Consider the following 516044-nt stretch of genomic DNA (forward strand, 5'->3'; position numbering starts at 1 on the left):
CTGAAACTCCAATACTTTGGCCACCTGATGTGAAGAGCTGACTCATCTGAAGAGACCTTGATGCTGGGAAAGATTGAGGGCAGGAGGAGAAGGGGATGACAGAGGATGAGATGTTTGGATGGCATCACCGACTCAATGGACATGAGTTTGGGTGGACTCTGGGAGTTGGTGATGGACAGGGAGGCCTGGTGTGCTGAGGTTCATGGGGTCGCAAGGAGTCGGACATGACTGAGTGACTGAACTGAACTGATACAGCTGGGTATCAGATCACCCATGCTATCAGATATCCCAGCACTGTGTCTGGCACACAGAATATGCCACATACCCATCTTGACCCAAGATGACCCAGTCATCTTGACCATTGGGCCTTGCCCTCCTGCGTATCCCACTGCATCTGGGTCTGCCCTGTTCATCCACTGAGGGCTGGGGGCTGCCCCCAGGGCTTCCCTGGCTCAAGGCCACTGGGTCCTACTGTAAGTAAACAACCAGCCTCAACACATCCAGGAAACCAGCTTGTGTAAGATATGTGAAGGGCACAGCAGTAGTTTGCTTGTTTCCCAGCAGGCTTGCAGGGGAGGGGGTGGTGGTGGCAGCTGACCCAGTGGAAGGAAAGCCCTGTGAACCCGGGAAAGAGTGCCCATCTTTCTCACAGGTCAGCTCCTCATAATATCATCACCAGAGGGGTTTTTCTTCCCCATGTAGATTTTACAGAAAGTAGATGAACTTATAAAGGCAGACACAAGAGTGGTCATTGTTTTGAAGACCTTCAGTATCCCCTCATTCATACCCTCAAAGACATAGCGATGCAAAATTAGAAGAAAAGAAAGAAAGAAAAGACTGTAAAAGTTAAACAAAACCACCCGCAAATAGCCTGGAAAGTTAAAAAAAAAAAAAGAACGACTGTACCATATCATGGCAATTGTGGACAGTTTGGCAGCTGAGCCAGCAATGACTCATTCCTAGACTCTGGTTGCATAATCCTCCACAGCCCAGGCAGGAGAATGAAACTAGGAAACTAATGCAGTGACATTTAGTAGCAGAAAGGAAGCCCACACAACATTTGTGCAAGGCCGTCCAAAAATAGCGGGCTCCTCCATGCTTGGGTTTGGAAACTATGCATTTCTCTTGAAATGCCTGAGCTGTGGCACATTTTTCTTGGACCACCCACACCATAATGCACTTCAATCAAGCAAATATTTATTGCAGGCCTACTGTGTGCCAAAGATTGTAGGGATGGGAGATCCAGGGATGTGGGAGACTGGATGAGGAGAATGTAAAGGAGGAATAAATGGGTTTTGGAGCCAGAGGGTGATAGTGTGAAACCCTGGCATGGTTCCTTGGTCCCTTACCAGCTCCAAACCTTGCTTTCCTTGTCTTTGAAGTGGGATACAGCCTCATGAGGCATCAATGAGTTGAGGTATGTAGGTCACCAGCATGCTGATGAGCAGTAGGGCTTCACCAGATGGCAGCTGCTCTTACACCCTCTGGAAGAATCCTGTGTGTGTGTGTGTGTGTGGTTGTGTGTGTGTGTGTATACACATGTGTGCACAGCAGTACATGTGTGTCTGCCACTGGAGAAGCATAAAGACATAAAAGGGGTCAATGAAAGGAGCTCTCAGATCTGGCTGGGGTTGGTCAGGGGGTCCAGCAGTGAGGACAAGGCCTTTGAACTGAGCTTTGACTCATTTAAACTGAAACTCAGTGCTCCCTGGGTGTCCACCCTGGTGCCAGGCCCTGAGGGTACAAGGACAAAGGAACATATCTATCATCAGTTTTTAATAATTGTAACAATAAAATGGAAATAATAATACAGGGAAGTGGTTTGGCATAACAATTGTGGGTGTGGGTTCTGAGAACAGACTCCCCATGTACATATCTCAGCTCTTCCGCTTCTAGTTGTGTGGCTCAACAAGTTATTCTCTGCCTCAGTTTCCTTTTCTATCACATGGGGTTCAGATAGCAACTCCTTTATAAGGTTGTAAAAATTAAACTGAAATAATGCTTGGAAAGCCCTTAGCGTAGTGCCTAGTCCATAAGAAGAGGGTGATAATGGTAAGCTACGGCCGTCTCATCACCGGCATCACCGCTGCCTTCGTCACCATCACTCATCTCAGAAGGGAGTGTGGTGCAGAGTCCTCCAGGAGCAGAGGGACTCACAGGGTCAGGGAATGCCAGAGACAGGAAGTGAGTTTTAAAGGACATGCAGGCATTTGCCAGGAGGATTCTGGAAGGAAGAAGTATTCCAGGCAGAGGGATGATATGAGAAAAAAGCAGGAATGTGCAGGAGATAAATGGTTAGGAAACAGGAAATGACTTGGGCAGAAAGCCAGGCTGAGAGGATGACCTCAACAGGGGGAGAGCGGGCAGGCGGGAAGGGAGTGAAAATCCTTCCTTTTCTGGCTCAGGTCAGGCGGTCAGGAAGCTTGGGGCCGGGATGGGAGCACCAGCTCGCTAAGAGCCCTTGGCGTCTTTCCAGGAGATGTCAGACACAGGCTCACTGAGAAGGCAGCCAGGGTTACTGTCCCATTTTCACTGCAAATACTAACCCTTATGTCGCTTGTAGCTCTTTGCATGAGGAAATCTCAAGATACATTCATCTGAGAATTCAGCCAGGGAAAAGTATTGATGAAAATGATTTCTAACTTGTATTGGGAGTTGACAACGTGGCAGGCTCTGAGCCCTTCCCAGGTATTAGTTCATTTAATTTCTCACAACGATCTTATGAAGTAGGCACTGCCATTTGGACTGTTTTGTAAGTAGAGGGATGACTCACAAAGACGTGAACTAATTTGCCAAAGCAACACAACTATTAATACTAGAAAGGAGCTGGGACCAAATCCTGGGAGTTGGACACCAGACCTGTGCTCCTCACCCCTTCGTATATGGAAACCTCTTTTCCTTTTGGCATTTCTCTCTCTCTCTCTCTCTAAAAAATATTTATTTGGCTGTGACGGGTCTTAGTTGCGTCGTACGGGATCTTTCATTGTGACGCAGGGGCTCTCTAGTTAGGGTAGGCTTAGTTGCTCCGTGGCTTGTGGGATCCTAGTTCCCTGACCAGGGATCTAAGGGAACCTGTGTCCCCTGCCTTGCAAGGCTGATTCTTAACCACTGGACCACCAGGGAAGTCCCTTGTATTTCTCTTGTTGCATTGGCTACCAGGAGCCTCAGCTAAATTTTGTGATAAAGTGTAGTTTCTTTTTCAGGCCAGAGTTTCTGGCATAATTCTTTTTTTTCCTTTAAGGCCCTCTAGTCTCCAGATCCAAGTGACCTATCCAGGTTTTCTTCTCACTACATCCTTCTTTGTAATTTGTGCTCCTGCTACTCTGGACTCCTCACTTTTTTCAGGCTTGCTTTTTGCCTTGTCGTTCCTCCCTGCCTCTGTTCATGCCAGTCCTCCTACTTAGATGACTTTCTCTCACTCTCTTTTCATTTTTCATGACATGGAAGTTTTATAATTTAGTGAGTGAGAAGAGTAAGTTACAAATCTCCATGTATAGAAATACAGTAGGTTCCAATCTTTAGTCAAAAACCATCAGAACATATGTCTGAGAACAACCCCAGAGAGACATGCATTAAAATGACATATCTGAATGCAGGAATAACAAATTTTTATTTATTTTTGCTTGATGATCTCTATCTTCTGAACGGTCACAGAAAATACATATATCACTAAAGTTGTGACTTTTAAGAAAATTGTATGTTTTTATTTTTTAAAACCCTTTTTAGCATTTCAATGAATTTTAAGTGTGCAGCTCTGTGGCGTTAAGCACACTCACATTGTTCGACTGTCCGAGATGACTTCTTTTTTTAGCTTTTAACATATATATTAAAAGCATTTAAAGCTCGCAAGTGGATTTTATTTACAATGCTATATTTAATTTCTGTTGTATAGCAGAGTGATTCAGAGATATATCTATCATGCATCCTTTTCCATTCCATTATGGTTTATCATAGAATGTTGAATATAGTTCCCTATGCTATACGGTAGGACCTTGTTGTTTATGGGGCACATATAGAATAGTTTGCTTCTGCTAACCCCAAACTCCCAATCCTTCCCCCCACCTCCCCACCCCCTTGGAAGCCACAAATCTGTTCTCTATAATTGCTTTTGTTTCGTAAATATGTTCATCTATGTATTTTAGATTCCACATATAAGTGATACCATATGGCATTGTCTTTCTCTTTCTGACTTGCTTTGCTTAGTGTGATGATCTCTAGGTCCATCCATGTTGCTACAGATGGCTTTATTTCATTCTTTTTCACGACTGAGTAATGTTCCATTGTATGCATAGATGTATACGTAGCCTATCTCCTTTATCTATTCATCTGTTGACAGACATCTAGGTTGCTTCCATGTCTTGACTATTGTAAATAGTGCTTTTACGAACACAGAGGGGAATGTATCTTTTTGAATTACAATTTTGTCTGGGTATAGGCCCAGAAGAGAGATTGCTGCATCGTCAGTTCAGTTCAGTTCAGTCGCTCAGTCGTGTCCCACTCTTTGCGATCCCATGAATCGCAGCACACCAGGCCTCCCTGTCCATCACCAGCTCCCGGAGTTCACTCAAACTCATGTCTATTGAGTTGGTGATGCCATCCAGCCATCTCATCCTCTGTTGTCCCCTTCTCCTCCTGCCCCCAATCCCTCCCAGCGTCAGAGTCTTTTCCAATGAGTCAACTCTTTGCATGAGGTGGCCAAAGTATTGGAGTTTCAGCTTTAGCATCAGTCCTTCCAATGATCATATGGCAACTCTATTTTTAGTTTTTTTGAGGAACTGTTAACTGTTGTCCATAGTGGCTGCACCAATTTACACCCCACCAACACTGTAAGAGGTCTCCCACCTGGAATGACTTTCTAACTTCTTTCTCAGCTACATGCACTCTTTCTCCAGGACTAGAGCAATGTTCACCTTCCATTTAAAGCTCTCCCCATCTCCCCTGACGCTGCCTGCAGAAAAGATGGCTCCCTCCTCTCCACTTCCTCACTGCAAGGACCTCTGTGTTTCCCTCATGTCATTCTGTGGCAGTGGTCAAGTGAACAGGCTCTAGAGCCTTCGTATCCTATATTTGACACTGTTAGCTGTGTAATCTAGGGCAAGTCACTTAACCTATCTGTGCCTTGGTTTCCTCATCTTTAAAAATAGACATTAGTCCCATTTCACAGATGAGAAAATCAAAGTTTATAAAGGTTAAGAAGTTTACCCAGGATCCCAAAGCTGGTAAGTGGTAGAGTGCATTTAAAGCCCTAGAGTACATACACTGAATCTGCTTCCCTAAATAATAACACTGCCATTTATTGATGACATATTATGTGGCAGGCTCTATGCTAGTTACTTGATATAATAGCCTGCTGAATCCTTACAACTAGTCCCATGAGAAAGGTTGCTATTATCCCACTTTACAGATGCAGAAACCAAGGCCCAGAAAGGTGGTGTCATTTCCTTGAATCCCTCAGCAGAGTCAGGATTTAGTGACCATAAATAATGCCTTCTTTTTCACCATATTTTGCAAAGATGATCAATTTTTAAAGTATACAACTCAGGACTAAGATGAGGGGGTGCAAATTTTACTCAGGCTTCAAGAGTTCAAAGAAAGGGGTTCAGTGAGGACGTGAGAATGTGGAGAAGCCTTCACAGAGGAGGTGGATGGTACTGAGCCGTAAAGGCTGGTAGTGGAGGGCCTGTCCTACCTCGGGTCCGTAGTGAAGCTGTGGTCCTTGTAACTAGTCAGCTCCCAGTTAAGACTTGTGAAGCGAAAATGGGGTCTGGGCCTGGGTCTCCTACCTACGAGAGGAGGCTGAAGGCCAGGGCCCCACTGGAGATGGCCAATACTAAAGATGAGCTCCATTCAGGAGACACCAAATTAGAGGAGGGGGACCCTAGGGTCTGGATCCAGGGGTACACCTAGCAGGCGTCTGACCAGGTGGCCAGGTGTGGGGACAGGGGGACCATGGGAAGATCCCATATGAGACTCTCAAGGGGCCTCCCTCTTGACATCACAAGGCTTCTTTCCTGAAAGTCACAGCCCCCACCCCTGGCATGCCCCTCTGCCAGCCCTTATGACTGAGCTCTCCAACAGCATGGGATAAAAAGCGGCATTTCGAACTGAGAGGTGAGCAAGCGTGCAACAGAGTGAGACTGAAAGAGGCACACAGAGGGGACAATGTAGGCAGAGTCCAGACGTGCATGGGGAAAGGCACTTTGGAAGCAGCTGTCTGTTTATAGAGGCCTCCTGGGAAGTCATCGTTATCTCTTCCTAAAGGCAGTCCTCCAGGCCCCGCTTGTCAAAGCTTTGCTGGTTTCGTTCAGGTTGTAGGCTGGAAAGAGATGTGGCTGCCCTTCTGAGGAAGTGCTTGGTAACTCGAATCCTTGCAGAACGAAGCCTGGCCCGCCCACATGCTGTCCCCTCTGTCTTCTCAGGGCCACTCATTGGGCCCCACATTCTGCTAGCTCTCCAGCTGGCCCTGTGTATTTATTTTCCAAAAGGAAGAGGATTGACCATGAATACCAGCAAGTACTTTTACAACTTTTTGAGCATAACTCTGCTCTAAGGCTGGCTTCAGCTGCTTCTGACAGCAATTTCATGAACTAGATATGATTATCAACACATTTTAAAGAATCTTGGGTCACACAGCTAATAACTAGCCAAGCTGGGATTTGAAGCCAGGCTAACTTGACTCCAAACCCGTTGCTCCAGAGTCCTCCCTGGGGGTTGTGTAGGGTATAAGGTGGGGTATCGTCTTTACTGGCTTCATCCCCAAATACACCCATTTGTGATTTACCCATCATTCCCTGTGTACTTTTGAACAATGTTTACTTATTCATTTATTGGCGTGTCATGTCTTAGTTGTGGCACGGGGCCTCTCTAGTTGTGACACACACACTTGGTAGTTGTGGTGCTCAGGCTTATTTGCCCTGCTGCATGTGGGATCTTAGTTCCCTGACCAGGAATTAAACCCACATCCCCTGCATTGGAAGGCAAATTCTTAACCACTGGACCACCAGGGAAGTTCTTGTACTTTTTAAAATTGAAGCATAATTTACAAGGTTACAGTGTTAGTTTCAGGTATAAAGCAACTCAGTTTTATATATATTCATATATATGTGTGCATATATTATATATTTTTTCAGATTATTATTCTTTATAGGTTATTATAAGATATTGATTATAGTTCCCTGTGCTATTCAGTAGGTCCTTATTATTTACCTATTTTATACTTTTGTCTTTTAAGCAACGAACTTGACCAAATCTAGAGACACAGAGAAGCCCCAAAATAGATGAATTCAATAGCATGTGTTGACAGGGTGTTATGGGAACTCTGAGAAGGTACCTGATCCAGATTGAGGGGAGGATTTTAGAGCTGTCTGGAAGGATGGAATGTCTAAGATGAAACGAAGGGTGAGTAAGAGTTAACCAAGCAGAGAAAGAGGAAATGGATTTAGGCAGAGATAAGAGTTTGGTCAGGACAGCGGTCTGGTCGAAGAGGAGAGTTTGGGAGCCTTGGCATAGATGAGGTTTGAGGCCAGGAGACTGGCGAGATGACCTAGGGAGTGAGTGCTGTCTCTCTACTCATCCTCTGAAGAGAGGCAACAAGCGAATCTTCCTTATAAGGTTGTGGGGGTAGAATGGATGACACAGGGGTGGGAAATATCTGATCAGTGTCCAGTTCCAGTGGGAGCATGTCAGGCAGGGAAGCAGTAAGCCTCCAGCAGAAGCAAGGGGACCCCCAGACAGGAGCTGGAGTCAAATGAACACGTGGCAGGCAGGGTCTGGGTTTTGTCTCGACGGGGCTGGGATGTCTAGGCTTCCTTCTAGCTGGGTGCTGGCTGCATGGAGGACTCGTCGGTAAGACAGCCTGGATTAAAGGATCAGGGTCCAGAGGGCTCCTGGGAATCTGATCTCTGCAGAGACGGCAACCCATTCTCCCAGGGGTGGGGGTTTAGGGCCCACCATTAGTAATCTGCATGTAGTTTTCCTTTCCCAAGGTCTCTGCTGCTGCCCAGAGTGACCCTCCCTCCCTGAGGCTTCCTGTACCAATCTGTAATAGCTAAGTGTCAAGCCCCAGGCATCTCAACCTGTCAGGCTAAGCATCTCACATTCATCATCCCTTTTCATCCCCACAATACAAGAAAGATTTTCTTGTTACCCCACTTAAGAGAATAGGCGTAAAGTGCCACACTCACACACTAGGTCACCCCATCCAGCCCGTGGCTCTATATATCATGTATATTGAGAATTTCCAAATTTCTCTCATCAGTCAGATCTATCTTCTGAAATCCAGGCTCATATGTTCTACTGTCTTCTGAGATGTCTCACAAAACATGTCTAAAGTGAAACTCTTAATGTTCACTGCCCCAATCTGTGTCACTCACATCTTCCTCATCCCAGTTAACAGCAACTCCATCCTTCTAGTTGTTTAGGTTAAAAAAAAAAAAAAAAAAAAGTAAGCATCATCCTTAATTCCTCTGTAGCTCTCAGGCCCCACATGCATTCAGCCTCCTGTGGGCTGTGCTTGGTTTTAATGGCGCCACCTATGAGGTCACAGGGGTTGGGTGACAGTCTTCTGGAAAGACAGGGAAGGGGTAATTGTGAAGGGATGTTTCACTTCCCTCGGGACCTCAGAATGAAGGACCCCCAATGAGGAATAAAGGCGAAGTGAGGCCAGGGTCTCCCAACCTTTGAGGGAATCTAGGGCAGAGAAACCTAATGGAGGGACTGTGGAAAGAGGGAGAACCAGAGAAACCAAGGAGTTAAAATAGGGCAAAAAAAGACAGCCCAGCTCTGCAGATGTTTTCCATGGAGGAAGTGCATGCTCAAGGCGCCACTGGGCACAACCATCTACTCTCCAACAGGCATGCGCAGCTGGGCCCACTGCCCACCTGCACCTATGTTCACTTGTGCGGCCCTGGAGCCTGTGACCCCAGCCTGACTGGCTGCAGAGCACCCCGCCTCCCTGCAGATTCCATGACCCTGGGGCCTCTGTCTGCAGCACCAGCACTGGCATCACAGATGGCCATGCTCCCCATGACAAAAAGCTGCTGGCCAGGACCCTGGGGACCTCTGACTTCTTGGGGGAAGAGGTTGCCTCTCTCCATCCTCCAGACTCCAAAGTCAGAGGGTCTGCTTGCTGCTCCCCCGGGTGAAGTACATGTGCACAGAGCTGGGGGAGAGCGGCAGCCTGGAAGGAGGTTGGGCCACCGGTCCACTGTCTCTCACTTGCTGTGTGACCTCAGACAAGTTACCCATCATCTCAGATGTTGTTGTCCAGTTGCTAAGTCATGTCCAGCTCTTTGCGACCCCATGGACTACAGCACTCCAGGCTTCCAAGTCCTGCACCATTTCTCCCTGAGTTTGCTCAAACTCATGTCCACTGAATGGATCATGCCATCCAACCATCTTATTCTCTGTCGCCCCTTCTCCTCCTGCCCTCAATCTTTCCCAGCATCAGGGTCTTTTCCAATGAATCAGCTCTTCCCATCAGTTGGCCAAAGTACTGGAGCTTTAGCATCAGTCCCTCCAATGAATATTCAGGGTTGATTTCCTTTGGGATTGACTGCTTTGATCTCCTTGCAGTCCAAGGGACTCAGAGTGAGCAGTGTTAGATAAAATGACCCCTGCCAGTTCCCCCAGGACAGGGCTTGTGTCTTCTTTATTGGTTCCCATGGTCCCTGAACTGAGAGCGGGAGAGTACATTCAGTTTAAGAGCACTCGTCTCTACTGTAATGTGTTCCTGTTGGGGTATGTGTGTGTGTGTGTGTGTTATTTGAACCAGATGTTCTCATTCCATGTGCAAAGTTATAAATGGCCCCCATTGTCCTGCAGCTGGGGCCACAGAGCAGAGATTTTACACAGATGCCAAATGTGTCTTAAGGTTCTGTTGAACTCCAAGCTCGAGGGACCAAACCGCAACCCTCTTGGCCAAAGTCAAGCTCCCTTCAAGTTCTATTTCCCAAAAACCTTCCTGTACCTTTGAGCAGCGATGATGTCCCTGAATTATGGATCTGTCCCAACAGTCTTCATGAGCACGGCTGAGCCTCAACGTCAGAGCTGGAGGGAGTGAAGAGAAGGTGTGCGAGTCAGAGTGGATCGAAGTGTGGTCCGGTTCTAAAAGCGGGGTCTGCGTGGTGATGGGGGCGGGGGGCAGTGGGAGGGGATAGGTTTTCAGAGCTTTGGATGGAAGCCATCTGGAAAACAGTGCACTTCACAGCTTCGCCTGCATCTGACGCTTGTCAGGGCCTCTCCAGTGCTGGGCATTGTCCAGTATAAGGGGTACTGTTAAGCTCACTGCTATGGACACAAGAGGGGCTCAGCTCAGTTGGAACCTCCCAAGAAGCCTATGGAAACCCTCCCAGATTTCTCTGAAAGTAAAGTTCAGAGAAGTTAAACAGCTTGCCCAAGGGCACACAGCTGCTTGGGGAGTCTGCCCAACAGGGATTAAAACCCTCTGTTTTCAGTGCCTGGGCTTTCCCCATAGTACTCTGGAGGGTTCAGGTAGGGCTCTGACTTGCCAGGGGGCTTGGAGCCTGCCACCTAACCTCTCTCTGGAGGTGGCTTATTTTCTCATCTGGACAGAAGCATGATGAAGCTACCTGCCTGCATACCCCTCAGGGAGGTGCAGAGGACCCAGGAGCAAGGGGAGTGCTCGCAGTATCACAAGGCGTAAACACGAATCGGGGGTGGGGAGGGGCTCCTGTCGGTGCTGACACTGAGGAGGGTTGAGGAGCCCTGTCTGACGGGAGATTCTGGAAGACCTTCCTCTCCTCTTCCCTCAGGCCACAGTCTCCCCAGACCCCCTTCCTTCAGTTCTGATCACACTTGACACCTGGTTTGCATCAAGACATCCCTGACTGCTAAGGGGAGCCTCTTGTGGAGAACTCACCTCTCCCAGTGACATAGGGCTTTACAGCTTACCAAGGATTTCCCCGCACTTTTTATCTTGATCTCACCATACCTCCCTGAGGTGAGCGGGAAAGGCTTTACTATCCCAACTTTCAGCTGCATGGATAGAGATCCTGCAGACCGAAGCCCTTTTTAGAGACACATAATGAGGCCCAGAGAGGAGAAGCCACTTACCCGGGGCCACACAGCTTATGAACCGCAGAGCAAGACAAGAAATAAACTTTTCCAGCTCATGGGTGGTGTTGTTCTTCCTAATACCCAGGATGTCCAGACCCCCGCGGACCTCCCCTAGAAGTTGCCTCTAAAAACAAAGTCCTGCACAGCGTTTCCCCCAACATCTGTCCTTCTCTCGTGAAGGTTGGGGCAAGATGAGGCAAGAAACAAGATTGTGCCATGACTCTGACCCTGCTTCTCCTCCAGGTGACAGGAGGGGAGGAGGCTGCTAGAGGGAACCATGGGGGATGTGGCCGCAGCTGACCTTCAGTTCCCATGATGCCCTGCGGCCCCGTGGTCAGGGGTGTGGCCACCCCGTGTTCTTCTGCTTTTTCATCCCCTTCTCTAGCCCTGGCCTGTGGTTATTGATGACTGCACCACTCCTCCGTGGCTGCAAGAACCCTCTTCAGCAAGAATCCACTTAATTACAATCGCAGGGAAGAAAAAGTGACTCAGACATTAAAAAAAAGAAAAAAAACTAGCAGTCAGAAAGAAGAGTAAAACAAATTGAGTTTTATCAATAGATCCCTCCATTACCCAGAAAATTTCATTACCCTGCACCTCCCACTCCCTGAGCTTTCTGCTGAAGAGCATATTGACTGAAGCATACATTTCTGAAGTCTGGCCTGAGAGGAGTAGAAGGGGAAAACCCCAAATAATTAGAAATGCAAGAGACCTCTTTCAGAGAAATGCAAGAGGTCTTACTGAAGTTTAACTGCCCCCCCAGATAGATTTGGGAAGGATGCGGGGGGGGTGGGGGGAAGAGGGGAATTAAGTAAGTAACAGGCTGAGGTCCATCCTGAAGCAAAAATTCTGTGGATGAGCCATATAAATAAATGTTAAGTGTCTCAGAGTTTATCAAGAAAAACACAGCAGAATTTTAACCAGTAACTCAAATGGGTGCTGCTGTAATTCCACAGTTATGTGCCAGGTGGGTCTTGGGTCCCAGCAAGGAGAGGATGTCCTTGCTGTCTAATCCAATTGAGAAATTCCTGTTCCACTTTGTAATTTGAAATCTTAATAATTCACCTCTTTCTTCCTCTCTGCCCCCCATCCCCCAAGTTAGCCATATGTGTGAACGGCCTTCATAACGAACTCATCGTGTCAGTGCTGTATGAGGGGTGTGAGCTAGAGTCCTTTGGAGTAAGTAGGCAACCATCTTCAGCCTAATCTTCCTCCTCAACATGACCACTGAAGTGACTCCTTGTTGCCTTTAAGAAGAAGCTAATTGGGACCCAAGTTATCTCTCCAGCTTTATCTCTATTAACTTCACGTCTTATACCATCAGCCCCAGCCAAACCACCTTGGCATTAGCCTTGACTACTTTCCCACCTATTTGCTCCTAAACATATGAGGGCTGGGCAAAAAGATAACAGTCTCAGTGAAATCCCGTTCCTTCCCCTGAACATAGTGACATGTTCCTGCTGGGCCCGCAACACGATTCTCTGAGGTACTTTTTTTTTTTTTTTTTTGGCTGTGCTGGGTCTTAGTTTCAGCTTGCAGAATCTTCAGTCTTTGTTTTGGCAAGTGGGATCCAGTCTCCTGACCAGGGATGGAACCTGGGTCCCCTGCATTGGGAGCACAGAGTCTTAGCTCCTGGACCACCAGGAAAGTCCCTCTGGGATACTTTTTTGATGATATATATTTATAAGTATGGTCAGTCTAATCTATTAATATCATCTGTATGTATCATTTCTTCAACCATACAGTAAAAATACTGAATTTTCTGTGTAAACGAATGAATGAATTTGCAATTAGCCCTTTACCCACATTGCATGGCAAGGCAGGAAGAGAATGATTTGCTCAAGGCATCTGCAGTAGAATGTTCCATACACAGAAAAGGAAACTATCATAAGAATCTATTAGTAGCCTAGAGGTTAGCTCATTTAACTGAGCAACTTCATTAGGGGTTGTTAGCACATCAAAGCAGTGTTTATTGAACCTGGAAAAGTGTCAAATTGTGCTCTGGTTCCGCAAACCTCTCTCAAGGTAGGTGATAACATCTGCTTTATTTTCAGGAGAAAAATAGTTTCCTTTCCTGAACACACAATATCTTTGTTCCTTCTGTTGACTAAGATGTCAAGCTGCCTTGAGTTATTTAAAGAGACAGAAAACGTCTTTGTTCCTCAGTGATATTCCCTTTGGATTCCTTTCACTGATGATAAACAGCTTCACTATTATAAGATGTCTCTGCTTGCTTTTAAAAGGACACCGCTATATCCACCTCCACTCCATTTTTCTGGTTGCTGTCTTTATGCGGAGTTGCTCTGGTCCCTTTAAAGTCATCTCTCTGGATATCACACTTCTTTAATGTTGATATGAAGGACCCCAAGCTTCCTGTCCTCTACCTCCCGCTACTTTTTTAGGGCTAATAACTCCATTTTGCAAACATGCCATTTAAGCCCCAGCAGTTGGAACCCAGGAATACAGCTGCTTTGCTGAAACAGATAAATGGGGTGGCTGCCCTGGTTACCATGGAGACAAAAGCTCACTTCCTAGGATAATGAGGGCCATATCTGGGAGCCTCAGACCCTTGCTCCTTCCTCCTACTGAGGCCTCTTGCTTTCTGTTCAAAAAGAAGTGAAAAAAGAATAGCTTCTACTTCTGACTTTGTGGGGCAGAGGTGAGCAGAGAGGGGAAGAGCTAACCTAAGACATGTCTGGCCTAGTGGGTAGGGCCCTAGGCTGGGGGCCTGCAGGCCCAGGCTCAAACGCTGACTCAACCAGCTGTTTGGTGACTGTAAACAAGTCCCCTTCTCCTTTCTGAGCCTCAGTTTCTCCAGCTATAAACTGAGGGAGGTTCATTACTTGTCTTGACTTGGTTTGCCCCAGAAGCTGAACTTGGGTCAAAGATTCAAATGTAAGTAGTTCCTGGAAACTCAGATTGAGGGGTGTGGAAATAAGACCGAGGGAAGGGAGCCAATACAAGGTGTGCTGTTGAGCCGGCCATCACCATGGCAACTGGGCCTCCATCCAGTTGGGCAGTTCTGGGAGACAGAATTGGAGCAGACCACAGAGTTCTCCTGCCCAAGCTGGGGGTTAACCCACCACATCTGCATCTCTCTTTATAGAGGGCTGTTTCCAGAAGCCATGTTTGTTCATGGCTACCTCGGACTTTGCCCCACACTGGCCCACCATGCTTGCACATACTGGAAGGAAGCAGCCTTGAGTGTCAGGGATAGTGCCTGAGAAGGCAGAGGGAAGGCAATGATAACATCTCTGTAATAATTGGCCTTCAACTCTTCCCTCAGCCCTGAAAAGCTGTAGGCATACACATGGGCAAAGTAGGGGAATTTAGGGCCTTGGTATGTTGTGCAGAGTGCAAGGATTGCATGTTTTACACTCAGTGACACCCCTCCCCCGTGATTCGAGGACCTCTTGGCAACCCACTCCAGTGTTCATGCCTGGAGAATCCCAGGGACGGGGGAGCCTGGTGGGCTGCCATCTATGGGGTCACACAGAGTCGGACACGACTGGAGAGACTTAGCAGCAGCAGCAGACGGTTCTCAGAAGCTGAGGCCAGAGTTCATCTCTAACTGGTCAGAATGGTGAGCTCATCCACTGGCCAGAGGAGGAGGTGATGGTCTTAGTCTCCATCCCACCTTCTTCCTAACCCCCATCCCCACCCCAGTCTCCAAAGCTTTTCATGGTCTTCTAAAATAACTTATCTTCCAACACAAACCCTCAAGTGCTGTCAGGCTTTCTCCCTGTCTGCCTCTACACAGGCCATCCTACAGATACCCTGAGAATACCTTCCCCTGAATTGAATTTGAGGCCCAACCCAAACTTCACCTCATCCAGGAAGTGCTTCATGACCATCCCAGGGCTGGAAAGCTCCCTCTTCTTTGAATATCTGTTTCTGACATCATCTAATCTGATCACACAAGACTCTGGCATTTCACAGTGACACATCTGACTGTCTTCAAAAGAACATTCTTCTTTCTACCATTTAGCTGTCTATCTGCCAGTGCCTGGCTAGTGTTTGAGAGACAGGAAATAATTGGAATAAAGAGTGAGTCAATCAGTTCAGTTCAGCAAGTATTGACTGGGAATTTCAGTATACAGATGCTGTCAGAGGTGCAATTTGTTCATTCGCTTGTTCATTTGCTCACTGTGTCCAGCTCTTTGCGACCCCGTGGACTGCAGCACTCCAGGCTTCCCTGTCCTTCACTGTCTCCTGGAGTTTGCTTGAACTCGATGTCCATTGAGTCAATGATGCCATCCAACCATCTCATCCTCTGTTGGCTCTTCTCCTCCTGCTCTCAATCTTTCCAAGCATCATGGTCTTTTCCAGTGAGTCGGCTCTTCCCAGCAGATGGCCAAAGTATTGGAGTTTCAGCTTCAGCATCAGTCCTCCCAATAAATACTCAGGGTTGATTCATTTAGGATTGACTGGTTTGATCTCTTTTGCAGTCCAAGGGACTCTGAAGAATCTTCTCCAGCACCACAGTTCGAAAGCATCAATTCTCCAGTACTCAGCCTTGTTTATGGTCCAACTCGCACAGCTATACATGACTACTGGAAAAACCATAGTTTTGACTATATGGACCTTTGTTGGCAAAGTGATGTCTCTGCTTTTTAATATGCTGTCTGCATTGTCATAGTTTTCCTTCCAAGGGGGAAGTATCTTTTAATTTCATGGATGCAGTCACCATCATGGATCAGTGGGGTGACTCAAATAAGATGCCATGTGACTGTGCAGAATTTCAGAGTCAAAATAGTCCAAGGTAATAGAAAGTCAGAATGTGCAAGGATGGCCCTTGGAGATCACCAAGTCCAATCCCTTCCCTTCACAGATAGGGAATCATAGAAGGAAGTTGACTTGCCTCAAGTCACATAGCTGATGAGTAGTTTTACATGTGTTTATTCACCATCGGGGGTCCTAGACTTTCTTTTTATCATTTGTGTGAGTTCAGAGACAATCTTACATTCCTTTGCCTTTTTCCCTCCACTTTGAAGGAAAATGGAATTTAACGGTGTCTCTTTCTGAAGAGAAGGGGCAAAGAATAAAAATATCAGTTATGTAATAGTCATTTGCCTTAGTCATGCAGCCCTGCCAGAGTGCTGTTGGAACAGAAAGATGATTAAGTTAAACACGGCATATTTATTCCCCTGCGGTCACCCTAATTGGCTTTGCCACTGTAATTGATTTGACAGGTTATTTTTACTGAGAACGAGCTGAGTTCCTCTGCTGGCTAGCAGATTTGCTGTTGTTCTCAAAGTCCAGGGTGGCAAGGGTCCAGATGCCCAGATGTGCAGATGTGGGCTGCTTTCCCCTTGAGGATGGGTAGGGGGATTCCCCAGCTAAACCTGGGGGGAATTGAACTCCCAGTGTACAAGTGTGAGAGTTTTTAGGGGGTTTCCCGGGAAAGAAATGGGTAGAGCAGGTCAGTGTGATGCTTCAAGGCATCAAATGGAGGGATCTAGGAAAAATGGAAATGCGTCCATGTTAAGGACTCTATCATGAGGGCAGAGGAGTCAGGGACCACTTTTTGCCTCTGGAGCTTTCTGTACTTTTTGTCTGTTTCAAACAGCCGCCCCTTCCCACCTCTGCAAACGGCTGCACAGAGTACAGAGAGGCAGCATTCCCCGGTAGACTGCAGCACCAGCCACCTACAGAGCCGTCTCTATTTTTGCACACAGCTCAGTGCCTCCCTCTGTGTGCACGGTGGGAGGCTGTGGGCTGGCAAGTGCTCAGAAACCCATGGGAGGTCTCCAGGGTGAGAGGGGACCCTTGAAGGAGCTGGCACCTGCCATGAAGTAGGGCCGTTTCAGTCACCAAGTGACCTTGGATATCATCTCGCCTGTGAATTTCAGAGTCCTAGCCATCCATCTACACAGCGTAACCATAGTCTGCCCCATCCCCTCACTAGTCTGTGACGTGAGTAATCACAAGTGATAATTACTGAGCACATAAAAACATCCCGAGCTCTGGACTCACACTTCCCATACACCGTCACATGTTGTCCTTACAGTGCGATGCAGAAGGTGCTATTATTACTGTTCTTCTTTAGAGACACAGAAATCGAGGTTCAGAAAAGTAACACTTTTATGGGCACACACCCATAAGTGATAGAATTCAGGCAGGCTGACCCCAGCCCTTGTCTTTTAACACCATACTACTCCATTCAGTATTCTACACCAGCAAAAAATAATTTGAATTTACAATGGCCGAGGGCCAGAGTCACGCAAGAAGTTACCATATCCAGACTAGCATAATGCTATGGCAAGGACAAGTGAAAAATGTATCTCCGCCACTTGCTAGTTTTCTAATTCCTGGGGCATCTCTCCTCCTCTTCTGTGAAATGGGAATGACAATATCCACACCAGGCGGCTGTTCTCAGGAGTGGAGGATGGCTCACAGAAGGGACCTAGCACCAGGCTTAATATACAGTAAGCGCTCAGTACATGGCAGCTCCTTTCCTCCCTTAATCCGAAAGCTGAGCCAAAAGAAGCCCCCTCTACCCCGCTCTCCTGGAATGAGGGCATTTCCTCTGTGCATTTGCCTCTGAACGATGGCACGGTATGGGACACTAGAGCAGGCAGTGATGGGTGGCAGTGGCTCCCCAAGCCCACTCAGCAGCCTGCAGGGATCTGAGCCGCATCTGAGCCTGGCATCCACACAGCATCCCGGCCAGCCAGGGAGGAGGCCCGCGCTGCAGCAGGCTGAGGAAGTGAGGTCACAGCCTCTGACAGCAATTCGGAAGTTGGGAGAGGCCTGCCAGGCCCTGCCAGTCAAGGGGGCTTCACAAAGCAGTATCTTGGTTCGGCTGGAATTTCAGGCAGGAATGTTTAGCAGAGGGTGGTGGGGCAAGTGTAAATTCCAGAGGCTGAGGTTAACGCTTTGCAGAGGAGTTTCCCTGCTGTCAGCCTCCAGCCTCCGGCAGGGCCTTCCTGGGAGTAGGAGGGGGAGGCACCTCTTGGATTGGAACAGGGCCAAGGGGGCCTGGGAGGCAGTTTCTCCCAGGTCCAGGGGAAACCGGAGGTGCACTTCATATGCCGGGCACTTTATACACATGTGGCCGCTTTATGATTCCAGCTGGATTCAATATGCAAACAGAAGTCAACTTCACTTTTTTTTCCCCCTGTCCGTTTTAGACTATTCTCTTTCTTTCCATCCCTAAATAAAACCTTAGGTCTTGTAGCTTTTTCTGGGCCTTTTTAGTCTCCAAGAGAGTTTCATTTCAGTAAATTGAAAATCTGGTCTAGTATAATATCAAAACTCCAAGCCCCAGTTCCTCAAAAAACTGAAAATAAAAGTACCATATGATTCAGCAATGCAACTGCTGAGTACGTATCCAAAGAAAATGAAAGCACTAACTTGAAAAGAGATATGCACCCTGCGTACATCACAGCATTACTTACAGTAGCCAAGATATGACAGCAACCTAATTATCCATCAAAGATCAGTGGATAAAGACGTGGTACATATATACAATGGAATACTATTCAACCATAAAAAGAATGAAATTCTGCCATTTGCAACAATGTGGATGGATCATAAGAAATGTTTTATGCCTAGTGAATTAAGTCAGACAGTGAAAGACAAATACTCTGTTATCACTTGCATGTGGAATCTAAAAAAAATGAATAAATGAATGCATAAACAAAACAGAATCACAGATACAGAGAACAAGCTAGTTATTTTCAGTGGGGAGAGGAAAGGTGGGAGCGACAAGATGGGGTAGTGGATTAAGAGATATAAACTACCATGTATAAGATAAATAACCTACAAAGATATATTGTACAACACAGGGAATGTAGCCGATATTTTAAAATAACTGTAAATGGAGTATAACTCTTAAAAATTATGAATTACTATGTTATACACTTGAAACAGATAATATTGTATGTTAACTATATATTAATTTTAAAAAGATGTAGTGTATGTATGTAGAATGGAATATTACTCAGCCATGAGAAAGAAGGAAATCCTCCTATTACCCTGAGGGTGCTGGCAGAATGTTCCACAATCTCTTAGCTTGTCCCAGACACATGGCCCAGCCCTTGCTTTATGATGTGAGGGTTCTTGGCACCTATTGTGTTATCTCAGGCCTCTGGAATGATGACTGAGGCAAAGACAGCAGAAGATTATGATGGAAGTGTGCCTGTTTCTTGAGTACTATGGGCCAGCCCCTGTATTAAGCAGCTTAACTGCATTATTTCATAGTGATTCCCATCTGGGGCTTCCCAGGTGGTTCAGTGGTAAATAATTCTCCTGCCAATGCAGGATATGCAAGCTCAATCCCTGGGTTGGGAAGATCCCCTGGAGAAGGAAGTAGCAACACACTCTAGTGTTCTTGCCTGAAAAATCCCATGAACAGAGGAGCCTGGTGGGCTATAGTCCAGAGGGTTTAATCCATGAATCACCTGCGTTAAGTGCACAAGTCTTTTTTAAATGTATTTTTATTGAAGTGTAGTTGAATTACCAGGTTGTGCCAATTTCTGCTGTACAGCAAAGTGTAACTCAGTTATGTGTATATATGTACATTCTTTTTGCATGTTCTTTTCCATTTTGGCTTATCACAGGATATTGAATATAGCTACCTGTGGCATACAGTAGGACCTTGTTGTTTATCCATTCTTTTTATACCAGTTTGCATCTGCTAATCTCAAACTCCCAGTTCAATCCTCTCCCACCCCTACCCACGTCGGCAACCACCCTTCTATTCTTTTTTTTTTTTTTCACCCTTCTACTCTTTATGTCCATGATTCTGTTTCTGTTTCATAGAGAGGTTCATTTGTGCTGTATTTTAGATTCTACTTATAAGTGACATCATATCATATTTGTCTTTCTCCTTCTGACTCACTTCACTTAGCATGATAGTCTCTGGTTGTATCCATGTTGCTGCAAATAACGTTATTTCATTCTTTCTTATGGCTGAGTAATATTTAATTGTATATATATATACACCATATTTTCTTTATCCATTCACTGTCTGATGGGCCTATGGGTTGTTTCCATGTCCTGGCTATCGTGGACAGTGCTATCAGTGTAAGAGAGCATGTATATTTTTGAACCATGGTTTTGTCTGGATGTATGCCCAGGGGTAGTATTGCTGGATCATATGGTAACTCCAGTTTTCTGAGGAACCTACATACTGTTTTCCATAGTGACTGTACCAACTTACGTTCCCACCAACAGTGTCAGAGGGCTCCCTTTTCTGCACACCCGCTCCAACGTTTGTTACGTGTAGACTTTTTAACAATGGAGTTTCTGACCAGCATGAGTTGGTTCCTCGCTGTAGTTTTGGTTTGCATGCCTCTGATAATTAGCAATGCTAAGCATCTTTTCACGTAAGTGCGCATGTCTTAAATGTACAACTTGATGCATTTTAAAAGTGAACATGCCTGGGTCATCATCACTGGGATAGAGGAACTCGAGAGATCTCCTCAAACCATGTCATAGTCAGCCTCTGCCCAGAGTACCACTAGTCTGAACTCTATCACATAAATTCGTTTTGCTTGTTTTCAATCTTCATATGAATGACATGCAATATATCCTGTCTTATACCTGATTTGCTTCACCTGTATGATTCACCTGTAAGATTGTCATGTATAGCAGTACTTCTTTCTTTTACTATTGTGTAGTATTTCATTGTGTGGCTCTACCATAATTGATCCATTCTACTGATGATGGACATTTGGGCTATTGAGAATACTGTGAATATATAACATTCTTGTACATGACTTTTGATGGACTTAATCATTCATTTCTGCTTGGTGTATGATCAGAGATCGGATTTCTGGAGGATGTTTATCTTCATTCAGTACTAAATAGGGTCAAACAGTTTTCTAAAGTGGTTACATCAGTTGACATTCCTACCAGCAATGTACGGGTGTTCTGGTTGATCCACATTCTTGATAATACGTGGTGTCACCAGGCTTTAAAATTATATTCATCCTGATGAGTGTGTAGAGGTATGGCATTCTATTTTAATTTGCATTTTCCTAAAAATCAATGTTGAACACCTTTTTATATGTCTAGTGGCCTTTAGATAGCCTCTTTTCTAAAGAACCTATTTTTTCAAGTTAGAATGCATAATGATTGAATTGTCTTTTATAGATTTGTAGCAGCTTATTATGATTTTGAGTTTGGTCCTTAGATATATGTATTACAAATATCTCTTCCTACTCTCTGTGTTGCTTTTAAATTGCTTTTTAATTGTGTTGCTTTTTCGTTTCTTGTCATTGTCTCTTCATGCAGTTCTCAATTTTAATGCAGTCCAATTGGTCAATTTGTTTATAGTTACTACTTTTTGTGCCCTAAGAAGTCTTTGCCTACCACCAGGTCATGAAGATATTCTCCTAGACTTTCCACTAGAAGCCTTATTATTTCTCATGCACATCTTCACACTCCAATTCCTTGTGTATAAATATCATAAGCAAATATGATATTCCTTTGTATATTTTTAGTTTTATATAAATAATATATAATAACATATTATAACATAGTAATATAATAACCCTGGTGGCTCAGTGGTAAAGAAACCGCCTGCCAGTGCAGGAGATGCAGATTCGATCCCTGGATTGGAAAGATCCCTTGGAGAAGGAAATGGTAACACACTCTAGTATTCTTGCCTGGGAAATCCTGTAGACAGAGGAGCCTAGCAGGCTACAGTCCACGAGGTCGCAGAAGAGTCGGACATGACTTGGTGACTAAACAATAACAGCAAATATGATAACATTCTACAGTTTCCTTTTTGCACTCAATAGTACATTTAGGAGATTAATCTTTGTTGATATGTGTAGCTTTCACTCATTCCCTTCACGGGAGCAAACTTAATTATACTGTATATATATAACGCCATCTGTTTACCCTTTCTTCTCCTTATGGACGTTTGGTCGCCGCCAGCATTCATCACCACAAGTCATGCTCCTGTGTATCCACATGCGGGTGCCTCCTTGCGTGAGAGTGTCTGTGGGGTGCTTGCCTCCCCAGTGAAGCTGTGGCTTTAGAGCTATAGAGACTCAGCACTCAGGGCTGCTGAGGAACAGGACTGAGGAGAGAGATGGGTGAGTGGATGTGGGGGCTGGGTGGGGGGGTCAGGTAGTCCAGGCTCTGGGCCCCTACCTGTTTCAGCCAGAACAGATTTGCTTTCATGCGTTAGGATTTGCAGTTCTGTTAACACTTTTTGTTTGAAAAATGGATTCTGCTTTAAAAAACAAAAACAGCATGAGAAAGTATGGTTCACAAAGTGTTACAGGCGCCACTGGGCTGTGTGAACCGCGAGGAGGTAGTTGGTTCCCCCTCCAGCCCCAGCCAATCTGCCCCTCTGCTGCCTTACTCGGCGCTGTCCATAGACTCTTCACATGCAGCCCCCCCCTTTTCTTCTCTGCAGCTAGACTCCATTGTATCTTCAGTGTCCAGCACAGTAAGCATTTGATGATGGATTGACTAACGGATAAACTTTTGAATAACTTAGCACCATAGTCATTTCATACTAGTACCTTTTACAGTACACAAACAAAAAAACTTTTATTTTCTTATTTTTTAAAAAATTGTTATTTTGGGAACTTTCCTGGTGGTCCAGTGGTTAAGACTTCACCTTCCAGTGCAGGAGGTGTGGGTTCAATCCCTGGCTGTGGAGCTAAAATCCCACATGCCTCATGGCCAAAAAACTGAAACATAAAACAGAAACAATATTATAACAAATTCAATAAGGACTATTAAAAAAAAGAAATTTGTTAAAAAAATTAAACATTCTTATTTTATATTGGAGTATAGTTGATTTACAATGTTGTATGTTTCAAATGTATAGCAAAGTGATTCAGTTATTTATGCGCATATATCCATTCTTTTTCAGATTCTTTGTTCATATAGAACAAACCACTTTTATATCTGTCTTTCCCTTCAAATCAACCTGGAGCTTTCAGGGTTGCCAGCTTCACAGAGGTGAATACTGAGGGTCAGGGAGGTGAAGAAACTTGAGGTCACATGATTGGTAGGTGGCAGATTTGAAACTTGGACCCAGGCTTTTGAATCCTGGCATTGGGCCCGTTCCACTAGTGTGTGTGGCCTGAAAACACGGCCTTAATCCAGACATCAATTAATAAGTAACCTGTGCATTACCCTCTGCAGTTTCCGAGTACTCCCCACAGCCCTTCTGTGGCTGGATGCACCCCACCTTTTTTCAAAAACGGGGAGACTAGTGATAAGAGCGTGGAAGTATCTCACCCAAGGCCGCACACTGTGGAGCAACTAAGCTGTGTTCGCTGCCCAGCTCTTTCCGCGACCCGCTCTGCTCCTTCCCTCACCTTCACTCCTGGTGCAGGGCCCGGAGGCATCTGGGGACAGGCCGGCTCCTCGGCAGCCCTCCAAGTCCAGCCTCCTGCAGCCTGAAGGCCTCACCCTCCCTGGCAGGCCCAGGAAACGGGTTGGCTCTGAGCGGCTGAGCAGCCCCTCCCATGAGGCCTGGAGTTGTTTTTCTTATCTAAATAAACTCTGCACAAACATGGCCGCATTACTCATGAGTAAGTTATTTACAATAGCGTGTTCCAGAGATGGGGAAATTAGTTCACACTGGAACCACGTCTTAACCTGGTAAATGAATGGGGAAGAGGAAGAGTTTTAGACCCAGGTCAGTGGAATCCCAAACCTACTCTTTTGGGCATCCCCCTCCACCTCAAGCCTGGGAAACATTTTTGCACCTGGTCCTACACCCTGTGGGCCCCATGAAGGACAGGCAGCACTAATCTGTGCCCAGGGGAGAGGGCCAGTGAGATCCGAGGGCCCAGGACCCTGTCTCCCATGGTGTCCACCTTTTCCTGCTAGCTTCTTCTTTTAAGTATTTCTTTAAAAAAATTTTATTATTCTTGTTGTTATTTTATTTTTTTATTTTTTATTTTTTTGCTGTGCCATGCAGCATGTGGGATCTTTGTTCCCCCACCAGGAATTGAACCCATGCCCCCTGCATTGGAAGCAGAGACTCTTAACCACTGGACTGCCAGGGAAGTCCTACCAGCTTCTTCAGGGAAGAGGATAGGGAAGCTTTGCTTTATTCTCTGGCCTTTTGTGAAATGGGTGCTGAAATCAGTTCAGTTCAGTCACTCAGTCGTGTCCAACTCTTCAAGACCCCATGGACTGCAGCAGGCCAGGCCTCCCTGTCCATCACCAACTCCTGGAGCCAGCTCAGACTCATGTTCACGGAGTCGGTGATGCCATCCAACCATCTCATCCTCTGTCGTCCCCTTCTCCTCTTGCCTTCAATCTTTCCCAGCATCAGGGTCTTTTCCAACAAGTCAGTTCTTCTCATCAGGTAGCCAAAGTGTTGGAGTTTCAGCTTTAGCATCAGTCCTTCCAATGCATATTTAGGACTGATTTCCTTTACCATTGACTTGTTTGATTTCCTTGCAGTCCAAGGGACTCTCAAGAGTCTTCTCCAATACCACAGTTCAAAAGCATTAATTCTTTGGTGCTCAGCTTTCTTTATAGTCCAACTTTCACATCCATACATGACTACTGGAAAAATCATAGCTTCGACTAGATAGACCTTTGTTGGCAAAGTAATGTCTCTGCTTTTTAATATGCTGTCTAGGTTGGTCATAGGTTTTCCTCCATGGAGCAAGCAGTTACCATCTGAAGTGATTTTGGAGCCCAAGAAAATACAGTATGTCACTTTTTCCATTGTTTCCCCATCTATTTGCCATGAAGTGGTGGGACCAGATTCCATGATCTTCATTTTTTGAATGTTGAGTTTTAAGCGAATTTTTTCACTCTCCTTTTTCAACATCATCAAGAGGCTCTTTAGTTCCTCTTCACTTTCTGCCATAAGGGTGGTGTCATCAGCATGTCTGAGGTTATTGATATTTCTCCCAACAATCTTGATTCTAGCTTGTGCTTCACCCAGCTCAGCATTTGTCATGATGTACTCTGCATATAAGTTAAATAAGCAAAGTGACAATATACAGCCTTGATGTACTCCTTTCCCAATTTGGAACCAGTCCGTTGTTCCGTGTCTGGTTCTGTTACTTCTTGGCCTGCACACAGATTTCTCAGGAGGCAGGTCAGGTGGTCTGGTATTCCCATCTCTTTCAGAATTTTCCACAGTTTGTTGTGCTCCACACAGTCAAAGGCTTTGGCATAGTCAATAAAGCAGAAGTAGATGTTTTTCTGGAACTCTTGCTTTTTCTATGATCCAATGGATGCTGGCAATTGGATCTCTGGTTTCTCTGCCTTTTCTAAATCCAGCTTGAACATCTCGAGGCTCACGTAATGTTGAAGCCTTGTTTGGAGAATTTTGAGCATTTGTTTGCATGTGAGATGTGTATAATTGTGTGGTAGATGAACATTCTTTGGCATTGCCTTTCTTTGGGATTGAAATGAAAACTGACCTTTTCCAGTCCTGTGGCCACTGCTGAATTTTCCAAATTTGTTGACATATTAAGTGCAGCACTTGCACAGCATCATCTTTTAGGATTTGAAATAGCTCAACTAGAACTCCATCACCTCCACTAGACTTATTTGTAGTGATGCTTACTAAGGCCCACTTGACTTTGCACTCCAGGATATCTGTCTCTAGGTGAGTGATCGTGGTTATCTGGGTCAGGAAGATCTTTTTTGCATAGTTCTGATTATTCTTGCCACCTCTTCTTAATATCTTCTGCTTCAGTTAGGTCCATACCATTTCTGTCCTCTGTTGTGCCCATCTTCGAATGAAACATTCCCTTGGTATCTGTAATTTTCTTGAAGAGATCTCTAGTCTTTCCCATTCTATTGTTTCCTCTATTTCTTTGCATTGATCACTGAGAAAGACTTTCTTATCTCTCCTTTTTATTCTTTGGAACTCTGCATTCAAATATATATCTTTGATATAAAAGGCATATCTTTCCTTATCTCCTTTGCCTTTAGCTTCTCTTCTTTTCTCAGCTATTTGTAAGGCCTCCTCAGACAGCCATTTTGCATTATTGCATTTCTTTTTCTTGGGGATGGTCTTGATCATCACCTCCTGTACAATGTCGCAATCCTCCATCCATAGTTCTTCAGGCACATTGTCTATCAAATCTAATCCCTGGAATATTTGTCACTTGCACCATATAATCATAAGGAGTTTGATTTAGGTCATACCCGAATGGTCTAGTAGTTTTCCCTACTTTCTTCAATTTAAATCTGATTTTTGCCATAAGAAGTTCATGATCTGAGCCACAACATCTGGTTTAACTAAACTCCTTCAGCTTCTGGAGCTGGTTCTTTCACAGGGAGACCCTGGGCTCAGGAGCTGTTATGTAAATGAGGATAAGGTGCCTGGCAAATCACCTTTGTTGTTATGACTTTCTCAGGTACTCAAGTGTGGGAAAGAGAAGATGCTGAACGTGGCTTATGCTGGCCCACCACCAAATGTGTGCTGTGTGTGTGCTAAGTTGCTCCAGTCGTGTCTGACCGCTTGCCACCCTATGGACTGTAGCCTGCCAGGCTTCCTTGCCCATGGGATTCTCCAGGCAAGAATACTGGAGTGGGTTGCCATGCCCTCCTCCAGGGGATCTTCCTGACCCAGGGCTCGAACCTGCGTCTCTTGTATCTCCTGCATTGGCAGTCGAGTTTTTTACTGCTAGTGCCACCTGGGAAGGCCTTCACAGCTACTCTGTCAGGTACGTTAATTACCTCATCTTGTAGTGAGGGCCTGAATCTCAGAGAAGCTCTGTGATATGCTGAAGGTAGATGAGGAGTGGATCATAAACCTCGGACAGTGGGGTTTGCATTTGCAAAGGACCCTTGGACATAAGGTCTTAATAGAATTCCTGGAAATGCTGGGAAAGGAACCTTAGTCCTCGACTCCTAGTTCAAGAAACCCTGGTTTCAGCAGAATGTTTCTCAGGGGCTGTTTCTAGTCCCAGACTGGAGTATATTGGTCCCATGGAACATGGGAACTACACTTGACTTCTCTCCAGAACTCTGGACTGTGGTACCTGGGCTATGTGGTACCTGGGCTATGTGGTCACAGGGACCCCTTTGTCCTCTTTACCAGCTTCAGAATGATGGGCCCTAGGTTGGACAGGCTGTGGCTATTGCATGGTGTGGTCCTTGTCCTGGGGGCCTTTTCTCATCGCCTTGCATGCGGACAGGGCTGGGATGAGACCCTGAGACACCCTGAGAGAGAGTCAGTCTCCACATACCACATTCCAGCAAAAATAGTCTAAACTTGATAACGTGCCTCCCATCCATGTGTGCTGAACTCAAGTAGCTTTTTCTAGAGATTCTGCTTGTAAAATCCTGGGTGAATGCAAGAAAGTTGAATTTTTCTCCTTGGCTGCAAGTGGGGCAGGAGGGGGAGGGTACTTGGCAGTGGGCTTAAGCCCCTTCTTGCTCTGCCTCCTGGGTTCCCCCATCTGCCAAGAGGGTCTTACGCATAGTGGGTGCTCAGCCCCCATATTCTGAATCGAATGATGTATGCTCACTTCCCAAAGAGAACTAAGTCTAAGCTGTACTGTGTGAGGTGTGGGCAGAGAGTCTGTGCCAGCCTAGCTGAGGCACACACGTGCACATACACACCTACACACACATGCATGGGGAGGAGGCATAGGAGAACACTGTGTGTGAACTCACCCACCCTCCTTAGTTCCAGCTTAAAGGGACAGCAACATTAAAATGTGTTGTTCCCTCTCCTAATTAATATCTGAGTTCAAGGGTCTTCCTTGGAGGTCCAATGGTTAAGAATTTGCCTTCCAATGCAGCGAGTGAGGATTCAATCCCTAGTCAGAGAACTAAGATCCCACATGCCTTGCTGCCAAAAAACCAAAACATAAATCAGAAGCAATATTGTAACAAGTTCAATAAAGACTTCAAAAAAAATTTCCAAGTTTGGGATCCCCACACTTACCTAGGTGAGAACTGAGCCCTGATGCTGACTGTCCTTTACGGACAAGTTTCTCACAGAAGGATCAACTGCTAGCCCTGAACTGAATGGCTAGAATGCTGGGCCTGGAACCCACAGCTTCACAGAAGATGCAGTTCCATAAAGGGATTTTAGAGTTTCCTGATGCAGCCCCAGGCAGATGCATGATATGGGTATGCTTTCCTACTTAAAACCAGCTCTGCTTAAAAAATAACATTGGAGGCAAAAATACACTTAATGAAGGTGTGACACACCGCAAAACCACAGCCAGTGGGATTTGAGTTTGAGAGGGAGTGTATAATTGTGTGTGTTTTAGACATTAAGGTAATGTGGCCTCACTTGGAAAAATCTGAGGGGAGTAGAGAGCGACCTGTAAAAATATGAGTCCATGCTGGTCGGGAGTTTACCTCCACCCTTGCTAGCTAAACTGTAGGATAGTTAGTGTTTATGTTCGCTCATGATTTTCCTTCATTCCATCAAAAATTTATGGGAAGGCTGCTTTGTGTCAGGCAGTATCCTGAACACTTGGTGACATACCTGTCAAAATTAGACAGATGAGTTCTGATCTGTGTATTCAAGTCAGTGGGAACAGCACTTGTCTTTTCTGGCTCTTGAATTAACCTACCTACTACCCAAGGGCAGGAGGCCAGGCTCTCCTGGAGGCGTATTTTCCACCCATCGTCCTGAACAGGGGTGCCTACTATGGGAGCTGAGGCACGGGGCCCAGCAGGCTGACAAACGCACGCCCTTTCCATCTTTCACCCCCTCTCCTTGGCTTCTCTCCTGGGCCTCCTGGGCGGCCTTGGCAGGAAGGGGCCCTGAGAGTTTAGCTGTTGATTGAAGCTGACAAGGAGTCGAGGTGTTTTCCTCCCACAGTCATTTGCATTGAGTTAGGGGATTCCCAGAGACCAGAGGATGCGTCTTTATCAGTGAATTAGAAGGTCAGAGCTAGAAGAGGCACAGAGGCAAACAGGCTCCAGCTGGAGGAACGGCAGCTCCGTGGCAGAGTTTCAACAAGGATCCCAAGGCAGAAAAGAACTCAGAAAGCCATTCTGCCATGATGTCTGCCATGCGTGCAGAGAAGGGTGTTTGCGTCTTGTATTTAAACCCAAGGCCACTCCAATCCCTTCCTTTTACAGACGAGGAAACTGAGACTGGGGATGTAAATAATAATACAATACAATACAAGCTACAGCAGGTCCACTGATAGAACCAAACTCTCCACCTTCCCAGCCCCTCCCCCACGCCAGCACTCCAGTCAGTCAGTTCTTCTGCTGCTTAACCAGGTTTCAAGCCCTTCGTAGAGAATTCCTCCCCGAGTCACAACCATTCTTTTCATCTGCGGGTGAGGCTGGTCCAGATCAGGAGTTGACCATCATAATGCATGCTGCTCCTATGTCCCTTTTGGTCCCTGACCTTTCCTAGTGATTGTTCGGGGGCAGTAAAATGCAGTGCCATGGAAGCTGAATCCATACCAGGAACTACAGGATTGTGGTCCAGGTTGCCTGGATTTTAGCAATTGGCACCTCAAGCCAATCTTCACGTAAATCCTCCCACGCATTCCCTACAGATTGGCTTTCTGACATCCCCTAGCTCAGTGGCCAAACAAGCATGGGGCTGAGAGTCTGCAGTGTAAGTCAGGATTCTACATTTTAGTTATGAGACCATGGGCACATTGTTTAATCTTTCTGGGCCTCAATTGCCTGTCTATTAATTCAATTCATCACCAAACTTTTATTGAGTACGTTCAATGGGCTCAAGCACAGGTGTTGGGGTGAGAAAAATATCACAAGGTCTTTGACCTTCAAGGCATTTAAAATCTACTGCTGCTGCTGCTACTGCTGCTGCTGCTGCTAAGTCGCTTCAGTCGTGTCTGACTCTGTGCGACCCCATAGACGGCAGCCCACCAGGCTCCCCCATCCCTGGGATTCTCCAGGCAAGAACACTGGAGTGGGTTGCCATTTCCTTCTCCAATGCATGAAAGTGAAAACTGAAAGTGAAGTCGCTCAGTCGTGTCCGACTCCTAGCGACCCCATGGACTGCAGCCTACCAGGCTCCTCCGTCCATGGGATTTTCCAGGCAAAAGTACTGGAGTGGGGTGCCATTGCCTTCTCTATAATGAATTAATTATTAAGATTGGTGCAAAAGTAATTGTTGAAATTTGCTGCTTGATATTGGGATACTTTCTTAAATAAATGTGATTTTGTTATATATCATTTTAATGCACATTTCTTTCATTTTTTTGCTAATAACTTATTATTTGCTGTTTATATTTATTTTAGACTAGGTAAATGATATTAGACAAAAAGCAAATTCAAGCAATTTTCTTATTTGCGTTCAAAATGTTTTGTAAAGCAGCAGAGACAGCTCACAACATCAACAATGCATTTGGCTCAGGAACTGCTAATGAATGTACAGTGCAGTGGTGGTTCAAGAAGTTTTGCTAAGGAGATAAGAGTCTTGAAGATGAGGAGCGCACTGGCTGGCCATCAGAAGGTGACAACATTCTCTGGTTGTTCAGCACTTGAAGCAAATTCATTTCAGTTCAGTCGCTCAGTCATGTCCAACTCTTTGCGACCCCATGGACTGCAGCACACCCAGGCCTCCCTGTCCAGATTAGAAAGGTGAAAAAGCTTCATGAGTGGGTGCCTCATGAGTGGACCACAAATCAAAAAAAAAAAATCATCATTTTGAGGTGTCATCTTCTCTTATTCCACACAACAACAACAAACCATTTCTTGATGGATTGTGATGTGAGGCAAAACGTGGATTTTATATGACAACTGGCAATGACCAGCTCAGTAGTTGGACCAAGAAGAAGCTCCAAAGCACTTTCCAAAGCCAAACTTGCACTGAAAAAAGGTGATGCTCACTGTATGGTGGTCTGCTGCCAGTCTGATCCACTACAGCTTTCTGAATCCCAGTGAAACCATTACTTCTGAGACGTGTGCTCAGCAAATCAATGAGATGTACCAAAAACTCCAATGCCTGAAGCCAGCATTGGTCAACAAAAATGGCCCAATTCTTCTCCACAATGACATCCAATGGCATGTCACACAAGCAACGCTTCAAAGTTGAATGAAATGGGCTATGAGGTTTTGCCTCATCCACCATATTCACCTGACCTCTCGCCAACTGACTACCACTTCTTCAAGTATCTCGATAACTTTTTGCAGGGGAAATACTTCCACAACCAGCAGGAGGCAGAAAATGCTCTCCAAGAGTTCGTTGAATTCCGAGGCAGGGATTTTTATACTACAGGAATAAATCAACTTATTTCTCATTGGTGCAAATGTGTTGCTTGCAATGGTTTCTGTTTTGATTCATAAAGATGTGTCTGACCCATAATGACTTAAAATTCATGGTCCAAAACCACAATAACTTTTCCACAATATTTTAACAATAACCTTTAATAAATAAACAGATAAATGCACAAATAAGTCCTAAGTATGAGCATAGGGGTATGAACAGGATAGAGGAGGAAAGGCTTTGTGAAGTGGGCGCTGCTCCAATCTTGACTTGGATGGAAGGAGTGTTCAACTAGTTGAAGGGGTGGAATATGGAGATGGGAGGGATGGAGAGGACACCAAAGTCAAGAAGGAGTGGTGTGAGCAAAGATACTGTGGTGTGAAAAGCCCAGGGATATTTGTAATGTGCCTGGAGAAAGGATGTGACGTGGGTGAAACAAGAGAGTTGAGGGTGCAGACAGACTGGCCCCATCACTCAGCGCCATCACTCCATATGAAACACTATGGATTCTGTTCTCTAGAAGTGTGCTGTCCAACAGGGGAGCCACTAGCCACACATGGCTATTGAGCACTTGAAATGTGACCAGTCCAAACTGAGATGCAAGCATAAAGCACACAACAGATTTCAAAGACTGCACAAAAAAAGAATATAGAGATAATTTTTATAGTGTTTACATGTTAAAAATGATATACTGGATATGTTGGGTTGCGTGCATGCTACGTCGCTTCAGTCATGTTAAACTCTTTGCCACCCCATGGACTGTAGCCTACCGGGGCTCCTCTGTCCATGGGATTTCCCAGGCAAGAATACTAGAGTGGATTGTCATTTCCTCCTCCAGGGGATCTTCCTGACCCGGGGATCGAACTCCCATCTTCTGTGTCTCCTGCATTTCAGGCAAATTATTTACCACTGAGCCCTATGTTGGGTTACATCAAGTATATTAACTTCACCTGTTTCTTTTTCCTTTTTAAAAAATAACATAGCCTCAGTAACATTTAAAATTACATAGGTCACTCGCATATATTTCTACTGGACAGCACTGCTGTAGGCAACTGAAAGCATTCTTTATAAATTACCGAAAGCATTTTTTTACAAAGCAGGGAAATGTAGATGCAATTTACGCTTCTGGAGTGCTCACTCTGGCTGCAAGTAGAGAAGGAAGACAATTAGAAAATTATTGTAATAATTAGTGGTGAGCAGTGATAGGGACCTGAATTAAGATGGAGGCTGGGTGATGGGAGGCAGATCCTATAGGGTTTGGTGGCAGATTGGATACAGGGGTGAAAGAGGGGAGGAATTTCTAGGTTACTGGGTGATTGGAGACAATGGTGATGCCCCTGAGGATGGAGGGCTGAGAAGCAGGTTCACAGAGGAAGCTGATGACCTCAGTTCTGAACATGACCTTTAGATGACTGTGGGCCTCTAATTCCAGGTGACAGTTTGAGACTTGAGCTCAGGAGAGGGGTTGGGTTGGATATTTAGATTTCGGGGTCAGTTTTGAAAGATCAGGCAAGACTCAAGCAGAATACGATCACCCAGGATGGTTGTTTTCGTTTAGTCGCTAAGTCATGTCCCTTTCTTTGAGACCCCATGGGCTGCAGGACATCACTCCTGTCCTCCACTACTTCCCAGTTTGCTCACACTCATGTCCATTGAGTGAGTGATGCTATCTACCATCTCATCCCTTCCTGTCCCCTTCTCCTTTTGCCTTCAGTCCTTCCCAGAATCAGGGTCTTTTCCAGCATCAGGTTTACACAGGGAGAGAATGTCAAAGGAAAGCAGCAAGTGCCTGGCCCCAGGGAACATCAGCACCTATGGGAGGGCAGGAGGAAAAGATCGAAAAGTGTTTCCTTGTACTGCCTGCCAATAGCACCGCCCAGTGATTCCTCTCCCCTATACTCAGAGATCTTTCAGTAGAGACCCTTTTTCACTTTTTGATTTCAGAAGAAAACAAAAAATGTCACAGCAAAAGCTGAAGCTCTCTTGAGTGGATCTTGATGACAAAGTCAGATGTCAAGAAAAATTCTACCCCAGATTCAATCTCACTTTATAAAGCTGTTAGGATACAGCTGGTACAGTAGCTTTTCAGGGGGCCGTTTGGTAATGACTCCATAAGTAGCCATTCTCCTTCTAGGGACTTACTGTAAGAAAATAATCAGAGAGACACACAAATGCATACGTACAAAAGTGTTTAAAGCATCACTTTTTATAATGCTGAATAAAACTGGGAGCCACTTAAAAGTCCACTTGTGGGAAAGTGGCTTCATACATTATGATAGACTCATGTGACAGGCTGCTCCACACGCATTCAAATTAGTGGAGTAACAGAAAAAGATGTTCATGATATATTTAGTGAAAAATCAGGGGGTTGTAGTGTGATTATCTCTAGTCTGTGGTCATTGTTTGTCCTCATCGTGGTTAAGAACAAGGACTGTGCAGCAGGTATCTTGGCTTGTCTGAGCAAGGCCAGTCTCTGAAGGTCACCTCATCAAGTCTCAGTGTCCTCTTCTGGAAAGGGCAGGGTAATGACACCAGCCACAGGCAGCTGCAGAAACTAAGAGTTAATCTCATTCATGTGAAGTACTGAGAGCAAGGCTTAGCATTTGTGAGACGTCAGTATGTGTTAGCCTTTATTATAACTTTTAAAGACATCTTTATTGAGCTGTAATTCACTTAGCATACCATTCACCCACTTAAAAATGAACAAGCCAGTGGGGGTTAATATATTCAAAGAGCTGTGCAACTATCACAATAGTCAACTTTAGAATATTTTCATTCCCCCAGAAAGAAACTCTGTACCCCTTGGAAGTCACTCCCACCCTCTACCAAGCCCCCAGCAGCCTGTGACCTACCTCTGCCACTGTAGATTGGTCTAATCTGGGCAGTTCAGAGAAATGGAACCCTATAGGGTTAAACCCTGTGGGCTTTAAAACAGCCACAACAGCCTAACTCATGTCTTGAAGCTGGTGTCCCACCCTCTGGTCAGACTGAATTGCTTGGGAGAGGGACAGCTTTTCCCATTTTATTCCTTCAAGGTCTGAGTCAACCCCAGGAGGTTTGTTTCCAGATGCTGGGGTGTATCTAAGGGACAGAATATTCTAGATATGTATGTTGTTTTGAGAAATGAGGACTCTGTTTCTCTTTTAACATGGCCCATGTTTGACTACACAAAGGCACTAACAGACCACCCTACCCACTGCCCCAAGCATCAGTCACCCTCTCAGACCTGAGCAGACAGTCTAAACCACCCCTGCCTCATTCCCTCCAGGATCCACATTCCCTACCCTGGATAAACCCAACTGTGCTTTCACCCTACACATCGCTGTCTTTCTTTAAAATCTTTATTTAAGTTGAGGTGTAACTTTGATATAGTATCTTCCATTCACATACAATGTAAAAATAGCTTGCCAATATATTAAAAAGTAATTTAAGGGCATACAGTCTCACTGCTCTTCTAGAACTGTATTTTTATTTCAGCACACCACTCCTTGCTGGTTGTTCATATGCACGTGTGCTTTTAAAAATAAATGCAATTATATGACCCAACAATTGCTGCTTTAGGGCCACATTGTAAACCGAACTCTGGACCGAGAGAAATCCTGGGCCTGAGCCAAGGCCACATTTGTGACTATTATCCCAGAAAATAGGAAAGAGAAAACATAGTGACCTCTACAAATATACACTCATACATGGTACAAAGACAAAGACACAGAAACACATGAGCCCAGGAAGAAAATTCACACAGCACATAACCATTTCACTTAAACATATGGGGCTGGGCTCTGTGAAATAATGTGATCTAAACAAGACAGATCTCAGAGGCATGGGCGGACAGACATTTAGCGTACACACACGTGAATCTCAACAACACCTGTGTAAACAGTGATCAACACACCAGGACATACACAGGTGGTATAATCAAGTACACACACACTCACACACACGACTGTGCACCTACCAGGATCCTCTCCTGGCCCCTGACTCCCAGGCCTGAACACTGGGAAGGAGCTTCTTCAGGAAAACTCAAAATAGCTCTGTGAACCCTGCCCTGGGCTCCAGCCGCCTGCCGACAGGCCCATCCTGTCCTCCCTCAAAGCCCTGGCCCCATGCCTCAGTCTGTACCCAGCAGCGGGTAGCAATGCCTACCCCTGAGCCCAGTCCCTCACCCCATATCTCCTCCTATCAGACCTGGCCTCTCACCTTATCGTCCTTGGACCCAACACCCAAATCCTACACTCCAGCTTCCCTACATACAACTCCTTCTGTTCCAGCTCCCTTCTCCCAAGGACTGTCTGTAATCAACCCTAGGAACCTTACTCTGGGGGCTCTGGAGACAGAGGGTCCATGCTGGGCTGGCAGTCAGGGGTCAGCCATCCAGTTTGGACAATAGCAACTTAAATTCTTCAGTCTGTGGTCCCTCCTCAGCAACAATAGGAACCATTTTTGGGGACCGAGAATTTCAAACAAGATGCTATCCTAGAAGTCTCTGCCCAGAGCCTGGCCTAGAGCAGACCTGTAAAGGGTATTGGTCCCCGCATCCTCAGTTCCCCGAGCTGTCAGGCGGGGGCAGCATCCGAGGCTGCGGGTTCCTAGGGGTGGCCCTGGGGCAGGCATTTTAAATAATTTTGACTGGGCTCTCCAAATACGAGAGATCCCCATCATTGGTTGGAAGGTGCTGGGAAGCAAAGGCTCTGTCTTGGTTTATTTTGTGGTGGTTTAGATGTTTTGTCTTTCTACTGATTGACTGACTGGATGCGCCATGCAAGATCTTAGCTCCCTGACCGGGGGTAGAATTGGCACCCTCTGCATTGTGGAGTCTTAACCACTGGGCCACCAGGGAAGTCCCAAAGACTGACTTTTGAGCGAGCTAGAGAATAGTTAGGCTGCTGAGTACATTGTACTATTGCAGCTTAAGTGCAGAGAGTGAGGTTAACAGATTCCTCAGTACCACACAGTACTTCATCATTACAGACCCATGGATGTACTCCCCCTCTAGTCTCCCCTCCAATTCCCATATGCTTACCCTCAAACACCTATTCTGTTGCGTTCAATGTGTATTTTTTCTATTTTTATTATGGTAAAATATAGGGAACAAAATTTACCATTTTAACCATTTTAAAGTGCATGGTTCTATGGCATGGTTGTACAAGCATCATTACCATCCATCTCCAAAATTTTTTCATCTCCCCATCTCAAATGCTGTACCCATTAATTCCCTTCCTCCCCCCAGCCCCTGGCAACCACCATTCTACTTTCTGTCTCAAAAATTTGACAGTTCTATGTACTTAGTGTAAATGGAATCATATGGTGTTTGTCCTTTTGTGACTGGCTTATTTCACTTAGCACAGGGTCTTCAAGGTTCATGCTCATTGTAGCATATGACAGGATTTCTTTCCTTTTTAAGGCTGAATAATATTCTATTGTATGTATAGACCATATTTTGTTAATGCATTCATCCCTCAATAGATACTAAAGTTACATCCACCTCTTGACTATCAAGAATAATCCTGCTATGGACATGGCTGTGCAATATCTGTGGAATCTCTGATTTCACTTCTTTTGGGGTATACACTCAGAAGTGAAATTGCTGGATGAAGTGGTAATTCCATGTTAACTTTTGTGAGGAACCACCATACCATTTTCCACCTTGCCACTAGCATTGCCCAAGGGTCCTAATTTCTCCATATCCTCACCAGCACTTACTATTTTCTCCTTTTTTAAGAGTAGCCATCCTAAAGGGTGAAGTGATTCAATGTGTATCTGTTTATGACTTCTTTCAAAATGTATACAGTTGTTTTGTGCCTATGTAACTTTTTACACAAGTAACATAGCATTATTTCTGTCATTTTCTGTGTTGCTATCTTCACCTTGAACTGTTTTTAAGATACAGCCATTTTCCTCCTGTACGCAGAACTCATTGCTTATAATCTGTGCATGGTACTCTACACTGAGCACCAGCTATATCCAAGTGTATTGAAAATGTTCTGAGTGCTTGTAGAAAGCTCTCTGCATGTGTTGTTTGATTCCTTACAGCGATCTTAAGAGGAAGATTATTATTATTCCCATTCTATAAGGAAACTGATACACAGAGTTAAGGGACACGCCTGAAGTCACACAACTGGAAAGAGGAGACTAGACATTTTAACTCAGGTCCATTTGGTACCACCAAGAGAACTCATGTGTGTTAAGGGCTAAAGAAAGAGGGCTAGCTGCAGACAGAGGCTCCCTCTCAGGTGAGGGCATTCTGCTGAAAGTTCTAGTCCTCACTAGATCCTGACTCATCTCCAGGTTGTGAATCACCTCTCTTCACCAGATGTCACTTTATGTCTGTGTAAAATGAAGACAGGAACAATTTTCTTGCTCTTTCGAGATTCACCACTTATTGATTAAACATCCTTTAGTTAACTGAAAAATCAACAGAATTGAAGGCAGGTGTTTGTTTCTTTCCAGCGTTCCACCCGGGAGCCATGCCAAACACATGAAAATCTTTTGGCGAATCTGCTTGTGAGGCTTCTCCCCCATAGGACTAACTATCCCCAGAAAAACGGAGGCGCTGCCTCCGGCCCCATCCCACCTCTCTTGAACTTTGTGCTTACCCCGATGAAAAATTAACTGGGCTGATGTTTCCTTTCCAAGGACAGCCTCTGCAGAAGCCGGCCTGGCTGGGCCCCAGGAGCACACGCGCTAGAGCAGAGTTCCTCTCCACCCAGAGCCGCCCACCCTCTCACCTGCCAAAGTCAGGGGAGTATGTGAGGTTCTCGGGCACCCAGAGGAATCTGCTCCTTAGCCCTCCAGTTTTATGAAACTGGACTGATTTCTCTAACTCTTCTAGTGGAGAAACTGAGGCCAGAGGAGAAAGGAACGCCCAGACGAGTCACTTGTTGGCCTCACACGTGGAGCCAGCCCTGTTTTCTGCGTGCACCAGCTGTCCACCGAGACCAGCAAAGAAAATGCAGGAGAGCAAGCTTCAGCCACACTGACTGCTGACTAGTCACTGCCTCCTTTCAGGAAAACGAGAAGGCTGACCAGGGGGCCCTTCCCATGTCATGATTCAGAGACTCGGGGACATGCCAGGCCCTTCTACTACCTGCAAAACTCAGATCTCTCTTAGGCTTCTCACCTTCATAGTATACATTACACTTCACCACACATGGCTCTGCCCTGAAGGAGAACAGTTGTAATGCCTTTTCTAGATTCATAAGAAGAACTGTGTGCTTCATTCTTACAGCTGAGAGAATAGATGCTTGGTGGGGTGAAGGGGTAGAGAGAGCCAAGATTAAAAGCCAGGTCAGTCATTGATGAAGCTTGAGGTCTTTTTGCTGGATGCCTCTCAACAGTGGGGCCTGCCTGATGCAATGTCCAGGTTAATCTGAACGGTTTACACAAGGGCCCGTTTCTCACAGGCACACATCTCCTACCCCTTGGTGCTTCTTTAGGTTGGGAGGCTAGGGCCCTTAGTCTTTAATTTCAGCATTTTCAGAAATGAGTAGGATGGCACATGGAGGTGCTCTGTAGATGTGCGTGTCTAACTGAACCCTGCTCCCCACTTCGCACCTTTCTCCATGGCACTAACAGCGGCTGTATTGACTGTTGGTGAAGCTTTTCACATCGGACTCCCACAACCACCCTAAGAGATTGAGAGGAAAGCTATCTCTAGCCTGTTTTCCAGGTGAGCAAACATTTCTTCTAGTATCACAATAGTGCACCTGTGTAAAGAACGTTGGTTTTGCAGAGCTCCATCTGGGATGTCACCTTCTACCTCTACAACTCTAGAAGGCAGCTAGCTGGGTGCAGTGTGGGCTGAGGCCTCAAAAATCATTGGTTTGTAGCCTAACTCTGCAGCTAGAGCTCTCCAGTATTATAATCTCTGGGCCTCGGGTACTTCAGCTGTAAATGGGAGACCAGGGACATCTACTTCACGGGTCACTGTGAAGATGAAATCAGGGGGCAGCACTTTCTTCATTCTACCTGGAATGAAGAAAGCCATCAATAAAAGTCTATCGCCTTCCTTCCTTCTCTTTTTCGATGAGAACCGGAGGAAGGGAATGAAACCAGATGATAGTGGCTGCTGGTTAATTTCAAGGACCGGCCAGGAACGGGGAGCAGGTCATTAAGCACCATTTGGGGTTCAGGGGACTCTCCTTTAAGGTCCAAGCAGGCAGAGAATTAGAAGGAGGGGAGCCCTGGGCTCAGCCCCAGCAGCTGACAGACCTGCCAGAGCTCATTCTCTCCTTCCGGGCAGGGACCCCTGCAGCTTCTGGGCTGACATTGTGGATTAGGCCACACCTCACAGGGCTCTGTAACTCCCCACCCGCTAGAGGGTTTGCGGATCACTTCTTTCTCACCAAGGGAGTTTCCTGCTGTTACAAACAAACAAAGGCTAAGAGGTCTGGTAGGGGAGGGGCTGCAGGAGAAAGGCCCTGGGGGCCTGGGGTAACTCCTGACAGCCACCGAGTGAGGGGTCTGTGGGTAGACGCCCCTGAATTGTGTTCGTGGAGAGAAAAGCCCCAGAGCGCCCCCAATATCCTGGTGTTCCTCTGCTTCCCACCGAAGCTAATTTGGAATATATAAGGTCCCCGAAGACTGCCCTTTTGCTCCACTTGTTGCGAGTTCACAGCTTTGAAAACAAAACTCTCTCCTATTTTACTGGGTGTTGAATTTCGGATACTTTGTTTCCCATAGGATTCCAGCACCCCGTAATGAAACTTTTCCTCTACAGATAAGTTCTAAGGCTCCCCCATTCATTTCTTCCTGAGCTTAACGAATGCCTCTGAGGCCCGTTTTCTGCGGGGCACTTGATTCCCAAAGGTCCAAGGGACCCCTGACTCCAGCTATTATCCAGGGAGTCACTGGGGTCCCCAAATCGGCACCTCTGAGAGCCTCTCCCTAATCCGGCCCTGGGGCTCTAAACTGGAACGGTCTCTCTGGTGCGAGAATAAAAACAGCCCCCCGAGTCCCCGGCGCCGCCACGGCCCCTGACCGGGATCGGCGCACCAGCGTCCTGGTGCGCGCCCCGACTTCCTGGGCCTCAGCCTTCCGCGCGTCCTCCCTCGAACCGGGGTCCTCCCAGGAGCGCACCGCCTGCCTGTGGCCAGCCCGCTCTCGTTCGTTCGTGCGGGTCTAACCCTCGGGCCCGCCACTCCAGCTGAGTTTCCTGAGTGTGGGTTCCGAGAGCGGACGCCACGACCCGAGCCCGGCCCTCCCGCCAGGGGCCCTTCTCGCCGCTCCTTTCCCACGACTTCCTCCCGGCGTCCGCTGGACTTCAGGTCGGGGCCGCGCGGGGCCCTGCGCGCTCCAGCCCTGGCGGCCGCTGTCCCAGGTCGCCCACGTGGGCGTGCTCCGCGCCGGGCGGGGGGAAGGCCAGGAGCCCTCCCGGAGGCTGGGGGGCGAGCGAGGCGCCCGCAGGAGGAGGCGGCGGGGCTCGGGGGAGGAGGCGGGGCGCCCCAGCGGCAGGGGGCGGTGACAGCGCTTGGAAAGGAGGCTGCACGCGGATTTGCATGAAACACAGACTGGGAGCGGGCGGGAGCAGGAGCGCGGCGCGCGCCCCGGCCCGGCCCAGCTAGCGGGCGAGCCGGCAAGGAGGAGGGCAGCGGCGAGGCGAGGCTGCCGGGGCGGAGGGATCTGCGCATCAAAGCGAGCGAGGCGAGCAAAGTTTGGCTGGGGGTTGGACTTTCCTTCCTGGAGGCGGCACCCAAACAGCCACCCCGTGCGGAAACCCAAACTTTCTTCTGCCACTCCGGTCCCCGCGGCCGCCGCCTCCGCCCCGCGTCCCAGGCCTTCCCGATCTCGCTTCGCTACTGCCTGCCCGCCGCCCCGCCGTCCTTCTCCCCGCCGTGGGAGACGCCCGGGGCGCAGGGCCGCGCGCCGAGCCCCGCCGGCTGCAGCGCCGCGGCCGGGCCTGGAGAACCAGCAAGTTCGCCGAGAGTTGAAGCGAAGTTTGGGCGGCCGCAGCCGGCCCGGGCTGAGCTCCCCGCTGCGCCCCCGGCGTCCCGCCGCGCCTAGCCCCGCCGGGGGCGCTCCTCGCAGCTCGCGCGCCCTCCTCAACCATGTCGTCCATCCTGCCTTTCACTCCCCCGATCGTGAAGCGCTTGCTGGGCTGGAAAAAGGGCGAGCAGAACGGGCAGGAGGAGAAGTGGTGCGAGAAGGCAGTCAAGAGTTTGGTCAAGAAGCTCAAGAAGACGGGGCAGCTGGACGAGCTGGAGAAAGCCATCACCACGCAGAACGTCAACACCAAGTGCATCACCATCCCCAGGTGGGGGCTGGAGGGACCTTGGGGCGCGCCCGCCCAGCCCCATAGCGTGGCGGGGCCGGCCTGGTGGGATTGGAGCAGGAGGGATTGTGTGTGTGTGTGTATACGACGGGGTGGGAACGCAGGCAGGAAGCGGGTGAGGGGGGACCCCAAACAAAACCTTTTCTGGAATTGCAAAGATTCAGAGCCCGGGACTTCCACGCGGCACTCGCTCCCCCAGACCCCGCATTGGCATTTCACCTCCGGGAAAGGGGGTGCTGCAGGATGCCCCCCCACACACGCACCTCGGGGAGCTGCGGGATAGAACTTGAGGCCCGCTTTGTTCGGCTCCGCGGGCCCGAGCCCCTCCTCCGCCGCCGCCTCCCGCCCCCGCGGCCCGCGCTCGTGGAGGTGGTGGTGTCTCTCCCTTTCTTTTCTTCATTCCTGTCCCCCCACTTCTTTCCTTCTCGACAGGAATGCAGTCCGTACAGCTGGGGCTGTGGGTGAGGAGCGGGAGCCTCGTGATTGACAGATTCCTTCTTCGTTCTCTCTTTGCCTTCGGGATTAGCATTTTTATCGAGTATTTTTAGATTCGGTTGTGCCAGTCTCCCGCCCCCTCCGCACACACGCACTTTAGTTGCAGCGCAGTGCTCTGACTTTCAAATGAGAGAGATAAGTGGCGGAGAGTGGGGTCTTCTCCCCCGCCTCCCCCGGCTGTTTTTTGCCCTTCTTTCAGTCTGAGATTGCGGGTGGGTGCCGAAAGGAGGGGGGTTTGGAGCCGAGGAGATAACAAAACGCACCCTAAAGTGGGCCTCGCATGGCCCTCGCATTCCTACGGAGCCCTCCTTCCCAAAGCACTTTGCCATCTGTCTGGACCTCCTTTATCCTCCACTTCGCGCTAGCTAGGTCTGGCAGGAGCTCACAGATGGCTGATAGAAGGGGTCAGTGACTTCTCTCCACTCCCCATGGCCTTCTCTTAGCTTAGCTGCGCCTGGCTGGAAATTGGGATGTGTTGAGGGGGGAGGTATCTTAGCTTTCTGTGTCTCCCTCTTAGCCCCCTCTGAGGGAGAGTCTGTGTGTGTGAGTAGGGGTCCCTGGCTGTGGAGGAATGAGCAGAGGGTCCCCGGGGCCAGAGCTCCACATAAATTGTCCCTCTTGATGTTGGGCCAGAAGTGGACTCCGTCCTTGGCCACCTGCTCGGGGCAGCTGTACGCCGGCCGCCAGCCGTGTCAGGCAGGCACAAAGCAACATCTGTCCACGGAAACCCAGAGCCGGCCTCCTCTGGAAATAAATGCCACATATGGTGGGAGTGCGGACTTGAAAAATAATAATTTTTTTCTTCAAAACTGGGTGGATCCAGTCAATAAAGCGGGAAGGAAGGTGGTGTGCTGTCTGGGAAGTGTGTTCCGGTGTATGATGGGGAGCCAGAATTGACTTCAGAGGAGGTGGTGTGATGTGATGGTCAGGGAGCCCTAGGTCCTGGTCTCAGCCCTGGTTCTTCCTTCTTTATTACTTTAGGTGAGGGGTAAGGAGTAGGGTAAATGAATGTCATACTTCTCCCTCCTGGAGAGAATCTGCCTTCTTACCTGCCTGAGGGCGCTGAGGACAAGTGCTTTTTTATGTTTTGAGACAGGAAAAAAAAAAATCAGTATCCAGTATAAAATGAACAGCTGCATGAATTGTTTCACAGTTTACAGAAGACTTTCATATGCTTTTAGGAGATCAAGAAAAAGAAACTCCTGGAAAATAGATAAGGCAATTAATTAGGCCTAAGACTGATCCCATTTTCAAAGTTGAGAAAACTCTGGAGGAGAGAGGTGAAAAGGCTTGGCATAGCAAAACATGCCATTCTGACCAAATGTGCCCCTTCTGCTTACCACAGCTCCTCTTCAGTTTGAAGGGTCTGAATACATTCTTTGCTGATGGCTACAGGGTGGGCCCTGGGATCTTTGGTAGTAAGGCTGCCAGCATCCTTTGGGCTGGTGACAGCCTGGAGGAGAGGCCTGGCTCCCCCTTGCCTTGGTAGGAGTTTGCCCTCTGGGAAAGCATAGCTGTGGCCTGCCTTTTCCTCTTCCAGTGTTTTCCGCAGCCTGGGGCATATGGACACTTGGGATGTTCCTGAGAGTTTAAGTAAACTCAGCCTTCCCATGGCTCTGTGAGGACTGAGCCATCTTCTACCTGCCTGGCAAGGACTAATGCTGAGGCACATTTTTTTCCATCTTTTTCAGTTAGGGAAACCCCGTTACTTGGGTGGATCCAGACAAAGTGGATTTCCATCCTTGGATTTTGTGCCCACGCCTCTGGGTCACCTTGTCTCCCTTGGCAACAGCGGCTGCTGTTTTGCTCGTGGGCAGAAAACTAAAGGCCACGTCTTGGGGAGGTGGCTAGCTGGCCTCATACGGGTGATAGCGGTGTCGCTCTGAGTCCCATAGGTTGTGGGGTTGCTTGTCAAATTGTCTGCTCTCTCCTCACAGCTTTTTATAACAAGGTCTTTGGAAAACTGACAAAGGGAAGTGTTTCACCTAGCTATCCCACTGTGGGTATGCGGTGGGGCCCTGGGTGCTTAAAAGTACCCTACAAGATCTGGACTTCACAGTGTAAGGAACCCTTAGCCTAAGGAGATTTTCTCCAGCTTGTTTTGGCTAATACAAGGTCATGAGCCGCAGCAGCGCTGTTCAGCAGTTAGAGCTGTGTACTGGAGCCCCCCAGACTGCACGCGTTCCTCTGTTACTACTGCCCTAACTTGTCTCAGTGATCAAGAGAGCTGGAGTGACACAGGCTTACTGGTTTCAAGAATGTCAAAGAGACTGGTGCCAAAGCAGTGGCAAGAGCCTGATTTAGATACACCGGTAGAGGGGCTATCAGGATTCTCTGAGGTCTGGCAGGATGGTCAGAACTTCGATGAGTTGTGTAATAGCATCCTCCCTGTCATCTGTTATCCTTCTTGAGTACCTGAGTCCAGCTGCAGGTATCTTCCTGGCCAGTTTATAAGAATGGAGTAATAGCGTTTGCCAACAAGAGGCAGAGAAGATGCGTGTATGTTCTATCAGGGAGAAGGAGCCAGGCACACTTAAAAATGACTCTTCTGATGGACACTGATAATTTGTATTTCTACTAATGGGACCCATGCTGTGGCCCACTTGTTGAGAGCTGGACCAAGCTTAAGACCTTGTTTGTTTGGAAGGAAATTCAGGCTTTCTTGTGTCAGAGCACCAAGTCCAGAGGAAAGTGGCTGCGGAATTTAACCAAACATAAGGTCTGACACATACCTTTCTGTGCATCTGTTCTTTTGGTGTGGCCTCCTCCTGCTATCTGCCTGGACTTTGCCAGGCTGGTCTCACCGTAACATTTCTTTCTCAGGCTTCTGGGGACAGACCAGGGGTGCAAGAGTGGTAGCTTTAACACCCTCTCCATTTCAGCATCTCCTGTCCTCTTTTCTCTCAGTTGCACCTCAGCGCACCATTCTTGTGTGGCCCATTGGAACCCAACTCACTTGCAAGCACCCATCCTCTCCTTTCTCTTGTTAACCTCGATTAGAGGAGTTCTGCACAAAGGCAGGAAAGAGAAGGAGTCTGCAGGACACTGGGTAGTGGACTGTGGGGCTGGCTTAGAGCTATGGCTGAACCTAGGAGCCACTTGACCTTCGAACTTAGGAGCCATTTGGAACCTTCGAACTTGCTCCTTGCACCTAGGAGTTGAAGACAGCCCCTTGCTCACAGTTCTTAATCAAATGTTACAGGATGGGATTTTGTGGATTCATAGGTATTGGCCCCTCCCATGTCTGAGTCAGTATTCTGGGAAGTGGGGGAGGATGTGGAGATAAACTTGAGATGGTCCCTGCCTGTGACAAGCTTACACTTGAGTAGGAAAGCATCAACAGGACATTATTTGTGTCTATTTCTTTCTTCTTCCCAGCCATCAGAGGGAATATGAGCTCTAGTATGGAGTGATGTTTTTGGGGAGCGAGGGGGATTATGATATGTTTTTTAAATATTTAGAGGTCGCTGTGTTAGATAACAAAGTAAGGATAGCCATATGTTTTCCCCAGAAGAAAAGCACAGAATTCAGGTCCTGTATCTTGTTGTTTTAATACCTGGATGGATTTAGCAGTTCACTTGATGTCTCAGAGCCTTCTTGTCTGCACCTGTAAAATCAGGATGAGGTAAAGCCTGTGGAAGTGTTTTGTAAACCAGAAAGTTTGAGAGATGTATTTTATATTTAGATGTCTCTGTGTATCATTCATTCATTACTAAATTATTCAGTCATTTATGAAATACCTACTGTGATGAGCAGGGCAGGGCACTTGTTCTTAAGGGCCCGTCTGTCTAGAGTGGGAGACAGACTTGCCCAAAATATAGTCCATGAGCTGTAGCCAAAGGATGTACAAGATGCCCAGGGATGTGGGGGACAGACCATTACTTCTCTGGGAGAAGGTGGGGAGAGAAGGGAGGGGTCAATGCAAGGTGGAAGATCAAGAAGGCGGGAGTTATTATCCGAAGGAGGAAGTTGCTGGACCGTAGTACAGTTGTGGGAACTTTCGGGTTCATGGTGTCTGTTGCCTACAGGACTGAGAATGTCTTTATCTTCCTCTTGTTCCTAAAGGGAGTGCTGCTATGAATATGTTACCTCCGAGTCTGCACCTGAAGACCAGTGGCTTGTGTCCAGTATTTTATGCCACTGTAAAGTGTTCTCATTTTGAAATAAAAAAGGAGTTAGTATGGCAAACCTGAAATTCAAGTTTCCTTGGTGGAAACGGTGACTTAGGATGTATTAGCTCAGAATATAACAGACCGTGTCGATAAGAAGTGGGCAACTTGGAGGTGATGGTGGATGCCCAGAATTTTTGAGTTCTGGTGTGCTGTAACTTTTCATTTCTCTGGTTAACACTTGCCAAAAAATAAATCCTGTAAACCTGAATTTCTACAGAGACATAAGAGCTTTTAATAATGTATTTTTAAAAGTCTTTGCGAGGATGTAAAGGTTTAAATGACAATTCTAATAATAGAAAAAGCCCATGAATACAGTAGTCGTTTCCTTCTGATGAGAAATGCAAGCAGCTGATGGCATAGAGACTGGCTTGAGCTTATCACATCAGGAATCCAATTAAAATGAGTTTTTGAAAAATAAATATTGGTTCAATAATGTAGATTTGTAATTGCTATGTTATTGTAGTGGAGATAAAATTAACACGATTTAATGGACTGAACGACCATTAATTTTCACTTGTTAACTTATTGGGAGATTTCTAAATGCCATTGTTTGCACAGTGCAGCCGTGTCTCTGTATGAGCTCCTTTAGGAAATAAATAGGACCAAGAAGTGCCTGCTTTATTTATTGAAGTATAGTTGATTTACAGTGTTGTTAGTTTCAAGTGTACAGCAGAGTGATTCAGTCTTATATACGTCTATCCCTTTTCAGACTCTTTTCCCTTATAGTTTATTGTAAAATATTGCATACAGTTTCCTGTGCAATACAGTGGGTCCTTGTTGCTTATCTGTTTCATATATTGTAATGTGTATCTGTTGATCCCCAATTCCTCATTTATCACTCCTTCCTCCTCCCCCTTTGGTAGGCACAGGTTTGTTGTCTAAGTCTGCGGGTCTGTTTTTGGTTTCTGTGCGAGCTCATTTGTATCGTGGTTCAGATCGCGTGCATAAGTGACATCATATGATATTTGTCTGTCTCTGGCTTACTCCAGTTGGTCTGGTAACCTCTAGGTCTATCAACGTTCCAAGCAGTGCTTGCTTTAAGACTTGAAGTCTGCCTTTATTCCCTCATGTATTTTCCCACCTTATTTACCCCTCCCCCAGCCTCTTGTAAGTGCAGTTAAGTTCTCGAAAGTGGAATGCCGGTTTTCAATCAACAAAGCTCGTGAATAGTTCTAATTAACTTTTATCCTTGTCTCCTTTGATGTATTGACCTAATTAAAAAAAAAGAATTCGCCCTGCCCCCTTCCCAGATCCACATCTGGTTTTACAGTCTGCCCAGAAAGGCTGCTGATGCAGGGCCTGGGAGGTTTACCAGCCTTTTGCAGACACGAATGTCCCCTGCAGTGGTGGATGGGACTAGTTCTTCCCCGGGAGGGCTGGGCATCATCTATTGACCACTGACAGGTTCCTGGGCCAGGGAGCCTTCAATCTTCAGGTGCCGTGGTTTCTGGAAACAGTTGGAAGTTGCCATAGTAAACCTACCTTGCAGAAGTTTGGTTTCTAATTTTACCGTATTCCAGATTTTAAAACAAGGATCCAAGAGAACGTGTCCAGTTCATGTGTGTGCTTGCTTTAGTGCACCTAGCAGGTGCCAAAACCTGTTCCCGGTAGCAGGAACACACCGGTGAACGAGGCCGATGCCTTATTCTGCCCTATTGTAGCCTCTGGTCCACTGGCTGCTGAACGCTGGTCCTTGGGAGTTGTAAGAATCGTGTGTGTTCACTCTGCTTAACTTGTAAATACTGTTTTCTTAATGCCAGAGAACCAAATTCCCCGAGCCCTGCAGTTTATTGAGTCCTGATGAGAGAGAGAGTGTGTAACGTTCCTCTTTGTTTTGACTTAATTAACAGTTTTAGAAATAACAAATCTAGAGCACAAGTCACACTATCCGTTGTGATTATCTGAGGCCTCTGCTGTAAACAGCAGCCTGCCACCGTGGCACACTGCTGCAGGGTGTTTTGACAGAGAGACTCGGCTTAAAATGAAAACACAGTAGAAGCCTATTAATTAAGAAGTTTGTCTAATTCTGGACTAGGCTGAAGTTTGTTTAGCAGGCCTTTTCTCCCCATAAATGCTGTCAAGAGAAATTAGTCGTGAGCAAACTTTTGGGAGTCACTTTGGAGGCAGGAGTCAGAGATCTGGGTAAGTTCTAGATTCTAACTCTGTTTCTAATTAGCTGTGTCACCTGGGCCAAGTCACTGACCGTCTCTGGGCCTCAGATGTCCGCAACTGGGAAATGGGCTACCGGAGCTCTATCAGAGGTTCTTTCTAATTCTAAAGTGGTTTCTATGCAAGCATCTTAGAAGCATCCCTTTGCATGCATCTGCTTAATCACTAAACCACAGATCTTCCTTATTAATGTCCTAAGTCCCTGTTAGTCTGGTGCCAGTGAATTTCCCTAGTTGAAAGTAAGAAAACTATAATTCAGCTTTTAATTTTAGTTGTTTCCCCCTCTCTGTCCTCCCTGCCTCTCCTTTGCCCTGTGAATCTAAATCAGTGAAATTTAACTACAAAGGAATATAAAAATAACTGAATACAAGGATAACACCATGAAGGCTGAATGTGTTGAGATGCAGTGAGCAGTTTTCCTTTTGTTGCTATTTTTGGCTATCCTCAGAGCAGGAAGTTTACTTAAACTAATGACCACAATTGCCTAAAAATGGTTAAATGTGAGAGGTAGGCATTATAGAGGATACCTGTGGAAAATGTTTGCTCATATGTCAGAGTTTACCCAGGAAGCTTTCTTTATTTATTTTCAAGCATCTATATAAAGAAAGGCTATACTTGATTGTGTAAGCATGCGCCTCTTGTTGGGGGCAGGGGGTGGGGGGGATGGAGGTTACAAGTTGAAACCCTAGCTAAGAAATGAAAAGTGAGTTTCCCCCGAAATAATAGTACTTTTTCTGTATCACACCAGCTCTCCTGCTTACGTCTGGCAAGTTTTTCTCCTGACAGCTTTGTTGGGAGTTTAGGGCTGGGGTGTTGTTTAAGAAACCTTGGGTCAAGGTTTGCCTTTGAAACCTATGGCATTATCAGTCTGTTGACTTTCCCCACTAACGCTTGCATCACAGACCGCCAGGCCTAGTTGTAGCTCTGGGGTGTCACCTCCCTTTTTTTTTTTCTTTTTCTTTGAGACTGGGCTTTTGAAAATAGTAATGCTTTTTGGGTGTGTGTTTTTTAAAGGTCTGTTTTTACGCTGTCACAGCTCAAAAATGCCAAAAGGCATTTTTTCCTTAAAAAATCACCTCTGGGCTAAGCCCAAATGTGGAGTAATGGATCCAGAAAGGACTTTTTGAATAGTTACAAGTGGCTGAAAGCAGGCATGGTGATGCAAGTTGGGTTTTTCCTTTTGTTTCAAATGTTCCCCATTGTAAATTTTCTCACATCCTTGTTGAATTCAGACTCAAGGTGAGTCTTAGTTTCTCTGTGTGCCTGGAAGGGCAGGGTGAGTGACCTTGTTTTGCTCCCTCTTTAGATGCTGTGTGTACCCTTTTATCTCTACCCAAAGATTCTTAAAATATTGCCTGGGGAGCAGGGGTTCAGGGTGTGAGTAGGCTGGAAGACCAGAGTCATCAAGCATGAACAAAGGGCTCTGGAGTCTGACAAACCTGGGTTTGAGTTGGCCAGTTACTGACCATGGGGCAGCCTTGGGGACATCTGCTTCCACTGATTAAGCTCCACTTTGCTCATCTGTGTATTGGGCATGGGCCTGCCTGCCTCCTGTAAATCAACACAAATGATATAAGAGAGAGCAAGCACTTGGCTGGTATTTGTGGCTCACAGCATGTAGCAGGTGCTTACTAAACATTCGCTTTTCCCCTTTCAAGCACGGAGGTGGGGTTGACCGATGGTGTTGGTAAATTCCAGTAAGGGATCCTGCCCCCTCCACTCGTTCTCAGGGCTTGCTGTTTGGAGCACCCCTGTGGATGCAGTAAAAGAATCTGCCTCCGGCACAAATTCACCAAGAGGCCACAGTCACACTGCTTGTTGATGCAGGGCTTGGCAGGCTGTTCAAAGAGAAACAATCCGTATTCTTAGGTGGTTCTCCCCTCCCCACTCCTGTCCTCCATCATCATTTTAAAAACTGTTTGGCTGACTAAAAATAATAGTATTGAAAACAAACTTTGATGAATCAGTGCTCCTGGGGTGGGGGGTGGGTGTAAGATCCTGAAGAAGAAACGCCGTGACTCACAGGCCTGTCACCGATAGCCTGCCCATCCGTGTGTGGAAGTGTCTGATGTTTACTCTTGCTGGTGTGTTTTTGAGGCCTGGTTGGAAGGCAGTTCTGGCTCCAGGCACCCCCCTCACCAGTTGCTTGGTTGCCAGGTGAGAATGTTCGGTTCCGGAAGCTCATGGCTCCAAAATGACCCAGACATGGACGGTGGTACCTTTGGCTGCCCTCTAGGTGTGTCAGGGGGCTCACACTTAGTGCACCATCCTTTGCACACCCTTCTGGATGTGGTCCTTTCCACGGGGTAGAGCTGGGGGCCCAGGGATGGCCTGTGTAGAGCCTGCACTTCCTTCTTCCAGACGGTACACTGGGTCTCGACCCTTCCATTCCCTGCCCCCCTGATCTTGAGCCTGCTTCCAGGTCCCAGGTGGGCTCTTCCCCAGGTCCGTCTGCCTAAGGAAGAGAGACTGTGTCAACTCTGGGCCGATGACGTGGGTCAGGCCGGGAGATGGAGAAATTGGATGAAATTCAGACTTGGGGTGTCTGCACGAGTGTACAGGAAGCCCCTCTAAGTGTGGGGTGATGACAGGAGTGGGCTGGGGTTCAGGGTGGGTTCTCCTGGGATTCTCTCACCAGTTCCACTGTGAAACCCAAGGGGTCAGAGAAGCCTACATTCAAACCTGGCCTCCCAGGTTGTGTTAAGGACCTTGTCAATATGACAGAACAGATCCTGCTTATCAGTCTGTTACCTTGATTTCTCTCTTTTATATATGACATATTATATGTGGAACTCCATAGTTCCTCCCGCTCTCAGACCATTTGATGGTGGAGGCAGTCCTGTTTTTCTGGCCATCCCCTCAGTGGGCTTCCCTGGTGGCTCAAATTGTAAAGAATCTGCGTGCAATGTGGGAGACCCAACTTCAGTCTCTGGGTTGGGAAGATCCCCTGGAGAAAGGAATGGCAACCCACTCCAGTATTCTTGCCATTCCAGAATCCCGTGAACAGAGGCACCTGGTGGGCTATAGTCCATGGCTTTGCAAAGAATCAGACATGACTGAATGACTAATACTTTTTCTCTGTCATATAGCCGCAACTGAGGCCCCGCTCAGGTGGCACCATTGTGTGGAAGACTGTGGGTGTTTCTATGGGAAGGATTGATTTCCCTCACCTTGAACTCAGATCACAGTGAATACACTGCAGGTCGGGGAAAGGTGTGCACATGGCAGCTGCCTATCCGAGAGGAGGAGTGAAGAGCCCAGCCCCTGCTAGTGCACTTGGTTGTTGGGTTCATTTTTTGGCCACTGACTTTGTGCTGGGCCTCAGGAGAGAGAGAGATGCGGAGATAAAGTCCTGTCTCTGAACTGTGCAGAGGCAAAAAGGGACAGTGACTGCAGCTACAGTGGGCTCATGGCAAAGACACTTCCAGGTTGAATAAAGCAGTGTTGGGGATCCCAGAGAAGGAGCAGCTTGTTTCTGAGGGACTCAAAAGGCTTCACAGAAGAAATGATGCTCCAGGAAGACTTTGAAGGGTGGATAGGAGTGTGGGAGTGAAGGGAAGGCTGAGTGCCGCACTTCCAGACAGAGCGTGGAAGGGCCTGGTGTCTGGGGCGGGGCGGCCAGAACGTGGAAGAGGGCGTGGCCAGAGAGGAGTCTGAGAAGGAGGTTGCCAAGGGTTTCATTCGGCCAAGCTTGGCATTTGGACCTTGCTTCGTAAAGTGCCCAGGAGATTTTAAAGTACGGGAGTGGCATGGCTGAAGCCACCGTTCTATTCGCGCTTCCTCGCCTCCCCTAGCTGTGGCTGGTAAGAGAAAGTTTTCTGCTTGAGTTATCCAGGTCAGAGTCATAATCCCTTACACCACCATGCGGACAGCTTTAGGCTATGTCTGGACCAGGGTGAAAATAGTGTTTTGTTCGCCGGCAGGAGAGAAGACGGGTTGTACAGCCAGGAGGGCTCTGGGAGCCCAAGTGTTCAGGTAATTAGCCAGTGACTCATGCCAGCCTCTTGACATGGATTCCTTGGGAAGTTAAGCAGAGTGTCGCTGGGCTCCCTGCAGAGGTCTGTTCTCCCCAAGCATCAGCCTCGATGTCGGATCCCAGCCTTTCTGTGGGTTTTCCCTGTGCCTGGCACGGTGTCTTTGTGTGGAATGTCGCTGGTCGGTGTTTTAAATTTCTTCACTGACGATCGTCTAGGTCGGGCTTTCCAATTCCAGACCACACTGCAATCAGTAAAAATGCCTAAGTTCTCTACTGCAGACTCATCAGATGCTCTCATGTATTAAAAACAGATTACATTCCTTCGTAAGAGAGTAAAATGGGGTAAGTTCATATATTTCATCACAAGAGCAAGCAGAAATCTTGGTAACCATGCATACAGTTTACCTCATCTCTTTAGGGTCAGCTTTTTTGTTGTTGCTGTTAATTGAAGTTCATAGGTTTTTAGAAGTTAAAAGTTTTGTGTCCATGGGCAGGTTCTTAGTTCATGGGCCATTTTTGAGAGCCCTGATAGAGGCCTGCTGCTGAAATGGCAGCCTACTGCGATGGAGCTTTCTGGGCTTGCATTCAGGAGGCCCAGGTTCAAATCCCTCCCTTCCCCCCTTCCTGCTTTGGTGACTCTAGGCCAGTCACCTGATTTTTTCTGAGTCTCCCTTTCCTCATCAGTAAAATGAGAAAAACGATGCCTCCCTTGGTAGGGTGGTTGTTGTTTATTTAGATGAGCTATGTATTAATGAATGGTGCCAGTGCAGGAGACATAAAAGACCTGGGTTCGATCCCTGGGTCAGGAAAATCCCCTGGAGAAGGCCAGGGTCTGTGGGTGGAGGAGCCTGGAGGGCTGTAGTCCATGGGGTCATAAAGAGTCGGACACAACCAAAGCAATTTAGCATCGCATAGCATATGTATTGAAAGGTCTTTGCAGACTATAAAGTATTATGCAATGTCACTCATTCTTTCTTTCCTTTTTAAAAAAATATTGATTGATTGATTGATTGATTGGGCTGCACCAGGTCTTAGCTGTGGCATGCGAACTCTTACTTGTGGCGTGTGGGATCTAGTTCCCTGACCAGGCCCCCTGCATTGGGAGCATGGAGTCTTAGCCACTGGACCGCCAGGAAAGTCCCCACTTATTATTTCTTTAGGAAGTGCAACTCTATAGTATTATTAAAAACCCTTGCTCACAGAGATGGAGTTAAGGCTTCCAAGTTCACACCTACATTTTCACAGAGACCTTAGAGAAAAACCTTAGTGATACACAGAATTCAACAGAAATATGATCTTAGGGTGTATATACCATCAGTGGGGGGCGGCGGGGGGGAGGGGCATGGGTCTGGTTCCAGAAGCTTAGGTGAGTTGATGCTTATGGTCTTGTCTGAGGATTTGGGTCAGTCGTGCTGACATGTGGCAGATCACCTGAGCTGTCTCACTGGGAGTGAGTGATTCTGGTACATGCAGCGTGGACTGGGTGCTGACTCTGTGCCAGACACCAAGGTGGGCCATTGATCAGTTGGTTGATCTTCTTTACCCATCTTCTGGGAAGGATGAGTTACCAGTGTTTATAGAAGAGGAGGCTCAGGCTTTGAGGAGTCAGCAGCAGCCTAGGAATCTGAGTTGAGGTCTCTTGTTCCCAGCTGTCTGCCCCAGGGCTCCCCAAGAAGGGGCTACTGTTCTCCTTTTTTATAAGAAAACCCATAAAATTGCTTAGCAAAGTTGCTGTAGGTCTCATGATAAGAGATGGAGCTGGATTTGCCTCTGAAGCTCTGCCCCTTTTAGAATCTAGGGTGACCAAAGAATTTGTTAAACAAACCAGGACACTTCTGAGAGTGAAAAGGGGGCAGTGCTGTTATCAGTGATGGCCAGGAACTGCCGTCAACCCGGACTAGCCAGGCAAACCTGGAGAGGTGAGCCACCCTGCCTCTGCGCCAGTGATCGCGATACCTGGCCAGAGTAACTGGGAGGGTCCATCAGCGGCTTTCTCTGCCGCTGCTCAAGTGTCAGGCAGGGACTGTCTAGGTCGTTCACTGCTGTTCTGAGTGAGGTGACTCGTCTAAGATCGTTCAGCAGGTTGGCAGTGTAACCTAATGTAAAACTGGCTGAGACCTTAGAGATGATCTACAGTAGTCAAGTTAACACCAGAGCTTACTTAGCTGCTGCGGGAGTGGGGCAACATTTGGCCTCGCTGATGGCCACTCTGAAGGGAAGGACAAGAAGCAGGAGGTGGAGATGGGGGTGTGTCCGGGGGATGTCGGGGTGGCAGTAAGAGGGTGGTAGGCTGTTCATTTGGCTCTAGAACATATGCATCCTCATCAAGATATGTCCCTTTGGGAAGCAGGAGATGCCCCCAGGTCCAGTGCAGCTGAGCTGGGATTTCATGTCCAGGAGCGAAGTCTTCTGTGAGCTAACTTCTCCTGCTCCATTTTCATTAAGGTTTCCAAAATACTACTGGCTGGGAGCTGGTGGGGGTTTAGTGGATCAATCTTTTGCTGAAGAGTTTTGGAAGGCATTGGGGAAGGAATTAAAAATAACAGCAAGCATGCCTTTTCTTTCTCTTTGATGGTGGTAAATGCATGGAATGTGCCGGGGTGTGTGGCCCTAAGTAACCCTGTCTGCCAGTGGAATCCCATAGAGAACACGGAAAGACTTTGCATGTTTCACTCCTGCCTTGTGTTCACGGGCTTCGTTTCTGTGATCATCCAAGCCTCATTCTTCCTCTTTTGCCCCTGATAATCTGTTGGAAGCCTAGAGAGGGACTTGAGTTCTCTATTCCCTCCAACCAAACTGTTTGCTGTGGGCAAGGCCCTGTCTGATGAGCTCCAAGGAGAGCAGCTGGAGGGTTGAAGAGGACCAGTTACAGGCTGAGAGAAGCCAAGTGTAAATTCAAACCGAACTTAGCACTTGCTTGGAGAACTTCAGCTGATACTGTGCCCCTCTAGTCATCACCCTTTGTGGCTGTGCTGTTTCTTATAAATAGAACAACATGCATTTCCCTTTTTTTCTTTTTTACCCCATAGACACAAGCAGGCATGTGTGTGGGTGAGGATGGGCTGGGAATATTAATTATTTATGTTCCAGTTCATTGGAGAGTCAGCGTGGGAACTAGGCCCTGGGCTTCATGGAGATGACTAGGCCATCATGTGGGTAAGACTGGAATCCGCTTTTGTGTTTCCTGAGTTCAAGCTGTCCTCACCATCACCACCCTCTCCTCAGCCGAGGCCCTCGGTTTCTCATGCCTGGATACTGCAGTGAGCCAGCCAGCTCCTTTGCTCTCTGATCTACCCCATATTCTGATCAGGGGGGCCAGACTCACTGTCTGAGGATGCTTGGGCTGCAAGTAACCTAAAACTCAGCTAACAGCTTCACCACTTAGAGGAGAGGGCTTATTACCTCCTCTAAGAAGTCTGGGGGCAGGGTGGTGTCAGGCACCAGCAAGGACTTGGGAGCCTTCCATCTTTCTGCTCTGCCATCCCCAGCTTTCATGACCCAGTGATGATCACAGCTGTTCCAGGTGTTACCCTCTTTACACAGTTGCATCCAACAGCAGGAAAGGCTGCTTCTCCTTGGGAAGGTCTCTTTATCCAGGAAGGAAGCCTTTCCCAGACCCCTCTTGGATCTCACTGGCCAGTACTGTGTCACATGCAGCCAGTGGCAGAAATTAGACTGTAACAAGTCCCTCAAAGTCAAAGACCCAGGTTGTTTCCTTGGCTCATTATGGTACTTAGTACCTGCTCTTGTTGTTGTTCACTAACTCAGTTGTGTCTGACTTTTTGACCCCATGGACTGCAGCATGCCAGGCTTCCCTGTCCATCAGCAACTGCTAGAGCTTGCTCAAATTCATGTCTACTGAGTTGGTGATGCCATCCAACCATCTCATCCTCTGTTGCCCCATCCTCCTCCTGCCCTCAATCTTTCCCAGCATCAGGGTCTTTTCCGATGAGCTGGCTCTTCACATCAGGTGGCAAAAATATTGGAGCTTCAGTATCAGTCCTTCAGTGAATATTCAGGGTTGATTTCCTTGATGAATTCTATGAACAGTAATACCTGCTGGGCACTTAGTAAATGTCAGTTAATACTTGATTGGTGTTTTCCTTCTTCTCTGAGTAGACTCCTGAACACTTGTCTTGTTGATGTCTTGAATGATGTTTTGCTGAATTTAGAGGTCATAGTGGTACCCCAGTCAGAGGGCTAGATCTTGCCCTCATGGAGCTTACAGTCAAGATGGAGAGACCATTATCTGTGTTCAGAACATCCACCTGTGTGGGCTGTAGCAGTTTGCTGTGGGACAGCTTAGGAATGGGTGTGAAATTGGGGTTCAGGGGGGCAAATGGAAGTGAGACTCACTGAGGGGACCAGCAGAGCCTCTGAACACTGTATCTGAGGACTATATACTTTCTGACTTAAGTCAGGTCTTTCAAGCAGTTCAGATTTCTGTCTCCGCCCCTCTACCAGTGGTGTTTTCCTGTTGACGAAATGAAGATTAAAAATTTGCCCTTGAGTATGGAGTGGGGGTGGGGTACAGAGTTAAGAGCCTCCTGCCCCCAGGGGAAATTTTCTAAAGGTTCTTGCGGTATTCTAGCTTCAAAACTCTGTGAAATTTAATTGCATGTTTAGCGTCTTTGTGCGTCTAACTGGCTTTGAAGTTGCTGGAAACTTTCTCTGAAAGCATGTAGACGAAGAAATAAGAATTCTATAAATGTTCAGTGGTTAAAAACAAAGTGCTGGCCGATTTATAGAATCTGAGGGTCGTTTTCTGATGGAACATTCGGCAGACACAGCATACCCAGGAGGACTTCTGTCAGTCAGCTAAGAACCAGCTTCAGGTCTGCAAAGCCTTTTTCATTCCAATTCAGAGAAAACAGAGTCTGTCCCAAGGCCTCAAGGTTTATTTTCCTATTGATCTAGGAGCCAGGACCCACCCCCCGCCAGGGAACATCTTAAAGCTAATTAAAGATACTTGTTTGAGGTTTTGACTCTTTTTCTTGCTTGATTGAAAGAGTTGCAGTTTTGACTTTTGTTTTTTTTTTAAAGGAGAATCTTCCACCACACCTCCAGGAGGTGAGGGTGGGGAGATGCACGGTTCAGCACACGCATAATGTGTTGCCCTCCTGCCTGCTTTGCGAGAAACCCTCCCCACCCCACCCTCACCAAAGAGTGGCATTTTTGAGCACAGGGCAGGCATCAAAGCAGCCACTCTCCTTGAAAATTCTTGAGTCTTCAGGAGTAGTGGCCAGGGGAGCCTGGGCGTGAAAGCCAACAAAGTGGTTCCAGGGTGAGGCTGCCTCTGTTTGACCAGCTGGAGCCCTGAAGTTAATGGTCCAAGGTCCCCACTCAGAAGGAGGGTCAGCATGTGGGGAGATGGAGGCCCTGACAGCCATTCCAGGGGGCCCCCTGACCCTTTGTTTAACCACGACTGTGGACCAGAGGTCTCAGATGTTTACATCGCCTGTTTATAAGAGGGAAGTGTGGTCATATTTCTATCTCTTTTGTGGGCTACACGGTTGCCTTACTGAGGCTCATGTGGGAAGTGGTTACCGTTCAGAGGAGGGTGAAATAACAGTGCTCACAAAGGGACTTTGATCCCAGAATCTTTTTGAATGTCACCTTTTGGCCACTCTGTTTTTTAATTTTTTGCCTATCAGCCTTAACTTCGTTTATGAGAAAAATCAAACCACAGGCTGGACCTCGTTCTACCCTGCTGGGTATCACAGTTCAGAATTGCAGTACTTGTCCTCTCCGTGGGTTTCACTGGGGAGCTGACTTCCAGATCTGTAGTTCTGCACAGCTGGAGACCCTCAGCTTCCACTGTTCACTGGGCGTCCATATCTGAACATCCCAGAAATGCCTGGAATTGAACAATGACTGTTGCTGTCTATACTCCTTCCGTGACCTCCACAGGTCTTCACCGTCATCATTGTTGAAGCTCCAGGGTCAGTGAAGTGCTGAATGAGCCTGAGAACAGTCACACATGCACATGAAGGAACCGCAGTCTTGTCATCCTGTTTCTCCAGGGAGGCTGAGGGCCCTAGGCCACTCTTTGATGAAACTTGGCTTTCTGACTTCAGGAAAGTTCACTTGGCTTCTCTGAGTATTGGTCTTTGCATCTAGTAAATGACAAGTCCAAGAGAGAATCTCAAAGGTCTCTATCAGTTCTAATATTCCATGACACTTCTTTACCCTCTCTTCCTTGACTTCTTGCTTTTCACTTAATTGCTGCCAGGTCTTAGTTTCGGCATGTGGGATCTAGCTCCCTGACCGGGGATGGAACCTGGGCCCCCTGCACTGAGAGCATGGAGTCTTAGTCACTGGACCACCAGGGAAGTCCCCTCACTCTTTTGATGCACATATTTTCCGGGGGGATAAATCAAGTTTTTTGTCCAGTGCTTTACCTTCAGAGGTGGCCCACTCCTTATATTAATTGTTACAGTAATGACTTAACCCGTCAGATAGTTACTGAGTATCTTCAGTTGGTGGCGGTGTTGTCAGACACTATGGTCCAGGGGCTGAAACTCGTCTGTAGATTTGGATAGTTGCATATACTCCTGCTGCCTGGAGCTGCCAGGCTTGTGTTGAAACAAGGCTCACCTGATGAGGATCTGTTCCCTATGCCCAGGCTAGGGGAAGTCAGCTTGTAGGCAGAGAGGAATTCTCATTTAACCCAAAGCACAGGCTTCCTGTGCTTCTCGCCACCGGCTGGATGCGTTGCAGGCGTGGTGCCGTAAAAATACAGGAAGGAAGGGAAACGTGTTCACAGGTTGGTTAGAGATTTTGAAACCAACAATCAGCTCTCTCTTATCCACAAGAAACCAGAATCCACTGCTGCTTTTCAGGCTTTCAGACCCGCAGCTCAACAGAGCGTTCTTTCAAAACTTGGGTAGACTCTTTTTTTCTAAAGGCTTTTTCCACAAACTCCAGCCAGCCAGCAAATATATTCTTTGAGGATTATGATTTGACCGGCATGCTCAGGAATCTTTAAAGAGAAGAACCATCTTTGCTCTCAGCTGTTTTAAGGCCAGCGAAGAGACAGAGGCTCCCAGAGATGCAGTGATGAGGGGCTGGCTGCTAAAAGCACACAAGAAGTAAACAGTGGCCATTCCTGTGACCTCGCTTTTGTTGGGGGTCTATCACCCCAGGACCTCCTGGTTGGTGTCCCGGAGAGAGAACTAGAGGTGGAAGACCCAGGTTCTAGGCCTGTCCCATTGTGAACCAGCTTCATGACCTTGGGTGAGTCACTTTGCTACCGGGGCCCCTGGTTTCCTCCTTGACAAACCAAAGGGATTGGCTTAGCAGGATTTTTAAAGTTTCTGTACCTTAAACGTTCTAATTCTGAAGCTTGCATTCAAAGAAATGACCAACTCTGTTACTCATTTGGGGAGTTTCAGGATCACTGTACCATTGCTCCGGGAGCTGGAGACGGGGGCCTGCCGTTGAAGACAGGATGGAAAGAGGTTTGAGGTGCAGGGGTAAGCTGTGGCAGCTGGGACTCCTGCTTCTTCATGATTCACATTTGGTGCTTGGGCTCAACATGGAAGATTCTCAACCTTGGTCGCTTATAAAAAATCCCAATACCTAGACCATGCCTCAAACCAATTCAGAATTTCTACAGGTGGGCCCTGGGAATCAGGATTTTTAAAGTTCTCTGGTGTGTAGCCAGGATTGAGAATCAACAGTCCTAGAGTTTTTTTTCAACATTTATTTTTGGCCACGCTGGGTCTTACTTGTGGAGTGCAAGCTCAGTAGTTCGGGCGTGCGGGCTTAGTTGCCCTGTGGCATGTGGGATCTAGTTCCCTGACCAGGGATCAAACCCACATCCCCTGCATTGGAAGGCAAATTCCTAACCACTGAACCACCAGGGAAACCCCAGCTCTATATCTTAAGTACAACTGTGGTTCAATGTTTTGGGCATCTCTTCTCGGAGAAAAGTGATAGTGGTTGGTTTAAAAAGAAAAAGCGCATGTACACAGAAAAAAGTTCTAGAAGCACGTTGATTCGGTAATCACAGCTGCCAATGGTGAATAGTTGCCCTGAGGTTTGGAGCTCCAGTTTTCTCCTATCTCTGGGTCAGTGGTTTCTCAAACATCTCTGAAGGAGTGGCACCATCTGTAGTTGGTTATTTCTGCTTGGGAAACTCAGAGTACTAAGATGGGGTGGGGGGCGGTGTCAAGGCCAGGGGCGGAGCAGGAGTGGATTAAGCAGACCATTACACACACCCACACTTCTTTCGTGAAACTAAGTCAGAGGCCTCAGCCGATGCTGGCACACTTTAGTGTCAGATCCTTGGCAGTGCCCTGGTGGGTGCTAGGGCCTGTGAAAGTATGTCCTGCAGTGGTCCCTGTGCCTTGGTGAGTGTTCTTGCCCTTGGTTGAGAGCTTCCCACCCCGTCCATCAGCTGCAGCATCTAAACACTCCTGTTTATGCCCAGTCATTCATAGTTCCTTGCGGGGACTCCCATCTCTACTGCCTAAGGAATCTGAGGGGCTGTCCGGGTCAGACTTTAATGGGAAAGGACAGCTCAGTTCTAATATTTTTTCAGGCAGAGAAGAGGGCATTTTGTGATGGTGGTGGGACTGCAAAGGTGATGACTTACTGGGTGTGAAATGAGCTTCAGGAGGGAGGAGACCTGGTCAGTACTGATGAACCCCGAAGGGTCTTGCAAATAGGGAAGTGGGGTTCAAGAGCTTTTTCAGTCTCAGGGTTTGAGTTGTGGGTATAGACACAGATGCCAGATGGAGGTTGCTGTTTCTCAGGCAAGAATCCATCAGTCACTTAATATTTATGGAGCAAGGTGCTCAGAAAAATGGCAAATATGGCCACTGCCCTCAGAGAGCTTACCATCTGACTTCGGGTTTGATTGCACGAGTGTGGGATAGTATTGTGTGGGCCAAAATGTTCATTGAGGTTTTTCCATAGTATCTTACAGGGGAACTTGAAGGAGCATTTGGGCAACCCAATCTGAAGGCCTTCTGTGTTTCGGGAACGTGGTGGTGACCCAGGGGTTCAGAGGGAGGAGCAATGGAGGTGCGGGTAGGCCAGATCAGGTCCAGTCAAGGATGTGAGCTAGCGAAAAGGAGACTCCTGGGCCCCAGAAGTAGATTGTGCCTGTCTCCCTGTTTCTAACATGTTGATTGTCTTTGGGGAGCAGCCCTGAGGGGCGCCCCCTTGCTAGTAAGAAGGACTGTATGTCTTGCCCCTCTCAAAATTTTCTGCTTTCAGAAGTCAATTTTCCTCTAGCTTTTTCCTTCTCCTGCAAGAGAGGGGTGGTCTTTGCCAGCCCCCTGCTTTGATGATTACCATCTGCCCACCTTGATTTCCTGCATAGTTTCAGCTGGAACTCCTTTCCTTTCTATCCCAGAAATGCCATGTAAGATGATTGTTCTTGGTTCCGGTAGCCACCTGGCACCCTCTCAGCGGTGGCTGCATTTCAGGTATGGATGGGAATGATTATCTGTGCATCAGCAAATTCGAGTTTGTCCTGCAAGTGAGTTGTGTGATCATTGGTAAACGCAGGACTGGCTTTGTTAGGCCCTGACTGGGGCCAAGGCTATTATTTCTCTGTGGGTAATTATTTCAGGCTTCACGGTTATGAGCTGAGCATAATCGAGGGCAGATAAGAAAGCCATATATAGAGCAAAGTACATATTTCTTAAGGTGGGCGGCAGAGGCTTTATATATATGTGTGTGTGTTGGTGTATGTGTGTTTAAAAAAAGACCTATATTTTTTTTCTGGGCAGTAGAACTTGTTTCCAGTAAACATCTCCTCCCTTTTTTACTTTACCTTTTAATTTGGTGTTTATGGTCTCTGTGCTTTGAAATTGTTTTGCTATGATGCCAGCGCTGCTGGGAGAGGGGGTTGGGGCAGAGCAAGCCAGGCCCTTGGGAAGCCATGGTTTCGATCAAAGTTCTTAGAGTTCCTCTGGCCCAGCTGATTGACAGCTTTGATTCCTGGAGCTCATCTAGAAGAATAAAAACAGAGACCTGGAGCTCAAGGTGGGAGCGGCTATGCGTTCATTCGTTTCTCTCCCATTATGGCAGGAGGCTTCATGCAGTGTCCTTCTGCTCTGGGGTCTGGTTTCTCTGTTGCTCGTTTGCCTGCGTGGATGTTCTGCTCGGGTGGTCAGAGGCGTCCAGTGCCCCAGTGGTGCTCAGAGGCCTCAGTCCGGTCTGACTCTTACCACCCTGTGGACTGTAGCCCGCCAGGCTCCTCTGCCCATGTTATTCCCCAGTCTAGAATAACGGAATGGATTGCTATTTCCTTCTCCAGTGGATCTTCCCGACCCAGGGGTCGAACCTGGGTCTCCTGCATTGCAGGCAGATTCTTTACCACTGAGCCATCAGGGAAGCCCCAACCTAGAACTAATTCTCTGAGACTATGGCTTGGGGGCGGGGCACACATGAGGGTCAGCTCTTGCTAAGTAGGAACTGCCTCGCCTGGTAGGCTTGGTGGATCTCGTGTTCTTTGATTTACCTGTCAGCTGGGGTTAGGGCAGTGGGGCGGGCAGGAGCTGGGGAAGCCCACCAGGGAAACCCCGGGGTGGAGGCCAGGTGGAATGCATCGATGAGTGTGAGCATCCGTGAAGGAGCGGAGGGGGCAGAGCTGGGGAGAAAACCCACAAAATCAGTAGAGCTATGGGGCTGCGTGGTGGGGGCGGGCTTGAAGGAAACACACGCAGTGTTTTGCTGCTTTTTCACACGTTGTAGTTGGGCACAGCTTTAGGAAGGCTGTTTCAGAACCCGCCCCACCTCCTTGAACCAGGGAGCAGCTGTTCTGCGGGGGGGGGCGCGCCGTGGAGGGGACCGTGGCTCACACCTGGGGTCTATCAGCACCCAGAAGCACGTGGTATGGACGGGGTCGCTCAAACCTCTGTTGGGCATCCTTGTGTGAACAGAGAGAGCTCAGTGAACTGAGAAGGGCGAGCCCTTCCCCAGGGACCCTCAGCACCGGGCCCCACAGAGCTCCCAGGAGACCCCAGGAAACTCTGTGACCCACAGCACGGTCCTGAGTGTGAACACAGCCAACAACTTTCTCTTGCAAGGTAGGTTTTCTTGTTTTTGTTTTTTCTGGGGAAATGGCTGCTTTTGTTTTGTTTTTGTGTTTCTAGAGACACCAGATTAGGAGCCCCCAGAAAGATGAGAGAAACACCCCAAAAACCTGTACCTTTCTCCTTCCTGGTCAGCTCTGCCTGCCCAGCCATGCTTGCTCCCCAGCTGTTTTTTCAATGCGCCATCCTTTCTCCCGCTTTTTCCTTTCTGTGAGCTCCTCGGTGATTCTGAAGAGCAAGAAAGGCAGCCAGGCGTCCTGTAGCTGTGACCTTCATCTCCCTGTTCCTGCGGGGAGGACGGGGAGTTTGCACTTTCCCACTGTCCTGTCTTCACAGCAGCCTTGGGACGGGGGGACGGCAGAGACGTGGTCTCACCCGTCTTCTAGGTGACAGGGACCATCTGAGTGTTCATGTGGCCCTTCCTCCTCTTCTTTGACAGGGTCGTTCTTTTACTGCACCACGTGGCCTCAAAAGTCAGTGCATAGGTGTGTGTGCTCACGAGGTTTCTCAGTACATCCCTCCAACGAGAATGGACTCTTTCCAGCTGTCACTGGGAAGGGGAGACACTTTCACTAGTTGCAGGAAGCAGGAGCTACTCTCTAGTTGCTGTGGCAGGCTTCGCATTGCAGTGGCTTCTCTTGTTGCGGAGCACAAGCTCTGGGGTGTGCAGGCTTCAGCAGTTGCTGTGCACGGGCTTGGTTCCCCCACGGCCCATGGGATTTGCCCGGACTAGGGATGAAAGTGGCATCCCCCACCTTGCAAGGCAGACTCCTCACCACTCGACCACCAGGGAAGCCCCCCATGGCCTTGGATGTATTTTACAGTTTACACAGAGCTCTCACAGACCTGATCTTATTTTATCTCTGGGTCACATACCTGATTTTATTTCATCTCTGTGACAATCTGTGGGGGTTGATGCCGGGCCAGATGAACAAACGGAGGCCTGGAGATGCTGAGTGACTTGCCGCAGGGCCCTCCAGCTGCTCATCAGGCCAGTGGGAAGCGGGTAGCAGCAGTGGATGGGGAAGTGAGAGTCCCGTGGGGGCGGTGGGTGGTGAAACCAACAGTTGGAGGCGTTGGGTTTTGCTGTTCTTGCCTCTGAAGCCACACAGGGCCGTGGTTCCTGACCTGCCCCTGACTGTGGACGCCCTGGCCTGTGTGGAAGCCTGGACCCACGTGTGAGGAGGAAGCACACTCAGATCGAGGAAGGGCCACCCCGAGGGAGTGGGGACAGGCTGCTTGGGTCCGACTGAGAGAGGCTGACTCTGCAGGGCATGTGCAGGAAGGCAGCGCTTGAGAGCGGGGCGCCTCTCCTGGGGTGGTAGGAAGACCCGGAGTCTGGAGCCTGGCAGATGTGCTGACACTCCCAATTCAGGCTCTTGGGATAGTCACTTTAGCACCTTGACCCGCAGTTTGGGGGTACTCTGTCTGTCCTTCAGAAGCGTGGGCCATCGACTGGGTCATACACAGCAGTGACTCCCCTGGTTAGAATCGACTTGATAGGTATCTCGTCCAGCCCTTTCCACAGGTGGAAACTGAGCCTCCGAGAGGCACGGGGACTTGCCCCAGGCCACAGTGGATGAGAGGCAAAGCTGGAGATGGCTCCGAGTCTCTTGATCCTGTGTGGGTGTTTTGTTTGCTTGTGCTTTGCCTGAACTTGGGGTAGCTTTTCTTGTTCGTTCACACCCTGGCCAAACAGCCCTGTCCCTGAGTAGTTACTTGCCTTATGACGTAGAGGCAGCCAACTCCCAGGGATGAAGGTGCGAGGTCTCTGATGTCCGTTTCTTGGGACGAGGAGAATGGGTAGGAGGACAGGGCCGGGCAATAAAGACTTTCTGACGCTTGCTCCACGTGAGCTGTTGTAAGCTTAGTCCTGGTTTTCCAAGTATTCTTGATGGTAAGCATGGTTCTGACGCTGAGATGTTCCACTCAGAGTTTTCAAGGGTAGATGTACGTTTCTCGTAAACCCTCGATGCTTCTCTCTGTTGTGTTCCCCACCCCACCCCACCCCCCTTTCCCCAGGGCTTTAAATCGTCTTTGGCTTGGGGTTGAAAGTAACCCATTATAGCGGTGAGCCTCGTGGTCCATTTTCTGCAATGCTGTCAGGCTAAAACGTTGTAAACAGACCACCAAACTGTGTTTGGTCCAAGGCCAAGAACCTCCCTCCCCACTTGAGCATTTAATTGTCTGCTGCAGCGTTCAGCCTTGAGTTCAATGCAGGAATCCAGCATAATTTCTTATATTGTTACCATCTGGTTTTGTGGAGCCTTGCTTTTGATTTTAATTGTGCTCTTTGGGAGAGAAAACCCTACAAATGCTGGGAAAATAAGATTCCCGCCCCCCCCGCCCCGCCCCCCCGGTACCCCAGGCGTGCACACATTGCTGCCCTGGTGCTTGGTGGATGTGGCTTGAACAGAATCCTTTTGAGTTTTAGAACATCTTCTTTCATTATTCCTGCTCTCCCAGCAGTCTCTGGACCCGGGTCTCCTCTAAAGGGATTTCTCGAATGGGTCCCAGGTTTCTGACCTGAGGTGGGAGCTGCCTCCATGATAATGAGGGTTGAAGGTGGTTTGGGCAGTTGCCCAGTGTGACCCGCTCTGCCCTGGAGACCAGCTTTGTGATGATATGTTTTATGACCTCTTTAACAAGTGAGTCACTCACCCCCAGATAACCACCGGTACTTTCAGGGGGAACTGCTAGTATCATTGTGGCTGTGGCCATGGTTTCTCTAAGAGAAGGTGTTTTTAGAAATGAAGGTAAAGGGTTTGTTCCCCTCAGATTGTTGCCATGGACTCCTGGCTCCCCAGCCTTTCCCTTATGAAGAAAAGAGTTGTTTCTCTTTTTCTTTCTTTCTTTCCTTTCCTTGTTTTCTCTTAAGCCATGTGCTTGGGACCAGTTTTTAAATATTAGTCATTGATAACAACTGACATTCTTCTCACGTTTTTGGAAGACAGGCTTCACCTTGTTACCTCTTTTAATTGTTCCATACTACCTTCTAGAGTTGTCCGTCGGCGTAAGCGTTTTTGTGTAACTGTGATCAGAGTATATTCAGGAACACCATCAAGTCTTTACCTCAAAGGGAATTTAATATGGACCTTCATTATGCAGGTGATAAGCCAAGAAGCCACACATGGGAAGGGGAGGCGACCTAGAGCTCAGTGGCAGGAAGCCACTGCTGCTTCTAGGCTGGAGGGACAAAGGGAAGAGGTGTTCTGCCCAGAGCCCAAGGTCAAGGGTCAAGGGTGGGCCACCTATCTAGAACAGATGCAGCTGCTTCTAGAAATGCCCACCCAAGGCAGAAAGGGGGAGAGGGGAGAAACACCCCGGCTGCTCCCTTCCTCCCACCCTCCACCCTCCCATGAGTTGTGTTGTCCAAACTCCCCAGTTGCCCCCTGTTGTTAGGGATCAGCCCTGGGGATACAGAGCAGAGGACTGGAGAATGAGAAAAGGATCAGAGGACACACAGCGCCTGGACAAGCCTAGGGAGCCAGCCTCCTGTCCTATTTGATGTTGTCTTACGCATTTCTCCATGGTCTTCATAATCACACATTATCTCAAGTGGATATGCCAGAGTTAACCATTCCTCAGCTGTTCAGAGAGAGCTTAAATGGACAATAAATCAGCAGTTCTCAAAGTGTGGTCACCAGCCAGCAAGTCTCCACATCTTGTTGGGGATGAAGAGTACCAGGCTTTACGAAGCAAGACCTCCCGACTCAGAACCCCTGGGGTGTGGCCCAGAAGTCTGTGCTTCCTCTGAAAGATGCTGACACATTAAAACTGGAGAGCCACTCTTCCAGGTGATGCTGTACCCCATTAAAGGTGGGGACAGGATACCGAGGGTACTGTTGGCCCAGGGTCTTTATCCAGAGCTGTGTGGTGTGAGAGAAAAGGCCCCAGACTCCAGGGCTGTTCACCTCTAGGGTCAAGCCTTCCTCTTGCCCTTAAGCTACTGGGTGATTCATTTCTCATTTGTTCAACAGCTAAAAATATGAAATCGTATCATTGGTGGTGTCCTGAGGATTCAGTAATGGGCATGATGTCTCCTATATGTTGGGTCTTCTAGAGCTTTAGGGAAGGAAATGTGGCAATAGCAGCCAGCATCTGGGCCATAGGAAGTTGGCCCTGGCCCTAGTACCTGAGGGCTGTGGTCTGAAAGTCAGTGATGAGCACTGAGAGGCTGAAAGGGAGCTTGAAGGCAGTAGGGATCTGGGACTGAGAGTTCCGAATCTGTAGCCAAGCTTCCCTCCCTGCCCTTTTTATTAGCAGCGCTGCTCTGGCCCTGTGGTTACCACTGTTTTGTCCCTCTTTTCTTGTTCGCCACTCGGTGTCATGCAAAGGACCCACAGGACCCCGGCTTCCTGAGCTGGCTGTGCCTTCTTGGGTTTGTCACTTAGCCTTTCTGAGCTGCGCTTTCCTTGTCTGTAAAGCCTCTGTGCTTGCTGACCATGGTGCAGATCAGGTGGGATGACAGATGTGGAATCTGGTTTGAACCTTAGCGGCCCCTTGAGAATGAAGCTTTAGGGTTCACACCTCCGCTGAGCCCTTCGTCCGCCTTGCTGTCTCCATAAGTCTCATATTCTGTTCCCAACGCAGGAGGGGCTTCCCTTAGCGAAGGCAGGCAGTCTGGGTGCATCCTCACTCTAACCGTGACCTGTAGGAAGGTACCAGGCCAGGGTCTTCCACACATTTTTGTCTTTCGGTCCTCCCAGCAGCCCTACCGAGGACGAGTCTTCCAAGAAGTAACTGAGGCCCAGATAGCTTAAGAGGAAGGATGTAAACAAAGCCGGTCCTGAGGGCACAGACGGAGGCCCACTTGGCCCCAGAGCCATCCACAGCGTTGCTATCACTAAGAAGGGAAAGAGGAACTGGGTAAGGGCTCCTGCTGGCTTCTGGTGATGTTTCAGGCCCACAAGTGTTGTGGGTGCAGTTGAGGAGCCAGTCAGGGCCGGTGGAGGCTGGCTGCCCAACAGAAACCCGGGCAGCCAGGTTCCCATCTCACCGCTCCTGGCAGCACCTGTGAGAGGCCTCTTGGGCCAGTGGGAGGACCAGCCGCCATCCTCCTGCACACTTGGATGCCTTCCGCACTTAACGGCTGAGGAAGCTGGGGCTCCGAGAAGTCGAATGGCTTATCTGAGGTCAGGCATCTGAGCCCCGCTCGCATCCTTTTTGGTTCAGGGTTCTTAGCATGATTCCAGGGTGTTTCCCAGCCGTTCTGTGGGGGCTCCACAGCTGGTCAGTGGGTCTATGTGAGATGACTGGCGTGGGGGGATCTGCATGTGACAGGTCCAGCGAATCAGCCTAAGGCTGGGGCAGGTCAGAAGACGCGTCCTCCTCCAACCAGCAGACATGATCCTCTTGTTTGGGTTGTAGCTAGAAGTGACATCAGGTTGGGATGTGAAGGCTCTAAGAGGGGAGCACCCGCTGCTTCCGTTCATCCCACACTTTGGGGTCAACCAGGGCTGTCTTCCCACCTGGTGATTCCTCCCAGGCAGGGCGGAGGGCATCTGCCTAGCCTCCTCCTAAGATAGACTCAGCACTAAACAATCTTACTGTTCCAGCTCTGCTCAGAATCGCTGCCCTGAGGACAAGGCTGTGCCAGGGCAGGGTGTGATAACACGGAACCGGGCCTGCCCGGGCAGGTCGTGAGGATGCTAAATAACTGTGTTGGAGGCAGGACTTGAGCTTTCAACGCGATAGATACACATCATTTCTAATATAGCCCAGATGGTCTGAGGATCGTAATTACCTCAGGTCTGCTTCACAGGCATTTAGGGAAGCAGGTGGGCTGCACTCATCTAGGTAAGGATGCTGCCCCATACCTTTTTAACAGGTGTCTCAGCAAAGCCTTTGCAGTAACTCTTTATTTAAATCCTGGCAGGTTGCAACTAACTTGATGTTCTAGAACCTTTGGAGTCAGTCACTCTTTTTTTCTTTCTTTTTCTGGACTTCAGTGCACTTGAGTTTTTGCCCAGCTCTGCTACCAGTCTCTAGGAGGACATCAGGGCTGCCTAGAGGGGTGTCTGGAAAATGCTGCCATGTGTCTACTCTTCACACCCGACTCACAGAAAACTTCATTTATGATGCTTCTGATCACTGTGTGTATGTGTGTGTATTGGGGTGAGGTATGGCGATTTCCCCACACCCAGCTGGATAGTAACAGTTTCAGGCAATTCTGACCCTCTCTACCTGCAGGTAGCATCAGATCCCACAGATAAGAGCTCAGTCTCACCCTCCCCCACCTCAGACAACAGTTACAAGTGCAGGTTGACACCTGTGCTTCTCACCTACCAGCTGTTGATCAGAGCTTCCCACCACACCCTCCTAGGGTTCAGTTAATTTGCTAGAGCGGCTCACAGGAAAACATCTTCTAGTTTATTGTAAGAGGGTATAACTAGAGAACAGGCGCGTGGAAGAGATGCACAGGGAGAAATATGTGGGAAGGAGCTTGGAGCATCCGTGCTCTGGGTGCGCAGCTCTCTGCTCATTTCCATGTGTTCCCCAACCTGCACGCTTTCTCAAGCTGGTCCCTGTGGGTTGTTATGGAGGTTTCATTATGAAGACTTGATTGATTTAATTATTGACCTCTAGTGATTGGAGTTGGGGGCAGAGTTGAGGGGCTGAGGCTGAAAGTTCCTACCTTCTAATCATAAGGTTGGTTTCCCTGGCAACAAGCCCCTCATCCATAGAGGCTTTCCATAAACTCAGATGTCGTAGAAAGGAGCTTGTTATGAATAACTGGAAGATACCTGTTTCATCTTTATTGCTCTGAAGCTATTCCAAGAACTGGGAAGCCCATGATAGTCCTGAGTTTGAACCAGAGCTGGTTTGAGAGACAGAAAGTGATGTCATTCTAAGAAACGTCAACCACCAAAGAATCTCATCATATGCTTTCTTACTCACGTGACTTCTCCGTGCTAGCCAATCACGTACCCTGAACATGATGACATACAAGGGAAAGGAAAGATTAGGCAGCCCACAGTGCCTTTTCCCTGCTCATCAGTAAGCAGCCAGGGGGAGTGTTGGCAGAATGTGCGCATATCAAGAAGTGAAGTGAGAACAGCTGAGTTCGCTTTTGCAGAGGCGCCCTTGCTCTGGTTAGCCGTACGACGTGTGGTGGGTATGTAGGTGTGCTTAGTGGCAAAGAGTCCGCCTGCCGGTGCAGGAGACGCGAGAGATGTGGGCTGCATCCCTGGGTTGGGAAGATCCCCTGGAGGAGGAAGTGGCGACCCACTCAGTGTTCTTGCCTGGAAAATTCCATGGACAGCGGAGCCTGGTGGGCTGTAGTTCATGGGGGTTGCGAAGAGTCAGACACGAATGAGCATACAGCCCAAGCTCCGAAATACAAATAGTGTGATTTTGATGATTTCACATACTAGTTAAGTGTCCTTTTGTTTGTATTCAAACTTGGCATTGCACAATGTAAACATGAATGGCAAAATTCATGCCAATAATTTAAAATGGTAATTTTTCTTGACTTAGGATGTTATTAAATAGCAAAAACAAGCCCAAACCCATTATCACAAGTCCAGAGAGAGACACTGGAAGAAAGGAGAAATATTTTACATTTAATACCATTAATGACATTTCTTCCTGATTTTTGCTCTGAGGTCTCTACATTTTCATTTTGCTTAGAGTCCCACAAATTATGTGGCTGATGCTGGATGACTCCTGGGGCTGGGGGCCTCAGACTGGTCTTATACACACAGGTCCTTTGCTAGATTTACTCTGTTCCAGGTTGTAGAACCAAGAAACAACTTATGGATAAGTGAACATGGGCACTTGCTCTAAAGATTCCAGACTGTTCCAGGTGATGATGGGTCTGTTGTTGATGGACCTCACAGTTGAGAATTCTCAGAGGCTGCAAAGATACCCTTGTTGGAGGTGTTTGGGGAGCATGCTGTGCCTTCACTCTTGTGAATTATTAAGCATCCCAGTGCAGGGGCTTGAGCCAGCAACGGCTGAGAGAGAGGCCCCAGTTAGGATTCCACCTCTGGCTGGTCTCCAGGGCAAGTGGATTATTCCTGTGTCAGTCTCCTCATCGGACAATCCTCAGTCTCTCAGTTATAATGTAGTTGTGAAGAGTGTGAGCTACTTGGAGGCTGAATTCTGGGGTCGAGTCGCGTCTCCTTGTCTTAACTAGCTGCAGGACCTCGGGCAGGTTGTTCAAGCCTGCTGGACCCTCAGTCTCCCCATCTGTAAAATGGTCTGAAATGAGCTCAGGGAAAGGAACTAACATCAGGACGGGTACACTGTGCTGAGTAAATGATAGCAGTAGTCATAATGGTGAAAAAGAATCAACCCTTCGAGGTTCTAGGACCAAAGGAGTAGCATTTGGGACCCCAGACTTCAAGGTCCACCTGGAGAGGGTCTGGGAGGAGGAGTGCCTGGGGAGCCTGACTCCTAAGAAGCTCTGCAGACTGTTTTAGAAGTTACCAGAATGAGAGAAACATTGTCGTGCTTGGAGTTGGAAGATCTGGGTCCTTGTCCTTCCACCTTCTGTCATCCTCAGTCACTTGACTTCTGACAGTCCTTTCCCCACCAAGCCTCCCTTCATTCATCTGTGAAATGGGTCTGCCTGCCTTCCCCAGTGGGGCCTGTTTGAGATAACATGGGTAGAAATCTTCCTTTAGCTTAGACTCAGGGTGCTGTGTGACCTCCCTGGTGAATTCTCAGTATTGGTTGAAACCTTGCTCACAAACATCAGGAGATGAGCATCAGCTACTTTGCGTGGGCAAAGTCCTTGATCTCTGTGATCAGAGATGGACGATGAACTGTCCCAGGAGCAGACTAAAAAAGGAGGAAGGAGGGAGGGAAAAGAAAGCAAACCAGCAGAATTTGGAATTGTCCCCTGAACCACAATGGCAGGTTTCAGGGACTCGGGAAGGGGTGCAGCCCAGCTTTGTTGGCGAGAAACGTCAGATGCTGGGACGAGAAAGGCCTCTCTTACTGGAGCAGGGTTTCTCACCAGCCCCTGCCTATTAAGCTCCGGTAGCTTGTCACTCCTGGCTAACAGCTTGGCAGCACAGAGGCGAACCACAGAGTACATTTGAGGCCCAGATCTGCTCATTTCGAGGGTGGGGCCGCATATTTCTCCTGCCACAGCAAGCTAATTAAAGAAAACAAGCTATGGGAGCTGGGAGAGGACTGGCCACAGAGCACTTGGGGAGGGTTGCTTGGGTTGTGGAGGCCTCTACAGCCCCCGGAAGACAGGTGAAGCAGGCATCCGGGCCCCTGTGTGTCCCTAAGGGAGCTCCTCCCACTGGGAGGCTTGGATGCGGACAGTAGCGCGGCTTGTGTGGGATGGGAGCATGACCTTGGTCTGTGAGGTTACCAGCTGGGAGAAGGTCAAGCTACCCATGAAGGTGGGACAGGGTTCTGAAATGCTTACAAGTGTGCACTTGTGCCCCAAAACTTGTGCCCAGAACAAGTTAGTTCTAGGACATTTTTATCACCCCAAAGGAGACCTTGTACCGATTAGGCAGCTATTGTGCTTCATTCCATCCCATCTCCATTCCCGAGCAACCATTAATCTCTTTTCTCTTAATTAATTTATTTTTGGCTGCACTGGGTCTTCATTGCTTTGCACAGGCCTTCTCTAGTTGTGGCGAGCGGGGTCTACACTACTGTTCATTGTGGCGTCTTTTTTTGCAGAGCGTAGGCTCTAGGCATGCAGGCTTCGGTAGTTGCAGCTTGCGAGCCCTAGAATGTGGGCTGAGTAGTTGTGGTACGTGGGCTTAGTTGCCCTGCAGCATGTGGAATCTTCCCGGACCAGGGATCGAACCCATGTCCTCAGCTGACAGGCAGATTCTTAGCCACTGCACCACCCAGGCAGTCCCAGCCTGCTATCTGTCTCTGCGTGTTGACCTCTTCTGGACAGTTCATGTGAATGGAATCATACCACGTGTGGCTGGGTCTGTGAGTAACAGCAATTCACATCTCTGTGGCACTTTTGCTTCTGTTACCAGCACTAGGGAAAGTGGGGGCGACTTCTGGATTCCTGAAGTGAAGTGACAGTCCAGGAGGTGGCTGTTCAAAGTCGCAGGGCTGGGAAGTAGGGTGAGGGCTCAGGGCTTCTGTCTCCAGACACAGCACGCTGATTACGAGGAGGGAAAGGCAAACATCAGTCCCACTGACTTGGAACAAACCCTGTCCTCCAGGATGAGAGCCGACTCCTAATAGCGACACGCTGTTTTATGGAGAAGGTCTATTGCCGAAACAGTGATGGTGTCAATTGAATTATGTTTCAAGCATACCAGGGAAACCATTTCAAGGAATCCTGTTGTGAGTCATTTTGAAAAATGAAGAATTACACTACGTCCCCAGCGATGTTTTATTTTGGTACATTCAAGGAGCAAGACGGCTTGGTAGAGGGGCCCCAGTGTTTTGCAAGGTTGTGTTGTTGGCGCCTAAGGATGGTTTGTTCCCCAGCTGCTCAGACGTGTGGTTCACATGTCCTGGAGAACCGGGGGAAGATGTAGCACATGGTGGAATGTTTTGCTTCACTTATTCAAAGAGGCTGGGGCCTGGGTGGTGCCTCGGGAGGCATCCAGGTCAGAGATTCTCAAGCGAGCCCTGCTGTGAGAATCTTTAGCCTTCAGGAAGGCTGAAGATAATGAAGATGTTGTTAATTGAGCATTTAGTATGTGCCTGGGACCTTATATAGATCATCTTATTTAATTATTACTGCTAATACTGCTGAAGTTCATGAATAGTTTCCTGGCCCATTAATTCAAAACATATTCCTCTATACAATGGAATATTTTTCAGCCAAGCAATGAAGTACATACTGCACCAGGGATGAACCCTGAAAACATTATACTGAGGGCAAGAAGCCAGACACAAAAGGCCATGTGTTGTATGATTCCATTTACATGAACTGTCCAGAATAGGTCAATTCATAGAGACTGAAAGCAGATTAATGGTTGCTAGGGGGTTGAGATGGGGTGGAATGGGGTATAGTGACTGTCTAAGGGGTACAGGCTTTCCTCTAGGGGTGATCAACATGTTTTAGAAATAAATAAAAGTGGTGGTTGCACAACATTCTGTATGAATTAAATGCCATTGGATTGTGCACCTTAAAATGGTTAAAGTGGTAACTTTTTAAGTATGTGCACTTTATCACAATGTATACTTTATTTTTCTTTTAAAATTAATTTTTATTGGAGTATAGGTGCTTTACAATGTTGTACTAGTTTGTACTGTTGTTGTTCAGTGGCTTAGTCATGTCCACCTCTTTGTGGCCCCATGGACTCAGCACACCAGGCTTCCCTGCCCTTCACTATCCCCTGGAGTGTGCTCAAACCCATGTCCATTGAGTCAGCGATGCTATCCAGCCAGCTCATCCTCTGCTGCCTTCTGCTTTTGCCCTCAGTCTTTCCCAGCATCAATCAGGGTCTTTTCCTATGAGTCAGCTCTTCACATCAGATGGCCAAAGTATTGGACACTGTACAGCAAAGTAAATCAGCTATATGTCTCTATCCTCTTTTTTGGATTTCTTTCCATTTAGTTCACGACAGAGCACAGAATAAGGTTCCGTGTGCTATAGAGTAGCTTCTCATTAGTTATCCATGTTATGTATAATGTCAATAGTGTATATATGTCAGTACTAACCTCCCAATTTATCCCACCCCACCCTTCCCCCTTTGTGTCCATACATTTGTTCTCTCTATGTCTTTTTGTTTTGCAGATAAGATCATCTATACCATTTTTCTAGATTCCACATACGTATGCTAATATATGATATTTACTTTTCTCTTTCTGACTTACTTCACTGCATTACAATCTCTAGTTCTGTTCACATCTCTACAAATGACCCAGTTTTGTTCCTCTTTACCGCTGAGTAATATTCCATTGCATATACACACCACATCTTCTTTGTCCATTCCTCTGCTGATGGACATTTAGGCTGCTTCCATGTCCTGGCCATTGTGAATAGTGCTGCAATGAACATTGGGGTGCATGTATTATTTTGAATTATGATTTTCTCCAGGTATATGTCCAGGAGATCACAATATGTATTTTAATAAGTATATTTTCCTTATGGTGGCCCTGTCACTAACTTGGGTTCAGGTGTGCTGTGCTGAGTGAGAGAGAAAGGGAGGAGTCATTGGTGTGTGCATTGCGGCTGAAGCAGACTTGGGGCTTTCTGAACCAGGCTTCACCTTTAGGAGGAATAAGAGACCCAGAGAGGGATAGTAAGTCACACAAGGGCTCAGAGCTGGGGTATGGATTCCGGCCTTCTCACTTTCCATTAGGAAAATCACAATGGAAATGTGCTTTTTTTTTTTTTTTTTTTAAAGCTTCTTTGTGTCACTGGATAAATGCCCAGCTACAGAGGTTTGCCTCTGTTCCACTTGGTGTTTTATACCTGCCTTAGGTAATGCCTGGGAAAACTGTATCTCACGCTGGTGGAGCAGCCCCTGGACTGACTCAGCTGTCAGGAGAGCCTCAGCCAAAGGCCTAGGTTGTCTAGAGCAATTCCACCTGTGCTGCTCAGTGTTGGCATTGAGCAAAAGGAACCAATTACGTGTGAACACAAGACGTTTGCTGTTTGATAGGAGACTTACCGCGTGACACTGCTTCTTCTTTTCGACTGTGAACATCTGACACTACAGGAAACAAGAAACTTTCCAGTACCTAATTTGTGCTCACTCTACTTTCAAACCCTCTTGGCCCCAGCACAGGGTAAATGAAACTGTAGCTTATAGTAATATTTACGTATGGGAGTCAATGGGCTGTTTAAATGCTTGGATGTCAGAAAAGATTTCAAATTTAGCAAGCCCCCTGGCTCTCCCACCCTCTGGTTATGCAGTAGGCAAGGCCTGCGTACTCTCGTAAGTCAGGCTCTAGCCTTCTGTCCGGGTTGGTGGCAAGACAGCGACGAACATGATGCCATTTAAAAGAGACTGAGCTGTAATGAAATTAAATATATATTTGATCCCTGGGAGAAGGTGAATCAGGTTCCAGAATCTTGACAGTTAGACCGTTAGGAAGATCCATGGACAAGGAATGACAGGACCCGAGTTTTATTAGTCACGTGACCTTAGCAAAATGATCTAAAGTTTCTAAGTTAGGGCTTCCTCCTCTTGGAACATGAATAATATCCTAGCTTCTTCCACATCCTGGAGCTGCTGTGAGCCTCTGAGTGAGGTGATGGATGTGAAAGTGCTTCGTTAGCTGTCGAGGTGCTTACTGAAGTGCTTTATGAAGCCAGCGGGTAGAAAGACCGAAGGAATAAAGCGCCAGTGCAGACTGGTTTGTGTTGGGAGCTGAGGAGTAGAATTGGCTTTCACTTTCAGGCAAGCAGCACTTGGCACGCACGGTTATTTATTTCTGCCATCAGATCAGCAGGGTTCTTGAGGCCCCTGCTCTGTCAAAGGCAGTGTGAGGAAAACCCAGTTCCTGCCCTCCAGGAGTCCACAGTTTAATTGTGTTTTCATGGGTCACCTGGAAGGTGAGCACTTGAGAAGGGAGTGCAGGTGACCTGATGCAGCCCCCAGGCCCACCCCACCCCCAACCGCCACCAGCTGTGCTATTCAAGTCAGAGTCCTGGGGGGGGTGGGGCGGGAAATGTGTGTGTGTTTGTGTGTGTATAAGATGAGTCAGATTTACCCACTGTTTTTTCCCTTTTGAAACTCGTTATGCTCACACACACACAGCAGTCATCCACTTGCTCAGAAATGTCTGAAAACCACATAAAATGTGCAAAATGTGGCTCTTTTGAAAGTATGCCCACCACCCACCTTCTCTGGAGCAAGGATGGGTTTGTAAAGGTTCAGCTCTGTCCTCATAAGCAGGAATTTTGTGTCTGCCCCAGCTGCCAGCTCCAGGCCCGCCCTGGCTGACTGTGGGTGGTATAAAGACCGGGGCCATGTGAATGGGGAGCAAGGCCTCGGGCGGATCTTTTAGGCAGGTGAGTTCTGACCCGGTTGGTGGTCCTGGTTGGTCTGTAGCAGGAGGTGACCTAGGACTGGGCTGGAAAGAACCAAATGCCCTACATTTCTGTAGACAGGGTACTTGGGGCCTGTTGCTTGATATTTAAAGTCCTCCAGGGACCGCCGTTTCGTGGGTTGACCTTGTGTCTGTCTCTCTGCTCCCACCAAGAGGAGTCTCCTCGTAGCATGCCCCCAGCCAGCCTGCTGTCTGCGCACCCAGTGCCTGCCTGGGGCTCACCCTTACATTCCCCTGTGTTGCATTTTGCTTGACTGTCCCAGTTTGCTGTGACCATCTCCTCTTTCTCTAAATGGTCTCCTGACTCACTCCCTGGGTCTGGCACATAGCACATAGTCATTATTTTCGAATGTACGAGCTGGGCCCTTCTTTGTGGGAGGTGCCCTCTCTGTGTGTCCTTTATCCTCCCAAACGTAGTTGCCACCTTCCTTTGTGCAGGGGCCATTGTCTGGGGCTCATGTTTTACACCTTGCCCACTTCCTGCCGCCCTGGGAAAGAGGAGTGGACATGCCTGGACACTTCTCTCTGTTCGATGGGGCTTCAGACCAAGCACACAGCCTCTGTGGGATTCATTTTATTATTTTTAAAATGTTATTTATTTTTATTTATTTGGTTGGGCCAGGTCTTAGTTTAGCATGTGGGATCTTTGATTGTGGCACGCGGGATCTAGTTCCCTGACCAGGGATTGAACCCATGCCCGTGCATTGGGAGTGCAGAGTCTGAGCCCCTGGACCGCCAGGGAAGTCCTGGGGCTTCCGCTATACCACACACACACACAGGGTGGCTAGGAAGAGCCACCCTGCCTACACTGGAGGTGACCATGGTCATCAGGAGAGAGCTAGGGATGGGAGAGGTTTGCAGAGCTCTAGAGCACTATGCAGACGCGAGCTGTTAATGGCCTGTGGATGGGCTCTTAGCTGCTGTGAGCTGACAAGCAAGGGCCCAGAGAGAGAGCTGGTATATGCCACTTCCCTGGAGTCTAGGAACCCTGAGTTTCACTTACCCTCCCTGGGCTCCAGATTTCTCAGCTCCATGACTCTTGCCAGCCCTGACCCTGGTAGTCATGGCGCTGTGTCAAGGAGGGGCAGCAGGTGCCAGCTCCCTACTCATGTTTGGTGGGAACTTGGCTGAGATAATCAGGAGGGTTCCCTCCACCCATTAGCGCTTGTGGGTTGGCCATGTCCGCTCTGATGTCACCTTGAGGGCCCACCCTGAACCTCTTTCTTTTGTGTTCTCTTGGGCTTCCCTTGTGGCTCAGATGGTAAAGAATCTGCCCACAATGCGGGAGACCTGGGTTCGATTCCTGGGTTGGGAAGATCCCCTGGAGATGGGAACAGCTCCCCACTCCAGTATTCTTGCCTGGAGAATTCCATGGCCAGAGGAGCCTGGTGGGCTATAGTCCATGGGGTTGCAGAGTTGGACATGACTGAGAGACTTTACTTTCTGTTGCTAGATCTCCATAAGCACTCGCTTTAACTGTTAGGAGAGGCTCTTTGCACTATTTTAGGTGGCTGAATTATTTCACCCTTTTTAGTGGTGTTGACATTTAAATATGGTGGGGGGGTGATGGTACAGAAGGAGTGACAAGAAACCTGGAGGAGAGAAAGGGGCTAGTTGCTGAGAAAGTGTGTATAACAGGTCCCAACTTGCAGAAGTGCCTGCTTCAGCTGGTTTTGTGGGGGTGGAATTGAAAAGCAGGAAGATAGATAAGATCAGATTTCAGGATTTTCACCCTCCCCCAACTTCTGATGGCTGTGAGCTTTTCCAGGGCAGGGACTGAGTATTTTTCAACTTTTCTATCCCATGTGCCTGGTACAATACTTGGTGTCTCAGCATATTCAGTGAATGTTTGAATGAATGAATGACTTTCCACGTCTCTTCTTCACAGCAGTGTCAGTGAATATTTAAAGCCATGGTTGTTAGCAGATCTGATGGGTTCAAAAATACTAAGCAACATGTCTGATTATAAAAGAAGGAGCTTCTAGGAAGAAAGAATTGCCCTTTGACGCTGTCCTCCTTGTCCCCATCCTTCTGCATTTTGTGGTCACCCTTCAGTATTCTTGAATTCAGGAATATCTCTGACTAGAAAGGAGTAAAGGCCCTGTTTTCCTCGGTTCCCAGAGGGGACTGTAATGTGTCTTGCACATGCAGTGATAAAAAATTCATAGCAGTTGTGAGCAGTGCCCTTTTTCCAGTTGATTTCCCCTCTGTTCTGGCAGGTGCTGCAGGCAGATAACCTTGGCAGGGGACTTGGCAGAACGGCATAGTTTACACCGGATTGCTGTATCCGTGCTATCCTGGTAGCGCCTTTCCTCAGTGGTCATCGTCACACGAGAAAGTACTTCCTCTGTGGGCTTCCCTTCACAGAGACCTGTGGACGTAGATAAATTTGTTAACTGCATTGCAAGAGTGAGGCCATTTCTGTTAAGAGCTGGGGTCTTGCTGAAAGTCTCCTCGGAGATTAGCCTGCTGTTCCCAGGAACCTTTCAATGGGCTCCTAAGGCCCAACTCTTCCCCCACTTTTGGCGCAGAGGCCTGCTTCTTGTTTGAAGGTCTTGTTGGAGAGGACAGAGTGTGTGGGGTCCCACGTGCAGACTTTGAGATCCTCAGGGATGTCCCAGTGGATGCTTCTCCTGATCTGCTTCCTGTTTTCTCCCAGGGATTCTCTATCAGCGGCAGCTCGATCCCACCCACCTGCGCCCTGCTGCCTCTATCCTATGGCTGGGACCCCAAAGAATGAGCCCTGGGCCCAGAGTTGTCATCTGAGCTCTGCTCTGTGACCTTGGGCAAGCTATTGGATTTCTCTGACTCTCGGTTTGCTCCTCTGAAGATGAAAAGTTTGGCCAGGATGCCCTCCAAAGTCTCTACCCTCCCTGTCCTTCCCCTGGGGAGGGAGGTGCTGCTTGTGTCTTGAGGTTGGAAGGGCAGGTTGGGCAAAACTGTGGTTCATGTCCGTGAGCACAGCGGACACCCTGGACCTTGACCTGCAGGCAGCAAGTCCAGGATGCCGAGACGCTGCTGAGGTGCGGAGTGAGCGGAGCCCCTCTGGGAAGCGAGTGGTATTATTCAGCCCTGTGGAATGCCGAAGCACGGCTGGGCTCGGGCAGGGCTGCCGAGAGCCTGGTGGTGGTACCTGTGGGCAGAATTTCATGGCCTTGGAGAATGGCTACTGTATATACCAGTGATAAATATTAGTCACCCTGGCAGCTGAAGGAGTTTCCTGTGCGGCGTTTTTGACACTTCCAGAAAAGGGAAGCCTTCCTCTCTGACAGGGCATGGGAGGGAGGAATGGACATGTGTCTCTGGGCTCAGGTGCCAAGAAACTCCCTGATCCCGATGCTCTGGCTGGAGATGCTGTGGGATTTTCCACCCCTGGTGAGCCGCCTCTGCCTGAAGCCGCACAGGGCTTGTGAATGTCCCTGAGATCTCTCCCGGGCCTCTCAGGGCCTTGCTTGAGCGTGCCCCGAGTCTGAGCCTTGCTTTGCCCTCCTCCTCTGCACCCTCTCTGCCGTCTGCTCAGCCTCCTTTCTCATGAAAGGACCACCGTCCCCTAAATTGCCTGAACCAGACCCCAAGAGGAGTCATCCTTGCCTCTCCCCCCGCCACTCCCCTCCCCAGTAAATCACCAAGCCCTACCAGTCCTGCCTCCAAAATGTCAACATCTGTCTGCTCTCCCATCGCGACTAGCCTACATCCACCTCTCCCCCAGGGCCATTCTCCACGCACCCAGAGTGAACTCTAAAAAATGTGCATCCCATCACCTGGTACATGTGCTGAAAATCACTCAGGGGCTTCTTGTGGCCTCGAGGGTGAGGGTCCGAATCCCTAATGAGGCTGTGGGGTCTGGCCCAAGCCTGCCTGTCCAACCTCTACTTCCAGTTGGGCTCGCATCCCCACGCTGGCCTTCTTAAATTTCCTTCCTTAGGGCCTTTGTAAGTACTGTGCCTTCTGCCTGGAGTACTCTTCCCCACCATTTTCAGCTGGCAAATGTGAATCGGGTCTCAGCTTATGTATCCTCTCCTAAGAGAGCCCTCCCTAGTCCCTCCCCCTCCCCCCTCCCCATTTGCTTATACCTCCTGCCGCACTGTCCCATGGTATGTGGTTTTCTTGTCACTCAGAGACGTCCCTCAGTTTGTAGCTTTAATTCTGTGTGCTTATTTGTTTACTCTGTCTTCCCCTCAAGGGCAGGGGCCAACCCTCTTATTCTCCACTATGCCCAGGGCCCAGGACCAAAGAGCCCTGTGCATGTTTGCAGAGCCCAGTAAATATGGGAATGGTGAGTGGAGGACATGTCTGCCTGTGCTTCCGTTGTCTCAGCACCCCAATTCTCTTGGCCTCTGTCCCCTACCCTCTGGTCTCCGCTGAGTGGCCTGTGAGCGCTGGGCTTTCCCTGGCTTTGCTCCTCTGGCATCAAAACTTATCAGTCCCACGTCTCAGTCTTTTGCAAGGTGACACTTCATCTGATTACCTAATTCACACTAAGGTGTTAATGGTGCTAATGACATAGTGTTTATTACCCCAGGGGATGCAAAATGATGGTATCAAAACATATCATTCCCTGGTGGTTTAAAAAACTCCTGGGAGTCCAAGTAGAGGCTCCTGTCTTCAGCCAGGTTGACAGGGCCCCATATGTACCTCTGGCTTCTGCCTACTTCTGCAGGTCCCCACACCTTAGTCTTCTCCCTTCCTCCCTGGTACCTGGCACAGTACCTGTCAGGGGCAGGTCCTGCAGAAATATTTACTACGTGAATTTAAAAGAAGTTGATTTCCATGACTCACACTTTACCCAAAGCTTTTGGTGTCATTAGTCAGTTTTTAGGCCCTGGATGCCAGAGGAATGACAAACGGTGGGAATTTCAAGCACGATGACCATGACTGGGCCAGACCAGGAAGGAGGCAGCTTTATCTGCGTAGAAAGCAGGTGGCCTTTCAAAGCCCTTAATTCCACATCTCTCCTCCTGCCACACCAGCCACATCACTTCAGCAGCGTGTCCTTCTCCCCAGAATGAGGTTTATCTCCTCTTGGCTTCCCAAGGTGCCAGAGGAGGTGGAAGTCGTGTGATCAAATCCACCTGCTCATCTGATGCCGTTTGTGATCATCTGCAGGTTGAGGCCAATGAGGCGACCGAGGGCTAGAAATCATCCCTGATGTGAGAGAATGGCTCCCCTGGCCCTTCCTGCCCCTGTGAGCCCCGCCAAGGTCACGTTGGCTTGTGTAGCCCAGTCACTGACCATCTGGCTGCCCTGGTTACTGCAAGACAGGCCTCCTTCCCTCCGCTCCAGCCCCGCCCCATCGTTGCCTTTTCCACGTGTCATGTGGCTGTGGCCTCTGAAAACAGGAAGAAAGGAGCCGCTGGGCTTTGTTGTCAGAAAATCCTCCTTTTTGATTTGTTTCAGGGCTGGGTGCAAAGAGAGTAGAAACTGTTGTTTAAAATGAGTGAGTGAGTGGTGTTGGGAAGGGAGGAGGATCTGGCCTGAGGCTTCTTCAACACTGACTCCTGGGTGGATGAAGCTTCTCGCTTACCTGGATGATGACGCTCTGCACAGCACTCCCCCTGTAGCCTCCCCTCCCACACCCTTGGATCTGCCCTCCTGCTCCCCCAGGGTAGTCTTTCTATGGGACAAGTCTTGCCCTGGCACTCCCTGCTTAGAAGCCATCCTAGCACCCAGAGCCTTAGGATGCTTCAGCTTGTCCCTCGGGGTCTGCACGGCACCTCCTATGTCTCCTCACTCAGCCTTGCCTTTGGTGGCTCTGATAAGGAGCTTTCCCACTTGGCAGCTGAAATCACTCTGAGGTTCCATATTTGCCACAAATGTCAGAGATTCACGTGGACAGTCAGGTGACGCATATCAAGTACAACTCTGATCCTGGGAGAGACCTGTGAAGATCATTCAAATTCCCAGTGATCACTCTTTGCCCATCAAAGCTGAGAATTCTCACTCTGACTTGAGTACTGCATGCCTGCCCCACCCTTCCCCAGGCTATTTCTTGCCTCTTTGCCTCGCCTCATGCCCATGGAATGTCCCAAACCTATTCAGCTAGCTTCCTTCACAAAGTAATTCCATCTTGGTCTCCTCCAGGAAGCAGCCTGCAGGCATCGCCTCCTCCTAGCCATCGCTCAGTGTCTCTGCCTGCCCCCTCACCCCCCTCACCGCCACAGCTGCTGAGCACACCTAAATCTTAGTAGAAAATCATGTTTCTAGGTTTTTATTTTGTTTTTAGCCTAAACAGTGAGCCCCTTGAGGGCAAAGGCTCTGTGGGGCTGGTCTCTGGGTCGCCGAGGCTGGCAGGGTGCTGGCATTAGGGTCATTCTGCACACTTGCTTATGCCTTGTGGCTTATGACTTAATATATTGAAACAGAGTGTTGTGCTTCTTTTTCTCATTTGAGAAGAAGGAAAAATAACGAAAATCTAGAGGTTTCAATGATCTGGAGGTTGAGATAAAATTATGAAGATCGAAGAAGATATTACTTCTTATGACAATTACATAAAGTCGGACTTGTATGATTGTAGGGTATCTTTTTTGGTAGGTTCCAGCATCTTTTTGGCAATGGTTTTTTCAGCAGTTAGTTTTGATTTTGATGTTTTCATAAGAGGAGGTGAGCTCACGTATCCATCTTGAGCTAAGGGTCCCAGACTTATTTTCCACGGATTGGTCTTTGTCTCACGGACAACCTTTGGGTTCTTCTCGAAGGCAAGGGGATCAGTTCAAATTCACCCTCGAGTCCTCTCAGCCTAACACCATGCGAGGTGGAGAGTAGTAACTTAATAAAGCTTGTCAAATGAAGGCATGGGATGAATCTGCATGTTGGATTTTCTTTTGATGCTTGATGATTAGAAAATTCTCATGGCTTACTGGTTTGTAAGACATGATTTCCACTGTAAATTCTTTGTGTGGGGGAATGTTTTTTATGCAGAGTGCTTGCCTGGATTGAAAAATGCTTTATGGTAGCAGTTGTGAAAAATTGAGTCCTTTTGCTCTGATGGAAGCTGGGTGACCCTATGGAAGTTGCTGGAACCCTCTGGGACTCGTGACCCTCATCTGTAAAATGGGTGGGAGGGGGCAGTGGGCCACATGGCTTCCAAGAGCTTCCTGCTGTCCTGCTCATGTCATCCTCCCATCCTCCTCTTTGGCACGTGGACACAGATCGTGTCCCCAAGGCTTCGTGCACAGAACTGGAATTCTCCCTGGCCTCTTTGACTGCTTTCCAGCGGGTGGAATGCCTCCTTTCTTAGTACCGGAGGGAAATGTTAATGTGGGGTTAGGAAAGCAAGCCAAGAGCCCTCGAATAATTAAAATACACACGCACACAAAGAGGAGCGGGAGGGGGAGAAACACGCCTCGTGGACAGGGGATGAGTAAAACCCAATGGACTGAGAAAGCCCCAGTGCTGAACTTCACATGACCCCGCTTGCTGCCTGCTGTTGGGACACCCGCATGCCCCCTGTGCACGGCTGGCCTTTGATGTCAGCGGCCTCACAGGAAGCAGCACTGCCATCAGCCTGGCAGAGCATGTGAAGCCTGGCCCCCGACCCCGACCCCCACAGCCCAGTTGCCACCCACCCGTGTCTCTAGAAAACAAGCAGCCACGGCTCCCAGGTTGGTCGGACTGAGATACCCACCCTGTGCTCGCAAAACCAAAACCTCAAGCCACTAGTGATGTCCCTGCAAGAAAGAGAAGACCAGGGAGGATTTCTGCTTTTTAGTCCTTCTCTGCTGAGACCAGCGTTCCTGTAGGAATGATGTTGCCCTGTGCTTCCTGAACTCCCCTAATTCACCCGTTAATGAATGAACTTGATCATTGCTTGGGTGTGTATCTGTAAGACCTAGGGGGAATAAGAATAAATAAAGGATTGTCTCTGCCCATGGACTTAGATTTGGTTAGGGGAGGAGACTCGTAAACATGCAGAGGTCTGTGGGGCCCTAATCAGGTTGTATGCAATGGGACATCAAGAGAGTTACCGCCTTTGCTGGAGGAGGGAGGGTCAGCAATGCCCGACTAGGTGTCCCAGGACTCCAGCCCACTGCAGTCTGTGTCAGAGGGTTTGGCTTAAATGGACAGCGGGTTTGGCCAAACACAAGTGCATGTGTATATAAACAGTGGTGGAAAACTAACAGTACCTCGGGCTGATGGCTTCCTAGGTGACAGTGTTTCCCTTCTGGTATGGTCATGAGGCTTCAGGGATCTTTCCCTGCTCTTGCAGGAGGGAAAAGGACCGCATTTGTTGTTACATACAGCCCCTCTGCTGACGTGCATTGAGAGTCTGTGGGGTCTAGACCTGTGAGCTCTGTCTGCCCTTGAGCAGCTAGCTGCCTTCTAGCGGGGAGGTACACTATAGTTGTGTAGCCTCATTCAATAAGTACATAATTGTTAACTCTATAGGAGCCACCTTTTTGTGAAATACACTTTTTATTTTGGAATAATTGTAGACTTAGAGAAAAATTGCAGAGATAACATCGGAGTCCCCATGTACCTGTCACCCAGATTTTCCTGGTGTTGACAGCTTACGTTATCACACTACTTTTGTCAAAATTAAGAAACCAACATCAGTGAGATACTGTTAATACAATTCCTGACTTTATTTAACCAACCTTAAAAAAGAACTTTTAAAAAGTTTTATTAGCATATAATTCATATACCATGAAATTTACTCTTTTAAGATATACAATTCATTGGTTTTAGTGGATTAACACTTCTGTAACCATTGTGTGTGTGTGTGTGCTCAATCACGTCCGACTCTGCAACCCCATGGACTAGAGCCCACCAGGCTCCTCTGTTCGTGGGATTTTACAGGCAAGGATATTGGAGCGGGTTGCCAGTTCCTACTCCAGGGGATCTTCCTGACCAGGGGATCTTCCTGACCAGGGATTGAACCCGTGTTTCTTGCATCTCCTGCATTGGCAGGCAGATTCTTTACCACTGCACCACCTGGGGTGCCCTCTATAACCATTACTGCTGTCCAATTTCAGGATATATTTATTACCCCTAAGAGAAACTTCATACCCATCTGCAGCTACTCCTCATCTACCCTCCACCCCCTTGCTCTGGAAACCTGATCTACTCTCTACCTCTATGGATTTGCCTCTTTGGGGCATTGCATACAATGGAGTCACACAGTATTGGTCTTTTGTGACTGGCTTCTTTCACTGAGCATAGTGTTGGCAAGGCTGATGTCGTAGCATGTATCAGTACTTCATCCCTTTTTATGGTCAAATAATATTAGATGATATGGCTATATCCACATTTTGTTTGTCCATCTGTCAGTTGATAGACATTTGGGTTGTTCCTCCTTTTTGGCTGTTGTGAATATTACTGCTGTGGACACTGATGTACAAGTTTTTGTATGGTTGTGTTTTGATTTCTCTTGGGTATATCTCTAGGTGTAGAATTACTGGGTCATTGATTACTTTACCTTTAACTCTTTGAGGAGCTGGCTTCTATTCCAAAGTGGGGGATATTACAAATCCCACCAGCAGGGTTCGAGGGCTCCAGTTTCTCCAGCGCTTGTTGTTGTCTGTTTTATTTTCGCGACTCGACTGGGTGTGCAGTGGCATCACCCTGTGGTTTTGGTTTGCATTTCTCTGATGACTAACGACACTGAGCATCATTTCACGTGCTCATTGGCCATTTGTCTGTCTGCTTTAGAGAACTATCTATTCAGATCCTTTGCCCACTTTTCAATTGAGGTCGTCTTTCTTTTGTTGAGCTTTAAGGATTCTTTATGTATTCTGGATACAAATTCCCTTTTCAGATAGATGGTTAGCAAATATTTTCTCCCATTCCTTGAATTGTCTCACTTTCCTGATGGTGTCCTTTGAAACAAAAAGGTTTTGATTTTGATGAAGCTAAATGTATTTATTCTTTTGTTCTTGCTTTTGGTGTCATGTCTGAGAAACCATTATCTCACCCTAAGGCCACAAAGATTTACTCCCTGTTTTCTTCTAAGAGCTCTGTAATTTTAGCTTATATATTTAGGTCTTTGATTTATTTTAATTTAATTTTTTTATATATACATTTATTTATTTTATGAGATAGGTGTCCAACTTCCTTCTTTATATGGATATACAGTTGTTCAAGCACTATTTGAAAAGACTATTATTTCCCCACTGGCTGGTCTTGGCATCTTTATCAAAAATCAGTGATTAAGAATACATATGTATACCTATGGCTGATTCATGTTGATGTATGACAGAAATCATCACAATATTGTAATTTTCCTCCAATTAAAAGTAAAATTAAATTAAAATCAATGACCAGAAATGTAAAGATTTATTTTTGGACTCTCAGTTCTATTCCATTGATCTGTGTGTTCATCCTCATGCCAGCCTTGATTACTGTAGCTTTGCAATACTAATCAAGTTAAAAAAATTTTTTGTTTAATCATTTACCTTGTTTCAAAAAAGAATTTGAGATAAGTCTCAAGTACAGTGAACAAAAAGGGATTGAGATAGGGAAATTAGGGGAAGAGGAGGAAAGGATTAGAAAATAAGATGAGATCAAAGGTAATGTTAGTACACAGTATTGTGTCTTATAAAGTTTTGTAGGATTGTTAGATGTAGCCTGCAAATTTGGCTCTGAGCCTCCTGTCAGCCAAAGGTAAAATGGAAATGTGATCTCAGGACAGAGTAACATATGTTCCATGGGATTTAAAGAAAAATTTTTTTTCTCCCCTATGGGAGGAATCCAATATTTTCAGGGGCTTCAACGTGAGAGACGTTCCCCTGTGGGTTCTAGGACCAGAGATTCTTGAGCATATAATTGTTTCAGTTGTGTTAGTTCTGCCTCTTTGGACTGATAACTTTTTTTTTTTTTAATAGTCCACCTTTTTTTTTTTTTTTTTTTGACGGCACTGGGTGGCCTGTCGGATCTTAATTCCCTGACCAGGGATCGAACCCAAGGCCCCTGCAGTGGAAGTGTGGTATCCCAACCACTGGACGACCAGGGAATTCCCCTGATAGCTTCTTGAAGGCAGGAACTGTGTCTTACTTCCCTCACATCCCCCCATCATGCCTGGGAAAGGACATGGGGGTACTTTAAAAAAATGTTGATGGAATGCTTTCTAAAATTCCGAATGTTTATTCCCTCTTTCAGTGACATATCTGCGATCAGGTTACGATTTTGAGGCTCATTTGGAGGTAGAGAAGTGAAGTGCTTGCTCGCCCTTCTGGCTGTGTTTTAGGAGTTATTTCCTGCCATTAGCTCCTTGAGAGCTGGCCAAGTAGTGATGAGTGCTGGGCGGCTTTGCTCCGAGAGCCGGCAGTGACCTAGAAGGGAGGCAGCGTTGCTTCACCCACCTTGGAGCCCACCCACCTGTCCACCTCCTCCGTGCTGGGGCATCCTTTCTGTTCACTCTGACATGCCTTCCCGCTTCCCTGCCTAATGGAAAAAGCCAGCATGTGTGAGGGAGGTCCTGGCCCAAACTGGACAGCTTCTCCTAGAATTGGGGCCACCACCTGTGGTTGTGCTTGGCACAGGCCTGGTCACTCTACAAAGAGGCCCACCTAGTCAGGCTCCCTCACGGGGCAAAGAAGCAAACTGCCTTTCACTGACTACATGTGCCGTGTTGGGTGGCCCACTCCATCTCATCCCTAATAAAGGGCTTTACTATTTGTTGGTAACATTCTCTTTTTAAAAAAAAGAGATTTGAACACCAGCCTCTAGGGGAGGTTACTGTTTCACCGTTTACAGATGGAGAAATGGAGGCTCGGCGTGTGTAAGCTACTTGTTCTAAGTCACACAGCTAGTAACGTGTCAAGCGATGACTCCAGCCCAGGGAATCCTGGCTTTGATTTCACCTGTCCTTCCTTTTCTACTCACTGGTCCCCATTCTTGATCTAATTTAGGGACTGTAAGAGGCCAGCACTCTTTCTGCTTTGGTTATTTTTGAACAGGTAAGAGCAGTTTCCTTTGAAGTTACATTTGCCTCCATGGGGTTGGGTGTCAAAAAGCAGCCCCCCAGGGATCACCCTCTGCACCTCTGGGCCCTTGGCCAGCAGTGGCCTTGTAATAATGTAAGAATGTAGACATCTGATTACTGCCTGGGACTTACAGGGACTGTTTCGCTCCTGCCGTCTTGTCTGAGCCTGACCACAGCGAGAGAAACAGGGTGGGCACTGTCTCCCCCACTGTGCATGTGCAGATGCTGAGTTGCCTGGGGTCACCAGGTAGTCAGGGGCAGAGGTGGGCTGAGAAACCCGTCTCTGACTCCTGACCCAGTGCTCTCAAATGTGTATCGGGTCGAACCAGCAAGCTGAGAATTTATGTTGCTCTAGAGGCTGTGGGCACCTCCAGGAGTGCCTTGGCACTTTGTTACTTACATGACGAGACAAAAGGAAAGTCTCTTCTCCCTCAGAAGTAAAGTCTCACCTACACTCATGGATTTCTCTGTATCCCTCCAGCCCCTCACTATTCTCAGAAGAGAATCAGAGTGGAATCAGGTTTCAGACAGAATGTGGCCTTGCAGAATCTGTTAGGATGGGAACACGACGCTGGCCAACCACCACCAAAACCAATTGTTTTGGCCCACCTGGGAGGTCATTTGGCTCCCGTGTCCACCATACGGTGGTGTCCAGACCTCCTGTGTGCTGAGAGCTGCGCCAGTCACCAGCAAATCCAACAGGAAAACTCTGTGACCCTTTGGGGGCATTTACCCTTTGGGGGCATTTTTGTCCTAGTCTTTACCAAGCCTCTGACCCCAGGTGACAGACATGTGTCCTCTGAGTCACAATTTTCTCATCAGTGTAGTGGGGATGAAGATGTCTGGCAGTCTGTGTCCAGGAGTGACACTGAGGCTGAGATAAGGTTTAATGACATGGACTCACTTGTTCATTCATTCAGCACATCTTATTGATCCCTAACCCTCGGCCAGGATCTGGATTCTGTGGTGAACAAAGAGAAGCCCCTGCCTTGAGACAAGGCACCTGCAGTCTGGGGGAACCCAGCAATCACAGATGTCACATTGTAGACCTTGGGGGCCGTGAATGAGGACAGGGAGGGGGCCTGAGCACTGTAGGCAAGGAGACCTGATTCTGTTTGTGGAAGGAGTGGTGGTCAGGGAAGGCTTCCTGGAGGAAGTGACCTTTGATCTGAAGTGTAAAGGGTAAGTAAGGGTCACCACAGGAAGAGGTGATTTATGAGCAGCCTGGACAGAGGGAAGGGCAAGTGCAGAAGCCCCGAGGAAGGAGGAGAGTTTAACAACAGAAGTTGCCTGGAGGGCTGTGGACGTGGATCTCTAGCATCTCCTATTTGATTTCCTTCAGTGGGTCTTTTTGGAGCAGCTGCTAGGGGCTAAGTTCATCACAGGTGCTGGGGCCATCAGGGCATGAGAGTTGATGTGAGGGCCTGGAAGGCACTTCTGGGATATCCTGTCCTAGGATACCGATCCATCCCTCGCCATGCAAGGGGAAATCTTACCCACAGAGGACCAGGTGACCAGGCCAGGGACATAATGCTTTGAATATCAGACCCATCCTGGCATGGTGGGGATAAATGTAGCACCCATCTCATGGGGTTTTGTGGCTACTGCTCTGATCACAAGTGGGTCATGCAAGTGCCGGGCTGCAGGAGCGTGCAGGAAAGGGGGGCTGCTGTGGTGAAGATGGTGGTTATTCCTAGCAGCCCTGTGAGTAGTCTTGAAAGTAGGTGCCATAGGAAATCGGAAGAGAAGAAGTCACTGGTGCTGGGAGTGCTCTTCAGAACCCGAGGGAGCGGGAAGGCCAGAGAGGAGGGAGTTCTAAGTAGGCACTCACGAGCCGAGACAGGAGAGCCGAGGAGCAAGGAATGAGGAAGACCTCTGGTGTTATCCATTCGACATGGAGGAAATGGACACGTGTTCAGTGAGCTGAGCAGATGGCTTCTCACCCATGGGGAAGTGACCCAGGCAGCTAGCTTTCTACTTCATGGTTGGAGAAGCATCTTATGACTAGATATGATGGCATGTCCAATCTGGAAGGCAAAGGTCAGGAGGTAAGAAAGCAGATAAATGCAATGTTTATCTCAAAAAATCTTGTAAACTGCTCGGAAATCCCCACGCTCACTTCCTCCAGGAAGCCGTCCTGGATTCCCCCACCCAGTCCTGGGCCCTCCACCTCCTCAGCCCCCAGATACACCCTGTGTGATTGTGACTTTCCTCTCCACCTGGAGGGCTGGCTTCTTGAGGCCTAGGGCCGTGACTGGTCTGTCTTATAGAGCCACTGGGGTGAGTCATATTCCTTTTTGGATGCATAAGGTTTCTGGAGGCCTCACAGGCTGAAAATACTGATTAGAAGGCCAATTAGGGTCTTTTGATCTAAAATCCAGACTCTTTCTTGCCACCCAGCCTCAGGTGGTGACCCTGGGTTCTGCCAGAAGGAGCTAGTGGGCAGGGTTTTGTTTTTTTTTTGTCGGACCTGAAAGTCAAGAAAGAGCCACTGGCAGACCCAGCAGGGCCCTCAGACCTTGTCAGCTCGGCTCCTTCATTTCACAGAGGAGGAAGCCATGTGCCCCAAAGCAGAAGTGGTAGTGGGGCTACCCTCAGGTTCAGGCTGTGGTCCCCTGAGCCCCAGCCCCGTGCAGCCCTCACTGCACAGAGTGGCTGTCCCCTTCTGATCATTAGGAAGTCACCAGGTCCCCAAGTGGGTTAGAGCAGGTGGTGCTGGGCGTGAGACTCTGGTGGGTGTGGGGATGTTTCCCTTCCTTCTGGGAAGCCCTCCAAGCTCATGTGAAAGAAAAGGGTTTATTTAGCACAGATTTTCAAGCTGCCTTTTTTTTTTTTTTCAGTTGTGATTGCTTCATTTCTTTATTGTTGTTTATTCACTAAGTCATATCTGACTCTTTGTGACACCATGGACTGCAGCATGCCAGGCTCCCCTGTCCTTCACTATCTCCTAGAGTTTGCTCAAACTCATGTCCATTGAGTCGGTGATGCCATCCAACCATCTCACCCTCTATCACCCGCTTCTGCTCCTGCTCTCAATCTTTCCCAGCATCAGGGTCTTTTCCAATGAGTCAGCTCTTTGCATCATGTGGCCAAAATATTGGACCTTAAGCATTAGCATCAATCCTTCCAATGAATGTTCTGGGTTGATTTCTTTTAGGATTGACTGATTTGATCTTGCTGTCCATGGGACTCTCAAGAGTCTTCTCTAGCACCACAGTTTGAAAGCATCATTTCTTGAGCACTCAGCCTTCTTTATGGTCCAACTCTCACATCTGTACCTGACTGCTGGAAAAACCATAGCTTTGACCAGATGGACCTTTGTTGACAAAGTAATGTCTTTGCTTTTTAATACACTGTCTAGGTTTGTCATAGCTTTCCTTCCAAGGAGCAAGAGTCCTTTAATTTTGTGGCAGCAGGCACCGTCCGCAGTGATTTTGGAGCCCAAGAAAATAAAATCTGTCACTGTTTCCACTTTTTCTCCATGTGTTTCCCATGAAGTGATGGGATTAGATGCCATAATCTTCGTTTTTTGAATGTTGAGTTTTAGACCAGTTTTTTCACTCTCCCCTGTCAACTTCATCAAGAGGCTCTTTGGTTCCTCTTTGCCTTCTGCCATTAAAGTGGTATCATCTGCATATCAGAGGTCATTGATTTTTTTCCCTGCAGTCTTGATTTCAGCTTGTGAGTTGAAGCCTGGCATCTCACATTTTAATAATGATCATTTTAAACATTTATTTTTATTTGTTTACTTGGCTCTCCTGAGTCTTAGTTGTGGCACTCAAGATCTTTGATCTTCATTGTGGCATGCGAACTCTTAGTTGTACCATGCAGAATCTAGTTCCTGGACCAGGGATTAAACCCAGGCCCTCCTGCATTGGGAGCGTGGAGTCTTAGCCACTAGACCACCAGGGAAGTTCCTCAAACCTTCTTTAGAGACTCTTGTTTGCTTTAAAATGCCTAGAGACGTGCTCATGTAATGATGTTTTAGTGATAGCACAGAAGGCATATAGTGCCAAACACAACCCAGAGATCATTTATTGCAAGAACTCCTTATTAAGAGTCTGAAATGCTTTATTTCACATGCTTGTGGTGGGTGCAGACCATGCGCCTGGCACAGTGCAGCGTGCCCACTACCCCCACAGCAAGGGGAGAGGGACACATAATACACGACCCCGCACAGGGATTGCAGTGGGGGCCCAGGGAGGGGCTGCCCAGCCTGGCTGAGAGGACCAGGGGCAAGAGTGAAAAACACAGAAGGAGCTTCCCTCTTTAGAGCGCATTCCTTACCAGAATTAGAATAAAGCAAATCCCAGATGTTTTCTGTAAATAAATGGCAGTTTTGAGTGAGGGAGGGCTGGGGCCAGTAAACTTTGGTCCAAAGATATCTTAGACTACACTAGAATTAGGAGCTGTGGTCCATGGGGTCGCTAACAGTCGGACACGACTGAGCGTCTTCACTTTCACGTTTCACTTTCATGCATTGGAGAAGGAGTTGGCAACCCACTCCAGTGTTCTTGCCTGGAGAATCCCAGGGACGGGGAAGCCTTGTGGGCTGCCGTCTATACGGACGCACAGAGTCGGACACGACTGAAGCAACTTAGCAGCAGCAGCAGCAGAATTAGGAAGGGGGAGTCAATTTGTCACAAAGAACACCCCCCCACCAAAGGAAAAATAAAGAGATCTGCTTAGACAATGCCTTTCTGTAGGAGATTTTTCATCCAACCTAGGGTGTAAAAGAGCAGTTTCAAATAGCCAGGTAAGACTATGTGCTCTCTCCATGTGATGAGGGGGTGCTGAGTGCAGAATACCTCATGGGATAAAAATGCTGGTTTCCTGAGCTGTCTTTTAAGATACCATCCCACATGCCACCTGCTCAGTGGTGCCTTCCTTGGGAGCCCTGACCCGCTGAGGTCTGCCCTTTCTCCGAGATGCACAGCATTTCTTCATTGGGTACCCCTTGAACCCAGGGCCTTGCAGCTCCCATCACGCCACGCACAGAGGAGGCCCATGCTGACCAGCAGCGAGCACCAGTGACTGTTGATGGGCTCCTGTCCTGGGCCCCATAAAGCGGGCAGCCGGGTGGATGCGTGTGGAGTTGGGGCGAGGGCTGAGCTGAGATGCATGTTTGTGAGGCATTGTGGTATGGATGAAGCCAGGTTGGGGAGGGTGCGAGGGTGGGTCGAGAAGGAGGCCACCACCTGAGGGACAGCTACCTTCAGGGCACAGGAGAGCAAGGCAAAGCAAGACACCGGGGATGCGAGTGGTGAGGCCCTGCAGTGAGAGGAAGGGAGCAGCGCGGTTGGACGCAGTGGCGGAGCCAGGATGCGAGGGGGTGCAAAGCACGTGTTTTGGATTTTGGGACTCAGCGGTCACTAGTGGCCTTGGTAAGGGCAGTCGTGGTGGTAGCTGGGGGCCAGGCCCACACAGTGAGCCCTAGAGTGAATAGAGGGGAGGAAGGAGAAACAGAGGGCATGGGTCACTCCTGCTACCGGTCACCTGGACAGCCACCAGGTGGGAGCTGGGTGGGGACCTGTCTGCAGTGACCCACGGAAGGGGAGAGCCTTGAGTACGTTCCCGTGTTTAGGGAGGTACCCAGAAGGCAGGCCGAGCTATACTCAGACTTGCCAAAAGCACCCTTAAAGCTCAAACCAACGCGCTCTTAAGGGAATGGAGCAAATGGACTGTTTTGTAAGAAGTTTGTAGTCCAAACGGAAAATTGCCCAAGATTACTTCTGAAAGTAAAAAGTCAAGGTAAGGTGAACTTTTCTAGTTATTTCAAAGGGTTAAGACTTTGGATTGGTGAGCCTCTTGTGTCTGTCACACCAGGAATTTGTTGTTGCTGCTGTTGCTTCTTTTTGTCAGTACCAACTACGTGCCCTCAAGTACACAGGGTCCTTTATGGGGGAAAGAAAAATGTATAGGATAGACCTTGCCCTGAGGGAGGCATGAGATAGAGCCCCTGGCAGCCCAGGTGGAGTGCGGTGACTGGGAGTTGGCCAGGGGTTGTCAAGGATGCAGTCTCCCCCTCCACCCCCGCCCCCTGCCCCATCCCCCCGCTGTGCTGGGTCTTTCTGTTGCACGTGGGATTTTCTAGTTGCAGCGAGTAGGGGCTATTCTCTAACTTTGGTGCTTGGGCTTCTGGGCTTCTCGTTGCAGTGGCTTCTCTTGTTAGGGAGGATGGACTCCAGGGCGCACCGGCTCAGTAGTTGTGGCGCACAGGCTTAGTTGCCCCGTGGCATGTGGGATCTTAGTTCCCAGGCCAGGGATCGGATCCACGTCCCTGCATTTTCTCTCAACTGCTGGGCCACCAGGGAAGTTGTGGGATATCTGTCTTAGGGGTATTCCATGCTACCTCTTTGGATACAAGAGTGGGTTGGGAGCTCCCTCTATGTATCCCACTCACCTTGACAGTATAAGGCATGGCCTGTGTCCTGGTGACATAAGTGTCTGAAGGGGAGGCCTGTTGGAACGTCCACATTTTGGATAATTGACATCCTGGGGCGAGACTAGGACCTGCCGCAGGGTGGGTGGGAGGGGGCCGGAGGTGGGATGGGGCCTGGATCATGCAGGCCAAGGAAGGTGCAGAGGCTTTCTTAGGCTTGGTGGCAGCTCTGGGACTTGAACGCCGACTTACCCATAGGGAAACTGCATTTTGCTGTAGTTAGACAGCCTTGAACTCCCACCCAGTGGGCTGGGCCTCCTGTCTCGCCCGCTTTCGGCGGGCATCTGTCACGTAGTGAATAACGTTGGAGGATGCGAGTGTCCGCGTCTGTGCAGAGGCTGCGCGGCTTCCTGCAGCCCGGCCCCCTGGGTCCTGGCCGCGGGGTGGGAGGGCAGCTGGCCGGCCGGCCCCACTGAGTCACACTCTGGCGTGGAGCCCAGCGGGGATTTCCACGCGGCCCGTGTTGTCTTCTCCTGTTTCCTGTTGGGCTCTGACGCAGGCTGCCTGCCAGTGGGTGCGGGGGTACTCCCGCCCGCGCAGTGACCCTCCGCCTTCCCCAGGCCCCGTGGGCGGCTTTCCCTCCCTCCCTCCCTGGAGCCCGTGGCCCCAGCAGGTTGTGCCCGGGGCTGGGTGGGCAGCTCCCTCGAGGGCCCCAGGGAGGCTGCACGTGGGCTGGGGGCGGCTGCCCATCAGGATGGAAGGTTTTGCTGAGAGAGCTTGTTCATGGGGCAGTTTGTACTGGGCGTTGAGGGTTATAAAAACCCAGCTTGGCCTAAAACGCCCTCTCTATCTGCTGACAAGAACATTGGTGAAGAAAACAAAACGTTCAAGCCAGGCATTTACACACTGAAGGGAATGGTTCCCATAGTGTATCTGATTTTTCTTTTGGGGTTTTTCTAAACTATCCATGTATCTCTCTGTCTAGATGTCAGCTTCCGGTGCCTCCATTTCTTGATGTAAGAGTATTCTGCTTAAAAAAAAAAATCCACTGATGGGACCTCTATATATTCATGCATTTTTCCTCCTGAACTTACTGCTTTCTGTGTACTGTGCTAGGCAGTTTATAGACGTTATCTGATTTCATTCTTATCACTACAAAGGCTATGTTATGTAATAGGTTAGCCACCACCCACGGGTTGCTATTTAAATACTGGTGCATTTGCACTAAGTTGCTTCAGTGTCTGACTCTTTGGAACCCTATAGATTGTAGCCCACCAGGCTCCTCTGTCTTTGGGATTCCCCAGGGATACTGGAGGTGGGTTGCCGTGCCCTCCTCCAGGGAATCTTCCCAACCCAGGGATCAAACCCAGGTCTCATATGTCTCCTGCATTTGCAAAATATCAGGTAATTAATTAAAATTTAGAATCCAGTTGCTCAGTCACAGTGACCACATTTCTGGGCCTCAGTAGCCACGGGTGGCTAGTGGCTACCACACTGAACAGCCCAGAGCAAGACTTTTTCATCCTTAACAGAAAATTCTAGCCCTAATCTGGGGTCCGGTTTATAGATGAGAAAACTGAGTCTCATTCAAGGTTAAGTTGACTTGTTCACTTGTAGTCAGAGCTGGAGTTTTAATCCAAATCTGCCTATCCCAGGAGCTCTGAACTTTTTTATTTTTCTTTAAAAGTGTGTTTATGGTTAATATTTCAGTGCAGTCACATGGCAGTCCTTTGTTGAATGAACACATGAGACATTTCCATTTTACAAACCAGGAAACTGAATGTTATTTTTTTCCTTCTTAGGAAAGAGAAACTGGCCTGTAGCTTCAGGGATTCTTCAGGTAGCCCTGAAGGGGTACTATGAGGGTCTGTCCTTCCCTGGACACCATCCAGCTTCTATTGGTTTTCTCTCCAGAGTTTGGGAGCAAGCAAGTTAGGTCTGTTTTCCTCGCAGTAATCCTTAGGTCTATTTCCCATTTGAGGATTTATGGCTGTTGGTGACCTCTTGGGAATTTTTGCCTTTTGTTAGCTCTGAAAGAAGTCTCGGGAAATATAGACTCATTTCATAGCCCCAGATCCTAAGGTCCAAAGAGGTGAGGGCAGTTCGTGGGTTATGCAGCCAGCTGGGAGTTGAGTGGAACTGGTTCTCAAACTTGTGTTTTCAAGCCGGGATTTATTGGATAATCTTAAAGTAATCACTTCATGGACAAGAATTGTTTTTTCATGAAGAGAAAAACACTGCAGTGACTTTCCTGAGGTCTGAGATATACAGCACGGTGAGGTGGAGAATAACAGGGCTTTGGAGGTGCACGGACCAGGGTTCAAATCCTGGCCATGCCACTCAGAAGTTATGGGACTTTAGGCAAGGACTTCAACGTTCCTTTTTTGCTTCTTTTGGGTGTTCTTTGCTTTTAAATCAATTTTGTTGCAGTATAGTTGATTTGCAGTGTTCTGTAAATTTCTGCTGTACAGCAGAGTGATTCTGTTGTGCATATATATGTTTTTCATATTCTTTTCCATTATGATTGATCACAGGATGTTGAATATAGTTCCCTGTGCTCTACAGTAGGATGTTGTTGTTTATCCATTCTATATATACTAGTTTGCATCTGCTGATTGCAAACTCCCAATCCGTCCCTCCACCAATCCCCCTCAGCAGCCACAAACCTGTTCTCTGTGTCTGGGTGTCCGTTTCTGTCCAATAGACACGTACATTTGTGTCATATTTTAGATTCCACATAGAAGGACTTGAACTCTCTGAGCGTCTGTTTCTTCATCTGTAAATCTGGGATAAAATAGCTCGCCAGAATTGTTTTAAAAAACGAAGCTGACAAGATGTAATGCCAATCCGTGACATATTATAACTGCTCGTTAAATGGTAGCCATTAATATCATGATGATGTCATCACCTCCTCCTAGCATTTAAATTTTATAGCTTCGTGGCCAGCACATAAGGTGCTCAGATACATGCCACAGAGTTGGGGAATGGGATACACTTATTCTAAAACAGTCTTTTAGTTACATTTCCAAATAAGATACTCAGTGTTGTTTTTCTTTTTTTTTTGCAACCCTTGGACTTCTTTTTAGGTCATAGACCTCTAAATTGAAAGTGATAAGTCCAACTTCTAACCTGGAAAGGTTTAGTATCAATATCCCAGGGAGCCCAGAAAGTAAGTCTAGGAACAGAGGGAAAATAGTATACCCTGTTTTCTAACTCTTTGGATACCCCATGGAATAACACTGAAACCAATCACTGGAAAATGGGTTGTCGTCAGTTTTGTCCTCAGGCTTTTGTTCCTGGGAAGGCAGCATTGCCAGCGGCTGTCCGGGGTGGTGAGGTGACCCGGCAGACCAGCCACCTCGGCATGTTACCATGCTTGTTTATCTGTCTAGTGGGGATTCCCTTCATGGTCTGGGCCTGAGTGGCTAGAGGGACCCTTAGTCTTAAAAATGTCTTGTCTTCAGAGAAACAGAGTTGTTGAGGAAGAAGAGTGGATAGATACCCTGGAAATATTTTCACAGGGAATTGGAAAAAGAAAGGTTTCTGGTTATCCTTGGTTAATGAGAATATTTGTGAATCAGAATGTCTAATTACACAGTATCACAGTTGATCAGGGCCTCACCTGTGATCATGTTTGACTGGAAATTAGCCCATAGGTAAAGGGGAAGTTTTTGCTTTTGATTTCCGCTTTCAAAGATATGGTTGCAGGTGTGACCTAGGAGCACCTTGAAAAAATGCACAGCGCTGTGCCCAGTGGAGGTGCATTTGGGGGCCGGGGAAGAGCTGGGGGCTGGAAGATGGCCCTGGCCTTGGTGATATACCTGGGAGCTGGGCCTGGCCTGACCCATTCAGAAACCTCATGTTGTCAGCCTGAAGTCAGGACTGTGGGCTCCCACTAACTAGTAAGAAGCTAAAGCACAAATCAAGCCACTAGTTTATTTGTTGAAAAGTGGAATCACTATGAGGTTCTAAGCAGGGCGTTCTCTCCTTGTGGGCACCCCACCCAGGAAGCCAAATGGTCAAGGCATGGGTGGATCAGGATAAGGGAAGGAGGGAGTCATGGGAAGCAGCTTGGTTGAATGGCCTAGGGCCCTGGGGGCTGGGTGCATCTCTTTATGCTGGGCAGGCCCCTCCCTGCTGAATGGTGCTTGCCTGGGCAGCCCTTGCACCTGCTTTTGCCCACCACCCGCCGTTCTTCTTTAGGGATTAAGAGCCACTCCAGTCTGTGTACAGAGAGCCCCTTCAAGGTGACGCTGCCAGGATTCACAATGTCTCCTAGTGGGATTAGCCTGCAGGGCATTTGTTTTTCCACTTCCCAGTCCTAATGAATGTATGAACCCCTGACCTCTCTGTTCCTGCCCTAGCCAGAAATCAGTCCTGTGACCTGGCCTCAGGCCCACTCTACTAGCCCGCTGTGTTAAGGGAGTAGGGACAGGATGATAGGAATTAACTACCTTTTCTAACTTTTTCTACTTCCTCGGGTCTTCTTACTTGAATAACTCAACAGAGACATCTGTGATGGCTTGTGTCCAGACTGCGTGGTATTTATTTTTGATTTGAAATATGAAAAGCATTTTTAAAAGACAACTGACTCTCTGAGTCATGCCCAGGGGAGCAAACGGCCTGAAATGTGAGCCGGGGCTTGCTGGAGGGGGATAACAGGAGAGCCTGCTGCTGACTTGACTGGCGCTGGGGTTAGGTCATTGCTCGGATGAAGTGCGCTGACCATAACAGCAACATGTGGGCTGGAGCCGCTGGCGGCGGGGTGATTTATTGCAGCCGCTTGCCTAACCAGGAACCCCACGCGCTGGGTTCCCACAGGATGGGGCCACTGCATGGAAATCCACACACGGGCCCCTGTTGAGCAACTGTGCTTGTGTCAGAATGATTATATGTGGCAGGGTGGGTTACGCGTAGGAGCATTGGTCACTGAGCAGTGTGCGTTGGACAGGCAGCCCTGGGTTTCTAGACGGCTTGTGCGGTTTTCTTTTTTTTTCTTTTGGTGGGTCCACTCTCGCCAGCAGTGTGGTTGTTGCTGTTTGATTTTTTAAAATTATTTTATTATTCTTATTTTATTTATTTCTTGGCCATGCTGCACAGCATGTAGGATTTTATTTCCCTGACCAGGGATTGAACCCAGGTCCCCTGCGTTGGGAGTGTGAAGTCTTAGCCACTGGACCACCAGGGAATGCCCAACAGAGTGGTTTAAAAATGTACATAACTCCCATTTGTCCAGCTCTTTATCTTCACAGTCTTCTTTGCGTCTCAGCATACCCTGAGAGGGAGGTCAGGTCTGCTGTTTTTATGCTTATTTTTTTAAAAAAATATTATGTGTTGGGACTATAGGTGATTTACCATGATGAATTAGTTTCTGCTGGATAGCAAAGTCATTCAGTTATAGCAATACATATATACATTTTTCACATTGTTTTCCATTATTGTTTGGGGTTACTAGGTGCAATCCATTGTATATAGACTGCGTAAGCAACAAGGCTCTACTGTATAGCACAGTGAACTGGATTCAATATCCTGTGATAAACCATCATGGAAAAGAATGATGCTCACTTTATGGATGACAGATTGAGGTGGGAGTTGTAACCCGTCATGGAGAGTGGAACATGGCCAGAGCACCGTGCCCAGGCCTCAGGCTGCTGGGAATCCGGGGCCTCCAGGCTCCTGGCCAGCTCCTAAAGATGTGGATTTGCTGGTCACTTCCTAGACTTGGAGTGAAAGCTCTGGGGTGTGATCTGGGAATTTGTACTGAAACATGCTTCCTGGTGATTCTTACGAATCTTTGCTCTGAAGTGGTCCAGGGGCTCAGGCCACTTAACCTCCCACCTCCTCAGACAATGAGCCTATATCACTACTGAACTCATCTTAATTTTGTGTTCTGTGTTTGCGCCAGTCTCCTCTCATGGTGCGCCAGCTCCCAGGGAACAGGCTCCTTCTCTGTTTGTCCATAACTGTGTCCCCAGGGCCCTGGACAGTGCCTGGCACACAGCAGGTTCCCAGTGAGTATTTGACGGTTTTTCTCAGCTGCAGGGCTAGCGTGGGAGAGCTCAGGCAATGGTCTGACCGGACCGGTTCAGTGCTTTCAGTGGGACTGTGTGAATCGTGTGGCCTTGCCGAGTCTCCGCATCCTCATCCTTGGAATGAGGGCCATCAGCCTCCCCTCCAGCTCTCTGCTGAGAGTAAGACAAGCCCTCCCCACACAGGCTCACACACTCAGGACCGTCCTGTGGGAGGTGGGCATCCACCAGAGGGCAGCTAGCCCTGTGGCTCCCATGTGTCCTGGCGTGAGCAGTGGGGTCATCGTGGCACTCACTTTTTCCAGTGCCACCGAGTGCTGTCCGTTGAGCTCGCAGACAGACAAGGTGTAGGGCTGGACTCTGTGCCATTGGCTAAACACTGGCCAGCTCAGGCCTCACATCAAGACCAGACACCAGCATAAACCCGGGTGTCCCCAGCTGAGGGTGCTCCCCAGAGCCAGGTTCGTGAATGGGTGAGTAAATATTTGCTGTGTCTGAGGTCGGATGTGAACTGTCTCCCAGGCGTTTTGTTTTTTCTCTGTCTCCTCCCTCTCTGCCTGCTACCCCTACCCCCTTTAAAAAAAAAGGAAGCCGAGAGGTTGAGAGGCTTAGTGTCAGGCTTGACACAGCCAACCATTGGCATGTCCTCCAGGCCTGTCTGGGCCCTGCTCCTCCTGCAGGCACGTCCTCCTCCATGAAGCCCTCCCAAACTGCCAGGCCCACCCTGAGCTTTCCCCGCCACCTGCAAACCACTTCTCCCCTTGAGCTCGGATGGTTTAGACAAGGAGCAGCCTGTTGGCTCATCCTCCGTCTGCTTCCTCCCCTTTGCAGACAGTACTTGCTTGCTGGGTAGTTCTTGCATTGTCCATTATTTTTCAGGTTCTTTGTACCCTGTTGAGTGAGTTCATTCAGAGACAGGACTGTAGCTTCTGCACCTTTAAGGCTGTTCCTTTGCCTTGTTTCTGCCTCCATCTCCTCACATACCCATCTAACAGACCACGCTTAGGTTCAGCCTGGGCCTTCCCCCTGATCCCTGATGCCAGAGAAACATCATCTGTAGGGCCAAGGTGGACAGCCAGAGCCCAGAGGACAGCGTGACCTGGGAGTGGCAGGGAGGTGATTTTTTTTTTTTTTTTAAGTCTTTGTTGAATTTGTTAGGATTTAACAATTTTATTTATTTTATTTTTGGCTGTGCCGGGTCTTCAGTGCTGCTCGGGCGTTTCTCTAGCTGCGGCAAGCGGGGGCTCCTCTGTAGCTGTGGTGTGCAGACGTGTTTCAGAGCACAGGCTCTAGGGCGTGAGGGCTTCAGTAGTTGTGGCACGTGGGCTCAGTAGTTATGGCCCCCAAGCTCTAGAGCGCAGGTACAGTAGCTGTGGTGCACGTCTCCCATTGCTCCGAGGAATGTGGAATCCTCCCGGACCAGGGATTGAACCTGGGTCTGCTATGTTGGCAGATGTATTCTCCGCCACTGAGCGAGCCCCCAGGGAAGCCCTGAATTTGTTACAGTATCGCTTCTGTTTTTGTGTTTTGGCCAGGCGGCATGTGGAATTTTAGTTCTCTGACCAGGGATCAAACCTACATCCCCTGCCTTTGAAGGTGAAGTCTTAACCACTGGACCACCAAGGAGGTCCCAGGGTGGGGTTGAGTTTATGAAACTTGGGGCTGTTCAGCCTTGCTAATGAGTTCCTCTGAAAAAGCAAAACAACCTCATCAGGCCCTTGACTGCTCACCAGTTCCTTGTTCCCAGGCTCCCACCTGCACCCTGGCCAGGAAGTTCAGAGGCAATAAGCTAGAATCTGCCTTCGCTATCACTCACCCCTTTTAAAAGGTGATTCATTCTGAACTAACCCAGCCCAAGCCAAATGCAGGTAGGGCTGTACATGGACTCACTCAGTGGTGTGTCATTTCTGACTTGCTGGGACATCCTTAGGTGGTGGGGATGGGAGGCAGAGCACGGGGGTGGAAGGCGGAGCACTGTGAGGCTGGAGCTTTTCCAGGATGAGTGTGGTGGGGAGAGATGCCCCTGGAACAAGGAGTGGGGCCTGCATGGCCCTGGGTCCCGGCTGCTGTCCCTGACCATCTAGTAGCCCTGGGCAAAGCGCTCAACGTTTTTGAGCTTCAGTTTTGTTATTTGTGAAATGTGGTTCCTGTAAGGATTAAACGAACTGGTGTGTCTTTTTACCCACCGACATGGTTCCTGGTGCACAGTGACTGCTTGATCCTGTCTGAAATCTTAAGATTTTATTCATCGGGTCCCTAAGAGCATTTCGGTACACACCTTGAACGCTCTAGTGTTTAGTGCTCTGGGGGAAGAAAGAAAGCACTAACGGGGGTCCAGAAGAAATTGCAGGCTATGTAGGGGGAGACTAGTGCCCACAGCACTAACTCCTGATTGCTTAGAACCCTGGGGCAGTGCTCTCTGACAGCAGTAGAGTACACGCCACAGGTGGAATTTGAAATCTACTAGCCATGTTAAAACATAAAAGGAGAAAAGGTGAAATTAATTTAAATAATATATTTTATTTAATACAGTGTACCCAGAAGCATTAACATTTCAGCATGTACTCAATATAAACATTTTTAATGAGACACTTTATGTCCTTTAAAAAGATCATACTAAATGTTTGAAGTTAGCTTGTTCTCTCTGCTCACAGTACCTGTCACTCCGGGCTGGCCACATGGCTGGTGTATGTAGGTATGTATGGCTGGTGGTTGCTACTGGACAGCACAGCTCTGGGATTTGTTTCAACTAATAGAATCTGCACTTAGAAAAAGGAGTATTTACTTAATTTATTTAATCATGGTCTTGGTTGTGGCACATGAAATCTTTGGTTGCAGCATGCAGGATCTAGTTCCCTGACCAGGAATTGAACCCGGGCCCCCTGCATTGGGAGTGTGGAGTCTTAGCCGCTGGACCCCCAGGGACGTCCCAGCATCTGCATGTGAGAGGGGAGCATTTGTACTCACGGGGCCTGTGACTCACTGTGACGGCCAGTGAGGAGTGGAGCTAGGGCTCGGGCCTCCTCTCCCCCGGAAGCAGGAGACACTGGAATTTGGTGAGTGTCTGCTGTGTCCCGGCGCTGTCCTCGACACTCAGCCCTTGTTGTTCTGTTGAACTTTCAGTGGTAGATGGATAGCATGTGTATTTTTACACAGGAGGCAGCAAAGGCCCAGAGAGGCCAAACAGCTCACTCAAGGCTGCTCAGTCAGACCTGGAGTTGGAATTTGGACCAGGGCTTGCTGATTCCAGAGCCGTCCATTCACCTGTCTGTTCCCCTCTGTATAGAGAAAGAAAACCTGCACACAGCATAGCAGTCAGGCCAGCTGCTCAAAGAAAGCTACAGCGCACAAGAGGGGCGCCATGGCTGGCCTGCTCAACAAGGGCTTTGGGACATAGGTTCAGAAGGTCTGGGGCTGCTTTGTTAGGTGAGGTGTGTGTATAAACACATTCCTTCTAATCCCAGGTTCTTAAACCAGTGGGGGATGGTGCTGGTGATAGTGGAGGCTGGGGGTGGGGAGCCCGTGATGGGCAGTCATTGTAGAGGCCAGCACGCTGGGCCCTGCTCCCGCTGCCACCTGGGAATGTCGGGCACTTCAAGAGGCTCCGAGCAGCTGAGACTTTCTGCTTGGAGAAACCCCAAGAATCTGGGGAGGCTGGGATTGGGCAAGTTCTTGAATGCGTGTGTGCATTCATGCCCTCACTCACTCAGCAAATATTTATGGAGTACGTGCTCTGAGCTGGAATTACTACGCGTTACCTTTTCCCTGGAAGATCCAGCCCATCAGCCTGTTTAGACCCCACGGCGATCCTTCTTGGGTCTGGCGTGCAGTGTCGCGTTTTCTATCTGAGAGCGATCATGAAGCTACCAGATGTTGAGTAGTGGCCGACGTCTGCTGTGTGCCAGGCGTGGTCACCATCAACCTCAGGGATTCCTCCCAGTGCTGATGGGAAGAGAAGGCCACTGAGACGCAGACTCACGGCGCTTTACGAGGTCCTACACCTCGGGAGGAGCTGGGAATTCAATCCCGGCTGGTCTCTCCAGAGCCCCGATTCAGCCCCTACTCCTCACTGCCTCTCTGTGACCAGGGCCAGGACTGATCCCAAAGTGAAGCCCAGCTTCCCCTGTCCCTTCTTGTGCCACCTTGTCTGGTCTTCTGTTTTACCACCTGTAAAGTTGGGGCAGAAACAGCCAGTCCGAAGGAGATGCTGCTGCTTTCAGAGGCTGCCTAGCTAAGAAAGCTGTATTACACGAGAGGTGCCGTGTGTACCCACCAGGGCAGGCCTTTGTCCCTCCTGTCTGCCCTCTTCCCTCCTGATGACCGGCAACTTCAGAGTGTGGTCCTCCTGAAGCGCCACTGAGCTGCAGGGAGCCTGGTCCACACTGCTGGCCATCTGAGAAGTTCCATACTTTAGAGATGTGGAAGACTGGAGGGTATTGAGCCAACTTTGTAGGGAGGGGCTGGAGGAGCCGAGTTAGAGACACCAGCCATAAAGACTTTACATCAGAGACACTTGAGCATGGGTCTCCTTCCCTGTCTGAGCAGCATGTTTCCCAGGCTGGGAGCCTCAGCGTGAGCCTCATAGTGCCTCTCGGCAAGTGAATCCTGAGGATTAAACCATTTGCTGTGTGAATGTCTCTCTCCCCACTGCCCCTGCCAGGGGGCTTGGAGAGGAACCACCTCACCACCTACCCTTTCCTGAGATAGACAGTCAAGGAACATTTACACCGCGTGGCATGGCGTTTAGCTCCCAGGAATCTGCATGCCCCCCCACAGGCAAGGCAGAGGGGATCAGCGCTGGAGCAGGAGGGATGCTGGGAGGAAGAAGCCAGGGGAGAGCCCAGCTCAGGTCCCTGCACCAGCATTTACCTGCTGTGTGAACTTGGGGCAAAGCCCAGTGACTATATGGAGGTTGGTGGTGACCCTTGCCTGAGTGGTGGCCCTTGCAGAAGGTTTGTGTGAATCAAGTAACAGTATAGAGTAACCCAGGAGTGTGTGCCTTCAATGTAAGACGGGCTTTTTAAAAATCCTTAACGAGCTGCTGACTCCCTCCAATCATTACTCTGCTGCTGCTGCTGCTGCTAAGTCGCTTCAGTCGTGTTCGACTCTGTGTGACCACACATTCGGCAGCCCACCAGGCTCCTCTGTCCTTGGGATTCTCCAGGTGAGAACACTGCAGTGGGTTGCCATTTCCTTCTCCAATGCATGCATGCATGCTAAGTTGCTTCAGTCGTGTCTGACTCTGTGCAACCCCATAGATGGCAGCCCACCAGGCTCCTCTGTCCTAAGGATTCTTCAGGCAAGAATACTAGAGTGAGTTGCCATTTCCTTCTCCAAAATCATTACTCTAAGACAGCCCTTTCATTTTCTCTCCTTCCAGTGACGTCCACCTTGGTTTGAGCAAAAGTCAGCCTCCCTGTAACTTTCACTGTACCTGAGAATAGCCTGCCAGTGAGTCTTCTGGCCTGGGGGACCTTCTGCTGTGTCCCCTGGGACTTCTCGCTGCAGCGCATCATCAGCTTCCTCATCTCTTCCTTCTCTGACCCATGTTTTAAACTTCCTCACCCTCTGGTCCCTCCCATTTAAACGTTGTGCAGCTTGTTGATGGCCCAGTCCAGTGTCCCACCCAGGACAGGACTTAACAGGCCCAGCCCAAGTAGCAGAGATCATAGCCACGCTGCCCTAAGGTCTTTGCCTCCCTCCAGGCAGGCCCTGCGACAGTCTGACTTCATGGAAGGGTGAATGAAGTGGCATTTGCTGAGCTGCTGGTGGGATTAAGGACAGCCCTCCCGGACCTCTTATCTTCTTGCCAGAGAAAACCCATGTCACATTCAGCCCATTTGAACACTTCCAGGCTTATACCTGCCATCTTCCACACTCCAGCTTGTTTGCCCCAGATGCCAATATTATGTTGCTGTTGTTTTTTTTCCCATGAAAACTTAATTGGAATTTTAATGTACTTTTGGAGGGGTGGGCTGCATTTCCATTTGCCTCTGAAAACAATGAGAAGGAAAACAAAGTGGAATCTTACAGCCAGAAATTACGGAGCCAAATCTGAAATTAATTTACAAAGTCATTAGTATTTTCCATTTGTGAACCCCATACCAAATGTAAGTGCAGTTCCTTGTGATTAAGCACAAGTTAGAAAATTAGAAGAGAGTTAGAAGGACTTTCAGGGACAAACATGCAAAACTAGCCGAAGCAGATGGGTGTGTGTGTTGAGGGGGCGTGGTGTTGGGAGGGACGGGTGTGACACCCAGGACTTGCTCTGGTTTTCACTCAAGTCTGAGTTTGGGAGAGCAAAACAGACTCCCAGAAGAGAGCAAAACATTCCCCAGAAGAGAGCCCTTTCCAACAACTTTAAAACTGGCAGGGATCATTGGGATGATCTGTCCTAACCTTCTATTTTCTGAATGAGGCAACTGAGAGACTCAGGGACGGTGAGTGACTTGCTTGAATTCACACAGCCGGGAACGCCAGCGCTGAGACCAGAGCCTGGACTCCGGCGCTCTGGCCGCCGCCGCCTCCGCCTGCTGTGCACCTGATCTGGGCTCTCCCCTAACGCGGCACCTTGTTAGAGTGGAGGGAAGGGAACCCTCTGCCCAGGGCCACCCTGTTCGTGCACTTGGGTCAGGTTGCTGCTGCATACTGCATGCCGTGCTGCTTCGAGCGAAAACACACTGGTTTCTCTCTCCCTTGAAGGAGCCTGGTCACTCCCCCAAGCTCACCCCAGGCCAAGCCCCGGCCCTACTCGTTCGAATCTGCGGCTCTGTGGTCAGTTAGCAGGTAGTGTGTGTGAGGGTTTTGATGTTTGTAGCAGGACCTCTTCCTGCGCCTCCCTAAGCTTGGATGAACTGGGGCTTTTTTTTTTTTTTTCTTTTTGGCTGTGCCTGTTCTTAGTTATGGCACATGGGATCTTCTGCCTTCATTGTGGCATGTGGGACTTCCTCCTTTATTAGTTGCAGCATTCAGACTCTTTATTTGTAGCGTGTAGGATCTCGTTTTCCAACCAGGGGTAGAACCCAGGTCCCCTGCATCTGGAGCATGGAGTGTTAGCTGCTGGAGCACCAGGGAACTCCCTGAACTGGGGCTTTGAGATGTCCCTGAGTCACCAGAAACTTTGTGAATGCTGTCCCCCTGACCTGTTTGAAGTGAAGCCCTGTGATGTCATCTCCCCTGGTCCCTCTCCCTCACGTGTGTGTGTTACTTACGTGTGAGTAACACACACACGAATTGACAGAGCAGCTCTAAGAAAGGCCACTTGTGAGAGTTCCCTGTCCCGTCATTGTTTTCCTTACTAACTGGATGTCGTAAAGGGTGGAAGGGACCCTTCCTTCAAGGTGCCCAGCTCTTTCCTGGGTGGACGCTCAACCCCACCCCAGGCTCTCGGGCTTCCTCTCCTCCCCTGACACGTGTAGGGTACTGTGGGGACTGTGAGAACACAAAAAGCATGACTCCTGCTCTTAAAGAATCTCAAATCTAGGTGCCGAGAGAAACTGTATTTACCTGGAGTTGTTAAGGACCATTGTGTCGATGATAAATATTTGCCTGTGACCTTGCCAGGTCCCGTAGGTGTGTTCTTACACCCAACCCTCAGAGCGATCATGTGAGATGGAGCCACGATTCTTTATTTTACCGAGGAGGACCCTGAGGTTTAAAGAGGTGAAGGTAGATGAGCCTTCCAAGCCATCTGCCTTTCAGAACCTCCCAGTGTCGCCCTGGGGACGATGTGCCCCAGAAGGTGGCGCTGTCCTGGGAGCGTGAGTGTGGGGAGATGCTGGGGATGGGGCTGGCCTAGTTGTGGAGCTGCAGAGACAAGACAGCAGGGAAGGGCTGTGTTTGGGAAAGGTTCCTTGCCCCATGGCTTGGTGATCTGGGCTCTGACCTTGTGAGGGTGACACGTAGATTGGTAGGGGAGAGAGGGGGACTCCACAGAGAATAACCCCAACTGAGGGTAAGAAAGATGGGGCCCCATGAATCTCTCTTACCCCTGAGCCCAGCCTGCCTTTCTCTGCCTCTCCTTGCTGAATGCCTGACCTTGGACCAGTGATTGGCCCCTCGGAAGTTCAGTATCCCCCTCTTGAAAGGAAGGGGTCACAATGGCCTTCTTTGTTGTTAAACCTTAGATGAGCTGACACCCCAGACTTCTTGCAAACTACCAGACACCAAGTAGGTCATCTCTCAATAATAGTTTTCATTTTCCCTTACACTCATTTGTTTAAAAAAGAAAACAAAAATTTTTCTCTCCTATGATAAAAATTTTAGAAGGCAGAGACAAGTTAATATGTTGTGTATATACTCTCAGGCCAAGAATTTGCTAAGTATTTACATACCAGAGGACTTTGAACTTTGATTTTTTCAGCTGGCTCTGCGCTGATTCAGACACCCTGTCCAAGTGGCCAGAGGTGATTCCTTGCCTTGGTCTATTGCTGGGATTTTGTGAGTGTGTTTTCATGATACAAAAATTGGAAACATACAAGCTACAGGTATACTATATCTTGCTTATGAACCTTCTACTGGATATAACAAGTGTTAATATTTTTCCATGTTTACTTCAGATACCTGTAATGTCTTATTTCTTTATTAAAAAACAAAAACAAAACCCTAAAGCTACTCTGCTAAAGGCTTCCTGTTAGCCCACCCGCCTCCTATTCTTCCCCGTCTCCTTCTCACAGGTGTTTACTCTCATGAATTTGGTGTGTGTCCTTCCCAGCCAGGACTTTGTAGTGTTTTGTTTGTAGAGCCGAATAACTCCATTGGAATGTGTTTGAACCACCAAATGATCAGCATTTGGAAGAAGACTGAATACCTAAGGCGGGGGAAGCAGTTTCAGAGAGAGAGCAAGTCTGCCCGCCCCCGAATCGTTACTTATATTAAATTCCAAAATTACAAATCCTTTGCCTTGGGTTTAAAACTTGACCCTGCCTCCATGCTTAATTGCGAATAAATTCAAACTTGTGCCATCTGGAGCTCCCAGGGTCATCTGGACCTTTCATGTGAGTAAATACATTCTGGAGTCTATTATTAGAGTAGGTTTTTTGGCTTTTATTTTAATGCTTCCTCTCACCACCCGCCCCCCCCCCCCACCCCATCACAACTGTAATGTATACTTATTGTAGAGAATTCAGAACATACAGAGAAGGAAAGATGAAAATTGCCCACTGCCCTGCTCATTTGACCATCTACCCACCCCTACAAGGTGGGGTGGAAAATTGGAAGTCACTGGGTCCCCCAAGTAGGGCCAGCACCATGGACTCAGGGTTTCCTAGTGAGTAATGGTCCATCCTCCACTTAAAATAGGGTCTGTGTCCCCAAGGTGAGAGAAGCAGTCACCTGCCCTAGGTCAGGTCAGTGACCTGATTGGGAATGGAAGGCCATCTCTGGTGGCTGAAGATGTTTTTCTATCATATCTGCTCTTGATGCTGAAGTCTGATCCTTCATGGATCCTGGCCCTGATCCAGGCATGATGACAAAGCATCCAGCAAAGGGGAGAGGTCCCTCTTTCTCTTCAGGGAAAGGGGAGGTAGCCACAGACAATGGCTGGACCTTTGACCACTTTTCCTGAAAATGTCTTGGACATTTTTCATTTTAGCACTTTAAACTGGACGTGAGTCGTTTTAATACCTCGGCTGTTTTCTGTGTGTTATAGTTAAACTGTTCTTGACTTCTTCCTTGTTTGTGTTTTTAAACAAATTACTTTCATTAGCATCTGCCGCTTTTTGGACAGTTTATAACACAACTTGCTTCAGTTTTTGTTTGCTTGCTTTCCTTTGTTTGGTACTGATTTTAGCTTCTGCCATTTTGGAATTTTCTTTTGTGCCGTTATTGCCACCAAGTCCAGTTTTCCTTTGCATATCTGAATTATTAGATTTTTTTTGTCCATCAGTTTTTAGTCAGTGACTTTCATTGCCTATAGTTTTCACTGCTTCCAGTTTTATTTTGTGCTGAACTTTTTACTCTGGAGCCCATTTTTTTCTCTTGGGTTTATTTTTGCAGTTTTTCAGTGTTGCCAATTTACTTTTTATCTTCAACAAATTAAACGTGTTTGTGATGATAGCCATTGCCAGTTTTATTTGGGATTGATTATGTTGTTCAGTTGCTAAGTCATGTCCAGCTCTTTACAACCCCATGGACTGCAGCCCACTAGGCTTCTCTGTCCTTCATATCTCCCAGAGTTTGTCCAAACTCGTGTGCATTGAGTCAGTGATGCCATCCAACCATCTCATCCTCTGTCACCCCCTTCTCCTTCTGCCTTCAGTCCTTCCCAGCATCAGGGTCTTTTCCAGTGAGTCAGCTCTTTGGGATTGATTATTTCTGTCTAATTTTTCGTGGTCATTTGGTCAGAGTGCCTGTGGGAATTGGAGTGATGGGTCCAAATGTCTTCTTTCTTGAAGAGTTTGAAACAAGCTTACACACTATGACTCTCGCTCTTGGTTTCTCCTTTCTGGCTATCACTAAAGCTTTCCTCTTGGCAGTAGAGAAGATGAAAGCTATTAGGGATCAGACTTCTCCTAGGAAGGGCCATGTTGTCTTTCTCACCACATTCCTCACCTTCTGCTCTGTGACCTCCCAAGTTCACCAGCACCTATTGCCTGCTCGGATGGGGCAGCTCCAGGCTGGTACGCTGGGAAGCACAGTAGCCCACCCCGGGACAAGTCCCCTCTACGTCTCCCCTGTGGGCTGGTCTCCCTGTCCGTCCACAGGGTTGCTTGCTGGATAGCTGTTAGAAGTCTTCCAGCTTTATCCTTCTCTGGGTGGGGATGTAGATGCTTCAACTGTCAGGAAGCCACAGTTCCTGCAGGAAACCCCCTGCGTGACAGAAACAGCGGCATTGCTCATGACCCTCGGCTGGGTTCCAGTCCCTGAGCCCTGGCTCCGCCACATGACATCAGGGCTGAGCTGCCATTGCGGCGGAGCTTGCGGGGAGCCTGCTGGCGAGGGTGGCTATTCGTCCTTTCCAGACATGGCTGCTCTGAGTTGCTCCCTGGGACAGTGGCAGGCAGGGGAGCCGAACTCCTCAGTGAGCGTAAACATCTCCCTCCCCTCAAAGGAAAAGCCCCTGCTCCGCCTCTCTGGGCAGCTGGAATGCTGCTCTGTGGGTCTGGGTATTTCTCTTCCTCCATCCAGCCCTCCTTTGATTTCCTGCCGTCTCCTTCAATTAGGTCTGTGACTGTTTTCAGATGGCCATTTGTATATACAAGTCATGTCAGGCATCATCATTTGTGTTTGATTAGATCAATAAAAGCAGCCCTGGCGAAAGGCCAGTAGAGAATTTATAAATACCCTTCAACTCTTCCCCGCCCTACAAGATGTTACAACTCCATCCCGTTAACTCTCCCAACCCAGGCTGCTGGCTAACTTGATCAGGGAAAACAAAATACCATTTCTTCGGATGCGTTTTCTCTTTATCCTCTTTGTAGAATTTGATCAGTGTTTAAGCAACTGTAGCTGATTCCCTGCCCACTTCAAAGCCAAGGCCCTTCCCTGTGTCTATTTACAAAATTTGAGATACTGAAATCCTGGGAACCCATTTTGATGTAGCTTGTGCATTCTGTTAGCTCTCTGCTGCTCAAAGGAACGGGCTTGGGCGTCCCTGAGGCAGGGGACCTAAAAAAACTTAAAAACAGATTTTGGCGGCCATGATTCCTCTGTAATGTGCCCACTTGGAAAAGAAGAGGGTGACGGACTTAAGTTCACATGGACCTTAAGGACTTTCAGAACCCGATTTTCTTCTGTTTGCTCACATTAGGGAGGGGAAAAATAAGCCTCAGTTGCCTTGTGAGATCCAGTTACGTCAGGTTTTCGGATAAAATGTCAAGACAGCAGTGCTTGATTTCCGGCCTTGCCTTTCCCCTCTGCGCACTGTCTGCTCTTGCCAGAATTTGTATTAGGGAGAGGGAGCCGTTCTGCTACCCTCCTTCCTCAGGGAAATCATTCCCTCCCTGGCCTTTAACCCTTTAAAGATTGGAAAGGGAATACTTTGATTTCAGGGTTAAATGCAAAGCTTCCCTCTCGGCCGAGGCTGGATTGGGGGGAGTATTAGGAAATACTTAGGAATGTTGCAGCCTGGGGCCTGGAGCTGGCTGGCTGTTGCTGTTCAGTATGAAAAGAGGCTCACCTGCTTGCCTTCCTGTGGCTGTGTCTTTGCAAAGCATCCTGTCTGAAGCGAGGTACCTCCATTGGCTATACTAAAGGCCCCCCAAATGTTGGATAACTAGATTTTTTTTTAAACCCTGACCCAACCTCACTCAGTTAAAGGTTCAGTAAGTCTGTCTTTTCGTCAGCATGGGTGGAAGCCAGGCTCCTGGCCCCAACAAGTCAACGTGTTTGATCCAAGAGGGTAGAAGATTCTAGAAGAGACAATAAATACAAATTGATGACCTTTGATGAGGTGGCTCACCATCAAGGCTGCCATTTTCTCTTCTTCCCTAGTCTCCACTGAAAATAAGATAGCCTTAGTTCTCCCTGTGATTTCAAGCAAGAGAAATGGTACCCAGAGGTGGGGTTATTGTTAAACTCCCTTCTCTGTTCTCTTTTCTCTCTTCCTCTGCCTGCCCCAAGTGTAGTCCTGGCCACACCTCCCCAGCCTTCCCTGGCACTCAGTGTTGCAGATTCTCCAGGGCTGACCACTGCCACAGCTTTGAGAAAGCCACCACGAGGCTCTGCAGGCTGTTTGAAGGCCTGCTTTGTGGAGTGAACGCCTCTAGAAGTCTGACACCTTCAGGATGGGAAACTGTAGAGAGATCAAGGGACTTTCCTTCTCAGGCGTTGGGTATTGAGCTCTTGGGTTGATCTAGGCAAGTCTAGAGCTGGCAGAGGCTCCGGGTAGCCATACAATTTGCTGCTCAAACTGGGACTCGGCGAGTGAAAGGAGATGCATTTACTAATGACACGAGGACAGTGTGAATTCAACTGTCCCAAGCGAACGTGTGTGGTTGCCCTACAAATGTCCCTCGGCCCTTCAGGTTCCATTTTGTTTTATAAGAAGCAGTGCTTCCCACATTGGAAGAACAGGCAAGAGTTGCAGGTTCAGATGCTCCCAGGGACGGGCAGAAGGTGGGAGGCTGGGGACTGGTGTCAAGACAGAGTGGCACTTGATTCATTTCTCATCTAAAGGGGCATCGGTGACATGGCATCAGCCAAGCGTTGCCAGATCTTCTGATTTTTTTTTTCCAAGAGAGGCCAAAAATCTCAATTTACATATGAAATCTCCCAGCCTTTAAAAGCTGGCAACTGACTTAAAAATTTAAAAATCTCTGTGTAGGCCAAGCACAACATCTGTGGGTTGCTGCCTGTTTTCAACCTCCGGCCCAGACCAATTAGTTGGTGGCTTTCTTCTGTGTCTCTGGATTCCGGCAGCGGGAAGTTTCTCAGGAAGTTGCCCAAATTGACCACGAATGAAGTGGGGAAGAGGAGAGAGGCGCTTGCCTTGACTTCAGTGGAGCATTCGTTTGCACAATAAATATTTATTGAGCACCTGTTATGTTCAAAGCACTTTCTCTGTTATGCCATGTTTGGGGTTTAATGTTTTGAGACAGCTGTCCTACTCATGCTGATAAGTTCTTTATATCATGCACTGTTGTGCGTCCCTGCCTTTCCCCTGGGATTATAACCAGGATGGATGCAGTGGGGGAAATTCAAGAAGGGATGTGGATGGAGAACCTGGGGCCCAGATCTCAAGCCCAGGACAGTTCATTGGATGTCAGCGTAATGCAAAAGTCCCTAGGAGATGGTCTTCATCTGAGGAAAGACTTGGGCATGACGACCTGGAGCAGAGAGCGCCCAGCCAAGGACACCTGTTCTGCAAGGTCCTTGAATGCCGTTCTAAGAGCAGGAGGCAGAAATCACAGAGGAACAGGCTGCATTCAGCCCTGTGTTTGGCAGAACTTTCGAATGGAGTGCTGTATTTGAGGCTGTTGGGTTAGAGGAGAACTGGGCATGGAACAACAGACTGGTTCCAAATAGGAAAAGGAGTATGTCAAGGCTGTATATTGTCACCTGGCTTATTTAACTTCTATGCAGAGTACATCATGAGAAATGCCAGGCTGGATGAAGCACAAGCTGGAATCAAGATTGCCAGAAAAAATATCAATAACCTCAGATAGGCAGATGACACCACCCTTATAGCAGAAAGCAAAGAAGAATTAAAGAGCCTCTTGATGAAAGTGAAGAGGAGAGTGAAAAGTTGGCTTAAAACTCAACATTCAGGAAACTAAGATCATGGCATCTGGTCCCATCACTTCATGGCAAATAGATGGGGAACTAATGAAAACACTGAGAGACCTTTATTTTTTGGGGCTCCAGAATCACTGCAGATGGTGACTGCAGTTATGAAATTAAAAGATGATTGCTTCTTGGAAGAAAAGCTATGACCAACCTAGACAGCACATTGAAAAGCAGAGACATTACTTTGCCAACAAAGGTTCGTCTAGTCAAAGCTATGGTTTTTCCAGTAGTCATGTATGGATGTGAGAGTTGGACTATAAAGAAAGCTGAGTGCCGAGGAATTGATGCTTTTGAACTGTGGTGTTGGAGAAGACCCTTGAGAGTCCTTTGGACTGCAAGGAGATCCAACCAGTCCATCCTAAAGGAAATTAGTCCTGAATATTCATTGGAAGGACTGATGCTGAAGCTGAAACTCCAATCCTTTGGCCACCTGATGAGAAGAACTGACTCATTGGAAAGACCCTGATGCTGGGAAAGATTGAAGGCGGGAGAAGAAGGGGACAACAGAGGATGAGATGGTTGGATGGCATCACCGACTTGATGGACATGAGTTTGAGTGAGCTCCGGGAGTTGATGATGGACAGGGAGGCCTGGCGTGCTGCAGTCCGTGGTGTCTCAAAGAGTCGGACACGACTGAGCGGCTGAACTGAACTGGGTTAGAGGACCTCTAAGTTGGTCTTTGATTATCTAGAAAATCTAATACCTTGTGGCTGCCTCCTGCTTACCCACCAGATTCCTGGACCTTAAACTCTTTTTTTTTAAATTTTTATTGGAGTATAGTTGCTTCACAGTGTTGTGTTAGTTTCTGCTCTACAGTAGAGAGAATCAGCTGTATGTGTACATGTGTCCCCTCTTCTTTGGACTTCCTCTCCACTTAGGTCACGACAGAGCGCTGAGTTGAGTTCCCTGAGCGTGCAGGAGACTCTCACTAGTTATCTATCTTATACATAGTTTTAATCTCCCAGTTCAACCCCCCACCTCCTTTCCCTGCTTGGTGTCCATACGTTCGTTCTCTACGTCTGTGTCTCTATTTCTGTTTTGCAAATAAGATCATCTATACCATTTTCTAGATCCCACACATATATGCGTGAATATGTGATATTTGTTTTTCCCTTTGAGTTAACTTCACTCTGTATGACAGTCTCTATCTTAATGCTTTTTTTCTGGTTCGTGATTCTTATTTCTGATGGGCTTCCAGCAGGTACTGGCTTATTTGTACTCTGGCAGCTGAACAAGGGGCCAGGTGCCCCAGAAAAGCCAGTTCAACGCTGATGAAAACCGATGCAGTTCACCTGGGGCTGAGGGGAGGCGCAGGGAGGGGACAAGCTCCGGGAGGGTCTGTTCTTGATGCTTTGAAATGTCGCTCACATATTCCGGTCTCCAGCACCATGAGTTTTAAATTGGGGATGATACGACCTGCCCCCAGGATGGTTTGAGACAACTCAGGCACAGAGAGCTTAAGTAACTTGCTCGTGGACGCACACCTGGGCTAGGAGGAACCCAGTCCCAGACCAGACAGTTGAATTTCACAGTTCTCTTATCCATGGTGCTAAACTATTCCATTTTTAATTTCTTTTGTGTGTGTGTTCATTCTTCTTCGTATCTTCTGCCCCCACCCCCCAATTGTTTCAGGACTCTCAGCATTCAGATGTTTAAGAACTGGGGTTTTTCCCTGTGCACTTGGCCAGAAGTAGGAATTCATCACCATCTGTGAACGTTTGCAGAGCCTCTGTGGTTTGTGTGGAATTACACTAGAAACACTCGACCCCCGGGCTGGGCTGGCAGTGAGCTCCGTCTTTCTGCAGAACTTTTGAGGACGTATCACCAACAGGTTGGAAGGACTGTCCTTCGGGCATGGCGACCCTCTGTCTCTCACCTCGTTAATGTGCCCCCTTCTCCCCCCCCCCCCCCCTCCCCCGTGTCAATCTTAAGTGTGCTGAGTGCTTTTGTCACTTGGCATGTCCTAGATAGTGTTCGTCGCTCAGTCATGTCCAACTCTTTGACACCCTGTGGACTGTAGCCAGCCAGGTTTCTCTGTCCATGGAATTCTCCAGGCAAGAATACTGGAATGGGTTGGCATTCCCTTCTCTAGGGGATCTTACCAACCCAGGAATCAAACCCAGGCCTCCTACATTGCAGGCAGTGTCCTAGATAATAGGTTTCCAAGTGGTGTGCCCTGATGTACAGCCTTCCCATCCCCAAATCTCAGGCTTCTTGAGGGGAGCAGAGTGTTTACATCTGGTTTGTTGGGAATAGGAGGTGGATATAGGGGAGTCTGGAGTGATTGTAGAGGCTGCTGACGTCTTAAGACGTTTGCAAACCACCGTGCTAAATTATGGTGAAGCTATAGTGACCTCAACATTTAAAGATTAAAAAAAAAAGCTGACAAAATAGTCTTGTGATGCTTGAAAGGACCCCTGCACTTCACCAGCTGGGCCCACCATGTTGAACATGATAACAGGGATGTGCGTCCGCGTGCAAGAGAGAGCTCGGCGGACGGCACACCCAGCAGTTTGCTCCTGGGTTTAAACATCCCCCCACCATCATTTCCCTGGCATGTCCCTTTGCTTCGTGGATCATTCCTGGCCAGACCACACCCTGCACGCCCTACTGCAGCAGGGGTTGGAATCTCTGTGTACAATTATTTCTCCAATGCCAACTTGAAGTTCTGAGACCCACTCTGTGATGCTCTGAGGTTTTTCACTGATGAACAGTTGTTACAAGCAGTGTCTCAGGTCATGGATCTGCACACAGTTTTATGTGAATAACTAGATAGTTAAGACGTTCATGTACCAGAGAGGCCGTAACTACTTTTTCAGCAAACTCATTAGTGTGTATATATGTCACGCCTTTTTAGAACGTCATAATGTAGTTGTTACGCTTTCCTGTGTCAACACTGGCTTTTTTCAGTGTGTCATGCAGTGAACAGAGAGAGAGCTCTGACACTGTCTGTTGGAGCAATAGATGAGATATAATTGACATACAGTAAATGACACTTATTGAAAGTTGATGAGTTTGACATATGTACACACACGAAACTATCGGCATGATCAAGATAATGAACTTGTCCTTCAGAAGATTCCTTCTGCCCATTTGTACCTCTGCCTTCCTTTTTGCCTGTTGCCCCTCAGTCTCCAGGCAGCCACTGGTCTGCTTTCTGTCACTGTTCATTACTTTAAACTGCCTAAAATTTTACACTAATGAAATTGTACAGGGTGTACTCCTTTTATTTGGTGGGATGATACTTTCATTCACATAGCATAATTATTTTCAGATTCTTTCATGTTTTTGCATGTTGCAATCATGAATTCCTTTTTATAACTGGGTAATATTTCACTGTATGGATATAAACAGGAGTTTTGCTCTTCATGTTTAAAGCAAAGAATTTTAGCTGAGGCTGTCAAAAGTACGTGATCCGTATAAAATATTATGTCCGAGGGGAATATGTACACTTGGGTTTTCTCTCATTTACTTTTTGTTTTAAAAGTTTCTTATGGAGGAGTAGTTTTTTTTTTCCTTTTGAAAATGCCCTTTGAAAGAACAAATATTGGTGTAGAATGAATTTGGCCCTAAATTCTCACTTAATTAAATCAGTAATTATTTAGTGTTTCCTATTGGGACTTGGGAGCACAGAAGGACTTCACATCACAGCCAACAATGGATTTGCTCATGAGGTTCTGACATCCTACCTGGGGTAGAACCGTGGTGCTTTTAGACACAGGATGGTACCAGCTTGCCTTCTATAATCTTCCTGGTGGCCGATGCTGAATGTTGCAACAGGTACGCCTTCCCTGCCTGCGATTCTTCCGTGCCCAGGCGTGGGGACAGACTGCAGTTTCCGCTGCAGTTTCCGCAGTTCTGTGATTCCTGCTCAGAGCATTCGTGTGGAGCGCAGGCAGGAAGTTAACCTTGTGGATTCCCTCATCCTCGAAAAGCCACACACACAAGGCCAGGGTCAGAGTTGACCAGGGGAGTTGAGTTCCTGGCACTTGGGCAGTCCCCAGCGAGAGCTAAAACAGGATGGTACTGCTGGGGTGTTGGAAGTGTGTTCCTTTTTTCGTTGTTCAGAGATATTTGCCTGGAGGAAGTCTTCTCTGTGTGAGAAGAAAAAAAAAACAAAACAGTGAGCTGCTGATTAATAGTTAGTCACATTGTCGGAGACGGGACCTTGGGGATATCTGGTCCAAGCTGATGAGAACTAAGGTTTGGGGAGCAGGAGTAACTCACACATACTCACTAAAGCGGGGCTGGGACTTGAGGAACCCAGGCAACTGCTTCAGACCTTCACTTTCATGATCTCTGAGGATGCGAGTGCTAAGAAAACCTTGGCAAACTTGAGTGGACTTAGGAAGGGGGGAATTGTTCATCTCCTTAGTCTCTGCTCAAAGCTGCTGGTACCATGTAAAACGCCACCAGCATGGACAACAACAGAAATTGTCCTCAGGTGAAGTTTCTATCATGTTCTCACCTGTGAACTGGCCCTGGGAGATGAGACACCTGCCCTAAGATCACCCAGGTGCAGAGAGAGGAGCCAGAGCTGGACTCTGGCTCCGGGTCCCTAGTCTCACCTTGTTCCCACTGCGTCTCCTTCGCGGCAAGTGAGTATGCCGGGCAACAGCCTGATGCAGTGGAAAGACCCTAGGCCTTTGTGTTTGGTGCTCAGAGCTTGACTCTGCTCTCCTGCTCACTGTGTGACCTTGTGGAAGAATCTTAACCTTTCTGAACTTCATGGTTTGCTTTTACAAAACAGGGCCCTGTCCAACAGGATAAAAGTATATAAGCATTAAGTGCTTAGCAAAGAACTTGCTTTAGGAAACAACTGATGGATTTTACCTCTGGAATGAAGGTGAGGCAGGTATGGGAAAAGCTAGTTGTGAAAAGAGAGCCTGGAAAGCAGAAATTAGGTCAGATTTGCACCAATTGTGGGGCGCCCTTGGCCCTGCTCCTGCACACTGACTCTTCAGTGGTGCACGGTTTGGTCCTTTAGTCCTGATCCTTTGCAAAGTTGAGCAAACTGAAGTGCTCGCTAAGTGCCTGGCACATAGTAGGCCCTCAGTAACTACAGACTGGGGCTGCTGGAGCGTCTCCCTGCCTCTCCCAGAGAGGCATGGAGCTACTGCTCCATGTGAGTGCATGCACCCACAGCGTTCCACACACCATTTGAATGAAACAGGACAGAATCCTGGCAGAGACCAGACTTTGGAGGTGCTGTGCAGATCCAAGGTGGGTGGTCGTCAGTGGAGGTGAGCGATGGTGCTGGAGGTGGCTTGGCATGGCACCTGGGCTGAGTGGGAATCGGTACAGACTGGGTGGGGGGTGGGGGCGGATAGGGGACAGCGTGTGTCTCACTTAGATGCCCCTTCAAGGCGTGCCCTGCCATTGTCCCCTGGAAAATCTCCATATAAATAATTGATGCTACGAGCAGGGGAAAGAGGAGACAAAGCCATTCCCTTTACTGGGGAGTCCAGGATCTGCCGAGGGGCAGGGTCAGACTGTTGAAGGGCCATGGGGGCAGAATTGGGTCCTTTTGTGGAGAAGGAGGTCTTCTGCGTCTCCACCCGCTTCCACCTGGTGCCTGAGCAGAGAACATCCGAGATACTTCTCGAAGCAGCCAAGATGACTCAGGAACTTGAGCTTGCCTGCTGCCGGAAGGCAGGCAGAGCCGGGGGGCACCCTATTGTGGGGCAAGAAGAGAACGTCCGGGAAACTTTCCCCCACCGGCTGCCAGGCCGCCCCGGGGGGCCCCAGCCTCCCCTCCCGCCACCCTGCCCCTTCCAAGGAGCCTGCTTGAGAATTCAGTGATTCACTTCCCGTCTTCCACCCTTGTTTAATGTTCCCTCCATTGTTACCAAACAGTCCAGGCCCCAGTGGCAGGGGGTGTTCTGCGCTCTGGCGGCAGAGGGAGGGGAGGGCAGAGCTGTTTACAGAGCCGGGGAGATGGGCCCGGCCTCCTTGGAATATGGGCCGAGAGGGCGCTGGGGCCCGACAGCTGGCTGTGCGGAGGGTGGGAAGCGCCAGAAGGCGGTCCTCCTGCCCAGACACCCTCTGGTCTTCCTGCCCTGGAGGGGAGCCCTGCCGTTTGTTGTGGGCTTAGCTTTTTTGTTCCCTGACAGCTGAGTTTTCCATTTCAGGCCACAGATAGTTCTAGGATCATGGATTCCTGGAGTAGGGAAAAAAAAAAAAAACGGAAGGGGCCCTGGGGTGATGCTGTCTCTGCCCGGGCCTCGGTGTCCTCTTAAGTGGAGAGAAAGAGGGAGAGGAAGTGCAATGGTTCATTTTAGAGCCCCTGCCCCACCCCCAGCCCCAAAGTCCTCTGATTCCTGAATCTGGAACAAACCACACAAGGTCATCTGCATTCATTCCTGTGTCTTGGGCAAATCCCACTGAAGCTAGCCACGAATGTGACCATGTCTGTGAGCCATAGCACCTGTTTCCTGACCTCTGACCTTTGAGGTCAGCAATTCTGCAGCCTGTTACCTTCCTGGGTTCTTTTTAAATGTTTATTTTTATTTATTTGGCTGCACTGGGTCTTGGTTGAACCATGTAGGATCTAGTTCCCTGACCAGGGATCAAACCTGGGCCCCCTGTATTGGGAGTGCAGAGTCCTAGCCACTAGAAGCCCTTTACTACAAGGCTTCGTGTCTTGATTGGGTTCATAAGGCTGGGATGCAGCCTGAGGTTTGGGACATCAGGGAAGCCCCACCTTTCTGGTTTGAAGCCAACGTCTCTCTCAGGAACTTGTTTGATACCAATTTATCCTTTACTATCGCCGCACAGCTGTGACTGCCACAGTTTTGCTGATACTGCTGTTAGGTTTGGGCTTTGGGGGTTTGTTTTCTTCTAACCTGCAGAAAGAGTGGAAGTCGTGAAGTTTTCTCTTTTCCCCTTGCTGTGTGTTTCTCTCTCTTTCCCCCTTGCTGTGTGTTTCGTTTCTGAGATGGTAGCCCCTCTTCTTGATCATGTGTTTGCTCTGCTGCTGTTGATTCAGATTTGTTTCTTCCAAGGCCCTACGTGCGTAAAGGCAGTCAGGGAGCTGGGAGGTGTAAACACAACCATTCTAAAGATCCTTTTCACGGCAAATTAGTGTGTTTCTCAGGTAGGTGAACTGTCAGTGCTAGGAAGCAAGCAGACACTAGAGATTGGCGGAACCCATCATTTTGTTTTAGCATTTTTAAAAAATGTGGCTATTTTTAAAGTCTTTATTGAATCTGTTACAATTTTGCTTTTGTTATTTATGTTCTAGCTCTTTGTTGGGGTGGGGCATGAGGCATATGGGATCTTAGTTCCCTGACCAAGAATCAAACCAACACCCTCTGTGTTGTAAGGTGAAGTCTTAACCGCTGGACCACCAAGGAAGTCCCTGAACCCATTGTATAGATGGGATGTGCCATACCTAGAGACCCCTCACCTCTGGGCAGCACAGCCAGCGCGGGACCACAGGCACTCTAGTCCACTCCCTGGCGTAGACCCAGATTTGTTGTGCGTGTCTTCTCTGCCAGTAACTTCAACAGTGATAAAATCTCCACTCAACAAATATTTGTTGAGTAAATTCATCGAAAAACCTTCTAGCCTGTGTCTGCCTACAACCTTAGCCACATATGACTTTGTCTCTCTCTGGTATGATGAGTGAAGTAGGCAGGACTTCCTCACTCAAAAGCCTTTCAGCTCCCTGCACCCCGCCACTGGCTGCTTTAGCAGAATGAACTGGCACCTGTGGCTGTCATTCCCCTGCTGTTTTTAATGGCACCTCTCGATACCAGCTGATTGCTTCGAGAACATTCCTGGCGTTGGGTTTCTGGCAGTAACGTGCATCTGTGGGTCCCTTTACTACAAGGCTTCGTGTCTTGATTGGGTTCATAAGGCTGGGATGCAGCCTGAGGTTTGTATTTGTTACTTCCATCTTCTGATTGTTGCTGCCCAGAGGAATAATTCCCTTGCCCTGACCTACTTGTGAACAAATGTAACATGCAAGCCCCATGCTCCATCCAGGGGACTGGGGAAGTTATTTTAAGCTGGGTCTCCTGTCCTTAAGGAGCTCCTGTCTTTGCTGGGAGGGGAAGCCAGGTACACATGGAAGTTACTTTATCATCCCAGGTGATGGTGATGGTGAGTTTGATGAGTGTTGGACAGTAAGGTCTGTAAGTCTTTGAAGAGGGGAGAACAGAGAGTGATCTTTCTGCAGGAAGAGCCACAGATCGGGGGTAATCTTTAAGCTGGAGGCATAATTGGGCCGAAGGGAGTCTGTGGACCCCTAGACCGTGTCAGCATACCGCTGAGGACGGAAGATCTCTGGCTGTGGATGCAAAAGCCCCACACTCAGGCCCTATGGCCACACCATGTTACTTCGACAGCTTGAGCCAGCGAAGCACCATGAATTTCCATACCTGTAATGGAAGCCTCTAAATACCTGTGTGCTGTTTGGGAAGTGGGCGTCTGATGAGGTGGTGGGTGGGCCGGTATTCTGTGGGTACTTGGCTGAGACTGGGTGCATTGGGTGTGGGAGAGAGTTGTGAGGGTGCTGGACCCGAGGGGAGGGAGCTTCACCTGGAGCTTCCCGAGTGGAGCTGCTGGGGTGTCAGTGGGGGCGGTGGTTGGTGATGCAGCTTTTACCCTAGAGCTGTTTAGTCCTTGAGGCCAGCTTAAGTGGCAGGTGATTGCCACCCTGACATTGTAAGTTCTGAAGTCCTCCCTTCTTGTTTACTGGGAATTCCCATCTTCTTGCCCTTAGGGGTTCTTTGCTGTCTTAGGTGCAATTGCCCCCAATGAACCAGAACCTTTTGTAGAGAGACAATAGGAAGTCTGTTCCCTAAGTCTGAAAGGAATGCTAATTGGCTGCTTAAATTGTCCTCAGGATAGTGATGCCCAGAGTATACAGGACACCCATTCTTTGTTACCAGTTAGATGGAAACTGCTTATGTAAGCTTGTAAAGCTTTGGGCCAGAGAAAGGCAGAGTGTCTGTGGAATGTTAGAGACTGGTGTCCTGCAATGCTGTCTTTTCTGCTTACAAAGGTAGCTGTTTAACTTCATGGGCTTTAAACTCACTTCTTCTAGAAATGTGGTCGTTTCCCACCCCTCCCTTGCTTCCAGCTCCCCTACAGTGGCTGCCCTGAAAGGTCTGAGGATTCTTACTTAAGGCTTTGGGGCCTATTTACTTTTTTAAAATTAATTTTACTGAAGTATGGTTGCTTTACAATGTTGTGTTAGTTTCTGTGCAAAGTGAATCAGTTATACATATAGCCCCTGTTTTTCAGATTTCCTTCCCAATTGTGGGCCTCTCTTAAAAATAAGGGAAAGAGTGGTAAATGTGATTAAGACTGAAATGTGAGACTGTTCCTTTCCCAACCCGTATTGTATGGTATTTCACCAGAAATGGTTGTAAACTTGGAGCTTGAGTGAACGTTTTCTAGAAGCCCTACTCCTCAGTTCAAATGTCACAGAAAGTTGCCAGGTTTACCCTGCATGCTCTATAGTGCTTATGACATTGTTTTATCTCTCTGGCCAGTGACTCATAATGAAGGAAGGCAAAACTGAGCAATTAACAGAAAAACTCTTCATTTGTCCTCTTCACCTCTGCCCCCCCCCCCCCCAACTCCCCTAGTCACGAACACCACCTGACATTTTCTATGTCTTTGGAAACTTTGATTTGTTTTAATAGGACAAGGCAGCGAGTGATCATCATCATTGCCTGGTTCCACTACTTGAAGCCCAACTGTGAGAATCTTCTCAAAAAAAAAAAAAAGAACCAAAGAAAATCCCATCCCCAAACGTGCAGTCTGCCCACAGGAAGTGATTCATGGGGCTCAGTTCATGCAAACCTGGTGGGGCAGGAGGTGGAAAGCTGGGAACTGGGTCTGGGAAAAGACAGCCCCGGAGAGGCTGCTCAGACCTTAATGGTTTCTGCTGGAAGAAAGTGGAAAACAGAATGACTAAGAGTCTTGTAATAAGAGTTGTTTGTTTAGCGAAGTGAGCTAATATTGAAGTTCACTGGCAGATAAGACAAGAGAAATGGCAGTTGTCAGGGGAGGTGACTCTTTGGAGCCCTGCCTTTTTATTTTGTAAGAGATCAAAGACATTTCTCAGTCTTCAGGCATTTATTAGTGGAAGGCTGATCTGCAGTTCAAGCCCCGGTTTTCTCTTCTTCAGAAAAAAGGGTCTAAGCCGAGATAATGATCAAACAGTCTCCAAAAGCTGCTCCCCATGCACACCCCCCCCCAACCCCCGCCGGCCTCTTTTTTTAAACTTTTCCCCTGTGGAGGCTAGTGAATCTCTTTCCCCAGCTGCTCACCGAGTGCCATGTTGTCAGAGAGAGAAGGAACCCTTTTGTCTTCTTGTGTGAGTCTGTCCTCTGGGCTTCAGACTGCCATTTTCTCTGCTTTTCCCCCATATTGAAAATACAAATGAATCCATTTCTCCAGAGCAGTTTGGAAGCAAGGACCCTTTAAGTGTGGGCTGTGTGAATAGCATGCCGCTTGCAGAGCCAGGGCCACCGGAGGCCAGAGTCCCCCAGTCGAATGAGAAGTATCTAAACACACCTGAACTAACAAGTCCATTTCAACCTCCCTGTGTTTTACAAAGTGAGCTTTCGGGGTAGGGGTTATAATAAAAGCTGGGCTGAAGTGTACTTTTTGCCTTAAGCCCATCAGAACATGGCCAAGGGCTATGAGTATCCCGAGTATTCTGTGAGTGATCTCTTTAAAAATAAACTAAATACATGATCTTCAGGCTTCATTCCATTCTTAGTGAATGTTAACTGGCAGAGCAAAATGGCCATCCAGAAAGTTCCGTGAAGCCTGGCAACAATTCTTTCCTCCTTATTTTGGTAACCAGAGACCAACCCAGACTTCTGTCGCGTCTTCCCTTTCCAGTGTGAAGCCTCTGTGATCCTGCGGAGAAAAACGTAATCCGTGTCAAGTTGGTTCTTGGAGGGAAAAGAACGGTTTCTGAACACCGAAGCTATGAAATAGAAAGATTCCACATGAAACACTCCTTTTCCTCCTGTCCTCCTTCTCCCCCTCTCCCTCCAAGATGTAACTGCTTTTTTTGCGTGGGTGAGGGGGACGGGAGGGCACCATGACCACGATCTCATCAGTCCCGCAGAGAACTTCTGGTTCAAACAGAATGATCACAGGCACGGGGAGCTGGGTTTGGGGTGTGATCCCAGCTTACAAAGTCAGGCACCACTTCTTGCTCATCTGGGCAGCTTTGAGCAGGTCACTCAATGTCATGTGAATCTTTCTCCTGTAAAATGGGACTGAGGGGACCCACCCCAGAGAATCCCTGTATCCAGGGAGATGATAAATGAGAAGTGCCAGGCTGACACCTGCTCTGAGGTGGAAATTGCTTCTGTTTCCCCAACCTGTGCCCGTGCCCAGAGTATTTCCATAGCCCACAGGTTCTCAAGGGGAGTGACTTTGCCCCCTAGGGGACCTTTGGCGATATCTGGAGACGATTTTAGTTATTATAGCTGGGAGGTGAGGTACTACTGGCATCTGGTGGGTACAGGCCGGGGTGCTGCTAAAAATCCTGTGACACACAGGATAGCTGTGGCTCCTCTCCAGCCTGACATAGAGTGATCTGTCCCCAGATGTCGGGAAAGCTGAGGTTGAGCAGCTGGGGTGAGGAGGGGACTGGGCTTTCCTTACTCACAGCCCAATGTTGAAAGATTCTTGGTGTACGTGTGCTTTACAGATGATTGTAATGAAGTGAACTTTCTCCAGATCAGCCTCCTCCTTCTGTAGAAAGTGCACACCCTGTGTGCATCCTGGGGCCCTTGGGAGGAGGGAGGCCCTGAGGTCTAGATAATGTGTTTCCTGTGGGATCTACCCCCCGCGGTAGATCTTCCTTCCAGGGTTTGCCCAGGGGGTCCTCCCGCCTCTGGGGCTCACACTCGGGCCCTATCTGCTTGGAGCACTTGTCCCGGATCTGAGCCAGCCACTCTGGAAAGCTCTCAGCGGGGAGGGGAGACATCAGTCCAGTGGGGGAGGAGTGAGAGCCGGTTTCTGGTCCAGAGCACAGCACAGGGGGCTTCAGCCTGGCATGGGATGGGTTGTCCCCCAGTGTGGCAGCCTGAAGCACCAGCTGTTACCCATTGGTAAGTTCAGATCGGAATTGGGTTGTTCTCGGTGAAGCAGTTCAGTGACTGGTATCAGGGCTTGTGAAATTCTGTTTTCAGCTCTTCATAGGCCAACCTAAACTGGAACAGTTAAAAAAAATGTGCTTAGTGTACTTAACAGAACTTGCTGAGGACACTTATGAAACGGGCTGGAGCGTGTGGTCGCTGTGGTGGGGTTACAGGGAAACCTCAGTTACTTGGGGACCACCCCCCACTTCTCTGTACCAGATTCTTCCTTTGTGGCACCAGATGAAAAGAAGGAGACGATATTGGAAATGTTGCTTTTTATTTAAACTCTAACAACCAACGTAAACTTTGAAAAGATTTGGGGAATAGCAGATTCAATATACCAGAGAAGGCACTGGCACCCCACTCCAGTACTCTTGCCTGGAAACTCCCATGGATGGAGGAGCCTGGTGGGCTGCAGTCCATGGGGTCGCTAAGAGTCGGACACGACTGAGTGACTTCACTTTGACTTTTCACTTTCATGCATTGGAGAAGGAAATGGCAACCCACCCCAGTGTTCTTGCCTGGAGAATCCCAGGGACGGGGGAGCCTGGAGGGCTGCCGTCTATGAGGTCACACAGTTGGACACGACTGACGTGACGCAGCAGCAGCAGCAGCAGCAGCAGATTCAATATACAGCTAAATTTCTTTTTGTTTGTAACAGGTTCTTCTAATGTAACTTTCAGAAGCTTGCACTGATGGGACAGAAATTACAGCGCACATCCTTCACCTAGACCAAGTGCTCAGGCCCGGTTTTTAAAAAATATTTCTCATCCTGAAGATTGAGAACTCCGGGCAACTTAAGATTCAATGCAATAAAGAAAAATTATTAACATGTTTTGTTGCACTCAGCTTACCGAGGGCGAATGTGGACTCATGTTTTTCAGACTGCATCAGCAGCGAGTTCTGGCTGCTGTGAAACAGCAGCTGGGCGACCACCTTCTTGCTCTGTGTTCACTTGCTGGGTGACCTTGAAGTGCTTGTTCCATGAGTCTGTTTCCTCAACCACAGAAGGAAGGAATTGGCCAGGCTGCTCCCAAGGTCCTCAAGCCCCAGCTGTCTGCAGCTCTCCAGAGTGGGTTTTCAGGTAGACAGTTGGCCAGGGCTTAGCTGGCCAGGAGCGCTTCGTTCTTTAAATGCTAGACCTCTGTGATTTGTCACCTTAGCTCGACAGCTGACCCCTGTGTGGCATTTCTGCCTGGAACAGAGGATGCTTCGGTTTTGTCTGTGGGTGTCTGTGGGTGTCTGTGTGTGTGTGGGTGTCTGTGTGTGTGTGTGTGTGTGTGGCTGTACTGGATCTTTGTTGCTGCTCACGGGCTTTCTCTAGTTGCGATGAGTGAGGGCTTCTCATTGCAGTGCCTTTTTGCAGAGCGTTGGTCTCTAGGCACTTGGGCTTCAGTAGTTGTGGTGCTCAAGCTTGGTTGCTCCTGGTAGGTGGGATCTTCCTGCACCAGGGATCAAACCCATGTTCCTTGCATTGGCAGGCAGAGTCTTAACCACTGGAGCACCAGGGAAGTCCTGGTTTTGGCAACGGGAGAGGATCCTGGGTGAACCCCTAAATCCACTGGCCCTCTCAGCAGGACTATTTGTGGGGCTTTCATATTTGCTGGGGAGAAGGAAATGGCAACCCACTCCAGTGTTCTTGCCTGGAGAATCCTGTGGACGGAGGAGCCTGGGGGGCTGCTGTCCTTAGGGTCACACAGAGTCGGACACGACTGAAGCGACTTAGCATGCATGCATTGGAGAAGGCAATGGCAACCCACTCCAGTGTTCTTGCCTGGAGAATCCCAGGGACAGAGGAGCCTGGTGGGCTGCCATCTATGGGGTCGCACAGAGTTGGACACAACTGAAGCGACTTAGCAGCAGCAGCAGCATATTTGATGCTCTATCAAACAGTTGTCCTGGGCCATCCTTGGCATGGAAGACGGAAAAGAACATTCTGATACTTAGATATGAAGGAGAGGCAGAGCAGCAGATCTCAGAGCAGACCACTGGTGCTCAAAGGCCAGGTGGAACCAAAGGAACTGTTACTACTCAGTGAGCAAATTGAAAAAAAAAAAGCTGGTCTCTGGAAGAAGCTAGAAAGTTTAGTTGTGTGTATGTATTTTAAGTAAAATACGCTTCACCTGAAGTATTAACAAATTTGCTTTTTGTTCACTACTTCTGCTCTGGTGCCTGAGATTTGGTGGGTATTCAGTAACTCTTTGAAGATGGATAAGAAGTCATCCCTGGTAGGGAGGGAGCATGGGACAGCATGGGAAAAAGCTCTGTTTACCTCACCCTCCATTTCTCCACCTGGGTCTGGCTCTGAGTTCTGGCCCTGCTCCTGTTCAAGTTACACGACCTTGGTCACGCCCCTTTAGTTCTCTAAACTCAGGGAAGGCAGGATGCACTGGGGTTGGGCCATCTTTGTATTCTCACATAGTAGCAGTGTGCCCGGGCTTCCTCGGCGGCTCAGCTGGCAAAGAACCTGCCTGCCAATGCAGGAGATGCAAAAGGTGCAGGTTAGATCCCTGAGTTGGGAAGATGCCCTGGAAAAGGAAATGGCAACTCAGTCCAGTATTCTTGCCTGGAAAATCCCGTGGAGAAAGGCGCCTGGCGGGCGACAGTCCATGGGGTCAGAAAGGCCTGGACATGACTGAGCCACACGCACGCACGTGCAGCAGTGTGCCCCACGGACCGTTCGTGCTGCGACTGGGTCCCGGTGTGTTTCTGGAGCTATGTGCTCTGCTCCTGATCTCCCAGCCCTGTGTCCAAGTCTGCCGGTTTCATGTCGGCCCCCAGATGGCTGTGGGTCACAGATCTCTGGGCACAGGGATGTGTGGGCCCCGGGCCTGCCTCTCTGCCCGAACGCACTGGCGGGCTCCGCTTCCCCATCAGGTCTGGACTTCGGCATGTCCGTGTCCTTGGCTGTGGCCCCCACCACCATTCTGGGACGCTTTACAGGCCCCACTTGGAGCCAATGGGAGGAAACCTAATTTCCTGCCACAGGAAATGGTTCAGCTGGTGAAGAATATATTTAAGGAATAAAACCTCTGTCAGAGGAGCTTGAGAGCGTTGCTGGAGAAACTCTTGAGGGTCTCTCATCAGGAAGCCGCTGGGTGTGGGACAAGACCTCAGCCCAGAGGCGGACTGTGCTCTTAGCCCCAGCAGCTGGTCTTGGGCCATGCCGAGAAAGGACTGGGTCAGGGAGAGGGGCAGGCTGGAAATAGACCCTTTTCTGCAGTGGAGCGTGTTTATGGTAACATCAGCTCAGAATTAAGACTTATTTATTGGATTTACTTAAAATGGGCCCGGTGCCCCATAAGGCTGGGAGGGTGTGTACCGGACACGTGGACTAAATTAGATCCAGCGGCTGAAACTCCCAGTTCACTATTAACCCTTTGGTGAGCATTACTGGGGGTTTTGAGTGGGACAGAGGGAGAGACTACCAGGGCTAGCTCTGTGCAGCCTTGAGCCCAAAGGAGTAGTCGGTGATACATAAAAGGACATGAATGAGATGCCCTCCTCGCCGTGAGGTTGCCCAGAAGCAGGGCCATGAACTAGATGACTGCTTCTTATTTTGAATATTTGTTGTGTGTTTATTTGGCTCCACGGGCCTTACCTGTGGCACATGGGATTTCCGTTGCAGTCTGTGCACTTCTCTCTAGTTGAGTCACATGGGCTCGGTAGTTGTGGCACACTGGCTTACTTGCCCCATGGCACGTGGGGTCTTAGTTCCCCGACCAAGGATTGAACCCACGTCCCCTCACTGGATGGCAGATTCTTAACCACTGGACCACCAGGGATGTCCCAGGTGACTTATTGAGGATACTGCCAAGCCAGACCGGTGGTCATGTGCTCAGGAGCTGGAGAGAGTGGTGATGTCTCCCCACCATCAGGCCTGGCCTGGCAGCCAGGAGACCTGCTCTGCAGCTGGGTGCAGACAGCTGTGTGGTCCTGGGAGGGGGGGCACCTTTCCTCTCGATGGAGTGAGGCGGGACCATTATGAGACTTGCCTTATGACCCAGCTGCATCTCGGTGAGGCTGCTCTGAGATAAGGAGCGTGAGAGTCTTGCGAAGACTGGAAGCAGCAGGCTGCCCAAGGCCTCACTTTGGGCCCAGGTGGCCTGGGGAAGGGGCGGGGCCTGCTGACTCGAGCTCCTCCTGGGGACCTTTCTCCTCCGGGCGCTGTCATAGTGATGGGGGTAGTAATAGTGACGCTACAGAAATGACAATGGGTTGACGCCATGTCCTAGCTATTCGCCGAAAGCTTTCCCTGCAATGTCATTTAGTCCTCCCAACAATGCTGGATTGCTGAAAGGGACTTATTTAAGATGAAAGATCATTAAGACCAAGACATTAAGCAATCTGATCAAGTTTACACAGCTATTGACCAGAGAGTCCGTATTTGAATCCAGGTTTATCCCAATCCAAAGCCCCAAAGTCCTTCTTTTTTTAAAAAAAAAAATTGTAGTATATTTGACATACAACAAACTGCATGTTTTTCCACTGTACAGTGTGGTCAATTGTGACCTGTGTATATACCTGCAGAACCACCACCAGGGATAAAACCAGCATATGACCCAGCGATCCCACTCCTAGGCATATACGCTGAGGAAACCAAAATTGAAAAAGATACACGTATCCCATTGTTCATTGCAGCACTATTTACAATAGCTAGAATGTGGAAGCAACCTAGATGCCCATCAACAGATGGATAAAGAAGTTGTGGTATATATACACAATGGATATTCAGTTCAGTTCAGTCGCTCAGTCGTGTCTGACTCTTTGCGACCCCATGAATCGCAACACGCCAGGCCTCCCTGTCCATCATCATCTCCCGGAGTTCACTCAAACTCACATTACTCAGCCATAAAAAGGAACGGATTTGAGTCAATTCTGATGAGGTGCATGAACCTAGAACCTATTATACAGAGTGAAGTGAGTCAGAAAGAGAAAGATAAATATCGTATTCCAACACACATATACAGAATCTAGAAAAATGGTCCTGAAGAATTTATTTACAGGGCAGCAGTGGAGAAACAGACAAAGAGAACAGACTTATGGACTTGGGGAGAGGGGAGGAGAGCGTGAGATGTGTGGAAAGAGTAACCTGGAAACTTACATTACCATATGTAAAATAGATAGCCAATGGGAATTTGCTCTATTGCTCAGGAAACTCCAACAGGGGCTCTGTATCAACCTAGAGGGGTGGGCTGGGCAGGGAGATGGGAGGGGAGTTCAAAAGGGAGGGGATATATGTATAGCTATAGCTGATTCAAGTTGAGGTTCGACAGAAAACAATAAAATTCTATAAAGCAATTATCCTTCAATTAAAAAAAAAAACTACCGCCAGGAGTCAAGGTACCAACCATCACCTTTATTCCTTGATAAGCTCCCTATCCCATCCACCTCCAACCGCCATCCTGAGGCAACCGCGGGTCTGCTTGCTGTCATGCAAATGTAAGGTGGCACTGTCCCTTGACTTTACTGTATATGATGTTATACAAACAGAATCACGCCTGCCTTCTTTCACTGAGAATGATTGTCCTTCTATTCATCCATGTTGTTCGTATCAATGGTTCATCGTTTTTTGTTGCTAGACTTTTCGTATGGCTCTTTCAGTTTGTTTGTTCATTCACTTGTTGAGAAGCACTGGGTCCTCTCCAGTTCGGGGCCTTTATGAATACAGCTGGGATGAACACTCGTGCACACGTGTTTGTGTGGACAGACGCCTTCGCTGCTCTCGGGTAAGGCTTCGGAGTGGACCGGGTGGATCATATGGTGGGTTTATATTTTGAACTTTTATGAAATTTCTAAGCTGTTTTTCGCAGCAGTTGTACCATTTCACATTCCCACCAGCAACATAAGAAGTTTCAGTTGCTCCGCAGCCCTGCCGGGACGTGGCAGTCTTTGCAGTAGCAGCTGTTCTGATAATGATGGAGTGGCACCTCACTGTTTTAGTTTGGACTTCTCTAATGACTAGTGATGTCAGGCATCTTTTCATCCTCCTTTTTTTTTTTTTGCCACATTTATATCTTTTTGTGTAGTGTCTGTTCAAGTCATTTACCTGTTTTGTTTTTTAATCGTTGGGTTGTTTGTTTTCTTATTAGTGAGTTTTCAGAGTTCTTTATGTGTTTTGGAAATAGGTCTTTTATCAAATATGATGGTGCTTTAGTCACTAAGTTGTGTCTGACTCTTGCAACCTCATGGACTGTAGCCCACCAGGTTCTTCTGTCCATGGGATTTCCCAGGCAGGAATACTGGAATGTGTCACCATTTCCTTCTCCAGGGGATCTTCCTGACCCAGGAATTGAACTGGGGTCTCCTACACTGCAAGCAGATTCTTCACCGACTGAGCTACAAAGGAAGCCCCATCAAATATATTCTTTGCAAATATTTTCTCCTAATGTGTGGATTGTCTTTTTTATTCTCTTAACAGGGTCTTTTCAAAGACCAGAGGCTTAGGCTTTGATGGTGTCCAGTTCGTCAACTTTAAAAAAAGTTGGAATATGTTTCTGATGTAGTGTCTTTGCCCATCCCAAGGCCACAAAGATGCTGTCCTCTGTCTTCTTCCAGAAGTTGCATAGTTTAAAGCTTTATATTATGACCCACCTTAGTTAATTTCTGTATAAGGTACAAGGTGTAGATTGCATCTTGTTTTCCTCGCATATGGCCGGCCTGTTGTTCTAGCACCATTTGTTGAAAATGGTCTCTCATTTCTCTACTAAATTATCTTTGGACCTTTTTCAGAAAACAGTGGATCATATCTATGTGGCTGTTTCTGGACTCTGTAAGTGTCCATTGATCTGTACCTTGATTATTGTACCTTCCTTGGTTTAGAAAAAAATTATACCATTGAAATAATTCATGTGTGTAGTTTAAAAACTCAAGAAGTCCGTGAAAACCTCAGTCTCTCTTGATTTTCTAATGAATATTCTTATTTTTTATTTCCAGGAATGTTTTTCAATAGTTTGCAAATGTTCCTGTTTTAGGATTCCTGTGACTTGTCTCCCTGAGAGTAGTTTTTGTTCTGTTTCATTCTGTTTGGAAGTTTTTTTTCTGCTCCCTACATTGTCTCAGACTTCTTTTTTTCTTCCCTACTAAGTCTGTCTCTGTGGGGATTCCGGATGTGCGTCTCTAATAGAGAGTATGGCAGTGAAAAGCTGAGTGCCTGCTGGTGTATGGCGATGGGAGGGGCCTGTTGGCAAATGGGCTTCCCTGCAGGGCAGGCTTGCGGGAACTGGGTCGTTTTGTTGGGTGATCCCCAGATGTCAGTGTTGCAGGCCTTTTCTCCCGGGCTGAGCTGTTTAATTCCTCTACAGGTGGGAGTGGGGGCACAGGCCTCACTGTTAGTGTCCTGGGTGCCTGGTGAACAAGGGAGCCTTCATGAAATCCTGCTCTAGCCCTCGTCTGACTTCACCCCCAGCTGTGCCCTGTGACCCCATCCAGAGCCCTGCTCTCCGGATCAGTTTCCACAGAGAGCAGACCTGTCTCTGGCAGGCCTGGGGAGGTCCTGTTTGTGGGGAGGCTGGCAGGGAAGGAGGTGGGACCTGCCAGCCTCTTCTGCAGACTTGAGCCCCATCTTCCTATTCTCAGCCGAGTCTTGACATGTGTGTGGTGCCTCCAACTCCTGAGTCTTCCCAGGTTTTGAGGCCCAATGGGAATCACTTCTGTTGGCTTCCTCTGATGACGCTTGGTCTCAGCTCACGTCACTCTGCTAAGTCTGTTCCCATTTGGCCAGCTGCTTTCCAGTTTTGTCTGATCTGCTCTTCTACTCATTGTCTTGGGCAGGACAGAGAGAAATGCATCCATCCAGTTTGTTGTATTTGACCAAAGACTTTCCTAGTCTCTCCCACCCCTGCCCCTCCTCCCCTCCCCTCCCCCCTTCTCTTCCTCCCCTCCCCTTCCTCCATCCCTCTCCTTCCCACCCTCCACCACTTGCCTCCTCTCTCTCCTCCACCTCCCTCCCATCCTCTATCCCTTGTCCCCTCCCCCCCCACCTCGCCTTCCCAGTCTCCCGCCCCCTCCCATCTATCACCATCCCCTTCTCCTCGCTCCTCCTGCCCCCTCCCATTTATCACCATCCCCTTCTCCTCGCTCCTCCCGTTATGTTTGGAGCTTTATCTGCAGATAGACAGCCAGGATCCTTAGGCCCTGAGAAAAAAACAACCCATGTGACCCAGAAGGGATCGGATGAGGAGTCAGGATGCTGAGGTCTCTGCCTGCCAGTGTGATGTGCCTTCTGCCCTCCTTGACTCTCCTTCCCCACCATCAACTACCCAAACCCATGAGGGCTGCACCCTCACATAGCATGTGCAGGCCTTGTGCGTCCACGGCCTCCCATTTCTGCCCACTCTGCGCTTTGCAGGCCCCCAGCAGGCCCCCTGGGTCACTCTGGGTCTCTGGTTCTGCTGTTAGGGGTCCTGGGGGTTAGGCTATTAGGGTGGCATGTGGGCACCCCTCTGCGCCAGGAGTGCCCAGAGTTTCCTGTCCCCGCCTTCCCTCCTGAGGCCCAGGCCCCGTGCACGGCTGGTGGGAACGTGGCCTTCTGCTTGCTCCCTCAGGCTGTCCATCCCCTGGAAAGGGGGACCCTTCTCTTCTGTTGTCCACCAGCACCCTCTTCCTGCCCTGTATTACTATTTTTTTAATTTCTGTTTTGTAAATGGGTTTTTTGTATCATTTTTTAAGATTCCATGTATAAGTGGTATCATAGAATATTTGTCTTTCTGTGTCTGACTTACTTCATTCAATATGACCATCTCTAGGCCCATCCATGCCACTGTAAATGGCACTATTTTGTTCTTTTTTATGGCTGAGTAATACTCTGTTGTATATAAACACCATCTCTTCTTTGTCCAGTCCTCCTCCATCAATGGACGTTTTGCTTGCTTCCATGTCCTGGCGATTGTAAATAGTGCTGCATTTAAAAAGCGCCTTCTATCAGCTGGGTGGGGAAGGGGGACTCCCTGCACAGCCTCACTCCTTCCTGCTAGTCTGAGCATCTCTCCAAGGACTCTCCATGTGGAGGCTACTCCAGGTGTTCAGCTGTCTCTCTTCGGGGGATTTTGGCAAACACTGAAAAGGGAGTGTGGCCACGTCCCTGTCTGTGGGCACACAGTGGCTTTTCAAGACAATAGGAACAGCTAAGTCCTTCTCTGTCCCCACCAGCCACCTCCCACTCCCCTTTTTCTCCCCCTCAGCCCCACAGCTCACCTCACTTATCCAGGGCTGACTTTGGAGAGGGTCCGTCGTGGTGTGGAAGAATAACGCTCATTGGTTGGTACTTCACCAAGGACTTTGTTTTAAATAATTTTATTTATTTATTTTTGATGGTGCTAGATCTTCGTTGCTGGATGTGGGCTTTTGCTAGTTACGGTGAGCAGGGGCCGCTCTGAACTGTGGGCATCTCATTCCAGTGGCTTCTCTTGCTGGATGTGGGCTTTTGCTAGTTATGGTGAGCAGGGGCCGCTCTGAACTGTGGGCGTCACATTCCAGTGGCTTCTCTTGCTGCAGAGTATGGGCTGTAGGGCGTGTAGGCTTCAGTTGTTGGGGTGGACAGGCTCAGCAGCTGTGGTTCCCAGGCTCTAGAGCACAGGGTCAATAGCTGTGATGCACAGACTTAGTTTCTCTGTGGCACGTGGGAATCTTCCCAGATCAGGGGTCAACCTGTGTCTCCTGCATTGGCAGGCAGATTCTTCACCATTGAGCCACCAGGGAAGCCCCCAGAAAGCACTTTTGAGTGGATACTGAAAATTGCGTGAGGTCAAGTGCAGCAGTGGGGGGAGAATGTTCCCATTTTACAGATGAGGTAACTGAGGGGCCCAGAGACCTCAAGACTTGCCCAGGGTCTCACAGGCGGAAGAGTAGAACCTCGTCTTGACCCCGGGTCTCATGACTCCACATCTGGCCGTCTGCCTTCCGCGTCTCAGGGGCGAGTCCCAGGCTGTCTTCTCTCGTTCTGCCTGCTAATTACTGTTTTGGGGCTGTTGGGGTTCCTTGGTGTGGGGCCCCACAGGAGGGAGGTAATTACACCCTTGGAGTTGCCCTTAGTCAGCAGCTCCCCGGCAGCCCCTGTGCCATAGCCCGGCTCTGACCTCTGTCCCTCCTTCCCCCTGGGCCAGTGACTCAGAGAGTTTGCCTGGATTCCTGTTTCTGTCTCTTTGGTTGGTACTTCTGGTGGCATCTGGCAGGCCCCTCCCTCACAGTGTCCATAAATTCCACTCATTCAGGAAAACAGGTACCCTCAGTCGAATGGGGGCAGGGAGAGAGAGCTTTAAATGCCTCTCCACCAGCCCTGCCCAGCCATCAGAAACGTCCTGCCCACTGACCAGTGGGGTCCAAGGATGAGCCTTCTTGTAGGGAGGGCAGTACTGCCTTTGGGGGCCTCTCTCTATCTATAAGAGCATCCATCAGCATCCACTCTTTTCTTGTGCTGAGGGGCATGCAACTTGGCTTATGGGATCTTAGTTCCCCAACCAGGCATCGAACCTAGGCTCTCGGCAGTGAAAGCACGGAGTCGTCTAACCACTGGGCCACCAGAGAATTCCCCATCTCATCCACTCTTGACTCTTCCACCACCACTGCCTCCAGTCTGCTTGTCCCACAGCCAGAATTACACACACACACACACACACACACACACACTTCCCACTTACACACCTTAGAGGGTTCCTGTGGCTCTTAGGAAGAAGGCAGAACCAGAGTCTGAGACCCTGTGGAGGCAGCCCTTCCTGTGCCCCAGCCTCCCTCTCTGGCACTCTGGCCTCCATCTGGTCTCCCTCCCCATTATGCTTTCCGCCTTCTCAGAACCTTAGCACATGCTCTCTCTCTCCCCGGAATGTCCTCCTCTCAGCCCCCTTTGTCTGCTTACTTGCCTTTTAGACTTTCTGGTCAACCACCATCCCCTCAGAGATGCCCTGTCTCGCCCTTCAGTGAAGCATCGTCCCCAGGGTCACATGCGCTCTCAGCTCCCTGCTCTTCGCTTGTCATTGTCGCTGACCTGATTAGTAGGTTAACATTGGCCTTGCCCATGGAAGCTCATGGAAGCCAGGACCGCTTTGTGGCCTCTTTTCCTCTCTTTCCTTCACTGCTGTATCCCTCGTGCCACACAAAGTAGGAGCTCGTGAAATACTTGTTAGATAGAGCATTCGTTTTTTTTTCCTTCTTCTTCTTTGTAATTTGGCTGCACCAACTCTTAGTTGTGGCATGCAGGACCTTTAGTTGATGGCATGCGGGATCTAGTTCCCCAACCAGGGACTGAACTCAGGCCCCCTGCATTGCGAGCATGGAGTCTTAGCCACTGGACCACCAGGGAAATCCCTTGATAAAGAATTCTGTGTGTATGGACTCTCCTCACCCGTCTAATCCTGGTTGTCCCTGAAGTCTCGCATCTTTTCAGAAGCCCCCTGTCTCCCACCTGCCTCTTGGCTGATGGTGCTCCTGCCATTCGAGCTCCCCAATCGTCACGGCCTATGGCACTGCTCCAACTTTCCTTCGGGCCGATGACCCGGGGATTTTAGAGGAAGATTCTGATATAATGGGTTGGGGTAGGCTTTCTGGTTTTGCCTTTTATTTTTTTTTGTTTTTGTTTTTGTTTTTTTTTTGTTTGGCCTTTTAGAAGAGCTCCTGTGGACACATGCCACTGGTCCATCAAGGACGACATTTTGTAGCCTGGGCGGGGGGATGCGGTGGGCACCAGGTCAACTGCTCAGAGGCCAAGTCGCCACAGAAGACATGGCTTGCACAGGGACAGGACACTGCCGTGGGTGGTGGGTTGGGCCGAGCTGGGCTGGGGACTGAGGCAGAACCAGGCCTGGAGTAGGGTCGCAGCTCTGCTCACACATGACCTTGTAGGCCTGAGCTCTGAACTAGGGGAGAGCCGTGGACGGGCCGCCTGGGCCACCGGCAAGAAGCCCGCACACAGAAAGGGGCTCCTGAGAGGCCTGCTGTGTAGGGCCTGACCAGTTAAAGTTCCCTTTCATGTCCCTCCCTCGCTCCCCACCTCCTCACAGACCCCAGCTGAAACAGGGATTTTCCCCCTTGTTTTCCTGTGTATGAGGCAGGAACTGGGTGAGCCTGGAGAGCCGTTGGGGACGGGCTGCGTGCTGTCATCCTCCTCGGCGGCATCACTGTGGTCCTCATGTCGGCTCCTGAAGAGCTCCCGTCTTCTAGCTCAGCCCTGGCCCCTCTGCCCACCTCCGCCTCGCCTGGCCTTTGCAGAGCACAGTTCAGCGGCGTTCCCTTCAAGGTTGGGGAGGGTAGTCATCCCGCAGCCTGGTGGCTCCGGGGTCTGCTCTGCTGGCCCAGGAGCCTTCAGCCTGCTGGGTGGGCCTCTGTTCTTCTCCTGGACCCCTTCCAGCACACCCAGAGCTTCTCTGATTTGCAGGCTCTCTGCCTGCGAGCCGGACAAGTGCTGGTTGTGGGGGGAGCTTTCTGAGTCTCTGCCAGGCTCCCAGGAGCTCAGTGGGCTGGACTTGGGGCAGAGGCAGGCCGGATCCCCTCACTGTCGGTTTCTGCTCCTCCTGTCCATCCTGGCAGGTCCCTGGATGGCCGGCTGCAGGTGTCCCACCGGAAGGGGCTCCCCCATGTCATCTACTGCCGCCTGTGGCGATGGCCCGACCTGCACAGCCACCACGAGCTGCGGGCCATGGAGCTGTGTGAGTTCGCCTTCAACATGAAGAAGGACGAGGTCTGCGTGAATCCCTACCACTATCAGAGGGTAGAGACCCCAGGTACGGCCTCTGTGGGGTCCGCACGTGTCTACCGGGCATCCTTCTCCTCCGCCTCTTCCTCTCCCGCTCCCGCCGCCCGCCCCCTCTTCTACCTGAGGGCGGGCCTCTGGTGCATTTGGGGGTACTGGGGCTTAGGTCCAGCCTGGCATCCGCCCTGACCCTCCTCCGCTGTCTCCTCTGCACAGTTCTACCGCCTGTGTTGGTGCCCCGCCACACAGAGATCCCGGCCGAGTTCCCCCCGCTGGACGACTACAGCCATTCCATCCCCGAAAACACTAACTTCCCCGCCGGCATCGAGCCCCAGAGCAATATTCCAGGTAGGCACCCACGAGCAGCAGGCGAGCCCCGGAGGCGGGCGCAGGACGGCCCCGTCACCCCTTCTCCGCACACCCGCTGGCCCGAGGCCCCTGACTCAGACCCGCGTCCCTGTGGGGAGAGGACCCGTGGCCTTGGCTCCCCGCTCACTAATGATGCTTTTCTTGGCATGGAGGAGCGGCGGCGTGACCCTTCCGCCCGGCCTCGGCCTCGGTGCAGTCATTTATTTTGGAAGCGGAAATAGCAAGGCTGTGTTTCTCTCACCACCCTCCCGGCCCCGGGGCTGGAGTTCAGGCAGGATCCCCGAACCCGAAGGTCTGGGGGCTGCAGAGGCAGTGGGCCGAGCTGGGGCCAAGGGCCGGGCAGCGTGTGGAGAACGGGCCCTGTAAGTAAGCCCTGGGAGGGTTCCAACCCTGGTGGGAGGTTTTACTCTAAAGGGAGAAGTGGGCTCTGCTGTCAGAGTGTAAATGTTTTTAGAAGCCTGTCATTTACATGCAAATAATGTGTGCATCACCAGAACTCCAGGAGTCCAGGAAAGCTGCTTGGCAGTGCTTGGCCAGACCCTGCACTAGGGTAGCTGGGGCGGAGGTGGGCCGTGTTCCTTTCGGAGCCGTCTAGTTTGGACTAGCCTTTGGCCTCGAGTGAGCTCCCCGTGCTGAGGTTGACCGCGGGCTGTGTGCATGGGTCAGAGCGTTAAGGAAGGACCTGCTTTACAGCCCCGGTCTTTCATCTGTCACAGGTGGCTCTGGTCCCTGGGGGGTGGGTTGCCTACTCTGTTTGTTCAGCAAAGCAGAGATGTCAGTCAGGGCCTGGGGCTCAGTGAGAGGAATGCATGGCAGTCTGCTCTCATGCAGTTTGCATCCCGCGTGAGACGTCCCCTCAGGAGCCGCAGATCATGGTACGGGGGTAGGTGGTAGAGCCAGAGGGTGTTTTGAGGCAGTTGCCCTCAGAGACAGGTGAGTCCACTGCCGGGGTGGGGGTTGGAGTGGAGTGGGCTTAAACCTGGTCTTGAGGGATGGGGAGAAGTTTAGCGCCACAGAGGCTGTAGAAATAGGCACTTCAGACGGGGAGTCAGAAAGTGTGAACAAAGTTCAGAGTGATTCAGGTGGGAACAAGGGAGGATGAGCGCACAAGGACAGCGGGAGCCAGGGGTCCGAGCCCCAGAGTCCTTCAGCTCCCGCCCCCGGCGTAGTGGCATGAATCTGTGAGTTTGCAAAGGGCGGCTCAAGAGCCAAACCAGAGAGGCCATGTAATGAACCACCTTCCTTCCAATTCCCAGAAACCCCACCCCCAGGCTACCTGAGTGAAGATGGAGAGACCAGTGACCACCAGATGAACCACAGCATGGATGCAGGTCAGAGTCTTGTGGAGTCTCTGCTCCTAGTCCTGAGTGCTTGCCCCTCCCCATCCTTCCCTCTGTTCCTCCATCTCGCTCTCTGTATTCCCTTCTCCGCACTTTCTCTCTCCATCCTTCTCTCTGTCCCTCCATCCAGTATTTACTGAGCAATCACTATGGGCCCAGATCTGGGATAGAGGAGGAGCCTGAGTGGCTCATGGTGTGTGGGGAAGACCAAGAAGACAGCCCGCAATCACCGTGCTGTCTCCTGTATGCCTGCCCTGAGGGAAGCTGCTATGTGGCACAGAACAGGGTCGTGCCGGCCAGCCTGGGACAAAGTGCTGGGGGACTGAGCAGTAACTTGCGGTGTAGGTTTTTCCTGCATTGAGTCTTGGAGGTATATAGGGCTTGGCCAGGCTGCCAGGACAGGCCGACCAGTGTGCCAGGCAGAGTCATGAGGGGCTGTGGGGACGAGAGTGGGTGAGAGCTCCGTGTGGCTAGAGCATCCTCCTCCAGAGACAGGAGGGCCAGTCATTCAAAGCTTCAGGTGTAGCCAGAGGCTGACGTGGAGCCCCTGCAGGCTGAAAGCAGTTGAGAAGCTGCTGGCAGTGTGATGGAGGGTGGGCTTCATCACCTGAAACAGCTCAGGAGCGCTGGAACAGAGGCGAGACCTTTGCAAGGCCCCGAAGCATCTAATTTTGTGTGATGCCCAAATGTGATCTGTGTGTTCCTGCCGTGAGGCACCCAGCCCAGTCATCTCCAGCCGCATCTCCAGATGTTCCCGCCTCATTTGTTCTGGGACCAAATTGGCCTCAGACCAGCAGCTTCTGGAATTGAACCCCAGCTGCCACATCGCATGTGCATGGGGTTGCATGTGGTTGGGTGAGGAGGAGGGAGCCAAGCAGATGTTCCCTTCCGACGACGGCAGGCATGCCTTGGGTACGCAGAGCCGTCCGATGTGGCGGGGCCACCTGCCCTGCACACAGCCCAGAAGAGAGTGCAGTTCCTGAAAGAAGGATGCAGGGGACATGCATGCTTACTGTAAACGTGGTCACTTGATATATAGCCTGGGCATCATGTCCCATGCCTCCACATACCGCTGATGAGTGGATAACCGTGTGAACCCAGTCAGAATGCACTGGAGACCTGTATTTGATGCCAAGCGCCTGCCGTAAGCTCGCGGCTTTAAACGCTGGCTTGAGAAACCAGCCCCCTGACAGCACCTCTGCAGATGCTGTGTTCTTCTCCTGCTTCCCTCCTCGCTACTCTTCAGGTTTATGGAAGGATTACAGGCAAACCTTCGATATACTGTGGTTTGACACCCAGATAACCACCGTAAAGCAAGTCACACAAATTTTTTGCTCCCCAGTATGTGTAAAAGTTATGTTTACACTGTCTTGGTCTGTTAAGTGGCCAATAGCATTATGTCCAAAAAAGTAGTGTACACACCTTTAATTAAAAAATACTTGATAGCCCAACAATGTTAACCATGATTTGAACCTTCAATGAGTCACAATCTTTTTTGCAGTAGTAACTATCAAAGATCACAGATCGCCATCAAAAATATAATTATGATTAAAAAATTAGAAACATTGTGAGAATTTTCAGAAGGGGACAAAAGACATGAAGCCGATGAATGCTGTTGGAAAAATGGTGCCAGTATGTTGGCTGGATGCAGCATTGCCACAAACCTTAGGGTTGTAAAAAAAAAAAAAAAGTAGCATCTGCAAAGCACAGTAACACCAAGTCTGCCTGTGCAAACAGACCAGAGGAGAAGGTCTTATATGGGGCAAGCAGCCACCTTTTCACCCTCTCGACTCTTGTGTCTTCCCCTTCCTTTCTCTGTCCTCCCTTCCTCGTCTCCTCCCATAGTGTACCTGTAGGACCCTGTTGTGGACATGAATGTTTACTGAATATCAGCCCTGGGCTTTGTGGACCCCAGCCAGCCCATGGGTGGGTGGGTGGGGTCTCCTGTTTATTCTCTGCTCTTCACTCAAACCAGTCCAGTTGCTCATGGGCTTGACTTCCCTGCCAGCAGACGGGAGGAGCATCTCAGTTGGGGCCCAAGGCTCTCCCTGTCCAGCCCTGTGTCTCCCCAGATATGTGTGCATGTCTGTTTAGACCAGAGAGAAGGTCCCACTTCCTGGGTCTCCATGACTTGGACCAGCCTGAAACAGGAGACCAACGCTTACTAAGCACCTCCTGTGTACAAGCCGTGGTGGAGGCATATTTGTGTGCACCATTCCGCTTCATTTCTACACATCACACAGTAGATGGTGTCATTCCCATTTTATACCTGAGGGGAAAAAAATCAAAGCTCAAAGTGTTTGAACCACTTTGCCCAAGACCTATGGCTACGTGGTGCCATGTCCAGGTACCCTGGAAGATTTGAAAGCTGTGCTTTTTCTGTGACTTTCCCACATCCCCCAGAAGACTGGGTGCGAGGGGTGAGACAGAAACCCATGGTTCCCCCTTGGTCCTCAGGGAGGTCACAGCTGAGTTGAGGGGCAGGAGCAGACCCCCGCCCACAGCTCAAGGCAGCCTAAGCTGAAGGCCCAGTGGTGAGGACTGGAGATTTCAGGGAGTGGATCCGGGTGCAAAGGACTGTCAGTCAGTAAACAAACAACTCTCTGGAGCTGGAGCCCCATTGGTGCAGGGACGATGGAGGGACCAGCCCTGTGTTGCTTTTTGGAAAAGCGATAGCTTGGTTTTCTGAAGGCTGATGCTGTGTGCTCCCTACCCACCCACCCACGGGGAGTAATGAGTAAAGATAATAGAGTAGGAAGAATTGGGTAGTTGAGACTTCTCCCCATGTGTAGCATCATGTTTTACATAAAATGTCAGTCTGGTTGCTGAGTTGTGGGGTGTCTGAGGCAGCTTGGTGAGTTTCCTGAAACCTGGGAATGCCTGCATTGGTATTTGCAGACCCTGAGCTCTGAGAGCAGAGAGGGGTCTGGGCGGCTGCAAGCTTCACTTTCACTGCTGGGGGCCTGGATCAGCTGGGAAGAGGGTTTTCCCTGCTCCTTTTGTCCCTCTGCGGGGCTCAGTTAATGGCGCGTGTCAGTGTGGGATCTGTGTGTGCAGGCTGGGACCGCAGCAGCCGCATGCTGCAGGCTTGGTTAGACGCATCAAACCCTCTAGTTGTGGAAGAGACTCCGAGGTCATCCTGTCATCTATTGGTTGCACAGATAAAGAAGCTGGGACCCGGGGAAGGGAGCGCACAGGCAAGGAGATAGGAGGTTCGGCCTTCTCCTGGGCCGTGGAGGCTCAGCCGGGTTTTCTCCCCGCCCCACTGTGATGTACACATCCTGTCATCTGGCTCCCAGGCCAACAGTCTTTTCTGAAGTCTCACAGCAGTGTCTTACCTCGCAGGTTCTCCAAACCTCTCCCCGAATCCGATGTCCCCAGCACACAATAACTTGGGTAAGTAGCTCCTTATCTGTATGATTTGAACCCCCTTTAGCTGTAGCCCTGGCTGGCGCTTGGTGTGGGAAGGAGGCCCTGAAGGTGAGGCTCCCCCCGCCCCCCACCATCCACCCAGCACAACCCATCAGGTTTCTGCTTACATAGCTTCTGGGGTCACCCACAGGATGGGAAGCCTGAGAAGAGCGGTGGCAGGAAAAGCAGCTGTGGGCCAGGCGTGTGTTTCCCCGGGGAGGCGGTTAGGCATTAGTGAAGGAAAATCCCCTGAACCTTGTGCTGTAGAAACACAAGGGTCTGTGGTCGGCGAGCATCCGTGTGTGGTTTGATGCAAAGCCATGAGCAGCGCTGCAGACTGCAGCCCCCAGCTTTCGGGGACTTGTTTCAGATACACTTACTTGGATTTCATCTGAGCACCTCATCTGACAGTGATGTCATTTTTATTTAAAAGAGTACCATATAAGGAATTTCTTAAAAAAAATACAAAGTTACCCATAATCCCTCCACCCTAACACAAATGTGTCTGTTTTATCTTGGTCCTCTGATGTCTTTGGATCAAGCACATATATTTGTGCTTTGCCTTTGAGATAATACTTCATATTCAGTTTCCCCCTCTATCTTCTGTTATTTTGTAAACACAGTTCCATGCTTAGATGTCTCATTGATCATCTTGCATTATCTCATGATGTTTTGGAGCGGCTGGGCCATCATTTCCACAACCTTCCCTCAGATGTTTGATTTCTGGGAGATTTGCTTTTCTAATCCAGGAGCATCTTTTGGCTTCAGAGTGGGGCCTGCCAGAGGGCTCAGAACAAATGAAATATTTGTTCAGTTCTCATTTAGGGGCATTTTTTTTTCTGAGTTGGTCTGGTAGCTTTAGAAAAATGTGAGTTTGGTTTTGTTCTGGCCTGTATAGCTGGGACTTGACTTGTGGCTCAGGGAAAGGAGAAACTAATATCCAAACTTGGTGAATCAGAGTGGATTGGCCTGGCTTCTGTTCCCAGTTGTTCCCAGTCCTTGACTGATAGCATCAGATGAAGAGTCATCATTTGGAATGTGGGAGCTGCTTAAAAACCCTTTAATACAGGCTGACAAGTGGGCAGTGTGAAATGTGACTGGGGGGTCTGTTTTAGCATCTTTGGGAACATACACCATGGTATTATTTTACAATGTGAAAGGACTAACGGAGTTATTAAACATAAATGCTAAAGGCTGGAAGCTCACGTTAACCTGAAGGCCGTGACTGTGAACTTCACTCTGCGGTTTCCGCTTTGGAGGATGACCCCTCTGACCCCACCACGGCAGCCCTTTCAGTCTACAGACATGAGCTGCTGCTTGACCTGGCAACCCCACTGCCTGACTTTGTGGTTCAGACTGAAAGTTGTCCTGGGTGGGTGCTCGCTCTGCATTCCCCTTGAGATTGTGTAGACCAGGATGACAGCATGTCCTTGAACTTGGCCCCAAGGCAGAGTGCCCGACGGGCACGATCCTCCCGGCCTGCAGCCCTGTCCCTCAGCCTCTTGTCTGAGGGTCAGGAATTCTGAGGCTGTCTCTTCCAAATGAAGGAACGGCCTCCAAGCCCGGTGGACAGAGAGGGGTGCCCCTCTGCTGGGAAGATGTGGATGGGGGCACGAGTCAGCCGACGAGTCACGAAGGACTCATGGTGAGACTCGGGTGTGGACAGGCCCGGCTTCCTTTCTGCTTCACGAGCCCTTGAACCCCAGCCTTCGCCCACTCAAAACCATCGATAGGACCCTGCAGTCTCATCGCCTTGGCATCAGGGCTGGATGGAGATGAGAGGATGGTGATGATAATGGCTAGCATTTCTTGAGAACTCGCTGTTTACTGAGTGTTGCTCAGAGCACTTCATGTGTGTTAGCTGAATCTTTGTGACAACTAAATACGGTGGTGTTGCTATAATGTTTCATTCTGTGGAACAGGAAGCCAAGGAACAGACTGGTTAATGTATTTGTCCCATTCACACAGCTGGGAAATGGGGACCTCAGGCCTTGGGGATCCAGAGATTGTGCCCCTACATGCAGTGGGACCCTGCCTTGCTCGGTCAGCTGGACCAGCTCTCCCCTTTCTCACTCAGTAGAACTCGGCTCAGGGAGGGAACAAGTGTCAGATTGAGGGTCCTGGTGTCCCATGTCGCCCCTGGCGGGGATCCCTGCCTGCTTGCCTGTCTCTTCCTCACTCAGCCATTTGCCGGCCGGCACTTCCTGCTTGGTGTCTGTATGCCAGCCCAGGTAGGGGAATTCAAAGAGGAGCCCCAGACCCTGACATCAAAGTGTTGTCGGCCTTGTTGGGGTAAATAAGCAGGACTGTAAATAACCTCTTATATAGAACAAGAGGTAGGTGCAGGTGAAATACCCTGAGGGCTTAAAGGAGGGAATGGTGGCATTCCAATGGGGACATCATGCCGGGTGGTCAGTGTCTTCTCCGTATTTACTCATTCATTCGCTGAGTTCCTAGTACGTACTGATGCTGGGGGTCCAGAGCTGAAGACCCTTAAACGTTCGCTGTCTGGTGGAGTGGCTGGCGGTGTCTGTCTCAGGTGATGCACTGTGCCCAGCACACACAGGACAGGGGAACTGTATGTGCCAGGCAGGACCAGCCACCACACAGCCACTACCCCTGCATTCCTCTTTCACGGCCACACGTCCCAAAGCGCAGCATGCTGGTGGGGAGACCTCAGAGGTGTGGTGGCCGTGTGAGCTGGACCTTGAGGGACAGGCAGAATTGGAAGGCAGGGCTCTGCCGATGCAAGGACTGGCATGCAAGGGCGTCTGGGGATGGCTGGCAGCGTGGTGGGTTGGCTTGTGGGAGGCACAGTGGAGATGAGGCTGAGGGGACTGGCAGGGCTGAGAAAAGAGCGCAGAAGGCCACACTTCTGTAGCCCCGTCTTGCCTACAGGATAAGGCAAGACTGTGGGTTTCGAGTTTGGGGCACCTATCTGATGGTGGCTTCATAATGATTAATCTGGCCACTATGTGAAATTTAAATTTTAGGAGAAAATGCTGGGGCTACCATCCCTGCCCCACCCCTCCCAAAAAACCCACTTAGGAAGCTGTAGCACTGGAGGAGGCTGAGATGAACGCTTTAGAGATAGAAGTGGAACAGGAGAAGGCATCTGCGAGCACCATGGGCCTGAATCAGCAGCATTTATTGACCAGCTTTAGCTGGGAAGACCCGGAAGCTTCCGTATCACTGCGGCCGGACCCCAGGAGATGGGGGATGGGGTTTGGCATGGAGGGTGACAGGGAGGCGCCTCTGCTCACCTGAGTCCAGGAAGCAGCGGGACAGCCAGGAGAGAGGCCTCGGCTGGAGGCACAGCTTCAGAGCCATTAGCACGTGTGATAGCCTTGCCCATAGTGGGGTCAGAGACATGGTTTTGTCATCAGGTGAGTTTGGAAAGCCTGCCCCGTGCTCGCTCGGGCCCCCAGGGCACTCGCAGCATAAATGCAGCATAAAGCCTCCGAGAGTCCTGCAGAAAGGAGGCCTGGCTGGTCCAGCGTTCCTCCCAGGGACCCGGCCACTGTCGAAACAGCTCTTTCTTAGGATCCCATGGACCATTCTATAGACCTCACCTGGGAAACACTGACAAAGGTTTGGCTGAAGTCCTGGGAGTGGATGGAGAGGGAGCCCCAAGGATGGACTCACGAGATGCCTCGGGAAGAGGCTCGGGGGTCAGGTGGAGGATGGGGCCCAACAGAGGGGAGAAAGGTGCTGAGGGCAGGGGGTGGGCAGGTTCTGTGGAGATGCCAAATGAGGCGTAAGAAGAGAGCTCCTCGGGGGTTCAAGGGCATCCTTTGGAGAGCAGGTGTAGGGAGGAGAGGGGGCTCCAGTCCTCGGCAGTGGGTTGCAGACAGATAAAGGCGGGGCTGGGGCAGCACACAGCCACCACCCCTGCATTTCTCTTTCACGGCCACACGTCCCAAACCGCAGCATGCTGACGGGCACACGGAGAGTTCCCAGAGACATCTGGGCATCTCAGGACACCTGTTAGTTCTCAGAAAGAAGTTATTATGCAAAAAGAAAGCAGGCATAGGACATCTGGCTACTTCTTCATTTCTTTCCTGCTCCAGGCAAAAGATTGAGCCTCTGGCCACAGTGAAGCCACTTGGGGTGCCTCATGGGGGAGCCCCAGGAGTGACTGAGAGCCAGCTCAGCCTCTGGCCAGTGGCAGGCTCTGGGGAGATCCCAGGGCTTTGTTGTGTGGGGAAGGGATGTGAGCAGGTGAGGTTCCTGTTATTACACATTGTGTTGCATGAGTCACCTGGAATTTCCTAAGGATTTAGGTCAAGGATTGGGGCAAATGCATGGGGGTTGCGGGGGAGGTGGAGAGAGATAACGAGCCAGATCCTGCCTGTGAGTAAGTCGTTCTTTGCTTTAGAGTGAGACATCTCTGGAGAGGCTTTGACTGGGGGAAGTGAGGTCCCAGGGGGTGTCCAAGGGCAGGAACTGAGCTGGAGTTGAAGGAGGTGATGGTTTCCCAGAGGGCCCTGGATTGAGGCTGCCTTCTTCTCCTGCTGGGAGAAGGGGCCCTGGTGGCCAAGGTCACAGGAAGACCCCTGATCCCTCAAGAGAGGGCAGGGGACCCCCCTTACAGCCCAAACCTGATCCCAGGTGTCTTTTCCAAGGCCTTGTTGAGCTCTCGTCTTCCATAAGCTCGGGACACCACAGGCGAACGTCTTCATGGCAGGAAGTCAATTGCTGGCTGGACCGTCAGACTCCCGGGCGTCCGTCCAGCTCTGAGACTTTCCGTTGTTCTTGGTCTCAGTAGACTGGTCCTAGGTTGATAGAGCAGGGGTCCTTTCTTGGTAAAAGTGGGCTTGTTGCCTAATCCTTTCCGAGACCAGTTGGAATTGGTGCCCAGCTGCTGGGATGACTGTCCTGGGCCGGCGGGGACCTGACCTTTAGGTAGGCAGGTGGCTCAGACACCAGGGGTGAGAGAATGTTTTCACAGCCACCTGAGCTGGGCCATGAAGGTTGTGTCCCAGCAGATGAGGGGGACGAGCAATTCAGGCAGTAGGAAGGTAGATGGGGCCTAGGGTGTGGAGTCTCCTTCCACAGGGCCCAGACGGAGGCGGGCGCTGGTGCTCTGACCTTCAGCTCCGCTGCTTCGGCACGCCCGTTCCTCACCCACTCCCTGTGCTTGACGTATAGCGGAAAGCTAATTGCTCCACTCGGGCCTCCCCCCTTTCCTTTCCCGGATTTGGATCTCTTGCACGTGTTTTTAATAGGCATCCCTTAATCCAAGTGTAGCCTTCTGGGTTTTATTCTGTTTTCTTTCCCTTAAACAAAACAGAAAGTCCATGCCAGCTTGGAATTGGGCTCAGAACCAGAGCCAGCCAGTGTGTTAGGCTGGCAGGGGGCCAGTCGAGAATTAAGTGCCCCCCTGCCCCTCGAGGAATCTGGCCCTCACCACAGCGGGGGGTGGGGGTGGCTGGGGGCTGAGAGCGGCTGGAGCGGGAGCTTCCTGCGTCTGCAACACCTCTGCTGCAGGAAGAGGGATTAGCGCAAACTCAGCAGTCTGACTGGGAGCAGAGCTGTGCGGAGGGGAGGCCTTGGGCGCACCGTCAGCTGCCACACCAGGTGTGCGGAGCCCTTGGCCTGGGGAAGCGAAACCGCTTTTCTTGGGGCAGGTCACCCTGCCCTCTCCTCCCGTAGGAGCCTGTGAGCCGCTGTGTTCAGTTTTTACCCCCAGAAGCAGCCTTATGTAAAATTGCTTCTGCATTTATTGCGACCCTATTGAATCCAGGGTGGGTTGGCTGACTGTATTGACTGTTGTGTGGGAGAAGTGGCCCCACTGAAGAGTTCTTTTAAGATTTAGTGCCCAGGACAAACTTTATTTACCCTACAGTTCAGTTCAGTCATTCAGTCGTGTCTGGCTCTTTGCGACCCCATGAATCACAGCACGCCAGGCCTCCCTGTCCATCACCATCTCTTGGAGTTAACTTAAACGCGTGTCCTTCGAGTCGGTGATGCCATCCAGCCATCTCATCCTCTGTCGTCCCCTTTTCCTCCTGCCCCCAATCCCTCCCAGCATCAGAGTCTTTTCCAATGAGTCAACTCTTCACATGAGGTGGCCAAAGTACTGGAGTTTCAGCTTCAGCATCATTCCTTCCAAAGAAATCCCAGGGCTGATCTCCTTTAGAATGGACTGGTTGGATCTCCTTGCAGTCCAAGGGACTCTCAAGAGTCTTCTCCAACACCACAGTTCAAAAGCATCAATTCTTCGGCGCTCAGCTTTCTTCACAGTCCAACTCTCACATCCATACATGACCACTGGAAAAACCATAGCTTTGACTAAACAGATCTTTGTTGGCAAAGTAATGTCTCTGCTTTTCAATATGCTGTCTAGGTTGGTCATAACTTTTCTTCCAAGGAGTATGTGTCCTTTAATTTCATGGCGGCAGTCACCATCTGCAGTGATTTTGGAGCCAAAAAAGATAAAGTCTGACACTGTTTCCACTGTTTCCCCATCTATTTCCCATGAAGTGTTGGGACCAGATGCCATGATCTTTGTTTTCTGAATGTTAAGCTTTAAGCCAACTTTCTCAACTCTCCTCTTTCACTTTCATCAAGAGGCTTTTTAGTTCCTCTTCACTTCCTGCTATAAGGGTGGTGTCATCTGCATATCTGAGGTTATTTATATTTTTCCCGGCAATCTCGATTCCAGCTTGTGCTTCTTCCAGCCCAGTGTTTCTCATGATGTACTCTGCATATAAGCTAAATAAGCAGGGTAACAATATACAGCCTTGATGTACTCCTTTTCCTATTTGGAACCAGTCTGTTGTTCCATGTCCAGTTCTAACTGTTGCTTCCTGACCTGCATACAGGTTTCTTAAGAAGCAGGCTACAGAACTGGTAAGAATTTTCTTTTTGCCAACCAGAGCCAGGTCGCATGTCATGCCCCCTTTTTGCCTTGTCTGTTAGGGAGCTCAGAGCCAACCTGAGTGCTCTTTTAGTAGCTGTCTAATTTGATGGTTAGCCTGTTTATAGTCTTCTCTTTCCCAGGATCCTGACTTGGTCTTGTTCTGAACCAGGGTGTGGATAAGTCCTTTAGTTGGAAAAGAAATGAGGGCAGACATGCAGTTTGAAAACAAAGTGCCATTCAAGGCAGAGCCCCGGAGGGGGCGTACTCAGGCATGCAGCGTAAGTGCCTGCAGGAAGCCCTGAGCGATGATGGGAGGGGAGAGGTGAAAGGCCGGGCTTACTGGCAGCTGTTAGGAGACCACAGTAAGTGCACGGCTGGGGTGCTGCTTCTGAACGTGGGTCAGCTTGTCCAGACAGCACTCTCTGAAATGGCAGCCTTCAGACTTGGCCTTGGCCTGGCGGCTCCACTCCCCAAACCACCATCTGCTTAATTATGTGTCAGGCTCCTGCAGCCTGTGTTTGCCACAGCACTCTGTAGTGCGCATCCGCGAGTTGCAGGGATGTTTAGATAAGGGCTCAGATCTGCTTGGGAGAGCCTCTGGGCGAGGACCCCAGGGTCAGAATCTCTCTGATTCTGAGATACCTCAAAGCCTGCACATCACCAGAATGGCGTCCTGGCCCCATGTTACCCAGCAGGCAGCCTGCTGACTTCCCTTCTTTTGACAAGTGGGCTGGGTCAGGACTTAGTGTGCCTGGACTAAGCCCAGGGGGTGTTGGACTTGGGCTTTATCACTTGAGGACGAGGACGCTGTTCTGTACTTGGCTAGGGAGGCCGAGGCCAGCCCAGATCAGTCATGGCTGCCTCTTCAGGGTGACCCGTGACCTTCACAGTCTGCTCTCAGTGGCTTCCAGTATACTGCAGTCACTGTTCAGACTGGGCCACTGAGGCCAGAGAGGGACGTCATGTCTCTGAGGTTGTGCAGCAAAGTCAGCAGAGCCTGCCTCTGGGACGCGGGGCCCGCAGCCCTTCCCCAGTACCTTCTGGATCTGACACGCTGCCGGGCCACTTTGAAGGGTTGGAGTGCACTTTGATTTCTTAGGTGGTGGTGGTTGTTTTTCTTAAGATTTCCAAAGCAACATAGCTCACATTTTAGTGAGCACATTGTTTAGAATATAACTTATCTCATCGGAATGTCAAACATCGAGAAACGCCAGAGCCAGATGTGGCTGACATGGCTCAGTCCAGCCTACAGGGTACTGGCCGCGGGCTGTGGTCGCTCCTGCCCCCATCATACCCCCTTCGCCATTAAGTAGCCTGGACACCCTGCCTTCCCTCCTCTTCCCTTGCTTCACCCTGGCAGGAGAAGGAGGGGCAAGGACACTTTGCCCCCTTTGGTTGGAGGTCAGGCCAAGAACAGGATGTTCTCAAGTTTGAACAACCGAAATTATTCTAATTGCTGTTGACACCATTTGTTGAGTGTCTGATGCGTGCCCTGCTCTCCACTTGAATTCTCTCAGTCCATCCAAAAACAGTGCCGGGTGAGAAAGAAGATTCTCCACTCGGGTGGCCAGGGGGAGATGTGGACACTGAAACTCCGAGCTAAACCGCTTTGCTCACCAGCACACAGCTGGTCTGTGTCTGGCTTGAAGCTTGGGCTCCGTGACCTGGTCAAACATTTAGGGCAGTGACTGTCATGTGGGGGCTATGTTGCCCTCTGGAAGACCTCTCTCAATGTCTGAAGGCCCTTCTGACTGTCACAGCTGGGAGGGCAAGATGGATGTCATCTGCTGGCATCTAGAGGCCGAAGATACCACACACATCCTGGAGCCCCCAGAACCCTCTCTCCTCAAGCACAGAATTACCCGGCCCCGAATCTCCATAGTGCTGAGGTGGAGAAACCTGATCTAGATGTCCTCACCCTCCGGCTGACTCTTCCTGGGTGTGGCAAGGGCAGGGTTGTCACCTGCCTGCAGCTCTTCCTGTGTGTGCTGACCTTCTTTTCACCCTTAGATGGGATCATGGACATTGACCCTGAAAGGAGATCAGGGCCACTTTGCCCGGCAGGGAGACCTGGCCCCACCTGGAACTGCTGCTGGGTTTTTCTCTCCTGGGCTTTACATACTGTCAGCAGCCTGGGGAGCTGAGCAGAGGTTCTCGTGGGCTCTGGGAAGTTGCCTGGTGGGCAGTCAGCAGGGGTCGTGGGCCAGGGCTGAGACTTGGTCCAGTGAGCCCTCCTGGACTCTCTCACCAGCTCCCCAGAGATGCACCATGAATGACCGTCCGTGTGTATGTATACATGTATTAATAAGAGCCACGGTGAGTGACCCACGATGGAGCATCGAGAGCAGCAAGCTCCGTGACTGTCCAGCACATGGGATTCAAGGGGGCAGAGTGCAGGATGTGGTTCCGGGAGCAGTGCATGGCTGGAAGGGGTGACTGGGGTGCGGAGGGGGCGGCACGGGGCCATGTCGGCGGGCAGGCACTGGTACAAATGAGGAATGATGAGGGCCTGGCCCCTGGTCGGACCCTGAGATGAGCGATGACGGAGAGACAGGCGGGAGGAGGGCACCTGGGCAGGTGTGGAGCCTGGAATGGCTGCAGGTGGCACGAGTCACAGGAAAGGCCGTGTGGGGTCACGTGAGGGGAAACCTCTATTTCCAGAGTGCCTACCACTTCTGAGAACCACCCCCTCACAGGATGGCAGTTTGCTCTAAGGTGCCCTTGACTGAGACACAGGCTAGCAACTGGGATAAATTCAGTTTCTCTTAGGTGTGTGTGTCTCAGCCGCCCCGATGGATGGCATCTGGATACGTGTGGAGCATAGCTTCCGTAATCAATGGCAGGGACCCGGCTTACGCCGCAGACAGCACCTGGTGCCTGTGTGGTTGCAACTGCTGAACACGGATGGACACCTGGGGTCACACCAGCCTCGTCTTCTGGCCATTTCACAGGCCTGGACGCTGCCGCGAGAAGGGCTAGGAGTTGGCCCATGATCAGGCAGAACCAGAAGCTGCAGGCCCTTTTAGGGGGCAGAGACCAGCATGGGTTACTATGGGGACCTTAAAAGAAAGGCAGGTGGCGGGACCAGACTGCCCTGGACACCCCTGGCCTGTCTGGTGCATCTGCCCAGGTGTCTGTTGGTCCCAGGGCCTTTCAGATTTGGCCTGGCACCTCCTTGAAGATGGCTTTGACCTAAGGCCAGGCGGGGCAGGGCCTTTATGAGCTCAAGCTAAACAGTGCCAAGGTCGGCGGAATGCGTCTCCCGAAACCTAAGGGTTCTGCCCCCCTAGATCCTGCGAGTTTTACACAGGAAAAGGGTGGGAGATCATAATGCTTCTGAGAGGTGAGGAAACAGTCTTCCAGGGCATCCAGGGGACCCCGTCCAGGAGCCCAGAGCCTGGAGGGACTCCCTGACCCAGCAGCCTGGCCTGTCTCCCCAGACCTGCAGCCTGTCACCTACTGCGAGCCCGCCTTCTGGTGCTCCATCTCCTACTACGAGCTCAACCAGCGCGTCGGGGAGACATTCCACGCCTCCCAGCCGTCCATGACGGTGGATGGCTTCACCGACCCCTCCAACTCGGAGCGCTTCTGCCTGGGGCTGCTCTCCAACGTCAACCGGAACGCGGCTGTGGAGCTGACGCGGAGGCATATCGGTAAGGGGCAGCCGCAATACCCCAGCCCACCCCAGCCCCCGCGGGGACCCACCTGCCGCCACTGTGCCGCGCCCCCTCACCTGCCCCTCAGGCTGTCACCTTGTTTAGGGTAGGACAGGTAGAACCCAGGTTGCAGCTGTGCCATTCTCTTAATAAAAATACCCTTAAAGTACGGAGCGCAGACAGGTAGATAGTCTGTCTCGGAGGAGTGATCTTTCATTTGTTCATTTCACATATAGTTGTCCTAGGAACTTAAAAAAGATGAAAAGACGGTAGGTATTGCCCACTCCAGGATTCTTGGGCTTCCCTTGTGGCTCAGCTTGTAAAGAATCCGCCTGCAATGTGGGAGACCTGGGTTTGATCCCTGGGTTGGGAAGATCCCCTGGAGAAGGGAAAGGCTACTCACTCCAGTATTCTGGCCTAGAGAATTCCATGGACTGTACCGTCCACGGGGTTGCAGAGTCGGACATGACTGAGCAACTTTCCCTTTCTTCCACTTTCATTGCCTGCAGCCGGGACAGCACTGCTGCTAACACTATTCTGAGCCCCAGCCCGTGGTGAAAGATCACTCAGTATAGGGAAGGTGAAGCCTTGATGTGTGTCCCTCGGTTTGTTCATAAAATTATCATGCTGAGGATGTTCACAACTTTGCGATCCAGGGTCACCTGGAAGGGTTGTAGAGATGGTGTAGAGAGGGTGGGTATTCTCAGACACTGTTCAGTGCATCCACGGTGGCTGAGGGGCTCTAGAGCAAACTCAAGAGCTGAGCAGGGCAGCAGGGGTCCGGGCCCATGTGAACCAGAGCACCTCTGCTCTTGCTTGTATCATGGGCCTTCACAGAAGATCTCGTGTAGAGAGAGGGTTTTCCAGTTAAAAGTTGGAAAGCCATGGGCCTGCAGCAGTGGGATCACTTTCCAGGGAATAACCTGATGCCCAGGGAGGGGCAGAGGGCACACAGCAAGTGTGTGACACAGAGACCTCTGCCCCAAGCCTGTACCCTTCCCAGACAGCCTCCCACTTGTTTTAAAAAGACCTGCAGTGGTATACACAGAGGTTTGTTTATTCACTTCATACTTCTCTGTATCTAAAAATAGTATTTTAAAAGTTACCTAAACAAACATTTTTGTTCTTTGGATCTTGTCTTCCCACCTTCCCTGCCTCCTGCTCTTGACTGACATAATACTGGGCACCCCCTCCCCGGGTCTGCCGGCACCCTGGGGTCTTCGAGACGCCAAGTCCTGTAGCACCGAGCCAGGCAGAGCAGGGGAGTGGGGGCAGGGGACAGCTGTGGGACGAGGTGGCAGGCCTGTAGCTGATCACCTGCTTTCCATCTCGCTCCACGTCGAGTGAAATCTGGCTCCATTTCCCGGCCCTCAGGGCCTCTCCCCGCCTGGAGTGGGAACAGAGGCCTTCCAGGCAGAAGAGTACATCCCCTGGCCGAGGATTGCTGAGGATTGTTGGAGGGTTTATGTAACCGCTTGAATTGCAGGGCCAGTTTAAAAATAATTTCTGTCCATCTGGAGTGGATTTAAGAGATGAAGGAACACGAAATGATGTAGACCTATGGAATGGTTTAGAAAAATGCATCGAGAGGAGAAAGGTACTGGGGGTGGCGTTAATTAAGCCACACCTGCAGTGAAGGGCTCCTGGGGTGTCTGCTGCCTGAGCAGCTCTGCAGGTTGACTACATGAGTTTCCAACTACATGAATGTTGGAAGGGGAAGCGACCTAATAGTAGCAGCAACAGCAACAGCTACTGCTCACCAGGCACCCGTGAGGTAGGTATTTTCATCATCTCCATCTTGCAGACGAAGAAACTGAGGCTGAGTAACTGGCTGGGGCCTGTGGCAGATCACTGGTGGAGGCTGCCATTAAGACTTACCTGTGCTCTTTCCTCTCATTGTCTGCCTCCCTAGTTTAGCAGCCCAGCATCACCCAGCACCTCCTGGTGGGATTAGGCCTGGACTCAGGTCCCGTTTGCCTGGTGATGCTGCTGGAGAACCAGCCACCTGGAACACCGACTGCAGCTCTGCCTCCTGTGGTTGCTGCGGCGGGCGCCAGGACCACTGTGTGGGGGCCAGAGAGCTGGTCCAGGCTAACCTGAATCTCTCTAGGGCGGGGCGTGCGGCTGTACTACATCGGAGGGGAGGTCTTCGCAGAATGCCTCAGTGACAGCGCCATCTTTGTGCAGTCTCCCAACTGTAACCAGCGCTATGGCTGGCACCCAGCCACCGTCTGCAAGATTCCACCAGGTACTACCACCTACACACCCACCCTTTCCCTGTGGACCTCTCCTCTGCGGCGCATGCCTGGGATGCCGGAAAGCTTTCTTCTTCCTTCTCTCCTCATTGGTGTTTGCACTGACAATCTGGAGATGCTTCACTTGGGTTTTCTCTGTGCCTTGCTGTCTTACTGTGACCTCCTGGAACCTCCGCAGAACAGACGCAGCATCTGACAGGTCTGCCTTTGATCTGTGGGTACCTGTTTCCTGCCTGTATGCACAGATGCTGAGGTAGTATGCTTGTTTGCTTCCTTCTTCCCTTCCTCCTTCCTTCCTACAGCCATGCTGGAAGCTTCTGGGGGATGGGAGGGTACAGGAAGCCCTGCTGCTGCCCTCTCAGAGTGTACCCATCAGCTGAGTGTACAAGGCAAAGACCCAAATGTGCTTAATACAAGGGAGGGTGGTGCTAAGCACAAAGCAAGCAGCGCAGGTCACATGCTGCGGGACCAACGGGGAGAAGCATTTGTTAGGATGGTTCAGAGGCGGCTTCATGGAGGGTAAGGCATTTGAGCTTGCAAGGAGCCATGGGCCTGCACCAGTGTGGAAGGGGTAGGCACAGGGTGATGGGGGCAGGGGCTGAGGGCATTCCAGGCAGAGGGGATGATATGGGCAAAGGCCTAGGGGTGGAGGAGGACAAGGCACGTGTGGACTGCACTCTGGCTGTGCTGGAGGCTGTTTAAGACAGTTGGGGATGTGCTTAGAAAATAGGATGGGACTGGGCCATGGAAGGACACGAGATCACGTTTACTCAAGGGGACTGTTGAGGGTTTTCTGAGTAGGACTACGTACTCCACGGGGTGGAGGACTCACCTGGCTCACCTCAGAGGGTGGTGTGGACAGGGGCAGCTCTGGGTAGAAGACCAGGCAAGAGGCTGATCTTACCTAGAACCTTGCATAGAAAGCCGAGGCAGAAAGCCCCGAGGCCCCCTCCTCCCGGGACACGCAGCCGCAGAGCATGGACTGCGCCCGGCAGGTGGAATGTGTGGCTCAGGCCATTGCCTACGGCACGAGTGTGGCATGTCTTCCTGCCTGCCAAGAGGCAGATGATGGTGGTGCGGCAGGTCATGGGCAAAGTCACTTGAAGAATGCAGTTTGAGACGCTAGTGGTGCTCTCTGTTCCCAGGTTGTACGGTTGCGTTTACAGAGCACATGTCTATCTTGGGGCTCACTTGGTCCTCTCCAGTTACTCTAGCTTTCCGGGCAAGGAGGCATGTTGAAATAAGCTCAGAGAGGTTAAGTCACCTGCACAGGACACACAGCTAGTAAGTGGCCAAGCCAGGATGAGCCTAGGGCTGTGTGCCCCTCTGCTGCTCGCTGGGCAGGGGCTGGAGCCCACTGTGGGCCCTGCGCTGCCTCCTGTCCCCTCAGAGAAGACAAGGAGAGGAAGCCCAGCTGCACTTTTGGCTTTCTGCCCACCCCTTGGCCCTCCCAGCCTCTCTGGTTCGGGCAGAGCCGGCTGTGGTGCTGGCTGTTAGTTCTTGGAATGTCGGAGCTGGGGGCTCCTGAGGCCAGCCTCTTCTTTCATAAAGGAGATATGGGCTTAGAAGAGAAAGGGACCAGCCCAGAGTCACACAGCCAGCCGAGGGGCCCAGTCAGTGTTGGCCCGCTAGTGAGTGTCACCTCAGCTCACCTTTGGGGCATTTCTGGCATGTGCCTTTGTCTTTTATTTTTCTGGTTGACACATTCCTGGCACTTGGGCTGTAGGACTTCAAACAGGAGATTTATTGTACACTTCACATATGCCTGTCTCTGGTTGTACTGCTGGGAGAGTTAGGCACACACCTTCACTTTCCTGTGAATGTCACCCTAACCCAGCCTTGTGCCCAGATCTCTTGCTACCCCTGGTCCCAGCAGAGGTGGATTCATCGGAGAACCCTGGGTGGAAGGTGCCCAGGACCCTCTGCTAAACTTCCTGTTGGCATGGCAGGCTGGGCAGCCTCTCAGCTGCCCTGTCTGGCGCCCTCTCCATCAAAGGGCACGGGCTTCTGCTCCCCAAGTGGCTGACCATGCCCCACGCCGACGGCACCTTCAGGTCACAGCCCTGTCTCTCTGTTCCTTGGAGTCCTGCCTGGCTGCTTCACCCAGGGCAGAGCCCCCCCACCTGACTATCTCCCTCAGCCTTCCCCCACTCTGGGAACTAGAACTTATGGACCAGGGTTGAGCATCCCCTCCAGCTGTGTCGGCTGCACCTCCCTATTGAAGTGGCATTGGCTTCAGGGTGGAGACCATGTGGGCCGCCCCCAGCAGGCGGCTGAGCGTGGAGTCTGGTCTGGGGGGTCCCCTGGGGGGTGGCTTTAGCTAGGAGGGGAGCTCAGGCCGTGCACGGTCTTTGTCCCTGTGAGCTCTGCGTCTGTCCCGTTGGCAGGATGCAACCTGAAGATCTTCAACAACTAGGAGGAGTCTGGTCTGGGGGGTGGCTTTAGCCAGGAGGGGAGCTCAGGCCGCGCACGGCCTTCGTCCCTGTGAGCTCTGCGTCTGTCCCGTTGGCAGGGTGCAACCTGAAGATCTTCAACAACCAGGAGTTCGCTGCCCTCTTGGCTCAGTCCGTCAACCAGGGCTTCGAGGCTGTGTACCAGCTGACCCGCATGTGCACCATTCGCATGAGCTTCGTCAAAGGCTGGGGAGCCGAGTACAGGTGGGTGCTGGGGCGCCTGTCCTAGGGCCTCAGGGGGCTCAGAACAGCCGAGCGGGGCTCCTCAGAGATGAGCTAGGCTGGCCCTCTCCCTGAAGAGCAGGGGGACCGGGGATCAGCGCAGGGCGGAGTCCCATTAGACGAGGAAGAGCTAAGCGCCGCTTGCCCAGCGTTTCAAGTTTCTCAGGCACTGGAAGCATCTCATCCTCACAACCCTGAGTGGGGATGTTGGTATCATCACCGTCGTACAGATGAGGGAACGAAGGCCCAGGGAGGGAAACTGACTTGCCTGTCGCATCACTGGTGGAAACGCTGAGCCTCCAATGGTGGCGTTCTCCTCGTTTCTTTTGGGCAGATGGTTTCAGGACGACCCTCTCCAAGGAGTTAAGTCTCCCTCTCAGGGTTCCCTCCTCTGTGGCTCCTTCTCTGACCTGGTAATCCTGAGGATCTAGGATTTTAAAACCGAGAAAGCAGGGAAGAGAGGAGATGCCAGCAGTCAAAGGAACAATATTTACTTGCTTAGAAATGACTTTCTTTCAGAATTTCATGTACTGGTTTAAATGCAGCCCTGGTCAGGGGTGTCCTTGGTCTGCTCTGTCGAAGCTCTCAGACCGCTCGGGTGTGGGCCTAGAGCTGCCCATTCCTTTTCTTTCCACACCTGCACAGGAGCTGCCTCGAGAGGCACGTCTGTGCGCCCAGCCCCCACTCCACGGCAGAGGCAGGGGCACCCACATGTCAACCCGAGCCAGCACCTCGCAAGTTATTCCCCCTTCTCTTCATTTTTCCAGATGTTTGGAATCCATTTTGTTTTGCAGTCATTCTGCACCCGGGCCAAACCCATTTCAGTATTGGCTCTGGGCCACCATTTATAATGAAATCCAGATGAGCGTGACTTATGGAAAGTCAGATTCTCATTAGAGGATTTCGGTCCGTAAAATCCTCGTCTGTCATTTACCGTATTTTAGCTGCTGTTCTCCGTGTCTGCCCCACAGTGCTGGGGAACAGAGCCCTTGGTCTATGGGGTCTCTCTCAAATGGGGGAGGTGTGACCAATTGGGCAGTCCGAGTGGTCAGCCTTCAGGCTGATAACAGCCTGCGATTAGCCCAGGCCCACGGGCCCAGCCCGAGGGACATTTTAGCTCACCTCTTAGCCTTGGCTGGAATCATCTAGGCAACAAGAAAGGTTAGAAAACTAGTCTTGTTTTTTGTTGGGGAAGGGAAATATTTAAAGATGGACCCAGTGGGGAAAGAGTCAGAGGGAGGTCTGTGTGTCTCTCCTAACACTCAAGACTGCCGTCTTGAGGGTCGCACGCAGGCACCCAGGTCAGGCAGGCGCCCCGGGGCTGAGTCTGCAAGCCAGTTTCTAACCTTCCACTCAGACGATGTGCAGGCCAGGCGAGGAGGGTGGTGCCCTGGGGTTGGCGGCTCTCAACCTGGCACGGCACGCGGCCCTCCAGCTTCAAGTGCTGGGGGAAGAGGCCCTTGGTTGGCCAGAGCCTTTCCCTGGGGCCACTGTGTCACCGCGCAGGACACGCTGCCAGCACAGCCAGGCCTGTGCGGCCCACCACGTCACTGCCGCCTGGCAGCCCTGTGGAGCAGCCTGACTGGCGGCACGGCCCCTTCCCAGAACAGTCTCGCCCTCCTCTGCCTCCTGGGCCAAGGAGGGGAAGGTTTCATCCCTTCCTGTGAGGTGGCCGAGAGCCGGGCCTGGGGCCCGGGCCTCTCACCTCCAGCTGGCACCCGCGCCTCCGGCCTCAGCAGATAGCCTTTTGCTCAGAGGAGGCCTTTGGGAGCTCGCCTGCGAGCTGCGTCATCAACCAGCCTGGATTTAGACAGAGGGCTTTGGGGAAAAGAAACGTGTGGTGTGCCTTAGTTTTTTTCCAGTAATTGTTCCATGGCTCGCTCTGCTCGTAAGATTTTCCAAAATAAGGCCATAGATGGGAATTATATCAGCACATTGGGGACCGACGGCATGCGGACTCTGTCGGCGCTTTGTAAAAACACCCCTCAACTAGACAGACGCCTGTCACTGTGGCCTGCCGGGGCTGGAGGCAGGGGAGCTGTGGGTGCCTACTTAGGACAGGAGGCTGGGAAGACCTTTGCTCTGGCTGGAGGTTCTCCATCAGGGGCCCGTCACGGCAACCGGTGGGCCTCTGGGGCACCCTGGTATTTGCCTTACATGTTTCTCTTTAAGGGGGCCACCTCCTTTCCCTTCCTGCTTGGAGGAGTTTGGCAGGCAGTTTCAGCAAGTTGGTGGCACCTTCTCCAGGACAGGGTCTGGCAGGGCAGGCTCTCTCTCTGGCTCTGGGAAGACTGACACCAAATCAGAAGCCACTCCAAAGCATCTGTGTGCTTGCTGCTGGATCTTCTAAATGGCCCCCACCCACCCTTTTCTCAAATGTCTTGCAGGAGACAAACTGTGACCAGCACCCCCTGCTGGATTGAGCTGCACCTGAACGGACCTTTGCAGTGGCTTGACAAGGTCCTCACCCAGATGGGTTCCCCTAGCATCCGCTGCTCCAGCGTGTCCTAGGGACACTGCGAGTGAAGAGGGAGGGGAGGGAGGGTGGATCTGGGGAAGAGGGCCATATAGGAGGCGGAGAAATCAGAACTCAACTCACTGGTGTCAAAGAAGAAATTTTTCTCCCTCAACTAAAGTGGCATCAGCCTGTTTTCCAAAACTCGAAAGCAAACCCAGAGGTGGATTTCTAGGAACAGCTGTCTGCTTAACACGTTGGCCCTTCGGCCCCGCTATGAAGGGTAAGAAACGGCTTCTGCTCTGGTGGCGTGAGCAGACAGGTAGTGTTTCACCACCTGCCGCTCCCCTGGTCCCCTTCTTTCTTAAAGACAGCAAACTGAGATGTCACCGCCCAACAGGAATTGGCCCCCTGGTTAGGACTGGAGTGTGGACTTCGCCTTGGGTGCTCTGGGCAGGGAGAAGCCTGCAGGGGTCTGAGCACACCACGGGCCCAGCCCTCCCCTTCCACTGAATATTCCCAAACCCCAGTAGGAGCAGACCGTGTACCTGGGCGCTGAATTGACTTGCGGCGGGAAAGGGGCTCGTCTGTCTCCACCTCTCTGAGCCTACTGATGGTGTCCACAATCGAGCACGTAGGGACCGGTGGCAAGAGGTGGTAAGACACCTCTTCTTTAAAAATGACCTTAAATTTGCCCTCATTTTCAGCAGTTGGCAGGATCTGTTGAGGCTCAGCGCATATGCGGCATACAGTTTGTATCATCCTGTTAATCTCACAAGAGATCCGAATCACAGTGTTCCCAGGAGGTAGCTGTCCGTGAGGTGTGCGAGGGTGTCCCGGTCACCTGTAAGAGCTCGCTCCGCTTTCTCATGCATTTGGTTATATTGGTTGGTATAGTCGGTTGCGTTAATTAAGTGAACTGTATCGTATGTTCTTTTAAACATTTGATTAAAAAAAAAAAAACCACCCCGGTTGACACACTGACTGGGAAACCAGAGTGGGACCCAGCAACTTCTCTCCCAAAGTGAAGCTTTTTCTAGGTTTTGTTAAGACACCTGCCAGTACTTTTGGAAGCTGAAATTGACAGAAGCACATTCATCAAGAGGAAAAGATCTCAGACCGACAAAGACAAATAAAAGGGCTATTAAAAAATTATTTTTACACCTTTGACAACTGCAGAATTGGTGCAAAGAGGTCTGTCATCTTTCCCCTGCGGTATGAGATTATCTAGCTCACGGCAGAGGCCCGTCAGTGACAACTCTAGCAGTTAGAATGCGTAATAAGTATTGCTCTTCGTGGCAATTAGTGAGGAAACTACTATAGATTATTTCAACTGGAAAACAAAGAGCCCCCTTATACTGACCTTTTGCAGAATACAGCAGATGGAATTGTCACTTGCAATTGGTACTTTATTCTTTGCTGCTGTTTTTTGTATGAAATGACTTATCCCATATTTTTTGCATGGTTTTCTACCAGGAAAAATAAAGGGATTTCCTATGGAAGTCCTGTATTATTCCAGGTGAAGGGAAGAAAGTTGTGTACTTTTGGCAGGTATAAACCTCAAATGTGATGACATTTGTGATGCTGTGTGGAGACGCTGGATGCTTCCTGGTGCCTTGCTCGCAGGACCCTAGGCCTCAGAAGCTCCAGCCCCAAAGTCCAGGTAGGAGGGCTGCTCACCATGCCTCCAGAGGACACAGCAGCAGACAGGAGTGCCTTGCCAGACCTGGACTACACACAGGGCTGCAGAGTCCAGAGACACCACACAGCCCCTCACTCCACCTGAGGCCAGATGCTGTGGGTCTGAAGTTTCTGCCTGGTGTGAAATGATCGTGGACTGCTTCTTACAGATACAAGAAATCGTCTGAACCTCCTGGATGTGTTTCTGCTCTCGGTCAGCTCTGAGACCGGTGGTATGGCTTCTAACTTCAGTTCGGCTGGAGCCGTTGCAGTGCCCCCACTAAAAGCCACGGGGAGCAGTCTCCAGGGGCCCGTGATCTCCTGTGAGCACTTCCTGCGGCACACAGCTGTCCTCCAGGTACTTGGGATCTGGCTTCAGGTACAGCCCAATTTGGGTGATCTGGTTGGTCACGTCTGGCTGCATCTGGATGGCGTCTTAGAACCCACAATGCTGAAAGCTAAAGAATCCTTCTAGGAGGCATGGAGTTTTGTGTTTTTTCCCAAAAGCTACTTACTTGGCCTTTTCTCTTTATAACTAGACTGCTGAAGGAGGATGGGTAAGGAAGAAGTGGGGAAGACCACGTTCAGCACCCTTCAAAAGAAAATTTGGTTGTATCTAGAGGTTAGGATCTGGTTTCATTCCCATCATAGAGGCTGCGTAAGTGGCTTTGAGGCATGTGTAATATTAGTGTCCTACAAGTCATAAAAAGTAGTTCTAAAACCCTATTGCATAAAGGCATTTATACATTGAAAGACAGGACAGGTGAAGGGGCAGGAGGAGGGCAGTTCTCGGGGGTGATGGCAGCTGCTGGAGAGTGCTTCTGGTGTCATTGTCCGGGCTCCCTGCCAGGCCACCTTCACCTTGCGGCTTGTGGCAATGCTGACCTGGGTGTAGCTACAGCGCAGGGGCCCTAGACCCTGGCCTCGGCACCTCCCCCGGGAGCCAGCTTCTGTTCCCTTTCCTCTCCTCCCACACCCTCCCCACTCCTAACTTTATTTAGTACTGGGAGCCTTCCAGCGCAAGTAGGTAGCCGCCCTGGCAGTTCGGGTTACAGGCCTGTGCTGGCACGTCATCTCTGCTAGCCACCTTCCTGGCAGGCTGCAGACCTGACATTTTGAGACAAACCCAGAGTCAGGAGCGGGGACTTTGACTCTTAGGAGGAACAGACAGGAGGGCAAGGCTGCTGGCAGACTTTTTCATTGTCCTTATGTTGTCTGTGAGGTGTTTTTTTTTTTAATCGTCCGTGGTGATTATTTTTTTAAATCATTGTTAACGTATTGGAATGAGCTGTAGCACATATCTTGTGCTTCAGTTTGTTTTTCTCCATCTCCCTCTGGCTTCCTGGAGTTTGGACATATTCCAGGGCTAAATGCTTTTACTCAAACCACAGAAAAAAGTGTTCTTGAAGTAATGTGTGCATGTCATGCATTTGGGGAGAAGGCAGAGATCTGATTTCATTTGCAGCCCCAAGCTGCCATTTCTGAGGCTCTGAGGACCTCTGCGGGGCCAGAGCTCCCATTAGGCCACTCTCTGCAGTCTGTAAAAGGAGGGAGGGACAGGAATTGGCATGCTGCTCCTACGACTGTTTATCAAGGGGGTTACCAGTGGCAAGAGGGAGCGTGTTTGGTTCTGAACCCTGTATCTCACTGTGACTTCAGCTGGCATTGTTTGGAGTTTTCTCCCTAAATCTACATCTTTGCTAGAAGAAAACCTCAACATAGTCGTGTCACTTTGGTGTGGTACAGGTGTTCCCTTCCAGAACCTTCCTTCAAGTAACAGTCTTGGAGGAGTATCAGCCACTTCTCAAGTGGGTAGGAAAGCAGAAGAATGTATGGATCAAAACTGAAGAGGCATCTCTGATGGGAGAGTCGGGAGATGACTTGCTATACAAGCAACCTTTCAGAAACACGGCTATCACAAAGAAAAACTCATGTATTGTGTAAACTGGATTGAGAAATTCTCTCAAGTGATCCTGTAATTTTTTTTTTTTTAATGCTGAAGTAATGTACACTCGAGCATTCTGGTGTTTTTATATTTATGTAATAATTTCTTAAAACCAAGACAGATAACTATTTAATTTTGGAAGAAAGTTGGAAATGGCTCTCCTCCCGAGGACAGTGGCTTGGGAAGAGACGGGCCGCAGTGCCTCTGGGCTTGGCCCCCAGAGCCACCAACCCAGGCTGGCTCCCTGTGTGGCAGCATGTGAACACAGGCAGCTAGCTCAGGCAAACGCAGGCCCGTCCACAGGGGCCTCTGAACCCAGCCCCTCCCCCTTCCCAGGGGCGAGAACTGTACAGAGGGCTGGAGCCACCTGCCCCCAAGAAGCCTTCATTCACCTTCCGTGCTGCTGTTGCAACTAGGCTGTCCTGGGCGGGACTCCTGCTTGGGTGGGGAAGAGAATGGAGGATGCTGATTACCTTCCCTTCTCAGCCAGCCTGACCTTTTAATACCTTTGTAAAAAGCATGTATGTATTTATAGTGTTTTAGATTTTTCTAACTTTTGTATCTTAAGAGCTGAGCACCTGTTCAAGCATTGTACCCCTATTGTTAAATGTGTCCTCTCTCTCCTCTCTTCCTCCCGTAAGTGCCCTTCTAATAAAACTTTTCATGGAAAAGCACCTGGGCTGGAAGTGCGCACTCGTTCTCGCTGCCATGTCTGGCTGGAGAGTTTAAAGGGCCTGGGGCCTTCAGGGAAAAGAGTCTCTGAGCCCAGGTGTGCCAGGTCCCATTCTGCCACTGCCCACACTCACTCACCGAGGGCAGCGTGCAGTGAGGGCGGGGGCTTCCGGCTCCGGCACGTCTCCCAGCGGTGCTGCCTCCAGGCTGTCAGTCTCTCTCTGCTCACTTCCACTGTGTCTGAAAGCCGCTGGCCAGTGACTGCAGGTCACCAGATTAGTCTCACCGCAGGCGTGGAGGTAAGTTTCAGACTCCTAAAGAAGTCGGTTTCTGCCAACTTTCCAGCTCTGGTGACTTAGCTCCTGTGGAAATTCATTTTAAATTTCAAACCCCCAAGGAGAAAGAGACTTCGAAATCGCTCCCCTGGCTGAGTCGTACACTGACCTGAGATGATGTGGATTAAGAAAAAGGATGATTAGAATGAGCAAACCATTGGGGAAGGCAGAAGAGAGCTGGAATCATTCTCCAGCTGGATCACTTCCTTCTAAGGACGTCACCAGAGTCCAAGTACTCGCTATTCCAGGAGGGAGGCGGACTTCACAGGAACGGCACCTGCGAGTCTGTAGGTTTGCCCTCCATGAATGACATCACATTCCTACCTTCATTGTTATCTGGCCAGTTCCAGCCTCCTACCCGTAAATAACTTTCCTCAAGGTTTTATCTAGTCGACTTCTCAGCAAATGACTCTCAGATCCATTCCTCTAACCAGCCTGTCCCTGAGCTCCACAACTTTAACTCCAGCCGCCTGTTAAACAAGAGCCAGACAACACCCCAACTGAATCATCGTCCACCTTGCCCAAGCAAACTCCCTTTCCTGAGCAAACCTCCTTTCCTGACTCCGTGTTTACTGGAGCCTCACCTCCAGGCCGCCTCCCCACACCCAAGTCCTGAGCGTTTCTTTTCCTTGCTCCCCACGTACCTCTACAGCCGCCCCTGTGGACCAAACCTCCTTTTTGGAAAGGCCCTGAGCGTCCGGCTTCCCCTGGACCCTCTTGCACAAGCTCTTCTCAGGCCTGCACCTCCCCCTTCCATGGTGGTGCACCCAGACCATGGTAGGTACCCTGGATATTCCTCCCTCACAGAGCTCGCCTACCCATGTGATTGCAAGCCACATATATGTTCAAGACTCCCAGATTAGTACTTCTAGCCCAGACATCAACCCCGAGCTTCAGACTCACATCCAACAGCCTCGTACAAGGTGCCACCAGTACCTCAAGGGGTTAGTTGCTCAGTCATGTCCGACTCTTTGAGGCTCCATGGACTGTAGCCCGCCAGGCTCCTCTGTCCGTGGAATTCTCAAGGAAAGAATACTGCAGTGAGCTGCCGTTCTCTTCTCCAGGGGATCTTTCTGACCCAAGGATTGGACTCCTGACTCCTGCATTGCAGGCAGATTCTTTACTGTCTGAGCCACCAGAGAAGCCCAAAATTCAATACCTCAGAACTCAGTTTAAAAGAACAATTTATCCTTGCCCTCACTGAACCATCTTCAACCCTCTTTTGTCACAGCCCTTTACCCAGCCCACGGCCATGAAGTCACAGTCGTCCACCGCTCCCTTGTGCCCCATGTCTGACCAGTCCTGGCCCTCCACTCACAGTCCTGTGCCCCAGGCTCTCCAGCACCTGGACAACTGCCCAGCTTCCTAACCGCTCCCCCAGCCTCCAGCCTGTGTTCCTGTAACTGCATCATCCACAATGATCCAAGGACCTCCCTGACCTCAGACGGCCCCACAATCCACAGCACAAAATTCTAAGGCCTTTGACATGAACCTCGTGACCCTTGGCAGCCGGGCCCCATCCAGCTCGCCACCTCGCCCCTGCACCCCAGCACCATGGTGACACAGTTCCTCACTTATCACACCAGAATCCCTGACTGCTCTACTTGCAATGGCAACGCCTCCTCCCCAGTCTACACCCTGCTCCCCCCTACCCCACCTGACACACCAGCAGTTCACCTGGCTAAACTCCCCTAATGCTTCGAGACTCACTTCAGAAAGGAAGCCTTTTGTGAACCTGCCTATCACCAGGGAGTCAACTTGTGTGAACTGTCTACCCGTCTAAGCAGAGTTCCTTGAAAGTAGTGTCTACATCTTATTCTCGTATCCTGTTTCTTTTGGCAATCACATATTTTTGCTGAACTATGAACTGGTGCCCATATTATAGTAGACTCTACTGTAGCAATATCTTTTCCATCCATTTTCACATTATCCTGTATGTGCGTGTGCGCTAAGTTGTTTCAGCTGTATCTGACTCTTTGCGACCCCACCCAGACTGTAACCAGCCAGGCTCCTCTGTCCATGGGTCTCCAGGCAATACTGGAGTGGGCTGCCGTTCTCTTCTCCAGGGGAATCTTCCTGACCCAGGGATCAACCCCTTGACTCATATCTCCTAAACTGGCAGGCGGGTTCTTTACTACCAGCCCCACCTAGGAAGTCCTACTGTTCTATACACGTCCTTATAGATGGCTGAAGGAATACCACCCAAAGTTCTGATTACCTTTCATCACAGTTACCCCAGTACTTGAATCTGTCACCCTTCAGTCCAGGGATGGCAAATACAGGGCAAAATCACCACCACTTGCTATTTCTCTATCCATGCAAAGCACTCATCACAGTGCTGAGTCCATTCTCAGCTTCAGAATCCTCCACACAGCTCTCTAGGCAGACTGGTAATCAACTGGTGCTGGCTAGTACTGAGGCCAGATGTTCCTGGAATTACAGTTCCCTGTCTTTTCTGCCCTAAGCCCATCGGCTCCCTGATGATCTCCCCAGCAGGCAGAGCAGTACTCCAAGGTTCTCAACACCACTTCATCCTCGTCTACCACCACTTCTCAAGCTGTACGACAGGGGTTTCCCCAACATCACCCCTTGCTCATCTCTATACCTTTATTCGCGCTGTAGCTTCCGCTGAGAATTCTGCAACCTCACCCATATATCTACCCTGATTCTTAGCCTAATGGCTCGATTCAAGCTTCCTCAGAGTCAACGGGTCTCAAAAGTGCAGCCCCTGTCCAGCAGCATCAGTATCATCTGGGATGTTAGAAATCCCCATTCCCAGGGCCTACCCCAGACCTACTGAATCAGAAATCCTGGAGTGGGGCCCTCCAGGTGATTCTTGACGTGGGCTCAAGACAGACGTAATCAACTGGTGCTGGCTGGCACTGCTGCCAGATGTTCCTGGATTTACAGTTCCCTGTCTTTTCTGCCCTAAGCCCATCAGCTTAGGTGCTCCAAGGTGTACATTATGCTCTTCCCACCCCACTGGGCGCGCTCCTTCCCACAGCAGTCAAGGCTGGGCACAGCGCACTTCATGTCCTGCCCAGCGTTCGGCCTTTTGTGGCCTCAATTTGCTCGCCCGTCTCCCTCCTGAGTCAGACGACGAGCTGTTAGAGAGGAGAGCCCAGATCCTTGCCGACGTCTGTGGCCTCGGGCACGGCCAGAGCAGTCTTGGCACTGACAAGGGTCCCAGGCAGGGCCGGCTGCACTGAGGCCTCGTTTCAGCTCTCGGCAGGATAAAGGAACAGGTTGCAATTGCTTGTCCGTAACGTCAGGTCTGAGGCCTTCTAAAGCCATTAATGACTTCCTGAGGTTTTCCTGGAGCAACAGGATTGATGCAGACCATGCCTCTGGGCTTCAGAAGAAAAGACTCATCTCTCCTGAACTATGCTGCTCTTTCCACACAGTTCCTACCTCAGGCCTCATTCAGCCCATACTTTGCACCATCAAAGCCACCTGGTCAGTGACAGAAAAGGGAGAGACAAGGGGAGGCCACGTGCCTCACAGGGAGAACCCGGGAGGCTTTGTGTGGCCTGGGTACTCTTCCCAGATTTGCAGCTGTGAGGCTCAACTACTTAAGCCTATCAACCCCCACACACACATGAAAAAGGAGCTTAGAGGAAAAAGAAATTTTCTTCTTCCCAAACCTGTTTTCCAAAGATGCAGTTAGTTATAACCATTAGGTCCAGTGTTTGAATCAATACTTTTCCAACCAGAAACACAGCAGAATACCACATATTTAAGAACCGGACCAGGGCGCATCAGTGTTCCATCAAAAAGATCACACTGTTGCTATTACCTCTTTTCAACTCTTCATTCTGCAAATCAAACACCTCAGAATCAAGAAAGATACTTCCTATACCAGAAGAACTGAAACACACACTTAACCCTGAATAAAGACACCCAGATTAAGACCAAGACTGGTGATGTTAACCACAGGCATAAAATATAACGTAGAATAAAATTTCTAAGACCCCTTCTGCAAGAGCTCACATTCCAACGGTGCAAGGATAAATCACTAATCTAAACCCCAAGTGGAATCTAAATCAAAACTAGAACTTTGCCCTGCACAGTCAGCATGATGCTTTCAGGAACACACAAATTATGGGCAAGTTAATTGTTAGGGTGTTGTTTTTAAACCAATCCTGCACTAAGGAATGCAGGATTACACCTGACCTGATTTTCCACACTTTTTCTGCCTACAGTCCTCTATAAGATGGGTATTTGATGATAGAAGGCTGTAGCTAAATCGTCTTATCTGTTTGAAAAGTTTTTTTTGGGAGGGGGTGCTGGTGAAGGCCGATTCTTAACTCATCCAGCATGCCCTGGCACCGTCTCCATCAATCAGAACGTTCAATGAATCAAACTTCTGACCACACTGGACAGATGTTGGCTAAATTTAGCTTTGCATCAGCAAACACTCCAGCTCAGAATAGCTCAGGGAGCTCTCATCTTACCCTTAGGCAGTGATTCTTCTAAGACTGTTTTTCCATGGCAGGCCAAGGCAGGGCAAGGGGTACTCCACGTGCTCTCTTAATGACCATTGTTAAGAGACTGGCCCAAGGTTGAAAGAATCTGATGGGCCACAGCAAAACCATTTATCCCCAGCTCTCCATGGCGGGAACACAAAGTTAGTTGTAGATCACATTTCCTGTGTTACAAGCAGTTTACAGCAATGGCCTGACATGCTCTATGGTCCTTGAACCACATCCCGTATTACTCAGCCATCTAAGTCTAGCTTCCCTGAATCTCTTGCTTCTCTGAACTAGATGTGGCCAAGTTCTATAAATAGGCAGCAAGCAGACGTGGTTCTGTCAATCTTCTTATATTCTGGCAGGATAACATATTTTAAAATTATAAAAATATCTGTGTCTTCATCACTCTAAAATTATTACATAATATACGATTTTCTCAGGGAAAAAAAAGTTTATTCCTGTCTCTCCCTACCTCCCCACACTTACGGACCTTAAAACTTTGCAATCATAGCCATCAAAATATCAAATGAAACTCCAAACCAAACTTAAGGACCCAGTTTGTGCCAGACGCTGTGTTACACAAATAGAGAAATGTTTAAGGGGGAAAAAAGCCGAGGCTCTTGTTTTAAATCCCAGATGGACAGTCCATAGTAACTTGTGGTGGCATATACGTAGGTCACTTCGGATAGTCTCCAATTTCTATTGCACTATTAGCTCATGATCACACTTCTTAAAAGGGCCATTAGTAGTTACTACTGTATACTTTAATCTCACATGTCACCCAGAAGGGGCCAATACCCCGAGATAGCTGAGACCTGGAAAACATGGTATTATACACATGAATGGTAGATTTAAAACAGTGAGTTTGATGAACAGATTATTGCTATTTATGTCTAATCCAATGAAGGAAGGCTCCTCCCCCTGCCTGCCCACATCCTCTACTAAAAAACAAAATCATAAAAATATACATAAGCAGGCTTTATAAATAAATCACACTTTAATCACCTGGCTTTGTTTAATCCACAAGATCAAGTTCACAGCTTTTTATAGTCTGTTTTCCCAAACCATGTGACCTTATGTGTTCTCTGAAACCTTTCATATTTTAAGAAAAACTTGTTCCACCTTTCATTTTGCAACCCCAGAAGTGACTTTCCCTACATTCCCCATCAATGGCCAAAGCAGTCACCTCAAAGAAACAGTGCTGGAATGGTGGTAAACTACAGTCTCAAAGACCCCCAGAATAGTTAAAGAAAAAGGAAAAAAGTTATCAAGGAAGACAGCTTCCAGTTTTCCCTGGAACGGCCCTCCTTGAACATCCCACTCACTGAAACCTTCCATCCTGTGGCCGCTCTGGCCAGGACCCTGGAGCATGCCGTTCCTTCTGCCATTTGTAGCAGGTTCTGCGGGGCTGAAAAGGTGTTGCACAGACAGGTCTGAAATTCGTTTCTGCTGGTGACCCACGGGGTTCACACCCACACCAGGCCAGCAGCAGTTCTCAGCCCGCGTGCCCTGAGCCAGCTGAGAGCCACAGCAGACGGAAGGCTCGTGACATGCATTACACAGTCCCTAAACAAACAGAAACAAGGGTGTCATTTGCTGTATTTCCCACTCTTCTGGGAATTCTCTCCCGTGGAGGTCAGTTTCCCTGGAGCCGAACTCCTCAGCCCTGGAAGTAACACAGGTACTGCGGGATTCGCATGCCTTCCCACCAAGTCCAACTTAGGTGTCACTAGTTTGGCAGAGATCTCTGGAGTTCAGAGAGAGAAGAGGAAACACCCCTTGTTCTGAGGGTATCAACTGTGACAACACATCCCTGCCATCTCAAGTAGCAAACTCTAAGGAAGAAAAGTTTCTACATGGTAATACTAATGAAAAAATCTCGGGCTAGGATCATACCGATTCAATGGCCTATACAGGAAATTCCTTAGGTTTCTCATACCCATGCCCCACCCCCACCCCTGCCCACAACTTGGTAGAGAAGGGTTTATTTTTATCCCCACCAGAGTAGAAAACCTTTGCATCATTTATTATAGTCTAAAAATTCACACTGGTTTCTCAATACTTTCTACCAAGAGGTCAGATACTGTATTTCAAATGAAATACGCAGATGCTTTTTTTTTTTGCTAGAGACTAACCTGAGGGCCAGTGGCTGACCTATAATCTGTGCTAGAGCACAGATTAAACCTGCAGTTTCTTCCTTTCCTCCCACCAAAAGCATCAAACCTCGAGCAGCAAGCTCCTTGAAAGAGAAAACCAGAAAACTCCTGATCTGCAGTGATCAACACGAACACAGGGAATGCTCCTCAAAAGACTGACCAGGAAAGCTTGGTGGTGGTTTTTCTTCTTTAACTTGGGCAAATCACACAGGCCTTCGAGGCTCACCCCACTCCCGTTCCTAGAACAAAAAATGTTATATGAAAATTTCTCACTCCCTTACAATATACTGAGGGAGAAGAGATTTCTGCTTTACCCTCTACTAAAAACTAAAATTAACGGGACCCTATAAACAAGTCAGGCAGCCAACATGATGCTGGTAAGCTCAGCAAAAGATGACGGGGTTGAGGAGAGAATAATCTCAGGGAGAGAGTGCTAGGGTCCTAGTTAGGCAAGTCCTCGCATGAATAGTTCAGTGCTCTTCATCAGATGAAAGGCCTTCAATTTCATCTCTGTCTCCCCCAATTGCCATCCAGAAGGCTTTGGCCACCTGTGGAGAGAAGCAAGCAACGGAGCTTAGGCAACACCTAAACCGGCTCGTTTCATGTCACACACAGAACTGATTAAGACTTAAAACTCTTGCTCTTCAGTGCTCTGACAACATCTATCAAAACCCCTGAACACCCTGATCCAGGACTTCTAGACTTTATACTGAGGATATAATCAGAACTGTATAAATAAGTGACGTATAGGGATATGAACAACTTCACTACAGGAAAAAAAAAAAAAGGGCACATGACTGAAATGTCCAAAAGGGAAGTGGATAAGTAAGTTATGACACAGTCATACAATGGAATACCATAAACCATATACATTTCTTGCCAAGAACATGTGTTGGTAATAACCAACCCAACCCAAACAAAATAACTAAGAGTCTTCCAGCCTAACAGCTAGGAAGGCAAACATTCTGAGCCTCAATGTTCCACATCACTCAACATACACTGGAAAATCCTGGCTAGATGGCAGCAACTAAATATTCAAATAATTATAAGTGAATACCCAACAGAAAGTTCACAGTAAGACGCTTTAGCAGTAAACGAGTGTGACATATAATTCTCGCAGCACTGGGCCTGCAGTAGGTAAGTAAGTATCTGACTCATTTTCTCACCTTTTCTGCATGCATCTTTCTTTGCTCGTGAGGAAGCGTCGCAGCCCTGTCTAGGGGGAAAATACATCTTGAGAAATTCATCTAATCGCACAGGAGAATCTGGAGTGCATAGATGTTCTAACACTAGAAGATGGGCTGCAAAAACACATGTTTACGGTGGAGCCATTACAGCTGTTAGTTTAAGTCTTCCAAACCTTCCGGATGGGAGTGACGTGAGTAAACTGGTAGGGATCTTACTGATTCCATGTTAATGAGACAGACTGAAAGAAACAGACAGGCAAGAGAAGGAGGAAAAGGAAAAAGAAAAAGAATGAAAAAAGAGGAGAATTTTCCTAAAGAAATTTTTACCAACAGAGGATGGCACAGTCCCACAGTATCTACATTTCTCAGATGAGGCCAAAGCATGGAATGCTATTAGCAGTTACAAAGTAAAATCCTACTAGATAAAACAGAGAAGCATCACTGTGGAAACCTGTAAGACTCAGTGGATCCAATTACCTTTCATTTCTTTTAACTTTGAAAACAGTCTTTCAAAATTCTCCAAATCTCCTCCGCCTGTAGTAAGACTGGCAAGTTCTTGAATGTCCAGGTGTAACATGGGATCTGCAATAAGGATTTGCCACACAGTATTATGTATGTGCTAAATACACAGAATCCTAAAGCAGTCAATCTGGCTTGGATGCAAGTTACCACCGAATGAGGGCCCAGCATGGACAGCTGTACAGCTCCTGGTGCTACATCCTGCCTGGCTGCTAGGGGGCCCTCACAAACGAACAGGGACTCTTTTTATCCTTGAAATAACAGCAATGAGACAAAGAATCCTGTTTCTACCTTTCTTAAGAAAACTAGAGTACAGAGACAGGTGATCATACTCTGGGTCGCCACTAGTAAGTATGACCTTGGCTTCAGACTTACGCATGTATGCAAGCTCGGTCCTGACTCTTTGGGATCCTATGGACTGCAGCCTGCCAGGCTCCCCTGTCCCTGGGATTTTCCAGGCAAGAATACTGGAGTGGGTTGCCATTTCCTCTTCCAGGGGATCTTCCCGAACTAAGGATCAAACCCGCCTCTCCTGCAGCTCCTGCACTGGCAGGCAGGTTCTTCACCAGTGAGCCACCTGGGAAGCCCGGATTCAGACTGACGTGTTCCCAATTTCTGAAGCCCACACCCTGTACTAAGATATGCAGATTCAATAAATGCCTGAAATTTATACCATACTTTACTGGACAACAACCATTTTCACATCTGTTACTGACAACCATATAAGGTGGTTAGGACAGACACCACTGTCCACAATTTACACATGAAGCAACCTGGGTTTAAAAATGAACTCTTCTAAAATTAGAGCTTTTCAAAGGCAGAGCCAATCTAAATTCCTATTTTCTCACCACAAATCCTTTACTATTTCTGTTTCAGCATGTGGTTTCTTTATCAAACTTTAAGTCAGAATTTTCACTCAGCCTCCACTCCAGGCTGGCCACGTGTAGGATGTCTTCCCTGACCGTTCCAACTCACACGTCTCCTTCCTTAAGATTCATCCCACAACTGGTGTTCACAGAGCTGCCTTGGCACGGATGCACACTAGTCTGTATTCTCACATCTGTCCACCACTACTGTAATATATGCCACAGTAAGAGAGAAAGACAGCTTTGTCTCCGCCGCTGAGTGCTTTAACACAATTCCATTTCGTTTTTCCAACAGCATTGTGAGGAAAGATTTCTTACCCTTACTTTATAGAAGGGGAAACTAAGGCCCTACGGAAACTAAGGAAAGCTAGATAACTTACTCAAGGTCATCCCACCACCAGTGGCAGAGTCATGGTTCAAACCCAGTTGTCTAGGACTCCAAGTCCATGCCTTTACCCATTACATTGCAAGGCCTGTCTCTGCATGTTTTAGACTATAAGCTCCTTGAAGACAAGGATGATAACATAATTCTTTGCATCTACTACAATGCCATACAGATTATTTGATGTCAAAAATATTTCTGGTTAATAAATTTGTTTTCGTTCAATGGGTATGTCATGGTAGCAGTTGCTATACAGGGCTAGAGACAAAAAATTTGTGATTTATCTGTATACATGGTAACTGGACTATGGATATGGTAAAATCACTTCATGCTGAAATATGGGTTTGGAAGAGGAGCTTAGATGGAACATTGAGGAATGGAGATATTTAAAGGCTGGGTAAAGGAGAGTCCTCTTCCAAAGGAAGAGAAGGAATCATCAGAGAGGTAGGAAGACCAGGAGATGTGTTGGTTGAGTGAAGAGAAGCTATTGCTTCAGAAAGGGACTGATTCATAACATCAAATGCTGCTAAGAGGTCAAGATGGGGACAGGAGGACATCAATTAGCTCGAGTGGCACAGAAGTTGTTGGTGAGCTGTTTTAGCAGAAAATGGGAACAAGAGCTAGATGAGAATGAGTTGGGGAATGGAAATAAGTAAAGAGAGGAGGAAGATGTGGGGTAGGGAAAGTGTTTTATTTTCGCTGGTTTGGTTTTTCCTTTTTTAAAGAAATCTGAAATAATTTTACTCTTACAAAAAAAGTTGCAAAAATAGTATAGAGCATTCCAATATGCCGTTTCCCCACCCTCCCTTAGTGGTAACATCTTACGTAACTATGGTACAAGTATAAACATCAAGACGTTAATAATGGAACAGTGCTTCATTCAACCTTCATCAGTTTTCCCACTAATATCTTTTTTCTGTTTCAGGATTCAGAGCTTAGCTGTCAAACCTGCTTAGTCTTCTCCCATTTGCGATAGCTCCTAAGTCTTCCTTTGTCTTTCATGATTCTGACACTTCCGAAGAGTACTGGCCAGTTTTATGTGTAATGCCCCTTAATTCGGGTTTGTCTGATGTTTTCTTACGATGCAGGTTATGGACCTTTGTCGGGAACACCACAGACATGAGCACCCTTTCGGTGCATCATACTGAGGGGACACATCAATGTGCCATTACCGGTGCCGTAGCCTTCATCCCTTAAAGGGGTACTTGCCAGGGCTTTCCAGTATAAAGTTACTATTCTCCCTTTGTAATCAGTAATTTGGAAAAGATATTCTTTGACTATGGAAATGTTGTGTTTCTTCTCAAATGTTCATCTACTAATTTCGCCATCAGTGGATCTTGCCTGCAACGACTATTACTGTAGAGTGTGGCTAAGGGTGATCTTCTATTTCCCCCATAATGTCTACATTTATCAACTGGAATTCTTCTAGGAGGACTAGCAGCCCTTTCTTTTCCAGGTATGTATTTATTCAATTATTTATTTAAATTAGTATGGATTCATGGATATACATTTTATTTTATAGATTACAGCCTAATACTAATGTTAATTATGTTGCTTGTCAAAATCTTCCAGCGTTAGCCATTGGAAATGCTTTCTGGTTGGTTCCTGTGACCTTTCAACATGCCCTCATCCTTTTTTGAGCACTTCCTTACTTTCTGGCTTCCCACACATCTCAGTTGATAAAGAATCCACCTGCAATGCAGGAGATCCTGGTTCAATTCCTGGGTCGGGAAGATCCCCTAGAGAAGGGGTAGGCTAACCACTCCAGAATTCTAGGACTTCCCTTGTGGCTCAGCTGGTAAAGAATCTGCCTGCAGTGTTGGGAGACTTGGGTTCGATCCCTGGGTTGGGAAGATCCCCTGCAGAAGGGAAAAGCTACCTACTCCAGTATTCTGGCCTGGAGAATTCAGGCCAGACTGTATAGTCTATGGGGTCCCAAAGAGTTGGACACGACTAAATGACTTTCACTTTCACTTTATTTTCTGCCACCATGAGATACTTCAGGTTCATCCTTCATTTTTCCTGCCCCAGCCCTGAATCACACACTTCTCCAGGTAGCCCTGGTATATTTTCTTGGAGAATGGTATTTAGAAACCAAGATCTAAGTGTTAAGTGTTAAGCATCTCCATCACTATTAGAGTATTATTGCTTCTACACCGTCCTAGTGGACTGAGCTAGGAAGTGTGTGTGTGTGTGTGTGTGTGTGTCTGTGTGTCTGTGTCTGTGTGTCTGTGTCTCTGTGTGTGTGTGTCTCTGTGTGTGTCTGTGTGTCTCTGTGTGTGTCTGTGTGTCTGTGTGTGTGTGTGTCTGTGTGTGTGTCTGTGTGTGTGTGTCTCTGTGTGTGTGTCTGTGTGTGTGTGTGTGTACTTGTACATGCATACCTGCGTGTGTGCTAAGTCACTTCAGTAGTGTCCGACACTCTGTGATGCTATCGACTGTAGTCAGCCAGGTTCCTCTGTCCTTGGGACTTCCCAGGCAAGAACACTGGAGTGGGTTGCCGTTCCCTTCTCCAGGGCATACTCCTGACCCAGGGATAGAACTCAGATGTCTTATGTCTCCTGCACTGGCAAGCAGGTTCTTTCCCACTACCGTCACCTGGGGAGACCACACATGCATACACGTATACTTATTTCTCCACTACTCAAACCATATTTTAACAAACTAAGAGTTCATACTGATACCTTCAATTCTAGTTCCAGTACCAAAGGATTCAACCCAGCCTTCACCTTTCCTTATTAGTAAATTCTTTCTCTGACAGTGAGAAACCTAGCTCTCTTTCTCTATGCTACATTTTCTTATTCTTTCAACCATAATATATGTAAAATATATTTACTTTCAGAATTTCAAACCCATATCCCTGTAAGAATCAAGTCTATCAAGCAGAGTGTAGGATTTACGCTCAGTTCTCTTTGTCTCTGGCTCATGGCATCCAGTCCAGACACCACTTCCCCAAGTTCTTTAGGGTAGTTCTTATCCCCCCATCTTCCTCAGTGTGGTCAATGGTTTGTTCTCACGGCAGAGACTTTAGTAGGTTTCAAAGCTAATATGAAGGGTTCAACCGAGAGGACAAGACTGAATAAACCGGAGAGAAATGAAGTTATACACAATTTTTTCTTCTTAATATGTTTCTATAGCCAATTAGTTGAGTTTTCTTTATGGATTATTTTATAAACAGAAAAAAAAATTTTAAGACTTATTATTGCACATGGGCCCTCCGTGGCATTAAAAGTAGTAGTGATGTGAGTAGTTTCCCAACAAAAGAACATTTAGAGTTATTGTCAACTAAGCGCCCTGGCCTTCTAGCTTTTTGCACAGCAAACTGCATTTCAGTTTCAGCTCCAAGACTTTCTTGTTCGATGCCCTTGGACAAGTTATTAAACTGCTCTGGGCCACAACTTCATCTTTGTAAAATAACTTATCTGCCAAACTTCATTACCAAATGAGCATGTGGACATAAAAGAACTTTAAAAGAATATGAGAGGGCTTATAAGACTATATTCTTCTTGTTACCAATTCTGACTACCGTAAAATACCATGAAAAAATGGTGGAATATGGAGATATAAAGCTGTTTCACCACCTGGTTCGATCTACTTTAACTCAGATCTTAATCAAGATCCTGCTGAGCCAATCAGTGGTGCCCACAGATTTGTACTGTAATGTCTTTACTCTCCCTGCCTTTTCTGCAGCCGCCACAAGGCTCACATTCATCTGGGGGTCAGTGCTGACGTCCTTGGACTCCCTGGAGGCTCAGTGGTAAAGGACCCAGTGCAGGTGACGAAGTTTGATCCCTAGGTACAGAGATCCCCTGGAGACGGGAATGGCAGCCCACGCCAGTATTCTTACCTGGGAAATCCCATGGACAGAGGAGCCTGGCGGGTTACAGTCCACTGGGTCGCAAAAGAGCAACTAAACAATAACCACGGTCAATGTCCTTCCCTTACCCCTGTTTAGAGTCAGTTTCCCTTTGCATGATTTATGCCCCAATGCATGGGCTTTGGCAACTTCCACAGAGCGGTCACTTGGCAGCCACACAGCACTTACCCACAATGCTATCGACCTGCACGTCTGCTGTGTTAGAAGCAGCCCCTTGATGATCCAAGAGGGATTCAGTCCTCTCTGCTGCTGGCACACAGGGCTGCTGTGGAGAAAAACACACACGAGTCACAATCTAACAGGAGGCTGCTTCCAAACTAACTCCAAAAAGGCTCACAGTTCCACTCACTGCCCAGCTTCAGAGAAGCAGTAATAGGAGCGAGACACAAGGAGGGATGGAAGAAGGATCAAGGTCACATTATAAATAATATAAAAAAAAGGGCCAGAGATTCACTAACTTGGGGCTGGTTTTCCTCAGGGATAGAAAAGTGTTATGATTTTGCCTTTGACTATTAAAAACATATTGTTTGTTTTGTTTCGAATCACGTTTTACTCAAAACCTGAAAACGGACACAAGCCCATCACAAAAGAGCTCAGAGACGGAAGAAGGTGGCCCTGGACACACAGCACGGCACCATGCTCATGACTCCAGCGTGCCGGCCGGGACAGACATGGGCCAGAGTCCTTGCGGACGGAGGGCTGAAGCCAGCCCTCTAAGCTCATTAAGGACAAGGGCCTTCCTCAGATTGGAGAGCACACAGGAAGTGCTTAAAAGATCCATTAATTTTATTTTATATTTGAAGATCTGGGGGGAAACTTCAGCCTCAAGGAAATTCTAGCATGTTTTTAAAAGCACTCTAGCAAAAACACATGGAACAGCCCAAATTGTAAACAGAAAGGGCTTACTGCTTTAATACCAACCTAGCCTGCTCTTAACAGACAGCAGACTCCTTGTACCTATTTCTGATATTCTCTACCACTTCTTAAATGGAAAGGAAAAGACGATGAATGGTGTAGAGATTCATAATGATGAGTAGAAAGAAAGAAAGGCCAAAGCAGAGAAAAGATCCAGGAAAAATCTTTACCTCTGAGTGGCAGGTCTCTGCTGATCCAATGCTATGGTTTGCTCCAGTCAATGAGCTGAGAAGGTTAAGGCCTTGGTTCCTCTCTGAAGAGAAAAAGTACAATCAGTGAAATGTTTTATTTACATTTAAAGCTGTTAAAATGACTGTGATGATGATATAATAGCTATTTCCTCGTTATAAAAGTTTTAGCTATAAAAAAGTTACTATTAATTACAAATCCCTCTAAATTCTGAATAACTTTGAAATCAAGGCGTTATTAGCCCAGATCAAATATATGGCAGGGCCATTATAACAAAAGGCTGCTCAGTAGTTCTGTTTGCAAAGATTAACGGCACTGATGTTTTAATAGCTACTATGAACTAATATTTCAGTGTCTAAACAATTAAAAAAACATTAAAAAGAATCAACGTCAAGGCATCATTACCAGATGAAAATGGACATTCATGCTTTCTTGAAATTAAGCTCTGTTTAATTCAGTTAAGGTTCCCAATACTTTCAGTATTTGCATTTATTAGGTAGTGTTAGTCACTCAGTGGTGTCTGACTCTGCGACTCCATGGACTGTAGCCCACCAGGCTCCTCTGTCCATGGAATTCTCCAGGCAAGAACACTGGAGAGGATAGCCATCCTCTTCTCCAGAGGATCTTCCCGACCCAGAGATCAAACCAGCACCCCCTCCTGCATTGGCAGGCGTATTCTTTATCACTGAGCCATCAGGGAAGCCCAGGAATATCCTTAGGACCAGGAAAACTGGAGGGAAAACCAAACAACAACAACAATAAAAAGCCCCCAAAACAAAAAATCACTGCCTGAGAGCAGAATGTGAAACCCATAATTTAAGAGGCTGGCAGCACAGAAGTCACAGAACTGCTCTCTCAAAAAGATAATTTCCTCCTACATCACTTTTCCTCTCCCTGTGGCTTCCCTGGCTCCATTCTCAACTCTCTTCAAACCACCTACAGACTTTCAAGGTCTTCTTCCCTACTGGGGGAAACCTGTCATAAGTCACACAGAGCACCACAGACAGACAAGCACTTGCAGGCTACTTGGGGAGGTCTGCCTTGGAAACTGGGATGGAGCTCGACTGTGGCACATGGAGTCTAGACCTGCAGCTTTTTCCAGGCTGACCTCTTACCACATGGGCAGTCACCTACTTACTGCAGGCAGGTATCTACCCGAGTCAGCACCTATGCTTTAAGGCTACAAAGGCACTAGGCGGCACCAAGTGTCTGCTGCTGCCCTGCTGCCTTCCCGGCTCCACAGCCAAAGGTGCACACGTACTCCTGGAGCCCCCCTCACCCCTCAGCCAAACTGCCCACTTGGTGAGGAATTCTCCAGGCCCAGTGCTTGGGTATGCCCCCCATCCAAGGACCAGACACTAAGGTTTCATCAAGGCAGGCCATGGAGGCTCAGGGGCTGAGAAAAGCACATCCGTGTGATGTCCCACACTGATGGTTTCACAGAGCCTGCGGGTGTTTGTTCAAACATCAACATAATTCTTTTTTGTGGCCAGTGTGCTATAGACTCTAAAGCAGTTGAAAGTAGTTATGCACTACTCAGGGATTTTACATGTCATGAGGATACATGAGAGTTCTTAAAAAATACTTCAGGCTCTTTGCACAAAAGGCATAATCTGAGTAACAGAGTACTGATGTAAGGGAGCCGTCACTTCCACTACTGGAAATCACTTGGACTTTGGGTAATTTTCAAATCCGTACACAAGTCTCTCCATATTCCAAGTCCACGGCTTATGTTTATCCTTTGTTGGGCATTACCTAAACTTGGCAGGCCAAACTGCAATCCGTGAAGAATAATACAATACAATGTCAGTTTAGACGTGCCATTTAGACCCAAATGGTCTATTTAAAATCCCTCATTCTTTACAGTGGCTGCCTCCAAGGAAAAGATCTGGGATGAACAAGAGAGCAGGGGAGCTGGCCTCAGGACTGCATACCGTAAACCTTTGTGTACCTTTTAACGTTTGTTCCACATTCATGTGTTTGCCTATTTAAAGGTAACACTTTTAATGATTAAATGCTATGTGTGTTTAACAACCATCACAACAAAAAACCCCTGGTTGTCCCATTCTAATAATGAATAAAATTATGAAAAGAGTCCAAATAGGTGGGAAGAAGACAGGGCTAGTGGTCAAATAGGCCTGACCTACCAGTGTGACCTTGGACAAGTCAATCATTCTGTGTCTCAATTTTCTGATCTGTTTAAAAAAAAAAGCGTTGCTAGAATGGTTGTTAAGGCTCTTTCTGCTCTAGAGGTTTGTGATTTTAAGAAGTGGCATTCTTCAGCTTCTCTTAACAGTCAACTCTGAAATAAGTATTTTAAGTTACTTCATAGAAAAATAAGAAGCAAAAATTCCAAAATCCTTTTAAGATCTATAGATGGTTATGAATTTATAATCAGGTTTCAGGCTAATGAAAGCTGGAAGAACTTTGGCTCAGTATTTTCTTATAAACAATGGAGAATTTGGCCAACTAACATGAGTTCACTATGTTCCACTGCTTATATTTTAAGGAAGTTAGAGACAAAAATTTTCACAATTAGAAAAGCATGTTAATGTTGCTCAAAAAACCTGGATGTTTTATTTATTTATTTTAAAAATCTGGCTGTTTTAAACACCCATGGTTTTAAAGAAACTTTCCATTTTCCCCGAGTTCAATGTTTAGCAAAACTCTACCCATGTGCACCCACTGTAAAACTACTGTTCTAACAGGTAAGAATCACCTAAATCTTGTCTTGTTTGCCAGATTTTTCTCCCCAGGATTCGGGGCATGGAAATGTCATCCCTGTTAAGAATTTATTCTTTTAGCTGATAGCTGTTGAAACTGACTTTAGCATCTCTGGTTTTACTGACACCACAAAATTCCAGACTAAGAAGGAATAAATTTGTCTACTCAATGGATTCTTCTGGAACTTCAGAGCTACAGAAAGGGGAAGTTGTTAAGTGATGCAAATTAAATAAGCATACTAAACTCTGGTCCTAAAAACACTAATTCAGTACTGATCATCTGCATAGAATTCCTCAAGGAAATGTCAGAAACAAAACCAGAGCATCTAGAATGAAGATTAGAAATGGAAAATTCAAGCCTTGTGGAAATATATGAAATTAGTTGGATATCTCTTTATAAATCTAAAGGAACACTGTTATTTATCTTCTACAAAATTTGTTATATTTATTTATCTTTAATTGAAGGATAACTGCTTTACAGTATTGTGTTGGTTTCTGTCAAATATCAACATGAATCGAGGTTTTCTCTTTTTTTTTTTTAACAGAGTAAACTATAACTCATAGACATTAGGTAACTTCTTCAAAGTCACACAACTAGAACCTGAACGTGAAATTCAGAACTCTCTGATTCTACCTTATTCCCATTCTAGGGCTTCCCTGGTGGTTCAGCGGAAGGCATAGTTCGATCCCTGATCCACAAAGATCCCATATGCAGGCGAAGACTAAGCCTCTGCACCAGAACTACTGAGCCTGCGCTCCGGAGCCCGGGGGGCTGCAACTACCGGGCCCACATACCCCAGCTGGTGAAAGCCCTACACCCGTACGCCCTACACCCACTGCTCTGCAACAAGAGAAGCCACCGCAACGAGCAGCCCACGCACGCAGCAGGAGAGTAGCCCCCGCTCGCTGCACCTAAAGAAAGCCCACACAGCAACGAAGGTCCACCACAGCCAACGGTAAATAAATAAAACGACTTTAAAAATCTCCATCCTAATTAATTTCCATTAAGCCCAAAGGTATCATATAAAGAGCAAACCGGCATTAAATGTTTAACATACAAATACTGAATATGACAATACAAATATTGAATATGATGGCACAAACTTGGATCAAGTGCAAAAAGATATCCTTTTATTCACATAGAGTTCTCTTTTGTCTGTAATCCTTTATTATATCCCTGGTTTAGGCTGATTTCAACTGAAATAAGATGAACAGCTGAGAACTGAATAATTAATTACATACCGCTTCAGTGCCTCTCACTAACTTATCCTAGCCCAGCCCCCGTAACTCTGGAGGCACTGGTCACATAAAACCCGTGGCAGACATGTGGTTAGCCCCAGTGTCCCTTCACTGTGCCTTCAAGGATATGTAGACAGGTTTCTCAAACTCACCACTTTTGACATTTGAGCGTGTATGGGGGCGTCCTGTACATCCCCACCTATACTACCAAATACCTGCGGCACTGCCAAATGTCCCCAGGGTGGGGGCAAAACTACCTTGAGTTAAGAACCATTGATAAAAATCTTGGAGCAGGAAATGGCAACCCACTCCAGTATTCTTGCCTGGAGAATCCCACAGAAGGAGGAGCCTGGTAGGCTACAGTCTACGGGGTCGCAAAGAGTTGCTCACATCTAGTTAGGACAGGAAATTCGGGCCTAAAATGCTCAGGTTTTAAGTCATTTCTGGTACGGATTTTTCAATGGAAAGGTAATAAAAGCACTTTGGAGTCAATCTTTATATCCTGTCAGCATCACAAACCACCTCCGCCTGCTCTGGGAAACTTCTCTAAATGGTTTCCGCTCCTCAGTCCCACCTGCCTTGTTGTCCTTACTGTGGCAGCATGAACACCGACCTTGAGTCTATCTGCTGTTCTCAACTAGATTAGGAACTCCGTGCAGACAGAGACAGGAGTTCAGGGTTCTTCCACCTTGCAGAGCCCACAGCACAGTGCTAAGCCCACAGGGGGGATGCGGAGATACCCGCTGACAGCCTGACATGCTGTTAGACAGAGGCTGCAAGTGTGACGGAAGGTTTTACTTCAAATTTATATGTATTGCTTACAATGTTTGAATTTCTATGACTGCACTCCCACAATGTCTTAGATGACATGTTATATATTTTCCATGTGCATGTCTTAGCTTTTATTCCTTCCTTTATTTTTCTGGCTGCACCACGTGGCACGTGGGATCTTAGTTCCTTGGCCAGGGATCAAACCTGCACCTCCTGCACTGGAAGCACAGTCTTGACCACGGGACCTCCAGGGAAATCCCCAGCTTTTATTTCTTTAAAGCACCAATTATTTGGCATCATCTCATCATACAAAGTTCAAGTTTTCCTGTCTTTTAAGTCTTCTTTACATCCCCTTTCTCTCCCCACAAAGTATTTTTTTTTCTACCCATGTGATAAGATGATCAAATTTACCATAATCACAACTAAGATACCTCAACTTATACAGAGAAGAGGTATGTTTTTTTAATAATATTTTTAAAACATACCATATTATTTGCATAAAAACTGTTATGCAAATACAGTACTCCGTCCAAAATGATTTCACTAGTATTAGGAAAGTAAGCGTACACTTTTATCTCACATTCCACTTCTGTTTTGACAAATGGAAATGACATGTTCTTAAAATCACAAAAGAATCAGAATTGACTTATTCTCTTTTTCTAAATTACTGCTTAAAAAGGGTAAAATTATAAAGTTTATTATTAAAGACAGCACATCTTTAGGAAAATAGGCTTAAGCGCTGAATCTGGCTCCATCACCAGCTTTGAATTCAGAAAAGTCCATCTCTGACACTTGTGACACGTGCTCACAAGTGAAGAACTGTCTCTGCCAATACCTAAACATGTAATAAATGTGACCAGAAAATAACCACATTATATTTTTTGCCTTTTTTTTTCTGATTGTAAATATGTTCTTCGTAGAAAATTTGTAAAATAGAGAAAAGCATAAGGAAGAAAACTAAATAACCAAAGATGCCAGTTAACTTCAGCATATGCCCTATTCTTTTCTTCCTGTTTATGTATACACACAAATGCTTAATAAACTGAATTAAATATCAGAATGAGTACCGTTTTTTCCAAGGTTGTAAAGGAAAGCTTTACACTAATTCCAAAAGTGGTTCTACTGTGAGTCCCTTCTCCAAAGCCTAAAGCACACTCTTGAAATTCCTCAAAGGAATGTTTAGAATCAAGTAGAAACAAAAAAACATTCAAAACCAAGTGTGGGGATTAATGAGAGCACATGAAACAAACAAAAAGATGACTTTTCTTATGCGGCTCATAACCAGCTCTAAAAATAATTCCAGAGAATGACTACAAAAATGTTTGCAAGGGGCCACAGGAGGAGGCCTGCAGTGCCCTCATGGTGACTAATCTGAGACATTTCCCACCATTTATTTGCCTATGGACAATTTTGGGGGTGATTTTTTAAAAACACATCTCATTATTTTACTCATACATTTACTGCCTTCTATCTTCTCTAATTTGTCACAATTCTTCCTTCCCCTTTTGCTCTTACAACACAATCTTCTCCACCAAATTATGCATTCTACCTAAAAATCAGTGTATTAATATAACACATTTTATTTTTGACCACAACGTTCACAGTGAGAGCACTGACAGATTATTCAGATCATTGTTTTCAGTTCCACAATATTAGGTGCTGGAATAAAAAAAGAAGAACAACTCATTCTGTCTCAAGGAACTCAGTTTCATAGAATATTCTGTTGATGCAATTCTACTCTATCCTAGAGGTTAGGAAAGTGGAATCCAGTAACAGGATGCCATTTTCCCAAAATCACCCAGGCAGAGACAGACCCCGTTAGAAGCCTCTTCATTAACCATTCTTCCATTCACTACTTTGACGTTATTTTGTTTTCTGTAACATTAAATTCAAGTTTTAATTTAATCATCACTTTTTTCAACTTTTAGAAAAAAAATTATATTAAAGGTACTAGCCATCTGCGTTCTCAGGAGAGTAACCCAGGTATCAGGCAGCCAGAGAGACCTTATCTTTTGGTTCTCCATTATTGACAGTGCCCTACCTCAGCTGCAGAGGATGCCTTAAAAATGGACTGGGATTTCTGCCATGGTGTCTTGTAACCGAGTACATTCTGGAGAACATACATTAATAGATGACCAATCTTTCCATTTATAATGGGAAAATACAGAAAACCATATGGAAGAATTGTTTCTAACATTAAAATTCCACTTAATCTTTACCCACTTGCATCACTGTATAGTCAATATTACAATAAACTGAAAGCAAATTTTCAGAGCTTCTGAAATCCAATCTCCACAATTACTGCTTACCACTGGGAGAGCACTGCTACAGCCCTGTAGTATTTATTTAGTCTAATCCCTCCTCCACCGATTAGGAACTGTAAAAGATTACAGAATTTCCCTTCCTAGCCCATCCCTCAGTGGAGGTGTTTGTAAAAAACAAAAACAAACAAAAACCCACTGAACACCCAAGACTCAACTAAATCCTCTGTGGCACCAGTGGTCAGGTGACAAAGCCTGCGACTGGGGGGCCAGGGCTTGGGGGTAGCATTAAACTGACACTCTAAACAAGGTCACTACACGTAACGCTGCATTCCTATGCAAAGCAACAAGCAACAGCTTCACCTGACACGAAGCAAGACTCATCAGGCTTCTACTAACCATCTTCTTTTCCTTGAGCTTAAAACCAAGTCTTAACAGTAAAGAATCTGCCTGCAGTGCAGGAGACCCAGGTTTAAGCCTTGGGCCAGGTAGATCCCCTAGAGAAGGAAATGGCAACCCACTTCAGTATTCTTGCCTGGAGAATTCTATGGACAGAGGAGCCTGGTGGGCTACAGTCCACGGGGTTGCAGAGCCGGACATGACTGAATGACTGACACTTCACTTTGCAAGATGCCTTGATCATCCAAAGATGACCAAGGAGTCTGTCACCAGGTTTCCTGGAGCACCAGGCAAATGGAAGAGGAGACAGCTTCACTGGAGACCAAAGAGGGAGGAGGGAGTGGGGGAATCAACTTTAAAAATCTGTCACATTCGGCATAGAGCACTGCCCCCGTCAGTCCCTCTTCCATGATAACAAGAGGACATTATCCAATCATGAAAAACCCCAAATGCTAAGTCTCCACAGCCACAAGCTGGCGCTCACAGGAGCTGAGGGTAACTCAAGTAGGCAGCCGAGATTTTATTGACATCCCTTTTCTTAAATCAATTTTCAGGTAGAGTAAATGGAAGGCAAGACAGTACAGGGAAGATTATACAAGGTGAGCAAATTAATGTGGATAGAGACATCTAAAAAACCCTACTGAGGTGTACAGGCATTTCTAACCACTTCATTTGCAGACCATTTGAAGGCTTTAATGCCTGCAGTGGAAACTCTGACCTCTCTAGAAGTTTGACCTTCACAGTGAACACAGTGACATCTGGGAATTTCCTCCAGGGACAGCATATTACAAAGCAGAGACATTATTTTGCCAACAAAGGTCCGTCTAGTCAAAGCTATGGTTTTTCCAGTGGTCATGTACGGATGTGAGAGTTGGACCATAAAGAAAGCTGAGCGCTGAGAATTGATGCTTTTGAAATGTGGTGTTGGAGAAGACTCTTGAGAGTCCCATGGACTGCAAGGAGATCCAACCAGTCCATCCTAAAGGAGATCAGTCCTGAATATTCATTGGAAGGACTGATGCTGATGCTGAAACTCCAATACTTTGGCCACTTGATGTGAAGAACTGACTCACTGGAAAAGACCCTGATGCTGGGAAAGATAGAAGGTGGGAGGAAAAGGGGACAACAGAAGATGAGATGGTTGGATGGCATCACTGACTCAATGGACATGAGTTTGAGTAAACTCTGGGAGTTGGTGATGGACAGGGAGGCCTGGAGTGCTGCAGTCCATGGGATCACACAGAGTCGGGCACGACTGAGTGACTGAACTGAACTAAGAGCTTAGTAGGTACCACCTAATCCCTCAGCTCACTGTTCCTCAGCTGTTTTCATCATGGCCCCTAAGGGAAAAACTTGTTTCCTTCTCTACTTATATCCAACACTTCTGACATCAGGTGTGCGGTTTTTTCCCACACCAAGCAATTCTCCAGTTCTCAGAGGACACCACCTACATATCCTACAGTTTAATGCACTTCTGACAATACTCTCCATAGACACTGCAGAACTCTCTGCTCCAAGGGCGCAGTTCCTCATGAACCCCTCCTCAGCTTTGATAACTTGCTAGAATGCCTCACAGAACTCAGGAAAAGAGTTTACCTACTAGACTACCAATTCATTATAAAAGAATATAGCTCAGGAACACCCAGATGGAAGAGATGCACAGAGCCAGATATCCAGGCATGCCACCCTCCCAGCACCTCACTGTGTTAACCAATCTGGAAACTCCAAATTGCATTGCTTGGAATTTGACTGGAAGTAAATGACTGATTAAATCATTGACCATTGGTGATTAACAACCTCTAGCCCTCCTCCCCAACTCAGAGGTTGGGGGTGGGGTCGCAAGTTCCAACCATCTAATCATGTGGTTGGTTCCCCTGATAACCAGTCTCCCATTCTCAGGGGCTTTCCAAAAGTCATTCTATTAACACAAACTCCAGTGTGGTTTAAAGGGGCCTGTTATTGAATTCACAGAAGATACTATTTTCACCTTGACTGCTCTGGAGTTATTTCAGGAGCCAGGACAAAATCCAAATATTAATTTATTGTATTATTTGGAGCTCTGTGCCGGGAATTGGGTACAAAGACACGCCCCCTCAGGGCCTTTATAGACATGTTTCCTAATTATGATATACCCTCCCCACTGAACTGTTAACATCACAGATGCACTATATCTATGCTTACACATTATATGCATATCTGTGCTTTATACATAAAAATAAATTATATACACTATCATACGTAAGACAGGTAGCCAATGGGAATTTGTCGTATGACTCGGGAAACTCAAACTGGGGCTCTGTAACAACGTGGCAGGGGTGTGGGGGATGGAGGGGTGGGAGTGAGGTTCGAGAGAGAGGGGACATATGTATCCCTATGGCTGATTCATGTTGATATATGGCAGAAGTCAACATAACTGACCAGTTGTAAAGCAATTATCCTTCATTTAAAACAAATAAAAAATTCTTTTAAAGTATGAAGCTTTCACTTATGAAACAAGACATTGGTAGGGCCAAGAATATGAAACCAGGTTATTGTAAGTTAATCCAGAAATTTTACCTCTATATCAAGAAGATTTATAAACCTCTCTCTAGAATAACAATTTGTCTACAACTGTAGTATTATAATTTAACCTGTTTCCTTTTACAATGTGAAATTAAGTAACAAATTACATTAACTGAGCACCTATTATGTACAAATAAACCTTAACTCAAACTAAAGAGAACAACCCATGGTGACTCTAAAGTGAAATAATTTAAAATGAACTATCTTTCATTAGGCGCAACAGGACAGTTATTATAGTAACTATCCAGAAGCCTTACTGGGATTCTGGATTAAGTGCAGAACAATGGGATAAAATTAGTATCAACATCACATCAGACAACCTTTTAAAAAGGATTTATTTAAAATGCAGTCAGTAAAAAAGGTCCAAAAACTCAGGTATGATCATTACTTCCTGCCTGTCTCATTAAAAATCTTACTCATGGCAGCAGAACGTCTTGGCTTGAGAGAGTTCTGTGGGGAATGAACTCATCTGACTCTGCCAATAATTTCCCTTGCAGCCTGGGTAAATTATTTAACTCCTCTGTGTTCATCTCTCTCACCAGCCAATAATGTAGATCCACGCAATGTAATCCCCTGGAGAAGGGACTCGAAACCCACCCCAGTGCCCTTGCCTGGAGAATTCCCAACCTGGTGGGCGACAGGCCATGGGTCACAGAGAGTCGGACATGACTGAGCAAACACACACAGAGACACATACACACACAGTAAGGGAAAAACACACGACACTCCTGGGTCAGGAGACCTGCCCTCTTGTCACACCTTAGCTACTGATTCACTGTGTGGATGCGGGCAAGTCACCTCTCTTCCCTGGGGCCTCATTTTTCTGCATCTATGAAAGGAACATAGCACGCCAGAGGCATGCATAGCGAGTCTATGTTCTAAATGCTTCCCCTGGCTAATTCATGTACACTAGCATACCAAACAAAACAATGACCCTTATTAAATTTTATAAAATTCAACAATATGCAATCTGTACAGCCAGTACAAGACTTGATATAAAAAAATACTGCATAGAAAAATATTGGGAAGTAAATGACTGTTCTCCAAAAGAAAAGTCTTAAAAGTTTAGGCCAAGTGCCTTCCTAACTTGAATCAGGCACAACTGTCATTCAAAAGAATTCACTGCAGTCCTTTTTGAATCATTTCTCTTTTCTGCCTGGATCATCTCTTAGTGGAATGTTCTCCACAAATTACCTCCTAGGCTTTGGGAAATCAAGTCCGTATGTACCCTACGCATACCCTACACTACATATTCCAATTAAATCCCTTCCCAGCTTTGGTTTTTCCAAACTCATTACTTTAGACAATCTCCATTCTCCATCCCTTTGATCATTTCAACAGCTCTGAGCTAAATCATTTTCATCAGAACTTTCTTCACCTCCGAGGAGGACAAGGAAGAAGAGGGATAAAAATGAAAGCCAGTAAATAGGGAGATGTGGGGAAAATACATTAGAGAAAAAATTTTCACCACTGTTCTCAGCTCTATGTCACAAAGTAAAATGTCCTTTCCCCAAACTACCAGACTAAGATAGATATTGTATCTTCTGAGAATTAACAGGCCTGTTCTCTGACTTCTCTAGGCCATTTACTGCTTCTAGGAATACTGCTTCATAAAATACTGAAGTACCTATTACTAGAAGCATTCAACCAAAAATGGTGGACAGTCATCTGGCAGGGATGCTACAGAAACCATACCTGTACTGGATAGAACAGACTAGCTCAAACGTTCCTATCAGTTTTCTGTCTAAATGCATTCGAGAGGTATGGCACCTGTCAATCAACTGGGTAATACTGGCTTACTAGTTAAAATGATTATCACCGGGAGCCAGGCAAACACCTCGAGAAGATGTGTGTCCTGTCTAGTATATAGCCCCCACTCCCACTGGATTAAATGACTTCTAAAACCGCCTCTGAACATAAAACCCTACCAATACTCTCACACAGTCTATATTTGAAGGCCAAGCATCTGACACTTTGCTACCATCATCCAACATATTATCCAACCATTCCCCTTATTTCATCACAATTTAAATTACTGGCTCACTGTCCTTTTTTCCAATACTATTTCTGTCTGATTCTCAGAAAGTTCAATATACATACTGACAGTCTTGGTTCATTAAAGTTCCGTTTTACAGATGTTGTCCTCAACCTATTTCAGTCAAACAGTCACACGGTCATAGCCTAAGATCTTATTATTATCAATTACAACCCCTCTGCCATCTCAACTGCATGCATCTCACTCACTGATCACCGCTTATTTTCCCAGCTTAATATCCCCACTCCCTTATAGAAGCCCAAGCCAATTATCCTTCAGCTTCATTGGGACCTCGAAACTATCACCTTTTCCCTGACCCTCTCCCCACTGATTCTCTCTCTCCCTTTCTTACCCAGCTTAAATTCCAAGATCAATCATTATACTCATTCTCTTATGGACACAACCTAATCCCTTTCTTCTCTCTTACCATGATATCCTTGCTTGGTAAAAGCTCAACTGATGATTCCATGGCTGCACCTGTGTACCTTAAGGCAGCCAGGGAAAAGACCCACCCCTCGACTCCATCCCCACAGGCACACACACACACTCATGCCGCCTGTGCCTGTCTTCACTTTAAACGTATCACACCAAATTTCTAGCAGGCCCCTTCGTGCTGCCTGGCAGTCATTTATTTTTAGCATTTTATCTTACGTCCCTAGAATCATCTACTCTCTCATTTTCCTAGATAACTTTCACATTTTCTTGTCTCTCCTCAAATCCGAATACAACCTCCTTCTGTCCTCAGATGATAACCTGGCTTCTTACTTCACTGAGAAAACAGAGGCTATCAGAAGAATCTTCCACAGATCTCCAGGCCACATCTCCCCACCCAGCAACATCTGTGCGCACATACTCCATTCTGCCTCGGCACAGATCTGCTTTCCCCGCCCATCCACGGCCAACCTCTTCACTCCCCCGCTAGAGCCCGCCCTCTCTCGCCTACTCAAGGACAGCCTTCTAGTACTCCTCCCTTCTCTCTCCTCCTTCAACAGTTTTCCCACTTTTTACAAGCTCGTTCCCTTCAGCCTATGAACGTGCTGCTCTTGATCTCATTCTCAAAAAAAATAATAAAAGAAAACCACACTCTTCTCACTAGCACCCACCCTTTTCTTTGTTCCTTTTTCCGGCAAAAAAAAATTTTCAAGAGCGGTTTTCAGTCACCATTTCCAATTCCTCTCCTCCCAATCTCTCCTAAAATTACTTCACCAAAACTGTTCTCCTCAAGGCCGCTGATGATCTCCACATTGCTAAACCTGAAGGCCAGTTCTCATCTTCCTTGACCTGTGAGCGGCCTCTGGCACGGCTGACCACCCCCTCCACCTTGACAGGCCTCCACTGTGCTTCCAGGCCCCGTCACTCTCTCTCTGTGTCCCTGGCTGGTTCTTTCTCTTCTCCCCATCCTCCTGCTGTTGGCATGTCCCTGCGCTGAGTCCTTGGTCCTCTTTATCTACTACACTTACTCGCCTGGCGCTCTCACACAGGCTCCAGGTTTACACGCCATGCATGTGCGTCTCCATGCATCCAGCCAAGTGGCTACCGGATAACTCCACCCAGAAGTCAAGCGTCCATTCAAAAGTTAACATGTCCAGAAGGAAGCCACTGATATGCCCCTTGCCCCTCAAAGTCGGCTTCACCTGCAGCCTCCTCATTGCTGCTGATGGCATCCCCTTCCTCTGACTGCTCAGGCCCGCACCCTGCGGTCCTCCTTGACCGTCCTCTCTCGCTCACCCCTCACATCCAAACCATCAGGAAAAGCTGGCATGACCACAGATAGACGCGGAATCTGACCTTTCCTGACCCCTCCCCACTGCTACCACTCGTCTGTGTCACCGCTTTCTCTCCTGGAATACCGCAGTCACCTCCTATGAGATCACCTTGGGTCCCCCGCACCTCCACCGTCTCCTCTCCACAAAGCAGCCGAGTGCTCTTGTCAGACCTCACATCAGATCATGTTACTCTTCTACTCAGCAAAAGCCCTGCCCAAGTCCCTGGGTGACTCTGAGCAAATACGAAAGTTGCTATGAAGGCCTCTGAGACCCTGAATAACCGGTCCTTCATTATCCCGACTGTGCTCCCTCCTCAGCCACGTGCAGTTCTCAATACTCTTCCAACACACCAGGCGTGGATTCTCTTCAGGGCCTCTGCTGTAGCTGTCCACTCTGCCTGCTAAGTATTCTCCCAGATGTCACATGGCAAACACCTCATCTCCATCCTCCGATCTCAAGCTCTTAAGATCAATCTTAAGACCTACACCTATTTAATACTGCAGTCTACCCAACTATCTCAACATCCTTAACCCTGCTTTATTTTTTTTCATTATCACTTATCATCTTCTAGTATATTGTACAACTTACTAATTAGGTGTATTGTCTACTGGCTAATGTGTCCCACGAGAATGAAAACTCCACAAGGACAGAACTTTGTGTCTGTTTTGTTCACTGATGTATCCCAACCACAGAGATCAATGCCTGGCACATAGTAACCACTTGATAAATATTATCTGGACTTGCCTGGTGGTTCAGTGGATAAGAACCTGCCTGCCAATAAAGGGGACATCTGATCTCTGGTCCAGGAAGATTCCACATGCCGGGAACAACTAAGCCTATGTGCCATGATACTGAGCCCGTGCTCCTGAGTCCATGGGCAGCAGCTACGGAAGCCCACATGCCTAGAGACCATGCGATACAACAAGAGAAGCCACTGCAATGAGAAGCTTGCGCACCGCAATGAAGCGCAGCCCTTACCTGCCACAACTAGAGAAAGTCTGTGCAGAGCAATGAAGACCCAGCCCAGGCAGAAAACAAGAAAAGTGTTTTCCTGAATGAATGAACAGACACTTGAAACTGGGTCTTAAAATTATGAAACAGTGAGAAATCTGAGGTTGACAGCAGACAAACTCATATGATCTAGCCACACCTAAGGTCTCAACTGTGCCCTAGACAGGTAGCTACTTACAAAGGCTGTGTTATTTTCCCCTGGTCTCAAGGAGATCTCGTCATACCAGAAACAGGTACCAAGGAAGTACAGAGGACAGGGCCCACTATTTTCACCTTTGCCTCTAGGTGACTCTACCCTGGGCAGAGTCCTATCTCTGTCCTCTGACTTACAAAGCCAGAGGAGCGACTTGTGAGTATTAACACAATTCATGAATGGGAGAAAGCAAATCAGTCAAAGGACGAGTCGCTTTCAAAATGCCAAGTTTACTCCTGTGGATTAAGCACAGACTCTTACAAGTTAGAATTAGAGGACTAACATCTATGTCAGTGGTTCTCAACCAAACTGCGTATCTGAATTTCTGAGGCACTTAGAAAATACGGAAGCCGCCCCTCCCTTCTAAGAGAAATGGTCTGGGTGAGACCCAGGCAGCGCAGGTCGTAAGAGCTTCCCAGGTGATCTCACTGTATAGCCAGAGCCATGGATGGAGACCAACCTCCTTTTCCAGATTAAAAATAAAGCCTAGACAGAATGAGATCCACATAAGGTCACACAGCTACGTAGAAATGTTGGGACAGGACACTGTCACCAGACTCTTCGGAAAAATTTCATTACAATATAGTGATTTATAAGGCTACACGTTACAGTAGATAAATGCATGAGACTTCAAAATTATAAAGATCTAACTTCAAATCAGAGGCTTTGCTATTTCACAGCTAATATTAGTGGTTCTCACACTTTACTGCATATTATAATTACCTGGGGATAATTACCTGGAGAAGATGTTTTAAATCTCTATGTGTAGGCCACAACAGTTAATGCAGAATCTCCAAGAATGAGATTCAGGCATCAGTACTTTTTAAAGTTCCCCAAGTGATTCCAGTGTGCACACAAGTCTGAGAACTGATGACTTCTATGACCTTGGGGAAATTACTTGACCTCTTTAAGCCTAACTCTCTTGAATACTGTGATTAAATAAGATAAGGCATGTATAGCAGCAGCTCATTAGTATGGTTGCCATCTCACTGCCTTCTACCAACATCCTTCTAACAGTACTATCATCATGAACAGGACTATTTCCTTCCTGCCTGCCTTTTTTCCTTTCTCCTTCCAGCCTCCCCTTTCCTCCTTCTTACTGAGGTATCATTTACATATACATAACATTCAACTTCTTTAAAGTATGGAATTTGGTGGGTTTTAGTGTATTTACGAAGTTGTGTAGCCACCATCACTATATAATTCTAAAACACTTTTATCACTCCAGAAAAGAAATCTCATACCCCAAACCACCCCTCCCTGTCCCTGGCAGCCACGAACCTGCTTTCTATCTCTATGAATTTAACTATTCTGAACACTTCACTTAAGTGGAATTGTTAAAATATGTGGCCTTTGTGTCTGGCTTTTTCCATTTAGCATAATGTTTCTGAGGTTCATCCACGTTGTAGCATGCATCCATGCTTCATTTCTTTTTATGGTTAAATAATATTCTATCATATGCATGTTGTTTTCAGCAGTTATTTCCAATTCAGCATTTGTTTCCACTTTTTTTTGCAATTATGAATAATGCTGCTAGAAACATCTGTGTACAAGTTTTCTGTGGACATATGTTTTCAATTCTCTTGGGTAAAATACCTATGAGTGGAATTGTTGGGTCATATGGCTTACTTTTCTGAGAAACTACTACTGTTTCAAAGTGGCTATAGCACCATTTTACATTCTCATCATCAGTATATAAGGGTTCTAATTTCTTGACATCCTCACTAATGCTTCTTAATGTCTCTTTAGATTATAGCTAACCTGGTGGGAATGAAGTTGTACCTCATGTGGTTGTGACTTCCCTGATGATTAATAATGTTAAGCATCTTTTCATGTGCTTACTGGCCATTTGTGTACCTTCTCTGCAAAAATATCTACTCAACTCCTTCACCATTTTAAAAACTGCATTGCCTTTTTATTATTAAGCTATAAGAGTTCTTTACACATTCTCAGTACTACATTCCATGCAAAGATGGGCACAATGAAGACAGAAAGGGTATGGACCTAAAAAAAGTGGCAAGAATACACAGAAGAACTGTACAAAAAAGGTCTTAGTGACCCAGATAACCACGATGGTGTGGTCACTCACCTAGAGCTAGACATCTTGGAGTGTGAAGTCAAGTGGGCCTTAGGAAGCATTACTATGAACAAAGCTAGTAGAAGTGATCAAATCCCAGCCATTTCAAATCCTAAAAAATGATGCTGTGAAAGTGCTGCACTCAATAGGCCAGCAAATTTGGAAAACTCAGCAGTGGCCACAAGACTGGAAAAGGTCAGTTTTCATTCTAATTCCAAAGAAGGGCAATGCTAAAGAATGCTCAAACTATGGCATAGTTGCACTTATTTCACCATGCAAGCAAGGTAGTGCTCAAAATCCTTCATGACAGGCTTCAACAACACATGAACCAAGAACCTTCAGATGTACAAGGTGGATTTAGAAAAGGCAGAGGAACAGAGGTCAAACTGCCAACATCCGCTGGACCATAGAAAAAGCAAGGGACTTCCAGAAAAACATCTGCTTCACTGACTATGCTGAAACCTTTGACTGTGTGGATCACAACAAACTGGAAAATTTTTGGAGGTTCTGTATTAACTGTTGTGGGGTGAGGCCTAGGCAGAGAGATTTAGAACATCTTCTCAAGATAATTATCCCCAGGTAATTATAATATGCAGCAAAGTTTGAGAACTACTAACATTAGCTGTTAAAAGAGATTACAACACCAGACCACCTTACCTGCTTCCTGAGAAACCTGTATGCAGGTCAAGAAGCGAAAGTCAGAACCAGACATGGAACAAAGGACTGGTTCAAAATTGGGAAAGGAATACGTCAAGACTGTATACTGTCACCTGTTTATTCAACTTATATGCAGAGTACATTATGAAAAATGCTGGGCTGGATGAATTATAAGCTGGAATCAAGACTGCTGGTAGAAATACCAATAACCTCGAGATATGCAGATGACACCACCCCAATGGCAGAAAGAGAAGGGGAACTAAAAGCCTCTTGATGAAGGTGAAGGAGGGTGAAAAAGCTGGCTTAAAACTCAACATTCAAAACACTTAAGATCATGGCATCTGGTCCCATCACTTCATGGCAAATAGATGGAAAAATGGAAACGGTGACAGAATCTTGGGCTCCAAAATCACTGCAGATGGTGACTGCAGCCATGAAATTAAAGGTGCTTGCTCCTTGGAAGAAAACCTATGACAAACCTAGACAACGTATTAAAAGCAAAGACATTATTTTGCCAAGAAAGGTCCATATAGTCAAAGCTATGGTCTTTCAGTAATCATGTAGAGATGTGAGAGCTGAACCATAAAGAGCTGAGCACCAGAGAATTGATGATTTCGAACTGTGGTGCTGGAGAAGACTCTTGAGAGGCCCTTGGATAGGAAGGAGATCTAACTAGTCGATCCTAAAGGAAAGTAACCCTGAATATTCACTGGAAGGACTGATACTGAAGCTCCAAATCTTTGGTCACCTGATGCAAAGAGCCAACTCACTGGAAAAGACACTGATGCTGGGAAAGATTGAGGGCAGGAAGAGAAGGGGACAACAGAGGATAAGATAAATTAGGTGGCATCATCGACTTAATAGACATGAGTGTGACCAAACTCCAGGAGACAGTGAAGGGCAGGGAAGCCTGGCATGCTGCAGTCCATGGAGTCGCAGAGTCAGACATGACTGACTGACTGAACAACTGGATCCTCATTAGATAAATGTATGGCTTACAGATACTTTCCACCACTCAGAGGACACTTTCCTAAGTGTACTCTGAATTACAAGAGTTTTTTAAATTTTGATGAAGTTCAATTTATCTTTTCTTTGGTTGTTTCTGTATCATTAATGTGTGTGTGTGTGTTTGTGTTTCCAGCTGCACACTTTTTTTTAGTAGTTCAAGTATAGTTGGTTTCCCTGATAGCTCAGTTGGTAAAGAATCTGCCTGCAATGCAGGAGACCCAGGTTCGATTCCTGGGTTGGGAAGATCTGCTGGAGAAGGGACAGGCTACCCACTCTAGTATTCTTGGGCTTCCCTTGTGGCTCAGCTGGTAAAGAATCCGCCGGCAATGTGGGAGACCTGGGTTCGATCCCTGGGTTGGGAAGATCCCCTGGAGAAGGGAAAGGCTACGCATTTCAGTATTCTGGCCTGGAGAATTCCATGGACTATACAGTCCATGGGTCACAAACAGTTGGACATGACTGAGCAACTTTCACTTCACATAACTGATTTAGAATACTTTGTTAGTTTCTAGTGTACAGCAAAGTGATTCAGTTTTACATATATATATTCAGATTATTTTCCATTATAGACTATTATAATATATTGAATATAGCTCCCTTTGCTATATAGTAAATCCTTATTGTTTTATGTGGTTTGTATCTGTTAATCTCATACTTCTAAGTTATCAACTTTATTTTTTCTATTTACCCTATTGTACAACGAGCCCATCAGCTTCCAGATGTCAGTTTCTTGCTTCAACTGCCAAGCCCTGTGGCAGACAGTGTTGCTTTGGGGGATTCTGAAGGGGAAATTCTCAGGACAAGTGGTCCTGGAAGCTGTTAGGGCCTTACCTGAAAATTCCTCAACCCGTGCCAGCTGTCTATGAGCTCCAAGGTTCCAGGCTGTCAGGCCAAAAGTTTTTACCAAGTCCAAGCTCATAATGCTCATGGCACGACAGATTAACAAATTGAGAGACAAGTTGTTGGGGCAGGAATAACGACCTTATTTGCAAAACCAGCAGGCCACGAAGGTGGTGAGGCTAGAGTCCCAAGGAGCCGTCTTCTATATTATTAACTTTTAAGGAAAAGATTAGGAGCAAAAACTTACGAGGCTACCTACTATAGCAGGGTAAGTTGTTCAGACTGGCAATAAGCAAAGAATTGAGCTTGCCATTCATTTCAATCAGGAAGTACATTGAGGAAAAGACATTTACTTTATCCTGGTGGAAGGCAGGAAGAAAGTTATTCATCTCTAAGTTTTTAATTAAGTGGATTTTCAGATTGAGTATTTGACTTTTGAATGCCTAGTGGCCAATAAACTGCAAAGAAATGAAACCCTAGTCAGATCTGTATGTTTTCAGGGATATTTGCCGTAACAGCTAAATTTTCACAGTCCTTATTAGAATTGGAAATGTTTTGCCCAAGCTGAGCACATTTAAAATGCATTTTTAAAAGATTTTCACACTGATACTTTTCTGAATCGAAATTAAAGACCAATATGACATAACCTGAATGATCCATTGTTGCTTGACAAATAGATAGTACATATTTCAAAATAATTAACTGAGATTATATAACTGGCAATGTAATAATCCCAAAGAATCAACTGGGATTACAGTAATTTTTCTAATTGAAAACAACAACAGAAAAATTAGTCATTAGTGTCCTGAAAGTGAGAAGCGGCACCACTCCACCTCTCCCTGTTTCAGTGTGGTATATACTATATTACATACTGTCAATTTCTGCCACAGGAGTCCACTTCTGATTTGTTCACAGTTTCTTTATTTCCTCCCTCTGTACAAAAGTTGAAAATTTTAAATGCATTTTTCACTAACTGCCATAATGATATTATCCTCCCATAACCTGTTCATGTTGGTGATTTAAGTAGCTTTTTCTTATATTGGAGAAGGAAATGGCAACCCACTCCAGTATTCTTGCCTGGAGAATCCCATGGACGGAGGAGCTTGGTGGGCTACAGTCCACGGGTCGCAAAGAGTCAGATACGACTGAGCGACTTCACTTTCACTTTCTTATATTAAAGAATGTTAGGTTCTTGGAATAACTCAACTAGGTCATGTTATAGTCTTTTCATGTATTTCAGGACTAGGGTTGCTAGTATTTTGGTTAAAATCAGAGAAGGCAATGGCACCCCACTCCAGTACTCTTGCCTGGAGAATCCCATGGATGGAGGAGCCTGGTAGGCTGCAGTCCATGGGTTCGCTGAGAGTCGGGCACAACTGAGCGACTTCACTTTCGCTTTTCACTTTCATGCATTGGAGAAGGAAATGGCAACCCACTCCAGTGTTCTTGCCTGGAGAATCCCAGGGACAGTGGGCCCCCATCTATGGGGTCGCACAGAGTCAGACACGACTGAAGCGGCTTAGCAGCAGCAGCATGGCATCTATGTTCATAGAGGAGATGGCCTCTAATGATTTTCTTTACTGGTCCTATTTTAGGGATTTGGATCGTTTTAACCTGGCCTTAGAATGAATTAGGTATGCCACCTCTCTTACTGTTCTCTAAAATCCTGTGTAAAAGATGTACAGAACAGTCTTTTGGACTCTGTGGGAGAGGGCGAGGGTGGGATGATCTGAGAGAATAGCACTGAAACATGTATATTACCATATGTGAAACAGATCGCCAGTCCAGGTTTGATGCATGAGACAGGGTGCTCAGGGCTGGTGCACTGGGATGACCCAGAGGGATGGGATGGGGAGGAAGGAGGGAGGGGGTTCAGGATGGGCCACATATGTACACCCATGGCTGATTCATGTCAATGTATGGCAAAAACCACCACAATACTGTAAAGTAATTAGCCTCCAATTAAAATAAATAAATAAATAAAACCCTGTGTAAAAAACCTTGGTTGAATTTCCAGCAGAAAAACAAACAAAAAAGAACACCACCAACACCTTTCTTTACTTTGTCAACTAACTTCCTGATTTAAAATTCTGGGGGGTTTGAAGCTTTGAGTAGTGATGGCTGCACAACAATGTGAACGTATTTAATGCCTCTGAAAGGTACACTTAAAAATGGTTAAAATGGTAACTCTTACGCTAGGTATGTGAAGTCGCTCAGTCTTGTCCGACTCTTTGCGACCCCGTGGACTATAGCCCACCAGGCTCCTCCGTCCATGGGATTCTCCAGGCAAGAGTACTGGAGTGGGTTGCCATTTCCTTCTCCAGGGGATCTTCCTGACCCAGGGATCGAACCTGGGTCTCCCACATTGCAGGCAGACGCTTTAACCTCTGCACCACCAGGGAAGCCCTTATGCTATGTATATTTAACCACAATTTTTCAAAAGAAAGAGAAATAAAAGGAGAGAAAGAGGAAAGGGGGGAAATGAAAGAGAAAACAGAAGTAGAAAAGATGGACACCTGCAAATAAAGCAGTCTGAGCGCCTGCTGGCAGGCGACATTCAAGAGCAGCCTGCCGGGAAGCAGGCACGGCTCACTGAGCCCGCCAGCAAAGCAAGGGCCTGCAGAGAGCACAGGAGGCAGGGCAGGCCTGGAACAGGAGCACGACTCCCGCCATACGCTCATACGGAGTTCCGTCTCTAATCTAAGATGTGGGGTTCCACAAGCGCATCCTCCAAGCCTCCTAAACCTTGGGTTGCAGCTAAATGTCACTGTATGTCCATACCTAGGCCTCCTTCGAGAAAGAAGAGAGTTAAGTTTCCTTCATACCATGTAGGTCAAGATCCTCTTAAAAATGGAATTAAGCTAACAGCAAGATTTGAGATTTGGTTAATAGCAAACAAATATATCACTTACTGTAGAGAAAAAAAATAAAGAAAAGATGCTTCAAGGCAAAGACCGTGAGAAATCCAGTGTGCCTCTTGGCTTTGCAGTTCTCTTAAGAGTATTGTTTAATGTCTGAAAAGCATATTTTGTTTTCCAGAAAATACCTTTGACCATAATTCCAAAGTAATAAAGTGTGTTCAGTCCAGCTTCTAAATTTATAGCTATAAATGTAAATTATAAGATGTGCATGCGTGCTAAGTTACTTCAGTCATGTCTGACTCTCTGCAACCCCACAGACTATAGCCTGCCTGGCTCCTCTATCCATGGGATTCACCAGGAATGGGTTGCCGTGACCTTCTCCAGGGGATCTTCCTGATCCAGGGATCGAAGCTGTGTCTCTTAAGTCTCCTGCGTTGGTAGCTGGGTTCTTTACCACTAGCACCACCTGGGAAGCCCAGGCGGAAAATTCTAAAAGAGATGGGAATACCAGACCACCTGACCTGCTTCTTGAGAAATCTGTATGCAGGTCAGGAAGCAACAGTTAGAACTGGACATGGAACAACAGACTGGTTCTAAATAGGAAAAGGAGTACGTCAAAGCTGTATATTGTCACCCTGCTTATTTAACTTATATGCAGAGTACATCATGAGAAACGCTAGACTGGAAGAAACACAAGCTGGAATCAAGATTGCCGGGAGAAATATCAATAACCTCAGATATGCAGATGACACCACCCTTATGGCAGAAAGTGAAGAGGAGCTAAAAAGCCTCTTGATGAAAGTGAAAGAGGAGAGTGAAAAAGTTGGCTTAAAGCTCAACACCCAGAAAATGAAGATCATGGCATCTGGTCCCATCACTTCATGGGAAATAGATGTGGAAACAGTGTCAGACTTTATTTTGGGGGGGCTCCAAAATCACTGCAGATGGTGACTGCAAGCCATGAAATTAAAAGATGCTTACTCCTTGGAAGAAAAGTTATGACCAACCTAGAGAGCATATTCAAAAGCAGAGACATTACTTTGCCGACTAAGGTCCATCTAGTCAAGGCTATGGTTTTTCCTGTGGTCATGTATGGATGTGAGAGTTGGACTGTGAAGAAGGCTGAGCGCCGAAGAATTGATGCTTTTGAACTGTGGTGTTGGAGAAGACTCTTGAGGGTCCCTTGGACTGCAACCAGTCCATTCTGAAGGCGATCAACCCTGGGATTTCTCTGGAAGGAATGATGCTAAAGCTGAAGCTCCAATACTTTGGCTACCTCATGAGAAGAGCTGACTCATTGGAAAAGACTCTGATGCTGGCAGGAATTGGGGGCAGGAGGAGAAGGGGACGACCGAGGGTGAGATGGCTGGATGGCATCACGGACTCGATGGACATGAGTCTGTGAGTGAACTCTGGGAGATGGTGATGAACAGGGAGGCCTGGCGTGCTGCGATTCATGGGGTCGCAAAGACTCAGACACGACTGAGCGACTGAACTGAACTGAACAAATTATATGTTGAAGTTCTAACCTTTTATACCTCTGATTGTTACCTCATTTGCAAATATAATTAGTAAAGATGAAGTCATGTTGGGGTAGGGTGGGCTCTTAATTCATTATGACTATTATCCTTATATAAAGAAGACAGGGACAGAGACTAGCAAACAGGGGGAATACATGTGAAGCCTGGAATTAACGCTACCAGAGGCCAGAAGAAACAGCCGGGGCAGACACCTCCCTAGCACCTTCCAAGGGAACACAGCCCCTGCTGACACCTTGATTCTGGACCTCTGGCATCTAGAACTGTGAGACAATAAACACCTGTTGTTCTAAGACTCCAGCTGGCTGTACTTTGTTACTGCAGCCTCAAGCGAACTAACACAGGCAATAAGAGGCTAATGTGTACTGACCAGCCTGATGGCTTCAACTGCACTTCAGATTCAGCTTCTTGCCCTATGGCTACTGAGCTGCAGCCACAGGGGCCTGGTCTCCTGACTTCAGGCTCTACCTCTACCTGCTTCAGCTGCCAAACCCACAACATCAATCTTTCAAAGGTGCCAACTTCTCTGCACCACTTGTTAAGAAGTCTCATAATGACTCACCACTTCCTACAGGAAAAGCTGATTCTCTTGCCTCAAATGCAGGCCTCTCTCCCCTAAGCTAGGTCCAACTGGTAGGCAAGAGTTTCTGAGAAACCCTGAAAGATACAACCATTATTCTTGAAGACATGCTCCCTGTACTGTTTGCTCCATGCTCTCGCTTCACCAACCCAAATCTTGACCATCCCATGAAGACAACTGTTAAGACCTGCTTTCGTCTTGAAACTCTCTGTACTCAGGCCCACAATAAATAAAGGCCACATCTCTGGGCCTCTCTGCCTCCGCTGCTTGTATCAGGCATTCTGTACTCATCAAAGACTGCCTTGCACAGTTACCTAGCATTTTAAAAGTACACAGGACTGCTGGGCTATGAGCTCTGTAAGAACAGAATTCATGCTTTACAACTTTGAGGCTATTTCTCAAAGCCAAAGACAAGGCCAAGCATATTAAACGTAAGTTCCAAACTCTTTTAATGATTAAACATATATTTTAAATTCTTAGAAATGTTTATTTTGGCTTTCCCTTCAACTGGGGACTTTAAAATGGAACAGATATACAGATTTTATATAATCCTAATGCTTCCACATAGATCTGAATAATTTAAAACTTAGGAAGAACAGGAGGAAAAAAATCCCCAGGACGTTTAGTCCCAAGTTACTTACCATTCTTCATCACTACATTGGACCAGACGTTGGCATTCAAGGCTTGAACAATTCGCTTTACTCCTGTAGATTCTGGGAAGTCATCTAATCAGGGAGGGCAAAAAAAAAAAAAAAAAAAAAAAATATATATATATATATATATATATACACACACACATACACACACACACATACACTTACACATACTCACACACACATAAATATTTATATATATTCATCCCTCAGTATTCATAGAGGACTGGCTCCAGGACTCTCTCTCCACCATGGATACCAAAATCTGTAGATACTCAAGTTCCTTATAACATGGCTTAGTGTTTACATATAATCTACCCGCTGATCAATCCCTGAGTCCGGAAGAACCCCTGGAGAAGGGCACGGCAACCCACTCCAATATTCCTGCCTGGAAAATCCCATGGACAGAGGAGCCTGGCAGGCTGCAGTCCATAGGGTCGCACAGAGTTGGACACGACTGAAATGACCTAGCACATAATCTACCTGCATCATCCCAAATACCTTTTTTCCTCCCATATACTTTAAATCATCCCTTGACTACTTATAATACCTAATACTACGTAAACTTAAAAAAAAAAGTTTGGAAAAAAACTTTGAAAAAAAGTTGGTTTTTTTTTTTTTTTTAAAAACTTTGGAAAAAACAAAAAACCTAAGAAAACACAAAGCTTAGAGCTCCTGATAAGAAAATTCTAGAAACTGGACAGTGAACAAGATGGGAGAGGAGAAGGATGTGGAGCTCACCTCCTTCAATAAATAACGTCAAAAATGCATCTACACATGGAACAATTCTCACAGAATACCTACTGAACACTGGCAGAAGAACTCAAGACTTCTGAAAGGGGAAGAAAATTTCCACATAACCAGGTAGGACAAAACAAAAGGAAAAAAGGAAGAGAAAGGAATCAGGACAGGACCTGCATCCCTGGAAGGGAGCTATGAAAGAGCAAAGGTTCCAATATCCTGGGAAGTCCCCGCACCAGCAGAGACTTCAGCCAGGACAGAGTGGGAGCTCTGGAGCCTCAAAGGAGAGTGTAGCAACTGGCTGAAGAAGGCAAAACGGAGACCTACGCAGACAGTAGGTGTGGCCGCCCTGCACTGCCCAGTCTGAGACATGTGTCTGCCAGTGAAGGTGGGGCTGGGTGCTGCACTTCAGGCTTTGGAGGTCAAACTCAGGGGGGAGTGCTGGGGTTGGCTGTGCAGAGGGCCTGAAGGGTTGGAGTATGGTATGCCCACAACCAAAGGTACATGAGGAAGAAGCCTGGACCTGCCACAGAGGCAAGGTGCCACTGTAGGGGCCACGCAAGGGGAAAGGCAGGATGCTTTAAGAGCCTCTTTCCCCGCACACGCGGTCTCAGACTTCAGGACACTGCCTATGCAAGCTCTGGGGGCAACACAAACCACTCCAGGCACAGAGAGATCCAAGATCTGGCGCCAGTCACTGCCCCTGTCGTTGGGGAACCTACGAGTGCACAGGAGCTGCCGCCATGGGCCCTGGGAGTGGGTATCAGCCAATGCTGCCATCAGCCTGGGAGAACACATGAGTTACAGCATCTGTGTGCCCCTGTCAAGGGGGTAACAGCTGGCACATGCTGAGGAGAGGAGGCAGGCATCCACACAAAAGCAGCCCTTGCACCGAAAACAGTAAACCCACACAAGCTACACAGAGACACTCCCACAAATAAATAGCCTTCCAAGACCACAGTATATAAGTTTCTCCTAAACTCAGAGTAAGAGAAATATATGGAAAATGAAGATGCAGAGGAGCCAATACCAGTTAAGAGACCAAGAGAATTCCCCTGAAAGAACAATTAAACAGGCCTCTCCAGTGTAATAGACTCCAAGTTCAAAAAAGAGGTAATGAAGATACCAGAGGAATTAAGACGGGCTATCGACAGAAATGCATATTACTGTAAAACAAACAAATAACTAGAAACTATGAGGAGGAGGCAAGAAAATTAGAAAATTCGTTTGCCAAGATTAAAACTAAGATAAAGGCAATGACTAGCAAAATAAAAAAGTGACCTGGCAAATAGAATAATGAAAATCACCCATTCAGAACACAGTAGCTGCTGCTGCTGCTGAGGCACGTCAGTCGTGTCCGACTCTGTGCGACCCCACCAGGCTCCCGTCCCTGGGATTCTCCAGGCAAGAACACTGGAGTCGGTTGCCATTTCCTTCTCCAATGCATGAAAGTGAAAAGTGAAAGTCGCTCAGTCATGTCCGACTCTTCACAACCCCATGGACTGTAGCCCACCAGACTCCTCTGTCCATGGGATTTCCCAGGCAAGAGTACTGGAGTGGGTTGCCGTTGCCTTCTCCAAGAACACAGTAGACAGAAAGCCAAATGAAAAAAAAAAAAAAAAAAAAAAAAACGTGAAGATAATATAAAATACCTATGGGATAACATGGGCTTCCCTGGTGGCTCAGCGGTAAATTCTCCTGCAATGCAGGAGACACAGAAAACGTGGGTTCAATCCCTGGGTCGGGAAAATTCCACTCCAGTACTCCTGCAGGGAAAATCCCATGGACAGAGGTGCCTGGCAGGCTATGGTTCATGGGGTTGCAAAGAGCTGAACATGACTAAAGCAACTGAGCACGCATGCATGGGATAACATAAAGGGTGCCCCTCTATGATGACAGGGACTTCAGCAGGAGAAGAAAGAGAAAAGGGGATTGAAAATGTGTTTCAAGAAATTATGGCTGAAAACTACAAACCTAAAGAAGGAAACAGATATCCAGATACAGAAAGCACAGAAGTTCCTGGACAAGATGAACCCAAACAGACCAACACGAAGACATATTATAATCAAAATGGCAAAAGCGAAAGACAAAGAGAAGATTCCAAATGCACTAAAAGAAAAACGAAGAGTTAATTATAAGGGAATACCCATAAGGCTATAAGCTGATTTCTCTACAGAAATAATGCAGATTAGAAGGGAGTGGATAAACCTATTTAAAGTCTTAAAAGGGAAAAATCTGCAATCTAGAATGCTCTACCCAGTAAGAATAACATTTAGAAGAGAAGGAGATAAAGAATTTCTCAAATAAGGAAAAACTAAAAGAAAAGAGCAATACTACACCTATTCTAAAAGAAATATTAAGGTCTTCTATTATAAAAGAATCAAGAAGATGTAGGGGAGAGAAAATCACAATTGTAAAGCAAATCATTTAAATAAGCCGGTATACAGACCAAAAAGAAAAAAATAGGCTTTAAATCTTTTTATGAAAGCAATGATAAACATAAGGAATGGCAAAAGGATAAACATGAAGATGTAACTGGACATCAAAATGGACATCAAAATGATAAAATGCAGGGGAGGAGAGTAAGAAAATACAGATTCTTTCATTTGAGCCTATATGACTACCAGCCTAAAAGCAAGCAGATACAGGAAGGGGTTAACATACTTGAAAAACAGGGTAACCACAAATCAAAAACATACAACAGGATTCACAAAAACCAAACAGAAAACACAAGCATGAAATAAAGGGAAATCATCAAACCACAAAATGAAAAACAAAGAGACAAAAACGAAACACAAAATCAACTGGAAAACAAGGTTTAAAGTGATATTAAATACATATTTACCAATAATTTCCTCAAATGTAAACAGACTGTTCCAATCAAAAAAGACGGGGTGGCGGACTGGATTAAAAAACAAGAGACTATGCCACCTACGAGGCACCCTTGTAGGCGCTACAAGGCACTGTGCACTTTAGGGCAAAGAACATACAGACTGGAAGCGAGGGGACGGAAAAAGAGGTATCATGCCAATGAAGATCACAGGAAAGCAAGAGTTGGCAATACTCATGTCAGACAAAATAGACTTGAAAGCAAAAGGCATAAAGAAAACTAGTGGAGGACACTATATGCACCCAATACAGGAACACCCAAATACATAAAACAAATAACGACAGACGTAAGGGAGAAATTGATGGGAATACAGTAATACTAGGTTGGCCAAAAAGTTCCCTTGGTTTTTAAGTAACAATAACAGACCCATTTTTCAATTTCACCAAGAACTTTACTGAACAACGTATTCACTATTTTGTTCTACTATTTTCTGCCATTTTTCAGGAAACCTCGTAATTCCACCTCCCCAAAACTTTGTATCTTTTTGAGCAAAGAACTCTTCCAGGTGTCTTTTACAAGCATCCAGGGAATTGACATTTTTTCCATTAAGAGAATTTTATAAAGACTGAAATAAATGGACATCTGAAGGTGCAATATCTGGTGAATATGATGATAAGTCAGAACTTTCCAGTCAAGTTATAACATTTTTTGCCTAGTCATCAAAGAAACATGTGGTCTTGAGTTGTCCTGATGGAAGATTATGCATCTTCTCTTGACTAATTCCAGACACTTTTCGTCTAGTGCTGCTTTCACTTGGTCTAGGTGGGAGCAGTACTTACTGGAATTAATTGAGCTCCAAAAGGAGCTCATAGTAGAGGACTCACTTCCAATCCCACATATACACAACATCACCTTCTCTGGATGAAGACCAACCTTTGGTGTGGTTGGTAGTTCCACGATCTCTTGCTCTCTCTTTCATTCCACATTATTGTACAGTATCTACCTTTCATTGCTTGTCACAAATTGTTTTTAAAATGGGATGTTTTCATTATGTTTAAGTAGAGTCACGTGTGAAAATATGATCAACATTTTTTTCACTTATGTGGAACTCAAACATGAAAACCATGAGAGAAATAATATGAACAATTTTATGGCAACAAACTCAACAACAGAGAAGAAATGAACAAGTTTCCAGAAAAATACATCCCATTTAAACTGAATCAAGAAGATGACAATTTGAAAAGATGGGTCACTGGTAGTGAAAGAGAATCTGTAGTTGAAAAAACAAAAAATTCCCTACAAATGCAAGTCCAGGTCCAGGTGGCTCCACAGGCGAATTCTACCAAATATACAAAGAGCTTTTATCCTTCTCAAACTCTTCCAAAAGACTGAAGAGAAGGGAACACTACCAAAGACACACTATGAAGCCACCGTCACCCTGATGCCAAGCTAAACAAAGATACCGTCAAAAAAGAAAATTGCAGGCCAGTATCTTTGATGATATTACGAAGTACAAAATGAAGCAGGGCAAAGGCTGATTCACAGTTTTCCCAAGAGAATGCACTCGTCATAGTAAACACTCTCTTCCAACAACACAGCAGACGACTCTACAAATGGACATCACCAGATAGTCAATAGCGAAATGAGACTGATTATAATCTTTGCAACCTAAGATGGAGAAGCTCTATACAGTCAGCAAAAAGAAGATCAGGGGCTGACTGTGGCTTAGATCATCAGCAACTTATTGCAAAATTCAGGCTTAAAATGAAGACAGTAGGGAAAACCATTAGGCCATTCAGGTATGACCTAAATCAAATTCCTTATGATTTTGCTGTGGAGGTGACAAATAGACTCAAGGGATTAGATCTGGTAGACAGAATGCCTCAAGAACTATGGACAGAGGTTTGTAACATTGTACAGGAGGAAGTGATCAAACCATTTCCAAGGAAAAGAAATGCAAAACGGCAAAATGGCTGTCTGAGGAGACCTTACAAATAGCTGAGAAAAGAAGAGAAGTAAAAGGCAAAGGAGAAAGGGAACAATATACCCGACTGAATGCAGAGTTCCAGAGAATAGCTAGGAGAGGTAAGAAAGCCTTCTTAAGTGAATAATGTGAAGAAATAGAGGAAAGCAACAGAATGGGAAAGACGAGAACTCTTCAAAAAACCAGAGTTACCAAGGGAACATTTTATGCAAAGATGAGCACAATAAAGGACAAAAATGGCAAAGACTTAACAGAAACAGAAGAGATTAAGAAGAGGTCACAAAAATACACAGAAGAACTATATAAAAAAGATCTTAATGACTCGGGTAACCACAATGATATGTTCATTTACCCAGAGTCAGACATCCTGGAGTGTGAAGTCAAGTGGGCCTTAGGAAGCATTACTACAAACAAAGCTAGTGGAGGCTACAGAATTCTAACTGAGCTATTTCAAATTCTAAAAGATGATGCTGATAAAGTGCTGTACTCAATATGTCAGCAAATTTGGAAAACTCAGCAATGGCCACAGGACTGGAAAAGGTCAGTTTTCATTCCAATTCAAAAGGACAATGCCAAAGGACGTTGAAACTATCGCACAATTGTACTCATTTCACATGCTGGCAAGAATGCTCAAAATCCTTCAAGCTAGGCTTCAGCAGGACGTGAACCAAGATCTTCCATATGTACAAGCTAGATTTAGAAAAGGCAGAGGCAACAGAGAACAAATTGCCAACATCTGCTGGATCACAGATAAAGCAAGGGAATTCCAGAAAAACATCTACTTTTGCTTCATTGACTATGCTAAAGCCTTTGACTGTGTGGATCATGACAAACTGGAAAACTCTTAGATGGGAATACCAGACCACCCTACCTGCCTCCTGAGAAACCTGTATGCAGGTCAAGAAGCAATAATTAGAACCAGACATGGAACAATGGACTAGGTCAAAATTGGGAAAGAAGTACGTCAAGGCTGTATATTGTCATCTTGATTATTTAACTTATATGCAGAGTATATCACACGAAATGCCGGGCTGGATAAGTCACAAGCTGGAATCAAGATTGCCAGGAAAAATATCAACAACCTCAGATATGCAGATGATACCATTCTAAGGGGAGAAGTGAAGAGGAACCAAGGAGCCTCGTGATGAAGGTGAAAGAGGAGAGTGAAAAAGATAGCTTAAAACTCAACATTCAAAAAACTAAGATTATGGCACCTGGTCCCATCACTTCATGGCAAATAGAAGGGGCAAAAATGGAAACAGTGACAGATTTTACTATCTCTGATTCCAAAATCACTGTGGATGGTGACTGCAGCCATGAAATGAAGAGACGGTTGGTTGCTCCTTGGAAGAAAAGCTATGACAAACCTAGACAGTATATTAAACAGCAGAGACATCACTTTGCTGAGAAAGGTCCATATAGTCAAAGCTATGGTTTTTTCAGTAATCACATACAGATGTGAGAGCTGGACCATAAAGAAGGCGGAGAGCTTAAGGACTGATGGTTTTGACCTGTGGTGCTGGAAAAGACTCTTGAGATTCCCATGGACAGCAAAGAGATTAAACTAGTCAATCAATCCTAAAGGAAATTAACCCTGAATATTCACTGGAAGGACTGACACTGAAGCTCTAATACTTTGGCCACCTGATGTGAAGAGACTACTTACTGGAAAAGACTCTGATGCTGGGAAAGATTGAGGGCAAGAGGAGAAGAGGGCAACAGAGGATGAGATGGTTGGTTGGCATTACCAACTCAATGGACCTGAGTGTAAGTAAACTCTGGGAGGTACTGAAGGACAGGGAAGCCTGGCATGCTGCAGTTCATGGGGTCACAAACAGTCAAACACAACTTAGCGACTGAACAACAACAATAATCTCTGATGAACACAGACATAAAAATTTTCAAAAAATATTAGCAAACTGAATCCAACATCACTTCCTGGCAAATATATGGGGACAGTGGAAACAGTGGCTGACTTTATTTTTCTGGGCTCCAAAATCACTGCAGACGGTGATTGCAGCCATGAAATTAAAAAACACTTACTCCTTGAAAGGAAAGTTATGACCAATCTAGACAGCATATTAAAAAGCAGAGATATTACTTTGTCAACAAAGGTCCATCTAGTCAAGGCTATGGTTTTTCCAGTGGTCATGTATGGATGTGAGAGTTGGACTATAAAGAAAGCTGAGTGTCGAAGAACTGATGCTTTTGAACCGTGGTGCTGGAGAGAAGACTCTTGAGAGTCCTTGGACTGCAAGGAGATCCAGCTAGTCCATCCTAAAGGAGATCAGTCCTGGATGTTCATTGGAAGGACTGATGTTGAAGCTGAAACTCCAATACTTTGGCCACCTGATGCGAAGACCTGACTCACTGGAAAAGACCCTGATGCTGGGAAAGATTGAGGGCAGGAGGAGAAGGGGACAACAGAGGATAAGATGGTTGGATGGCATCACCAACTCAATGTACACAGGTTTGGGTGGACAGGGAGGCCTGGAGTGCTGCGGTTCATCGGGTCACAAAGAGTCGGACATGACTGAGTGACCGAACTGAACTGAACGCAACAACACATAAAAAAGATCATATACCATGGCCAAGTAGGATTCATCCTAAGTTCACAAGGATGGTTCAACATATGCAAATCAGTCAATGTGATACGCCATCTCAACAAAAGATAAAAACCGCATGATCATCTCGATAGATGCAGAAAAACCACCTAACCAAATACAACATCCATTCATGATAAAAAAAACTCTTACCAAAGTGGGTATAAAAGGAACATATTTCAATATTATAAAAGTTATTTATGACAAACCCACAGTCAATATAATACTCAACAGTGAAAGGTTGATAGCCTTCTCTCTAAAATCCAGAACAAGGAGGCCCACTATCATCATTTCTATTCAATACAGTGTTGGAAGTCCTAGCCACAGCAACCAGACAAGAAACAACAAGGTATCAGATTACAACGGGAGAGGTGAAAATGTCATTATTTGTAGATGACATGCTATCATAGCAGAAGATCCTAAAGGCTCCACACAAAAATGACTAGAATTGATAAACAAATTCAGCAACTTAGCGAGATACAAGATTAACATACAGAAGTCAGCTGCATTTCTTTACACCAACAGTGAAAGATGAGAAAGGGGATGTAAACAAACCATCCCATTTAAAATCGCATCCAAAAAATTACTTAGGAATAAATCTCACCAAGGAGGTAAAAGACGTACTTATATGCTAGAAACTACAAAATATTAATAAAGGAAATTAAAGATGCAACCTAAATATCCATAGACAGAAGAATGGGTAAAGAAGATGTGGCCTACACACACAATGGGGTATTACTCTGCCAACAAAAGGAATGAAATAATGCCATTTGCAGCAACACGATGGACCCGTGTTGATTTGTATTGTATTTCAGATTCCACATATAAGAGATATCATATGATATTTGTCTTTCTCTTTATGACTTACTTTGCTTAGCATGTTGTATTATTTGAGGTCTGGGAGGGTTCTGTGTGATACACACGCTTCCTTTTTAAATGTTCTTTAATGATGATTTGAAGAAATGGAAAGATGTCCCACGCTCTTGGATTGGAAGATTTAATATTGCTAAAATATCCATACTACATTGGGAGACTGGGCTGATGTGTGAGCACTGCCATGTGTAAAAGAGAAAGCTAGTGGGAGTTCAGCTCAGTGTTCTCTGATGATCCAGATGGAATGGGGAAAGGTGGGGGTGGAAGAGAGGTCCAAGAGGAAGAAGATATATAGCTGATACATAGAGCTGATTCACTCCATTGTACAGCAGAAATTAACACAATATTATACAGCAACCATACCCCAAAACAAAGGCCATACTACCCAAAGCAACCTACAAGTTTAATGCAATTCCTATTAAATTACCCATGTCATTTTTCACAGAACCAGAATAATCCTAAAATGTATATGAAACCATAAAAGACCAGGATTGCAGAAGCAACCCTGAAGGCAAAGAACGAAGCAGGAGGCATAACGTATCTACAAAACAAAAACACAGAGAACAGACCTGTGGCTGCCAGAGGGGTGGGAGGAGGGGTGCAGTGGGAGGCTGGGGTCAGTGGAAGCAAACCACTGCACACAGAATGGAAACATCAAGGCCCCTCTGTACAGCACAGGAAACTAAACTCAGTATCCTGAGGTACTTCCCACCACAGTTTAGAAGCATATAAAACAGCATGTATTGGCACAGAAACAGAAATATGCATCAGTGGAACAGAATAGAGACCAGAAATAAACCCACACACCTATGGTCAATTAACCTTCAACAAAAGAGGCAAGAATATACAATGGGGAAAGACAGTCTCTTCAGCAAGTGGTGCTGGGAAAGGTGGACAGCCACACGTAAAACAATAAAGCTAAAATATACCCTCTCACCATACACAAAAATAAATTCAAAACGGCTTAAAGACCTAAATATAAGACAAGACCCCATAAAACTCCTAGAAGAGACCATAGGCAAAACATTCTCTGAGATAAATCATTTTATGTCATAAATCTCTGACATAAAACCTATGTTTTCTTAGGTCAGTCTCCCAAGGCAATAGAAATAAAAGCAAAAATAAAGAAATGGGACCTAATTAAACTTATAAGCTTTTCCAAAGCAAAGGAAACAAAACAAAAAGACAACCTACAGAATGGGAGAAAATATTTGCATATGATGTAACTGACAAGGGCTTCATTTCCAAAATACATATACAGTTCATACAACTCAACAGCAACAAAAAAACAAAAACCCAATCAAAAAACACGTAGAAGACCTAAACAGACTTTTCTCCAAAGAAAACATACAGATAGCTAACAGGCACATGAAAAGATGCTCAACGTCATTAATTATTAGAGAAATGCAAATCAAAACTACAACGAAGTAGTACCTCACACAAATCAGAATGGCCATCATTAAAAAGTCTTCAAATAGCAATTACTGCTATTAGAGGGTGTGGAGAGAAGGGAACCCTCCTCCACTGTTGCTGGGAATGCAAATTGGTATAGCCACTGTGAAAAATGAATGAAGATTCCTCCAAAACCTAAAAATAGACGCATCTTATGATCCATCAATCCCACTCCTGGGCATATACTCAGACAAAACTATAATTCAAAAAGATACATGCAAACCTATGTTCACAGCAGCACTATATACAATTGCAAAGACATAGAAACAAACTAAATGTCCACAGAGAGATGAATGGATAAAGAAGATGTGGTCTGTATACACCATGGAATATTACTCAGCCACCAAAGAGAAGGAAAGAACGCCATCTGCAGCAACATGGATGGATCCAAAGATTACTGTACTAAGCAAAGTAAGTCAGACAGAAAAAGACAAATACCATATAATATCACTTTTATGTGGAATCTGAAATATGACACAAGTCAACATATCTACGTAACAAAAACAGACTTGTGGTTGCCAAGGGGGTGGGGGTGGGGGAAGAGACAGAGTGGGAGGCTGGGGTTAGCAGAAGCAAACCATTATATAGAGAATGACTAAACCACAAAGTCCTACTGTATAGCACAGGGGACTATATTCAATATCCTGAGATATTTTCCACCATGATGGAAAATAATATAAAAAAGAATATACATATATATACTCATATATATTCTTTTATACACACACCCACACCCACAACCCCCCCCCCCCCCCGCCCTTCCCTGGTAGCTCAGCTGGTAAAGAATCTGCCTGCAATGCAGGAGACCCTGGGTTCAATTCATGGGTTGTGAAGTTCCCCTGGAGAAGGGACAGGCTACCCACTCCAGTATTCTTGGGCTTCCCTGGTGGCTCAGGCAGTAAAGAATCCACCTGCAATCTGGGAGACCTGGGTTTGATCCCTGGGTTGGAAAGATCCCCTCGAGGAGGGCATGGCAAACCACTCTAGTATTCTTGTCTGGAGAATCCCTATAGACAGAGGAGCTGGCAGGCTACAGTCCATGGGGTCGCAAAGGGTCAGACACAACTGAGCAACTAAGCACAGCACACACATATACACACACAACTGAATCACTCTGTTGTACAGCATGAATTAATACAACATTGTAAATCAACTACGAAAAGTGTAGTTGCTCAGTTGTGTCTGACTGTTTGTTACCCCGTGGACTGTAGCCCCGTCCATGGGATTTCCCAGGCAAGAATACTGGAGTGGGTTGCCATTTCCTTCTCCAGGGGATCTTCCCAACCCAGGGATCGAACCTGGGTCTTCTGCACTGCAGGTAGATTCCTTACTGTCTGAGCCACGACTTTAATTAAAATATATTCTAGAAACTAAATTAAATAAACACACAGTATAAAGGTTTATATAGTAAAGTCAACCTCATTACCTCACCAATGGAATCCACTTATATTCCTCTGAAAATGTTAGTTTCCATCAATTACACAATCCTGGGATTGTACTAGTAATACCAAACTTGGCTACACAATCCTGGGACTGTACTAGAAATACCCAACTTGGCTATTCATAAACAATGAGTTTCCCAAGGGCAGGAAAGGTCCTCTTGATATGCTATAAAATCCAGTAAATGCCCCAACTTTCCTCATTGGGAACCATACAGTGATAATTACTGTTTATAATAGATATCTAGATAACAATTTCTTGATGAGAAATAGCTTAAGAGTGAGAAGTGAAATTACTATAACCATAAGAGACAGGCAAGGGGTCATTTAAAAAAAGAAAGAAAAAACCACAAACACTGACAACTTAGTTTAATTAGTTCGGTATCGGTACTATCTTCCTTCTGGAATTTGACACTAAAAATTACAGGGCAGTAATCCTAGTCAGCATACCAATAATAAGGCAGTATTCTTATCTACAATGAAGATAGGAGTGTGCACAAAGGAAATGAAAATCCTTCAGCTGAGTCTTACAATACTCACGTGGAAAATAGCAGCAGAATCTACAAGTTTTCATGTGGTTTAAAAAGTTTTTTAAGAGTTTACAGAGCACAGTCCGTACAGAACCTGTCTCTAGTGGCCTGGCCCAGTCCTGGGTGGTTTAACGGGGAAATGGCACAGAAGTAGAAGTCATAAGATCTGAATGTGAAGCCAGGCTCTGTAACTTATTAGCTATTTGATTAAGGGCAAATCTCTCATGCTATTCTCAAAGAAAAGTGGGGATGACATCACTCTGTGTACCTTTCCCATGGAACAGATGCACTGGAACTGATGATTCACTGGTGTAACCTTTGCCTCTAAACTGGAAACTCCTTGAAGGCAGGAGTCATGTCTTACTGAATTCATTATTCTCACTACTTAAACTAACATAGTGCCTGAAAGACAAGAGGCTTTTAAATACCATCCTACCAACCTAACAGAAATATAGGAAGGATTAAACCGGAAATACTCAACAAAGACAAGTTTATCATCATCAGTGTTTAAATGAAGAAATAAAAGCTATGTTTATCTTAACTTTCAGTGATTCAAGTCTTGAAAGAATAACTAATACTTTAGATGATATATAACCAGGAGCCAAAAATATGAGCAGAAATAAAGAATTAGAATCAATAAGATTAATTTAATATAAATAAAGATAAAGTCTCATATTGATGTTTGAATAATACATGCCAATAAACGAGAGGGTATATGTGGGAAATGATGAGGGTATATGGGATGAGGATACATGGGAAAAAACAATGAAGATATATGGGAACAATACATGCCAATAAACAATGAGAGTATATGGAATAATACATGCCAATAAATGAGGGTATATGCAAACAACTGGCACTGAAACATTCTAGGAAGGTTTTAGTTAATTTACCTAAAGACAATATGTTGAAATCTACTTTTAAGCTCAGTTAGGGAATTCCCTGGCACTCCAATGGTTAGGACCCCACGTTCTCACTGCCACAGGCCAGGGTTCGATCCCTGGTCAGGGAACTAAGGGAGAAGGCAATGGCACCCCACCCCAATGCTCTTGCCTGGAGAATCCCATGGATGGAGGAGCCTGGTAGGCTGCAGTCCATGGGGTCGCTGGGAGTCAGACATGACTGAGTGACTTCACTTTCACTTTTCACTTTCATGCACTGGAGAAGGAAATGGCAACCCACTCCAGTGTTCTTGCCTGGAGAACCCCAGGGATGGGGGAGCCTGGTGGGCTGCCATCTATGGGGTTGCACAGAGTCGGACACAACTGAAGCGACTTAGCAGCAGCAGCAGCAGGGAACTAAGATCCTGCAAGCTGCATGGCACAACCATAAAAAAAAAAGTCTATATACAAGACACAAAATCATAATAAAGGAACAAAATTGAATAATTAAAAAAAAGATTATGCTGAATACAAGAACACTATTCACTATGGTTAATTTATGTTGATGTATAGCAGAAACCAGGCTTCACTGGTGGCTCAGATGGTAAAGAATCCACCTGCAATGAGGGAGACCTAGGTTCGGTCCCTGGGTTGGAAAGATCTCCTGGAGGAGGGCATGGCAAACCACTGCAGTATTCTTGCCTGGAGAATGCCCATGGACAGGGGAGCCTGGCAGGCTACATGGGGTCGCAAAGAGCTGGACACGACTAAGGACTACGCACGCACACACACATAGCAGAAACCAACACAATACTGTAAAGCAATTATCCTCTAATTAAAAATGAATAAATGTATTTTAAAAAAGGAACACTATCCAGACAAGGGGTAAGGGAGCAGCATAGCAAGATAGAGGAGCAGAGATTCCAAAATGAAAACAGATAAAGAAAATGACTCAAATGTTGATTCTCAAGGACAATAGGAAAAAGAGAACGCTCTTGTGCCAGAAATGAGCAATCACACGCATGCTAGCGTGTAAAACAGGGCACAAGTTTCAAGAATTCTAGAAAAACATGGAAGAGAAATTATACTTACTAATTTTCAATATTCTAAAAAATGTACAGGGAGAAAAATCAGCCTTTTTATTTCATTTTTGTCCTCTTTTTCTCTGGTGGGGCTTTATTCCTGAAGGTAACAACACTTTGGAAAAAATTCTAAGTCAGAATATAGAAAAGTGTTTCTTAATTTCTTTAAAAAAAAAAAAAAAAGGTTTCACATAATGATTACTTTTAGCCTCTCTATGCACTTTAATTCAAGTTGGCTGCCCTACTTAGAATGTCTTTTGCAACAACTAGCATCTCCCCACCAGCCCTCTAGCTCTAAATCCAGTACCTTCTCTATTTCTTTCCCATGGAGCAGCTTACAAGTGGGAGTTCACAGTGCCAACGCATTCTTTGAACTTATGAAGCGAAATAACCTCTTTCTTTGATCTCTGAAACACCATAGCACCATGATTTATATTTTTTATAATACTTAGGAAGTTCCATGTATTCAGTAATTTGTATACAAGTTTCATCTCTTGTACCAGATTATAAGGTTTTGGAGGCCAAAACTGTCTTATCTTGGTAGACTCCACAGTAGCTAGCACAGTTGTACTTGGAAGGAAAAATATGAGAAGAATGGGGGAAGGGGAAAAAAGAGGGGAAAGAAATAGAAGGTCCAAAATAAAGCAGAAGGAAGGTAAGTACAGAGTTACCACCCCCCAGGGGCAGGGGGACATTCTGTGTCTATTTGTGGTTTCAAATGTCCAAAAGACGTACAAATAGTACTGACATGCCCCCTAGGAATTCAGCCTCAGGTTACTAGAAATTCAAAATAAGAAACATAAACTTTATAACTATTTATGAATTAGGCCAAACCCTCTTTTTTTGGCAGCAAAGAAAGGATATGAGATTGGGGAAATGACTGAGATTTAAGGTAGAAATCTCTATCCATAAGAAAACAAACATGTCAAACGTCCTAAAGTGGGTGGTAAAACCAAATAAATGGATTATTCGATTAACAGTCAGACTGCATCAATGGATTCTGCATAAATCTTTTTAAAAAGCTAGGGAAAAATAATGTGTTTTGAATATCACTTTGATTCTTCTTCCTTGAATTAAAATAATCTCTCATCTCTTAATACAAAATCTATGTTTTCTCCAGACATAAAAATACTTACCATCTTCCTCAGGCAACTCTTCCGGACTAAGTTCTACCAATTCAAAGCCATGTTTGATACACCACTCTTGAGCTTTCTGTCGATTTACACCTAAAATAACATGTAAAAGATTCTTCATAAACAAAAAAATAAATAAATAAAACATGAATATTGCTGCAACACTCTCCACAAAGTGTTAATCTTTAATGTCAATGTTATTCTAAAGGGATCCAAAATAAATTAATAAAAAGAAGATGACTTTTCAAACCCCAAGTGTCCATTCTTAAAAAATTAAATACTGCAAGAGAAAAAGCTGAAGATATTTTTGTAAGGTAGTAAAATCATACAAGACATACTGTTCATACAAGACATACTGCTCTGAGCTAAGGAAACCAATGTTTTGTTTACCAAGGAATGGCAAACATATGTGCCACCTACTGCTGTGCCTTACCGTTCTCAGATACTCTATCGCAAACCAAGATCATCACCTCAGGTAACCATGACTCCGCCAGAGGAAGCCAGGAGGAAACACAATCAAGACCAGATTTCTAGAGGGATAAAAAATATATGAACAAAAACAGAAAAAGAGACATTAAGAGAACTCACAGAAAATGCAAAGGAGAAAGAAAAAGCACAAAATAATTTTTTGTTCAAGGTCCAAGGAAAACAAAATCTTACTTGTGTGCTGTCAAAGTAAACCACAAATGCTTGGACAGACTCTGCAATCTCTGCGGTGACTAGAAATTTGTTTGGCACCACACACAGATTGATATCTGCTGAGTAGTATTTATTATCGATGGTCCAGGGATAAAACCTCACAGCATCATCGGCAGTCACTTCCACAACAACATCTTCTGTTCCAAGAATATCTAAATAAATGACACAACATTACCATGGAAAGTGCAAAATCAATATACACTGGTCAAGCTTCTCAGTAAAATACCATATTAAAAAGGCATTTACTTCCACTGCTTCTCTTTAGGCAAGGATTTCGAAGTTTTCAAAGCGGATCCCATTTATTATGCTATTTTCTTCTTTGATAATTTGACTGTAATAGTGACATAATTTAATTCAATTAATTGGCATTTTTCTCTAAGAATATAAAAACTAGGGAATTCCCTGAAGGTCCAGTGGTTAGGACGCTATGCTTCCAGTACAGGGGACATGGGTTCAATCCCTGGTCAAGGAGTTAAGATACTTCATGCCACCTGGCGCAGCCAAAAAGAGAATATGGAAGCTACTGTGACCAGATTAGACAGTACTAGAGCACAAAACAGTCGTCTAGTGAAACATCCACTAAAGGGCGTGTGGAAGAGAAAATCTAACAGTTACGTTTATTTTATTGCTTACATACTTCATGGCAGCTGAAAGACTAAGAAAAGTCAAGAATATTTAACTATTCTGTACTTACTGCAAGCTAAAAGGAAGGTGGCAGCAAGGCTAACCATTAACAAAATGGAAGGGCTACACACAGTCCCTACACCAAACGCTGGCACATTAACTAATAAAATAAAAGAATGGATACTGATGAATGACCCCATTCCATTTATATTCAGCCTTGTTAGACTCTTTGAAAGCCAATTCAAATTCTTGTTGACAAAGACACTTTTGGCAAATGTTAATATAAAAGAGCCAAGAATATTAAATGATTTAGGAGAGAACCAAATCTTTCAGAAATCCATGTATAGTAAGGGTATAACTTTCAAAATTCTTCGAGTAAAAGCCAAGTCAATGATGAACAAATACAGCTGTGGTCATGGGACCACTGGAGCATTCTGCTTCTATAAAGTCATGTGATATTTAGAACCAGAAGAGACACCAGAAATTGTTCTAACCCAAACTCCCATCTCTCATACCCAAATCCACAATCTTCATTCTACACAGATGTAGGAAATGAACCTAGAGATCTAAAATGGCACGCCACTAACTGGGTTATTATAAGAATATACGGCAAAATGGCCACAGACTCCTTTTTAATACATACTAAGATGAACACACATATGAGCCTCCAGGTGGCTCAGTGGTAAAGAATCTGCATGAAACGCAGGAGATGGAGGTTTGGTCTCTGGGTCAGGAAAATCCCCTGGAGAAAGAAATGGCAACCCAGTCTAGTATTCACGCCTGGAAAATTTCAAGAACAGAGGAGCCTGGCAGGCTATATAGTCCATGGAGTTGCAAAAAGAGTCGGATATGACTTAGTGACTAAAACAAGATGAAGATATAAAATACTCCTCAAGGAAAGAACAAAGCAGGAGGCATAACCCTCCTAGACTTCAGACAGTATTACAAAGCTACAGTAACCCAAAGGGAAAGGCACTGGCATAAAAATAGGCATATGGATCAATGGAACAGAATAAAGAACCCAGAAATAAATCCACACAACTAAGGTTAATTAATCTTTGACAGATGGCAAGAATGTACAATGGAGAAAAGACAGTCTCTTCAGCTAGTGGTACTAGAAAAGCTGGACAGTCACATGCAAATCAATGAAGTTAAAACACACCCACACACCATTCACAAAAATAAACTCAATGACTTACAGCTGCAAATATAAGACACCATAAAACTCGTAGAAGAGAACACAAGCAAAACACTCTCTGACATAAACCATAACAATGTTTTCTTAGATCAGCCTCAGTTCAGTTCAGTCGCTCAGTCGTGTCCGACTCTCTGCGACCCCATGGACTGCAGCATGCCAGGCCTCCCTGTCCATCACCTCCCGGAGTTTACCCAAACCCATGCCCATTGAGTCAGTGATGCCATCCAACCATCTCATCCTCTGTCATCCCCTTCTCCTCTCGCCTTCAACCTTTCCTAGCATAAGGGTCTTTACCAATGAGTCAGCTCTTTGAAATAGGTGGCCAAAGTATTGGAGTTTCAGTTTCAACATCATTCCTATCAATGAACATTCAGGACTGATTTTCTTGGATAGACTGGTTGGATCTCGTTGCAGTCCAAGGAATTCTCAAGAGTCTTCTCCAACACCACAGTTCAAAAGCGTCAATTCTTTGGCACTCAGCTTTCTTTATAGTTCAACTCTCACATCCATACATGGCCACTGGAAAAACCATAGCCTTGACTAGACGGACTTTTGTTGGCAAAGTAATGTCTCTGCTTTTTAATATGCTGTCTAAGTTGGTCATAACTTTCCTTCCAAGGGGTAAGCGTCTTTTAATTTCATGGCTGCAGTCACCATCTGCAGTGATTATGGAGCCCCCTCAAAAAAAGTCTGACACTGTTTCCATTGTTTCTCCATCTATTTGCCATGAAGTGATGGGACTGGATGTCATGATCATAGTTTTCTAAATGTTGAGCTTTAAGCCAACTTTTCCACTCTCCTCTTTCACTTTCATCAAGAGGCTCTTTAGTTCATCTTTGCTTTCTGCCATAAGGGTGGTGTCATCTGCATATCTGAGGTTATTGATATTTCTCCCAGCAATCTTGACTCCAGCTTGTGCTTTATCCAGCCTAGCATTTCTCATGATGTACTCTGTACATAAGTTAAATAAGTAGGGTGACAATATACAGCCTTGACATACTCCTTTTCCTATTTGGAACCAGTCCGTTGTTCCATGTCCAGTTCTAACTGCTGCTTCCTGACCTGCATACAGATTTCTCAAGAGGCAGGTTAGGTGGTCTGGTATTCCCATCTCTTCCAGAATTTTCCAGTTTATTGTGATCCACACAATCAAAGGCTTTGGCATAGTCAATAAAGCAGAAATAGATGTTTTTCTGGAACTCTCTTGCTCTTTCAATGATCCAGAAGATGTTGGCAACTTGATCTCTGGTTCCTCTGCCTTTTCTACAACCAGCTTGAACATCTGGAAGTTCATGGTTCACGTATTGCTGAAGCCTGACTTGGAGACTTTTGAGCATTACTTTACTAGCATGTGAGATGAGTGCGATTTTGCGGTAGTTTGAGCATTTTTTGGCATTGCCTTTCTTTGGGATTGGAATGAAAACTGACCTTTTCCAGTCCTGTGGCCACTGCTGAGTTTTCCAAATTTGCTGACATTTTGCATGCAGCACTTTCACAGCATCATCTTTTAGGATTTGAAATAGCTCAGCTGGAATTCCATCACCTCCACTATCTTTGTTCACAGTGATGCTTCCTAAGGCCCACTTAACTTCACATTCCAGGATGTCTGGCTCTAGGTCAGTGACCACACCATCGTGATTATCTGGGTCATGAAGATCTTTTTTGCACACTTCTTCTGTGTATTCTTGCCACCTCTCCTTAATATCTTCTGCTTCTGTTAGGTCCATACCATTTCTGTCCTTTATTGAGCCCATCCTTGCATGAAATGTTGCCTTAGTATCCCTAATTTTCTTGAAGAGATCTCTAGTCTTTCCCATTATATAGTTTTCCTCTATTTCTTGCACTGATCACTGAAGAAGGCTTTCTTATTTCTCCTTGCTAGTCTCTGGAACTTGGCATTCAAATGGGTATATCTTTCCTTTTCTCCTTTGCCTCTTGCTTCTCTTTTATTCACAGCTATTTGTAAGACCTCCTCAGACAGCCATTTTGCTTTTTTTGCATTTCTTCGATCAGTCTACCAAGGCAATAGAAATAAAAGCAAAAATAAACAAATAGGACCTAATCAAACTTACAAGCTTTTGTACAGCAATGGAAACCATAAATAAAACTAAAAGACAGCCTATGGACTTAGAGAAAATATTTGCAAATTATGCAACTGACAAGGGCTTGATTTCCAAAATATACAAACAGTTCATATAAATCAATAACAAAAAAAACAACCCAATCAAACAATGGGCACAGGACCTAAACAGATACTTCCCCAAAGAAGACACACAGATTGCAAACACATAAAAAGATGCTCAACATCATTAATTATTAAGAAAAATGCAAATCAAAACTACAATGACCACCATTAAAAAGGCTGTATGTTACAAATGCTATAGAGGGTATGGAGAAGAAGGAACCCTCCTGCACTGTTGGGAGGAATATAAGTTGGTGCAGCTACTATGGAAAACAGTATGGAGTTCCTCAGAAAATAAAAATAGAATTACCATAGGATTCAGCAATCCCACTCTTAGATATCTACCCAGACAAAACTATAATTTGAAAAGATACATGCACCCCTATGCTCATAGCCACACTATTCTCAACAACCAAGACATGGAAACAATCTAAATGTCCGTCGACAGATGAATGGATTAAGAAGATGTGGTGCATAATACAATGGAACTCTAGCATTAAAAAAAATGAAATGATGCCATTTTCAGTAATATGGAGGGACTAGAAATGATCATACTAAATAATTCATGAAAAAAGACCAATACCATATAATATCACTCATGTGCAGATTCTAAAATATGATACAAATGGGGGGGTTGGGAAAGAGAGGGATTGGGAGTTTAGGATTAGCAGATGCAAACTATTATATATAGGATGGATAAATAAGGTTCTACTCATAGCACAGGGAACTATATTCCATATTCTCTGATAAACCATAATGGAAAAGATTATGAAAAATAATATATATATATATATATATATATATATATATATATATATATATATCTTGAGAGTCCCTCAGACTGCAAGGAGATCCAACCAGTCCATTCTAAAGGAGATCAGTCCTGGGTGTTCTTTGGAAGAAATGATGCTAAAACTGAAACTCATGCATACTTAGGCCACCTCATGCAAAGAGTTGACTCATTGGAAAAAGACTCTGATGCTGAGAGGGACTGGGGGCAGGAGAAGAAGTGGACGACAAAGGATGAGATGGCTGGATGGCATCACCGACTGGACAGACATGAGTTTGAGCAAGCTCCGGGAGTTGGTGATGGACAGGGAGGCCTGGTGTGCTGCAGTTCATGAAGTCACAAAGAGTCGGACACAACTGAGCAACTGAACTGAACTGATATATGTATAACTGAGTGACGCTGCTGTACAGCAGAAATTAACATCATAAATCATCTATACTTGAACAAAATAAATTTTTAAAAATATTCCTCAAACTCACAATTAGCAGGACACAGAAAACTAGAAGTTAAATTTAAAATTCCAGACGTAGGATTATATATATTTGGGACACTGCCATAGTTTCTGCTCAACAAAGATATGTACAGATTACTTAGTTCCCAAACTGCTAGGAATAACATATATAAAGCATATATGTGCGAACATGCATTCTTTCATTAGTAAACTTCATCACGTGGTTATTAAGAACCAGCCTGCTGAAAACAAAACTTTTTAATTATGAAAAATTAAATTTCAAATAAATTTAGGAATTTACCTTTGCTATAAGGCACATTTTGAAACTTTCTAAATTTTTCACCAAAACTAGAATTGTTATTCTCACATTAACAGGTCTGTGCCACTATTTGAAAATCAGAGTTTACCTTGTCTCTTTAAGAAATCAGTAGTTCTTTCTGCTTAATTTCTATCTCAAGTTATAATCTTTTATTAATTATCAATAATGTCACAGTGGTCCCATAACAGACATTATGACAAGCACAGTTAAGAAATAAGCAGCAGGAAGAACACGTAAGTTACTAAAATCAAAGATTCTGCTTTCATATAAATGTCTTGCAGAAAAAAAAAAAAGAACTCTTAGATCAAAGTCAATGTTGCATCCAAAACTAACATTTCAAACTTCAAGCAGGTGGTATAGCAATATGCCAATAAAAGCACATATGGAAGAACACAAACTGAACCAAGGGGTGTAGCAAAAAAAAGTATAAACTGATTTTTTTTAAGGGTAAGACAAGCCACCATATGCAATCAGTCTTCATTCTTGGGTAATTTTTTAAAATAATGAATTGACTTGTTTTTTTTTAAAACTGGGGAAGCTAAAGGAGTACAGTGATGAACTTACTGTTGTTAAGGGGAAGCAGAAGGAGCCGGGGACCAGTATTCCTACCAGCACCGCTACAGCCGGTTCTTGATATTTGCTAGATTGGTTGTAGTGTCAGACACTGGAATACAATGTGGATTACATTTTTTTTCCAATCAGTGTCTTCAACTAACATGAAAAAATTAAATCAATGAGGATGTCATATACTTCACAAACTGCAATACAGAATATTTGGATCCATTTAAGGATGGTTCATTTTGTTAAAAAATGTCTAGAACACAAGAGGACAATGTGTTACTCAGTGCTCCTAAAATTCCAATTACATATTGTCACTGATTTTCAAACAAGAAGGTATTTACTTAACATGTAGAAAGAAGTTATTTCTTTCTCTTTTCTCTACATTGGAGAAGGCAATGGCACCCCACTCCAGTACTCTTGCCTGGAAAATCCCATGCGCGGAGGAGCCTGGTAGGCTACAGTCCTTGGGGTCGTGAAGAGTCAGACATGACCAAGCGACCTCACTTTCACTTTTCATTTTCATGCACTGGAGAAGGAATGGCAGCCCACTCCAGTGTTCTTGCCTGGAGAGTCCCAGGGACGGCGGAGCCTGGTGGGCTGCTCTCTTTGGGGTCGCACAGAGTCGGACACGACTGAAGCAACTTAGCAGCAGCAGCACCAGTAAGTTGGAAAAATGAATTTCACCTTTCAAAGATTTAGGAGCTGAGTGGGTTTTTTTGTTTTGTTTTCATTCTTTGTGCTGCCTAACACAACTTCATGGCTCAATTTACTTATCAGATTTTTTTTCAACATTTTATGTCTAATCTGATACTTTCAGCAAGGCTGCATATGGGCTTTATTATCACATCTGTGCCATATTAGAACTAGAGAGAGAAAAAAGTGAAGACTGGCTCATTCCAGTTCTTATCATCAATAAATATCATAATGCAGAGTTTAATTTAAAAAATGTAAATGTCTACACTAAGCATAGCTTTTCTCCTTCATCTTTTATATTTGGTTTCAAGTGTTTAATGAGTTTATTCTTTTCCAAATTAAAGCAAAAACCACTCAAATGCACTAAGAGTTTATGGAAATGGTCAGTATAATTCACTCATTTCCAGATAAGAAAACTGACAACCAGAAAAAAAAAAGAAAAAAAAAAAAGCCACCTGCCTAATAGGAGCAGAACCTAAAACAGAATCCAGGTCACCAGCATCTCTCCTACTTCACTGTGGCCATTACACACCACAATATTTAGCATCTGAGCTAAGTCACATTCAGGTGTCTAACAGCCACAAGCTAAAATCAACTGTGGGCCTAAGTATCCTCTGCCTTTCCATGAAAACCAAAAACAATAGCCAGAATGAGGATACCCAAAGACATGAGAGGTACAACTAACCCATCAGAAAACTGTCTACGGGTTTGGGTATTTATATGTCAAAAATGAGTCACAGTGATCTTGTGGGAGTTTTTTGCCAGACAGACTTCCTAGAAAAACCTGCCATGGTCTCTCTTCTTTGCCCTACATGCACGCTAGGTTGCTTCAGTTGTGTCTGACTCTTTGTGACCCCATGGACTGTAGCCCCCCAGGCTCCTCCGTCCAAGGGATTCTCCAGGCAAGAACACTAGATTGAGTTACCATGCCCTCGTCCAGGGGATCATCCCAACCTAGGGATCAAACCCGTGTCTCTTAACACCTCCTTCACTGTCAGGAGGGTTCTTTACCACGAGCGCCAGCTGGGAAGCCCTGCTCCCTGGGAAGCCCTGCACTCAACTGGATTTCGATGGAGTCAAAATGATGCACAAACACAATCAAGAGCAGCTTCTCCCTCCTCCTGGAGGATGGTGGCCTGTCTCACGCACACTGCCGGCAGCCACCCGGTGGAGCTGTAACAAGTCATTTTTTAAGAGACAAATACTAGGTGATTAATTGCCGGGTCTGTTACTACAAATGGTTTCACAGCTTCAAACAGTTAATCCGTAATGCTTTTAGATGAGAAGTTAAATGTCAAATTGGTTCCAGTAGCAGGTATAAACGTTTCCCCCAGCTTTAAGCACAGTATAAATCTCCCTCCCTGGTTGAGAAACTTACGCAGCCATCATTTCTCCAGAAGCTCCTACTTATTTCTCACTTTGGGGGGGAATTTATTTCCCCTACAGTCCCTCCCACACGGGAAGTCAGTGAAGAGATTCAAGAGTTGAAGACAACTGTAAGCCAAAGAAGTTTCAGGCCAGCAACTCAAGACTCCTTCTTCTATCTTGCCCCTCTGTGTACTACTTCCCATCTTTTCTGATGTTCCTTCCCTCAGAAAAAAGTATAAATTTGAAAAGGAAACATGAAAGAAAGGAGGCAAGTAGCTTTCTGTGGTTTAGAATCAATGAAAGGTTAATATTCTCTTTATTGTGAACTAAGAAGCAGACTGCAGATTCAAGGCAAATTTCTCAAGCAGTACAAATATCTAATTTCAAACATACACACATATAAACATAACCTCTACCTTACTCCTTTTCCTCTATCTACTCCAGCCAAAAGAGACCAAATCAGTGCACTCAAGCAACTGACACTCTCTTAAGATTATTCCTGTCTCCTTCAGTCGGACAATTAAAGACACTTTTAATACCAGCAGAATTAACGGGCACTTAATTAATCATGATATTCTTTGCGAAGAGTCGTCCAGTAGTTAAATCATATTTTCTACGCCTTGAGGGAAGTGGTAGCTACCATTTCAAGCCAAGATGATCCTTCCAGAAAGCAGTACTCTTCTGAGAATACAGTTAGTTTTATTCTTCCTCACGGACCTGAAACTGCCTTTGCAGCTGAGGACTGTAATCTCCACCCCCAACATCAGTGCCCTTCATGGTACACACTACTCTGGGGACCCACAGTTGCTTCCCTTTCCCTTTTAGATGACAGTACTACTAACCTGAAAAGGCCAGGAAAAGAAGACAGCACAGACCTAGGGTCAGAGGGGCCTGTATCTGAATGCCAGCCCTGGGTGAGAATGACAAATTAACCTCTCTGTGTGTCAGCTCCTCGCCTGCAACAGGAGACAAAAACACTCCTCAAAGGGAGTGTTAAAGATTAAATAAAATGATGCACAAGAAGCCCAGGCGGGCATTGGGCACAGAGCAGGCCCTCAGTCAAATCCAAGTCCTCCTCCTCAGCTCAGCTCCTGCACACGAGAGGACTCCTGACTCTAAGAGGCCAAGTTACGCCACACTGAGGAGAATGGGTAGGAAACATTAGTTGGGAAGTAACCACCTCCCTTAAGCCGCCCGGGCCCCTCCCTCCCCAAAGTCAGCCTTCTTGAATTTTTCTTTTCCACTGTTACTGTGCAGACTGAGACAGAAGAGAAAGCAATTAGGAAAATTACAGGAGGCAGCGGAGTCTGACGTCAGCTGAAGGGGAAAGCAACCATTATGACAGAAAAGAATTGAGCAAAATGTGATTCGGGAACATATATGACAGGCAGGGTTTTCATTAATCAGCGAGAAGGAAAGCCAGAAATCTTTAAAAATCATAATGGCTCCATGCCGTTGCAACCAGCGACCATTTCATAACCACAATTTCAGGAAAACGTTGTATAAGGTGGGTGCTGCTCTGTCAAAAACTCTGTAGCCGTCATTAACCACCAGATGATTCCCCAATCACTAGGAGCAGCTCACACTGCTGCAGTGGAGAGGGCCTTTGGAGCCTGTGTGCCATTTAAAGGTTAAAACTGCAAGGTTAGGGCTGGGACTTTACAGAGACAAATGTCGGGAAATTCTTATCTGTGATTCTCTGAGTAATCATCCTGCAGCCTCCTGGTGCAGATAAATGCAACATCCGTCTGCGTGTAGATGACAGCTCCATCAGTGGAGCAGCAGTAAGTGACTGAGAAGAGGAACTGGGCTGAGCTGACGCAATATATGCCTGCTTTAACAAGAGTGCCGCGATTCTGGTTTGCTCGCAACACTTAATTACCTCTTCCTCACACACTCCTCTCTGGTCACTCTCTAAAGTTCCACTTCCATATGCTTTAGGGCTTTCTGTATCACAGCGGAAGTTTTAAAAGTGGAAGCAGAGGAAACCCAACTCAGTCCTCCTCCTTTTCCTTAAGTTCACTTTCTTCCAATACCCATCTGGAAACGGTTACCACATCTTCAGGTTAAAATAACTGGGACAGTTAGTGAGTTTGGGATGAACAAGTCCACACTGCTATATTTAAAATGGGTAACCAACAAGGACCTATTCTAGAGCACAGGGAACTCTGCCCAATGTTATGCTGCAGCCTGGATGGGACAGCAGCTTGGGGGAGAATGGATACATATGTATGGCTGAGACCCTTCGCTGTCCAACTGAAACCATCACAACATCATTTATCAGCTACACCCCAATATAAAATTTAAAAGTTCAAAAAAAAAAAAAAAAACCTAGGGGTGGGGGTGTTTCTGCTTGCCCATGAAAGAGCAATATGCACAAAAGAACATAAAGAAGCTGGCAGGTAGGGGAGAGAGATTATGGGGAAGTGCCTTAGGAGGACCAAGGAAGAACCACCAGCCTCTAAGTTTCATGGGCTTCTTGCAAAGACCACTTTATCAATGCCAGTGGCACAGCTGACAGACAATTCCTACTTATATTTGGGGAAAGGAGGGGACTTCTCTGAATTCCATTCCTCTTCTCAGAGTTTGAGATACACATCTAAAGCAGTGATTCTTTACTGGGAGATGATCGTGTCAACACCTGGAGACATTTTTGGCTGTCACAACTAGGGGGATGCTACTGGCCCCTAGTGGGCAGAGGCCAGGAATACAACGCACGGGACAGCCCCACACAACAGGGAACTGCTCGGTCCAAAACGGCAACACTGCTAATGTTCAGAAACCCTAATTTAAAGCAAAAGAACTCGTGGCTCTGACTTAACTGTATTCATGAAACAAAACAGAAGCTGTGGAATGCACAGCTGGTTTTATTCTTTCTTACAGAACTGAAGCTAGCCCTTTTACAGCCAGGCACAATAACCTCCCACCCCAGACATAAATGCCATTCATTTGCATCTGATCAAAAACCTATCTTAAAAGTATCCTTTACTTCTTTTAACCGTAAAAACTATCTGGCAATTAATCTTAGATGTTTTGAAAATAATTTATAAATGGTGGTTTTCTGAAGAACACATAAGCCTGAACAGGACAATTATGAGATGAAAATAATTTTTATACTCAAATGGTAATGTTCATAAACAAATCAGCATCACATAATAAAACCTCACACCAAAAATACTGATGTCAGCTCAAGCTGACAACAGAATCTGCAGCAGATGTTAACTGATTCTGAAAGAAGGTAAACATATTTGAGATGAACCTCCCAAAACAGAATAAATTCAATGAAGAGCATTTATTCTGTAGTCCCGGAATGCATGCATTGAAAATAAGCTTGGTCCAATGAAAAACATTACAAAGGTAACAGACCCAACATCCCAGTACCCAAAGGTTCTTCAAAACAGGTTAGAATCATAACCGGACAACATACAGTCAGAGGATCACAGAAAAAGAAAACTAAGATATCAGTAAACTGGACTTCATCAAAACTTAAAATTTCTGCATTTCAAGATACCATCAAGAAAACCAAAAGATAAGCCACAGAATGGGAGAAGATAGTCACAAATTACATACATGAGAAGGAATTTGTATCTAGGATACATAAAATACTTACAAATTCATTAATAAGAAGATAAAGGGTTTTCTTTAATGGGAAAAAAGCAAGATATGGGAACAACCCAAGTGCCCATCAACAGACAATTGGCTTACAAAGATGTAATATACATATATAATGGAATATTACTCAGCCATAAAAAAGAATGAAATACTGCCATTTGCAGCAGCATAGATGGGCCTAGAGAATATTACACTCAGTGACATTACACTCAGTGAAACCAGAGGAAGACAAATATTATACAATATAACTTATATGTGGACTCAAAAATAACAACGAATCTATATACAAAACAGAAATAGACTCACAGACATAGAAAACAGACACGGTTACCTAAGCAGGGAGAGGGGAGAGAAATGAGGAGTACAGGATTAACAGATACAAGCTACTATACATAAAATAGATAAGCAACAAGATAGCACAGGGAATTATATTCAATATCTTTTAATAACCTATAAGGGAAAATTATCTGAAATATATATATATATGACTGAATCACTTTGCTGTTGTTTAACACAACACTGTATTGTAATTCAACTATACTTCAATTTTTTTTTAATGAGCAAAAGATCTGAATAAACTTTTGACCAAAGATATATGAATAGACTATATACACATGAAAAGATTCTCAACATCGTTAGTTACTAAGAAAATGCAAATTAAAACCACAACGAGACACTACCTCACTCCCACTAGAATGAAACTGAAAATACAGTGGAAAATACTAACTGAAAATACAAACACAACTGTTGTCAAAAATGTGGAGAAATTGAAACTGTCATACATCTTCCCCAGTGGCTCAGAGGTAAAGAATCCGCCTGTAACGCAGGAGATGCGGGTTGATCCCTAGGTCAGGAAGATCCCTGCAGAAGGAAATGGCAATCCACTCCAGTCATCTTGCCTGGGAAATCCCACAGATTGAGAAACCTGGCAGGCTGCAATCCCTGCGGTCGCAAAAGTCGAACACGACTAAGAGATTAAACAACACCACACACTGCTGATGGGAAAGGTAAAATGGTACCGCCACTCTGGAAGAGTCCAGCAGTTTCATAAAAGAATACAACAGTTTCTTAGACAGTCCACAACGGCATTCATATTATTATTATTCATAGCATTTGTTCATAATAGCCAAAAACTGGAAGCAATCGAATGTCTATCAACTGATGAACAGGTAAACAAAATGTGACCTAGCCATACAATGGAATATCAAGTACATGCTACAACAGGGATGAATCTCAAAAAGATCAAGCTAAGTCAAAGAAGCCAGGCACAAAAGACCACATGTTGCATGACTCCTTTTATATAAAATGTCCAGAAAGGGCAACTGTATAGTGGTGGGAGGTATATTAGTGGCTGCGCAGAGCTGGGGTTGGGAATGAGAAATGACTGCAAACAGTTAGGTTTTCTTCCAGGATGAGAGGAATGGCCTACACTTAAAAACAGGTGGATTTTGCAGCATTTAAATTACACCCCAATAAAGGGGCTTGGAAGAAAATCACGGGAACTGGGCGATAATGCTCTCACTTTATGGATAAGGTAGGTGACTGAGGCACAGGATTTAGACGCTGAGAACGACGACAGCACGTGCAAAGACAGTTAAGTATCTGTGGGATGAGAAATTAACCTGCTTAAAGTCAGGTAGCCAGGACGTGGGTAGAACTCAGTGCTCAATTCACAAATGTTTTCCCCACAAAAGTCCTAAAAACCCCAGCAGACTTCAGACAGAATGGTAATTCTCTTATGTCAGCATAACAGTGTTATTCCCCAATGATCCTGCTCATTTTTCTGCTCTGAGCATACTGATTTTGATTCAGGTACGATACTACTTTACCCCTGTGTAGAACCAGCTTTCAGGTCTATGTACAAAATTAAACCCTAAATAGGTCATTTGTTACCGAACCTGAAACATCACAAAGGCTCTTTAAGAGTTCCACAGCAATCCTCTCTGTCTTAATATACCTTAGTCTTGCTTCTTGGATAAGTAATTATCAGGGAAATGTTTGTGCACTGGCTCCAACATAAATACAATGTCATGTCCAGGATTCTCATTCTTGCCAGACATATTTAAAACAATTTTCATACTTATAGCTTTAAAAAAAAATGGTTTCATATCAGATTTCATTATTTATTGAGTGTCACTATTTGCTAAAAAATTATTCAGGGCAAAAGGCAGCAAGTTGTTTAAATCAAATGACAACTGCATATGTTCTGGATGTTTTTACCTTTCGCTGCGCAAAAATAAGCCATTGAGTGGCCCAGAAAGAAAGGTCTGAGTTTTGACACACTCAGTTCTCCAGGAAGATGCAGTACTCTCAGTATCATGAACGGTTTTGTGCACCACGGTCTGATGCGCAACACTTCCCCACTGCTGTTCTCCTCCTGCTCCCCAACCTCCGTTACTGGGAAGACAAACACCTTATAATCATTTAACTCATCGAAAATGGCTAAAGGATTAGTCAAGCACTTCATACAAATTCTCTACTCAATGGATTAAAAAAACAAATTGGGCAACAACAGAGGCATTTTCATTTATTATTTAACTTACCATAGTTCATCTACTAAGGCTCCAACTATCACAAAAGAAAAGGTATAAACTTATTTGAACCATAAAAGTTCTCAATGTCATAGTAAAATCTTCTGTAATTTTTCCTGTCCCTCAATTCACCTTGAAGACAGATAGCTCTGGTCACCAGAAAGTTCGTATTTCATACACACAAAAGATAGAATTGAATCTTGGCTCCCCAACTTTTATGGCCTAAACAAACTTAGAAAATCACAATCTCTTTGAGCTTTAATTTTACTTACACCTACACACACACACAGACACACAGAAAGATAATATGAACGTGTTTTAAGTCCCCTTTGAGTATGGAGAGGATGTGAACTTGTATTTAATCTTAAGGTTGATGACTTAATATTCCTCATTCAATAAAGATAAAAATCTTGAGCCTTCTTTTAATGTTATTTGAAAATTAAATATATTCAGTATTATAGTTGAAAACAAATCAAAGTTCCTCCACTACCATTTGAAATCATCCTCATGGGAAATTTTCCTGGCCCAATCTTTCTTTCTTTGAGGAAAATACAGACTTGGAAATACACAATCCAATCAAAGGCAGAGTTCTCCTACCACAACAAAATAAGCAACTTTGTTTAAGCAAAAATTATTACTTATTTCCCAAGTAAACTAAAGGCTCCATTCAGAAAACCTCCAGCTGCTACAGGAAAACCCAAATTAGAAGTCACAAGCTCCTATCCCTATTCTGTTGATAGATAACGTTGGCTACGTTGTATAATAGCCCCTGCCCCTAACTAGGAATGTTCTCTTTGGTAAATTACTTTAAGATCTTTTGTAAACTGTAGGAGTCTGACAGACCTAGAACAAACTCCCAGTTTCACAGAATGAATGCTTCCGAATGCAGCAGTGGGCAGCCTGATGGCCAGCTTTGCCTGTGTAATTCCCCAAAGTCTAGTTTCTCCATCTTATAATTGAGCTACCTGGTTCCACAGCTGTAGAAACCTGAGGACCAGCAGGTTGTTTCCAGGGTAAAAATGCATCTGAATTCCAAATACAAAATGTCAGATTTTTTATTACAAGTGAAGTGTCTACTGCAACTTTAAAATGGGGCTTGATTTTTCAGTTTTCAAAAGATAAACATGAAAAAAAAAGTATTATATAAACCTTGATGTTTTTGAACTGTGGCGCTGGAGAAGACTCTTCACAGTCCCCTGGACTGCAAGGAGATCCAACCAGTCAATCATCAAGGAGATCAGTCCTGAATATTCACTCGAAGGACTGAGGCTGAAGCTGAAACTCCAATACTTTGGCCACCTGATGAGAAGAACTGACTCACTGGAAAAGACCCTGATGCTGGGAAAGATTGAAGGCAGGAGGAGAAAGGGACAACAAAGGATGAGATGGTTGGATGGCATCACCGACTCAACAGACATGAGTTCGAGCAAGCTCCAGCAGTTGGTGATGGACAGGGAAGCCTGGCGCGCTGCAGGCCATGGGGTCACAAAGAGTTGACGATGACTGAGCGACTGAACTGAATTATATAATCTAACATAAAAATAACCAATACTTAGAATTTCACATTTAGAAGGGATGCTGTTAGACATGATGTGGAACAACCCTTTAATTTTAATGTTAATTTTATATATCAGAACTAATATATACAATGTGTGTACTATGGGTTCCCTCCATTGAGGGGAAAAAAATCCAGACACTGTTAAAGACTATTAGGCATGCACATACTCTATTTAAAATACAGATGCTTTGGGCAATGATTTCTTTTTTTCCCTTCACTCAGAATTAAGACTTCAACCATTCTAAGTGGAAATGCCAGCATATTTTAAAACCTTCTTTTAGAGTTAATCTTCTCTCTTCAATGCAACCACCTTAAATTTAAATAATTCTGATTGTTGAGGAATTTCAACATATTTCATTTGCACAGCCCATGCACACAAATCCCGAAAGAGAACACATCCTCCACACTTGGTACTTCAGCAATCTAGGCAACTCACCAAGTGCTTCTGAGCCACAGTTTATTCATTTTTAAAATTCAAATTTTCTGACTTTGTTAATTCACGGGGATACAAGAACCAAACTGAATTATGTGAAAACATGTTTGGGAAGAGTGTTGATATACATAAAAATGCTTGATTTTAAGATCTCCAAATTCCCACATTTCACAGGAAGAAAAAAATTTTGCTCCACAAGTTTAGGTATAGAACCTAAATGGCTTACAGTTGCTAAATATGCATTACATATATTAAAACCAAATGGGATTTTTCTATCGAAAGTTTCTTCTAGGAAAGTAAAATAAGATGTTAAGACTTAGGTATCTACTAATACATTTAATATTTTCACAGGTGGAGCATGCACTTTGACCACATCCTTCCTGAAGACAGGAATAGTCTCTTAGCCATCATTTTAGCTACAGTAACTGGCTTCCCTGGTGGTTCAGTGGTAAAGAATCTACCTGCCAGTGTAGGAGACACCAGCTGGACCCCTAGATTGGAGGTTGGACCCCTAGATTGGAAAGATTCCCTGGATAAGGAAATGGCAACCCACCCCAGTATTCTTCCTTGAGAAATGCCATGGACAGAGGAGCCTGGCGGGCTACAGTCCATGGGGTCGCAAAAAAGTCAGACACGGTTTAGTGACTAAACAACAAACTGGCACACAGACTAGCTCCGTTCTTAATATCAGAATACACTTTTCCAGAATAAAAGTAAAATGTTCGCATAAACATGTGTGAGGTGGAAAGAGGTCTGGCCTGGGGGTACAGACACTTGCTCTCACACCACATATAGCCTTGTACAAGCATCAGGAACCTTCACTCCCCTTTAAAAATCTACAACGGTAATGCCCCTTTTATCTAATGTCAGATACCTACCCAGAAAACTGCACATAAGGCCCCTGAGTGACAAAATGAAAAAAGCTTCTCACAAAGTCCATACTTTACCCATAGTGGCGGCATACTGATTTTTATTTCATGAATACTTATAATAAACTTGGTTATTTGGTTAAGAAATATTTTCCATCGTTGGTTAAAAGCAATGAAATAGATCAAATATTGAAGGAAAGAAACTGGAGAAACCGAAATGTTCTCCTTCCTAATGCATGGAAGGAAACCAAATCTTCCCAAAAAGGTAAATTCAGATTCAGTCCAAAACCATACTATGGCTTAATGTCACTGAACACTTAATGAAAAGTCATTCATTATGGTAGTCTCCATCTTTTATGCCAAACTTAGATTCAAACTGTGATGACTCCATCTTTAAGTATAAAACAGAATCAAAACTCAGCAAATACTACATTCTAATGTTACCATGGTTACCCAAATCATTAACCTGGGTAAAATCTCTCTTTTATGGTTCACTTTTCCTTACTCAACTAATCTCTTCATCAATTGTTCTTATTTTTCACTATAAAACACTAATGGAACCACAAAGGAAAGGTTATCTAATTTTAACCAACATAGAAGCTATCCAAGAAACATTTTATATACAGAAATAAAGTGGATTGTTTTACAGGATTTATTTCATTTCCAACGATGCTAATATATTTTAGAGTACAGTATTATCATTCACCAACTACAGGTAATCAGCTCCTTCAAGAAATGACTGTGTCTGCAAATTCTTAAACTGTTAGGGGAAACACCAACAGAAACTGCCTGCCCTGGGCAGGCAAGATAGTACCACTTGCAAGCTTATCTTAGGACAGCAGGTCCTGATAAGGAATGCATAACTAACAAAATAGCACCAACTGGAAGAGTTGAGAAAAGGTCAAGAGAAGAGAGGAGACTCCAGTCCATATGTACTCTTGCCTGGAGAATCCCATGGATGGAGGAGCCTGGTAGGCTGCGGTCCGTGGGGTTGCTAAGAGTCGGACACGACTGAGCAACTTCACTTTCATGCACTGGAGAAGGAAATGGCAACCCACTCCAGTGTTCCTGCCTGGAGAATCCCAGGGACGGGGGAGCCTGGTGGGCTGCCACCTATGGGGTCGCACAGAGTTGGACACGACTGAAGTGACTTAGCAGCAACTTAGCAGCAAAAGAAGAGAGGAGACTCCAGTCCATACGTCCTACCCACCTCCCAGAATCCTCCGCGCTGGAAGCCATCTTCACTAAGCCACGCACTCGCCACCGGGAAGGACGCCAAGTCAGAAAAGACTGGCCAGAGACAACCTGGAAACTGATTCCATTATCACGACACACAAGACTATGAGCCACGTGGCAAAGCAGCTCTGCTGGGTCCCCTTACCCTGCCGTTCTCTGCCCAGGTGAAGTCACTCAGTTGTGTCCGACTCTTTGCGACCCCATGAACTATAGCCTCCCAGGCTCCTCCATCCATGGGATTCACCAGGCAAGAATACTGGAGTGGGTTGCCATTTCCTTCTCCAGGGGATCTTCCTGACCCAGGGATCGAACCCTGGTCTCCGGCATTGCAGGCAGACGCTTTAACCTCTGAGCCACCAGGGAAGCCCCTTCCCAATAATGTCTGTAGATTTGCCAGCTTGTGTGTCTCCTCTGACAATTCATTTTTCTGAGTGTTAGACAAGAGCCCACTCTTGGGCCCTGGAAGGGGACCCCTTCCTGCAACGAAAGCACGTGATAGCCACAAGAAAACTTAATACTTTCAAGACTGACTTTGAAAGGACTTTTATATATCAGTAATGGAAATCAAAATGCACACACCAAGAAGCTTAAGAATTCTGAACAAATTCTAATACGTTCTCTAGATGTAATATATAATGAAAATTAACTTACAATGTAATGGTAAATTTTTACAAATGAAAAATATGAAATATTATTTGAAAATAAAAGTATATTTATATAAATATATTTATAAAAATCATGCCTTAAATGTTATAAATACATAACTTCATACATTTATATAAATATATTTAATATTTCAGATACAATATTTGAATTTTATATGTAAAATAAAATATAACATGCTATATATAAAATGTTAAAACTATTATAAAATATCAGGATCAAAATTGTATATATATTGGAAATGCAATTACCAATTTTCAAAAATCTGTGCATTGGGGGAAAAACACTGGAAGTAAATGCACAGGAATGTTAACACAGTATTTGTGTTTGGGGGATGAGACCCTGGCGGACATTTTCTTTTCTCCATTACACTAAATCTTATTTAATGGACTATGCACTACTTTTACAATAAAACAATTTTTAAAAAGAAAGGAAATAAATCAGAAGAAGCACTGCTGAGAGGTAAGGAAATGGCATAATTAAAGCAGCTGGTTACCACTTAGTGTATAATTAAACTTTTACTCTGGCAAGGAACTTTTTAGGTGATCACAAATGATAACTAAGTTACATAGTATTTGTGCTGGAGAGACACCCTGCCTAATTCTGTCATTTGACCAGTACAAGGAAAAGTTACTTTTATATAATGCTTTATAGTTTACCAAATGCTTTCAAAATGTCACATCATCTATCCTTCAAAGAATCCCGCGAGGTAGATTCATATGCCCCATTTCAGGGCTTCCCAAGGGGCGCTAGTGGTAAAGAACCTGTCAGCCAAAGCAGGAGACGTAAGAGACGCGGGTTCGATCCTTGGGTCGGGAAGATCCCCTGGATCTTTGCAACCCACTTCAGTATTCTTGCCTGGAGAATCCCACGGAAAGAAGAGCCTGGCGAGCGACAGTCCAGGAGGTCGCAAAGAGTCGGACACGACTGAAGCGACTTAGCACGCCCCACTTTCAGAATCAGGAAACCGAGGGCTAGAGAGAGAATGTGCTTTATTAACAGTATTTACCATTTACCGACTGATCACTCAAAGTGTTAAGCACAACAGTCATGTGAAAATTATCACCACTTTACAGATCAGAAAACTGAAGAGCACAGGTTACAGCTGAGAGTCATCGTTCTGACTCGAAGCCACAATTTGACACAGAGGAGTCTTGAGTTATAATCAACTTTGCGGAGTCTCAGTGGAAGGGTCGAGCCCCAAACCCAAAACCCTATGCTCTCTCTACTCCACTGGTCCCCCCTCCTCGCCTACGATTCTTTGAAGAGTGACTTAGGTTGACAACCACTATGAGGGTCTAGAGGGAAAAATACTAGGCCCGATAATAACCAAAAACTAATGCTAGCGGAGGGCCTCGTCTCAGGAGGAAGGCAAGGCAGTGAATAACTCAGAGAGGAGGGGGCAAGTTTAACAAGTCGTAACATATACACATGGGGCAGAGGGTGCAGAGGAACCACACTCTCTACCTCAAGAGCAGGGATGACAGCATAAATCACGAATCCTGCACCTGACGCTCGCGTTCATCGGTTCAATTCCCAGAGAGCCTTTTCTGCTCACCTCAACGGCTCCCCGCCGACAATCCCTGGGTTGAGGTCCTACTTAACAGAAAACGCTGGAACAAACCCCATGGTGGGCCAGGTAGAGACAGAGAAGCAACGAGTATTGTAGCTAACAGTGGACACCTGGGGCACTAGGCACCATGACCACATCCGAGGGGCACCCGAGGGGCCTCGGGCCACCACCGAGGGGAGGAAGAGTCCAGGGCTCGCGGCGAGGACCGAGGCCCCGAGAGAGGCTGCGGTGCTGGGACTGCCCCCTGCCGAGGCTCGTACTGGGGCCTGGAGGTCGGCCCAGGAGCCTCGCTACTCACGTTGCACTAGCCGGTCTGCGGAGAAGGTGGAGGAGCAGCTGGTAACGAGCGCGCAGGGGACGCCTGCAGCCATCACTGCGCCCGAGAACCGGTTCCTTCCCGGAGCCACTTCCGCCTTGGGCGATACCACGGCCGCCGGCGCGCGGGGGAGACGCGCAAGAAAGGCGCGTCTCAGCAGGCACGGCCGGCCCTGCCTCCTCCTTTGCCCCCTCTTCCGCTCCCGGCGTGGACCAGGCTGGGCTTCGCGTGGCGTTGCCATGGGGACGAGCTCCCTCCGCGGCAAGTTCCCGAGTCTGGAGACCGCGCCTTCCTAGGGAGGGATTCTCGCCGGGCCGTAGGCATGGCCCAGGAGAAGGAAAACCAAGACCCCGTCGGATCTATCTTAATCCAGGTGGGAAATGGGCCTCTCCTAACCCTGTCCAGCTAGAACCCTTCGAGCGAGCGAGGCCCAGCAGAGCCTACCCACTTACGGTTACCCACTTAAAGCGCCGCTTCTCAGATTGCCTCCAACACCACGGTTTAAAGAACTCTCAAGTGTGCCAACCTAGACCTCTCTCGCCAGCCTCACACACCTCTTGAGCCTGACGATGGAGGTTGCGCGGCCGAAGCACGACCAATCCGCCTCTGGTAAAACTCCAGGACGATACACCCCTCTGGGACCTTTACTTTGGAAAAATCCATGTTCCACTGAGGCACCATTTTTAAATGTTGTATTCTGAAAAGTTTGATCCTATGATGTAAGGAAGTGGAGGAGATACAAATCAGACACGTATCTGGCCGGAAGTTGAAACAGATGAACTGCTTTCGATCTCCTGCATTGCAGGCGGATTCTTTACCAGCTGAGCTATAAGGGAAGACTTGCTTTTCTTAAGTACCCCAATTTTTTTCACTCTAAAAGTCCCTTGCATATAATGGAGTTCTGGGGATGTAATGCACACCATGGTGATTACAGTTAATAATTCTGTATATTTGAAAGCGGCTGAGTAAATCTTACAAGTTCTCATCACAAGAAAAAAGTTGTATTATAACTATATGTGGTGATGGATGTTAACTAGCCTTACTGTGGCAATCATTTAGCAATATGTACAAATATTGACTGATGTTGTCTATGTGAAGCTAATACAATGTTTATGTCAATTATATCGCAATAAAAAATAATAAAAATTCCTTACTTGGGAACAAGATAAAAGCTTGCTAATCAAGTTAAACTTTGTGGAATGTGGAAAGGTGACAAAAAAGCACAGGAAAGTAACTTTCTCTAATCTGAGGGGGGAACATCATGAAAGTTTTGATGTCTCAGTACAACTCAGTTTGTGACCGTTACACTCAGATTTTTCCAGAATGTTGAAAGCACTACTTTCGCCCTGCCCTACATTTATTTGCGATGGTTCTGAAACATTTTTGACATATCATCAACTTTAACGCATATATAGCTCTACTTGACTAAAAATTTGAAGTTATTTCCCTAAGGACTATCAGAACTCTACTCAGTTCTGCACTTGGTCTAATTTTTCTTCCTGCCATGATTTGGTCCTCCCCTCTGGGAGACTTCTTTAAACCCCTAAACTCACCAATTTTATAGACTTCCGCAATATAAATCATACCCAGATCTTCTTACCTCACCTTTTCTTGTCCTTGCTTTCACCATCACCCTAGAATGAGTTTAGCCAAACTGTCAAGTGTGAGGGAAGAGTCTCCACAAGACTGCCCTCGTTTAGACACCAGGCACAAGTTCAGGGCCCCCTAGAACTATCCTTAATTCAGACCAGCTGCCTACACTTTTGGAAGCCCCAACCATGTCACATTGGCTAATTTGCTAGAGCACTCACAAAACTCAGAAAAGCACTATGTTTATAATTACAGTGTTTTTATAGCAAAAGAATAGAAATTAAAATCAACCAAGGGAAGAGAGGCTCAGGGCAGAGTCCAGAAGGGGTTCAAATGGAGCTTCCAGCCATTTTCTCCCTGTGGAGTCATAGAGAGCATTACCTCCTTTCAGTCATGATACGTGACAACATATACAGATTATTGCCAACTAGGGAAGCTTTCCCAAGACTTTAATGTCCAGAGGTTTTATTGGAGCTCAGTCACAATGCCCATTTGGCTGACTTTAGTCTTCAGCCCTTCCCAGAGAGCAGACCAATAATTTCAGTCTAATTCCTCTAGAGATTAGAACTGATACAGCATAGCTCAAAGTCCCCATCATAAACCCCATTCCCATCAAGCGGGATACTCCGGGAGCCTACTGATCACTTCCCAGGGTCTAAGAGCAGAGGCTAGATCTCTCTTTGGGAAGAACTAGGAATAATCATATCTATGTTGATCAACACCCCTACTTGCTTGAAAGGGTTACTTTGTACACACTTAAGTGGAGGGTTATGTAGAGAAAGAGAGGCCACCCCTTAATCTAATTATTGAATCTGATCTGTAGTTACAATTCTCCCTGATACAATGTAGAATATGTATAATGAGAAAAAAATTAATATTATATGTAGTCATGAATGAATGTGAGAGATGGACTATAAAGAAAGCTAAGCACTGAAGATTTGATGCTTTTGAACTGTGGTGTTAGAGAAGACTCTTGAGAGTCCCTTGGACTGCAAGCAGATCCAACCAGTCCGTCCTAAAGGAAATCAGTCCTGAATATTCACTGGAAGGTCTGATGCTGAAGCTGAAACTCCAATACTTTGGCCACCTGATGCGAAGAACTGACTCATTTGAAAAGACCCTGATGCTGAGAAAGGTTGAAGGCAGGAGGAGAAGGGGACAACAAAGGATGAGATAGTTGGATGGCAACACCGACTCAATGGAATGAGTTTGAATAACTCCAGGAGTTGGTGATGGACAAGGAGCCCTGGTGTGCTGCAGTCCATGGGGTCGCAAAGAGTTGGACATGACTGAGCAACTGAACTGAACTGACTGAACTCTTATCAACCTCTTCTGTCTGGTTTAATATGGTACACCATATTAAAAGAAATGATAATGACTCATTCAAAGTCTTATCTTTAGCTCTTATCTCAAAGTGTGATCCTAGGACTAGCAGAGAAATGGAATTATAAGACTGCTTTTGAAAAAACTGAGTCTCGTTGCATGGCTCTTAAATTCTAGGAAATTCCCCGGCGGTCCAGTGGTTAAGACTCCTCATGCAAAGAGCCCAGGTTCAATCCCTGGTTGGGGAACTAAGATCCAACAAGCCACGTGGTATGGCAAAAGCCTAAAAAATAATTTAAATTGTAGAGCAATTTTTGTCTGCATTAAATCTTTTGAGAGCTTCTTATTAAGTAGCCCTGTCCCCAAACTGTCAAAATCTTTCTCCAAGTGGGAAATGTACAGAAAGCAATGAATTTGATGATCACAAAAATGATGGGTGACACATAAAATTTCAGTATGGGAGAGTGAATCTATTTGAAGAAAGAACAAAGATTTAGAACCTAATCTTTTTCTACCCAGGTCTGGTGAAACATTTCCTACAGTAGTTGTCTCTGTTGCAGCTATATAAACAAATGTGCAGTTACTAAGAAGAAGACAATACCTGGCTAGGAAAGTAAAAAGCTCTTGAGAAAGATTAAGAGAGTAATTCAAATCAGTGAATATTTACTAAGTGCCAGTTACATACAAAGTGTTTCACTAGGTTTTACCAATCAGGAGAAGAGAATTAACATTGGCTCAGTGTCCTCCTCTGTGGCTGGCCCTGGACAAAGCACTTTACATCTTTTTAACTCATTTTATTCTTGCCACTGTGTTGAAAGGTGCTGTTTATCCCCATTTTACAGATAAGAACACTAAGGCTCTAAAAAAAAAAGTAAATTTGCCTATCTCAGTTTAGTAAAAAAGGAAATAGAATTCTAGCTCATAGCTGTCTGATTCCAAAGCCTATATTAGTTCATTTACACATGTATTGTCTCATTTTCATTCCATAAGAAGACTAATTCTCACTCTAGTAATTTCCTCACACTAGAGGAAATGTGGATGGTGTGCACGGACATTGTGTGACTAGTAATAGAACAAGGAATCACGTTCATCTGCCTTTTACCGAGTTATTACCATTAGACTGTTACATATTATCTCACAACGCTATGAAGACGTAATGGTTCCTACAAAACAGATGAAGTAACCAGATTTTCAGTTCCCTGGTAAATAATCCAGTGTTGTTTGCACTCCCTCCAGCAGTTGACAGGTATAATTTTAGAAGGATACATGAAGCTACAAATACTAGAGCTACGAGAAGGAAATTCGGTGCATTCAAAAGTTGAGCCAGGGGCTTCCCTGGTGGTCCAGTGGTTAAGAATACTCCTGCCAATGCAGGGAACATGGGTTCAATCCCTGCTCTTGGAAGACAGATCCCAAATGCCTTGTGGCAACTAAGCCTGTGAGCTGCAACTACGGAGCCAGCTGTCTAGAGCCACAACAGTTGAAGCCCGTGAGCCTAGCGCCTGTGCTCGGCAACAGCTCACCACAGTGAGCAGTCCGCGCGCCACAGCTAGAGGAAAATGAAGACCCAGTGCAGCCATAAATAAATAAACCTTACAAAGAAAAAGTTAGACCACGAAACTATGGGCCTGTAAGTGGGCTTGCCCTTGAACTGCCTTTTTGTACTTTCCAAATGTCTTTAGACAATAGATTGTAAATAGCTTGCAGCAGTAATTTGGACAAACAAAATCAAAAAAAGTATTAATACATCTTCATCCGTAGTGCCTATCAGCAAACAGTAGGTGTGTTTAAATTTCAGTCTGTGAGCCCTGGAGGCGCAACATGATAATCTGTGCAGGGTACAAATGACCTGATCTGTCTGCCAGATTGTGCTGCTCATCACTGGAAAGATGCAAATCTTTTGATCTTTCAAATACTTGGCTCCTTGGGAATGTTTGAGAGTAATTGATAACATAGGCTGGATCAATGCGTAGGTCCAGTTATACCAACAGAGAAAAAGGTAACTTTCAAAATGCCTTTAGCAACCCAATCTGCAGATTGTTATTGGTGTGACTATTGCTGAAACAGGTGTTGGGTTCATAAATTTGCATAGCGAAATGTTTCTCTTGTGGCAGCAGCCCATGCCATAATTGGTGCCATCTGTATTTGTCTCTGGAAGCTTGGTTTCTAATATGAAGGCAGAGAAACTTGTGCTGTTTAATTTCATAATGCTCATGTTACTCTGAGGGTGCTTGACTTTGGAGAAATGTTCATCATTTCTAAGGAAAATATGAACTGAAGGAAAATGTTCAAGTAATGACATGTTGCTTTTTCTTCATGGGTTGTTTTCATTTCTGGGTACATAAAATTAAGGCCACACCTACAGAACTGCTCCTCCAGAGTGCTAAGTGGGGAAGATCTAGCTAGAATGGAAAACCAACAGACCCTGTCAACATATTTATAATTCTCTTTTGACAGGCACTGTTTTCACTAGAACCTCTCTTTTCTGGAAGTTTTCTTTTTTCTTTTTAACCTCTCAATCAATTAGTAGAAATCAGAGTTTGGAATGAACTTTTTCTTATATCTGACTTACCTTCTTTTCCACCAGAGAAAGCAGAAGGTATTTGGGTTGCAATTTTATCTTGGATCTGTTTCTAATGGGGGAAGGATAAATAGAAAATTATATGAAATCTTAATTTTTCAAACTCTGAAAGACAGTAACTGGAGCCATCTAATAAAGCACATCCTAGAACTATAAGCACAGTCTTTTCAATGAACACCACCTTTAAATCAACTTTATTGTCTTTAGCAATTCAAGCAGATTGCAAACCTTTAAGCCAAGTAACTGTTTTAGGTGTAATATTTATGTATTCTTTTACATTTTTCTCTCCCTAGGTCCATGAAGATCTTTATGAATTAAGGGAGAAATTAACAAAATTCCCACTTGAGGAAAAAGGCGGGGCTCTAGACATTCAGAATCTTGAAACAGCCATCAAAAGGACTGAAATGGGGTTAAAAGTAAGTAGAGCTTTAGATATTAAGTAAAATCCTGGAAGGAGACAAAGATTCCTCCAGAAGAACTGTGCTTCTCACAGGCTCTGTGCAATTCTGGAACAGAGGGGGCTTTGGTTGGTCATCAGCTTTCCCATCCTGTTCCTTTTTTAAGAATGGTGATTATTAGCTGATTGATTGATTTACATCCTGTCACATGCCACAAAGAATGTGATATGGGTAATATATGATTATGCAGTAATTTATGACCCCTAAAGTGTGGTTTGATAAAAAGAATTTATAATTTTAAAAATAACTACTCTTAGTCCAACAGTATGCCTGACAGAAAAGAATTCATACCAACACATCACAGAGAGTTTCTATTAGAATCACTGGGGTTCTAAAAAACAAGAGTTCACTCTTCCTTAATAGCTTAAGTATTTTAAGATTAAGTAATTTTTAAATATTATAACCTAGTACATAACACTGGAAATAGAAATAAAGGAGATAGGAGGACTTTCCTGTGGTGGTCCAGTGGCTAAGACCCCAAGCTTCTAATGCAGGGGGGTCCTGGGTTCAATTTCTGGTCAGGGTACGAGATCCCACCTGCTGTAACTAAGAATTCACATGCCCCAACTAAAGATCCCACATGTTGCAATGAAGACCTGGCACAGCCGAATAAATAAATAAATATTTTTTAAAATAGATAGGAACTTCATTATTATAGATGGACCTGAGGGCACAGAAGAATCCAATCTTCAGACTAGGATAACACTCATGTACAAAACCAGGATCGATTAGCACGTGTTTCCAATACAGACAGCCTCCATCGTCTAGACCTCTATCAGCATCTCTGCTCTTACTTCCAAGCTTCACTGTTCCATCTTACTGGCTTCCTAGCTCAGCTCCTGAGGCTGAGAGATGGGGTAATATGTTGTTGCCTCATCGTTTTTAGCATGCTGTTGTCCTAGATAACGTGATGGTGAGAGGGCTGGACCCAGCTGGAGTCTTTGGATTTGGCCATTTAAAATCATCTGTTACCTAAAGGCCAAACTCTTTCCTCAGATGCTTGCTTGAAGTCCTGGTAAGAGAAAGACATTACTCTGTGTCCACGGTACCTAGCAAGTTTCCCCGACCAAGTAGCAAACTGACTACTGTGCAGTTTCATTTGTGAAAAATGCTACAGGTCACCTAAGCTTTGAGTCTCAACTGTTGATGATGCTTTTTGGGATAAAGTAATTTGGCCTTGAGATGCCTAATGATACCTTAGGCTTGTAATAAACATAGCATTTTATCTCTTTTGGCTTAATTACATCAGTCAGAGGGTTAACCTAATGAAATGGAGAAAATTAGGTGAGGATTTCCAGTCCACTCTAATGGCCTAAACTTTAACTTTTCTGTAACAGATACACATCGAGAAGTATTTAAACGTTGTACACCAACATGTGTTAACAACTCCTATTGATTATAACTTATATTCTTCTCATGCTTCCAAATGGTAAGTAAAATAGCCATTTTAGGGTCTAAAATAAGTACAAAAAAAAAAAAAAAAACAAGTTTTCTCACTCAGTGAGATGACTGTAAAGACAAAATTTCCTTTGCTTTGTTTATATCCATTCTAATTTCCAAACAAGTTTTGCATATGAAGTTAATGGCAGAATTTAGACTTTAATAAAGTTATTCTGTGTTATTTTTCCTGCATTTCAGTGCTTGACATCATGACAGTTATTTCAGGGCCCTAGTTCTGGTTACATCTTTTGTATTTTTAGTAAAGCGTATCCCAAATTCAAGGGCTTCGCTGGTTGCTCAATGGGAAAGAATCTGCCTGTCAATGCAGGAGATGGATATTCAATCCCTGGGTCAGGAAGATCCCTTGCAGAAGGAAATGGCAACCCACACTAGTATTCTTGCCTGGGAAATCCCATGGAGAGAGGAGCCTGGTAGGCTACAGTCTATTTTGTTGCAAAAGAATCGGACACAACTTAGTAACTAGACAATAACAACAACATGTCAAATTCAATTCCTACAGGAAATAGTTTAAAGCAAATCGATTTTTATGCTATTTAGATCATCTGGAGCTTTCTTTTCAGTTTTTAGCCCATCATGTGTGGAAACAGTGTCAGACTTTATTTTTGGGGGCTCCAAAATCACTGCAGATGGTGACTGCAGCCATGAAATTAAAAGACACTTACTCCTTGGAAGAAAAGTTATGACCAACCTAGATAGCATATTGAAAAGCAGAGACATTACTTTGCCAACAAAGGTCCATCTAGTGGAGGCTATGGTTTTTCCAGTGGTCATGTATGGATGTGAGAGTTGTACTGGGAAGAAGGCTGAGCACTGAAGAATTGATGCTTTTGAACTGTGGTGTTGGAGAAGACTCTTGAGAGTCCCTTGGACTGCAAGGAGATCCAACCAGTCCATTCTGAAGGAGATCAGCCCTGGGATTTCTTTAGAAGGAATGATGCTAAAGCTGAAGCTCCAGTACTCTGGCCACCTCATGAGAAGAGTTGACTCATTGGAAAAGACTCTGAGGCTGGGAGGGATTGGGGGCAGGGGTAGAAGGGGATGACAGAGGATGAGATGGCTGGATGGCACCACTGACTCGATGGACGTGAGTCTGAGTGAACTCCGGGAGTTGGTGATGGACAGGGAGGCCTGGCGTGCTGCGGTTCATGGGGTCGCAGAGAGTCAGACACAACTGGGCGACTGAACTGACTGACTGACTGACTGACTGACGTGCTCTACTGTAAAGATGATTTTGGTATCCAGGGTAAACAAAACAAAAGTAGTAAAACTTGCTTGAAATGGTGGTTCAGACGGTAAAGAATCTGTCTGCAATATAGGAGACCCAGGTTCAATCGCTGAGTCAGGAAGATCTCCTGGAGAAGGGAATGGCTACCCACTCTAGTACTCTTGCCTGGGGAATTCCATGGACAGAGGAGCCTGGTGGGCTATAGTCCATGGGGTCACAAAGAGTCAAACAGGACTGAGCAACTAACATATACATTAATAATACAACCTAAGAGATGATTTATTAAAATTAGTATTGAGTTAAAGAGGAATGATCTTTTCACACACAACTATGTATAAAATAGATAACTAATAAGGACTTACTGTATGGCACAGGGAACTCAATACCCTGTAATGATTTATATAGGAAAAGAATCTAAAAAAGAGTAGATATATGTATCAGTATTAGTATCAGCTCAGTTGCTCAGTCGTGTCTGACTCTTTGGAACCACATAAACTACAGCACACCAGGCCTCCCTGACCATCACCAACTCCTGGAGTTCACCCAGATTCATGTCCATTGAGTCGGTGATGCCATCCAGCCATCTCATCTTCTGTCGTCCCCTTCTCCTCCTGCCTTCAATCTTTCCCAGCATCAGAGTCTTTTCCAATGAGTCACCTCTTTGCATCAGGTGGCCAAAGTATTAGAGTTCAGCTTCAACATCACCCTCCAATGAACACCCAGAACTGATCTCCTTTAGTCTGGTTGGATCAGACTTGCAGTCCAAGGGACTCTCAAGAGTCTTCTCCAACACCACAGTTCAAAAGCATCAATTCTTCGGTGTTCAGCTTTCTTTATAGTCCAACTCTCACATCCATACATGACCACTGGAAAAACCATAGCCTCGACTAGATGGACCTTTGTTGGCAAAGTAATGTGTCTGCTTTTTAATATGCTGTCTAGGTTGGTCATAACTTTTCTTCCAAGGAGTAAGCGTCTTTTAATTTCATGGCTGCAGTCACCATCTGCAGTGATTTTGGAGCCCAAAAAAATAAAGTCTAACACTGTTTCCACTGTTTCCCCATCTATTTGCCATGAAGTGATGGGACCAGATGCCATGATCTTAGTTTTCCTAATCGTGAGCTTTAAGCCAACTTTTTCACTCTCCTCTTTCACTTTGATCAAAATGCTCTTTAGTTCTTCTTCACTTTCTGCCATAAGGGTGGTGTCATCTGCATATCTGAGGTTATTGATATTTCTCCCAGCAGTCTTGATTCCAGCTTGTGCTTCTTCCAGCCCAGCATTTCTCATGATGTACTCTACATATAAGTTAAATAAGCAGGGTGACAATATATGACCTTGATGTACTCCTTTTCCTATTTGGAACCAGTCTGTTGTTCCATGTCCAGTTCTAACTGTTGCTTCCTGATCTGCACACAGGTTTCTCAAGAGGCAAGTCAGGTTGTCTGGTATTCCCATCTCTTTCAGAATTTTCCACAGATTAGTGTGATCCACACAGTCAAAGGCTTTGGCATAGTCAATAAAGCAGAAATAGATGTTATTCTGGAACTCTCTTGCTTTTTCGATGATATTGGCAATTTGATCTCTGGTTCCTTTGCTTTTTCTAAAACCAGCTTGAACATCTGGAAGTTCACAGTTCATGTATTGCTGAAGCCTGACTTGGAGGCTTTTGAGCATTACTTTACTAGCGTGTGAGATGAGTGCAATTGTGCAGTAGTTTGAGCATTCTTTGGCATTGCTTTTCTTTGGGAATGGAATGAAAACTGACCTTTTCCAGTCCTGTGGCCACTGCTGAGTTTTCCAGATTTGCTGACACATTGAATGCAGCACTTCCACAGCATCTTCTCTTAGGATTTGACTTAGCTCAACTAGAATTCCATCACCTCCACTAGCTTTGTTCGTAGTGATGCTTCCTAAGGCCCACTTGACTTCACATTCCAGAATGTTTGTCTCTAGGTGAGTGTATATACTCTAGGTGAGTATATATGTATAATTGATTGTAAGCCAACCATAGTAAAAAAAAAAAAAAATTAAAAAGAAATAAAAAGAGAAATAACCTTTTCTTACTTTGGACCTTCTTCAGTCCAGGCCTTCTGACTTGAAGTGAATGTAGATCAGGGTTTTGTATGAAGCTTAAAATCCTGTGGTCCTTTTTGCATCATAAATATATATCAAGGGTAAATGAATCATATCAGACAGGGAGGTCAAGTTTCAGAGAGACACCCAGGGATACAACCAGGTCCCAGCTCTCGTAGTTGGGAACAGAGCCTCGGGTGTTCAGTGTACCCGTTTCCTTTTCCCCTCCATGAAGGTAGTGCCACAGGCAACCATCATCCCTTGGCAGAGGCAGCCCTTCCCTAGTCTGTCTAGTTTGAAGTCATTTATATCTTAGGGTTTTGTTTGTTTGTTTTGGCCGTACCGTGCAGTTTGTGGGATCTTAGTTCCCCCATCAGATATCAAACCCATGCCCTTGGCAATGAAAGCATGAAGTCTTAACTACTGGACCATCAGGGAATTGCCCTATCTTAGATTTTTAAATTTGACAATAAAAATATCATTTTCAGATAGGTTTATATAAATCATCGTTTGAAACAAAGAATCTGTAGGGAAAATAACAAAGGGATTCTTGGAGAAGAAAATATTGGAGGTTATTTTACTACCTCATATTGACTCAGTTCTAAATTAAAAGAATAGGGACTTCCCTCATGTCCAGCAGTTAAGACTCCACACTCCCAGTGCAGGGGGCCTGGGTTTGATCCCCAGTCAGGGAACTAGACCCTACATGCAACAACTAAGACCCAGCACAGCCAAAAAAACAAATATTAAAAATAATAATAAATTAAGAGAGCCACACAAGGCAAACTGGGAGGACTGTTTAGACGGCAGCCAGGAGATCTGTAGTAGGTGGGGAGTGTGCATCCAAGAGATGGAGTGTACACATGGCCGTGAGAAAGTGCCAGCATGGAGCAGGTAGGGGAAGCAGGGCGGGAGACGAGATGTCTGTCACCAGCTCCAAAGAGAGTTCTCCTGGCCTGTGTCCAGTTCCTCTTTGTCTTCTCATCAGAAGTTTCTGGGCTGCAGTTTTGCATGCTCTGCTAGCTGAAGAGAACAGACTAGGTAGCAGAGAACCAAATACAAAGATTCTGGCAGAGCACTTTGCTTGCACCGTTCTCCATGGCCAAGGAGCGCCCTTGCCCCTGTTAGGTTCTAGAAGAGTGGAGAAAGATGTGAACTGGGGTGTGGAGCTGGAACCCAGAAATGGTCTTTGCATCCTTCCTTTCCCGTTCAATAAAGTAATACAACCACTGGCTGCCTTATCAGGAAGACAGGCGCCTGGCAAGTTCGTAGGAGCCCTATAAGCCTGGGGGAGCATCTCAGTCATAGCTGTGGATTTGGGAGGCTAAAGTGGCCTCAGATTTGAAAATGAAATGAAATGAGCCATGGTCAAAAACTGGAGAGAGTCCAAACTGGGTCTTAAAAGTAAGCAGATCCAAGGCAGTCCCTGGGAGTGGAAGGTGTAACCTTTTATATATAGGATGGATAAACAACAAGATCCTACTGTATAGCAGAAAGTACTATATTCAGTATCTTATGATAAACCATAATGGAAAGTAATATTTTAAAAAAGAATGCATATATATGTATAACTGAATCACTTTGCTATATAGCAGTAATTAACACAACATTATAGTCTAACTATCCTTCAATTTTTAAAACTTAAAAAGAACAGTGAGGCCCAGACTAGAGTCCAGTCAACTGTCTGCAAGTGTCCTCTCCTACACCATAGCTATATAAAAGCCAAGAAGTCTAATTTTCACAGAGGCTGGTTTTCCTTTTTCGCCAGTATTGCTCAAGAAAAAAATCTGGTGGTATTTTGTCTAGTAGAGACAAAACCCAGTAGGTACCCAACGTGATGACAATGGATTCCAGCAAATGGAAGATTTCCCCAGCAGTCATTCAAAGACAATGATAAGGATATTATCAAAAGTGGTATATTTTCTCCAAAGAGCTCAAAGTGCTTTTGTATTGTTTTCAAAATAGGTTTCATTATTATTCCCACTTTGGCAATGATTCTTCTTCTATGTCAAAGTGTGGTTCTTCCTCTTACCATTGCTGGCTTGCACAGATTTTATTGCATGAGGTATCTGCTCACACTGTTCTTAATGACCACCCTTTGCTCATTGACACTAGGAGGGTGACTACCATCTGTACCAACACCATCAGAACTGCACAGAAATCTTCATTTTATATTCTGTTACACTAGTGTTTGAGGGGGAAAAAAAGAACAAAGCAAATAAATAATAGTGAGAAACAATGAGAAGGAAAGAAGAGGTTTCTGTTAAACGATAAGCATAGATTAGAAGGTATATTCTCACTCAGTTATTGGACCCCCTTAGAGCCACCCTCTTCTGTGTTGTTACAAGGCAGTACAGAAATCCCCTTATTCAGAATATGACTACATCCTAGAGACAAAGGGAGACAAAACACAGGGGACCAGATGTTTACACTTGATCATCTAGGTGAAGGGTATTTGCATCCTCACTATCCTTTCAGTTTCTTTGTGGCTTTGAAGTTTTTTGAAACAAAAAATTAAAATTTTAAGAAGCATCATAAAATAACAAATAGGAAAAACAGTTCCAACATATGGAATACAAAAATTACTAATACTCTTAAATACAAAGTGTTTTCTTGCCATAATCATAGTAAAACACCTTGACATAGACAAAATGACATCAGTGGACTACTCACAGAGCTAAAAATGCAAAGAACCAGTAAATATGTGAAAAATGTTTCATAACACTGTTGAACCATAGGAATACAAATTGAACTGTATAATGGGTTGGCTAAAAAGTTCATTTAGGTTCTTCTATAACATCTTACATAAAAACCTGAATAAACTTTTTGGCCAAACCAATATTACTCTTTTGCCTAACAAATTAGCAGTTCAGTTCAGTTCAGTCACTCAGTCGTGTCCAACTCTTTGTGACCCCATGGACTGTAGCACATCAGGCTTTCCTGTCCATCACCAACCTTTGGAGACTACTTAAACTCACATCCATTGCATCGGTGATGCCATCCAGCCATCTCATTCTCCATCATCCCCTTCTCCTGCCTTCAGCATCAGGGTCTTTTCCCGTGAGTCAGGTCTTCGCATCAGGTGGCCAAAGTATTGGAGCTTCAGCTTCAGCATCAGTCCTTCCAATGAATATTCAGGACTCATTTCCTTTAGGATGGACTGGTTGGATCTCCTTGCAGTCCAAGGAATTCTCAAAAGTCTTCTCCAACATCACACTTCAAAAGCATCAATTCTTCAGCGCTCATCTTTCTTTATAGTCCAACTCTCACTTCCATACATGACCACTGGAAAAACCATGGCTTTGACTAGATGGACCTTTGTTGGCAAAGTAATGTCTCTGCTTTTTAATATGCTGTCTAGGTTGGTCATAACTTTTCTTCCATGGAGCAAGTGTCTTTTAATTTCATGGCTGCAATCACCATCTGAGTGATTTTGGAGGCCTAGGAAAGAAAGTCTGTCACTGTTTCCATTGTTTCCCCATCTGTTTACCATGAAGTAATTGGACCGGATCTTTGTTTTTGAATGTTGAGTTTTAAGCCAGCTTTTTCACTCTCCTCTTTCACTTTCTTCAAGAGGCTCTTTAGTTTCTCTTTGGTTTCTGCCATAAGGGTGGTGCTGGTCTGCCCGTCTCAGGTTGTGGATATTTCTCCCAGCAATCTTGATTCCAGCTTGTGCTTCATCCAGTCTGGCATATGATGTACTCTGCATATAAATTAAATAAGCAAGGTGACAGTATACAGCCTTGAAGTACACTCTTTTCCCAATTTGGAGCCAGTACATTTTTCCATGTCCAGTTCTAAGAGTTGCTTCTTGACCTGCATACAGATTTCTCAGGAGGCAGGTAAGGTGGTCTGATATGCCCATCTCTTAAAGAATTTTCCACAGTTTGTTGTTACCCACACAGTCAAAGGCTTTGGCATAGTCAATAAAGCAGAAGTAGATGTTTTTCTGGAATTCTCTTGCTTTTTGTATGAGCCAACAGATGTTGGCAATTTGATCTCTGGTTCCTCTGCCTTTTCTAAATCCAGTTGGAACATCTGGAAGTTCTCAGTTCATGTCCCGTTGAAGCCTCACTTGGAGAATTTTGAGCATTACTTGGCTAGCATGTGAAATGAGTGCAGTTGTGCAGTAGTTTGAACATTCTTTGGCATTGCCTTTCTTTGGGATTGGAATGAAAAAACTGACCTTTTCCAGTCCCGTGGCCACTGCTGAGTTTTCCAAATTTGCTGGCATATTGAGTGCAGCACTTTCACAGCATCTTCTTTTAGGATTTGAAATAGCTCAGCTGGAATTCCTTCACTCCCACTGGCTTTGTTCGCAGTGATGCTTCCGAAGACCCACTTGACTTCACACTCCAGGATGTCTGGCTCTAGATGAGCCATCATGGTTATCTGGGTCATTAAGATCTTTTTTGTATATTTCATCTGTGTATTCTTGCCACCTCTTCTTAACATTTTCTGCTTGTTAGGTCCATATAATTTCTGTCCTTTATTGTGCCCATCTTTGTACAAAATGTTCCCTTGGTATTTCTAATTTTCTTGAAGAGATCTCTAGTCTTTCCCATTCTACTGTTTTCCCATTCTATTTCTTTGCATTGATCACTGAGGAAGGCTTTCTTATCTCTCCTTGCTATTCTTTGGAACTCTGCATTCAGATGGATTTATCTTTCCTTGTCTCCTTTGCCTTTAGCTTCTCTTCTGTCCTCAGCTATTTCTAAGGCCTCCTCAGACAATCATTTTGCCTTTTTGCATTTCTTTTTCTTGGGGATGATTTTAGTCACTACCTCCTGTACAATGTTATGAAATTCCATCCAGTGTTCTTCAGGCACTCTTTCTATCAGATCTAATCTCTTGAATCTATTTGTCACTTTCACTGTAAGGGATTTTATTTAGGTCATAGCTGAATGGTCTAGTGGTTTTCCCTACTTTTTTCAATTTAATCTGAGCCACGGTCAGGTCCCCATCTTGTTTTGCTGACTGTAGAGAGCTTCTCCATCTTTGGCTGCAAAGAATATAATCAGTTTGATTTTGGTTTTGACCATCTGGTGATGTCCATGTGTAGAGTTGTGTCTTGTGTTGTTGGAAGAAGGTGTTTCCTATAACCAGTGCATTCTCTTGGCAAAACTCTGTTAGCCTTTGCCCTGCTTCATTTTGTACTCCAAGGCCAAATTTGCCTGTTACTCCAGGTATCTCTTGACTTCCTACTTTTGCATTCCAGTCCCCTATAATGAAAAGGACATCATTTTTGGGTGTTAGTTATAGAAGGTCTTGTAGGTCTTCATAGAACCATTCAACCTCAGCTTCTTCAGCATTAGTGCTTGGGGCATAGACTTGGATTACCATGATATTGAATGGTTTGCCTGAGAAATGAACAGAGATCATTCTGTCGTTTTTCAGATTGCACCCAGGTACTGCATTTTGGTCTCTTTTGTTGACTCTGAGGTCTACTCCATTTCTTCTAAGGGATTCTTGCCCACAGTAGTAGATGTAATGGTCCTCTGAATTCAATTCACCCATTCTAGTCCATTTTAGTTCACTGATCCCTAAAATGTCAATGTTCACTCTTGCCATCTCCTGTTTGACCACTTCCAATTTACCTTGATCCATGGACTTAACATTCCAGGTTTCTATGCAATATTGTTCTTTATAGCATCACACTTTACTTCCATCATCGGTCACATCCACAACTGGGTGTTGTTTTCGCTTTGGCTCAGCCTCTTCATTCTTTCTGGAGTTATTTCTCCACTGATCTCCTGTAGCATATTGGGCACCTACCGACCTGGGGAGTTCATCTTTCAGTGTCCTATCTTTTTGTCTTTTCATACTGTTCATGAGGTTCTTAAGGTAAGAATACTGAAGTGGTTTGCCATTCCCTTCTCCCGTGGACCACATTTTGTCAGAACACTCCACCATGACCCATCCATCTTGGGTGGCCCTACATGATATGGCTCATAGTTTCATTGAGTTAGACAAGGCTGTGATCCATTAGTTTCTGATATAATTTGTTACAGAAAACTAACAAATTAGCAAAACATATAAAGCCACCCTAGTACTCAGTGCTGCTGAGAGTGCGGAAAAAAAGGGCAGGTTTTTCTATAAGATATTAAGAGTTTTCCAAAATTAATGACAGATGATAAACTACACAGAGAATACCAGGCAGGTAAGTAGGCATTTAGTGTAAGTAGGCATTTTTCTAGCCAGGAGTTACGCCATCTGCTATAACCGTCAGTATCTGAGGCTTCAATTTCACCAATTATCTTTGTTTTTAGCCTCTCTATTGTCTTTGCGTTTCCCTAGAGTCTCCTTCCTATGTAGAATGTGAGCCTTGCAGTTCTTTTATCTGTAATCTTGTGTCTGCAGAAGTGGATGTAGTGTGTGTTGGGGTGAAGTATTCAATAATCCTGTGATTAGGTCTCAATCTTTTGGAAGGTCTGTGCCCCTGGACTCTTCACAAGTTTTTCTCAGCATTTTCCCCCCTCTTTGGTGAGATAGGAAGACCAAACGGGGCTGGAGTTGGCTAATTGCCCTCCTTCAGATCAGATAAAGCTCTGGTAAAAGAGTTCTCTGTGAGACACAGCCTTCATTGCAGAGAACAGAACAAAGAACAGAGCTTGGAGTGTTTTGAAATGGCCTCTCTTCCTTTTCTTTGCCCTGCTAGAAGCAGGAGGGGTTTTTCCTCTGATGTTCACAGAGAAAATAAGGTGGGGCTCCTAGAAGTAAAACTCATTGTAGGCTGTGCTAAGACTTGGCCCCTCGGAGATTTTAAGTCTCATGTGAATCTATGCTGAACCTCCAGCACTTTGTTGATTAGAATTTAAGTGTTCTTCCAGTACTGGCTCTAGCAGCAGGTTTCTGCTCTTGGGTTTATCCACTTCTTTTTCCAGTTTTGAAGGCAGCAGCTTTCCCTGCAGTTTCCTCTATTCTTTGATGTATCTAAGAAGAGTTGCTTTTCTGTTTCTTCAGCTGTTTCTTATTGTGAGGGTTGGAGTGATAACTTCCAAGCTCTTTCCATGTTGAAATGAAACCAGAAGTCTGTAGATTGCTTTTTAGTGATAATTTTACAGAAGTGGACAATAGAATCAAGAAATCAAGTCATTGGTTGTTAAGTTTAATTGATCTCAATTATGTTAACCATTTTAAAGAACTGGAACCTGCTTTAAATTAAGACCTATGTTACACGCATATGCACACTCTTATAGCTTCATTTTGTTTGCGCATTGCTATCCCATGGAACTCCTGACTGCTTAACAAGGAAGACCTTTAACACTTTTTATCCTCAGTGCTAAGTCGCTTCAGTCGTGTCCAACCGTTGTGACCCTGTAGACTGAAGCCCGCCAGGCTGCTCTGTCCATGGGATTCTCCAGGCAAGAATACTGGAGTGGGTTGCCATTTCCTTCTCCAGGGGATCTTTTCAATGCAGGGATCAAACCTGCGACTCAGGTCTCCTGCATTGGCAGGCGGGTTCTTTACTGCTAGCGCCACCTGGGAAGCCAGCTGATCCTTAAGTCTTTGCAATTACATAGAACAGTAGAAGTTTAAAGATATAAGGATGAACTGCTTAGGAATAGCATTTTTAATATATTTAACATTGGCTATCTTGTGACTTAACTTTATTTAACAAAAGACAGCATACTGTATTTTTTTTAACCAAGAAATGTTTTATAGTGCAATAATTCTGTCAATTGTAAGTCATATAAATTCAGCCAGAGATATAGCTTTTTATTCATGCTATAAGGGTCCTTATCAGACTTGGAAGTTCTTATGCTTAATAAACAACTGCAGTTTTATTGTGGTGAAAATACTAAAGTTGGTCAAATTTGTTGTAATTACCAATAGAATATTTCCTATCAAATGTAATTTAACTAGGAAGCATTGTTTTAAATTACAGTTTTGAAGCTTTAAGGATAGCAAATTTGATTGTAATATTTTTCTTTAAACTTAGGTTGTTCCCAGCTGTGCTTGATCAGAAAACATTTATTTTCCCTCTGGAATCTGAGGGGAAACTTTGGCAACCCCAAAAGGAGCACAATGCATTTCCACGTGCCTTTCCAAGAATAAAGGTAGGACAAGAGAACTCTGTAGAGACAGAAAGTGGATTGGTGGTTCCCGGAGGCTGGAGGAGGGGTGGGGAGAGTGGGGGTGGCTTGTAATGGTTGTCAGGTGTCTTTGGGGATGACAGAGTGTCCTGGAATCAAACAGTGGTGATGGCTGCACAACTCTGGGAATCCACTAAACATTGAGTTGTGTACCTTGAAAGGGTGAATTTAAGGTTTATGAATTATATCTCCATAAAGCTGTTGGAAGCCTTTTTTTTTAATTTCTCCAAGAGTGAAGGCAGGAAATTGTGTTCTAAATGGAAAAACATACCATTGTTGTTTCAGATATGTTCATGGCATAGTCAGTTTCTATGACAAAAGAGCTTTCTTTGTAGTTAAGTTTCCAGGTGGCAAGGAATAGAGCCCAAGATGTTTCTGACTTTTGGGTGTGCTCTCAATTGAATCCCTGTTCCCTCCCTGACTCCCCCAAGGTGATAACACTCCCCCAAAGTGATAATCACTTCTTCTGGGTACCAGGTGTTATTTTCAGTGCTTTGGGGATGTTAAATTGTTTAATCTTCAGAATAATCCTAGAAGGAGATATTATTATTATCTTCCTTTTATTGATGAAGAAACCAAGATTCAGAAATGTTAACTATTGGATGGGCAAAGAGAACACAGCTGGTATCAGAGCAAGGATCATGAATCCAGAAATATAGGAATCCAGAATGTGCTCTTAACCACTGTGATACCCCTTTTAAAACAATAGCTTTATTGAGATTTAATTTATATCCCACAAAATTCTCCCTTTTAAAAGTGACTTTTGGTATATTCACAGAGTTGGGCAGCCATCATGTGGCACCCTTTTTACAATGGCTTGTATCAGTTCCAGGTACTCTGTCCATAAACATCTTTGCTGTGGACATCTTTGCTGCAACTCTTTTCACCTCAAGCATTTTTGCTGCATAACTCATTGGCCATAAGGCAGTTTTGCTATTAAAAAAATAAAAGAGGGACATTAACAAAGACATAAAGAAGTATGAGAAGTGAATGACAAAATTTAAATGACTTTTTTTGCAAAATACGGAATATTTGAATTAACATGTGTAGATCATGGCAATGCTTTGCAAATGACCGATTTTATTTTGTGGGTTATACCGAAGCACTTGTCTTTCAAGTCTTTCGTTCATAGTATTTTATATATATTTTGTCTGTTTGTTGACTCGGCTCCTTGTATGGATGGCATCACACTTTCTGATTTTTACTGTCATTTTTTTTCCTGCATTACGAGGGATCTGTGCATGCTCATTCTTTCAGTTGTATCTGACGCTTTGGACCCCATGGACTATAGGCCACCAGGCATCTCTGTCCATGGAATTTTCCAGGCAAGCATACTGGAGTGGGTTGCCATTTCCTCCTCCATGTGACAGATATGCCAAGATATACCACAGTGTAGCAGTTTTCACAGTGCACCACAAAACTCAGGTGCAAACACACACCCAAGTATTTGGAAACCACCACCTCCAGTCTTTCCCAGCGTCGGGGTCTTATCTAATGAGTCAGCTGTTCCCATCAGGTGGCCAAAGTATTGGAGGTTCAGCTTCAGCATCAGTCCTTCCAATGAGTATTCCAATGAATACAGGAGTAGAGATAGGAAGAGAGAAATCCATAGAGACAGAAAGCAGATTAGTGGTTGCCAGAGGCTGGAAGGAGGAGGAGGTGAGAGTGGGGAATTTCTGTTGTTCATAAGCCTCCAGTCTATGGCATTCAGATACAACAGCCTGAACCAATACACTATAATTAACATCTTGATACTCTTGTATGACTTCCACTTTGCACTCTCAAAGCAGCTCACTCCTATCTTTGTAACTGGACTTGTCACATTGGGTTTCTTCAGTTACCATCTGTGGAGTGCTGACTATGTGCCAAGGACTATTAGAGGCACATTGGGAGGAACAGTTCAGACCAGGTCCCCATTCTTGGGTGATGGAGATACACCATCAGTAAGAGAATACCAGGTAATAATAAACACTCTCATGGAAAAAGAAAAAGTGCTATCATAAGTGGAACTTAAACTTCTCATCTTTGTTACTATTAAGTCTCTGCTTTCATTAAATTTTTATTTTGCCAAGAGTCTCAGGGGAGCCAGAATGGTTCATAAACACAAAATTGGAGATCTCTAGGTTATAAAGACAATGAAATAAAATATATGAAATTAGGACTATTTTAGAACACATAGTTGCTGTTACTAATATTATTCCAGGAAAAAAAAAGAAAAAAAACTATGGCCAGAAATTTATTTTCCCCAAAGAGTTTTGAATCCTGGCCAATGATTATAAAGATAAGGGATCTTATATGCCCCGTGTTCTTTTAAATACTGCAGGCAGGGGTGAACTTCATTTAGAAGGAGGCATGGGCTGCTTCCCACCCTGACTTTACCTCCAGGGCCTGGATCCCTATTGTTGTTTTATATCTAATATCAGTGACATCTGCTTAAAAATGCATAACTGCTGACACAAAGATAGCCCTAATTTTGCATTATAAAGTCAATGACAAACAGTGCTGTTTTGCCAGCTGTTCTGTAAGCCTACTGCACCAACTTAAAACCTTGTATTATTGAGTAGTTGTGAAATCCAACTGGGATATCACCACCTTTAATTGCCTACTGCCAACCTTTTAAACTAGGTAAACCCCAGTTGCTACTTTAAGCTCTTTCTCCAAAGTGAAGAAATTGTTTTTGGAATTCCATTTCACATGAAAAAACTAAAATGACAAATCATTTGGAGTTTCTCAGTTGTAATTAAGAATCACAATAAAGAATTATCACTCTTCTGTAACATTTAAAAAGCCATATTCTGGTACCTTTTCTTTATAGTATATCTTAGCTTCAAATCAACATGAGCCCAACCCTTCTTTTAGGCACAACAGTCAAGGAAAGTGTTTGAAATAGTAGCAAACACAAAAGAAGGAGGGAGGAAGAGAAGGAGAAAAACTTTATAGGCCAAGAGAGTAATTGATTTTCTTGTGTCTGGTGAGCTGTCTGAAGGCAAATTTCAAAACAGAAGTTCCTAAGCTGTTTAACCGGCTAGCTCTCCTTTGGTATTCACTCAATCCTTTGTTCTGTGAGTGGGCCAGGCTGCATGTTAGGTTGTTAGGTTAGAGCCTCTCGCGGTAAAGTTCTCTTTTCGGCAGTTGCGGTTAGGCGTGTATTCTGTGGATTTTTTTTTTTTTTCCAGTTATTTTGCCTTCTGAGATTCCAAAACTCCCCACAGACCCTTCTGTGAAAGGGTTTCCTACTGTGTGAATATTCATTGGAAGGACTGATGCTGGAGCTGAAACTCCAATACTTTGGCCACCTGATGTGAAGAACCGACTCATTGGAAAAGGCCCTGATGCTGGGAAAGATTGAGGGCAGGAGGAGAATGGGATGACAGAGGATAAGATGATTGGATGGCATCACCGATGCGATGGATATGAGTTTGAGTAGGCTCCGGGAGTTGGTGATGGACAAGGAAGCCTTGGCGTGCTGCAGTCCATGGGGTCGCAAAGAGTTGGACATGACTGAGTGACTGAGCTGAACTGAACTGAAATTGTTTAAATCCAAGGAACTACTTAGAAGCATGATACAAATCGTATGTTTACAGAGCAGGGAAAATAAATGGCTCTCATTGCTTGAGAGTTATTCTCCAAATGAATTCCATAAAATGGATACTCTATCAAAAGAATGTAAAAATATAGATTGTGATCTAATTCGATACAGCAATATATAAGATCTGTGTATAAGATGGGAAGGATCTTTAATTTTGTGAATATGGATCTCATTGAGAATGATTTTCAAAATTTGATCAAAACTTAAGTTTTGAGGGTTTTTGTCATTATGAGGAATAATGTGATGAGAGATCAAAGATGGAAAAAGGGTAAGAAAGGGTTGCTTTACATATTTTCACTGTGGGTTATAACTCACTTAATATTGGGTGGGAAAATTTTGCTAATGAAATACCAGGTGGATTTTATAGAATAAAGTGGGGAAAAGTGAATGCCTACAAGAAACCAACAAGCATTGTGAACTCTGCCTTCTCATTAGAATATAAACTCCATGAGAGCAGTAACCTTTAAAAACTACTTTTCCCTTTCTGTGACTTCTTAAGACCTTCTTAGTATGAAACTATTCAAATAAACCAAAAATAGTATATTAATAACTATTTTTCTTTCACCTGGATTTAATAAGTGTTAACCTTTACCAGTTTCACTTCACCTATTTTTTATTGAAATGTTTTAAAATATAGATCTAATAACATTTCATCCCTTAATGCTTTTACATGCATCTTTAAAAATGAACACATTCCTCCTTACCCACAATACCATTATCCCATCTAACAAAATTAACAGTAATTCCTGAATATAATAGATATCCAGTTTATGTTTAGATTTCCACAGTTATCTTCCAAATGACTTTTACTGTTCTTTATATAAACTTGGACCTGTTAAGGTTTATATATTGTTTATTTCTTTTTTTAATACATTCTTTTTTAAAATATTTTTTTTCCGTTATGGTTTATCAAAGGATATTGAATATAGTTCCCTGTGCTATACATTAGGGCTTTGTTGTTTATCCATTCTAAATATAATAGTTTTCATCTACCAGCCCCAAACTCCCAGTCCATCCCTCTCCTGCCCCCCACCCCTTTGGCAACCAAAAGTCTGTTCTCTATGTCTATGAGTCTGTTTTGTTATTTTATTTCTTAAGTCTTTATTAATCTAAAGCAGAGAGACTCTGTTTAGTTCACTGCTGTAACCAGTGACTAGACAGTGCCCAGCCTGGAATAGGCTCTCAATAGATGGCAACACGATGGTTAGAAGTATGGGTTTAAGTCCCATACTAGCTCTCCACCACTTACTATCTGTACCTCAGCAAGTCACTTAACCTCTCCATGCCTCAGTTTCTCATCTGCAAAACGGGCTCTGTGATACTCTGTTGTAAGGATAGATGAAGTAACATATGGACATGTTTATAACAGTGCCCCATACCTGGTGAGTGCTATGTAAGTGTTCATTATTCTGGTCAACAAATAATCAGAAGAATGAACACTTACATAGCATTCAATAGGTATGGGGCACTGTGCCTGATATGTACCAGACACTATTTCCGGCATCAACCGAACTTCTCTATTCTCAGGGGGCTGACATTCTAGTTAGGGTAAGGTAGTCATTAGAAAAACAGAAAACTGTTTGAAACGTAAACATATAATATGTTAGTTGGTGAGAGAATAGTTAGGGTAGGAACATAGGGACTGTTGGGATGGTCTCAGTTGTAAGGTGACTCTTGAGCAGAAATCTGACGGACGTGAGGGAGCAAGGCATTGTGCAGATACCTGGAGGAAGAGCATCCCAGGCACAGAAGACAGAACCGCTAAGGACCCTGAATTGGGAGTGTGAACAGCAAGGAAGATGGAGAGTAAGATACAAGGAGGAGAGAAGTAGGGACAGGGGTGGAGGTCAGATCTTACAGACCGTTGTGAAGACTGCAGAGGTCATGAGTTAGATGGGAGGCTTTTCACCAGGGGACCGACTGGGCATGATTTACAACTGGCAGGAGTCCCTCTGCCTGTCCTGTGGAGACTGCGATGTAGGAGGGCAAGGGCAGAGGCAGGGAGGCCATGCAGGACACTGTGTTAGCCGTGATGAGGAAGTCATATCTCATCCCCACGGCATTTCTGAAGGAGGGAATTACTGTTATCCCCATTTGACAGATGAGCGTACCGAGGATGAGAGATGATAGTAATTTAGAACTAAGAAACAGGAGAACAAGGGTTCAGACTCAGCTCAGTGTAACCTCAGAGTGCTGGCTTTTCCTTGCTAGTGTTAAAAATACAAAACCCTGACCTCCATCCCTGTGTTTGCCACAGGAAAATTTACAACTTGAAACTTGGGGAAAATAAAGAAAGCAGCTGAATAAATTGTTGATTTTTTTTTTAAACAAAAGGTCCTAACCACCCCCAGAATTATCCTCAGATATGTCCCTCTACACTCTCTCAAAAAGGGACTTCCCTGGTGGTTGAGTGGCTAAGACTCCACACTCCCAATGAAGGGGGTTTGATCAGTGGTCAGAAAACTAGATCCCACATGCTGCAACTAAGACCAGTGCAGTCAAATAAATATTTAAGAATAAATAAATACATTTTCCCAAAGAAACTTCTCAACGTAATGCTCCTGATAAAAGTGACCTTTTTTGCTTTCTGATTTGTTGCAGTGACACCAATACAGCAATGGTGAAGCCACATTAGAATTATTCATAATACATTATTATACTCTATCATGTGCAATGCTGTTTTTCTGTAATTAGTTACCATTCAGGTGGTTTACATATATAAAGAGGTTTATACTTTACAGTGTACATAAGTTGTGGCTAATGGGACAGGTAATTAAACATGGCATTTGGGGTTATTTCTATTAAAAATGGGCAAAAGTAGGCCCTTAGGCCTATATAGTCTAATAACACTATGCCACAGGAAATTTGCCACAGGAAAATTTACAACTTGAAACTTGGGGAAAATAAAGAAAGCAGCTGAATAAATTGTTGATTTTTTTTTTTTTTACAAAATGTTTCTATGAGAAGATTCAAGTAGATACATATTTACTTTTCCACAATCATAAGCTATTTATTACAACTGAAAAGCATACTCAAAATTTATTATTAATATATGATATCCCATGGTTCAATGACATTTCAAAGATGGCATCCTAAATTTCTCCTGCCTCTCTCCCTGGCTTACCAGGGGATGCTAACTTCTGGGCATGTAGGGGGACCTCATTCCCTGGCCACCAACTCATGAGAGTTGCTTGTAGCAAAGATAGGGAGGTTGTGGAATTAGCAATTGGCCCCTGTGCCATAAAAGTTGGATAGGATGTCACCTTTGGCACACACTACTGCTCAAAAGCAGAGACATTACTTTGCCGACTAAGGTCCGTCTAGTCAAGGCTATGGTTTTTCCAGTGGTCATGTATGGATGTGAGAGTGACTGTGAAGAAGGCTGAGCGCCGAAGAATTGATGCTTTTGAACTGTGGTGCTGGAGAAGACTCTTGAGAGTCCCTTGGACTGCAAGGAGATCCAACCAGTCCATTCTAAAGGAGATCAGTCCTGGGATTTCTTTGGAAGGAATGATGCTAAAGCTGAAGCTCCAGTACTTTGGCCACCTCATGTGAAGAGTTGACTCATTGGAAAAGACTCTGATGCTGGGAGGGATTGGGGGCAGGAGGAGAAGGGGACGACCGAGGATGAGATGGCTGGATGGCATCACGGACTTGATGGACGTGAGTCTGAATGAACTCTGGGAGTTGGTGATGGACAGGGAGGCCTGGCGTGCTTGATTCATGGGGTCGCAAAGAGTCGGACACAACTGAGCGACTGAACTGAACTGAACTGAACTGCTCCAAGCTGTTGACTGTGTCACCATGGCATATTGTAAGAATGACAGAAACATAGTAAAACCAAAACATGTCTTTCCTCGCAGGTGTGCTGTTTCATTTCTTCAGGCGTTTTGATGTCAGCGCTACTACGTGTTTGGGGCTAGAGTGCAGATTTTACTGCTGTCGGTGTTCACAGCCCGCAGTCAGGCATTCTACAGTCAGAGTGGCAAGTGTGATATGAGAGGTTTGGCAAAAGTACTCTGGCTAGAGGGATATGCTGAATGCCTGGGCTTGTTGTACCCGGTCAGTACATCTTCTCTAAAATCTGTTTCAAGCACAGCAACCTCTGCCCTCCTTGTCCTGGCCTGCCAGTTCACATAATATGTTCTTCCGACTGTCCTTCATTACCGTGAGGACATTCAATCCACTGACCCCTCATTATTTCACCATTTATCGCTTTTGTCTCACTGTACTTGATTTCTTAGCTAGATTAGATTGATGGCTGTGGCAGAAATTGTTAATTCCCTATCCGATATTCATCTAACATCTGCATTACTGTAAACTGTGATTTTGTTCAGGATGGCGTCATGCCAAGAGGAGTAAGCGTCCTCATTTTTGAGCCTTCTTTGCAGTTAAGTTTGACCACATGTCCCGGTTCTGTCCAGTGGGTACTGAGTGGCAGTGTCCTGGCGTTGGTTCTAGGGGATGTTTTGCTTTCTCGATGAGAGGGTATGGTAACAACTGGCATGTCCCTTCTCCCCTTCCGCTCTTGCAACCATGAGGTGACAACCACAGGAACAAAAGGCAACACTCTGAAGATGGTTAGGACATAAAGGAGGAAAGGAACTGGGCCCCAAAGGTTTTTCTGAGCTGCAGATTTTTAGGTAGATACATGACTGCCCAATATAAAGATCCCATTTTTCAGTGTCCCTTGCAGTTGGACATAGCCATATGATCAAGTATTGGCTAATGAAATGTTGTTATTGTTTAATCTCTAAGTAGTGTCTGACTTTTTTATGACCCTATGGACTGTAGCCTGCCAGTCCCCTCTGTCCATGGGATTTTCCAAGCAAGAATACTGTGGAGGTTGCCATTTCCTTATCCAATGAAATATTAGGCGGTGAGTATTTCGGGAAATTTTCTGGAAACCTCCTTAAAAGATATCTGACTTTTGCTCTTCAATCCTTTTCTTCTGCTTTCTCTATTCTGCTGCCTGGAATGGAGCTGTGTTGGCTGGGACTCTTGCAGCCGTCTTAGGCCAGGAGGAGGAGGCCCATACATTAGGGATAGCAGACTACTAAATTGAAAGGGACCTGGTCCCTAGCAACTTCCTGGACTTCCAGACCAACCCTGAACAGCCTATCTCTGGACTTCATATACACGAGGACAATAAATTTGGTCTTATTGAAGTAATATTCTTCCAATTTTCAGTCACAGCGACAAACAGCCCTATTCCCATTCCCATTACCCTTTTATAACCATATTTACTTTCTCTATCTCTAGATTTACGTTTCATGTCTTCTACCTTGTCAGAGTGGAGGAAATGTCCCTTCTCTGGTTAAAGCCAGCCTCTTATTTACCTTAGCTCTTCCAGTTAGTTATTCCCCTCTCAATCATCGATTTTCGATTTCTCTATCATCCCCAGATCTTTGTGTGACTATTCCATTCAGGCCTCAGTATACTTGTCACTTCCTCAGAGAGGCTCTCCTTGACCACCATGTTTAAGGCAGCCTCCCATTCTCCTAGGGTATTTTATTTAGAGCACTTATAGAAATGTGAAATTAAGTCTGTATTTGTTTACATGGTTATTAACTGATTCCTCTCATTCCTTCAAGAATGTAAGATCCATGTGGACAAAAACTTGTCTTTATTGACCGACACCTCAGTGAGGCTTTCCATAAATGTTGGAATGAATGAATGAATTTTGTTGGGAGTTAGAGAAGGAGAGATGGAGGTTAGGGGAGATCTCCCAGAGGAAGTTGCACCCGATCCAATTTCATTATTAGTAACAGTGTGCCCAGAGACCAGCTGAAGGTGGGGGGGAGAAGAGGACATTCCCAGAAAATGGCACAGCCTGCTCACCTGTAGAGGTGGAGAGAACATTTTATATGTGGGGGCTGGCTGGTCACTGAGCAGTCATGAGGAAGTGGCAGAATACAGGGCTAGAAAGTAGGAAGGGCCCCTCTAAAGGAAACCACTAGAGGCGAGATACGTGTTTCAGTTAGTAACCAGAGGTTCAGTCACACTGGAGGTTATGCAGACTCAAGGAGACCCATCTCAGGGCTCATTATAGAGGTCCGTGTAACAGTCAATGAGGGCACAGATCGGAGCAGTGCCTGTGGGTATTCGAGAGAAAGTAAAGGATCTGATGATGTGAAGCTGAATCAAGAGTGTATCAACCAACATTTCTTTGTGCTGTGGCAGCATGTTATGATGGAAAGAGGTTTTTGAAGACAGAGACATAAGCAAAATCCTGTCTCTTCACTTTGGGGTAATATCACTTGGCCATCTATCCTCACTGGTAAAGAGGATAGTTCCATATACTCCCTCTTGCCGTTTTAAGGACTAAAGTACGTCATTTGGATTATGGCAACCCCCAACGTATTATGGTGCCTGGCACAAAACGGGAGCTAAATAAATGTTAGCTCTCTCTGCTAACCTTCCTCTTTTTCTACAATTCAACTCCTACCAGGATCAGAAAACAGGATGGGCACATCTGAATGGAACTAAAATCTTAAGGTTTTGCGAACTTGAGGCACCTCGACTTTTAGATGCAGCTTGGGGTTAAGAGATGCTGTGATTGTTGGTCCCCTAGCCTAGCAGGGATATGAGAGGGGATATCATAAAGCACAGACGTATCATCACACCTAACACTTAATATTACATTTGCCTGTAATACAGGAGACATAACAGACTCTGGTTTAGTCCCTGGATTGGGAAGATCCCCTGGAGAAGGAAACAGCAACCCACTTCAGTATCCTTGCCTGAAAAACCCCATGGACAGAGGAGCCTGGCAGGCTACAGTCCAAAAGGTCACAAAGAGTCGGACACGACTGAGTGAGCACAATACTATATAATTCTCAGTCCACGTTCAGTCTTCCCCAGTTGTCTTAAAACTATTTTTCTATTGTTTGTTTGAATTAGGATGTAAAAAAATGTCTGCACATTGCATTTGTTTTTTTTTGTTGCTGTTCATTTTATTTATTCATTTTGAAAAACTGAAGCATAGTTGTACAGTATAAGTTACAGGTGTACAATAAAATGATTCTCAATTTTTAAGATTCTAATTATTATAGAATATTGACTATGTTCTCTATGTTGTACAATATCATGTGTTTCATTCGTATCTCATTTTATCTGTGACAGTTTGCTTCATGAAAAGAGTCACCATTGTAAGTCAGCTATACTTCAGTTTTTAAAAGGTCACATATTTAAGAAATCAGGTCATTTCTCAAATAGGTTCACCACCCGCTTAGTGTGGATTTGGCTGACTACAATCTCATGGTGTCATTTTGCATGTTCCCCTGCTCTAGTATCTCTTGTAAACTAGCAGTTCTATCGGAGAAGGCGATGGCACCCCACTCCAGTACTCTTGCCTGGAAAATCCCACGGATGGAGGAGCCTGGTGAGCTGCAGTCCATGGAGTCGCTAAGAGACAGACACGACTGAGTCACTTCCCTTTCACTTTTCACTTTCATGCATTGGAGAAGGAAATGGCAACCCACTCCAGCGTTCTTGCCTGGAGAATCCCAGGGGCGGGGGAGCCTGGTGGGCTGCCATCTATGGGGTCGCACAGAGTCGGACACAACTGAAGCGACTTAGCAGCAGCAGCAGCAGCAGTTCTATCTGGGCTTCCCTGGTGGCTCAGGTGGTAAAGAGTCCACCTGCAATGTGGGAGACTTGGGTTCGATCCCTGGGTTAGGAAGATCCCCTGGAGCAGGGCATGGCAACCTGCTCCAGTATTCTTGCCTGGAGAATCCCCATGGACAGAGCAGCCTGGAGGGCTACAATCCATGGGGTCACAAGGAGTCAGACACAGCTGAGCACAGCACAGCAGCAGTTCTATATAGAAGCTTGATTGGATGCAGGTAACATCTTTTCGGTGGCAATACTTCACAGGTGGTACTGTGCACTTGCTTTTACTGTTTATCAGGAGGCAGTTTCTTTTTTCTCTTAGTGATGTTATGGTTGATCGGTAAGTCTGTGTATTACCAGCTTGATCTAGTCTTATATAAAGTTCCCCACAACCTTTCACCCAGTGATATTAGCAAAAATTGATATTTACCTAATTATTTCATTAGGGATTGCAGAGTGATGATCTTATAATTCTATCATTCCTTTTGCATTTATTAGCTTCCCTGAAGAACTTTCCCTTAGCAACTGTTTGGTGAATCTGAAAAACAGATCTTTCAGGAAAAACAGAATAAATATATGATTCTTTCTTTTACCTATCTACTTTCAGATTAATTGATCTATTTTATCAATTAGGTTTTTGGAAAGGGGGAATATTAAGAATTATGGATTTTTATATATTTGAGGTGTTTCAGTGCATAAAGTATTACTTGTAGGATACTGAATAGTACTTTATCATTTGTGAGATACTTAACACACATGAGTCACTTAAACTTCACAAACAACCCCCTGAAGGTAAAGTATTATTCATACTTCCCAGTTTTACAAATGAAAAAAATCTAGATCATATAGCTTGAAGTAGGATTTGGTGTCTACTGTTCTTTCAATTAAATATGATATTGGTTGAAAGAATCAGACCATTAAAGGTGGCTGGATTCTTTTTCTTTTGAGATTAAATAGCAGATACCTTTAACCAGTGGGACTATAGTACTAACCAGTGTACACTTTAGAAGGCATTACTTGTGGCAAACACTGTTGAGAATAATGTTATGCTGATAATACTGTAACTTAGTAAATAGCTTGTCTCAACTTTGTTTGTGAAGCATTTCAATTTTGATTACTCTGTGTGGGATCTACTGCTCAGATGTATGTCATTTTATGGTCTGCTCATGTCTGGGGAGCTGGTATTATGTGCTGCCTAGTGTTTTTAATTCAGAACTTCTTTTGAAAGAAACCTTAGCCTCTTATGTTCAAGCCCTAGTTTTAATAGCATAAGCTATTTCCTTCTTATATCGCTTTGTGGGCATAGTAATAAAATAAATACCACAAAATCACTGATGAGATGAAAATTGAGCTCCCTGCTTCTGTGCAGCCATGTAGGTAAAACAGTAATTGGCTCTGATAATAACTTTTGTTCTTACAAACCAAAGTCTAAATGAGAGTCACATTTGATATATCTGCTTGTAATTACTATCAAAAGGAGAGAATACAAAGTTTAGATTGTTTAGTGACTCAAGATAGATTAAATAAATTGCTGTCTTTTCTTGAACAATGTAAGAAAATTTTCTTAAATTATTTCTGATATTTATCTTACTGTTGGCAAAAAATGATCATCTTCCAGAACATTGCTTTTATGCTTAATGGAATGATTAATTTTGTTTTTTTAATCTATAATTGTTTTCCTTGAAAAACCTTATTACTGGGTCTGATAATTTATGCTCATAAATATTTTCCTATACCTCTCTGTAGATTTTAAGATAAATTTAGGTTATGCATGTATATGGCAGTGATTTTCAGTGAGACCATTTGACATTTTTATATCATTTATATGTAGACAGTATTTTTTAAAAGGGGAATTAAATCATATGTGCTACATATAATTTTGATATATCCATGCTTTGGTGTCAAAAGGGTAAATAATAGAATGTTAATATTTAAAGGCTCTTTCTATTGCTTTAGAAACTAATAAAGAATTGGTATTACAACCTGGCATTTCTGTTGAATTTCTGCTTACATTTCAATTTCTTTCCAGAAATATTTGTGTCTAGTGCCATAGAAATGTAAAAATGGAAGGGAACAACTAGATTTTAATGCCAGTTTTAACAGTGATTCTAAATTTGATCATTTTGTTTCTACACCAGTCCTATAGCCATGCAAAGTTGATGGAGCATAATAAAACTAAGAAAATGGCTATAGTCCACTGAGCCAATGATCCCGGAATTAAAAAGTTCTAACAAAGCTTAGACATGATAGATGAAGCTATTACCATCAACTGTATCCAGAATACACATTTTAAAAACACCCTAATTACAGAAACCACATCCAGTCAATATAATACATATTAGCAATTTCCCCATCCTTGGTAGGATGGAAATTATTCTGAAAGTTTAATTAAGAAGGAAAAAATTATGTTCAGGTATTAATTTCAATAAAAGAGGCGCTCAGCTTTCATGCAAAAACCCCGGAGTAGTGCTGTACATGTGGGTTACCCACAAAAGGAAAGCCATTTGTAATTAGGCACTACATTATTTTTGTCACCACACGGACTTTAAAGAGAGAGAAAAGCTGTGCCTTATTTGTAACCTGTGTTCCTGCATGAGTTAAAGTGCACAACTGAGTACAGTTACCTGGAGATTTGTCTAAAAACTATTTTTAAAGAAATAAAAGGAAGGTTTGGAGGCTGTATTAAGAAATAACTTATCTAGACTGCATGCATTCCATAGGTGTTTTTGTAGCCTTCCCCTTCACTTTGACCTCAGGCACAGGCCATGTATGAATGCTTAGGATCAAAGAAATTACTGCAGCATGAGCTAATCTGTCTGGTTCCTATAACCGTTTTAACAATTGCATCAGATCACCCTCAGAACTAGCACTATATTGAAAGGAAATCAGTGTTTTTAATTGCTCACAACACCTCTTTAAAAAAAAAGTCACAAAGGCCACACATTGTATGATTTCATTTATAGGAAATATCCAGAATGGGCACATCCAAGAGAAAGAAAGCTGATTAGCAGTTGCCAGGCTCTGGGAGGAGGAGGGGATGAGCAGTGATTGTTAATGAGTATGAGGTTTCTTATTGGGGTAATGAAAATGTTCTGGAATTAAGGCAGGAGTGGTGATAGTACAACATTGTGAATATGCTAAAGTTCACTAAATTTAAAACTCCCCAAAGACTTCAGAAACTCTTGGTACTACCATATTCCGTGTCAGCTTACCTTTTAGCATCAATGCATAGAATGCTACCTTTTAGCATAGAATGCAAAACATGGGAGGGAGGTGTTGGGGGTTGATAATTCGACAGGAGACTGTCCAGTCTAGTGCCACATTTTGCAAATAAAGAAACTGACTTCCAAAGAAGGAAAGTGACTTACTTACGGTCACGTGCAGACAGTCCAGGGTAGAGCAAGACTGGATCGCAGGTCTCCAGTCACCTGTCCAGCGCCCCTTCCCACCACCACTATGCTGCCTTCCCTGGTAGTTTATCTCAGCAGTAACGCACTTGAATTATTTTAAATGAGGAACACATGGTTCAAAAAGATGTGTGGGTTTTATTTTTTTCTAATGAAAGCATACATTTCCCCTATAAAATAGCAAAATCTCTATGAAGGAGGAGATACATTTGTTGTGGTAAATTTACCAAGTCCTAACTGAGGTTTACCTGTAAATGTCCCTTGAGAAAAGTGGCCACATTAACAGACCAAGGGAGCCCTCTGCCTGCATAGTTGTAGTATAGATTTCATTGGCAAAATTCTTGACCTGGAAAGCTAAAACTAAATCGAGACCAGGTGTTCTACCCTTTGTCCACCTTGGTTGGCTTCTAGCAGTATTTTGGAGAAAATGAATGGTGGATTTTTATGAGTAACAGGGGTTCGGGAAGGAAAATCTGCAGAAAATTCCATTTCTGTGAATAAAAGACAAAATTAGTTACCTAAATAAAAGACCTAAAGAGATATATATTTTTTTTCCAGTGAGAATTACATTAAAATAATTATTCTCAAAGAACTTTATACTCCTTTGAGGGTATAAAATGTTAACAAGCAGTTTTGTTCATCCAGCATGAAACTTTCATTGTTTCTTTGTTTCAGCGAAAGACAGGGTTGAATATAAAAATCATGCAGGATCCTGAAAGCATCCACCACAGAGCTGCTGTAAATGCGACCTATGGAATCAGTTTGCCATACATTAACCAGAGAAAAGCAAGTGTAAGTAATGAGTGGTTTTAATGAGCTCTTATTTTTTAGAATTAGAATTCATTCATTGGTGCTATAAGACATAAGGTAGATTTTAAGAATTGGATCCTTTTGTCCTTAGAATTTTTTGGAGATGAAATGAAGTGGCATTCATTCTGTTTGTAATTAGAAATGGTGAAGAAAGTGTAAGCTTCTTTTTTAAAGATCTATGTATAGATCATTCAAATTTTTCTATTTTATCTGATATCCCTAAATAAACTAGTGCCATAATTTTAACTAGTACCAAAATTTAACAAGAAGAGGTAATTTAACAACAAAAAGAATACAGAGCTGTTAAATATTTTCTTTTGTGTACAGGCTTCTCCTAGAAAAAGAAAAAAAGAAACCCAACAGCAAGGCATGAGCTTCAATTATATATGCTCATATAATAGGCAAAAATTTAAGAATATTATTCTAAATCTAAAGAAAGTAGGGGCTGATCCTTTATGTCAGCAAAGTGATGAGAAGGAAAAATAATAAGAAGGAGACTGTCATTAAGGAATCTCAGAGTCTGTGCCTATTTTTGCCACTGACTTGCTGCTGAGTGTCCTAAAGCAAGGATTGTACTCTTTCTGTGTTTCATGGTTTTCTTAGAAGAATCAAGAGTAGTGCTTGATTTTAATTAGAAAAATTATTTTATTTGAGATCATTTCTAATATTGAAAATAATTACCAAAGTGATATCTATAATTTTTAAATACACTTTTTTTAACTTTTGGCTTCTCTCCAAAGCTCTTAAATGTATCTTTCAGTGAAATCAAAACTAAAAACAAGATTAATTTTAGAATTAAATTGCAAAGCCATTTCTAACCAGCATAATAGTCTCTTAATCTTTCAAATTTCCTACGTAGACATTTTCAACTGCCTACTTCATTCATGTAACCCTGAAATATATTTTTAGTTTCTTTATATGTGCTTTATGTTATTCTAACAGGGTTGGTTTAAGAGCATTTTATCATAGAAATCCTTTTATAGCCTAAGAAATAACTAGAAAGTTAGATATTTTTATTCCTGCTGAAACTTTATTTAAAATGTCACTGTGAATAATGTGAAAGGGTTTTTATCTGCTTCCCGTGAGCCCAAAGCCCTTGAAATAAAAATATTATTTTTCTGGCTGTACAGACGGAAGCAGATTTCGCTTTTGTTGTTGTTGGTCTTCCCCATCAGTCTAGAATTAATATTGGCTTAGCTGGTGGAGCACTGAGGCTTTGTAGCCCAAGGCAATTGCAGCATTTCACACAAACTTCTTCTGATGAGTATTGAAGTTTAAAAAGATATACCTCTAGATTTAGAGGGGATTAAGCTTTGCTTTAATGAGTCTGAACAAAAATTCTGACATAAACAGGGAATTCAAAACTATATCCAAAATTTCCCAAGTAGGATATGTGCCTTGGATAGTGTACCCTTGTCCTTAGAACACAGAGGACTTGGGAAAGCACTTGGCCTTGTAGACACATAGGTAATGTATACTCGTTGACTGTATTTAAGATCCTTTTTTCCCCCTGTAAAACTTGACTTCATAAAAATCTATACCAGATCACTTTAAAATGTAGGTACATTATGTCCATCTTGCTCAAACTATTGGCATTTCAATCAAAATAGTTGACCCTATCATTTTATGTTGACATATGTATAGACGATGGTACTAACTGAAAAACATATTCTCATTTTAGATTTGTAAAATAAGCATTATGCAAAAAGTCCTATGAAAGAAATATTCCAGTGTTGGCTTTAAACAAGCATGTGGAATACTTGGGAATAAATACAGTTGTGATTTACCACTTATGAAAATGTTTTTGAAAGCACTTACCCAAACTGAAGCAATGTGTCTAGCATTATGATGTATAGTTAATTAGAAAAACAGCATCAGAGCTAATTGCTTTTTATAACCACTCTAAACACTCAAAGGGGATTATTATTTGGCTGCTGAGGGCCATGTGTTTCCTTACTTCTTATGAAACTTGAACGGCTTGTCAAAAGCCTATAAGTAATCTTAGATACTTTTGACAGAGCAAATTTGAATTTGTTGCTAATTTACATTACCAGTTCCCAGAAACCGGTGTTTTCTCCATTTTATGAAAAGATATATACTTTCTGATAATCATAGTCTGATGAAAAGATTTTAGCGCATTTAAAACACATATATTCTACGTACACATATACCTGCCCCCACAAAACTGCCTTTAGAATTATATATCCTGTAACTCTCTTGTGTAAAAGCAATTCACAAAAAAAGCGTTAAAAGCGAAAGTCACTGATTTTTTTCAATATATTAAATTTGCCAAATTAAAACAAAAACCCTCTAACACATTCTTGAGTAGGGCCTTATAGGTTCGAATAGACAAGAAGTCTCTGATTCTGTTCATACTTACTCATTGACATTTAGTTCCAGTTAGACTTTATAATGCAGCACATTAAAAGATCTACAGAAAATTTGACTTTGATTTATTTTTTTTTAAATAAGGGTTTCTTAAAAGGCTTGAAACATGTATCTGTTACCATGAATTTTAAAAGAACGATTATGAATGCATAACAAAATAGCCAAACAAAACATTGCTTTGAATTGCTGCACAAATAACTCTGATTATAACTGTTATGACCTAGAAAAGAATCGTAAAACCATTTTTCTTTTTGGCAACATATGAGTTGCTGTAGAATTATACCAGTTCTTAGGTCCCACTTTCCAAATAAATAAATATATAATGCAATGTAAACTTAGAATCTTTTATTTATTCATGAGGTTGGATTTAATACTATTATGATTTCTAGATTTTATGAGTCATATGTTATGCAGTGTTTTGTACTAACTTAGTTGGGTAGCAACCGCACTTCACAAATCATAGTTTCATTCTTTACTGTTTCACTTAGGGTGTGTGTAGTAATCTCTCACTGAAAGCGCATTCATTTCTGAAGTGATAAAGTAATGGAAAGTGAGGCAATTGTGTTAATGTCAAATGATTAGAAGAAGCACCAGGAGTAAGGTGGGGGTAAGTAGGAGGGGTGGGGGCAGAAAGAAGGACTATTTCACAACATGATTGTGTTTTAAGCCCATGCATATGGCCACAATTACAGTCTCAACGTAATTTGGCAACGGTAGCAGAATTAGATTTAAACAAATTGATGTTACACTGCAGTAATTCAGAATGAGCTTGTTGCATTTATAAACCATAACAAGAAGCAGACTGAATTAATAAACCCTTCTTGTCACTAAAAATAAAAAAGGGAATAATTGCTGAGATGGAGTTAACTTAACAGATGACTATAGTCAGCATCCTTTCAGCCTAGATATGGGAAAGTGAAGGTCACCCCCATCTCAGATGACAAAGAGGGAACATTTTGTTGGTACACAAATTAATCTTTTGAAAGGTCGCCATTTGTTTTAAGTTTTTATCCAGTTCTTGTCATCTGGAATCAGAGATTGACTGTCATTTCACTAGGCAGGGGTGCAGTTGAAGCAGACAAAGCTGCTTCTGTACGTATCAGCATTCCTTGACAAAACCCGGTGCCTGATTGTGCTGCTATGGGCTGCTGGTTTACAGCTGTCTCTGGACAAGAATGGAGGCCCACCCCTGAATTCCAATAAGATGGGCCTGCATATTCCGCCTGCTGTAAGCTGGCCCTCTGCCCACAAGTAAAATGTATTGTAGTTCAAGCCAGCAATTATCTCTTTTACTTCCTTCTGTGCTGCTTCTGTTCCTTTTTTCCAAAAACAGATGTGGATATTCACTCAAGTTCTCCATCTCTATTCTTTCCCACACCTGCCAGGGCAGAATTTTGACAGAGGTAGGGTTTGAGGGAGCCAGAAGGCAACAATCAGACGGGATTTCTGTGAGAACAGTTTCAAAAGAAAATGTTGAATTTTCAGGAAATGTAGAGTCAGCATCTTGTCCCCCTCCCTTTTCCCAGGAGCATTTGGTAAATTAAATTAGTTGAACAAAAGGAAGTAGCTTTAAAGACATTTAGAAATGCCACATCCTATTTATGACACACAGTCATTATCCAAGAACTGCAGCGGCATGTTCAACACCCCCACTTCTGTCACTAAAGAGAGGTTCCTCTTCAGGTTGTCTTGAAAGAGCTTCCAAGAAAACAGTGACTTTTCATGTTCTTCTTGACTCCTAGCCTGCTCCACCAGCATGGTGGTGATAGAGTGGTGTACTGGCTTTGGAGGCTGAGGTGACTGAGAACGTTAGTTCTGCTTTGGTTTGCAGTGCTGACAAACCTAAGAAAGTGAGGCGGCCAATGCCACTGGCTCATGTCTGGTCCTCTCACAGAAGCCCGTCTGGAAGTGGGGAGAGGAAATTGGAGGCCATGCCCTCATCAGGTAACGCACATTCTCTAAGTTCTTGTGAACGCTGTTATTTCTTGAATTTCCGGGCTGAGATCCTGCATGCATTCCCAAACCAACCCCACGCCAAACTCCAACCACTTTTTAGCTGGGAGCATCCCATTTCTGGGTTAGACTGCCTGCTGTGGACTCTTACTAACAGAAGGAGAACCTCACAGAAATGGCCTCCATTTCCTTATGGGTAAAATGTCCATGATAAAAGAGTCTCATAGGATGATATTGAGTTTTTGTTTTTTTTTGGCTGTGTTGGGCCTTAGCTGTGACATGCAAGGCCTTTCCTTGTGGCATTTGGACTCCAGAGAGCACAGGCTCAGTAGTTGCAGCACAGGCTCTCTAGCTGCAGCACACAGGCTTAGTGGCCCCACGGCAAGTGGGATCTTAGTTCCCTGACCAGGGATCAAACCTGTGTCCCCTGCATTAGAAGGCAGATTCTTAACTACTGGACTCCCAAGGAAGTCCCAGGATTGTATTAAGATTTAAATGAAATAATTCAAAGCACTTAGCAGAGGTCCTGGTACAAATAAGTGCTCTGAAAGTTTTAGTTATGACTGTTGGCAATATCCCATATTATCTTATGCCATGTTTTATACAGTCATTTAAAGCTTAGGGGGTCAAGGGGGTGAACCAAAGTATTACTGAGGTTCCTTCCAGAGATTCTGTTTAACATTTCACATGATGATGCCTTCTTTCCCATACTGCTATGGGGACAGTTGTCTGGTCCCTTTGTTTTTCACATCCTCCACTGCCACCAAGCAGTGTTTTGCACATAATAGGAGAGGATTAATTGGTCTCATCCAGCCAGTCCCCACACTGAAGCTGTGTTGCTGCTGCTGCTACTGCTAAGTCGCTTCAGTCGTGTCCGACTCTGTGCGATCCCACAGATGGCAGCCCACCAGGCTCCACCATCCCTGGGATTCTTCAGACAAGAACACTGGAGTGGGTTGCCATTTCCTTCTCCAATGCATGTAAGTGAAAAGTGAAAGTGAAGTCGCTCAGTGAGTGCCCGACTCTTCGTGACCCCGTGGACTACAGCCTACCAGGCTCCTCCGTCCGTGGGATTTTCCAGGCAGAGGTACTGGAGTGGGTTACCATGCCTTCTCAGAAGCTGTGTTACTTCTTGCCAAATCTGGAAGTGAAGTAATGGTTTTGCTGACTCTTAGTAGGCACAGGGCATCTTCCCACTTAGCCATCTGATGACGTTTATCTGGTGAAACCCTCTTGTTCCTGGATTCTTGTAACAGCCTGGCCACTGACTAACTGTTTCTAGGAGCCAGTCACTCTAGTTCAGTTATTCTTATTTTCCTAGTTTATAAAATGGGGAAGCTAGATGGGAGGCAGTCGGGTGGGAATAAGGGCTTGGAGTTGAATGGATCAGAGTTGGGTCCTATTTGCCATTTTCCAGTTGTGTAACCCTAGGTAAGCAAATTAACATCTCTGATCCTCTGTTTCCTTCTTTGTAAAATCAGAATAATGGTGTCTACTAGGCATGGGTGTTATGGGGATAATATAGATATTATCGATAATTATAATTATCGATAATATATTAACATTGCTGGAACATAATAGGTGCTTAATAAGGTTCCTGTCTTTCTGGAAAATTAATGAATATTAAAAACCTCATACTTCTCCCTTTTTCACACCCTTGTGTCCAAAAAAGGATCTGATTTGGTTCTTTTCACGCTCCACTATTAAGTGAGTATTAGGGTTTAATGCCCTGGTTTTCAAACTGTTACAGAGAGCTCCAGTGAGCTTCAGGGAGTCTTCAAGCATTTAATTCATATTTCATTTTTCTGATATTTAAGCTATTTTGAAGCATAATAAAGAATAAAACATACATATGTAAGTTAAACACCAAATTTTAATGCATTCAATACCATCAGTGGGTTCAGTTCAGTTCAGTCCAGTCGCTCAGTCATGTCCGACTCTTTGTTAGTTTGTGCTATTTGGTTAACTCCATGAGCACATGGGCGCAGATGCGTGCATGTCGATGTATGTGCGTGCGCACATTTGAATTTCTTTTAAGGGTGATTTTTAAATTAGATATGGTTTATCTGTGTACCAGTCATATTTTGAAATGCACATCCACTCATGTACACTCGTATAATAATCATACAAGGTAAATAAGTGGAGATTAGAGCTAATACTTGTCAAGTTCTTAAAGCAGCTCTTGCTGCTGCTACTTACTGGTAAGTCGTTGTGTGCGACCCGATAGACGGCAGCCCACCAGGCTCCCCCATCCCTGGGATTCTCCAGGCAAGAATACTGGAGTGGGTTGCCATTTCCTTGTCAAGTTCTTAAAGCAGCTCCTAGCCCCAGGTAAGCATTCTGTTAACATTAACTGGCATTAGTATTACATATAACACTTGTGTGCTCCCATCCATTAAAAGCCAGGCAAGCTCTCTGGTGCACATTTGGCACAGAATAATAGTGAACTGTACAATTACAATAATGCATATTGCATCGTGATAATATAGTATCATAAATTGTTTCATTGCTCATTTTAAGTTTGGGTTGGGCCTTACTTGATTCAAATGTGCTATACAATCTGAATTGGACATTGCAGTATTGCAGTGTTACTTTGTTTACAACTGCAGATAAAAAGTCAGAAATAAAACATCATCTTGAAATTTTGGACTCAGGTACAAAACAAGATTAGATTGTTTTGAAACTGAATGAATATCTGAAAAATAAGGGTGCTGAGATATCTGAAAATAAATTTAAATTGGACATGATGAATATCTTAAAATGGTCCATGGCACATTTAAAAAGTACTTTTGGTCATTCAATTCTTCAATAATAAGAGCCCTCATGAAGTATGCCAGACACTGTGTTAATTGCTTATGTACACTGTCTTACTTAACTTTTTCACCTGTAAAATAGATGCTATTTTGTAATCATTTACACATGAGGAAGCTGAGATTAAGGTTAAGCTACTTGCCTAAGGTTATGAAGTCAGGAATTCAGGATTCAAATTATTTATTAATCTACTTGTCAAATATCCCCAAATTAAGTACTTACCAACTAATTTTTAATTACTAAGGAATATGACCAGTTGTTAAATGTCATTAGTGGTTTGAAACAAAAAATTCCTACTAGTCTTTAAACTTCTGGATTATTTTAACTGAAGAAAATCCTGAGATAATAAATGCCATAACCAATCATTAGCTAGAAATTACTTATCTATTTATGTCAGGATTTTCTCCATCTTGTGCAGGCAAAATAAAATACAGAATAAGGTGTATGCTCTGATAAATGTAAGACTGCACTGTTATCCATAAACCTTGACGTCATAATTTGTCTTTATCAAAATAGCCTGTTTCCAATATTGTAAATACATATATATTCTTATTTACGTACAATGTAGCATATAACATTATACTAAATTTGTATAAAACTTGCATCTATTTACCTATCAGCATTCTATTTAAAGTTACATCTGAAAAATAGATTCTACTGAATATAAATTTGAAAATCTTTGGCACAGAGAATTACCTCTCCCAGGGGTTTTTGCTTTTCAACAAGAGTAAATCCTCTATTTAATTAAACCAAAGGAGTTAGACTCTATTAAGGGATTTCAAGCATGAGTGGACAAGGAGAAGAGGGATTTGGGGGGTGCGGGAAGAGAGCCTTTGCATTGCCCTGGATTCATCCCAGGTCAGCAGCCACCTGCTAACTAGCTAGCCCTGCTCCCTGATGTGATCCAGTGTCTTGGCACTTTGTGACTTGGACTTTGGACTTGACTTTCCATATTTGTTTGACTCTGTACTAAGAGGTTGTGTTTCTAACCTCATAGTTTGAAAAGCTAAAAATTTGAAAAGCTTTGTAAAGCTAAAAATTAGGCAGATGGAGGGGCCTGAGTCAGCACTGTAATAAGTTTGACACAAGGGGTTCATGGATAAAACTGTACATCAGTATAATTGGTTTCCAGTGTAAGTTATTATGCAATTATTAAACCATTATTCTAAGAAAGTATACATAGCCTTCACCAGTTTGCCAAAGAGGTTCATGACACCCATCCACAAAAGTTAGAACTCTTTGTGATAGATCAAACTTTCCTTTCACACAAACTTCAAGTATGGGGCCAAGTATGCATCAGAACAGAGGAGTATCCTGAAAACTCTGTGTTCTATATGGATGCAAGAGCTACTTCTCTTAGTTGATTGCGCAGGAAACCCACCAATTGCCACTCGGATTTTCCTAAGAGTTGTGTCTTCATGAGTGAAAATATAAAACTTCATGTTTTTATCTACTGCGGCTTTTTTATTGCAAGGAGGAAAGTGGAATAGTTACAAAAATGGTAATGCTTGCAATATTACCGTGAGTGGTCTGCTTAAAATGAAGCAAAGAAAAAATACCACAGCAAGCAGCACAACAGCATTAGCCACAAGAGAAATGGGCCTAATAGAATTTTTTTTTTTAATCATAGCCCAGGTTAATTATCTACTGAGGGGTACTTGAGATGAAAAAATACTATTGCTGTGTTCTCCAATATTCTAACCCATTGTACCTTAAACTGTACTTGAATTCAAGTATACATTCTTGCTTTTTAAAACCTCTTTGGTAGAAAAAAAGCAAGTATCCACAATCCACAGTGGTTCACCGTGCTGCTGCTGTTGCTAAGTCGCTTCAGTCATGTCCAACTCTGTGCGACCCCGTAGACGGCAGCCCACCAGGCTCCCTGGGATTCTCCAGGCAAGGACACTGGAGTGGGTTGCCATTTCCTCCTCCAATGCATGAAAGTGAAAAGTGAAAGTGAAGTTGCTCAGTCATGTCCCACTCTTCACGAGCCCATGGACTGCAGCCCACCAGGCTCCTCCATCCATGGGATTTTCCAGGCAAGAGTACTGCAGTGGGGTGCCATCACCTTCTCCGTGGTTCACCCTATACTTTCTTTAAAAGCACAGTTTCTATGTAATGAAGCCCAGGAGGTATTTACTTGGAGATGAAAAACACCTGATTTAATTCCCATCTCTACCTTCGATGGTAATGTGAACAAATCTGTTTACGGTTGGTAACTAAGAGATCTGAAAGTGTGCAACCATGCACACTCTTAGTGGAAAGAACCACAGATTGAGACAAAAGTCAGAGCACTAGGGTGCTCATCCTGCCTCCACTGCTGCTATAAGCCTTCAGAGACTACATCACTTAGCCTCTAAAGATTGTATGCTGAGATATCAAATTGACTTGTTCAGAGTCATCGTTACAGCCACAGCCCTGATGATGCAACTCCCAGATTAATGTGCCTCCTTTGGTGCCTTGTGGAACCACCACTCTCTCAGGGGAGGCAAGTCATGATCAGTGTAACTGACAGATGGAGGCGAGCTTCAGGACAGACCTTTGTGAAACTGATGGACATGGCTGACAGCAGACCTGGTGTGTATTTTAAGCTCTGGAAGCAACAGAAGCAAAGGCAAAGGTGGAGAATAATGAAAGTAATGCAGGATGGCTTAGAGATTTGCCCAGTCATGTTGACTTTTTATAAAGCAAGAAGCCAAAAGATGTGGTTCAATGTGTAGAGCCAATTGATGGATGCCCTGGAATGGGCCACTGAAATCTAATTGTGTGACCTCCATCTAGATCATAAAGAGAAGGGCTTAAGGCAGACAGTTTCTGAAATTAGATCACTTCTCCAGATGCTCTAACTGAAGGGCAGCTTGAGAATTCTCCTAAACAATCTCTCTCCCTTGATGTCCTCATTGGTTATTAAACTTTATTTCCTATCCTGTTGGTATAAAGATTTCTTGAATAGCACTATCTGCTGAGCTTGAGAGAAGTTCGTGAAGATGCCTGATTAGAGTTCTACAGGCAGCACTTAACCTTTTACTTGCCCTCCGTCTCTTTCTGTGAATGGCCACTAAGAGCTGGCTGGTCTAGAAGGATGGCTGAAACCTTCTCTTCCCCTCTCTTTCGGTGCTGATGCTGAATTACCCCACTGCCGCCTAGGACTCTGCCGTAACCCTAACCCCTGTCCTGTCTTACTTCTTCCTCCAGTGCTGGTCAAAAGCAGGTCTTGTTTGGGACAGGAGATGTGGAGAGAGAAGGTTAAAAAGTAGGAGTGGTTGATGCCTCGCCAGTACTTGCTGCCCTTCTCTCTGTCTTCTGCCCCCAAGTCACGCACTTCCTCCTTGTCAATTATCAGCCTCAGTACTCCTCCCCCACATTCAGCCTCTTACCAGCTCCCTGTGGTCCCGTCTGCTCATGCAAAGAAGTGCCCAGGAGACTATCACAGTCCAAGTGAGATGAAGTGAAGTCGCTAAGTCGTGTCCGACTCTTTGCGACCCCATGGGCTGTAGCCTACCAGGCTCCTCTGTCCATGGGATTTTCCAGGCAATAGTCCTGGAGTGGATTGCCATTTCCTTCTCCAGGGGATCTTCCCAACCCAGGGATCGAACCCGGGTCTCCCGCATTGTAGACAGACGCTTTACCATCTGAGCCACCTTAAGTCCTAAAACATGGGTGTGTTTCCAAACTTCTCATCTGTTTACACTAAATGGTGTTCATTTGATTGGCTTTTTCCTTCCTGAGTTTCCCCCTCTTTTGCAAGGAGTAAAAACCCTAAGGAAATCTTCAAAGTGTTCTTGTTTAGAACAGGAATCCCAGAAGTAAATCCTCTGAGGCCCGCCAGGTGATGGCTGACTGAAATGACCAGGTCTAAGAGCTGGGATGCTGGACTGAGGAGGCTGGCCCTTTTGACAGGAAACAGCTGCCTCGGCTCCAGCCCTTTGGCTGGGTTTTCAAAAGCAGCTGGAAACTCGTATTCACATGTTTGGTGAAATCTCCTGATTTTCAAGTATTTTCTCAGATAATTTTAAAAATTCTTGGACTATATAGCTATATCTGTCTTGCAGGTCAGCAACTGGCAGTTCAGAGGCCCCTGGAGGGCTAGTACTTTGGTGCAGCACAGGGTCCAACACTCTACAGGATTAGAGGTGGATTTTGTCAAAGTTGATCCATCTCTTGGATGCAGCTGGACTCACAAGAGGCTGATGTATAAACTGGAATTCTGCTTTATTTATTCTAAGGAGAGCTATCATGGCTACACAGACCTGAATGTTCAAGTCAGCTGATCTGATGAGCATATTGTGTCCTTATTACAAAGCTACACAGAAAGCCCTGTTAGAAGCCTGCTTAGTGAACAGAGAAACTGACTAAGGGTAATTAGTTGGACGATCTTCAGGTGAACAGCATCACACATTTATAGTCTGATGCATCCATCTGTGAAGCTACTCCTGCCAAAGGGATATGAATACATCCCTGTGAAGTAAGTGCTTTATGGCACCGAGCAAATTTAATTCTCTGATTCAACTTTTTATAATAAATAGCTACTGTCTGCTTGGACTTGATTATGTGAATTACGTTGCACTGTGATGAGCTTCTTAAACCGACAGCCATATTTATCCCCCTGGAATAAATGATATTACCCCCATTTTACTGATTAAACAAACAAACTGTGGCTAAGAGAAATTAAGTTACTTGCTCCAGTCTTACAATCAATAAGTGGTAGAATCCAGATTCAAATCTAGGCCTACCTGATGTTAGAGCTTTCTTTTCTTTCTTTCTTTCTTTCTTTTTTTTTTTTTTAAAATATTTCTCTCTTTGTTTATTTGGCTATGCCAGGTCTTAATTGCAGCGTGCGGGGTCTCTAGTTGTGGCATATGGGATCTAGTTCCCTGAGCAGGGATGGAACCTGGACCGCTTGCGTTAGGCAGCACAGAGTCTTAGCCATTGGACCACTGTGGAAGTCCCTAGAGCCTATGTTCTTAACCAATGCCTTCCTCTTTACTAAGAAAGGGAAAGTTGCTCAGTCGTGTCCGACCCTTTGTGACCCCAGGGACTATACAGTCCGTGGAATTCTCCAGGCCAGAACACTGAAGTGGTTACCCTTTCCCTTCTCCAGGGGATCTTCCCGACCCAGGAATCAAACTGGGGTCTCCAGCATTGCAAGCAGATTCTTTACCAACTGAGCTATCAGGGAAGCCCTCTTTACTAAGTTCCTGGTAAAAAGACCACTCACCTTCAGCTGGCTCTGGTTTCTTTGATGAGACTAACTAGACTACATTCCAACTTGGGGCCTGAGTCTTTCACATTAAACCTCTACATGGAGCTGGCCACACTGATAATTTAGTTATTTTTCTGGTTTCACATTCAGAGTTGGGGATGGAGTAAGGGAATATATCTCCTTGTCACTACTATAAATTTCTTCCCCAAGTAACTGTATTACCCAGAAGAGGAAAGAGTCTCTAGCTGGAAGAAATAGGAGAAATAAGAAATCATATGGGAGAAAAAGAGAAAGATAAGAAAGGTGAGAAGGAACCAGCCAATAAAGAGAAGTATTCTTGGGGGATTTCCTGATGAGATACCCTGCTTCCCTTGTCTTCCCATATTTCCCAAGCCACTAGGGCGATGAGAGCAAGAATTCTCCTTTTCCCATCCCTTGCTGGTGAGAGGTCCAGAAATGTCCAGTCACTAGGTTCAATTGTACTAATATCTCACGTGAGTTTGCCTAAGGATCTTACCAGCTCAAGATGTTTATAAGAAAACTTCTCTGAGTTTCAAAGTACTCATTTCCAATTCTAACTTAAATGGTCCTATTCTTACAGAAGGTTGTCAGGAGAACTTGTGAACTGAAAACAGGCGGTCACCCCCAGAGAGGTAGCTGATACCCAAAACATCCTCTTCTCCACCCATTAAAAGATGCACTTGATACCTAATATTGGAGTCATTCAATATAAACACAATTTAGGGGAAAGGAGGATTGACTTTCAGTGAAGGATTTTCAAGCTGTTGCCTTGGCATGGAATTATCATTTAATGGAAAACACTGAAATCTCAGGGGAAGTACCTGTCACCATCTTTCCATAGTTTTGGGTTTATTATTCCATTTACCAGTAGTTTCAAGAGTAGGACCTAGATTTTACTAGAGGAGAGGATAATTCCCCCACAACCTCGGGGGGGAAGTAGAACTCTGTTCTAGTCTGGAGCATTTACAGCACACATAGCTGTGCTTCCAAGCAGAGCTGCCCTCTAAGCTGAAATGTATTACCTGCTCGGGAAAATGCACATTAAGAAACACGCCTGAGTCCTTCTGTGTTGGGCATGGTGTTAAGTACAATATACATGGATTAGCTCATGCAGTCCTTTAATCCTACAAGTACTATTACTACTTTCATTTTGTATTTGAGGAAACTGAGGCAAAGGTGGTTAAATAACTCACCCAAAGTCACATAGCTAAAGGTCAGAGGGTCATAATTCAAACTCAGTCAGTCTGACTTCCAAGTTAGCATTCTTAATATACCACCTCTGGTAGCTTTGAGGATGGTGATACTAACCCGCATCCAAGGAACAGACCTGGGACCCTGCCCAAAATTAATTCCTTGATGACCAAGAAATTTGTGGAGAAATTTCTCTACCTTGGTCTGGAAATAAAAGTAAAAAATCAAACCACTTAGCAATAAGCTACATTAACTTAAGGATTAGAATAATAAGAGAAGCTGGTGCTTTCCCCCCCCTAGCTGTATTGAGATATAATTGACATGTAATATTGTGTAAATTTAAGGTGTATGATGTCATGATTAGATACATATATTCCTTATGAAATGACTATGAGAATAAGATTGGTTAGCACATCTGTCATCTCACATAATTACCTTTGGTGTGAGTGAGTGTGTGTGTGTGCTGAGAACATTTAAGATCTATTCTCTAGAGCTGGCACTTTTAGTGTGAAAATTTTCCCCAGCTAGATTTTAAACCTGTTTGAGAGCAGGGACCATATCTCCAACATCAAATAGAGTGCCCTATCTGGCCAGAATCCAGTGAAAATTAACTCTTGATATGTGTATGTGGTTAAGGATTTTGAATAACAAATTATTTAGGGAACTGTATAATTGAGATAGTCTGTGTTGAGTTAAGTAATGAAATACCAGTTACCTCATTTGACTACATTTGTAGAGCTCTCCTCTTTCAGGTCATAAAAAGGTCTTTCCAGATCTCTTCAGGCAGAATTAATTTTCTCTCCCTAGATCACTGATGCATGCTTTTAAAGTCTTTACATGAATTTACTGAGCGATGTCGAAGAATAGTTGAATAAATAAAAAGATATACTCCTGAAAAGGAAAAATGATTATAATAAAAATGCCAGTTCTCTCCAAATTAATCTTTATATCTAATGTAATTCCAATCAAAACTCTTATGGGTTTTATTTGGTTTGCATGGAATATTAATCTTTTCAACTTGCCTGTGTTCATCATCTTAAAAAATAATTGGGCAAAGACTTCACTTTTTTTCCATAGAATATTAATGAAGGTGAACTTTTTCTACTTCTTATTAAAACATATGATAGAATTACAACAATTATAGATTGGGAGTTTGGAATTGACCTATACACACTTATATTTAAAATAAATAACCAACAAGTACCTACTGTATAGCATAGGGAACTGTAATAATCTAATGGGAAAACAACTTGAAAGAGAACAGATAAATGTATATGTATAACTGAATCACTTTGCTTTACACCTGAAACTAACACAACATTGTTAATCACTATACTTCAATATAAAATAAAAATTTAAGAAATAACAGTTTTTTAAAATTAAAACATTTATAACAGCATCCTCTGGGTGCAAAGATTAACAGACAGATTGGTGGAATAAAAGAAATGAGCATAGATATTGGCATTAATATAAAAGTCACACTATAAGTCAGTAGGAAAGGGAAGGCCTGTTAGATAAATAGTGCTGAGTCATTTGGGAAAAAAGCATTAAACTAATCCTAACCTTATAATCTAAACAAAAGAAGACTCCAAATGGATTAAATTAAAAGTTAACAAAGGGAAAAAAAGAAAACAATAAAAGAGAACTCTTTTTCAAGTTAGTTAAAGGAAGATTTTTTAAAAATTGAAGTATAGTTGAAGAATAGTTGATTTACAGAGAAGGCAATGGCACCCCACTCCAGTACTCTTGCCTGGAAAATCCCATGGATGGAGGAGCCTGATAGGCTGCAGTCCCTGGGTTGCGAAGAGTCGGGCACGACTGAATGACTTCACTTTCACTTTTCACTTTCATGCATTGGAGAAGGAAATGGCAACCTACTCCAGTGTTCTTGCCTGGAGAATCCCAGGGACGGGGGAGCCTGTTGGGCTGCCGTCTCTGGGGTCGCACAGAGTCGGACACGACTGAAGCGACTTAGCAGCAGTAGCAGCAGCATAGTTGATTTATAATATTGTATTAGTTTCTGGTGTACAGAAAAGTGATTCAGTTATACATACACACATATATATGTACATACATATACATATATGTGTACATATATGTACTTCCCAGGTGACTCAGTGGTAAAGAATCCACCTGCCAATGCAAGAAATGCAGGAGATGTGGGTTTGATCCCTGGGTTGGGAAGATCCCCTGGAGGAGGAAATGGCAACCCACTCTAGTATTCTTGCCTGGAGTATCCCATGAACAGAGGAGCCTGGCAAACTGCAGTCCATGGGGTCACACAGAGTCAGACATGACTGAGTGAGCACCTAGGCACAGACATATGTATATATATATATTCTTTTTCAGATTCTTTTCCCTGACAGGTTATTACAAAACATTGAGTTCCCTGTGCTATAAAGTAGGTCCTTGTTGGTTATCTATGTTATATAACATAGATATATATGTATGTATATATATGTATATATACATACATATATATATGTGTATATATATATGTATGTTTCTGTTAATCCTAAACTCCTAATCTGTCTCTCCCCATGCCTTCTTCTCTTGGTAACCATAAATTTGTTTTCCATGTCTGAGTCTGTTTCTGTTTTGTAGATAAGTTCATTTGTACTATGTTTTTAGATTTCACATAGAAGTGTTATCCTATGATACTTGTCTTTCTCTGACTTACTTCATTTAATATGATCATCTCTGGGTCCGTCCATGTTGCTGCAAATGGCATTGCTTCGTTCTTTTTTTTAATGGCTGGGTAATACTCCAGGGTGTGTGAGTGAGTGTGTGTGTATGTCTACACCGCATCTTCCTTACCATTCATCTGTTGATGGACACTTGGGTTGTTTTCATGGCTTGGCTATTGTATTAATGAAGAGTGCTGCTATGAGCACTGGGGTAGCTTTGACTTTTTGAATTAGCATTTCCTCTGGATATATGCCCAGAAGTGGGGTTGCTACATCCTAAGGTAGCTGCAGTTTTAGTTTTTAAGGCGCCTCCATAGTGTTCTCCATCGTGACTGCACCAATTTACATTCCCCCAACAGTGTAGAAGGGTTCCCTTTTACCCACAATCTCTCCAGCATTGATTATTTGTAGACATTTTGATGAAAAGGAAGATTTTTTTCCACACTGTGAACCTCATACAATATTAATAATCCTCATTACAAGAAAAGTCCACATTTACATTGGGCTCCAATCCTGGATCTGTCACTAACTTCTCTGTGATTTGGGGGCAAATTACTTATACTCTTTGGAACTTGTAAACTTAGGGCACTGGATCAAACCATCTCTAAGATATTATCCAGTTCTGACAATCCTGATTTTCAGAATCTGATCAAAATCTCTTTCCTTTGGCTCCCTTCCTTTCCCGTTTATATCCACCAACACCGGACACGTAAAACAGAGTTGTAGACCAGGTGGAGCTGTTTTCTCTTCTGACTGCGGAAGTAAAATTCACAGAAGGCGTTAATGTTCTCATTTTTCCATAAATGCATTTAACAAAGTATTTATTAACAACCTGTTAGGTACCTGACCCTGTCATAGTGACTTTTATATGTTATCCCTGCATACTCAGAACATGTCAGAGAGATTATTACTCCCCTAATAATCTCAGGATTGTACAGGTTAAGATATACAACCAAGTCATGTAATTAACACATGGTTAACTCAGAATTTAGACATATATTTTCTTGACAGTCTGATTCAGTCTAGGAAAATTATTCCAAGAGAATCTGTGGAAAAAGGACAAACACTTACACACACACACACACACACACACACACACACGCACACACACACACACGCACTCACTGACAGTATTAAGATGAGCTGGTTAAGAATCCGCCTGCAATGCAGAAGACCTGAGTTCAATCCCTGAGTTGGGAAGATCCCCTGGAGAAGGGACAAGATAACCACTCCAGTATGCTGGCCTGGAGAATTCCATGGACTATATAGTCCATGGTGTCGCAAAGAGTCGGACATGACTGAGCGACTATCACACACACAACATACTTTAAAAATCAGCTTCTTAACTAAATGAACAATGTAATTTTTACTGGGCTTAATTTATATTTGGGAGTCCTTTGCTGAGTTAAAAATACTTGAACTAGAAGCATTCCTAACCCGCTTTCAACTTTGCTTAGGCATCTCTTCTGCAGACTTCACTGATACAACATAGAAATTATGGCAAAGCCCAGTGGAGTCATTGAAGTAAAAGTCTCAGTACTGCTCAGGAAGGGATGCCAAATTAAATAAAAAGAGCCCCAGCAGTTCTGCAGCTGCGTGCCAACCCAACTGCTGGTATGAAGTAAATGAGGACCAAACTTCATTTCACTTGTGACCCTAGCCGGTATTTAAACAAAAATGCCTAGAGACCGACACACTGTTCTGTAATAAGGAAATAAATATCAATAGCAAAAATGATTATAAACAACGATAAGCTACTCACGAAGATTCTCTTAGATCTTAACTGAAAGGACTAACATTTAGACTCATTGCCTCTCCTGTAGTCCCTAGTAAAGGTTAAGATTGTAGATTATAAGCATTATATATACTGTAATATATAGCCCTAAGGTTACAGAGGAAAAATTGTATATATAGATAGTAAAGGTACTCCAGTTACTTTCCTTTCCGTGTCTTTGACAATATTCACCAACATGCAAAAATCACAAACATAAACGAACCAGTTTTGTTTTTTTTTTCTCTAGTATGAGATGTAATAAACATGCAGGTGAAAGGCCAGTATTTCTTTATTCTCTCTTACTTTTCAAGATTATTTAAATCTGGAGAGATTACTTTCCCAGAATTTAGAAATTTCTATTGGAAGGCTGCAAATAAATGCTATTAAATACAGAGAGACAAAATAGAAACAAGAAATAGAGTTTTATCTGTCAGTCTGAGTCCATCAGAAAATCCTGAGTCCATTATGTGTCAAGTTCCTTCAAAGAAAATTTTCATGTAAAATCAAGTTATCACTCATCTTCTAACTTTGCAGAATGGTCTAATAGTGACAAATTACAGCAAGTACTGTTGTTAGCTACGTTTTAATCCTTTGATTGTTTTTTTCCAAAATGTATTCCAAAGAATACTGGTTCCTTGGAATGTTAATAGGTATTCCATGAAAGAAAAGTTTTGTGGGCCCATAAAATTGGGGACCACGACGTTAAGGAGAAACAGGCTGACTTTCATACCATTAGGCCACCTGGAGTCACTAACGCTCTGATGTACATTATGAATCTTTAGGAGGAGGGTAGCCAGTGCCATTAGCAATGTTTCCAAAATTTCCTCAGAATTCTTTTTTTGCAGAATAGCTATAGACCATATTCAAAGGAACAAACTTTGAAAAATTTTGCTTAAGGGCTAGATTTTATTGTAACTATTTTTAATGGAAAAATTTTTAGACGATATTACATATTTTCCTTCTTTAGTCACATTTTACTGAAATTTAAGATTTTCTTGGGGATTTGGGGGCATCATAACAAACTCCACTTTATTTCTTTTGTTTTTTTAATGTGATGTACTGTTCAGGGCCTGTGAGGTGTGCAGATGCTTACACCTCAGACTTCTCTGTGTTTCATATAATATTTCTTTTGGCATCTCTTCCATGGTCGCCTCTACTTACCACATTCTTTGAGTCTGTTCAGAATCCCTGGGTGGTTTCTGCTACTAACTACCCCTTTATCGTCCTGAGACCCTTCTCAATTCTGAGAACAGTGACCTTCTGTGTGCCCTTTCTTTTCCTCCCTCCCTCTCCACTTCTTTCTCTTTTGTTCTGTTTCTCTCTTTCCTATTTCTAATATTGGTAATTTATGAGTTCTCTTTTTCTTAATCATTCTCCCTAGGGTTTATCTATTGTATTAGTCTTTTCTAAGAATCACTTTGGACTTTGTTGATTTTCTCTGTTAATTGTTTTCTATTTCATTTATTTCTCCTTTTTTAAATTATCTTCTTTTCACTTGAGTTTATTTTACTCTTTTTTTTAAAGCTTCTTAAGGTAGAACATTAGATCACTGACTTTAGACCTTTCTTATTTTCTAAAATGAGCATTTAGACTTGATAAGTTTTTCTCTAAGCAGTTTTTTAACTGCATCTCACACATTTTGATATGTCACGTTTTCAATATCATTCAGTTAAAGTTCCTTTAATGATTTTTTTCTTTGACTCATGTGTTATTTAGAAGCGTGTTAATTTCTAAATATTTGCTTTTTTTTTTTTTTTTTTTAGTTTTCTCATTCTTACTGAATTCTAATTTAATTCCACTGGGGGCAAAGAATATATTTTATAAGATTTAAATCTTTTGAAATTTATTGAGACTTATTTTGTGGCCCAGGATATAATTTCATTTGGTTAATGTTCACGTACATTTGAAAAGAATGTCTATTTCACTGTAATGGTCTATCAATATCAATTAGGTCAGGCTGGCTATTGGTGATATTCAGATTATCTATATTCTTTTTTTCCTCATAATTTAGAGACTATTTAGATTCTGTAATGAAACCCATGTTGATAATATGTTACTTTGGGGGGAGGGCATGCCACACGGCTTGTGAGGTCTTAGTTCCCCAACCAGGGATTGAACCTGGGCACTCTGCATTTAGAGTGCAGAGTCCTGACCATGGGACCAGCAGGGAGTCCCACGATCTTCTATACTCTTAGTGATTCTTAAAGTCTAGTGTTCTACAAATTACTGAGGAAGGAATTTTAAAATCTTCACTTCTAATCAAAGATTTGTCTCTTTCTTTAGTTTTGATCATTTTTATTACATATATTTTGTATTAATGTTATTAGAGACATACATGTTTATAATTTTTATGTTTTCTTAACCAACTAAACTTTTTATTCCTCTTTCTCTTTGATGATACTCTGTCTTAAAAATCTACTTTGATATTTAAAAAGCCACTCTTTTCTTTGCTTACTGTTTACATGGCATTTTAATCTTTTTCGTTGTTGTTGTTTCTCAATCCTGTGTCTTTAAACTCCATTCCTTAAAGATAGCATACAGTTTTATCTTGTTTTTAAAATCCAGCCTGATAATCTCTCATTTTTAATTAACATTTAATCAGTTTCTATTTAATGTAGTCATTGACATGATTTGATTTAGAACAACCATTTTTCTACTGGCTTTCTATTTTTTTCCAGCTCTTTTTCTGTCCCTTTGTTTCCCGCTTTACCTTTTAAATTTTAAAAAAATATTCTTTTTTATTGGCTTTTAAGCTGTACCTCTTTGTATTATTTTTAGTGGTTGCTCTAGGAATTACAATATGCATCCCTAACTTATTCACGTTTCCTTGGAGTTAATAGTGCACCAGTTCACATGTGATGTAAGGAACTTGCAACTATAGAGATCCATTTACCTCCTAATTCTTTGTGCTTTTGTTATCATGTAATAAACTGCATATGTTATCATTTTTGCCTTAAATACTCAAATATCTTTAAGAGAAATTAAGACAAAAATATAAAATATATAGTCTTATATTTACTATAGAGTTCTAGGTTTCCATCTTGGATCATTTTCTGTCAGCCTAAAGAACATCCTTTAAGCATTTCTTATAACTCATACTGCTTATGTAAGACTTACTGTAATGCTGTCTGCTTTTATTAAAAAATAGTACTTCCCTTTATGGAGCGTTTTGCGTTGCCCGGTTGTGGGCTTTTAGCATCACCTTTTTAAGTCCATTGTCTCTGATGAGCAGTTGCCATCGCCTGGGTCACGGAGTCCCTGTGTATAACTTTCTTTCCTTCCTGTCTGCCCTCCAGCTCCCTCTGTCTTTGTCTTCCAGGGATTTGCTCATGATGTGTCCACGTGTGACTTTCTTTGTCTTTATCCTCCTTCAGACTCATTGAGCTTCTAGGATCTGTAAGTTTATGTTTTCCAGAAAATTGGGGAACATTTTGGCCATTATTTCCTTAACTTTCTCTCCACATTTCTCTTTGTCCTCTTTCTGGGATTTCGATTACATATAAAATATACAACATGAAATTCCATGAGTCACAGAGGATCTATTCTTTTTCTTATTATTTTTTTTCTTTTTGCTCTTGAGATTAAATAACATCTATTAATCTCTCTTGCTTCTTATGCTCCCTTCAATCTGCCGTCAAGCCTATCCAATGAACTTGTCGTCTCAGACATTTTACTTTTCAGGTCTAAAATTTCCATTTAGTTCTTTTTTTTATAATTTTCATTTTTCAACCAAGATTTTCCATTTCTTAATTAATTATGATAACAGTTTTAATGCTTAAAAATATGTATAACAGCTTTAAAGTTATTTTTTGCTACTCTCTGGATTATCTTGACATCTTTCTATTGTAAAAAACTAATTTATTAAGGTATGATTGACATATAAAATCTGTACATATTTAGTGTATACAACTTGATGGGTGTGGTGAAACCATCACCACAATCTGTGCTGTAAACTGGTTAATCACTTCCAGAGTCTGTTTCTATTGATGACAATTTCTCTTGCATGGATAATATTTTCCTCTATTTCTTAGCAAATACAGTACCATTTTATCATTAAGGACATTATAAATGTGTTACACAAACTGTGAATTATGTCACCATGTGTTGATTCTTACTCAAGTAGGCAGATGATTTGGTGAGACTCAAATTCCAAATGCTGGCCTGTGTGGGTAGAAGCTGAAATCTCTGCTCAGTTTTCTCAGTGCTCAGTTTTTCAAATTGCTAACTATTGCATCTTTGCTGGGATTCTTAGAATCACTTCCATATATGTGTAGCTCAAAGGTCATCCAAGTATTTGCATGTCATTTATTTGCCAATTTTGAATCCCTGCCATGTAACTTTCTCCTTTTGGGGATTCCTCTTCATTTTCAGCCTTTATGATAGCCTTAAAGTCCATCCTTTTACTTCTTTAGCAAGTGAAACTGTGCCTTTCTTCTTAAATTGTAGGCACTTTGCATCTTATCGACTGAGAAGTACTTTTGAATCACATACATAAATCTCAGATGTTCAGTTCAGTTCAGTAGCTCGGTCATTTCTAACTCTTTGAGACCCCATAGACTACAGCACGCCAGTCTTCCCTGTCCGTCACCAACTCCTGGAGCTTATTCAGACTCATGTCCATTGAGTCAGTGATGCCCTCCAACCATCTTATCCTCTGTCTGCCGCTTCTCCTCCCACCTTCAATCTTTCCCAGCATCAGGGTCTTTCCTAGTGAGTCAGTTCTTCACATCAGGTGGCCAGAGTATTGGAGTTTTAGCTTCAGCATCAGTCCTTCCAATGAATATTCTGGACTGATTTCCTTTAGGATGGACTGGTTGGATCTCCTTGCAGTCCAAAGGACTCTCAAGAGTCTTCTCCAACATCACAACTCAAAAGCATCAATTCTTGGGTGCTCAGCTTTCTTTACAATCCAGCTCTTACATCCATACATGACTACTAGAAAAACCATAGCTTTGACTAGTCAGACTTTTGTCGGCAAACTAATGTCTCTGCTTTTTACTATGCTGTCTAGGTTGGTCATAATTTTTCTTCCAAGGAGTAAGCCTCTTTTAATTTCTTGGCTGCAGTCACCATCTGCAGTGACTTTGGAGGCTCCCCAAAATAAAATCTGTCACTATTTCCACTGTTACCCCATCTATATGCCATGAAGTGGTGGGACCAGATACCATGATCTTAGTTTTCTGAATGTTGAGTTTTAAGCCAACTTTTTCACTCTCCTTTCACTTTTATCAAGAGGCTCTTTAGTTCTTCTTCACTTTCTGCCATAAGGGTGGTGTCATCTGCACAGCTGAGGTTATTGATATTTCTCCCAGCAACCTAGATTCCAGTTTGTGCTTCCAGCCCAAGGTTTCTCATGATGTACTCTGTATATAAGTTAAATAAGCAGGGTAACAATATACGGCCTTGACGTACTCCTTTCCCTATTTGGAACCAGTCTGTTGTTCCATGTCCAGTTCTAACTGTTGCTTCCTGACCTGCATACAGATTTCTCAAGAGGCAGGCAGGTCAGGTGGTCTGGTATTCTCATCTCTATAAGAATTTTCCAGTTTGCTGTGGTCCACACAAAGGCTTTGACATAGTCAATAAAGCAGAAATATATATATTTCTGGAACTCTCTTGCTTTCTTGATGATCCAACGGATGCTGGCAATTTGACCTCTGGTTCCTCTGCCTTTTCTAAATCCAGCTTGATCTGGAAGCTCATGGTTCACATATTGTTGAAGCCTGGCTTGGAGAATTTTGAGTTACTTTACTAACATGTGAGATGAGTGCAATTGTGCAGTAGTTTGAACATTCTTTGGCATTGCCTTTCTTTGGGATTGGAATGAAAACTGACCATTTCCAGTCCCATGGCCACTGCTGAGTTTTCCAAATTTGCTGACATATTGAGTGCAGCACTTTCACAGCATCATCTTTCAGGATTTGAAATAGCTCAACTGGAATTCCATCACCTCCACTAGCTTTGTTCGTAGTGATGCTTCTAAGGCCCACTTGACTTCACATTCCAGGATGTCTGGCTCTAGGTAAGTGACCACACCATCATGATTATCTTGGTCGTGAGGATCTTTTTTGTACATTTCTTCTGTGTATTCTTGCTCCCTCTTCTTAATATCTTCTGCTTCTGTTAGGTCCATACCATTTCTGTCCTTTATTGAGCCTATCTTTGCATGAAATGTTCCCTTGGTGTCTCTAATTTTCTTGAAGAGATCTCTAGTCTTTCCCATTCTGTTGTTTTCCTCTGTTTCTTTGCATTGATCGCTGAGGAAGGCTTTCTTATCTCTCCTTGCTATTCTTTGGAACTCTGCATTCAGATGGGTATATCTTCCCTTTTCTACTTTGCCTTTTGCTTCTCTGCTATTCACAGCTATTTGTAAAGCCTCCTCAGACAACCATTTTGCCTTTTTGCATTTCTTTTCCTTGGGGATGGACTTGCTCCCTGTCTCCTGTACAATGTCACGAACCTCTCTGTCCATAGTTATTCAGGCACTCCGTCTATCAGATCTAAAATTCTCTTGAATCTATTTGTCACTTCTTCTGTATAATCATAAAGGATCTGATTTAGGTCATACCTGAATGGTCTAGTGATTTTCCCTGCTTTCTTCAATATAAGTCTGAATTTGGCAATAAGGAGTTCATGGTCTGAGCCACAGTTAGCTCCCAGTCTTGTTTTTGCTGACTATATAGAGCTTTTCTATCTTTGGGTGCAAAGAATATAATCAATCTGATTTCGATATTGACCATCTGGTGATGTCCATGTGTAGAGTCTTCTCATGTGTTGTTGGAAGAGGGTGTTTGCTATGACCAATTCGTTCTCTTGGTAAAATTCTGTTAGCCTTTGCCCTGCTTCATTTTATACTCCAAGGCCAAATTTGCCTGTTACTCCAGGTATTTCATGACTCCCTACTTTTGTGTTTTGGTCCCCTATCATGAAAAGGACATCTTTTTTTGGGTGTTAGTTCTAGAAGGTCTTGTAGGTCTTCATAGAACCATTCAACTTCAGCTTCTTCAGCAGTACTGGTCAGGGCATAGACTTGGATTACTGTGATATTGAATGGTTAGGCTTAGAAACGAATAGAAATCATTGTATCGTTTTTGAGACTGCATCCAAGTACTGCATTTTGGACTCTTCTGTTGAATATGATGGCTAATCCATTTCATCTAAAGGATTCTTGCCCACAATAGTAGATGTAATGGTCATCTGAATTAAATTCACCCATTCCAGTCCATTTTAGTTTGTTGATTCCTAAAATGTAGATGTTCACTCTTGCCATCTCCACTTCCAATTAGCCTTGATTCATGGACCTAACATTCCAGGTTCCTATGCAATATTACTCTTAAGGAGCAATATTGTTTACTCAGACCCTAAACAGTGGCTACATACTCTAAATAGATTGAAAATGATTAAAGAAAGAATTTTGGAACATCCAAAAAGAAGAAAACACAGTAAAGCAAAAATATGGGTAAAAACATTGGACTTCCTTTTTCTTCTTGAGTTTTATAAGTTATATTGGATGTTTGAAATAGAAATCATAACACTGTCTGATGTAGCTCTAAATGTATGTGGAGGAAATAAGCATGCAACTACCATGAGATCCAGCAATTATGCTCCTGGGAATTTGTCCTAAAGAAATGACAGTGCAGGTTCATATAAAAACCTGTACACAAAGGTTTACAGCAACTTTATTCATAGTCACCAAAAGCTGGAAACAACCCATACATCCTTTAACAGGTGAATGGTTTGACAGTTGTAGTAGTCTCATACTGTGGGTTACTAGTCAGCAACAAAAAGGAATAGACTACTGATACAAGCAACAACCTGGATCAAATCTTCAAAGAGTTATGTTGAGTGAAAAAGACAATTCCAGAAGGTTACATACTGTAAGAGTCCATTTATCTAACATATTTGAAATGATGAAATTCCTGAAATAGAGAACAGATTAGTTGTTGCCAGGGTTTAAAGGAGTGGGGGGTGGGAGGGGCGTGCCTGTGGCTATTAGCGGATAACACGAGGAATCCATGAGCTAGAGGAAATGTTCTATATATTCGCTGTATCAGTATTTCAGTTGTCATATTGTACTGTAGTTTGGCAATATGCTACTATGGGGAAACTGAGTTAAGAGTGCAAAGGATATGCCTGTATTATTACTTACAATTGCATGTGAATCTACAATTATCTCAAAATCAAATTTTAGTTAAATACAGGATTTTCCTGGTGGTCCACTGGTAGAGAATCCACCTGCCAATACAAAGAACACCAGTTTGATCCCTAATCTGGGAAGATTCCACATACTGCAGGGCAACTAAGCCCGTGTGCCGCAACTATTGAGCCTGTGTCCACAACTACTGAAGCCCGTGCCTTCCAGAGCCTCTGCTCTGCCTCAAGAGAAGCTACCACAGTGAGAAGCCAGTGCACTGCAACTAAAGAAAGCCCTCACACAGCAGAAAAGACTCAGCAGAGCCAAACTTTTCTTAAAATTAATAAATTTAAAATTTTAGTTAAAAACAAGGACACCAGTAAGATAATGAAATGCCAAGCCACTGAGTAGAAAAAATTTTTCATAATATCAGTTCAGTTCAGTACAATCACTCAGTCATGTCTGACTCTTTGCAACCCCATGGACTGCAGCATGCCAGGCCTCCCTGTCCATCACCAATTCCCGGAGTTTACTCAAACTCATGCCCATTGAGTCGGTGATGCCATCCAACCATCTTATCCTCTGTCAACCCTTCTCCTTCTGCCTTCAATCTTTCCCAGCATCAGAGTCTTTTTCCAGTGAGTCAGTTCTTCACATGAGGTGGCCAGAATATTAGAGTTTGAGCTCAGCATCAGTCCTTCCAATGCATATTCAGGACTGACTTCCTTTAGGATGGACTGGTTGGATCTCCTTGCAATCCAAGGGACTCTATAAAGAGTCTGCTCTAACACCAAAGTTCAAAAGCATCAGTTCTTTGGCACTCAGCTTTCTTTATAGTTCACCTCTAACATCCATACATGACTACTGGAAAAACCATAGCTTTGACTAGACAGATCTCTGTTAACTGATGTCTCTGCTTTTTAATATGCTGCCTAGGTTGGTCATAGCTTTCCTTCCAAGGAGCAAGCATCTTTTAATTTCATGGCTGCAGTCACCATCTACAGTGATTTTGGAGCCCCCCAATATAAAGTTTCTCACTTTTAAAGTTTCCATTGTTTTCCCATCTATTTGCTGTGAAGTGATGGGACCAGATGCCATGATCTTAGTTTTCTGAATATTGAGTTTTAAGCCAACTTTTTCACTCTCCTCTTTAACTTTCATGAAGAGGCTCTTTAGTTCTTCATTTTCTGCCATAAGGGTGGTGTCATCTGCATATCTGAGGTTATTAATATTTCTCTCGGCAATCTTGATTCCAGTTTGTGCTTCATCCAGCGCACCGTTTCTCATGATGTACTCTGCATATAAGTTAAATAAACAGCATGACAGTAGATAGTCTTGACATTCTCCTTTCCCGATTTGAAAACAGTCTGTTGTTCCATGTCCAGTTCTAACTGTTGCTTCTTGACCTGCATACATATTTCTTAGGTGGCAGGTCAGGTGGTCTGGTATTCCCATCTCTCAGAATTTTCCACAGTTTGTTGTAATCCACACAGTCAAAGGCTTTGGTGTAGTCAATAAAGCAGAAGTAGATATTTTTCTGCAACTCTCTTGCTTTTTTGATGATCCAGTGGATGTTGGCAATTTGATCTCTGCTAATAGTTTCCTTATTTCCTCATCAACTCCCTTCTAGCTTCTGCCTGTTTTCAGTTTACCTGTGCACCTTCATATAGTTTTTCCTTTTTTAATATTTTATCCCAAATTTATAATTGTTATGTTCAGGAGGATTAGTGTGTTATAAGCTATCGTTACCGCAATGGTGACTAGCCCATGTTTCAGTCTCACTATTGTACTGTCTTTATTTGAAAGGAAAATATTTGCTATTAATATGGTTATGTTAATTGCTTCTTTCCAATGTCTTAAGTGATTATATTTTAAAAAAGTTTTTTGCTCTATTTCTTCAGATGAGATTAAAAGACAGATTTAGATGAATTCTAAATTATGTAATGCCTTCAGGGGCTACACAAATACCTAAAATATATTTTGTAAATGAAATAAGCAAAGTACAAAAAAGGAAAAGCTATATGAACTCAGAGGAAGAAGAGATCAGAGGTGATTTCCTAGAGGATATTACCTTTAAGGCAGTAGTTAAAAAGTGATAGATAGTAGCCAGAGCTGAGAGAGAGAAAGAGGGAGAGACAGCATTCCAGAAGAAATCTCATAAACAGTGCAAAAAGTGGGAGGTTTGGAGGCTAAAGTCTTACTAGTTATAGCTATAAATATAATTTTTAATATAACTCAAAATCAATACCATGGTGTGAACACCCTACTATATATAAAAATATGGGTAAATCTTACACCAATTTTAAAAGAAAAAAGTCAGATACAAAAGAATATGTACTGTAATAATCCACTTAAGTTCAAAAACAGAAAACTTATAGGTGGTAATAGAATTCAGACTAGTGGTTACCTTTGGGTTATGGAAGCAACTGGGAGGGAACGTGAGTGAAGTCCCTTGGGTGCTTGCAATGTTGTACCTCTTTTTCTGAAGGCTGGTTACCTACAGAGTTCACTTTGTAAAAATTTATCAATTGATGACTTTGTGATTTGTGCCTTTAAAAAATATCACACTTCAATAAAATGTTTATGTGAAACAAAAATGGAACCCAGTTTCTGGAATCAAGAAAAGTTTATCATGTGTATTTCCATTTATTAACATGTTAATCCCTCACAATGACCTTATGGAAGTCCAGTTATGCTGAATTTTTTGTGAAATTGAATTATATGAACTTGAAATACCATGATGTAAAATTATAAATTCTGGCTTTATACACAAAATTTGAAATGATTCAAATCTCCCCAAGTTAAAAAAAAATTTAATTTTCTTACAAAGTTGGATCAATCTGAGCAAATTTAAGATCTATTTAAGCTTAACGGAGGTACCACTTGAGTAGATAAAAATATCCTGTGTAACTCAGGATAATAGTTTAACAAATAACAGATGCAACACTAGTTAATGCTTTTTGGTGTCACAGTTTCAGCAGAGCAGTTGTGGCTGACACAGCAGCTCTACAATGCCAGGTACCACACACTTTCCATTTTAGTGCTCTGTCCTACTGAACAGGCTATTTTCTGTCTTGTGATCTAAGATGACTGTGACTCTCCCACCATCTTTCTGTAGTCCAACCAGGAGAATCACTGCAGTTTCTATACTGCCAGCCAGAACTTGTCACAAAGACATGGGAAGCTACAAGAGGGCCTGGGAAATGCAGTTTCTGGTTGAGCAGTACATTGATGGTTCACCAGACGTCTTTGCCATACTTGCCATTCTTTGTCTAGTTGTTTTGAATTATGTGAGTTTACAATTATAAAATGTCTCCAGGAATAGATCCTTTACATAAAATTCAGCTGCTCTGTAGATAAGAATATTCCTATATTACAGAAGATAAAACCGAAACACAGAGATAGTAAATGACTTATGCCTACCCTGTACATTGCTAAGTCAATGGCAAAGCTGGGACTCAAATACAGTTCTCAAACTCAGGATTCTTGCTTTTGTGCTACAGAAGCCTCTCCACAGACTTTTTCTACTAGTTCCAAGAATACTGGTAATCCTTATGTTCCCAGTGAATTTCAGGTTCTTGATGTCTCATTGGGAAAGAATTCAGTGAGAGACAAAGTGATAGGTAAGAAGTGGACTTATTTAGAGAGAAACACCCTCCATAGACAGAGTGTGGGCCATCTCAGAAGGTGAGAGAGCCTCAAAGTATGGCATGGTTGGTTTTTATGGGATGGATAATTTCCTAGGCTAATGAGTGGAAGGATTACTCCCATTATTTCAGGAAAGGGGTGGAGATTTCTAGGAATTTGGCCATGCCCACTTTGGGCCTTTATGGTTAGATTTCACATCCACTGGATCATAGAAAAAGCAAGAGAGTTCCAGAAAAACATCTACTTCTTCATTGAGTACGCTAAAGCCTTTGACTGTGTGGATCACAACAAACTGGAAAATTCTTAAAGATATGGGAATACCAGACCACCTTACCTGCCTTCTGAGAAACCTGTATGCAGGTCAAGAAGCCACAGTTAGAACCAGACATGGAACAATGGACTGGTTCAAAATTTGGAAAGGAGTACGTCAAGGCTGTATATTGTCACTCTGCTTATTTAACATATATGCAGAGTACATCATGCAAAATGCCAGGCTGGATGAAGCACAAGCTAGAACCAAGATTGCTGGGAGAAATATCAATAACCCTAGATATGCAGATAACACCACCTAGTAGCAGAAAACAAAGAACCAAAGATGAAGGTGAAAGAGGAGTGAGAAAAAGCTGGCTTAAAACTCAACATTCAAAAAACTAAGATTGTGGCACTTGATCCCATCACTTCATGGCAAATAGATGGGGAAACAATGGAAACAGTAACAGACCTTATTTTCTCGGGCTCCAGAATCACTGTGGACAGTGACTGCAGCCATGAAATTAAAAGATGCTTGCTCCTTGGAAGAAAAACTATTACAAACCTATATACAGTGTATTAAAAAGCAGAGACATCATTTTGCTGACAAAGGTCCATATAGTCAAAGCTGTGGTTTTCCCAGTAGTCATGTATGGATGTGAGAGTTGGACCATAAATAAGGCTGAGCGCTGAAGAATTGATGCCATCCAAGTGGTGCTGGAGAAGACTTGAGAGTCCCTTGGTCAGCAAGGAGATCAAACCAGTCCATCCTAAAGGAAATCAACCCTGAATATTCATTAGAAGGACTGATGATAAAACTCTGATACTTTGGCCACTGAAAAGACGACTCATTGGAAAAGACCCTGATGCTGGGAAAGATTCAAGGGAAGAGGAGCAGTGGATGACAGAGGACGAGATGGTTGGATGGCATTCAGTGGACATGAGTTTGAGCAAACTCTTGGAGACAGTAAAGGACAGAGAAGCCTGGCGTGCTGCAGTCCATGGGGTCTTGAAGAGTAAGACATGACTGAGCAATTGGACAACAATGGTTAGCCTCAGAACTGTCATGGTGCTGGTGGGTATGTTCCTTAGCATGCTAGTGTATTACAGCAAGTGTATAATGAAGCTCAAGGTCCACTGGAAGTCGAATCTTCTGCCAATTGGGACCTACTTGGTTCTAACCATTTCTTGTCATATCCTATATCTATGTCTTCTTTTAAATGTGCCTTGCCCTCTCCCCTCCTGTGTCACTTAGTCTGAGAGAAGGTGAGACTCCTGCTATCTCTAAATTAAATGGCACTTGGAAAGGAGGGAGATAGGGCACAAAGTGGTAGGACTTTACTATGAACTGACAACCTGAGATGTGTTTGCTTAAAGGTTCAAGAACTCAGGAATCAAGAAAATATAGCGGGCATGAACAGTGACACGCATTCTAGTCGTGCCTCTGAACTGCAAGGCAGATTATACACGTGTTCCAAGTATTTTCCCTTTCTGATTTTTAGTTTCCCCGTCTGTTAGATGAGGATGAGGGTGGGGCCAGGGTTGCTGAATATGGTCATGAAGGTGGTACATAATTTCTTAAATTCACTAAGCAGGGGATTCTGGAGCAGAGTAGAGGGTGCCCCATAGCTCCTTGCCTCACCCCGCCTCAGCCCTGAGAAATACTACCGGTACTCTGAGAATCCTCAAAGTATTGAGATCCTCAGAAATACTAAAAAATCTGGAGAGAAGCCTTCAGGTAATTGAAAGGTGGGAAAAACCCAGAATACCCAGTTAGCACATGTTGCTGGGAGAGAAAACACACTAGTGCCAGAAAATGGGGGATGAGATACTGTATCAGAGCAAGTAGAATGTCTGGACACAGCTGCGCAAATGTGTGCAAGGCGAAAAGAAATGATATGGTCACTACTGATCTATTATATATATGTCAGTATTTCACCCACAGCTAACAGAAGAAAGGAAGGTGGGGAGGGAGGGAGAATCCTGGGCTTCAAAAGACAAAGCCTAATTTAAGGAAAACATAACTCAAGGAATTTTGTGAGGAGGAATTTTCTCACAGTTTCTTCACATTATAGCACAGTTGAGAGAGACATAAATAAAACTACAGCTCAACCATGTGATGATAAAATAGCAGAATGAGATTTAAAAAAGAGGTTGCAGACATAAGGAAATAAATTGAATACCAAAATACTTTATGGAACTAATAAATACACTATAAATAGAAAGAACAGAACAGACACTGCTGAATACTGAAATACTGACAGGGAGAAAAAACTGTAAGCACAGTAAATGCACTCTCATCTGATAAAGGAAATTAATTTGAAGTTAATAGATATGCATATTAGTTTAAGCTGCTGTAACAAAGAAAATCCAAAGATATAATGCCTTAAATAAATTAGTTTCTTTCTCACTCACAAAACAATCCACAGATGAGAAATCCAAGGCTGGCAGGATCTCCTCCAGGAGGTCATCCAAGATACTGTTCCTTCTGTCCTGATGCTCCATCACCTCCTCATTCCTGTGGTTATAGGAAATTCTCATTTCAATGGTTGAAGCTGGCTCCTTTCCATACCCATGTTTCAGTCCATAGGAAAGGTAAAAATAGTCCAGGGAAAGCACTCTAAAGGGATGCCCTAGATGTTATATATATCACTTCTGCCACAGTTTTACTGGCGACATTTAGTCACAGAGGACACTGGGAAAATGTGGTCTTTAACTGGATAGCCATGCGCTCAGCTAAAACTCAATGTTCTATTCTAGAAGGAGCTGGGAGAGAACAAATAGTTAGGAACCACAATATGAAAGATAAAGATGAGCCGACATTTAAGGACACGTGATACCCCTCACAAAGAGAACCCAGCAAGTGAAAGAGAAGATGTACCTAGTGCTGCAATGTAAGGAGATGTTCCAGAAGTGAAAAAAGAACTGACTCTGCAATCTGAAGGAAAACATTGAATCCCAAGAAAAGTCTGATTTAGAATATTTAATATAAAGGTATTTCCTAAACACCTGAACTTGAAAGAGGAAGAATGCTTCAGACTTCTAGGCAGAAGGAAAAAGTCACCTACAAAGGGTAAAAAAAAAATCCGGCTGGTATCAGATTTCATTATATTCATTGTGGAAGACAGCAGTGCAGAGTTTTGAGAGAAGAGAGGATGGCCCCAGGTGCAATTCAAGTGTAAAGGCTCAGGGAAGCAAAATATCCATGAACTCTTGTTGGAAAGAACTGCTTGATAACCAAAGCTAGGCAGTCTAAAAATCCGCAAAATAAAGAACGCAAGCATAGTGAAGCCATGCCAGAAGAACTATTGATAATCACTGGATCCATTCACATGTAGAACTGATGCTAAACAATCATAGCAATGATGGTTTCAAAACAGAATGTGAATATTATAAATCTGGACAATGTAAAAATAACACAATACAAAATTGGGAGGTGAGGGAGAGGAAATGGAAGTAGCAAGAAACTTCTCATGTTCTCATCTTCTGTAGCTAGGATATATTATCCAAAATAAAAACATGTCGTAAAAAAAAATATGTATATGTATATATATATATATATATATATATATATATATATAAATAGGTAAAAAAATAACCTAAATATTTTTTCATAATCACCTTTATTGAACAATGTAGCAGGAGTCCACAAATCACTGCCTAAGGGCAGACTGCCTGTTTTTGTAAATTAGATTTCAGTGGAACACAGCTTCACCCCTTTGTTTCCATATTGCTTATGCTACTTTCCAGCTATAAAAATAGACTCCAGCCTAAAACATTTACTCTCTGGCCCTTTAAGAAGAACTTTGCCAACCCATGCAGAAGAATCTTTTTTAACTCACAGGAATCTTGTGGTAAAGAAATATTTATTTGAGGCTTAATAATTGGTAAGGTTTAATTCAGCCTTTTCCCTTCCTATTAAATTCATGTCAAATTAAATTTAATAATATAAATCCTATTTTTATAAAACAATAAGTAAGTCATCCCAAAGATATCAGGGATAATGAATCACCTAGTGATATTTGATATGGTTTCTTCAATTTTCACCTCTGTTTTTATTTGGAATCTTTTTAATGAGCATATATCACTGCTACCAGAAAAATAAAATAGAACATTTTTTCTATTTGCAATCCCTGGAAGCAAGTATCCCAAGATACTAACAATGATTAATTCTGGCTGACAGGAATATGATTGCTGTTTTCTTCTTTAAGCTTTTCTATATTTTTTAAATATTGAAAAATTTTTAAGCTATTATGGAAGATTTCCACATAAAGTGATAAGAATTCTGAATTACAGTTTTGGAAATGGTAATGAGAAGTACCAGATATGAGAGACATTGTTCTACTTATAGTATGATTCTTTTATTAGCAGTATACCAACCACAAAGCACAGTTCAGTATAAGTATCAAACACGATATAAAAGAGAAGCCAGAATCAGATGATATTCAGCTTCTGTTAGGCAATCAGCACATTCACGTGGGTTCTCTAATTTGCATTTATCTACCTTTCCCGTCTCATCCACACCTTATCCTCCTGATACACACAATATACTCAAGCCACATAGAGCCCTTCACCTTCAGTGAAATTTTCATGCATTTGTGTGCTCTTTTGCTTTGTTGCCACCATTCTTTCTACCTATGATTGCATCCTGTTCTCCACGTGATATAATTCAATGCTTCTTTTAAGACTCAATTTAAATATCACTTACTGCAGTACATCTCAACCTTGGCTGCACATCAGAATCACCTGGGGAGCTTTATAAAAATACTGAGGCCCAGGCTCCAGCACAGCTATTCTGGTTTAACTGCCCAGGGTTGGGGCCCAGGCAGCAGTATTTTTAAAAAGCTCCCTGAGTAATGCTAATATACAGCCAGTGTTGAGAGTCACTGCAAAGCCTTCTGCGATACCAGCCGGCAGAGTTAATTACTCCCTCTTCTGCACTCTCGTAGCTCTTAGATTTTCCATTGCTCGTGAAATTTAATGCTTATTGTATTAAAGTTAGTGTTATATAGTAAGTGCTCAGTAAACACTGAGGTTGTTACTGACCTTATTCTTCCAACCAGGCACATGCAGGAGTGGTTATCCTTACCATGGGAACCCAACAGCAGAGGGGGCTGATGTTTCCTATCCAGAGATCCTGTCTGAAGGATTTACTTCTGTAAACTCACCAGGATGTCACCCCACTCTTCCTCCTACACACACACACCCCTCACTGCCTTTTCAGCACAGCCCTAGCCCTTGGGTCCAGCTTTTACATTGTTGAGATTGATGCAATGTAAAGAATGAAAGAAACCAGCGTTTTGAAAGTGCTGACAGCCTGAGAGAATCTGACCGTCATCTGCCTTCCCCCATCTCCTTCGTGTCACACTTTACATCGTGTTTACTGTCAGAACCTGGTACTTTAGCTTTCAAGAGCACATTGTCAGGTGTACTTTGTCAAAGGCTTTCAGAAAATCCAGATGAACGATGCTGTGAACCCCGATACTGCCAAATCTATATTTTACACCTTCACAGTGTTTGACAGTTTTATTTAAGTGGAATCTTTCTATCATCCTTCGATTTACCTTTGCCTCCCTGACCCTGAGATCAATCAGACAACTGGAGACCCTTCTGTTTTTGATACTGAGCATCCAGGAGAAATATCAATAACCTCATATATGCAGATGAAACCACCCTTATGGCAGAAAGTGAAGAGGAACTAAAAAGCCTCTTGATGAAAGTGAAAGTGGAGAGTGAAAAAGTTGGCTTAAAGCTCAACATTCAGAAAACGAAGATCATGGCATCTCGTCCCATCACTTCATAGGAAATAGATGGGGAAACAGTGGAAACAGTGTCAGACTTTATTTTTTTGGACTCCAAAATCACTGCAGATGGTGACTGCAGCCATGAAATTAAAAGACACTTACTCCTTGGAAGAAAAGTTATGACCAACTTAGATAGCATATTCAAAAGCAGAGACATTACTTTGCCAACAAAGGTCCATCTAGTCAAGGCTATGGTTTTTCCAGTGGTCATGTATGGATGTGAGAGTTGGACTGTGAAGAAGGCTGAGCGCTGAAGAATTGATGCTTTTGAACTGTGGTGCTGGAGAAGACTCTTGAGAGTCTCTTGGAGTGCAAGGAGATCCAACCAGTCCATTCTGAAGGAGATCAGTCCTGGGATTTCTTTGGAAGGAATGATGCTAAAGCTGAAACTCCAATACTTTGGCCACCTCATGCAAAGAGTTGACTCATTGGAAAAGACTCTGATGCTGGGAGGGATTGGGGGCAGGAGAAGAAGGGGACGACATAGGATGAGATGGCTGGATGGCATCTCTGACTCAATGGACGTGAGTCTGAGTGAACTCCGGGAGTTGGTGATGGACAGGGAGGCCTGGCGTGCTGCGATTCATGGGGTCGCAAAGAGTCGGACACGACTGAGCGACTGAACTGAACTGAACTGATCCTCGTCTATGTCTGCGCCTTGTCTGGATCACAGTACACTGTATGATTATCTCAGCTTCCCTGGTTAGGAGGAGCTCCTGGAAGTTACTCCTGTCTGGAAGTGAAGTGGGGGGAGGAGAGCTGAGGATGAGGGAAAGAGACCGAGGAGCACCAGCAGTGCTTAAGTTCCACAATCCCACAATGCGCATGCGCGCTCTCTTCAGCACAGCTCAGAGCCCTACCCTTGCTTTTTCCTGCTTGCCTGGAAGGAAACTGACTGCATTAACAGTCTGCTCTTTCCTGTTAAAAATCCTATTTGTAGTCATTTTAAACCGTCCTCTCCAAACATCGCCAAAGGGTTTGGTGTCCATAAGATGGTGTTGCTTATATTAATAGTTTCCCTTAAGTACCACATCCTGGCAGTGGAGTTCTAAAATAACTTTGTTCACAGACATTTCTCAGCCAGTAAATATTATGTTTTAAAGTGATTTTCTCCCTGGAGTCTTGATGAAACTTTCCCTTTCTTTTTCCTTAAGGTCACCATGACCTTGATGAACTAGAAGATGTGCTACATTGGAACCCAATGGCAAATTTCACTAATGCAGAACCAGATCAATCTTCAAATTGAATAATCTTTGCATATCTAGTGCTCTAATGTGACCTGAGACAAATCTAACCTTTCTGACTTGGTTCTTTGTTAAAATCAGTAGTTAAATAGCAAACCATTACCTAGTTCCCTTGGAAGTTATGCAAATTAATTAATGTTTGGAAAATGACTGGGAAATTTTAAAATCATCTATAAATACCAAGCAGTTGCATCTTCCCTGATGAGAGGGCTCAGGTAATTCATAACCTCCTATAATAAAGGTAAAAATACTGTGCTTGGGCTATATAATTACATGTGATTTATTTGCAATACATATAATCTTTGAAATCTAGAAAGCATTTAATAGAAACAATTCATATTTCGTGACTATAATAAAAGCACTTGATGACTTTAGGAAAAGTAATCATCTACTCTAAGTGATCTATACATCATATCTTTAACTATTTCTAAGACCTGCTAGAGTATGCTCCGAGTTTATCCTTAACCTGTTAATGTTGACTGATATATTTATTTTTACATTTTCCCAGTTTTTATTTATCCTCGAAACTCTAATGTGTATTTCCTAGAAAATTTGCCTGTACAAAACTTTGCTGTATTCAAAACCTCCTCTGTCAAGATTTAGCACTTTTATATTGTAGTCATTAAAATTGAACAAAATCTTAATAGTTCCTTTATTAACTACTATACTGACTTTGCATAGTAGAAATCACAACATGTTAATTGGATTTAATTAACTATTTTAAATTACACAAACTCCTGACAGTAGACAAAAGCGCAGGGTACCCATGAGCAATAAAATTGGAGCTGATATTTCTACTTTATTAAAACTTAATGAAACTATTCATATTCATAATCTTATTTATTGTTTACAAGAAGAAAACTGTGTTCATTTTGAAGGCAAAAATGTCTGCTGAAAACAAATTTTTGATCATTTAGGTGAAGGCTCAGAAGTTAATAAAAGGTTCCACTATATCCAGCCTCACAGTTCTGCCAGCTTCTCATCGCACGGATCCCTATTTCACCCCAGTGCCAGTCTTACAAGCAGATGCTAACAAAGGTTAGTGATTCAAATAAGCATTTTATTTTATTTTTTTATTTTTTGTATTTTTTAATTTTAAAATCTTTAATTCTTACATGTGTTCCCAAACATGAACCCCCCTCCCACCTCCCTCCCCATAACATCTCTCTGGGTCATCCCCATGCACCAGCCCCAAGCATGCTGTATCCTGCGTCAGACATAGACTGGCGATTCAATTCTTACATGATAGTATAAATGATAGAATGCCATTCTCCCAAATCATCCCACCCTCTCCCTCTCCCTCTGAGTCCAAAAGTCCGTTATACACAGCTGTGTCTTTTTTCCTGTCTTGCATACAGGGTCGTCATTGCCATCTTTCTAAATTCCATATATATGTGTCAGTATACTGTATTGGTGTTTTTCTTTCTGGCTTACTTCACTCTGTATAATCGGCTCCAGTTTCATCCATCTCATCAGAACTGAATCAAATGAATTCTTTTTAACGGCTGAGTAATACTCCATGGTGTATATGTACCACAGCTTTCTTATCCATTCATCTGCTGATGGACATCTAGGTTGTTTCCATGTCCTGGCTATTATAAACAGTGCTGCGATGAACATTGGGGTACATGTGTCTCTTTCAATTCTGGTTTCCTCGGTGTGTATGCCCAGTAGTGGGATTGCTGGGTCATAAGGGAGTTCTATTTGCAATTTTTTAAGGAATCTCCACACTGTTCTCCATAGTGGCTGTACTAGTTTGCATTCCTAACAGTGTAGGAGGGTTCCCTTTTCTCCACACCCTCTCCAGCATTTATTGCTTGCAGATTTTTGGATCGCAGCCATTCTGACTGGTGTGAAGTGGTACCTCATTGTGGTTTTGATTTGCATTTCTCTGATAATGAGTGATGTTGAGCATCTTTTCATGTGTTTGTTAGCCATCTGTATGTCTTCTTTGGAGAAATGTCTATTTAGTTCTTTGGCCCATTTTTTGATTGGGTCGTTTATTTTTCTGGAATTGAGCTGCATAAGTTGCTTGTATATTTTCGAGATTAGTTGTTTGTCAGTTGCTTCATTTGCTATTATTTTCTCCCATTCAGAAGGCTGTCTTTTCACCTTGCTTATATTTTGCTTTGTTGTGCAGAAGCTTTTGATTTTAATTAGATCCCATTTGTTTATTTTTGCTTTTATTTCCAGAATTCTGGGAGGTGGATCATAGAGGATCCTGCTGTGATTTATGTCGGAGAGTGTTTTGCCTATGTTCTCCTCTAGGAGTTTTATAGTTTCTGGTCTTACATTTAGATCTTTAATCCATTTTGAGTTTATTTTTGTGTGCGGTGTTAGAAAGTGATCTAGTTTCATTCTTTTACAAGTGGTTGACCAGTTTTCCCAGCACCACTTGTTAAAGAGATTGTCTTTACTCCATTGTATATTCTTGCCTCCTTTGTCAAAGATAAGGTGTCCATAGGTGTGTGGATTTATCTCTGGGCTTTCTATTTTGTTCCATTGATCTATATTTCTGTCTTTGTGCCAGTACCCAAATAAGCATTTTATATGTTTAGGAACATAAGGGAAAGAGCTTTGAGGTGGGATTGGGGGCCTGAGGTTGAATTCAGACATAGACACTAATTTTCCAAGGTGACTTCGGACAAGTCAAGTCCTCACTGTGGCCTGAGTTTCCTTCCCTGTAAATTAGAAGGCTGGACTAGATGACCACCAGAGTCCCTTTCCACTTCTAAGATCCATTATTCTATAGATTTTGTATTGCTTTAGATTTTGGTATATTTACATGTTAAAATTATTATTGTATTAAGTGCTATTATAATTTTTCAAGCTTCTGAGCAGATAGTTTCTGATCCTTTTCTGATAATAAACATTTTATTTCAATATATTACTATATAAAAATATGAAGCCAGAAATAAATGTAATTTTTAAGTGAACTATACAGGTCTTAGTCTAAATACTTAGACTTATACCAGTCTAAGTACTTAGTCTAATACTGGTTTGTGAAACCAGTAGATTTCTCATTTTTTTAAGCAAAAGATCACATCGTCTTTATCTCAGTATCCCCAGTGCTTAGAACCACATCTAGCGTTTTGTAGATACTAAATAGTTGGTTGAATGAATAAGCAAATGAAAGTGTAAGTGAATGACTAAAGACTGAGTGTCATAAATGTAACCCTCTTTACTTCTCCCTGCTACATAATTGGCTGACGTGTTAAAGAAGACTTAAGTGGATCCCCTTTTGAATCTCAAATATAAGCAAGTGAGGTGATCTTTAATTTAGTTCTATCTCACTTTCTAACTGACGTCTGGAGTGTTTTAGATCTAAAGTCGGTTCCCCAGGGTTCCTCTGGTACCTGAAGATTTAAAGGTTTTCCATTTTACAGCTCCTGTATCCCGTCTGCTGACCCACTAGTGGTGGTACGGAAAAACTCAAGAGGGACTGCATCATTATAAGCCTCTTAGTTTATTAAACCTCCCACAACTGAAACAATTACTTTCTTAGTTATGAACCCTAGTTCTTTAGAAATCTTGGTGACACTTGGTTTTAGTTAGTTTACATGATATTTACTCCCTGGGAAAACTCCAGCAGAGTTTTTATTTCTTGCTTTAGAAAAAGTTACATTCTTCCTGGGGTCAAATTAAGATGAATGAATGGATCAACCAATCTATCCTTGCTTTAGCAATAGATACAGTAAAAAATTGCTGCAAAACAAAGGTAAATCTAGAACCATAGCAACTTGTTCCAGAAAAGCATCACATTTTCATCCCTCAATTATCTGCCAGAGAACACATGGCCTACCATAATATTTGTAGTTAATCAACCAATTAATCAACACATTTGTTGACTGCTTGCCATATGTCTGGTACTGTGCAAGGTAATATGAATGCCAGGAAAGCACAGGCCACACAAATCCTGATACGGTGCCTAGATGTTTACCTGTCCTGATGCTCTGAACTGTCATTTGAGGCACCCCAGACCCATACAAGTCCAGCATGTGGTGAAAGATGACCAACTTCCAGAAGAGAGGATAGTTTTGGAAAATGCAAGACAAACTTCTCTACTTTTTCTGGAATTATTTTGCTAAATCCAAAGAATAATGTCTCCACCTCATCCCCACCCCCTAATAAATGATTAAGAATATAAGTCTTCTAATAAGAAACCAAATTTTTAATTCAGGCTCTGTGAAACCTCAGGCAAGTTGTGCTCCAGTTTTAGAATAAACTCTATAAGCTATAACCAAGGCATGCCAGATCTGGCCTCACCTCCATTCTCATTCTCACTCAGCTTTCTCTGTGCTCCAGCCACATGGGACTTCTCTCTTTTCCTTAGCAGGCCAAGCACTTTTTCACATCAGGCCTTCCCAAGTCCTTTTACCTCTGCCTGTAAAAGTCATTTCCTCAAGCATCCATCTTTTTCCTTTATAGATGATCACAATTTGTAACTGTATATTTATTTGTGAATTTATTTTGTCTTCTCCATCACTAAAGGCTCCATGAAGTCTGTCTGGTTTACCACTGAATCCCCAGTCCCCAGAATAGTTCCTGATATATAAAAGGAACTTAAATATTGGTTGAATGAATGAATGAGTTTTTAATGAATGAATGAAGAGATGAATTCTAATCCCTAATCTGGTCAACAGGAATGTGAGAGTGCTAAAATTTAAGGAGACAATGGTGATAAGGGATCATTTTCAAAAACAGCTAAAATCCTGACTCTCTTACAAATGAACACAAGTCAAAGATTTTAGTTGTTTAACTCATCAGTTTGAAAGAGAATTTGTAAGATGTCACAACTGGTCTAAAGGAGAATCCAAAGAACATATCTTTGTAGATCAGGAATATTGAAATAAATTTGTAAACAGAAGGAAAATTGGCATTTCCATGGGAAGAAGGAATGAACCTTCACCAATTTTTTTCATGTCTATAGATATGAATTATTTGCATTATTATCAGTTTTTTTTTTCCCACAAGTTAACTTTAATCTCTGCAGAGTTGTACAATAGTCTAAGACTAGATTCAGATAATTCCTAGAGGCATTCCATTGAAAAGTATCCGGTAATCTCTTTTGCTCATTCTAAAACATAAAAAAAAAAGATTTCCTAAAATTGTCCCCCAATTTGATGTAAAATGATCTTAAAAAAATTATTCATAAAATAAGTCGTTCCATTAGGTTTGGTCTGATTATTTACATAGGTGCAGCAAGAAGGTTAATCACCACATAGGCCATCTTAAGTTTGCTCTGTTGGAAGGAATCTCAGATTGAACTTTTACACTCCTCTATTACTTGCTATCCTGAGGCTAGAAAATCTATCCACCAGATTTCAACTGTAGGACCTATAAATTTGGGTACATTCCTCTCCTCTAGAGATGCTCCCAATATCCTAAGTTTCTTGGGCCTGCTGGGAAGTGACACTACTTTGCAACTATAAGGATGGAAATCCTGTAAGCCAGGCCAGTTTTTCTAGAAGGGCTTTGTAGCCTTTTGGTTCCATAAAATCAAACTTAGACCTTTAAATGTAATTTGTTATACCTGATTAACAGCATCGTTGTTAAATATGAAATTCCAGGCAAGTTCTTGGTTGCATAAGCAATTTTCCAATTCTATCTTAGTAAAAGAAGAAAAGATTCTTATTGCATCTATGCAAATAGCCCATATTGCCATGAAAAGTAAGGAGGCTCAATGAGCTTCTGAATTTGGGAGGTGAGAAGGAGCTCATCTAAAGTAGTAGAAGTTCAATGTCCTTATTTTCTGGGGGTTTTAGGAATATTCAGTTCCTGTAAGTGCTCATTTCTCTATGTAAGTCAATCAGAACAGAGTTCCTTTGAGATTTTACCATCTAATCTATTAATGCCACCTGGAGACAATAAACATTCTACATTCATAATGAGAAATAAAGACCTTTCTGAATTACAGATACATAGGCATTCAATGATAAAAGTGAAAGAGGAGAGTGAAAAAGTTGGCTTAAAGCTCAACATTCAGAAAACTAAGATCATGGCATCTGGTCCCATCACTTCATGGGAAATAGATGGGGAAACAGTGGAAACAGTGTCAAACTTTATTTTTGGGGGTTCCAAAATCACTGCAGATAGTGATTTCAGCCATGAAATTAAAAGAAGCTTACTCCTTGGAAGGAAAGTTATGACCAACCTAGATAGCATATTAAAAAGCAGAGATACTGCTTTGCCAACAAAGGTCCGTCTAGTCAAGGCTATGGTTTTTCCAGTGGTCATGTATGGATGTGAGAGTTGGACTGTGAAGAAAGCTGAGTGCTGAAGAATTGATGCTTTTGAACTGTGGTGCTGGAGAAGACTCTTGAGAGTCCCTTGGAGTGCAAGGAGATCCAACCAGTCCATCCTAAAGGAGACCAGTCCTGGGTGTTCATTGGAAGGACTGAGGCTGAGGCTGAAACTCCAATACTTTGGCCACCTGATGCAAAAGGTTGACTCACTGGAAAAGACTCTGATGCTGGGAGGGATTGGGGGCAGGAGGAGATGGGGATGACAAGAGGATGAGATGGCTGGATGGCATCACTGACTCGATGCACATGAGTTTGGGTGAACCCCGGGAGTTGGTGATGGACAGGGAGGCCTGGCGTGCTGCGATTCATGGGGTCGCAAAGAGTTGGACATGACTGAGCGACTGAACTGAACTGAACTGATGAGATCTAGGAATTGTAAATTAGTTGCAGTAATACTACCCATGTTGCCCAGTTACACTAAAACAATCTATTTGGGCATTCACATCTTTTGGTAATATGAGAAATGTCTAAAAGGAACTCTTTTTAAAAAAATAAAATGTAACTCATTATAACAACAGAAATACGATTTCAAGCACATAGATTTTCTTTCTTTTAGAACCAAAGATCTCCTTAATTATGGACTGTGTACCTGATTTCTCTGAATTTTAAAAAGAATACCAATATTAGATCGCATGTACACCCGTGGTGGATTCATGTCAATGTATGGCAAAACCAATACAGTATTGTAAAGTAAAATAAAGTAAAAATAAAAATTTAAAGTATAAAAAAAAAAAATTAGGAACAACAACAAAAAAAAGAAAATGCCATGATGTATAAAGAAGTTTTTGTTTGCATTGGAAGTATATTTCTATCTTGAAATTACCATAGTACAAGTTTATTTCAAAATACCACTATTAGAAATGCCATCTTTTTTCCTTCGGTTGTTACAAAAATAGATAGGACACATACTATGGCTATTTTTTCATGCAAAGGATTGAGGCACTAAATGTACTCTCACAAATAAAGTAATCAATAGAGAAAGTTAACATTTGTGAAATTTACGGAATTCAGACTTTGTGGAAGTCCTTGAAATTAAACTCATATTCCTCTAACCTTCCTTTTTAGGGGTTTTAAGTATGATAGAACGAGGATTGATCCCACCAGCAGCAAAAATTACCTTTCAGAATCCACCTATTATACCCAGAGCGGCTCTTCTGCATCGCTTTCATGAAGGACGTAAGATTTTGGCTACCGGTAAGACACGCTTCTTAGTTGGGGATAGACAGAAATTACCAAAAGCTACTCTTCTAGTATCCAATTTTTATCTTCAGTAATAGGACAGACTTAAACTTGTAATGGTTCTGAGTTGCAGTTTACTGAATAAAGCAACTTTAGTCTTTTTGTGAAATACCTAATTAGGGCCTGTGTTTTCTATGTGTGAGAAAGTTGGTATTTTTAAGGGATTTGCAGCTTGGTTGGGAAAATAAGACAGATATAATAAAAAAATAAATAACAATACATAGCATTACACACTAAAAACCAAATGGATGTTAAAGTCTAGTACTGTGAGTATTCAGAATGATTACTGAGAGGTGAAACAATATAAGACTTCAAAGAGGAGGCTGGCCAGAATAGGAAAAAAGCACCCACCTAGGTATCTACTAAGTGGTTGCAGAACCTCAGGCAAGTCATTTACTTTCTCAGGGCCTCAGCTTTGTCAGTTATAAAATGAGGGGTTTTGGCTAATAAATTCATCTGCTCAATAAGTATTTGTTGAATGCTTGCTGTATCCAAGGTAGTTGGGGATCTGACAGAGAAAATAAGTCAATCATATGTATTCTTGTGGTGCTTACATTCTAGTAGAAGATATAGATAATAATCAGGCGAGTAAATGAGAATTTAAGCTAAGGACAAGTGCTAGAAATAAAACAACATGGACTGAGAATGATAAAATGAAGTGATTACTTTGTTTGGGAGGGAGGGGTCAGGGAACGTATCTTGGAAGATGTTGAGATCCAAATGATGAGAAGGAACCAGTCATGTAAAGGTCTAGGGAAGAGTATTTCAGACGTAGGACAGCATTGGCATCATGGCCAAGGGGATTAAGGAGGGAGTAAGCAAGAGCGCTAATGGGGCCGGAAGGCCAAGAGAAGGGAGAGGTAGTGTTGGAGAGGTAGAGGAGACTGGAATGGTGTAGAACAGAGACCACAAGCTGCCTTCAGGGTTGGTTCTTCCTTACTTCCACAGTAACTGAGCCATGGGTGGGCAAGTGTCAGCTTGACCAGAGACATTTCTAGTCTTCCCTTCAGCTAGCTGAACTTGGAAACGTCCTTCCAGGTTCTGGACAATGAGAATGTAAGCAGAAGGGGAAAGGGAAACTTCTGGGCATGGTTTCTTCTTTTCATTTTTCTATCTCTGACTAGTTGGGATGAAGATATATATGATGGGCAAGCACTTTGGAGTCAAAAATGGAACTCCAGGTTCAGTCTGGCCAAGATACCCTGCCTACCTAGGACTCTTCCTTTCAACCTTTGTGTGAAAGAGAAATAAACTCTTAATTTGTTTAAGCCATTTAGTATGTCTTAAGATCTTTCTTTTTAAAAGCCTTACATTGTAGCAGAACCAGCAAGGCATCCTTTCAAATCATGATGAGGAATTGGATTTAATCCTAATTACAGTGAGAAATCACTGAAAAGTTTAAACAGGAGGATGAGGTAATCTGATTTATATCTTAATAAGACCATGATGAGTGCTTTACAGATAATGAGTCATACAGGAACATGAGTAGAACCAAGAAGACTAGTTAAAAGACTGTTTTAGTAAACCAGGTGAGAAATGACGGTGAATTTAAGGAGGATGGTATCAGTGGATATGAGGAGAAGTAAACAAATTCACGTTATATTTTATTTTAGAGGTAGAGCCATGAGGAATGACTGAAAGAAAGAAATGAAGAATGGCTGACAGATAGGAGTAAGGAAAAGAGAGGCATCAGGGATGAATATGTATGAATGAATATGGATGAACATACCCCAATTTTGTATCCATTCTACTGTTGATGGGAATTTCAGTGGTTTATACCATAGAGCTATTAGGGGTAATACCACTATGAACATTCTTGTATATGTCTTTTAATGTAAATATATATATATACCCTGCTCTTGGATACATATTAAAAAGAATTGCTGAGGCATGGGGTAAACATATGCTCAGATTTAGCAGAGAACACCAAATGGCTTTGTAAGGTGTTTATACTGATTTATTTTCTTACTAGCAGTATATGATAATTCCAAATGATATATATCTTTGTCAACACTTGATATTTTCTTTTCTTTGTTTATTGCTTTGCCACCCTGAAGATTGTTGTGGTATATCTTTGTGGGTTTAATTTCTATTTCCCTGATAACCAATAAAGTTAAAGAGTTTGTGGGGTTTTTTTTGATATGTGTATTGCTCATTTGAGTATCTTCTTTTGTAAACTGACTTGAAACTTCAACATTTTTTAAAATGGGTTGTTTTTCTTGGTTATGTATAGTATTATGCATGTATCCTGGATTCTAATCTGTTATCAGTTATAGGGGACTGGAATGCAAAAATAGGAAGTCAAGAAACACCTGGAGTAACAGGCAAATTTGGCCTTGGAATACGGAATGAAGCAGGGCAAAGGCTAGTAGAGTTTTCCCAAGAGAACGCACTGGTCATAGCAAACATTCTCTTCCAACAACACGAGAGAAGATGCTACACATGGACATCACCAGATGGTCAACACTGAAATCAGATTGATTATATTCTTTGCAGCTAAAGATGGAGAAGTCCTATACAGTCAGCAAAAACAAGACTGGGAGCTGACTGTGGCTCAGATCATGAACTCCTTATTGCCAAATTCAGACTTAAATTGAAGTAGGGAAAACCACTAGACCATTCAGGTATGACCAAAATCAAATCCCTAACGATTATACAGTGGAAGTGAGAAATAGATTCAGGGGATTAGATCTGATAAGCAGAGTGCTTGATAAACTATGGACAGAGGTTTGTGACATTGTACAGGAGACAGGGAGCAAGTCAAAAAGGCAAAATGGTTGTCTGAGGAGGCCTTAAAATAGCTGTGAAAAGAAGAGAAGCAAAAAGCAAAGGAGAAAAAGGAAGATATACCCATCTGAATGCAGAGTTCCAAAGAATAGCAAGGAGAGATAAGAAAGCCTTCCTCAGTGATCAGTGCAAAGAAACAGAGGAAAACAGCAGAATGGGAAAGACTAGAGATCTCTTCAAGAAAATTAGAGACACCGAGGGAACATTTCATGCAAAGATGGGCCCGATAAAGGACAGAAATGGTCTGGACCTAACAGAAGCAGAAGATATTAAGAAGAGGTGGCAGGAATACACAGAAGAAGTGTACAAAAAAGATCTTCACGACCCAGGTAATCATGATGGTGTGGTCACTCACCTAGAGCCAGACATCCTGGAATGTGAAGTCAAGTGAGCCTTAGGAAGCATCACTGCGAACAAAGCTAATAGAAGTGATGGCATTCCAGTTGAGCTATTTCAAATCCTCAAAGATAATTCTGTGAAAGGGCTGTAATCAATATGCCAGCAAATTTGGAAAACTCAGCAGTGGCCACAGGACTGGAAAAGGTCAGTTTTCATTCTAATCCCATAGAAAGGCAATGCCAAAGAATGCTCAAACTACCACACAATTGCACTCATCTCACACGCTAGTCGGACACAACTAAGTGAGTTCACTTTCACTTTTCACTTTCCTGCATTGGAGAAGGAAATGGCAGCCTGCTCCAGTGTTCTTACGTGGAGAATCCCAGCGACAGGGGAGCTTGATGGGCTGTCTATGGGGTTGCACAGAGTTGGACATGACTGAAGCGACTTAGCAGCAGCAGCACCAGCAGCACACGCTAGTAAAGTAATGCTCAAAATTCTCCAAGTCAGGCTTCAGCAATATGTGAACAGTGAACTTCCAGGTGTTCAAGCTGGTTTTAGAAAAGGCAGAGAAACCAGACATCAAATTGCCAACATCCGTTGGATCATAAAAAAAGTAAGAGAGTTGCAGAAAAACATCTATTTCTGCTTTATTGACTATGCCAAAGCCTTTGACTGTGTGGATCACAATAAACTGTGGAAAATTCTGAGAGAGATGGGAATACCAGACTACCTGACCTGCCTCTTGAGAAATCTGTATGCAGGTCAGGAAGCAACAGTTAGAACTGGACATGAAACAACAGGCTGGTTCCAAATAGGAAAAAGAATATGTCAAGGCTGTATATTGTCACCCTGCTTATTTAACTTATATGCAGAGTATATCATGAGAAATGCTCGGCTGGATGAAACACAAGCTGGAATCAAATAACCACAGATATACAGATGACACTACTCTTATGGCAGAAAGTGATGAAGAACTAAAGAGCCTCTTGATGAAAGTGAAAGTGGAGAGTGAAAAAGTTGGCTTAAAGCTCAACATTCAGAAAACGAAGATACAGTCGATCACTTCATGGGAAATAGATGGGGAAAAAGTGGAAACAGTGTCAGACTTTATTTTTTGGGCTCCAGAATCACTGCAGACGTTGACTGCAGCCATGAAATTAAAAAACACATACTCCTTGGAAGAAAAGTTATGACCAACCTAGACAACATTTTAAAAAGCAGAGACATTACTTTGCCAACAAAAGTCTGACTTCAAAGCTTTGGTTTTTCCAGTGGTCATGTATGGATGTGAGAGTTGGACTGTGAAGAAAGTTGAGTGCCGAAGAAGTGATGCTTTTGAACTATGGTGTTGGAGAAGACTCTTTAGAGTACCTTGGACTGCAAGGAGATCCTACCAGTCCATCCTAAAGGAAATCAGTCCTGAATATGCATTGAAGGGACTGATGTTGAAGCTGAAACTCCAATAATTTGGCCACCTGATGAGAATAGCTGATTCATTGGAAAGAGACCCTGATGCTGGAAGACTGAAGGCAGAAGGAGAAGGGTCGACACAGGATGAGGTGGTTGGATGGCATCACCGACTCAATGGACATGAGTTTCAGTAAACTCCGGGAGTTCGTGACGGACAGGGAGGCCTGGCGTGCTGCGATTCATGGGGTCACAAAGAGTCGGACACGACTGAGCGATTGAACTGAACTGAACTGATATTATGAAAAATTTTTTCTACTCAGTGGCTTGGCATTTCATTATCTTACTGGTGTCTTTGTTTTTAACTAAAATTTTAAATTTATTAATTTTAAAAAAAGTTTGGCTCTGCTGAGGCTTTGTTGCTGTGTGAGGGCTTTCTTTAGTTGCAGTGCACTGGCTTCTCACTGTGGTGGCTTCTCTTGAGGCAGAGCAGAGGCTCTGGAAGGCACGGACTTCAGTAGTTGTGGACACAGGCTCAGTAGTTGCGGCACATGGGCTTAGTTGCCCTACAGTATGTGGGATCTTCCCAGATTAGGGATCAAACTGGTGTCCTTTGTATTGGCAGGTGGATTATTTACCAGTGGACCACCAGGAAAGTCCTGTTTTTAACTAAACTTTTGATTTTGAGATAATTGTAGATTCACATGCAATTGTAAGTAATACAGGCAGATCCTTTGCACTCTTAACTCAGTTTCCCCATAGTAGCATATTGCCAAACTACAGTACAATATGACAACTGAAATATTGATACAGCGAATATATAGAACATTTCCTCTAGCTCATGGATTCCTCGTGTTATCCGCTAATAGCCACAGTCACGCCCCTCCTACCCCCGACTCCTTTAAACCCCGGCAACAACTAATCTGTTCTCTATTTCAGGAATTTCATCATTTCAAATATGTTAGATAAATGGACTCTTACAGTATGTAACCTTTTGGAATTGTCTTTTTCACTCAACATAACTCTTTGAAGATTTAATCCAGGTTGTTGCTTATATCAGTAGTTTATTCCTTTTTGTTGCTGACTAGTAACCCACAGTATGAGACTACTACAACTGTCAAACCATTCACCTATTAAAGGATGTATGGGTTGTTTCCAGCTTTTGGTGACTATGAATGAAGTTGCTGTAAACCTTTGTGTACAGCTTTTTATGTGAACCTGCACTGTCATTTCTTTAGGACAAATTCCCAGGAGCATAATTGCTGGATCTCATGGTAGTTGCATGCTTATTTCCTCCACATACATTTAGAGCTACATCAGACGGTGTTATGATTTCTATTTCAAACATCCAATATAACTTATAAAACTCAAGAAGAAAAAGGAAGTCCAATGTTTTTACCCATATTTTTGCTTTACTATGTTTTCTTCTTTTCAGATGTTCCAAAATTCTTTCTTTTATCATTTTCAATCTATTTAGAGTATTTAGTTTAGCCACTGTTTAGGGTCTGAGTAAACAATATTGCTCGTTAAGAGCAATATTACATAGGAACCTGGAATGTTAGGTCCATAAATCAAGGCAAACTGGAAGTGGTCAAACAGGAGATGTCAAGAATGAACATCAACACTTTAGGAATCAGCAAACTAAAATGGACTGGAATGGGTGAATTTAATTCAGATGACCATTAAATCTACTTCTGTGGGCAGGAATCCCTTAGAAGAAATGGATTAGCCATCATAGTCAGCGAAAGAGTCTGAAATGCAGAACTTGGATGCAATCTCAAAAACAACAGAATGATCTCTGTTCGTTTCTAAGGCTAAACATTCAGTATCACAGTAATCCAAGTCTATGCCCCAACAAGTAATGCTGAAGAAGCTGAAGTTGAACAGTTCTATGAAGACCTACAAGACCTTATAGAACTAACACCCAAAAAAGATGTCCTTTTCATTATAGGGGACTGGAACGCAAAAGTACAGAATAAAGAAATACTGGAGTAACAGGCAAATTTGGCCTTGGAGTATAAAATGAAGCAGGGCAAAGGCTAATAGAGTTTTACCAAGAAAATGCACTGGTCATAGCAAACACCCTCTTCCAACCACACAAGAGACGATGTTACACATGGACATCACCAGTTGGTCAACACCGAAATCAGATTGATTATATTCTTTTCAGCTAAAGATGGAGAAGTCCTATACAGTCAGCAAAAATAAGACTGGGAGCTGACTGTGGCTCAGATCATGAACTCCTTATTGCCAAATTCAGACTTAAGTTGAAAAAGTAGGGAAAACCACTAGACCATTCAGGTATGGCCTAAATCAGATCCCTTGCGATTTTACAGTGGAAGTGAGAAATAGATTCAAAGGATTAGTTAGATAGGATATACAGAGTGCTTGATGAACTATGGACAGAGGTTTGTGACATTGTACAGGAGACAGGGAGCAAGTCCATCCCCAGGGAAAAGAAATGCAAAAAGGCAAGATGGTTATCTGAGGAGGCCTTACAAGTAGCTGTGAAAAGAAGAGAAGCAAAAAGCAAAAGAGAAAAGGAAAGACACACCCATTTGAATGCAGAGTTCCAAAGAATAGCAAGGAGAGATAAGAAGGCCTTCCTGAGCAAGCATTGTAAAGACATAGAGGAAAACAATAGAATGGGAAAGTCTAAGGATATCTTCAAGAAAATTAGAGATACTACGGGAACATTTCATCCAAAGATGGGCATAATAAAGGACAGAAATGGTATGGACCTAACAGAAGCAGAAGATATTAAGAAGAGGTGGCAAGAATACACAGAAAAACTGTACAAAAACGATCTTCACGACCCAGATTGTTGAAGCCAGGAGAACTTCCCGATCAGGCTGGATTTAGAAAAGGCAGAGGAACCAGATATCAAATTGCCAACATCCGCTGGATCAACAAAAAAGCAAGAGAGTTCCAGAAAAACATATATTTTTGCTTTATTGACTATGTCAAAGCCTTTGTGTGGACCACAAGAAACTGGAAAATTCTTATAGAGATGGGCATACCAGACCACCTGACCTTCCTGCCTCTTGAGAAATCTGTATGCAGGCCAGGAAGCAACAGTTAGAACTGGACATGGAACAACAGACTGCTTCCAAATAGGGAAAGGAGTATGTCAAGGCTGTATATTGTCACCCTGCTTATTTAACTTATATGCAGAGTACATCATGAGAAACGCTGGGCTGGTTGAAGCACAAACTGGAATCTAGGTTGCTGGGAGAAATATCAATAACCTCAGATAGGCAGATGACACCACCCTTATGGCAGAAAGTGAAGAAGAACTAAAGAGCCTCTTGATGAAAGCGAAAGGAGAGTGAAAAAGTTGGCTTAAAGCTCAACATTCAGAAAACTAAGATCATGGTATCTGGTCCCATCACTTCATGGGAAATAGATGGGTAAACAGTGACGTACTTTATTTTTGTGTGTTCCAAAATCACTGCAGATGGTCACTGCACCCATGAAATTAAAAGATGGTTAGTCCTTGGAAGAAAAGTTATGACCAACCTAGACAACCTATTAAAACAGAGAGACATTACTTTGCTGACAAAAGTCCGACTAGTCAAAGCTGTGGTTTTTCCAGTAGTCATGTGCAGATGTGAGAGTTGGACTATAAGAAAGCTGAGCACCCAAGAGTTGACACTTTTGAACTGTGATGTTGGAGAAGACTCTTGAAAGTCCCCTGGACTGCAAGGAGATCCAAACAGTCCATCCGAAAAGAAATCACTCCTGAATGTTCATTGGAAGGACTGATGTTGAAGCTGAAACTCCAATACTTTGGCCACATGATGCGAAGAACTGACTCATTTGAACAGACCCTGATGTTGGGAAAGAGTGAAGGCAGAAGGAGAAGGGGACGACAGAGGATGAGATGGTTGGACAGCATCACTGACTCGATAGACATGAGTTTGAGTGAGCTCTGGGGTTGGTGATGGACAGGGTGGCCTGGCGTGCTGCAGTCCATGGGGTCACAAAGAATTGGCCACGACTGAGCGATTGAACTGAACTGAGGGTCAGAGTACTAGTGATAAATTATCTTCATTTTTCTTCATCTTAGACTGTCTTGATTTCTCCTTTATTTCCTAAAGGATATTTTCACTAGCTTTAGGATTCTGGGTTGACAGTGCTTTTCTTATAGCATTTTAAAAAAGCTTTGTGCCACTTCCTTTCTCTTCCATGGTTTCTGATGAGAAATCCACTGTCCTTTTTTTTTTTCTGCTGTAGGTAGGTAAGGTGTTGCCTTTTTTCTCCTGTTTCCAAGATTTTTCTCTGTCTTTAGTTTTTAGGAAGTCTTGACCATATCTTAACGTGGATTTCTTTGGTTTTATCTTGTTTGGGATTGGCTCACCTTCTATAGGTTGTATGTTTTGCCAAATTTGGGGGGTTTTCAGCCATTATTTTTTTTAGTACATTTTTTTTTTCAGCTTTGCCCTCTATTGCCTCTATAGGCTACATGATACAAATGTTAGATCTCTTGGTAGAATCCCACAGGTCCTTGAGGCTCTGTTCATTTCCCCGCCCCACCCTGTCTCTTTTCTCTCCATTGTTCAGATTGGGTAATTTCTATTTTTCTGTCTTCTAATTCACTGATTTACCTGTCCTCTACATTCTGCTGTTGAGCCATCCACTGAATTTTGTATTTAGATAACTGTATTTTTCTGTTCCAAAATTTCAATTTGTTTAAAAAAAATGTACACTTAAAAATGGTTAAGATGATAAATGTGTATATATATATATATATATATTTTTTGGCTGTACTGCACAGCTGTGGGATTTTAGTTCCTGGACCATGGATTAAACCCAGGCCATGGCAGTGAAACAACCGAATCCTAACCACTGAACCACCAGGGAATTCCTTGTTATGTGTATTTTAACACAATTAAAAATTCAATTTGGTTCCTCCTTACATATTCTGTTTTCTTTGTGGAGGCTTTCTATTTCTTTGCTGAGATTTTTATATTATTTCATTTGTTTCATGTATTTCTGTAATTGCTTGTGGAACATTTTTATGATGGTTGCTTTAAAATTTTTGTCAGGTAATTTTAAGCTTTCTGTTATCTCAGTGTTGGTATCTATTCCTTGTCTTTTTTCATTCAGTTCCTGGTTCTTGGTATGGTGAGTGATCCTCAATAGAAACTTTGATATTGTGGGTATTATATTATAAGACTTTGGTTCTTATTTAAATCTGTTTTAGCTGGTTCCCCTGATAACCCCTGTTAATTCTCTATGCCCTTAAGAAATAAGCCAAATTAGCTACAATATATCATCCTGTGTATGCATTGCTGGATTTCATTTGCTAATATTCTGTTTACCATTGTTCAGGGGTAAGGTTGTCCTAAATTTTTCCTTTGCTATGTTTTCCTTTGGATTTAGTAGCCTGGTGAGCTTTGCCTCAGTGAGTGGAAAAATGTCTATTCAGGTCCTTTGCTCATTTAAAACTTAGAGTTATTTGTTTTCTTGCTGTTAAGTTGCATGAGTTTCTGCTATGTATTTTATATATATATATATATATGTATATTTGTCATCACAATGTACACTTTAAATATCTTATAATTTCTTTTTTCAATTATCCTTCAATAAGGCTCTAATTTTAAAAAATAGAAGGAACAAATAAATAATATGAAAATGAAAAAATGCAGAAACTGCAGATAGATATTTAAAAATAATATGATAACAATGTCAATACATTTAAAAAAATGAAAATTTTCCTAGAAAAATCTAAATTACTTGATTCAAGAAAAAAATAGGAAACTTAAAGAAAACAATACCATTAGAAAATTTGACTTGGTAGGTAAAAATATCTGTCTTACAGATGGACATGTGCATACTTGCACACACACACACACACACACACACACACACACACATACAAACATAGCAAACAAAGAAGGCCTCAGGTCTTTTATAGGCAAGCTTTACCAGTTTTAAAGATCAGGTAATTCTTATATTAAATGCCATAGTGAAACAAAAGAAGGTGAGCTTACCAGCTGATTTTATGAAGCTACTATAACTTTGGTACCAAAACTAGATGAGGACAGTGCAAGAAAAAATATATAAATCAATCTTAGGAACATAAAAAATAACATTCTAAATACAGGTTAGCAGTATGACCATAACGTGTAAAATATATAACCAGCAGGAAACTGCTGTGTAACATAGGGAGCCCAGCCTGGTGCTCCGTGACAGCCTAGAAGAGTGAAATGTGGGGGGAAGGGGACTCGAGAGGGAGGGAGTATGTACAACCAGCATAAAAGCCCGATTCATATCGATGTATGGTAGAGACCGCCACAACACTGTAAAGCAAGTATCATCCAAAAATAAAAAGGTAGCAGTATGCTTTTACGTTCATCATAATCAAGGATGGATATGTGGCAGATTCAACATTAGAAAAATCGAACAATATCATTCAGCACATTAACAGATTAATAAAGAAAAAACTCTATGATCATCTTAATACACATCAAAGTTTAAAAATCGTAAAACACAATTCAACATTAATAATAAGAGAAAATCTTCTGGGCAGAATAGAAGTAGAAGAGAATTTTCTGAACTTGATTGTTGTCTTCAACCAAAAGCCCAAAGCAAACAGTGTTCTTAGTAGGGAGGCTTTAGAAGTATTCTGTTAGTATTTCTTCATTAAAAGCAGAGACAGTTCAAGGATGACCACTGCTGCCCTCAGTCTTACTGCCGTCACTGTTGGACATTGTCCCTGAGACCCTGGCACGTGCAATAAGAGGAAGTGTGGTATGGAGCGAAGGAGCGGGAGGAAAGGGTACCTATCAGGCATGTATGTGACTGCAACTATCAGAAACCCTAACTAGCAGGGCTTAAACAGTGAGTTCATTTGTCTCGTAAGGAATCAGGAAGTAGGGAAACTAGCGATGATGGTGCTTATACACAGCGTTGTAACAACTCTCTTTCCACTTTACCTTCTTTAGCTTTCATTCATCCACCTCACAGCTCTAAGATGACTCCTGCAGATTTGTGCCTTAACATGCTCATTCCAGGCAGGAAGAGGGGGAAATAGTAGCACCAGTCTCTTCCCAGAAGCCCTTGAACGGGCCTCCCTTCACTTCTCACTGGTCACACGGCCACTGTTAAAGACAAGAAAGGCTGAAAGTGAATGTGCAAGTATAAGATTAGGATTAGGATTAGAATTGGGAACATAAATGAAATACTTAGTATTATTGATTATGCTTGGTCTAATCCATTCATGAAATTCTGTTCTTTGAAATATATTTAATATCTGGGGCTCACTTAAAATATTACTTGTTGTTTATCTAAAGTTTAAATTTAACTGCATACCCTTTAAAAAAATTTGTTTTCCTAAATCTGGAAACCCTAGAAGCTGGGGATGTTGATACCCTGAAAAAAAGTTGAGGTTCTAAAATTAGCAAGGAAAAAAGTGAGATGGCTTCTTGGGAAGCACATAACAATAAATTGCTACCATAAGAATCATACAAATATTTCCAGAAAGACAAGATTTTTTTCCCCCGACATTGAGGCTAAATTTTTCAGAATGGAAACTGAGTAGCAAAATAGGCAATGTCTTAGGATGCAGACATTCATCAAATGCATGTATCCCATAAAGTTCAAGGCCATATGAAGTTATAAATTTAATGATAGTATTTCTGCAGGTAACAAAGAAAAACCTCCAAAAATTTTTTTAGAGATAACCATTAACCATGGATTATCCATGTGAAATTGCAATCATATCTTTATCCTACCAAATTTCAGTGAAATTTTAATAAATTCCTTTAAAAAGGAATTAATAAATTTAATTTAATAAATTCCTTTAAAAATTATGCCCACTTCACAACTACTATTTTGTTTCATCATGGTAATTTAGCAATAAGTCTCATTTGTCTGCAGGAACCTGAAAGTTAAATAAAAAGTATACTGAAGTTGCAGATAATAGGAAAAACCGGCTTTATGGGTGAATCTGAATTCATACTATCCTCAGTATTCAGTGTGAACTGACCTTCAAAGTTAGTGAGCCAAGTTCAAGTGGAAACTGGGTGGGAGAGCACAGAAGTCAAGGCAAAAACTTGTAGGATGAAAATGGTGTCTTCACACACTACAGTCGTCCCTCTGTGTCCACGGGGGATTTTTGGTTCCAGGACCTGCCATGGATACCAAAATCTGCAGATGCTCAAATGTCTTCTATAAAATGGCATTGCACAGTTGGCCCTATTTATTTCTGGGTTCTGTGTCTGTGGATTCAGCCAACCGTGGATAGAAATTGTTTGAATCTGTGATGCAGAATCCATTGTATAGCCAGTTGTATGGCCAATTGCCTAACCTTGGGGAAGGTGGTGGGCAGTCTCACAGTATAGGAGGATCGCTGGAAGCAGAAAAACCAGAAAGGTGGTAAAATAGGGTTTGTCCAATGCAAAGTCTATTGTGGAGGTGATCTCTAGTGCTCAGACAGTGGAATTCCTGCTACTTTTTAGGAGATGGCTGCAGACATTCCCTGCAGCCTGCTTGAGGCAGTGTGAGAGAACCGAGTGCTCAAAGTGGAATTCTACACTGTATATGGATATGCTGTATTTAAAGAAAGTGAAAGTTGCTCAGTCGTGTCCGACTCTGCAACACTATGAAATTCTCTAGGCCAGAATACTGGAGTGGGTAGCCTATCCCTGCTCCAGGGGATCTTCCCAACCCAGGAATCAAACCAGGGTCTCCTGCATTGCAGGTGGATTCTTTACCTGAGCTATCAGGGAAGCCCAAGTTCATTACCTCCTTTGAGCTGGAATCAAACCAGCGGCCTAAGGATGACAGCAGCTTATCACCTTTACCAGCTGAGCTATCGAAGGGTGCTGACATTTGAAGAGCACCTGTTAATTCTTTCTAAGATTGTTAGAGAACTGACAGAAGAGGGGTGGACTAAGGAAATGAGTAGAAAGAAGCGTCACTTCTTTGACTCAATTAACTGTGTAACTAAATTGTTTGTTCTCTTTCCTAAAAAGAGCAGTGTAAGGATTTTTCTCTCCTGAGAATGTCAGATTTGAGCTGTTTTGTAAAGGCAGCTGTCTTTGCTGAGACCCTAGCACGTGCAATAAGAGAAAGCATGGTATAGAGAGGTATATATAGTTGCCTGCCAGGCAACAGGAGAGATTCGATTTCTCTTACAAGCATTATCTAGCGTGTAGGCTTACCTCCACTATGGACTAGATGTGTTCTCCAAAAGTTGTTGCTTATGGATTTATTCCAAAAACAATATTTACTTGTGTTTCTCACTTGCTTTATTTACCCCAAGCCTCTTAAATTCTTTAGAATTGTCTTTTTAAATGATTATACATTACAATAGTCCATCCTATATATAGTTACTGGAAAAGGAAATGGCAACCCATTCCAGTATTCTTGCCTGGAGAATCCCATGGACAGAGGAAACTGGCAGGCTATGGGGTCACAAGAGTTGGACATGACTTAGCGACTAACCCAACCATCATGTACCTTTAGACCGAACTTGGGAATACAGCTATTAAAAGAAATCTTAGAGTGAAACATTTTATAAGACAAAGATAACTTTCCAAATTGCTTTCTTTAAAAATGTGCCTCTTTCTCTAATAAGTTTGCATAGGGGAGTTGACCTTATATTCTGATGGAACTGTGGCTCTTCCATGCTCTTTGCTTTCCTTTTGAAGTCAATGATCACAAATGTTTCATTGAATTGATACAAGAATGACTGGTATTGAACAGTGAATGGGTGACAGAGCCAGCTGACTTTTAAGGTGCAAACCCAACAGCATCAACCCAATGAATCAGTCTCTCTTTTTGGAAGAGGTAACGCTTCTTCACCTCTGTCCACAGCCCCGTTTGCTGCACCCCAGAGAACAGAGTCAATTCCAGAGGAAATGAAGACTCTCTCTCTCAAGAGACAGAGATCAAAGGTATTCATACTCCTAACTAATAAAATAAAATTGTTCTAATTTACAGTATCCTCAGTGAGATTTTTGGTAATATGCGCATGTATGTTTCTCATAAAACTAAATATTATTTCTGCTGCTGCTGGGATGCATTTGATTTTAAAAGGGAAGATTGTTCTGCAAGTAAACTCTACCATGACAATATCAGTAGGATCTAAAAAATTCAATCATGTTCCATTATTTCTAGACTAACTGACTCAGTTAATCTCTACTGCTATCTGGTCAAGGGCCCAGGAGTCCGGAATACAAAGCTTTATATACAAATCTGTGTTCCATGGGGTATATTATTGTGTGCTGTGTGCTGTAAGTACTGTGCTGAGTAACTCAGTCATGTCCGACTCTGAGACCCCATGGATTGTAGCCCGCCAGGCTCCTCAGTCCATGAAGATTCTCCAAGCAAGAATACTGGAGTTTGTTGCCATGCCCTCCTCCAGGGGACCTTCCCAACCCAGAGACTGAACCCAGGTCTCCTGCATTGCAGGCAGATTCTTTACCGTCTGAGCCACCAGGGAAGCATGTTATTGTGAAGTTTCCTTTATCGTTAAGCATAGGATAACAGAACAAGTTCCCCAGTTTTAGACAGATATCTTAATGCGGAAGGGAAAGGGACTCTATTCTCTGACCTTGGGACCTCAGAGTACAATGCTCATCCCAATGGAGATTCTCCTGGTTTAAAGGTGCTGGACTTTTATAGCTTGCTTTCTTATGTTTCTGAGCCACAGACAGACTTGTGATAATTGAAACTTTTCAGCATAGAAGGAGACAGCTGGCAGTGTTTTTCTTTTTTCTTTTTTTCTGGGCTTACCCTATGGGGTCATGTTTACAGCTGCTCCCATTAAAAAAAAAAAAAAATGAAAGCAGAATTGATAAATGACACAGAAGAAATTAATCCCACTGTGTCTACATAGTCAACTGTTACCTGTTCTTTGTAGACCTTGTCTTTTAACATCCACATCTTCCTCAAGATGTTTTCACTGTATTTGTAGCACGGGTGGGCTGTGTCTCCTTAAGAGATTTCCAAGCTGTTTATGTAGCAGTATGTCATGTGACACCCCAGTTGCCATGGCAAATATTTGTGTTTTGTGAAAAACGTGGGTTAAAAAAAAAATCCAATGTCAATGGCCAAATCCCAAAACAGACAGGCCTTCAGGCTAGTGTTTGGCCTGCACCGTCATTGTTTCTATCTCAGCTGTTTAACAGGCTGTGTGTGCAAGGCCATGGGCTAACGTGCATAATGGGAACAGGCGGGCACACCTGTTTTGCTTCTCACCGTGTTGGCACTCTCAGGCTCCACAGTTTATAGGTAACAGAGCTACAGGTAATGTAAATATGACTAAGTTTTATCCAGTGAGCGGAATACCTCAAAAAAAAAAAATTTTTTTTTTTTTTTTGTGAATAATGACATTTCCTGAGTGCTGATTAACCCTGCCTTTAATTTCCTGTCTACTGACTTCACCAAGCTTTCCTCTAGTGCTAAAAGCAGTAATATCTAAAGATTTTGCTAATAGTCCCGAGTTGCTACATTTCTGAATTGACTCTTTAATGGTAAATGAAATTATTCATAGTCTCTGTGGAAAGTGTCCTAGCATGGAAGTTGAAAGGCTAAGAGGAAGACTGTGATAGGCCTGGCCTCGTGATAAACCCAGAACAGAGCTTGGATCAGTCCCCACCACCGGGCAGTGAGGTGCCACATAGATAAGCCCTTTCCTGAAAATAGAACTTGGCATCTGATTATAGTTGGTCGTTTTTAGTATTTATTTTGTCAAACTCTTTCTTCAAAGCAAACAGGGCTGTTGGCAAGCAGCGCATCACTGTCTGGGGGTGGGGAAGGTCTTTCTAATTATTAGCTCCTGCCTGCCTGGAAAGAGGGAACAGGCTGGCCCAGCAGGGAAAGCTGGGGAAGTGGGGGGAGGGGGAGACCCTGTGCCTTCTATTTGTTTTGTAAAATTACCCATGAGAGTCATTTTGATTTAAACTGTGTCTGTTCTTCATTGTAGTGGAAAGGCAGAAAGTCAAGAGGATATCATGATAAGAAGGTCTGTAATTTCTGTGACTAGTTGAAATTTGGGGTCTGTCACCTGATGTCCCTTCCTTTTGCTTCAGGGCAGAAGTATGGGAGGCGGGTTTGACAGCTGGAGACCAACAAAAGTTGTTTCCCTCTTCTTTTATAAAAGAAATTAAATCATGTTTTCAGAAAATATGGTTCGTTTAAAATGAAAAACACTCCCCCCTCCCTTTTGGGACTGAATTATTTCTCAGGCTGCAGTCCAAAAAAGTGATTTAGCATACTCAAATTTTTCTGAATCACATCAGTCTTTGACCTCTATCAAAGATTTTCGTCTTTTAAAAATACACTAAAAATAATAAAATACGAGAAGCAGACTCCAGTTGTTCTCCAGCACGTGCTTACACCACGCACACAGGGGTGTGCGTATGTGTTTGTACACATGTGCACTGCACTCTGCATATATAATGTAACAGGTAAGGGTGTGGGATTTAGAGTTAGGCTGACCAAAAGAAACAAGGAAACCAAAAAGTTGGAAAAATAAAACAGTCCCCACAAAGAAAAGTACATGCCAGCAAGGAACATTCCATAGGGTCATGTGTGGGTAAGAGAAGTTCCGAACATTCAGTTAGTAAGGAGCAGAGCAAGAGAGAACAAGATTTCCCTCTTACTAATAGAGGAAGTTTGAGCAAGGCACTTCAGTTCTCTGTATACCACTTTCCTCCTCTGAGAAATGGGGATGATACCTCCTTTCTCTAGGGTGGCTGTGAGGATTAGAGGTGTTATCATGTGTGGAAGTACTTTGGAATGATAAAGTACTTATTTCTCAATTCACTAGTCTATTTTTAAGAGCATCTTCCAGGCCTCCTTCTCTTGGTGACCTTACCAGAAGGTAAGTCAGAGGGAGTTTAGTCACCCCTTCTCAGTGAAAAAGAGTGCACGGTTTGGGTCTCTTCATACTCCTGCAGAGCTGAGAGCAGACAGGGCTCTATTTACAGCAGTGACAGCATATAGTCGTTCTGAACCTAGACAGAACGTGCTCCCGGACAAACTAATCAATTCAATTCAATCCCCTAACTTCCCTTTACTTCCTGCTGTGAGGAAACTATGAGCTTGCTTCTGCACCTTAAAATTAGGATGTGCTTTAGGAATACTAAGGCATTCTCTATCTGGAATATTTCTAACAGCTCATATTGATTGTGTTCTTAAAACATGCACTAAGTATTTTCCATACCAACTGAATGCTTGTAGCAGCCCGGAGAAACCTCTGTACTGTCATTGCCCCCAGGCCCACACAGCTGGTAAAGAGGTGCAGAGGCTCCAGAGTTTGTGCCCTGTCCCCATACCAGGTTATGAACTTTTCCCCATGGACTGGTTTCCAGATACTATTACTACTAGTTTTACTGCCAGCAGCTAACATGCATGTGTACCTTATCTGTGCCAGGCACTGAACTTTTTACAAGGAACATCTCACTTCATTTTTACAACTCTATGCAGTAGGTACTATTATTATTCCCATTATACTGGGAGGACCTACATACAGGGAAGTGAAGGTCATCCAACAAGTGGCAGAGCCGGAATGAACTGCATGACTGCCTAGGGCTCCAAACATTAGACATTTTTTAAAATCTCAATAATTTTTGATGGAAATCTTTCTAAAAGACATATCTCTGCCTCCCTAATGTACTTTTAAAGTGTTCTCTATTCGGTATCATACATGTATATGTCCAGTTTCTGGGGTCTTTTTATTTCCTTCGGTATCAGGACAATGGTTGTCACCTCTGTGCTCAGGTCTGCTTTTATTGGCTCTGAATTCAGCAGCCTTTTCTGTCTCCTAGATCATTTAACTAAGTATCAATACACTTGGTTGAATGATAAGTTTGAGTCAATCAAGTTCAGTGTAAAGATCCAAGGAATAAAATAATAGACCATAGTAGAGTTTGTAGTAGTTATTTCAAGAAATAAAAAATAAAAAATAAAAAAGGAATCTAGTTCAAAGGTTTGAAGTTTCTAAAATTGCCTCTCTCAACAAATCTTTTTATTATTTTAACAACTAGGAACATCTCTAGTGTTAAGATCCACTTAATTTAATTAATATTTTGATTTTAAAAATCTACCTGTATAGATAAAACAAGCAAAGAAATACATTTATGGGACATAAGAGTCCGGGTTGAATACATGAGTGTGTTTGCTTCTGAGAATGGTGGAGGGAGAGGAATGAGCTAAAATGAAATATAGAGAGGACTTCAGTTGTACCTAATGTTTTGTTTCTGTTATTTAAACATATATAAATAAATATATATTATAAATGTATAAAATGTACTGCATTTTAAATATTAAAATTTTTAATATATTTTTTGTCTTCTTTGCTTCATATATATATGTGTGTATGTATGTATATATCTCATATATCTCTATTATATATAATCTGATTATCTAACAGTAGGACTTCACAGAACAACATAATTCATCCTCACGGAGGTCCTCCTGATTTAAAGATACTGGATTTTCTTAGTTTACTCTCACGAGTTTATCAGTCATGGATATATATATATATATATATGTATGTATGACATATTTATGTGACAAAATATGTAATATTTATATGTCAAAGAAGACAAAAGATTAATGTATGTCCATGATAGATGTTTTTATTATTCTCTATACTTTTCTGTAATCTAGAGACTTTTTCCAAACTAAAGGAAAACAAATAGAAAAAGGAAATCCTATTTCTTAAGCCATACACTCTATTGTAAAATATCCTTTGGTGTAGAAAGATTAGGTTTGAGTGGTAACACTGTAATATCAAATGCGGGGTCTTAGTTCTCTTAGTCAATATTGTTACTGTCTTTAGTATTTTCCCATCACATATTCTTAATCTTCTTGTTAGAAAACTATGTTACACTGTAGCTGAACTATTTTAATCAAGCAACACATGTGACGTTGAGCATGTGACTGGCCTGCAGTCTCCTTTCCCCTATCTGTATAAAGAGGATATTAGACCAGGTCATTGTTTCTAAGCAGTTTCCACATCCCCTATGACACTCACCCTGATGGCCCTAGGAAAAGGAGAAAGGCAGAAGCCATTACCTGATTTTTTGACATTAAATTATAAATGTCAAATTATTGATAAGTATTAAAGGGAAATATATGGGGAAACAGTGTCAGACTTTATTTTTGGGGGCTCCAAATCACTGCAGATGGTGACTGCAGCCATGAAATTAAAAGACTCTTACTCCTTAGAAGAAAAGTTATGACCAACCTAGATAGCATATTCAAAAGCAGAGACATTACTTTGCCAACTAAGGTCCGTCTAGTCAAGGCTATGGTTTTTCCAGTGGTCATGTATGGATGTGAGAGTTGGACTGTGAAGAAGGCTGAGCGCTGAAGAATTGATGCTTTTGCACTGTGGTGTTGGAGAAGACTCTTGAGAGTCCCTTGGAGTGCAAGGAGATCCAACCAGTCCATTCTGAAGGAGATCAGCCCTGGGATTTCTTTGGAGGAAATGATGCTGAGGCTGAAACTCCAGTACTTTGGCCACCTCATGTGAAGAGTTGACTCATTGGAAAAGACTCTGATGCTATGAGGGATTGGGGGCAGGAGGAGAAGGGGACAACAGAGGATGAGATGGCTGGATGGCATCACTGACTCGATGGACGTGAGTCTGAGTGAACTCCGGAAGTTGATGATGGACAGGGAGGCCTTGCGTGCTGCGATTCGTGGGGTTGCAGAGTTGGACACAACTGAGCGACTGAACTGAACTGAAAGTTATTAATAAATAAAAAGCTTCCAGTTTTCTTTGTTATAAATAAAACTGCCATGAACATCTTTCAAATTTCTGCATAAATATTTGTCAGTCAGTTCAGTTGCTCAGTCGTGTTCGACTCTTTGAGACCCCATGGACTGCAGCACGGCAGGCTTGCCTGTCATCACCAACTCCCGGAGCTTACTCAAACTCCTGTTCATCGAGTCGGTGATGTCATTCAACCATCTCATCCTCTGTCATCCCCTTCTCCTCCTACCTTCAGTCTTTCCCAGCATCAGCATCTTTTCCAATGAGTCAGTTCTTTGCATCAGATTGATCAAAGTATTGGAGCTTCAGCTTCAGTGTCAGTCCTTCCAGTGAATCTTCAGGACTGATTTCATTTAGGATGGACTGGTTGGATCTCCTTGCAGTCCAAGGGACTCTGAAGAGACTTCTCCAATAATAGAACTCCTTGGTCAAAGGATACAGACATTTTCAGATACAAATAACCAAACTTTCTATTAGTGCTCCAAACCTGAAGCTATGAGTTTACAAATAATTTGTGTGATCATAGAACAGCGTTGAGCTATAAACCTAGCCCAAGTGGCGTTGAGTTTAAATTTTACTATTCACTCATTCATTCATTCAGAGATTCTCTATTGACCCTTCACAGTGGGTCAGGCAGGGTACTAGGCACTAGGAATATAGCAGTGAACAAAACAAATCAAGTTTCTGCCTTCTTGGGATTTGTATTCTAATAAGGGAAAAGGAAAGTTGTTTATTTTAATATGTGAGGTAGTGGCAAATGCTATGAATTAAAATAAAGTAGAATATATTGGATTGGCCAAAAATTTCCTCTGATTTTTAAGTAAAAGACACATCTTTAATTTTCACCCAAAACTTTATTGAACAACATATTTGCTCTTTTGTTCCACTACCTTCTGCCATTTTCCAGGCAACTTCATAATTCCATCTTCCCAATAGTTTGTTCCATTTGAGCAAAGAACTGTTCCAGGTGCCTTTTACAGTCTTCCAGGGATTTGAAATTTTTTCCATTAAGAGAATTCTGTAAAGACCAAAATAAATGGAAATCCAAAGATGCAATGTCTGGTGAATATGGTGGATGTTCAGAACTTCCCAGCCAAGCTGTAACTGTTTTTGCCTGGTCATCAAAGAAACATGGTTTTACATTATCCTGATGGAAGGTTATATGTTTTCTGTTGACTAATTCCAGATGCTTTTCACTGAGTGCTGCTTTCACTTGACCTACTTGGGAGCAGTTCTTGTTGGAATTAACCATTTGGTATTCCAGAAGGAGCTTATAATAGAGGACTGACTCCCTTCCAATTCCACCACATACACAACATCAGCTTCTTTGGATGAAGACTGGCCTTTGGTATGGTTGTTGTTGGTTCATTTTGCTTGCCCCATGATCTCTTCTGTTCCCCATTATTGTACAGCATACATTTTTTTCATCGCCCATCACAATTTGTTTAAAAATGGAATGTTTTTGTTACATTTAAGTAGAGAATTGCATTTGGAAATACAGTCAAGAAGGTTTTCTCCCCCCTTGTGTGTAACACAAACATCAAGGCAATAACGTACGCAAGCTGGTGCAAATGATTCTCAATGCTTGATTTGGATATTTTGAGTATGTCAGCCATCTCCTGCCTGGTATAATGTTGATTGTTCTCAATTAATGTTCAGTTTGATCACTATCAACTTCAACTCATCTGACCGATTGTGGAGCATTGGCCAGGGAGAAATCTCTAGCATGGAACTTCACAAACCACTTTTGACACATTCCATAGTCCCAGCACCTTCTTCATTCACTGCACAAATCTTTTTTTTTTGCACTTCAGATGCATTTTTACCTTTCTTGAAATAATAAAGCATAATATGCCACAATGTCTTTTTTCTTCCATCTTCAATATTAAAATGGCTATACAAAGAATTCACCAATTTGGGGGCTTCCCTGGTGGTCCAGAGTTTAAGAATCCACCTTGCAATGCAGAGGACACCGGTTCAGTCCCTGGTCTGGGAAGATCCTATATGCTGCCGAAAAACAAAGCCCGTGAACCACAACTACTGGGCCCGCACTCGAGAGCACTCAAGTCACAACTGCTGAGCCCACGTGCCTAGACCCTGTGCTCTGCAACAAGAGGAGCCACCGCAACCAGAAGCCCGCACACCTCGCAACTAGAGAATAGCCCCCACTCACAAGTAGAGAAAGCCCATGTGCAGCAACGAAGACCCAACACAGCCAAATTTTCTTTTTTAAAAAAATGAAGAAAGAAAATTCACCAGTTTTGATTTTTTTTTAATGCACCTGATATGACAGCTGTCACAATACATTCTAACAAAATTGTTTCTAATGAAGTTAAGGACAACTAAGTTCTACTAGAGCCATCTTATGGAAAAAAACTGAACGAACCTTTGGGACTGTCCAATATATGTAGGTATAGAGAGCGTGACAAGATGAAGTATTATAAGAATTCTTCAAGTGTTTAGCGATCTGTGATCAACGGACTTGCTGTACACACATTTTTCCTCAAGAAAATTGTCATGTCAGACTTTACTTTGGTGATATTAGAGGGCCTTCTCAAGGCTTGCTCTTTTTCCTTTACCTATAGAGAAAATGATAATGTGTTTTTTTTTCTCAGAAAACTAGAAATCCAGTCTGCTCTGGATTCCCATGCTATTCGGTACATATCCCTAGCAGGTTCTACCCATCCATCATAATTGTCCACGAGGCCCTGAACTATGTCACATTCTCTCAGAGAGTAGTAGAAGGGCAGCAGGAAAGATGAAATCAATGCAGCAGTAAAACAAAACGTCTCTGGAAAAGGGGACTTTACATTTGACTAAATATAGATTCCATCTATTTAAAAAATCTTTTGATCAACAAATGTTTGATCTTCAGTCAGAACTGGATCCTTTGAGTGGTTTTGCTCCAAAAGAATGCATCCAGAGATGAGGATATTTTTTTCTCCTCAGGAAGTGTTTCAGAGTTCAGGAAAAATCATTTAAATAAAGGTAGATTTCCAAAACAATTACAGAAATTATCCCTGGAGGATTGCTGCTGATCTGAGTGGCCTTTACGCTCAACTCAATGAGTTCTCTCTCTTTGTTTGTGTAGTCTCTTTGTAAGGGTGAAGTGACTCTCACTTTTAACTGACCCTTAAGGCTTATGCAGTTTCTATGTCCTACAAACTGAGAGCAGTTCTGTTGATTTGCTGACCCTAAAATACTGGACTATCTCCTTTTGGGATTCTCTCCCCATGACCATCTTACACAGAGTTGGTGCAGGTAGCTATTTCGCTATTATAGCAGACTTGACTTGGACTTGGACTTGATCCCAGGTTGGTCAGACTTCAAGGCCAAGGCTCATTTCCCTGGACCTACAATATCTTATTTGGGTTAAATAAGTTTGTAAGTTTGGGATAACTAAGTTTGTAAATAAGTTTGTAAGTTGCTAGCGTTTCCTGTATAAAAGCTAGAAAAGGGGGGTGGAAAGCAAACCTGGGGGTCTTTCATGGTACATGAAGTAAAGCTATAGGAGATGTTGGCCTTTGATTTGATGGCCTGGCTAGCTCCAGGCGTGTATTAAACACAGATAGTACTGGAGAGGTGACACTGTAAGTCAGAGAGACATGGACTGTCAAAATCAGAAGTGCCCTGTTGGAAATTGAAACCCCATGGGCGAAGTGACTTCCTACAGAGGCCACAGAGGAAGGTGGTGACAGCCTAGATCCTTCATCTTCTTCAGATCCATCACTTTTCCACCATACCGTGGCTCTCTGGCATGTCCATCAGGGTTGGTTTAACAGGCAGTGAAAAAGTCTCTACATATATTCTAATCTTCACAACAACTTCATAGGAACCTCTCATTTTTACAAATAAGAAACGTGTCAGAAAGGATGTTGTCATAGTCCCCTCAGGCTGCTATAGTGAAATATCATAGAATGTGTGGCTTAAACAGCAAACTTCAATTCTCACAGTTCTGGAGGCTGGCAGTCCAAGGTCAGGGTGCCAGTCTGGCTGGGTTCTGATGAGAACCTTCTTTCTGGTTTGACAGTGGCTGCCTTCTTGTTGTATCTTCACATGGTAGAGAAAGAGATCTCTTTTGTCTCTTCTCATAAGGGCACTAATCTCATCATGAAGACTCCACTCTCATGTTCTAATTACCTCTCAAAGGCCCTATCTCTGAGGAGTAAGGCTTCAACATATGAAATTTGTGAGGACACAAACATTTAGTCTATAGCAGATGGTAAGTTGTCCAAGAATACATAGCACAGGGTAGCAGACTTGACTTGGACTTGGACTTGATCCCAGGTTGGTCAGACTTCAAGGCCAAGGCTCATTTCCCTGGACCCACAATATCTTATTTGGGTTAAAGGTGAGGGCAGTAACATTCAAGACTCCTCATGCTCTAAAGTTCAGGTCTGTGATTGGGCTCAATTCCTGAACCCTGATGAGGTCAGCTGTTGTCTCTGAATATTATATGTATCTTTCAAACAAGTCTAGCAGGCTGAGGTTTTGGTGTCTGTTCTGTACAAACCTTAACACACTGTAAACCCGTAGTGAATATTAAAGAACAGGCCAGGCAAATGGCATCCCTGGTCATCAGGGAGTAATGAATTCTCCATCTCTGGAGGTTACTCCATTCATACTCTGAACTAAGGTATCCGTTAGAGCCATAATGGCAGGAAGAACTTAATCTTTTTCACACAGTGGAACTGGTTAGGTTAATTACTAGTGGATATGTCTGATTGTTTGAGAAACTGAACATTGGCTAATAGATTCAAAAGTGGTTTAGTCTATCCTTCTAGGCAAATCATTCTCTAAAGGTGATATCCATGTTGGATTATCCCAAGAACTGGACCATTTACCACCAGGAGATCTTGTTTAAATCCAATTTAGAGATCCTTGGCTACAGTTTAATCCCATATCCACATGCTCTCCACATGTTTGAAAAGAACATTTTTGATGAAAACATTCATATTAGATTTAAACACATGCCTTTCTTTTCCCTGGAATTTTTCTTTGAGGCGGTTATGTCTGAATTTTAGAAGCTAATACTGGGCCTGTCTTTTTTTCTTCACATCTGTAACTTACTGATATAGGTAATCATCATCCGCACTGGTCATAGCAAACACCCTCTTCCAATACCCTCTGACAGCAGACGAGTCTACACACGGACTGATATCACCAGACAGTCAATACCAAAATCAGATTGATTATATTCTTTATAGCTGAAGATGGAGAAGCTCTATATAGTCAGCAAAAACAAGACTGGGAGCTGACTGTGGCTCAGATCATGAACTCTTGATTGCAAAATTCAGACTTAAATTGAAGAACATAGGGAAAACCATTAGGCCATTCAGGTATGACCTAAATCACATCCCTGATGATAATAGAGTAGAAGTGGTTAGTAGATTCAAAGGATTAGATCTGATATGCAGAGTGCCTAAAGAACTATGGATGGAGGTTCATAACATTATACAGGAGGCAGTGATCAAAACCCACCCCCAAGGAAAAAGAAATTAAAAAGGGAAAATGGCTGTCTGAGGAGGCCTTACAAATAGCTGAGAAAAGAAGAAGCAAAAGGCAAAGGAGAAAAGGAAAGATACACCCATCTGAATGCAGAATTCCAAAGACTAGCAGGGAGAGATAAGAAGCCCTTTTTAAGTGAACAATGCAAAGACATAGAGGAAAACAATAGAATGGGAAAGACTAGAGCTCTCTTCAAGAAAATTACAGATATCAAAGGAACATTTCATGCAAAGATGGGCACAATAAAGGACAGAAACGGTATGGACCTAACAGAAGCAGAAGATATTAAGAAGAGGTGGCAAGAATGCACAGAAGAACTATACAAAAAAAATCTTTATGACCTGGATAACCAGAATGGTGTGATCACTCACCTAGAGTCAGGCATCCGTAGCATGAAGTCAAGTGGACCTTGGGAAGCATCACTACGAACCAAGCTGGTGGAGGTGATGGAATTCCAGCTGAGCTATTTCAGATCCTGAAAGATGATGCTGTGAAAGTGCTGCACTCAATATGCCAGCAAATTTGGAAACTCTCACAGGACTGGAAAAGGTCAGTTTTCATTCCAATCCCAAAGAGCAGTGCCAAAGAATGTTCAGACTACCACACAATTGCACTCATTTCACATGCTAGCAAAGTAATGCTCAAAATCCTTCAAGCTAGGCTTCAACAGTGTGGGAATCAAGAACTTCTAGATATTCAAGCTGGATTTAGAAAAGGCAGGGGAACTAGAGATCAAATTTCCAACATCTGTTGGATCTAGAAAAAGCAAGAGAGTTACAGAAAAACATCTACTCCTGCTTCATTGACTATGCTAAAACATTTGACTGTGTGGATCACAATAAACTTGGAAAATTCTTTTTTTTTTTTGGAAAATTCTTAAAGCGATGGGAATACCAGACCACCTGACCTGCCTCCTGAGAAACCTGTATACAGGTCAAAAAGCAACAGTTAGAACTAGATATGGAAAAACAGACTGGTTCCAAATAGGAAAAGGAGTACATTAAGGCTGTATATTGTCACCCTGCTTATTTAACTTATAGGCAGAGTACATCATGAGAAATGCCAGGCTGGATGAAGCACAAGCTAGATTCAAGATTGCAGGCAGAAATATCAATAACTTCAGATATGCAGATGACACCACCCTTATGGCAGAAAGCAAAGAAAAACTAAAGAGCCTCTTTATGAAGGTGAAAAAGGAGAGTGAAACAGCTCGCATAAAAGTCAACATTCTAAAAACTAAGATCATGGCATCTGGTCCCATCACTTCATGGCTAAAAATGGGGAAACAATGAAAACAGTGAGAGATTTTATTTTCTTGGGCTTTAAATTACTATGTAAGATGACTGCAGCCATAAAATTAAAAGATGCTTGCTCCTTGGAAGAAAAGCTATGACAAACCCAGACAGTATATTAAAAAACAGAGACATTACTTTGTTGACAAAAGTCCGTATAGTCAAAGCTATGATTTTTCCAGTGGTCATGTACAGATGTGAAAGCTGGACAATAAAAAAGGCTGAGCGCTAAAGGATTGATGTCTTTAAACTGTGGTGTTGGAGAAGACTCTTTAGAGTCCCTTGGACAGTGAGATCAAACCAGTCAATCCTAACGAAAATTAACCTTGAATATTCATTGGAAGGACTGATGCCGAAGCTGAAGCTCCAATACTTTGCCCATCTGATGCAAGGAGCCGACTCACTGGAAAAGACCCTGATGCTGGGAAAGATTGAAGGCAGGAGGAGAAGGGGACAAAGGAGTGTGAGATGGTTGGATGGCATCACCAACACACTGGACATGAATGTGAGTAAGCTATGGGTAATAGTGAAGGACAGGGAAGCCTGGCATGCTACAGTCCATGGGGTTGCAAAGAGTCAGACCTGACTCAGTGACTGAACAACAACATCCTGCCTTTCTGCTTGTTTCAGACTTTGAATTTTTTATCTAAATAACTGCTCCAAAAACTCTCCAAGTCACCTAGTTAATAATTCCACTTTGCAAATGAAGAAGAGAATTTCCAAGCTAGTTGACTCAGTTAGAACAGGATGCTAATAGGCCACAGCCACAGATTTGGACTCTATGTGGGCTGATTAGTAAGGCCAGGCATCTCACAAAGGTGTGACTGGTGTCCTGAAAAGAACTAGGTGAGTATGCAGATGGCGCAATAGACAACCGTCACTGCTAGAAGGAAGCAGTGTGGCCATTGAGTCAGTAGCACTGTAGCGGTAGTGCAGCACATCTTAAAAGAGAGGAGAGAGAAAGCGGCTGGGAGGAGAAGAGGAAGGAGAGGAAAAAGAAAGGGAGAGAGAGAGGGAAAAGAAGGAAGGAGGGAGAGAATGAGGAAGGAAGGAGGAAAGAAAGCAAGAAATAATTGTCGACAAGTTCATGTAGATAAATAGTAAGGGAAGAATAGCAGAAGGAACCAGAACCTGAAGCATGGCGTGACCTTTAATCAGGGCTCTCATTCCTAGCAGGCTGTGAAGCAGCTTTGTCTTTACCTGCTCAATGGATCTCACAGTGCTGATGCACTGCTTTAATTTGGGAAGCCTTTCTCTTGAGAGACATGTCTTTTCTTGCTCTAAGTCTAAAGTGTTCCCAAGTGTGGCATTCTCCGTGACAGATGTACTACAGTTATGCTTTAGCTGACTCTAAACCCATAGCTTCCCTGTGCCTGAGTGGTCTATTTGATGTCCAAGAGTGTGTTTCCTTTGAGAGCATGTCTTTACTGGAATATCATCCAAGAAGGTAGGGAGGTGTAATCCCTTTGTTCTAAAACAGCCCCTGTGCAATTCGGTCACCCCATTCCCACTGCACAGCTATTCTTTCAAAAGGTCTTAGATGCATTTGCTGCTGTGTCAATGCCTAGACCTACTCCCTGGAAGGGCACTGTCTAATAGAGGCTTAAGAGTCCACTCCTTTCTAAACTTCTCCCAAGATTGCTCCAATTCCACACGACTCATTGTAAAGGAAAGAAATTTCAAAACTAGTTTAATGTTACCAAGGAGACAAGACTTTCTGGTGCATCTTTCGTTCATAGCTGTGCTTCTTATAGGAATCTCAGGGTCTTGTTCACAAAATCAACCACATAACTAGCAGGACCAGCCAGTTCTGTACGTCTGTGATTATTCTGCATGTCTGTCCCTCAGTGATGAAGTACTGCCATTCTTCTCTGAATTCTAACCTTCCCACCATCTTATTTCTTGAAGGAAGGCAGAAATGTAGCCAAGTGATACTGCTTTTGGAACACGTGCCCCTTGTCTTCTACCAGGAGCTAAGCTCTTCCTGCCAGGGTTGATGTCTGCCGAAGGAGGCATTGCTTCTCTAACTCCCTCTTGCCCGTCCAAGAAAAAGGAATTTGTTTCCATCTACCAAATAGTTTGCAATCTCTTTAAGAGTCTTGATTAGCTCAGAAAGGGCTAGAGTCTTGGTAAAATTCTTTCTCCATTGTTCTTATGCCTATAATGACTCAGAAAGTATGCAAAAGTTTGTTGCTATACAAGTCTGCTTCAAAATTCAAGGAAATTACCCCCTTTCAAACTTAACACTTGCTTTTCAGCATTTTTACTTGAGATGGCAGCCTAATTAATTACTGCCTGGAACCTAAGAAAAGAAAAAGAATTGAAAGGTGATTTTTTTTCCCCTGGTGTTTCCTTACTGTGGTTTTATTGTAAATATATCTTTGAGCTTGCTTTTCTCTTACCTTTCTGCTTTGAATTTGTTAGTTAATATCAGTTAACATTTGTTTAGTAAAGACAAAGCATGCACAATTTAACGTAGTAATTCTCAGCACAGTGTTGTGGAACAATAGTCATTGATAAATTAACTGGGTCTTTTTTTCCTTTGTGTTTTGTGAAAATTCTTAATCTATAATCTGGTAGAGATGGAGTTTATGCACCTGAAAATGTTGACATATTGAAGACAATCTGTTCCTTAAATCCCTTAGCGAGAAGCAGTCAGCACAGTTAAGCTGATACCTAGTTGACTAACGAGAAGGCAGGACCTGAAACACCTACACCCCTCACACTTCAGGCCATAGGACTCATTTAGACCATGGGGCAGAATGTCTGTTTTTCTAGTACCATGGGTTTAAATAATGAAATGCAAGTAGTTTCATAGAGGACAGTGACACAAAATTTCCTTTTCCTTTTTTCTGTTTTTTAAAGCAATGTATGTATGACACATATTGCTTGTTGTCATCCAAATCTCTTATTTTATTTTTAAAATAGCATTTGTTCAGTTTTTTTCATGCAGAAAAGTGTAAAGAATAAAAAAAACTGCCCAATAATCTCATTCTTAGAGAATGCCTCTTGACATTTAAAAATAAAAATAATATATTTTCATGACTTAAAACTCAATCAGTACTGATAGGAACAAAATGAAAAGCAAATTTTTTTGGTTTTAATTGTGAAATTTCAGATTCTGTCTGCCTGGGGATAGCTCCAGATATGTCCCTAAGAAGTGTCCAGATTTAAGAATAAAAGAACATGTGAAGATAAACCTTGAAAGTGGCAAGGGTGATAACATACAACATAATGCTTTTTATAAAACTAATTCTTGGATATTCAGAGAAGGTGACGGAAGAACTCCAAAATGCTGGAAAGTGCTGATCTGTTAGAAAAGTTCAGAACAGACAGGGCAGCTTTGAGGGGCTTATCTGAAGGAGTCGTAGAAACTGCAAAGAAAGGCTTCATTCCATTTTTCAGGATTGGTGGATAATTTATGAACAAGAAAACAGTGACATGCTTCCATTCATGCATGTGTGAAAAGTAAATCACAGAGATTATGGGGTCAGCTCACCATATCAAAGCGAACTAAATGCACGATTTTTATGTGATCAGTTTTACAACACTTTTGTAAGAATGGTTATAGCTTTGAGCAACCTCTAAGATATTCTTCTGGCAATGAGTCTGATGATTATATGACAGCAAGACTTTCCTATTATGACATGTATGATGTATGTATTAAATCAGAACTGTGATTCATATCCTCCCATTCTCAGGTAATAAATGTTAATGTGATAGTGTATGTGTTGACCATTCAGTTATTTCATCTCTGCCGACACTTTCCTTTCCCAGGCCATGAAAGTGACAGCACCTTCTAAGACCCAGAAATCACTGTGGGATTATGACTTTTTTATTTACAATGGTGTTGTAGACAAGACAGCCCCGGACTTCTTAGCGTTCAAGGAGCATTTCAGTTTGTCTTGGGGAAGTATTTTTTCTCTCTTGGAACACATCGAGAAGTTTCTCAAGGACTATGCGATACCAGAAGTCAAAATAAAAGCTAACAGTTTAGTAACGCTCCTTCCAGAGTTTGAGCTGAAGAATAAACTTACCAGATACGACCTTCTCTCAGTGTTCGAGAACCCAGTTGACATCCAAATGATGTTAAATCTTCCAGGACAGAGGTACAAGGGCCAGGATGGAAGGACAGAGGCTGCCGTGAAGATCCAAGCCACATGGAAGTGCTACAAAGCAAGGAGACATTTCCTGTCTTATCGCCGGCAGAAGTGGGCGTCAGGTGTCATTGCCATCGCGTGGCTCTTACATTGCCATAAGACCCGGCTCAGGAAGCTTCTGAAGGAATCACGTGAAAGACACCTGGAGAATTTCCGCATCCGAGCCAAGGTACACAAGGCTGCCAGCTGTTAAGGCAGACCTCTTTTTCTAAACATTTCTCGCTTGAACGATTGCAGTAAGTTGTCTCTTTATCTTCCTTCTCTCTCTCCAACTCCCTACCCCCTCCACTCCCTTTAATGTGCAATGCACAAACCCTACCTTTGTCTCTACATCATATTTTAGCCCTAATAAGGAATCAGGCTTTTGTGCCTGCAAAATCTGTTGCAATTTTTCTGTAGGAAAAAAGTCCCTTCACTTTGACTATGGTAGTTCTGTCAGAAAATCAATGTTTTAACTGCATTACCTTTTCTCCCTATATATACCTCCTGGGCACTTTAATTTGCTAGGGAAAAAAAAATCCTCTCTTGTCTACATTGCTGTCACCACTTTGTCAGAAAGTATTTAAGTTTGCAGACAGCCTTTTAATTAGTGCTCACAATTTCATTTATGTTTGCTTTCTCTTTTTTTCATTCATATTCTGTTAATTAAGTGAGCTGCCTCTAATCTTCCCCTGCCAGTAGCATCATGTAGCCACCTAATTAAATTAATTGGGGAAGATGTTTTAAGTATGTAATTAAATCAATTAATATAATTTATGCCTGGCTTAACTGTACAGTGGAAAAACAGCTGAAGTTTGACTAGATGAATCCACTACAGCTTCCTGTCACTGATCAATGCTCTTCTTGATTTTTAGCATCTGGCAGCCAACTGGAATCGCATCAGGACCTCCAGGAGGACTATTATCCATATCCCATCATTAGGTATAACACTTTTGCCTGCAAATCTATCAGCAACCTCTATTACCCACCACATTATGGCTCCTTGATTGAGTTCAAGGAAGGCCCCTTGTTTTATTCAAATTGGTCTCGGCAGGAAAATGTTCTCGACATGATGAGAGTAATAACACAGGGCCCTCGCTCGAGACGGCGTTTAATTTGGGGATTAAGCAAATAAAGTCATTATGTGGGGGCTGCTATTCAGTGGAGAGGTGATTTGCTGTAATTCGCTTTCATCTGTATGAAATGAACTAAAAAGTTGTATTTTTCCCCCTGAAATAACAGATAATGTTTTCGATCTTCTTTAATGATGGAAGAACACAGGCTTGTGTGTGTTGTTGTTGTTACGCCAATAAGCCAGGATATTGCTTGTACACTGTTTTTAATCAAATGTGCAGTCAAAATGATAAGCTACATTCTCTGAAATTATTTAGTTCTAATTACGAGCAGATGGGATGCTTTATTTGCACCTAGGGCGCCTGAGCAAAAGGAAATGCTGTGTGAACAAGAATAATTAAGAAGTTGAATAGTGTTTTTTGCGCTTAAATAATCTGCAGTTTCATGTTAATTAGCACTAATGTAATTATTTAATTACATTTATGAATTGGGGAACTTAAAAGCTGTTGTCTGCAACACAGTAGTAAAATAGGTATGCCAAAATGATATTGGGAATTTCAGAAATGTATGTTGGAAGTTCCTTTAAAACATCAACTGTTGTCAAAATGTTTGGGATTCATTTGCATCTTTGTTTTGTTTTGTTTTGCTTTTTATCTGTCAAGTGTGTTAAATTTCCTTGGTCGAGGCCAAATTTCCCAAGCTGACTTGATAGAGTTTTGACAGACAGTAAAACTCATTGAATCTTCATGTTACATATTAAGGCCTTTTAAGTAGAGCAACGCATTAAGTGATCTATTGTAATGGAATTCTGGATTGTAATTTATTTGTGTATATGAGTTTGGATACTTATGCATAGTATAGAAACTAACACATGAGAAGCAAAAAATTTTTAATAATTATGTAAATATAATTAAGATGATATGTTAAATTAATTAAATATTAGTAATAACAAAGTAATGTATACTTTCCTAGATTTTAAAGTATTTACATCTAAGTACTTGTAGAAAAGTTAAGAAAATACTTCAGTTGCATAGATACTTTTAGGTTATGTCTTTCTTCAAGACTCACAGAAAAAATTGGTTCCTTCCTGGGATGTAAGTGAGGTAAGACAGAGTTGAATTTCATTCTAACTTAGGCTTTTGTTTTGGTGGGACTACTTTTGCACACAAAATTAGTTCACACACAGAAATTGCACTTGTAATTGATTACAACCAGAGAGGCTAATTGCAGACCCAATTAACTGGCTCGAGTCCTTAGAATAAGGTACAAAAGCCTTTTGCTTCTGCAACTAATTGTGGACCTGACCTGATATCATGTGGGAAAGTTTGTCTTGCAGGCTCTATTTTATTCAGAACTATAAATAGAAATAAGACCCCCATGCTTTTAGTGTTGACAAGCACAAAGTTATTATAAACCCAATTTCACAAATTTCTTCCCTCCTATACCCTACCTTCTGACTCTGCAGCCCCAAGCAGTCAGCCCTGCAGAAAAGCCTAATAGAAAACAAGCCTCCAAAGAGGTCAACTTATGAAAGTAACAGATAGTAATATAAATTGATTAATAAAATATAATTTTAAATGAAGCTGTCTTAAAATTCCAAAAAGAGATTGCTGAATATAAATTAAGTAGTAGTCAAGAAGATCCCCTGGAGAAGGAAATGGCAACCCACGCCAGTATTCTTGCCTGGGAAATCCCATGGACAGAGGGACCTGGTGGGTTATAGTCCATGGGTGGCAAAAGAGTCTGACACAACTTAGGGACTACACAACAACAAAAATAACCTGGACAGAAACTATAACTAGAAGACATTATTTTAAATCTGATAGTAAAATTAGCTTTCTTCTAGATTACTCATGCTCAGTTTAAATACATACTAAATTTGAACATTTTCTTTATTGCAGTAATTTTTGCTTGTTAACAACATAATAACGCATTTTAGGTGAGCAAAAAATGTTGCTAATCATGTATTTTCTAAGAGATAAGAATAAGCTCAGGTATTTTTCTTAACTGAGTATTTAAAAAGCCCAATTTCAAATTTTCACAAGAGAATAATACCTGGGCTTTGATCATATTGTGTTTGTTTCTAAAATTTATGCTTTAGGTTATGAAATGACTGTGAACATTAAATTGGATTTAAATAACTTAAACTGTCATCTGGTACCTATACCACAGGCATAGTTCTCAAACCATACCTCCTTTTTTTTTTTTTAATGATTCCTTTCCTTCCTTATTAGTTGCTCAGTAGTGTCTGACTCTGTGACCCCATGGATGGTAGCCTTCCAGGCCCCTTTGTTCGTGTTCTCCAGGCCAGAATACTGGAGTGGGTTGCCATTCCCTTATCCAGGGGATCTTCCTGACCCAGGAATCGAACCTGGCTCTCCTGCATTGCAGGCAGATTCTTTACTATCTGAGCTACCAATGATACCAAAAACATACCTTTTTATTATATACACTTCCCCTGGGAGTACTTGAAGATTTCAGCTGGCCACAACATGCCTACTTTGTCGCCTGGAGACTGGAGACTTATCTACATAATTTGTGATAATAGAAGTATATGAGAGTGAAGCAATTTTTTCTCTAAATACATCCCCCCTCAATCTATTCAATATAGTCATTTAATTCCCATAATTGAGAGGGATTCACTATTCAAAACCAGTTGGTAGGTGTGTAGGAGTCAGGTACATATTTAATACAAGTTGCAGCCTTGTCCTCTGTTACTATTTCCGTAGGAGACTTCTAATCAGATCTGGTGTGGAATTAGCCCCAGAAATAATTATACCATGTGCCAACCAATTGGGCTTGCACTACCTTATTTAAAACCCCAAAATGAAAGCTTAGTAGCTGATAACTGCATAATATATTACAGTTGTAGGCATTTGGTTATCTGTGGATGCAGTGTTGCACGCACAGGAGTAATTGCACTCTCCAGACCCCAGTTGCACAAAGGATGGCCTCTCAGTAGTTTTGACCACAAAATATTTACCATGTATTTAAAAATCTATGGCTTGATGAGCATGAACACAATTATACACTGCAGAGCCATCACCTCTTTGAAAGACATGACTTGCTGTTATATATTTTGGGAAGTACTCCCAGATGTAACAGAAAGTTTTAGCAATTTTTAACCAACAGGAGAGGTAGGATGTTGTTGATTAATTGTCCAAAGAAACAGACTGGCTTTGTAATTTTATAAGATGATGAAAAGAAAGTAATCCTTTCCAGATTATATAGTCTCGTCTCTTAATTGGATATTGCACATTTTTATCATTTTTATTAATGAAATATAACAAAATAATCTACTATGGTTCATAGCAGGAATAGAATACTAGGGTCTATTTTAAGTAAAATCTATCAGTCAGGCTAAGTAAGAACTGCAATAAAGAATCCTAATTCCTCTAGAAAAATCAGAGGTCTAAATAAAACCTACAAACGAATTCTGCTTCCAGTTTCTTTGGCCAGGTTACTTCCTCCACTTTTAATTTAACCCCCGTGCTTCTTTATTACAGTGCATCACTTGCTGCTACTCTTAAGCTCACTGGCATTTTAAAATTGTTAACATTAAATGAGGTGTGCCAAGTATGGGGTTCTGATACCGTGAACAGGTAAATGAGGCTGCTGCAACCAATTAAACTCCCAGTGATGACCATCCTCTGTCACTTCTCTTCCTCCTTTAAAATACAAATAGGGAATAATGTATTGAGGTGGGATTTCCCCTTTTCTCCACGTGATCTTTTATTTCATTGCCTATTTAATGGCAAAAAGGAATGTATATAGTTCAGCCTCATTTTTTTTTCCATCTGTGCATTATTTCAGCAAATTATCCTTGAGGCTAACAGAATCCCTGGTCTCCAAGATACTCCAGTCCATAAAATTATGGATCCTGTTACTGCAAGGCTTATGAAAATGTTCTTCTGTTGCTCTGTATTATCACAAAAGCCTGAAAGATAGAGAAACTAACTTTTATGCACAACTGCTAGATCCCAAATGCTCATGAGACAACTCCTTCCTAACCCCACTCCCGTTTCACCAGAAGGTAAGAACTGTGCTCACTTTCATTTGTGATCAGGTTTGGGACCAGAGCCCAGAGGAGTATATCTCAAATCACATTTTTACTGTGCCTCTGAGCACATTGACCCTTTTCTACTTTCCCACTTCAAGCTGACGACTCAAAGACACGATACATTTCTTCTGCTTCCACCTCAGGGCTGGGAAATCAGGACTTTCAGTCAAATCTTTGCAGCCTTCAAAGTGTATTTTGGCAAGAGGGATGGAATCCTCAGTTTAGTTATGATTCTGCCACACTAGATTTTTGAAACACAGGTACTGCCAAGATCTTCCAGACAGCAGTTCCCAGAAAATCCAGATCTTTGGGGATCAGGAATAAAATATGCTTAAAACTTTCAGATTTCTTTATAGCCCCAATTAAAATGAAAACACATTTCTATTCATCCATGTTGTATTCATCTAAGTAATCCACATCAACATGCATTCACTGGTTAGATCAGGGTTGGTCCCATGACCTTGTAATATTAAATGACCCATTTGGACTTGAGCTATCTATCAGATGTTGTACCCTAAAATACAGAAACAGCATTCAAATGGGTGTCAAGTGACATCAGCTCCTGGCTTTTGATGAAATGATTGATATTAGGATATGGTTCAAAGAAAGTCTTACTTATACTAAGATAAAATATATTTTTCATCTCCTTATCATAAAAAATAATAAAATTTCTGCTCAGTGGTCCTCAAATTCACACTTGTAAAGACTATTGAAGACCCTAAAGAGTGTTAGTTTATGTGGGTTATATCTGTTTATATCTACCACATTAGGAACGAAAACTGAGATACTTTAAAAATAGTTTATATTAAAATAGCAATAGTAAGCGCATTACCAGTGTTAACCTAGGAAAACATATTTTTATTTTAAAAAGACCCTTTCTTTTCCAAAAAAAAAATTAGTGAGAAGAATGGCATTAGTTGACAAGTTTGCAAATCTCTTAATAGAAGGTAGTAGGATTCTCCTGTCTATTTCGGCATCCAATACTGTTTTGGTTTAAGCATATGAAGAAAACCTGGCCTCACACAGATAAGTATTTGGAAAAGGGAGGAATACCTTTTATATTTTATAGCCTTTTCAGATAACTATGTAAACTCTACTTTGATTTTATATCAAAACTCAACAGTGATTATTTTTAAGATTTACTTTCAATGTGGAATCTGAAATCAATGAACTTATATTTTGTGGCAGGATAATATTGAAAAGGGGAAATGTTATCTTAGTATTATTTTGAAAAGAGTTTTATTTTATTTTTTTAATATAAATTTATTTAATTGGAGGTTAATTACTTTACAATATTGTATTGGTTTTGCCATATATCAACATGAATCCACCACGGGTGTACACGTTTTCCCCATCCTGAACCCCCCTCCTTCCTCCCTCCCCGTACCATCCCTCTGGGTCATCCCAGTGCACCAGCCCCAAGCATCCTATATCCTGCATCGAACCTGGACTGGCGATTCGTTTCATATATGATATTATACATGTTTCAGTGCCATTCTCCCAAATCATCCCACCCTCTCCCTCTCCCACAGAGTCCAAAAGAGTGTTCTATACAATCATTACCATCTTTCTAAATTCCATACATAAGCGTTAGAGTCTTAACCTTCCAGGCCTCCTGTCCCCCAGACCACGCTTTGAGAATCACTGACTTTAGTTGCATACAGTGCTATGCCAGTCACTGACAAAAAGTTTGAATAAGAAAAAGTTTTCACTCCTGAGGGAAAGGCTTTCAGCACCATACAGAATCCATTTGGCCAGTCTGGTTTGAGAATGTTTTCAAAACTCAACAAAGATTTGAGTACCTCCTATGTTTCTTGTGTGTACCTCATCAAAAATTTCTCTGATTTCCCTCCGAAGCCCCCCAGAACAGTTTTTTAATCTGTTTTTTGTTTGTTTGTTTTTGCTTTGTTTTTATTTTGGCTGCACTGGGTCTGTGTTGTGGTGTATGGGCTTTCTCTAGTTGCAGAGCTGAGACTTCTCAAGTTGCAGCACGTGGCTGAGTTGCCTTGCAGCATATAGGATCTTAGTTCCCTGACCAGGAATCCAACATCCCCTGCAGTGGCAGGCAGATTCTTAACCACTGGACCCCCAGGGTAATCCCAACCCTCAGCTTTATTTTCATCAAATTGGCACTAGATGGACCATACGCATAACCCAGACAGGCCTCCTTCTTGATGAATCTTATCTCCTACCTCAGTATCCCGTGCTTTCACACTTGCACAAGTAAGTAGAGTCAGGGTATAACCATAATGTCTAGACCACATTTCTCTAGATGACTGCAGGATGCTGATGTGCAATCATTTGTAAACTATGTTCCATGTTCCCTAAATTTTTATTATTAGAGTCCAAAGTTTCGCTAATGTTTAACTTTTTATTAATTGAAACAATTCAAGATGATTTCTATAATAATGCCACCCTCGCTCAGCTTGCATCTTATATGCTTTCTTGAGTGGAAGAGAAACGGATAGAGTTAAAGCTACTGCTTTTGTAACCCTGCGAATGCCCTTTGGAGTGTGTGATGCATTTGAACACTGCCTGTCATGGGTTTCCAAATGGGAAAAAGGTTGAGAACCACTGCTCCAGTTCATCAAACTGAGACATGGGTGACTCCCACCTCAGGTCAGAATGATGGGATGAATGACAACTATGTAGTAACTGGAAATTTGTTATTAACCCCCTCTCTGCGTTAGGTACAATTGTATGGTATAGGACTTGGAGACAAAATAAAGTAGGAGTCAACCACAGAGTAATAAGTAGGGTTCAAGAATACTTGATTTCACTGCAACAGTAGGGGCCTGTCACAAAGGCACCCACAGTCCCGAGGAGTCACCGCCACTTAGCATGGCCTTGCTCATGTTCTTGGGTCTCTGCAGTTGCTGTGAAGGAAAAGTCAATCCTAGCAGGACCAGTTTACTGGGCTGCAAACAGGCAATTAGATTCATCTGATAGGAGTTTGTGTTGGGTGAAGACAGGGATGGGAAAGAAGATGAGGGCAGAAATTAAGATGGAGAAATGATAGCCAGTAACCGTTAATGGGCATCCTTGGTTTCATAGAAGATCAAAAGTATGGTAGTTGGAAAACTTCAGAGAGACAACACTCAGGTACCATTTTTCAATATGAAGCAGAGATAATAATATTTTGAGGAAAGATGGAATACTTTATCAAACTATGAATACTTTGCAGGTGATGAGTATGGCATAAGGAAAGAATCTGTATTCTTCCCTATGGTGGTAAGGAAGAGAGTGCGTCCCTTTATGCCAGTGGTGTTTTATTCTATGCTGATAAGGACCTAGAGAAAGCTACAAATCCCACTTACCATTCCTTGAGTTCCCTAGAAATTCTCCAGATCAGAGAACCCAACTTCATGAGTGTTGATAGGAGAGGAGGGAGTGATGAAAACACAACAGAGAAAGGGCTAAGAATTTAAAACAGACTCTTTGAGTAGGCTCTTCAGGCACATTTCCTTGACTCATTTGATCGGGAGTATCACAGCATTCTTGTTCTGATGGAGCTTACAGTCTGGCTAACGGAGCCAGGGTGATGCAGGGGGAAGGAGTGATGTACCACAAACAAGTAAACAAGCTAGCAAACGAACGTGTAATGACAAAATGAGAAAAGGGATGAAGAGAGCGTGTGAGAGAATGACAGTAAGGGAAGACTGAGAACCTTCTTAGAAAAGGGAAGTCAGGTCCATCTGACAGCAATTAGGGTCGAGCAGCTCCATAAGCTAGAAGAGCAGTATTTTGATAGCCCAAGTAATTTGTGCATGTTATAATAATGATTTCCCTACATTTAAGTAGAGCTCCATTCGAGAATTTAAGTCTGGCTCAGCTGAGGTTAGGAAAAATAATAGTAACAACAATGATACTTACTGAATGCTTATTCTGAGCTCTAATTAGGGATCTCAATCACCCATCCCCCATCTTCCATTTAGAGGTGAAAGGAGTACGCTGTCTGGAGGGTGGTTCTTACTGGGAGTAAGGGAAAGTAGACAGTCGTAATAGTTTTCTCTTGCCCTCTGACCAGTCACCACAGCTTAGTGGCTGTTGTTTAGTCACTCAGTTGTGTCTGACTCTCTGCGACCCCATGGACTGCAGCCTGCCAGGCTTCCCTGCCCTTCACTATTCTCCCAGCCTTTGCTCAAACTCTTGTCCACTGAGTTGATGATGCCATCAACCATCTCATCCTCTGTCACCTGCTTCTCCTCCTACCCTCAGTCTTTCCCAGCATCAGGGTCTTTTCCAACGAGTCAGCTCTTCACATCAGGTGGCCAAAGTATTGGAGCTTCAGCTTCAGCATCAGTCCTTCCAATGAATATTCAGGACTCCTTTCCTTTAGGTTTGACTGGTTTGATCTGCTTGCAGTCCAAGGGACTCTCAAGACTCTTCTCCAGCACCACAGTTCAAAAACATCATGTGTTTGGTGCTCACCCCTCTTTATGGTCCAAATCTGACAACTGTGCATGACTATTGGAAAGCCATAGCTTTGACTCTGTGGACCATTGTCAGCAAAGTGATGTCTCTGCTTTTTAATACACTGTATAGGTTTGTCATAGCTTTTCTTACAAGGAGCAACTGTCTTTTCATTTCATGACTGCAGTCACCATCTGCAGTGATTTTGGAGCCCAAGAAAATAAAATCTGTCACTCTCTCTACTTTTCTCCATCTATCTGCCATGAAGTGATGGGACCAGAAAAAGAAATGCAAAAAAAAAAAAAAGGAAAAGAAATGCAAAAAAGAAAAATGGCTATCTGAGGAGGCCTTACAAGTAGCTGTGAAAAGAAGAGAAGCGAAAAGCAAAGGAGACAAGGAAAGATATACCCATGTGAATACAGAATTCCAAAGAATAGCAAGGAGAGATAAGAAAGCTTTCCTCAGTGATCAGTGCAAAGAAACAGAGGAAAACAATAGAATGGGAAAGACTAGAGATCTCTTCAAGAAAATTAGAGATACCAAGGGAACATTTCATGCAAAGATGGGCTCAATAAAGGACAGAAATGGTATGGACCTAACAGAAGCAGAAGATATTAAGAAGAGGTGGCAAGAATACACAGAAGAAGTGTGCAAAAAAGATCTTCATGACCCAGAGAATCATGATGGTGTGATCACTCACCTAGAGCAGACATCCTGGAATGTGAAGTCAAGTGGGCCTTGGGAAGCATCACACGAACAAAGCTGGTGGAGGTGATGGATTTTCAGTTGAGCTATTTCAAATCCTTAAAGATGATGCTATGAAAGTGCTGCACTCAATATGCCAGCAAATTTGGAAAACTCAGCAGTGGCCACATGACTGGAAAAGGTCAGTTTTCATTCCAATCTCAAAGAAAGGCAATGCCAAAGAATGTCCAACCTACTGCACAATTACACTCATCTCACACACTAGTGAAGTAATGCTCAAAATTCTCCAAGCCAGGCTTCAGCAATATATGAACTGTGAACTTCAAGATGTTCAAGCTGGTTTTAGAAAAGACAGAGGAACCAGAGATCAAATTGCCAACATCCACTGGATCATCAAGAGAGTTCCAGAAGAACATCTATTTCTGCTTTATTGACTATGCCAAAGCCTTTGACTGTGTGGATCACAATAAACTATGGAAAATTCTGAAAGAGATGGGAATACCAGACCACCTGACCTGCCTCTTGAGAAATCTGTATGCAGGTCAGGAAGCAAGAGTTAGAACTGGACATGGAACAACAGACTGGTTCCAAATAGGAAAAGGAGTCCATCAAGGCTGTATGTTGTCTCCCTGCTTATTTAACTTATATGCAGAGTACATCATGAGAAACACTGGGCTGGAAGAAGCACAAGCTGGAATCAAGGTTGCCGGGAGAAATATCAATAACCTCAGATATGCAGATGACACCACCCTTATGGCAGAAAGTGAAGAGGAACTAAAAAGCCTCTTGATGAAATTGAAAGAGGAGAATGAAAAAGTTGGCTTAAAGCTCAACATTCAGAAAACTAAGATCATGGCATCTGGCCCCATCACTTCATGGGAAATAGATGGGGAAACAGTGGCAGACTTTATTTTGGGGGGCTCCGAAATCACTACAGATGGTAACTGCAGCCTTGAAATTAAAAGACACTTACTCCTTGGAAGAAAAGTTATGACTAAACTAGACAGCATATTAAAAAGCAGAGATATTACTTGTCAACAAAGGTCCATCTAGTCAAGGCTATGATTTTTCCAGTAGTCATGCATGGATGTGAGTACTGGATTATAAAGAAAGCTGAGCACCGAAGAATTGATGCTTTTGAACTGTGGTGTTGGAGAAGACTCTTGAGAGTCCTTTGCACTGCATGGAGATCCAACCAGTTCATCATAAAGGAAATCAACCCTGAATGTTCACTGGAAGGACTGATGTTGAAGCTGAAACTCCAATACTTTGGCCACATGATGCAAAGAGCTGATCATTTTAAAAGACCCTGATGCTGGGAAAGATTGAAGGCAGGAGGAGAAGGGGACAACAGAGGATGAGATGGTTGGATGGCATCACCGACTCAAAGGACATGAATTTGAGTGAACTCCAGGAGTCGGTGATTGACAGGGAGGCCTGGCATGCTGCAGTCCATGGGGTCGCAAAGAGTCAGACCCAACTGAGCAACTGAAGTGAACTGAACTGATGGGACCATATCCCATGATCTTAGTTTTTAGAATGTTGAGTTTTAAGCCAGTTTTTTCACTTTGCTCTTTCAGCTTCATCAAGAGGCTGTTTAGTTCCTCTTTGCTTTCTGCCATAAGGGTGGTGTCATCTGCACAGCTGAGGTTATTGATATTTCTCCCAGCAATCTTGACTCCAGCTTGTGCTTCATCCAGCCCAGTATTTCTCATGATGTACTCTGCATATAAGTTAAATAAGCAGGGTGACAATATACAGCCTTGACGTACTCCTTTCCCAATCTGGAACCAGTCTGTTTTTCCATAACTGGTCCTAACTGTTGCTTCTTGACCTGCATACAGATTTCTCAAGAGGCAGGTAATGTCATCTGGTATTCCCGTATTTTTAAGAATTTTTACAGTTATTGTTTCCACAGCTTACTGGCTAAAACAAGCAACAAGCAACAGATCATTCCGCATGGGCAAGATACAATGCAAGGCACATTGCCATCATGCCTTGCTTCATAGTAATAATTTGTTGCTTCATAGTAATAATTCTGTAGTTGAGAAGTGTGAAAGGAGCTAAAATCAAGGTGTGGGCAGGGCTGCATTTGCTCGGAGGCTGTAGGGAAGGATTTGTTTTCTGACCCTTTCCAGCTTCTGGAGGCCACCCACCATGGAATGAGCAAGGAAGGCCCATGGCCCGCTTCCTCCATCTTTAAAGCCAGCAGTGTGGCTTCTCCATGCCTTTCTTCTGTAGTCACCTGTTCCAGTTTTAAGGTCCTTGTGATGGCATTGGGTCCAGCCAAATAATCTGAGAAAATCTCCGTATTTTAAGGTCAGCTGATTCGAAATCTTTATTCCATTTGCAGCTTTATTTCCCCTTTGCCATGTAACCGAGCATATTCCCAGGTTCTGGGGATTAGCACGGGCACAGCTTTGGAGGCCATTATTCTGCCTGACAGAGCAACTGAAAACAGAAGTGAGAAAGCTGGCAAGAGCTCGTTGCCCCTCTGGCGTTCTCTCCTCACACTGGGGGTCTTGTCTTCTCTCTCGCTTGACACACGCACATTTGTCACAAGAGTTAAAGATGTGGTATCTGAACTATATAATAATTTGTAAGTTTATGTTACCTTGGGAAAGAGACAAGGGCCTTACCCAAGTTTCCTTATCTGTAATGAAGAGGGTCGAAGTAGAAGGGTTCTCAAAACTCCTCTGGTGTTTCTAGTTGCATATCCATGACTTCGCAGATTGTATTCCAGAGTGTGATGTTTCATTGCCACTGGCCATGTCTGCTGAACTCCTCAGGTCCACAACATCGGTTCTGACAGTTTCCTGGTTAAGTCACTGTTGTATTTAATATATGCTGCCCACATCCATGAGGTCTTTTCAGCCCGTGTCAACATGTGTACTTTGCGGATGTACAAAACGTAAGAATAAATCTGACTTTTTAAAAAATCGCCTCCTAACTTCTGCTTTGCTGATGGCAATGTGCCTTGCCTTGTATCTTGCCCGTGTGGAATGATCTGTTGCTTGCGGCAGAATTTGCTTTTGCTGTTACAAGCTTCGGAAGTCCTCACACCTTGCAATTTTAAAATGCCTTCTGTTTCCACAGTAACTTACAGTTTACAGAATGTTTTCCTATCAGGTGCTCCATATGATCCTCTGTAGCAATGCCCTGAGACTGTTAAGAGACAGCTCTGTAATATGGGTGTATTTGTAGGGCTACCTGAGCAAACATTTTAGCTTGATCCTGCCTGACACTCTATATGCTCCTTGATCAGGGTCACAAAGGTACTGAGTAATCTGTTGGAAAACTGACCTCAAGTAATTGATTGAAGCACGGACTTACTCACATGCTGCATATGTGGCAAGAACGTGATCAGACATCCTTTATATTTTAAATTGGACATCATTTTAATGAGCCATCTCACACTGCCTTTTATCTTTACTTTGGAAAGCAAATGCGTTCGTAGAATGCTCTCAGGCACTTTTCTTAATCATACTTTATTCTCTAGGCATTTTCCTGCCTTCTTATAGTCTTGATAGATGATATTCACAATACGTCTTCCTAAACATTTATCTGAGTATAGACAGAATTATACATATGCAAAATCCCAAGAGTGACATTATTGCAACTGCACGTCAAGGTGGCATTGTTTGTAGCTGTCTATGTTAACTTTCATGTGTGGAAGAGTTCCCCAAATTATTTTAGAAATTAATAATTTTTCAAAAATAATTCAAACAGCCCTCTTGTCCTTCTGCCTTTTTAGTTCTTAAGCTCATCTGCGTAAAGCTAAAGGGAGACTTTTAGATGAATTGTAAACTCATTTAATTTCCAGACGTTGTCTAGTGTTTAAACACTAACATCAAAGCAAAGAGCCAATTATCAGAGTTCATTTGATCTGAAGCCCTGTTGCCTGAATTGCTATAGTTTTCCTTATGCTGAAAAGGAAATCTGTCACGTCTCGAAGATGTAGTATTTAAACTCACTTTATCTACAGCAGTTTAACTTGAAACATGTGTTTGGGCTCACTAACCACAAGGAGGCATTGAAGCATCTCTTCAAAATGTGAAAAGCAATTTTATTATTTTTTTAAAAGTTACACCTACAGTTGCTGAATTTTGTATAAACAAATATGCATATTTGTGAGTGTGCATGCCTTTTAAGTTCGTGTTTTGATCCACTTTTTAATTTTAACCCCTGAAGTAGCAGGAATTTTTCCTGCTATAGAAGATTTTGGGACAATAATTCACACGCCTTCTGCCGTTCCAGTGGACACCAAAGAAATGGTGGGGCTTTCATTGGTACTGACAAAGTACCTGCATTAACCTCTATTGCCCTTTAAAGTTAAAGTTCTTTTGACTGTGTGAGCAGAAGCATATTTCTTTAGTATTTAGAGTTATTTAAATACATAGTTGCAACAGCAAGGGTTTTGTCTGAAATCTGAGTATCAGTTGAGAATGATTCCAGGACATACTTCAAAATGTCACATCAGATGCATGGGTTAAAAAGGTAAAATATTTTTAAAATCTGGGCATAATGTTTTTACGTGCTCTTTTGAACATTCGTGTTAAATTGCCAAAATTTCCCCATGTTTCTGTGATCCTGATTCCCAGCAGCTTTGTTGGTATTGAAAAATATGAGCCTCTCTGTTGCAGAATATGCTGCCTAGCACATCCTCCATCCTCCAGAATAATGCTTAATCCCTCGAGGAGCAAGGACCTCATTGTTGGGAGCTGGACTGTTTCTGTAAGATGCTTCAGAGATGATTCCTTTCTGGAAATGTGGACTGTGACACTGAAATCCTCATGTGCCACTTTACCACATCAACTTGCTCTTTCTGAACTTTGACATCTGGTTTGCCTTTTAGGTTATTCCCAGCCTGTGCGACAAAATATTGCCGATTTCAACACACAGCAGAACACGCAGCTGGGGAGGCTGTGTGACATCTTAGGTATAGTAAATACTTTTACACAAATGGCTCTTCAGGATGTTTATCAATGAATGTTGATTAAATGTGTTTGTTTTCACTCTACAAAGAAAAGGCTTGTACTTTTCTTTGAAAAGTACTTCTACTTGTAGGGGAATTGAATGTTTCATTTTAAAGAACATATGTATAGTGAAGTCAGCTTGAATAAATGAGTGACATTTTAACCAATATACTTGGGTAATATTCTAATTCTCTTTGCTGCAGGATTGAATAAGGATTTCTCTCCTATAGCCCCAACTCTTCTTCTTTTACCAAATCTGGCAGTGAAGAAAGTCAACATTTTATATCTGTGTCAATATTGTCTATTATGAGGAATGAGTGGAAGGTATCAGAACTGTGGTTTTGCACATTGTGTTTTCATTATAAGAATAAGAGGGGAATGAAGATAGATTTAAAAGAAGCTTCTATTTAAATATATATCATCTGGTTATGAGAAAACAGAAAGTGCCTAGGGAAGGGAATTCTTAGAAACACAGACCTTGAGTGATAGAGACATCTTTGTAAAAGTCGAGTTATGGTATTGGTTTGGTCAGTTTTAAATCAGACACCAACCTGGGGCCCAGAAAGACGGATACAAGAATGTTATGGCTTTGTTTGACACTGTTTGAAATGAGGTTCAATGAATAAAAGTTTCAAAGCCTAAGCAGTAATATTGAATCAGTATGGGAGATCCTGGCCAGAAATTCAGGGTTAAACAAAAATTAGCCTTTTTTTAAAAAAATAAGTTTCCAAGTAAGAACTTCTTAGTATTGCTAAAACATAATCGCTTTGGCCCTTATTTAAGCAAAACAAGGAAGAATTTTAAATTATCAGTGACCAATTTAGCTGGCTCCCTGGAATGACATACTTTACATGATTCATATATATTTCAGCATCATTATTATTTTATAAATGCCATTTGGTAACAAAAATACATCAGTACTAGAAATTTACAGTGTCCTAAAATAATAATAGGGTAATTGCTTTAATCTATTATCTAGGCACTAATATTGTTTTTCAGCCTTACAAAAATTATTTTAATGACTTAAGATTGATTTATTGGTGCTGAGCTATTTCAACTAAAAACCTGACTGGGTGGAAACCACTGAAGTGCAGCAGAGGGCAGGCCTTGCTCTAATTTATTTGATTAATTTTTTTCTTTAGCTTTTTATATACCCTTCTGTATATTTATAGTCCAAACCATCACCAAAGAATTTCTTTACAAAGGATTCTCTTTATTAGAGAAAACTTAAACATATTAGGCTTCTATTTTAAATAACTCAATAATTCAGCCTGTGTGTACCTGCAATGGAAATGTGCTAATATGAACCTTTCTGAGAGATTGGAACCAAATGCCTTTTCTTTGTACACCATCTTCATGACATAGCAATGCAATCCCAAAACCCCTTCAAGAGAAGTAATAAAAGTTTAGAGATAAATAAGAAGATAGGAAAAGTACTTGCTTATGAAGTAAAAAATATAAAGAAACTAGGAAAACAAGTGGTAATTTGTGGAAGAATCAATGATTTCATTTTTTAAATTCTGTTAATTCCTAGTAAAGGGTGTTGATTTTTCTGCTTATTCAGGGGAAACAAAGGTAATCTGATCATACGTTAAGACTTGTTCAGATATTGGCTGTAAAGTCAGGGTATCAGGTGGGAGACCTCAGTGGCTAATGTTTTCAACTTCTAGATGAGTTTAAGCAAGAGAGTGACTGATACTGACTATTGACTAGCAATCAAAACAATTTCATCTTCTCATTAAGTCCTTTCCAAAATCACCAATTAATTTTGAATATTTGTCGATCCACAATCAAAGTGGATAATACTGGATGTTACTGTTAGTGATATAACATTCCTTTGCCCAAAATGAGCAGGAAAGGTAAAATTAACAACATGATTTCTTATTATCTGTAACCCAGAAATTTCTTCCCAAGAAAAATTTAGTTTTCTTGTGCTATGGAATCTTTATTATTTTTGTTGTTTGTTTTTGTGTCCTCTTTTTATACTTAAAAACCCCCACTAGTTTGGTTTTAAAAACCACTAGTTTGATAAGATACTACACATTTATTGAAAACACAAGATTTGTGATTACTAATTTGATCATTCAACAGTTGAATACAAGTTTTGTAACTTGTATCTCCTCAGTTAATTTATTTTGAGGCTCATGTGGCAATGTGCTTTTGACATTAAATAGGAGCCACTTAAGTATTTACATTTATGGAGCACTTACTCTGGGCCCACCTCTGGTCCAGTTCAGAAGACACTGCTTCTAGCCACAAAATGCTCTTTTCCAGAACAAATTTCTCCTGCATGTTGTGAATCTCACTATCGTGCATGACTTTCAACTTCTTGAGTCTCTCCATTCTCCCAGATCCCTTTGGTCAACTCACAAATATTTATTGAGTGACTCCTGCACAGTTGACATTGTACCAGGGCACGGGGGGATTTCTTTTAAAAGCATACACCTTACCTTTAAAGAGTTTGGAGAGACAAAATCAAAGGATTTGGAACAAGATGGAACAGCAGAGGACACTACTTCTTCGTGTTGCATCTTCAGGCACTGATGGAAAGGAGTGCGAGTGTGGAGGGCAAGGTGTAGACTCACTGTTAGCTGGCCCGGTCGGGGTGGACTTAGGGGCAGATTGGTGCATCTGTATTGTTAGTTGAGCACTTATGATGTGCTGGATACTGCACCAGGTGCGTTATGTAGGTGTGTACGTGTGTGTGTGTGTGTGTTCTTTCATTTCATACTCTCCCAAACTCTGTGCCCTGGGTGATTTGATTCTCTATTTACAAAGGAAGAAACCAATGCCTAGAAAGATTAAATAATGTACCCCAGCCTGCATGCAGCTGAGCAAGAATTTAATCAGTCTGTGCTCTGTATACTCTGCCAAACTGAACAGAAGTCTTAACATCCTCCCCTCTCCACCCTGCTTGATGAAGGAGACACTTTACAGTGCTTCCTCCCCTGACCTTTCCTGGGCACCTGTTCTGCATGTCCCGTGGATCTACCACCCTCCACCATGTTTTAGGGCTGTCCGGACACAACTGAGTGACTTCACTTTCACTTTTCACTTTCATGCATTGGAGAAGGAAATGGCAACCCACTCCAGTGTTCTTGCCTGGAGAATCCCAGGGACGGGGGAGCCTGGTGGGCTGCCGTCTATGGGGTCGCACAAAGTTGGACACGACTGAAGTGACTTAGCAGCAGCAGCAGTACATGTGAAATGTGGCTTCTCACAGGCAACATCTCAGTTGCTTTGATTCCTGTATTTCCTTTCGTGTCTAGCAAAGTGCTTTGTCCCTAGTGATCAGTCAATTATTTTACGAATGAATGAGTGACTCCATTGGCTGCTGATTTCCTGTCCATACTCACTAAAATATTCTGCAGCCTGGAGTGGGTAATCTCATTTCACTATTCCATTTGGATGGGAAATTTAATTAGGATTTCTTTCTATGCACATAATAAGAAGCACATCTTAAGAAGGAGAACAGTTAAATTAAGATAGTGTTTCCCTTAAACCAAGAATCACTAGATGTCCTATTTAAGTAATATAGTCCTCTTTGGGAATGGAGAAAGGAAAAGGTTGCTTTCCTGAAATAATCATTGCTATGGTCATAATCAGACCATTTATTTGGATAGAACAATCCCAAGTCCAAGCAGAATAAGAAATTGCAATTTCATCAGCTTTCTAAAGTTAATAGCTTGGTTTTATAATTTACTAAAGTTAATGGGATGAATTTTAAAAGCAGTATGCAGGTCCCATTGAGGTTAATGGGAGTTTGGGGGCTAAATCCCTATGTATTTATTTGAAAATACAATTCCATGGTATCTCTCAGTTCTCCTTCTGAAGGAATCATTGTGTATACTTTTTGGTAATGGTGTTGTCTTTTTTTTTTTAAGAGAAATGCTAAAGTTTAAAAAGTCCAGTTGAATTGCTAGGATCTGTGCAAAACCAATCTAAATTAACTTGAATGTGGCTTTTCGATATGCTCTTTATTTTAAACTGCACAACATCAATCCGATGCCAGAGTTCGTAATGTCATTTACCTTTATACCAGTAATTAACATTGCGCCTGTTGTTTTCAGATGCCAAAGTGAGCGTCATCTACATCTGCTCCCATCGAATGAATGACGAGTTACTGCTGTATTACAATAAAATCCTGAGTCTACAGGCAGCTGTCAAATCGGGGAACCTTGAGGACAGAAGTGACCTGCGGGACAGGTTCAAAATTATCACCCCTGAAGCTATAAACATCTTCACTGTGAGTTTGTCTTCTAATTACTACAGCTTCAGGGATGCAGTAAAATTAAATTGGAAATTTTATAACTTGCAACGCTCTGGTACACATCAGTGAAATATTATTGCAAGTTTAACAGCTTTACTGATTAGACTACTAGTTGGACTGTAGGAAATAAATATCCCAGTTTAACTTGCAGACTTGACTGAGCTACTGCTGCCCAGTCTCTCTGTAGCTGAAGCCTAATTGTAGCTATTGGGTTGTACCATCAAGCGGGTGAATTTATAACATCTACGGTTGCTTTTTCTTAATTTTGTGTGGAGAACACCAAGGCAGAGAAAGGCTGGGGCCTGCCTGTGGTCACAAGCCTAGTTAGGGACAGCCTTTAGATCAAGGCCACTGTTTTCTGATTTCCAAACTAGTATTCCTTGTTACAGGCATCCCTGGTGGCTCAGTGGTAAAGAATCTGCCTGCCAAGCAGGAGACACAAGTTTGATCCCTGGGTCCAGAAGATCCCCTGGAGAATGAAATGACAACCCATTCCAGTATTCTTGGCTGGGAAATCCCATGGGCAGAGGATCCTGGTGGGCTAGAGTCCACGGGGTCGCAAAAGAGTTGGACACAACTTAGTGACTAAAAACAAGAACAAATTCCTTGTGATTCCATGGGTTTTTTCCCTCCAGGGGAATTTGGTCTTATATACTGTATCACATGATTCATCATGAACAAGGTTCAGATTTTTTTTTAACTTTTTTAGAAACTGATTTTTAATGAGTGGAATGCATTCTGAGTGGAATCTTATCCCTAGACAAGAACTTTTGGGAAATTCATGGAAACATGATGGCAGCGTTTTTAGAATAAGGCAGTGCAAGAGATGGCATGAAATGAATTTCTCCATGTTTTAGCAAGAATTTAAGCTTTCCATGGTAAACAATCAATGTTTTAATACTTAATAGTCTATATACTTTTGAGGAGTGTCTGAATTTGCTGATAAAGATAACTTTCTTCATTCACAAATGCAATGCACCCAAATCAACTGTCGATCATCAGAGAAACCAATTGCATTGTTCATGTAGGAAGTATTATCGATGTATTGAGTTACTACCCATTGACACTTCAGATGCACGATTTGACCAAAATCATGGGGAGGGGACAGTGGGATCAAGGGATGCTATAGCATTTCTACTTTGCTTGTGTACTCAGTGAATTTTACTCTTCTACCAAATGGCCACCTGGTGCGAAGAACTGACTTATTGGCAAAGATCCTGATGCTGGGGAAGATTGAAGGCAAAAGGAGAAGAGGGTGGCAGAGGATGAGATGGCTGGATGACATCACTGACTCAATGGACATGAATTTGAGTAAATTCTGGGAGACAGTGAATGACCAGGTAGCCTAATGTTCTGCAGTTCATGGGGGTCACAAACAGTCAGACATGACTTAGCGAGACTGAACAACAACAACCACCAAAATGAGGATTTTGCTTTTTCATAATAGGATACCTCAATATTCCCATGAGAGCTCTCTGCCTAGCTCTATTTCATTGGCATCACTTGGCTGTGGAAGAGGTAGCAAGGGCAGGAGCAGGACGAGCAAGAGAAAAAGGGCCACTTTTGCCACTTACATATAATCTTAGAAACTTCCCAATATCTCCATCAATGCAAGGATTGCTTTGGTGCTTCCTAGTTATTCCCTATCCTCAGTGTCAGAGTTACTGTGGATATTGGGAAGCAAGAAGGAAAAGAACTACCATTCAGTTCAGTTCAGTCGCTCAGTCATGTCCAACTCTTTGCGACCCCATGAATCGCAGCACACCAGGCCTCCCTGTCCATCACCAACTCCTGGATTTCACTCAGACTCACGTCCATCGAGTCAGTGATGCCATCCAGCCATCTCATCTTCTGTCGTCCCCTTCTCCTCCTGCCCCAATCCCTCCCAGCATCAGAGTCTTTTCCAATGAGTCAACTCTTCACATGAGGTGGCCAAAGTACTGGAGTTTCAGCCTCAGCATCATTCCTTCCGAAGAAATCCCAGGGCTGATCTCCTTCAGAATGGACTGGTTGGATCTCCTTGCAGTCCAAGGGACTCTCAAGAGTCTTCTCCAACACCACAGTTCAAAAGCATCAATTCTTCAGCCCTCAGCCTTCTTCACAGTCCAACTCTCACATCCATACATGACCACTGGAAAAACCATAGCCTTGACTAGACAGACCTTAGTCAGCAAAGTAATGTCTCTGTTTTTGAATATGCTATCTAGGTTGGTCATAACTTTTCTTCCAAGGAGTAAGTGTCTTTTAATTTCATGGCTGAAATCACCATCTGCAGTAATTTTGGAGCCCCCAAAAATAAAGTCTGACACTGTTTCCCCATCTATTTCCTATGAAGTGATGGGACGAGATGCCATGATCTTCGTTTTCTGAATGTTGAGCTTTAAGCCAAGTTTTTCACTCTCCTCTTTCACTTTCATCAAGAGGCTTTTTAGTTCCTCTTCACTTTCTGCCATAAGGGTGGTGTCATCTGCATATCTGAGGTTATTGATATTTCTCCCAGCAATCTTGATTCCAGCTTGTGTTTCTTCCAGTCCAGCGTTTCTCATGATGTACTCTGCATATAAGTTAAATAAGCAGGGTGACAATATACAGCCTTGACGGACTCCTTTTCCTATTTGGAACCAGTCTGTTGTTCCATGTCCAGGTCTAACTCTTGCTTCCTGACCTGCAGACAGATTTCTCAAGAAGCAGGTCAGGTGGTCTGGTATTCCCATCTCTTTCAGAATTTTCCACAGTTTATTGTGATCCACACAGTCAAAGGCTTTGGCATAGTCAATAAAGCAGAAATAGATGTTTTCCTGGAACTCTCTTGCTTTTTTTATGATCCAGCAGATGTTGGCAATTTGATCTCTGGTTCCTCTGCCTTTTCTAAAACCAGCTTGAACATCAGGGAGTTCACGGTTCACGTATTGCTGAAGCCTGGCTTGGAGAATTTTGAGCATTACTTTACTAGCATGTGAGATGAGTGCAATTGTGCGGTAGTTTGAGCATTCTTTGGCATTGCCTTTCTTTGAGATTGGAATGAACACTGACCTTTTCCAGTCCTGTGGCCACTGCTGAGTTTTCCAAACTTGCTGGCATATTGAGTGCAGCCCTTTCACAGCATCATCTTTCAGGATTTGAAATAGCTCCACTGGAATTCCATCACCTCCACTAGCTTTGTTCGTAGTGATGCTTTCTACGGCTCACTTGACTTCACATTCCAGGATGTCTGGCTCTAGATGAGTGATCACACCATCGTGATTATCTTGGTCGTGAAGATCTTTTTTGTACAGTTCTTCTATGTATTCTTGCCACCTCTTCTTAATATTTTCTGCTTCTGTTAGGTCCAGACCATTTCTGTCCTTTATCGAGCCCATCTTTGCATGAAATGTTCCCTTGGTATCTCTAATTTTCTTCAAGAGATCTCTAGTCTTTCCCATTCTGTTGTTTTCCTCTATTTCTTTGCATTGATCACTAAAGAAGGCTTTCTTATCTCTTCTTGCTATTCTTTGGAAGTCTGCATTCAGATGGGTATATCTTTCCTTTTCTCCTTTGCTTTTTGCCTCTCTTCTTTTCACAGCTATTTGTAAGGCCTCCTCAGACAACCATTTTGCTTTTTTTCATTTCTTTTCCATGGGGATGGTCTTGATCCCTGTCTCCTGTACAATGTCACGAATCTCCGTCCATAGTTCATCAGGCACTCTATCTATCAGATCTAGGCCCTTAAATCTGTTTCTCACTTCCACTGTATAATCATAAGGGATTTGCTTTAGGTCATACCTGAATGGTCTAGCGGTTTTCCCTACTTTCTTCAATTTGAATCTGAATTTGGTAATAAGGAGTTCATGATCTGAGCCACAGTCAGCTCCTGGTCTTGTATAGAGCTTCTCCATCTTTGGCTGCAAAGAATATAATCAGTCTGATTTCAGTGTTGACCATCTGGTGATGTCCATGTGTAGAGTCTTCTCTTGTGTTGTTGGAAGAGGGTGTTTGCTATGACCAGTGCATTTTCTCGGCAAAACTCTTATTAGTCTTTGCCCTGCTTCATTCCGCATTCCAAGGCCAAATTTGCCTGTTACTCCAGATTTCTCTTGACTTCCTACTTTTGCATTCCAGTCCCCTATAATGAAAAGGACATCTTTTTTGGGTGTTAGTTCTAAAAGGTCTTGTAGGTCTTCATAGAACCGTTCAACTTCAGCTTCTTCAGCATTACTGGTTGGGGCATAGACTTGGATTACTGTGATATTGAATGGTTTGCCTTGGAAACGAACAGAGATCATTCTGTCGTTTTTGAGATTGCATCTAAGTACTGCATTTCGGACTCTTTTGTTGACCATGATGGCTACTCCATTTCTTCTGAGGGATTCCTGCCCTCAGTAGTAGATATAATGGTCATCTGAGTTACATTCACCCATTCCAGTCCATTTTAGTTCGCTGATTTCTAGAATGTTGACATTCACTCTTGCCATCTGTTGTTTGACCACTTCCAATTTGCCTTGATTCATGGACCTGATATTCCAGGTTCCTATGCAATATTGCTCTTTACAGCATCGGACCTTGCTTCTATCACCAGTCACATCCACAGCTGCGTATTGTTTTTACTTTGGCTCCATCCCTTCATTCTTTCTGGAGTTATTTCTCCACTGATCTCCAGTAGCGTGTTGGGCACCTACTAACCTGGGGAGTTTCTCTTTCAGTATCCTATCATTTTGCCTTTTCATACTGTTCATGGGGTTCTAAAGGCAAGAATACTGAAGTGGTTTGCCATTTCCTTCTCCAGTGGACCACATTCCTGGACATGGACAGGATTGACAGATTGATAGCTCTGTCTCGATTCCGTGGTGGTGCATGGACATTCTTGGTGGAGTGATTTGTCTAGTTAATTCCGATAACGAACTACCGTCAGTGTGTGGTTAATTTCCTGATTTTCTCCATCCAGAAACTGGAGCTAATATCTGATAGCTGCTAATAAGCAGTTTCCATATATCTGGAATGCCAGTATACACTGAAGAAGCGTGGAATGGGGAAGGGGCACTAGATTTGGGGAAAGGAGAGCGAGTAAACAGCTAACATTTATCAAATGCTTAGCAAACATTTTCTCATTTGATGCTTAGGACACAGCAGCAAGACAGAAACAATTATTTCCTTCTGTGGCCAAGGAAACCAATACTCACTTTCTAGTTGTAAGTTACTAGTGGGGCCAGAGTATGAACCCAAATCTGTCTGATACCAGAACGCCGTCATGAACTGGAAAGACCTTGCTTCTGGATGACCTTTACCTCTCTGGTCCTTTGTTATTCATCTGTAAGATGAGATGATGGATTAGATCGTGTCAAAGTCCTTTCCAGATCTGCGGTCCTATTACCTGAGAAATGTATCTTCACAGTCCACTCTCCACCTTCCAAGAGGAGGTAGGCAGTTGGCACTAACAAATTCATGGGGTTACATGCATTGTGTAGGTTTGCATCTCTGTGAATAAAAAACAAGTAGGAAATATTTTTAAGTACTTTATACTTCTTACAGTTTAAAGTATTTGAGTAATTAATCACTCATAGGCAGTCACCTTTCTAAAATATAAAAATTAGAACTCTCACTTTCAAAACATATCCTGCTCATGTTTAGTCATGGCTTTTTTTCTTTTTAATGCATTTGAGAGATTGTATCAGTGCTTATTTTCATTCCAGTGGATGGCTTTGAGATTTTTTTTTTAAGTGTGCCAAAAATCTGTTTGTACATCTCTCCAATTTACTATACAATTTTTGAATCTGTAATGGTGAAAAATACTGTTACAAAGTCATCATGTCTACTTTCGAATATTTTGATGTTTATGAAGACTTCCTAAACAACTACCTTTTGTCTCGGGTCCAGAAAAAAAAGTGCTGGGAAGTTAATTGTAACGATAATGTTTTGGAATTGCTTCCCAGGTGCATGTGTGCATGCTCAGTTGTTCAGTCATGTTCACTTCTTTGCAACCTGATAGACTGTGGCCCCTAAGGCTCCTCTGTCCGTGGAATTTTCCAGGCAAGAATACTGGAGTGGGTTGCTCCCTAGGCGGCTCAGTAGTAAAGAATCTTCCTGCCAAGCAGGATACGTGGGTTTGATCCCTAAGTCAGGAAGATCCCCTGGAGAAGAAAACAGCAACCCACTCTAGTTTTCTTGCCTGGGAAATCCTATTGCCTAAGGAGCCTGGTGGGCTGCAGTCCATGCGGTCACAAAAGAGTCAGACACAACTGAGGAACTAAACAGCAACATAATGTTATGGCATTAGGAACATTTTAGATTTCTGTCATCTGTATAAATCCACAGATGATACTGGATGATACTGATCTGATGATACTGACCTTCTCTACATGGTCACACCAGACCTGCAGTCAGAAATGCTCTGCCATCACTTACAGTCAAATCTTGATCAAACACACATTGAACACAATGCCATGGGACCATCTTGCCTGAAGAATAAGGCATGCCTGCAGATGACACAACAGAGTTGGGTAGAGTGCTTGCCAATGGAGACAAGCAGCCCTAGAGGAGACAGAAATTCATCCTGGCTGGAAATGTGCTCAGAACGTTCACGTTAGGTTCTGTTGCTGCATCTGCCATCCCCTCATCACACTTCATAAAACCTCAGACCTCACTACTCAGTCTGTAAAATGAGAGAAATCATGGGAGCCCTGGCATGAGAACTGTGCTAATAATGAAGAAGAATAATAAAAAATAAAATAAAATAATAATGAATAATAATCCTGCCTCTGCTGTGTACCAGCTGTGTGGCTATGGGCAAATCACCCGAGCCTCAGTTTCCCCATCTCCAAAAGAGGGACTGTTAATTGTGTCGTATGGATCAAATGGAAGAGTACATGCCAAAGTGCTGAGACCTTGGGAGCTTGACATGAGAAGACTGTCCCCTTTGAAACATCCTTCCAGGTCCCTGAAAAGTCTACCATACACTTTGTGACTCAAGTCATCAGTTCTCCCAGACATATCATTTTTTCACATTTCCTCATTGGAATAATTTATAAGGAAAGGAAGGGAGTGAAATAATAAACAGGGGGATAAACAGTGAGCAATCAGATGGGAAACACAAACTCACGAGGTGCTGTCACCATTCATTGTCCAGTGGAACGCTGGATTTCCTAGAGCTGCATTCTTAAAGGCAGGTTTTGAAAAAGGATTTAAATTATGTAGAAAAGGCATATTCCATAGACAAAAGGAACTTAGATCACTTGCTCTGAAGGAAGGGTTCAATAGGGTAAATCATAAAATCCTCTCTCAGAGGAATTTTGGGGGGTATCTTTTTTTGAAGGGGAGGCAGAATATACATAGCATAAAATTTACCGTTTAAATAATTTGAACTGTACAGTTCTGTGGCATTCAGTGCACTCACATGGTTGTACAATTGTCGTGTTATCCAGTTTCAAAACTTTTTCAAAATCCCAAGAAGAAACTCTGTACCCGTTAAATAGTATATCCAGAAGAGCTTTGGTTTTAACGTTATATCACAGCTGGAAGGACCCTACAGACTTCTGGTTCAACCCCTCATTTGAATGTGGGGAACCAAGGCTCAGAAAGATCAGGTGTTCTAAATAAACTGGCAAGTTACAAATTCAGATAGGACTGAAATCCAGGGGGTCTCCTCGGTCACTTTCTCTTATACTCAGCATTCATATCCTCTAACAGTTTGCAAACTCGTGCGCCTGATATTCCCCAAAATAGTGGCTCGGAATTTCTCCACAATTTAAGGCCTTGTTGAATAGAATTTTGACTAGACTCGGGGGGGAGATGGAGCCACTCTACAAAATCCTTTAAATTCCATTAAGACTCTCATGTCTTGCATTATATTATTTGCATGACATTTTAGTGAATTTATTTTTTTTAATTTTCTCCATAATAACTTTTAATACCATTGATCGAATGTCAACTCAATGCCATGCATTATAACAGGTGTTAAACATTCATAATCTTATTTTATCCTTAGAGGAGCCCATCAAATGGTTATTTTTATTCCCACTCGGCAGATGGAGAAACTTAGTCTCAAGGAGTCTAAGTCATTTGCCCAAGTTCAGGTTATTTGTTAGGGACAGAACTGGATTCAAAGAACCATTTGACTCCTAAGCCCCAGGACTTTCTCATGTGCCATGATGCTCTCTGCTCTAGAGAAATAAGCACAATCTTGGGTTCTCATGAGGGCTTCCCTGGTGGCTCAGAGGTTAAAGCATCTGCCTGCAATGCAGGAGACCTGAGTTCGATCCCTGGGTCAGGAAGATTCCCCTGGAGAAGGAAATGGCAACCCATTCCAGTATTCTTGCCTGGAGAATCCCATGGATGGAGGAGCCTGGTGGGCTACAGTTCACGGGGTCACAAAGAGTCAGACATGACTGAGTGATTTCATTTGGGTTCTCATATTCCATCCCTAGGCTATGCTCATCCTCACCTGATAAAATCCTACCCATCCTTCAAAATTTACCTTAACCCCAACCTCTTTTATAACAATAATATTAGCTGATAACAGTAATAATATAACATCTGCTAATAAGTGCTTATTATATCCAAGCACTATTATAAGTGCTTTACATGCATTATCTCATTTAATACTCATAGCATCCCTATGAGATGGGTACTATTATTATACTCATTTTACAGATGAGAAAACTGAGGCCCAACTGAGATAAGTGATTTGCCTTTTCAGCTCTTCCCACTAGCATGTGGCTTCTGCCTCCCTCCTCCAAGCCTCCAAGGCCCTCTGTAGTTCTTTATGGCCCTTCTCTGCCTTGTATTAATTATGCATTAACTGTACTCATCTGTGTTCCCACTCCTTGAGCACAGAGACATGCTTGTATTAGTTTTGGTTTGTGCTGACCATCTGGCTCCATCCTCTGCCCCTGTTAGACATGCCAGAATTATTTATTTAATTGAAGGAGACAGTCAGATGTATTGCTGAGCTGGCTGTAAGTAGTCAAAAATAAAAAGAGTTTTCCATTGGAAGAGGAATTTGAGTGTTGCGGAAATTCTCAAATATTTTCCATTAATGAGTCCTCTCTGGCCAAGAACCATGATAATCATCATAAAAATATGTACTCTTGAAATGGAATTTATGGTAGAACTTTGGGAAGAGGGTATCAAGTCAAGTACCTTTTCCTACTGAATCATTTAAAGGGTTGCTAGATTAGGAGCTCTGAATACTGAAGAATATTAGGAGGCTCTTTTCTTCATTTTTTTGCATTGATTTTCCAGACGCTTTAGTGTTAAACCATGCCAGAAGTGTTGCAGAGATGAATCACTATTATCCAAAGGCCGCCAGCTTCTTTTCCTTCTGACAGAAGGATAATTCCACGTGGATCAAATAAATACAGATGTGTAGTAATTAGTTCTATTCCCAGTGAGCCTATTTCCAACACACTAAAGATGTGAGCGATTATGGAGCCTCACCCCAACAGCTTTTATCATTTTAAACTGCTAAACAACAGGATAGGTCATAACCCAGCCTGCTATTAATAATGCATTTATTGTGTGCAACATTATAGATTAGGTGTATGGACTAGAAAAAGAACACCTTTTAACAAGAATATTATGATCTCCCCCCAGAAGCAGCATATGTGCCTGGCTACTCACCTGATGTACAGTCCCAAGGCAATCAAAAGAATAAAAAATCTCATCCAAGGGAAAGAAGCCTACATTGTCAGCGGGCTCCTCCACAGAGATGATCTGGCTGTGGCAGATATGTTAAACATACCCATCCTAGGCCCAGAGCCTGAACTAGCTCATTTCTATAGCACCAAGTCTGGAAGCAAACGGGTCTTTGAGAATGCAAATGTGCCAGTCCCTCCTGGAATATATAGCATCTATAGTCACCAGCAGGTAAGCAGGGTGGACAAGTGAGGCTCTGTTTAAATATTTCACATTCTCTTGACCTTGTAGGAACTTTTTAGGTCTTCTGGAGTCAGCCCTATCCAATGAAGAATATTATGGAACACTTGAGTTGATTTGATGGGATCTGCTTTAGCCTTCAGGCTTTCCTGGTGGTTCAGTGGTAAAGAATCCACTTGTCAGTGCAGGAGACACAAGAGGTGCGGGTTCAATCCCTGTGTCGGGAAGATTCCCTGGAGTAGGAAATGGAAATAGCAACCTACTTTAGTGTTCTTGCCTGGAAAATCCCATGGACAGAGGAGCCTGGTGGGTTACAGTTCATGAGGTTGCAGAAGTGTTGGACGTGACTGAGCACAACACACTTCAGTCCTTTGGTGTTTCAAAGTATCTTCCTATGGGCCTTACAGAAATTGACATTCTGAAAGTATTTATTCATTTGGATTAAGGAACTGAAGGCTTTACTCATGTATTCATCTGCTATCAATATTTATTGCCTTAATATGGATTAGTTCATCATCATATTAGTTAGCTAGTCATTTTAGTAGGACCCTAAGAAATGTGAGAGTCAGTTTGGGCTAAAAGGAGCAGGTTTGCAGAGCTTTAGGGAGTCATATTGCAAAGGGGATGTGGCAGACTACGGATATCCATGGCTTTACAAAAAAAAAAACCCAAATCCTGGCTGTTCAGTAAGTGGCCATAAAGAAAGGGGGAAAACCCCAGAAAGGGGAAGTGAAATGGCTCCAGGAGGAAAACTCTCTGCTTCTGAATTTGCCCTGGTCTAAGTCTATGGCTGTGCATTCTTCCAAAAGATAGTTAGGGCCCTAATATCTGAAGAACCATAATAGTCACTACAAAATTACCCACTAGAGAACTAGAAATTAGCCACTCTAAGTTTTCTCTGGCAGGAGTTCTCACAATTAACTGCTATCTTTTTTTACAATAAAGAAACTAAAAGACAAATAGTTGTTAACATTTCCTAACCTCTGTTTCATTCCATCTCTTAACCATTCCTCTGAGCCAATCACAAGTGATTTTGGGCACCTACTTCTGGGGAAACTAAAAGACAAAATGAGGGTGTTTGTGAGGGACAATATTTAGGGGTAATGCTACTTCTCTTAGCTGCCTGATCCTGATGCTCTGCACCTTGTAGCTGCTGAGCCCCGAACCAAGTCTTTCAACACATCATGCTTTTCAGAGACTAACTGGCAATTATTAAATTGCCCCCAGATTGTTTCAATCTTGCTAGATAGAGTGTTCATGGGCAATAATACATAGACTCATGAAGGAAGTTTCTTTTAAAGAGGGCAGTCTAGAAAAGGCACAGGCTATCTTAATAGGATTAGAAGAGAGAGGCTTCCCCTGACCTCATGTGTCCCTTCCGTTATCATTAACCTCCACTGAAATTTGAAGGTAACAGAGTGGATTGCTTAACTCTGCTTCCCTGTAGAATACTAGGCTCATAGACATATTACAAGTGAAATGCATTTTTAAGTGATACAATTTCATACGTGTATATTACATTAAACAGTCCTCAAAACCTTAGAATGTATGTGCACTATTTATATTGAGTGAGTCTTGCTTTTGTCCCCATTGATGCTATGAAGTATTTTAGAACTTTATATGTTAATTGTGGTAAAAGATACAGGAATCTTTAATGCAGTAAAGCTTCACTCTAATGCTGATATTCAGAAGTAGGATAAAAACCTCTCCTCAAAGATAAATTGGATTTAAAGGGTGTCATTTCACCTATGGTGTGTGCAAATTGTATCACAATAAACTAAGTCATAACTGAGGTCTGCACTACTTATTTCGAAACCACATGTCTGAGGTCAAGAATTGAAACACTCCATTGAGATTTTTCCAGATAATGCCTATTCTACCTCATCTATCTGAACATGTCAGCATTTTGAATTTGCAGATGGTAATGAATCAGTAACATTGACTTTTTACCGATGTGCTTCATAAACTTAAAGCTGGTGAAAGAAAGCTGTGATTATTTTAATTTAGGTTAATAAATATTCCTAGCTATCAGTTGGATTTTAGCAGTAGACATTTTTCTCTTTCTGCCCTACACCAGTATAAAATGTATGGCAATTAAAAAATATATTACATCTTTTGAATAGACTCAAATAGAAAATGATAAATGTTTGGCAGTAACATAAAGTCATTTACTTTATGATTAAGTAATTTATTTTATTTTCTAAGTCCAGCTTGAGCACAGTGGGCATTTCCTGTTTTGATCCATAAAGTAACCAGGCAACTTCTCTTTCTGGCATGTGCTCCATATGAAATATTGACAGCTTTGGTTAAATAATCAAAAATGGCAATGCTATTTTAAAGCACTGTTCAATTTTCACTTAAAGATAGCACATAATTCTTTCCAGTGGTATAGTCTTTACAATACTATTGATCCTTTTCATTACTGTAGGGAATCCATCAACAGACACCCATTTATAGGATTCTCAGAAGCAACAAATAATAGGATTTGGAAGAAGCAGATAATAATTCTGTTAGTAGCTGAAACTTCCAAATATGCAATATATCCAAACATACAATGAAAAGGACTGTGCCAGAATATCTTTCCTTATACTGGCAAGAGAATCTTATTGGACATTAACAGGCCAAGAACTATTTCTTCTTGTGCAGCATATGACCATAATGGAATCTATCTTCTCAACACAACGTTAGAGAAAGAAGGGATATAACTTTGAAAGACACATTTTTAAAAGCCTTCCTAGGCTATGCTCATAGCCATATGGTGTGTAGACCAGAGTACTTGTCATTTAAACACCCACATTATCCCTAGACACTACTTGATAATTAGGGAGCTGAGACAATTTCATTTTCACCCTAATTGAATACCCTATGGTTGCATGGGGCTTCCAGGGGTCCCAAGTATGTCTGTTTTAGTATCACTTCAACATTGCTGTACACTGTAGCATCTCCAGGACGATTGGCTGGAAAGACCCAGCTCAAAAGAACAGATTGTGCCTTTAATCAAAATAATTTTAATCTTCCAGTTCCAGATTTCAACAGATTTTTTTCCAGAATTATGAGTCCTTTCACATTCTGTAGTTTAAAAAAATCCATTTGGTGAACAAAACTCATCAAAAAGAGAAGAGAACAGTGTTGCAGAAGCCTCCTTAAGCACAGACCATGGCCAAGAATAGCATGGGGTAGGCTCAGGAGAGGGAACGCTTAATATTGTTTCTTTCAATATAGATTAGAAAGTCTGATAAGAAGATCAAACAAAAAAATCACTTTGTGGTCTAATGAGTTATTTTTCACCAAGGCTCTACTAGAACAGTATTACCTATAATTAAGTAATCTTGCTATAGACTTTTTCTGATTCAAACTTATCCAAATGGCTTATTGACTGTAAAGGAAGTTGCTTGTCTTGCTCCTGACTTCCTTCTCCACCTCACCCTTCTCTGCCTCTCTGTAGCTTGAGATGGATAGCATAGTGGAGAAGAAATGGGCTTAGGTATTGGACTCAGAGCAGCCTGGGTGGAGTCCCTGTTCTGGGACTCAGTCTTGTGTGATCGTGGGCAAGTTATTTAAATTACCTGAGTCTCAGTTATTTACACATAAAATAGAATTAATAATGGTGCCTATTTCATAGGTTTTTGTGAGTGTTCAATGAGAAGATTTGTGTAAAGAGCTATGCCAAAGGCCTAAAGCCTACTGAGAGTTCAGTGATGTTAACTAATATAGTTATTATTATTATTATTATTGTGATATTCGAGCTTGCATGTCTACCCCTGAAACATTCATGTGACTGAGCCCAGTTCTTGAGAAAAGTTTCAAATAAGATGTAGGAGAGGTGTGTATTCCAATAAAGTTGCTTTCACGAGTTTTTTAACCTCCTTTATCTGTCTTGTTCATATAATACTTATAACACACTTGGTCAATTGACTGGCCAAACAAATGTATTTCATGTATACTAATGAGAAAAAAATTAAATATTTTATAGATTATAACACTTAAAAGCTCAGCAAAGCTCCAAATAGTTTAAGTTTTCAAGACTATAACTTTTTATAGTCTTGAAACTATAAAAGAATCATTTGAAGAATCAATAAGTAAACACATTATTCTCCGAAAAAGGAAGAGAACACTATTAAGATTCAATTACAGATATTCAGATTTTTTCTTTTGCCTTCAAAAGTCATCAAGTGATAATTTCATAATTTCTCATAAATAAGATTATACTTTTAAACATGTCTTTGGTCCCTTTGGTTGGTGATTTCTTTATACCATATTCATGTATGGGGTCAATCAAAAAGTTCATTTGCATTTTTGCATAACAGCTTATGCTGCTACTGCTGCTAAGTCGCTTCAGTCGTGTCCGACTCTGTGCGATCCCAGAGATGGCAGCCCACCAGGCTCCCCCATCCCTGGGATTCTCCAGGCAAGACTGGAGTGGGTTGCCATTTCCTTCTCCAACGCATGAAAGTGGAAAGTGAAAGTGAAGCCGCTCAGTCATGTCCGACTCTTCGTGACCCCACAGACTGCAGCCTACCAGGCACCTCCATCCATGGGATTTTCCAGGCAAGAGTACTGGAGTGGGGTGCCACTGCCTTCTCCAAACAGCTTATGGAAAAACCCTGAATGAACTTTTTGGCCAACCCAACATATACACACACAAACACATATCACTTAAAACTTCTAATCTGTGTTAGTAACTAGAAGATAACCAAATGAACAGTTTGAAATAAAGACATGTGAGAAGTGCTACAGCTAAGTTAACACGATAAGAAAGAATCCAGGAAATTAACTGTTGCTGTGTCTTTGGCCCCACAGATAATAGAACAGGTGAGTCAGCTGGTCATCGATCACCTAGAAATCCAACGCTGGCTCTTTAAAGCGGACTATGAGTTTGGAGGAAATGGGACTGCGTTTTGTGACATTCCCTCCCACCTAAAGTGCTACAGCTGGGTCCTAAAGGAGAGTCAGAGATACAGTCGTGAAGACTGGAGAAAGAAATGGGCACAAGTGAGTATTCAGTGGTAGCATAAACCCAAAGTGTCTGTGAACAGATAGGAGATAAAGCAAAAGGCTTAGCTAGGAGATAAGGCACTTTCTTGTAGACTCAGCTGAGTTACCTATCAGCAGTTGAGACCTTAGGCAATTTTTTACTTTCCTGGGCCTTAGTTTTTATGTACAAAGTGAATGAGGTTGATCAGGTTATCTTAAATGTTCCTTCTTGGATCCCTAAAAAATCCTCAAATTGATTATGATAATAATTAGGACGTAGTGTTTTTTATGATAGCCAAATAACATTTCAAATCTAATCATTTGCTCTAAGTGATTCTAGATCATATGCTTCTACCAACTGTTGTTATTAAGCTAGTTGTATTTTATTGTGAGAGGGAAATTCTATTAGTGAATGCTTGTCACCTGGAAGCTAATGTTTAATAGCTTTCTGTCAGCAGTCATACGTTTTTGAAGACAATTCAAGGAAATTTATGTAACTGCTGGTCCCTGTGAGATGTTGAGAAAATAATACATTCCAGCAAGAAAATCTCCAGGCAAGAACAGAATAATAGGTAAAAACTCTTAATACGTGAGTGATGTATATGGATTTTTCCACGTATATTGGTGGGAGGATGAATTGTACAACTTCTTAGTCTGTTTCAAAGTTGCTTAATAATTAGTTTTATATGGCTTCATATATGAATTAAACCCACCATTCTGAAAATGGCATCATTTTGCATTCAGAGACCTCGTCTCACTGACTTCACTTAATCTCAAATCTCTGTTTTTCACTACTGATGAAAGTATAACTGATGAGGAAAATTCAGACACAAATTTTCCATGAACTGATTCCTTTTTCCCTGCCAAATTCTGTAGTGGTGGCTGTGCAGTGATTTGCACCTGCTTTGAGCATCCCACTACAGAAGCAGATGAATCAAGATACCAGTGATAGAAAGGGAGCGGCACACAGAGAGAACCACATTATTCTTGTGAAAATGAGATGATGAATAAATCTAGAGAACAGTCAGACGAGAGAGTTCCCTTTGATAAATGTTAGTTCTCCTCATGATCTATTTAGGGCTTTTCTTCCTCCTCCATCAGTGAATGGACTTAATGCAGTACCTGTCATGGCGAGCTTTTTACATATTATTTAAAGGATACCAAAGTGAATTACTCTCCTAAGAAAAAAATAAAACAAGGAAAGGAAAATGTATTTAATTTTGAGGCCCAGAGGCCCATCCATAGAGGTTGCTCTTGTGTTCTCCTTGGACTGGATTTTATTTCATCTTGTATTTAAAAAGTTTTTTAAGCAAAACTGTTGAGATTAAACCATGAAAAGTATGACTTTTTTTAATCTAAAAAATTGAAATGTTTGTGTGCTTGTGTGCTAAGTCGCTTCAGTCATGTCCGACTCTCAGCGACCCCATGGACTGTAGCCCCCCAGGCTCCTCTGTCCATGGAATTCTCCAGGTAAGAACACTGGAGTAGGTTGCCATGCCCTCCTCCAGAGGATCTTCCTGACCCAGGGATCAAACCCAAGTCTCTTTCCTCTCCTGCATTGGGGGGCAGGTTCTTTACCACTAGCACTACCTGGGAAGCCCCAGTGTTAATGTACAAAGTATTTGCTTGCCTCAGTATTTCAAATCAATAATTTTTATAGAATTCTCCTGATACTATACTATGATAAATTTGAAATGTTTTTATTAAGTTCTAAAAATATTTAATATATTGACATATAGCTGAATTGCATTTAGAAATCTGAATATATATTATTTCATTTCAAATATTTTAAACTATACCATTTTAAATTGCCACCAATTACATTTGGCATTATTGTTAATGTTGTCAAATGTGACACTTATGAATAATTAATGATCTGTCTAAATTTTTTTTAACTTAACAAGGGAAAACAATTATTATGAAATCTTTCTATGTTCTGAGACCTGTGCTTGACCATGATGTTGTTAGAAGCCAAAAATAAAAAAATAAAGTACTTCTGAAGAGCTTTTTTTTTTGTTAGGAGACTATTGACATTCTTTTGCCTTCAAAGTGAAATCGCATTCAGAGTGGCAGTGAACTGCAATCTCCACTGAGTGTAGCTATTGAGAATTTAGGATTAGAACTATCCTTTGTTCCAGAAGACCATCATAATGGTGCATGTTGAGACATCAAAGCATTACTTTATGAGCACAGGCATGTTTTAATGTCCTATTACAGTTTGCAGACCTGTTTCTTTTGATAATGAAGATGTTGTGTCATCAAGCCTAGCCTGGCACATGGAAAACATATGCTGGCAGGTTATTAAAAATTTCAGCTTCTTGATGAAAGACTATCCTGCAGGCTAAGAGTCCAGAGAAAGACTCCATTCTGGGAGAATTATTAGAAATGAGAATATGACTGTAAGCACTAAATTATGTTAATACTCACAAATAGCATCATTTGCATAGCAGTTTATGACACGATACCATGATTTTTCTCATTGGTATGTTGTAGGCAACAGATTAAAAACAGTGCTGTTTATAGGGGTTTGAACTATTTTGAGATTCTCTTGCGTCTTGTGCAGATATTGGTTTTAGATGTAGTCATGATTCAGTGTGGACTCCAGGATCTATAAGGATCATCTTTTTTTCACCTATCTAATTGAGAACCAGAGTTATTTGGTTGCAGTTGACTTGAAACAAAGTCATGGAATCAACAGATGATAAAACACTGAAGTCACATTTTAAAAATCAGTGTTGACATGTAAGTGATTTTAGGAAAAGCAGGATGTTACATAATAGCCACAATAAAAAGAGCACAACTCTCAGTTGTTCCATCCTGTCTTGGTACCAACCTTACTCTCTTCATCCTGAAAGTGAAAGTGTTAGTCACTAGGTCATGTCCGACTCTGCAATCCCACAGACTGTAGCCCACCAGGCTCCTGTGTCCATGGGATTTTCCAGGCAAGAATACTGGAGCAGGTTGCCATTCCCTTGTCCAGAGGATCTTTCCGACCCAGGGATCGAACTGGGTCTCCTGCATTGCAGGCAGATTGTTTACCATCTGTGCCTGTCCTGCCAGCTAACATAATCTACTTCCCCCAACAGGTTCCAGTAAACTCACTTAAATACTCAATGCCTATTAAGTTTCAGTGAATCTACACGTGTGCATGCTCCGAAGTTGCCACTCCAGAGACGAGAGAATTTATTTTCATTTAGTAGGAATAAAGGCTTAAGCAAAGACACACCTGTAGGGGAAAAAACCTTCCTGGACACTCTCACCTAAGACAGTGCAGGGAGACAGTTGTTGTGGTACTAGCCCTTGTGCCGTTCCCTTTCTGTTTATAAAGGGAAACTTCACTCCCTCACTCCTGGAAAACTGGCTTGTTAGTAGTGACACCTGGTGACACTGCGTTAGAAAAGTAGTTGCCAGAATGCTGGCCTAGACATGAGATTTTGTAGACCCCCACGAATGGGCTTCCCTGGTAATTCAGCTGGGAAAGAATCCACCTGCAATGCAGGAGACCCCGGTTCGATCCCTGGGTCAGGAAGATCCCCTGGAGAAGGGATAGGCTACCCACTCTAGTATTCTTGGGTTTTTCTGGTGGCTCAGACAGTAAAGAAATCACTCGCAATGTAGGAGACCTGGGTTTGATTCCTGGGTTGGGAAGATCCTCTCAAAGAGGGCATGACAACCCACTCCAGTATTCTTGCCTGGAGAATCCCCATGGACAGAGGAGCCTGGCAGGCTACAGTCCATGAGGTCACAAAAAGTCAGACACAACTAGCAACTAAGCACACAGACCCATGAGTGGGCTTCCCAGGTGGAACTAGTGATAAAGAACCCACCTCCCAATGCAGGATAGGCGAGAGATGCAGGTTTGATCCCTGGTTCAGGAAGATCCCCTAGAGGAGGGCATGGCAACCCTCTCTAGTATTCTTGCCTGGGAAATCCATGGACAGAGGAGCCTGGAGGGCTACAGTCCATGGGGTCGCAAAGAGCTGGACACAGCTGAAGCTAGTTAGCATGCATGCACACAGACCCAGGAATACACTACACACAGGCACACAGACTAGGCATGAATACACAAGGAAATGTTTTGACATTTCCTTGTATCATTGCATATTTGAATCTGCAGATGTGGAACCCACATACCAAGGGTGAGCAATGCCATTTTATATTTGGGACTTGAGGATTCTTGGATTTTGTTATCCATGGGAGTCCTACCATCAATCCTCCTTGATGGCAAGGGACAACTGGGTGCCAGGCATTTCAGCACTTTACTTGAATTGACTCATTCTGTCTCGGAAAACCTCTGAAGTTTTTACTCGTTTACTTCCACACCACTTTGTGAAGGAAGGTATTGTTATTCTGTTTACAGATAGAGAAATAGATTCCTTGGAAGTGAAATGATTGCCCAGGTTCACATAGCTAGTCAATGATCCGCATCTAGCTTGGAAACCACATCCACTCCTCCTGGTCCCCTGCCCTGGCCACACTGAGTTGAATCCACTTAGAAAAGACCCACTATTTGAAAGCCCTGAAGTAGTGTTCTCCCTCTGGTCCCTGCCTTTGTGGCCTGCTGCCTTTGTGGCAGATTGTCTGCTTTCTACAGAGACTTGTGGGCAACACAAAGGTCCCATAGCTATTGCTCTCAAATGCCTTCCCTTTCCTGACTGGCAGGGCAGCTGCTGTCTGTTGCTAGTCGGCTGGGAGGAAAGAGAGCCATTAGTACACACGCCTCAGAGTTTTGAGGAAGAAGCCCTGTCGGAGAGTCTCTAGGGTTCAGCTTTGCAACACAGCTGCCTCACCTACCTACTTATGTGAGTGGGTGAGGATAGTGAGTTTGAGATGCCACCTTTTGATCATTCATGGGGGTGACAAATTTTTCTAGATCATTTTAGTGAACCTGTAAATTCTCAGAAAACTTAGAGTAAGCAGCCTTTCTTCACAATCAGACATGGCATTAAAAATATCGTGAGTATTTAAAGCCCTGCTTTTTGTTTTGTTTTGTTTTGGACCATGGAAAGATTATTTTATTCCATGAAAACATTCTCAACAGAGAACACTGTCTTAAACAAAGCATTTACATTAAGAAATCAACATGTGCACAGAAAGAGTAAAAATTACTGAAAAATTAAAGATTTCTTTTGGACAATTCACATGTTCAAAAAACCCTGCTTTTTGGATAAGCAACCAAATATTTTATTTTTTTTTTATATTTCTTTATATCTCCTGTTCCAGATTGATGCGGTAAATTTCCTTTTAAGCAGAAAAAGGTTTGGAATAGACCAGTCTGAATAGTTGAACATTCAGGATAAGTAGGAAGTGGTCTGGCTTCATGGGTTCCATGGACTAGGCAAATGGAGGTTACTGGGGCAAGGGGGAACCATGGGCAAATCACTTCAGCTGTCCAAGCCTCTATCTCTTCAAGTGTAAAGAGAGATAATATTAGCACCTGTCTCCTGGAGGAGGTAGTAAGAATTAAAGGAGATGACCCTTGTGCATTGGCTGCCAATGTATCAATATTTAGCACATAAGACCTCAAAAAATGCTATGTGTTATTAACATTACCATAAAATTGCATCAGAATTAAATTGTAGGTAGTATTGAACAAGTACATACAACTTAATCTTTTTCTGGTGATTCAGAAGGTCCTATAGCACCTTTTAGGCTTCTAGAATATTGTTCTAAGCATCAGTTATCATATAGGATTGTGACTGTTGAAGATACAAGATTGTGGACCAAAGCGTGCCTAACCCAATGGTTTACCCAGATAAGGCCTGTAAAAGAATAAGCCTTGCTAGCAGCCTGGTTTCTTATAATTTGAAAACAGAAAATAATTCCAGTTATTTTAGCATCCTACATGTTGAATAAAGAGGCACTGACCTGATAAACTAGAGATTTTCCTGACCACAAGATTGAGACCCATTTGCTTCATTTTTCTGGTTCCAGTTGGTATCTTTTCTAATTAGTGTAGCAGCACGTCACCGCAATCATTGGAAAGTCTTAATCATTTACATATTTTTCCTTATCTCTGAAAATGACTTAGAATGTTTTCTTCCAGTTCAGTGGTTATTTTCATGAAGCTGCCAGGGTTGGGTTGGAGGTGCTTCTCAGTGCCTGAGGAAGATGACAGGAGAAGGAAAATTGCCTCCCCAAGTTAAACGAAAGCTGGGTCCCCCTTCCGAGGACCTATAATAATCAGCTATACAAGCTGTTGGTTTGTGTGTCCTATTGATTTAATATGCTTCTAATCAGTACATAAAGCTATGGGCCTGCAGTGTTAATTTTTCATATGCTTACAAAGTACCCTTTGATTTTCTGTCACACGTTAATTACAGCATTTTGCCATTAAATAGGAAGCTTTGTGTAAACTAATTACAAGGTAATCATTGTCTACTGCAAGCGTGCTGTTTGTACCTTTTATTTTATTCTAAAAATGCACAGATCTCACAGTCTGGAAATGCTCTACCTTCCAGCCATTAGCTCTCACTAATTCATAGCATTATTGTGGTGAGAGTGTAGGAGTTGTAATTGTTGTGGTATCAGAGCTGTTAATTACCGGAGTAAACAGTTGAAATGGTGCCAAGGTCTATTGTACAAGGCAGAGAAAAGGAGGTTTAAATGTTACTCCCACCATCTGGGGACTAGGGGAGAGGCAAATGCTTGAGAACAGCAGTGAGGCGCTATCGCCGCCTCAGCTCCAGGGTTGGCGGCCATATGGATCCAGAATATTTTGAATCAATTGAATTTAACTGCCAGTTTTTCGCAATAACGGCGTGAAAGGAAGGAATAAAGCAAAAGATGAGAGGAACAAGAATTGGTTAGTGTTTTCACACACAGGAAGTCCCTGTTGGAGTTCTTTTGGAAATATCTGCTTTTCCGAAAGCCACAGAGCAGGCACGGGTATTTGGAACAGAGTCAGAGTGGGCTGACTCTCCTCTGCCGGCCACCGCGCCATTTGCTTCTGGTCATCTGTCCTCCATGCCCCTCGGCGAGAGGGGAATGGCCTTGAGAAGACCCGGACTTCTGTGTGATTGTGCCAGAGTAAACAAATCCTCATTTTGGGAATTCAGTGCTTTGTTACCCTGGTGTTTTCATAAACCTGGTCTGTAGAAAAAAATGATAAATAGATAATGCTGTCCCATCTGCCTCAACTGTTTACCTCTGTACCTGTGGAAATATCAAGGAAGGTATAGAATCTGATTAAGGAAAGCAGATGCTTACCCCTTCCCTTGGTATAAAATTAAAATATAAATTTTCCTGTAAGCCTCTCACTTCATTTGACAAATTCACCCCTTTCCCTCACTAGAATGAAAAATCAAGTCCAATGGGCACATGTGTTTTCTTTTGTTTTTAATTTTCAACTAAAGAGCTTTTTCAGCATATACAGTTTTCTCAATCAGTGATATTTCTCTAATTGGAAAGAAACCTATTAGCCATAAAATAAGTATGGTGGCCACTTCGACTTATAGTTGATTTTTAAACTGTGTGGTTTCTGTTTTAAAATATTGCATAATCTTTAAAACAGTCATATTTTTACTTGGCGTCACTATTATTTAATATAATTGCCTTTAAACCCATTTTCCAACATTAAAAATACCTTTTAAAAATCTGCCACTTGCTGCTGTAACTACTTTTTAATATCATTCCCCAAACATGAACAGATTCTTCTTTTTTTAAACCACCCTGGATTATTTATTTTTAATTGTTCCTTTAGCAGATGTTGAAGTAATTCAGGGTATAGTGTAAACAACTCCTTTAAAGAGAGAGATCACAAACCATCACATTTACCATGAGCCAAGGGCCGTGTCTGTCGGGCTTTTATGGGTGGCTTTAGCCCACAGGAAAAATGTTTCCTGCTTTTGTTTATGTGCAAAGTTCAATTACGAATTTCAAGAAATGCTTAATCTTTATCTACTGAAACCCCCAGCATGCAGCGCGACAGGGTGAGCCTAGAAAGAAAATCAGGGCCCCCTGTGGAGAGGGGGAAAAAGAAACAGCCGTTGAGGAGCTGAAAAGTTGAAAGGGAATGAAGCTCTCCAGTGTTTCTGGTGGGGCAAAGCAGTTGTGCTGAGTTTTGGAATGCAGAAGAAACATATGTGCCTCAGTTGGACAAAGCGCTTCTCGAGTCAAATCAACTGCTAGGCCTGCGTGTTGGTGCAAGGTGGAGGCCTGGATAATGAGGGACAGACTCCTCGAGAAGCAGCGAGTGGATAATGCTACATAAGTATGGAATTATATACCGCACTTTCACCATTCTGTTTAATGAGAGCCGCCACCACCGCGAATCACTTGCCACACAGTCGAAATGGGCCATTAGCTATCAAGGGAAAATTGTCTTTGCCGCTTTCAGCAGATGGAGCAAATATTTTACAAAGCAATTTTACATACCAAAAACATTTGTGTGCCTTGGTAATGTTGGCTGTTTTACATTATGTTACCTTCTACAGCAGCATAATTTTCCATCTCATCGAAGGCAAAGTTGGCATTTTTGATTTTTAAACTCTCAATTAACAATTAAACATGGAGTATTAAGGCAGTCCTTAAACTTTAAGTAGGTGTGGGAAGAAGTTTATGACTTGCTGAAGACATTTTCATTTTTTCTTCATCTTCTCAGCATATTTTTACACTCTAAAGAGGGACGATTGCTAATGATCTTAAGGGAAAGGGATGAGTGGAAACTTCATTACTGATTGCCGAATGAGAGTAACTAATGCAGGGAGTGATCAGAGCATTTGTTGGCTTATGTGTCCAGCATGGATTGTGGGTACACAGTTTGGTCCACCCATTTGTATCAGTTTAAAATGTTTAATATTCAATAACAGAAAACCCAACTCAAAGTGACTTTAACAACAAAGAGAATTTTTTAAAGTAAAAATAAAAAATAAAGAGACTTTATTATCTCAGCTAAATGAAAATCCAGAGATTGTCTCTGACATCAGAGAAGGCTTAATCCAGGTTTCCCTGATGGTTCAGATGGTAAAGAATCAGGAGGAAAGGATTAATCCAGTGGCACAGAATCAACAAGGACCCAGTTACTTTCCATCCCTCCCCCATACTGTGCAGAATATCTGCTCCATCCTAAGGCTGGTGGTCCCCAGGGTTGCTGGGGGGCTGCCATTGGCTCCTGAAGCTTGTCCTTGATCAAGGTAATAGGAAGAGAGAAAATCTCACCAGGCAGCATTCTCAGAAAAGCATAAAGGCTTCTTTCTCAGAAGGCCCCAGCAAGTGCTTCCTAACACTTGAATGGCCTGACTGGGTCATGTGCCCCTCCTGAACCGATCACTGTGGCCAGGGTATGGCTTTGCTAACCAGGGGGCCCTCCTTGGAGCTGAGTGTGAGATTACTCTCAATTCTTACGTAGCTAAGAATGGGGTAGGGACAGTTCCTGAGAGGAAGTTGGAGATATCATTACCTGGAACAAGAAGACAAAGATGCTGGGCAGCCAACAACAGATGTAATTTCTGTCATTTTTCATAAATTTGACAGCACAGACTTAGTATCACATGTGGATGATCTAATCTGACCCAGGTGGACTCCCACTGCCCGCCCATGGCAGTCACAGACACAGAGCTCGTTGCACTATGGCATACTAATAGCAACTAGATTGGAACCCCAGTTTGCTACTTCACGGCTGTGATATGAAATGGAGATGATAATGACTACTTCAGAGAGTGGCTTTGAGATAATAAATATAAAAACCTCTGGCACAGACCTGTCACATGGTAAGTTTTCAATAAGAGAGAGCTATTGTTTTACCTAAAAAATAGCTGTCGTCGGGACTCCACTGGTGGTCCAGTGGTTAGAATCTGCCGGCCAGTGCATAGGGCACAGATTTGACCCCTGGTCCAGGAAGATCCCACATGCCAAGGAGCAACCAAGCTTGTGCACCACAACCACTAAGCCCGCACTCTAGAGTCCATGAACTGCAGCTTACCGAAGCCCACACGCCCAGAGCCCATGCTCTGCGATGAGAAGCCACTGCAGTGTGAAGCCTGTGCGACACAGCTAGAGAGTAGGCCCCGCTTGCCGCAACTAGAGAAAGCCTACACAGCAATGAAGACCCAGAGCAGTCAAAAATATATAACTGCAATTTAAAATACAGTAATAACAACAGTGCAAAAAGTGTCCTGTGCAACCAAGTACCCTTCTTAAATTCACATTCAAATTAGGAATCCTTCCCTTCTCTCCATCTCTGTGCTGCTAGCCTTTGCAAATCCTGAGCACCTTTCATGGAACCTGTACCTTCTCTCTGAAAGAGGGCAGCGGGGGCAATAGAGAATACTCACCTGGAGCCAGAGGTGGCTGAGAGCTCCTGCGGTCTTGCTGTATGAGTGCAGAAGCCCCATCCCCTCTTCTGTTACATGAGGCACTTGTCTTAGATGGTCCAGATGGCCGCTTTCAATACTGACGCCCCTGCTTAGTTTCAAGTGATTGTCTTGCCCTTTTAGCCCTATGTCACCTTCCATTCCTCCATCTGGGGATATCAGAAGGCTCTGTAAAAGCAGAATCATCTAGGTAGGCCCCTTGGTTTCTCTTTTGAACAATACCAAGTAATGTCTGATGTGAAAGATTGAAAGTGATTAGCTGACAAGTTATTTTACTTAATTTATCACTGCAGATCTAGCAAAGAGGTTTCTGAAATAAAAGAAGTATTGGTGATTGATATTTAGAGCATTCTGATTTGTATTCTCTTTTCCTCCTTCCTCATCCTCCTAACACACATGCACACACACATACACACTTTTAGAATTTACTTGGGAAAGTTAACTCTCTGGAGCTTGGAGTAGCTTTAGTCATTGAGGGCAATATTAAATTGGATATGCCAGCAGCTTCCCCTGAGATATCCTGAATTTCTTTCAGTCAAATACTTCTTCTTTCAAATTTACACTTTCTTGATAGAAAAAAGAGAGAGAGCTGAGAGGCAAGGTCCATGCTTGATAGACAAGAATTTTTAGGAGGCATTGGTCAGACTGATGAAGGCCCTACAGTTACCTTGGAACCCGCCAAGGTCATGACTATCGCTGATGCACTCTGAGGGATAAATATGGATACTGGACAAAGAGTGACAAAGCTGTGCACTGGCACAGGTGTGGCTCAGGTTCCTCCTGGATGGGAATTGCTCTAGAGCTATTAGCTCCACAAAGGCTGGAAGCTAATGTGCATTGCCAGAAGTGCAATTAAAACAGAATGAATATCTGGAATTGTTTCAAAACCTAAAGGGTGTTTTTCTAATGTTTGCTTATCATCCACGAGGTCTACGCTTTCCTTTTCACGGCCCCAGAGTTGTTAGCTCTGAAAGATCTGTTCCATGTGGTTGATAAACTCTCTGAAACACTAACCAGTAATCTGTCACCTTGATGCGATGCATTGAACTACTCATTTCACAAATATGTTAGACAGAGAATCTTGTGCCCTGATTGCTGGCTTGTAACAGATATTCTACATACACACACTGCAAGGGTAAAATGTGGGGGGAACAAGGCGAACTAGCAATGGTTCCCCCAACTCCATTGTTTTCTGTCTTCAGTCTCGTGTTGAAAATCACCCCATAACAGAATCTGCGTTTGAACTGTGGTGTTGGAGAAGACTCTTGAGGGTCCCTTGGACTGCAAGGAGATCCAACCAGTCCATTCTGAAGGAGATCAACCCTAGGACTTCTTTGGAAGGAATGATGCTAAAGCTGAAGCTCCAGCACTTTGGACACTTCATGCGAAGAGTTGACTCATTGGAAAAGACTCTGATGCTGGGAGAGATTGGGGGCAGGAGGAGAAGGGGATGACCCAGGATGAGATGGCTGGATGGCATCATGGACTCGATGGACATGAGTCTGAGTGAACTCCGGGAGATGGTGATAGACAGGGAGGCCTGGCGTGCTGTGATTCATGGGGTCGCAAAGAGTCGGACACGACTGAGCGACTGAACTGAACTGAACTGAACAGAATCTGATAACTCAGCAAGTGACCTTACACAAGCCTCTTCACTCTAGGGGCCTCAGCTCCCCATTTGAAAAGCACGGGGAATAATCCTGTGCTCGCCCACCTCAGAGTGTTGGTGTCAGGACCAAAGGAGATAATGAATGTGAGCCTGCTGTAACAAGAAAAAGTATTTTATGAACACTATTCTGAGGATTCACATGAATTTGGGGGTTGTGTAGCATGGTTTTATATGTCTGTGGCTGTGGGAATCCGTGTGTACTTAAGTTTACTCTGAACAGAATAAACCCCAGTAGCTACAGATCTTCCCTCATCAGCATCTCCCCTTAAAGTTGTGATAATTATGTTTGAGCAGAACAGAAACTCTCTCCAAGCCGAGAACTTACATCTGACATCTCTTCAATGGAGCTAAGGCCATTCTTAGTATAATCCTTCTATTTCCTATCAGATGCTTTCAAAATACAGAAATAAATTGAACAGTTAATACCCCCACCCCATTATTCCTCTGAATATCTTTTAGAGAGTTCCTTGTGGCCCCAAGCTGCCTCCATGTCCCTAGCATCCCCTATCGAGTGTTACCCTCCCAGGGCCTTCAGCTGTGTGCTTCTCACAATGGGTCATGATTTCCGCAGCAGACTTTCCTCTAGGAAATTTACCCCTTTCCTGTACACAATACAGACACTGTGGATCAAGGTGGGATGGCTGGCTTTGTAAGCAGAGGCAGTGCAGGCAGCCTGACACCGTGTCCAGATGCCTCTCACAAGCCACAGCCTTATGAGTTAATTATTGGCCCTCACATAGCATGTTGCATCTGAAGTGATACTTTATAAATGTCACCTCATTTATCTTCCCATTGTTCCTCAGAGGCCGGGAATCTCATAAAATCCACCCAGGAAGAATTGGTTCTTAAGCAGTCATCCCCACCAGGTGGTTCCTGGGCAGCAAGGTGGGAGCCTGTTGCAAGGTCTCCCATTTTCCCGTATCCTATAAATTCAGCTGTTTGGGGCCAGGCCCCCGTGTTTATTGCAACCACACATATGGGGTATTCCCTGTGCTGAGCACCGGGAGCCTGACCACACCCCTCAGGAGCCCCCAGAAGCTGGAGAACATGAAGAAAGGACGGCCCCCCTTGATAGTAGAGAAGGCTTCCTGGAGGAGGAGTGACCGGAACTAACTCAGAGAGGGTGTGAAGGAGTTACCCAGAGGAGGGAGTGGAAGAAGGAAGGCAGAGGAAAGAGACTGCGCCAGGGCAGTTTGAGGCAAGGCTAGAAGACAGAGAGAAGACAGGCTGCTTTAGGAATCAGAGGTCAGGTCACAGAGGGCCTTTGTGTGTGGTACTGAGGAGATTTGACTCAAGTGGATAGGGATCTAGTTTTGAGATGTAGGCTTCCCTCATAGCTCAGTTGGTAAAGCTGCAATGCAGGAGACCCCGGTTCGATTCGTGGGTCAGGAAGATCCCCTGGAGAAGGGATAGGCTACCCACTCCAGTATTCTTGGGCTTCACTTGTGGCTCAGCTGGTAAAGAATCCGCCTGCAATGTGGGAGACCTGGGTTGGATCCCTGGGTTGGGAACATCCCCAGGTTGGGAAGATCCCCGAGAGAAGGGAAAGGCTACCCCCTCCAGTATACTGTCCTGGAGAATTCCATAGACTGTATAGCCCCATGGGGTCACAAACAATCGGACACCACTGAGCGACTTTCACTTTCACTTTTGAGACAGGTAGAAAAGCTTTCATCTATTCCTTCATTGTCTCACCTCCATCTCTAGTCTCCCCCCACCACAACACATAAACACTTTTTTCCTTAGTTAAGTTAGATCTGACATTCTCTAATTTTTTCCCTTAATTTTTTTTATTGTGGTAAAATACCCATAAAATAAAATTTACCATCTTAACCATTTTTAAGTCTGCAGTTCAATGGTATTAATTACATCCACAATGTTGTATAACCATCACCAGCACCCAGCTCCAGAACTCTTTTTTTGTCTTAAAAAACCAAACCTCCATACCCATTAAACACTAACTCCCCACTCCCTGTCCCCCGACAACCACCATCCCACTGACAGTCTCAGTGATTTCAACTCCTCTAAGTACCTGCCATTTCTTGCATGAATGAATGAATAAGTGAATTATTTCTCTTGGGCTGACTTGATGTGATAGCAGAGAGCAGATCACTGGGTAGATGATTCAACACCTTTAATCAGGGAAGGACAAAAAGTAAGTCTCCACTGTCCTGGTAGAGGGTCTGCCCTGCATGGGTTCCTTCCTTGACACTCAGTTTCATAAGCAGAGTGGGAACCCACAGCCGTGTTTCATTGTCCCACCTTTGGGGCACTTCATGAATTACAGACAATTGGTCTTTTTTGATAGAGGAGACTAGTTTTAACAGAGACAATTATAAAGTAAGAAGAAAGATGGGTTTGGACGACAATGCTCAAAGAAGGAAACGAGAGGCGGTCCAGGTTGTTGGAACTGCACGTTCTGTGTGCTTGCTTATGATTTAAATGCAGGGCCTTGGGGAGACGAGGTTATTAATGTACAGTAAAGGGCAGAGAGAACATCAGTTGTGCAGGATACAAAGTGCTTGGCTTTGACAGCAGTTTCCCTCCTGAGGCAGAGGCTCACTGTGTGAGCCGGCTTCCCCAGACCTTCTCAACGTCCCGGACTGTGCAGGAGGCATCCTGAATGGGGGTGAGCAGCAGCACTCTCCGTTCCTCGTGGCACTTTGGTTTTGCATGTCAAGCACTTACTAAACTGACTGATGAGAGTCTCCCACCAGGATTTTCTAGATATTTCAGACATTATTCAGGTTACTGGGACCTGCCCAAAGTGTAGGCTCAGATATTTGTCTTCCATTGTAGATTTTCAGAGGGCACTCAACCCAGAATGAGCCAGATGTTCCAAGGAGCTGAGGGGAGGGGGAAGGACAATCACTTTTTAATGGTGCAGAAATTGAAAATAAATGGCTATACAGATTATTTCTAAGATTCCTTCCCGCCCCACTCACCAAAGCTGATTCTTTCTGATTCTTCCAAATAACTGATGACCACTCACAGATTAGAAATTTCCCCAGCAACCCAGAAGAAGCCTGAGTTTTTCTTGTCAATGTCCCCCATTTTGAATATGAATTCTGCCTATCAGATGTTTGGTGCCTAAAGCTGCTCTTCTGACAGAAATGAAATCTGAAGAGGTGGCTTTTATCTAAAAAAACTTAGTTAGTCTAAGACTTTGCAAAAAAACAAAAAAATTGTCCTCACAAACCAAGTCTCTTTATGTCAGAAACCCTAGTTTTTCATTCATTAGAGGGTTTCCTACTGTTTTCCCCTTGGGGTGGGGGCCAACCTCACCTCACGTCTAGTCAGATGAGGCTGTGACCTACTGCGGATCATCAGGTGATTGAGAACCTCACCACTCCCCACCTCACTCTCCCAACCTGATCTCCCTCCGCACCTCTTTCTCCTGACCCAGCCTCTTGAAATCCCACCTCACTCTTCCAACCTGACCTCATGAAATCTCACCTCTATGGCATCAGCTGTGGTTTCAGGCTTTGATCCCACAGTTACGTGGAGGTCCCCCAACCAGGGGGAAAGGGCGCGGCTTAAAGAGATAAAGGTGACTGAGAAAGACTCTGCCAACTCCATGATCTCTCTCAGGGTCAGCTCTGTTACCATTATAAGATTAAAAAAAAATTTCCTTTTGTGTAAAATACTGTTTTGCGTTCTCTTACTTTCAGACTGTGTGTGTCTTTAGTTTTGAAGTGAGTCTCTAGGAAGCAGCATATATATGGGTTACTCTTTTAGTGTCTATGGGCTTCCCTGGTGACTCAAATGGTAAAGAATCCACCTGCAATGTGGGAGAGCTGGGTTTGATCCTTGGGTTGGGAAGGTTCTCTGGAGGAGGGCATGACAACACACTCCAGTATTCTTGCCAAGAGAATCCCCACAGACAGAGGAGCTTGGCAGGCTACAGTCCATGAGGTCGCAAAGAGTTGGACATGACTGAGTGAGGTGGGGAGGGAGGTTGCTGCTGCTGCTACTAAGTCGCTTCAGTCGTGTCCGACTCTGTACGACCCCATAGACGGCAGCTCACCAGGCTCCGCCGTCCCTGGGATTCTCCAGGCAAGAACACTGGAGTGGGTTGCCATTTCCTTCTCCAATGCATGAAAGTGAAAAGTGGAGTCGCTCAGTCATACCTGACTCTTAGCAAGCCCATGGACTGCAGCCCACCAGGCTCCTCCACCCGTGGGATTTTCCAGGCAAGAGTACTAGAGCGGGGTGCCATTGGACGTTGGGTCCTACTATATATTCAATATCCTGTGATAAATCATAATGGAAACAAATATAAAAAGATATAAAACCAAGTCACTTTGCCACATAGAAGAAATTAACACATAAATCAACTATACTTCAATAAAAAATTTTTAATAAAAAAAATTCCAGTCTGAAGAAACTAAAGGAGAAAGTAGTGAACCCTGCCTTTTACACAATGAGAAACTGAGGCCCAGAGTGAGGAGACACAGTGTCCAAGGACATGCCATTGGTCAGGCTGCTGTGGGTCTGAAACTGGGTTTACCTGACTCCCAGGCAGAAGGCTGCCTTTGAGACAACAGGCATGATTAGTGGCAATATTTTGGGGCCAAATCACTTTGAGGTATGAAAATTGAAATGGCTGGAAAAAATAGAGAAAATTTTCAAAATGGCTTTCTGACTCTGGGTAAACAGTAACCACATTTTTTTTGCCTGTTGGAGGCCTGGTTTTTAATCACTCCACAAGCAGTTTTCATTTCTGCAGTAAAATTGCTTGTGGTTCTATTTAATTTGTTTCTGCAGGAGCCAGCTTTGGTGAAGATCTCCGAGGAGCTGGCGGGCATTTTAGCACAGCACGCACAGCCAGTCAATGAGAAACGGTTCCCAACATGGAGGAAATTCCTGCAAACATTTCTCAGTCAAGGTAAATAAGACTGTAAAGCTTCTATTGAGGTTTGGTCTGCACAACCTTGCATTCTAGTTTTGGGTAAACCTGGGGCCAGTATGAATACCTAGAAACTCTTGCATTGGTTTAGAAAAGTGCTCCTCCAAACAGATTTTTCTTTGAAACTTTGCCTAAATATTTATCCTGCACTCAGCCTCTTAAGTAAACAGTAACTGAGCAGGCCAGGCATGCCATGCGTAGCTCGAGATTCTGACCATATTTTGGCACCACAGACTTCTCCTGAGAAGTAGGCTTTGGAATCAGACAACCTGAGTTTGGATCTCATCCTTGACCTTGAGCAAAGTTCTTAAACCCTTGGAGGCCCAGTTTCCTCACCTACTTACAGGGTTGTTGACAGGATTCAATGAAATACATATACGACAGTTTCTACCAGGGAGCCTGACTCAACATAAGTCTTCAGGAAATGTGAGTTTCTCCTTCCATTTTCTAGGAGAGAAGAAATGGTCTCACTTCCGGTTCTGAAGTTAGACCTTGTAAATAAGAACCCAGTATAGTCTTGGAGCCCAAAGTGATTTTGGAGCCCCATGGAGCAGATGGTGACTGCTTCCATGAAATGAAAAGACACTTACTCCTTGGAAGAAAAGCTATGACCAACCCAGACAGCATATTTAAAAAGCAGAGATATTACTTTACTAACAAAGTTCCATCTAGACAAAGCTATGGTTTTTCCACTAGTCATTTATGGATGTTGGACTATAAAGAAAGCTGAACACCAAAGAATTGATGCTTTTGAACTGTGGTGTTGGAGAAGACTCTTGAAAGTCCCTTGGACTGCAAGGAGATCCAACCAGTCCATCCTAAAGGAAATGAGTCCTGAATATTCATTAGAAGGACTGATGCTGAAGCTGAAACTCCAATACTTTGGCCACCTGATATGAAAAACCGACTCATTGGGAAAGACCCTGATGCTGGGAAAGATTGAAGGTGGGAAGAGAAGGGGTCAACAGAGGATGAGATGGTTGGATGGCATCACTGATACAATGGACATGAGTTTACGTAGTCTCCAGGAGTTGGTGATGGACAGGGGAGCCTGGGGTGCTGCAGTCCATGGGGTCACAAAGAATCAGACATTACTGAGTGACTGAACTGACTGATAGTCCTGGAGCAAAGCCCCCTGACTTCCCAGTAATCTGATGATGTTAGGAGGTCAGTGGATGAGGGAATGAACGGAGCAGTTGTGGAGGTCCTGTGGGAATGCCACAACACATTGCCCCTCACTCTTTAGGAGGTAACAGTATAAGGTGGATATTCTTATATGCTTACCACATGCATGATAAGAGAAGGCTAGGATACAGACCACAGAAGCTATCTTTCCACTCTATTCACCACTGTCAAATGATAACATGTAACATAAATATATAATAATATAATAATAGGGCTTCCCAGGTGACACTAGTGGTTAAGAACCTTTCTGCCAGTGCAGGAGATGTAAGAGACATGGGTTTGATCCCTGGGTTGGGAAGGTCCCCTGGAAGAGGGCACAGCAACCCACTCCAGTATTCTTGCCTGGAGAATCCCATGGACAGGGCAGCCTGGCAGGCGACAGTCCATAGAGTCGCACAGAGTAGGACACGACTGAAGCAACATAGCATGCATACATGCACATCATAATAGTATCCGATGATACGACCAGCAGCAGCAACAACCCAATGGCGAGAACAGCACAGTGGAAACAACATAATCAGCACAGTCTGTGCTTACCATGAGCTCCTCAAGGCATGTGAGGCAACTGAGTTCTTAGTTCCCTGACTAGGGATCAAACCCTTGCCCCCTGCAATGGAAGCATGGAGTCTTAACCACTAGACCACCAGGGAAGTCCTTAGGCTCTATTCTAAGCACACCTATATTAATTTCTTTAATCCTCCTAACAGCCCTGTGAGGTGGGTACCATTATCACCCTCACTTCACAGAGAAGGAAACTGAGGTACAAAAGATTAAGTAACTTCCTCGAATCACTCTGTGAATACTTAACAGAGCCAATAAAAGGCTACCGCTGTGCTACTCCAGACCAGAGACAATGGGTGTATTTACCAAGGAATACCTCTTAGCTCAGGGTATGAGGTCGTATAGAAAAAGAAAGATCTACTGGGCGTTGCAACACTGCAAGGCAGAGTGGGGTGGAAGGGCATAGTAAACACACTGTTAATGAAATATTTAGATCGGACGGCCCACAGTCTAACAAGAATGCTGAGAAAGGATTCTTCACTGGTGCGGGGAGAAGCAGAGGGCAGTTATACTGTACAATCTCTAGTGTCCTCTCAAATATAAACTTCTGTGACTCTACAAATTTCCACATAAACTCACTACCAGAAAAGTAAAACTAAGTCAACCCTGTGCATAAATGGGAGAAAATAAAGTAGGTAGGCACTTTATCTGACTTGACTTCCGTGACTCAGACGGTAAAAAATCTGCCTGCAGTGAGGGAGACCAGAGTTCGATCCCTGGGTTGAGAAGATCCCCTGGAGAAGGGAATGGCAACCCACTCCAGTATTCTTGCCTAGAGAATCCCATGGACAGAGGAACTTGACAGGCTACAGTCCATAGGAGTCTCAAAGAGTGAGACCTAACACTCTCTGAGCAACTAACACTTTCACAACAAAAAATGGTTAAGAATAAAGGATTTTTTCAAGTTATGAGGGGAAGACCCTGAAGATCTCAGATCCATACATGACAGGATGTTAGGAAGTTTCCAGATCTTCCAAGGTCAGTCTGCAAACGTTCCTCTAGCCTATTTATTTTCATGTGAGCTTTGTAGATTAGAAAGCGTTTCTATCTCACATGAGCTGTACAACCACAAGCTTAGGCTTTGTCTCAGCCTCCATCATTTCTATCCTATCTTCCTCTATTTCAGCTGTGTTGTAAGTGCAATACTTATTTATAGGAGGAAGAGCAAGCTTTATTGAGACACTTTGATAGACAAACAGGCTTAACGCTAGGAAGTGACTAGGACAAAATCACACAAATGCATGGTGAGTGGGAACGCAGTTAGAGCCCACAATTCTAGCATGTCTCCGAAATCTGGTTCTGGGGAGTCATGTGTTTTCAAACCTATTCCCGGCTCTGAGCCCAGAGCCTACATAAAATGATTACTGACTGAGCGAGGCTGCCCACCGAGATTTCCTGTCCCTAAGGCCACCATCTCCTGCCATCTTCCCTGTGGCCTGTTTCATTTCATTTTTACTCTCTGAAGTGAGCTTATAGTCACAAAATGTGCTATAGATTTGATTTCTACATTGTCAAAGCGTTATATCAAAGGCAATACATTTTTTAAAAGGGGGATTAATTACTTCAAAAGGAAAAAAATTAACACTGAAAAGACTGTGGTCCTAATACTGAGAAGACAATACAAATAAGCTGCTTTGAAGTAAAATAACCTTGTAACTATAAAGGACAAGTGTTTTCACTGGAGCATCATCTTTCAAAATGTAGGTGATAGTGAAAGCCACAAAGTTTTCTGAATCAGAGAGACTCAATAGGTTTTTTGTTTGTTTTCGTGCATTGTTATTATTGTTTTGTTACTTTCACCTTGCTAATCTCCAGCAACCAGTGTTTAGGTACAGCACACACTCGAAAACCTCATTTAAAGAAAAGCATATCTCAAACCAACCAAGAAGATGAATTAGCTTTCCTTCTGAAACTCAGTTTTCTTTAGGACCAGCTTCAACCACAGTTATAGACATTTAAGGAAAGAGCCTTTTATATAAAGTAATAGATAGCTGCATTTGAGACATTTTTAAATCTCAGGATTTAACCATATATGCTGTTCAAAGCCTGTGAGCATAGGTCACCTCCCAGCAAATTCCCAAAATACATGTCAAATTTATCTTAATACTGTTGGGCTCCAGAGGCTGCCTTGTCTAGGAACACTTTTAAATTATGTTATCTAATTCTTCATAAATAATGTTCAATTTTTTTTCTATAAAAGGGATATATACAGTAAGATTTACAGTCTAGGCCTAAAGACAGAAAATAGGGCCATGTCAATTTTGTGGGCAGGCTTCCCAGGTGGTAAAGAATCTGCCTGCCAATACAGGGGATGCGGGTTTCACCCCTGGGTTGGGAAGATCCCCTGGAGTAGGAAATAGCAGCCCCACTCCAGTATTCTTGCCTGGAGAATCCCATGGACAGAGGAGCCTGGCGGGCTCCAGTCCATGTGATTGCAGAGTCAATTTAGTTTAGCACCTAAACAACAAATTTGCCTCTGTGATTTTTGCTATTCAGAGCAGAAGGTGAAATAAGATAAATTATAAAGCTCCCATTATCAGCATGGAGCAAGCTTACCTGTTTCTCAAGAATGGCAGCATTTTCTGGCTCCATATTTTAAAACAAACCAGCTATATATAGAAGTCCTTTGGCTGACATAATGGTCAGTGTTCTCTTATGTCTGATAAAAGCCCTAACCTGTCAGAACTTGAAAAAGCAGTGAAGTTGAACAGGAAGCGCAGTGGTCCTCAAGGTACAAACTGTGGCCTGTGAGCAGTTAATTCCCCCTGAGGGATTTGCTATAGACCTCAGGTTCATCATTTAGAATGAATGGGCATAGGCTTGATATCTTCCTAGTGTCTTCCTAGTTAGGATCAAAACCACCACTCACTGAGTCCAACTACACACCAAGCATTGGACTAAATGCTGTAGGTCACAAAGATTCACAACAGTCTCGTGAGATAGGTCTTACTATGCTGATTTTAGAAATGACGGAAAGGAAATTTATAGAATTGAAGCTACTTGCCCAAAGTCTCACAAGACATGGCAGATGCAGGCTCTGAGCCTGAGTCCCTCTGCCAAAGCCTGGGTTTTTTGCTCTTGCTCTTAATAGGCACAGTCCACACGAGTGTGTCCTTTTACCCACTCCATGCTTTTCCCCCCAGGAGGCGTGATTGAAGCGTACCCACCTTCGGAGAGTATTACCAACGTGACGGTGGACATGCTGATAGAACCCAATGGAGAAATCAGGCTGCTGTCAACAGGGGACCAGTTTCATGCTGAAGGCCCATTCATCTGCTCCGGGACCACCATGCCTCAGACCTCAGTGGATCCCCAAGTTCTCAGTTCTTTGTGCCTTCAAATTGGAAAGGCTTGTAAAATGAAAAACGTGATTGGTCACTTTTCCATAGACCTGGTGACTTTTATTGATCCAAGCACCATGGAGCAGCAGGTGAGTCGACTTGATGCCATGTGAAATACTGAAATATGTAAAGACTCCAAAACCATCCATGCTCATCCAACAGGGACCATGAGGGAGCCTCCAAGATTCGCTGCTCTTCTGATGAGCTGATTGTATATGGTCCATGCTAGTGTGGGTGAGATCGTGCTTTATGGCTGTAAAGATGGGACCAGTGTTACCAAGCAACGGGTTCATTGCCCAATGGGCACAGAAGCCAATACTATGGCACAGCATTTGAGAAAAGATTTTATTTTGAGGTCAGCTGGCAGGAGACAGGAGGTATGGCTCACGTCTGCATCTTCCCTGATCTGGGGTTTAGTTGGTAAAAGTGTTGGTACACGGGGCAGGTTTTCACTGAAGGGCTTTGGGACTCAGCCATTTATGATGAGGTGTGGTGAAGGAGACTTTAACACCAGCTCTTCTGGGATGGCAGACCCGTCACTTCAGAAAGGGCTCCGGCAGTCAGGCTCCAGTCTTGTCCTGGTCCTTTGGTTCTGTGGAAGGAGAAACTTTGCTTTTGGGTGTTGTCTGAGGTCAAAATTTTCTCCTCTGTGCAGATTTTGGCTGTATGACTTGTGGTTTTGTTCTCTTGTCTCTGAAGAACAACTCAGTTTCTTGTTAGAAGCAGTATAGGTCCAGTTTCAGGCTAGTTCTGCCAATACCCCAGGGTCTCCTCATTCAGTACAGCTGGAGTTTAAATCGCTGCAACTTATCCTGATGGGGTCTGAGTGCTGCCCATTAATGCTCTGTCTGTATCTTATCATGAGACTATTCCATGACATTCAGGGAGGGAACCTTTCTAGAATCTGTTCTTAAACAGAGAGTCAATCACTAGCAAAGAGGTAAGAGTTCTTGTTTCTGTCCCCTTTCCTTATCAGTAGTTCATCAGCAACTTAGGTGGTCAATTTTTTCTTCTTAAAAATGTATTGGAAAATACGCATAAATATAAGAAGGCCTAAATACAAATATAATGAACCAAGACCACCTCCAGTCCTGTGTACTCCTTGTCAGTCCCCCTCACATGGCCCTTCCTCCTCCCAGAGGTATCCATCCTCTTGTAATTGGGACTTATATTCCTTCCTATATCTTTATGCTTTCTAGTGCACATAAATGTTACTCATCCAGGTTCATTTGCCTGACATGCCTCAAGCCAAAATGCTGAAATACTGATGTCTGCGGCAAAGAAAGGGTCTATCCACAAGGCAGTCAAGCAAGGAGAACGGAGAACAAGTCTCAAACCTGCCTCAAAGGGCTTGAGATGTTTATGGGATAAAGGACCAGAGTGGTCTTAGGCTTGGGAAGCATGGGGACAGGTGACTGGAAATGAGGAAAAGGTGAGGGAATCATTCTGCACAGGAGTAACTACCAAGCAACAGGCTTCTTCATGGGAACTGCTCAGCTGTGCCTGACTCTTTGTGAGCCCGTGGACTATAGCCCTCCAGGCTCCTCCATCCTTGGAATTTTTCAGGCAAAAATAGTGGAGTGAGTTGCCATCTCCTACCCCAGGGACTCTTCCAGACCCAGGAATCAAACTCGTATCTCTTGTGTCTCCTGCATTGGCAGGTGGACCCAGAGGGGGTGTGTTAAAATGGAGCACTTGTCATTATCCAAGGGTAAATTTTTATCCTCTGATGTCAAAAGGTCACCAAACTGACACTCAGGCTGCCCAGCTGGAGGGTCGGTGGTCCTACCCAGTGTTAACCAGCTCAGCCTGAATTAGACACAGCTGACTCCAAGTTTCTGAGAAACAGCTCAGGCAAACATACTGTTTAGGCCAAGTGCACTTGGAGGACACACACTCTTCTTTAAATAGCTACAACTAAAATGACCTTGATCAGTGAAGGCAGATTGCAGGTGTAATGGATTTATAGATTTAATATACAGCTTAATATTTCTTGTTTTTAAAATTTTTTATAGATCCTAACATCCTATGTATTCTACTACAACATGCTTTTACTTATTCAATATTTCATCCATGAAATATTGTGCATCTATACAGGTGTGCCTTTGATGTACTGTAATTCTAGATAACTTTTAACCTGTTTGTTTTGCCCCCTTTTCCTCCTGCCCCAGAAATTATAATGTTTAAATTCACTAAGACTACTTGCAAAATGTTCAGTTCCTCTTGCATTGGTGTCAGTGACCACAGCTCGGTCTAAAGGAGGGAATGGCCTCCTGCCTTCCCTCTCCTGATACCCTCTGCCCAGCCAACGTTGTAAATAAACTTCAGTTGTTTTATTAGTCTCAGTTTTACAATTCTCCATTTCAGTCAGATGATAATTTCAAAGCATTTTGTTTATGCTCGAGCAGTAGTTTTCAGTTTGTTTAATAATCATTTTCCATTTGCCTTCCTGAACCCTCTGCTGGTTCTGCATTCCTTTCTCAGGCCCACACATGGAGAGAGAAAAGGACAAATGGAAGGGTATGCGGGAATCAGCGCGGGATGGAGGGAGGACAGGAACAATACCCTCTGGAAAAGAGCTGGGTGACAAGGAATCAAGGGGAGAAGCAGGAGAGGATTTCCCCTCCCAATGTCTGTCATGAGAAACAAAGATCAAACCTATGATCCCTGGAGCAGTAGGGACGATGGAACTGTGGGGACAGTTGACTAATGGTTTGTATTCATTCAAGTTTGATGTAGAGAGAATTGCACCCATGGCAGTGAGACGTATCGTCCTCAAACACAGAGCTAGTGCTGTTCCAGGACTTACCGCCCTTCCCAGCTTCAGGGACAAAGGTCCCACCCTTCACAGGGCTGGCCCCATGTGCCTTAACATCCTTTGCTCACACCAGCTTCCCCTCTATTTCTCTCTTTTCCAACCCCTTACTCATCTTACTGCCTCCTGCCACAGAGCTTTTCTTTACACATGCCACCCCTCTGCCTGAAATGCTCTTGCCTCTTCTAGGTAACCTTCTCATCCATCATAGTTCAACTCAAGCCAGCTTTCTCAGGGAAGCCTCCCCCAAACTTCCTGACAAAGTCAAATTCCCCTGTTGTAGATTCGCATATCATCGTGTATCTCTCCTTTATACCACGTGCTTTTGTTACAGTTTACAGTTATTTACATGATTATATGATTAAAGCTGTTAGATATATTTTATCTCTTTTTGCTTGCTGCTTAGTTCTCAGCCTATCTCTGACCTGGCACGAAGCAGGTGTTCAGTAAATTATTTGTTGAATGAATGAAAAATAGAGGCGTTCTAGCAGATGTTGGATGGTGGTGGTAAGACTTTTAGAGAAGAGCTCAAAAATTAATTGATGGGTGGGATAAATAAATATTTATCCAAGATGGTCTGACCTTATCATACTAATACTTCACCTTGTCTCTTCCTGTTAATACTTTAGTGTACAGCCATTTGCATAACAATTTTCAATAGAATACTGGAAGAAGCTCTCAGTGAGCACACAGAAAGGAGTTTCTACACTGGCAAGGAATGTATGCTAACTCTCTGTATATAATAGATTATTTGAAAAATCACTGGTATCTACTCTTGCCATTTTGCAAGTGACATCAGTTTGGAAAACATTTTATTTTCTCTTCTAGCTCAGCTGCTTTTTGGTGCTAGTGAAGAGATTGGCATATTAGCAACCTGTCATTTTTTGCCAGTCTAACAGAGGGACTTGTTTTCTTTCTTGTTTTCTTCAGTATTTCTTTCATTATTAGTGAGGATGAACACCTTTACTATGTCTATTGGCTATTTATATATCTTGTCTTAATTGCCTTATCATTAAACTATAATACAAATGCTGATTTGTTGAAATTCTTTGTATATGAGAAATTGCTTCCAAATTGTATATGAGAATGGCTCAGATGGTAAAGAATCCGCCTACAGTGGGGGACTTGGGTTCAATCCCTGGGTTGAGAAGATCCCCTGGAGAAGGACATGGCAACCCACTTCAATATTCTTGCCTGGAGAATCCCCACGGACAGAGGAGCCCGGCAGGCTACAGTCCATGGGGTTGCAAAGAGTAGGACATGGCTGAGCGACTAAGCATAGCACAGCACACAAGAAACTGTTATTCTTTGACTTTTATACATGTTACAAATACCTTCTCCGGGTTGTCTCTTGTGGCTTTTTGCCAGTCATGTTTCTCCACCATAAAATCACCGTTTTTTTCTTTGTAATTGATTAGTAATATTTTGTGAAAAGGTATTCCAAGGAATATCTTATTCCTCACCAAACTGCCAGACAAAACTTAGTATCCATTGCCAACTTTCTCCTGGGCCACCCACCATGATCACAGTGGTAATTTTCTGTTTCAATCATTCTTTCTATATAGATTAGTTGGAAATTTTCTGCAAAGAAGAATTTTTCCTTTTCCATCTTTTATTTATGTATGTAAGCATGTATGTATTAATTTTTATACCAGTTTGAGCTTGTAAATTTCTAATCTCTTCAGTCAGTTGTATTTTGACACTTTCATTGTTTTGATGCCCCAGTTGTCCCAGATTTGTCTAGTAGGAGAGGCTTTAGAGTGGTTCTTTTGATGTGTCCTCATCGTTCTTTGAGTGTTGTCTTACTTTCTTACACAATGAGATGTTCCAGATTCATTTTACATTTTTTCTGACCCAGACTTAGAATCAGCCCAACAGCTCTGAGTCACCTTAGAGGAGGATGGTATTAAATTAAGGTCTGGGATGTTAGTGCTATCATTGCTACTGGAGCATCATTGCTCCTGGCCACTCTCAGTGGACAGAGCTAAGACATCTATGTATTATACATACACAATACACACACACATAAGCAAATATACATACACACATATACATACATGCATCCATGACCATTTCTGTATCTGTCTGGATATATGTTTTAAAACCATGGGATTCCTGCCAATATCTCTCATTGTAATCTGACACTTCAAGATTATTCTAGACTTCTGTTTTTCCGTACTTACAAATATCTTCTCCAACAGTAAGAAACCTGAGTCTTTTATCTTCAATATATTTACTTATTTCCTCAGTCAATTTGTTTATTGCCTCAATGTAACCAGTCTCCCAACTAACTCTGTTATCTTCTTCACCTACCACATCTGTAATTGGATAATGAACCTTGTCATTTGTGCTTTAAGTTTATTTGTAATGCTCTTCATCATACTAAAATTTCAAATAGTCAAATCTAACTCCCTATCTAAATTACTGTATAATAATAATTTCTAAATTATTATTGAGCTTATCATTTTCTATCATCTTTAGTTTTATCAGCTATAAAATGAGTTGATTAGCTTGACTTCTGAGTTCAAAAATTATTTATTTCAATAGTATTTTCATAGTGTCTTTGTATTAAAACTCTAGTAATAATAGTAAGAATCCACTTTTTAGAAAAATCATAAGAAAATTTTTTAAAACTTACATTAATATATATTAATCACATTGTTGAGATTAATATATACAACAATGTGATTAATATATATTAATGTAATCACATTGTTAAGGGAAGTAAAAAACTTCAAATAGATTAAATTCTAATAATAGAGTATTTGTTAAACAAATTATGATAGATGAAAAGAATCAAGTGCTAGGAAGACAGTAAAATTCAAAGTTTTGAAAAATATTTACAGGAAACTGTTTATAAACAGTGGAATGGTAAAATACAGATTATATAAGAATATATGTGGGACTTCCCAGGTGGTCCAGTGGCTAAGACTCTGCACTCCCAATGTAGGGTTCAGTTCAGTTCAGTTCAGTTGCTCAGTCGTGTCCAAGTCTTTGTGACCCCGTGAACCACAGCACGCCAGGCCTCCCTGTCCATCACCAACTCCCAGAGTTCACCCAGACTCATGCCCATTGAGTTGGTGATGCCATCCAGCCGTCTCATCCTCTCTCATCCCCTTCTCCTCCTGCCTTCAATCTTTCCCAGCATCAGGGTCTTTTCAAATGAGTCAGCTCTCCACATCAGGTGGCCAAACATCAGTCCTTCCAATCAGCTTCAATGTCAGTCCTTCCAGTGAACACCCAGGACTACCAGGTTTGATCACTGGTCAGGGAGCTAGATCCCATATGCTGCAACAAAAGATCCCACATGCAGCAACTAAAGACCTGGCACAGACAAAATAAAATTTAAAAAAAAAAAAAAAAAGGAAAATAGGGGTTTCCCTGGTGGCTCAGTGGTAAAGAATCCACCCACCAATGCAGGAGATACAAGTTCGATCCCTGGTCTAGGAAGATTCCACATGCCTTAGAGCAACTAAGCCCATGTGACATAGCTATTGAGCCTGTGCTTTAGAGTCCAGGAACTGCAGCTACTGAGCCCATGTGCCGCAACTACTGAAGCTCGGTGCCCTTGAACCTGTGCTCCACAACAGAAGAAGCCACTGCAGTAAGAAGCCTGTGCAGCGCATTGAAGAGCAGCCCCCGCTCGCTCCAACCAGAGAAAAGCCCCTGCAGCAACAGAGACCCGGTACAGCCGAAAATAAATACATTTAAAAAAAAATAGACAATAGATGTAATATGTAACAATTTTATTAAAAGAAAAAACATATATTAATATATGCAGAACAAGAAGAACCTAAAGAGATACACCGAGATGTTACAAGTCATTATTTCTGGATCAAAGAATTGAGGGTATGATAGGCAAAGTAATGACCTGACAAAGATGCTCATGTCCTAGTCCCTGAAAGTGGTGAAGATTACCACACGTGGTAACATGCACATGTATTAGTAATTAACTTAATAATCTTGAGATAGGAAGATTATCTTGGATTATGCAGGGGACAGTGTAATCACAAGGGTTTTGCTGGCTTTGAAAATGGAGGACGTGACCATGAGCCAAGGAATGCAGGTGGCCTGTAAAAGCCAGAAAAGGCAAGAAAACAAATACTCCTCTAGATCCTCCTGAGGGAAGAAGCCCCCCTGACACCATGACTTCAGCTCAGTGAGACTTCTCATTTTTGACCCTTTAAGTTGCTAAGTGTGCAGCAGTTTGTTACAGCAGCAATAGGGAACTGATACAGAGAGTTTTTTCTGTTTATGCTTTCTGCCTTTACATTCTCAAAAGTAAGCATGTATTTGTAGTCAGAAAAAAATATGTGTAATGATAATCATAAATAATGATAATTATAACATACATACATGATCTTACATCCACATAAGTCTTCAATCAAGATGGGAGGCAGAAAGCTGAAGTGACTGAATCCATCTCAGACTCTTGCTCTTTGGCCCCAGCCAGGCCTCCATAACATAACGTACCATGCTGTCCTGATAAGAGCAGAGCGGCCTGGGAGCCAAGGAAAGATGGATAAAATGACAGTGGTGCACCAAGGACAGGCCCACAGCTGAATCAGTCCAGATGAGAGTGGGAAATCCTATCCGGACTTGAGATGAGAATGTCCCATTCTAGGGTAGCAGAATGGAAGAAGAATTTGGGAAATGTAATGTTTAAATATTGTTAACATCATATAGAACACAGGGTCATTGGGAATAAAAGGAAAAGAGCCAATCCCTGGGAGATGGAGCTGGTAAGAGCATAGTACAAAACTACCTATGTCCACTTAGAGGACTTATGTCCAAGATTCCAGTACCCTAGGAATGGGGAGATTCCAGGATTTCAGAGACTCCATGCAGAATACATGGAGCTATAAGGTAGCCATTTGGGAGACCTGGCCTTTCCACATGCAGATGAGGAGAGGGATCCAACCCTTAAACGGAGAGCAGCAAAAGCTATTTCCATATCCCAATGGGCCCTGGACCCAGAGTCCTTGATGGGCAATGTCTACTGGTTTTCAGGAGGGACATGAAGCACCTACCAAAGACTTCAAATTGAAAAGACACCAACATGTTCATTGAACAAATGCCTTCCCAGGGTCTACTCAGTCCCTATGCTGGGTGCTGAGGGAACATGAAACGTGTTTCCTGTCATGAGAAAGTTCATTTCACATCCATCACCCAATTCCATTTCATACACAAGCACACAATTGTTTTATACTCTTACTGGTTCTTAGCCATAAACATTACCTCCATGAGATTTGTAAATCCTCTAGAAAGTGCACTCGTCTTGATGTCTTACACAATGATAGTTATATGATAGCCAGTTGATTAATGGACTTTCGGAACTTCTTGAACACCCAGATCTGCTGAACTTACTTGTATTGCACTTTTGGGAAATTCTAAAGGAAAGAATAAGTTGTTTATTGAGCATCTAGTATGTACAAGGAGAAGGCGATGGCACCCCACTCCAGTACTCTTGCCTGGAAAATCCCATGGACAGAGGAGCCTGGTAGGCTGCAGTCCATGGGGTCACAAAGAGTCAGACATGACTGAGTGACTTCACTTTCACTTTTCCCTTTCGTGCATTGGAGAAGGAAATGGCAACCCACTCCAGTGTTCTTGCCTGGAGAATCACAGGGATAGGGGAGCCTTGTGGGCTGCCATCTGTGGGGTCACATAGAGTCGGACACGACTGAAGCAACTTAGCAGCAGCAGCAGCAGCAACAGCAGTAGTATGTACAAGACATTATGGTAGGAGCAAGAGAGGCTGCAAAGATACAAAAGAAGTAGAAGTGCCTGCCCTTGGGGAGTAAGGGCAATCTAACTGGGGAGAAAGGCTTGAAAAATGAATTACAAGAAAAATCTTAGGTGACAACTACATAGAACAATAAAAGAGACCTAGAAAAGGCAATGCCAGTTTAACTGCCTTCTGTTTGGAGCAATCAAAAAATGTTTTTACAGAGTAGGTGAGGTTTGAGCTGAAAGACAATTAGGACTTGAAGGAGGGTTAGAAAGAGTATATTCCAAGTGGGAAAGATGCTCTGAAAGGTGGTGGTAGGAAGGCATAAAACACATATAGGGGAAAAAAAATGATCTAAGTCTTACAAACATCATGACTGACTTGCGTGTGTATGCTCAGTTGCTCAGTCATGTCCGACTCGGCGCTCCCATGGACTGTAGCCCACCAGGCTTCTCTGTCCATGGAATCTTCCAGCTAAGAATACTGGAGCAGGTTGCCATTTCCTGCTCCAGGTGAAAAGAGAAAGTGAAAGTCGCTCAGTTATGTCCGACTCTTTGAGAGTCCATGGAATAATCCATGCAATTCTCCAGGCCAGAATACTGGAGTGGGGATCTTTCCAACCCAAGGATCGAATCCACATCTCCTGTGTCTCCTGCGATGGCAGGCAGATTCCTTACCACCAGCGCAATATGCATTTATGTCATCACTCTCCATGGCTGCTGCTGCTGCTAAGTTGCTTCAGTCGTGTCCGACTCTGTGCGACGCCATAGACGGCAGCCCACCAGACTCCCCCACCCCTGGGATTCTCCAGGCAAGAACACTAGAGTGGGTTGCCATTTCCTCCTCCAATGCATGAAAGTGAAAAGTGAAAGTGAAGTTGCTCAGTTTTGACTGACTCTTAGTGATCCCATGGACTGCAGCCTACCAGGCTCCTCCGTCCATGGGATTTTCCAGGCAAGAGTACTGGAGTGGGGTGCCATTGCCTTCTCCACACTCACCATGGACCACAAGGGAATTCCTCTAAATATCACTCTCCAGTGCCTTTTATATGAACTTGCTAAGCAAATAGATTGACAAAGATGCTTTCTGTTGAAATCCCTAGGTTAAAAATGTCTGTTTTTAGGTTATTGTAAACTTTTGAACCCTGGAGAAGGAAATGGGAATCCACTCCAGTATTCTTGACTGGAGAATTCTATGGACAGAGGAGCCTGGTATGTTACAGTCCATGGAGTCACAAAGAGTCAGACACGACTGAGAAACTAACACACGTTTTGAAATAGCTATCACTGTTATGAGCATTGATAGTTTTTAACTTTTTAAAGAAAGGACATCTAATTTTGAAAAAAAAGCTTCAATGAAAACATTTGCAGACTCATAACAATGGCTCTTCTTAGACACATAAAGTAGCTACAGAAGGAAAAGAATTTTGTTGCAAATTATGAGGAAAGACAAACATGGAGAGCCTGATGTATGTCAGATTATACGTCATATCGTATCTCACGTGTTCTGAAAACTGTTTCTGAATTTCTAAATACAAATGTATCAGCCTAGAACAGGAAAAAGAGACAGCTGAAACTATTTTCATTATGAGGGAGAGTGGGTTCTGGCCCCAGTCTTTAACACTTAGCAATTGTGATAGTTGAGACAACTCACTGGACCTCTGTGAGCCTCGTTTTTTCATTGACAAATAGTGAGTGCCTGCCCTCCTTCCCACAGGATGTTCTGAGAGGCTGAGCAGATACAAGGTGCTATTCTTATTAAATCAAACAGCATAATCACATGTAAAACTGTCACCCGAGCCCTCAGCAGGTCCTCAAACTGTGAGTGGAATCCGAATTGAATTAGCATTATTTTTAAAAGTCAGTGAACATTATCATCTCAAAGTGATATGTAAGCATCAAAAGTGAATATATTTATTTCAGAGAGTGGAAAAACCAAGGTCTACAGACATATCATAATTCCTTATTCACTGCTATACTCAGCACCTAGCACCATGTCTAGCATATGACAGATCCACAATAAATATTTATTAAATGAATGAATGAATACTTCTCTCTGAGTACCCCCCCCCCCAGTACTCTCATTTGCAAGATCTCCCTATCTCTGTCTTCAAGATATACAAGGTATTCACCAGGGGACTTCAATGAGATTTACTTTCCCTCTTTAGGGAAGGTATTTTATTTATATATAAGAAGGTTAACAGCATATATCTAAATTAAAATTTAATAGGCCTTTAGTATAAACAGAAGTGCCTGTTATTCAGTGTTTTTTAAATGCTATCATAGGCACATTGTAAATCACAAGTTAATACCTAGTGAAGGGAAAATAGATCCCAAGGGTTCTGAAGCATTACGGTAAAAGACCTGTCCCTTTGAAAGGTCTACATCTTTGTACCATTGAAAGAGACCTGTAATTTACAAGTAATAATAATGATGACGGTGATGACATGACTTCTGCAGTAAGCACAAAGGCAATGATGACAATAATTTTTACAGTGAAAATTACAATTATGTTTCTTAACACTGATAGTGCAGGTAAGCTAGTGACCAACTTTGCTATATATAATCTTACCACATGTAATTGTCCTTAAATGTTGGGTTCACCTCCTTACATTTTAAGTCTTAACCTTTAGAAAGACTGAGCCCAAGCCTAAACATCAGCTCCTGAATAGAACTTTTGTTGGTCGACAAAGAAAAGAGCCAGTTCCTCTGTTTATATCTGGTTGTCTCACCCAGGACTTCTTTAGATGACTGCTCTCATCATGGAGATTCTTGCTTCCTTTTGAATGAAACCCAGACACTTCTCCCTGAACTTAGAGGTCTTTAACTAACTTTAAATACCAAAAACATTGCCAGTAAAGGGCAAATGTGGGCACTCACACTGCATCCTGCAGTTTTCAGAAGGTGCTACAGTTCTGCAGGACTCAGGAGGGCAGCAGGCGGGGAGAAATGAAAGTCTCCCTGCTGCTGCTAAGAAAGACCAAAACATTACCCACAAACAGGTGGGTACAGTTTGTCTACCAGCATCACAGTAACAAAGCTGACTGGCCTATCCTACTTCCAGCTGTTACCTGTGGTCAAGACTTTTTTTCCTTAGGAGGACATGAAATATTCCTCTGACCTGTGGGAGGATGCTTTGGCAGGGAGGAGTGAGGTGGACTGAGTAAGCCAAGAGGCACATTAGAAGCAACACCCTCCCACCCACCACTCTGACCTCTGGAAGCTGGCCCTTATGGGAAGCCAAAGAAACCAGCTTTTTCTTTTTTTTTTCTTTTTTTTCTGCCTGTGCCCAGCCACATGTGGAATCTTGGTTTCCTGACCAGGGATTAAACCTGTAGTCCCAACATTGGAAGTGCAGTCTTAACAACTGGACCACTAGGGAAGACCCCCCCAAAGAAACCAGTGATCACCATCCCACAGCCCTAACACTCACCTACGCCGACCCACCCACCACAGAGGGGACAGAGAATCGCCCTACCCACAGCTTTTCCACATTCTCTCTGATACCCTTGGGGAAAGGAGAGATTCCCAGAATCTCAGATAGAATGAGAAAGGGGAGGGGCTGCAGGGAAGGGAGAAGGGGCTGTGTGGTCACAACTTTTTGTGTGATAAATTTTCCCCTTTGAAAAAGTCCTGAGCATTCACTTTCACTTTATTACACGTGAACCATGTTGTTGGGATGAAAAAGTACAGGGTAATTTGCTCTAAGCCTTACCTATTTCTTACAACAGCCCTGAACCATCCCTCTCCCACAATGTGGTACTAAGTGTTTTTCTCATTGATCAAGTCCAGAGTATCTCTAGGGCAAGATACACTAGACCTGCTTGGTGGCTCCCATATTTAATAAATGCATTCTCATCCTGCCTTCCAATGATCTGACTCATTGGAAAAGACCTTGCTGCTGGGAAAGATTGAAGGCAAAGGGAGAAGAGGGCTACAGTTGATGAGATGGTTGGATAGTATCACCAACTCAATGGACAAGAGTTTGAGCAACCTCTGGGAGATGGTGGGGGACAAAGGAGCCTGGCGTGCTGCAGTCCATGGGGTCGCAGAGTCAGACATGACTTAGAGATTGGGCAACAGCAACATCCGGCCTCCCCCATGCCACCTTCATTCCTACAATTGGCCTTCCCTTTCTTTTCTTTCAATATACAGCTTCCTTTCTTTTAAAACATGTTTCAAAGTCCAACTCTTCATGAAAACCCCACCTTAGTAATCCCCCTTCATTGCCACTTCATTCTCTAGCTTCTCAGAGCTGAGGTACAGTACTGACAGCCGGAATAATTACGAATGGTAATATCAACTGTCTATTGAATTTTTGTCATGTGCCAGACATTATATGGGCTTCCCTGGTAGCTCAGCTGGTAAAGAATCCACCTGCAGTGGAGGAGACCCTGGTTCGATCCCTGGGTCAGGAAGATCCACTGGAGAAGGGACAGGCTACCCACTCCAGTATTCTTGGGCTTCCTTGGTGGCTCAGCTGGTAAAGAATCTGCCTGCAGTGTAGGAGATCTGGGTTGGATCCCTGGGTTGGAAGATCCCCTGGAGAAGGGAAAGGCCACCCACGCCAGTATTTTGGCCTGGAGAATTCCGTGGACTGTATAGCGGGGTCGCAAAGAGTCAGACACGAATGAGTGACTTTCACTTTCACTTCACACATTATATATTTTATGTGTAGAAAAGAATACTCTTCTCCCTAATTTACAAATGAGGAAATTGAGGCGAGAATGACACGTTCAAGGTCACTCAGCAACTGAGTGGCAAATCCAGGGTTCAGACCACGATTTAGCCGCCTGCTGAGCGCACATTCCTTCCCCCACAGCAGGTATTTCCCATGGTGCTGCACCGAATCGGTGATGGTGATGTCCTTTGTCAGTCTCTTCCCCCTCCTCAGCCATCATCACCAAAGAAAACGTATGCTCCCCTTGTAGATCCTCAGTATGCTCGTTGAATTGAGCTGAACAGTTTAAAGCTAGAAAACACATCTCCTTTTTTTTTTTAACATATTCCATCCTTGTGCTCAGCACATAAGGTAATCATTAAATGTTAATGACTAAGGGAAATGGAATAAAAGCAGTGTTGTGGTAGCCATTTTTAAGCCCTAAGAGTTTAAATGAGCAAGCCTGTGCACAGCCCCACAGCTGGGAGCGCCATATTGCCATTCAGCCAGAAGGTGGATTCACAGGATGGGAACACTGAAGGCAGATACCACAAGAATGGTTAAGTCAGCTTTCCAAACCGCTTTCTACAAGTAGCTACTGACTTTCCTGCCATAATAATTTCACCATGATTAGCCTGCTGGATGAAAAATCCCAGGCGAGAAACATGAGTGTTAGAAGAATTTAGAATAACCACTGAATATTGGGCTAAGGTTGGAGGTGATGTTGACAGTACACACGTTTCCATCTAGCTGGTCAGAAATGTAAGAGAACTGCCATCTAGGTTTCTATTATGGGCTTTATCTTTCAGAATAAATGCCCTCTTTTTAATCATTAGGTTTACAAAATCCAATCTTATATTCCAACACATATGATATCAAAATGTGTATTTGGCGGGGAATAGTGTCTTAATGTTATCAATTTTTGCTTCCTTTTGCTTTCTTTGCTTCATATCATGAAATCTTACCTTTCGCCAAAACCTTACTTTGTAGCTTTTTAACTTAATTAAATATATAGGCAATTACTGACACCATCTGTCTTCATAGAAAAAGAACAAGAAGTGACACAAGAGACTGGGACTCTGAAGGGAATATTTAGCAAACAAAATCTTCTAGCTCCACTACAGTAATATTCATTTTTAGGAGCCCTTCTGTTATTTTCAATCATTTATGCTTTTTAGAAATAATGAATTTGAGCTATACTTAAAATGTGGTGACTTTGGTATGGTTTTTTCTAAAGAAAATATCAAGCAATCCATTGCTTTTTCAGTAAAACAAAACCTTAAACATGCCGTTGAACATCTGTTACTAGTACAGTCTAACACAGCACTTAAAATCCTTTAAAATCCCTGAAAACCTTTATTAAGTTACATGAATCTTTTGCATAAATAGAGCTGTTTTAACAGTATGTATATTCCTTTAAACATATATTTTGCTTTCTTATACATAAGATTCATTGTGTTGCTTAGTGTTCCAAGTCCTTAAAATAAATAAATGGCTTCACTTTTTGAGGGACTCATTCTTCCCCTACAGACCACATTCCTAGCCCACTCTAGAGTTTTACTTACTTATGTCGGTTTTTTAAAAATCTTATCCAATTTCTTCACAAACGTCTTAATATGTAAATATTATCAACCCAACCCATTGACACTTGACCAGAATCAGTCAGGATCCAATACAAAATACAAGTCCAAATAGCAGAATGCCCCTCCCATGGAGAGAACGTTGTCAGGATATACAGAGGAGTTATATAGGAAAGAGTCACATGTAGCTCCAAAAGAACATGGGATTGGCAGTTACCTCCAAGGAGGGCACCTGGGTTCTTCTGCAAGTCTTTCCTGAACTGAAAGGTGCAGGCTTTGAACCCCTCGTGCCAGCTACTAGGATTCCTACCCTCATGGCTATAAGTGTGGATAAGAGGGCAGCTCTAAAGAGGCTCAATATAAAAAAGACATGTTTCAAAGAAATAACTGTAAGACTTCTATTCATGTTAAAGACATATGGTATACTAAAGAATATGCTATGTCAGATTTAAATATATACAGAGAAAGAGTTTTTTAATTCACTTATTGATGAGGGAAATATGAAGAAAGTGATTTCACAATTTTCCCTACAATCTGACTTAAAGATTGCATAAAATAATTATCAAATATAAATAGAGTTAAGACTAAGAACTCACATATCTGCCATGATTTGCAAGCCCTCTAGTGCATTCTCCTGAGAGTAAGCTGTATGCTGCTGCTGCTGCTGAGTCACTTCAGCCGTGTCCGACTCTGTGCGACCCCACAGACGGCAGCCTGCCAGGCTCCCCCGTCCCTGGGATTCTCCAGGCAAGAACACTGGAGTGGGTTGCCATTTCCTTCTCCAATGCATGAAAGTGAAAAGTGAAAGTGAAGTCACTCAGTCGTGTCCGACTCTTAGCGACCCCATGGACTGCAGCCCACCAGGCTCCTCCATCCATGGGATTTTCCAGGCAAGAGTACTGGAGTGGGGTGCCATTGCCTTCTCCGAAGCTGTATGTTAAGAAAGTGCATTGAATTTTTAGAAGAAAAGATAGAGAGACAAGGGGAGGAAAGGAGGAAGGAAGAAAGGAAATAGTTCCCATAATGAGTTTCTTTCATTTGCTAGAAATTGAACTTAGGGACAAATGGTATGTCAGTCAAAGCAGCCTCTGGGGTGAAGCTCAGAGAAGCAGAGCCCTAACTGAGCAGCAAGGCCCAGACGGGTAAGCCAAGACTGAAAAAACCACTTACTCAGGTGAAACTACAGAGTGATTTTCTGTCAGTAGTTACTCAATTGGGATTTTTCCCAGGCCCCTAAAGCTCTTCCCATACGTTTCTGGGAAGTGACACAGGACTAGTGTTGATCATGGTAGGAACCTTGCCTTTTGGCCTACACTGAAGGACAGTATTTCTTTGTCTTCATATAGCTCTTTCATTATAGGCCGTCAAAGTGCTTTACAGACAAGTAATGGGGAAGGCGAGGCAGAAGGGTGTTAAGTGGGTCACCCAAAGTTCCACGATAAGTCATAGGCCTGTCTCTGGCTTCAGAACAACCAAGGAATTGGTGGAGCTTCTGGAGGTGACTGCCAGCAGCATGGTGCTCTCTCACTTTCAGCCGGGGTTTGTTTCCCTTGCCAGGTGAAGAGTGATTGCCAAGATCAAGTACGAGGAAAACGTGGACCTCGGAGCCAGGCAAACTGGGACATTAATCCTAGCCTTGCCACTTAGCTGTGGAACTTGGGCAGCTTTGGGGGTCCTTTGAGCCTCCACTTCCACTTCTATAAAATGTGGGTATTAATATCTATTTCACAAGGTTGTTGTGAGGATGACATGAGAAAATACCACAGTGTCTTGTACGTAATAAACCCTTGATGCACATTAATTCTCCTTCCTCTTTCCCCCGCTGAAGTCTGCCTCCTAGAGTCTGTCCTCCATGTGGTCAAATAGGCAGCTTTCTAAATACTGCTGCCATCAACAAAGATAGCATATTGGCTTGATAGGGTGCCAGATCTTTCAAACACCAGAATCTGTGAACAACAGAGGCAAAGTTGTGGAATCCAGATTCATCTCTCAGATAATCAAATCCACAAGGTTCTATTATGGTAAACAACTCTCTACTGCCACCAAATTAGTCATGACTTATTGTATTATTAGTTTAACTTGATGTCACTGTGGAGGGCATATAGCTTGGGAGTCACTCCCAACCACAGAAGGTAGGCTGAGGTGTTGGTGGGGGTAGGGGGCAGACCCGGGAATGGGCAATGAGATGGGAAAAGGGAAGCAGATGTGCTTAAGACAAAACTTCGCTTTAGTCACGTGCCCAGTTGCCTGACTAGCCCTGCCACTCTTCTGGATTTGACCACACCCAGCCCCACTCAGTACAAGAACTGATACAAAATGAAAGCCTGGGAGGTTCAAGAGGGAGGGGATATATTAATATGTATACATATAGCTGATTCACTTTGCTGTACAGCAGAAACTAACACAAAATTGTAAAGTAATTATACTCATTTTTTTATTTTTTTATTTTTTTTATACTCATTTTGAAAAGAAAAAATGAAAGCCTGCAGTAGGCAGTCAGCTAAGTGTCCCAGAAAAGTGATGCTGTATTCCCAAGCCTGAGTCTTTTTGACAGGTGCTAATATATTATCAGAGTTTTCCACAGTTTATTGTGATCCACACAGTCAAAGGCTTTGGCATAGTCAATAAAGCAGAAATAGATGTTTTTCTGCAACTCTCTTGTTTTTCGATGATCCAGCAGATGTTGGAAATTTGATCTCTGGTTCCTCTGTCTTTTCTAAAACCAGCTTGAATATCTGGAAGTTCACGGTTCACATATTGCTAAAGCCTGGCTTGGAGACTTTTGAGCATTACTTCACTAGCATGTGAGATGAGTGCAATTGTGCAGTAGTTTGAGCATTCTTTGGCATTGCCTTTCTTTGGGATTGGAATGAAAACTGACCTTTTCCAGTCCTGTGGCCACTGCTGAGTCTTCCAAATTTGCTGGCATATTGAGTGCAGCCCTTTCACAGCATCATCTTTCAGGATTTGAAAGAGCTCAACTGGAATTCCATCACCTCCACTAGCTTTGTTCGTAGTGATGCTTTCTAAGGCCCTCTTGACTTCACATTCCAGGATGTCTGGCTCTAGGTGAGTGATCATACCATCATGATTATCTTGATCGTGAATATCTTTTTTATACAGTTCTTCTGTGTATTCTTGCCACCTCTTCTTAATATCTCCTGCCTCTGTTAGGTCCAGACCATTTCTGTCCTTTATTGAGCCCATCTTTGCATGAAATGTTCCCTTGGTATCTCTAATTTTCTTGAAGAGATCTCTAGTCTTTCCCATTCTGTTGTTTTCCTCTATTTCTTTGCATTGATCGCTGAGGAAGGCTTTCTTATCTCTTCTTGCTGTTCTTTGGAACTCTGTATTCAGATGGGTATATCTTTCCTTTTCTCCTTTGCTTTTCGCCTCTCTTCTTTTCACAGCTATTTGTAAGGCCTCCTCAGACAGCCATTTTGCTTTTTCGCATTTCTTTTCCATGGGGATGGTCTTGATCCCTGTCTCCTGTACAATGTAACGAACCTCATTCCATAGTTCATCAGGCACTCTGTCTATCAGATCTAGTCCCTTAAATCTGTTTCTCACTTCCACTGTATAATCATAAGGGATTTGCTTTAGGTCATACCTGAATGGTCTAGTGATTTTCCCTACTTTCTTCAATTTAAGTCTGAATTTGCCAAAGCCTTTGACTGTGTGGATCACAATAAACTGTGGAAAATTCTGAAAGAGGTGGGAATACCAGACCACCTGACCTGCCTCTTGAGAAACCTATATGCAGGGTCAGGAAGCAACAGTTAGAACTGGACATGGAACAGACTGGTTCCAAATAGGAAAAGGAGTACGTCAAGGCTATATATTGTCACCCTGCTTATTTAACTTATATGCAGAGTACAATCATGAGAAACACTGGGCTGGAAGAAGCACAAGCTGGAATCGAGATTGCCGGGAGAAATATCAATAACCTCAGATACGCAGATGACACCACCCTTATGGCAGAAAGTGAAGAGGAGCTAAAAAGCCTCTTGATGAAAGTGAAAGTGGAGAGTGAAAAAGTTGGCTTAAAGCTCAACATTCAGAAAACGAAGATCATGGCATCTGGCCCCATCACTTCATGGGAAATAGATGGGGAAACAGTGAGAACAGTGTCAGACTTTATTTTTGGGGGGCTCCAAAATCACTGCAGATGGTGATTGCAGCCATGAAATTAAAAGATGCTTACTACTTGGAAGGAAAGTTATGACCAACCTAGATAGTATATTCAAAAGCAGAGACATTACTTTGTCAGCAAAGGTCCATCCAGTCAAGGCTATGGTTTTTCCAGTGGTCATGTATGGATGTGAGAGTTGGACTGTGAAGAAAGCTGAGCGCCGAAGAATTGATGCGTTTGAACTGTGGTGCTTGGACTGCAAGGAGATCCAACCAGTCCATCCTAAAGGAGATCAGTTCTGGGTGTTTATTGGAAGGACTGACGCTGAGGCTGAAACTCCAATACTTTGGCCACCTATGCGAAGAGTTGACTCATTGGAAAAGACCCTGATGCTGGGAGGGATTGGGGGCAGGAGAAGAAGGGGACAACAGAGGATGAGATGGCTGGATGGCATCACCGAGTTGATGCACATGAGTTTGGATGAACTCCAGGAGTTGGTGATGGACAGGGAGGCCTGGCGTGCTGGGATTCATGGGGTCGCAAAGAGTCACACACAACTGAGTGACTGAACTGAACTGAACTGAATATATTATCTCTTCCAGCCCATGACTTCTTATTGAGCTCCAGGTATTAACACTTGCTGAGTACTAGTTTGCTTTATAAAGCAGATATTTTCTTACCCACATATGGAAAAGCTTTTTATAAGAAAGACTTGAAGAATACCTGGAATAAATTCAGAGGGCAGTCTGGTAGGTGGTTTATCACGGGATCCCTCATTCACTCATGATTATACATGCAACTAGATTTAAACTAGTGGTCATACAAATTGTGGAGGTGTCCTGCATAGCAAGGGTCTCCTGGAGACTGGTTTGTGTGTGTGTGTGTGTGTATGTGTGTGTGTTTGTATGTGTGTGTGTAACAGCTTTATTGAGATATCATTCACATAAAATTCCCTCTTTTAAAGTGTATGGTTCAGTGGCTTTTTGTATATTCACAGAGCTAAACAATCATCACAATTATCTAATTTTAGGCCATTTCCTTCGAGAAGAAACTGTACCTATTAGAAATCACTTCCCATACCTTCCTGCTTCCAGTCACTGAAGACTGTTTTCTCTCTCTGTGGACTTCCCTACTCTTATTTCATATAAATGGGATCATACTAGGTGATCTTTTGTGACTGGCTTCTTTCACTTAACAGAATATTTTCAAGCTTCATCCATGTTTAGGTATTTATCAGTGCTTCTTTCTTTTTAATGGATGAATAATATTCCATTGTATTTATATATCACATTTGGTTTATCCATTCATCAGTTGATGGACATTTGGGTTGCTTCCCCTCTTTGATGGTTATGAACCATACTGCTATGAACATTCATGCACATGTTTTTGTGTAAACACATTTTCATTTCTCTTGCTTGCCTACCTAGCAGTAGAAATGTTGGTCATATCGTTAACTGTATGTCAAATCTTTGTGTGTGCAAACATACGTGCTCCATCGTCTCCAACTCTTTGAGACCCCATGGACTGTAGCCCACCAGGCTCCTTTGTCCATAGAATTCTCTAGGCAAGAATACTGGAGTGGTTTGCCGTTTCCTACCCCAGGGGATCTTCCCGGCCCAGGGATTGAACCCGCATCTCTCATGTCTCCTGCATTGGCAGGTGATTTGTTACCACTGCATTACCTGGGAAGCCCCTCTTCCCACTTCCCAGGTTCCTCAAATCTTTGAGAAACTGCCAAACTCTTTTCTAAAGTGACTGCACCATTTTACCATCTTAAGCAATACATGAAGCTTCCTATTTCTCTATATTTTGACCCACACTTTTCATTGTCTTTTTAATTTCAGCCATCCTTATAGGTTTGAAGTGATATCTTTCCTGTCTGTGTTTTAAAGAGAAGATCTATTTCCTTGTGTTAGTTAATGGAATTGTCCAACAAAGATTTATTGTGCATACATAGCAGGCGTGCTGTGCTAGGTATTATGCAGGATTCAGATATGAATCAGAGGGCCCTGCTGTTGGTCTGATTCTCCTTTCTAGGAATTTCCCAAATGTAAACAACTTTAAATCAAGGGCTCTGAACTCTGGTCTCTTCTCCTCTTGGAGTCTTGTGCCTGGGATTTGAGGAGGCTGGACAAGATCTCCTCAGAGGCCACAACCAGTGTTTCTTGCCCACATAGTCTGGGCAAGATTGTTCTTTATAAGACATTCTGGTTTACCATCAAGCAGACTAGGAGGGGAAGGTGAACTCTACTGCTAACTCATTGTGCTGATGGGACCATTGCTGCACGCCCATCCCCACTTCACTTTGCAGGACAGCCTTCCAGGTCCACAAGGACTGGGCACAGGGATTCTCCCCCATGGACGCATGGGTCTCCAGAATAAGAGCTTCCTGTCTTGAAAACCCACACAAAAGCCTTTTGGAGATCATTTTAATAACTTTAAAAGAGCACTTCTCAACTAAGCAAATCATTCACCAGTCTTGACATTTATAGTATGAAAATTTAAGAAGAATGACTATCTACAGCATGGGATTATTATATTGAATTGGCATGGAAGGAGCACATATAATTACTAGTCCTAGAAACCTATAACAGGTTATGAAAATTGGGTTTTCATGGTTATTATACCTTAATGGTCAATGGCAAAATAAGAAAATGGCTTTCCAAAAATTCATAATAAAAAAAGCGAGGAAATACTTAAAAGCAAAAAAGAAATGAGTATGTAATTCTGTACCTTAAGAATACAAATAATATCAGGTAGGCTATCAATCTTGAAAGTAAAAGAGAGAGAATCATAAATTTACAGAGGCAGTGGAAGAAGCTTGGAAAGGAAGCAGAGAAGGCAACAGTGTATTAAAAAGGTTTTTTTTTTTTTTTTACAAAAATGGAAAACATAAATATAGCTGCTCATGGCACAGGTTTAAGTTTCAGTATTTTCCATTTTGGATCCCCATATTAATTTTGAATACTGTTCCTACACATCCTTAAAGAATTTTCAAAATCACAGTGAAGCTTCTGGTGCTATAAAGAAATTGGACCATGAATGCTGGTAATTAGGTGTCATGGAAAGAGCTGGAGCAGGAGTCCAGAAACTTGGTTGCAGCTCTTCCCCTAATTGTGGTACCTGAGTGTGTCAGTTCACCTCTCAGAGTCCTCAGCCATAAAATTAGGAGGTGGGAATGATCAATGTCATTTTAGGTCTGCCAGGACAGGACTGTTTAAATAGATCTCTTTGGGGCCTGAAAATTTTCAGTTTTAAAGATTCTATTACCCTGCTGCTGCTGCTGCTAAGTCGCTTCAGTCATGTCCGACTCTGTGCGACCCCATAGACGGCAGCCCACCAGGCTCCGCCTGGGATTCTCCAGGCAAGAACACTGGAGCAGGTTGCCATTTTCTTCCCCAATGCATGAAAGTGGAAAGTGAAACTGAATTCGCTCAGTCATGTCCGACTCTTTGCGACCCCACGGACTGCAGCCTACCAGGCTCCTCCGTCCATGGGATTTTCCAGGCAAGAGTACTGGAGTGGGTTGCCATTGCCTTCTATTACCCTGCTGCTGCTGCTGCTGCTGCTAAGTCGCTTCAGTCGTGTCCGACTCTGTGCAACCCCATAGACGGCAGACCACCAAGCTTCTCCATCCCTGGGATTCTCCCAGCAAGAGTACTGGAGTGGGTTGCCATTGCCTTCTCCGATGCATGAAAATGAAAAGTGAAAGTGACATTGCTCAGTCGTGTATGACTCCTAGCGACCCCATGGACTGCAGCCCACCAGGCTCCTCTGTCCATGGGATTCTCCAGGCAAGAGTACTGGAGTGGGTTGCCATTGCCTTCTATTACCCTACATCACATCAAATGTATAAATGCACCCTCATGGAATGTGACACAGATGTAACTGTGTAAGAGTTGTGTTCCATTTAACTGACATGTCAATTTTGTTGATACATTGTTATTTGATAGTTTTCATATTGGGGGCCAGTAACTTTGTCTTTTTTCCAGAATCCATGTAGTTTTAAGGCCTTTGAAAGTCACGGAAGCCTTTGAAAGTCACGGAGGCCCTAGGCGTGATGGACTACACGGCCCTGAGTGCTAAGTAGCAGGGCCCAGATTTATTGCTTCCTTTAGCCCGGTGAACTCCAAAGGCCCAACATCAGGTAGTGGCCCGATGGGTGGAAGAGAGAACTCTGGATGCTCTGAGAAAGTTTTGTGGAGCTGTGATTTAAACTGTGCCGAGAACAATATATAGAATTAATAGAGACAGAGAGGAAAGCTTCCAAGATGAATACTAGGAGTCTCAACTGTTGATCAGGGCCCAGGGTGACTGCCCCAACCAGCAGAAACTGCAGTTCACCTCTCTGAGAGACTGGGCCATCCCAGAAGCCACCACTAGGTGGCAACATGCCAAGAGGCTGCAGTCCCCTGTGCCTGTCTATTGATATTTTTATGTAATACAAACAATTCTTACCAAAAATCATAATCACATCAATATTTTCCTAAGTAAAATTCTTACAGTGCAGTGTACCACCTTCCTTCAAATTAAGTGTCAGGTGTGTTGTTTACCGCAATGGAGAGTTTGATGCTGTCTAGCAATTCAGTGATCAAGATGGGAAGAGATCTCACTTAGTAGCTGCTTCCCTGGGTTGGGAAGCTTCCCAGGGAAGAATAGCTACCCACTCCAGTATTCTTGCCTGAAGAATCCTGATGGACAGAGGAGCCTGGTAGGCTGCAGTCCATGGGGTCGCACAGAGTCAGACACGACTGAGCAACTAACACTTAAGAAAGTGTGTTCTCTGTGTAATAGATGGGATTCTGGAACCTATTTTTAAACAGCATCTGAGAAGAGTTAAATGTGTACCCTGTGTCTGAGAATCAGGCAAGAATACCAGAGCCAAGAGCCAGGCAAGTAAGTTCTTACTTCCACCCCAGACTGCTCCTGGCAGTCACACAGGGAACAAGTCCAGGTTTGTTTCTGCCAGACCCCACGATAATAGTCTCATATCATGTAGTCACTGGATCTTCACAACAACCCTCAGGGATAATGAACATTAGTCTGTGTTAACAGACAAGGAATCTGAGGCCCAGAGAGCAAAGAAAGTTAAGATCACGCAGACAGCAAGTGGCGAGGTCAAAACTCCCTCCTGCTGAGGTCCTGAAACTCTGGTCCAGCACTCTATCCATCCAGTAAAGACTTCTGCCTCCTGCAAGGTCTCTATCACTCTCAAGTTGCCATCACTTCTTTTCCTTACCAAGCTTCCCCTGCCGTTCTCAGCCTTATTTCATCTCGACCTAAACCTAGTGAGAAGCTTGTCCCCTAGGGAAGGCCTCATGTCCTGCAGACCTTGCCTCTCTTCAACCAGGGAGAGATAAAGCCCAAAAGTAACAACAGAGAAAAAACACCTCCCTACAGGGACTGATTCTGCTTTATCCCCCTAACCCAGCCAAGCTCATCCTTCTGATTTTGTAGCTGAGAAGGGAGAAAAGGTACCTGAAATCCTATCCCAGCCTCTAGAACACCATTCAACAAAGTCATCTCACACTTAACACTCCCAAGCCTGAAATCTTAATTTTGTCCTTTAAACTACTCCTGGTTTAAATTGCTAAACTAAGCCATCTGTCCCACGCAGTACACAGTAATTCCACCCTTCCGCTCTGTTGTTGCTGTTCTATATTTTTTCACTTATTTCTGGCTGCACTGGGTCTTTGTCGCTGTGTGTGGGCTCTCTCTAGTTGCAGTGGCTTCTCTTATTGCAGAGCACAGGCTCTAAGGCACGTGGGCTGGGTAGCTGTGGCTCCCAGGCTCCAGAGTGTGTGAGCTTCAGTAGTTGTGGAGCAGGGGCTTAGTTGCCCTGCAGCATGTGGGATCTTCCTGGGCCAGGGGCTGAACCCGTGTCCCCCACATTGGCAGGCAGATTCTTAACTATGGATCACCAGTGAAGTCCTGCCCTTCCATTTTTTTCAAGGCAAAGGTCTTGGAGACATCCTTGATTTCTCTCTTTCTCTCACACCTGCATTCAACCCATCAAAAAGCCCTTTGGGTTCTAGTTTTGAAGTGTATCTATAATAAGGCCACTCTCCCACCCTCTACTATCACCATACTGAACCACCCACCATCGTCTCTCACCCAGACTACTGCAGCAGCCTCCTCGCTGACCTCCCTGTTTCCATCCTCGTCATCTCACAGTCTCTTCTCCCCACTGCAACTAGGGCAGTTAAAAATATGTTATATCATGGCACTCCTCTGCTCAGCACCCTCAAGTAGATTCCCAGCCTCCACAGTTACAAGTGAGAAATAAGCCCCTGGCTCTGTTTTTAGACAAATCAGTAAGAACAGGGGGAGCCTTGGCCACCCATGACTGTATAGCCCAGCCAGCAGAGAGGTCGCCTGACTTCCACAGCTTAGGCATAGCCGTGGGTCTGACTGAGCGTTCGGTTTCACTCTAGAAAGAATCCACTGGGCAAACAGTGGGTTTCCTATTATGTTGGGACTGTGAATAAAGACAGGAACGTGGGCAGGGGGTGGTGCACACATCCTCCAGCCACGACAGGCTGCTGAGGAAGGTGGGTCATGTACCGCGCTTTTTTCCAAAGGCCTGATGTTATCTCTGTGGTGAATGAATTCCCAGTGCTGCATCTCTTGGAAGCCTTAGTTGGAGGATCTACCTTTTTAAAAAACTCCACATGAGCAACAATATGGATGAACCTGGGGGTGATTATGCTTAGTGAAATAAGTCAGAGGAAGATAAATACTGTTTGTTAGCACTTATATGTGAAATCTCAAAAGTAAACTAGGGAATATAAAAAAAAAAAAGGAAACAGACTCACAGATACAGAGAACAAACTAATGGTTACCTGTGGGAAGAGGGACAAGGAGAGGGGCAAGATAGGAATAAGGGATTAAGAGATACAAACTATTATGTATAAAATAAACTATAAGAATATATGTAAAGCATGGGGACTATAATCAATATTTAAGTGGAGTATAATCTGTAAAAATACTGAATCACTATGCTGTGCACTTTAACATAGTATTGTAAATCAACCATGCTTCAATTTAAAAATTCAAATGAAAATAAGACTGAATATTCTTAACAACCTACTATTTTTCCAAATTTATTATCAGAATAAAAGGTTCTATAATAAATAAAAATTTTAAAATGGAAAAAAATTCTATACAAGCTTAGAAATGTTCCTAATGAGCCTCATAGATGCAGCTGAGGGAGGGTTCACCAGGACTATTATCCCCTGATTAGTGGAGGAAAGTGGCCCAGAGAGGTGACTTGCCGAGAGTCACAAATATTTGTCTTAGACTCTGGTACTGAGAGTAGGGCCTTTAGCAAGTCACTTATCCTGTCTGGAACATCAGATTCTTTTCCTAACAAATAAAGGAGGAGGAAAGAAAACCTAAAGATGGGTTTGCAAAACATCCAGACTCTGACAGCTCTGAAATTCTCTGATTCTTCAACGAATGTTATTTGATCTACCAATTAGTCTCTCAATCCCATACCTACCCCAATGCCCAAAAGAGAAGGTTGGCAAGACCAAAGTCTTTGCTGTTTTATTTGCCCTTGGAGATGGTCGCAGGATGTAGGGCCTGAGCACATCTGCCCACATCTATACCCTCTGCCACCCATCCATCCTGCCTGTCACAGGAAAGAGGCAGGAACAGCAGGGGTGAGCAGGCGGCCTCCATCTGCCTGGAACACCTAAGGCAAAAAGGGCTCAATACCAGGACCCTGTCTCCCACACCTCCCCGAACAGAAGCATGTTATTATCATTTCATCCCAAAGCTTGCAGCCTATGCAGGACCCAGAACCTCGGAACTGAACAATTCTGGACAAGCTCGCCTCTGCCTGACCCTGTCTTCAGTTCTCACATGCTTGTTGAGAGGCACTGAGGTTGTGGTAGCTTCTTGGTTTGCCTTGCCCCAGCTCTGCCACCGCAGCTGCGGTGTGGACTGCGTCTAGCCCAGCCCAGTCATGGAGTGTAGAGCTGGGGTTCCGCAGCACCTCTCCCACCAGCCCCCTCTCCCCACTGGCCCTGCCCCTGGCGGAAGCTGCCACGGACTTTTTTTGCAACCAATCAAATTAGAAATAGAATATAAACCACAAATGTAAGCCACATGTGTAATTTTCTAGTCATGCTTAGTTGCTCAGCAGTGTCCAACTCTCTGCGGCCCCATGAACTGTAGCCTTCCAGGCATGTCTGTCCATGGGACTTTCCAGGCAAGAATACTAGAGTGGGCAGCCATTTCCTTCTCCAGGGGGTCTTCCCAACCCAGGGATCAAACCCAAGTCTCCTGCATTGTGGGCAGATTCTTTATCATCTGAGCCACCAGGGAAGTAGACTCATTTTAAAATGTAACTGAAATATCAATTAAAATAATGTTAATACATAATGTGTTTTATTTAACATAAGCAGGATAGTATCATGTGACATGTAATCCATATATAGTATCATTTCAATTTGTAATCTGCATATAAATATATTGAGATATTTCACATTCTTTTTTACCTCCTGATTCTTCAAAGTCTGGTGTGTATTTTACATTTATGAAAGTGCAAGTGAAAGTCGCTCCATCATGTCTGACTCTTTGCGACCCCGTGGACTATATAGTCGATGGAATTCTCCAGGCCAGAATAGTGGCGTGGGTAGCCTTTCCCTTCTCCAGAGGATCTTCCCAACTCAGGGATCGAACCCAGGTCTCCCACATTGCAGGCAGATTCTTTACCAGCTGAGCCACAAGGCAAGCCCTTTACATTTGTAGCTTATCTGAATTTGAACCAACCACATATCAAGTGCTTGATAGGTACACGTGTCCAGTGGCCACCATAATAGATAGTGCAGACCTAGAATATACGTGAATTTGTATATAATTTTACTTATCATAAATCTGCTAATGTTAACATTTTGTTATATTGTCATCTAGTCCTTTCTAGATATAATTTTTACAAAGTTGAAGTCATATTGTCTATATGACTTTATATCCTTCTCTTGCTGTTTTATGTCTCTTCCTACATCATCAAAAGTTATTCGCAATCACTGTCTTTAATGATCATGTCATAGACTCTCCCAGCACGTGGATGTGTCATAATCTCCTTAGCCAATGACCAGATGTTGGACAGCTGCAATTTTTCAATTTTACAAATAATGCTGAGATGAAGATTTTTTGTGTTGTTCATGCTTCATAATGCCTTGATGTAAACCTCTCTAGTATTGTAGCCATTTTCAACAAAATGGGTTTTGAATATCATTAATCAGTCAAACAGCTATCAACAAGTGCTTTATAATGGGCAGCTGATACACCTTGGCTTCTTGTCCCACCCCTTTGATACCTGGCTCTGAAACCCAGGGCAAACCACTTTGCTTCTTACACTTGAGTTACTCTATTTATAAAATAAACTGACTGTCTTAGATGATTTCTGAGAGTCTTTCCAAGCACTAACCTTCAATGGTGTTTTCCCCTCACCCTCACATCTAACCAATTAACCTATCAAGCTAGTAATTTTAAGTCCTAAAGTAACCTCAAAGCCACCTCCTAAACATTTTAAAATATATCTACTTCTCTCCATCCCAGTCACAGTGCATTTTTACAGTGCTGTGTACATCATCTCACATCTAAAGCATGTTGGGAGTATCCAGTGTCGAGAGATAGAGTTCTAAAAGTAACAGCAAAATCCAAGATCAAAATAGGACCAAATAAGATATGTGTGAAAGCCTGGGGCTGGCACAGAGTTGATGCTCAATGAATATTTTCTGCCTTTAAATCTGAAACCAGCTTCTAGAGCCCCACTTAGACCCAGTCGCTGAAAGGCTGTGGAGGAGTTGACAGTGAAACTTCAGAGGTGCTGCTGTGCCCTGCTGGGAGCCAGCCTGCCCCAGACACTGGGCGCTCTCAGAAGACAAAGACTCAGCAGCTTCCCCTAAAGACCTGACAGTCTAGAGGGGGAAATTGGAACCCCTGTCCGCAAAACAAAGATGCCTCAGGCGGTGTCTTCAATAGAAAAACCAGATGGAGAACAGAACAATTATCTGAGCAATTCAGGCAAGCCTGCTGTTGAGGAAAAGGCTTGAAGAAATTTGTTCTGTTTCCTTTGTGAACCAAGGGGTTAGGGAAGCCTGGAGTAGCAAAATTACGCTGGGTCTACAAAAAGTTCAGAGTTCTGGCCTGTGCTCTATAATCTTAGGCAAACCATCAAGCCACTTTTTGATCTTAGCATCTTCATGGGTCAAGTAGAGTTAGGGTAATACCAACCTTGTTCACACCTAACCACAGACTGGATTGAGTTGTGAGGTTGAACCCAATGCTTATGAATGGGGAAAATAGCTATTAAATGAGGCAATCTAATAGCTGCAGAGAAAACTGAAAATGTGTCTCCTAAAATTCTACTCCTCTTAAAGGAAACGTTTAGTATTCATCAATAACATCTGTATTGAACTTTATAATATATAAGGGAATTTTATATGCATTTATTCTATTTTGCTTTAAAAATCTTTTGTGGTATGTATTATCATTTGTGCCTTTTACACGTAAAGATACTGAGACGGAGAGAGTTTAAATAACTGTTTCAAGTTTGCACTGTTTGCGAGGGCCAGATTCGGGCTCTCCAACTCTGATTCTTGTTCCCCTACTCTGTTCTGCTTCCCACTAAAATCCTTATCACCAAAACATTAATATTATTAACATTTGTTATATGTAATTCCTTTGGTCAAGGACTCTGCAATATCAATATAAGCTCTGGAAAAAAATTGCCCGACATGTAAGAACAGGGAGTTCACTTTCTCATATTAAGGAAAAGTAGCTGTCCCCATCTGATTTGCATTTTATGCCATACAGCAGGAAATATTTAAGTTGACAAATAGGATATTTACAACCGCAACAGATACTTGGCAGTTAGTTTTTAACAATTGTTGCAAATGTGATTTATTTGCTATTATAAAAGGGCATTACTGTGAGAATATGACTGCTGAAATTAGCTTCAGTTTAGCAAGGGGCCTTGACAGCCTGACCTCTTAATATCCTTATAATGATGCCATTTACATTCAATGCTTACTCAAGTCACTCACTGCTAGATCTGTTTGAGAGGCGTCCACTCTAGGGCAGATGTATTATGTATTTCAACATACCAAGTTGGTGTGCGAGGCACATGTAGGCCTTCTAAGGGGAAAAACTATTTAATCAAGTCTTCACAAAAATGTGTTAGTTTCCAATTTCCTACAGTGAAAATGCATTACTGCTAATTACAGCATACTCCAGAAACACAATACTTCATGTTTTCTCCACAAGACATTTCCATGGCATGGAGATATTAAACAAAAACATGTTTGATCCTCTGTGCTTTAGCTTTGAGTATGACTGGGAAACTGGTCCAGGGTAAGGATGGACTGGGTCAGGATTGATGCCATCTCCTCCAGCGGTGAAGGGGCAGAGGGTGGACTTAGTGCCAGGCAGAACTCTATTCAAACCCCAATACCACCACTTCATAGACACAGTTACCTCTCTGAACCTGTGTTTCTTTACCAGTGACATGGAGCTGTTATGTTTAAGGTTATTATAAAGATCCGAGATGTCTGTGAAGCCCCTGGCACACTGGAGGTATTTGATACATGGAGACTGGCCATGCGTGTGTGACTTGTCAGAGCTTAGAGGTTCCTTTCTCCATGATACAGCCCTGACATCACTAGCCAAACCCGATCTGTCCACTCCTTCTGCTTTGGTGGTACTTGGTTCCATCCCTCAGGTATTCATTGTGTCATAATTAATTGAACATGATTCTGTCTTCCCCTTCTTGGTGCAGGAGCCATGTCTCTGCTTGTTACACTTAGACGACTAGCACAGTGATATGCCTTGAGCACTGACCTGAGGAGGATTCTGGATTCAGTGTAGGGTGGGGGAGTGACAAGAGAAATTAAGGCTGGTCTGCCACAGGAGAAGGTAGCACATGACCCACTTTGCCAACAGCAGTTTAGCACATAGTAGATGCTCAGTAAGTGTCTGTCGAGGGAGTTACTGGACATTAATCAAGCATCTAATAACTTAAGAGTAACTTATTGCTTACCTGTATCTGTCTCTCAAAGCATTTTAATTTCTATTGTGTCATAATATCCTTCTAGGACTTCCAAGGTGGCACAGTGGTAAAGAATCCACCTGTTAATGCAGGAAACACTGGGGTTTGATCCCTGGGTTGGGAAGATCCCCTGGAGTAAGAAATGGCAACCTGCTCCAGTATTCTTGCCTGGGAAGTTCCATGGACAGAGAAGCCCAGTGTGCTGCAGTCCCTGCGGTCACAAAGAGTTGGACACAATTGAACAACTGAGCATGCATGCACGCACACATCCCTCTACTAACCCTGGTATTCAGCTATGGTGACTGCTATCATGGTTTCCTGGCATAGGGTAGGTGAAATTACTTTCTTGTACTCTTAAGGTGAAAATAGTGGTAGAGCTAAGGCTTATCGGCCAACCCTAAGCTTCCCTTAAGAATCATATTGCAACATACGGAATCTAGGAAAATAGTACTGATGAAATTATTTGCAGGGAAGAAATGGAGATGCAGACGTAGAGAGCTTGTGGACACAGCAGGGCAGGAGAGGGAAGGATGAATTAAGAAAGCAGCATTGACGTATGTACAGTATCATGTGTAAAATAGATAGCTAGCGGGAAGCTGCTGCTTTATAGAGAACCCAGCCTAGAGAGCTGGGATGGGAGCGAGGAGGGAGGCGTAAGAAGGAGGGGATATATATATATATATATATATGTATGTATGTATATAATTATAGCTGATTTGCATCGTTGTACTGCAGAAACACCAACACAACATTGTAAAGCACTTATCCTCCAATTTAACAGAAAAAAAAACAACTAAATTTAAACTTTCCACAATAAAAAAGTTATTTTCCCTCAAAAAAAAAAAAAAAAAAAGAAGAATCATATTGCAATTCCCAGAGAAGCCAGCACTGCTTTTTCTGAAGCCAGGGCAAACTGCCCTTTTCTAACATTTACTCACCCTTTGCCTTCTCTGTCTGCTCCCCTGTAACTCGCCATCCTCTGGAGTTCCCATCCAACTTCATTTCTCAGTTGAAAGCCTTGCACTGGTCACTTTAGAAATAGCCAACCACAGGCAGAAAAATCAAAGGGTACAGGAGACTTTCAGAAGCAGGACTCTCCATCAGATTATCTTGGCCAGGTATTTCCAGCTGTGTAAACGCCCCACAAGAACCTTGAATCTTCTGACAAGAATCGGATTGAAGGCTCTATCCTTCTGTTGAACAAAGGAGAAACATGAGCAAGAGCATCTTAAGTCACGTATTCACTGGCATAGTCGGGTCTGGTGTGGTTCAGGGTGGTTCAGGGCAGTTATGGATGGTAGGGGCCTTCTCTCCTGCTGGCGGTTCGTATCCTCACTTCTATGGTTCCTGTTCTACTCAGGTGTGGGCAACAGGCCTCAACCTCTCGTACAGTGACCAGCTAGCCCTGACTCAGCTCACCTTATACTTGACCAATGGCCACCTGGATTGCAGTTTGAGCACCCTCAAAGTGCCCCACTTTGCTCCCAAGAAAGACAAGAAAATGAACAACCTAAATGTTCAGAAAGTGCCGGTAAGTGACCGATGATGCATGCTAATTCTCCTCAGTGCCATTTACTGAGCTCTGGTTGTGTGCCAAGCTCCATGGGTCCAGAGGGAAGAAAGAATTTCAGGCAAATCTTCGAAACTCCCAAAATGGGCTTCTGGCACAGGAATGTAGGAGAGGGGAGGCAGCATTCTGTAGGAACCGGGAATGTCAGAACGGGGAGAAGCACCATGTGGAAGGACGGAAGAGCATGGGGCTTTCCAGGGCTGGATGTCTGGGTGTTCCCCTCTGTTCTCTCCTCAGCTCACTTCCCAGTACAAGTATGTCTATATCCATGGCTGCAGTCACCAGAAGCTTCCAACCAAACCTGTATTTTTCTAGCCCAAATCTCTTTTTTGAGCCTCCGACTCCTCGATTCCATATTCAACAGAATGTTGGAGAGGCTTCAGGCTCAAACTACCCACAGTTGTACTCGTGGTCTCTCCTTCCTTATACTTCCTCTTGGTGAGCTGGGCCAGAAGCTGATCAGTCACCCTATGTCCCAGCATCCAGTCGGCAAGCAGCTCAAGTTGATGCTTGCTGCTAAAATGCCTCAACTCTGACCCTCCCTCTCCCCATCAAAGATACAGCCTTCATTTCAGCTTTCAGGGTCTCACACTAGTGTTATAATAGCTTCTCACTAAGATTCCCTGCCTCCTCTCAAGGTAGTCAAGGCAGTCGAGGCGAATCTGAGCATGTTACTCCCCTACTTATGATTCTGAAATGACTCCTGTCATTTTTGGGAAAATCCCAACTTCTCAGCTTGGTTGATGAGGCCCCTCATGATCCATGGCCCAGTCTCCCATCTCATCACTAGCCATCTCTACGGGGCTGGAGGCAGTAGTTCTGGCACTGGTTAAGGTTTACCAACCTCAGGACTCTGGGTAACAAAGGGTAAACCTCTATGGGGACAGTGGGCTAGGTTGGTCCTGGGGAAGGAGTGCAAAGGTCAAGAGGACCAGATGGCCCTTCCTATAGGTGGGATATGCGAGCAGATTGGGGCTTAAGCCACAGCTGCTCTGACAATGCCAGAGGGTTTCTTCTGCCTCCTCTCACAATAGTGAGCTTTGTGCCCTTTTTGCAAATGAAGCTCTACTTGAGATGTGAATATGTCAAGCAGATAAAAGAGAAATGCCAGTGGTTAATAGAACCCCCACACCAGTTCCCTAGAGATATCATTTCAGAGCAGTATCTGCTGCCTCTCTCTTGAGTCTCTTTGGATCCAAGAGACACCTCTGGGTTTAGAGAACCCTTTTTTGACTCTGCCAAGGATCCCTATATCCACTTCCTTAGCAGGAGCTCAGCATAGACTTGGAAGGGTAGCCTGAAAAGGGTGCCAGATGTCTTGGGGGGCTCAAGCAGCAGACTCCTCCTCCTCCTCAATTCACTTGTCCTGTGAGATACCCTTGTTCATGCGAATCCCTTAGATCTCTTTGCTTATTAAGACGAGAAGCAGAATTGGACTAGGGACGAGAAACAGACCTAGGACCTTGCTAGGGATATCCCAGGTTTGGTCCCACCTGTTCCCCTGTCTTCACCAAAGGGACCTTTACAAGACTCTAAGTTCAGTGCCAGAGGGAGGGACAGCAGTAGAATTTGATACTTTCTGGCTTAGCAAACCTAACTCCATGCCACTTCCCAAAGGAAGCTGGAAGCTGAGTTAGTATTCAATGCAAGACTTCCAAAGACAATTCGCTGCATTTAAATATGTTGCTCCAGAAATCTGCAAGCAGAGGCTTCACTTGGAATTAGAAGCACTTTCCCATCTTCCCCATCTTGCCTATAGATTTCAATCCTAGCTAAAGGCAACATACAGGAATTCTTCTGTGATCAAGAGTCTTAGACATTTTTAGGAATTGTCTGCACTCAAGAGGGAAGCATTATGATCTTCAGTAAATCAAATGTCTCTACAATCACTGAAGAAGAGCTATGCAGATTCACTGAGGGAGGGACAAACTGGAAGTACTTTTGGTTGTAGAAAGATAAATGGAGGTTCTCACCCTGGTGCCACTGTGCACGTGTGTATACACGTGCTCCTGTGCGTATGTGAACATGTGATGGGAAAGTTTTAAAGGAAGCATGCACATGTGCACATGGTGCAATTTACAGCCAAAGTGAAGCTCCTGAACAAGTGTGAGCAGACTGTGATGCTGTCAAATTTACAATCAGTCAGCTGACAAACCCCTCTGAAGACAAGAAAAGGAAACACACAGATAGAACCTAGCGATAATGAGGGCGTGTTCAGAATGAGTGCCTATAAGAGATTTCCAGTTTGGGCCTATTCCTAAAGGATAATATGCTGTGCAGGGGGAAAGCAAAAACTTCTCTGAACTCTAAGAAGAGCTATTGTCCCCTTAGTAGAAACAGGTGGCAAATCACTCTCATTTAGACCCGTTTAGACAGAGGAGCCTGGTGGGCTGCAGTCCATGGGGTCGCTAAGAGTTGGACGCGACTGAGAGACTCCACTTTCACTTTTCACTTTCATGCATTGGAGAAGGAAATGGCAACCCACTGCAGTGTTCTTGCCTGGAGAATCCCAGGGACGGGGGAGCCTGGCGGGCTGCCGTCTGTGGGGTCTCACAGATTCGGACATGACTGAAGCGACTTAGCAGCAGCAGCAGCAGCACCAGACCACGCGCACGGACTTCTGGTCCAGTGTCCTCCACAAATAACCACTTGAAGGTGGAAACAGGATCAGATGAGTCCCAGACGTGTGTGTTTTGAAAATGAAAAGGAGTCACCTAACGGCTTTTTAACTTTTAATTAACATTCTGTCAGAGTGGACATAAATTGTTATCCTTTTCTACCCGTTTGTACTGTTCTTCTCTCTCGATGGACCCTCCACACCATAGCTGGTGAGGTGGCCAAAAGGGATCATCTCTGGAAACATCTTAAAACAACCCCAGTCATTTATAAGCATTTTAACAGCACATGATCTGTAATGAATGATTAAGTAAAACCTTTTGTGTTAAATTATGATGTTAATAATGATTCTGTCTCCTGTAATTTATTATGAATTCTCCAACGCTTCGGGTTTGATTTTGATAGAATGCAACAACAGCGGAGTTTATGTGATGACTTTATTTTTAGAATTCCTTCTTTGAAGGCACACATTTCCCCACTACTGCTGCTACTGTAATTATGTACAAAACCAATCACTCATTAGAGTTAGGATACATTATCTTCTAGACAGATGAGGCTAAATAAGCAACACATTAATAATTCAGAGAGCAGTTCATTATGCATGTGGATGTCTGCTTCGTAACTGAAATAAGAACCTCATCAGCCTCTGCCAACCCTTAAACAATAGTTCTGTGTTATTGCCACCACATTCAAGTTTACGCTTGTTAAACTGCTACTTGGATTATTTTATCAAACATTCATTTATTTGTGGTCCCTTACTGCCGAGAACAGATTTTGGAAGCTCCTTTTTTAAGTTAATGATTTGAGCAATGGGTGTTATTAATTCTCAGAATATTATAAACATGATTAATTTTCAGGCAGAGATTTATTACATAAGGATTTCAACTATGTCAACTGAAATGCATCACTGTCAAAACAAGTATCATGGCGAAAATAGAATATGCTCCACACTTCAAGTGCTGGTGCTCAGAACTAAATCAATTTAAATTGTGGTTGAAGCAAAATTATATTCTCCAGTGAAAAGGAGTATTTCAAGCTTCCTTTATTTAGCTTGAAGCATTCTTGTTAGATTGTGATTTAGAAAGGTAGTTTAATAAAACTAGACTTCTACCAGTAATATTTTGCCTTCTATTTTTTCCCCCCTTGTTTTCCTAGAAAAGGCTAATCTCTGAAATTCCCACACACTCCAAACGTCGCCAGTGGGAATTTGGAGAGAACAGGACTGCACTGGAAGTCAGGGGCCATGAATTCTGATCCTTTCTCGGGCCTCAGTTTCCTGTTTTGCAAAATAGGGAAGGCCTAAATGACCCCTAGAATCTCCTGAGGCATTTACTTTTTATGGGGCTTGTATGTAGAGTAGGACTCTGTTTCAAGCCTGACTTAGGCACCCTCATGTACAGTGAGACCTGTGGATGGGGAATTTGTCCTGTAAGGAGACACAGGAAGGGCCCATCCCCACAGCCTTCCACTGAAAGGTCTTTTTCTTGAAGAATCTTTTAGAAAGGCGTAACACTGTTGTGATAAGGTCACAATGTAAGTCCTCACCAGCCACACCTTAGCTATCAGTCAAAACTTTCAGCCAGAATCAACTGGAAGTAAGTTCACCTACTTTGTGCCAAGCATTCTGCTAAGCACAGGGGATATAAGGATAACTAGCAAAGAGGTCTAAGTTTTGCAAAGGACCAAGATAGTCCAGCATAGAACTATAATGCATATAATAACATGATAATAATATCCAAAATATACTGAGCCTTTACTCCTCACCACGTACTTTAACCAAATGCTTTACATGAATCTTTATACAACATAATATATGAGGCAGGTGCTATTATTATGCTCATTTTTAGCTAGGAAGACTGAGATAAGAAGTGTTAAGCAACTTGTGGAAAGTCACTCAACAAGCAAGTGTGGAAGCCAGAATTATGCCCAGGCTTGTGTGTCTGACCATTGTGCTACCCAACCTGCCTTATGTTGGCTGAGAGTCAATGATTCAACCCCAGAGTACAGCTTCAGCTCATCCCTGAAGAAATCTCTGAGTGAAGCCATGGAAAGTCTTCTTCCAAAAGAGGCTTCATCTCCCTGTGTGAGGAGGTTATTTGCAGACATATTACCATTATCCATGGGCTCCTAATCTGCTCTGAGCTACTAGGCCAGGACTCAGTGAGCCCTGAATGGTCCAGATGGTTGTGAAGGAGTCTTCTGATGCAATAAAACCCATTTAGATTATGACTCCCTTGGTAAACCTAAATGGATTTTACAGCATTAGAAGCAAGTTGGTTAAAAATGATGCTTTCTATTTGTTATAATTTGTATAACACTTTACACTTTAAATAGATGTGAGCTTATTTAACCACTAAGACCATTAAGGTATGACCTAAATCAAATCCCTTACTATTATACAGCAGAAGTGACAAATAGATTCAAAGAATTAGATCTGATAGACAGAATGCCTGAAGAACTATGGACGGAGGTTCGTGACATTGTATAGGAGGCAGTGATCAAAATCATCCCCAAGAAGAAGAAATACAAACAGGCAAAATGGTTATCTGAAGAGGCCTTACAAATAGCTGAGAAAAGGAGATACGCTAAAGGCAAAGGAGAAAAGGAAAGATATACCCATCTGAATGCAGAGTTCCAAAGAATAGCAAGGAGAGATAAAAAAGCCTTCCTCAGTGATCAGTGCAAAGAAACAGAGGAAAACAACAGAATGGGAAAGACTAGAGATCTCTTCAAGAAAATTGGAGATACCAAGGGAACATTTTGTGCAAAGACAAGCATAATAAAGGACAGAAATGGTATGGACCTAACAGAAGCAGAAGATGTTAAGAAAAGGTGGCAAGAATACACAGAAGAACTATACAAACAAGATCTTAATGACCCAAATAACCATGATGGTGTGATTACTCACCTAGAGCTAGACATACTGGAGTCTGAAGTCAAGTGGGCCTTAGGAAGCATCACTACAAACAAAGCTAACAGAGATGATGGAATTCCAGCTGAGCTATTTCAAGTCCTAAAAGATGATGCGTGAAAGTGCCACACTCAATATGCTAGCAAATTTGGAAAACAGCCATGACCACAGTCCTGGAAAAGGTCAGTTTTTATTACAATCCCAAAGAAAGGCAATGCCGAAGAATGTTCCAACTACCGAACAATTGCACTCATCTCACACGCTATCAAAGTAATACTCAAATTTTTCAAGTGAGGCTTCAACAGTACATAAACCATGAAATTTCAGATGTTCAAGCTGGATTTAGAAAAGGCAGAGGAGTCAGAGATCAAATTGCCAACATCTGTTGGATCATAGAAAAAATGAGAGAATTCCAGAAAAACATCTATTTCTGCTTTATTGACTATGCCAAAACTTTTGACTGTGTGGATCACAACAAACTGTGGAAAATTCTTACACAGATGGGAATACCTGACCACCTTACCTGCCTCCTGAGAAATCTGTATGCAGGTCTCAAGAAGCAACAGTTAGAATGGTACCTGGAACAAATTCTTACACAGATGGGAATACCAGATCACCTTACCTGCCTCTTGAGAAATCTGTATGCAGGTCAAGAAGCAACAGTTAGAATGGTACATAGAATGGTTCCAAATTGGGAAAGGCTGTATTTTGTCACCTTATGCAGAGTACATCATATGAAATGCCAGGATGGATGAAGCACAAGCTGGAATCAAGATTGCCAGGAGAAATATCAATAACCTCAGATATGCAGATGACACCACCCTAATGGCAGAAACCATAGAGGAACTGAAGAGCCTCTTGATGAAAGTGAAAGAGTGAAAAAGCTGGCTTAAAACAACAGTCAAAAAATGAAGATCATGGCATCTGGTTCCATCACTTCATGGCAAGTAGATAGGGAAACAAAGGAAACAGTGACAGACTTTCTTTTCTTGGGCTCCAAAATCACTGCAGATGGCGACTGCAGCCATGAAATTAAAAGACACTTGTTCCTTGAAAGAAAAGCTATGACCAATCTGGACAGCATATTTAAAAAAAAGAGACACTACTTTGCCAACAAGGGTCCATCTAGTCAAAGCTATGGTTTTTCCAGTAGTCATTATAGATGTGAGAGTTGGACCATAAAGAAAGCTGAGCACTGAAGAACTGATGCTTTTCAACTGTGGTGTTGGAGAATACTCTTGAGAGTCCCTGGGACTGCAAGGAGATCCAGTCAATCCTAAAGGAAATCAATCCTGAATATTTATTGGAAGGACTGATGCAGAAGTTGAAAGTCCAATACTTTGGCCACCTGATGCGAAGAATTGACTCATTGGAAAAGACCCTGATGCTGGGAAAGATTCAAGGCAGGAGGAGAAGGGGACCACAGAGTGGGATGTTTGAATGGCATCACTGACTTGATGGGCATGAGCTTAATAAGCAACCTCCGGGAATTGGTGATGGACAGGGATGCCTGGCGTGCTGTGGTCCATGGGGTCACAAAGAGTCTGATGCAACTGAGCAACTTAACTGAGCTTATTTGATCCCCATGATAACCCCAAGAATAATTAAGACATGGGCTATCATACTCCTTTTATAGATTAAAGGAAAGTAAGGCTAAAGGTAAAGGTAAGTGAGCTGCCCAAGATCATGAAGTTAAGTAAGTAGAAAAGCCCAGGTTTTCTGATGGAAGTCCCTTTCTGATGAAAAGATTTTCTGGTTGGTTGTTTAATTTCAAATATTTTATCTTATTTGTGAAATAATTTAGCTTAACAAATATTAATAAGAGCTAGCTTGTTTTTGAGTGCTTACTCTGTGCCAGACACTGTTCCAAGGTCTTTATGAACTCATCTAATCCTCGAGACAACACTGTCATCTAAGCTGTCAGTCTGAATTAAAGACAACCCTAGATCATTGGCTGTTTTTGCCTATAGAGACTGCAGACTTGGTTAAGTCTTTTTAAATACAGGTTTATCATGTATGTTCATCTTTATTTGCATTATTATAACACATTTATTAAGCACTTAAGCTAGGAATTTCACGAAGCATCCAGGATACAGGGACATTTGGCAAAGTCCCTGTCCTTGAAGAGTTGAAAAGAAATATAAAATAGATAGCACACACACAAAGGAAAACCATGAGGTCTCATTTAAATGCCTTTTGAGTGATCGTCCCTCAACCTGCCACTGGGGTTCTTAGGAGAAACAATTGTGGACAGGTGGGGACAGAACACTTTGCTCAGAACATAGAACTTGGTCTGGCCTTACGGACTAAGACAGTCACCATGTGACAAGGAGAGGGAGACCCTCTGCAGTGGAAAGGACAGTAGCTGAAGAGAGACTGGTCTATTATGAACCAGCTGGACTGGGACAGAGATTATGGGAGGCAGGGAGTGGGAAAAGTGATTGAGAAAGTTGGGGAGTCTTAAAGGCTGGAAGGAGACACTGAAGAGTTCAGAGCATTGACCAATCTGAGTTTGGAAAACATTAAATTATAGTCGTAATGCTCAATATCCCAGGCACCAGTTGAGGAAGGAACAGCCTGGAAAATTACATTTGCTATAGGTCTACAATGCTCCCAGGCCCTTCAAAGAAACAGCAACAATTAACAGTAGCTACTGTGTATCAAGTACTAGGTGTTTGTTTAATCATCGAAGTCAGAGAAGTTAAATGACATATCCAAGATCATACATTCAGTAAGTGGCCTACTCAGGTTTTGATCTTTGGTCATTCTGATTCTGTTTAACCTCTCCACTACCGAATTCTGCTTGTACCTGCACCTCCCTAGTAAGCTGCAATGGTCTGGACTAGGATGGGGATGGTCATGGAAAAGAAGACATTACTTGGAGACATATATCAAATATCCTGGTTTTTCTTTCTAATTCCATATGAATCACAAGCTCAGGTCTGGGAGGAGGGGAATTGCAGTCTGTCTCCATAGAGTGGAAGAAGCCTCAGGATGGTTGCTGTCCGGTAATACTGAACAGTGAGCTCTTCTGCTTCACTTTGGAGCCAAGACGCGCACTGAGCTGGATCCTGGTATCAGATGCCTGCCCATCTCTCTCCCTCACTGACTGGTGCCTGATCTTGGGTTTGCTAGTTTATATACTATAGCAGCATAAGACAAGTTTAGAAGACAAAAATAACCTCAGAATTATCTTGTGAATTCATGGTAATTACCACGCAATTACATGCTCAGTAACCACAATGGAATTTCAGAGTATTTACAGCTCACTTCCACACACAAAAGCTCAGGCTTCTGGGCCTTTGCTGTGAAGGCCTGAGCATGGCACAGCCTGGCATGGCAGGGTGAGCAGCCATGGTTGTCATGCTCCCCCAGACTGATTGCATAGCTGAGCCAGAGCTTCTCTTAGCCAGTTCTTGTTACCCTCCAATTATCTCTGCCAGAGCTACATTGTCCTCCAAAAGATGTCCTCTAGGGGCGAGGCCTGGGATGACTATCCTGAGCTGTCATTTTCTAGAGCATGTGTGACTGTCCCCTGTTTTGTGAATCAATCTCTGTTTCTGCCCCAAAGCTCTCAGTGACTGTAAGTCCCCTGAATTACATCCTTTGAAGTACCTCTTCAGTCTGAGAGAAGTGCAGTCCACTTTATTTTATGTATCTATTCTTTGAAGAAATACTGAACACTAGCATCATGTCCAGCCTGGGGATTCAGAAGCCAAACAGTGCCTGCCCTCAGAAAACTCCCTGTCATAAAAGAGCGCCAGCCAGGAGAACAACTCATAATAGGTTAGGGAGATAACAAAGTACAGTTGTGAGACAATAGATGGTCAAATAGATTTTCCTTTGTAAAAGTAGAATTCCCAGTGGCTCCAAGTGGGGACATACCAGTGGGGGTGCACAGATCGATGCATTAGCCTGTGGGAGCCTAACATTTTTGTAGGTGTGGACCCTAATTACTACTACGGATAACGTGACCATCAGATACACTATGTAAATGTTGAAGGAAAAGACACAGTATGTGGGGGACGTATGTCACAAAAGATGAACATGAAATCTGTGTGTGTGTCTGTGTGTGAGATGTGGGGGAAAGGATGTTTATTTTCTGCTGGGTACTCACTCAGCCGCAGTTCCCTGCATTAGCTCAGAGGCAAACAGGGGGCCTGGAGTTTCACAAAAGATAGTGTGTCAGGTCGTTAGGATCCTTGCAACCAGCTGTGAACCAGCAGTGAGCCAGCAGCACCCCTTTTCCTTCTCCTATTTCAAGTCACTGCATGCAATCAGGCAGTTGCCCAGCACCTGAGGGTCCCCAAAGTTCAAAATCTGGGCCATATGTAGCCGCTTTTATGCTGTAAGGTTGGCCACGGCTCTATGAGCAGTTTTCCATATTTCCATTTACCCAAGGACAAACAGAGATAATTGTCAAAGGCAAATATCACATTTCATGAAGGACATGCTACGAAACTATCAGGAATCATTACTTTCTTTTGTGCATATTAAATTTCCAATATTTTAGGAGATACTGTAGTTGAAATACTTTGGACCTACTATAACCAGTCTCTTTGGGATAGCTCTCATTCATAGGCAAGCAAGATAAAGAATAGCAATTTCCCAAACAAAGAAAGCAGTTGGAATTAGAGCTCTAGCATTGGTCCCTTCAAGGAGGTGAAGTACACTTAATTATTTGTTGCTGAAGAGCACAGTATGGAAAGGCAGAAGGACTCTTTACAGCAAGAAATCTAGTGAAAACTATTTTAGCCAGGGGACCACAGTTGGCGTCATACTGATAAGCCATGCTGATATGAGGTGATGAAAGTAGCAGTTTACCTCTCTCTCCAAAACAAACAACCCTCATCTAGCCATGAAAAAAAAGCAGGCACACCTCAACTGAGGGATATCCTACAAAATACCTGATCAGTACCCCTCAAAACCGTCAGGTGAGACTGAGAAACTGTCACAGGAGACATGACAAACATAAGGTGGAGGGGATCCTGGAACAGAAAATGGGAACTAGGGGAAAACTAACTGTATCCAAATAAAGTATGGGCTTAACAGTAACATGGCGATTTGGTTCCTTAGTCATGGCAAACATCACGTACGTGTACCGCATCAACGTGCCGTGTCAAAAGCAGGGGAACTGGGTGTGGGTGATACAGGAATTCTCTGTATAATCTTTGCAACTTTTCTCTTAATCCACAATTATTCTGAGATTAACATTTTATTTAGGGTTTCCCTGGTGGTCAAGTGGTTAGGAATTCACCTGCCAATATAGGGGACATGGGTTCAATCCCTGGTCTGGGAACATCCCACGTGCCACGGAGCAGCTAAGCCCATGGGCCACAGCTACTGAAGCTTACGAGCCCTAGAGCCCGTGCTCCACAGCAAAAGAGGCCAGTGCAATAAGAAGCCCATGCACTGCAATGAAGAGTAGCCCCTACCCACTGCAACTAGAGAAAAAGCCTGTGCAGAGCAACAAAAAGCCAGCACAGCCCCCCAAAAAGTAAAGAAATAAAAAAAAATTAAGTTTATGTATTTTGTAAAACGTTTGACATTCAGCTGTGGTTTTTTTTCCAGTCACAGGCAACCAGTCGCTATGCGGTGATGAGCACCCAGCTGAGGCACGACAGTCTCGCTCTGGTTTTCCACTATGTTTTTCTCCAAATGTGTAAGGCTCATGGCATCGGCTATAATATTGAGGTATGAAGGATGACAGTTGGCCAAGATTGGACCAAATGTAGGCCTGTGGGTGATTTAGGCAGCTAATAATTTGGTACCCCTTCAAACAGATGTTCTTTAAACATTGGTTTGACATGTATTTAGAGGAAGGCTGAGTGCTGCTTGGGGACGAGCAGAAAGGCAATTTCCCAGAGGATAGCACTTGGTCCTGGGAAATTGATATCTGTCCCCAAACTCATACACCCCATGTTAGTAAAGTAGAAGCCCTGTAGCTCACCAGACTTAGGAGTCATTTAGGGGGACCCGCTCTTCATTTTGAAGCATGTCTTGACTTTCTGACCCCACCCAAAGCTGTTTACCTATGAATATCCTCCTAGTCTGGTTGGGCTGCCGTAACAAAATACCATATACAAGGTGGTTTAAAGGGCTTCCCTTGTGGCTCAGCTGGTAAAGAATCTGCCTGCAATGTCAGAGACCTGGGTTCAATCCCTGGGTTAGGAAGATCCCCTGGAGAAGGGAAAGGCTACCCACTCCAGTATTCTGGCTTGGAGAGTTCCAGGGACTGTATAGTCCATGGGGTCTCAAAGACTTGGACACGACTGAGTAACTTTCACTTCATTTAAATAACGTAAATTTATTTCTCACAGTTCTGGGGGCTCGGTAATCCAAGGTGAAGTTCCAGTTAATTCAGTTCCCAGTGAGGACCCTTCCTCACCTAACAAAGTAACTGCCTCTTTGCTGTGCCCTAACATGGTGAAGAGAGAGCAATCTCTGGTGTCTCTGTAACCCCTCCTAGAAGGACACAAGTTCTATCCAAATGGGTCTTCACCCTTATGGCCTCAATAACCTTAACCATTTCCCTAAAGTCCCTGTTCCCAATACATTCACATAGTGTATTAAGGCTTAAACATATGAATTGGGGTGTGGGGGAGTGGTACACAATTCAATTCATAGCGTCCTTCTACATACATATTGTAGTTTCTTTCCAGGAGGAGTTCTGATAGAAAACAGTTACCCCCATTTTTAGTTTATTTCCAGTGATATTGACGGCCAGCTGAAGAGTTAACTGTAGTTTTCAGCCTCAGAGTTTATTAGACTTCCATATGCCAGAAGGTGGCTAAATCTAACTCTAGCTTTATCTGAATCAACTTATTTTATTTGCTTCTAAAATATCAAAGCAGAACAAGCTCTGTGAGTGGGCATATTTGGCAGAGAAGTTCTCCTGTTGAAAAGAAAACATACTCCATAACTTTATAATTCCCAAAATTATTATTAGAGATTTATTTCTTCGGCTGAAGGCTTTGTACTTGACTGAAGTTCTAGTACCCCTGAGAAAAGTAAAGCACCAAAATTTTTAAGTTATTTACACCTTCATGGCTCTGAGTTGATCAGATTCATTTCTAAGAACAGATTTCAGTACAGGAAACAGGCTGCTATGGCCCGGGAGAACAGTGGATGGTACAGAGGAAGGGGTTCCACTGAGGGTGAGAAGAATGGAGAAAGGGCCAAGAAGCACAGAAGACACAATGGGCGTAGCCTCCAGGTCTCCGGTGCTAAACAATCTATAAAGGATGAAAGATGAAATGGAAGAAAAAGAGAAATATAGACTGAAGGTGATGGAGTGATGGAACAATATGAAGAAGAAAAAGATAACAGGAGAAAATCTGGAGGATAAAATCCAGAGACTGGAACATTCTATAAAAATAAGGTGTGTGTGTTAGTTGCTCAGTCGTGTCTGAATCTTTGTGACCTCATGGACTGTAGCCAGGCTGTCTCGTTCATGGAATTTTCCAGGCAAGAATACTGGACTGGGTTGCCATTTCCTTCTACAGGAGATCTTCCCAACCCAGGGATCAAACCTGGGTCTCCCACATTGCAGGCAGACTCTTTACCATCTGAGCCACCAGGGAAGCTTCATAAAAATAAGGTAGGAGGAGATAAACAGAAAGAAAAAGAACAAATAATAAATAAAGCTAAAGAAGAGATGAGAAATTGAGTCATGAAACTCTGAGGCAAGAAGGAGACATGTGACTACTTGGAATATTTGCAAATTCTCTAGCAATGACCTTATTCTATTTTTCCTGTGAAGGATTCACATCTTTTCAGACCCTGGGATCCATCCCTGGTCAGAAGTCTCTACTTGTTCTCTCCATTGCATTTTCTTGGAGAGGTATTTAAACAAGTACCTACTATGTGCTGGCACAGAGCTAAGCACTATTACATTATTATCTCTTTAATTTTCTCTAAGAAGTTGCTATTACTGCCATATTACAGTGAGAAATTTGTGCTTAAAGAGTTTAAGCACTTTCCCTCGCCACACAGCCAAGCATTTTATGGAATGCCTTAATCCACGATTGTCCATGAAGTCAAATATGATTCTTTTTCTTACATCAGAATGCCTCCTATGCACCTTTTTCTCTCTAAAGACTGTTTCTCACTAACTATGTTTCTAAAACATTATTTCTAATCTGTTCCAAGAATTCTGAGATCCATTTCAAATAAAATATTCCACCTAGGTATTCCTTATGTATTCTTCATTTGAAGAAGCACAGAATTCTCCATAACCCCCTCAACTGTCTCTATTTGACAAAGGAAAAAAAAAAAGATATGTATAACAATGAACTTCCCTAAAATTTTATTGCCTCCTTGGGTTATTCTGAGTCTATAAAGAAGATCACTTACCCTAATTCCAGTGTTACATGTGCTATCTCCTTTCCATGTGTGTGTGCTCAGTTGCTCAGCTGTGTCCGACTCTTTGTGTCCCCAGGGACTATAACCTGCTAGCCTCCTTTGTCCCTGGGATTTTCCAGGCAAGAATACTGGAGTGGGTTGCCATTTCCTACTCCAGAGTATATCCCCAACCGAGGGACTGAACCCACATCTCCTGCACTGGCAGGCAGATTCTTTACCATTGAGCCACCTGGGAAGCCGTTTCCACTCTTGATCAAATTTAATGTGGCAAGAAGCAATATTAATAACACATCAATGTCATTGCTACCAAAAGAAGAATCCTCAAAAGTCCTTATTCTCAACATTATGTTTTTCTTGCCATTATCATCATCAAATTTCACATGTTGTTTTTGGTCCAAAATCTCAGGGGTGAAAAGGGGAAATGAGATCACCCTATGAGTTTATTTTTCCTTGCTGAATATTGGAAGGAAGCATTGCTGAGTTTGTAACCAACTCGGTAGGTCTCATTCCTGGTATTTCTGTAATGCTACAAAATACCCCCACTGATTTCCTAATGAAATGAACTTGTAATGAAAGCCATATGGAGAAAAGTGTCACGTTTACTGCCTGCGACAGTGTGGTGGGCTGGTCTCACACATATATAGGCAATGTGCCATGGTCCTAAATGGCTCCACAGCCACTAGCAATCACTTCCTCAGGCCAACGGATTGTCGTGGTGGCTGATCAAAATATTCTGACTCTCCTCCTTTCACACACATAACAGAATTATACCTCCTCCACCCTCTGCTAGTGAAATATGAATGGAGGTGATGTATGTCTCTCTGTGCCTTTAAGAGCCATTCCATGAGTCACCATGTCCTTTTTCCTGCCTTGGAAATCCTGGAAGCACACTGAAATGGAGCCTCCTTCAGCTCTGATGTACCAACGGGGACCAGAGATCCATGCTGACCCACGTGGGAAATGAAGTATGAGCAAGAACCAACTTTTTTGTTAAACAAACTAGTAATTGTTTGGTTTTTTTTTTAACTACTGAAGCATAACTTAGCCTACTTGATTGATTCAGAAATTAGTATCAAGAAAAGGATGCACCCCCAAAAGAAAAGAAGTATTATTACTTCACCATGTAGTCAGTACAAAAAGTAATAAGATATTTTCCATCTGTGTACCAAGTCAGGGATTGAACCTGAGTCTCCTGCATTGCAGGCATATTCTGTACTGTCTGAGCCACCAGGGAAGCCCAAAAAAAGGGCACGTTGCCTCAGGGAAACAAACCCCGTCTCCCATTTGACAGGCAGGGATATTCCCCACTATTCTAAAGGGTGGGGGGGGGGGCTTCCCTGGTGGCTCAGAGGTTAAAGCATCTGCCTGCAACGCAGGAGTCCTGGAGAGCGCGAAAGCTGCAGTAAACTCAATTATGATCACTCATATTTCAAGTTCTCAGTAGCCCCATGTGTCTAGTGGCTACCATGCTGGACAGCACAGTCAAGGATGCAAGACAAGATCATCTAGTCAATAGTTCTTAGCCATTAGAATGACTGCCCATTAGAATGGCCTGAGTGAGGTTTAAAAAGTACAGATGTCCAGGCAAGTTTGGGAATAAGGAGAGGCAAGTGAGGCACTTACCCAAAGGACCTCAGTAATAAAGATAAATTTAATAATGTAATGCAAAATGTTAAAATCAAAATTAATTCAAGAAATCCATGATGAACAAAATATCAGTATTTCAAAGAAAAATATACTGATGTTTTTCCTTTGCCTTGGGCTCTAATATGGCTTAGTGTGTCACTGTACCCAGGGCCCAGACCAATTAAATCAGTATTTTTAGAGGTAGGGTCCAGGCATTAAATTTTTAAAGCACTCAGATGATTCTAATATGCAGCCAGCACTGACCACCATTCTAGTCCATTGTCTATTCTAATGCCTAGATTTCCTGATAAAATGGAGAGTCAATGGGGAGTTGCAGTTCTGGCATGTGGTATCTTTTACCAAATCCCCCAAATGTAGTTTTTTTTTTTTTTTTTTTCTGTACTCCTAGTGATGAGAAGTCCACAGCTTCATGGGACAGCCATTTCCACTATTGGACAACTCCAGCATTAACTTTTGTTTATTTGAGAAAAGAATGTTAAAAGATAGTTTTCCAAAAAGGATAGTCACGCCTCTCATACAGATACAAAACTACACACATGATAAAGATTTTATTTAAGAGAGAAGAATTAGGCAGATTTTATAATCAGGACAAGAAAGAATTTTTTAAAAACATACATCTTTATAGATCATGACTATTGAAATGAAAATGTAAATGGAGGCAAAGTTGATTTTTCCACATGGGAAGCAGGAGAGGAAAATCAACTGAACCTCTAACAAACTAGACAGAATTTCTCAGTCACTTGTAAAATATCTTCCATAGAATCAAGGTGTGATATGGACAGTATATAGCTTTCCTTTGAAGTACAAATTATTTTTCACACAACAAACTGCTTCCGTATATATTTTATCCATTTCTCTTAGAACAGTGGTTTTTAAATGTTGATGTGCATGAGAATCACCTGGAAAGTGAGCTAAATTGCAGATTGGAAAAGGAAATGAAAGCAAAAACAAATAAATGCTGCTGCTGCTACTGCTAAGTCACTGTCCAACTCTGTGTGACCCCATAGACGGCAGCCCACCAGGCTCCCCCGTCCCTGGGATTCTCCAGGCAAGAACACTGGAGTGGGTTGCCATTTCCTTCTCCAATACATGAAAGTGAAAAGTGAAAGTGAAGTCACTCGGTCGTGTCCGACCCTCAGCGACCCCATGGACTGCAGCCTTCCAGGCTCCTCCCTCTACCCATGGGATTTTCCAGGCAAGAGTACTGGAGTGGGTTGCCATTGCCTTCTCTAAACAAATAAATGGGACCTAATTAAACTTAAAAGCTTTTACACAGCAAAGGAAACCATTGACAAAAGACCACCTGCTAAATGGGAGAAAATATTTGCAAACGGTATGCCAAGATATCCAAAATATATAAACAGCTCATACAACTCAACATGAAAAAAAAAGAAATTGATTAAAAATTGGGCAGAAGACCTGAACAGACATTTTTCAAAACAAGACACACCGACGGCCAACAAGCACATGAAAAGATGCTCAACATCATTTGTCATCAGAGAAATGCAAATCAAAATCATAATGAGATATCACCTCATACCTATCATCAAAAAGAGCACAAATAATAAATGTTGGTGAGGATGTGGAGAAAAGAGAACCCTCATACACTGCTGGGTGCAAATACAAACTGGTGCAGCCACTGTGGAAAACAGTATGGAGGTTTCTCAGAAAACTAAAAGTATAATTACCATATGATCCACCAATTTCACTCCTGGGTAGAAAACACTAATTTGAAAAGATACACGCACCCCAAATGTTCATAGCACCACTATTTACAATTGCCACAATATGGAAGCAACCTAAGTATTCACCAACAGGTAAATGAATAAAGAAGATGTGGTATATATGTACAATGGAATATTACTCAGCCATAAAGAGGAATGAAAATTTGCCATTTGCAACAATGTGGAGGGACTTAGTGAAATAAATCAGAGAGAAAGAGAAATACTGTTTGTTATTAATTACATGTGGAATCTAAAAAATACAACAAACTAGTGAATATAACCAAAAAGAAACAGACTTACAGATACAGAGAACAAACTAGTGGTTATCAGAGGGAAGAGGGAAGGTGGGAGGGATAAAACAGGGATAGATTAAGAAGTACAAACTGCTATGTATAGAATAAGCTACAACACAAGGAATACAGCCAGTATGTTAAAAAAACTATAAATGGGGTATAACCTTTAAAAATTGACAATCATTATGTTGTACACCTGATACTTATATAATATTGTATATCAACTATATATCAATTTTGAAAAGGTGCAGTATATATAGAATGGAATATTACTCAGCCATGAGAAAGAAGGAAATCCTATTATGTGTGAGAACACAGATGAAACTTGACTGCATTATGCTAAGTGAAAAAAGCCAGACAAAGATTATACGATTTCACTTACATGTAGAATCTAAAAAAAAAAAACATCAAACTCAATGAAACAGAGTAGAGTGGCGGTTACCAGGGCCTGGGGTGGGTGAGGGATTGGGAGGATATTAGTCAAAGGGACAAATTTGCAGTTTGAAAATTAGAATAGGTTCTAGGGAAATCTAACAAAGGGCATAGTGATTATAGTCAACAATACTATATTATATGCTTCAAAATTGCCACGAGACTAGAGCTTTAATATTCTCATCACAAAAATGAAATCATAATTATGTGATGAGATAGAGGTCTTAGCTAAAGCTATTGTGATAATCAAATTACAATAAATAAATATATCAAATCAACATGTTGTATACTTTAAACTTACACAATGTTTGATGTAAATTATAATCTCAGTTGAAAGACAACACCGACCAGGAATATACCTATTCCATGTTCTAGAGACAGCCTTTCCAAATGTGCTTCTCACAATATTTGCAGTTAGGTCTAGACTTCAATTCAAATTAGCCTTAGTGGTCTTAGTTTAGTACGTCTTCTTTGTTTCCAACATAATATGCTATTTTTCTCTTCTTCCCATTCAAATTTTATAGGACAGACAAGGAACTATCTTTATATTATTTGAAAACTTGAAGAGAGACAGGTTGGGAATGTTGTAAGTATGAAGTATGTCTAAGAGATGTAATAAGCTAAGAAAATAGACTATAACAAACAACAAGAATGATGCTTCTTTTGCATTTTAATCAGTCTGCTGATTCATTGAAAGTCTATCTTGTTTTATTTAGATCTTTAAGTATTTCATAAACTGACTTGAGATGTGTCAGTGGGAGTTCATTATTATAACTGATTAATTATCCAGAATCAATGGGTAAGAGTCTAGTTTTAACAACATACTGTATTCAAACACATATACCTACAAGCCACAGCAAATCTGACTAATTGCAGAAGGGCAATTGTCATGCTTAGAAAAGTGCTCTGATGACTCAGCAAGATGCCCCCTAAGAGGCGGGGCCTGTAGCCTCTCCTCAGATCTAGTTCCAGCCCTGATGCAGTCTCCTTGAGGTACATTTTATGCTAAGAGTCCTTTGCACCATTCAGGGGGTTTCTCTGTGTTTTCCTGTTTCCTGCAAATTTCTCTCCTGGTTATTCTGGAGAGCTTAGTGAAAGTTTTTACCTCATCTAGGACTCAGAGCTTTTGAGTCATAGCCTTGAACTGTATCTTATTCATATCTTGAAATATGGTTATTTGGTACCTTTAAGTCATTCTGATTTGTTGGGAAACTTTCTATCCTATATTTTTCTTCCTTTTAATATTTACAGCACATTGAAAAAGATAAGATAAATATAAACTTTTCTTAGTGTTGCTTGATTTTCTCTGGAGGATTGAGAGGCTTTTTCATGAGTTGGCTGGGTTTTGTTTGGGTTTATGACAATCAGACCATATCAGGTGAGAGCTCTAAGAGGGAACCTTACACATCAGAATTGTGTGGCTTGGCTTCACTGGGATAACTTCATCTGATTTTACTTATACTAGGATATTTCTGGAAATAGTGGAATTTAAGTAGAAAGTTCAAGGAAGGGAAAAATGAAGGAAGTTCTAGAAATGAATTATTAATAGGAAAGGGGACATACAGTCGATCTAGTTTCTTGGATCCCAAGCTGGGAACCATGGACCTGAGGAGGCTGAGGGGGTGGTTAGAGGAGCTTGAATCCATGTGTGGACTCAGCATCACACACACACACACACACACACACACACACACACAATTTTTTTTTAAGTATGAGTCTCAATCTTCAGGATATGTAAGAATCACCTTGAGGGACTTTGTGAAACTACACAATCAAAGATTCTGATTTTGTCGATCTGGATGGGACCCAGGAATTTGGAGAAGCACCTGGGGTCCAATACATACTGACCTTGTGGCAATAAAATACAAATCACTGTTAAAAAATTAATTACTCTCAAAATCTCTCTTGGTAATTGTCACATTGCACTTGAAAATATGTGGACTATTTTCAAATATCTTTTGATAATGATTTATAACATAATTCCACAGTGATAATAGAACAGACTCTGTACCATTTCAATATCTTTAGACTATGAAATTTTTTGCACCTTTTTTTATGTCCCTGGACATGTTCCACTGTCTCCTGGTGTGTAGTCTATGGGAACTTGAATAGAATTTGTATCATGCTATCGTATGAAAGTTGTATATATCTTAATTATGTTGAATTGGTTCATAGTGCTATTCAGGTCTACTATATCCTTCTACTTTTCTGTCTGTTCATTCTATTAGTTTTTGAGAGTTTGATATTGAAACTCCTACTAAAAATCTTAATTTATCTACTTAAAAAATTGTAAAATATAGTAGAACTATATGTAACTTTGTTCTGTGTTTTCCAAGTCTACTGTAAATGTGTTATCATATTTTCATAATTTTAAAAAGAAAAAAATGAAAAAAAAATTAATGACTCTAAAGTTGTCTTTCCCCTTCATGGATCACAGCTTTGTCATGGTGAAGGGCCATCCAGGATGGACAGGTCATAGTGAAGAGTTCTGACAAAACATGATCCACTGGAGGAGGAAATGGCAACCCACCCCAGTATTCTTGCCTGGAAAACCACATAAACAGTATGAAAAGGCAAAAAGATTTGGCACCTGAAGATGAGCCCCCAGGTTGGAAGGTGTTCAGTATACTACTGGGAAAGAGCAGAGAGCAATTACTAATAGCTCCAGAAAGAATGAAGCAATGGGGCGAAACCAGGAACGACACTCAGTTGTGGATGAGTCTAGTGGTGAAAGTAAAGTCGATGCTGTTAAAGAACAATACTGCATAGGAACCTGGAATGTTAGGTCCATGAATCAAGGTAAACTGGACGTGGTCAAGCAGGAGATGGCAAGATTGAACACCAACATCTCAGGAATCAGTGAATTAAAATGGATGGGATAGACAGATGAATGGCTAAGGAAGTTGTGGTACATATACACAATGGAATATTACTCAGCTATAAAAAGGAATGCATTTGAGTCTGTTCTAATGAGGAGGATGAACCTAGAGCCTATTATACAGAGCGAAGTAAGTCAGAAAGAGAAAGACAAATATTGTATATTAATGCATATATATGGAATCTAGAAAGATGTTACTGATGATCATATGTGCAGGGCAGCAAAGGGGACACAGACATAAAAAACAGACTTTCAGACACAGTGGGGGAAGGAGAGGGTGGAATGATTTGAGAGAATAGCATGGAAACATACATATTACCATATGTAAAATATGTAGCCGGTGGGAGTTTGATGTATGATGCAGGGAGCCCAGAGCCAGTGCTATGTGACAACCTAAAAGGTGAGAGGGGGAGAGAGGCAGGAGAGGGGTATAAGAGGGAGGGGACATATGTATACCTATGGCCAATTCATGTTGATGTATGGCAAAAATCATCACAATTTTGTGAAGTAATTATCCTACAATTAAAAATTTAAAAAAATTAGTTCTAAAAAAATGGAAAATAAATAAAATGGACGAGAATGGATTAATTCATTTAGATGACCGTTATATCTACTACTGTGGGTGAGGCAGATTTTACTTTCTTGGGCTCCAAAATCACTGTGGACAGTGACTGCAGCCATGAAATTAAAAGATACATAAACCATCTCCTTGCTCCTTGGAAGGAATGTTATGACAAAACTAGACAGCATATTAAAAAGCAGAGACATTGCTTTGCCAACAAAGGTCATATAATCAAAGCTATTGTTTTCCCAGTACTCCAGTATGGATATGAGAGTTGGACCATTAAGAACGCTGAGCACAGAAGAATTGATGCTTTCGAACTGTGATCTGGAGAAGACTCTTGAGAGTCCCTTGGACAGCAAGGAGATCAAACCAGTCAATCATAAAGGAAATCAACTCTGAATATTCATTAGAAGGACTGAAGCTGAAGCTGAAGCTCCAATACTTTGGCCACCTAATGCGAAGAGCCAACTCATTGAAAAACATCTGACTCATTGGAAAAGACCCTGACGCTGGGAAAGACTGAAGGCAAAAGGAGAATGTGACAGCAGAGGATGAGATGGTTAGATGGCGTCACCAACTCTATGGACATGAATTTGAGCAAATTCTGGGATATAGTGGAGGACAGAGAAGCCTGGCATGCTGCAGTCCATGGGGTAGCAAAGAGTCCAACACAACTTAGTGACTGAACAACAACAACAATTTGCCTTTGGCTATTGTTTTTTCTATTAAAAGAAAAGATACCAATGTTCAGTAGCTATAAGGGGTAGGAGTAGGTGGTCCTTGGATTTAGGGAATGTAACTCAAGAAGTTTGCAAGTACTTGGCTAGTCCACTTCCTTCATTTCAGAGAAAAGAAATGAAGACCCAGAGAGCTCAAGTAACTTCCCCAAAGTCACAAAATCAGTAGCAGGGCATAGAGCTCTGGTTTCCTGTCTTGGAACTGGGAAGATTTCTACTCCCCCAACCTGATCCAAGGAAAGCCCAATCAGGCTGTAAGGAAGCCATTCCAAAAGGGTCTAAGCCTGAATCTAAGGTGACTTATTTTACAGATAACAACTGGCAAAGAAGTAATCCCAAAGTTATTTGCAGCTGCCTTAAGAGGCATTAGCTCTTTAGGTTCATCCCCTCAGGACAGAACAATTTTTAAAAATTAATCCATTCCTTTAATCTATTTTTTCCTTTGATTAAAAAAAAGTTTGAATAATTGCTAGAAAAATACCCTGGAGTTTTGTTTCAAGGTTAAAATTTACAATGATCTAGTGGTTTGGGAATGTTCACTGACCATAATTTAGTTCTGCAAGATGGTTTTCAAGTTCTCTGAAATCTTCCTTAAATGTGTGTTCAGCTTTATACAGACAGCTATTCATGAATGGGGCACATTCTCCTCTGCACATAGATGGGATGCATTCATAAGTGGCAGGAATCACTTGTATACATGAAACAGAAAATAAACCCTAGATGAAAGTCTTCAAAATACTGTGGTGCCAATGTCTCTGTAGGCAAGTAAATTGTTAAGCATGAATTACACTCAGAAACAATTCTCTTAAACTAACAATTTTTAAAATGAGCTAATACTAGTGTCCTAGCTCAGTGGTAGCCTTTTGCTAGGAATGACTGAACCTATTCCTACATTCTGCTATGTTGATTAATAAAAAAATATTTATTACACAAATCCTTTTTGTTGACAAGTTAAAATGGAGCCTCATCTTTCATATCTCCCTGAAGATTGCCACCTTGTGAGATTGAAAATACTCATTAAATTCCATCACCAGACAGGCACAAATGAGAGGGTGATTGTTTTTAAGCATGTGAGGGGAATCGTTGGTAAACTCATTTGTTTGGATATCATTAACAGAACAATCGGTGAGGATCTCCAGGGGGTCCTCATGACCTTTGCTCGCAATCTCTTCATCATCCATCAAGAAATATCAGCACCTAATATGCAAGGCGAGACCAATTTTAAGGTGAGGTGTTAATTAACTAACGATCCTGGTTAATTTCTATACAAGGGCTGAAAATACCTCATGCTGTATTGTAAACAAGTGCTAAACCATTTTTTTTTCATTGTAAGCGGTACATATTTTACAGCATGTAGGGTCAATATTGTAAGGTTCCCACTGAACCTGTTAGTTAAATTTAATAGTTTGAAACTTTTTCTTTAAATATAGTAGACTTGTTTTAACTTGCTGCCATTTCCAAATCTAAGCTTACAAGACAATAGGGCTTTCTGATGTTGAAGGTGACATTGAAGTACCACAATGGAGCCAAAACAGAGACTGTCACAACCAAAAATCCTGACTATAATCTACCTATATTTCAGATAATATGATATCTGGCTAAGGATTCCTGGGAAGTCTAAGTTTCTAGAGCCAGAAAAGTTCTGCAATCCCAGGAAGGACAACGTGTATAGGGAGAAACAGAAGAAAACCTCAGTATATTTGTAAGCCATCTGCTCCACCCCATTTTGCTGAAGTGGGACATCATAACATTTTGAAGCTTCCAAACATCACCTAAGGATGTTGCTTCAGAAAATCCAGTCATGTATAATTGACTAGAAGTCTCTAAACTCTAGAAAATGAGAGCAAGATTCCAAAATTCTTTAAATATCAGCTAAACAGAGACGAACACTTGATATTGCTTACTGGAGTGTGCATCTGGTTCGCAGTCAGCCTTCATCTTGTTTGAATGGGTCAAGTAACTCAAGGAATTCAATCAGAAACCACATGTGATTTTTCTCTTAAATGGAAAGCCCAACAAAAGCTTGATAAAAATAAAAATTTTGAAGATTATTTTTCCTTGAGCTAGGGCCCAGTCCCGCTCAGCCAGTTGAGTCACTCAGTCATTTCTGACTCTGCGACCCCATGGACTGCAGCACGCCAGGCTTCTCTGTCCTTCACCAACTCCCGGAGCTTGCTCAAACTCACGTCCATCAAGTCGGTGATGCCACCCAACCAGCTGATCCTCTGTCGTCCCCTTCTCCTCCCGCCTTCAGTCTTTCCCAGCATCAGGTCTTTTCTATGGAGTCAGTTCTTCACATCAGGTGGCCAAAGTATTGGAGCTTCAGTTTCAGCATCAGTCCTTCCAATGACTGTTCAGGACTGATTTCCTTTAGGATTGACTGGTTTGATCTCTTTGTAGTCCAAGGGACTCTCAAGAGTCCCTCTGTAACAGTAATAATGATAGTAATGCTTTGCTCTTCAGAGTGATTTTATGTGTTGCATCAACTTTCACTGGTCTTTCTAAAGGATCTGTACTCATCATTTATATTCTAAGTTCCTGCCAGCTAGCCTCATTTCATCTGTTACCATGATGTGCAAAATTCTGAGCCTATATGCACGTGATTAGTTTAGTCTGTCCAAATACAGCTAATAGTCAGGATCAGATGGTGCTGTGGACTGAACTATGTTCTCCCAAAGTTCACGTGTTGAACTCTTCATCCGCAGTATGATAATATATGAAGAAGGTGACCTTGGGAAGTAAGTATGTTTAAATGAAGTCATAATGGTGGGTTCCTCATGATGGGATTAGTGCCCTTATAAGAGACTAGAGACCTTGCACTCTTTCTTTCTCTCTGTCTTTCTCTGCCTCTGTCTCCCCACTAAATGGAAACACAGCAAAAAGATGGCTGTCTGCAAACCAGAAAGAGAGCTCTCACCAGGAACAGAAAGAGCCAGCACCTTGCTCTCAAACTTCCCAGCCTCCAGAAATGTGAGAAATAAATTTTTGTTGTTTAAGCCACCCCATCTACAGTGTTTTGTTATAGCAGCCTGGGCAGACTAAGGCACACGGTTTATCCCCCAAACCATGCAGACTTAGTAGACTCCAACCTTGGACTTGAGGTTGGCAGAGCCAACTGCTATGGACAAAATAAGGCCTTTTCTCTCTGCCCTTTGTCTGACTTTAAAAATCATCAAAAGTCAGATATTCTTAAGTAGCTTTTAAATATCTCATGGTTTCTGCATCTCATGTGAATTATTGTTATCTTGACTTTTTTTTTAACCCTTGCTAGAAGGTCCGAAGGTAAAAACTTTAAATCTCAATAAAATAGGAATAACTTAAAAACTTAAAAAATGTAATAGATTCATTTTTGGTAATATTTTTGTCTACTATCCTAATGACAGCCTGATAAGTATTTTCAGTTTGTAAACAAGGATTTACCAGCAAAGTAAAGGCCAAATAAAAATGAAAGATGATGCAGAAAAAGCATTTAACAAAATTTAACACCCTTTCTTGATTAAACAAAACACTCAAACAAACTAGGACTAAAAAGTAACTTCTTCAACCTGATAAGGGCATCTGGGAAAAACTCACAGCTAACATCATAGTTAATGGTGCAAGACTGAAAGCTTTCCCCCCAAGATCAGGAACAAGACAAGGATGTCTGCTCCCGCCACTTCTATTCATCATTATAGGAGGTTCTAGCCTGGACAGTTAGGCAAGGAAAAGAAATAAAAGGCACCAAGTTTGGAAAGAAATGAACTATTTTTATTCACAGATGACATGATCTTGTATATAGAAATCCTAAAGAACTCAGAAATAATCTGTTGGAACTGATAAATTCAGCAAGTTTGTAAGACCCAATAGCTATATATCAATATAAATATCAGTTGTATCTCCATACATCAGCAATGAACAATCTAAAACTAATTTTAAATAAAAAAGAATAAAATATTTACAAATAAGTTTGGCAGAATGAGTACAAGACCTATCTGCTGAAAACTACAAAACAGCATAAAAGAAAGGAGACCTAAATAAGTGGTAAGACATTCTATGTTTATGGAACAGAAAACTTAACATTGCTAAAATGGCAGTACCCTCCAAATTGACTCACATATTCATTGCAATTCCTATCAAAATCCTAGCTGGCTTTATTGCAGAAATTGACAAGATAATCCTAAAATTCATTTGGAAATTTGAGAGATCCAAAATAGTCAAAATAATCTTGGGAAAAAAGAACAAAGTTAGAGGGCCTCTCAATTTTAAAAACTTACTACAAAGCTACAGTAATCAGGAATATGTGGTACTGTCATAAGAATAGATGTATAGATGAATGGAATAGAATTGAGAGTCCAAAAACAAACCTTCACTTTTACAGTCAATTGACTTTCAACAAGCGCCAAGCCCATTCAATGAAAAAAGAATAGTCTTTTTGATAAATAGTGCTGGGACAAATGGATATCCACATGCAAATGAATGAAGTTGTACCTCTCAACTCCATAGCAAATACAAAAGTTAAGTAAAACTGGATTAAAGACATACGTGTAAGAGTTAAAAGTATTAAATTCTTGGAGGAAAACAGGTATAAATCTTCAAGACCTTGTGGTTAGCAATGGCTTCTTAGATATGATACATTAACTTCAATCAAGCAACATAAAAATACTAAGTTGGATTCCATCAACATTGACAACTTCTATGTACACCAAAGGATGCTTACAAAAGTGAAAAGACAACTTACAGAATTGGTGAAATTATTTCCAAATCATATATATGATGTCTCTAGTGTCCACAGTATATAAAGCACTCTTACAATTCAACAACAGAAAAACAAATAATCCAATTAAAAAGTGAGCAAAGGACTTGAATAGATTGTTGTCAAAGAAGATATACAAATACACAGTAAAAACATGAAGAAACACTCAACATTATTAGTTATAGGGAAATGCAAATCAAAACCATAAGATTCCATTACACACTTAAGATGGCTACAATCAAAAAGACATAATAACAAACACTGACAAGGATACAGAGAAACTGGAACCCTCATACATTGCTGATAGGAATATAAAATGGTGTCATTGCCATGTAGTTTCATATTTCCTCAAAATGTTAAACAAAATTACCATATGATTCAGCAATTCCACACCTAGTTTTATACCCAAGAGTACTGAAAATATATGCTCATATGAAAACATATATTAGTATTCATAGAAACATTATTCATAAGAGCCAAAAGGTAGAAACAACCCAAATAGCCATCAACAGATAAATGGGTGAATTCCATTATATCATATTAAATGAATAATATTTCATACATTGGAATACTAAGTATAAATCTTCATGATCTGTGGTTAGCAATGGTTTCTTAGGTATAAAACCTAAAGTGCAAACAACCAAAGTAAAAATAGATAACAGATACAATGAAATATTATTCAGCCATAAAAAAGAAATTAAGTTCTGATCCATGCTACAAAATGGATGAACCTTGAAAACATTATGCTAAGACACAAAGGGCACATATTATATGATTCATTTACATGAAATGTCCAGAGTAGGCAATTCTACAGAGATAGAAAATAGATTAGAGGTTACCAGGAGGTAGGAGAGGTAGAAAATGAGGAATGGCAGATAATGGGTATAGAATTTCTGCTCAGGTGATCAAAGTGTTCTGGAATAACACAGAGTAATGGGCTCTTATGAATATACTAAAACCCACTGAATTATACACTTTAAAAGGGTGGATTTTATGATATGTGAATTTTACCTAAAAAAAAAAAAAAACTTAATAAAATGCATGGAAATGTGCCACTTTTCCTCCCCCAAGACAATGGAAATAAATGCTCCCATCAGCCGACTAGTCCTCATTTTAGGGTGACTAGACCACAGCATCCCACTCCAGTGGGAATCCCAGGGATGGCGGAGCCTGGTGGGCTGCCATCTATGGGGTCTCACAGAGTCAGACACAGCTGAAGTGACTTACCAGCAGCAGCAGCAGCAGCAGACCAGGGCATCTCAAATTAACTGCATTGAAGGACCTGTTTGTTGTATTTTTTCTGATCTATTATCCATCAGTACATATGTGAAATACAACAAAAATGAATTACTAGAAAAATAAAATGAGAAAAATCAAAGTCATATTAAACAGAAGCCCATTTTTTCATTATATTTAATAGACACAAAAATCTCTATAAAGGTTTCCAAGTTCTTCCTCTCAGTTTTTAACCCATTTCGTTAAAGACTGAAAACCAACAATTAATAGATGGCTGCTTGTTAGTGGAACACATTTTGAGCAGAACTGATCTAAACCATACTTAACTTTAAAAAGGAGCAAATGCTTGAGGGACTGGATGGAAGACTTGTAAGAGGTCTTTAAGTAACAAATATTATTTTCACTGTTCATTTACAGACTGCCATTGATGACCTTGAAGCCATTCTAGGAGTAACAGAGGAAAACAAGTTGAGATTTGAAGAAAACCTACAGTCCAAACATTAAAAACCCTCTCTAAACCTGATAAATGAATGATCCTGGAACACTTTACTGATTTTGGATTCCAATCTGAAGCCAAAAAATGGGCAACATTCATTTTTCTGTTAGGAATAAAAGGAAGGGAAATTTAGTTTGCTTTGTTTGCTAGGAAGGGTAACAGAATAGATTATAATGTAATGCTTTCTTTAAAAATTGTTTATTAAGTAATCTTATTTTACTTATTAAACCAAAACCTATTTGTGTTATCATTTCAATCAATCTCTTCCTCTTCCCAAACACAGGAAGAAATAAGCTATCAAGAAAGTTACAAGTCTTACTAATATCACTTCTGCATCTATCTCTTTATAAACTTCAGGATTATGAAGCTTTAAAAAAAAAAATTCTATAGTTTTCTCTTCCTATTCCTAATAACAATTTGTCTTCTGCATGTAAAAAATTGAATAAAGGTTTAATCCTCGCTATTTGGCAAAATGGAAATGTCTCTTTTTCCCCAAGAAAATTACTTTTCTATGGATTTGTAAAGTGATCTTTCGTCACTCATTGTCTTTTTATTGTGCCAAGCACTATTGTCTGTTGTTGCCTTTTTTCAAAAAGTAAAATAAGCCAACATCTAGTTAAATAATCAGAATGTATCTAGGTGGCAGTATCTGCTCTTAGTTCAACAGTGTAACTCCGCCCTCTATCTTGAATAAACATTTGTATTCTCTAGCTCTCCATTAATACAGCAGTAGGAGTTTTACAAGCTTAATTCAACAGTACCTTTTAAAGGGCAAAGTGTTAAAATTATGCAGTGTTGACACTCTTGGTGTTTGCTTTGTAACTGTTCAAAGTATTTCTACATCATCCAGCTTAACTGAAGGGTGAAATATGCAAGTCACAAAATCACAGAGTTGTTTTAAAGAATGACCTTTGTATCTTTAAAACTATTTGAGTGTGTTGAGGAAAAGAGGGGTATTTGTTACCTATGGAATGTCAATAATGTGTTAACTCTGCCTCAGTTATAGGCTGAATTTCTGCAAAACAATTAACATTTGTGTGTGTGTGTGTCAGCTTTTGTTTTGCTATAGTTGGAAGTAGACTAATTAGCCAGGTTTCCTGCTTGTGCTAGGTACAACGATGACCTCTTTTTCTTGCCAGATCGCTCAAATCCATATGAGGGGCCCATTGTCCAGACACTTGACGGATAGGAAGTACTACATGCCCATTAGAGCCTCGCCTCGATTGAAGCCAGAGCAACATAAGGTCCAAGAGACTCATTAGTTCACTGGCACAGTCGTGTCCTGAGAGTAAATGAAACCCTCTGTCTCCTTATGGCTCTCATCTGCTCTGGACTTTAAAAGAAAACTGTCTCTGTTTTGTTCAGCACAGCAGTGGATCTTTCACATAGTGAGATCCCCTTCTTAATAGTACAAAACTGTTAAAATCTATCAGGGAAGTTTTTATATGTGAATTTTGATTAGCACTCTTGAGCCTCAAGCTGCTGGCAAGAGTAAAATGAGTTCACTCTCCCGTACCTTTTTTTTTTACCCACATAATCAGTTTCTCAAACAATGCACTTTCCTTCTTGCCTCTATCATTAACAGACACCACAGAATGCCTGTTTCCAAATTCAGGCCTTATATTCAGATTAAGGTCTCACTGGAAAGTGATTGAGCGTCAGGTTCTCTACCTAAAAAGCTACGGCTTCAAAATCAAAGGAGAAAAATTGGTATAATAAAACAATCACTTCAAGTAATTACCTGAAAGAAGCCAGAGGACCAGATTAAATTAGTGAAATGTTTTAATTACAGAACATTTGAAAAGAAGCATAGTCCATTATCTTTTAGCATATATGAACAGCAAAGATACTGTGCTACTGGTAAACTAAGTTTGAAAAAATATCATGTATATGTGTACAATATGTCCTAAACATAAATTAATCAGCATAACTTACTGAGTTTTTACTATTCTAAATGGGAAACTGAAATCTTTGTCAATAAGAGGATTTTTTGAAAATGATTGCCATTTTCAAGAAGTTTTGGGGAAAAGCATACATTTAACCATAGAGCTATCTTTGTGAGAGAAATGACCCATTCTTTAATATTGAATGTTTGTGATGGTTTGAGAAGCAAACTCAACTAAACGTTTAGGAGCACATTACTGGATGATGATAATTATCTCCTTTTATATTTTACCTATTTTATACTGGTTTTAAAGAAACTAAATAAATGATGTTCAGTGGCAAATTATGCTTTCTGCTTAACTACTTTTCACTATCTACTTACATTTACCTTCTATTGAACACATTGTTGGCTAGATATGTACTGTATTAGAAGCTTCATATAAATTTTTTAATTACATCTTTCAGAAATACTACTATTGTCCTCATTTTACACATGAGAAAACAGATTTAGTGAAGGTATCTCACCCCGTGTCTCGGGCTGAATGAAATTTCAGATTTAAACTCATTTACACAAATTCTGGGCTTCCCATTTGGAGCTAGTGGTAAAGAACTGTCTGCCAATGCAGGAGACACAAGAGACGCCAGTTGGGAAGATACCCTAGAGAAGAGCATGGCAATCCACTCCAGTATTCTTGCCTGGAGAATCCCATGGACAGATGAGCCTGGAGGGTTACAGTTCATAGGGTCACAAAGTCAGACAAGACTGAAGAGACTTAGCACACATACAACACAAATTCTATTAATAGCATGTTTTATAAAGTAGAAATCAGTCTTGAATATTCATTGGAAGGACTGATGCTGAAGCTTCAATACTTTGGCCACCTGATGTGAAGAACTGACTCATCGGAAAAGACCCTGATGGTGGGAAAGATTGAAGGAGAAGATTGGAGGAGAAGGGGATGACAGAGGATGAGATGGTTGGATGGCATCACTGACTCGATGGACATGAGTTTGAGCAAGCTCTGGGAGTTGGTGAAGGACAGGGAAGCCTGGTGTGCTGCAGTCCATGGGGTTGCAAAAAGTCGGACACAACTGAGCAACTGAACTGAACTGAAATAAAGCAGAAAGTTCAGTTTCACTTGTCCCAGATTGTGTAAGGGACTTACTGTTTTATAACAAATTCTAATGTGCTGGTTAAAGCATATAAAGATAGTTTAACTTACACGTGTTTCTTGCTCATAACATAAACTTGGGCAACTGACAGCATTGTGAAGCATCACAACTACATGATCAAATAAATCAGAAGAGAAACTAGTATCAGTAGAATTCTATGGGGATGAATCTGTAAGGTGGAGGACTGATGATAGGTATGTGTGGGAGAATCTGGAATATGGGAAATCATGCCCCATAGTTTCACTGGAAAAATGGGTGTAAAGAAATGGGAAAAGACTTCCAAGAGGATGTAGAGTAACCTGGGAGGAGTTTGGGAAGCGTTACTTCAGCTGTATCGTTCCAAGAATCGCAAGCATCCTATTTTTCAAGTATAAAAAGATGTATTTTATCCTAAGTAATATGTTAGTTATCATCTTCTAGCTTTTAACAATTAATAATCATTTTTATGCCACCTTTCTTCTAAAGAGCTCAAAGCACTTTGCATTTGTTATCTCATTAATTCCCAAGACTGTCCCTGTGGGGAAGGTAATAAGTATTTTAACATTTAAATGTTTATCTTTAAGAATTTCTCAAGCATACATTAATTATACTTCCAAAAATGTAAATGTTCATTAGTTTTGTTTTACTGTTCCTCTGGCTTTAATGTGCATAACACATTTGTTCAACTCTTTAAATGTGTTAATCATAGTAAATCTTATTTGGAAAACTAGAAATTAAGTTGCCAAGATAATGTGAGGGTAGAGGTTGCAGGGAGAGAGGAAGCATTTGACTTCACCTTTCTCACTGGAAGAAGTTTGGTCCAATCAGTGGTGAACGCAGATGAAATCAATGTTCAGTGACTCTTCTGTATCTTTTCTGTATCCCATTCTTTAAGTGTGCCTCACAAGGGTAGGGCTGTGTCTAAAAGCCTGAGGCAGATTGAGCTACTATTTCCGTCTTTGTTTTTTGCTAATTCTGTGGAACAGAATACTGATGCATTCTATTAAGAGTTACATCCCAAAGAGTCACAGAATAATAAGGACTAGAAACCTATGTCCCCAGCCCTGCCTTTCTCTGAACCGGCCATACTTTTCTCAACTTTCTAACTAGAAAAATGACCTGCTCCTTAGGGAAGCAGTAGAGATTAATTGACCAATGTTGGGAAAGTGTTGTAAAGATGAAGCATTCTGCATAAATGTTTAAGTATCATTATTACATTGCAACTTCAAATTGAAGTTCTAACTTTGAAATGTGATTATACACTTCCCAAGAAAGCCCTTGCATAACCACATATATAGGTTTATTTTTCACTCTAACAGCCTAACTCATGGTTATGAAACTTTATTGCACTTGATGGAGGGCCCTTGCATTTATTAGTTTTAAACTGCTGGTTTCTGGGGTATTTATGTAAATGAGGGAAAGATACCAAAACAGTAAATAATAAGCATGTCACTGCTGCTTAAAAATCTGTTGGTAAAAACAAATTTTGTTTTGTTACACGAAAACCCTAAAACATAACATGGAAAAATAGAGCTTTGGCATCTATAAGCATGTTTTGGTTTGGGGGTTTTATGATAGTGGTTCCCCTTCTAAGCATTCCTTTTCCATTCTGTAAATATTTGTCTCACTTCCACATTTTCCACATTTATCATCATACATATCATATATATGTGACTGTATACATATATGGAGAGAAAAAGAAGTGAGTAAAATGCTACATTTTAAGATTTTTTTTATTTAACAAAATGTTAAAAAGTATACCAGATGGCTAATTATAGCTCCCAGAAACAAAAGGCCACACCTAAGTTTATTTCAGTTGCCTCATAAGGAGTGTTATGATAAAATCATGGTTCCATAAACTTGACAACAAAACAGCAAAATAAACTTCAAATTTAAATTCAAATTTTGATTCATTTAAAAATTCACGCCACTTTGCTTCCCAGTGTGCCTGTGTGCTAAGTTGCCTCAGTCGTATCCAACTCTTTGGGACCCTATGGACTGTAGCCCATCAGGCTCCTCTGTCCATGGGATTCTCCAGGCAAGAATACTGGAGTGGGTTGCTATGCCCTCTTGCAGGGGATCCTCCCAACCCAGGGACTGAACCCAAGTATCTTCTGTCTCCTGCATTGGCAGGCAGATTCTTTACCCCTGGCGGCACCTGGGAAGCCCTTACTTCCCAGCAGAGGACACAAAATACTTCTGCAGTCATTAAAAAACTCAGAATTTTCTAACAACATATTCTTTATTTCCAGGTTTTCTTCACAATGCCTTTCTACTCATTATCTTGGGTGGTTTTTTTTTCTCAAGTTGAATATCTATATTCATATTCCTAAGTCAAAAAGTTATATGTCATTTGCAACAGCAATGAAAAATCATAAAATTCTAAATATTCAACAATATTCTTAAAAACTATGGTTAAATAAAGGACCTCTGTTCAGTCATTAAAAAAAAAATCATGTTCCTACACTTAATGTATGATCCAGCCATTCCACTCCAAGTTATTTACCCAAGAGAAAAGGAAGCATATACAGACTTATACATGAATGTTCATAGCAGCTTTATTTGTAATAGCCCCAAACTGGAAACAATCCAAACATCTATCAACAAGTGGATAGACAAGCAAATTGTGGGATATCCTACAGTGAAATACTACTTAGCAATGAGAAGGAAAAACTTAAAAGACACTGTGGAAAAACTTAAAAGACATGGATGAATCTCAATATAATTTTGCTGAATGAAAAAATTTAATTTAAAAAGTACATATCCATTTACAAAGTATTCTAGAAAATACAAGCTACAGTGTCAAAAAGCAAATCAGTAACAGTGCTCAGGGGTGGTAAGTGGGTAGTAGGGAAAGGGAGGATTACTAAGAGGCAGAAGGAAAATTCTGGGGCTTCACTATATTGATTGTGAAAATGATTTCCTAGGTGTCAAAACTTATCAAGTTGTACTCCTTTAGTACATGCAGTGTTTGAATGTGTTATACCTCAGAAAGCTGGTTTTAAAAAACCATGTACTAGGAGAATACACTACATTAGAAGAAAATGAAATATTTATTACAAAGTAAAAATGCATATTTTAAAACAGCCTGAAAACTGACTCCAAATTATGACTTTAAAAAAATGTGTGCATATATGTATACACACACACACACACAATACTGTAAGGATAACCCCCCAAATGTTAACAGTGCTTACTTAATGGTGGGGAGTTTTCTTTCTGTATTTTCTGTCTTATAATGGATCTGTTTTTAATTAATGGAACAAGTGAAACAATCTAATTTGGGGGAGGTTGGGAAAGCAAAATATGAGTTTCTTCACCATAAGTTCTACTATCCAAAGTGATAATGAACTTAGGGATATCGCCTGGGAATACCATAACCAGCTCACAGCTCCAAGTTCACAAAGCTGTCACCAGGTAGTAATAGCCTGTTCCCTAGAACCATGGCTGGAGAAGGCAATGGCACCCCACTCTAGTACTCTTGCCTGGAAAATCCCATGGAAGGAGGAGCCTGGTAGGCTGCAGTCCTTGGGGTTGCGAAGAGTCAGACACAACTGAGCAACTTCACTTTCACTTTTCACTTTCATGCAGTGGAGAAGGAAATGGCAACCCACTCCAGTGTTCTTGCCTGGAGAATCCCAGGGACGGTGGAGCCTGATGGGCTGCTGTCTATGGGGTCGCACAGAGTCGGACACGACGGAAGCAACTTAGCAGCAGCAGCAGCTAGCACCATGGTAGGGTATTCTAAGATTAATACCCTTAGTCTGTGTATTCAAAAATTCAAACCATGACTTTCCTGTGATACCTACTCATGTAAACAGAGATGCATAAAAGGACGAATTCTTCTGGCACCTGCACCTGCAAATGTTTGGAGGAACAGACAGTGATTAGGAGGCATTTGTAGTTTCTAAATGGGTACGGAATATATATGGACTTCCCAGGTGATGCCAGTGGTAAAGATCCTGCCTGCCAAAGCAGGAAACATGAGACTCTGGTTCGATCCCTGGGTCAGGAAGATCCCCTGGAGGAGGCCACAGCAACCAACTCCAGTATTCTTGCCTAGAGAATCCCATGGACAGAGAAGCCTGAAAGGCATGGTCCATGGGGTCACAAAGAGTCGGACACAATTGAAGCGACTTAGCACAGCACAGAACATGGAATATGTATATATATAACATCTGCTGTAGATTTAAATGTGTTAATGGATGTTAGTTTCAATTCTTTCTTTAATCGACAAGTAATGTCTCCGGTCTAGTTCTTGGTTTCTGGCATGTAAAATAAGAAAGTAGAATTGATATCTAAGCTTCCTCCTACTTCCAATGTTCTATGATTCTATGCTACCATCGTTAAGCTATCAAGAGGACTACATTTTATGTATCACACAAGGAGGTGATTTTTTTCTTCCAGTTTTCTCTTCCATCTACTGGAAATAATTGATGAAAAATATTTTGCAACTTAGTACAGCCTCTTAAGTGCACTCATCAACTATTCTAAAGAGATGTGATTTTATTTTTTTAATTTTTATTTATTTATTTTAGACGGCACTGGGTCTTCCTTACAGTGTTCAGGCTTCTCATTGCACTGCCTTTTCTTGTCGTGGAGCACAAGCTTCAGCGCACAGGCTCAGAGGTAGTGGCACAGTTGCTTAGTTGCTTAGCAGCATGTACAGTCTTCCCCGGGCCAAGGGTCAGACCTGTGCCTCCTGCACTGGCAGGTGAACTCTTAAGCACCGCACCACCAGAGAAGTCCAAGTGATATGACATGACATTAAATGATTATAACATATTTTATAATTTAAAATGGTTCATTGGAATGCTAATGATTTTCTCTTGGGAGGAATTTTTTTGACTAAAAATTGTAGCAAGCCAAATATGTGCTTGAGACCGGGATAATGTCTTTCATTTGGGAGGAAAAACCAGCCCCAAGGAAAAAAATGCAGAAAGGCAAAATGGTTGTCTGAGGAAGCCTTACATTAAATAGCTAAGAAAATAAGAGAAGCGAAAGGCAAAGGAAAAAGGGAAAGATAAACCTATCTGAATGCAGAGTTCCAAAGAATAGCAAGGAGATATAAGAAAGCCTTCCTTAGTGATCAATGCAAAGAAATAGAGAAAAACAATAAATGGGAAAGAGATCTCTTCAAGAAAGTTAGAGATACCAAGGGAACATTTCATGGAAAGATGAGCATAATAAAGGACAGAAACGGTATGGACCTAATAGAAGCAGAAGATATTAAAAAGAGGTGGCAAGAATACACAGAAGAACTATAAAAAAAGAGATCTTAACCCCCAAAAAACTGTGATTAACTGTCATTAACCCAAATAACTGTGATGGTGTGATCACTTACCTAGAGCCAGACATCTTGGAGTGTGAAGTTAAGAGGGCCTTAGGAAGCATCACTACAAACAAAACTAGTGGAGGTGATGGGATTCCAGCTGAGCTATTTCAACTCCTAAAAGATGATGCTATTAAAGTGCTGCACTCAATATGCCAGCAAATTTGGAAAACTTAGCAGAAGCTACAGGAATGGAAAAGGTGAGTTTTCATTGCAATCCCAAAGAAGGGCAATGCCAAAGAATGTTCAAACTATGGCACAATTGCACTCTTTTCACATGCTAGCAAAGTAATGCTCAAAATCCTTCAAGCTAGACATCAATAGTACGTGAACCAAGAACTTCTAGATTACAAGCTGGATTTATTTTATTTTTTATTTTTTTTTACAAGCTGGATTTAGAAAAGGCAGAGGAACCAGAGATCAAATTGCCAACATCCATTGGATCATAGAAAAAGCTAGAGAATTCCCGAAAAACATCTGCTTCATTGACTGTACTAAAGCCTTTGACTGTGTGGATCACAACAAACTGGAAAATTCTTCAAGAGATGGAAATACCAGGCCACCTTACCTACCTCTTAGAAATCTGTATTCAGGTCAAAAAGCAACAGTTAGAACAGGACACAGAACAACAGACTGGTTCCAAATTGGGGAAGGAGTACGTCAAGGCTGTATATTGTCACCCCGCCTATTACCTTATATGCAGAGTACATCATGCGAAATGCTGGGCTGGATGAAGCTCAAGCTGGAATTGCCGGGAGAAGTATCAATAACCTCAGATATGCAGATGATACTACCCTTACAGCAGAAAGTGAAGAGGAACTAAAGAGCCTCTTGATGAAGGTAAAAGAGGAGAGTGAAAAGCTGGCTTAAAACTCAACATTCAAAAAATGAAGATCATGGAATCCGATCCTATCACTTCACAGCAAATAGATGGGGAAACAATGGAAACAGTGACAGACTTTATTTTCTTGGGATGTGGATGGTGACTGCAGGCATGAAATTAAAAGATGCCTGTTCCTTGGAAGAAAAGCCATGATGAAGCTAGATAGTGTATTAAGAAGCAGAGACATTACTTTGCCTACAGAGTTAAAGCTATGGTTTTTCCAGTAGTCATATATGAATGAGAGAGAGATGAGTGAGAGTTGGACCATAAAGAAAGGTGAGTGCCGAAGAACCGATGCTTTTCAAATTGTGGTGTTGGAGAAGGATCTTGAGAGTCCCTGGGACTGCAAGGAGATGAAACCAGTCAATCCTAAAGGAAATCAACCCTGAATATTCATTGGAAGGACTGATACTGAAGCTGAAGCTCCGATACTTTGGCCATTTGATGTGAAGAGCCAACTCACTGGAAAAGACCCTGATGCTGGGAAAGACTGAAGAAAGGAGGAGAAGGGGACAACAGAGGACAAGAAGGTTGGATGGCATCACTGATTCAATGGACATGAGTTTGAGCAAGCTCCGGGAGCTGGTGAAGGACAGGGAAACCTGGCGTGCAGCAGTCCATAGGGTCTCAAAGAGTCAGACACGACTGATTGACTGAACAACAACACTTTCTTGCACTAAGCTCTTAGATATTGCAAATTACCTAAATTAATGAAAACATTTTATTCTGAAAACATTTTTATCTAAACTGATGTAATGAGCACCTCCTGTATCAGATCTTGGTGCAAATAGGTGGGACAGAAATGTGAATAAAAGCTTTAAGTGTCCCTGTATAAACCAGAGCTTATCTTCTTTACATATCTACTTTGCATCACTGGTGGCTCAGATGGTAAAGAATCTGCCTGCAATGCAGGAGACCTGGGATCAATTCCTGAATCAGGAAGATCCCCTAGAGAAAGGAATGGCAGCCCCCTCCAGTATTCTGGCCTGGGAAATCCTATGAACAGAGGAGCCTAGCATGCTACAGTGCATGGAGTTGCGAAGAGTCAGACACGACTGAGCGACTAACACTTTCACTTTTGCAACAGCGAGACAAATAACTAGAGTTCTATCTCTGAACTTTTCTTTAACTTGTATCTTGACTTGAAAGGAGGTGGAAGATGTATTTTGTACCATTTTGCTACAAAACAGATGTCCTCCCTAGGGTTGCATAAATGGGGAGCTTTGATACCATATTTTAAAAGATTACTTAAAATGCACCATTTCCTGGGCCACATCCATAAGCAGGCATTCACTGCCTTTCTCAGAAATTTTCTGACATCCTGGTAGCAAGGCCTGCATAGGGAGCTGAAAGTAGGATGATTCTATATCCGTCTATAAAGCCCATTCTAATTGTTATGGCTAAAACATTTCCTTAAATTTCATTGCCAGGACGAAGATCCATTTGCTTCCTTCATTCTCATTCATTCATTCATTCTACTACCAACTCATAGATTCCTGGCATGAAAACCATGAAAACCAAAACGTATAGATGATGCAAGCTTTTAAAACTACCTATGAGCATTTTTCATAAGATTTCTTTGTCTTTCAATATACCTATATTTTAATTTTTCAATTTACCTATGTTTCTAATTACAGAAACATATACTCAGGATACAACAATCAAATAGGATCACATAGCTTCAAAAAACAAGTAAAAAAAAACCAAACAAACACAGAACACCTTTTCGAAAAACAGAAAAGAACAGGGAAGAAATTTAAAAATCAACGATTATTTCACCACCTGGAGATTAGCAGCTGTTAAAGATTTGGTGTGCATGTGCTGGTACTCCTGCCTGGGCTGCTGGTTTTCCCATTTCTTCCGCCTGACACTCTCCTCTCCCAGAAATTTCTGGGGGCTCACCCACTGCATTCAGTCTCTGTTCATCTGTCACTAGAGCAGAGGAGACCTCCCTGACCACCCTTCGTAATTAGCACTCCCTTACTCTCTATCACCTTACTCTCCTTTATTTTTTTCGAAGTACAATATAAGATATTTAATAAAAGATTTGCCTATTTTTAAATTATGTCTCACCCAAAAGACTGTAAGTATAAACATACAGCTCAGCTCCTAGAACAGTACCTATCAGTAGAAAGAGTTGCTCAATTTATATATACTGATATATACATGAAAAGTGAGACTGTTAGTCGCTTGTTTGTGTCCAACTCTTTGCAACCTCACGTCCTGCTGCCCACCAGGCTCCTCTGTCCGTGGAATTTTCCAAGCAAGAATGCTGGAATGGGTAGCCAAACCCTCCTCCAGGGGATATCCCCAAGCCAGGGATTGAACTCAGATCTCCTGCATTACAGGCAGATTCTTTTACTGTATGAGCCACCAGGGAGGCCCATTGATATATACACACATAACTTAATCTTTTATCACATACATACTGAGTTCCTAGGGCATCCCTGGTAGCTCAGCTGGTAAAGAAGCCGCCTGCAATGTAGGAAACCTTGGTTTGATTTGTGGGTCAGGAAGATCCCCTGGAGAAGGGATAGGCTACCACTCCAGTATTCTTGGGCTTCCCTGGTGGCTCAGATGGTAAAGAATCTGCCTGTAATGTGGGAGACCTGGGTTCAATCCCTGAGTTGGGAAGATCCCCTGGAGGAGGGCATGGCAACCCACTCCAGTATTCTGGCCTGGAGAATCTCCATGGACAGAGAAGCCTGGCAGGCTATAGTCCATGGGGTCACAAAGAGTCGCAACACAACTAAGCACTGCACAGCATCGAGTTCCTATTATATAGTTTTTTATCTTTGTATATAATTTTTAAAATAGGTTATATCAGACATACTATATTGAAGACTGTGTTTTTCACTTAGCAATAAATTACGATGACACATCAGAAATTCTTAGTGTTAGTTGCTCAGTCATGTCTGACTGTGAGTGCACAGACTGTAGCCTAATAGGCACCCCTGCCCATGAAATTCTCCAAGCAAGAATACTGGAGTGGGCTGCCATTTCCTTCTCCAGGGGATCTTCCCAACCCAGGGACTGAACCTAGGTCTCCCACATTGCAAGCAGATTCTTTACCATCTGAGTCACCAAAAATTCTTACCCAATGCTATTCTAATAATGGCTTAAGGATGTTACTAATTCTCTATTGTTAGACTATCAAGCACATGGGCATTTCAGCGCATCCTTCCAACACACATCATGTTACTCTCAACCAGTTAAGATAGTTATAAGTAATATTAACAATGCCTTATATTCACAGGGTACTTTATAGTTCACAATCTATTTTTATACACCATTTGGTCCTTACAATAAACTCAAGCAAACAGAGAAGAAACTCAGAAAGGTTACATTATGCAGGATACAAGATGCTTAGGGCTGGTGCACTGGGATGACCCAGAGAGATGGTTTGGGGAGGGAGAAGGGAGGGGGTTTCAGGATTGGGAACTCATGTACACCCGTGGCGGATTCATGTTGATGTACGGCAAAACCAATACAGTATTGTAAAGTAAAATAAAGTAAATAAATAAATAAAATAAAATTGCTACAACTTAGGGGGAAAAAAAAAGGTTACATCATTTCGCTAAAATCATTTAAAAAGAACAGTAATAGGGAGTCCAGATTCAAACCTAGGTCTATCTATCTCTGCAGCCTGGGCTCCTCACTTTACGTCATCACCCCTGGTTGAAGCCTTCATTTTACAGATGAGTGATCCATGCTTAGAGAAGGGAGTAACGATGTGCCCAGAGTCACAAAGCTTCTTTAAGAAAGAATAGAGGTAAAGTAGAACCCAGGTCTCCTGACTCCCTGTCCAAAGCTCTCTCAACTACATGCTGGGTCAACAAATTAGAAAAAAAAAGCCCAAATTGCTCCATAGCTACAACGGTGACCAACACATGCTGTTACACTTCTCTGAAGATTACTCTGTATATTTGCTCAGTGCTGCGAAGTGCCAACCCGATGACACTTGCAATCTTGAGCTTATTTGATGTGGTTGGGAAGCAAATGAGATTCTGGTGCCCCTGTTGCGCATAGGTGCTCAATGAGCATTTCCTGCATAGTGGGAAAGTGCCCTATATTTACAGTATTTGATCCAGTTTAACAGCAAGATCTAATGTTAAAATTAGCCTTGTAAAAGTTTTCACCCTAGTTCACACAAAAACAAGATTCTGAGATTATGACTAGCAATTTTTCATGAGTTGATTTATCTGAATAAAACCTATAAGGTTTTGAACCATTAAACATTCGATTTAGAAAAAAAATCTCAGCATACAGAAGAATAAACTGAGAAATGGAACAGATCTGTTTCTTTTAATAATTATGAGCAATATCTCAAACTCAGCATCCTTAGACCACTGAGCTGTGTAGGATGAATGTGCTAATTAATCAATTACTACCCAACAATGTACCCCGTTTATTTACTGAAATGCACCAGAAACATGTGCAGAACTGGTAATTATTAATCATCTTCAGTAACAAATATGACTCAAGTTCACCTTCATATAATTAATAGAGCATGTAGTTAGTTTTAACATCTTGCTTTATTAGAAACAGCAAGAAGGAATAAAAAGAAAGAGCTGAACTACAGTTGTGGTTCACTGAAGTGCTAGCTTGGACTAAATGTGCCTATGACTCACAGCAGCAGCATTATTCATACCTGTCCATATGAGCATATGGCCAGATGCTCTCTCCATTAAAAACTAAGTTTGTAAAAACCAAACTTTTTAATGTGAATAAAATTTTAGATTTACAGAAAAGTTGTAAAAGCAGTCCAAAGAATTCCTACATATTCTCTACCCAGGTTCCCCTAATAAAATCCAAGTGTTAGAGCTTGATAAGTTGCTTAGAGTTGGGATCTTTGCTTATGGTAGGCAAATGCCTTATTGCATGCCTTTCAATTTTAAAGATATTTTAATATTTCAAAAGTACTGTGATATGCATAGAAATAGCTGTTTAACAACAAACTTTGCAAGTGATTCCATTATGAAAAATAGTTCTTTTTTTTCCTTGAGGATCATAATGTGTGCCCTCAAATTTCCTTTTGAGTCAGATAGACTCCTGGGTATAGAAAGGCCATGTTTTGGGTCTATAATGCTATTTCCTGTTTACTTACAAATTGTATAACATCTAAAGTGTGTTAGTAACTTTTACATCTGAGTCCAGCATCAGATGATTCTTTTTAATTGAAGTCAAACATGAGGTTTTGAATTCTATCAATGTAGGTTAGCAGCAGCAGGTTCGGGTCCCAGCTCTACTACCCTGCCTGCCCTGTGACTGGAGCAGCTTATTGTAACTTCTAACTTTGGACACTGGGTTTCTTCAGTTTGAAGATGAGGAAAATGAAACTCTGATTTGGAATGTTGTTTCAATGAAACAGTAAGCAGAAACCTGACTGCATGTTCAGTTGCTCAGTAATGTCTGACTCTTTGCAACCCCATGGACTGTAGCCTGCCAGGCTCCTCTGTCCTTGGAATTCTCCAGGAAAGAATTTCTGGAGTGGGTTGCCATTCTCTTCTCCAGAGGAATCTTCCTGACCCAGGGAGTCGGACCTGAGTGTCTTGTATCCCCTGCGTTGACAGGTGGATTCCTTACCACTGCGCTGAGAAGCCCAGTTGGAAACTACTTAGCATGAAATAAATACTCAGTAACTGGCTAAGTATTATTACACTGACATTATGGCCCTCTGCAGCCACATTTAGCTTAAAAAAATGAAATATGCACAAGTATGCATACACAACTCAAAAGGTATTTCATATAATGGAAACTGAAAACGTAGATTCACATTTTTTAAGTTTTCCTGAAGGGAAAAACTGATAAAATTTAATGCTGTGGAACTCCAGTATTCTTGCCTGGAAAATTCCATGAACAGGGGAGCCTGGTGGCTACAATCCATGGAGCTGCACAGTTGGACAGGACAGAGCAACTGAGTACACACACACAGTAAATCAAAGGGCTTACCAGGTGGCTCAGTGGTAAAGAATCCTCTGGCCAATGCAGGAGACTGGGATCAATCCCTGGGTTGGGCAGATTCCCTGGAGAGGGAAGTGGCAACCCACCCCAGTATTCTTGCTTAGAAAATCACAGAGAGAGAGGAGCCTGAAGGGCTACATTCCATGGGGTCACAAAAGAGTCAGACACGACTTAGTGACTAAACAGCAACAGTAAATTAAAAACCTATCCCATCTGAAAATACCAGTGGAATGCCACTTCCAAAACCTAAACTGACAAATCATAAATCAGTGGTAGACTACGGTATTTCTATAATAAAATGATTCAAGGCCCCTTTAAATGGAGAGCCCCCTCAGGGCATCTCAGTATTTGTTTATAGATCATTAACTACTTGACAGTGAGTCTGGAGAAGGGGCATAAAGACTCACAGCTAAAGTGCTAAGAGTCACTGTCGGTTGAAGATCAGCAATAAAGCCAAAATATCTTAGGAATGTGATATGAAAATCTGATTTCTGCTACAAAAATGCTCTATGCTATTCGTGAATAAATCTGTTAGTAGGATGAAGCTCACTTTACAAAGCTGAGACTAATATGGGTTTTATGACAAAGTGAATTTACTGGGTCATGTTTTCAAATGCTTCCCCAAACACTGACTACATATTATAAAGATTGTAACATTGAAAACATGCCCATAAAGTAGACTGTGTTATCTACCAGCATAAATCATACTTGGTTTCAAAAAGTCACAAATATGTCTCCTTGCTACTGGATTCTGGCATCCACAGGACAGGAGAAGAGCATAGAAACGTTTCCTAATGAGAAGCTTACTGAAAGCTGAGCGACCAGAATTTTGATTCATGTTTCTTATGTATGATCTTAGATAAGTTTCTTTCCTAGTCTTCAGCTTAATTTCTCCAAATACCAAACTTAAAATTAAAACCACTGACCCTGAATACTATGATTTCCTTTCTCCAATATCCTTCAAACATACTAATTGTATTCACTTTACCCACTTTCAAACCGCGCCCCCTTATTCAACAGATAAGAGTGCCTACCATATGCCAAGTTACTAGGTTCTGTGGGCACAACCGTTAACAAAACACACAAAACCCTCTGGCCTTATAAAGTTTACATTCCAGTGGGGTGGGGGAGGCAGGGAGAACTTGAAAATAGCTTAGACATAGAGACTTTTGGAAGAGATCCCTGTACCCACTTTGTTCACAATAAAATGTCTGACCAGAGTAATTCTTCTTGTCACTCTTTGTAACAGCAGCCCCAGCTGCCAGCCAACTCCTTGGAGGCTTTCAGAACATCAATCAATTCCACAGAAGGACTCAAAAAAATCTAGAAAAAATATGGCAGTTCTTTCCTTTCCTAATGACTCCTGCCATAACTCAGTACCTCCAAGAGAATGATTTTGCATAAAACCAATGTATATTGTCCTTCCCAGGGAAGACACAACCATATAGGGATAGAGCAGCAAGCACCGCTTGCCACTGATAGAAATGGGAAAAATGAATGAGCATCCTTCCTGTTGTAGAGATAACTCATGCACTTCCTCTGGTGCTGAGCTTGGCTTAGAGGGCACTGAACTGTTAGGCAAATTTGGTTCCTAGGAGACTCAGGATGGTGGCTCTTTGGAGTATGTTTTTAAATTCCACAGCATGCTGGAATATGAACTGGGGCAGCAGCAATTCCATGGTCCTCCTTTTCTTAAACCAAAAGTCCTAAAGCTTCAAACTGGAAACTGTAAATGAAATTCTAATAGGAAATATTTCTATTCCTTTTAAATAATCCCTTTATCTTTTACCAACATGTTAACATATGCAATTAATATCTTGCTTTTAATTCTCCTTCTGAGAATAGCAGTGAATTAAAATCTACATGCCTACCCTACTTTCTTTTAAATCACATTATGAACGCACACACACACAGAAATATAGTGATCAGGATCTCACAGTATGGTGGTAAAAACAATACAAGGGTAAAGATTCTACACATGTATGAGGTCACGCTTGGCTCATGTTCACTATATATGGTTTCTGTACATATTTGTTAATAAATACTAACAGGATGTGTTAATAAGTAATATTATATATTACATAACTCATTGTTTTCAAGCTTTTTATTGAAGTATAACATACATGTAGAAAAGGGCACACATCATATGTGTTTAGTAGTTCACAAACTGAATATACCCATTTAACAAGAATCAGATCAAGAAAGAGAATAATCCATAGGTTCATCAACTATAACAAATGTATTACTCTGCTGCTAGTGGTGGTAGTTTAGTCAATATGCCCAACTCTTGCAATCCCATGAACTGTAGCCTGCCAGGCTCCTCTGTCCATGGGATTCTTCAGGCAAGAATACTGGAGTGGGTTGCCATTTCCTTCTCTAGGGGATCTTCCCAACCCAGGGATCAAACCCAGGTATCCTACACTGCAGATTCTTTACCAACTGAGCTAACAGGGAGGCCCATTACTCTGGTGGGGGATGCTAATAATGCGGAAGGCTACACATGTGAGGCACAGGGAATTTATGAGAAAGATCTGTACCTTCCTCTTAATTTTGTAGTAAGTCTAACTAAAAACACTCTTAAAAAATTGTCTTAAAAAAAGAACTATAACAATCAAAGAATGTTTTTCAAAAGACAGAATTTAATTCCAGTCCCCCAGAAGTCACCTCATACTCCTTGTAGTAATTGTCTCTGCCAACCTGTAGTGATCACTTCTCTGTCTTCTAACAGAACAGATGAGTTTAGGCCAGTTTTTATACTTCATAGAAATGAAATAAAACAGTGAATACTTTGACACCTGACCTCTTTCACTATTCCCTATGTCTCTGAGATTCTGCGCTGCGTGTGACTGTAGGTCATTCTTGTTGCTGTGTAGTAGTCTATCATGTGAATGTGCCATAATTTGTTATCTGCTCCATTACTGATACAAATTTGAGTACTTTCCTGGTTGAGTACCACAAATATAAATAGTGCTGCTATGAATATTCTAGTATATGTCTTTTGAAGAACATATGCACACAACTTCTGTTGGGAATTGCCATAGACTGTTTGTGACCCCCATAAACAGTTTTGAAAACGTTGAAGTCCTAATACCCAATGTGATGGTATTTGGAGATAAGTCCTCATGTATGAAGAGGGGATAAAGGTTATGTGCAGTCATAAAGGTGTGACCCTATAATAGGCCTGGTACCCTAACTGGAAAAGAGTCAGACACAGAGTTAGCTCTGCCTACCATGGGACGATTTACAGCAAGAGGGAAACATAAGCCAAGAGGAGAACTCTCACAGGGAACCCAACTGGTTGGCACCTGATCCTGGACTTCCCAGTCCCCAGAACTGTGAGAAATAAATTTATTGTTGGCTAAATCTAATCTGTGGTATTTTGTTATGGCAGCCTGAGCACACTATCTAGGAGTGGTATTGCTGGGTCACAAGGTATGCATTTATTTAGCTTTAATCAATAAACTGCCAAAAAAATTTCCAAAGTGGTTGCCAACCATGTATAAAAGTTCTAACTGCTGCATATCCTTAGTACTTTCTATCTTTTCTACCTTAGCCCACTCCAGTGGGTGTGTAATATATAAGGTAATATATATATTAATAGTTCCATTTCTCATATGATTAGAGAAACTAAGCACTTTTTTACATTAAAGCAGGGACATTACTTTGCCAACTAAGGTCCGTCTAGTCAAGGCTATGGTTTTTCCTGTGGTCATGTATGGACGTGAGAGTTGGACTGTGAAGAAGGCTGAGCGCCAAAGAATTGATGCTTTTGAACTGTGGTGTTGGAGAAGACTCTTGAGAGTCCCTTGGAATGCAAGGAGATCCAACCAGTCCATTCTGAAGGAGATCAACCTTGGGATTTCTTTGGAGGGAATGATGCTGAAGCTGAAACTCCAGTACTTTGGCCACCTCACGTGAAGAGTTGACTCATTGGAAAAGACTCTGATGCTGGGAGGGATTGGGGGCAGTAGGAGAAAGGGACGACAAGGATGAGATGGCTGGATGGCATCACAGACTCGATGGACATGAATCTGAGTGAAATCCGGGAGATGGTGATGGACAGGGAGGCCTGGCGTGCTGCGATTCATCGGGTAGCAAAGAGTCGGCACGACTGAGCAACTGAACTGAACTGAACTGAACTGAACATCTAGATGTTCCTCTGTGGGAAGGGTCCATGAAATATTTTGGCCAGCTTTCTATTAGACTGTATTTTTAAAATGATTTGTTCTAGATACCAAATGCTTTGTCAGATATATGTAATGCAAATACTTCTTTCACTCTTTTGATTACCTTTTTATTTACTCTCTCAATAATGCATTTTAATGAACAGAAATTCTTAATTTTAATATATTCCAAACTATCAACTTTGTATAACTTATTTTTTAACATGTTCTGAACATCTGCAATGTCATAAGTGCCTTTAAAACAAAACCAAAACAAAATCCCTTCTTTCTAGGAGCAGCATGATACACCCATGCACATGTTAAAAGCTGTACAAGGCAGCACTATTTATAGATATTTTTAAGGGGTTCTGTCTAAGGGATAGGTCATCTCTCCATACTTTGTGGAAAACTAAATATTTGTTCATTTAATGCACTTAATTACTGGACACTAAGCAATGTTTTTAAACACTGACTTAGGCTTTTGAATAACAACTTCTAAGTCCCTTTGGGGGCACTTGAAGAATTAGAACTGAAAATTCATTGCTATGAAGAATTAGAACGGAAAAGAAAATCAAGCATCTGATCTGAATTGTAGTTTTTTGAGAGATTATCTTATTTCATTTATGGAAGGAGTATTATATACAGTTAGAAAAGATATCTAGATGTCATGTTCTTCAGCTCTGCATCTTTAGGCTGGGGTAATATTTCATTAAAACACTCTTGAAAACCTAGGTGTGGTACACCATCTATCAGAAATCTTTGGACGAACTTCCTATCTTACAATAGAAAAGAGATAATCAAAGAGCCTTGGATCAGAGAAACCTTTATCACTGATGAGGTTTTTCCAGGAGAGCATCTTCCAACAGAAATCCTTCAGTTCCCTACCTGTTTTACAAGCCTCCATGAGACAACGTGGTGCTAAGGTAAGGTAAGGTAAGGTGAAGTCGCTCAGTCGTGTCCGACTCTTTGCGACCCTGTGGACTGTAACCTACTAGGCTTCTCCGTCCATGGGATTCTCCAGGCAAGAATACTGGTTGGGTTGCCATTTCCTTCTCCAGGGGATCTTCCCGACCCAGGGATCGAACCCAGGTTTCCTGCGTTGGAGGCAGACACTTTAACCTCTGAGCCACCAGGGAAGAGGCGCAGTGCTACCTATGTAAATTTCTGGTTCTCTTTATCGGTGGTTTTTACCTTATATACTACAGAACGTAGGATTTCTCAGACTGAATTCAGAGGTTCCCCAAATGTTTGAGTCAAATTTTATTTTTTTAATAGATTTTTATATTGTCAAAAGGGAGATGTCCGATTTTTTTTAACATATTACAAACTCCCCATGCATTAATTTGAGGTTAAGCCATTTCAGCATAGATCTCAAAATTCATCTCCAGTTGTCATCTTTAGTTGAAGCACATGCCCAAGATTTCAAGGTGAATCACTTAAAAACCACTCTTACTTATATCTACTTCTCCCAAGAGATCAGGATTTTCTTGACAGTAAACAATCAAAACAAAGGAGTAAGAAACTTATTTTAAAAAAAGAAACTATCCTCAGGCTACTATAACTGCAACTGTTGTCCATAGCCCCCAACTTCAAAAAAATTTGAGCATAAAACAGCAGGGTCAAGAGCGCATTGGCAGTGGGCCAGCCATGGCATCCCAACCATACTAATTCCTGTTGGTCTTACCTGTGTCTCTGCCAGCCAGGCTCCCTTGATTCCTTCCCATTTCTAAGCTTGGTTCTGCAGACTTCCTGTTTGTTATTTTAGCTATCCAACTGCCTTCCAATAAATTCCTTTTCTGCTAAAAGCAAAACAGAACAAAGTAAAAATCCAAGACAACAACAAACTAGTCCCATTTTTTAAATTTACCTTTAATATTAAAATTTTGCACTTAATAAATGTTTGGTAATAAAACACAAGTTTTCATCTGCTTTACAGGTTGGGGTTCTATGACAGATTTTGTTTCAAAAGGAACTCCATCTTTTAAAAATTTAATTTTAACTCCTGTAACGCTTACTGCCTTGAAAGCACTGCCACATGAAGCCGCTTAGCCTCAGCATCCGGAGCTCCTGGGAGGAAGTTAGAATTAAACAAATATCACTTTCTCTGTAAGCTTCGGCCTTCAAGAACCAGTCACCTCAAGATCTCAACGTCTGACATCAGTTTCAACACAAGTGTTTCTAATTATCTTTTCATTGCCTTTGGCGCTGCCTATTGTTGAAGCAGAAGAAACTAGAGATACAACAGCTCTCTTGTCAGGTGTGGTTCTCAGCATTACACGGATCTGTGCTTGTTTGGCGGGGGGTATATATGCACGAAGAAGAAATAGACAGGTATGACTTTAAAGGGCCTCCTGAATCAAGCCTTGACCTGAAGACCTTTGTGCTATTGAGGTTCAGAACTGAGCTTTGGTGTCTGAAAGTTCCCAAGAAAGAGCAAACTGGGTAGTTTCACATTCTTGGTTATTGACTGCACAAACCAATATAACGGAAAAATTGATACATTTGAACAATTGGTATACTGAACAAATTGATAATATTGTGTTAAATGGAAAACAAAATGTTTTCTTCACAACAAATAATGCACTGAAAAACATCATCTATAATTTGCATTTGCTAGTTAGAAAGGTCAAAGTAATGAGATGGCTGAAATTTGTGTAAGTAATCTCTCATAGTTTCAGAATTCTCAATAGGAAGGAAACTCTTGCTCAAAATCCTAGGAAACTGTTACTGCTCAGTTATAATCAGTACCTCCTGTATCACTAAGGAGTCTTTTCTCCATTATTTTTATTAGATTTTTGTTACCTCCCAAGTTAATATTGTACCTAGATATTAAATACAGTTGATTAAAAATTAAAACTTATCTTTTGTGGGGGAAAAATTTAGAGAACATATTCAATGTATTTAACATTGAAATGGGGAAGAGATTTAATGTTTAACAAAGACAACAGTATCTATGAACTGAGCAACATCTCCGTGGCGAGAAGTACTATATTAAATATCAACCCATTATGTAAAGTGTTAAAAATCATGGTACTGAATTTTAAAATGTTAAATATAAACCATTAAAAAAAAGTTTAAAACGTTTACTTTGAAATCATAGTATTGAATAACTTCCCAGATTCTTGTCTTAGCCTCCTTCCAACCATTTCTGTGCAAATCTAACTATATTGTGCCTCCCCATAAAATCTTTTAAAAACTTTTATCTAACAGGGAATCCTATAAAGGTAAGGTTTAAATTATTTGCTTGACTACAAGGCCCCTGAAATTACTTATCCTACAAGATTTGGTACATGGTTGTACGTGCTCAATCACTGTTTGTTGAAGGAATCAATAACAACTGGAGAATTTAAGAGTCGTCACACTATCCTCCACTCCCCTTGAGTTTTCAGCAATAATATTAACAGCAGTGGTTATATGGTGCTTACACATAATTATCTCATTTACATCCAGCACTTTCCAGACACATTTTGTATGGTTTTTTCCCAAACATGAATTTAAGGCATGTAAGAGGAAATGCCTCTCTAGAAAACAGATGTTGTACAAGTTCTTACCCCAAGAAGCTGCAAAACTTGAGAAAAAGTTTTCCTAAAGAGGTTTGCAGCAATGAAATTAAGACGCTTACTCCTTGGAAGGAAAGTTATGACCAACCTACATAGCATATTCAAAAGCAGAGATATTACTTTGCCAACAAAGGTCCATCTAGTCAAGGCTATGGTTTTTCCTGTGGTCATGTATGGATGTGAGAGGCGGACTGTGAAGAAGGCTGAGCGCCAAAGAATTGATGCTTTTGAACTGTGGTGTTGGAGAAGACTCTTGAGAGTCCCTTGGACTGCAAGGAGATCCAACCAGTCCATTCTAAAGGAGATCAGTCCTGCGTGTTCATTGGAAGGAATAATGCTAAAGCTGAAACTCCAGTACTTTGGCCACCTCATGCGAAGAGTTGACTCATTGGGAAAGACTCTGATGCTGGGAGGGATTGGGGGCAGAGGAGAAGGGGACGACAGAGGATGAGATGGCTGGATTGCATCACCAACTCGATGGACAAGAGTCTGAGTGAACTCCGGGAATTGGTGATGGACAGGGAGGCCTGGCGTGCTGCGATTCATGGGGTCGCAGAGTCGGCACGACTGAGCAACTTAACTGAACTGACTGAAAACTAAGACTCCCAGTCTGGCCGTTTTCCAGGCTCTGAAGGAGATGGTGGTGCACACTGCATGGAGAGACCTAAGGCTTTCTAAAAAAAATTTTTTTTTTCTGTTGAAATATCTGGGGCTTATTTTTAAAAACACGAGAGGGAACCTAAATGGAAAACTGCTCCGCGAGTTTACTAGGCAATGCAAATCTCGGGACTTGGATTTAACTCACTTCCCTGACGACAACTTCTTCAAATGTTTCCTCAACACCACCAATGAAGGATTTCTTCAGTCCACGACTTGGAAAAGAGACGCGGGCTTGAGTTCTGACATCCATTGTTTTAAAGCTTAATTTTCCTCAAAGCTGAACTAATAAAACTCACGAACCTCCCCCTCACTCCCTTCCTAGAGTTATTAACGACTTTAGAGAGGTCTTTGGTGACGATTTAACCACCTCAGCTAGCTCACTCCGCCGGGCCCTCCTCGCTGATCCACTCTTTCCCCAGGAAGCCGCGGGACCTTTGTGCGCACGCGCCGCCGCGCCCCGGGGGCTCTCGCGCACTCGCGCGGCGCCCGTTGGGCGTCCCGCTGCCACCCTCGGGGAGCGGGCGCGCGCGCGCCCCTTCGGCTCCGCCCCCAGGGGCGCGCGCCCGTAAGGCGGCCGAGGGGCGGGGGACGCGGGCGAGGCCGGTCATGGAGGCCCTTCGGAGGGCCCACGAGGCTGTGCTTCGTCTGCTGCTGTGTCGGCCCTGGGCCGCGGGCGCCGCCTCCCGCCCGAAGCCCCGAGCCTCGGAGGTGCTGACGCGGCACCTGCTGCAGCGGCGCCTGCCTCACTGGACCTCCTTCTGCGTGCCCTACAGCGCCGTCCGGAACGACCAGTTCGGCCTCTCGCACTTCAACTGGCCCGTGCAGGGCGCCAACTACCACGTCCTGCGCACCGGCTGCTTCCCCTTCATCAAGTACCACTGCTCCAAGGCTCCCTGGCAGGACTTGGCCGGGCAGGACCGGTTCTTCACGGCGCTCAAGGTCGTCAACCTCGGTGAGTGGCCCCGGGCCGGTGAAACACGTCCCGCCGCCGACGGCCCCACTGGTTGCAAAGCACGCTGACGTTCTGCCTCCGAGGCCGCGACCCCGTCCCGAGGTCGGACCGCGCCGGCGCGGGGTTACCCTGCCCCGGCCCCGCGCAGGCTCGCCCGGGCGCACGCGCTCGCCTCGCTTCGCCCAGTGCTGGGGCGTTTCCCAGACTCTGGCTCCGCGTCCCACCCACTCGGCAGCTTTGCAGGATTGACCCTGGTCCTGGGCTTCTGTATTCCCCGCCCAGCAGGTGCTTGTCAGAGCTAAGTTGTTGCTCGTGAATGGTACCCCGGAAAGTGGGGCTTACTGACAGGCCTGTACAGTGGGACCCCTCTGCATCTGCTCCCGGTGAGAGGGCATTTTATTCTTACTTCCAGCCACTCGTTAACTAGAAAGAGCCTTCCACTGGGCAGTAAGAAGGAGGGCGTAGAGCGCTGAAAATGGCTCTGAAGTTTTTATAAAATGCCTGATTATATGGTAGGATTCATTCTCATGAACATCACTTTGTGGGTGCGTTCAGAGTATAAAATCGGAAACTACTTTTTCAAGTTTCTTTGTTCTCTTTACGTGAAGTCCCAGCAAGTTCGTTGTACTAAAACCACCGAAGGTTTTCACCGGTGGTATTGGCTTCTTCAGATACGAGGCCTAAAAGATATTTAAAAGATTGCCTCTTTAATACTGGTATGTTTTCATGGGAGTATTCTAAGTCAGAGTATTTACTCTTGCTGAATGTTTTATCTTTCGGTTAATGACAGAAGAGGCGTGAACATTGACGTGGGTGCATCTTTCATGTTTTATAGGTAAATGAAAAATAGGCCTCAGGATGTTTGAACCTATCAATAACTGATAATCAAATTAATCCATATTTCAGTAATTCAGAATCTAGATGTGCAAGCTAAATTACGTTCCCCAACCAGTTTTTTGACCCAGAATTAAAGCTGAACACGCGGCCACACTTTTACTATATAGTCTTGATAGTTTCTTAAATTTAAATACATTAGGTGTATTTTTGCTTATAATTACTCACATATGTAAATCAGGGGGTCTGGAGCCATTGCTCCACTAGTACTGTCCTGAGTTCATCCCATTAAGGAGAAGATTATTTAGCTATGTGGAATCTTTTAAAAGTATACCTTATTATTTGGCTGATGAACTATATAGAGCATGCCCACTAATTCTGAGGTTGATGTAAAGAAGTTGAAGAGTGTAGTGATTTAGAAAATTCAATCCAAAATTATTTGGAGAGACTAGAGTGATGACTAGATTCAGGAAGAATACGTTTGTTTTGTTGAATAGCATCTTCAGAAACAGAAAAAAGTGATTCTTCCCAAATGTACAGTTAATACACTTTAATAGGTTAGGAAAAGCATAACTGGAGAGTTGTTGGTAAACTATTTTCCCAATGCCTTTTTCTAAAAAAGTTTTCACCATTTAAGAGCACCTTACTGATTAGGGCCTAATCTTTTTAGGTAGAAAGAAATCCAAAGAAAATAGGATGCCCAGAACATGCTCACATAGAAAAGTAGTGAAAGTAGTAAAATCTTTTGAAGAAAGAAACAACAGCTGTAGTTTTTTTTTGAATGTGTGTGGAAGAGAAAGCTGAATAGTGATTTAATGGTCTTTATGACCTCTTTAAAATTCTAAAAATTCTGTTTAAAAGAGAATAAGAATTTTAAACTGAAAGGAAAACTTTCTGCTCAGGTATTTGCTTTAATACAAATTGGCTTATACTAATAAAAGGAGATTTTTTTTTTCTGGACTTTTTATTCACCAATTTGGTAATGTTTATTTTGTATTATTGTCTTAGGGGAGGGAAGTAGATAATAGGATTCTTTCTTATTCTGTGTTGTGCTATTGCGCCTCTGGATCATCAAGTACGTATTCTATTTAAAAATACTTAGGATTTTATTCCTCCTCTTCCCCTTCAAATTAGTAATTATCAAAGTAATTCATTTTTCCATTTTGTAAATAATAAAGATTTCTCTTTTACCCATTTGTTCCCTTTCTCGCCTGCCTTCCTTTCAATGGAAGCGACATCTTTCTGATGGTTTATCAGTCTGGGTATCCTGCTGGGAAGTAGATTGAGATTTAAGAAAATCAACTTACCATTGGAATGAATGGGTAATTGGAGACTTGCTACTAAGTTCTAATTTTTTTTAAGTGCTTAATTTGACAGTGGTTTACCTACTGTTCAGCTGACTCAAAATGAATTATTATGCAAAGAACTGGGTTTCACATTCATTTTGATGTTATGATATGTTTCAGACAGTCTAGAAAAAATTTGATTTTTCATCAAACCTTATAGTTTTTATAGCATATGTGCTATAAAGAAAATTATGGGTTTTTTTAACTGTGTTAATTGTGTATGTGGCTAATCTTCACATTTAGTGTATTAGCCTGACTGCATTAAATAAGTAGACTGCAGGATTAAAAAAAAATAAGAGAATTTCTGACTCCCATATCACATCTCAACCCCCTATCAAATAGCATTAACAGTACCTAGTTGTTTCTTAGTAAGAGCTAATATGGTTATTAGTAGTCTTTGGTCAGTCCTTCATTTTAGCTGAGAAAATACTGACCATTTGTGTGATTTTTTTTAAAAATCAGTATTTTACAGGAAACTGATAAATACTGTAAAAACAAACAAAATTTTCAGTGTCACCAGCTATTTCTTAACTGAATGTCCTTATCATTGGTTTAAAAGTCATATTTTATTTATCTTACTATCAATATATTTGGAAGTGAGTGAAGTTGTTCAGTCGTGTCTGACTCTTTGCAACCCCATGGACTGTAGCCTACCAGGCTCCTCCCTCCATGGGATTCTCCAGGCAAGAGTACTGGAGTGGGTTGCCATTTAAAATTAGTAATTATTTCTAGAACCTGTTTTTCTCTCACTCCATTGATTTTCACCTTTTGAAGTTGTGATAACATATTAAAGTTTATTTTTTATTTCAGCTGCTCCCTCTTCACTCACTTCTGCCTGTCTTACTCTTGTTCTCTTGTCCTCTCTCCCATTCTACACCCCCACTTGCCCCCCCCCTTTTTTTTTTGGTTGAATGATTAATAAATAGCTTTATGATGCTAGTTTTTGTGGCTTTTTTGTGACATTCCCTTGAGGCTTTCAGAGATTTGCAGGGAGGTATTCACAAGGCAAAGAAGGCAATATACTGTGAAAGGTTTCACAGGAGTTCCAGGAAACCCTGTGGTTGTAAAAAACTGTGACCCAGTATACTCCTAAAAATAGAGAGGTGCCAGTCTGAATGGGGTTTTTTGCCTTTTCTCATTGCCAACTAGTGATGCTTCCCCTAATTAATCTTTGGCATCACAGTGGCTGGAATGCAGCTTCAGGGAATAAGCATAAAGTAGCCCAGTGAACTTACACAATCAAAAAAGAGCATAACGCAGCAAAGATACTCTTGCAGAAAAAATAAGAAAAAAAATTAGCAATATGATTAGTTCTGAGCATGTGTTGATTTCCTTAGTAACTAGAAAGAAAGTGATTTTCCAAATTACCGCTCTTCTTTTAAATTGGCATTTTCTGTCCATTTCTGTCCTATGTATGTTCCACTCATACACAAGAAGAGTAAAATTAATATTTGTGCAAAGCATACAATATTTTTATCGATTTCATGTGCCTTTGGTTTTATACATATGTTTTTAATGTTATTAGTAGTCATTGATTTAAATAAGTGCCTTACAAAAAATAGGAATTACAAAAAATAGGAATTGTGAAAGTTTGTGTTTTTTTTTTGTCCAGCTTCCTCTCGTGCCTATGAGGGCTTAATGCAATCTCTGACTAGTATATATTTAGTTTCATGTATCACAAATGGCAGCTCATCACAAATGGAAATATTTCAAAGAAGAAATATATTCTTGGAGTCTACTATTAACCTATTTCAAGTTGGTTGAAACAAGATTTTCAAATCAGTTGTAAAACTATGAATGGGATTCTTTCTTTCTCATGCTTGTTATTATACCAAAATCTTCCTTAGAATTAGGTTTTGCCTTTGATTTTGAAGACAGCTTTTTGACCTAGTTTCTTTTAAATTGTACAAAAATTATTTTAGCCATCAGTATTACTGTCCAACTTAAAGCACAATAAAGATGACCTAGTAATTAAAGCTCAAGGCCAATAATGAAGCTCTCTACAATGAAATAAATTAATATTCTCTGTTTGCTTATTTGTGAAAAGACTATAGAATTACTTCATAATTACTCAGAGGTAATGAATTAATGTTTGTAAAGTACTTGAAGTAGTTTACACCAGTCTTATCTATAGTTTTAAAAATCTCTAGGCTCACACAATTGTTACTGCGTTTCACAATCATAGATGAAATTGACCTCTTAGGTAGAGTCAGTGTTCACTCATATTTTTATAACTTTATAATTTATTGATGTTGCTAAAGAGTGCTATGTGATTTATACTATGACAAATATGAGTGCATGATTAATAAATGTTTATTTCACAAATAACATATTCATTTGTTTTTTAGGTATTCCAACTTTATTATATGGACTTGGCTCCTGGTTATTTGCTAGAGTCACAGAGACTGTGCACACCAGTTATGGACCAATAACAGTTTATTTTCTAAATAAAGAAGATGAAGGTGCCATGTACTGAAAGTGTGCGTTGAAGCACGTAAATATCAATAGACTTTTTTTCTCGTGTGTATGTGCAATATTTATTTTTGATCCTTTAAAATAAAACTTTGCAAACACCTTTTTCTTCCTACAGTGTCTGGTTCTTTAAGATGAATCATTGCCCTCAAGAGGCAAAGCTTTTCATACATTGTGATATATTGCGTACTCTGTTTAGCCAATGGGAACCACAAACACATAACATTATACGAATTTTTTCCTATAACTAGGTTGAACTAGAGATAAAAAATGTTTGTAATTTATAGATTCTGTAGTTATATATCAACTCTTTGAAAATACAGATACCCACACAAAGAAGGAAGGAGAAAAAAGTCTTTAACATTGGGAAAAGTAGAGAATTTTGGAATATATGATGGAGATAAGATAACATCATTGGCAAATCAAAAATTGATAAGAATTCTAATTGCAATCTGAAATTTAAACCATTCAATTGCCAGGATTTTAAATGGAAATGTGTTAAAAGCCCTTGTGCCATTTTCCTGTACGAGAGATGTGGGTGGAACGTTGACCCTTCCTATTACCTAAAGAATCCAATACCACACTAATTTTTTTAATGTGATAACAACTTCATTTAATGCAAATGCAGCAAAATAAATGAAATTAAGACTTATTAAAAGTTAAAATAGCGTGCTGATAAAGCTGTAAGAACAATTAAGATCTAGAAGGACCCAGAAAAAATAAATTTGGTAACTGCTTACAAAAGCAATTAGCTGAAACAGTACATATCCATAGACTTATTGGCCATGGGAAGTGGGCTGAAATTTTGAAGACCTGATGGCAGTTTTGCGTTAGAATTTTATTAAGTTAATTGCATTTTTGAAAACAAAGTCATTAAAAAAAATTTTATCCTTGGGGGTAGTTACAAAATACCCAGACGAATGGTAAATTTCAGAAATTTGGAGTAATTTAGGGAGAACTAAGTAGAACTATTTAATTTCTAAACCAATGGGTGTTTAAGATTTATGATCTCTCCCATAATTACAAACATGCATTATATATCATTTTATGTTAATGTGTTGCTGATGCTCTGCAACGTTTACACATTTTTGTAGCAAAATATTTTATAAAATTCAATCTAGCCAACATTTGGGTGCGAGCTTCTAACAAATCAGGGAAAGTGAGTGGAAGTAATTGAGGTGAAGGTACCCGAATAATGGAAGAAACACAAATGGGCTTTGTTAAAGGTAGTCATTGTATCTGAGCTACAGAGAGTGAACTCTTCTTCAAATATATGTAGTGTTCACTTGTCTAAAAGCAATTCTAAATAAAGCCTTAATCAAGGAAGTACTTATAGTCCAGAAGAATATACTTGATGCTAGTTAAATGAATGGCTTACACAAAGGAGATAGTGTTACATTAAGCTTCATTAATAATAAAACTGACTATTAGCATTGTGCAAGGAAGGCTAGAACTGATTTCCTCTGTAATGGGCAAAGTTAAATAACTATAGCTCATAAGTTTTAAGTCAAATACTGGTCATTCATTGCTGCTGGTCTTGTCAATACTTGCTGTAAAGGTTTGGTCCCCGCACAAGGCTGATAAAATGGTTTTTAATTACTAGACTATAAATACAGCTTCTCAGTAAAGTTGCACTTCTTTTCACACTGGCCTGTTTGATTTCTGATAATGTGTACTGCTGACTCTGCTTACCTGTTTTTCAATAGCTACAATCACAGTGACTTCTTGTCCATATGGTGATAGGTAAGTCTCCTTGGAGAACATCTTTGACAAACTACCCTATTGATCTCTGTAATTCTCTGCTGTTTGCAGCATTAAATAGAGCCTTGATTTCTTGCCTGATGTGCTCACTGTGTAACAATTAAGCAAATGTAATATTTTCTTGTATTACATGAAAATCAATAGACCTCTTGCTCTCATGGAGTTGATCATGGTGAAGGATGAACTCAACAATGTCTAAGGGCATGGTTCAAATATTTAAAATACCATTCCTTGGATTTATGAAGCCTTATAGTGAACCATTTAGCCTGAAAAATGCTGCTCATTGAACAGCAATGGTTTAAGTTTTTTCTTTGAAGTTGGATATTACATCAAAGTATTGTGGCCTAAAAGGGATAAAATATAAATGCTGAAAGTCAGGAGACTGATTCTATTTTTAGTAATAGTGCTGTCTTACTTTCTGACTTCAGGCTAATAACTCACTCCTCCTTTGTGTCTTAGTTTTTTCTACCCGTAATCTCAGAAGGGCAAAATAAGAAACCTTTCTACCTTAAAAGTGTATCTTGAGTGTGCTCATAAGCAAATGTCAGTTTTATTTCAGAAATGCTTGTTTTGTAATCCTCACTCTTGTTTTCCATTTATGTTTAAAAGGCTTCATCAGTAAAAGGATTTTTAAAATAAAGTGAGAGGAAGGGAGAAGGAGATACATTGAAGGCAGTTTGTATGAGCCTGTCTGCACATGCTGGCTATGCCTGAGATGGCAAGCAGGGTTCAAGTGGACTCTGCCCTTCTGGATAGCAGTTTTCTTAGGAGGAATGGTGGAAACAGAGACAGCTTTTCTTCATCTACTTCTTTAACGGGATTTTAGTCATTAATCCAGGCAAAAGTATTTTTTAAATGAAGATGATTAATTTCAGTTTAAAATCTTGCATGTCTTCTGTTGTTCAGTTCAGTTCAGTTCAGTCGCTCAGTCATGTCTGACTCTTTGTGACCCCATGAATTGCAGCACGCCAGGCCTCCCTGTCCATCACCAATTCCTGGAGTTCACTCAAATACATCGAGTTGGTGATGCCATCCAGCCATCTCATCCTCTGTCATCCCCTTCTCCTCCTGCCCCCAATCCCTCCCAGCATCAGAGTCTTTTCCAATGAGTCAACTCTTCGCATGAGGTGGCCAAAGTACTGGAGTTTCAGCTTTAGCATCATTCCTTCCAAAGAACACCCAGAACTGATCTCCTTCAGAATGGACTGGTTGGATCTCCTTGCAGTCCAAGGGACTCTCAAGAGTCTTCTCCAGCACCACAGTTCAAAAGCATCAATTCTTTGGCGCTCAGCTTTCTTCACAGTCCAACTCTCACATCCATACATGACCACTGGAAAAACCATAGCCTTGACTAGACAGACCTTTGTTGGCAAAGTAATGTCTCTTCTTTTGAATATGCCCTCTAGGTTGGTCATAACTTTCCTTCTAAGGAGTAAGCGTCTTTTAATTTCATGGCTGCAGTCACCACCTGCAGTGATTTTGGAGCCAAAAAAATAAAGTCTGACACTGTTTCCCCATCTATTTCCTATGAAGTGATGGGACCAGATGCTGAATCTTCTGCTGTTACTTCTATACAAATCAATGATCAAATGTTGGAAGAAATTTCTAGTCAAAATTTGTGGTTCCTGTGTAAGTGGTGAACCACCATAAAGATTCCGTAACAGAAAAAAAAGATGCAGTAACAGAATTGGGGGGCAAGAAAGAAGTTACTGCTGCTGCTGCTAAGTCACGCCAGTTGTGTCCGACTCTGTGCAACCCTATAGACGGCAACCCACCAGGCTCCACCATCCCTGAGATTCTCCAAGCAAAAACCCTGGAGTGGATTGCCACTTCCTTCTCCAATGCGTGAAAGTGAAGCTGCTCAGTTGTGCCCGACTCTTAGCGACCCCATGGACTGCAGCCTACCTACCAGGCTCCTCCGTCCATGGGATTTGCCAGGCAAGAGTACTGGAGTGGGTTGCCATTGCCTTCTCCAAAAAATAGTTATAAATTCTTTCATCATATACGTGTGTGTGTGTTTAGTCGCTCAATCGTGTCCGACTCTGTGATCTCACGGGCTGTTGCCCATCAGGCTCCTCTGTCCACAGGCTCCTCTTGTCTCTAGGCAAGAATATTAGAGTGGGTTGCCATTTCCTTCTCCAGGGGATCTTCCCAACCCAGGGATAGAATCCAGGTCTCCCACATTGGAGGCGGATTCTTTACTACCTGAGCAACCAGGGAAGTCAATATTCATCACACATTTGGTCACTAATATTTTGCTTATTGTTGGCTTCAGTAGAAATGAAAACATTTTAATTATTAAAAGCCATATATATTTCTTTTAAAATATACATTTTATCTTGTGTCATTTATATCCACACAAAACTATAATCACAAAACATCTATAATTTTCTTGAAGTAATGTCTTTTAATTCCATTAAAGAATGAATGTCATTTGAATGAGTGGAGTGACCTAAAGACAAGGATCTGGATTTCATTTCATTTAAAAGCTAATACAGATAACAGAAACCTTATCCTAAAGCTAGCGGATTGGGTATCTTCTTTTTTTCAGCACTTAGCATTCAGACAGTAATGATGTTTGGGGCATCTTAACCTAAACCAGTACTTAGCATTACATCTCACCTGGGTCAACAGTCTAGGGTATCAGAGTTAAACTGTGTTACTGTAAATTAATGGAAAATGTAACTGCACTTTGCTGAAAGATCAATGTCCAATAAAGCCCACACAATCAAATCTTGTTGCAATGATTGAGGTCTTTAATTGCCTTTCAAAGATAAGGTGGTAATCAACACAGCTTTAACTGATCTTTTTTACTAGTTCAATTACATGCTAATGACTAGTGCCAAGTCAGAATCTTTAACTACTTATACTTATTAAATCTTATGTTAGTAATGAAAAATTACTTTAGCTTACCCAATCGATAGAACACACATCTTAATTACTATATTTCACTTTTATACTATTTTGTGTGCTTGACAAATGTTTCACAAGAGTTTTCCCAACAATAAGCATTGTTAGTGAGCACAGGCCATAGAGTCTTTTTCTAACAAAAATTAGAGATCAGATACTAAGGAAAAAATTCTGCTTTAAACAAAAATGTGGATAAAATAGTTCCCAGTGATGCAAGCTTAGTCATCCAGTGATTTCTGAAAACTGTCTTGCTAATTGAAAGTACACTTAATACAAATGGGATGAAATAAATCTAGATTTTTTGAAATAAATCTAAGTGTATTTCTAATTTCTGTTAGCTTTCTAGTAAGGAAACTGATTTCATATACAGCCTACTCTAAAAATGTGTTTGGGGGAAGAATAAATGTTAGAAAAGGAAAATGACTAAATAAATAAATTGAGGATCATCAAAATTAAAACCTTTTGTGTTTTAAAGGACACATCAAGAAAATGAAAAGACAGCTGACATGGGAGAAAATGTTTGCAAATCATATATATGATAAAAGGACTTGTAGCCAGAATATATAAAGAACTCTACTAACTCAACACCCAATTGAAAAATAAATTTGGACAGACATTCCTCCAAAGAAATTATATAAATAGTTACTAAGCACGTGAAAAACATTTAACATTAACTATTAGGGAAATGAGAGTCAAAACCACAGCGAAATACTACTTCATACCCACTGGGATGGCTATCAGTTCAGTTCAGTGTCTCAGTCGTGTCTGACTCTGCAACCCCATGAATCGCAGCATGCCAGGCCTCCCTGTCCATCACCAACTCCCAGAGTTCACTCAAACTCATGTCCATTGAGTCGGTGATGCCATCCAGCCATCTCATCCTCTGTCATCCCCTTCTCCTCCTGCCCCCAATCTTTGCCAGCTTCAGGGTCTTTTCCAATGAGTCAACTCTGCATGATAGGACCAAAGTATTGGAGTTTCAGCTTTAGCATCAGTCGTTCCAATGAACACCTAGGACTGATCTTTAGGAAAGACTGGTTGGATCTTCTTGCAGTCCAAGGGACTCTGAAGAGTCTTCTCCAACACCGCAGTTCAAAAGCATCAATTCTTTGGCACTCAGCTTGCTTTATAGTCCTACTCACATCCATACATGACCACTGGAAAAACCAAAGCCTCGACTGGATGGACCATTGTTGGCAAAGTAATATCTCTGCTTTTGAATATGCTATGTAGGTTGGTCATAACTTTGCTTCCAAGGAGTAAGTGTCTTTTAATTTCATGGCTGCAATCACCATCTGCAGTGAGTTTGGAGCCCAAAAAAATAAAGTCTGACACTGTTTCCACTGTTGCCCTATCTATTGCCCATGAAGAAATGGGGCCAGATGCCGTGATCTTCGTTTTCTGAATGTTGAGCTTTAAGCCAACTTTTTCACTCTCCTCTTTCACTTTCATCAAGAGGCTTTTTAGTTCCTCTTCACTTTTTGCCATAAGGGTGGTGTCATCTGCATATCTGAGGTTATTGATATTTCTCCCGGCAATCTTGATTCCAGCTTGTGCTTCTTCCAGCCCAGCGTTTCTCATGATGTACTCTGCATATAAGTTAAATAAGCAGGGTGACATTATACAGCCTTGATGTACTCCTTGTCCTGTTTGGAATCAGTCTGTTCCATGTCCAGTTCTTACTGTTGCTTCCTGACCTGCATATAGGTTTCTCAAGAGGCAGGTTAGGTAGTCTGGTATTCCCATCTCTTTCAGAATTGTCCACAGTTTATTGTGATCCACACAGTCAAAGGCTTTGGCATAGTCAATAAAGCAGAAATGTTTCCCTGGAACTGTCTTCCTTTTTCGATGATCCAGCGGATGTTGGCAATTTGATCTCTGGTTCCTCTGCCTTTTCTAAAACCAGCTTGAACATCTGGAAGTTCATGGTTCACGTATTGCTGAAGCATGGCTTGGAGAATTTTGAACATTACTTTACTAGCATGTGAGATGAGTGCAATTGTGCGGTAGTTTGAGCGTTTGTTGTCATTGCCTTTCTTTGGGATGGGAATGAAAACTGACCTTTTCCAGTCCTGTGGCCACTGCTGAGTTTTCCAAATTTGCTGGCGTATTGAGTGCAGCCCTTTCACAGCATCATCTTTCAGGATTTGAAATAGCTCAACTGGAATTCCATCACCTCCACTAGCTTTGTTCGTAGTGATGCTTTCTAAGGCCCACTTGACTTCACATTCCAGGATGTCTGGCTCTAGGTGAGTGATCACACCATGGTAATTATCTTGGTCATGAAGCTCTTTTTGGTACAGTTCTGTGTATTCTTGCGACCTCTTCTTAATATCTTCTGCTTCTGTTAGGTCCATACCATTTCTGTCCTTTATCGAGCCCATCTTTGCATGAAATGTTCCCTTGGTATCTCTAATTTTCTTGAAGAGACCTCTAGTCTAGGAATCAGCAAACTAAAATGGACTGGGATTGGTGAATTTAACTCAGATGACCATTATATCTACTACTGTGGGCAGGAATCCCTTAGAAGAAATGGAGTAGCCATCATGGTCAATAAAAGAGTCCAAAATGCAGTACTTGGATGCAGTCTCAAAAACAACAGAATGATCTCTGTTCACTTCCAAGGCAAACCATTCAATGTCACAGTAATCCAAGCATATGCCCCAGCCAGTAATGCTGAAGAAGCTGAAGTTGAACAGTTCTATGAAGACCTACAAGACCTTTTAGAACTAACACCCCAAAAAGATGTCCTTTTCATTATAGGGGACTGGAATGCAAAAGTAGGAATCAAGAAACACCTGGAGTAACAGGCAAATTTGGCCTTGGAGTACAAAAAGAAGCAGGGCAAAGGCTAATAGAGTTTTGCCAAGAGAACACACTGGTTATACCCAACACCCTCTTCCAACAACACAAGAGGAAACTCTACACATGGACATCACCAGATGGTCAACACTGAAATCAGATTGATTATATTCTTTGCAGCCAAAGATGGAGAAGCTCTATACAGTTTACAAAAACAAGACCGGGAGCTGACTGTGGCTCAGATCATGAACTCGTTATTGCCAAATTCAGACTTAAAATGAAGAAAGTGGGGAAAACCACTAGACCATTCAGGTATGACCTGAATTACATCCCTCATGAGTATAGAGTGGAAGTGAGAAATAGATTTAAGGGACTAGATCTGAGAGAGTGCCTGATGAACAGAGGTTCGTGACATTGTACAGGAGACAGGGATCAAGACCATCCCCATGGAAAAGAAATGCAAAAAAACAAAATGGCTGTCGTAGGAGGCCTTACAAATAGCTGTGAGAAGAATAAGGATGGCTATAATAGGTAATAAAAAGTGTTGGCAAGAAATGTGGAGAAATGGAACCCTCATAACTTATTAGTGGAAAAGTAAAATAGTGCAGTCACTTTGGAAAAGTTCGGCCATTCCTGAAAATATCAAATATGAAGTTATCGTATTAGCCAGTAATTCTGTTCCTAGGATATATACTCTACAGAGTTGAAAATATATTCACAGAAAAACTCGTACACAAGGGTTCATAGCATTCAGTTCAGTTCAGTTCAGTCGCTCAGTCATGTCCAACTCTTTGCGACCCCATGAATCACAGCACACCAGGCCTCCCAGCATTATTCACTAGCAAAGAACTGGAAACAATTCAAATATCTATAAGTGGATAAAAATAAAATTTGGCATATTCACCCAATAGAATATTACATATTCAACCAAAAAAAGGAAAGAAGTCCTGATTCATGCTATAGCACAAAGCTTTCTTGAAAACATTCCACTAAGTGAAAGAAGCCAATCATGAAAGACCATATACTGTATGATTCCATTTATGTGAAATGTCCAGAACTGGCAAATCTGTAGAGACAGAAATTGGATTAGCAATTGCCTAGGACTGGGGAGACTGGGAGGAAATGGGGAGTAAGTAATAGTGGGCATGGGGATTCTTGGGGGATAATGAAACTGTTCTAATGGCCGCACAATTCTGTGACCATAGTTAAAAGATTGAATTGTACACTTTCCAAGGAAGAACTGTACAGCATCTGAATTAGCTTTCAATAAAGCCATTAAAAACTAGTAAAGCGGGGAGGGGAAATGGGTAGTTAGTGTTTAATAGGTATAGAGTTTTAATTTTGTAAGATAAAAAGAGTTCTAGACATAGATGGTAATGATGGTTGCACAGTGATGTGGATGTACTTAAGACTATATGCTTAAAAATAGCTAGCATGATAAATTCCATGATGCGTATTTCACCATAAATAAAAATAATTTTTAAAAATTCGTAGTTCAGTCGTTCAGTCGTGTCTGACTCTTTGCCACCTCATGGACTGCAGCATGCCAGTCTTCCCTGTCCATCCTGAAGCTTGCTCAAACTCATGTCCATTGAGTCGGTGATGCCCTCCAACCATCTTATCCTCTGTCATCCCCTTCTCCTCCCGCCTTCAATCTTTCCCAGCACCAGGTCTGGGTCTTTTCTAAGGAGTCAGTTCTTTGCATCAGGTGGCCAAAGTATTGGAATTTCACCTTCAGCATCAGTCCTTCCAGTGGATATATTCAGGACTGATTTCTTTTAGGATTGACTAGTTTGATCTCCTTGCAGTCCCAGGGACTCTCAAGAGTCTCTCCAACACCACATTTCAATTCTTTGGCACTCATCTTTCCTTATAGTCCAACTCTCATATCCATACATGACTACTAGAAAAACCATAACTTTGACTAAATGGACTTTGTTGGCAAAGTAATGTCTCTGCTTTTTAGTATGCTGTCTAGGTTGGTCATAACGTTCCTTCCAAGAAGTAAGCGTCTTTTAATCTCATGGCTGCAGTCACCGTCTGCAGTGACTTTGGAGCTCAAGAAAATAAATTAGTAAAGGATTCAATTAAATTTAAAAAGATTAGTAAAGGATTCAATATTACTATGATAAACTATGACTGCATAATTTCTATAGAAAATAACTATTTAGAAAAATGTTAGAAATTAAAAGAAAAATAAACATTTTATATGTTGTATTCTTGGAATTTTAAAAATTTTAGTATGAAACCTAGTTTGAATTAAATAGGTGAAATTTTATTTGGGATCATTTTTAGTAGCATTAAGAAAAGGGTATACTTGGTAATTTAAGAGAAAGTTAATTTAAGAAAAAATCAAGGAGTTCCCTGGTGGTCCAGTGGTCAAGACTCCACGCTTCCAGTGCAGGGGGCACAGGTTCCATCTCTGGTCTGGGAACCAAGATCCTGCATGCCTCATGACATGGCCAAAAATTTTTTTAAAAAAGATAAGACCAAAGAAAAGTACATAAAATGTTAGTAAATGATCTTTTAGATCCTAGTTGCTGGATAAAGAATATCAGCTACTACTAGAATAAGGTTTTATATAGTATTGCTTATAGCTATTTTAGTTGCACTTATATCATTTTAAATACAGTTTATGAACATTGTACTACTCCATTATATTATTAATTTATCTTCAGTGATATTTATAGTATCAATTTAAAAGCTGTAAAACTTCATGAAAAGTAGCCTAAACAAGGATTTTGATAAACCAAAGCTTTCAGATTTAGAAGCAAATCATGCACTTCTTAAGGAAGATTTGAAGTTTTTTGATGTTGATGATGATAGAATTATGAACCTTATAAACTCAGTATTTTTTAGTTAACCTAAATACATAAATCTATTTGAATTCATCTTATGAAAAGAGATATGTCATTAGATATATGATCATTATATGCTTTAGTGATTCATGGACCTTGTTACATACATGCTTTGTAATGTATGAATTATTTAGCAAGAAAAATCACAATAATTTTGTTGTTACTCAAAAATTTATAGGTTGGCAGAAACAATTACGCAGCCCCTGAAGCTGGTATGTTAAGGTAACATCATTAACGCTACATATGATGATTTTTTAGTAGTTATTTGACATAACCTTTACTGCTTTTGCTAGGATATATCAGTAATTTTATAACAATCTGTCTGTAAACAGAACATTGAATTTATTAACCACAGAGTGATTCATTTAATTCTATTTTCATGTAAGTGTATAACTTAAAGTGAGATCTAAAATGTTGTCTACCCAAACCCTAAAGCAAAAACAAAAATGTACAAAATAAAAATCAGTATTCTAATAAATACATGTGAATTTAAAACTCCATTTAATGAAAATAGATATTTTTATTTCAAAAATGTATGTGTTTATGAATTGGATTAAAATAATTCATAAATGTAGGAGATTATCTTGCAACCTTTCTTCACACATAGTACTAAGGCTCTGACTATGAGATAAAGGCAAAATTTTAGTTTCTTATGCTTTCAAATATCCAAATTTAAGAAATGAAGGAACCAAGAATTTCAAAGTTTGAATTAAAATCTAAATAGTGTCACTCATTTTTAGATTACATTAAAAGTCAACACTTATCCATTCATCCTACAAGTCCTTTGCATTGACCACGTTGAAGGCAAACTACTAATTTTACCTATCAACAAAATCGAGTAGTTCTGAATCTACACACAGGGTTCATTCAAGCCATACTGAAAAAGATAACTTCTGTATACAGCTGGATGAGAACAATGTGTTACTAAGTTTTGTGTTTCCGGTATTTTTCATATAATGAAGGCTCTATGTCAAATGAACATGTGATAATTCAAAATAAAAAAGAAGACTTGTCTTCTTTCTTAAGAGCTTTAAGGAAAGGATACTTCAATTGGAAATCATGGAGTTTTTTACAAGAATAGTCAGCAAGTCTGAACTATTATCTCAGGTGTAATGAACTTACACTGTTCTATGCCTCCTGAAAAATAAAAGATTGGACTCACATTATGCTTTTGAGGCATCTCAAAAGGCGTCATTTTTCCTTGTATAGGAATTTTGCTATTTGAAAGTCAATGAAACATTAAGCAGAAACTACTAGAATGAGTCAGACTTTCTCTTTTTAAACAGAACTAGAAGTAGTGTTAGTAATGAGGAGACAAGAAGAATATTTTGACTGATTTGGCAAAAAAAAAGGAACGGGTTACCTCTTGAGGCAGTGAGTCCTGTTATTGTGGATGATCAGGGAGGCTGTATGACAGCTCATTAGGTGAATGTAGAGAGAATTCTTGAATTGGGCAGAAGATTAGATTGGTGATTTTGTAAGTTTCCCTTATCTCTGAGATTTTATTATCATTTTTTCAGGCCTGGGTCTGATTTAGCTTGGTTTTATTGCTTTTCCACTATGTGTAGAATACAAAGAACCTTGTCTTGAAGATGATAAATATGGTTTAAGTTCCTGCTGTACCATTACTGGTTGAGTAACACTGAGAAAGAGGAGAGTGAAAAAGCTGGCTTAAAACTCAACATTCAGAAAACAAAGATCATGGTATCTGGTCCCATCACTTCATGGCAAATAGATGTGGAAACAATGGAAACAATGATGGACTTTATTTCCTTGGGCTCCAAAATTACTGTGGACAGTGACTGCAGCCATGAAGTTAAAAGATGCTTGCTCCTGGGAAGAAAAGCTATGACCAACCTAGATAGCATACTAAAAAGCAGACATTACTTTGTCTACAAAGTTCCATACACTCAAAGCTATGGTTTTTTCAGTACTTATGTATGGATGTGAGAGTTGGACCATAAAAAGGCTAAGAGCCGAAGAACTGATGTTTTTGAACTGTGGTGTTGGAGAAGATTCTTGAGAGTCCCCTGGACTGCAAAGAGATCAAACCAGTCAGTCTGAAAGGAAATCAACCCTGAATATTCATCGGAAGGACTGACTGATGCTAAAGCTGAGCTCCAATACCTCACCCACCTGATGCAAAGAGCCAACTCATTGGAAAAGACCCCTAATGCTGAGAGAGATAGAAGGCAGGAGGAGAAGGGGATGACAGAGGATGAGACGGTTGCATGACATCACTGACTCAATGGACATGAGTTTGAGCCACCTCCAGGTGATTGTGAAGGACAGGGAAGTCTGGCGTGCTGCAATCCATGGGGTCCCAAAGAGTCAGACACGACTGAGCGACTGAACAACGATATTGAGAAAAATTAGCGCCTTCTTACTATATACAATATACAATATGGAGTTTATCTAACATTTACATATTGTTCATTTGTGCTGGGTCCCAGATCAAGCACTTTACACATATTAACTTCTTTAATTCTCTCATAACAATTCTATGAATTAGGCACTATTTTTATTCCCAGTTTTTAAACTGTGGAAATCAAGAAGACTTACTCAAGACTTACATCAACACACATGGGTGTTATTCCAGTTTCTGCAATCTGTCTACAGAATCCAAGTTCTCAAGCATTACTCTATACTTTCCTATGATGCACACGATAACAAAGGGAGATGTTTTAGAGCTCTGCGAGCTCTAAAAATGTGAGATATTTTATTGGTTAATACAAAGAAAATAATATAGACACCTTTAAATGATCAAAAGAAGGAGATAATAAAACTTACATGATTTTCAGGAACACCAGCCTACTCTACCTTAGGGAGAATGTATTAGGTAGAAATTCAATCCAAAGACACCATAAATTAACAACTTTATGTTAAAGCATCTAAAATACATAGTACAGGGACTTCCTTGGTGGTCCAGTGGTTAAGAACACCTACCAATGTAGTATCTTCCCTGATGGCGCAGAGGGTAAAGAGCCTGCTTGCAATGCTGGAGACCCAGGTTTGATCTCTGGGTCGGGAAGATCCCCTGGAGAAGGAAATGGCAACCCACTCCAGTACTCTTGCCTGGAGGATCCCCATGGACAGAGAAGACTGGCGGGCTACAGTCCACGGGGTCGCGAGGAGTCAGACACAACTGAGCGACTTCACGTTTATGTCACGTTTACCAATGCAGGGGACACGAGTTTGATCTCTGGTCCGGGAAGATTCCACATGCCAATAGAGCAACTAACCCCTTGCATCACAACTACTGGGCCTGCGCACCTAGAGCTTGTGCTCCGCAACAGGAGAGTAGCCCCAGCTTGTTGTAACTAAAGAAAGCCCGCTTGCAGTAATGAAGACCCATTGCAGCCAAAAATAAAATAAATAATTAAAAATACAAAAAAATACAAAATCCATGGCACATACTTGGTGTTCAATGAATATCTGTTGACCTGTTGTTTCTGCTTCTGCATGGTGCTGAAATTGCTCTCACTGTTCTTTTTCCATTTCTGCCACAACACAAAAGTGTAGACTTTCCCATCACACTTTGGGGTTTGTCTCTTATCACTTTTGTCCATGCTTCTGCATATTCTTTTTCTAAATTAATGGATATCAGCCCTATGAGGAAAATGCTGTTTATTTTTTATTTGTTCTTATTATTCTAAATTATATCTTTTTAAAATTAAAATTTCTAAGACATT

General features: G+C 43.3%; 4 protein-coding genes across 4 annotated transcripts; 3 read left to right on the plus strand and 1 right to left on the minus strand.

Moving 5' to 3' along the window:
• Nucleotides 1-41132: 41132 nt before the first annotated feature.
• Nucleotides 41133-167961, plus strand: SMAD3 (SMAD family member 3). Its single transcript, XM_052647119.1, has 9 exons — nt 41133-41444; nt 140474-140667; nt 140853-140984; nt 142262-142336; nt 145691-145741; nt 156062-156274; nt 158388-158525; nt 161045-161189; nt 163595-167961. Exons 1-9 carry the CDS (start codon nt 41239-41241, stop codon nt 163716-163718), a joined length of 1278 nt encoding a protein of 425 aa, XP_052503079.1. The 5' UTR covers nt 41133-41238; the 3' UTR covers nt 163719-167961.
• Nucleotides 167962-174766: 6805 nt separating this feature from the next.
• On the minus strand, nt 174767-245330 carry AAGAB (alpha and gamma adaptin binding protein). The gene is made up of 10 exons (XM_052646845.1): nt 245235-245330; nt 224237-224427; nt 224010-224106; nt 223580-223669; nt 208017-208100; nt 182836-182918; nt 181919-182015; nt 176587-176691; nt 176089-176138; nt 174767-175470 (listed from the first exon to the last, which is right to left on the minus strand). The coding sequence occupies exons 1-10, from the start codon at nt 245305-245307 to the stop codon at nt 175393-175395; spliced, it is 948 nt and encodes a 315-aa protein (XP_052502805.1). The 5' UTR covers nt 245308-245330; the 3' UTR covers nt 174767-175392.
• A 244-nt stretch (nt 245331-245574) lies between these two features.
• Nucleotides 245575-472827, plus strand: IQCH (IQ motif containing H). Its single transcript, XM_052646857.1, has 21 exons — nt 245575-245625; nt 251040-251162; nt 252542-252633; nt 263909-264026; nt 317507-317627; nt 323960-324088; nt 337651-337754; nt 340608-340646; nt 354986-355537; nt 356223-356289; nt 370455-370538; nt 374646-374821; nt 384410-384682; nt 389492-389683; nt 406415-406535; nt 411446-411732; nt 443979-444149; nt 455287-455409; nt 462700-462761; nt 467473-467581; nt 472741-472827. Exons 1-21 carry the CDS (start codon nt 245575-245577, stop codon nt 472825-472827), a joined length of 3081 nt encoding a protein of 1026 aa, XP_052502817.1.
• Nucleotides 472828-497007: 24180 nt separating this feature from the next.
• Nucleotides 497008-502122, plus strand: C10H15orf61 (chromosome 10 C15orf61 homolog). The gene is made up of 2 exons (XM_052647161.1): nt 497008-497369; nt 501898-502122. The coding sequence occupies exons 1-2, from the start codon at nt 497024-497026 to the stop codon at nt 502023-502025; spliced, it is 474 nt and encodes a 157-aa protein (XP_052503121.1). The 5' UTR covers nt 497008-497023; the 3' UTR covers nt 502026-502122.
• Nucleotides 502123-516044: the final 13922 nt, after the last annotated feature.

Source organism: Budorcas taxicolor, chromosome 10 (genome assembly GCF_023091745.1).
Source record: "Budorcas taxicolor isolate Tak-1 chromosome 10, Takin1.1, whole genome shotgun sequence".
Classification (NCBI taxonomy): domain Eukaryota; kingdom Metazoa; phylum Chordata; class Mammalia; order Artiodactyla; family Bovidae; genus Budorcas; species Budorcas taxicolor.

Bases quoted from the DNA above. Each gene is read 5' to 3' on its own strand.
- SMAD3 (XM_052647119.1), top strand. From the start codon at position 41,239: ATGTCGTCCATCCTGCCTTTCACTCCCCCGATCGTGAAGCGCTTGCTG. The intron at 140,985-142,261 runs GTAGGCACCCAC...TCCAATTCCCAG, and splicing joins GCCCCAGAGCAATATTCCAG to AAACCCCACCCCCAGGCTAC. The intron at 158,526-161,044 runs GTACTACCACCT...TCCCGTTGGCAG, and splicing joins CGTCTGCAAGATTCCACCAG to GGTGCAACCTGAAGATCTTC.
- AAGAB (XM_052646845.1), bottom strand. From the start codon at position 245,307: ATGGCTGCAGGCGTCCCCTGCGCGCTCGTTACCAGCTGCTCCTCCACC. The intron at 224,428-245,234 runs GTGAGTAGCGAG...TCATTTATTTAG, and splicing joins CGCAGACCGGCTAGTGCAAC to ATATTCTTGGAACAGAAGAT. The intron at 176,139-176,586 runs GTAATTGGATCC...TTTTCCCCCTAG, and splicing joins AAAGTTAAAAGAAATGAAAG to ACAGGGCTGCGACGCTTCCT.
- IQCH (XM_052646857.1), top strand. From the start codon at position 245,575: ATGGCCCAGGAGAAGGAAAACCAAGACCCCGTCGGATCTATCTTAATC. The intron at 384,683-389,491 runs GTAAGCAGGGTG...TTGGCCCCACAG, and splicing joins GCATCTATAGTCACCAGCAG to ATAATAGAACAGGTGAGTCA. The intron at 406,536-411,445 runs GTAAATAAGACT...TTTTCCCCCCAG, and splicing joins GCAAACATTTCTCAGTCAAG to GAGGCGTGATTGAAGCGTAC.
- C10H15orf61 (XM_052647161.1), top strand. From the start codon at position 497,024: ATGGAGGCCCTTCGGAGGGCCCACGAGGCTGTGCTTCGTCTGCTGCTG. The intron at 497,370-501,897 runs GTGAGTGGCCCC...TTTGTTTTTTAG, and splicing joins GCTCAAGGTCGTCAACCTCG to GTATTCCAACTTTATTATAT.